General features: G+C 43.9%; 4 protein-coding genes and 2 long non-coding RNA genes across 12 annotated transcripts; 2 read left to right on the top strand and 4 right to left on the bottom strand.

Moving 5' to 3' along the window:
- Positions 1-2,308: 2,308 nt before the first annotated feature.
- On the bottom strand, positions 2,309-280,731 carry CDKAL1 (CDKAL1 threonylcarbamoyladenosine tRNA methylthiotransferase). 2 transcript variants are annotated; one of them, XM_071553173.1, is made up of 16 exons: positions 280,676-280,731; positions 278,373-278,413; positions 276,335-276,504; positions 271,496-271,608; positions 224,239-224,323; positions 190,807-190,903; positions 187,038-187,086; positions 176,019-176,139; positions 156,162-156,265; positions 105,550-105,716; positions 92,901-93,046; positions 72,536-72,716; positions 63,294-63,356; positions 24,110-24,193; positions 20,858-21,022; positions 2,309-2,997 (listed from the first exon to the last, which is right to left on the bottom strand). In XM_071553173.1, the coding sequence occupies exons 3-16, from the start codon at positions 276,502-276,504 to the stop codon at positions 2,791-2,793; spliced, it is 1,752 nt and encodes a 583-aa protein (XP_071409274.1). In that variant the 5' UTR covers positions 278,373-278,413; positions 280,676-280,731; the 3' UTR covers positions 2,309-2,790. The 2 variants fall into 2 exon arrangements, with proteins under 2 accessions (XP_071409274.1, XP_071409275.1); XM_071553174.1 differs by having other exon boundaries at positions 278,373-278,410; positions 280,676-280,716.
- A 2,698-nt stretch (positions 280,732-283,429) lies between these two features.
- Positions 283,430-320,913, bottom strand: E2F3 (E2F transcription factor 3). Of its 2 annotated transcripts, none has more exons than XM_071552951.1 (7): positions 320,565-320,913; positions 292,342-292,453; positions 290,694-290,913; positions 288,929-289,089; positions 288,551-288,663; positions 286,446-286,581; positions 283,430-285,759 (listed from the first exon to the last, which is right to left on the bottom strand). In XM_071552951.1, the coding sequence occupies exons 1-7, from the start codon at positions 320,865-320,867 to the stop codon at positions 285,494-285,496; spliced, it is 1,311 nt and encodes a 436-aa protein (XP_071409052.1). In that variant the 5' UTR covers positions 320,868-320,913; the 3' UTR covers positions 283,430-285,493. The 2 variants fall into 2 exon arrangements, with proteins under 2 accessions (XP_071409052.1, XP_071409051.1); XM_071552950.1 differs by having other exon boundaries at positions 286,446-286,584.
- A 14,268-nt stretch (positions 320,914-335,181) lies between these two features.
- Positions 335,182-387,524, top strand: MBOAT1 (membrane bound glycerophospholipid O-acyltransferase 1). 4 transcript variants are annotated; one of them, XM_071552952.1, is made up of 13 exons: positions 335,182-335,315; positions 354,086-354,231; positions 354,793-354,870; positions 358,597-358,692; positions 368,222-368,277; positions 370,476-370,530; positions 373,179-373,362; positions 375,060-375,252; positions 378,310-378,413; positions 381,155-381,219; positions 382,520-382,652; positions 383,843-383,994; positions 385,694-387,524. In XM_071552952.1, exons 1-13 carry the CDS (start codon positions 335,226-335,228, stop codon positions 385,824-385,826), a joined length of 1,485 nt encoding a protein of 494 aa, XP_071409053.1. In that variant the 5' UTR covers positions 335,182-335,225; the 3' UTR covers positions 385,827-387,524. The 4 variants fall into 4 exon arrangements, with proteins under 4 accessions (XP_071409053.1, XP_071409055.1, XP_071409056.1 ...); XM_071552954.1 differs by having other exon boundaries at positions 378,313-378,413; XM_071552955.1 differs by having other exon boundaries at positions 370,482-370,530.
- Positions 387,525-486,317: 98,793 nt separating this feature from the next.
- LOC139670811 (uncharacterized) lies at positions 486,318-488,989 on the bottom strand. Its single transcript, XR_011697572.1, has 3 exons — positions 488,899-488,989; positions 486,947-487,009; positions 486,318-486,420 (listed from the first exon to the last, which is right to left on the bottom strand). It is a non-coding gene; the product is annotated as an uncharacterized lncRNA (long non-coding RNA).
- A 5,979-nt stretch (positions 488,990-494,968) lies between these two features.
- Positions 494,969-498,368, bottom strand: ID4 (inhibitor of DNA binding 4). 2 transcript variants are annotated; one of them, XM_071553175.1, is made up of 3 exons: positions 497,613-498,368; positions 496,866-496,924; positions 494,969-496,431 (listed from the first exon to the last, which is right to left on the bottom strand). In XM_071553175.1, the coding sequence occupies exons 1-2, from the start codon at positions 498,009-498,011 to the stop codon at positions 496,880-496,882; spliced, it is 444 nt and encodes a 147-aa protein (XP_071409276.1). In that variant the 5' UTR covers positions 498,012-498,368; the 3' UTR covers positions 494,969-496,431; positions 496,866-496,879. The 2 variants fall into 2 exon arrangements, with proteins under 2 accessions (XP_071409276.1, XP_071409277.1); XM_071553176.1 differs by having other exon boundaries at positions 497,606-498,368.
- A 12,881-nt stretch (positions 498,369-511,249) lies between these two features.
- Positions 511,250-515,842, top strand: LOC139670812 (uncharacterized). Its single transcript, XR_011697573.1, has 5 exons — positions 511,250-511,281; positions 511,468-511,615; positions 512,717-512,808; positions 513,053-513,226; positions 515,254-515,842. It is a non-coding gene; the product is annotated as an uncharacterized lncRNA (long non-coding RNA).
- Positions 515,843-576,716: the final 60,874 nt, after the last annotated feature.

The following is a 576,716-nucleotide window of genomic DNA, read 5'->3' on the forward strand; positions in this document are numbered from 1 at the left end:
TTATATAACAAGCTTTACATAAGCCACTTCTGTTCCATATTCTATTTCTTAACAAATACACCATTAATAGAAAGCAGCAATGAAAAGATTAAATGACAAAGTCCCCCAGAATACAAAGCACAAGCAGAAAATAAAGTGTGTCCTTAATGTTGCTCAGAAGAGAATTAAGATGTATTGGCTGTTCAGGGTCCTGTGGTTTGCAAGATTCCTCACTGGAAACAGCTAAAGGGAACTCAGAACTACCACAAACATTCAAGAAAAATACTTGAGGCTTTCTTGGTACCCAATGGAAATTATATTCTCTTTTGCTTTGAAAACCAGGCATTGAATGTAGATTGGTTATCAGCAGCCACATTCTCTAGTGCTGAGTGGGATCAACTGACTGTGGGGAAACTTTCCTGCAGTAACCTTGGTGAGTTGGAGGGCAGGAGGTTTCTCACCCACCCTGATGGTCTGTAAAGAGAAAACACTTGGTGAAAGTAGCCCTCAAACAATGCCAATCCAAAATCAAAAATCCTGCCATGTTAGAAGCATTCAGGGAGTCAAATGGCATCAAAACTCACAGATCAAATGTGGTCAGACCAACTTGTTCCACAAAGTACATCCACTCCTACAGTTCCCTCCACACTCCCTGAGGTTTCCCAACCTGCCCCAGCAGCCCCAGGACTGGTTCCTTCAGCTCAGAGGCTCTGAGAGCTCTAGATGGACATAAATGGAAAAATTGACACCCACACTGCTGCTCTACAGCACAAAGTGTCCAAACTCCCTCCCAAAATCTGGAGGAAAGTAACCAAATACTCAGTAAATCACATTTCCTGCTCCTCAGGTGAAGCCAGTTTAGGAATGTCATTCCAAAGTCTTCTCCATGAGTGCACTGCCCTCTCCCTAAGGAAACCAGCAGGTCCCACTGAGGCACAGCATCTCAACCCCAAACTCCTTAAATCTCTGCAGCAGCTGATGCAATGGCTCTGCAAGAGCCAGAGTGGCTGACAGAGACAGTGCTGGAGGCACAGAACAGACCTGCAGAGTTTATTCCCATCACATGCAGAAATTTGGCTCAGATATAATGATTTTGTCAATCCACAGCCATCCTGAGAATCTTGCAATCTGTGCTACTATCCTGAAAATTTCAACTCCCACAGTCAAGCTTGGGATTTTTCTTTTTTTTTTTTTTTTTTTAGAATTTCTCAGATTTGTTAAAAGTGTAAATTACTGATTGTTACATATTCCTGGTTGCAAAGAAAAGCCTGAGGAGAGAAAAAAAAAACCAAAACCAAAACAGAAGCAAATCAGTTTTGGGTTTTTTTGAGTCTTGGCTCCAAAGAAGTGGCAGCAGTAAGAAGTACAATCCTCGAGTCATCACATACCTGAGTTCCTGCAGACAGTTACATCTGCTGCTCTAATGTACAGGCTGTTCTGAAAGGACCACAGTAGAACTTCCTGATTAATTGTAACTATAATGAAGCCCCAGCTCACAGACCTTTCTCACCAGTGGACTGTTCACCTGCACTGCAGAGACAGTGCACTGGTTTGGGCAGAGTTAATTTTCTCCATTCACAGGTCTGGGGCTGTGCTTAGATTGTTCACACAGAGCTGTTCCAGCTGTGCTGAGCAGGAGCAGGGCTTGCCCAGAGCCCAGGCCTTGGCCAGGGAGCAGCTGGGATCCTGGAATCCCCAAGGATTCTTGGCCCCAACTGGGGGTTCTGTGTCAGCTGCCCAGTGGGGCTAAACCCCAACAGCCCCACAGGCAGCTCCCCTCCATCTGGGTACCACAGACATCCCAAAATACAACCCCCTAAACCCTACAGCTCCTGCTCTTAACATTTGAAACAGCCTTTGTGAGTAGAAGCTTGGATGAAGATTCAGAGAGGTGACAATGCAGGAACAGATGAACAATATCAGGCTGGCACAACAGGAACAAACTGAACTCCAGTGGGCACACAGTCCAGCCCCTCTCAAGGTGCAGGGAGACCCTGCCATGACAAAAACAGCTTGAAGAAAGTAATGAGAGATTTGCAGAGTGCTCAGTGCAAGGTCCCCACCAGCACAGCAATCCTGTCTCACACAGGGTGATCCAGTGCACAGCTAATAAAGATTCACATGGAGGTCTGAGCACTGTGGTAAATCCACAGACTGTAGTAAATCCACCTTTTAACAGAAATACCACTCAATTATAAAACCCAAACACCTTTAAAACTGTTTCTGTGTACAAAACAATTCTTGTTGTATTAACAAAGCCCAGCAAGTCATTGTGAAGTTGAGAGAGGCAAGACAGCAAAAACTCCTTCAGACATAACAGCAAAATAAATAGCAACAAATGACAAACTTTAATGGCCTTGCAGTGTTTGATTCTAATGTAAAAAAACACATATCAAACCATCACACTGCATCAAACAAAACCTCAAGAAGGCTTTAAATATTTTACCCATAAAAGTGACCAATATCACTCAATGAAAAGCTTTCTGATAAAGTTCATGCAGTCTGACTGATACAGCAGTTATAAGAAGAGTATGTAATGCAAACATTGCATCATTTTAGAAAAAAAAGAAAAGGAAAGATGCAACAAACTGTTCTGCCAACCAAGGATCTGGTTGGTTTTGGTAAGACAGGTCTCTTTAGAGCTTATTAACACTCTCTCCTTTGAATGACAAGAAATGCATAGAACAAGAACTAATTATTGCCCAATTTATATTATCTTTTTTTTTTAAGAAAAAAGTATTTGTTGGTAAAAGTGTTTCCATTGAAGATTTTCAACAGCAGTTTTATTGTTCTCATAAAAGCCTCCCACAGTCACAGTTCTGTTTTCACTCCAGCACAGTAAAACAGAACCAGGAGTGCCAGCAGAGCCAGGCTGGCAGACAGGATCCTCAGGGCACCTCCTCCTTGCCAGGGGGGCTGCAGGGCCAGGCAGGGGCTGGGCAGTGGGGGCTGCTCTGGGCTCTCAGCAGAAGGGCCTCCTCTCCACCTGGGGCCGTTCCGTGGGGCACGTCTGAACTCCTGCAAGAAAGGCACACATTGAGATTGAACCTGTGATGTGGTTCTGACTGCACAGACCCAACACAACCCCCTCTTTATCCTGAGGTTCAAATTAATGTCCCTGCTGGAGACAAAGGGCAACTCCACCTGCACTGCATCATCATCAGTTTGTCATGCAGCAATCTCATCAATGCCACACAAAATCAGTATTTCCAATGAAATAATTGCCAAATCAATAAGTGTTAGCAACAGAAACAAATCTCCAGATCCCAATGGCATCAAAGAGACTTGTTTGAGGATTACTTTTTGATTTGTTTTGCTGTTATCTCACTACTTTGGCTCCTTCAAAGGAAATGTCTGCCCAGTGTTAAGGGGACCACAACAGTGCAATCCCTGGCACAGCAGAGCTCCTCCAAAATCCATCATGGTCTCCTGGTGTGCCAGCTCGGTGGGGCCTGGACATCCTCCCCCAGGGCTTGTGCTCTCCCTGCCCCATGGGAGGCAGCTGAGCTCCAGCACTCACCTTCTGTCTCTCTCAGCACATTCCATCGAGTCCCTGCTGGCCTGTCACTGTCACTGTCACTGTCACTGTCACTGCCATGCCCTTCCCAACCTGCCTGCCAGCACCAGGACCCCAGACAGGAGCTCTGTCACTGCAGCACCAGGTCCAGAGTGAGGCACCGTTTCTGCAGCCAGTCCAGGGCAAAGCAACAAAAAGCTCTTCTCTCCTGCAACCTTGGTCAGCTCAGCACTGCAGGCACTCAAAGGTAAAAGCATCCTCTGTCCATCCAGCAGCCAAATGTCACCTCTTGCAATCTGATGACATTTCCAAGAGGTGGAAGTGGGAAAGGTGCCATTAAACAAAAGTGTGATGATGTTGCATCATGAGATTCAGTATTTCTGTGGGAAAGGTGTCTTTAAACAAAGGTGCAATGATGTTGCATTGTAAGATTCAGTATTTCTGTTGACAATTTCTGTTTTCTTCCCTCTATTTCAAGAGTCTCTCAGGAATTCAACTGAGTCCAGCTGGATTTTTAATTGGCTTGAAATTTGCTGGTTGAAAGAGATTTTTGATTAAAACACTTTTGTTCCCCTTTCTCACTTTGGGTAACTCAGGGACCCAGAAAGTTCTATCTGGATAATCTTGTATTTCCAATAGGGACACATGAAAACACAGACCAGATGCCCACTCCCTCTTTTACAGACACATTTCTGGGCAAACTCAAGGAAATATCAAAGCTCCACACAAGGTGCCTGCCCAGGAGAGTGTGACAGCCCAATTCAAACTGTCTGTAACTGCCTCCTGTTTTCATTTCAACAAAGTGTCATCAGAAACCAGGAAGCTGCTTCACACTGTTAAGGTATTAATTGCAATCAATTCCTGAGGCACCTGAAATTTTAGTACCTGGCCACAGCTATTTTACTCTCCCTTATGAAAGCTGATTAACCTCTGGCTGCAGAATAAACTGGAAAATATTTTATCCTCCCATACCAAAGCTTATTAACCTCTGCCTGCAAAATATACAGGATATTTTATAAATGAATCAGAATTCCTTTGCAATTAATTCTTTCTAGACATGTATGAGCCTTTATTTCCTTTGCAGGTCTCACAAATCTCTGCCAATCTAAAGAGCACAATTGATGGTAATGAGTTTTATGTGTATTGGTGGTACATTAACATTAAAGTGATTTAAAAGAATGGATAAGGCTGTAAAAATATCAGTACAACTAAAGCCTGATTGCATCTGATATTTATTTTTCACTGATTAATGACTTCAAATGTGGCTGACTACAATCAGCCTACCAACTCCTAATTAAGTATTTCTACAGCACATGATAAAAGTCCTGAATATTGAGTTGCACAAGACTTGATGCCATCCCTTAGCAGAGAGATGAGAGGCAGTACCTCAGAAATGATGCTGCAACTCTTTCCTCAATGCTCCTCTTCCTCTCAGCTTCAGTTCCCCCCTACCTGTCTCTGTGAGCTGAGGGACAGCCAGAAAACCCCCCAAACACAGGGACAGGCTGGGAAATGTTTGGAGAGACCTTTTTTCCTTTTCCCCTTCACTGACAGTCCAACCCATCAGTGTTTCATCACCCACTCCTGTTCCTGTGCTGAGTTTGCAGCAGGGATTTCGCTGCCATTTCATGTTTGTTTTCTGTTTCCCAACACAACCCCAAACAGTCTCCCCTTGTTGGTATAACGTGGATCCTGCACAGCCTCTACAGCCTCTTTGTGCTCCCACAGTGCTTTGGTTGCCTCCAGTGCACATGCAAAGTGTGTGCCTTGGGCAGAGCTGCATTCTGAGAGTGGCCAAAGAGGTTTCAGCAAGGCTGGAGAAGTTCTGGCAATGATGAACATCACTGGTAAACTTGGGAGACCCATTTTCCCTTATTTATCCTATTTCCCATAAATGAGATGATCACACTGGTACACTAAAGCCCAGTTTCTATTTTCTTTCCCTGGATGAGATTTTCTCTCACAGTATTTAATGGTGAACCCCAGCTGGGTTGGACATGCTGTTCTCACAATCTCACTGGGCTTTTGTTTTTCCCCATCTTACATTGTGACCTCTGATGCATTTATTTCCATTGGTAGTGATATTTTATAAATGGCTCAGAACTCTCAGTTTTTCACAGTATCTCAGATCCCACCAAACAATTTAAACCAGAGGCTTTTCTCTCAACAGATGCCTACATGAAATACCACTCCTATTATCTTGCTAACCTGATTTCTTTACACTTCTTCTCATGGATTAAACTGTTCTTACATGGACAAAAAGACCACAATTTGCAAACTGAAATGACCTTTTTCTTAAGGATGTACTTCACAGCTTATTACTTAAAACACCAGAGCATTTCTGTTTGATAATGTGGGTGTCTTCAGAGGATCCTTGATCCAGATGTGCCTTGAAGGACTATCCAAGTCGCCTGCAGGAAAGATCTTCCATGATCCCTGAGCAGGGGAGTTTCTACAAAGACCTCATTTTTGAACTAGCACTTACACTGCTCCACTCCCTGTGCTCTCCCTTCACAGGAGGATTAATTCCCTTATTTGTACCTCTAAATAGAACATTTGCAGTGCATTAGCTTGTCAAGGAATTATTTACATCATTCCTGTAATACTCTGAGCTGATTTGCTGTGATTTTTACCACAATCACTACTCAGAGTGCAGCAGTTTCCTAAGCTGAGCTCAGAAGTCACACTTTAGTAGCTGCAACACTCAGGAAGATTATCATAATGATTCAGTTCAGTGGAATTTAGAACTAAATTCAAAGCCTCTTTTAACCAAAAATTACTGGGAGGAAACCCTAAGGTAAAGCAATTCCAAACCCATGTGTTTGTGCTGGTTTCAGTCTGGACAGGCCATAAACTCCTTGAAAGATTTGTTGAGAAGGGGCTTTGCTCTCACCAGAAAGGAGCACTAAAAAGGAAGGAAAAGGTACTCAGATGTCACAGACTATTAGTCAAGATGAGGGGAGGAAGGGAAGTTAGGAAAATGTTCTGGACTGGAGTTAGGAGCACTGAGCTGAGCTCCTGCCTTTCCACGGAGGCAGCAGCCTTTCATCTTGTTTGGCAGCCACTGAGCAAACACAAGACTTTGCTAGGAAGGTGTAATAGAAATTATTAAAACTCCCAGTGCATGATCAAATGCATTTCAGATATTCTGTGAGTAACTCTGCCCTGATGGTGCCAGCAGTGACACACTTGGGCTGCTCCTGCACAGCCCCAGGGATGGCTCTTTCTGCAACTCCCGTCCCAAATGAACCCAACCCAGAAGCTGCTCAGCCCCATCCCAGCCTGGCTTTGGGCAACATCCCACCTCGAGTCATCCACAAAGGCAGGAGAGGAGCTCTCCAGCTCTGAGTGAGGGTTTAAGAGATTCAAAACATTGTTACATGCAAATCTCTTTCATGGCTCAGGGGCACTGCTGGAGCTTGCAGTGTGAGCTCACTGCTGAGAAAACCTCCTTGGCTGAGCAGATCTCCAGATAAACGAGACTCCTGCATTTTTTAGCCCAACCAAGAACTTTACACACTTGTACTACTGGCCTGAAAAACATGGACTTTGATAGAACCATGCCCAACAAGGCTGTGTGACAAATTCAAAGAAAACATGTTAAAATAAGTATTACAGATCCTGCTGCACCATTTGAAATTCTGGGCTATTACACTTTGAAGGCATTTTTCAGATTTAAAAAAAACAGTTACTGAAGGTCACATCCAAAAAATATGTAAATTGAATTTTTTTAATAGTTCCAGAAGACACACTCAGCTCTGCAGGTATTAAGATAACTCCTTTAATACTTAAAAAATTCCACCAGCAAATGCTGAATGCTGACCTTAAACCCCAAAATAAATGGCATAGAAATGATTCTTTCCCTAATGGAACTAACCCAGTAATTGCTACAAGGAGCATCCCTCTCACCAAGCATTCCAATGCACAGGGCTGTGCTGGGAAGAGCAAATGCTGCCTACAACATGTTTGTGTCAGGTGTTATCAGCTGGACACCATTCCCAGGAATATTTCACTGATTCCCAACACCCATCTGAAGAAACAGGAAACCTTGAAAAAAATTAATAAAGCAGCCAGGAACTTCTGCAGAGGAATTTCCTACAGTTTCTTCATGTTGTGTGCATATACACATATATTTGTGTATGTGTGGGAGATATGACCCTATGATTTAATACCTCAGTGAGGGAACTGAACTGAGCTGAAAGATAAATACAGATTTATTAATAATTTCTCAGTAAATGGTCTGAGTCTTAGCAATAATTAGGATTCCTAACCTGTAAACCCCAAATCACTAAAACTGAAGCTTTGGCAATAAAACAAATTCAGCACAGCCCCAAGGATGGCTCTTTCTGCAACTCCAGTGCCAAATGAACCCAAGTATCTTGCAAAGAGCTGCAGTCACTAAAACTGCTCCTGCCATTTGGAATGACAGGAATTCTGTCCCTGCCACACAAACACGTATCTGGAACTTCCTCCTGCTACATCAACAGTAAATGCAAACCTGAATATTCCAATTTAAGAGAATAAAAGAAATCAAATTCCTCTGTGTGAACTCCCACCACTGCTGTGAGGCTCCACTGGTGTTTGTCTTGGCAGACAACTCTCTGCTCTCTTCCCTGTTCCTGCCCTCGCCGACCAACTCCTTTTCCCTCACCCAAACAGCCTTTGAGGATTATTCCCTCAGTCAGCCCTCAAAAGTCACACAGCACTCAAAAACCAGACAGAAGGTGGAGTAACTGGGGCTTATTAAATGACTTTCTTTCTGAGGAGGGAAACAACCAAAAAGCTCAACTAACAAAAGAAACCAGAACAAGAGGAACAACCAAGTGAGAACACACAAGCCAGAAACCACCTCCAAAATGTTTTAAACACAGTCTCGTGCTGCTTTTCATTATCCCCACTTGTTTTAGCCTGTTGCTGTATATTTACCTATAAATGCTTCCAGCCAGGAGTTGACTTTTGTTTTAAATAACATTTGTATTTTGTGCTGCTGTTCAACGTGGAGCCTCAGTGTGCACCACTCAGGCAATGAATGCTCTGTCAAAGTAACTTGGCACTCAAGGTCAGATGCAAGAGTTTTCAAAAACAGTGTGATGTCTGGATGCTGAGCCTTTTTTTTTCTTTTTGGAATAAGGTGGGGGCATGTCAATGACTCTGCTGCAAACAGGGCACATGCAAGCCAGGATTGCAGCCAGCACGTGCAAACAAACAGAACAGAGGGATCTGATGGGAGAAGTTTGCAATCCAAAATCCCAGTCACCCAAGGGATGCCTTGGAGAAGGGAGGTGGCAGCACAATGTGGAGATTCAGCTGGGGCTCTGTCCCTGTTTATGCCCCTGTGCCCAGCCCAGGGTTAGGAAGGAGGTGCCAGGCCCTGGCTCTGGGCACTGATTGGTAATTAGCAGGTTAACAGGCAAATCTGTCCCCAGACATCCCCAGCACAGGCTTTGAAAATCCAGTGAGTTACAGGATCTACATTTACTGGTAGGAGCACCAGGTAGAGTTTGTCAGTGTGCCCACCATGGCCTGTCATCCTGGGTGTCATTCCACAGGATCCCAACCTGCTCCTCCTGTAATGGATCACAGAGATTTTCTGTTGGTTTTTTTTGGTTGGTGGTTTTTTTAATAACTATTTTAAGGTTATGTTTATAATACAACAATTTTCCCAGTTTCCTTTGTTGGATGATGAAAGAATGACAAAGGCTAACAGTAAGTGAATGTTCAAAGAGTGTTCTATAAATGAGATTATTAAATGAAATACAATACACATTTTTTACAGCACAAGCTTGCAGAGACTGTCACCTTTTTGCTTCCCTTTTAAATCTTGCAATAACAATGACAATTATATGGAGGTCAAAGGCAGCTACAGGCAAAGACACAAAAGGTTTCAATCAGAAAGTGAACCCCAGTAAAAGGAATAGCTAGATCTGAAAATATATATTCATGTCACAGAACCACCAATGCAACTGAATGATATTCACATATCATGAAATGAGTAATTCTCCTTTTACTCCAGGGACATTCTCTCTCAAAATCAAGAAAAGCTTTTAAAGGTCTTTTACATGCAGCAAAGCAGAATAAACTGATATATGTACATATTCTTGGCTAAAGCCTTCCCCCAATCCCAGAATATGTCATAATCCTGAATTTATGGTGTTTTCATTTCTTCCTACAGAACCAAACATTACAATGGAATGTTCCACGGAGAGTTGTATTCTACAACAACCTCAGAGACAAAGCTCACAGCCCTCGTGGACAATAAACATGGCTAAAAAAGAGCATTTCATACACTTTGAAATGATACAAGTTCCAGAGTTTCAAATTCCATACCAGTGGGTATCTGTGGGATCTCTATGCATTTTCAGGTAGAGAAACAAATAAAGAAGATTGAAGTGTCTCCAGTGCCACAGTCAGCAATCAGGTCTCTGCAGCTCCTGTCTCAGATTCCACTTTGCCACCAGAAGCCAACAACAGTCTGTAAAACAACCCTGTAAAACCTTTTCTCTCTGTCAACTTTTAGTGCTAAATGCATTTTCTTAGAGCCAGACAATGCCTTAATATGTGCTCTCCTGACGATTTCTCCTCCATTTCTTTTCACAGATGTCTCTGCCCAGCATTAAACACTCCAGTTCCTGGGCCTGCAGATGTTCCCCAAGCACAGCTGGAGCCAGAGCTTGGCAAAAAGCAGCATTTCAGTGAGCCTGAAGCTGAACACTGAATGGAGAGTGGCTGATCCTGCCCAGCTCTGCGGGTTCAGTGATAACACAGAGGGGTTTTCATTGCTTGGCTCTTTCAGGAGGTCTCCCCCAGTGCCAGGTAGGACAGCTCTGAGCACCTGAGGGAGTGCCTGCAAATCTGAGCCTCCTTTCTCATTTCAGTTCAGCTAATGGAGACTCTGCCATGGAGACATCAACTGCTGGTTCCTCTCTGTGCTTAGCAAAGCCCCAACAACTAATGGAGACTCTGCCATGGAGACATCAACTGCTGGTTCCTCTCTGTGCTCAGCAAAGCTCCAACAACTAATGGAGACTCTGCCATGGAGACATCAACTGCTGGTTCCTCTCTGTGCTTAGCAAAGCCCCAACAACTAATGGAGACTCTGCCATGGAGACATCAACTGCTGGTTCCTCTCTGTGCTCAGCAAAGCTCCAACAGCTAATGGAATCTGCCATGGAGACATCAACTGCTGGTTCCTCTCTGTGCTTAGCAAAGGCCCAACAACTAATGGAGACTCTGCCATGGAGACATCAACTGCTGGTTCCTCTCTGTGCTCAGCAAAGCCCCAACACAACCTCTCTGTGCCCAGTCTCTCCAAATGCTTCCTCAGCCCTTCCCCCAAGTGAGATCACACAACCAGCTCCTGGGGCTGCCAGGAAGTGCCCTGGGTCCTGCCCTGCACAAATACTGCCAGTTTGTACCCCTGCACCTCAGTCCCCTCCCACACTGGTTTTACATGGGGTGCTCCCTCAGGGTGTATCTGGTAATTCCTAGGATTAGCTAAAGAGGAGAAAATCAGGTCCTCTGGGATTAACCATGAAGCCCAAAGGACTGATTTCCTCTGTTTCTTTGAGACTTCATTCCCTGGAGTTGGTTTCTCTGAAATGCTGAACAGTCACTGCATCAACTTATTCAGCAATGGGAGAACAATCCAGGGAGATCCATGTCAAGGGTGGCAAGAAAACCTCACCCAAACCTAAATCTGTGCTCCTGGTGAGGGCAAGGCCAGACCCAGCCTTAACAATCTGTTCATGCCATCACCTCCTGACCCACTGTACTCCTAAAACTCCAAATCACACCCAACAGTTACACAAACCAGGAAAAGAAACGGAGAAAAGCTGATAAAACACAGATAAAACAGAAGACAACCTGAAAATGGCAAAGATATACCAGGTGGCTACAGAGGTGAGAAATGCAAGTCCATGGGATGGTAAATGTAGGGCTTGGTCTGGTCTTTGAACAAACTGATGGGGTTGGATTTTAAAAGGCTTCAACACAGCACTACAACAGGGTTTGTTATCACACAAGATACTCTCCCAAGTATAATTCATTCCTTTCCAGCTATTAAGAACTCCACATCTGGCTTTCCCCTGTGGTTCTGTGACAAAATCTGATTATGCTACAGAATCTTAAGCAGTCCTCACTGAAAAAATAATGAACTAATGTTTCTTTGGACAGAGACACATGAGCTGAGAAGGAAAAAAAGTCCTGTCATTCTAAGCACTACTTCCATCATTTTACCAAATTAAAGTTCTTGTATTTTGAAAAAACTGTCTGTGTCAGAAATGGATATTCACAGCTGTCCTTTTTGTATGATAATTGTGTTATCTGCACTTATCAGAGAGTTTGCATGTGAGAATTGCAAAATAGTTTCCATACGGGGAAGACAAATCACAGCCACGCTGACTGAAAGGACTTACAATCACATATCAAGTCATGTCAAAACAAGGACGAGATTCAAACAGAAAATCTCCAGTCCTGCTAACAAGACCCTTCACTGAGGACCAGAAATCCATCTGGTTGATATTACACATAGGTGGTTTTTGTAGCTATGTGATTTTTTTGACACAAAGAGCTGAAAAGCTCTGCCTACACATCTCGGTTGCATCAAAAGGACTGTCACAAAAACTTCCAAGCCAACCTGGAGAGTTTGTTCAGGTTCTGCCACAGTGCAGAGCTGTGAAGAGGAATCCACCCATTGAAAGCCAAGGCGTTTAGTGAATGATTTCCTAATATAATATTGTTCCAGGGACCCCTTGGCTGTACTGAGACTAAAGAAAAATAACAGTCATTTCCGTGGGGCTTTTGATTTTTATTCCACATTTCACATCTGGCTCTCCAGACAGTCACTGCTCTCACTGGTTATCAACCAGGCATTGAGCTCATGCTGCAGTGCTTGGGTGGTCAGAGCTTTGGAGAGCCCCTGGGAGCCCACAGAGCCTCCCATGACTGTGCCTTGAGTCCCACACCCAGCCATGAATGCATCATGGGATTTATGGCCACCAGCTCTCCTTCAGAACAACTAAACACGTACATTTCTTTTTTAAAAATAAAATTGAAAATTTTAAATGTATGTTTTTGTTTTCCAAAGCATTTGTTAGCCCTTCTCTACAATACAGAATACAAGAGAAACCCCCATATTATTTCTTTCCTACCTTGATGGCACTGACCATTGTGTAGTTTTGACTTTACACCACTGTAACCTCCTCAGAAATGACTTCATGCCAGTGCTTGTGATCTCAACAATTAAAAGCTGAAGCAACACTGAAGTTCATTCATCTCCCTCACCATAATTCCAAAGCCTCAGGTTTTTGTGATATCTTCTATGGAAGAATTATGTCCTAGAAAGCAATTTTATCATTACTCCCAATCTGGGTTGTGGTCCTGAGTCCAGCAAAAGGAACCACAGTAAATATGCTGGAATTTTAACACAGGCTTGAGGGCTGTGCTTTAAACCCTCTGACTCTTTTGGAACCTCAAAACATGAACTGTTGTTTCTGATGCAAATTTGCTCAGAGTCAATCCCTGTGGAAATGAAGAACAAGGTCTGGGTTCTGCTGTGATGAAAAAGAAAGGCCCCACACCTACAGGACCAGGCAAGGAGATGCAGGAGCATGTGCAGGGTTTGGGTTATCCACACTGACCCCATCACACCCACCAGGACCTTTCATGCCACCCCATCTTCCAATGCAAAATTCCTTCATCCCAGTGCTGGATCAGACAAGCACATCCAGTTCAGTCACAATTTCTGGATTTTAGCTCATGTGAGGGACTGGCACTGGAACAAGGCAGCAGAAAATCTTTCAGCATCTCTAGGAAGGGTTTTAACATCTGAAATAATGAATTATGGGTGGGGGAACCCTCCAAGGAATTTAACACACAATGGGAAGTAGTCAGAGGGAGGTTACCAAGGCTGGTGTGCTGTACACTGACCACAATAAAGCTGTGCTTAATTAATCAGGTCTCCCATAAAGCCCAGCTTGCTTTGAACTGGCTGCAAACAAGGACTGAGCCCAGAGTTAGAGTGAAGAATCAGACCTCAGGAACACCAATAACTTGTGAGCCAAGTTCCTTAGAGAGACAGAAGGCAAACTTTTAAAGTGATTATTCCTCCTGTAGTTTGAGAGGATCCTTTAAAAGTATCTTTGGGGCAGAGACAGCAGGAGGAGGCCAAGGGTTTATTGCTGTTGGGGTTTGGTGCAGTAAAGCTGCAGACAGTCCCCCCAACCATAAGTTAGTACCAACAAAACCTTAAAAAAATTGTTTCTTTCTCTTAATGACAAGCCTTTCCCCCTTTTTAAGTATCTTATTACCCTGGACACCACAAAAAAAATCTATACCTTAATGTTACAAGTATATTAAAAGCACAAGCATAAATCAACTACATCCAAATATTATAAAAGTCTGACTGGGAAATTAAGATTACAAATGGATCTCGGTATCTTACTATGACTCACAATTAATCCTAATATTGCTGGATCAGTTCAACAGTTTCAATAGACTTGTCAGAGTAAAAAAAAAGGTTATTTGCAAAATTTATATATATCTTAGTAAATTCCTGTCATAAAGGGAATCAACAAGAACACAAATGTTGATTTTTAGACTATTAGAAACCCATTAATCTACTCAGAATCTAATAAAATTTTGAACCTGTAATAATATTCAGGGACATGGGCTTGTTATCCTTCACCTGCCTTTGGATCAAACTCTGCTGGAGAGGTATAAAAGTCAAACCTTTAATGACCTGTGGGAATTGGAAGTAAACGACCTCCAAACCAACACAAACATTGAGACAGTTGTGGCTGCTGTAATTTTTTCCTGAAAGCCAATTAAAACTCAGTGAACTTCTAACCTGGAACATTAAATAATCAAGCATTCTTAAGAAAACAGATGCCTTTTGATTATTTTCAGAGAGCTTGCTTGTTAGTGCTGTGATTAAAAATAAACATTTTAAAAGGAACTCCTAAATATTACAGGAAGTGTTAAGTAGTTAAAATTACCAGAGCTACACTCCCAGTCTGTGCCTGTGCCAAGAGGGAGCAGAACCCACCCACTCACCCTGCAGTGCAGCAGGTAAAGGACAAGAAATAATACACAAAAATGGCAGAGCTGTTGCTGCACTTGGAGTTTCCCTTCTGGAGGCAGGAGAGGGACAGCATTTGTTCAACCTTCTCTTATTCCCCTGAAAGAGACTCACAGTTCAATCCTCCCAGCCATTCCTATTCCCATTTATTGCATGCACTGCACAGGATTAGCAGAATTCTGTGATGGGAAGGGATTCAGCAGTGACATTCAGCCAAATATTGAGGAAATGAGAAGGAAAAACCCCAAAGTTCAGATCTTGTCTCCTGAAATGGACTCCAGTGAGCCTTTGCTGGAGAAGGGGCTGTGCAATAAGTGCTGTTTCAGCTGAGCTTTGATCTCTGCAGCTGAAATTCAGCCCTGCCACAGGGATGGGCACAAAGACAACATGTCCATTAAACTAAAGACCTCAGGATAAAACCACTTGGGGAAAGTCTCATGCCAGCTCTTGGGTTTGCTGCCTCAAATCACCTCTGTGTATTTCAGCCCTCTGAGAAGTGCAGGGAAATGTCTCAGGTTGATGCATCACCTTCTGCTCCGGATTTCTGCTCTTCAAATGATTGTTGGCTACATTAAAATGTTCACAGAGTTACAGAAGACAAGGCTGGGAACAAAGCTGAGAGGTCATGCAGCCCATGGCCATGGCCCAGGGTGGCTGAGCTCCATCTCAAGTGCTGCTCACAGATATTTGCCAAGTGTGTTCCTAAAGACCAGCACTGAGTGAAGTGCCCCAGCCACTGCCTGGGATCCCATCCAGTGCTTCTCTAAACTCAGCAGAAAGATCCATTCTGCACATAAGAAATAATCCATCCCAATTTCAGATTCTAAGCTGAAAAATCATAGAATCATAGAAATAGAATCACAGAATGGATTGGGTTGGAAAAGACCTCCCAGATCGAGTCCAACCCTTGGTCCAACTCCAGTCCCTTTACCAGATCATGGCACTCAGTGCCACGGCCAAGCTCAGCTGAAAAACCTCCAGGGATGGGGAATCCACCCCCTCTCTGGGCAGCCCATTTCAATCCCTGAGCACTCTCTCTGCAAAGAATTTTTTCTGATCTCCAACTCCAATTTCCCCTGGCAGAGCTTGAGCCCATCGTGCCCCCTTGTCCTATTGCTGAGTGCCTGGGAGAAGAGACCAACCCCCACCTGGCCACAACTTCCCTTCAGGCAGTTCCAGACAGTGCTGAGGTCACCTCTGAGCCTCCTCTTCTCCAGGCTGAACACCCCCAGCTCCCTCAGCCTCTCCCCACAGCACTTGTGCTCCAGTCCCTTCTCCAGCCTCGTTGCTCTTCTCTGGCCCCGCTCCAGCACCTCAATATCCTTTCTCAACTGAACTGTTGGGCTTTCAAGCAGAAGGAAAATTCAAACCAAAGAAACAAAGCTAGATCACAAAAATCAGCATCTAAGGAACATCACATTACACATTTTTGTTCTTTTTCTCAGGAAGAAATGAGACTTTTGAAGGTCCTTTTAAAAAACACCCATAGGTGGCATTGAGCTCCACTCTTCAAAAGGAAATAGTTCTTTTATTATGCTAAACTTTCTAGTGACCTTCATGAAATAACTGAAGAAAACATTAAAAAAAGATTAATTAAGAAGGATTTAACACCACCTTTATAACCTCTATTTACAACCAGCAGGGAACACAAATAACACATTAAATGAAACAGATTAATACATGCACAAGCACTAACTACTTGCATGCCTTGCACTACCCTCAGTTCTTTCAGAGGATCAGAATGGTTTGGGCTGGAAAGGACCTTGAGGACCATCCAGTCCCACCCCCTGCCATGGGCAGGGACACCTCCCACCAGCCCAGGCTGCTCCAAGCCCTGTCCAGCCTGGCCTGGGACACTCCCAGGGATGGGGCAGCCACAGCTGCTCTGCCCAACCTGTGCCAGGGCCTGCCCACCCTCCCAGCCAGGAATTCCTTCCCAATATCTAATCTAACCCTGCTCTCCTTCAGTCTGAGCCCATTCCACTTGTCCTGTCACTACAGGCTCTCGTAACAAATCCCTCTCCTTCTTCCCTGTAGGCTCCCTCCAGTTTTGGGAGGACTCTGTTAGAAGAGCCCTTTGCAAAGCAGCTTTCCAAAAGAGGTAAAAGGTGATTTTATATTAGTTTACCTTTCTTCTTTGGAAATTCCAAGCTTTCATTAGCCACTTCTCATACTTTCTACAGTTTCTGTCATTTTATGGAAGATTCCTCTCCTCACACCTCTATGCCACTCTTTGATGGAAAAATTCCTTCCTCATTCTCTTTTTCCCCTCATTCTCTAATCTCTAGTTCCTGTTCAGGAACCAGATTTTCCACCACTTTGAAACTCCAACATATGTAAAAACTGCCCTTAATAATTAATGCACATCTTCCACATTTCCTTCCAAGTCCTTGAAGGAAGCTTCCAATAAAGAGATCTCAATTCTGACATGATTTCTTTCATTTCTGTTCCAGCAGAAGATATTTTCTTCCCCCTTCTCCCTTTTATTTTGCCTGCAAGTGGAGCACCCTCTCTGCCTGAGATCAGAGAGTTTCCTTCCAGCTATGCTTTGCTGCATTTCTCTCTGGCAGGCCATGAAGGAGGGTTTGATATCTGCATCTTTCCTGTTTTCTCACATCACAAACAGCAGCTGGGCAATGTTGAGAGGTCACCTTTTGCTCACACAACCAGAACACACTTGTGGCTGACTGGAAGCCCAGGAACATAAAGCTTCAGTAGGAGCTGGATTTCAATGCCACAATAACCTACTGCAAAAATGCAGGATGGGGGGAAGAGCAGGGACGAGCAGAAGGAGCAAATAATTGGCTGCTACTGAAAATGAGTGGCTGCCTCTTCCTCTCACTGCCCATTTGCTCCAAAGAGCCCAAGGGATGTGCCCCTGAGCCCAGAGCCAGCCAAGGGGACCCTGCCCGTGGGAGCTCCCAGCAGATGGAAGTGCTGGACATGCACAGGGTTATCCCACAAACCAGGGGAAACCAGGAAACTCCAAGGTGTGCCTGCATTTGTTGGAAAAGAAAGCCAGTCACAGATGCATTGCAGGAACAGGAATTATGGACATAAAATAAGCATGACTGTGTAATTAAATAACCCGTTAAAATGAGTTTTTTTCCCTCTTGCCTTAATTTTCCATCTGATTAAAATTCCCACCAAAGGCCCTCAGACTTAAAGGGCTTTGGTTCTGGCAAGGCACTGCAGTTCTGGCAGGCTGCCAGCCTTTTATTTTTATCCCTCAGCCCTTTGGTCTGTTCTTCATACATTTCTCATCTTACAGTATTTTTTCCTCTAGTCACAGAACATATGTAAACAACCAGGATTATTTTTGGAGTACAGAAGTGCAACACACTCTTTCTGTTTCTATCAAGAGACCAGATTCTTGCAGATTCTTACTTTTTTCCAATTATTAGGTTTGGGCAAACATTTGTCTGTGAAAAGGATACATTTATTGGGTATTTTACTTTAAGCTGCTGAGAAACTGCCATGATCACTAAACACAGCCAACCAAAACTAATAAAACCATTAAAATGTTTTTGAAATTATATTACATTTATACTGTTGACATACTTTGCTGAGTTCTCAAAAACATTTATCTAGTGAGAATATACTCAGTATTTATATTTATACACACAGTGCACTGCAAACCCACCTCCCAAGTCTCCCAGACAAGTTTACCAGGGCAATTGCAAACACAAGACATGAGAAAGTGCTTTCCTGAATCTCAAAAGGATGAACCACACCCTGAATGATTTGTCAACTCCAGGCCTACCTCAGTGCAAGGATCTCCCCTCTGCAGCATTTACATCACCTTCTGTTCCTGTGAAACTCCACAGAATCAAAGCTTTGAAATGCTTATTCACTGATATTTGTAACTGCAATTAGTAACTCACAACATGCTGTCTTTGTCTGAATGTTCATTTTTAATGTTACTGGCACTATTTTTAATGCCCATTTCCAGTGTTGGACTCACTAGAAGTAAATCCAAACATGCCTTTACCCCTGTGCTCATGCTTGATTGATTCAGCTTTCACCTCCATATCCTCTGCTATATGTGTTGAGAAGAAGTCATGCCACTGATAGGGGAGACTGGAAGTCCACTGGAAACTTCCTGAGCTCCAGGATGGTGGTGGCTGTGGTGGCTGCCTGGAAGCTCCTGCCCAGTGAACATCCCAGCCCTGCTGAGCAACAGAAACGTGCCTGGCTGCAAGAGTCAGCTGCCAGCTCACCCTTCCAAGCCTGGGAATGGAAAGCACACCCCAATTCTTGCTCATTTGTGTGCACAGTGGAAAATTTATGCAGGGGGTTAGTTCTGCAAGCTGCAGAAAACCCAGTGGAGACACCTGGGATCTGTTAAAGACCCAAGATCCTTGGCTACTTTGGAGGAGTACCTGAATTCCTACATTCTGAGCCACCCTCTTCATCTTTCCCAACCTGCCACCTGTGCACATGAGCTGTGAAAGGCTCCTCTGACATGTGCTGCTCCTTTATCTTGCTCACAGCATCTTTGGTTGGAGGGACAAGTCTTGGGCAGACCTGGCACCAAATGTTTCCCAGCAGTCCACCCAAACAGGACAATCTGAAGAGCATCTTCTTGTCCCCAGCCAGAAACCCACCAGAACTTTGTGACAAACTGACCTTTTTTTTTTTTTCTCCTGGAAATCTAAAGAAAGTTCCTGATTTGCTACTTAAATACATGATTTGTCAGGAGGAATTTCCCACTAAGAATCTCAGTTCACATTCTGTATATTATACATTGGCCAAGTGTGATTAAAAGCTTTCAGCTGCAGCTTCCATGTACAAAAGATGCTCCATTCACTGAAGTGCTGAGATTCCATTTTTTCCATAAAGCCAAAGCTCCTCACACTTCCAGTGGATCAAACATAAATAACACACTCCCTTGAAGGAGCACCAGTAGCCCCAAAAGTCAGGAAAAGGAATTTGCCTCATCATTTGCTTGCTGCAGCCATTTACTGGGGCATTCCAGGGACTTGTTCATACAAAGGGCAGGATCAGATCTATGAATCTCACAGAGCTCCTTTTGAAATTATCACTCTCTTTGATTTTAATAATTTTATCTCTTGTTTTTAGCATAAAACATTCCAGTCAGGAGTCTGCTTGCTTGTCACCACACTACAAGCTTCTGGCAGCACATACTCAGTTTAATGACAGTCTTGGTTCTATTCCAGCAGATTATTTGGGAAAAAAGAAAGTGTTCTGCTGAAAAAATCAGCTGTGTTTAAAAAGCTACATAGTCCAAGCAGAGAATTGGAGGGTTTGGGCTGTTTTCCCTCTTACAGACCCTTTCCAGGCCAGTATCCACACACACACAGGGTGCTCAGGGAGAGCTCAGCAATGTGTCTGTGCTCAGGTCCATGCCCTGCTGCCCACACTGCAGTGGGTGCCCTCAGACAGTGCATTCCTGCTGCTCTGTGTCCACAGCCAGGCTTGTTCCAGAGCCCAGGGAGCTCAGCTCTGCCTTGATTATGTATTTTACATATGACTACTCAAACAAGGGGATGTACAAACTTTAATACTTGTCAACAATTTATGGTAAAAACAGGAGGTGGTTGATAAACTGCCAATTATCCTTCTCCCATGTGCTACATATTTTTGGAGAGCCCAACAACAGTGCTGGAGAAAGGACATCAAATGATGCTTGGAAATGTGATACACATTTTCATTTCACACTCCATCAGTTTTTACAACTAGAGCTCCGTGAAATGCATGAGAGTACTTGGCTAACAGCCACATCCACTGAGGTGTAAAACAAGGAGCAGATCTCTCTGTAAGAGTTGCATTTTCTTTACAGGACTAAATCAGATGTTGACCTTTCTCCAAAATGCATTGTAAATATTCCATACCTCTTCCCATCAGCTAATTTTGCACCTCTGAATCGTGTTCTGACATGTTCCAACAGACATGCAATCAAGAGTCATTTAAAAAAAGTTATGGAAAGAAAAGTAACTGATTCATCCTCCCACTAAACTGAAATACACTGAGTTATATAATCACTGGTGTTAAATCTTTTCAATTCTAGTAAGTTTTGCCCCACCTTGCACCTTGGAAGAAGAAACAAGTGTGTTGCTGCCTCTGTGGTCAGCAAGGGAAAGGTACAGGCAGCAGCAAACACACAGTTTGAAATCAAACTTCAATCTATCAGAAAAGATTAAAGCTTCATGCATATATAAGGGGGAACTATAAAATAATAACAGATAAATAGCATGGAATTATTTTGCTTGACCAGGTGCTGATTTAGCAATGAGGCAAAGCAGAAAATGTCTTTTACTCACCTCTGTTAAACCAGAGACTTCTCCTTTTGCCAAGGGCCTGGTGATGGATGCAGGGTGAGCTCTGCCATCTGCCACGGGCTGCCCCTTCAGAAAATGCTTCCCAGCTTCATAAATATTCACTTCCACCATCTTGCCCATTAGCAGGGGATCCTTTGGCACAAGGACCTTTCAAATGAAGATACAGACACAGTTACTGAAGAGCACAGGGGATATCAGAGTCTCCAGTTTCCACTCAGAAAACAGATTTTTGATAACCATCACTGAAAATCCCCAAACTTTACAATCTCAGCCATCAGCATAACCACAGTCCCTGACACACTTGACCAGCAGGATCTCCAGCTTGCATTCCTCAGGAGCTTGGCAGTGTTAGCTCAGCAATTTCCAGCTCCAGCAGATTCTGGGAGTCCCGTTTTGTGAGTGATGACAAAGCTGGGCCTGAGTTGCAGCTTTGGAATCCAGACCTGAGCAGTCCCCAGGGGGGTTTGTAGCACACACTTCTCACAGCCTGCTGTAAAGCCTCCTCTTTCATGCCCACCCCATGACACTGTTTTCAAACATGTTTTTATGTCTGTAAGTGCTTCTGGACAGAAATTATGCCCTTGCTTCTCTTCCCAGGAGCCTTTACTTTGCTAGTGCAGATCCTTTGCAGCTGAGACGAGATGCAGGACTGACACTGAGTGCCTGTGAAAATGGATGAGTGAGTTTGTTGGGTCAGCAGCCAGTGCCAGCCTGTCCTGAATTTGCACAATCATTGATATCAGACAGTCCCATTTCACAGAACAGAGCACATAACAGATGGTTCTGGGTCATGCATCTTACAAAAGAAAGAGCCCAACAGACATGAGCAACAACTTTTGCTGGAAGAATAAATGAAATAAAAAAAGCCCTAAAACAGACAAGCAGTTAAGAAAGAAAAGTGAAGTCATTTCCTGATGAAATTACACATTTTACACTGTTTACAGTGAAAAGATGAATCAGGGGACTTATTCAATCACATTTACTTGAAGCTGCTCCACACACAGAATCCCAGGATGGGTGAGGCTGGAAGGGACCACAGTGGGTCACCTGGTCCCACCTCCCTGCTCAGGCAGGGCCATCCCAGAGCACATGGCACGGGATTGCACCCAGCCCTCTCTGGAACCTCTCCAGGCAGGGACTCCACACCCTCTGGGCACCTGTGCCAGTGCTTGGTCACCTTCACAGCAAAGAAGTTGTTCCTCATGTTCAGGTGGATCTTCCTGTGCATCAGTCCCTGCCGTTGCCTCTTGTCCTCCTGCCTGGCACCCTGAGAAGGGCCTGGCTCTGTCCCTCCCTTCAGATCCTTTTACACCCTGATGAGGTGTCATCTCAGTCATCTCTTCTGGAGGCTGAGCAGGTCCAGCTCCCTCAGCCTTTCCTCCTCACAGAGATGCTCCAGCCCCTTCCTCATCTTTGTCTGCTGGACCTGCCCCAGGAGCTCCGTGTCCTGAGCAGCCCAGAACTGGACACAGCCCCCCAGCTGGGGCCTCTCCAGGGTGAGCAGAGCTTTCTGAAGGTGATGATCACATTCCTGCATCTTGATTCTTTGATGCTGAAACCAAAAGGCCTTAAAATGGTTTGATTTTTAGCTGACACCTGCAGAGGATTTCCAGAGGAAATTTCTGTGCCAACCACATTTGGAGAGCATTTGTTGCCAAACGGTGCCCCTCCATTTCCATCTATCACAACTCTGAGTGTCCCACTTGCAGGAAATCCCCACCAGTAGTTTTATTTTTTCCCTAAAGGCTCAAGGTGTTGGTGACTGGGAGTGTTTCCAGATCCTGGGATTCTGCTGAGCTTCCAGAGCACCTTCCAAGAAAAGCAGACATGAGATGGGCAAGCTGAGACTCAGCAAACACCGAGCCAGGATCTAAACTGGGACAGTGTCACAATGCAAGGAGATCCCAGTCCTTCCCATGGAATGCTTCTTGGGCCAATTTAAATCAAAGGAAAATGAGGCAGATAAATATATCCCTGGGCTTGTGACCTCTGTAAATCCTGGTGTCTCCACGTGGAGAAGTAACTACACATAAATGGGACTTCAGAAAAAGAAGGAGGTTGAGTGCAAGTTTCTGGGAAGGGCTGTGAACAACCAAAGCAGCCAGACACACACTCAGACATTCTTTGGATATAATTGTTTGTTAGGGGGAAAGCCCTCAGTGGTATTTCTAAGAAACAAAGTTCTACCAACAGAAACCCTCATCCTGACTGCTGATTTGGGGAGCTCAGACTCCTCTGCTCCCTGTGAGCTGCACCAGCACAGCCTCCAGAAATGCAAGTGCAGCTCTGCCAGAACTCTGTCACTGCAGCTCTGTCCATGTGGCTTGAGCAGCAAATTCTCTTAATACAGATGGGCTTAGTGAGGAGAGAAAGGTTTGATGCCTGTTGGAGTTCACAGAACATCACACCAGGACTGAGCTCCAGCTTCCAGTAATACATAATGTGACATTTGGTGACTCCAGAGTGGTTTGCAAGGTAATAATCACTCAATTTACTGCTGGGAATCTTAAGCCACCAGCACCAAGTGCTGTGTGTGCTCCCCTGGGGGAGCAGCAGGATATTATCCCTGTGGAACACACCACACCTGAGACTTTAGGGAAGGGAGTTACATTTTAATAATGAAAGGTATTTCTTGCATAACTGAAATCAAACCACCCCTCTGTATGTTACCCCGTGTATTTTGTGCATTCTTTGCCACTCCCAATTAGGACCTGTGTTAAATGCTGCACAAACACACCACAAAACATCAACACTTTTTTAATTCTATACATATCTTTTTCACTTTATAATTAAGATTTCATTAAAAAAGCATTGAACACTACAAGACTCCAAGCAACTCCTTTTTAATCTCTATATGGAAGACCAAATTCCTCAAATCTGACTGAAAGCTACAAAAGCAAAGGAACAGTGATAAGTAAGACAGACTAAAATATGCAACAAAAACCAGAGGAGATTTATCAAAAAAAGACAAATAATAATAAAAAACCATTACTGCAATAATTAACAGCTTCTTAACCACGCTGTATATTCAAACAGCCACTGTATATTTCTTTACATAATTTCAGGTAAATTATATTTACAACAGAAAAACAAAATATCTCACAAACAAGTCTTGTTGGCCACAGGTTTCCTGGAAAAAGCTGCTTATTTCTTTCCTTGTTTTCTGTGCCTGACACACTGTGAGATTATCAGAAAGCAAAGATAAAAGCTGTTCTTTGGGTTATTTAACTGTACCTGCTCATAGAAAGGATTGTGAGCCACGTAGTAGTTGGAGTCAAAGGATTCTTCTGTCACCAGAACTCTCTGCCTCTCACCAACCTGGGAACAGGAGAGGAGAGATGAGTCAGAAAACAAAACTAATGAATTCTGCTGTGAGGAGAACTGAACTACAAACAAATGCTGTGAGCAGAACTAATCAAGTTCTCTGAGGAAATTCTGTGTCAGCCAGAAAGTGGGGCAGGGAAAGCCCTACTTGAGACTGACTGAACCTGCCAGGCTTAGGAGGCAGAACTGAGGGCTGGAACTGTGGTGCTGTAATGGCTTAACAGGGAAATCATCTTCAGAAAGAAAAACTGCTTTTCACTTGTTCACATGATAACACATAAAAATGCCAGATGTGCACAGAGCCCATTACATCCTCATCCAACTAATGAAGCAGTTCTGCAATCAATCACCACAAGGTAACGTTCTGTCTTTCCTCTGAAAGCCACACTTGTCCTTTCCAGTGCCAGGGCATCTCTTTACCCTTCTTGGGACCTCCCTACGCTGTGCTCCAAGATCACAGATTCCCACCACACTGCAGAGACTCGAGGAGGACAGTTTTTACCAGCTCACAGCCACAGGGACACGATGGGAAAGGCAGCAAGTGGAGTCCAAAGCCCTGTCTCAGTCACACCTCCCCACTGCCACAGCCACTAACACAGTCCCAGAGAAGCACCAGCTCTACAATTAGTTAAACCAAAGATGCCAAGACAAACCAGGGGCCAAGGAGGCAGGAAACAAACTCTGAGTTTCCCCAGAGTTCAAATCCCTTCCCTGAGCACCTCTTGGTTTTGTCCATTACCAAGTTGTAGAATGAATTAACTGCACAGCTTAATTTCTGCAAGCCTTGAAGACACTGAACTCCCATTTTCAGTCTCAGCCCATCTCTATTTTTTCCATCTGAATGTGCCCTGGATTATTTCCAAACTATTTGACAAATGCATTCTGCAAATTACAACTGTCTAGCAAGTTAAATTTACTCACTGCTTTTATTACTATTTTGAGGCACAAAAAGGTTTCACATTTGACTCCCAAGTTTTAGTATCTCTGAGCCAAGTTACATCCAAGACTTGCACCCATCCCTGGGGCAGCTGATACTTGAAGTTTTCAGGCCTCCATCACCAGGTCCATATGAACAGGCAAGAGCCTGCAGATCTGGGAATAATGTTTGGATTCTTTAAGGCAAGAAAGATTAGGAATTTCTCTGACAGTGGCAGAAAACAGCAGGAGGGGCAAAATCCCCCCCCACTTCCAGACCCAGCAACAGAATCCTAATAGTAGAAAATATATTTATTCATACTTTTAAAAGGTGTTTAATAATTGTTTATAGGACATTTAGAATTTCCATTCCTGTTTCTCTGGGAAGTCTGCAATGACAAATAACAACAGATACAAAATATTAATATTTTAGTAAGAATCCAGTGGAACCAACAGAGAGGTGGAGATTTTTTATTATTTATTCAATTCAAATCCCAAAGGAGTTTAACACAACATGGCAATAAGACACCTGAGATAACTCCAGTAATGGTTTTACAGAGAACATTTCCCCTACAGTGAGAAGTTGGGTGGCTTCTGTAATATCTGAAACCACAGCTGTTAAAATCACAACTCAGTACCTGCTCAGCACTGAAGTGCTGAAGTCTCAGAATTCATGGAATATTTGCAGATCAGAAAAAAATTCTTTGCAGAGAGAGTGCTCAGGCATTGGAATGGGCTGCCCAGAGAGGGGGTGGATTCCCCATCCCTGGAGGTTTTTCAGCTGAGCTTGGCCGTGGCACTGAGTGCCATGATCTGGTAAAGGGACTGGAGCTGGACCAAGGGTTGGACTTGATGATCTCAGAGGTCTTTTCCAACCCAGTTGGTTCTATGATTATGAAAAAGAGGAGGAAAAATAAGCACCATCCACCCCTGGGCAAACAAGCTCCTATTGAGAAGCACCAAGGTCAAACCAAGCCACGTCCTCACATTGTGTTCATTATTTACTGATACCAGAACCCAGCAAAGGTGGCTCAGAGCAATGGTGGGGCTGTAACTCCTCTCCCAGTTGTCCTTTGCTTCCCTGGTCTCTCTCCATGTGCCTTTCCCTCCCCATGGATCCTGCCTTGAGGCACACGAAGCTACATGTGATCCCTTCATACTCCCAGATGAAAGAATGGCAAACTATTGCACACAAAAAGTAAAATCAGAGGGAAGAAGAACAGAACACCTGGGTTAGATCCCTGGAGATAAGCTGTGGGTCCTCAGAGACTCTGCCAGCTTTAATGAGCAGAAGAGCTCAGGGCTCCCTGTGCCAGGCAGAGCTGCTGGGCTCAGAATTCCTTGGGAATGGGGGGAAATCAGCAAGGACAAATTTGTAATGGAGCAGCAGAACTGGGGCATTTAAACTGAGCCCCAGAAGGGCAGAGGAGCCAACAGCCTATGCCAAGACAGACAGACAGACAGACAAGTGGAACGTGGCACGTGTGAGGAGTGCAGGCAAACCCAGCTCTGCTCACTTGCTGAAGGTCCTGCCAAGGCTGAGCTCACAGGAAGACACAACATTCAGTGATCTGCAGACTCCTCTGCCACACCAGCAGAAGAGGAAAATTCCATTTAATGAGTTAGGCTGTGAAGTATTCATGATCTACAAGCCTAATTGGCCACATGCATTTGTAAGACAGAAATGCCTCCCTGTCCTGCATCCAAGTGTAACTAAGATGAAATATAAGTACCCAGAGTGCAGCTTTGGTACTGAAATTTGCTCAAGAAGTGGAATAGGCTGTCACTTCTCAATTATTCCCCTGGGATCTCTAAGTGCCTGAGTTTCACCCCTCTCAGAATTTAAATATGCAGAAACCAGACATGATATCTAATAACAGTCATAATTATAATAACTTTGATGATTTTTTTTCAGGCATGTACCAGCAGAAGTAGCTCAGTATCTTATTTTTATTCCTATTCTTTCATCTGCTTCCACAGCTCTCAGGGAACTGCAATTCTGCCAAAGCATCTGGAGCTGAGGAGACTCAGCCCTGGCACCTCGCTTTGGAAAGGTTTCCTACAGGAGCATTACTGTTTTTTTCTTTATGGATGGCAGTATGAAAATTCTTATGAATGACAGCAAAAAACTTGCCAGGCAACTTCCCCTGCCCATCCCAGGGGGGACTGATCAAATCATTCACCCAAAGAGAATTTTTTTCCCCCAAAACTGAGCCACAAGCACTGCTGGTCCTGACACTTCCTACACTGAAACAGCTCCCAAGAAGTTTGGAAATCTCAGTAATCAAATCACTCAGGAACATTTATTTCATTCTCATTTATCCTACAGGAAATTCTGACATGGTAATTCTTTAACTCAGTTTTTCCTCTACCAGAAACCACAAAAAGCAGTTTTTCCAGCTGGCTGATTTTATAAAATAAATGAGCAGTAAGAAATGTCCAAAATCCTTCTTGGCTGCAGTCAAATTAGGTTTCTTTTCTAAACCAAAACTAACTGAATCAGCTAAAAGGCAAGGCTGATTTTTAAACTCCACAACAGTTTGGGTGCAAAGGACCATCCCTTTTTATCAGCTGTGACAGAATATTGCTGTGTAACATCACCAGTGAGTGGCCTGTTGGGCCAATACAAAAACTTTATACCACTAATTTATTTTTTTTAGTTAATGAAAACTATGATTGCACCAGTTTTATTACTTATTACAGACAGAGCATCCAAGCACATGATCTTTCTTACTTTTTTCTTTCCTTTTTTTTTAATCTGAATTTTATTAGCTTTGTTTTTAAGAGCCTCTGTTTGGCTAAAGAAATAAAAATGACCACTGTATTCTACACTTGTCCCACAGAAGCCAGCCCAGGGCACAGGCAGCACCTCCACTGATTCAGAGCCTCCTCCAGGTGGAATTCAGCTCACACTGGACTGCTCAGCATCTCCCTTGGATTCTGCCCCCAAGCATCACGGAACAGACTCAGCACAAGTCTTGGAAGCCACAGGAAAAGCTGCTTTCCTGTGTTTCTTATTTAAATACATCATAAAGAGGGCAACAAAAAATACACCCTGGCCCAATTTGTGTGCCTTTGCTTCAGAGAGTCTTCTGATGGACAGATATTTCTGTATTATAGAAGATTGGACAGAATATTTCTGTAATATTTCTGACCAAGTGTAGCAAAGCTCAAGCAAGAGTACTTTAGAAAGTTCATTTTACACCAGTTCTGGTGTACTTCTCTCCTGATTTTTAAGTTGTAATTTAATAATTTTAAATGACTTTTAACAATTATACAGATTGTGTTCTTCCCTGTAAACAGGAGAACTGCTGGACCTACTTTCACGTGACTCCTCCTGTAAATAGAACCCAAACAGCTTGAAAACTCTAATTAAACATTCCCTTTTATTTATACACTGTAGGTATTTTCTGCTCCTGACAGAGAAGTCCAAGTGTGCCACAACCTCCCTGTAAAAAAGATGTTCACAGAATCTTACAGTGGTACCAAACCCATCTCCTTCCAAACTCTCCTTGGTGCTGCTTTGTTCAGCTCCTCCAAAACTCAGGGTGTGCACATCCCTCCCTTTCTGCAGGCAGAGAATGGACTTGTCTCACAGCTTTTCTACAGCCTTCTTAGGGTTTTACATGTGGAGACTGAAAGGCAGTGACATTAAAACAGTTCAGCTCCTGAGTGTGACAATTTTCATGCCAGGGTGAAAATACTTTTACCAGCTGCCCCTTCCCCAGGGCTCACGTTCCAGCTGATGGCCAGTCCCAGGGGGGAAGGTGCCTCCTGTCCATTATGTGATGTCCAGGGCACAGCCCTGAACAGAAATGCAGCAACAGAGTGACAGGAACATTTAAGAGTTCTGTAACTTTTACTTCACACAGTAATTCATCAGATTAATCTTTATAAGATGTGCCTGTCCCAGTTTACACCTGAGGAAAGAAGCAGAGAACCTGATACAGAGCTGCAGAGTAAGCAGCAGAACACACCACAAGGATTTCAGGTATTCCAACTTCTTCTTCCCAAACCAGACAACACTCCCTCAGTCCTGCAATGCCACTAATCAGCATCACCAAAATTCTCCCTCTCCTCCCTACATCACAGAGCTGTGGATGCTCTCCATGACATAAACACATGAAATGACAGTGGCTGTTACTGGTCCCCCTCTCCATATCACACTCTTTTGTACTTATGCTCAAATTTCACCATTTTACACTTGCTTTGAGTCAGGGTTTTCCCTGCCTGACACTGCTCAGTTTTTTGCAGCCTCGGGAACAGCACTGGGTGGTTGTCACACACTCAGCTCTTCACCAGTGAACTCTGCAATTCCAAGTGGGAAGCAGCCCATGTTCCTCAAGGTGTCTCATTTCACTGCCATCCAATACAGCTGAGCTGGTGAAACCACAAATATTAAACAGCCCCCTTCAAACAGGGGTGCAGAAATTTCATTTTAAGAGGACTGTGTAAAATGTTTTGACTTATGGAATAATATCTAAGCAAGTGGCCTTTTGTTTTGTTTTGGGCACACCTGAACCAGCCACACAGGACCCCTCAAAATTCAGAATGGGCACAGGCAGCAGATGCCACAGGACAAACCTTTCCAAGCATTCTCCAGGCTGGATTGAGGCTGTGCAAGCAGGAAAGAAGGAGATGGCCACAGGACAAACCCTTCCAAGCATTTTCCAGGCTGGATTGAGGTTGTGCAAGCAGGAAAGAAGGAGATGGCCACAGGACAAACCCTTCCAAGCATTTTCCAGGCTGGATTGAGGCTGTGCAAGCAGGGAAGAAGGAGATGGCCACAGGACAAACCCTTCCAAGCATTTTCCAGGCTGGATTGAGGTTGTGCAAGCAGGGAAGAAGGAGATGGCCACAGGACAAACCTTTCCAAGCATTTTCCAGGCTGGATTGAGGTTGTACAAGCAGGGAAGAAGGAGATGGCCACAGGACAAACCTTTCCAACCATTTCCCAGGCTGGATTGAGGCTGTGCAAGCAGGAAAGAAGGAGATGGCCACAGGACAAACCTTTCCAAGCATTTTCCAGGCTGGATTGAGGTTGTACAAGCAGGGAAGAAGGAGATGGCCACAGGACAAACCTTTCCAAGCATTTTCCAGGCTGGATTGAGGCTGTGCAAGCAGGGAAGAAGGAGATGGCCACAGGACAAACCTTTCCAAGCATTTTCCAGGCTGGATTGAGGCTGTGCAAGCAGGGAAGAAGGAGATGGCCACAGGACAAACCCTTCCAAGCATTTTTCAGGCTGGATTGAGGCTGTGCAAGCAGGGAAGAAGGAGATGGCCACATGACAAACCCTTCCAAGCATTTTCCAGGCTGGATTGAGGCTGTGCAAGCAGGAAAGAAGGAGATGGCCACAGATCAACTCTTCCAAGCATTTTCCAGGCTGGATTGAGGTTGTACAAGCAGGGAAGAAGGATTAGGGATAAACTAAAAGAGAGCCAGCTCTAACAGGGCACAATCAGCACAACAAAAGTGTTCCAGCCCTTCAGCAGCAGGAAATGCAGCTCATAAAAGCAAGAGAACACCTTGCCTTTGGTCCCCTTAGGAATTTGCTGGGATAGCTGTGGGGAGGGAAGAGGTAGGGAGGGAGGGAGGAAGGGGAGCTGAAGCAGAACTGCTCCTGCTGCCCTGGCCCACTGCTCCTGCTCCAGGGGACACAAACCCTTCGTGTTCTGGGCACCTGCATCTCTCTGCTCCATTTGGATTTCTCCTGCTGGGAAAATGCAGCTCCCCCAGCACACACCCCCTGCCAGCAGCTCAGAGGGGAATCATATTCAGGGATGGGAGCAGTGACCTAAAAATGACAACTGCTCCTCAAAATATCTCATTCCCTTTCAATTCCCTCAGTCTGCATTTTCCTTGTCTCTTCTGTTCATTGCCTGGAAAAGGGATAATAAAAGCAGGATGGTGACAACTCTGCCATCCCACCTTTCTGAATTTCCTTGCCTGTGTTGGATACTATGAAAGGAAAATAAGTTTTCTGAGATGGGAGATTTCCATTGTCTCTCTCCTTTGGATCCTTCTGTTCCAAGTGTTGCCAAGGCACTCAGGTTGTTTTCTGTGCTCTCCAAAATGCTGTTTCCACACATGTAAAATCCAGTTCTGAGTGACACAGAGCAGCGACCACAAAGCTGGGGCTGCACAACATGAAACACTCTGAACAGAACTGGTGTTTGAAACTCTCACCCAGCACGAGCACTGGAACTGCCTCAGGGAACTGGCATTATATTATATAGATAAAAATACATATTTTTATATATAGGAACATATATAAAAGAATATACATATATAAAAGAATATACATATATAAAAGAATATACATATATAAAAGAATATACATATATAAAAGAATATACATATATAAAAGAATATATATATTCTTTTTTCAGATGATCCAGCAAACCCCACAAAACTGGCAAGTATCTCCAGAAGTCCAAATTAAAAGATCAGCTCAAAACAGGCACAAGAAATATCTGAGAAGGCAAAATATGTTTAAGGTCTTCCTTTCATACCCATAACATTTCACAAACAAACCAATAGACAGAGTCTGCCCCTAAGGAAACTTGACATTTAAAACACAAATATGGGAAAGCAGCTGATCTCAAATGGAAGATGGTGTTTGGGAGAATCCTTTACAAGTACTTTCAGCATCCACTCAGTCTGGCAGTCAGATGGATTATGATGTCACGAGGAAACAAATATTTGGGGTTTTTACATTTTATTGTGCAGCTTGTGGTGAAATGAGGCAGCCAAGCTTAAAGCTCCAACGATGTTTGTTAGGAAGGGCCACCCTTTCTGCTTCTGCTGTGAAATTATTTCCAATTACTGGAGATTGGGTGTTTTTGTTGGAAGCCATTCCTTAGGATACACTGCATTTTTCCAAGTGATTTAAGCACAATGAAGTGGCAGTTGCTAAGGCAACAATCTGCAATTCCTGGTGCAGTGATCTCTTGTAACAGCTGCATAAGCCCAGACAAGTATCAGCTCCATGAGAATTGATAAATCATCTCCATAAATACCCTCTCCAATAACTCCCCCAGAAATTGCTTCAGGAACTTGCAGTTCCAAATCAGTTGGTGGTGCCTCCCCTGCCACCACACCAGAGTCCCCACAGTCAGACTGGTGCTCCCAGAACATGCCCATAACCTGCTATTTTTTAATCAAACCCACCAAGAACACTGCTCCAAAAAGCTGGGCTTCTCTCCAAAATATCACTACAATTTCTCTGCTCATCCTACAACTGTGGCCAATGTTCTCTGTTCATCTCATCTGAGAACAAAGGGAGAGCAGATGGGATAAAGCAGGAAAAACAAAGGTCCAAGACGACCCTGGTATGCAAAGCCAAACACAACTCTCCCCACAAACCCACTGAAAGCTGCATTAATACATTTAACAACACACAAAATATGTACCAGAACATTGCAAGTTAATTAAGTCAGAATACAAAGTGGTGGCACTAACAGAGAGAGTCAAAAAAGGGTATAAATATGTATCAGCTTTCTTTTCAAAAGAATAATACCCCCCCTTTTGCATGCAGGAATCACAGGCTGCTTAAAAAGCATCTGAACATCATCAGAAGCTGCTGATGTTAATGAGGAGAGGGTAAGGACATTATTTGCTTTTATTTTGAAGGCAGACACCACATGATCAAACCTTACACACTTCAGGGGGTTCCTTCAGTGCCAGGCAAGGTGAGACCTGGAACTGCTGCCACTTCAGGGGCCCAGAGCTGAGGGACAGAGGACATCAAGGGCTCACCAGGCACCAAAGTGAATGGTTCATTAAGGAGTGACAAATGTACTGTGCCCGTGTGGTGTTTGGAATGTCAGAGGCACCACTGAAACCAGGTGGGGATGCATTTTCCTGGTTTTAAACTGGATGCCAGGCATGTGCATCTGGAAAAGGGAAGCAAAACAAACACCTCTTCATTGGCACACTGAATAATAATTCTGACCAGCTCTTGATCATCCACTAAAGGAAGATATCAGAGATCAGTTCAAGAAAATTCTAAGATAAATCACTTCTGTTCTAGAACAAAAAACCTTCACATTACTACCATGGACTAAGATTTTTGGTTTCCTCGCTTCTCCCCAACCTACTCAGTTCTCAAGGCTAAGCATAAAGTCATCACAGAAACCTCAATTATGTGCTGGTGTAAATGCCTCAGCATCACCTTTGGCAGGACACCAGAAGCAAAAATGTCAAATTAAAGCCTTCACTCCCTTGGAAATGCTTTTCAACACCTACACCCCTGGCTGCAACCTCGTCCTCTTTAAAAAAGTCCTTATGTAGCCCATGCAGAAGGAAATGCTGAACAACTGGAAGAACACCAGGGGTTTCTACAGTCTCTCAAACTAAGCAGCAAAGTCCTTCACTGTAGTTGGATTTTAACAAGACAAAAGGAGGAACCAGATGTACAATTTAACTGCAAGTGAAATTAATTACTGAGATGGGTCAACGAGAAACACACTGTAGTTTTAACACAAGTATTAAGGCCAAATTAGAAACCTTTTAATAAAAAAATTACAGCTGATTCCCAAATATTTCTGTGCCTGTCACATCACTAATCAGACTATCACGTTCTCAGCCAGAGGATCTCCAGTTCCACACCAGCTGTGCTGGTTACATTACCAGTAACCCAGCAAACAGTTTGGACATACACATGGAAAATACAATAACCTTTTCCTTCCAGTGGGAAGTCTTTGCCAACAGAACAGCACCAGGAACAAAATGATTGCTCAGCAATTGCACACCAGATCTTTCTAACCCTTGGTATGGCAAGAGGGGTGATTTAAGTGCACATGGAAAAGATCTCAGCAAGGATTATCTTGCTTGGGACACAGACACCTGAATTTATCAACACAGGCAAAGCAGGACAGAAGGCTCAGAACCCCTGGAGGGGCTCCAGGTCTGAGGGCAATTGGTTTTAGGGTTGGATGTGCCATTAGAAATGATAATTAAGTAGTGCTGTGAATTTGTAAGAACCCTGCACTGGCTGTGACCTAAAAGCTTTCACTGAAGAACTGCTCTCTGCTGTATCTATACTGAGATTGTCTCCATTTTAGGCAACGTTAATACCCAGCAATCCTCCCAGCACAGGCTGAAGGCCAGCAGTTATCAGTGACTAACAAACAGCACTGAGTAAAAGAAAATAAGGGCTTCATAAAGAGCAAGGAGGATGAGGGGCCCTGGTAAGTCATGTATTAATTTCTCAGTCATATAACAAGTCCACTGCTAAGGAAGGGCCTGACTCCCAGGGTTCCCTTTTTAGATGGCTTTGCTGGTAATAATTGCTCCCAGCTGATATTCCCTCTGCTCCAGGGGTGAAGGAGAGGTAATGCCTCACTTTGTAGGAAATTATTCATGACCAGCCTCAGTGAAGAGGAGGTTGCTCTCTGAGAGAGGCTGAGATGAGTTATATGAGCCAAACTCAAGAGAGCATGAAATCAATGCAGGACTGGGCGAGAGGATCTGCCACTTCATTTACACAAAGAGAAAAGAGACTGAGGGAGGAAAGAAGGCAGTGACAGAAAATCTGGTTATGAAAGACACAGATCAAGTAGAACTGAGTATCTGGAAGGGCTTTTTGCAAAACACAGATCAAGCAGCATTATCTGCTCCCACTTCAGGCCTCTCCTGTGTCAAGTATAAACCATTGCATGGAGGAGAAGGTGCTTTCAGAACCTTTCACTGAGGAGGGGCAGGCAGAGTTTGCTGCAGAGCTCCCAGAGACAATGAGCTGTAGGTCTGTCACATCCATGATGTCCAGGGTGGCACTGGGGACACCAATTAAGCTCTCAGTGTGCCCATCTGTGAAATGGGGCACAGGGAGAGAGCTCTGCCATTCCACAGCCTCTCTGCTCCTCTCTGGCTCTTCATTCTTCTGCTGGTTTCTACATTAGCAAAACTATCAGGCTGATGTGGCTGATGTGGATGTGGGTTTAGTTTAGCATTAGGCTGTCCCTGTTCTTCCTGCATTTTAACTCTTTTGTTTCTATACAACTTCATAAATCCTTCTGTAATTTCAGCAGCAAGATCAAAAGGTGAAGGCACACATTTTTTGCCTAGAACACAGATCCTTCCAGAAGCTATTGAAGGAATCTCATGGTAGGCATAGATAGAAAATCCAAAGATAATTGAGTGGGGCAATGGTGGAAAACTATTTATTTTCACTCTAAATTTTTTAACAATTTTGCAGCATTTTAGCACTTCATCACTTAATGATTCTTTGAAAAAAAAACTGCACAGGAAAAAATAATTGACAGAATACCATCTAATCCTCTCAGACACCTTGGAATAAACCACACAGTTGTCCTTGGGCCACTTGTTTCATACATTTTCTTTGTTCTCTGGTGTCCACAGAGCAAGAAATGCACAAGTCAGCAGCAACACCTAAATAAACTCCTTTTTAAGTTTGTGGAATGGAAAAGGAAGCTCAGTCTGGGGCTGTGGCACCTTCCTGTTCCTAAAGAGAGACTTGAAACAGAGGCCACAGTTGCCTCCATCTCTAACACACTGCTCAAAAAAGGGGGTAAGGAGGGGGAAAAAAATCAAAGTAGTTCAGAAGCACAAGGATCTAATTATTTATGAATGACTGTCAGGAGGACTTACATTTATAGGATGCTTTTGCCTGTAAGAGGGAATTTACCCTTTAGCCTGTAGAGGTAATAACCCATTCCACTTGTAAAGGGGGAAGAGAAGAGCCAAGGAAATGTTTTAAAACCCAGTTCCTGTGTCAGTACCAAACACTGCAGTGTCTCCTTCAGAGGAAGCCACTGCAAATGAGATTGGCAGAGCCAGTAATAGGGATTTTTATTGTCCCTGCACCTGAGCCCTCTCTTACACTGTGACTTGCATGAAAAATAATGATATGACTGAGTCAGACTCCAGCCCTTCCACGCTTCTGAAATTCTCCAGCAGGCAGCAAAATTTCAACTAGCAGGTTCTTCAATTATAGGAGGACTGGGGGATTAATTTAATGTGTTTAGATACTTGTCTTGCCATTGCAAATGTAATCTTCTTACTCAAGACACACCAGCTGCCTTGGGCATTAGAAAGAGAATTATTATTCTGCTGTGCATGGGATGGTGCACAGGACATGGGCTGAGAATAAAGGGAAGTGATGGCAAAGCAAACAGCAGTTTGTGGTTACACTGAATCCTCAGCAAATGGCAGATGACTCTGAACTGGCAAATCCTTTTATCATTGCAGTTTTTGCAGTAATCTCAACTCTCCCCTTTATCTGCTTGTTTTTTGGCTTGTTTAACACAGAGGCTGCTGATCAGTGAAGCACAAGATTTGGTTGGAAGGTGTCAGCTGATCTCTGCCCCTCAGCCTGGCAGGGCAGATAAGGGCTGGCTGTCACTGGGTGGCCACAGCACTGCTGGAGAAACATCTCCAGGTGCTCCCACTGGCAGCTGGGCTGCAATTCCTGTGTCCAGAACTCTTATCTGCAGCCCCTGAGGGGTGACCAGGGGATGTGTGTGCTTGGTGAGCAGACACTGTCCCAGGAGAGCTCCGTGCCTGGGTGGTCTGATTGAGGCAAACCAAGTCAAGGCATATCACAGAGCTGTCTGGTTGGTTTTTTCCTAGTTTTGTACTTAACAGATAATCCTTTCAGCTTTGTTGAATGTAAGGGACTTTCTGGTTTTAATCCCATTGCATGATACTTTAAAAAAGAACACATCTCTTTGTAGACTTCCATTTAGCTGGTTTAGCTCCCTTGACTCTGGCCCTTCTTCCACAGGTCCCTCTTCACACAAACTGCACTCCTTGGGCAAAGCATTTTCCAAAATGTTGCTGCACCTCATTCAGTTTGACATCTAACAATGCCAATTGTAAATAAAAAAGTGCCAGTCTTGAGTGTGATCTGGAGCCCTGAAGTTCGTGGCCCTGGTCCTGCTCACAGTGACTCTGCTTTGTCTTTCTGGTGGCTCCAGCTGAGCTCTCTCTGCTCAAACATCCCCCTTAAAGTCACTGATTCTCCCTGAACTGAGTGTCACAAGAGGTTCTGGAAGTCCTGAGTTATTGTTCAGGCACTGAAAAACAGAGCCCAGAGCACGACTGAGCTCACTCACATTGGCCACTTCAGCCTGAGCAACATGTCTGTCCCTCAGGATAAGATGGGATAAGATATCCCAAGGAACAACAGTCAGTGTTTGCACAAAACCAGCCTGAATCAACATCAAAGCAGCACCTACTTGTTTTCACTCCTCTCATGGCTTGATGCTGATTTCTATTTCTTGTGCTTGAGGCAGTTAAAAATAAATGCTCAGTTGAAACAAACAATTGGAAAAGAAAAACAGAGAGGCAGATTCTATTTAGCACTTCAACTTATTTCAAGGAGAATCTCAGGGAATGCACAATAAAACCTTGCAATTTAAATTAGTTTTAATTTTAGGACAGACTGATGCAACCATCCTGAGAATTCTTTCCTTTAAAGATCCTATTTCCCTGCTTCCCTCCAACTGCACTGACAGCTGAGAGCCTTCAGAGAAATGTGTCTCTCACCTGGACCACACGAGCTGAGAGAGGCACTGACACAATTTACTGCAGAGGATGGGAACCTAAACATCATATACAGATATACACACACACACAAATATATATAAAAATATATTTATAAATAAATATAGAAGCAGCCCATGTACAGTAGCTCCATCTCATCTTCACATGTATTTCAAAAGATCTCATCAACTTCCTCACGATTTCAGTCTACATTTAGTTCATTACCAAGTCCTGCAATTGCAAAACTAAAATTAATCAGAATCCCATTTACTTTCTGAAGAGCCCTCAAAAGTCTGTGATTTTAAATTAATTTATGCAAAGAGAAAAGCTCTTGTCTTGGTAAGTGGAAATCCAAGCCATATAAATCCAAAGTAAAGCTTTAAACCGTAATGACCCTTTCCCAGCCACTCTTACATGGAATAATTGAGCAGTAACTTCCCTTCCCTCTGAGCACCTGCAGCAGTGCTGGGTGTCTTCTTGCTGACTAAACCCTGGAGCATTTCACTGACCCGTGGGAGCTGATTATGGCAGGTACAGTCAGATGGCACAGGAGATCCTGCTTTTAGTAGCAGAAATCTTTCAAAGGAATTAATAATTTGGTAACTCAAAGATTATGCAAAACTGTGCACTCTGAAGAGACTCCAGCTGCAGTCAGCAAACCTGCTACAGATTTCCAAGGGAATAATATCTGTAGGTGAACTCATTTGGGTTGGAAATTTGACTCTGCAGAGTAATAGAACAAAAATGAGCCACTGGCCAAGGGCTCAGTTTGGAGCTCCTGAATTATCCCTGGATTTTCCCAGAGGGACAGAGTCAGGAATCCCTCCCTGCCTTTGCCACAGTCTGGTATTTATGTCCTCCAGTGGTGAGAAACCTTCCAGGTGAATGAAACTGCAAACAGAGCAGTGTCTCAGAGACCCTCCCCAGTTCAGCACCAGCACAGGGACCCTTCTTGAGGGGTGTGCTCAGAAGAAATGAGAAGGAAGTCACAGTCCCACAAATAATGCAATAAAAATGATATAAATGTCCTTGTCTTGGCCACTGCAGACTCCAAGGATTTCACAGACTTGTGGGGGAAAACACTGAAAAAACTCCTCTACCATAAAGTCACAATGTGTGACAAGAAAGGACTCAGAAGACATTTGTTTGGAAGTTCTGTCTAAAGAACAGCCAAATAAATTAATTTTAAGTATTGTGCCCATTGCTTGCTATTAATAGATGCTGCCCCTGGATGGGATGAAAGCAGATGAATGTTCTCTTGGCATCTCATGCTCAGGTGACATCAAAATCCTCCTCAGCCTTTCCACAACAGCAAAGAAAAACTACAAAATGTCAATGCCCAGCTGCAATCATGCAGTAATTAGCACATTAGAAAAGACTACTTGGTTTTCTACCTAATTATCCACCTGAAAAATCGTCAGGTCCTAAAACACCTTGGAAGAAGGGAGAAAACCTGGTAGTGATTTCCACAAGAAAAGTTGTTCCCATCAAAGAGTTTCCTCTAAACAAAAGTTTTCTCATCAAACAGCTGGAAAAGGTCATTAAAACCCCAGTTCAGCAGTTCCCAGGGTCACTAAAGTGGACCTTCAGATGGAATCTGATCATCTCCAGCAGCTCCTCAGGAGATAACAGAGACCACAGGACCTGCTGGACCCAGAACTTCTGCCTTACAAACATGACCATGTTCAATTAGGGAAAAACCAGCTAATTGTTGTCCTTTGATTAAAGACTGGGATGTGGGAAGGAGGGGGATGGTGGGTCTGTTTGTTGTTGGTTTGCTGTTTGATTTTTTTAAAACAGTTGTTAAAAAGGGTATAAGAGAATAGCCACGAGTACAACAAACACTCCTTGTAAGGCACTTTATACCATAAATTACCATGGAATCAGAGTTGGCACATGTATTTCTGGGAGAAAAATATTGTCACATCCTGGTAATGGAATGGGAATTGTTTGTAAGAGGAGCTGCAGCATCTCAGATTTGCTGGAAGCATCAGATGGAAAATAGCTGAAATTCAGGTGCCAGTTACACATCCATCTTTATTTAATACCCTCATACACAACCTGGGGCAGGGAGTAAGGAACAGAGCCTTGAAATTCATAGAGGAGATGAAAATGGAGGGGACATGCAGACACTGGTGAGAGAAAACAAACTGAATTATGGACAGAAAACCATTGGGAAATATGTAACCTGAAACACAGATGCTCTCTGGGAAACCTGGAAATGCTGGAAAAGGTGGTTGAGGGGACAGAACACTGGACATGAATTTGTAACGTGGCACAGCAGTGGAAAATAACCCAGGCCTACATTATTTCAGAATAAATATGCATAGTATTTATATCACAGTGTGGCACTGAGGCCAAACATTCCTTCAGGGCCCTGAAAAAAGGTGTATTTTGTTCTCTTAACACCAAAACTACCAACACTGCCTCATTTCCCCCCTTCTTTTTTGAAAGTTTTACTAAATTAAACCCTGCACTAAACTAGAAATCACTGCAATTTTCTAAGGATTTGGCCAGTAGTGAAAAGAGCAAAAGCAGAGAGAAATGGGCAGTGAGATGTGAGCAATGCTGTGCTCTGTGGGCACCAGACTGGGCTGAGGTCCCTCTGGAATCTCCCTGATGGACAAGCCAAGCTCGTGCTCCAGGAGAGGCAGAGCAAAGGCAGCTGTGGTGGAACAGGGGCAGCCACTGCTCCCTCTGCCTTGTGCACAGAGTCTGCCACTGGGACACTTCACCATGTCCATGGGCTGGCTAAAGACTGACCAGTCCTGAAGAAACCAGTTTTAATAAGAAGCAGCCACAAAGTTGTGCAACCTGAGTGTTTCAGAGCACGTAATTTACTGCAGGTCAACATACATGAGATATTCCAGTGAGAAATGGGTGTTTGTGTTTATACTTGTTTACACAGACATACTGGGGAAGCAAAAGAGAAAAGGCACCTTTCCCTTGGCTAAATTCATTGTACATATGAGAAACTCCTTGCATTTTGTGTTTTTCCTCCTGGTACCATTCCCAGGCCTCCATTTTAGGGTATTACTCTTTTCCTCACCAGAAATCATCTGCTTTTACATTCACTTGCTGACTCCTTTCCAGCCAGTCTCTGCCATCCCCAAAGCTTTTTGCACACCCCAACCACATTATCTGTTTCCTTCTTTCTCCCAAACTCGTTATTTTGCTGCTTCTCTTCCAGGGAACCAGCATGACAAAACCACTGAAATACTCCCCAGGGCTGAGCTGTGGCAGTTGCTGTTCTAGCAGATGGCAGCGAGGCACAGTCTGGGTGAGAGTGGACCAAAGGCCACACTGGGGAGGAAGAGCAGCTTTCCAAGCACTCTCTCGAGCCATGAAGGTGTAAATAACTGCTACTCATCGGGGTGTTCCTCTACAGACAACTCCAGAGGTGAGATGTTACCTGCTAATTAGGTATCAGGACTGCAGTAAGCTCCACCCTTTCCCTTCCACTTTGGCTGAAATAGCAGTGAAACCCCTTGGTGTGATCAGACACCACTCCAAGTTAGTGCCACACAAGGGGCTGAGCAGAGGGATGTCCCCACATCACACCCACGACAGGAATGTAACTTAGAACTTACTGTAATCACTTATTTTGTAACATGTAACTTACAGCTGTCCCTGCAATTACTGTTTGCTCTCCTTGATTAACCTGCCAGCTTTACATCCATCACTTTTCCTGGGATCCTGATGATTTTTTTCACATCCAGTGAGAGACACGAGCTGTGCTGGCACCTGGAGTGCCCCACAATAGATGGAAATGAGAATGGCACATAAACCCTGCTAAGAGGTTTATGCTTTTCTTTGATCTCTCTGAATGACTCTGTAATGGCTGTAACTCCATGATAAAACCAGCAATTAAAATTCCATTTAATCCATTTCATTTTCACTCAGGGGGAGGATTCACCCGATTTTGCTCTATAAGCACCTGGGACAGCTCTGTGGTAACACGGGAGGGTGACCCACAGCAAAGAAAATCAAAATATCCTCCTGCTACTGCAGCTGCAAGAGGAGCTTTGGCAGCCCTTGTCCCATCAACCACATCCCTTTTGGAAAGGAGCCTCAGGGGAGCCAAACAGTGCCTGGGCTGTCCCTGCAAAATGGTACATTTTAGAGGAAGAAAACACTTCCCAGTTAATTCAGTGTTTGCCTTGATGGACAAGGAAGATGGAAACAACTTTCTCCATAAGTTACACACAAATAAGATTTACTTCCACCATGAAACACTGTATTATTTTTTATTTTCTTGGTAATAGATTTCTAATTGTGTTTTTTGTTTGTTTTGTTTTTAATTGAAAGTACAGACAATGTTAGTTTGGCTTTGATTTTTATTTCTAGTTTTTGTTAAGTATTCTGCCAAAACATCTGTTTGTGCATATTTTCATCAAAAAATTACCACAGTTTTCAGAGCACTGGAAGAGATTTGTAAACTATTTGTAACTATCTTTGTCAGTAAGGACATCCTGCTACCAGGTTAATACTCACTGTCTGATCTTGCTGCAATTGAAATAATAATATTTATTTTAAATTTAGTTCTTCCTGGTCACAAGGTACTGCTACTGAAAAAACACTGCAATTTGTATCAATGTTAATTTCTAACTAAAAAACCCAAACAAAACCAAAGCAAAACAAGCACTTGGTGTCTCAAACACTACAATGCTCTATTTCTTTTCTGTCCAAACCCCTCAATGCTGTGGCACTGCAACTGTTTCTCCATTAACAGAAAGGTAAATTACCATCAACTACTTACTATGTTTTAATTGTTTATGCATGTGTTGAACTTAATTTATATCCCCATTTGCCTCCTTGCTGAAATCACCCCAGGTTGGAGCCCCCTAATACCAACCTAACAATCCAGTCAGAGTTTTGTATTTAAAGGGTTTAAAGAGAACAGCCCCAATGTCTTACTAGACAAAAAGGCATCATTTCCATGCTGTCCTATCACATCCATCCTGACAGCTTTTCTATCTCCCACAGCTGCCTCTCTCACTTATTCCTCAGCACACAGAAACACAAGTATAAATCCAAGTAATGAAAACAGTCAAGCTGCTCAGAAAATGTCACACTGCTGAGGGTGCCCATCCCTCCCCCAGCATCCTGTCACTCACACGCTCACTCTGCAGTGACAGGAGCACTGGCCTGAAACAGGCCTGGCAAAAAAAACCACTCCAAAACAAACAAAGAGCCACTGGCAGGAAAATTCAGAATTTCCCCCCTTAATCTCATAATAACAAGGCATTCAGTACTATTTAAAAAATAATTTTTACAACTGCCATACACGAAATGGAGAGGAGCAAAGGTGACAAGACATTCCTGTGCCCCTGACAATCAATAACTGGATATGGAGACACAGCTTTTTTTTTTTTCAGGACTGTGAAGGATGGAGATGGTGACACTAACAAATGTCACTGCATTCCTTCAATAGAAATTCATCCTGTCAACAGCACAGTTTTAAAATGCTGGGGGTTTGGGTTTCTTTTTTTTTTTTTTTATCTTCAGGAAAGTGGAGTTAAGTCTGTAACTGCTGGGACTCATCTGTAAGCTTGTGATTAACATCCCTATTTAATGTCTATGATGCTCCTAGAAAGATTTAACTCATCACCCTTATCCCAGACTTGCAGATTTACAGGTAACTGTGGCCTGCAGGAGATGAATTTGTATCTCTCCCAATCACATCAATCTGGTGGCACAGAAAGGCACTAAGAACTGCCAAGATTATTAATAAGCCCTGAAGGCACTAACTGGGTGTACAACCCCCTTCATTTTCTCACCAAACACACTCACCTTCCAGCAGGTTTGGGAATGGGGACCTGCTGGAACAGGAACCAAAGTTACCTCTGGACAGGCTGGCACTGATTGTGCCTTGCTGGTTTATTTGCCAAATTAAAGCTCCTCAGTGTGAGCACCAGTTTTCCAACAAACCTCAGACAACTGAAAGTGACTCTTGCCATGTACACAAGTGAAAGAAAAACCATAAAGGCTAAAAAGAAAACAAATCATTGTTTGAGAGCAGTGAGAACTTCAGAGACATAACTGAGTGATGATCCCATTCTGTCCTGCCTGTAAATCTGCAGAAATATTCCTGTGGCCACAGTTCCCTGGGAAGTTGTGATGCCCACAGAGCACACACTCACACCTACCACAGGAAAATGAACCACAGCTGTTCTTCACTTCAAATCCACAACAGTCAAGAAGCAAAGCTAAAAATGAAGAGATGGTACAGAAAATCAATGTAAGGATGTGGTGTGTTTATTTATTTATGTATCTTTTATTCAGCAGATCCCACCAGCTGCATCAGCTGGTTCAGCAACACCAAAACAAGGGCTCAGGAATACATTCCCAAGGATCTTTGCACAATTAACTGCTACTCAAGTGCCTCATCTCCACTACAGCCTTAAATTTCATGTTCCAGATGTTCCAATTCTCCTTTCTTTTCAGCTTCATCTCACATTTCCAAGCAGTGCCCATGGGCTGCCAAGGACCTGAGGGCATCACTCAGCCATGGGAGCAGAAATATGTCAGAGTCAAGTCCCTCCCCAATATGAAAACCCTTTTCCTTAAGGTCTGACTTACAAAGAATCCTCACAGTGGGCTTTGCATACACAGGTTTAAGATGACACTTCAAATGTTCTGCAGGGTGAAAAAAGAAATGAGAAATCTTGTTCTGAGCAAGACAAAATTGTCATTGGGAAATATAATTGAATGGCTTCACAGCAGCTGAGTTACCAAATGGCCACCAAATTCTTTTATTTATGAACATTAAAAATGTCAAATGGCTTTGGCAGATGACCTTGGGCTGTTTGAATTCATTAATAAATCCTTATCCCTTCTGCTCCAGAGAATAAAACAGTTTGTCATTCAAGCAAGAGTAAAATATATACAAGGATGCATTAAGAGTGCAATGGGTGTATCTGATAATTTTTTAAATTGTCTATTTGAAAATAATTGTTACATGGAAGAGTCCTTTGCCCAGCAATGCAAAATAAGCCCCAGAACTAAAATGTACCATTGCAAATAAGTTCCCCAAATATTCCTGTTCTCTCTTTTCCCTTTTCCTACAAACATTACATCCACTATAAAATCCACTGGGAGATGCAAATTATTTTTACTTTTGTTACAACCTCATTTTCTGTTTTAACATCACTCACTGCTTTATTCAATGCCACTAAAAGTCTGGCAATAATCAGGATAATCAGCAGCATTCCCAGCTAACCTGGTGGTGAACCAGGAACACACCAGGCAGGTGGACAAAGCAAAAAACTCTAAAAAAATGGAAAAAAAAAATCCTTGTGCAAGTGTGAACTTCTTACTAAACAAAGCAAGTCCACTGTCTCCACTGCAAGACACTTCAGCCATGGGTCAGGATTGAGGAAAAAAGGTTCTTCAGAATAAGATTACATGAAACATGCTCAGCTTCCCTCTGAACTGTGCAGGAATAGAGAGAATAAAGATATACAAGCAAACAACATGAGAAGATGCAAGAGCATAAATCTGTTCATTCTATGGGTGAATAAATCAGGATAGAACATGAACATGCCCAAGTGATTTTAGTGCTCCCTCTGTGTGCCACAGACACGGCACTGAATCCAGGGAGCACTCCAGGAATGCTGAGCTGGGTATCACCAGGGAATGTTCCACATCCCACCGGTCACACACCCCCACAACACCCTCTGGAAGGGCAAAGCCTTCCCAATCCAGGCAGGAATTGGCACCAGGTCACGGGGCTTTCCTTGGGACAGCATCCAAATCCAAAAGAGCAAGCTCAGAGTTGGAGCAAGACCAGGGAGGGTAACAGGAAACCAGCTCCACTCCTCTCTCCCTCAATCTACTGTAAATTAACTCAATTAGTTTAAGAATACTTTTCCCCTCAATTCAAACACCTCCCAAGATCAAAATAGAAAACATTTATTAACTGATGCTTCCAACTGTGACAGAAATTACAGTCATTTTTGTAGTACAGATGGTGTAAAAATGCAATCTAAAATATGATTAAAAGCTCAAAAGATGAGTAACCCAAGTTCATCTCAGAAATGGCTGTTTGGATGCTGCTAAAGAAATGCATTGGGAGTTAATTAGTTTGCTTTTTATCTGTTCCTCAATTAAGAACTTCTTACTCTCCCTTAATCATGAAACAGCCATTAAATTAAACAGACCTGTCTAGATAACCTTTTATGAGAAGAATAAATTAATTCAACACTTTTTCTTAAAAATAAAATAATCATTTTATGAAAATAATGGTCCTAGCAATGCCCTGGTCCTTCTAGACTTTGAATCGGAGCAAATCTATACAATACAGATATATATTGAATTCTTCTTTTATTTCTTATAAAATAAGTCTTTTGGAACATTGTTTATTAAAATATTCCCTGAAAGTATGTTAGTTCTTTTCACCCTTTATTAAAAAAAAAGAAAAAAGAAAAGGGTGCCAATTCCTCAGAAGTGAGAGAGTACAAGGGGATAAAAAAAAAAAGGAGTTTTCCAGTCATTAACATGACAGTACAAAGAATTGGCATGACAGAAAAACCCTCAGGAAGATGTGATTAGAACACATCTCTATGTACAAAGCAAGGACTCATCCCCTCCGTGTGGTTCCTTTCAATCCTGCTGGGTTGGAATGTGGGTTTGGTACAAGAAAGTTCATGTGGCAGAGCAATTCCTTCAGAAAGGCCTTTGCAGCTCCTGTGCTGCACCTTCCCCACGTGAGAACAAGGAAACAGAGAGCTACAGAGAGCCCCAAAGCTGCCAACTGATGCTCACAGACACATCCTGCTCCTGTGTGTTCCAGAAATATCCCCTCTTCCAAAGGGCAGGCAAACCACACAGTGGATCTGCTGTGCCCACAATTAACTCACTTATTCGTGGTCAAAATGCCCTGCTTAAACTTGAGAGCTAAATTCAAAAATGCCAGCTGGGCTGTTATGCTCCAGGTTTGCCCCAGATCATGACAACACAGTCGTGAAGACAGAATTATATTCCCATTGTGCTGTGGGGATGGTGGGAATGGGGCAGCACAGACATCCCAACCCAAGCCCAAGGTGCACCCTGGGGTGGCTCAGCAGGTGCTCAGACACAGAACTGCCACTCAGGGGCCTCAAACACACTGAGACACCACTCTGCAGACAGGAGAACAATTATTCTGCACTTATTTAAGAACCAAAATGCCCATTAGGCACTTCTACCATTTCAAAATAATCTCAGAATGGAGCAGCAGAAAGGTCAGTTCTCTCTGGTTTAACACAGTAACATCATTAATTTTTGAGCACACAGCTTAATAAAATGTACTCTGCACCCCAAAGAAACAGGTCTGTTGGGGGTATCATGAACCAAACTTGATAGTGCTGGAAAATAAGGTTGTTTTTACATGCCCCCTAGAAGAAACAAGGTATTAAACACAGATGAGAAAGGAGGGCTCTTTCTAGACTGGGAATGTGTCAAGATTCTGCCTCGATGCCTGACCTCAGGGCTAACAGAGCTCCTGCTGCCTGTACTGACAACCCCATATTATACAGACAACAAAAATAACAATCCAAAAACAACAGCAGGAGAAAGGGATGTTATTCTGGAGTGCAATTTTCACCTATTAAACAACTGCCCCTGTTGATGTTGCAAACAAAATAAACAGCATTTTTCAGCTCAGGAAAGCCTCTGCTATGGTGCTGCTCAAATGCAGCTGTGCCAGGAGAAGAGTTGTACTACACTTGCCTGAAGGTTCCAAAAGAGCAGCTTCAATAGCCCCTTGCCTTGTTTTCCAGCAGTTCAGCACTGCTGACTATGGAAATAATTCCTGGCTCTCTGATAAAAATGAGGTGGGATTTGAGTGTCTCATTAAACTCACTCTCTCTGCCTGAACCAACTGCAGTGCCAGAGGGCTGACTTTGCTCCAGCACCACCTCTCCCACCATTTCAATCAATCCTTTTTATTTAGAAAAATTACCTTACAATGGGCTTGTTGCATTTGATTTATCTGCTGCTGTGGGGTGCTGACATCTCTTCACCAAGAGCACAGCTCAGCTGAGCTCAGGCCTCAAGACAGTAACTTTTTGTAGTCAGGGCAAGACCTTAAGATACAAACTGTGTAAATGTGACTCAGCTCTCACAGTTCGAGTCACCTCGGGCAGCAGAACAGCACAGAGTGACCCAGGGCAGTCTGAGCTCTCAGCCAACACAACTCAGTGTTCAATGTGATTCTGGGGGCTGTCTGTGCCATTGCACCACCACACCATCAATAACCATTAACAACCCACTATCCAGGGTGTTACTGCTGTTATTTTAATCCAATGCACAATGCCCTGCAAACATCTGGACCCAAACCCCCCAAATTCGATGCAATTTACCTATTTTTTTTTACTGTTAGTAGAAAAAACCCTGACCAAGTTAACAGGATGAACAGCTGAGGTCACATTTGCTTCCACTTTGTACCTGCAAGAACTGGGTGGATAGAAAGAGTAAAATCTCCTTTTTTTAGACAGACACAGTAACAAATACAGACACAGACTGTTCTTATGGGCAGCAAGGGTGCAAGAATGGCAGGAACTTTGCTCAGGTGTCTTTAGAGAGACCAATGCTGGGGACACAGGAAAGGTTTTTAAACATTTCTCATGTCCTCTGCTTTAAAGTCTCTTTTGAAGGCAAATTAACCCCTTGGTGTCCTCAGTAACCCCCTCAAGGTTCACCTCCACAGCTACACAAGTTGGCAAGTGTAGAACACACTGAAGATCAAACATGTGGTTTCTACTCCAAGAAAGAGAAAAGACAAACCAAGCCAGGTTGTTTCCATATTTTTCAGAATGATTTAAATAACAGACCTGTTTTCTAGGCCTGTACATACCCCTCAATGCACATGCCACTACCATCCCCAATGGGGGGCAGACAATTGGAAACTGCATTCCCTACCACCCACCTGCTGCTTGAAAGCTTCATCTCCTTTGACCCAATGCCAACGTGGTAATTTCCCATAAACCAGCAGTGTAGGAGGGGATTCCTGGCACTAAAGCATGGGAATAACCTCAGGGAGGAAAATAGTTTTTCTTATTCCTTCCTTAAGCATAACTTCTGAAAATAAAATAGGGGGAGTTTGGACAGAAATGAGTGTTTTAGCAAAAAAAGGGATGTGGGAATGACCAACCCGGAACACACCAGGAGCAGCCAGAGCAGAAAATATGTGGGAATGACAACCTGGAACACACCAGGAGCAGCCAGAGCAGAGAATATGTGGGAATGACCAACATGGATCACACCAGGAGCAGCCAGAGCAGAGGGGACATGGAATGACCAACATGGGGAAGCTTCTTGCCCATATTATGGGTTTTGCCATTTAAAGGAACATCTGGTCTAATGTGTGTGCTTTAATTAAATGCAATCATTTGTAGCTCTGACAAACATATACAAAAGGCCATCCTGAATCAGCATAACTGCATTCAGTGACATCTACATTGTATAATTAAACAATAAATACTCCACAATAGCAGAGTTCTAAGATTGAAAAGGGGGGGAAGTAATTTTAATGAATTATGATCTGTGGTTTCTGCTGCTATTAAACAAAATCCTTTGATCTTTAATATAAAGAACAAACAATCCTCGTGCTGCAGTGCAAAGAAAGCCTGGATTTGTCCTGAGTTCAGGGTGTATTCACTGATTAAAGGAGGACAAGGTGACTGCACAGGAAGCAGTGCCATGAATCACTGCAGTAATTCAGAGCTCTGCCCCCCAGCTGCACATACCCCTTGGATCCATATGCAAAACATCCCTGAACACAAGCAGGCAGATGAGCTCAAACCCTGCTCCAGCCCAGCAACACAAACCTCTTTCTGTTGGCTTGAATCAGCTCATACAACTTCATAAAATGCCAATGTGAGAGCAGCTGAATTGTGTGACAAGAGACAGGGCTGCTTCCAGTCAGGAGAAAAGTGCCACTTACATCTGTAAATCACAACACTAATCAGATACATGGAATCCAAATACCCCTCTGAGAAAACACCAACACAGAATCCAAATATCCCTCTGAGCAAACACCAAACTGCTGTGCTTCCTCTGCTGGTGCTTCTGTTTCCATCTGCTTCCATGTGTGTCACCCCAGCCATGCCTCCTCCTCCTCTTCCTCCTCCACTGCCCAGCTCAGCCTGGCACAGCTCGTGCCCTCCTCCCCTGCCAGGCACAAGGGCACCAGCTCTTCCTTTCACTGCCACAGAAAAGAATGTAAAGGAAAAAAAAAGCTCCACAACATTCTCAAGTTGATTGTGTGTGTTGTACTTTGGTACTTCATAGAAATCAGGGAATCCTCCTCCTTGCCCTGAACTCAGGTCTGGCATCTTAAGCTACAGAAATCCAAGATGACTCAGAAAATGAAGTAACTCAAATAAGCAGAAATAACCCATCCTTTGGTTGATTTTAAAGCAGTGTTGGTGTAGCCATAATGATCTAAGGATAGAAGAACAACAAAATTCCTATGGTAAGCTATTTTTTAAAAACTAAATTGATACTATCTGATGAGCTGGGAGGAACAGGAGCTTTCAGCAGAGAATTTTTTTACCAGTAGCAATTTGTCCAATAAAGGACATTATCTCTGCATACAGACAGTCTCTCTGAACTTTGAAGTCATCTTTCTCCACAGAGCTTTCCAGAATGGCACAAGGCACTGTGGCCTGGCAGGACAAGGCTGATTTAACGTGTTCCACAGACTGAACTTCACTGGCTTTGATGGATTTTCCCACATTCTCCACCCAAGAGTTTTCCAATGTGTTCCAATATCCTCTGCATGAGGTGTATGAGGGGCCAGTGAACCACTCATGGCTCTTCTGGAGCAGCAGAAATCTGACCACTCATTAAAGTATCCAACAGGTAAACTTGGACAAGATGGTGCAGGAGAGGAAAATGGACTTTCAGAAAATTTTACCTAAAAAGATAAAACCCCCAAGCAATATCTGTAAAGGTTTTCTCGTTCAAGAGTCCTTCTAGTTAAATCAAGATTTCATATTATAGTCATGCTAATGAAAATCTTCATTCTGACACAGAAATTAAATCAATACTTTATTGCCCATCCATAGGAAGATTTTGTATTTAATGTGACCTTGCAAATGTGAACCCCAAACAATTCAACCTTTTGTACTTCAGTTAAGTGAAAGTGAATTTTCCTTCAGAAGATGCAAATTAAAATGGATTAACTGCCTCATCAAGGAGGAATAAAAAAACCCTAAAACCACAAAATAAAATTAGGACTGAGACTCATTCATAAAACTGAATGTACAAAGTTGGAGGCTCTGAAAAAGGTCCTACAAACATCCAGAAATCCCTGGCATGGCTCTGAGTCAATGGTCACCAGCAGGACCCCCCTCAGCTGAGGGCAGAGGGTGAGGGCAGTGGGAACTCTGCTCTTTGCACAGCTTTGGTGCCTGCAAACCCAGAGAGGATTCCAAACAACCCTGTAAAAAGCCAGGTAGATGATGACTCAAATGGCCTGTGATCTCCCTGGGATTTGGGATCAGGCAGAAGCAGCCAACTAATTACACACTGTGTTTGTTTTAGCTGGAGGAACAACGAAGGGTTTACAGTTGCTCCATCCATCACACATTGCTCAGTATAATGTGCAAACAATATTTATGTCTTTCCTCCAAGTGCAGCAGACAGTGAGTCTGGCAGGACTGTTTTTTCTTCCCTTAAGCATTTGGTTCTTCCCTTGCTGCTTTTCTCATACAGAAGCCTCTTGAGAGGTATCTGAAGGCACATTCACTTGGTGTTATTCACAGACAGTGTTTCTAGGAGGCATTGCCCCACTCACACCATCTGGGAGGAGAGGGGCCAGACATCAAAAAGGTCATATGTGTTTATTATTGACTACAATGGTTTTGTGGGGTTTAATCTTCCTTTTTTTCCCTTTTTGTTTCCCTCTTTTTTAACTGACTGTGTTTGCAACACTGCTCCTTTCAGCACTCACTTTTTCTCCCTATATCTGGAATATTTCCCTGAGAGCAGAGGGAGCACAGACCATACACAGGCCCAAGTTCTGCTGTGTAGAATAAAGAAAAAACACTAAAAAGCAGCAAGACCCTTTTGTGGTTTTTACAACAGGAGATCAAAGTGTATTCAAGCATCAATTTTCTCTCCTTTCTGGAGCCCAGAGGGAAGTTCTCCCTGGGCAGAAATGTGCAGTTTGCTGTGAGAAAACTCACCTGGGCTCTGGTCACCTGAAGAGACAAAAGATTGACTCATTATCTCTACCCCTCTTTTAATTCTCTCTTAGAAAAGGGGCTGTTTTTTCCAGCAGATCATTGTGGGCTGTTTATGGAGAGCCAGGAGGGGCCCTGCACCATCTCTGCCTCTCACTGTCCCCTCTGAGCACACAGAGCAAGAACATCCCACCTGACAACACACCCTCTGACCTCCCAAAACAATCCACTCCCCCACCTCTCAAATTCCTACTACATTTTTATAATTTCAGAAACAATAAAGGATTTCTTTCACTTGTGTAAGGAAAATACTTCATTACACTGAACTGACATTGTAAAGATTAAAATATATTCCAATATTTTCAGTGAAAAATTCTAAGTGACTGATAAAAGTAGTGAAGGCAAAGTGCCCCATTTTGCATATTTGGGCCATTGCAAAAGTTTTCTTGGCTTCACATAAAGGGTGTTTAATTCCTTAAGGTATGTTGTGTTCAGGGAATTCTGGTAAAAAACCAACCCACCCTAAAGGAAGTTTGTTCATACAGGAGAAAACAGGAAATGTGAAAAATTATCCACCAATTTCATATCTGACTGTGCTGAAATTAAAATAAAAAAATACCTAAAGACACTGTCCACAACACAGCACAGGCAAAGAATTCAAATTACAAACCCAAACAGGAGTCCACCTTAATCTCTCCTCCCCACCCCAACCATGAGAACACCTTTAACATCTTCAGTTGTAGATATCCAAGTGAAAATAATGAGTTTATGGTGGATACAAACTACTGATTGTTAAAAGATGTGACATGTTTGTATTTGTGGCACAGCACAGCACACACAGCAATAAATCTGCAATATTTATATATACACCCTTAGGTGTAAGCCCAAATTTACACCCCCAGAGACAAAGGAAATCACTAACAGGGCCTCCCTTGGAACTGATCCAGCTTTGGAACTGCAGATTAAATACTATTCTTATTTTCTTGGAGGAACAAGGTGGGATTTCTCACCTCCAGCAGGAGCAGAAGGGCAGGGCTCACAAGACAGATGGTGCTGGGAACCACAGCAGTTGTCACTTTGCTGCTCAGTGCTGAGGAAATACAGCCCAGCAGTGACTTGGGAGTGGTGTTGGACTCAGCCACACAAATCCTTGGCAGCCAAGGGCCCTCCATGGGCTCAGACAGACTCAGACATCCCCACTGACCTGGAATTTCTCCTGTGGGATGCAAATTCCTTTCCCCCCACAAATGAGCAATTTTTGATTCTGGATAACTTACAGGCTTCAGCTTTGAAGTCAAAAGCTCATTCTCCAGAAGAAAATAGGCTGACACCTCCTTTCAAACATTTCAGTGAAACTGGGATGGTGGGAGATTCTGAAAGAGGAGATTGTTCCTCCAAAACCACAACCAGCACCACAACACCCAGATCCCCATTGGCAATTCACTTTTTCTTATTGGCTGGAGGTTTTTCCTTTTGGGGAATGATGTTCTCAGAATCAGGGGAAGCTGCAGGAGAGGAAGAAAAATACACCAAGGCCCAGCAGAGCTTGTTCTGAAGAGAACTTGGAGAGCACTCTCAACAGAAATGATGTGTGTGTGTGTATGTGATATAATATGTATATACACACACACACACGATATAATGGCTTGTTATCTGCCAACTAACAAACAGCTTTTTTGGCAATAACATCACCCTATTTCCAGGATGAGGAACTGCAGTACTTTGATTCAGATATGAGGCATGACAGAGGGTTTACAGTAAGTCCTTTCACTCTCCCTACTTCCATAAAATGTTTTGATGTACCAATTCCCAACCAGTTTCCACAGAATCCAACCAGCAAAGGGTTTCCCCTCACCCTGAAACCATAAACATCTCAAGGAAAGCAACTGCTCAACAACAGCACTTATAAAGGAGCTTAAAAGCACCAAAACCCTCTATAGAGTCTCAAGGAAGGAAAAAACCTTTGAAACAATTTAAAAAACGTTCACATGCATCATTTCTCAGATTATTATTCAACCCAAATCCTGTAGATTTTTAAATACAAACATGTAGAATTTTTAAAGACACCTACCAATGACATCTGTTTTCCAAGCCCAAACTCCCTACAATAAATTGACATCTCTTGATGCAACATTGCTGATAATCAGAGCAACAGCAAAACCAGACACCACGACATTAAATGTCCCTGGAAAAGGAGCTCATTAAAAGGCCAAGTCATCTCATTTGCTGACTTGTTATTGGAAAGATAAAGAATGGAATGTGCATACAGAAGCTGGTAGAACTTAAATTCTGAGTATTTGCTTACCCCTCACAACACAGGCAGTGACAATAAAACTCAAAAGGACAGAACAAAAATTCAAACCCAAAACACAACCCAAATTTCCAGTCCCTCTGTTCTCTTTGTTGACCAACAAGAGAAGCAGCAGCATCCCCACAGCAAGGCAGAGCAGCCTCTGCACAACTGACTGACTGCACTGACTTCAGGGAGCAAAGCCATGAAACCTGCAGGGACTGAGACAAGACTGACTGGAGTTGTTCAGCTGAAAAGCAGAGTGAGTTCCAGAGAAAATGCTAACAGGTTTCTTCACACTAAGCTGCTTACTCAAAGTCCCAAACAGCAGGGGGTGTGTGAGGAGTTTGGGCTGTTTTCCTGAGCTGGCACAGAACAACTGGGAAAGAGCTGATTTTCTGGAGCACTGTAATCCAGCACTGGACACAGTGGGATCACTGGTGGGGTCTGGAGGATTTTTTTAAAATCCTCCTTTTGTCAAGCAAATGGAGATGGTGCTTTTGTACCAATGATTAAGCAAGGGGTTTTTATCCTAATTTCCAGCATCACTACTTAATTTAACACAGATAATTGGTGAATTACAGTTCTCTCAACCCCACGTGTCTGTTCCAAAAGCTGTGAGACTGTAAACAAACAAGCAAACACTGGTTTGGAAATAAATGTACAGCAAAACATGAGCCCATCAGAGAGAGACAACAGAAAGAGTAGGCAAGTCCAGTGTTCCTAACCAAAAATACTGTCAACACAAGGCAGTGGCTGATGGAAAACAAAATACAGTACAGTCAAAACAGGGAGTAAAATTGATATATGGGCATTTGTAAGTGGAGATTTATTTAGAGACCTATTTAACTCAAACTGCATGAGAGGCTTGTTGCTCCTTTTGTAGGACTGGAACCTACAGGAATTCAGTGCACAAATACAGAGAATCACACACTTTCCAACATGGATCATTAAAAAATCCCCTAGTCTGGAATTTGGTTAATGGAGCCTATCAGAAGGCAGATGGTGCCAACCCTGAGCCATCAATCACAGCGAGGGGGACCAGGGAGTGCCACCCAGAGCTCTCAGGTGGAGTCTCTGGTCACCCACCCTGGAGCCCCAAGGGCAGGGAAAGGCACCACCAACCCTGGCACTGCCCTGGGGAGCAGCCACAGACACTGGAGAAGGAGGGCTGGGAAAGGCTCTGCAAGCCAAAGAGATGCACTTGAAATACAAAATTAAAGCAGCGTCTTTAATGAGTTTAATGATGTTTGCACTGATGACAGGATCTGTCAAACTGCACTTGCCATTTGATTTATTGAACACAGGCTCGTGCCACCCATCCCCAAAGCAGCTGCCACTGCCTGTCTGACACAGGAACTGGGAATTCATCTCTGTGCCCACACAGCACTTCAAATGCTTTGCATTTTTAGCTTTGTCACACACCTGCAAGTGTTACCTGGAGAACAAGGGGGGCTGCAATGTAAGCCAGGGATGGTTTACATCTTGGGAGGTTTAGTACCAAGCAGGCCTATGATTGAAAAAATGAGCTTGTAAAAGCAAAAGGCATGGAAAAGGGTAATTCACCACAGACATGCTTCAGAAATGGTGATGGCAGCTTTAAAGGAGATGCAAAAACCAGCAGCAGCAATTACACAGAGCTGGGGTTTTCCTGGAAACAGCCTGGCAGTGTGAAATAAAGGGTTTGTCAGCAGGACTGCTTGGATTTGCAGCCTGAAGTGTTTTATCACAGCACATCTTACATGTGCTACACACAGCAAATGGCACAGAAATGTATTTTGTAAAAAAATAAACCCCAAAAGACCTGCATCACCTGCTTGCTTCTCCACCTCCCTTTCTATAAGGCTGAGTGACTGGATATGACTCAAGATTGCACAAGAAACAGCTGAAAGGAAAATTAAACCTGACCTGCAGCAGCATTTATATGAACTAAAATGTCACCTTTAAAGATCATCTTCTTACTTGTTTTCAGTGACATTAGAAAATGCCACATTTGTCATGAAGAAACTGCAACACTTTTGGTTCTTTAAGGAGACAATTCCTCCATTTTTATAGTGATGGATCATGAGACACCAAACCTGAAATGTGCCATTAGCCCCAAAACATCTCACACTTTCCAGGATGCAAATCAAAGACAGAGAGTCTCTAAAATCCCATCTTTGAGTGGATGCAGATTCTTTGGATGAAAATCCTTTTAGGTTTGCAAAATACCAGAACACAGGGGAAAAGTAATATTAACAATATGTTAAATGAAGTGAATGAAATGGGCCTGTTAAAGTGTATTTATGAGGAATTCAGGTCTGTACCTTCCTTCTGATAAATTCAAGCTCAGGTAAAGGACCAATATTTTTGTGACTGTTTAACTGAAAAAGGTGGATCACAGCAGCTCATTTGTTCAACTCTTCCCAAGGTCATTAATGAGGAGATTTCAATCAGGACCTGTGAAACCTTGTTCAGCATCTAAGCCCACACATCCCCACCTTTGGGTAGAGATGCAAATGGGATTTAACAGACTATTTTTTGAAGCAATTTTTTGAAGACCATTTCAAAAAGGTAGAACAAATACCTGTCCAGCCTAAACCAGGAAACCCTCCCTGCTGGCTGAGGTAACAATCCCAAACAATTCAGTCAGAACCAGACAGGGCTACATGCTTTGAATATCCAATTACAGCAAAAGATAAGAGCATTAAATATGGTTTTCACTGAAATATTAGTCACATACACCTCCTGTATATATTTCAGGTTTTGTGTAAAACAGAATCAACCAACCAGAGCAAGAGTCAGGAATTGGGTTCTTTGTTTTTTCACTTTCTGGATGCAATATACACTTCAAATCAGACTGAAACTCTTCTATCCCAACACTTCAGCTACAGAATTAAATCAGAGCAGACCTCTCTTCCTCCACACAGCACATTCAAAGGAGAAGTGAGGCCCTCACAGCATTGATTGCCTTGTTTCTGTGCCCATCTCCTACAAACCCTGACCAAACCTCTGGTGTCTGCACAGCCCTTTCCAAGCTGCCTCTGTGTTCCAGAAGAACTTCAGTGTGGCTCAGAGTGAGGAGTAAGCAGGAGCTTGTCAGGCAATTAGATTTTCTTCACTGCCATCAAGTAATGTTCAAGTGTGCCATTAGCAAGAGGCCCCTGCACTGCTCTCCCAAACAGAAATTGTTTTTCTCTTTCAGTGGTGTCCTTTGAAGCCTCCCATCAGACCAAGAGCATAAAAGAGCTTTATGTAACCTCCTCCAAAAAGCAGCTCTGAACACGAGGGGAGGGAACACAGAAGAAGGGATGGAGGTTACAATGAGAGTATCCATAAAACGTGGTCATATCTGGTATCTGAGCTATTAAATTAAACCCCAAATCTGTTTCAAGGCAGGAGACAGCAAAAGGTTCTGTCCCTTTTCAGCAATAACCCAGAAAAGCTTTTCATCTTACAGAGGAGCAACTCAAAGCACCTCCTTTAGGAGATTCAGACCATGGCTTTTATCACAGGCATTGCAACCTCACACTTGCCTTATGATTTAGTACAATGCTGTTCCTGGAATAAATGGAAAACAGGTTAAAAGGATTTTTATTATTATCCAGAATCATCTCCCCAAGTCATTACCCAAAAAATGTGAAGGCTGACACAGGACCTCAAAACTGCTTTCTTTTTTTCTGGCTCAGAAGTAAAACCTCCACATTCACAGCAGATCTTATAAAGCCCAGCTAGTGACTGAGAAACATTCCTGTCCTCAGGAAAAGCAGCAAGAGTTGCTTGTGGGTTTCAGCAGTTCTGGGAGTTCCCATTTCCAGACTCCAAAAGCACCCAAACCTTGTTCCTTACACAAGTTGCCTCTCATATAACCCAAACCACTCCAGAATGTGGGAGCTGGGAAAGGTGACAGCAGCAAACACAGCAGCACAAATGGCAGAGTCTGAGGGATCTGAACTATGAACAGACTATGGAAAGACATAAATCTCACCTGCAGATGTGTTTAATGCTTTAGATACATTTCAGTCTTTCACCAGTTGCCTTTAAAAATCTGCTCTCACAGCAACACTTCCAACTCCTTTAGTGTCCAGCATTTCCATTTAATGCCCACTTGCCTTGGGTTGAGCTGGCAAAATGCCAAGTGCCCAACAGAGAGTCAAACCCCATCCCTAAACCAGCCAAACCCATAACACCACTCAGGAAGCCACACCACAGTGCAGAAACATCTTCAAACCCAAAGCTTTTAGGAGCCAATTAACCAGAGCAGCACGGTGAGCTCTGCCATTACAAAGTCAGCCAACAGAAGGCACTTCAGAGGGGTTTCTTTCAGTAGAATTTCTTTGGTTCAAATTTCATTAGTTGTAAAGGACTCCCCACACACAGCAGAAAAATGAAAGGAAGGGGCTCACTGGTGGGGAAACTGGTCCCAACAGAAGCTCTTGAGTTCCCATCTCCCAGTTTGTGCTGTTTAACTGCACAGCCCTCACCATGGCAGAGTCTCCTGTGGGGTCTCAGTGCCACCACCCCCCCCCTCCACCACCCCTGCCCCTCGAGGCACCTCCTCCAGCACAGAGTGGAGGGACTGCAGGACGTGGCTGGCTTTGATCAGAACCCTCAGCCCTCCCCTGGGCTGCCCAGGATCATTCCCAGGCAATGCCACAGCCCTGGGCACTGCTGGGATTGCCACGCTGTGCTCCTGGCAATGCCCAGCACTCTGAGCACACAGAGATGCCCCCAGAGGCAGAGCCCACCCATCTCACTGGGAGAACAGCTCCACCCCAGCATTATTTACAGCCTCTTTCAATGGGTAGGAGCACAACCTTGGGGAAATTCTGGAAATTTTCTGACCCAAAGCATCAACTCCCCCAGAACTACAGAACCCAGCAGAAGAAACCTCAGCTGAAGGAGCCACATTAGACTGTTTATTGTCCATTAAAAGCTGGAACAAGAGACTGTGCTATGGAAAGGATTGGTGGAAAACGTGGCAGGTCAGAGTGACAGCAGCCACTGGCACCTCGAGGACAGCCACACACAGCCTTGTTGTTACTGCTCCTTAATCAATTATGCACATTTATCAAAGCCAACAGAACACAGGACAGCACACCCCTGCCTCCCAAAACTGTTTGCCAGGCTAAGAGCTCACAGAACCCCCAAAACAACCCAACAAAACAAATCAAGAAAGCTTTTTGTCACTTAACTGTATCTCAGCACAGTGGTCCATACAATTTGCCCAAAGCACAGGCATTCTCTTGGGGGTTTTAGCTTTGTAAGAGTTTTAACATTTCCAGAACACATTAACAAAGAACATTTTTTTAATGATTTTACAACTACTTTAGTTGTATTGCATCAATTGGAGCACATTTTGAAATAGCAATTAATTTTTTTAATCCTGAGCACTTTGAATTTGGAAGAAAATACCTCAAAAACCTCTTCTCAAATCACATGAACATTGACTTTATTTCTTACTTGGTTGGACATGGTACATGCTAAGAAAAAAAAATCCCTAATGCTGTAAGACATGACCTTATTTTTTCACAGCTCTTGGTCTGTTTGAGAGTAAGAGATTCAGGCTGCAAAAGGCAGGAACAGCTGAGGTTTGAGCACAACTCCCCAGGGCTGTGTGGCTGCCACAGGCAGGGATGGACGTGCCCCAGGGTGTCCCTGATGTCCTCCCAGAGAGGCAAAGCAGAGAAATCAACAGTACTCCTGTTATGCTGTGTTTAATACATGGAAAACATTCCTTTGCAGAGCATAAGTTGAGGATTATCATTTTAAACAATGGCTTGAGGGCCAGACTGAACATTAACTTATCTGACAGAAAGGAGACAAGAACTCAGGCTCTGTGCTGCTCAATCTGGACACTCCGACCCAGAAACTCCAACTCAGCTGCTCAAACCTGCTGGGCTGACCAGGTAACCCACTAACACAATCACCTTAATGCCTGGGGAAAACTGAGTCCTAAATATTAAAGGACACCCACAACTCGGGAGGAAGGTCCAGCTCCATCAGTTTGGAGTTAAACACCCACTGCAGGCAGAGCAGAGTTCCTGTGGAACCTCAGAGTGTGCACACAAAACCATCCAGCAGGAATTACTTGTGTGCAAACAGAGCCTGTCACTGAATGAGCTGGCAGAAAACTGGCCAGAGTAGGGTAAAAACAGTGACCCTCAAATACCTTCTCTTCAGCTTTAAAACACTAAAACTGCCGAGGAACAGCTTTATGAGGGTGCCAATTTTCTATTCCTTTCCTGATGCTCCCAGAAAAAGATAAACTGTACATGGAACTGAAGAGCTGTTCTACTGCTGGGTAGGGAAACATCCCACAGAACCAGAACTTGGCTCTCAGTGAGCCAGACTGGACACACTCCCACTCCACATAAACACAGGACAAACCAGGATTTCAGACCAAGAAATGGCTTCATTACAAGGAGGATTCTGTGTATTTTTACACTTGCTCACTGGAGTAAGTTTGGGCAATCACACACCTGGAACATTTTCATAACCAAGACAGAGCTTGGCATGTCTCAAATAATTATTTAGATTTGAAAAGAAAGAATTTTACAAGATATTTAAAAGGGACAAGAGAAAAATCTGAGAAAAGGGAGCTCTTGGTATGTGTCTGCCATCCAGAATTCAGTGTTTGCCAGGCATTCCAGACTGAAGGAGCTTTGCAGGGGCTCAGGGTCAGAGACCCAGAGGTTCTGTAACCCCTGTGGTGACACCACGGTAAAGGGCAGGATCAAATCCACCTGGAAAGGGGAATTATCCAACCCAGGGCAACCAGATGGTAACTTAGACTTGTTTCGGCAGTAGAGAATCCAGGAGTTTAACTGATCCTGCCCCTGCTGATGGCAGGGGAGAAGTTCTCCCACTTTTCCATCCCTACTGTAGGGGACAATTTAAAGCTCTGACCCCCCTGCTGCTGAATTAAAGCCTCCCTGGGTGAGACTCCACACACCTGTGAGCAGAGGAAAAGCAAATCCTTGTTTCCACCTCTATAAAGTAGCAGCTTTTCACCTGGAAATGCACAACCAGGAACATCTAAATCTTTCAGGCTGCAGTAACTCACTCCAGATAGACAAAATCTCCAGGAACAGCAACTAAGAGCTGTTGGTCTCCTGACCATAAATAAATAGTAATTATGTTAATAAGTTTATTGTAATTACTCCAGCAAAACACCACTTTCTGTTTCAGTGGAATAATGAATATTTTCTCATTTTCTGACTGATTTTCCTTTTTTTCTATGAGAAATCCCATCATAAAAGGATGAAGTTCTATCAAACCTTGGCAGCACATCCTCTTTCAGCCCCTGCAGTTCATAAGCTTTTCACATCTGTTTTAACTACCACTGAGCACCTCCTTATCCTAAAGTTTCTCTCCTTTCTACTTTAGAAAGAACCTCAGAGAGAAATCTTTTAATGGGCAAAGGAAGTGACTGTAACAAGTGTGACATTGGGAGCTGAGGAGGGAACCAACAGCACAGAGCAAGAAACCTGCACTGAGATTGCTGCAAACAGAAGTTGTCAGCAGAGGAAAACCTTCCCCATCAAATGGAAAAGGAGGAAAGATTGTAACTGAATAAACTTCCACTTGTCCTTTCCCCTCATATATATACAATATAAATTTACACACACACAGAATGGGCTTGGAAGCAGCAAAAGTGGAGCTTCAAAAATCACTTCTCAAACATTTGTGCTACTTTTAATACTTTGTTAAAGGTCCTAAAACAAAGATCAAAAGGGACTATATCTGAGCATTTATATCCAATCCCACATGGCCTGATGACTCATCTGTAAAGTGCACGAGGCTTCCCAACTGCAGCCAGAACCATTGGAGGGTACTTTGATGGAATGCCACAAAGGATGTGAGCAGGAAGGCAGCAGGAGCTCCAAATGGCCAAGTTCCATTAAAGTGCTAATAAAAGAATAATGGAATTTTCTTGTACTATGAATAAAGTGTTTGGTACAGGAGAGTTTAGACATGGGGAGGAATATCAAAGCTTCCAGTTCATCAGTTGTGTCTCCTTATTAGATCTTACTTGACTTACTAACACATTTATTTTAAAATGCTTCAATTCCAAAAAGCAACACAATCCCATCCAAAAATCTCAACACAGTTTCTCTTTCTTCTTCATGTTCCTCCCTTTTCACAGGCCCTTAATATCAGCTTTAAACCTTGTAAATAATGTGAGACTACCTATAAAAAAGTACTTTGAAGTGATGGATTTAACTCAAAATGATATAAAATTATAGAATGTACTTACTGATTGTCAAGTGTTTTAAACCATATATTTTCAAGTTGCTGGTAACTACAAAGCTCTAATAGCAACAAGCCACCTGATGAATGTAACCAATTAATTACCACACTGCTCTTTTCTCACAGACAGATGTGAGTTACACACATCTATGTTTGGGTTCCTGCCTCCTCCTCCTCCCAGATAGAAAACCTGCCTGATTTTTCCACTGTATTTGGTCCATGGCCAGGAAAAGAAGAGGGAGAGCTCAGACTTTTCCTCTGAAATGTCTGAACAACAACAGAAACATTTCAAATCCTTCTCTGCTTTACTGGATAGTTGCAAACCCACACACACTTTGCACAGCAGACACCTCATGCTGCTGAGAAATCATTACAAGTTTTGCATTTGCTTATAAAAATACACCCAGAGATGCACCCAAGAGAGGAGGAACCCCACAAAAATATTTAATATTTACAAACCTATTTAACAACTCTCCTCCAATCTGCTGCTTGATGCTCCCTTTTCAGAATGTCTACAAGAACCCCCTGACATGGTTATAGCACAGAAAAGTTGGGACCTCTGTCTCTTGGTTCTCCAAAACCTTCTTGTAACAGCTTTATTTTGCTATTGCAATGTCTTTAGGGAAATGACCTTTTTTTCCCCCCATAGTATGAATATACAGAAGTTTGGTTTGGTTTTTGTTTTGTTTTTTTTTTAACCAGGGGTCCCAGACTTTACAAATAAGCATCAAACTATAAAGATTCTGAGCAGTTCCAAGTCACTGGTTTCACAAATCACAAAATGCACCTTTTCAAGCTTGGCTTAAGTTTTCTCTTAAAGAAACATTTATACAACAGCAAACTTTAATTAACATGAACATCCTCCTGCTTTCAATTTTATAATTTCCTCTAATTTTTGCACTAAACATGAAATAACAGTTATCAAAAGTATTTGGAATTCTTCCTAGCAACAAACACAGGCAGTGTATTTTTTCTTACCTTGTGATCATATGGATTGTATGAGTGGAACAGCTGGGACAGGTCCTTTGTTCTCTGTTTTTTCTGTAAGGGAATAACAATAAATAAACCTTATTAGAAAAGTTAGGGGAGAAAGAGACTTGTGATCAGAAAAAATGCAGGCACAAAGACATTCTACTCTCTCCCCACTCTGTTAATGGAGCTGCAGGAATGAAGAGCAATTTATGCAGATTAAGGACAGTAACTACCACAGGAAATAATTAACATATATATTAACAACACTAAGAAAATATCCTTAATAAATAATAAACACCAATCTGTGGCACATCAGTGGAATGTCTCAACAACTCAGACTGGGTTTAATTCTGCACAATAAATCCCAAATAATGTTTCAGACAACAAAACTCTGAGATGAGGCCCCAGCCCTGCAAGGACTTTGCTGTTCCGTGTGTCCATCTCTTACCTCACACATCAGGCCCAGAGGAAGTCACTTTAAACAAGAATAACATTATTTTTCATTTTCTTTTGATGCTAACACTGTCACTGCCTTGGTTGTGGAAAATTAATAAGTGAAATGCCATTTAATGCCAAGGCAAAGGGGGAAAATGTCTCCTGTCCCGAGCAGAGTTGAAGACAAAGCTGCTCATTAATCCCCCTCTGCCCAATTAGCCCAAGTGGTTTCAGCTGCTGTTAATGACATCAGGTGCAGCCCATCAGGGCAGGGAAAATGACCATTATTTATTTTAACTTCTGGAAACTATGGGGCAGTTTAGCAATTTTTGACTGTACAAAATAAACTCTGTATTTCTTTTCTTTACAGTTTTTGTTCCCAGTGAGGTGTTTGGACACTTAGTCATAAAAGTGGGAATTTCTGGATATTTCTGAATTATTCAAGGTATCAGATTAATATTCCTACTCCTCTCAGGTCCCTTTAGACCACTAAGAGTCAAAAAACCAAATTTTTCCTCTCTGTCCCTCTTCAAGGAGAGGGAAAATGGTAAATTTTGTTCTCAGCATGCAGAGGTTAGTCCTGTCACACAGAATTCTATTCAATCACCAGAAGGAATATCTAACAGGACTTGTTTCTCTGAGTTTAACACAGGGCTTGAAAACTAACAGAAGTCATATTAAAAACCACATTTTATTTTTAGCACAGACTTTCTCAGCAACTGAACATGCCTTTGCCAGAGAAAAGATCTCCCTCAGCAGAGGAAACTCCACCCTCTGACCCTCACTGATATTTCTTTTATTTCCAGTGGGGAAAAGAAGATGCTCAAATGAAGCATCAACCCAAATTCCCAATCAGCCCCTTGCTATCACTTCTTTCCTGGCAGTCCCACCACACACAGCCAGAGTGCTTAAAATACCATAGAGATGATGTGGAGAAATGGGATAATAAATGAAAAGGAGATACTGAAATGATTACTAAAAATTGCTTAAAAAACTAATTGAATGTTGCATCATGCAGGAAGACAAAGGCATTTTAGTTTGAATTATGGAGGTCTGTCTAGGAAGCAAACCCTGCAAAATTCAGAATGAGCCCAACTCTGGCTTTTTGTTACACAGACTCTTCCTCTTGTATTCACTTTGACTGCAAGAGCTTTAATAACACCCAGGAAAACTCTGTGACAGAAAACACCTATTGTCCACCTCAGACTCTCATTAAATGCTTGAGTGGATGAAGAATGAAGATGGTTTGCCTTGCACAACACACTGACACATCTTCCACTTTTTATTAGAGAAAATTACAGTTTCTTTCCTGCCTCTCCACAAAATTTTGGAGTTTTTTTAGAACCAAAACACTCCTGACTGGAGAAATGCTCAAGTCCATACCACAAGAACACAGAATGGAACTCCTGAGCTGCACATGAAGAAATGTCCCCAAAGCCTCAGGATGTCCCACAGGTTTGGCTGAGCTAAATCTGAACTCAAGACTGTTTTGGGTGGACTCTGAGCACAGAGAGACAAAACTGGCTCAAGCACAGAGTGAGGGATGCTCAGGGATAATTTGTGTCTTTCCAGAACACCAAGTGCAGCTGGACTCAGAACTCCAAACCCAGAAATATCAGGCATTTCAGAGCACAGAGACTGAGCACAGAATGAGCTGCTCTAACAGTAACCCTGCAACAGAAACTGCTTCACAAAACAACAAATGAAAGGGCAATGCCAGATGCTGAGCACTGCAGACTCACACATGCATATTGCAGTTATCTGGTGATCCTCTGTTCGTGCCCAGGTGATAATTACCTGTCTTTCTGATGGTTCTAATGTGCTGTAAAACTCGTTTATTTCCCTTTCAACCGCAGCACTGCAGGTCCACAATGTTTATTGTGAAGGAGAACTACAACACTGAGGAGGTATTTGGATTACAGATTACTCAGAAGCTGCTTAAATGGAATATTCTGTTTTTCATCTGGGAGTTAAAGGAACAAAATTAGTCCCCAATATGAAGGTATTACCAATTTCCTTTAGACTTGACTTTCAGTTTTATAAAGTCTATTTTCACCTTCAAAATTCTTAATAATTGTGGCCTAATGCTGTGACAGCTCTGAAGGTGCCAGCAACTTGCTGGTGTTGACTTGAAACACTACAACAGCTGAGTGAAAAATATGAAGAATTATATATTGTTTTTTCTTCACGGTTTGCCTTCCCCTCCAGCCTTCACTTTTTAACTCCCTGGTCCCAAAGTTGCCATAAAAGTCTCCCCTCAGGCCTTTCTTCTGGCAGAATAGAAGGCAATAAATTGAAGTGCACTGCTGAAAAAACAAAACTCAGCACAGGGGTGCAGCAAACTCAGCCATCAGTCAGGCCTGGCCCCTCCTGCACGGGGAGCACATTCTGTCACACCAGACTGTGCTGGGGAGGGACGTGTGTCAGGGGCCAAGAATCTCTGCCACACCAGGGACCCTTCCCAGAGCTGCCCCCCAGTCCTGGGGCATGGAATGAATGCCCTTTGGGCACAGCCCTGAGCTGGGCAGCCCAGGGGCACTGAGGGCACTGCTCAGTGAGGGGCATTGCTCCTTTCCTACTCACTTGGCTTTGCTTTCCTCTCCTCCCACCCTGTGATCTCCCCAGCATTCCTCTTCAGTTCTGGAAGAAGAAAATCCCTCCATAATCCCCACTGCCCAACCTGTGGACTGGCCAACACTAAGCTAAGGCAAGAGGCATCACTGACTCTGCCATGCCTGTGTTAGTAATGAGATGGTTCCTTCCTTTCTGGGCATTTCAATCACATTAACTAATTAACACCCTCTGCACTCTCTCTCCTGCAAGTTCTTAACAGTGCAATTGGTTGTGTTACACACCACAGAGGACGTGAAACACCCCTGAGTTCTTTGTAAATGCACCCCTGACAGCCCTCCCTGTGCTGAAAGGCTTCAGCATCTCCCCACTGCTCACCATGAGGAACAGGGAAGCACCACAGGGCTGCTCACCCTCTCCTGCCTCCCACACTGGGATGGGGGGCAAAAGGGAGAAAACAGGCTGAGATAAACACAGTTTAACAGGAGAGAAAAGGAAAAAAATTAACAATAATATTCTCCTCTGGCAATATAACAAATTACAGCCTGATTGCCAACCCTCTCTCTCAAGTGACCTGGAAGAAGAACCATTTCAAAGAGGGCCCTAAGCAACAGCTGGTGTTTGAACAAGGGGACTGACTGTCCATGCAGCAGCCCCTGTGCCTGCCCAGACAGGGCAAGAGGGCAAAGGTGAGGACTGCACTGCAGCTGGGCACAGTGGGCACACCTGGAGCCTCTGGCACACAGTGCAGGGCAGACTCGAGGGTGACTCCCAGCATGGATTTGAAGTTGGGGACACAAAGGACCTGAAGTCCATGACACCCCAACTGAAAAAGAGACATTGGCAGGGGCTGGTACTGTAGCCCAGCATCTCTCAGCACCCTGACTGGCACCAGGGAGCTGGTGTTGACAGGGCAGGGCTGATCCAACTGATGCTCCGAGTAAGAGGGTGGCACGGAGCACAAAAACCCAGGAAATGCCAGTCACTCTGCAGCCTTGGAAGGGACCATGCACTGGCCAGAGGGCAAACAGTTCAGCACTGCCAGAGGAGGAGGAGGTGTGTGTGCTGCAGAGGCCCCACACTGGGTACCAAACAGCCCTGCTGTGCTTTGAGCCCAGCTGGCAACTGAGCCCACGCAGAGCTGCTCTGCCAGTGCCCCCACCCTGCCCTGGCAGGACAGCAGAGAAAACCCAAGGGCTGAGAAAAGGACAGTTTAATGGGTCAGGAAAGGAAAAAGAAAACAAATAAAGATAATAATACAACAGAATGCACAAACCCCAGTGACACCCAGTGCTGTTGCTGCCCACTGATGCCCAGGAGCTCCCCAGCAGCTGCCCCAGGCCAGCTCTGCACTCTGAGCACGATGCACTTGGTGTGGAACAGCCCTTTGGCCAGTCTGGGGCAGCTGCACCAGCTGTGCCCCCTCCCAGCCCCTTGTGCCCCTCCAGCCTTCCTGCTGGCAGGGCACAGGGAGCTGAGAAGGCCTTGACTTCATAAAAACACTATTTACCAACAACTAGAAACATCAGTGTGCTACCAACACAACTGTCACATTCAATCCCAAACTCAGCACCACCCCAGCTGCCAGGGACAAAACTGACTCTATCCCAGCCCAAATCAGGGCAGTTATGAAGGTATAACTTGGTTATTCCCCTCAGTACAGTAAGTATAGTCTCAATACAACTAATACAGAGAGAAAAATTTAATGAGGCCCTTCAGAGGAATTAAAAGAAATGTTCAGTGGTTGACTGACAAAACTTTCTAGCTGGGAGCAAAGTAATTATCTGCTGGTATACAGAAAGAGGGAAGGAAAAAGAAAGTGAATATATAGTCTTTTATCTAGATATCCCAATGCTTATTTTTTGATTAATAATTACACCAATAATTGAAAGGGAATTGCTTACACTGTGGAAAACAGAAACAAAGCTCAGAATCCCCCCTGCAGCTGATGGCAGTGCCATCCTGAAGCTGCAGCCACATCAGTGCTCTCCAAACAGCTGCCAGCTCAGTGGGGATGAACAGAATTGTACCTTACTGTGATCCCTGTTTCCAAAATCACAATTTCCTCAAGTCATTTCCAGGTGACAGGAGTCAAGTTGCTCCTGAGATGATAAACTCCCCTAATGTTTCAGGAATTGGGAGGGATCAAATCACACAGGACAGAGACAAAAGTCTCCCCACATGAGAAACAGCTGCCTTGAAATAATAAACAACAGAGAAATTAAAATGACCAGAACACAGGGGGTTACACACCCTTAATTTTAGAGAAAAGGAATAATCTTCACACTTAGGACTGAAGTATTTTGATCCTCTGCTATTCAGCTAAATATGAATTCCCTGCCAGACACATCTAAATCATGTCCTCTTACATTGCTTATTACAGTATTAGTTTGAGTAAATCTGTAATTTGAGTAACACAACTATCAGCACTATCATTTTTATAATTAAACACAGTAAGGAAACAGAGAAATTTGGATACATAATAATATTAACAGCAGCAATAACAAAACAGCATTTCCTCATTTCCACACTTCAGAGTGAGAATTTTCTACTGACAGCCCACTGGACACAAGGAGCATCCAGACTCACCTCTGCAACAGAGGATTTAGCAGTGGGCAGATGAAATGGGGCAAAGGCAAAAAGAAACAGGAGAACTTCTAAGTTCTGAACAGCATCTTGACTAATTTTCCACATACATGACTCAGCATCACTGGTTTGTTTATTAAAAAATAAATCATGCCCGGGTTTATTGCCACTTCTCTCTAAACTGCAGACAGTGCTCATGGCAAGCATCATCTCACTGATGGTTCTGACATGATGAGACCACTCAGACAGATGTCTGACTCTCCATGGACATTCTTTCTGCAGGAGAATTAAGCAGGGCCTGCAGCCTCCACTGCCTTTGCTCAATTTATGGTGGCAGAACTGTCCATCTGGATTAGTGTCTTCTGCCCTTTCAGAAAAATACCAGTGCCTGGAAGGCTTTCAGAGATAAATTATCTATGTGAAGGGATGAGTCCATGCTGACCTACTGATTTTTTTTTCTGTTAAGATAAACAAGGATTTTCCCCAAAAAGGCAATTATGTTTATGATCTCCATCCAAACCATGTGTTAAAAAATTGAAAGTATTAAATTATACTCTACTGACTGTCCCTAGAAGTTATAAGGTCTTCTGAAAGAAACTAAAAGGAAGTGACTTGGGAAATATGTTCCTGTTGCAGCTGTGATGCCTGGGCAGGAGCACTGAAGCCACTGAGAACCAGAGCTGGACAAGTGGAGCAGTTTGCAAACAGCAACAGATCTGCCCATTGCAGCACTGGGATAACATGGCAAATACATGCAGGCTTTGGGAAAAAAATCCTACAAGAATAACAATACCTTGCTCAGTGGTGCAGCACCAGAAGTTAAACAACACAGCCCAAATTCTCTGCCTCCCCAGAGCTGCCCTGCAGAGGGCCATGTCCTGTGGAGGGGCTGGGCACACAGCACCCCACACGGACCAGCTCTGTGCCAGCTCAGGGGCTGTTGCTTTCCTACACAAAGGCAATTAAATGACTTTATTAACATGAGTAACATTTCATTAAAGGATGCAGGGGTGGGAGTGCACAGTGCAGATGGTCACGTGCTCCTTCCCTTTCCTGGCAGAGGAACACACAGGTTACTCCAGGCAAGGAATGCCCAATCCAGTGCCTGCCCATTCCTGGGAATGCCCAATCCAGTGTCTGCCCATTCCTGGGAATGCCCAATCCAGTGCCTGCCCAATCCAGTGCCTGCCCATTCCTGGCAGAGCCCAATCCAGTGCCTGCCCATTCCTGGGAATGCCCAATCCAGTGCCTGCCCATTCCTGGCAGAGCCCAATCCAGTGCCTGCCCATTCCTGGGAATGCCCAATCCAGTGCCTGCCCATTCCTGGGAATGCCCAATCCAGTGCCTGCCCATTCCTGGGAATGCCCAATCCAGTGCCTGCCCATTCCTGGCAGAGCCCAATCCAGTGCCTGCCCATTCCTGGGAATGCCCAATCCAGTGCCTGCCCATTCCTGGCAGAGCCCAATCCAGTGCCTGCCCATTCCTGGGAATGCCCAATCCAGTGCCTGCCCATTCCTGGGAATGCCCAATCCAGTGCCTGCCCATTCCTGGGAATGCCCAATCCAGTGCCTGCCCATTCCTGGCAGAGCCCAATCCAGTGCCTGCCCATTCCTGGGAATGCCCAATCCAGTGCCTGCCCATTCCTGGCAGAGCCCAATCCAGTGCCTGCCCATTCCTGGCAGAGCCCAATCCAGTGCCTGCCCATTCCTGGGAGAGACCAATCCAGTGCCTGCCCATTCCTGGGAATGCCCAATCCAGTGCCTGCCCATTCCTGGGAATACCCAGCACTGCTGTCTACAAGAAATGAGAATATAAACCATGAGAGATTAGCACCAGCTCTTCCTGCTCTGTTTGACTCATTACTCTCCACTTCTCCTCAGAGATAAAAGAACAAAGGATCTCATAACACAGGATTTTTGAAGGACTACAGGGGAAAAAAAATAAAAGAGAGAAACAAAATCTATTAATTACAGATTTTCATCAGCCCTGGATTAGAGGCCTCATCTCCTTTGAAGGCTCTAATTCACTGAAAGAATAAATACTAATGCTACAAAGAAGAAAGAATGTAAAACTGGGTTAAATGGACAATTACCATTTTCCAAGTGATACTTCTAACCACAGAACTGCTAATGTTGTTCTAATAATTCAGCTCTTCACATCCCGTGTTCCCACAGCCCCCAGTTGAACAGGAGAGGGCAAATGAAGCTCTTTGCACCTCCTGTGAAAACAGCACCCTTCAGAACTGGGAATGAGGGAATGCAAACCAAACATAAAGGGAGGTTTGGGTTGTTAAACTTCCTGCCTTCCAAAAATTACATTTCTGATATTTTTTCATTTTCTCAGGTGTATAAAAGCACTCAAAATAACAAAAAGTACTGCAGCAGAGTGAGTTGCTTGCACTAAGCAGACTGTCCCAACAGCAGCTATTTATATTTGAAAACTTGCTATTTCCCAAGATGAGACAGTCCATAATAAATGAACAACCATTGCTCAGCTGCACTTCTCTAAACAATAAACTGAAGAAGCCAAATACCATCTCATTTATGTCCCAGCAGATGAAACACCCTATGGAATTCATGGTGGATACTGAGTAGGAGAAATACTTTGGTGAGCTTTGAGATATATAAGCAAAAGGATACAAGTTTTGATAAATTGCTTTGACTTTGGTGTACCAGGATACATAAATTGAAAGAAACAGGATTTTATTTAAATTGATTTAGGTTGCTGGCTGACTTCCATTCTTACACCAAAAGGAAATATAAATGTTATTTATGTCCATAATAATGAGATAATAATGAACAGCATTACTACAGGCATCAGTCTTGTACACTTTCCTGGTTTGAGATTCAGATTACAAAAATAACAACTTCAATTGTTTTGAAATAAATCAAACCATGCCTGCAGATATGACTGTTATTATTATTGCTTATAAATAGCTATTTTTAGCAAGAGAAATAGAGTCAACAGCCATCTACCTTCTACATCAAAAGAGGCAGTTTTCCTTGTGGGAGTTTAAGATGAGAATGTTGGCAGCCAGAAGTGTTGGAAGGAAGGAAGGAAGGGAGTGTTGGGAGGGAGGGAAAGAGAGAGGAGGGGGTAAAGAAGGAAAGGGAGATGGGGAGAAGGGAAACACCTGAAAATGAAAGATTAAATGCAATTTTCTTAATGGCCTCCAACCTGCAGGCTGAAGGAAGGGAAGGTCATGAGCAGTGTATAAGGAGAGTCTCAAGAAGTGGCCTCCAAATTTGCCATTTGACAAATAAATCAGAGACTGTTATTGCTCTATTATTAATAACTTGCATATTTCTTCACAATAAGTCTGACTTTGATGGAGTCACAAAAGTCTTAAAATGGAAACCAATTCCTGTGTGTGATCAGTTGCTGTTGGTGCCCATTCCCCCCAAACCTGAGGGAAAGCAGAGAAGACCTTCAGTATAACCATATTTTACCCTTCCCAACGATCTGAACAAGTCACTGATAGATGGAAACCCACTCAGTGACCTGGGGACACCCAAAGGCAATTCAACAACCACTTCACCTGCTGGACTGAAGCAAACCTGTAAGTGACTCATGGCACAGTTCTGCAGAGAATCTCCATTCCCATGCACATGTTTGATGTGCTCAAGGCCCCCCATGGCACAGGGAACTCCTCTTACCACTGCAGGGGGCACCTGGGGCAGTTTGGCAGCTGGAGTTCCTGGGCGTGGGTAGAACTGGTTAATGAACAGGCTGGGGAACCTGTACTGCTCCACCAGCCTCACTGTCTCCTGGAAATCTTCGTCTGTCTCTCCTGGAAAGCCACAAATGATGTCTGTAGCAATGGTAATTCCAGGCACTCTGTAGGGAAAGCAGAAAGGAAAACTTCACTAAGCAATGTCAAAGTCTTGCTGGTGTGCACAGACTTAGAAATCTTCCACTTTAGCTGCAGAAATTGAGACCTAAAATGGTTTTTGGAAACAAAAAAAAGAGATTTTAACACCATTGCTTGGTAATGATGAATGCATTTAGTAATCAGTCAAGAGGGAATGGAATAGAAGAAAAATATTGCAACAAATATTGGACTTGGATTGTGACAAGTGAAAACATCTGGATCGACTCTTCATTCAGAACTGGAGGAGATCAGCAGAACTTGTTATTTCTGGAATTCTGATTGGTTAACACATAAAATTTAAACCTTTTGAGACTTCTTCCACATTTTCCTTATGAAAAATCCCCAGCCAAGAGACTAAACTCTACTAGTTCCTTTTGTAGTTCCTGTATTCAGACTCCATAACCTGAGATGAAGTTAAAAGATGGCATTGGAATGGCAGGGAAGGACCATGAGATCAGCAACACTACAATTTGTTGGCTCATGGCAGGAGGAGAACATCACTCTGCAAAGCACCACCACCCAACAGCAGCTGCCACTTCCCAGCACATGAACACAACAGTCACTTCATCTGACAAAACCACTATAATGAAGTTATTCTGGCAATGTTAATGACACCATTGGCAACAGCCAAACGTTTATTACCACTGGTGGCAGCAACACCAGCCTTGCTAAAGCCTCGGTGGTTTCCATAGCAACAGGAATTCTGAGGTCCAATCAAGGCAGATACAATAAAATATGCTCTTTCTTTCCATAGCACAAGTTGTCATTCAGTTAAAAGGAAATTACATATTTTAAAAATTCATAAACTCTGCAAATGTCTGAACTCCATTTGCTGATAAGGTGTTAATTATCTTAGTAATTAGATTTATTCCTGGATGGAATTGTTACACACAAAGGAAAGGTTGGGTATGAAAAGAGAATAAGGACCACAGTGTATTCAGCACTGGCAATTAATTACAGTTCAATCCAGTATAACTGCCTGAAATATGACATTGCACAGTGCATTTTTATAGCACTGTTGATTATATTGTTTCAAAAGAAGTTTAAGAAGGGGAGAAAAGCATGAGATTTCACTCAGAATAAAACCCAAAGTGTCAAAAATCAAGCTCTCAGACTTTTACAAAGCACTGACGAACAAAAGTACAATTAGTTCCACATGAGAAACATAATTTCTTATTGAAAAAAAAGAGGGGAAAAAAGATGTAATTACAGAAAAATATAAACCACATCCACACTTGAAAATCAAAGTGACCTTTGCTCTGACAGCCTGAAAAAAAGCAGCACAAAATTCTGTATTACACAGATTCAGATGGTGTTTAAAAAATTGCCCCAGCTATGAAATAGAACAGAAAATTACACCAGAAAAAGCTCTCAGACATCAATCAGTCAATATTCAACTTTTTAACATGAAAGGCAGTTTCGAAACCAGGAAGTGGCTTCAAACATACAGAAATGTGGATGCCCCTTCTCAGCACAGCCACTGGATGTGCCCAGCCTGTCTCAGAATTCCTGAGTAAAAAATCACCAAAACCTTCCCAGCCATTTAAAAACCTGCAAAATTCTGACAAAGGCAAGAGAGATTGTGGGCAAGCATTTCATCTGCAATAATCAATCTTGCAGTATTGTTTCTCTGAAGACATGCAATTGTTTCCATTTCAAGTTGACTGTGAATTGGCAAATTTTACAATAAAATTGTGGACTTTCCGAAAAGAGCTGAATTTGAGGAATAACCAATGCCATGTGTAAGATAATGCAGCCCTCAGGCTTTGTGTTCCTGAACACTCCCTCATGTCCCTCTGCACACATCAAACATCAATCCCTCCCATCTGCTCAGGCAGGTTTATGCTCTGTCACTCTGAGCTGAACCAGCAGTGCAACCACAACCACCCTGGGCAACTCTCAGCACCCAAAAAGCAGCAGCTGCTTCCCCATACAGAGATGTGTCCATTGCATGTGATGCTGCAAGGAGCACACCCAGAACCAGTGCTGAGAGAAGAGATACCCAAAACTTCACAGAAAGGAGGACAAATACCTGTGAAAGAACACAGAGGAAAAGCAACATCTTACCCTGTACCTAAAGAGGACCCAAGGCAGAGAAAAAGGTTCTGTGCCTCCCAGAGCAGGGACTGATTCCTGGAAGTGGCTGAGTGAAGGATGTGCTGGGGTAATGCAGCCCTGAGAGTTTCCTCCTCCCAGCTCCCAGGTCTGAGCCAGCAGAGAGGAGTCTGAGCTGAGCTCGGGGCCAGCACAGGCAGTTCTGGAGCTCTGGCACCTCTGTGGGGTCCCAGCAAGCAGAAGGCACTGCAGGCACAGCCTCATGGGCACAGCTGGGCTGCTCTGCCCAGGGGACTCTGCCACCACCCTGGAGAAAACACACTGAAACAGCAGGAGATGCTACAGCAACAGACACCACACCCCAATTCACCAGTGAGGGACTCACAGAACTCCTGACGGGAGTGAAATACAGAATTCCTGCTCATTTGGTTCAAGAAAGAGAGAAAAGCATCAAGGTGCCAAAACTAAAGCAGTGACACTGCCCCCCTCACCCACAGAGATAAAGCATCAGGCTGCCAAAACTAAAGCAGTGACACTGCCCCCCTTGCCCATAGAGATAAAGCATCAAGGTGCCAAAACTAAAGCAGTGACACAGCCCCCTTTGCCCATAGAGATAAAGCATCAAGGTGCCAAAACTAAAGCAGTGACACAGCCCCCTTTGCCCATAGAGATAAAGCATCAGGCTGCCAAAACTAAAGCAGTGACACTGCCCCCCTCACCCACAGAGATAAAGCATCAGGCTGCCAAAACTAAAGCAGTGACACTGCCCCCCTCACCCACAGAGATAAAGCATCAAGGTGCCAAAACTAAAGCAGTGACACAGCCCCCTTTGCCCATAGAGATAAAGCATCAAGGTGCCAAAACTAAAGCAGTGACACAGCCCCCTTTGCCCATAGAGATAAAGCATCAAGGTGCCAAAACTAAAGCAGTGACACAGCCCCCTTTGCCCATAGAGATAAAGCATCAGGCTGCCAAAACTAAAGCAGTGACACTGCCCCCCTCACCCACAGAGATAAAGCATCAGGCTGCCAAAACTAAAGCAGTGACACTGCCCCCCTCACCCATAGAGATAAAGCATCAAGGTGCCAAAACCAAAGCAGTGACACAGCCCCCTTTGCCCATAGAGATAAAGCATCAAGGTGCCAAAACTAAAGCAGTGACACAGCCCCCTTTGCCCATAGAGATAAAGCATCAAGGTGCCAAAACTAAAGCAGTGACACAGCCCCCTTTGCCCATAGAGATAAAGCATCAGGCTGCCAAAACTAAAGCAGTGACACTGCCCCCCTCACCCACAGAGATAAAGCATCAGGCTGCCAAAACTAAAGCAGTGACACTGCCCCCCTCACCCACAGAGATAAAGCATCAAGGTGCCAAAACTAAAGCAGTGACACAGCCCCCTTTGCCCACAGAGATAAAGCATCAGGCTGCCAAAACTAAAGCAGTGACACTGCCCCCCTCACCCACAGAGATAAAGCATCAGGCTGCCAAAACTAAAGCAGTGACACTGCCCCCCTTGCCCATTTCACAGAGCAAGATCTCCAAGAAAAGCAGCAGCAAAATTGAGAAGCTTTCTGGAATTCACTTATGTGGATCATTTCATGTGGTTTTAGCTACAGGAAACATTTCCTTTAGCAATAACCATTGCAAACCAAATCCATGCTCAGGGAAGAAATTATGTAAAGGAGCTAAAATTATCACCTTCAGCTACTCACATGACCAGCTGGAATTCTTTTGGATGATCACATTTTCTTTCCACCTCCATTTCAGCAATTAACACTTAAATCCAGAAATGACTTTAAGCCACCAACTTGCTCTTCAGCAGGATCACCCCCATCCACCCCTCCCAGCAGAACAAAATGCTGGATCAGAATAAATAGCTACAAGAACTAATTTAAAACACTACATGGTCTTAGAGAAGGGTGTGAGAACTGCCTGTGCAATCCACAGTAATTAAGGCCAAACCAAAAAAGTGATGACCTGGCAACTTCTCAATTCATAAAGCAGAAATCTGCATTGAAAAAATGTGAGGGGAAAGAAGTGGAATTCTTATGAAAATGAAACTGATGTTCTCTGGACTGTTATTTCAGCATGATAAATAATCTTATATTTCAGAACATTTCTGCAGTATATACTCCTTTAGAGAGCATGCAAATGGAAGGAGGTTAATGGATGAAATGATTTGAAGGAGTGGGAGCTCATCTTTCCAGGCATCTCACTGTGCCACGTTGTGTTGGGGTGCAGGAGGTCTTTGCACCTTCCCCATGGCCACACACAGCCCTCCTGCAGCCCTTTCCCCTCTTCCCTTTGCCCTCCCGAGCCTGGTCCCACGGGATTTCTGACTCCAGTTGCTCACTGAGATCCCCGAGCTGGAGTTGGCACAAAGCACCAGAGAGCTCAGGGGGAGGCACTGCCCCTTCACAGGTGCCAGCACATGGAATCTCACCCTGCCTCCTCTGGGCTGAATGGAGATTAACCCAAGAGTGAAGCCATGGAAAAACCCCCCAATTCCTGACAGGAATCCAGACTCTTTCTGCTCTGAAATCCTCCTGCACTTCTCCCTCCTTTCCATGGACTGTGAATGCAGCACAGGACAACACACTCCTAATTTAAGTGTCTCATTAGGGGCCTAAACCTGACCCTAATTTCTGAAGCAGAGGGTGTTCCATCCTTCCCAGTTTGTGATATATCCTAAATTACACAATGGATCAACAGGCTCCTAATAAATGGCCATCCACTGACAGTGTTTTCCTTGGTAATCTTTCCCATATGTGTTTAAAGGCAGTCCAGGATGTGCAAAGTTCAAAATTTCTGTGTCAGAAAAAAGGGGTTTTAGAGCCCTCCCATCATCTGCTCCCCTGATTTACACCCGGAGAGAAAGGGGAGAGGACCTTGGCTCAGGGACAACAGGAATGTCACCAACATTCCTGGGGGAATCCTTTGGGATGGCAAAGACTGAGCCTCGTGGCCAGAGAGCACCTCCCTTGGTGCAGCTCATTCCAGTGTATGTCACATTAATATCTAAGGAAATATGTAAGAAAACAAGCAGTTCTTGTAAGAAAACAAGCAGTTCACCACAGAGCCTGTGCTGTTCTTTTTCATAGGAAGTTTCATCTAATGCTGCCAGTTCCTTTTCCAGGGTTCAGCTGCTTTAGAAACACAATGACACCATCACAATTATCACCACAATTGTGCCACAAGACTGGGAGATTTTGCATTCAAATGTAGGGTGAGTAGGGAAGATCCAACCATGAGTTCTCAAGGAAGGTATTTAAAATACTACTATAAAATATAGCAATAAAAATATAAATGGCAAGACAGGAGAGACATTTCACAGACTGCAATACCATTTAAAAGAACAGACAAATGGCAAAATATTGGTGTGAACCTGCCCAGAGAGCCAGACCTCAATAAATAATGCAAAGCAGTGTCCATTTCCACTTTTCTAGTTAGTTTTAGTATCTTTGAGTTCAAGCTTCAAGTCTGAGAGCCCTTATGTTTGAGTCTATCAAACTGTTCATCAGATTGAGCCAAAGATGAATTTACTGCATTTTGATTGAATTTCTATTGAAATGGTCCTGCAAAACCCCTAAATGTGTCCTCACCCAACAGAGTCAGATCCTGAGGGAAATGGTGAAAGGCACAGCCTCGCTCTTAGAAGAGTTTATTTAACAAACTACCAGGCCTAAACTTAATTGGTTTTAAACTGTGTTGCATCTTAGTTTTTAGATCTTCTGTTTTAAATATTTTTCCCAAATTTAGACCTGTTTTCAATGCACATATTTTTATTCAATCCAACAGCATAAGAGTGCACCCTGGCAGGACACCTGTGAACATGTTTGCTCCAGGTATGTGTTCCCCCTGCCAAACAAGCACATCATTCCAAGTCCTTTAAATTGCTCTCTGTTGCTGCCTAACACAACACCAGGTTGTCTCACAAATCAGTTCTCCTTCACATCTCAGTCTGGCTGCATTAAACAAAGAAGATAACTTCATGTAGTTATTGTATGGAAAAGTCTGTAATGGTTTCATCCAGAAGTCAACTCCCCTTCACTCAGCTATTCACTAGCAGATATTTAATATTTTGTTTATGTATGTAAAATGCATCATTTTAATATTTTTTATAACTTATTTTCACAGCTTGGATCACATCTCTCTGAAACTGATGCCCAAGGTACAAGAGATTGTAAGTTTGCTTTGACTGAAAAATAACAAACCAGACAAATAAACCCAGCCACGACCCCAGAGAACCAGCCAGAGTATTCCTGCAGAGCATCCCTGCAGATGCCCTCAGGAGAGGTAAATACACAGGGGAGAAGAACTGGCAAGAGCATTAAATCCCACCATTTAGTCTGGAGGTGATTCCTGGTGAAACACTTCACTCTTCAGGGTGTGCTGCTTGTTCTGGCTGGGGTGGTTCATTTTCCTCACACACTTGGGGCCATCACTGGTTTGTGTAACTCACTTGGGAAGGCTGGAGGATGGATCTGTGATGGAGATGCACAACCTGACAGTCCTCAGAGTGTAACTGAGAGTGAGAACAGGCACTTTCTGGGACTCTCCTTGTCCAAACCCACCTCCTGCCCCCAGAAGAGCTTTCAGAAACTGGGCTGAGTGGCCCCTGGGGCAGCTGCAGACCTGATTCCCAGAGCTCAGCTGGAGAGGGCACAGCATGGAGGGTGTACCCTCTGTGTGAGTGGGGACTTGCTTGTCCTTGGAACTGGGGAACAGTGACCCAGACAAGGAGTGTATTTCATAATTAGCAAGGCTCACAATGCCTGAGGATGAAAGAACACACAGGTTTTACCCTCTCCAAACAGTCCCAGGGAAGGAGGCTGCAGCTCCCACTGATGCAGTCCAAATGGAGAAAAAATTGTGTCATACTTCCCGTTATAAATTTCCTTCAAAAAGCCCCCAAACAGTTACAGTTTGGACTGACTTTACTCAAAAATAAGGTGTTCTACAGCCCTCATAAACATGAAACATTTTCAAGAACTTCATTACGGATTTATAACTTCAGATCATTATTGTTTTATGATTAAAAAATGAGTGACTTAAGACAAAAAGCTCAACATCCTTAGACTTCATTTCCATTCAATCTCTAATAAATACCATCTGCTGTGTACTTTGGGGATATAATACCCGTCAAAAACTCGGCAGTGTTATGAGAGCCGGCACCAAGTTGATCTGAAATGCATATTTGAACAGATGTGTTTAAATTACATCTCTCTGTCTCTCCACACACAGAAATTCAGAGTAAGCGTGTGTTGATTTGAAATGCATCAAAAAGGGATTTGGAGATGCATCCAAAGTGAACAGCATCTCAGTGGATCAAGGCTCACATTACTAAAGGTCAGCCCTAAAAATAAAGTTTGAATTTATTAAGGGGAGCACCAGGGACTGTTCTTGGGAGCTGACAATGTTTGCTGCACTGAAACAGCCACTGAAATCACTGATTTTCTGTGCTCCTTTAACATCAGAGCTGTCAGGAATGGTCAGAACTCACAGACCTCAGCTGAGAATGTGGGACACTCTCTCAGTCTGACACAGTGCCCATCACCAACACTGAGCACTTGGGCTCTGAGTGCCCAGCCAGGGACAGCCACTGAGCACTTGGGCTCTGAGTGCCCAGCCAGGGACAGTCACTGAGCTCCTCACCAACACTGAGCACTTGGGCTCTGAGTGCCCAGCCAGGGACAGTCACTGAGCTCCTCACCAACACTGAGCACTTGGGCTCTGAGTGCCCAGCCAGGCTGCCCCAGGGACAGTCACTGAGCTCCTCACCAACACAGCACCCAAACCAACAGCATTAACAGCCTTTGGGGCGTGATGGAACCAAATGACAGAGCTGTAAGGGGCGCTCCATTAACAAGTGCTAATTGAAATGAAAAACAATTTTCTGAACTTGTCTTTCTGCCTCTCTATAACAGACAGCCCTGCAGTGTTCCAGGGACTTTGCAGACAGTCTTTTTGCCTCTCTATAACAGACAGCCCTGCAGTGTTCCAGGGACTTTGCAGACAAGACAGAGCAATCCAAAGGTCCCCTAAGCCACCAATCTGCTGCCAGCAGTGGGCAGTGAAGCAGCCAGGGAAGCCTTTAGGAATCCCCTCCTCCTCCCAACAGCTGGATTTTGCCAGAGGTGTTTTGTAACCAGGAGCCTCTGACAGATCACTCCTCCACTGACTCCCCCAGGCTCCCCTTGAATCTGAACCCCTCCATCACAACCACCTGACAGAAAAGAAAAAAATCTCTCCTGAGGTTGCCCTTTGCTGCTGTCCCCCAATTGCTGTGCTGGGAGAGACCAGTAACAACTCTGGTCACCTCCCTGGTAGTGCCCATGATCTCACTGCCTGTTCTGGTCCCTCTCCACCAGCTCCTCTGCAGAGTGAGGAGCCCGGAGTGTCCTCGGTGTGACAGACCTGCCACTCTGCTGACTCTGCCAGCCTTCAGTGACACTGCCCAGCATGACATGCCCTTTCTGACAGCATGTAATGATACAGCACAGCAGCATAAACATCTCCTAAAGTACTTCTAGAATTTAGAGAAATGAGCTGCTTTTAAAATTTCACTTTCAGGTTTGGGTGAATTTGGTTTTCAGTAAGCACATAGGAAAAAGTAATGGGAAAGGACAAGAGAGAAACACCAATGATGGCTGTTGATTTGTAAACCAGTGCAAGTGCAGCATTGGGAAACACTCCACACCTGGAGAAATGTCACATCTCAGTTTCATTGAGACACAGAACTTTATAAGAACAGCTGAGTTCTGAAATGTACTTTGAGAGCAGAGGCTGCCACAGAGGCCACAAATGGGGAAAATCCCTTCTCAGTGCTAAAATTCAGGCAAAGAGGACTCAAACTGCTGCTTTTCTCTGCTGTGGGAAAACAGAAATTGCCAAACAAAAGATGGAGAAAACAAATTTTCACATCAACAAGACAGAACCACTCCCACTGTACCTGCCCCAGTGAAGCCCAGGATGACCAGATATTCACACCTTCAAATCGGCATCAGCCTCCACTTCTTTCTGAGCTGTTACTGAACAGAGACTCAGAAAAGTAACTGTGATTAAAGGCCACTGAGTGCTGAATGTCTCCTCACAAACAGGCTGAGCAGAGATGCCACCTCAGAGAGGCCAGGGCTGTGCAGCTGGGTATGAACAGCTGAGGAACCACAGCCCCCTCTCAGGGTATTATTTCCCCCTAAGGGAGGAATCTGATGGAAGGGAACAACTTGGTGCAGAAACACACTGGCTGGTGAGGCTTTAGCACATAAATCAGCTACAACTGAAACCAAAAAGAAGGTCAAGCACTTTCCAAAGACAGGCCAAAGTCAGCAGTGTGGAAGCAGAAGGGAACAGAAGAAGCTGTCAAAGGAGTAGGAGTAGGACAAGCTGCAAGACTTTAACAAGGAAAGTAAAATTTGAAGCAGAACCAAGAACTGATCAAGGAAAAAAATGAGGAACTAACATTGCCATTGGGCCAGATGTTTTATTCCAGGGTTTTGGTTGAAGATCATTTATATTAATAAGTTGTGCAGCACAAAGAAGGAGAGGGGAATGGCTCCTGTGAGACAGACATTAAAGCCAAGGAGATTTTGAGAAAGACACTCAGCTCAAAGGAGTTACCCCCAAACAGCTGATGGATTTCAGACACACAATCCTTTCACATCACAAGCTACACAAACAATCTGACTGGAATTGTTTTTGGTCTTATTCCTTCATGAGAAACCATCCCATGAAAAGGTTCCCAGTTGCAAATGTCAGCAGGATCAAGGCTGGGAGGAAACAGCAGTTCCCAACATGCCTGATGGGCACTAAATGTAACAGCTCCACTCCATTTCCAAAGGACCTACTGAAATCCAACTTGTGCCACCCCAGCTGGTCATTAATTTGATATTTCAGGGGATGGATCCCATTAAAAAGGAAATAGAAAACCAACAGAACAGCATTTTGGATAGCAAGATGTGACAGCTGTAATTGTGCACCCTTATCCAGAGATGTTCCCAACTGCAGATTCCAAACCTGTAAACTGTCAGGACCAAGAGCTGCACAGAGGATGAAGGGGCTGGGAAATGTTTTAAAGGAGGCTTGAGATTTGTGGCTTCATAAAAGGAAGATCTGAAAGGGTAAAACCTTTCACTATCACTGCTCTACAACATTTTTGTCTCCTTAAAGAGCAATATTTGTACATGACCACATGAAAAAAGGAACTACCACTTCTGTGAGCAGTGAAAAACCAAATTTGAGTAATAATAATGATAAATTTGTCAGTTCTAAAAGTAAGTGCAGCATTTGGTTCAAAATATCACACATAAACCCTCCCCACTCCATAATTCCATAATTTTCCAGTTTCACTCCATTTTTACACTGACAAATGGGACTGGATGGTCCTGAAACCTCAGACTCAAGGACTGTGATGTGCTCAGAGCACAACCTGATGTATCTTCAGAACTCAATTTCCAGAGGTAACATTTCAGACTTACAATCAACGTTATCTCCCCATGAAGCCACAACCCATGAGTTTAGTTCAAAGAAATCCACTGTGCTTTACTAATGAAAGCTTGATAAGATAAAGGTAATTACAGTTTGATACAATCATATTTCAATCAACATAATGCAATATTAACTTGGATCACTGGGAAAGAGAGAATTTATCTTGCAAGAATTAAAAGAAATGATGAAGTAACTGTTCCAAAGGACAGGTGTGCAAAGAGTTATTGATCTGCCCATGTGAAACAATAACTGGAACAATGTCCAGACAGAGCTGGGCATGCCTGGGAGGGTGCTGGGCACCCCTGGAGTGGCAGCACAAACTGCCCACTCACCCGTGCCATGTCCTGACAGAAATCTGCATTTACAGACAGCACAGCAGGAATAAAAGCTGTGAGCAAGCACAGGAGAGTAGAAGAGATTCCCTTCAATCACTGAACTGGTGCTTAACAGCAAAGTATTACATTATAGAGCAGCTAATAAAAGAAATTCTAGAGATAAATACCATGGCTTGTCTTCCAAGTGCAGGAATGGGCTCAGCCTGCTGTGCAGTTGAGGGCACTGGGCAGGAAGAGCAAAATCACCACAAAAACAGCTCTGAAATCTCCCAGTTCACCCCTCAGAAAGAGGATTTCAGCTAGACAGGCTCTCACACACTTTATGTTCTCACCCCTTTGGGAAGAGCTTCCTTTGTCTACAACTGCCAGGAGGTTAAGAGCATTTCTTTATAAAAGACAAAACCTGTGGAATATACTTGGCTCAGAGAAAGTAATTAATAAATGCATTCCTTGAAAGGTTTAGAAGGAGAACATTCAGACTGATGCATGCACCTCATCCTGCACAAACAGGACATCACAAGCAAAGGCAAGAGGAGAAAAGCTGCTATTTAAATGCAGGCTGCAGTGACAGATGCTTTGTCAGGGACAAAGTTAACCCCCCCAACCCACCAGGCACTGCTGCCCCAGGATGCTCTTCCCCATTTCTCTGTTAGTTCAGTGAACTCTTTCAGGGTGTCACCAAGTTGCAGGTGCCTTAAAAGTTACTAAAATTAGCAGAGTTTGTCTTGCTGTTACCAGCACAGCAGCACGTTCTGGCACAGACAGAAACCCTAAATAAAGGCCTGTCAAATATATATGTGTGTCCAGGTGTGGTTTTGGGAAGGACTCTGCCTTGGACAGTCACAACTCACACTCATCCAAGCAGTGGCTTTGCTGCCTCAAGGTGGGCTCTCCATGTGGGAAATCAAAAAAAATCAGACCAACTTAAGAGGAATAATGCACAGCAATATGAGAAGTATCAGCAAATAATAACAGCAAATCTATTCAGGAAGTCCAAATAAAATTTCCAGGTTTGGCAAAGCTCAATGGAACCCCCCCAGCTATTCAGAGAGAAGGCTGAAAGGAGCTCACCTGAACCACTGGGGGCCTGGATGGGTCAGATGCCTTCCAATGAGCAGACACAATAAATGTGGTGCAACACAATAAATGTGGTTCTTTAAAGAAGGAAAACAGCCAGAAAATAGAACTTTCAGACAAGCCCATACTGCAGGGAAATAATTAAGGCAATTTGATGTGAGCAGTTACCTGATTTGACCCATCAGTGACTGAAAATTAAAACAAGAATTAGCAGAAAATCATTAATATGCTGTTATCACTGCAGAACCATCAAAGGCAAAATTAAAAATATGCTTGATGAAGAACTCAGAGATATGACAGCCTTCCAATTATGGCATCCACTCTTTGGCATCACTGAACCATTAACACTGGAACAGGGAATGGGTGAAAATTGTATTGAGGGAATAAAGTTTCAGGTAAATTTAATGGCAGTGGAAGATGAATAAAATGTAGCTGAGAAGAGTAACTTTTTTTGTTATATAGGAATAGAAGTAATTAGACAAGACAGAGGATCGATACCAGTTGGGTTTGGCAACTTGATTCAAAGCACAGGAGGAGCATCAGAAGATTAAGAGAAACAGATTTTCTTGTTCCTTGGCACTGTAAGACAGAAAGAACTGGCACATGAAATGCCAGAACCCAAACAGGGTCTCTGAGGCTCCCACACCAACAACATGAGGCAGGATGATGATCACTGAAAAAGAAATAATCAGGATGGAGCAAAGCAACTGCTCAAGAACTGGCACCAGTCTCTGTTTATAGGGGAAAATGGAAAACTTCAGCAAACCCCAAAGAGTTGGGAAAGGCCAAACCAGCAGGAGTCAGGGAAGAGATGGGAAAAGCTGCTGAGAGACCCTGAGGAGACTTGTCTGAACTGTTCACCAAGGGCACAACAGGCCAGGATTGCTCTTGGGGTTCTCCCCAACACACAGAAAACAGAATTCAGGCAGGACACAAAATGAGCCAAAAATGCAGGAGAATTAAGGAAAAAAAGCAGAGCACATTGACTTGTCTAAAATAACTGAATTTAGGAAAGAAATAATCTGAAGATTATTGTGAGTTTCTGGCTCAGGATTCAACTATCAGAAAGAGATCCAGTGCAATGTGGGTTTTCTCTCAGAAAATAAAGGCAGTTTGTTTATTTATGAAGGAAACATCCATCAGAAAACAAACAAAAAACCCCAACAAATAGGAAAAGTCAAATCTATTTCAGCTCAGAAATTACATTCTTATTTCAAGGAAATAAAAACTGACCATGTCAGAGGGAAAACCTCAGGACAGAAGTTTAAAATGAAAGGATAAAATAAGAGAAAGAATTCATTAAGAGTATTAGAGGAGGATTTAAACCAAAGGGGGAACAAGTTCCTGTGACTGGGTTAACAAGAGAGAGCAGGAGGCTCAAACTTAACCACAAGTCTAATGAAACAACAGTGACTTTCTGTGCAAACTCTATGCAGGGAATGGGGGTATAACCCCTACAGATGCCACATTACAAAAGAAAAGAATTAAAAATGCCCAGCCATTGTCACTGGATAATCACAGTTGGAATGCACATTTAATTCAATCAACAAAACAATTTTTTGTTCTTAAAAATTATTTGAACATTTGCCTTGGGGGGAAAAATGTTTATTTGCATTATTAATGAAAACAGAAAAATATTATCTCACTTAATGTGCTAATTACTGTACTTCACTTTAATACTGTCAAGTGAAAGCTGCAGTTTGTGCAAACATACATTCAAAGACAGATTTCAGCTTCTGTCATTCCTGTTATGATGAAAGCCCTCCAAGTGCCTCCAGTAACTTTGCATTCTGTAGGAAGCAGAACTAAATGGTCCAAGGGAACAACAGACCAAAAACATGTTGACTTGTTGTTCAGAGGACACTGAAGGCAAACAAATCAGGAATGGGAACCTTAACACAGCCAGGTCTGCTTTTTTACACCAAACTGCAACATTTTTGAAGACAAACCCCAGAGAGCTCAGCCACTCTCTCTGTGCATCACTTGGAGATGCTCTGGCAAAGCACAAAGTGACATCATTGCACCCTCTGCCTGCTGTGCCCACTGGACTGGAATTATTCCACACTCAGAATCTCCTCTTCAGTGTATCTAACAGTTTCTATAGATCTGTATTTTATGGTGAATCCACAGTCTGGGAACTGTTTCAACTTGTATGGATTGTTTTTATACACATAACTCAAATTTTAGTGTCTTATTACAGATACAGAGCCCCCCTTCAAGGGAAAGAACTGAATTTAAAACACAGACAGTAGGTGTGACCTGGGGCCGTTTCAGGGCAGATGAGCTCAGTCAGGTAGGAAGTGAATGCTGCAACAAACCCTTTTCTGTTTCTAAACCTGCTTGTACAAGATTTAGAACTGCTGTGCTCATTAGGACAGGCAAAAATATGGAAAATTAAACATTCAAGTTTAACCTGCACTATGTTTAGATTTTATGTGCTGAGAGGGGTTAATACAAAGTCACCAACAGAAGATATGAAATAGTTCAATTTCACCAAAACTCTCCAAAATAGTAAACATTCAAAAGATGCCAACAAAGCCTCATAATAGTTTGGTTTAGGAAAATCAAAGTTTTGATTCATTTCCTATTAGAGAGTTAAGGAAATAATCCAATTGAGTGGCAGTGAAACAGTTTCTCATTTCCTTTCATCCTCAGTTTGAGCTGAAAATGATCCTCAGGGAAAGCACAATCACTCCCTGCTAATTCCTAATTAATGTTAATTGCCCAGGGATTGCAGGCACTCACCAAGGGAGGACACAGGGTGAGAAAACTGCTCTGAGAGACACATCCCTTGGCTCTCAGCAGCTCCTACCAAAAAACCAAGGGAAGATGATGATACCCCCCCTTCGTGGGTACACAATAAAACACTAAAGAAAGCAGATAAACAAATAAAATTGTATTTCAAGACACCTAAAGACAACCAGACCTGTGGTAAAAGGAGCTTGTAGCCATCAAAAACTACACCCCAAACACGAGGGTCAAGTCTAGACACAAACTTTAATGCACCTTTGTGCTCTGTTTGGTGAAAACCAGCCAGTTTTAGCTTTCAGTGCTACCTCAATCCTCTTTAAAAACAGCCAATTCATTTAAAACATAAAAGGAGACTCGTTTGGTAAAGTGATCAGCTCAGACTGCAGGAGCAGCCAAAAGCCAGAGCAAGGAGAGGAGTCTGGAGACTCAGGTGTAACATTACAGAGAAGGACTAAATACATCAGCAGTTTCCTCAGCAAACATCACTGGGAACAAATGACATTTGCAGCAGTTCCACTGACAGACCAGATGTACAAGACCCAGTAAAATGCCCAGATCTGAAAGCCTTGTCATGGTTTGGTGGATTTGCACACCTGCCAAAGGAGCTCAGCAATGTCTGAGAAACAAAGTGCATTCTGAGGAAGGCAATGAAACACATCCACACTAAGGGTAAAGTTGTCAGAGCCTACCCCATATTTGGAAAAGTGAGTAGAAAAAGGTACATAAAACCAGTAAGTGCTTATTTAAAAATTATTCCATCCATTGCCTTCAAATTCTGGTTCCAGTAACAGCCACAATAATGTGATAAAGACAAAACTACTGCCCCAAGGGCTGGGAGAGCTTCAAAAGTGCAGCTTGTCTGCAGTGGCTGCAGATCTGATGATGATTCATGGAGCTGTTTATCTTTCCACATGGATTTAGCAACACCCAGGGGCTCACTGCAAGGACAACTTTCAGGAGAGAATTATTTAGAGTTACATGCAACTCCTGATGCAAAATGTGGGTGACATGAGCTGGAGGGACCAGCAGCAGGGCCCACTGGGCTGCTGCACCTTGGAATCATGGAATTAGTTGGGTTGGAAGAGACCTCTGAGATCATCAAGTCCAACCCTTGGTCCAACTCCAGTCCCTTTACCAGATCATGGCACTCAGTGCCACGGCCAAGCTCAGCTGAAAAACCTCCAGGGATGGGGAATCCACCCCCTCTCTGGGCAGCCCATTCCAATCCCTGAGCACTCTCTCTGCAAAGAACTTCTTCCTCATCTCCAACCTAAGCCTCCCCTGGCAGAGCTTGAGCCAGTTTGAGTCCTGCTGTTGGTTGCCTTGCGTGGCACTGCAACAACAGACAGGGCAGATGGACAGAGTCCCTCCTGAACATCCCAAACCCTCACAAACAGAATTAGGAGCAGCCAGGGAAGGTGCTGAAGGTCCCATGAGTTGGCCCAAGCCCTTGGGAAGCCCCAGGAGAGGAGGGAGCCCGAGTGTCCCAGCTGTCCCCAAGGCCCAGGTGACACATCCCCCCAGCCTGGACAGTGTCTCTGCTTTCCTCAGCCAGTTCTCTGTAACCCCTGGGCAACCAGGACTGGCTTTGCACTTGAGGGATTGATTTCTTTCCAAGGCTGTGATTTATTTTCCACTGCACACATTTATTACTTTTGGTGCTTTACTGCCTTTTCCCAGCTGTAATTACGTACCTTGAGATGCTGAAAAATCGAGACTTGATTACAACTAAAAGTACCAGAGGCTTGGAGAGGCTTAGCAGCAGCTCTGCTTTTAAAGGACAGGCAAGAAGCAGAGAAAAAAAGGATAAACTTTCTGCCTGGCAGAGCTGTGGCTTCTCTGGCAGCCCCAATTTGCTGCCTGTCCAGGGATATTGGAAAGCTCAGACGTTTCCAGCCTGATTTAGGAGCCAGTCTCGGGGAGCAGCAGCCACCCACAATTAACGTTGTGCTCCTGTCTCAGAACACAAACTGGGAGGCAAACGCAGCATTCTGATGTTTTCCAAAACAGAAAGATACAGAGTTTCAGTCTAGCTCGAAATTTCCCTGCCTCTTTTTTCCTCTGGATTTTGTTTTACAATTCCCTCATCCAGCAGCAGCAAGAGGAAAGATGAACATGAACTTTGATGAACAGAAACCTTGATGAACATTGTAATCACTTCACAAAGCACCGAGGTAAGAGAATACAGTCTGGGCAACCAAAGCAAACAAGACATTTGGAAAACACATCACCAGTCTAAGGGCTTTTTAATGGGTATATATTCACATGGCTGATTATTCAAGCAATTACAGAATATGACATTCAGATCTCAGGTTACTTTAACTAAAATATATTCCAATTGTTTGCTTTTAGCAGCAAAAGTAAATTTCAGTGGATTAAGTTTCAAAACTTCAAGATAATTAAAGCTGGGTTGCTCTTTTTGCAGCTACAAACATCACCTTTCAGAAACATAATCTGTGCTCAATCTTGGAAGTTGAGATCACTTGAAAAACAACTCACATTTGGATATAATGGATATAATATGACTTTCTCATGTAAGACTAAATTGGTCTGTGGATTAAACTCACCTAGCAGGAGTTTCTAAAGATCCTGGATTTGGTTGCAAACACACTGAAACTGATACCTCATCCAGCAATCAGTGCTGGAAACAAATGCCTGTGTCAGTCCCCACAGGGCAGGGCACTAGTCCAGTCCTGAGCCCCTGCAGACCATCTACACCTCTGAACTCATCAATTCATCCTCCCTTTGTGCTGCTGCTCCCCAGAACAGCTCACAATTAAATCCCCTGTAAATACAGGCACACATTTTACCTTTAGATCAACTACTGACAAAGCAACTGCTCAACAGTTCCCTGAGCACTTGAATTTACTGAAATTTCGGTGCAAAAAGGTCACAGAAGGAGTTTCTAGAAGGATAAACTAAGGCTTGCATAGTTCACTTTGTCACAGCCTGAAGGATCTGCCCTTCCTGCTTTATATTCTGTGCCTTTTGCTAATTGATCTTCCTAATAAACCCAAACCATTTTGTGCAGGAAGCTCTTGGATGACTTCATGGCCCCAGAAACACAGAAAGGAGATGTAGGGGCTTCTACTTTTGTTTTATTATTCTTTTTTTGATAAATGAAAGATAGAAATAGTATCCTTTGGCTATTAAAGTAGTTAAAACACATCTTTAATTTTAGCAGTTCTGGCTCTGGGCTCTGGGCTCGTCTGCAGCAACGGGAAGTTCTGGCAAACTTTGTGCTGAGATCTTTATAGGAATATTTACATGGGAATGTAAGAGCTGCTGCCCTAAGCCAAAAGTCCACAAATGAAGACTCTGTGCTTTTAAGTGCAAAGAAAAAAACCCCCACTATTTTACAGATAAGCACATGTTCAAATATGCCAAACATTTTCTGTGCCTTGCAAAGCTCCTTTCTGCTGCTGCCAGATGGTACCAAGAATTTTCCATCTTAATATCTGGAGACTATTTTCTACAAGGAACTCCTAGATAATTTAGCAGTTCCTTAATAAGCTGGATAAATAAAGTTTATTATTATTTAAAATTAAGACATCAAACCAATTATTTCTTCCTTGTTAAGTCCACTACAAAAAGGCCCATGGAAAAACACTTTGGACAGAGATTACTGTGCGTTCAGTAACCAGCTGTTTTAAATTTAGATATTAAGTAATTCTCTCTTTTCTGTGTGCAAGAGCTGCATGATTTAATAAACTCCCATGTGCCCCTCCATGTGCCAACAATCCTGTTATCGAAAATCCAGCTGCTGTTTTGATAAAAGCTGCCAAGGCCAGAACCAGGGAAGAGAATAATGAAGTGGCTTCAAGTCAACCAAGACATAACCTGAGCCAGTCCCACTTCAGGTACAAGGGAATACAATATATCTGGGAATTAAAACTAACACTGATCCACAGGCACAGGAAACTTGAGTGCCAAGAATCCATGGGCACTGTTTATGGGGGCAAATCAGTGCCAATCAAGCTGTGTGAGGACAAGCAGCTCCATCCCCAACAGATGCAGAGCAAAGGCCTGGAAGTTACACCTCCAGTTTGCAAAACAGATTCTGTTGGGTCACAGTTTGCTTTTCTCCTTTCTGTACCACAGTACATACTACAGGACATGTTTTATATCCTTTTCTCCTTTATACACCACAGTACATACTACAGGACATGTTTTACATCCTTTTCTCCTTTCTGTACCACAGTACATACTACAGGACATGTTTTATATCCTTTTCTCCTTTATACACCACAGTACATACTACAGGACATGTTTTATATCCTTTTCTCCTTTATACACCACAGTACATACTACAGGACATGTTTTATATCCTTTTCTTCTTTCTATACCACAGTACATACTACAGGACATGTTTTATATCCTTTTCTCCTTTATACACCACAGTACATACTACAGGACATGTTTTATATCCTTTTCTTCTTTCTGTACCAGAGTACATACTACAGGACATGTTTTATATCCTTTTCTTCTTTATACACCACAGTACATACTACAGGACATGTTTTATACAACTATTTGTCTGGATTTCTCAAGGATCATTTAAAGGGACTGTGAAAATGCTTATGAAAATTTGCTTGGTTTATGTGCAAGAATTTTCATGCAATTTAATGGTCAAAGGGGCAATGCCACTGTCCTAAACAAGCACAGAAACAAAGGGATTAAAAGGAGACAAAGTAGACAAGAAATAATTCTCCAGACACATTTTTGGACAATCAGTGCAGAAATACCCAACAAAATAAGAAATATCCAACTAAATAAGTCCCTAAAGAAAATACTTCCTTTGAGAACTGGTACTTGAGTCCCAAAAGCTTTGCAGGTGGATGCCACGTTCAGCTTCACATCACCAAATATAAACACATTAAAGACACATTCTGCTGCTTCTCACAACTAACTCTGTTAAGGGAAATAATGTTGAAGTCACCCCAGAATTCATCAGTTCCATGAGCAAGATTAGAGTGTTATTGATGTAAATTTCCCTAAGATATGGAACATAAAACACTTCCCAAAGCCAACCAAGCACACACAAAGCTGCCCCATTTCCACGTGCTGGAGCATCTCCAGTGCACAAAGGAGACAATGCTCAAAAGCCACATGAAACACAACTCAGTAACTGCAGCTCCAAGAAATCCATATATAGCATTTTAAGTCCCAAAATTATTTAAGAATGCATTATTTGAAAAAGATTAGCAATATATGGACAAATTAAAAGCATGTCATGCAGAGATTTAAGATGCTCATAAAAGCTCAAGCAAAGGGGCAAACCACATCAAGGGGCTTAGAGAAAACTCAAAGACTTGGAAAGCTTAAAGAACCTCCTTCTTTTTCATACCTTAATCATGAAGTTGCACATAATTGTGTTGTCAGCCCCATGTTCCTGACATGTGACAAACCCACCACTGTTATTTTGTCAGATAGCAGAAGACTCACTTTTCTTTCAGGAAATCCACCACCTGTCTGAAGTCTGCCACGCAGTACTCCCTCCTCATGTCCATGAGCACACTGTCAGAGCCCGACTGCACTGGGATGTGCAGGAAAGCATAAACTCGGGGATGGCTCAGAATCTTGGCCATTTCCTAAGAGGCATTAAAAAAAAAAAGAGAAAGAAACTTTAAAAGATTAGGAAAAAACACAAAAAAATCCTTTAAATTCATATATGGGGTAAGTATGGGAGTAATATTTCTGAAACTCAAACAATACAGTAGGGACAGGTGAAAATATTTGAAAGCAATTGTGTGTTAAAAGAAAAGAAGAGGAAAGCAATGAGAGACTGAATTTCTTTGAGACAGGGATCACATTCCCCATGTAGTGCTGATGATGCAATTAAAGAAAATTATAGAGGCAAAGGATTGTGAGAACTGGTGCTTTCAGACAGGGGCTGTTTTCAGCCTCAGAAGGTGCCAAGGGTTAAGTTGTTTTCTTGCCAGAGTGAAATAACTTCTCAGATACCAAGATGAGAATGTTGGAGCACCCTCAAAGTTGGCCATTTGCTAATTAAAGTACAACTTGTCACTTGCAAACCTGCTCCATTATTGCTCTGAAATGTTACCTGTGTCAGTTAATTCAGACAAGACTCCAGGAATTAAAAGTGCTTGATTATAAAATGAATAGAATTAATCAGGGGCAGCTCAAAGGCAGAGTGACAGCTCAAAGAGACAGAGGATGTAATGCAGGAATGTTCTGGAAAGAGATGCAGCACATGGTGGTGGCTGCACAGACACCTCATCCCCCCACAGCACTGGAAGGTTTCAGGGATGTTCTGGCCACTCAAAGCTCCTTCTAGAGATGAGTTGGTGGCAAACAGCTCCCCTGTGACCTTTCTCTGCTGACTTTCTGTCCCTGAAGTTACAGCTAAAATATCCTGCATGTGCTTTGAATTAAAGGTCCCACTGATGAACTGGTGCCCCAGCAGGTACCTGAGGATTCAACAATTAACTCTGTGAGTTCAGCAGAACACCAATTATTAACACAGCCCAAACACAAGGCAGAAATACCTCATGACTCACTCTCACTGTCATTCAACAGAAACTCAGAGTGAGCCATTCAGAGGGAAAAGAATGATGCACTAAACAAAAGCTTTGCATGAACACATCAGAATTCTCCCTAAATCCATCTTTCAGACCTGGCAGATTTAAATACCACATTCTAACCTGAAGCTTTAAGGTAAGTTTGTTCCAGCTTTACCTTTTACCCTCCCTACACCTAAAATGACACTGAAGTTCTTCACCAGGCAGGTTTATTAAATTACAGTTCTATGCACTGGGCACTCCTGTGGAGTCAATGCTGGCAGGTTTTCCCACCCCACAGACTGCACAGAGAACACCAGATTTCATCACTTAATAAACCCATGAGTTAATAACCCCAAGGAATATTTGAAGGACATCATGGCCTAATGCATGATTGTACTTCACAGTATCTCAACATTCTAAGCTTTATATCTCCTTCCTGGGGGGTTCTATAAAAAAGATGGATTTATTTTTCTACACAGAGCTTTGCATTACTAGATATAATTACATATTTCAGAAGAAAAAATGCAATATAGAATTTTATTTCTGTCTGGAAACAATAAATGAACAACTTTTTGAAATTACATGACTATGAAAGAAAACTTCTGTCTTTCATCATGGCAGAAATGGCTGGTTGCCTTTTCTCCTCATTCCCTGGAATCTGATAACACGTCTATGAATGAAGGGACACAGTTCACAAAAATGGCATTTAGTGTAGGAATGAAAAGGTCAAAGAGCAGCACAATTTGTTTAAACCTGACTCTACAAAAACCAGGAGTCATCTACACTTGGAATTGAACAATGTAAGTGAAACATCCTTCAGGATACTGATCACATAAGGAAGGATTTTTCCCCAGTCTGTAACAGCTGGAGTACATCAGAACACAGGGCACATTACCAGAAAGATTTCAATCTAGTTCCTATATTTTATCCTGGCAATTCCAATCCACCAATTTAACCACTTACCCAGAAAAATCACATCTCCTGTTTGCAATGACCCCACCACAGAGAAGCACAGACATTAAACATCAGTATCTGTGTGTCTTTGTGTCAGTCCCAGCCAGCTGCTCAGGAGGGATTCTCCCCCCAGCCTAAAGCAGGCAAAGCTCCAGTGTTTGGATTCTGCCTGGTGTTTGAGGCACCATGATGTGAATAACTTCCCAGCAGCAGGATTCTCTCCTCTGTCAGCAGAGCTCTGCTGGCCCAGGGGCTGTGGGCCATGTTGGGAATGCAGGGAACAGGTGGGACCTCGTGATGCTGGCACAGGAAAGGTGACACAGCCCGGTGGGGTCTGCAGAGCCCAGCACAGCTTTGCTAAAATGAATGAGCAGGAACTCTGCCCCTGTGATAACAGGGCTGAGAAACCCAGAAGATGTGGGATGTAACCCCAAACCTCTGAGCAGGGAACTCTCCACCTGTGAGTAACAGGGCTGTGAAAACCCACCAAGGTGTGGGATGGGTAAACCCAAACCTCTGAGCAGGGAACTCTCCCATTTCACACCTTGTTGGGGTTTCACAGCCCTGTTATCACAGGGGGAAAGCCTAAACCTCTGAGCAGGAAACTCTCCCCTGTGGTAACAGGACTGAGAAACCCCAGCAAGGTGTGGGATTTAAACCCAAACCCCTGAAGCAGGGAACTCTCCCCCTGTGAAACCCCAACCAGGTGTGGGATGTAAACCCAAACCCCTGAGCAGGGAACTCTCCCACTGTGATAACCCCAACCAGGTGTGGGATGGGTAAGCACAAACCTCTGAGCAGGGAACTCTCCCTGTGCTAACAGGGCTGGGAAAACCCAACCAGCTGTGGGATGTGAGCCCAAACCCCTGAGCAGGGAACTCTCCCACTGTGATAACCCCAACAAGGTGTGGGATGGGTAAACCCAAACCTCTGAGCAGGGAACTCTCCCATCCCACACCTTGTTGGGGTTTCACAGCCCTGTTAGCACAGGGGGAAAGCACAAACCCCTGAGCAGGGAACTCTCCCCTGTGCTAACAGGGCTGTGAAACCCAACCAGGTGTGGGATTTAAGCCCAGACCTTTGAGCAGGGAACTCTCCCTGTGGTAACAGGGCTGTGAAACCCCAACAAGGTGTGGGGTGGATAAACTCAAACCTCTGAGCAGGGAACTCTCCCTGTGATAACAGGGCTGTGAAACCCAACCAGGTGTGGGATTTAAGCCCAAACCTGCCCAGGGCACCAGCTGGAGGGCACTGCCCCTCCCTCACCAGGGCTGATGCAACGAAGCTGCATGGAGGGCAAGCTCAGTGGCAGCCCCTGCCCCATGGAACATGCCATGCCCTGCTCAGGTCTCCATCCTGGCACCAGCATAAGGACAAGTCACCCTGCAGCAGTCAGAAGCCCACACAGTCCCAACCAATGTAATTTGAAGCTCAAAATCAAATCTTGGGTTTGCCAGATGGAGGGCAAAAACCTGTGTTGTCACATGGGAAAAATGCCTTCTATATTACCAAAGAGAAAAGTGGGATGAGCTCAGGGCACCCTGAAGGGGATTGAAACCAGAGCTGGGATTTGCTGATAGGACTGCCCTGAGAGCCACATGCTGAGCCTGAGCTGTCCCCAGCCCTTCTCCTCAGGGTGGGACCTCTGGTGCTGCTGCTGCTGCTGCTGCTTCCAGCCCTGCAAACAACCAACCACTCAGCAGAGCAATCTCTTCCTCCCTCACAGCTGCATATTCAGCTTCACCTCTTAAAAATAAACCAAGCCAGCCAAAAACTTGCAATATGCCTTCAAAAGATTGGCACGTCTGCCTTCATTAAAAGTGAGGACAGGCTAACTGGAGTTCTTGCACAGAAAGTGACAGTCAATCTAATACCTGTATTTCACAGTCCAAAGCCTCAGCTGAGGTTTGTTGCATCTCTTCCTATGAATCAGTGCACAAACAAGAGAACACACAGCACCAACTACCTGATTTTTAAACACAAAAATGTAGGAACTCTCCTAGTCTGGCACATGTTTCTCTCCAGGACTGCACATGGTATAGGCAAGAATAGCAGAGACTCCTTGCAGAGAGCCCTTTGTTGCATTTATCTGATAAAAACGGTAACTCCCAGCACAGCTCACACCTGGGTGACCAGAACTGCTCACAATAAGCAAGTTGGTATCCCCACCACAACACACTTCCAGTATTAAATTGGATAAACTGCAAAGCCCCAGCACTGACACTGGTTCCATTGCTCATCTCTGTCTCAGTGAGCCTGGGCCATCACCACACCCTGCAATCCTAAATACACTCTGTGCAGCTTCACATGCTGCTTGTCCAGTTTCCATAAATCAATTCACTTCAAGGTAAAATGTACATTTAACTCATGGCTACAGTGATGGTCTGATGATAAATCCAGCCAAACAACCAGTTAATACTAATTCCTGGGGAAATGATTAATTCTAATCTGCAAGGAAATGCACTTTTTCATTTTCTCTGTGGTGCTCTCTAATTTCTCAGCATTAAGCACTCCTCAAATGAAATATTTTCTTTTTCCAGAAGGAAATTAATGCTCCTCTTTGCAGTATGTGTTAGAAACACATACTGGGGAGGTCCCTACAAAGGTGATTTATTGCAATAGCACACTTGCTACTTTAAATAACTCTCTGTCTCAATCATACTTTATGCTAATAAAACCTTGGAAATGAATTGCAGCATGGAGAGACACACAGCAGGTGAGTGGGGCTGTCACTGCCCTTCTGCCTGCAGAGAGCTGGGGGATCAGGGGATTGCTGGTTTCAGCCATGCTGGGAATCTGTTCCCCACCTCAACAAGGAGAATCCCAGAGGATGGAGAAGAATTGTTGGTTTCTGCTCAGGAGGAGTCACAGAATGAAAGGCACAGCCCTCCAGAGCTCAGCTGTGCCCAGCCAGGTGCCAGGGAGCCTCTCCATTGTCTCCCTCATTCCAAACAAGCAAGAACAACACCCAAACAGCCTCTGCTTTAGCAGGTTCCAGTGGAAGGGAGAGAGTGGGAGGTTTTAATCAGAACTCAAACCTTTAGGCAAGTGCTATCACTGTCTTTTGTGAGCTGACCTAAATTTCGTAGTAAAACAGAATAAAAATATTCCAAACCATAATGAGCAGATTGATATCACAGAATTTACATCCTTTAGTAGCCCTTCACATTTAACACAACTAAACCCACTGAATTCAAAGAGTGGGCAGAAGAGCTTTTATGTCTTTTCCTCAATTAACAGTGGTACCCAAGCCCAGTATTGGTGTGCAGTTCTTTTAAAGTTTCTAGAATACACCATTCTTCAGTTTTAAAGAATAATCACCTCCAAAAAGATGAACCTCTTTTCAGCAAGTGCCAAAGCCAATGGAGCAAGGAGCCTCCCTGCAGATTATGCAGATGATGCTGCAAAGCACACAAATGTGACAGCCCATCTATCACAGGAAACAAAGGGGTTAAGCATCCAAAGGAAACAGAAGCTTTGGGAACAGCAGTTGGGAGAACTTTAGGTATTACAATATAAATAACTCGGAAAGTGAAATCCTTTTTGTTTGACAGGGAAGGCACCAACATTGAAAGATGGCACAGTTTGTTAGGCAGGTTATGTATTGGACACCTCCTTCCACCTTGAAGCACGTGGCAACTGGAAACTTCCCCCTTTATTTAGCACAAATGCAGAGTCCACACAAGCATCACCCACCCTGTGAGCATATTGCCCAATTAATGGGGATTTTAATTTGCTGCCAGCAGTTCACCAAAGGGGTGAGCTGCAGCTCCAGGGGCTGCTGGGCTGAGACAGGATTAGAACTGACAGACAACCTGACACTCAGCAGAGACCGAGTGTGGATCCTCTGCATTTAAATACTCCCCATTGTTGTTATCTAAGGAGCAAGAGAGACATTGAGCAAATCATAATTAAGGTCCAGTTAATATCACAGCTGTAACTGGTCGAGCAGTGTGCTAGTTCATGTTAACCCCTTTTTGTAGCACCACTTTTTATTCACAGATTATTAAATCCAGCAGAGCACCACATGCATGCATAAAACATCCTGTCTGGGTGGAAAGCTGAATTTTGCATTAATAAAATCAGTTCTTTGTATCTCAAAGCATGTTTTCTAGTTAAAAAGCACAGGAGCTTCATTCCCAGCAACACAAATCTTCCTTCCCCAGTGCCTGGAAGGGAACCTTTATTTTCATCAAATTTCCCAATATAATAACATTGTTAAGGTTTCTGAGAGTGCTCAAGATTCACAAATACAACATAAAACCTCGAGGAAGAGCAAAATGGGTTCTTATTTTGACATTTATTAAGGCAAATCCTATTCCACCAGCTGGCACTGAACATGTCACGAAGCATTTACAGACACCAAGATCTGCTGAGTCTGAGATCTCAAAACCCCAGATCAGAGGAAGTTGTGTGACAAAAACCATCCCAAAGCACAGCACGGATTCATCCACTTCCCAACCCCAGGATATCAAAGAATCCACTCACTCTGGGGTGAGCTCGTGTTCCCCTGACACCAAGTCTGATGGAGGAACTGCAAGGAATGTGCCAAACATGAAAACCCCAAAGACAAGGAGCACTTTGAGAGCAAGGACAGGGGAGAGACAGACTATTTTAGTACTAAAAAATGAAAAACAATACACAGAGTAAGCAAAGATGCACACACAGCTTAGCCAGGACCAATAAGCATTTCACATAATACCAAAGGAAACAGAACCATCCCTTCATCCCCCACCTCTGGCCCCCAATTTATTATTTCTTTCCTTAGAAGCCTCACCTGCCTCATCTTCCTCCCTTTACTATCTGAGATCCCTTTCAATTATATTTCAGCAAAACAAACAGTGTGCACAGAGACAACTTTGTAATTACAGCAAGGGGAAGCTGCACGGTCCACTGAGTACAAAACACTACAAAACTCACAGTGAGAACAAGTCAGGGGCTTAACTATTCATTTATTTAAATCTATGCTGCAGTTTTCATTTTTCTGGTCAAATCGACAGATTTTAATTGGCACTTTCAAAAGCAGCAGCCCATGAAAGTGACAAAAAGTAATACTGGAAACAAAGCAAATACAAGCCCTGAAGGCCTCTTAATTCTTGAAATAATGCTGTCCTTTTATTTACCACTGAGCAATGTGTGCATACTACTCCCTTTTTAAGGGCAGTTCCAATCAGCTCACACTCCAGGTTGGTCCTACCTTGCCTTGCACAATGCCCAGAAATGTTTGGTGCACTCAGAGGGGAAAAGCAGAATAGAGAAAAAGAGAATTACTTATTTCACTGCACTACATTTCAGAGTGAGGGAGTTCTCTGCAGGGTATCAGCTTCACTGAGGGGAAGGAACAGGAACACTGACATGGAAAACAAAGCCAAAGGGCAAGGCAATGGCACTGCAAGTCATGGCACACTTGGCACCCCTCCTGCATTTCCAGCCATGGCAGGGGCTGCTGCTCCACTCACACCCCCTGAATGAACAGGCAGAGGAACCCACAGATGGCACTGAGGATGCTTTGAGACACACTCGTTTGGCAGGTGACAAAGACACTCCTCATCTCCCACGTGCAGTGAAGCTTTAGGGGATGGCAGGTGTGAACTGGCTCCCTGGCACAGCCTGGGAGCTCCATCCCTCACCCCCAGGGCTGCACTGCCATCCCAGGTACTGTCCAAACCACTCCATCCCTCATCCCAGGGCTGCAGTGCCATCCCAGCACACTGCCCTGCCATCCCAGTGCCATCCAGGGCTGCACTGCCATCCCAGCACACTGCCCTGCCATCCCAGTGCCATCCCAGGGCTGCAGTGCCACCCCAGCACACTGCCCTGCCATCCCAGTGCCATCCCAGGGCTGCAGTGCCACCCCAGCACACTGCCCTGCCATCCCAGTGCCATCCCAGGGCTGCAGTGCCATCCCAGCACACTGCCCTGCCATCCCAGTGCCATCCCAGTGCCATCCAGGGCTGCAGTGCCATCCCAGAGCTGCAGTGCCATCCCAGCACACTGCCCTGCCATCCCAGTGCCATCCAGGGCTGCAGTGCCATCCCAGTGCCATCCCAGGGCTGCAGTGCCATCCCAGGGCTGCAGTGCCATCCCAGCACACTGCCCTGGCATCCCAGTGCCATCCAGGGCTGCAGTGCCATCCCAGTGCCATCCCAGGGCTGCAGTGCCATCCCAGCACACTGCCCTGCCATCCCAGTGCCATCCAGGGCTGCAGTGCCCCATCCCAGTGCCATCCCAGGGCTGCAGTGCCATCCCAGGGCTGCCCTGCCATCCCAGTGCCATCCCAGGGCTGAACTGCCATCCCAGGGCTGCAGTGCTATCCCAGGTACTGTCCAAACTGCTCCATCCCTCATCCCAGGGCTGCAGTGCCATCCCAGTGCCATCCCAGGGTCACAGTGCCACCCCAGGTAGCTCTGCCAGCACAGGTACAGTCCAACCTGCAGGGGAAGGGGCTGAACTGAGATGCCAGTCCCTGCCCTTCTGGGGGATCTCTGTTCCCTCCAGATTTGGACAGAGCCCCAAATACTCACAGAAAATTAAGTGCCTGTAATCACTTTTTGGAACTTGCAAATGAATTTTAGTCTACAAGCAGTTTCTCAAAAAGTGGACTAAGTATCTTTTAATGAAGCAGAAAGCTATTCCACCTCCATACAGAAAACACAGGGAGCATTAAAGTCATCTTTTTTTAGTCAGTGGATACAATCCAGAGAACAACCAAGACTAATTAATATGTGACTGAGGTGCCTCATGTCCAGCTACATCCTAAAAAACCTCCCAGAGCAACACAAACAATCCAAGCTGGGTGTGTTTCAAAGGGAGGGAAACTCAGCCCTGGGGACCCCTCCCTGCTGCAGGTGATCCACACCCTGCTGGAACGGGCTGTGCAGCTCAGACTTCAACTGTGCAAAAAGTGAGACATTTGAAAGCTTTCAGTCCTCTGTTCAATCCCATTCTGCACAGGTGGAAGGTTCTCCCCATGCACTGAGGGCGTTGGCATTGCCAGGGCTGCCCAGGGGGTGCTTTGCTGCAGCTGCACCACCCAGACTCCCCACACCAACCTGCACATCCCTCTCCTGTCCATTTCCAACCTCCTCCCATCCTGAAAACTGAAAGGTGCAGAACTCCAGCCAAGAGCAAAACAAACCTCTGAACACCAAGAACACCAACCCAGTGAGCTGGCACAGATCAGAGATCAACATGCACAGCAACTGGAAGGAAAACCATTTCAGAGAGTGTTTAAAACTCTCACACTTAAGTAGCCAAACATTTGTAATGCCACAGAAATCCATAAATTACTGCAGGTCAGTACTGAAAAACCACACATGGCATCTGGGGAAACTTGGATTTTTCAAACATTTAACTCACAGCTGAGCTGTAACTGAGTTCCTCTGGCTGTTGAAGGAAACAAATACATTGACATAAACTTCAGAGGTTACAAGAGTAAGACAGACACAAAACTGGCCAGACCTTTCACCTGCAAGTGAGCTCCAATAAATATGGGGGAAATGTAAAAGAATCCAAATAATTGCTTTAGGCTGAGTCTCCAGGGAAGCTCTGCCCAGATCTGCAAATGAATTCCTACTTTTCCATGACTCCTGCTGTTCTACACCACAGATCAGTAAAAAAAAGCAGCTGCATTTGGGCAGTTGTATTGCTGAAAATTTCTGATTGTTAACAGAGACATGACTGGAAGGACTTTGTCCTTTTCACTGGGAGTAAAACGTGACAAAAGATGAGGACATTTTCCCATGTAAAATTTTTTTCACAGAAAGCCAAACAACATCCTAATTATCAAGATGATTTCTAAAAAAACTAATTATTACAATGCAACACCTTTTAAAACAATTAATGAAAGATGTTTGCAATGAACATCACAACTTCAGACCTTTCTGAGGAGGTAACACATCTACATCTGGGATTTATCTTCATCAACTGACATGAAGGTTAATCAACTCCTCCTTTAATTTGGTTTTTTTTAAACAAATGATAGTTTTACTCTTTCCTCAACTGGAAAGTTAAAAGCACATTCCCCATAAAAAGTTTATTTTGCTTGGTGAAAATGTATACAGGAGACTGTCAACATTCCCCAGGGATCCTTCAAACACAACCCTGGGGAGCTGGGAAGAAGAGATAAGACAAAAATGCAGAAGGTAAAAAACTTTTTGCAAAGTTAGTTTGTCAAATCATCAAAATTATGTCACCAAATTTCAAGCTCAGCAATTCTTGGTCACACATGAAACACAGAAATGTGATTAAAGAATCCTTAAAAAAATAAATCATATAAACTGGGAGTTGTTGGGAACACTGAAGATGATGAGCCACAGCAGATGTTGTTACACAACAAGGCTGGTGCACACACAAAACATGTTCTGCAACACTCAAAACACACATTTTCAAAAGGCTTTCATGAATTCCTGTCACTTTGCAGGACGCCTGAAGATCTATTTAAAAAAGATGGGAGTACTTTTCCTAAAAGAGTCAGGTCAAATCCCACCTACAACACAGAACAGGAAAACACGAGGTCATAAATGCACAGACTCAGGAACATGCTCACACCTCCTGTGCTGGGCACTGACTGAGCACAGCAATATCCTGCCCACTCTGCTCAGATTGCATCAATTTAAGGCTCCCACAGTGCCCTTTCCTGGGCACAGCAGATTTTTATCCACAGCAACTGATTTTTGTTCTTTAAAGATTCTGAATGACTCCTGATGGCCAGCAGAGACCAAAGCAACAGTCGGTGCCACAACTTGTAATAATGTGATTTAGAGATAAAAATGAAAGCAAAGATGCTAATTAAAAGCTTGGTCTGCTTTTGTACAAGAGGTGGGGAAGGGAAAGGGGAAGGAAGAGGGGAAAGGGGAAGGAAGAGGGGAAAGGGGAAGGAAGAGGGGAAAGGGGAAGGAAGAGGGGAAAGGGGAAGGAAGAGGGGAAAGGGGAAGGAAGAGGGGAAAGGGGAAGGAAGAGGGGAAAGGGGAAGGAAGAGGGGAAAGGGGAAGGAAGAGGGGAAAGGGGAAGGAAGAGGGGAAAGGGGAAGGAAGAGGGGAAAGGGGAAGGAAGAGGGGAAAGGGGAAGGAAGAGGGGAAAGGGGAAGGAAGAGGGGAAAGGGGAAGGAAGAGGGGAAAGGGGAAGGAAGAGGGGAAAGGGGAAGGAAGAGGGGAAAGGGGAAGGAAGAGGGGAAAGGGGAAGGAAGAGGGGAAAGGGGAAGGAAGAGGGGAAAGGGGAAGGAAGAGGGGAAAGGGGAAGGAAGAGGGGAAAGGGGAAGGAAGAGGGGAAAGGGGAAGGAAGAGGGGAAAGGGGAAGGAAGAGGGGAAAGGGGAAGGAAGAGGGGAAAGGGGAAGGAAGAGGGGAAAGGGGAAGGAAGAGGGGAAAGGGGAAGGAAGAGGGGAAAGGGGAAGGAAGAGGGGAAAGGGGAAGGAAGAGGGGAAAGGGGAAGGAAGAGGGGAAAGGGGAAGGAAGAGGGGAAAGGGGAAGGAAGAGGGGAAAGGGGAAGGAAGAGGGGAAAGGGGAAGGAAGAGGGGAAAGGGAAAGGAAAGGACTTGAGACAGAGTGTGAGACACAGTGCAAACCTCTCAGAAATACAACCACACACTTCCTGCAGGCTCCCACTCTGTGCTGTCCACACTGCCCTAGTGCAGTGTATGCTGAACCAAAGAATAAAATAACCCAGGCAGTTTCGTGCAATATTCTGCACTTTGTGTTCTTTCCTGGTGAAGTGAAAACCTGCATATTCCCATCAGGATGCTGCTCCTCCAGTCCACACCTCCCAGAGCAGGGAAGCTGCAGGTCTCTGCTGAGCAAATCTGTCCCTGACACCCCTTAAGGACACACAAGTGCCACTATTAATGCTTTTCCCTGGGAAAGCTGCAGGACAGCAGCTCTTCATAAGGGTATGGCTGATGCACAGGCTGCAAGATTCATCTAAACTCCATCCTCTCCTGCTTTCTCCTTCCCTTGAACATCAGGGCCATTCCATGGACAGTTCCCAGGAATTGGAATAAATTCAGCTGGTGACACAACCCAACAAAACAAACCCAACTTGGGGAAGAAACTCTCACTCTTCTCCACATGCAAAGGATCCTCTTTCAAATTCATGCTGTTGTACATCTTGTTGCTTCTAATCTTACTGACCTACTTTGTTTCATGTTATTTAAACACAGACACACACTTAGATTTCCATTTCTTACCATGGGATCTCTGCAAGCAATATCTGAACTAGGACAATGAATACATCACTGAGCAAGACCAGCCTATGGTGTTCCTGGAAATATTTCTTGTGGCAGGAATACAGATTCAATCCCAGAGTCCCTCACCTGCTGATGACACTTCCTTAGTTACTGGAAACACGAGACACACACAAACCAACATCCCTACAGTGGAGTCCTGCAGGTCAGAGATCTCACTAATATTATAATTACAAAATCATCTGAGTACCTTATTATCTCAACAACCTGATGTGTCAGGCAAATGGCTTAACACTATTAGTCTAATTCCATAAATTTACATGAGGTTTATCACTTTTCCAAGCTCCTGCTTCCAATGAAACTCACGCCCCACCAGGTCCCACTGACACCCAATGAATGGCTAAACCAGCATATAAATAATCCCCTTTCCTTCCTTACCTCCAGATGCTCTAAAATATAGGGTGGGTTTGTCATGCCCAGCCTCAGCATGGCTCCCTCAGGAATCACCTCCACCAGCCTCCAGAGCAGCGTGGGCAGGTCTGTGCCAATGTCTCTGCCATAGGCCCCCGTGTCCTCGCTGGTCAGCCAGATCTCACACACCCCCTCTGTGAACAAAAGCAGCAGATAATTAACAAAGCTGGGTTGGAGCTGTTTATTTTATCCTACAGCTGCTCACCCTTTTAATGCAGTATTTCACAGGGCTATTGTGCAGCCAGACTGGGTGTGCAATAGCAGAGGGAGGGAAGGAGAAGGCTTATCCCAGGGGTGGCAGTGGGTTATTAAGTTCATTTTATGAGCACAAGGGTGCTACAACAATGCAGTAAATTATCACTGCCTGGAGTCATTAACATCCCCAGCCAATGGCTAATTCTGTGCAGCAAGTCAGTCAAGTTTAGTGCTCTGATCTGTTCTTTGAGCCCAATTCATTAAACACCACAAGCAACATCACCCAAGCAGAGTTGGCATTAATGGTTATTACCAGTAGTTAGCTGATTAACTGGTAAGCTCCCAGGAAGCAAACCCAGCTCCAGAGCACTGTGATTAACGTTCCTCCTGGAATCAGGATTCAAACTTGTATTCTTTAAATGACACAGTTAGCAGTGCAATATGAAGGCTGCACTGCCAAGGTTCGTGCCCACTGCATGGCAGTGACAGCACAGGAAAAGCTGTTTCCTGGCACTTAACACCTTATTTTCCATCAATCAGAGTCTTAGGAAGTGGTGTGTTTGATTTACATTGTAAATAGCAAGCTTGACCACTGATATTTGGTAGTAACACCCTCCTGCTCAGAGAGGGGAAGGACAGCACCACCCTTCAATGATAGCTGAAAGCAATGAGGTTTCACACAGCCACTCCTGTCAGCCTGCCCACCTTCCACCCTCCTGCAGTGCAGCCCCTCTCCCCTTTAAATAAGCCCCCAAACAGGCTGGCTGTGAGGGAGACAGCTGGGATTCCCAGGGGGAGAAGACACCATTGACTGAGGGAAGAGTTCCATGTCCAGAACCAATGATGAACTGGTCAAAGGAAACATCCAAACACCACAAGGTGCAGAATTCACCAAAGCACCGCTTGGGCCAGCAGAGAATGCCTCATAAAAGGTAAATGTTTATGCTATAAATATATACTTAAGATGAGGAAAATACAAACATGTGCACAGACTTTAGTCACACGAAAAGCAATAAACCCAGAAAACCAGATGTTTTACAAGTGTAAACTCAAGACTGCTACTGAAACTCAGTGTCACAATAAAGGCAAGTTATGCTGAGCATCACAGTTAAACTGTTGGTACAGAAAGGTTTCCAAGGGCCTTTATTATTTAGAATGAAAAACACTTCAGAATTCAAGGTTAACCACGAAACTCATCACTTCTTGAGAGTTGTGCCTAAAGAACAAGTCAGTAAGAGATGCACAATTCTGATCTTGTAAGAAGTCTGGTGTAAAGTATTCCTGAAGCACCAACTTCTCTTTGCTTGTCCAGTGGCAGCCACAGCTTTGAATCCAAACTCCAACTGAGCTGCCCATGCAGAGTCCACCAGCAGGGTGGAATCACACAGGGGGTTCCACTGCACCTACTGATGCCTTTGGAATTCATCTCACCAGCAGGGTGGAATCACACAGAGGGTTCCACTGCACCTACTGATGCCTTTGGAATTCATCTCACCAGCAGGGTGGAATCACACAGAGAGTTCCACTGCACCTACTGATGCTTCTGGAATTCATCTCACCAGCAGGGTGGAATCACACAGAGGGTTCCACTGCACCTACTGATGCCTTTGGAATTCATCTCACCAGCAGGGTGGAATCACACAGAGGGTTCCACTGCACCTACTGATGCTTCTGGAATTCATCTCACCTGCAACCTACACTAGGGTTTGCTTCCTGCCCTACATCTTCCTGAAATCTGCAAAAAAAGAAGTGAATTTTCTAAGTTCAAAGTAAGAGAAATGTAAGGGATCTAAATGATTGCTAAGGTGCTGTTCCACTTGGTTGGGTTTTTAAATATGAGTCTCCAGTAGCCATTGGAACACTGTAAAACTTACTTATTTGCTGAGTTTCTGCTGTAAAAGAGTAATTCTCATTTGCAAGCTTTCAACCTAAGTTGTTGCACAGGTTTGGGGTTGGCTGGTTTGTTTTTCACAGAAAAAGGGCTAATGGAATTCTGTCTCACAGTTACCAGATGAACATGAGGGGAAAACAATAAATCCCTGGCTAGGAATGGAAATACCACTGGGGTGGAAAACAACAGAGAGCTCTGCAAGCCGCATAGGTGGGGCCCATTAGCCCCCCGGTGGGCTGAAACTCCCAATTAAATCACAAGGAGGGGAAGCAGCTGTACCAGGAAAGCAGAGACAGCAGGAATAGCAGCTCATCTGCTCCCCATCAGGGTGCTCAACAACAAGCCATGGGAATAATCCACGCTGAGAGAGCCAAGGATGGAGCCTGGCCATGGGCAGGGACAAGGACACCTGGATTTTGTATTTTAGGAGAAGGGTCAGGTCCAGTTTCAGGCTGACAGGAAGGATCTTCAGATACTGAAAGCTGCTGTGAGGGATCAGTATGTACAAGTTGGGGAAATCCACTTCATACTTCACTGTGTGTGCTGCAAGTTCTGCACCTCCTGGTTTTAGGCTGTTTATTCCAGTCCTTTCCATCCCCAGTTTAGGAGTCTAAACTTACACCAGGTAAGAGGATAAAAACAACAGACCTCTCAAACAGTAATAAAGGAATCAACATTTCCTCCTTTCACTTCACTCTGGTGCCCCCAAAGTGCAGCCCTGGGCAGAATTTTCCTCCTTTCCTTCACAGTGAGCCTCTCACCACTCTGCTCCTGGGGGATTCTGGTGCTAACACAGGAAGGCTGATTTTGTAAACAAGAAAATTGATCCAAATGGCAGAGTTCAGATGAGCAAACTCAGAGCATTTGTTACAGTATTAAGGCCAATTAGCATTATAGCCAAGTAATTACAAGGCTGCCTTTGGTCACAGCTCGTGGTTCATCTCACTCTGCCATCACCACCCAGCACAAAAGAGAAACCTCAATATTTGGCTTCTGATCTCTGCTCAGCTGCAATTGGGGATGACTGAGAATGAAAAGTGTTGCAAAAGGAACAGGTTCCAAGCAAATTCTTTCTTCTATTTTCTTCTCCAGTGTCCCACTATAAAGAACACTCATTGCAGATTATGTGACATGGATTTTCACTTCATTTTTGTGGGGCAAACAATCCTTGTCATAAAGAAGATAAACCCCAGAGTTATCACTGCTATGAGATATGTGTATTTTTGTTTCAGAGACCACTTGAAATGATTTCTTTAATAAAAAACTTCTAACATTTTTATTTTGCTTTACCTTCCAACCACTGTTGTAAACACTCTTTTCAGTGGCACCAAACAGCCTCTGAAGTGAAAGGAAATTTACTCCATCTGAAAAATGAATTTATTTAAATCTACAAAAACACCTGAAAATGTTAAAACATTGGACACCAACCTCTACTGAGTTAATACAATAAAAGTATCATGTGTATTAATGAGCAGGGGCATAACTGCCTGATGTTAATTAGTTCTTTGCTGAACCAAGAACATTATTCAAGGAGCAAGTTCAGTGACAGGCAGTGTTACAAGTATCAAGAAAATAAAGCAAAAAGTCCTGGGTGAGCACAGGGGAAGGATCTGCAAAGAGAGACAAACACAAAGGGAAGGTATTTCCAAAAGCACAGGCTTGAGCTCAGGATTGCTCTGCACACAGAGATCTGCAGGGCCCTGAATGTGCAATTCTTGCTCTCTGGGTCCCAGAAATTCACTTGCTGAACTGTTGGATGCTCCTGGTGCTCTGGTACCAACACAGACAGAATATTGGACCCTGGAGCAGGAGGGTCAGTCCAGCACCTTCCAGCAACACCCCTGAGCTGCTGCAAAGAGAAGGAGCCAAATTTCCATGAGCTTAAAAGCTGAGCAACTGAAATTTATTATTTCCATGCCTGTTGTCAAAACACAAATGAAAAAGCTGCCTTGAGGTGTGAATTGGAAATGAGGCTCACAAGGAACCTTGTCTGGGAATTCCCTGGGAACACTTCACTCCAAGTGCCACAGCAAAGCCAGCCCAGAGCCCGTGGTGGGGCTGCAGGTGAAGGGGCAGAGGCAGAGGGTCCCCCTGCACAAGTGCCAGGCAATGGCCACGAGCTGCAGGCACAGCACAGCAGGCACTGCTAATTAATGGAGCCTTTTCACCCAGCTCTGGAGCACTAATGAGCTTGGAGTCATTGAAACTGCATGTTTTCATGCAAATGATTAATTCTTGGGAAGTAAGGTGGCACCCCAAGCTCCAATTGTTAAAAACGTTTGTAGCCAAGCTACAGAACACTCTGAATCTGAGTGTATTTCACATAACCTGCTACAGAAAGAGAGAACTTACGAGTGCTAGAACAGGGTGTGTTAGAAGGAGCTGACATGGAAATTCACCCTCCACAGAGCATCCTACTGCCCAAAGTTCTTTCATTTTCAAGAGCTGAATCCTACAGTCCTACTTCATTCAGGGGCTTTGACATTTTTCTTTTAAATAGATGAACAGCAAGAATAGATAGAAATCACATTTTGGGTATTTAGAGATGACATTTTAAAAATTAGCTGAATAATTTGGATTACATTAAAATGTTGGCATTTGGAAGTATAATCAAAGCAAGAAGACAGATTATGTCTCCCTTTGACTGAAAAGCTAACAAGAATGAATAAATAATCCCTGTTCTGCTACATATCCCAGGATTAGGGGATGTCTTTCAGAATGTTTCATGTTCTAATCACAAAAAACCCTCCCAGAATTCAGAAGGAAGTGCTGTCATAAGGGGCAAGCACAGAAGTGTCAGACAGCTTTGCTGCACCCTAAATTATGAGCCAAGACGTAAGAATGTAAACCTCAAAATGGCAATACAGAATAGAGAAATATTGTAATAAAAAAGGCTTGTTTTCCTGTAACTTGCCTATAGATCACCAGGAGTTTACACTGATGGACTGAACTCTAAGGAAAAGGCTGATAAATGACAAATGTTCTTTGTGCAAAGTGTGAAAACAGCTCAAGGATCTGTTAAAGGGATGTATCAGAATAAAAGAAAGCAAAAAGAAAGCAGGGAAGAGCCAGGATGGGCAAGGCAAGGTGGGGAGGGAAACAGGGGCTGGGTTTGGGGACTCCAATTCCATAAACCAGCACTACAGGGGGGAAAACAGCATTCCAAAGGGGATAACCCTGATGTGAAGTGCCCTCCTCGTGCCAGGGCACCAAACACCCTCACCCAACACCTGCCAGGGCTCAGCTGGTGCTGCTCCTGCCCACCAGCAACTCACAGCCAGGCACTGAGGGACAAACTAAGGGGGTGCATCTTCCTCTTTGAGTGACAAAAACAACAGTCAGGAAAATACACATTACACATTAGAAACTCCTCGTTTCTGTCTAACCCCTCTTTTAATGTTCAGTAACACTAAAAATATATTCTCAAAGGGATGGCACTTCCTCTGCAGCTCTAAATGGCTCAGCCTGACCAAAAGGGCAATGCCTGCCCTGCACTGGGAACAGAGACCTGCCCAGCTCTAACCCATTGAGCTGTTTAATCACATCCACTGAACTGCCCCAGAGAGCCCAACGCCCTTTGCTGGGCAATCACCTCAATCTAAATTTATTTTAACAGACCACCAGAATACATCACGGGCAGAGTGCAATTCAAACCTGCTGGAGGTGACACTCCAGGTCAGTGACACCACTCAAGGGTCTGAGGGATATTAATGCACCTTTCTCGTACAGATTAATGCCAATAAGGTCTCATTCTCAACAATAACTTACCTTTTGATTAACCTATTTTATGTCAACACAGAAATATGAATTACATCTCAGTTAAATGAGCTTCTACCCATAAATCTTTAACAAAAGAATATTCAGAGTGAAATTACTGAATCTTTTAAAGAGTAGAATTCAAACAAGAGCCTGGTCACTCAGAAAAAGTTTATCATTCCATCTATTAAGAAAACTCACCAAGGAAATGACAGTAGGGGAAAAAACCTTAGAAAATATTATTGAAATCCTGTTTATTAAATAAATTTTTTAACCATTTGGTACAAGTCTACAAGTGTTATACAAGTTTACCTTTGTCTTAAAATTTTCTGAACTGTTCTAATCCCTTACAAGTAGGGCTGCAACCAAGCCATGGAAATCTGACTGATAAGTGGCTTCAGAATTCCACCAACATATTATTTTTAGAGGAACTTCAAGAACTGTTTCCTTTCAGCACCCTGAAGATGAATTCCAACCCCAACTTTCTCGAGTCATCACAAATCAAACTCAAATGCTGCTCAAAAATGTTTCTCATTTTTCTGAAAGAAACATGATCCAGAAGTTAAGGGAGGACTTTTTGTGTATGTTTGTATTTTCTGACAGTGATAGATGGGATCTTTTTTAGTAAAACAAAAGCCAAATGCACATCACTAAGCTGGATAAAGAAATAAAATACAATGCACTACAAAGGAATCAAATATCCAACCTGAGGCATAATTAAAAAATAAAAATGGCTACTGTAACATGAAGAACCAAAGTGCAGGTACAACACACCCCATTTTCACCTCTGCACATGCCACAGTGCTGGAAACAAGAACACCAGTGCAGGGTGTGCTGTGGAAATGGCAGAACTGCCATTCCTCACACAGCTCATCTCCACTGCCAATAATTCTGTTTAACAACATGGGCTCTGCCCCTGGGTCATGTGCTGCAACTTCCAAATAACCCAATAAAGGGTTTAGAGTAATTCTTAAGTTGTACCACATTACATCTCTTTGTCCCTACACAACAATGACAACAATTGCACTGCTACTGGGAGCATGTTAAATACCTTTACTTTTTTTCCTAAGAATGGGAACAGTTTGTTAATAGAGATGGGAATAAAGTGGCTTTTTGAGTTCATATTTTCAGAAAGATTCTTCCTGCTATTTCCTATCTCCCCTCTCTGATAAAATACAGAAAGCAATTACCTGTTTCAACCTTTTGCCTCAAATTAAATTAAAAGGATGTCGTAATTTCTAAATACAGAGAATCAGTGAAACATGTAAGGGTAAAAGCAAAAGGGATGCACAGGGTGGAAACACTTCCTGAAAGCCCCAGAAAAGCTCTGGACACACATTTAATAGCTCAGATGCTGTTTGAGGCTCAGCCCTGGGAAAAAAAGAGGCCTCAGAGTGAGAGCAAACACAGGAACACACAGAGAAATCAGAGAAAGGAGCAACACTGGCTGTGTTAAATAACACCAGAGAGTATCAGCTACACATTGGCACACAAAAATAAACTGAAACCTCTTAAAAGAGAATTTTCAAAAGAAACACATTCCTTTTCTCCAGTGGAACAAAAATATCCAGTCAACTTGGGATTACAGTGAACTTTTCCCTCATTTGTTTAGGTTTGGAGTTACTATTCCAGCAAGGGGGTTGATGCTACTCTTACTTATGAACTATTACTTTAAATCAACCAGATCAGTTTGTAGGAATACAGAAGAATGGACAAAGTTGAGCTTCTAGTTTTTAAAACAACTTCTGTTTTGCTTTTACCAGGAATTGAGTTTCCAGGTCCCAGTGCTGCCAGTTGAATCTCCCTCCTCCAGTCTCCAGTGTGGAGTCAGTTCCTTAAGAAGTAAAGCTCTAATCAGGATCCCTGAGGAATCCCGACTTCCATGGCCATGGTGTGCATGTACCATTCCATCCCAGAAACTCCTGAATCCACTGAAATCCCAGGAAATTGAACAGAAAACCAGAATTCTCAACAACAGTAAGTTGCTGTAAGTTTGATGAACAAGAGTAACCAGCTGGAAAAGGATTCCCCAGACACTGTCCCACTGTAAGGGAAGGCAGGACTCTGTCCCTGCTCATTTATTTGGGTGCAGCCCCCAGGCTGGGACAGCACAGGCTCCAGAGGGGGAAAAGGGGGGCTTGTACTGCTGGAGAAGCCTCTGAGCATCACAGGGACCCAAAGTTCAAGAAGGCAGAGTTTGTCACACCAGGAAAAGCTGATCCTCAAACACACACCACAAGCATTGCATAAATAAAGTGCAGATTGACAAGGACTTGCAATCACAGTTACTTGTCCAAGTACTTCAGTTTATCTCTACTTAAACCTAAAGAACAGTATGTGACAACAGGGAAATTGTCCCAGACTAACCACCAGGATGGGACAGTGCCATGATTTGCCACGTTCAGGTTGGTAATGCCCTTTATCACCAGGGTTCCAAGCCATCCATCACACCACATGCTTGAATAAAAGCCACTGGAGCAAGAGTGTCTCTGCATATTCTCCCTGTGTGTTTCTATGCATGACAGAACAAACACTGGGACTGACAGTCTCTGGTTTATTTGCAGCTCTGTTCCAACACATTTAACCACAATGCACATCTCCTCTCTTTCCTCCCCTTCAGCCTGCCCTGGTGATGACCTTAAATGCAATTTAAATGAGCCACTCTGTGCTAGTAATGAGAAATAATTCAGCCTCAACGATGGTTTGTAAAAGCTTCTCTCACAAAAGAACAAGAAAGCTCACACCTCTTTTCAATCGTTCTGAATCATACAAAGATTTTTGACTCAAAAAAAAATCATTCCCCAGTGACATTAGGGAGGCTGGATGTAAGGCAAAATTCAAAGTAAAATAATTTATTTGTTCCAGGCCTTAATTATAAATTTAACATAAGGGAATCACAGCGTGAGCAATTTCTGTGTGGCAGTTTCAGCAGGACTAAGTTGTGCTGCTCTCCCAGATTGAGAGGAAGAATTTAATAACTCTTCCCACTGCACATTAATGGCTTTTTCCCCTCTAAGAAAGAGCACACAAAATACACAAAATTAACAGCTTGAATGGGACAAAAGAAATTCCCTTGTAAATAAGGCCAGTAAAGACATTTAATACCAAACTTTAGTCAATACTCTGAAATGACTACAGACAGAGCTCTGAATGGATTCAGTCTCCCAGCCCCATGATATCCTCCAGCACTGACCTTTCCAAAGATATTTAAACATCTCTGAGCTTGTTCTGGGCTGTATGAACAGGGAACCTTGTTATGAGCACACTTTGTGTGCAGGCTGCAGTTCCTCCTCACCTTCACAGCAGAGCTCCTGGTATCTTTTTAGTTTAATCCCATCACTGAAACAGAGTGATACACCAAGACTGAAATTCTGGATGAGTGATACACCAAGACTGAAATTCTGGATGAGTGATACACCAAGACAGAAATTCTGGATGAGCAGCAAAAATTCACAAAGCTGGACTCTGCTTTAGCCCAGAGAAACCACTTAACCTGTGAGCTCAGAGTGTGACAGTGCTCCTGATTTAGAGAGGGATAATTCACAGGGCAGTGTCTGCCTCCTCACCAACAGGACCATAAAACACCCCCCCTGTGCTGCCAGACAAGCTGCCCCGTGTCCTGCACGAGTGTCAGGGCTTGGCAAAGCCCCAGCTGCTGAAGCACTGCCAGGCACACCAGAGAGACATAATGCAGGGGAAGGGAAAGAACAGCATTCCCTCAGAACCATTTTTCCCTTTATAAAGTGACACCAAAGGGGTTTTTGATTTTTCATTTTTATAGATTTGAAAAGTACTTGTAGCTGTAGCAAAGTAGATTTTTAGTGAGTTAATATTTCCAGTTTAAGTTTAATGTCTTTCTATCGCTGCCCCTGTCCCAGAATGGGGAGCTCAAATTCTTTTAGCTGTTTAGACTCTCTTCAAGGTAAAGAGCTGGAGGGTATCAGAAGGCCTGCAGAATGAGGCATAAACATAAGCAACCAACCTTGGGACTCAGAACACTGGAAGAACTCCAGAAACCAGAGGAAGAGGAGACTGATGAGGACAGAGGGTCTCATCGACCCCCCAGACCCAGTTCCTGGGGGTGGGACCAGGGGCAGGACTGGGGCTGGACCGAGAGATGTGTCAAGTAATGAGTGAAGGGATCATAATATAAGAGCCCTGGAAAGCAGAGCTTGGGGAGCACGTGCAAGTCATCAGGGATTCCTGGAGGCCTTCAGCCTGATATCAGAGGACTTTCCTTTTAACTTATCCCATACAACGTGGCTCAGAGTCCTGCTTTGTTGGGGTCTCTCACAGCATCCCAAGCCACCCCTCACGCTGCTGCCTGAGCACCCCGTGGCCCAGCTCAGGGGATGCTCAGGAATGCCCCAGTGTGTCTGACCCACTGACTGACTGCCCAGACCTGGGGCCCCTCCGTGCCCACCGTGCCAGCGCTTGCTGGAGGCTTTGGCTGCCTCTCAGCAGCCCATCCTGATGTGTACCCTGGAAAGCAGCAGCAGGAGGTGCTCAGCCCTGAGCAGGGACATCTCAGCACAATTAGCCAAGGCCCAGACTGCCAGCAGAGACTTCTCTGCAGTTCCAACCACTTTAAAGGAAAGAACAGGAAGATACAGGATCAACTAAACATCTGGCAGTAAAAAAACAACAAACAGGAGCATCTTGTTATTTATTAACCCCCTTTAAACTGCACAGAGACACAAAACAATCCGTGCTTTTGTCCTAAAAGTGTTTCCTGATAGATATTCTAACAAATACAAGTGCATTGGCAATTCAGGACACTGCAATTGCATAAACAAAGCACAAAGTTTCCAAAGAAACCTTGATACACAACAGTAATTTGACATGACTTGTAAAGATTGAGCTCATCTATCCAAGGAATAAATACAGTGAAAGAATGGTTGAAACTATTCCTGCATCTAAAGGAACTCCACTGACATTCTGTGGAGATCACCTCAAATTATCAATACTTGCTTCTCTATTCCACAGAAAAAAGGTAATTTACTTATTAAGCATCTGATCTTCAGGGCTGCTCACCAGTTTCTGATCCAGTTATTACTTAACATGCATGTTCCAATTCCCTAACATAAATCAAAGCACTGTTATTTCCACCTAAGTTCACAGAAGTCACAATCAGGAAATCAGCATTGCTTAAGTCAGTGGGAGAAAACAACCAACCTCACTATCACTGGATTCCTTTTTGCAGCCAGACCTGTGCACTGTGAGGGCCTGGATGGCTCCACGTGGGGGCAAAGATGCTTTTCAGCTCAGATTCAGGAGCAACTTGAACACAATCCAATTTAGAGGGGACTGAAGACCTGCAAGGGTTTTGATGGCTTATATATCACCAAAGGGCTGCCTGTATGAAGGTCTAAACAAAGTGCTGATTTAAAGAAATAACAGAAACTCGTGCATTGCTGTTTTGGCTTGGACATGTCCCAGTGAGGGGATTGCTACCCCAGACACTTATTTATAGGGTAAGAACTCAGCAGAAACCCATTAGAGAAATATAATAGTGACCTGAAGTTGAAGAACTGCCACAATGACCCCTCCCTGCCCCCCAAAACCCCAAACTCCCCCCAAAGAGGTGGCTTATTTCAAACCACACTGTGTGTGCCTGTGCTGCAGCTGTGCCTGGAGTCTGGTCATATTTAATTCCTTTATTTAATTCCTTTAAAAATGGTTCTTTAAAAGGAGTCACGTCACGCTCTCTGATATTAACATTATTTGTTGATGCCTGAATGATCTCAGTAAATAAATAACATTCATCTCATGCTACAAAGAGCACTTAATTAGCTCTTTTGAACCAAAAACACTTCATGGCTGTGTCACCCAATGGAGATACGCTTTTTATTTCAAATAATTAATGCATTTGGGGAAGGAGAAAATAAAGTGCTTTTCTGAAAGAGTGCCCTTCAGCTCATTTCTGTTTCTATACCTAAAAAGTCAGCAGGTAAGTTTTCTTCCTGCCATAATTAGCTCCAACATGGGGGTATGCACATGAGTCTAATCAGGGACAGGGACTCTGTAACATCACCCCAGTGCATCCCTTCAAGAAATGGCACTCTCAGGTCACCAGTTTGGATACTGGAAATGAAAAGCATCTCCAAGAGACCTCCCAGAAGACCCATTTGTCTGGAGCAGTTATTCCATGAGATGTTTTTCCTTCAGCCCTTCCTTTTTGGCCACCTCTGTATGATTGATATGGAGTTATTTCTGGCCCATCAGTTCCAGCACTGCTGCAGCCTCAAGGCAGGGCTGGGCTGACCCTCTTCAAACCCCAGCACTGCTCTGCAGACAAACCTCCCAGTCAGAGAATCACAGAATGGGTTGGGTTGGAAAAGACCTCCGAGATCAGCAAGTCCAACCCTTGATCCAACCCCACTGTGATCACCAGCCCAGGGCACAGAGTGCCCTGGGCTGGTGATCACAGTAGGGTTGGATCAAGACATGGTGGATTCTCACAGTGGGGTTGGATCAAGGGTTGGATTTGCTGATCTTGGTTTGGAAAAGACCTCCGAGATCAGCAAGTCCAACCCTTGATCCAACCCCACTGTGATCACTCTGTGTCCTGGGCTGGTGATCACAGTGGGGTTGGATCAAGACATGGTGGATTCTCACAGTGGGGTTGGATCAAGACATGGTGGATTCTCACAGTGGGGTTGGATCAAGACATGGTGGATTCTCACAGTAGGGTTGGATCAAGACATGGTGGATTCTCACAGTGGGGTTGGATCAAGACATGGTGGATTCTCACAGTAGGGTTGGATCAAGACATGGTGGATTCTCACAGTGGGGTTGGATCAAGACATGGTGGATTCTCACAGTGGGGTTGGATCAAGACATGGTGGATTCTCACAGTGGGGTTGGATCAAGGGTTGGATTTGCTGATCTCGGTTTGGAAAAGACCTCCGAGATCAGCAAGTCCAACCCTTGATCCAACCCCACTGTGATCACTCTGTGCCCTGGGCTGGTGATCACAGTGGGGTTGGATCAAGGGTTGGATTTGCTGATCTTGGTTTGGAAAAGACCTCCGAGATCAGCAAGTCCAACCCTTGATCCAACCCCACTGTGATCACTCTGTGTCCTGGGCTGGTGATCACAGTGGGGTTGGATCAAGACATGGTGGATTCTCACAGTGGGGTTGGATCAAGGGTTGGATTTGCTGATCTCAGTTTGGAAAAGACCTCCGAGATCAGCAAGTCCAACCCTTGATCCAACCCCACTGTGATCACTCTGTGCCCTGGGCTGGTGATCACAGTGGGGTTGGATCAAGACATGGTGGATTCTCACAGTGGGGTTGGATCAAGGGTTGGATTTGCTGATCTCGGAGGTCTTTTCCAACCCAATCCATTCTATGATTGAAAGTATTAAAATATTTGCACCTGAAGGGCTGAAACAAAGACATGCAATTGAGATGCTCCAGTTCTGGTGTTTGACTCAGCCTGGGGATGTCTCAGGATGTCCTTGGGTGGGAAACTCCAATGCCAATGGAATGATGTGATGGGACCAGTGCCCTGTGCCACCTGGACAGGCAAGAAATGACCCCCCTCAGTTTGGTTCCAGGGAGGAACTGCCAAAAACCAAGAGCTTGCTTAAAAAAATCCTCATCCAACCGAGATGATTTCAGATGAAAGCAAAAGGGAACTGTGTAATTATCTACACTTACCTTGACAAATAGAAAGCAATCTGTGATCAGAACGTGGTAATTAGTTACAAAATGCTTCCCATGGATTTAATTACCCATCAGTCGACATGTTTCTTAATTACTTTTATCTCATTGCATCAGTAAAAATTTCTGCCTGGGGCAACTGCCACTCACTTATTTACAGAAGCTTCTGGTTTTTACAGTGAATAAATTACAGCAACATGGCCAAACAATGCCAGAATTACAGTTTAAATTTCATGCACAAGAAATTTCTCCCTTAATTTTCCATGGAAATTATTTTCTTAGGTTTGAATTCAGATTTCACTTTCTTGGCTCTGTGTTCAGGAAGTTTCAAAACACTCAATGGCATTTAAAAGAAATTCAAATGAAAAAAAACCCCACAAGTTCTCAGGGAAAAAACAACCCCCACACACAAACAAACAAAAAAAAAGGGCCCAAAACCAAAGGGTCAAACCAAAGGCCCAAACCAAACAAAAAAACAACAAAAAAACCCCAAACAAGCAAACAAAAAAACAAACAAAAAACCCAAACAAAAACAAATAAAAAACCAAACAAAAAACAAACAAAAAACCCCAAAAACAAACAAAACAAAAAAACTCCAAACAAAACAAAAAACCAAACAAAAAACCAAACAAAAAAACCAAACAAAAAACAAACAAAAAACCAAAGAACAAATGAAAAACAAACAAAAAACAAATGAAAAACAAATGAAAAACAAAAAACAAACAAAAAACCCCAAACAAAAACAAATGAAAACCAAACAAAAAAACAAACAAAAAAACCCAAACAAAAAGCCTTAAACAAAAAACCAAACAAAAAACCCAAACAAAAACAAAAAACCCCAAACAAAAATCAAAAAAAAACACAAACAAAAAACCTGAAACAAAAAACCTGAAACAAAAAACCTGAAACAAAAAAACCCAAACAAAAAAAAAACAAAAAACCCAAACAAAAAACCCCAAACAAAAAAAAACCAAAAAACCCAAACAAAAAAACCCAAACAAAAAAAAAACAAAAAACCCAAACAAAAAAACCCAAACAAAAAAAAAAACCCAAACAAAAAAACCCAAACAAAAAACCCAAACAAAACAAACAAACAAACCAAAACAAAACAAAAACAAACAAAAAAACCAAAATAAAACCCATCCAAAATTACAAGACATTCACATAACTGAAAAATGGTTGCCAGGCACCCTGTAAACTGAGTATACACATAACTTTTCACAGAAATGTGTGAGATTTCTAAATTTGAACCAAATCTTCAGATACAAGAACTCCTGAGGGAGCAAAAGTGACCAAACCTGCCATTGTTGGTTCAGGGCAGCAGATGGGACTGGCCCACCCTGCACAGACCCCCCGGCTGGTACCACACCTTGAACCCACATTTATAAAGTAATGTGCATTTTCTACAATTAAACTCCTCAGAACTTATGAATGGCAAAAGCCTAAGTATGGCTTAAGAGGAAAATACCAGAAAGTTCAAAAATAAATAGACTTTGCAATCAGAAAGCCCTGGAGTTACTGTAGCAAGGAACAGGAGCACAAGGGAGGTTCCTCCAGGTGGTTACATCATTTACTGTATTTTTCCCAGACAAACTTTCCTACGTGGTTTGCTACTACTAAGAACTTGATTAAAACCTTTCTCTATTGGAGAAATGCCTTTCTCTCCTGGAGGGGTATTTTTTGTCAGGCCATTGTTGTGTTTTGGGGTGGGGAGGGTTGGGGCTTGATCTTGTTTGTTTGGCTTTTTTGTGGCTATTATATATATTTTGTCTGCTGTCTGTGTCAGTATGTTTGTCATTTCTCTTCCACTGCATGTATGTTATGGGTTCACCAAACCAAGACAATGTATTTATGAATTAATGAAAAAAAACTAAAAAACTTCTGTCTTACTCAGTGTTTTCCTAAATGTTTCTCTGCCAATCATTTTAACTTTTAATTATTTTTTTTTTTTAGAAAATAAAGTTACTAAAAATGCCTGATCTGCCTTCAGTCAAAGCAGTTCAAGTGTGTTAAAAGGCTGCATCTCTTATGCTGTGTTTTTCTCTCCAGGAGACACACCAGCCTGGGTTTATTTTCTCACACACACAGGTATGGAGAGCATTCCATGAGAGTAAAGGGGTGTAAGAGAGGGGTTGGAGTATCAGCAAGAAAAAAAGCCAAGTCAGTCCTTGCACATCAGCAGAGATACTTGTGGCATCTTCTGGAGGAAGAGCATGATGAAGCAGAAGGTCAGTTGGCTGAGGGAACATCACATCTGGAGCTGGGACACCTCCCCTGCCTGGGACATCCTCCCTCCTGCTGGTCCTCTCCCTCCTGGCCACCAAACCCACCTCCCCTGCCTGGCATATCCTCTCTCCTGCTGGTCCTCTCCCACCTGGCCACTAAACCCCTGAGATCAGCTCAGTTGGTTAAAACTTGGCTGTAATAATGCCAAGGTCATGGGTTCAATCACCTGTGTGGGCCACTGACTTAAGAGTTGGACTCGATGATCCTTGTGGGTCCCTCCCAACTCAGAACAGTCTGGGAGTCTGTAACAGGCATAGTTGCCTTAGGAGAGTCCTCTTATAAAGCTGAATTACTCAGTTTCCAAACCCACCTCCCCTGCCAGGCAGAACATCCTCCCTCCTGCTGGTCCTCTCCCTCCTGGCCACCAAACCCCCAGGAGATGGGTGTGACTCTCCAAAGACATGTCTCAGCCCTGTCAGCACGAGCCACATTTTCCTCTTGGCTTCAGTTGTTAAAAATCAATGAGCAAAGTCATCTTAATGTGCAGAATTTGCAGGTCTGCTGAATTATTAATCAGCAATACAACTGGAAATGCTTTTGTTCCCCGTTCCTCGGTGCACTCACAAGGGATCCTGAAATGGGAGGTGCTGGAGCATGAAGATTGCAGGCAGCCAGTGCTCTTGGAACCTCAGAGCAGGGAACTGGGGGGATTCTGGCCTGACTGGTTATGATCAGACATGGTGAACTTTCCTTGAAAGCAGCCCCCAAACTCATAGGGGTCCCTCTCCAGCCCCCAAACTCATAGGGGTCCCTCCCCAGCCCCCAAACTCACACGGGCCCCTCCAAACTCACAGGGGTCCCAGTCCCCAGACTCACTGGGGTCCCAGTCCCCAAACTCACAGGGGTCCCCTCCAGCCCCCAAACTCACAGGGGTCCCTCCCCAGCCCCCAAACTCACAGGGGTCCCAGTCCCCAGACTCACAGGGGTCCCAGTCCCCAGACTCACAGGGGTCCCAGTCCCCAGACTCACAGGGGTCCCCCCCCTCCATCAGGAGTGCTGGGAATGACCCCCAGCTGCCATTTCATGTGTTCCTCCCAAAGACTGCCATAGATATTTAATCCAAGGAGGGCACTGTCTGAACACCATGAGGAGCCTGTGAGATGGGAACTGGCTGTGGGATTACAGGATATAACACACAGCAAGCAATGGGGGGGGGCACAGGCACAGCCCTTTGCTCTGCACCCAGATGGATCCCAAAGGGATGTGGAGGAGGCAAATCCCCTGCCACTGTTCTTAAAGATCCAGCAATGCTTGTCCTGATGCAGAGCATGGCCCTTCCCTCCTGAGTGCACACACACTCCCCTGGCAGCTGCACAGGACACACACACACTGAATATTCTCTTTTTTCTGCCCTGAATCAGCTGTTTGCAGGGCAGTGACCCTTCCCCCCCAGCCCCTTCCAAGCCCTGCAGTGACAAAGGGGGAAGACAAAGCTCTGCCCAGGATTTTAAGTTGGGGCTTCAAAGGGTTTGTAATTAAACAACCTGATTTGGAGAAACATCAGCCACCATATGAGAGTGAACCCAGAGCAAAGTCTGTGCCTGACGTCCAACCAAACCCCACTGAGACTCTCACTGCACCAGCAACTCTGTCAGCAAAGCACAGCCCAGCCCTTCTCTCACACATTTGCACTCTCTGGAAAAGCAGGTGGGTGTAATTTCCAAACTTCCCCAATTTTAACATTCCCAAAGCCTCCCTTTGACATTTCCACACAGACACACACACAGAACAAATGATACAACTCTGTGTTTACCCCACCACAGGCTCTAGTTTGGCTCCTTAGAATCTGAAATACCTGAGCACAAATATTAAAAATATCTGTGTGTTTTCAACCTCGAATTCCACCTCTCAGATGTTTCTAAATGCATCTCTGGTAACATCACACCAGAAGGTACCTCTCCACTCCAGCCTGGAGTGTTGGTTTATCACTATTGCTTCTGTCAAAAAAAAAATTAGTTCTTTTCTAGAAAACATCTTGCCCTTGGTAGAAGAAAAAAAATCCCCAGCACGTGTGTGAAAATAATTCTTACTCCTAAATGGAAATGTGTATCTAGATAAGAGTTAATTACATGAGGACATAAATACTGGACTTTACTGGAGAAATCAACCTTGACATTTCATATATACATGGATATATATATCTATATTTGTATGACACATCTATACATTGTTTTGCAGGTTACTTAAACCCAGAACTTCATAATTCTGTGAAATCATCAATAAAAACATATATATGTATTAAACCACTGTAACTGCAGTCCTGATTTTTATAGCAACCTTACATAGTTGGGTTTTATAAATAAATCAAAAATTAATTTCAAAGCATTTGAGTTTTAGGAAAACAAATTGTTCTATCAGATGTCATTTCTTATTAGAATTATTTTGATTCCTGCTTACCTACCATATCAGGAGAGGCTCCTTTTCTCATTCTTGAAACTCCAAACTCATAAACAAGTAACCAAATTGTATTTAGAAAAGCAGTTCCAGGTCAACCTGACACCCAAGCATGGCTAAAGTCAAGTCTTCCCAACTCAGCTGTTGAGATCTGAATCCTCCAAACTGTAACTCATTATAAAATTTATGCTCTATATAATTCTAAATCTCAGTACATTTAATTTTCTCAACAATTCCCAACAATTTGCTTTCCTGTTTCCCCCTCCCCTGTGTCTCTGGATACTCACAGACTCTTCTAAAAGAGCTCATTAACTGAGATAATTACCCCAAATCCATTGGCTGTACCAGGTGCCAACCCCAGGCTTGGAAACTTGGGGCACCATCCACTAAACAAGATTCTGATCACTCTGGGACCAAAAGGACACACAAAAAAACAACAAGCAACAAAAAAATTCCCATTACACATAGTTTGAAAATGCTTCCTGGCTCCCTTACACATCACTATATTTGGAATATAAGCAGGAATATAAGAAGGGAGAAAGGGAGGGAATCATATTAATCTTTGAAAGAAGGAGAATAAAAAAGAGCAACCCTGAAGATGCAGAAAAACGGAGGAGGCAGAGCAGGAGAAAGGCAAAGGCACAGACAACAGAGGTCACGAGCCTGGTGGTTCCAAGTGGCTCAGAGCACTAAATCTGAATTTACTGTTGACCCCAGAGAGCAAAAATGTTCTCCAGTTGTTCAGACCCATCAAGCAGATCATAAAAATTAAGATCTATAGAGATGCTCCTACTTCTGAGGGCAACTGCTCTTTGTCATCCTCACTGCAATTAATTCAAAATATTTAAAGAAGTCCATGAACTAGGAAATTGCTGCTTTCAAGAACAGATGACAACATGAGATAGCAGTGGCTTCCTTTGCATTGCTGACAAGAAAATCCAGAAACCTCATTAATTTCACACCAGATACAACTCCTTATTCCATTACCTTGTTAATGTTTTTTTCTGCTTAACGTCTTCCTTTTGGAAGAGCTTTGCTTGTCCCTCATCCAAACCTCATGATCTGCTCCAACAAACCCACTCAGCTCCATTCACTTGGAGGGAGCTTCCTGCAAACTGGTAATAAATACCCAGCTACAACCACCAATGCACTGACACTCATAAAATAGACAAGGTTTAATGACAAAAATATCATTTATACATTTTTTCCTTTTCAAGAGATTTGTAAAACAATCAAGAATTTCAAGTGCCTGAAACAATCAAATTATGTTTGTGGTTTTTTTAATGTTACATTGCCTAAATGTTTATTAACTTTTCTTCCTTGCAAGTGACACACCAACATAATTTGGGAGAATGAAGCCATTGTGTCACTGGCACAAATCCACAGCCAAGCCCAGCAATGCTCCCTAATGAGATTCTGCCAGTCCAAAGGATTTACAGACATTGTTACAGACCATAAAGTGACAATTCCCCACTTCTGAGAAGTCAGAAAAAGCAGCTTCAGTGGCAATCAAGGCACAGAAGGCACCAGGGTGGGCAGTGCTGTGCTGGGGGAGGAACTCAGCAAAGGGCAACAAATCCAAACAAATGCTTGTTTGTGAAGAGATCACCAACAGTGATGAAAATGAAAAATAAAGGCCAAGACAGTACAACACAGAGAACATCCCAGAAAAAGGCATTTGTTGGGATTCTCAACATCCCAAATGGACTATGACTGTCTCAGAGCAACAGGAAAAATACACATTCTGAAGCTTATTTTTGCCTGAGTAATAAAAGGCATCTGAGTAATAAAAGGAAATTTTGCTGACTTGTGAATCCAAATCTCTCCTTTCCCACCAGGTCAATATCCAGGACAGAAACGTTTCCTCTGATTTGTGGAACAGAGGCCCTCACCAGGCCTATAAATTCACAATACTTAGTACCTTAAAATGATGTATTTTGTAAATCAAAGTGATGCTCATAAATTAAATTTTCCAAGAGACTTGGCAATAATCATCAATAGAAGCAACTGAAACAGAGCACCTTCAAATTCACAATACTTAGTACCCTAAAATGATGTATTTTGTAAATCAAAGTGATGCTCATAAATTAAATTTTCCAAGAGACTTGGCAATAATCATCAATAGAAGCAACTGAAAGAGACCACCTTCAAAAAATCACACAATTCACTATTAATAGAAGTTGCCAATGAATAACCTGTTGGTTTGTCCCTGAAACATTTTAAACTGAGCAAAGCCTCCCCTCCCCCCTGCTTTTTAATTAATGCTTTCAATTAACCACTCCCTTGGCAGTGGGACCCTGCTCTTACCCTGCACCTCCCTCTGCTGGTTTCCTTTCCTGCCTCTTCAAAAGCCACTGTAGGAAGGAGGTTCTTCTTTCCTTGTTCTAAAGCCAAGCAGAGTCTGGAGCTGGAGCTGTTCCCCTTTCCCCAGAGCTAAAGCTGCACAACTCAACCAAAGCTGCCCCAGGAACTCTCCCCAGTCCCTGCCAACCTTCTGGGTGTTCTCTGTCCCTTTTTTGTCCTGCAGCCACAGCCCTGAAACCCCATCCCAGTTTCCTGAGACAGGGACTCAGCAGAATCACAGAAATGCCAGCCCTGATGCTCCCTCCCTGACACTCCAAGTCCTTCCCAATTTATCAGCATCACCATCCCTGTCTTCTGAGAACCTGAGCCAGTGGGGTTTGCAAACCTGGACTGCAAGTGGGCAGCTGGGACGCTTAAAATAAGAGAAAAAACCAAGCAGGTTTCACTACTGCAGTTGAAAGGAGAGATGCTGGAGGAAAACCAGCTTTGAGAAGCCTCACCAGCAGCTCCTGGATCCCCACAGGATGCCAACCCTCAGAAGGAATGGCACCCACAGGGGCACACACTCCTCTAGTGCAAAATGCAAACCTCAACTAGCACCAAAAACCTGCTCCTGCCACAAATAAAATTCACCAAACTGTGCAGAACTATCACATGTGCTACAGGTCACGTTTCTGCCTCTGCACTGCTTTGGGTTTCTTGCCCTGTAGTGGCTGTTTTCCCATCACTATTTTTTTATATCTGAACAATCCCAGGGATGTTTGATGCTTTTTGGACTTTAAAGGAATAAAGGCCAAGTTTTGAAGGGCACAGGGTAATGTTTTGAGAGGCTCTGTAGTAGTTCCAACCTTCTTAACTATTAATGGCTTTAAGTTGGTAACCACTGCAGATGGTTCTAAACCTTCCTTCCAATACCTCATTTCCTTACCTTGGTGACACTAAACCCATTTGCTTTCCCTGACACCCAGAAATAGTTCCCAGCACTGAGGAGTCCCTTGGGGTAAATTAAAGGATTCCTCAGAGGTTTCCATGGCACAGGGAGCAGAACCAGCTCCTGTGGCAAAGAAAAAATATTCAGATGAGGAATAAACCACAGCAATTGTTTCAACCCAAGGGAAAACACTCACTGAGTGGGGCAGGAGAGCTCTGCTGGCTCCAGGAGAACCCAGTAAACAATGGCCAGAGACAGTAAAGGTGCTGAAATGATTCCCCCAAGCCTTTCCAAAGGCTCTGCACCATCAGCATCCTCTCCCCTCACTCTGACACTCCCAGACACACCTCAGAGTGTCAGAGGAGCATCAACAGCAGCCCAGAGGGAAACACCAACCCATCAACCTGGGGGTGCTCCTTTCACAGGAAAAATGTCACAGCAGGTCCCTTTGATCTTTGGGGCTTTTTCTCTTTCAGAAACTGAGCAGGAAAACTTCTCCACCCTATAAAATAATAAAGCACAAAGCCACACAACTTTCCAGGCCAGAAAATAATCACCAACAAAAACTGTTTCTTTCCAGTGACATCAAGTGACAAATTAACATTAAAAATGCTGGATCAGAAATGTTACATCACTTTATTTCAAAGCAGCTATTTCAGCTTTTAGCATTGATCAGTAAGGAAAAGGAAATATTGTTTGAATAATTTACCACAGACTAATTATTCATCTAATTTTCAGTGTCTAAAAAATCTACAGACTTCACTTAGTCACGTCCAGGAGCCTGTAAATTGAATATAATCAACACCATAATTAAGATTTCAAAATAGCTTCTATTGTAAGAGTTTGCCTTTGGTAATTAATTACTTTCCAGGAAAAAATAATCTTCTGGGATTAAATGACCATTTCATTGGGAAAAAAACCAGCACACACATTCTCTCCATATAATTTAAGTCTGTGGGTACACAGAAAACACGTTTCTGCTGGAAGGTGTTTTTTCTAAGCAGAAAATGACCCAATAATTTCTCAGCAGCTCGAGATGACACCAGGGACATCTCAGTAAGAGCTGGGCCACAGTTTTCTAAGGAGAGAACACTGTGCTGAGCAGAAACCTGGACATCAGAGGCACTTCTGGAACCCACAACCAACTCCAGCTGCTCAGAAACACAACCCAGATGAACATTTTCAATGAATTGTGTTGCCTTGGGTGTGACAGGCAAAGTTTGAACCCTCTGAAAAAATCAGGACTTCCCCTTCTCCAAAATCAATGTGTTAATAACTCCATTATTGCCTGCCAGGTACTCACAGCCCCTCACAAAAACAAACTGGGAAATTAAATTAACTCTCCAATTCTCCAAAGTTTATTTTGCCAATACTCAAATGCAGCAGATCTGCATAAGAATTGCTTGTTATACAACAAGATAAATGACACATTTTCTCCCTGTTCCAAGACTTACCAAGTGAAAACCCCAGTTAAGTAAAACCAGGGGATGGTTAAGATGGTTAATGACTCAATATTGAATGGTATTGCCCTATTTGAAATATGGCCCATTAGCAGACCCAACACAACAGTAATAAATGCATTTCAAACCCATATTTTGACAATTTGCCATAGCATATTTTTCTTCTATATAGGAAATCTCTTTACTGTGTGACTATTAGAAGACTCTGCCATTGCTGTGCAGTAACTGATGTAGAAAGGAACTCAATCCCCTGCCCTGCAGTGAAATAAAAGGCAGTGCAGCAGGGAGGCAGAAATCACCTTCCCAGAATCATAATTAAATATTTTCTTCTTACAGACACACAGAGAGAGGCTGATTTCACCAAAGTGCATCAATGGTATAAGCAAACCATGGAGGTCTGAAAGGTGACTAAAAATGTTGGTGTAATTATGGGTTTTGCCCTTGCCTCTCCAAACTAAGATATAAACTGGCAACTCAGGGCTCAGATGGGGGTGAATATGGACAGGAACATCAGTTCTGTTGGTTTCCCATCCCTCCACTCCTGGGGGAAACTCAGTTCCACGTGGTTGAAGACACATGTTCTGGTTTGGCAGGGGGAAGGGAACCCCCAATAAAATCAATATATTGGCCTTACTGGGGTAAGTTTTAGAGTATTTTGAAACTCCTGACCCAACAGCTCAGCTCAGATAAAGGGAATTATGAGCAACACAAGTGACAGAAACAGTGTGAGAAGCAGCACATCAATATCCAGTCTCAGAGAAAGCTCTCACTGAATCAAAGTCTGACAGAGTTGACATGGAAATATGGAAGGAGCACAGAAATACTGCAGAAAATTCAACAGCTCAGCAGGTCTGTATTAAGAAGCCTTATCCCTCAGGTATTTTTAATTCTAGTTGGGTGAGTAATTACCATCCCCAGGTAAGACACTGTAGGAAACTACAGACACTGATGGAATTTCAAGAAGCCCCTAAAGCTGCTGAGAACTCTGCACTCAGCAGGGCAATCACGGGAGCTCTGGGTTATGTTCTTCAGAACTGAAAAACCCAAACCACTACAGAATTCAGAAGGGGCAGGACATTCATCCTCAAGGAGACTCACACAACTCCAGCAGAAACACCCTCCTTTTGCTGCTCAGAAAAACTTTCCCCAAAGAGAAAATTTAGAATGAAAACTGCAATGTAAGGGCAATAAAACCAGCTGGACAGCAGCACAACTGCCATGCACCCCACACAGCTGCAGAAGTGCTGGAAACTCCACAGAAAACTGCAAAGGAAGGAGGTTTGTGGAACTCTGCCTGCTAAGCACAAACTGACACACAGGAATAAAAGACAAACCTGCAAAAAGCAGCCAGAGAGCCCCTGTTGGAGCAGTTTATTGACAGAAAATAGCAATAACTACAGTGCTGCTGTCCCATGTCCCATGTGTTCTTATCAAAGTTCTAGTTGCTTCCTAAAATAAAAAAGTAATCAAGATTTTACTATTCTGAGCTAGGAGGGAAGGCTAGACCATATAAAACTCCTTGAAAAAAATCTTCATGTCAACTGGAAAAGTAATAAATGCTACAAATACCTGCAGTTCTAAGAGTTTCCCAACTATCAGTACATTCCCTGTAGAGAAATTACACTCATCAAAAGGCACAGCAAGAAGAGCAGCCACACAAAGGCAAAGCAACTCATCTCTCCATGCAGGGTCAATGTAAATGCCACCAGAAGTGTCTGCTCTGCTGGGACTCAGACAAGCATCAGGTACCTCAGCAGCTGGAAGGGCCATTTGGGGAACTCAGTCCAAGGCAGACACCAGTTAATTCAACTGAGACTCATCTGCAACAGCACAGTCTGAATCCTGAATCTGCCCAGGACACAGTGAGGTTCTACAAGTTCTCACAGAGGTAAAGTCAATGTATTTAAGAAGAAACACCAAGAAAATAGTTACATGTAGATCAAATTCTCAGTTAGAGCTGAAAATCCCTTCTTATGGAAGAAGAAATGTTAAATCAATACACTTCATATTAAAGCCTACCATGAATTTTATGGAGTTTAAAAGACTGGAAAATGGAAACAGCTACATATTATATTTACTGTGATTTTCTTATGCTTATCAGGTCTTTCATTAGCTGCAATTAAGTATTTCAAGATAATGATGATACAATTATGATTTACCCAAACACCTACACCGAAGTCAGACACACCTAAAGAGGATCATGCAGGACTGAAACCTCCAATAGCCATGAGTGGTTTACACTGAAACTGAAGCTTTTTACTGCTGTTTCTATTGAAATTACATTTGTATATTTGTATCAGCAGGTTTGGGGGTTTTGTGTGTGTTTAACCATGAAAACCAGGGACTGAACATCAGTTCAAAGGACACAACAAAACCTTTAAAACTAAAAGGTGGGTAAAGACAGACTGTCCCTGGAGATGCAAAACAGAACACCAAAAAACTATTGGCCATTACAAAGCCTCCTCTGACACACAGGAGATGATGAATTAAGTCCCACATAGTTGGTTTGCCTTTACAGTTTCTGTATTCTCATGTTCAAAAGCCTCAGCTGCAAGAAAAGAGAATTAATGAACACCATCTCATAGAAAACTTGGGGGGAAATGATTGGATAGAGATTATTTTAGATCTAAAAGCTTTCAACATACTTTTAATATGAAGTTAGTTCTATAAAATCCAAACACTTTAATATGAAGCTTGTCCAACAAAATGCAACCACTCCAACACAGCAGCTGAGCCCCTTTAGCCACATCAAGCAGGGATGTCCTTTGCTAAAGAAGCACTCACAGAAGTGTCTCTGCAAACCACCACTCTGCCATTGCATCCATCAGTCACTGTGAGAAGCTACAGGGTAAAGGAGCTTCCCAGTGGCTTCCCAGTGGCATCCCAGTGGCACTGGAATTACCAGGTGTGTGGTGCCCCAACACCATCACTGCCAGTGAAACCCTGGCAGGGCTGGCACAAAACACCCCCAGGAGTTCCAGCAAAACCACCCTCCAGCTCCAGGTGAATTCAAGGGCAGCAGAAGAGCTGCCTGAGCAGGGAAATAAAACAAAAAGCAGCAACAAACCCTCCAGAACTGTGCTAATAACTCTGCAATACTCTGGACCACAACAACTGAAATTCCAGCACACTACAAACCAAACAAGCACATTTTTGCCACCAGCAGCTGTTCACACCTCACCTGTGAGCAGACAAACCTATTTATGTGTCTGCTGCCTGAGACAAGCAGGGAAAGAGCTGCTTTCCCATCTATTTTCCAGCAGTTACAGAATCCAACAACAGAGTGGACTGTACTTTCTGCCAGGGGGGGGTTTGCTTCCTCAGGTTTAGGACACAGGGATGGAACTTTGGTATAGACTCAAATAACTGCCCATGGTTTATCACAGACAGTGTGCATGATCCTGGGGCAGCTTTAACAAACTCCAAAGTGTGGATAAAATAAATTTGCAGCTACAGTGGCTTGTTTTAGATGCCAAGCCCCACAGCTCCCCAGCAAACACCCCACAATGAGCCTGAGCATTGGCACAGGGAGATTATCAGAGTGTGCTCCTTGAGCCAGCACAGCCCCCAGGGCTAAAACCAAACCCCTGCCCCTCTCTGGGGCTGGGCTGGATCCTGAAGCAACTGCAAATACAACTCCACTCCTGGGGCTGGGCTGGATCCTGAACCAACTGCAAATACAACTCCACTCCTGGGGCTGGGCTGCAAATACAACTCCACTCTGTGGGAAGGAAGGGGGAATGGGGGTGCTCTGCAGGTGTTCCAAAATACATTTTCACTAAGGGAGCAGATGCTTGAAAAGAAACAATTCCAGTAAGCAAATGGCACCATAATCAGTCTTGCTCCTGGATTTGAAAGCAACTGCCTTCCTCTCAAACACACAAGTTACTTGGCTTTGGCATCACATGCATTTATTGCACCTGCAAGTGCTTGAATTTATTACACTCCCACATTTCAATGGACTTTTATTTTTTAAAGCAACAGGACACAACAAATCACAAAAAATGATGAACAAATCACAATCTTGGTCACAAAAAGCCTTCACAATTCACGTGGCACAGGGAGCTGCCTAAAATGCCTTTTGATTTTCAGGCTTTAATGCCATTATTGTACAGAATGAGGTGTAATAAAATGCCATTACCTTCACTTTAGATGTTTCTGCTACTTTATACTGCCAGATAACATTTGCCTGCCATTATACTCTGAATATGTGAAACAGCCATTATTAGAGAACCATTATTATTGGTTCAATTCATCTTGAGGGGTCTACAAACCCAGACAGAGCCAAAGTGCATTTCCTCATAAGAGAGTGTAAGGAAAATGAAGGTCTTTCACTCCAAATATAAGCCCAAAATTTCAGTAAAACAGATAAATAGAAACTCTGAAACAAAATCATAACTTCAGTGTCTGACTTTCTTATGAGTGTATTTTAATTTTACACAGAGACAGGACCAAAAGGTTACAGGACAGCACTGCTGCCTTTACAGAGTTTCATTTTCTGTTTAATATGTCACTCTGTAAATGGACCATTCTCTGTGCCTGCATGGCTGGAGCTTCTGTGCATTAAACCCCTTTCTTATTTCCCCTGAGACAGCACACCCTATCTGGGCAGGCAGCTGCCCTTATGCTAACAAAAATCCATTTTAGTTCCTCCTTCCTTTTTCACTCAGACTAACAACACAACCCCAAATGGAAAGTTTAACTTCCTTATCCTTCCCCTTCTAGTTGGTTGTTTTCTCTCCAGGTGCTTTGGGGACTCTCCACCACGACTGTTCCCTCGAATAAGATTCAATGGCAGAACACCTTCTTTTTATGTGAATTCTTCAAACATCCCAAACCATTTTCAGTCCCCCCTGATTGTTCAGATGTATTTCTAAGAGGCCCACAAAGAACATTATTAACTGTGACAGCAACTGCAGCAATTCCAACCTGTTAGCCTGTTAAATAGATATTGTGCTACCAGATCCAATTTCCAGCAACCTCTCAGCAGTGACAACACTTTAATAAATCCATATTCTTATTTCAGGGATTCCTGCTCCAGAGGTCAGCACAGCTGTTGGATTTTCCAGTCAAGGAGATAGTAACAAACACCAGACAGGTTTGATAATCCAGGCCATTCCCTGCCTGTTGCTTTAAAATTCCCCACTTATGGTGCTCTTGGAAGTTCAGGGAAGCTCAGAAAGACACAGTGTTTTGACTTCAATTTATTCTCACCATGGCTCATTACAGTCCTTTAGTATAGAAATGATGTGCAAAACCCCACAGAGTCCCAGTGATGAAGAAATCAAAATTAGAAATGTCATTATGCTGAAGCAGAGTGAATTTCCTTGTGCTTTATCCACCCTCTGCACTTGACTCTTCCCTAAACACTGTTATTGATATATAAACACTTTCTACACAACTGGGCTCTAAAAAACATGTTGTCAAAAGAGGGTGCCCTTTAAAAGTAAACATTTACCATGCCATGGTGCTGACCTACAGAGGTATTTCCTAAGCTTGGTGATATATTTGCATATTAAATTTTCCACTCTAACTGTTGATCATTCTGTACTTGTGTTTCCCAGAGGAGGGGGAGCAGCAAGAAAGTCTCTTTCTGTCCCTCCCAGCTGATACCACAGCAATCCCAGTGCTGTATAAAACAATAAAGTGTTACTTTCCCCTCCATCCCCTCACCCTTCCCCAGCCACACAAAGCAGTTAATGTTTCCCCAGTCAAACACGGGCTGTTTGCTTATCTGGAGCCCTGGAGTGGTGCAGTTCAGGTGCCAGCACCCAGCCTGGCAACGCCGCGGGCACGGGCACTGCAGCCCCGGCACGTGCCAGGGAGGGAGGGAGCAAACTCTGCCCAGCACACCCCAGAAAGCCAAGCTGCACAAGGAAGGAATAATAAAAAAAGATATTTGGGTCAGGGCCAGGCCCAGCTACCAGATAATCCTGGTTTCCATCCCCCAGCTGTTTGTAGCTCACCTGCTGCACGGCAGGTGCAGGACAAAGGGGCACAGCCCTGAGCACCTGCTGCCTCCAGCCTGGCTGGCACCTCCTGGCACCTCAGCGGGGCCAGGGCAGCCTGGCTGTGCCCCCCTGGGCTGGGGGTCCCTGTCCTGGGCTCCAGGGCAGCCTGGCTGTGCCCCTCCAGGGGTGCTGTGCCCCTCCAGGGGGGGTCCCTACACCCTGGGACGCCCCTGGCTGCAGGACATCACTCAGGTTTCGTGGTGCCCAGGTGGGCACAGGCACAGCCCCCTCCCACCACAGGGTCCCTCCAAGCTGCCCAGGAGCCACTGGCACTCAGGAATTCCCAGCCCACCATTGGCCACTCTACAACACCTTAAAAACCACAGAAGGTTCTTTGCTTTGCTATGCCCAAAGTGCACAGTGAGCACAATGTTTGGTCCACGTCCTCAAGGAAAAAGAGCAGGAATTTCAGTGCCACAGTCAGAGGGCTGGAGATGTCCCTGCTCCTCCTGCAAGGACAGCCATTGAATCATCACAGTGCTGTGCCCATTTAGGTGCCCCTTCCATGCCCTGCCCCAGCAGTTCTGGCACATGAAGTGTTACTGGCAGTGCCATCTAAGCCAGCAATGCTGCCAGGCATTGCCCAGCCACCCACAGCCAAGAGTCCTTGATGGACACAGCTGAGTCTTTCCTCCTCTTTCAGGGGTTAAACAGAAATGTGCAGAACAACAAAAATGGGAAATGAATGATCAGGACTAAACATTCCAAAGTGTAGGACTAAAGCAACACAGAGGCCTGGGAAGGAGAGAGGGGAATGAAAAAACAAGCAAGCAAAGAAACCCCATAAACAACAAAAAGCCCAAACCAAACATGACCACAAGTACTACTTTTATACAGGTCCATGGGATGATGTTTTCATGAATGCCATTTAATGAACTAAACTCATTTCACAAACAGATCTGAATCCTTCTGTTTGCCTGGAAGTCCATGAGTTTATTTCCTGTGCAGTTCACTGAACAAAACCCTCTGTTTTTCCACAGAGGAATCACAGAGCAAGTTTCTCCACATTAAGACAGAGAACCCAAGATCCTTTGGTTTAGTATCTCATGTTGACCATGGGAGAGAAACAGAAAGGGGAAAAAATAAGAAAGGGGGGAAAAAAGGGAAAAAAAACCCAACAAAAAACCCAAGGAAAGCTGCTGGCTTTAAAGCAAAAATAAAGAAGTTCTTAAAAATTGCCTCCACCCTTCCAGGTACCTTTGAGTTTTGCAACAGAGGGAGCAATAGCTGCTTACACCTGGAGATCTGGCACCACACACCTGAAAAAACACACGGTCCAAATGGTAGAGAGGCCAAACCAGCCCAACCTGCAGTGCATTTGACCAACTCCTCAGGTATGATAGTTATAAAATGTACTCACTTTAACTAGTCCCTGACCCAAAAGACACAAGTACATCATTCCCTAACTGATATTGCAGGGGAATAAAAAAAGAGCAAAACAAGGGAAAGCACAAGAACACTGGGAAAAACTGAATAGTAACTAAGCCTCACTTAAGCACAAGGAAAGACTTTTACTGGGAGAAGAACCAAACCCTACAAAGCCACTCAGAACCCAAGGAGGGAGAGTTTTTACAAGATGGTGTTAAAAATATGGCATGTGCCTTGTTTGAGCACATACCTTAGTCCAAAGAGTGGATAAATCATAATAATAATACAAAATTAACAAGCCAACTTTTGGAAGTATTTCATTCAGCACTTATATTGTACATATATTATTATATATTATATATATTAGTTGCATAAACTGTTGTGAATGACTCAGTAGCAAAAGCAGCTGAGGGGGCACAGTCCAATCCAACTGGCACCAGATCACATTTGTCATGGACCACTTTAAATGACAAACTGAAATTCATCCACTGCCACAGTGAGAACAGGCAAAGATGGTCCAAGTGTCCAGCAGTACTTCCTATGGAAACCATGAAAACAAGACAGACAATATTTGAAAAGAAACATAAAAGTCATCTTGAAATTAAACATGAGTATTTACATCAGCAACACAACTAGAAAAAGGAAGTTTCCAGAAATCCACTTGTGTAACTTTGGTTTGCACTTATGCATTTTACAGAGCAGTGCCATATATTTCTTTCCTAACACTGCACCATAATACAATATAAAGAACTATACAGTCAATGAAGAGTGGACTCCAGTTGTTAATTCCTGCACATCTTGGGGAGGTGACCTAAGTGCACAGCAAGCCAGGAAGCAATTTTCTTCTTTCCTGGAACAAACTATTTCATTTCAAAAAATGAAACTATGGAAATAACTTGCAATGTGTTTGAAATCCTGTTTTCGTGTCATTTTCTGTCAATTTGACAAAAAGCTCAAAAAAACTCTGCAAGAGGCTTATGCACATCAAGCCAAAACTGCTCAATTATACAACATCTAAAATCAAATAAATGCATTTTTAAGACTGAAACCCACTGCATCAGATGAACTCTACCAACATTAGCTTTCCTTGCATGTTCATTTAATGGCAAAAAATCCAAGTTGCACCCTCTGTGCTGAGAACTGAAAACCCAAACCACCACTTTAAGTGGAAGAGCAAGACTCAGAGAAGAGCAAAGACATTTCAGTCTTGCAGGCATTTTGCAGGATTTAATTAAAAGCTGCAAGACATACTCAGGGATATGTCCTTTTAAAAGAACTCATGCCTTTGGCATGCAGTAATATATGAGATTTCAGCCACTCAATAGTTCCTTGTATTAGTGCCCAGTGTGTCTTACTGTGCATACATTATGGTTAATATTAAATGATTTCATCTCCACCTGGGGGGAAGGAAGGGGAGCTGCCCCCTGGGAGGAGCTGCTGTGCCCTCCTGGCACGTATTTCTGCCTTCCACAGCCCTGTCTGCATCAGAAATGTGGCCCCACAACTCCCCACAGGTAACCCCAGGAAGGGCTGGGATGGGTCACACAGCTCAGGTGTTCTCACACAGTGGTGACATCTTCAAAGGCTTTGATTTCCCAACTCCCCCTTAGTCATGTCTTACTCAGGATTGACACAAGGACTAAGCCATGTCTCGCCAGGAAGTGTTTTAGATGATTATACACAGTGAACAATGGCAGGGGGAGTTTGTGTCCCTCTGTTCCAAGGGCAGTCCCAGCAACAACCTGAGTGTGAGTCTGTCCCTCTGTTCCAGGGGCATTTCCAGCAACAACCTGAGTGTGAGTCTGTCCCTCTGTTCCAGTGGCATTCCCAGCAACAACCTGAGTGTGAGTCTGTCCCTCTGCTCCAGGGCCATTCCCAGCAACAACCTGAGTGTGAGTCTGTCCCCCTGTTCCAGGGGCACTGCCAGCCCCCTGAGTGTGAGTCTGTTCCTCTGTTCCAGTGGCATTCCCAGCAACAACCTGAGTGTGAGTCTGTCCCTCTGCTCCAGGGCCATTCCCAGCCCCATGAGTGTGAGTCTGTCCCTCTGTTCCAGGGCCATTCCCAGCCCCAACCTGAGTGTGAGTCTGTCCCTCTGTTCCAAGGGCAGTCCCAGCCCCAACCTGAGTGTGAGTCTGTCCTTCTGTTCCAGGGGCATTCCCAGCCCCAACCTGAGTGTGAGTCTGTCCCTCTGCTCCAGGGGCATTCCCAGCAACAACCTGAGTGTGAGTCTGTCCCTCTGCTCCAGGGCCATTCCCAGCAACAACCTGAGTGTGAGTCTGTCCCCCTGTTCCAGGGGCACTGCCAGCCCCCTGAGTGTGAGTCTGTTCCTCTGTTCCAGTGGCATTCCCAGCAACAACCTGAGTGTGAGTCTGTTCCTCTGCTCCAGGGCCATTCCCAGCCCCATGAGTGTGAGTCTGTCCCTCTGTTCCAAGGGCATTCCCAGCAACAACCTGAGTGTGAGTCTGTCCTTCTGTTCCAGGGGCATTCCCAGCAGCCCCCTGAGTGTGAGTCTGTCCCTCTGTTCCAGGGCCATTCCCAGCCCCAACCTGAGTGTGAGTCTGTCCCTCTGTTCCAGGGCCATTCCCTGAGCATGTGCTGCTGTTAGGGAGGATCTTCCCATCACTGTGCACCAGGGTCAGGAAACTGAGTGCTACCAACCACCACAGACTAGTGTAAAATTAACATATTAGGAGCAGCCCTCTGGTGTGTTCAGACAGTGAGTCAGCTCCTAAAACCAGAACAGAAGCAGCTGATACAAATGAAATGCTCATTTTCCCCCAGACAGTGAAGCAACACCCTCTGTGTACTGCAGGTCTTCTGCAGCTTGTGAACATCTGAGCTTGTGAACATCTAAGTTTGTTCTCTCAGACTCAGAAGAGTTGGACCCTTGAAGAGTTCTTGGCTGTTTCTTTCCCATCTGAATCAGCACTGGGGAAGAAAGAAGGTTCAAACCTTACATTTGCACCAATGTAACTGCACACAAGATGTGGATTTCCACAGCTCAGACCCCCCCACTGTTAATGCCACACGAACAGCTGCAGTTACTTCAGATGTTCCCTCAGCACCCAAATCAGCAATGCAGGATTGTTTGAACATCTCCTCTCCCCTCTGCTTGCACAACTGTGTCACACTGCTGAGTGCTGGGGAGCAGCTCTGTTCTACAATATGCAGGACATCACCTTCCTCAACAGAGCTCCTTTCCTTCATGGAAGGAAAACTAATTGGAACTTGATTTCTCCTCTTGCACCACCTCTCAGATCATACTCCAAAAAGAAGGCAACACTTTTTTCCTACAAATCAGCCGAAAGAATCAGCTCCATTTGAGTCCTGCATCTCTAAGAATCACCCCACATTTAATGTGGTCCCACTCTGGTTCACACACAATATTTAATAGCACTTTATACACTTTGGTACTGCTGTTTCCACAGGCACATTATTCTGATTAAAGCTGTTCAAGTCCCACACAACACACTTGGCCAGCACAGCTTGTAAAGCAGAAAGCAAACAGCTTGAACTTTAATTCCCTAAAATTAATATGAAGGTGACAACTAGGAAAGGAAAGATTTTATTCCAAATGATCTAAGGACAGACACAGTAAAACCAGAAATCAGAAAGAAAATTTCGTGTTAGAAATATCTGTCAGAGAAAAGAAGTCAGCAGGTTCTCTACACGTACCCTTCAAGTTAATACCTTTTGGCAGGATGAAACTGTTCAAAGAAATAAAACTGAAATAATAACCACTGTAATGGTATTAACAGCCTTTTTTTCAGGCTACTTTAATCTTCAAGTCTGTCCAAGAAATTAGCAGGGCACACACATGTGACTTACTGGCAGAAAAGAAGGAAGGTAATTGAGCCAAAATTATTTTTTTATAACATTGCTGCCCTCTTCTGGCTTGACATCTCTCATTCTCCATACTTCATATATTAACTAATCCACCTCAGCTAATTACATTACATTCATAAGGAACATGTTCAGAATTAATACATTAATTTAGTCTAACACACAAGCAATTCTGGCACGCTGAGAGTCCCACACACCTCTAACTTGTAATTTGAGAGCTGTGAATTAAAACCTATTATTAAAATTGATTGCTAGTGTAATTTAAAAAAATTAACTGTTGATCTAAAGTACAGGATTCAGCTTTGACATCATGACAGGTGTCAACCTGAGGTTTTCAAGAAAAGAGAAAACCAACACAAGAATGTGAAAGTGCTTATTCCAGAAAGTACAAGGACATGACAGAACCAAATTTTCTATTTATTCAGGCACAGAGTTTTTACTTGTTCCATTACAGAAATATATCCAGCAAATGCAATTCAACATAAACACAGTAATTCATAATTAAGAGAGTTTATTGTGTGTTTTACTGTGCACTAAGCACTTTTCATACTGCCAAGAGCCAGAAAACCAGGCAGACATCAGTAAGATCTACTCCTCTTTCCTGCCAAAAAATCAAACATCTGAGTACAGAACTCCAAAACAAACCCCTGAGCACGAGTTGATGCCCATGTTGTGCCTCATGGAGCTCAGACATTGTCCCCTCCATTGTCCCCTCCCTGCCCTGGCCTCACACAGCCCTGCCCTGGCACCAGAACCCTCTCACTGCTGATGGAGATGATGCCCCTCAGAGCAGGCTCAAAGAACAGACCACAGCAGCAGCAGACAGAAAAATTTAAATATCTTGTCAATCAAATATAAATAAATTCATTACAAGTTTTTCATTAACATCACCAAGTGTTTGCAGCAACTGAGCCATTACTCAGAATTGCACAGGAATGGGTATTTCACTTGGGATGACCTGCAGAGGCAGAAATAAATCCCCTTTCTTCTGCTGCATAAGTTAAATTTCTTATGTTGGAAGTTTTCAATGTAACAGCTGCTTTTTGTGCTAAGAATGCACATCACATGAGTGAGAGGCACTACAGTCCAAACCAGAAGTGTGTCCAGAGTCAACTGTCTTTGGGAGTTATGCCCTTGGTTTGGTTTGTTTGTTTGTTTTCATTGGCTCTTTCATGAGCTGTTATAGAATTAAAGGATTCATCTTGAGCTTTAAAAACGTTGTATATGTACTTTGGAGGATGGAGAAGGAGAAATCCCTGGAGTTTGGGAGCTGCTGCTTCCACTGAACTGGGAAATGCCACCACTACTGCCAGTTCCACGTGCTGGCACCAGCCAAGAACAGGCCACAGAACAGCAGCAGAGCCTTTTGCCTGCAAGCACCAAACTGGCTCCTTCCCTCAGCAGTGAGACTTGGCCATCAAGGCAAGAATGACAGAGGGGACTGAGGCAGAAACTGTATTTAAAAGGCAAACAACACATACAAAAATTATGCAAGCTGAGGTCTTGTCTGAAAAAAATGTGCTGCTGTTTTCCACCTCTCTGTCCAACACCAAACTCCCCATGATTTAGGACAGAAACACTTCAGATATTTCTTGCCTAAGTAGCAAGCACTTCACTTGTAAAGCTTTCTACCAAAGAAACCCAAACAACCCAACCCAACACCTTTTATATTTCAACTGCTGAATAAAAGTGCCATCTTTGCCCCCACCTCAAAACCAAAGTGTTTCTCAGTTGAAGTTCCTGGGCCTTTCTCACTGGGTATGGAACACACAGGAGGAGGAAAAGCAACTCAACACAAACCCACAGCAGAAATAAACTCAAACTCTAAGGGGAGCTTTTACAGGGACAGGTAAAATGCCACCAGTCCCTCAAGTCACAGCCATGCCCAGCTCAGCACCACAGAAAGGCTGAGTGGGTAAATGGGCTCCAGAGTTTCTGGACCCACACCTGGACATCAGAGACCCCTCCAATGCCCACTGGAAAGTCTAATGCATAGAAATGTGACATCTGTCTTTTGGCTGCTGTTAAAGAGATATGATTGAAAGAACCACCTTGGACCCCACACCCTGAACAGAGAGGAAATTAATACATGTGGCAGCAGGACAAAAAAAAACCACCCTGAACCTTCATTGCTTCCCTTGAGAGTTACAAAATGTTCCCCCTTGGTAAGGCCAGTGGGACAAACAACCCTCCAGGACTGCAATCAACACAACTATTTCAAGTACCCCTCGAGCAGCACATCCAGAGTGGGACACACTCTCAGGTCAGGCTGCACAGGCAATTCAGCCACCAGGCCAGGAGAAGCTGATGAATTCCTCTGATAAAGCACTGCCACCAAATTAACTCTAAAAAATGCATCACTCATGTTTTCATCTGCAGGGTTCCCAGAAGTGACAAGAAGGGCTGCAGAATGTTCAGAACTGACTGGCTTTTGTCAAGCTCATAATTTTGAAGGTCTTTGCCATCCATACTTTTTTCATTCAAAGTTTACAGGGCCTAAACTTCTGTGTTTTATTGGTTTTATACATAGACAGATTTTTATTTCTTTTAAATACTGTAACAGGGCAGGCTCCAGTGAAAACCTGTGGGTGAAACTTTTCCAAGGTATTACTGCAGTGCCTTCCCTGGAGTTACATCAAGTATGAGCCTGACCCTGGTGCACACTATTAAAATGTTTAAAAAGGCAGATTCAGCAATGTTCTTTTTTTTTATTAGGGGATAAACAGTACAAAATTATATAATAACCTACATTCAACAGGGGAAAAACAGATGAATCAAATGTCAGAGATGCTTAAAAGATGCATTAAATAAGAAAGCTCTATGAAGTACAAAACATTTCACAACAACACAGTCTGAGTGGCCCTGAGTGCAGTAAAAGCTTTGAAAACACTGCACACCAGTGAGTGCACATGGACACAGCAGATGAACACCAGCCATCCACAGACACTAAACCAGCTCTCCATGAGCCTCCAACCCAACTGCACACGTGGCAAACTCTTGGTGTTCCTGTGTGAACAGAGTCCTTGGGGGCACCAGCTCCTGTTCCTTCTTTAAACTTGAAAATGCACCTCCCCATTTCCCACAGTACCCCACAAATGAGGGACAGCTGCCATTTCTTAGTTCCCACAGTGACTCCAAGGAGCAGAAGACACTTGGAGTGTTTTCTACTCCCAATCATTTGCTCCCTTTACTTGGTTAGGACTCCAAGACATACAGGTTTCCACTCCAACAGGAGACACAGATGCCTGTCTGGGGGAATTCTTAGTATTTCCCAGCACCCATTTGAGGCACATACGTATCAGTACAGAAAGCTGATACACAAACCCTTAGTTACTGCCTTGAAATAGTGAAAGCAGATCTCAGAGCAGGTTAAAGCCACGTGCAGCAGCATCTCAGTGAGCTCCAGGGCTGTATTAATTAATTCCTGCACTCTGCTCCCAGAGCTGCTGCTTTGCATCACACCCAGCCCAGGGTGTGGGGCTGGACCCAACTGATGGGGAGGAGACACTGAGCAGAGCCAGGGCTGGTCAGGGCTGTGCAGTCCAGGATTAATGAGGAGAAAGCAGATGGTGCTGCATCACCTCTCCTGCATCTCTGCCACCTCCAGTGGCTTCTGTGCAGGCAGAGCCCCAGGGCCCCACCTGGCAGACACATAATTACCCTAAATGTGCACTTATGTCTCATTACACCTTCCCCATCACTATGCACCCTGATTACAAGGATCAATCCAGCTCATTTGCATACACCTCTGCAGTTGTACAGCATTCAGTGGGAGTGTTCAGCCCTCTCCTCACTCCCCAAACAAGGCCCATGCTGATAAACAGCAGTGGGCAATTCTGTGCCACTCTGCGGGGTGCCAGGGGGGTTTGCTAAGGGTGACATCACCCCATTTCTCCACCAACAATGGCACTAACAAGGACGGGTAATCAGCAGCTCAGAGCTCGTGGAGCTGTGGCAGGTGCAACTCTTTTGATGCTGCAAGTCAGCCAGGCAGCATCAGCTCCCACACAAGCACAGAATATTTATTGGATCAGGATGGGAAGCAGGAATTGGCTGCCACGAGGCCCTGCAGCTGCTGTCGCTGCTCCTACAGATGCTTTCATTAATTTTATCAAGGACACACTGAAGGAAGTGCTTGATCAGCACAATGGCTAGTTAGGAACAGCTGGAGGAATGAAACAAATAGTTTAAGGAGACTATGCAAGCCAATATGCAAATTAAAATAATTATTTTTTTAAAATGCATTAAAATAGATGTAACAATGGAGCACAAATCTTTATAAAGCAAGAGCTGCAGTGGGGATGGGGATGGGAAAGAAAAATCAAAGCTTCACAGCTCTAACTTAATTATATCTAAACAAAATCCCTGCAACCTGTAAAATTACCCATGCCACAGAAATTTTAACATTATAATACCTACTTAGGTACTCAGTTACAGTGAAGGATATTGCAGTTTGTGATAGCCATGCATGAAAAGGACTAAAATTCTTACAGAAATTTCCTTTTTTTTTTTTTCTGTGAAAATATATTTTGACACAGAAGACTTGAAATGTAAGGATGTTACTCCTTTCATGACACCTTTACTGTTTGGAATATTTAAAGGACCAAACACTGTACTTATAATAGATAAATTATGTTTTATTTCTCTTTCTTTAGAGAAAAAAAAACCCTCACATTGTGCTCTAACAAAGCATGAGTCTGGTGTACATGGCACAGCCTCAAACTTTCACTATGCCCAACAATACACAGGAATTTTCCAAAGGGACTCAGGCCCTGCACCTCATGCAGAACAACATCATAGTCCTGAAACAACACTTAGTTATTTGAAACAATATTTAGTCATTTAACTAACATGAGGTGCACTCAGACAACAGGGAAGGTTCCCCAAGGAGGGCTATGACAGTATCCAATATTGTGTTAAGTTTCCAGGCAGTGCCTTGGGACACAAACCAGCTCCACAACATGGAAACCAACAGAACTCAAACTCTGCAGTGGGATATTGAAAGGTGAACATCTGCCATTACAGAAATGGATAAAAACTGGGGAAAAGAGGCCAACTTTGAGGCTTGGGGAGGTTCCCTTCCTTCCACCATCACTGCACTTCTTGCCACAGTTTGGTAAGAAGTGGATCTGGCAGAGTTTGCTCCAATTTACTTCCTGAGGAAACCATTAAGGCACTTCCATAACAACAAGGGCAAGTTCAGGTGGAGAGAAGAGATGCTGGCAGTTTTTCTTCCTCTTCATTGCAACATCAGCAGCCACTGAATTTGAGAGGAACTCAAGACACCAAATACCAAACAGACACATTTAGTCTGTTCTCCACAACACCCCCAGACTGACGAGCTCATTCCCATTTCCCAGGGAATTCCAGTGCCATCCATGGAACTGCCCCAATGCAAACACTTTTGTCAGTGTATCCCACATTTACTGAGCCCTCAAACACAGAGCCTGAACTTACTCCTAAGACAAGCTGGTTTAATATTTTAGCATCCATTTTCTAATTAGTTTTTAGCATATTTTTTTCTAATTCACTTCTGAAAGAGCCAAATAAAGTCCAAGAGGAAAGGAAGCAATATCCATACACAAACCCCACACAATGATTTTTCCTAGAGCATTCTACAAGCAATGACACATTTTCCATGTCCTTTGCACTTGGTGTATCTCCAGCATCAATTTTTTGTCACCACCACCACAGCTTCTGATAAAATAGTTACACAGGGAAGTAAAAAATGTAAAATGTTTCCTCTAAAAGGCTTCCAGACAACTGACAGACAAACTCAGAACTAAAAATTGACATAAAAATACTCTCTAGACAACCTGGGGGGAAAAAAAAATTAAAATTTATGTATACAGAAGCAGGTGAAGTTCACAGTTTACTGTGTATAAACAATTTTCAGGTTGTGTTTAAAGAAAAAATAAATCAATGCAACACTAACAGACCTTCATCACTATCATGCACTAATACAGAAGACTGAAAGAGTCATAAAAACAAATAATGGGCTTTGTTACAAGCACAAATTCTCATCCCTTGTTTTTATTATGAATCAAGACTGAGGAAATTAGTTCTGTGTGGAAATAATTGAATGTACAGAAGAATTTGATATCTAACACAGAGAGCAAATAAGCACTTGTGCATTTGAATGCAGCAGGAGGTTCACAGTTCCTGACTGGTTTACATCAGATCCTCTCCCCCCTTTTCATCTGCCAAGTTTGTTTTGTGCAAAACTGGAGGGGAAACATCCCAGTGCAAAGGGCTGTTGGATGGCCAGGAACACTCCCCTTGGAGCACCTCTGATGTCTGACAGCTCCACCAGCACTTGACCATCATTTACCACCTTGGTTTTTAACAGCTCTCCCCGGGCTCAGCTGCCTGGGCTGCCAATCTCCTTTGCTTCTGCCTCCTGTAAATATTTGAAAGAGCTGTTCATTAACAGTTGCAGATTTATTCAGCGCTGTTGTGCTGCTTGGGAGCTGGAAATAGCTTTTCTTTTTCCCTCCCTATCCTGTGGCTGAGCTGAAAAAAGCTGCAGTTGAGGTTCAGTCTGGCAGGATTTAAATTGTGCTCCAGCTGAGAGCTAATCAAGGGGGTCTGACCTGGTTTACAAATAAACCAGGAGCAAGAACATTGTTTTTTTTCCTTTTCCTTTGGGGCATTGGGCCCATATATGAAAACAAACCACAAACAGATCCCAACTGGCCCTCCCAGGTACCTTCCTGAAGGTTCTGGAGCGTTCTGAGCCCTCCCTGACAGCTCTTACCCCTCACTCAGTGCAGTATTTGACTTGCAGATCTCGGTGCTCCTGCACAGTGTACACAGCATTCAAAAGGCATTATTTAGGCTATCCAGACACCCTGGTGTGCACATCAGGAGTCCCACATACCTGTGCAAATCACAGCTCTGATTTTCATGGGGAGAAATTGCAGGAAAAAAAAATCTGTGTCGTTCCCTGTGATTGCTCCTGATCTACCTCCACACACACCCAGACTGTGCAGAAAAGCCAGCTCTGTAAAATCTAAACTTAACTCTTCAAAAGTGCATTTTAAGACCTGTTTTCATTGGATTCAGACTAGAGAGGCCACAGAGCTCCCTGAAATGTATTGGTGCAAATTGCACCTAAATGATCATTTCTGTAGCACTCAATAATATCCAATTCTTGAACATCAGATACTTGTTCATGTAAGAGGGTTTAGAGACACAAAAAACTGCCTTGTCTAATGATCAGAGCCACAAAAGCATCCACACAACATAACACTCTGCCCTCAGAAGGAAGCTACAGAATAGATTCTGTTTAAAACAAGTGTTGCTCAACCAGTCTGAATGTGTATTAAGTGCCAGGACTAATGCCAGGGCAGTGTGCAAGGAGCACTTCCTTCCACGTGGTCCTGACCTGTTACTCAGGAGCAACCACAGTCACTGTGGCATTATGTCTAAAACTGACATCAAAGGATTTTAACACATACTGACTTTTGTCTTAACATGGTAGGAAACACTCCAGGGAAGGTAAAACCAGAAGGGGCCACAGTCAACCATGAGAGGATCCATCACATTCCTGGGACCAAACACCCAGATCTGGTTTTTTAAGATATACTTTGCATTCTCCCTGTCACAACTGGGCTCATCACCACCCAGTTTTGCTCCACTATGACTTCACTGAATAACACCACAAAAGATTAGACAATTTCTTTTTACAACTTACACTTGAGAGATGCTGTCAGTTGAGCTGCTTGATTGAAAGCCTCTTGCTTCTGTAAACTCCACCTTTTCATTTAGGCACATCACATTTTGAAAGGTCTTTGGAAGAAAGTTATCTCAGACCAAAACATCTCTTGGTTTCCCATTAAATTAAGCTTAAAAGTTTCAATCTTATATTGGCATTAGATGTGGGGCTGCCATGGAACTGAGTCACAGTGGTTTTGCACAACACACCCCAGGACCACCAGCACTGCACAACCCAGCCCAGAGAGGGAAGGTGCAAAGGGTGACACAGAGATGGTTGAGTGTAAGGCACACACTGTACCTAAAGGAAACCAGGGGAATGAGTTACCTGCTGAAGTGCAGCTGAAGAACAGCCACCAGTAAGTGAGTGCAGCCCATTGCCTTCTCCACAGGATGCTCAGTGGGGAGTACAAACACAGCATGAAGTGTGTGCTGGACTCACAGCAAACTGCAGCCCCCTCTGGAAGACTTGTTATTATTTATAGAAATTGGATTCTTCTTCCAAATGGGTCAAACTTCCACTATGTGCCATGCTGGGCATGTCTCAGTTTTAACCACATGATGAGCTTAAGAATCCCCCTGCAAGATGCTGTGAATGTGGCCTTGGCCACTTGCACTGACTGCCCTGAGACCCTGCATGGCTGAGATCCCTCCACTGCTGCTCACTGTGAGAAGCAGCTGGAGATGGAGCACCTGGGACAGGATCACAGCAGGGCACTGGGCAAACTGCATGCTGAGAGTTCCAGTCCTGGTACAATCCCTGTTCTCCAACACAAGAGATTATTCCTGGTACAATCCCTGTTCTCCAACACAAGAGATTATTCCTGGTACAATCCCTGTTCTCCAACACAAGAGATTATTCCTGGTACAATCCCTGTTCTCCAACACAAGAGATTATTCCTGGTACAATCCCTGTTCTCCAACACAAGAGATTATTCCTGGTACAATCCCTGTTCTCCAGTACAAGAGATTATTCCTGGTACAATCCCTGTTCTCCAACACAAGAGATTATTCCTGGTACAATCCCTGTTCTCCAACACATGAGTGCACTTCTGGTACAATCCCTGTTCTCCAACACATGAGTGCACTTCTGGTACAATCCCTGTTCTCCAACACAAGAGATTATTCCTGGTACAATCCCTGTTCTCCAACACAAGAGATTATTCCTGGTACAATCCCTGTTCTCCAACACAAGAGATTATTCCTGGTACAATCCCTGTTCTCCAACACAAGAGATTATTCCTGGTACAATCCCTGTTCTCCAACACAAGAGATTATTCCTGGTACAATCCCTGTTCTCCAACACAAGAGATTATTCCTGGTACAATCCCTGTTCTCCAACACAAGAGATTATTCCTGGTACAATCCCTGTTCTCCAACACAAGAGATTATTCCTGGTACAATCCCTGTTCTCCAACACAAGAGATTATTCCTGGTACAATCCCTGTTCTCCAACACAAGAGATTATTCCTGGTACAATCCCTGTTCTCCAACACAAGAGATTATTCCTGGTACAATCCCTGTTCTCCAACACAAGAGATTATTCCTGGTACAATCCCTGTTCTCCAACACAAGAGATTATTCCTGGTACAATCCCTGTTCTCCAACACAAGAGATTATTCCTGGTACAATCCCTGTTCTCCAACACAAGAGATTATTCCTGGTACAATCCCTGTTCTCCAACACAAGAGATTATTCCTGGTACAATCCCTGTTCTCCAACACAAGAGATTATTCCTGGTACAATCCCTGTTCTCCAACACAAGAGATTATTCCTGGTACAATCCCTGTTCTCCAGTACAAGAGATTATTCCTGGTACAATCCCTGTTCTCCAATACTGAAAAATATATTTACAAGGAGTGAAAAAAACCACTGAAAAAAAATCCAGTACTTCTGTGATTAAGAAGCCACATAAACCCAAACTTTTAATTTCAAATCATACTTCAATTTGAATTGACTTTAAATTCAAAATTAAATACACACAGAACCAACTTAATCTGCCTGGTAAAGAATTAATGGCTGTGGCATTACTGAACCTTGTGTTTTACACTCCATTTCAAATAAAGCAAACTCAACAAAACCAAGTTTATAAACAAAATTCACAAGCAAGAAATGCTCTCCAGCTTTGCTCTGTCCCACTGAACAAGCATGGAAAGAGCATAACACACACTGCTCTTGTTTAAAATAACAAATGTAAAAAGAAATAAATAAACATCAGATTCAGGAGCTCTTCCCAAGTAGTCACAGCAGCCAAACATTCTATTCAGAAGCACAAAGACTGGAGTGTTTGCAACTCTCTCTCCTCCCCTTCCCCAGTTAAGGCACCTCATGCCCCTGGAGCAGAAGACACCTCAGTTTGTCCAGGATGGCATCAAGTTCTGTAGGGCCATTCCTTATCCAACAATCTACACCAACTGGCCCAGGGAAAATCAGCTCAGTGACAAGGGAAGAGCTTGGGGACATCCCAATGCCTTCCTCCAAAGGCCCAGTTCCACTGGGACACTGCAGAGTTGTGTCCCTACAATGCTGCCAGAAGTTGGGAAGAGCCACCTTCTCCCATCACTAATGCCACCTTCCAGGCTTTAGGAATGCAATGGTTGACCCCAGGAGTGCAGTGTCTGACCCCAGGAGGGCAGTGTCTGACCCCAGGAGTGCAGTGTTTGACCCCAGGAGTGCAGTGTCTGACCCCAGGAGGGCAGTGTCTGACCCCAGGAGTGCAGTGGTTGACCCCAGGAGTGCAGTGGCTGACCCCAGGAGGGCAATGTCTGACCCCAGGAGTGCAGTGGCTGACCCCGGGAGGGCAGTGGCTGACCCCAGGAGGGCAGTGGCTGACCCCAGGAGGGCAGTGGCTGACCCCAGGAGTGCAATGTCTGACCCCAGGAGGGCAGTGGCTGACCCCAGGAGGGCAGTGGCTGACCCCAGGAGTGCAGTGGCTGACCCCAGGAGTGCAGTGTCTGACCCCAGGAGGGCAGTGGCTGACCCCAGGAGTGCAGTGTCTGACCCCAGGAGGGCAGTGTCTGACCCCAGGAGTGCAGTGGCTGACCCCAAGAGTGCAACATTTGACCGCAGGAGTGCAGTGTCTGACCCCAGGAGTGCAGTGTCTGACCCCAGGAGTGCAGTGTCTGACCCCAGGAGGGCAATGGCTGACCCCAGGAGGGCAATGGCTGACCCCAGGAGTGCAGTGGCTGACCCCAGGACTGCAGTGGCTGACCCCAGGAGGGCAATGATTGACCCCAGGAGGGCAGTGGCTGACCCCAGGAGGGCAGTGGCTGACCCCAGGAGGGCAGTGGCTGACCCCAATCAGCCCCAGCACGTCCCAGACAAGGGACTCTCCCAGCAGGGAGCAGGTGGGCTGAGCACAGCATGGAAAACAAGAACAAAAATGGGACAGAGATGGCCAAGAAACTCCCTTGGCTTGCAGTGGTTGCTTAAAGCACAGCTGAAACCACAGCCTGAGGCTGAAGATGAAGGAGTATTTTTAATTATATACATCTCTGCTTTGGCTCTTTCCTATTGAAGTTTTATTTCTAACAAAAACAAAAGGCACTTTTATTCATAACAATACAAAATTAAAGAGCCTGGCTGTCATTCAAGGGTTTAAACAGCATAAATGCAAATACTTGAGTAGGAAAACAAAAAGCAATAAGAAGACTGAATTATACAGAGCAAATGTGACCAAAAATTGGAGTTTTCTTTCTGCTGAAGACAAAAAAAATACAACCTTTGTTAAACAGACTTTTCTGGTTCCTTAAACTGCCAAAGCTGAGAGATTAGTGGAGTCTCATTGTCTGCAGGAGCCTCAGTCAGGCATGCAAAATGAGCATTCACATCTATTTTGTAATCTTATTTCCAGCACTGTAAGCTACAACCACCCATGAACAGGCAAGGAGACTTTTCAAAAAAGGAACATGACTGGACTGGGTTTGATGGAGACAAACTGGTAATCTGGTCATGTTTGGAGACATTTTGGCACCGGTGTCAGCACATCTGGACAAAGCCTGTGCCCCTCTGCAAACACCAGAGAGAGGCAGCAGCAGCCCAGACCAACAACTGCCTGCACTTTTAACAATATGCATTTTATTTCATACTGCAGCATTAACAGGCTTCATGTTTTGGAACAGACAACCCTGACAGGAACAGCATTTTGAGGCATCCAAGGAATATATTCAAAACTATTCCAACTTATCATAATCCCCACGGAGAGCAAATATTACTTTGAGAAACACAAACCAGCACACAGAGACTTTGCCTCCTGATGAAAAGCTTTATGTAAAGATGATTTTTGGCTAATCCCAGGGGGATATCTCCTCATTAAATGAATGACCACCCCTTGTTACTGCACAGTCTTCATTCCAGTCCTTCCCAAGCACCAAACTTTGCTCTGTCATCAACCTGAGCCCCTGGAGAATCCATGGCAGTAAATACACCACCCAAACCCTTATTATCCTGAATAATATGTTTTATTGTACTGCATTTCTCCTCAATTCTTGGCAGCATCATTGCAAGCTCTTTGGGGCCATGGATTTTTTTGTCTGGTGTTTTGGTTTTTTTAAAGGTACACAGTCCTTCTACAATAGAAATTATCCAAATGGTTGAGAGTGACCAGGTGGTTTTCCTTGGGAGGGAACAGCCCAGTCACAGCTCTGCAAGTTCCTTGCAAAAAGCTCCTGTGCTTCATTTGTGCCCTGACTGGGGCACAGGATGAGTTTTTGGTAAATTAACTCTTCCAGCATGATTGTATCATGGACAATTAAACAGATTGATGGCACTGAACCCTCTGCCAACCAAGAGCAGGAGGAGGTATTAACTCAAGGAGCAGAAGAGGAGGAGGAGGAGGAGGTTTCCCTTCCTCAGGAAATCAGAGCATGCCCCAAAATGTGACAGCCAAAAATCAGGTGGGTCTCCACAAAACCCACCTGAACCAAGCACAAAATTTAACTAAAAAAAAAAAAAAACCAACCAAAAAACCCTGAGGGGATAAGGGACTTCTTGCAAGTAATTAGATAATCTTAACTAGAAGTATCAGTTAAAGTTTGACAGAGTTATAAAGGAAATGGAAGCAAGATTATGTTACCATTTTTTTTCAATGGAACTATTTTTAATAAAATAAAGGATTGGCATGAAAAAACCACACAGATCCTTATTTAAATGCCATAATAAAATGAACAGAGGAAGTTTTTTAAGGCATGTTAATAAGGGGCTTGTCCAAATGCCTCTTCACCCTCTTGGTTAAGGAATATTTCCTCGTGTCAAGCCCAAACTTTCCCTTTGAGCCATTCCCATCCTTCCTGGCACCAGAGAAAAATGCCCAGAACATCCCCCTGCCCTTTCCAGAAAGCTGCAGAGAGGAAAGAACCTGCACACCAAGAATTGAATGCAGTTGCCACGATATTTCTGAAATAAAATTTAAAATAATGAAAAGGAACCTTTTGTACAACAAGATGTGCAGAAAACAACAGAAATAACAGTAACAATTTGGTGAACTTGATTGTATAAAAAACATGTACCAAAAAGATGGCAGGGAATTTCATTCAGAGCCAAGAGGAAAGCTCACTAAAATTCTGATTTTCTTACTCAAAAGGAGCTTGAAAATACCTATTGAAAAGACATTTTTACCCTTGAAGTCTTTGCTGTCTGATGTTGGTTATGTGTGTGGAAATACCTGATACAGAGCAGCCCTTGCAGACCTGAAGACACTGTTTTTAAACACTTCTGATGGATTGTAATTATACCTTTTTCTTTAAAAAACCTGCATGTGGCCAATGCAAACTGGTTCATTTGCTGCCCCACAGAACTCCACGGAATGAGAGGCCAGTACCAAAATATTGATCTTGGCCTGAGCATCCTGTGCATTAGCAAAGTCAGCAGGAAAAAACCAAAGCAAACCTTAAGGCATTCATAAGACAGAAAAGATGATATAGAAAGAATTTTAATAAATTTAGTAACAACAATAAGACTCTCCAGGCATAGCCAAAAAGCACAGAGAGACACAGACTGGCTGTCAGTGTGTCTCAAACACAGCAGCCCAAGGCCCTGGAATGCAGCTTCAAATCCTACTTGAGGAACAAGAGTAGAATTAAGTCCATTTTCCCTAGAAGTTAGTAAGAGGCTGACAGAAGGGGTTGGTCTCAAAAACACTGTCACCACTTTGCTCCTTCCTCCCAAGCAGTTAAAAACTCAGTTCCAGCCATCAGTGGTAACAGCAGAGCTGAGTTTATTTTATCCAACACACTGCTCAGCAAAGCCTCCTCAGCACAAGGAGGGATGCTCAGCATTGCTGCAGGAATTGCAAAGGAAAATTCAGGGCAAAGATTAAAAAAAATAAAACTAACTTCTGATAATACTCGATATTTGTCCTTTCATGAAACCACTCAGAGAACTCACAGTGGTTCTGCAGGGACAATGTCCTGACAGAACCTCATCAGAGCTCCTAAACCCAAAGATCCTCAGCAAAGCTCACAGGGATCTGAAAAGCTCTGGAAATCAGTCCCACTACATAAAACCAGTCCTCACCATCACACAAAATCAGTCCCACTACATAAAACCAGTCCTCACCATCACACAAAATCAGTCCCACCACATAAAATCAGTCCTCACCATCACACAAAATCAGTCCCACCACACACAATCAGTCCCACTACATAAAATCAGTCCCCACCATCACATAAAATCAGTCCCCACCATCACACAAAATCAGTCCCCCCACACACAAAATCAGTCCCCACCATCACACAAAATCAGTCCCATCACACAAAATCAGTCCCATCACACAAAATCAGTCCCATCACACAAAATCAGTCCCCCCACACACAAAATCAGTCCCCACCATCACACAAAATCAGTCCCATCACACAAAATCAGTCCCATCACACAAAATCAGTCCTCACCATCACACAAAATCAGTCCCCACCATCACACAAAATCAGTCCCATCACACAAAATCAGTCCCCACCATCACACAAAATCAGTCCCACCATCACACAAAATCAGTCCCACCATCACACAAAATCAGTCCCACCATCACACAAAATCAGTCCCACCATCACACAAAATCAGTCCCACCATCACACAAAATCAGTCCCCACCATCACACAAAATCAGTCCCCACCACCACACAAAATCAGTCCCTACATCATGGACAACTATCTGTTTATAGGAAACTTGCAGAGAGAAAACTATTTCACGTGAATGTCCTTTCATCTCTCAACACCCCAAACTCCACCAGATTAGGCACAATTGCTAAAAATCACTACTGAAAGCCAAGGCTCCACATTTTAAGCTTGAGGACTCCTCTGTTTTGTGATGTCACCTTGGCCCAGATTTCCCAACACTTGTGAGCCATCCTGTAACTAAGAATGGAATAAAAATAAATGGCATTTTGCCACTGCAGTTCTGCATCCAGAGCCAACTGTTCCACACACTCTGGGGAAGTGTTTCCCAACAAGATGTGACTTCCATGTGAGCCCCCTGGTTGCTACCACAGAACACCAAAGAATTTTCTTTCTTGTTATATCAAGTAGATACAACTTTATGTTACTATAATGTGGATTTCACAGCATATAAATAAACTATAACAGGACAAGTCTGCTTTGTTTCTTTCCCCACATACCATAAATAACATTTAAATAGCTACCCTAAGGTCATAATCCTGACTGTATTGCCCAGATCTTCTCTTACCTTTGCCACATTCCCTGGCTGCACAGCCCAAAGTTTCTTCAGAACTTCCCAACAGCTGTTTCATTCTCAACAACACTGTTTTTATGCTGCTCAAAAAAGGCAGCCCCTCTCCTGCTCAGAGACTCAATCCACTACTGATAGAAACAGGAGATCATCACTGGCTTTAATAAGGTTCATTATGGATCTCTAATTAAGGATGGATCTACAAACACTTTTAATCATTGGAGACTTCCTACTAGAAGAGCTGCCACACTTGGAGCCCCAAGTACAGCCCAAAGGATGTGCTGTTTGTACCTGCACAGAGGGTGGGACATCAAATGTCCCTTTATTGCTTTGCTTTTGGTTTTTGTGGTGTGTGACACAGAGATGGAATTGCTGCTACACCAGAAATTACCTCTGCATTTTTAATGCACATTTAAATCTTGAAAATTCCTCCTACCAGCATCATTTGGAAATGGGTGGTTTTGAAACACAGGCAAAATATAAAGAGCAAACATTAAGATGCAATAAAGCTGTCACAACTACCAGACTTACCTGAGGTTTAGGCAGACACTGGCACAGAGAGTGAACTGCAGGAAAAACTTGCATTTGATTGAATCCATGTGATATTATGAATACCCTACTGAACCTGAAAGCTGCTCAGCTTTGTACAGCTCTCAAAAACAACCCAGAGCTTCTCCTGGAAATGCATTACCAGAAAAAGCAGTGTGTCCCTAAGCAGGGTTTTAGGAATTCTAGGCAGGCTCATGAAGTTTATTTTATAGTTGAGTGAAAAAAGGTTCCTCTCTTCCTCTTTAAGAAAAAAATCACCAAATTTTACAGTTCCCCTCTAATCAGAAAACAAAACACAAAAACCAAACCAAAGAGCTTGCCTGGAACTCCACTGGAGCAATCCTAAACCCCAAATTAAATGTATCTTTAGCAAAGAGAGGTGCACACCTTAGTGAGAACGTGACTCTGCAGCCCAAAGGCACCTCCAGGCACAGCTGTGGCTGCAGAGACACCAACCAAAGGGCACCACCCCATCCCTGCCCCCTGGGCTGCCCCAGGGGCTGTGCTGAAGGGACAAACCCCTTACCTTGGAAGGACTGCCTGGCTCTGTCCACCAGCTCCTCGATGGGGTAACTTGCCAGGTCCCCTCGGGCGTGCTTGGTCTTGCAGTAGGTACAGGCATTGAGGCACCTGTTTGGAGAGTGGAAAGGCTCAGTCTGGGCCAACAAAGCCCTCACATGCACAGCTGGGGGTTTTCATACATCTGGGGAAATGAGCTGCTGTATTTAGGACCAGAAAATTGCAGTGTTCCGTTTGAGAATCAGTGAAATAGTTTGAAAAGTGTTGTGCCTTCTTAACCTCTTAAAGTATCTTTCACACACATATATAAAAGGTGAACAAATGATCAGTTTGTATGTCCCACATACAAAACCCAAGTGTGGGAATTCACATATTTTTAGAAAGTTATAGGGTTAATAATTAACCACTCCCCAAGATGAATCTTCAGGCTTACAATCCCACTATTATATAAAGATCCAACCTGAACAAGAAAATAAAGGCAAAAAGTCCTGAAAAGCTAAAAATAGATTTTAGGAACAGTGTGAAATTTGGTTTGCTGATTTATTTTGGGGTAGGAGCTGAAAGCTGGGATTTGGAAATAGACTTGCTTTCAAGTTTTGCTGCACTAATTAACTTGTTCCTACTATTAAAAAAAAACAACTATTGTGGAATGTCTAAATAATTCAGTTTGTCTCTTCTTTGATACTTAAAGAGATTATACAACAAAACCAAAATGGGACAGATGCAACACAGAAAAGGACCAATTTTAGAAAACAAGCCAAAAGAGGCAAAACTTTTAAATCCTATTTGTAGCACATTTGTTAATTCCAACTTGGAAAAATAAATGATCTTCTGGGCTACAGGTGACCACCAAAAGGATGCAGTTTCAACTACTGGCAAAGATGCTGAACTCACCACTTTTCACAGATTTGAGAATTAGCAATTCTTGAAAACAGAAAATTAAACCAAGCCCTAAGGACAATGAGGGATCTGCAGTGGTTTTGTCCCTGGTGAGGCAGCATCTGCTCCAAGTTTCCAGCACAAACTGCTCATCTGCCCATGCCACAGCCAGCCCAGAGGGAGCCAAGTGGAAAAAGGCTCTTTGTTGGGAGCTCTGGGAATTGAGCTTGGCCTCTCACCGAGTGCCTTCACCAGCAGGAGCAGCTGAAACCAGCCCAGGGGGGAAAGCTCTCCTTAAAATCCAGCCTTGGCCACGGCTCAAATACCCAGGACCAGCAGCTGCAGGAGAGGATCTGCTTTGTGGCACACTGGGAGCCTTTTTCCAGCATTTAAACCTGGTTTGTAAGTGTTAGTTTGTATTAATACAAGTCAAAGAAATCACAGCCATTTCTTGCACAAAGAAATCACAGCCATTTACAGAGAAAAGAATTAATGATCATTGTGTTTGTAATCACCACTATGTTTTGGATAAATTTTATGATGATTCCAGAACAAAAAATCCACTGAGTTTTGATTTTCCACATACTGAACTGATTAAGGTATTTTGAATTATTAACCTTTTGCTTTGAATTATTAACCTTTAATCAGTCATGTACCAAACACACAGAACTATTCACAACAAGGTAAAATACTATTCACAGATAAATTACTACCATGTGACTAAATAAAAACTTGCTGAACATGTTACCAAACTGGGTGTCACCAACATTTATGTCTGAAATGTTCCTGTGGATGGAGGTAACAAGAGTGGTCTCCTTGCTTGGCCACTGTGTGCTTATGTTGTGCACTGGCCTAACCAGAGTTCTCACTCTCCAAACAGGAATATTGCTCAGCAAACACACACTCCACATGCAAGGCCACCCCTTGCAGATGGGACTCATCAGGAGTGAGAATGCTGATGACACAGCAGGGAAATGAAGGGTTTCCTCCAGGGGGACCTGTCAGTGCATCTCAGCAGCAGAGAGACCCAGGTACAGACACGAGCAGCAAAGTCCTGGTTCCTCTTCATGGACCTGAGCCATTCAGTGCAGTGAAGAGGAGATTCCACCCCCAGATGTGGAAAGTACAAACCATGTTTCATTCAAGAACCAGGAGACAACTCAATTAGAGCCTGCAATGAGCCATTAGTGTGTTGTTCAATGTTACTGATCCAGACCAGACATCTGAGGGCAAGATGGGATTGCTGGATGTTCCACCAGTGTCATGTGGCAGCTCTGCTGCTCTCCAGGTGGGTAATTGGGGGATACATCCCCTGGATATCTGGAATAATCCTGTAAACTCTTGCTTGGTAACAACCCAGTACAATTCTTGCTTGGCATCATCCTGGTAAAAATAAACTAAACTAAATTAAAGCCCTCAGTCCTGAGGTGGACCAACAAAGGAGAAATTTGCATACATTCATTAATCACAATTGAGACTAAACACTCATATCTGCCCTTGGGAGGTCCAGTCACACCTTTAGATCAAGGGTTGGACTTGATGATCTCAGAGGTGTCTCCCAACCCAGCTGATTCTGTGATTCCATTCAAGGTTTTATGGAGTTCACCCTATTAAAAAAATAATGACAAAATACTCCCAGGAGCATCCCAGCAGCACAGGCAGGACAGGTTGCTCCTGTCTCCCCCAACAAAATCCCTCTGCACCAAGCACAGACTTCCCTGCACAGCCTCAGTAATTCCAGGCCAAGAATGTTCTATCAGTGCACTGGGATTCTCCTCAGAGGGGAGTGGCACTTGCTTGTTCCAAAATACAGTTCACAGAAAAGAGATTTTTGCTTTTATAAGATACTTCTTAGAGTTTGTATCCAATGTAATTTTGATTAAAATGCACTGAAGAGAAAACTCCTTTTGCAGGCTCGACTGAGCAGAAGAAACACCAGAATTAAGTACTCCCAGCAGATGAAAAGGAGATGGACACAAGTCCCAAGTTACTAAACAAGAGCTGGTAGAATTCTACTAATATTTTTCTCCTTAGGATACAAAGTTCAAAAAACCTAAGAAAAGCACCTATGGAATTAAATGCCATTAAATGCCATTAATATTTCTCAGCATTCCACCTCTATGAAGTCTGCTTTGTACTTCCAAAATTTCTTAATTCCCTCAAACACAACTGCAATGGATAAGGGGAAAAAAGGAATTCAAAGGAAAATTAAAAAAAGAACAAAACAAAACAAACAAAACCCCCCAAACAAACAAACAAAAAGGGCATGCCTGATATGCCTGACTTGTTTTCAGGAAACTGCTCTTTTGCTTGAAGGTTGCACAGGTCACCTTAAAGCTTTTAACCCCACAATGACAGGGAATATAATTTCCTGCCAAATATTTGGGGCACAGGAGGTTGTTTTCACCTAAAAGATATTCAGGATTTGAAACACTTTTGGAACAGTGGCAGGTTATGTCTCATAAGGGCTAATCAGTCTGAGCAGCAAAGCACATTCTTACAGAAATACTCAGCTTGTTCAGGCCCAGCTCCAGCACCAAGCACAGGGACTGTGCTACACAGATCAGGTGACACCACCCTGGGAGTGACCAACAGGGCTCCTCTCAACACACCTTTGGAGCCAACGAGTTCAGAAATATGCCCTGATAGAAATCCTGCTCTCAAAGTGCAAAGGAAGCTCAAAAGGAAAAGTTGCAGCAGGAAACAGGATGGTCCTTCCAGTGCCTGGCACTGCACACACATTTCTCCAGGTAGGAGCAACCACAAGGTGCTGCATTGCAATTCTGCAACCCCTGCCATGCTCAGCAAAACAGCCATAAAGTGCAGTACAATCCTGCTCTCCTGAGGAGCTCTGGAGCCACTGCTTGGCTTGGTTACTGATCCAAAGGAATTCAGACACAAGGCAGCCCCACTGGCTGATAAGCCATGATGTGTTTTCGTTTTGTACTTTCAATATTTGTATTTTGTGAAACTGAATTCCTACAGCTGAGTGCAGGTCATTCCAAGGTCACAGCAGTGTAATTTCCCCATCACACCCTCACCTTGCTCACTTCAAGCCCAGGATTTAACCTCAGCCAGATCAAGTGCATCAATGGCACTTTCCAGTGCTTGTCTGAAGGACCTCTTGAATAATTGTCCTGGCCACAGTTCTGCAACTGTTTGAATTAATTAATTAAGGCATTCTAAATTGACAGTACAAGGTTAAATGCTCCATTGCTAGAGTGGACACATCTGTGCTCCCCAAACTGGTGCACTGCAAACTGCAATGGTTTTTTCACTACAGTTCAAACCAAAGCTCTGTGATTCTTGGAGACCCAAGTTGGTTTAGAAGCATTTCCAAAGAGCTGCTGGGCTGTGCAGACATAACTTTGGGGGCACATCATTACTGGCATTAATACCAAGAAATTACCAGATGGATAAATCAGGTCCTGTGGTTGCACAGAGGAGAAAATGCCAAAATGTGTAAGTGATCAAGTCAACACTTCACAAAGAGCAACAACATTCAGAAGATGATGACTCCTGGTCTCAGCCAAATGCTGGTCATGAAGGTGGTGGAAATGAAGAGATAGGACAGAAAAACCTCATACAGAGAAGATCCTTTCTCAGAGATGTGCCCAAAGCTGCTCCCAGAGCTGCAATGGCAGAGTCCCCCCCCATCACCATCCCACCATCCACAGGGAACTGGGACCTCAGATCCTTCTGGAAGGATGACTTGGGGCTGGAAAATGACCTGTGAGCACACGATTCTTGGGGATTTGCTTTCATTTACAGCCTCAGGGCTGTGACTTGACAACTCCTTTAGTATTTAAGGCAATAAATAGCCTAATTTTATTTAAAAGACTCTGCTGGAGGCAGATGACTTGGCATAACTTACACAGAATGTGCTGCAAGGCATACTTGGGTTAGTAATGAACAACCTCATAAGCTTTTAAAAATTCAGCTTTCAAAGTTTTTTAGCAAAATACTAAGGATGAAATTAAATCTGTGCTTTCCAGGTGTGTGTCATGAGCACCTTTAAAGTTCAGTTGCAGGAATGATCTCCATGAAGGGTAAAGGGAGTCAAGTGTCTTTCTGCAGAAACCCATTTCATTTACCACGAGTCCTCCCAGCCTTGCAGCTCAATCAGCCCCCAGCAAACAGGACTGAAGGGCAGCCCAGGGCTGTGATAAGAGCCATTGTTTTTGCTTCCTGAATGGCTTTTGGGACAGACCCTTTTAGAGTGGTGAAACCTCAGAGGAAACATTAGGCTGCAGTTAATTCTCCAACATACAGCAGGTACCACTCAGAGTCTTGGGATAAAAGGTATTGTTGTTGTGCTGGTCAAAACATCCTGGGGGAAAGGAAAAAAGTTACATTTCAGCAGCACTAAAACTGCCAGGCTTAATTTAGAAGTTATCTGAGATTACCATCAGAGCAATTTCCAAAAATGCATTTGTAAAATGTCTGTGGGAAAGTGGATCTGAATTGTCTGGGTAAAATAATGGAAATAAGTGCATAATAAAAACAAACTAACCACTTATAATCCAGAAAGAATCCCCTCCCAGTGCCTGTACCCACACAAAGCTTTCTGCTCCAGAATGGCCCCCTGGCTGTGGCAGCAGCAGAAATGTAGAGGCTCCAATGTGGACAAGGATCTGAGCATTATCTGCAATTAATATTGGGCTGTTGCTCCTCAAAGTCATTTCTGTCTTGCAATAAAGTGGTTAGTCCTGCTGGAAAACAACAAGTGTCTGTGCAGCAGCAGACACACATTCAGGCTTCAAGAACATACTTCTGGCTGTGTATTATTTTGTCAACTTAAAATGAAAGAAGACCACACATTTCAACATAATTGCCCAATCCTAAACCTGTCTAAGATTTTCCAGGCACTTTAATGGACTGATTTACACAGTTATTCTCACAAGAATCCAGGGACTGATTTCTTTTAAAAATAGAAATTTCTGCCAGGGTCCTTATGTTTGCCTTTAAGAGTCTCCAAGGGGATTTTCAGGAGCAAATTAATCCCCTTTTTACACAGTTATAGAGCTGAGTCAGTCAGACCATGGATTTAACTTTCTTACTGCCCAAGTACCTCTTAAAGAAAATGCAAGTTAAGGCACTCACTTATGAATCATTAGGGACTCAAACAGATATGAATTATTTTATTATTTTATAATATTGTTTTATATATTGAACTACACTTAGCAGAATCTAAAATTAGTGACTGCAGAAAAACAGGAAATTGTAGCCTTTCATTACTAATGAGCCTCAACTCCTCCATCTGCTTCACTTCTCAAAAATTCCCTCCTTCTAATGACTCCTCAGATCTTTCCTTCCACTTCATTTTTCCCCCTGCCATTTTCTCCACCTTTTCCCCTTCTCCTGCCCTTGGTGCCTGTCAGTGCCACGTCATGCCATGCCTGTGACTGTCCCAGTGTCCCCAGTCCCACTGACTGGAATGGCAGGACACTGTTCCAAGTTATGGCCAGTGTTTGTGTGCTTGGATTTCCTCTTCAACTCCTCAAGTCTGTGGTGAGCCTGAAACTTTTCCAGTTCAGCTGCTGCCAGCTCTGCCAGGAACCAGAACTTGCTAACTCTGATTAACAACAAGCTTTAGACTTAAAGGGATGATTTTTTGTCCTCACCTCAGACAGTTCTGGTCAGTCATTTAAAAGAAATTCAGACAGACCATTATACTAAAGCACTTTATGCACAAATCAGAGCATTAAAGACAGGCCACAGAACCTCTCTGGGATTCAGGATCTAAACAGCCTTCTAGACATTACAGGCTGGAAAATACACAAGAGGCAGCTCTAGTCATCCAAAGCAAGACTTAATAAAAAGGAATGGGCAGACAACACTAATTCAGTTGTTTACAGGCCTTAGTCAATACTTAAATGTAAGATTTCTTCATATTTCCCCATCTACATCTGGCTACAACATTATCTTTGCAATGGATGACCTGAAGTATTTTCCCAACTTTAAAGTTCTTAAAAAGACACAGGTTTTTGGATGAGGGATTTGCTCAGTCTGCCCATGGGCTGTTGCACACCCAGCAAGCCAACCCACCAAGGAACACCATCCAGTGGCTGTTCCCTGCAGGGACACCATCCAGTGGGGCTTTTCCCTGCAGGAACACCATCCAGTGGGGCTTTTCCCTGCAGGGACACCATCCAGTGGGGCTTTTCCCTGCAGGGACACCATCCAGTGGGGCTTTTCCCTGCAGGGACACCATCCAGTGGGGCTTTTCCCTGCAGGGACACCATCCAGTGGGGCTTTTCCCTACAGGGACACCATCCAGTGGGGCTTTTCCCTACAGGGACACCATCCAGTGGGGCTTTTCCCTACAGGGACACCATCCAGTGGGGCTTTTCCCTACAGGGACACCATCCAGTGGGGCTTTTCCCTACAGGGACACCATCCAGTGGGGCTTTTCCCTACAGGGACACCATCCAGTGGGGCTTTTCCCTACAGGGACACCATCCAGTGGGGCTTTTCCCTACAGGGACACCATCCAGTGGGGCTTTTCCCTACAGGGACACCATCCAGTGGGGCTTTTCCCTACAGGGACACCATCCAGTGGGGCTTTTCCCTACAGGGACACCATCCAGTGGGGCTTTTCCCTACAGGGACACCATCCAGTGGGGCTTTTCCCTACAGGGACACCATCCAGTGGCTGATGACATCACCCTAAGATGTTTATTTGCTTTTATAAACACGGGTTAAACTGACATTTTCCTTGAGAAGTTGAGTTGTCTGAAGGAAGAGACATGAACTGACCTTGCCATCTGCAAAGGGATGACTGAGCCTGAGGGATGGAGAGTGCTGGGAATGGCACATCCCTTGATTCCAGGCAGGAATTGGGAACAGCCCCCATAGAAACCATGAAGTCAGACTGAGTAAGTGGACACCAGTGTGGTTAGAAAGCATCTGGATGCTGGGATATGGTGGGCAGTGCCAAGCCTGAGTGGTGTTCCTCAGGGACTGGCTGATGCCAGGGTCATCAGGATTCCCTGACTTTGCTGGGGACACGGGGAAGGGATGGAATTCACCTGCAGCAACTCCCAAGCTGGAGGTGAGGGGAGCCCTTTGGGTGCTGCAGGTGGAGGGCAGGGGAGCCCTTTGGGTGCTGCAGGTGGAGGGCAGGGGAGCCCTTTGGGTGCTGCAGGTGGAGGGCAGGGGAGCCCTTTGGGTGCTGCAGGTGGAGGGCAGGGGAGCCCTTTGGGTGCTGCAGGTGGAGGGCAGGGGAGCCCTTTGGGTGCTGCAGGTGGAGGGCAGGGGAGCCCTTTGGGTGCTGCAGGTGGAGGGCAGGGGAGCCCTTTGGGTGCTGCAGGTGGAGGGCAGGGGAGCCCTTTGGGTGCTGAAGGGCAGGTTTGCTGCTCAGGGAGATATCAACAGCCTGGAGAAATGGGCTAACAGGAACTGTGTGAGGAGAACTGGCCTGTGCATGGGTAGCATGAGGAGATGTCACTGCTGTCTCCAAACAGCCAATAAGGACACACTGAAGGCACAGCCAGGCTGTCCTTGGAGGTCCAGGGCTGCAGGTACACCAGAAACACAAGAAAACATTGCAATACAAGAAAGCACAATAAGACCAAAGAAAGCATTTCCCATGCCAGTGGCCAGGCACTGAACAGGCTGCACCAGAGCTGACCTCACCCCTGAGATCCTGGACCCCAACAAGGACACTACTCATTGCTAAGACACTTTCTGCTCCAGGCTTGCATGTGTGTCCATCACATGTGGGAGTGTGAGCACATGTGTGTGTGAGTGACACACAGGAGAAGCAGAGCAGGCTTCCAACAGCACCAGAAGCTCAGATAAGGGTAAGGAAAGTTAGAGGATGAGAAAATAATGCAGAGAAGGACCAAATCTCGTCTGTATAAGAACCACCAGACAAAACAATTAAATGGAAGATCCTACAAGCAGCATCAATATTTAATTAGCTGTGTTCCATTTGCAATCAAACCCATTCAGGGTGTGACACCAACGTGACACTCACATGTTGTCTTTAAGGACACCACAGGATTCTTTACACGTTTCCAGAGTGCTTGGTGGACAAACTGCATTACTGTGAAGGGCTGGAATTGAGCTCCCTGACAGTGCCCAGCCACACAGCTGAGCTCTCCTAAAGATGGTGACACTCACAGAAACAGCCTAACCTGTAATATTTACTCTCTATTGCTTAAAACTTTCCTTCAGATTATTCCACACTGACTAAAAACAGGATCTCAAAAGTTATTACATTTTAATGAAGAATTATAATATCCCTAAAGCCAAAGACAAAACTTTGAACATGCATTTCACTAGTTATAAACCACTATACTATTTTACCCATAATTGCTATTTAGAAAAGTAATTGATGTATAGTTTTGAAAAGGGAAAATAAACTTTATAAAAATCAGTTAAGAAACATAACTTACAGAAAACCCCCAACCCTCTACACCAATAAAAAAGGGAGGTTTTCTTTTAACTTGCAAAACCCCCAACTCTCTACACCAATAATAAAGGGAGGTTTTCTTTTACCTTACAGAAACCCCCCAACCCTCTACACCAATAATAAAGGGAGGTTTTCTTTTAACTTACAGAAACCCCCAACTCTCTACACCAATAATAAGGGGAATTTTTCTTTCAGCTCTTTAACAAATGATCTAAACCAAACTGTTGGAGCAGAGGAATGTGAGTGACTAAACAAACCCTTCAGTAAACACTCCCCAGCTGCAGTTTTCAGCCTAACACAGAGTTAAAATGTGGAGACTCCATCCACCTCCTGCAAAATGATTACACTTCAGAGACAGAGCAACATTTCATGACTCACAAACAGGCACTGAAAACAAAAACCACCAGACATTTATCTCTTAAAACCAGAAAAGACACCAGGTCTGGCACCAGCCTGCAATGCAGAAAGACCATGTGATACTTAGACACTTGTGTGTTAGTTTAAAAATAAGCCAGATAAGCATGTGATGAGTGACAATTTTGTACTTGACCTTTGCTTAAATAGCTCCTTTTCACAAAGTCCACACAGACATCAACAAACTTCCTAAAAAAAAGGGAAAAAAAAAGGCAGCTAAAACCCTGGATGTCATCCAGTGTGTTGAAAATAAACCCTAAACCCAAAATTCTACATGGTTACTTTAAGAAAATTATAAAACATGTTTTGAAGGCCAAATTCAGAAAAATCATTTTAATTTAAAAAGCATTGAGCTCTTTTTGTAAATCAAGGTGATGAAGTCGAACAGGTTGAGTTACAGAGACAGGTGGGTATTTCCAGGGGGAATATTTCACTCTGCCCAGCAGGCAAGGAATTTGGAGCTGGAGTTCCTCTCCCCTGGGGCTGAGCAGGCAGACAGACTTGCACAGGAAATAAGGATGCACCTGCATGGCACAGGGAACCCTGAATTGAGGGAATACTTTCTGAAGTGTCAAACCACAACATGTACCTCTGGTGTGAGGGTAAATCCATCAACACCCACTGTGTCTGTAGCTACACCCTTGTGGGGTTTGCTGTTGCTGTTTATATTTATTTAAACTATCAGAGTGGTTGAGGTGGGAAGGGACCTCTGGACACCATTTATTCCAAGCCCTCTCTGCTCCAAGCTGGGGCAACCAGAGCAAGTTGCTCAGTGCCATGTCCAGAAAACACAAAACATCATATCAGGGGGGATATCAAGGTTTAGGGGCAAAGCTGTTAACTTTATTCCTAGTAGTAATAATGCATTTTTCCTCCAGTGTATTCAAGATGCAGAGTAAAGCCATAGAAAGAAAGTTACTACTGCATACAAACACCTGAAATAATAATAATAATAATCTTAGTACATGTTACATTGGATTTTATGCCACCTATTACGTGCCATGGACAATCAATATTCAGCTTTTCAGTTATTATTTGTTTGGGTTTTACTCAAAGCACCTTTACTTGAGTGACTCTGCTCTTCTGGTATCACAGTTTAAATGCTCTTCTCCTCCCTGTTTCAAAGCTGACCCATTCAGAACTGTCAATGAGACTGTCACAACAACAGGCCTTAGTGTACAACAGATAATGACAAATACAGATGTTTTTGAAGCCCATATATATTATTCAGGGAAAACTATTTTCCCATTAAAATTACCTCCAGGTCAAGTCTAAGAACAAATTCAAGCACAAGACATTCCCAAATCTGACTCTTATTTTTGCACCTCCCTTAACACATTTCCCTGTCAAGTCTCCAAAAAAAAAATTCACCTTGATCTGAAAGGGCACAAAAGACCCTTCAATGAGACCCTTTGACAAGCAGTTTTCATTTTAGTGACATTTCAGAAGTCACACCAACAGCAGCAAAACACATTGTTGTTATTATTATTAGGGAACTAAAACTCATCTGATTCTGCTGAAGAGCAGCAAAAGCACAAGGATGCAGCTTTAAAGACTTAAGTTGTGTAACCCCTTGAAATGAGACATTAAACCCCCAGAACTGTCAATATTATAAGAGCACTGGCATTTCTCATACTAACACTCGGTCAGAGAGTATTTCTGCAGAACAATGGCTCCTCCAGTGTGGGTTTTATGTGAAAAACTGGGACTAAAGGCACCACACTGAGTTATAAGTATGACATAGGAGTTTGTTTCTCAGCATTTGCTGTAATCTGAGCAATGAAGAAAATGTTTCCCAGGCTCCTGTCCAGCTCTGCCTCAGCAAACACACACGTGGGCGTCGGGGAAGGGACGCAAAGGCAGGATCTGCTCAGCCAGGAGGAATTCCTGGGCAGCCTCAGAGCACACACTGATGTCACAGTTACGGACACAGGACACTGCAAAGGACTTCAAAGTGACCATTCCTCATTCCAGCAGGCTGGGAACTGCAGCTGGTGTGATCCAAACCCACAGCTGGCAGCGAGTAGCTGCCCAAGGGCCACCCTGTGTGTGAACCTGCAGGAGGTGCCAGTGTGGTAACACTGCCCCATGTTCTGAGCTGCTCTTTGGGGAAGCTGCCCCATGTTCTGTCTGAGCTGCTCTTTGGGGAAGCTGCCCCATGTTCTGTCTGAGCTGCTCTTTGGGGAAGCTGCCCCATGTTCTGTCTGAGCTGCTCTTTGGGGAAGCTGCCCCATGTTCTGTCTGAGCTGCTCTTTGGGGAAGCTGCCCCATGTTCTGTCTGAGCTGCTCTTTGGGGAAGCTGCCCCATGTTCTGTCTGAGCTGCTCTTTGGGGAAGCTGCCCCATGTTCTGTCTGAGCTGCTCTTTGGGGAAGCTGCCCCATGTTCTGTCTGAGCTGCTCTTTGGGGAAGCTGCCCCATGTTCTGTCTGAGCTGCTCTTTGGGGAAGCTGCCCCATGTTCTGTCTGAGCTGCTCTTTGGGGAAGCTGCCCCATGTTCTGTCTGAGCTGCTCTTTGGGGAAGCTGCCCCATGTTCTGTCTGAGCTGCTCTTTGGGGAAGCTGCCCCATGTTCTGTCTGAGCTGCTCTTTGGGGAAGCTGCCCCATGTTCTGTCTGAGCTGCTCTTTGGGGAAGCTGCCCCATGTTCTGTCTGAGCTGCTCTTTGGGGAAGCTGCCCCATGTTCTATCTGAGCTGCTCTTTGGCAAAGCTGCCCCATGTTCTATCTGAGCTGCTCTTTGGCAAAGCTGCCCCATGCTCTGAGCTGCTCTTTGGGGAAGCTGCTCCATGTTCTGTCTGAGCTGCTCTTTGGCAAAGCTGCCCCATGTTCTGTCTGAGCTGCTCTTTGGGGAAGCTGCCCCATGGTCTGTCTGAGCTGCTCTTTGGCAAAGCAGCCCCTTGTTCTGTCTGAGCTGCTCTTTGGCAAAGCTGCCCCATGTTCTGAGCTGCTCTTTGGCAAAGCTGCCCCTTGTTCTGAGCTGCTCTTTGGCAAAGCTGCCCCATGTTCTGAGCTGCTCTTTGGCAAAGCTGCCCCATGCTCTGAGCTGCTCTTTGGCAAAGCTGCCCCATGTTCTATCTGAGCTGCTCTTTGGCAAAGCTGCCCCATGTTCTGTCTGAGCTGCTCTTTGGCAAAGCTGTCCCCTACTCTGAGCTGCTCCTCAGAACCACCAGGAATTCAGCACTGGAATGACAGAGCTGGAATGAAGTGCAGGAAACTGCACACTGTGGTTGCACAAAGTAGCAACCCCAAGTTTGGTCACCCCAGCCCCAACCTTTCCCCCCTGCATTTCCACTTGGGAATTGTGTTGGATTCTGGGGATGCTCCTCTGGGATTACACAGTCCCAGGGCTGGGGGAAGCCACCTGTGGTGACAGAAGGCACAGACATGCCTGGGGCTGGCCAAGGTTTCAGGAGATGACGCAGTTGGAGCCTGGGATTGCTGCTGTTTTGCATTGTGTGGTGAACTGGAGTTTAGACAATTGCACGGTGACTTCTGGCAACTTTTATGAGTCTTCCAAGTGTTCTAAATGAAGCATGAAATAGCAAATTTTTCCTCAAAATTAGATGTACACAAGAGCAAAAGGAAGTGTATCAACATGTGTAAGGAGAACATTTGATGCAAATTTTAAATTCATGCAGAAAATGTTCAAATTTGAGAGCCTGGGAGAAAATAACCCAAGGGAGGCAAATGTGCAAAAATGGAAACAGTCAAAACAAACCATTTTCTTCTAACTCAATGCAGAAGTCATTCAGCAGACTCAGAGGAAGTTTTCACGACCCAGAAAAAAACATTTGGAGAATTTGTGGGTACTTAAATGCATTTCTGAAAAACTGAGAGCTCCAAAAATAGCATGAACACAGCAAACTGCACAGCAAGACCTCAAGGGCAGCAATGCTCAGTGTGGACAAACAAGGTGTCACAGTGACTTCTGCCTGTGGCAAAGAACTTTCCCAACATGTCCCTTCTGCCTCCCCTGGGAAACCTCCCTGCAGGTGAGCTGCACTTGGTTGGGCCATGCAGAGAGCCAAGTGGAGGGAGGATGTGTATGGGATGTCAGTCTGCTCTGACACGGCACCAAAGAGCAGCACTGAAGACACAGGCACAAAATCCATCACCAGAACAACAGCCAGATTAAAACTGTGTGTTACAGCACAGCTGGCAGTGTTAGAATACAGCATGGAATTGCCATTGTAGGTCATGCTGAACAGCAAATAAACAAGTATTGACAGGAATAATTCTTACACGTCATATGTCAGCAAAGTTAATGAAGGATTGGCTGAACATTCCCTGGACTGGGACAAACTGCAGGGTGCTCATTAAACACATGATTGTTCTGGACCATCCAAACAGCACTCAATGGGGCAATGAAAAATGCCATCCCAGAAATGAACATGAGTCTGCAAGTCAAACCACAAATGATGTCACAACTGGGTGTTTGATGCACTAGTGAAAAAAAAAAGAGTCTTTTAAAGACTCTTTGAACTCTATAAATTTCTTCCCTCTCAAATGTCATCTTGGCAGGGGATCATGGTCTGATCTGCACAGGGAAAGCAAAGAAACCCAGCTCAGGAATCCTTTGCCATTGACAGCAGGACACCAGAGGAATTCAGATGCTAAAGCTGAGGGGGTTTACAAGTTCTGTGCTTGAAATCCCAGGGACAGAACTGAAATTCAAACAAGAGAGTTCAAGTGGTGAATACTCTAAAAATGAGCAAGTATTGTAAGGAGAGTAAGAGTGGCAGAAATCATGAAGACATGAACAGAGCTGAAAGAGGAAAAATAGCTTGTTTCAGGCAAATACTTAGTGCCAAGTTTATATCCTAATTATGTATTTAGGAGGAATGGAACAAGAATCTTGTGTATAAACACCTTTTCTTTTGTGAGAGATCACCCTGAATTCCAGATTATCTTCCTTTGGGATCAGCATGACACAGACAGCCCAGAAGGATCCACAAACATTGACATCGTCCTCACTGTTCATCAGAGTCATCTTGTGTGACACAGATCAGTATAAATGTCAGAGCCACCACGGGCCACAGTCAGAGACACTGACCACACCAACAGCTCCCCCTTCCCTGCAGGAGGGAATCCATCCCCCAACTCCAGACCCCAGAGCTGAGCAGCCCCAGCACTGCTGTGCAGGGAGGAGACCCACAGGCGGCTCCTCCAGCCGGGGCCAAGGGGGCTCCTCCAGCCGGGCCCAAGGGGGGCTCCTCCAGCCGGGCCCAAGGGGGCTCCTCCAGCCGGGCCCAAAGGGGGGCTCCTCCAGCCGGGGCCAAGGGGGGGCTCCTCCAGCCGGGGCCAAGGGGGGGCTCCTCCAGCCGGGGCCAAGGGGGGGCTCCTCCAGCCGGGGCCAAGGGGGGGCTCCTCCAGCCGGGGCCAAGGGGGGGCTCCTCCAGCCGGGGCCAAGGGGGGGCTCCTCCAGCCGGGGCCAAGGGGGGGCTCCTCCAGCCGGGGCCAAGGGGGGGCTCCTCCAGCCGGGGCCAAGGGGGGGCTCCTCCAGCCGGGGCCAAGGGGGGGCTCCTCCAGCCGGGGCCAAGGGGGGGCTCCTCCAGCCGGGGCCAAGGGGGGGCTCCTCCAGCCGGGGCCAAGGGGGGGCTCCTCCAGCCGGGGCCAAGGGGGGGCTCCTCCAGCCGGGGCCAAGGGGGGGCTCCTCCAGCCGGGGCCAAGGGGGGGCTCCTCCAGCCGGGGCCAAGGGGGGGCTCCTCCAGCCGGGGCCAAGGGGGGGCTCCTCCAGCCGGGGCCAAGGGGGGGCTCCTCCAGCCGGGGCCAAGGGGGGGCTCCTCCGGCCAGGGCCAAGGGGGGCTCCTCCGGCCGGGGCCAAAGGGGGGCTCCTCCGGCCGGGCCCAAAGGGGGGCTCCTCCAGCCGGGGCCAAAGGGGGGCTCCTCCGGCCGGGCCCAAAGGGGGGCTCCTCCGGCCGGGCCCAAAGGGGGGCTCCTCCAGCCGGGGCCAAGGGGGGCTCCTCCAGCCGGGGTCAAAGGGGGGCTCCTCCAGCCGGGGTCAAAGGGGGCTCCTCTGCCCTCAGCCATTGATTCCAATGGACAATTAACCACTGGCAGCTCACCAGAGACTGGGATTTTTGGTCTTGTTCCTTGTCAGTTCCTTGTTTTTAACAATAATCGTATTAATAAATGATCAACTTGTCGGGGACTAAAATATTGTTTGAAGAAATGAGGGCAACCTACTCATCAGAATTTCATTCCATTGGCACTGAAAAATTATGACCAGCCTTGGATATTGACTTTTGCTTCTCCTGGTTTGCTTTAACTGGAAATTTAAGAAAATGCTTTGACCTTTATATAGCCTTGCTCAGATCATTCACAGCTCTGCTCGGAGTGCCAGATTATTTCTTTTAATTTGCAAGAACCAAAAGCTACCCTGAGATTACAAGAAATGAGGGTCTAGCCAGTCCTCTTCATCAGACCAACAGTACTGTATGGAAAGCTCTTGGATGGGAAACACCATAAAAACGTGAGACAACATACAGAACACAAACTGGAAGAAAAGCTCACACATTGTAAAGCTACTAACTCTTCTCAAAGAAGAATCCCCTAAAGACTTACCCTCTTCTGTTAATACTGTTTGGCCCTTTGGCACTGAGAATGGTTGTGCACTGTTATCACATCACTGGACATTTAAAAAATTATAGTTAATTTAAAGAAGTCTACAAATAGTTCCTTCTTAAAAACACACCTTAACAGCACCCATGGCAGAGGCTGCTGGTTTACTTGCAAGTCCACCCTACAAGAAGCTGCAGCAACCTCTGATGTGTGGGACAGAAATCAAGTTACTCAGGAGGGAGAAGGCAGCCCATCCCTGGCCCAATCCATCTTTTCTGCTTTCTTTAATCACCTTTCCACATAAGCTGCTCCAGGAGCCACCCAGCAAAATGCAGTCCTGCTGTGCCTGCTCAGGCACAGTCTCTGCAATGGGGAGCAGGACACAGAGAACAGAGAGGACCCCAAGCACAGCAGCTGCTCAGACCAGAATGGGAACCACACAGACATCACCTCTTCAGGATAAACAACCCTTTTTCCCCACGTTTTCAGGGAAATTGTTACCATCGAGCACCCAAAGATTTTGTAGCATTTTTGCAGCAGACTCTTACAAATAGTTTTATATTCCTTCAACAAATGTGACTTGTAATAACTGCAAGAAGTACCAGGAATAAGTGCAATCTCTCAGACAGTGCCACCAAGCTGCTATTAAAGCATCTAATGAGGAAATCATGACCTTGGCTGTGAGTTCCAGTAAGATGCAGTGGAAAGAGACCTCAGGCAAAAGGAGACTGGTAAAACTTTCTGCTGTAAACAACTTGCTTTGCCTTGTGCCTGAGTTCCAGCAGTGGTTTCTGCAAGCTCTGCACTGCTGGCCTTCCAGAGTTTATGACTGAAATTAAAATGCCTGGACACACACCACTGTGTCATCATTCACTGCCAGGAGGAAAAGTATGTTGTGAATGTGCCAGAGTATCTGGTACGTGCAGGGTTGGAAAACACACTTGGTACACTAGAGCTAAAATCTAAATAAATGTACATGCAAATTGTGACTAAAATATAAACAAAAAAGCAAAGGTTTCCCTTCAAGAACACACACTTATCTTTCTAGACTGTCCACCCTCCCTGTTTTCTGAGGGTGATTGACACAGGAGGCTCCAGCACATCACAGATATTTGAGCTAAACTGTTATGCAAAGTATCCATTTAAATATTATAAGCTGAGATAAGGCCAAAGTAACTCTATGACTTTACACTTCCTGGGGAGTTCACTCTAAGCATTTATCCTGAACTCCAGTAAAAGTAAATACAATATGTGGTAATTCTAGTATGTATTTATATACTAACTATATTATTATATCAGAAAAATACTATTTTGCCTCTCCAAGCATAACATTGAATGCAAATCAAAACATCTTTTCATCCTGCATTGTAAAAATGAAAATCTTCTTTCAACTGCAGAGTCACTTAGGTGAGTCCCTTGAAAAGCAAACCATTAAAACACAGAAAATCTGGATGTTGTTAATGACTAAACTAAATCAGGTAATATGGAATTCATCCCTGTACATGTTCAGCCCCAGATGTTACAAACCATGAACAGATTTGTAACTGAGACTCACCATGGATCCAAAATGGGGACAGCGGCATTGCAGATGGAAAGGTTGAAAACATTGGGTGAGAGTTGGGGGACAAAAGGGGGGGGACAAAGGGGGGGGGGGGGGGACAAAAAGGGGGGGGGGGACAAGAGGGGGGGACAAAAGGTACAATCAGTTGCCAAACCCCAAGTCTATCCCTGTCCAGCACTGGGTGAGCCAATTTTGCACACACCAGAAAGATTCCCATTTCCATCACTCTGTATTTTTATCCAGAGATATCCCTGTGCTAAGGAAGAGATTGGAGTTCACAGGAGCAAACACAGAAAGCCAAAGAAATTGCAGTTGAGGTTGTTACAGAAACACCCCAGTCATTCCAGCATGGAAATGCTCTGGATTCATGACCTGCCAAACTGGAGTCACGACATCCTTCCCTGAGAAATCACAGACATTTTGATATGGTTTTAAGATGGTGACTCCAGAAAACTCATCCAGCTACAAAGAACTCAGAGGTGATGAACACACAGAGCATTTGCAAAGGTGCACCCACAGGTGGAGGTGAGATTTGCTACAAAAAGGCAGAGTCTAGTTCAGACAATTCAATTAACCAAAAATCTGGACAGGCAGCACAGGTCACTGCAAGAGCTCAGGGATTTAATAATTGTTTTTTCAAAACCCAGTAGGAAAATACATCTGTTCAAAATCCATCCAAAAGAACTGCTCCTCTCATCAGCCACCCAATGCCAAGTGTTGACCCACAGTGCCCACCTTGTATTAACCTCTAATTAGGCAGCAACAACCTGGTATTAGAAATAACAACACATTTTGTCATCTTAAATTCACCACCACAAATCAAAAGACAAATGGACAAGAGAACAGCTCAGCTGGCACATCCTTGACAACACCTACAACTAGAAAGTTACTACAACATTACAACATTAGTGGAAAAGGAACATTTGTAACAACTGAAACTCAGACACAGCCAGATGTAAAAGAATGCTCTGCTTGTTTTTAATCCTGAGAAGGATTCTGATCACAAGATGTCAACAGGAAAGACAATAAGAGAAAGAATTTAGATCACTTATAGTAACTGCCCCAGAAAAGCTCATGGCCAGACTTCCAGAACAATCCATGCAGCAAAACACAGTTTAAAAAGGCATCAGAATTCAGCAACGTGACAAAATGTCACCCATGTGTTCACCAGAAGAGGAAGAAAAAGGAACCACGTGAAGCCTTGAACTGGTAATTGTGACCTAAACAGCACCAGGTTTTACAGCCACTCATGTCCTTAAGGACAAGGCAGTCTGAAAGAGCATTGCAGCAAATTACTATGAAATGGTTCTGAACTGTGCTCACCTAAACTCAAAACAAGGCCAAGATCCAGAATTTTTCCCCTCTAGGCAGTAAGTTCACACCCACCTGGGGTACCTCAACATTGCAATTTAAATTTTACCACCAGGGAAACTTCTCCACAACTTGGAGAAGATACAAAAATCAGAAGAGGATTTGTGTGGGATTTCTGTTGTTCTGGTTGGTTTGTTTCTTTGTTTAGTAAACTGACAAAATGGGACTTTAGCAAGTGGAGTTGAGGATGGAAAAGCATCAAAGGAAGGAAGATTAAATTAGAATTCCTCCAAGTAGGAGCACAGAAAAGAAGTTTGTGGTTTTATGGGCATCAGGAGCTGATTGAGAGCAGAGAGTGGCCTGTTGAAATGAAGAGTGAAATATATACTTTATAACTCCTTATCTTTAAATATATTAGAGGAGTGAGACAGAAATAACTATACCTTAATTTAGTAATTAATATATTTGGGATGACAATCACATCAGACAGATCTTAATGAGCTACTGACAATGAACCATCAGCTTAGAAATCAAAATAACACAGGGAAAACCCCTCTATATACTTTTTTCTTCTTGTACCCAAACAAACAGGGATTTGCTTCCCAGAAGGAAAGTGATTTAACCCCTCTCACTGTTCCAAAGCAGCCCATCCTCCTCCTCCTCCTCCTCCTGGGGAGCTCAGGGCTGACTCTGGATGGTTTATCAGTCTGGGAGATTCTTACCCTGTATTGATGGAAATTATTTCTATCAGTGGATTCCTCCTGATCTTGGGCAGATCCAGTCGAGCTCCCCCCAGACGTTTCCCATGATCCTTTTTCTGGCCCAGAAATCTCACAGAATGACCTTCAAATTAAGCAAAAAAATGCAGTCAATACAAGGAGCAATCTCACCATATTTGTTTTGATTTGCTGCTCTTCAGAAGGACTGTTTGTACTTCAAAGATGGAAAAGGAGAATAAGATGCAATAATCTATTTCCACTCACTGGAGTATTTAAAAAGGGACACTGACAGGAAAAATAAATTACCTTAAAATGAACAAATTCATTCACCCAATTATCTTTTCACACTTGCATTTTCTGTTTTATCTGATTAAAATGATCTAAGCAGTTCCATTTTCAGATTTTCAGTGCAAATAACAACACAGCAGAAATATTTAACTGGCAGGATTCAACATTCTTCCCCCAAATTTCACTCAAACCTAAATTAGTAGGTAATCAGCAACTAAATACTCCCTTAGCTTATAAACTACAGACTTGTATCATTTACTCCAACAAGCCTGGAAGAGGCAGATGAGAGACAGCAAGAAATACAAACTTACCCTGGAACAGGAGCAGGGTGAGAGGAATGCTGGAAATTAGGAATTACAAGCACAGCAAAGTCTACAACCACTTCCAATCAATTAAAAACACTGTTCAGCCAAAACTCCAACTTATGTCACCAACAGCTCTTTACAAGATTATTTCCTTTATCAGTCCAAGCCTTTCTTCTCTGCCTCTTTTGAGAGGCCATAAACTAATTTTTGAATAATGTGCCATTCATACTCTGAATTTATTTCTGTGATAAGGCAGCAACAGCCTGGAAAAAACCAACTACTTTTAGTACACCATTTTTCTCAGGGTTTTTTAAGACAAATAAAAATTCTCCATCAAAAATCTCCTGAAGAAGGAGCAGGACTGACCTGGTAGCAAAATGGTTGGTAGCAGTGGGAGAGAGAATGGTTAACACTGACAGAGACACCATCGTGTCAGCATGAAATAAAGGCCTAATTCTGCAGCTGCATTTGACAGAAATTCCATCACACCCTGCTGTGAACTCAGTAATGTGCTGCTTGCACTAAGAACATTTGCTAAATTATCCACTTTGCATTTCCTGACAATCTCACCAACATCTTTGGCTCACAATACACTCAGTTATTTCCCAATCCAGCTCTGGGGAGTTTCAGGCATGGCACCATTTTATTTACTTGTATAGCAAAGGCATTATGTGAAATATAAGAATTAAAGTGGAAGCAGAGAACATCCCTTCTTGCATTTCTAAAGTACTGAGGCTTATTCAGAGCAAACCAATTTATCCCTTTTTAAAATAATCAATTGCATGACCATGTTTAAGGTGTATTTGGATTTATGGCTGAAAATACAGTGGAATGATGGACAAGAGTCTCAAAACAATCAGGATTAATAACAAGTCACACAAAATGGAAAATTCTTATGCTTGGAATTGGTGTCAAACTCTTTCATGGAACTTCTGGGGAAAAGTGGCCACAAAACTTGTCCCAAATCTGCCTGAAGTTTGTCAGAGGACTGAAAATTTGTAAGGGGGGAAGGAAATGGAAATAATGGCAGAGCTGTGCAGCAGACACAAGTTCATAATCCATCTTTTCTTAGGAAAACAGGTTAAAAAAGTGAAGACAAATCACTACTGTAGCCTGCAAAATCTTTTCCAAAAATACTATTTTATCTTCTTACAGCTCTTTGTGTTTCAGGTGCTCAGCAAGTGACCCTACACATTGGGGAGAAAAAATAAAAAAGAACAATAAAAGAACCACCCAAAAAGCTCAGGCCATTCCACAGACAGAACAACTCACAGGGAGTGCAAACCCAGCCCCTGTTCCCTTCAGAACTTCCTTTATTCAGGGAGGAAATCCCAGCACATCCAACTACTGTGACTGTTGCAGACAAACTTCGTTTTTATTTTCTTTTTTTAAGACAAAAATCTCCCCTCAGTTACAGTATTTGTGACCTTAAGTCCTCCTTCCCCACTCCATACAAGGCCTATTGTGTTTGATTTTCAGTAATCACTAAAGCATCTGTTTACAGAATTGCTGCTATTAATGAACCATAACTTGACAAACACTGAATCATCCTTTTTCACAGGCTGGAGGTATTTTTCTCCTCGTACTTATCTCAAGAAAAACAAGTATTTTGTCATCTTTAATAAAGAAAAAGGTAAGCAACAATTTTTATATTGTCAAACCAGCACTGTCAAGTCCACACCAACACCAAGTGCAACAGAAAAAGCAGCAATTTTAAATCTCATTTCTGACCTGCTTTCAAAGCTCAGAATGGGGCAAACCACTGCAATTACACTTTCCTTGCCCAGCATTTTATCTGATTAATTCACCTTCTCTCTGACTTTACTCACCTAAGCAAAACAGGTGGGCCAGGCTTAAAAGGAGTCTTTCTTTTTATGTTTGCTTTGTTTCCTTCCTTTCTCTTTGGTTTGGTGCAACACTTTTGCAAGCTGAGTTAACCCCCAGTCTGTAACAAGGAGTGCTCAGTCTCAGGTCCCAACCAACCAACCCTCCTTTTTGGTGGCCCCCTGGGGGATGCAAACTTGGAAACAGATGAATGACAAATCTCCTCAGGGTTAGAGAGCAGAGCCTGAACTGCCTCAGCCTACAAACCTCTCCTGCCATCAAAATAACCTTTCTACCTCCCCACAGTTACCAGCAGATAAAATTATATTAAAGGGAAAAACAAAAAAACAAACCAAACAAACCCACAAACAAAAATCCCCAAACAACAAACAAAAGTGTGGTCGGGCTTTGGAGCAGTTTTTCACTAATTAGTAGATCATTAATACAGATTACAACTCAACAGTAGCACTAACCAGGTCCAGCAAGGACAATTCCAGAGCAGAGTCACTCACAGCAAGTGTAAATGAAATCAAGCCAGGAACAATTTAAAATGAATCAGAGCTCTGCAGTTTTCAGAACTGTTTAAAATTAAACTCCTCTTTGCATCCCAGTCAGCAGACACAATTCACACCACCTGGCACTGTCCCCAAAAAGGAAGAGGCTGGAATGAATTAATTGGGATATTAAATCCTACTGTTGTCTAAAGAGGGCTTTGAAATGTGTCCAGCTTGAGAAATCAGTGCATGGAATGAAAATATTTCCAAGGAATTTATTTTCACTTGCTAAAAAGGACACCAGAAATTAACACAGCCCTGAGGGCAGGTCCAGGAGCCTTTAATGGGAGATGCTCAGGACTGATGGAGAACACCCAACCTGAAACACAGACACGGGGAGGGAACAGGGAATGGAATTTAACATGAAATGTCCTGTGAACCTCAGGCTTCCACCAGAGCCATGCCCAGACCCACAGAGCACAGCAGTGATGCTGGAGCAGATTCCAGGGGGGCTGGTGCTTTCCTGGGCTGTCACAGACACACACAGGGGAGGGGGAGGTGGCCTGGCTGAGCCCAGCTTTGGGAACTTCACCATCAGCACTGCCTCAGGTACCAAGAGGTGCAGCCCATTCCAGGCAGCTGCTGCTGAGCCTGTGCTGGGCACTTACATATCCACAGCCCCTCAGAAACAGGAGTTTAAAGCCAACCCTCAAAGCTGCAGGAAATCCCAGCCTTGGCAGCAGAAATTCCCAGCCTTGGCAGCAGAACTTCCCATTGTTTCATGCTGGTTCTGTTGCCCTTTCCCAGGTACATCGTTGTGCTTATTCACCATTTCCTGAAGGACACTCTTTTCCTCCCCAGGCCCCTGCCAAGGCACTGCTCTTTCTGTACCCCCCTGATGTCTCCCACCAACCTGTCTGATCCTCTGCAGCATCTCCAGGAAAAGGGACTAAGCACTGCATTTCATGTACCCCTGCACACATTTCCTTCCACCACTATTTGCTGCTTAAAGAATAGAAGTTTCCTTTCCTCAAGGTTAGCACTGGAAAAATGGCACATGGGAGCAGAGTGGCTGAGGAAGGGAAAGCCACATGAAGGGAAAACAAAGCAGTGAATTTCTTCAAAGAAAAACAAAAGGAACAAGTGCAAAGGAGAACCAAAAGCAGAAAAACTGAAAGGAGCAGCAAGCAAATATAAAAGGTGAAAAGGATTAAAAAACTTTGGTGGAAAAAACAAAAAGCACTCAAGAATATACTAAAGAGAAAAGAGAATCAAAAAGATCAAAATAAAAATGGGGAAAGGCAGAAGGGGCAAATCAGGAGCTATTACAAAACTTGAATAGTGGATTTAGTTCCAGAGTTATGTTAGTCCAGCCTTCAACCAGGGGAGGAAGGAACTGGCCCCACTACAAGACAAGGGATAATTCAGAGTAACGTTGGCAGAATTAATGACCTTTCTCTGTGCCCTGGGCCAGGCAATCAGTCCCTCAGGATGCTGATAGTGGGTGTGTGCTTGATCCAGCCCAGAAAATTCCAAACTCTTTCATACAATGACTGCCTTCCACCCTCTCCCAACACAAAAAGCCTCCCAGAAATGAGCAGGTACCACGAAGCACAAACACACACGTTATAGCCTGAAATACTGACAACTACCAAGCACTGCACTTGGAATCAGCACCAACAATAACCCTGTTTCAGGAGGCTCCAGAGTGTGAGTGGCACACAGGCAATGAGAGGAGCTTTTAAAATTCATTTTATGTAATTTCAAATACAAGGTATTCAGAAGAAAAGCTCTGCAGGAGGCCCAGATTGCTAAAATTCAAACATCACTTCCTCTCCATTAACTGCAGTCACTCTTTATTCTTGGCTTGTCTTCAGTGTATGATTCAACCATAACAATTAAATCCATAGTGCACAACAAGTAAAACAGAAAAAGACATAACTACTAACAGGGAATTACTGTCCAAGTGAAAATCTCCCCCAGTGAAATGAAGAATGTAAGTAAGTATTCAAGGAGGTTTGGGGCACATGAGCAGCACTTTCCTCTCTCACAGCAAAAGCACTTGAATGCCCTGTTAAGGCATTTCTTATTCCTCCTGTCAGGATTCAGCAGCTTCACCCCACTTATTCCCAGACCATGTGATGTTATTGTCTCTCAGAGTGACTGAAGGCCACATCTCCTGTGGGTCCAAGTGCTACAATTCCCCAGCTCAGAAGGACAATACTCAGAATTCACTGCAGGAAGAGCTCCCTGACCCTCTGTCCTCACCTCTCTGGGAAGAAATGCATTTGATTGGGATCAAAGATTCTGCTCAAACCCTCAGGAGATCCCAGAGAGAAGCTTCCAAGGGAAAAGCCATTGTGAGTGGGATCAAAGAGGCTGCACTGTGAGGAGGGGAAATGCTGAGAGGAGCATTGTCAGAGCTGCAGCAGCTCAAGGAACCTGCTCACCTTTTGGGGTGTGAGCAGGAACAGAACAGATTGAGCCTTGGAGCTGAACTCAGCACTGCAAAAGCAAACCTTTACTGAATCCCCCTGGTCTGAACAGGGTCCTCTGACACTTCCCAGCCATGAGGATCCTCTGACAGAGCTGAGCCCAGCTGAGTTACCCAATGAGACCAGCACAGAAAAACAGGGATGCTGCAAGATGGTCATTCATGGAAAGGGTGGAAAAGAGCACATGGGGGTCTGGAAGCAAAGGCACCTTTCCCTGCACATCACTTAAACAAGCAATCCCAACCTTGCCACTGAGATTCTCAGCCTGTTGCCCCCCACATCCTTGGTTTCTTTCTCTGGGGCACTATTTGTCTCCCACTCAGTTTCTGTGAACTGTTTACAAAATACAGTCACAACAAAGTCGTAACACAGATAGTCACTTCTATCAGGTTTATAAACTAAATCAGTGAAATAACCACACTGAGAAAAATAATCACAAAGCCAATCTGAAATCCTGGATTGTCTCACACACCAAGTCATTGCGTGCTGAAAAGTATTTGAACAGCAAAAAAATATATTGTAAGAGCAGAAACCAACTGATGGCATCAGGAATCTCTTGCCCCAGCAGGGCAGATTTGAATGTTGAGCCACACAATTATTGTAGTTTCCCAAAAGCAATTAAAGTGTGTGTTTGCAGCAGCAGTTCCCCCCCCCCAATTGCTGTATATTCCTCATCATGACAGTGCACAAAGCTGAACTCTCAGCACTGACACTGGCACAGGTGATGGGACTATTCTGAACTCATTTCTGCAGCACATCACACTGTTGGTAAGGACTCAGACAGGGCCAACCCAAATGCAGTGGTGGCTCTTGCTCAATGTTCAGCTGCCCCAAAACACCTTCATTGAAAACCCACCCAGTGGAGCACCTTCCAGAAAGGTCCTGCCTAAGACAATTCTTCTTGTCACAGCAGCTCTTAAATAAACCAAGAAAAACAACAAATTCTGGCTTCAGTAGTGACAATCTTTCTACCCATAACTCCACTTCCTTAGATGACAACAAAAATGTAATAATTATTATTGTTTAAACAGGAATAACTCCAAAATTCCCAATCCAGGGACAAAAAAAGGGGCAGGGGGTCTGTCAAATGCAGACTCCCTGTCCCTCTGCCCCACTCAGGGGAGGAGATGGAGGAGTCTGGGATGAGACAGTGAACCTCAGACTGGGAAGAAGAAGGCTGAGGGAAGGCAGCTCTAGTTTTCTTCTCTGTTTCTCACCACCCGACTTCTATTTTTAATTGGCAATAAATTAAATTAATTTCCCCCAGGTCAGTCTGTTTTCCCCGTGATGGTCACTGGTAAATGATCTCCCTGTCCTTATCATGACCCCAAAGTTACTCCATCTTCTGTTCCCCCCTGCCCTGCTGAGGGAAGGGAGCAGGAGAGCAGCTGGGTGGGGGCTGGAAGTCAGCCAAGGTCCCACCACACAGTGAAATAAATAAAACAACCCATCCCAAAGTGTCCTCCCTTTATGTCCTTTCAAATGAGACAGAAAGAGGCTCAATGAGGCCACTGCCCTCCCTCTGACCTCCTCGAGCTGCACTTTGGCACAAACACTTTCTGACTGGGAGCCAAATGATACTTTTCCTCAAATAGGAACTCCTGACTCCTCTAATTTTTATTCTTCATCTGGCCTGTCATCAGCTGCTTAAGCCCAGGCTGCTCTTCCCACAATCACAGAAATGCAGGAGACTGTTTTACCCCCTGTAACCAGCACATTCCAGTGAAGTCCAACAGCACATACAGATATTTAACATGCTGGGACTCACATCCATACATACACACACACCAAGGCAGATAATCCAGTATAAATCCCACATGTAGGTCCTGTTGATCTGCTCATTTTCACACAGACACTGCAACTGGCAGTCCATAATTACTGACCACACCAGGACAATTTAACAGTTTAATAAATACTGGCTAATGTTTAAACTGGGAATGGATGGGCAACTTCACCAGACAATGTGCCTGAAATCAAGGTTATGTTCAGCGTAAAAGGCTCAACCCTGAAGTAATTTCCTTTGGTTGTTTTTTATAATCAGGTCTAATGACCCATTGTCAAACTGGGTTTTGTGAAAGCTTCAGACAGACACAATATGGACTAAACTCAATTCAACCTGAGTCCCTCATGTCCCTAAGGCTGAGCTAAAAGCAGACTGGACACAAATATTCTGGTTCCACATCTCCCACCCCTACAAAGCTTTAATAACATGGGATTTGAGAGCATGTCCAGAAAGGAAGGGGGCAAGACCCAAATCTCTGAAGTCCTGCATTTAAAGCCAAGAAAAGAGGCATTTCTGCATTAAGGAGTTAACATTTCTCCTTTAAAACACAGAAGAAATGTATTCTCTTGCCTGCTGTAAACTGTTTATAGCCAGGCTTGTACACACACTGGTCCTGCTTCAAAGGCAGCTTTTAGAGGGGTCCATAAAATGCTGACCTGAGCACTCACCATGAAGACATTCTGTGCTTCCCATCAGAGACAAATCTGCTGCTTATTGGGACACACTACAGAGACTGAGCAGCCCAAACTGCTTTTTATCCTGCACAGAAATGTTACCCAGTGAAGGAACACACATGGATTCTAACCCTGTTTTCCCACAGCTCCCCAGCAATTTTCTTTAACATACTGGAAACCAAGTCCATAAGTGGGAAAAGGTGAACTAATGTTGTACTAAACTGCTCTAATCCAGCCTTAAAATCTGGGTGATGTGCAGAGGCAGAAAGGTTTGCTGAACTGTTACATCAAAGCCTCTCTGTGTATCAGAACACACAGAATGGTGTCTGTCACTCCCAGACACCCAGTTCTGATCCTGAGATGGAATTACCTGTCTGGCTCCTCACAGGCACCACAGAGGTTTCAGATTATAAACCACAACACCATATGAAAAGTACCTGAAGATGTTAAAATGTACCTTGGGACACAGTATAACTATCACCCAGACATGATCTGTGTACAAACTCTGCACTGCTGTGCCAGATTGTCACCTCTGGGAGTGACATTCCACCTGATCATGTGCCTGATATTGAGGATATTTCAAAGATTCAATGCAAGAGTTGTGAGAAAAGTCAGGATGATGACTTAGAAATGAGAAATCACAGAGTCCCTTAAAAATTCTCTCTCTTTGGCTGTTAGTGCAATAACAAACAGGCACATCCTTCTTTTTCATCTTCTGATGGAGGAGGATAAACAGATAAAATCACCTAAGAGGTGTTTTTCAGAACTGGGAACTGACAGTTGTTCTCTCCCCTCAGATGAGGTAAAGGCCACCCCAAGCTGTGCTGCTCAAAACCATCTCCTGACCCAGCACAATGACCCAGCTCTGGAGAGCTTTTCCTGGCAATACCTGGAGACTGAGCAAGAAACCCATTCCCACTTCACACAAAGAGCTCTGGATAAATCCAAGAGATCAGTTTGGCTGGGGAGTACAGTGAGCTCTCAACCCAATCCCACAGGGCTGCCACTGGTATGAAAAAGTGAAAAGACAAGTAATTAGAAAATAAAAAACAGGGGAAAAATTATTTCTATGAAGTTTCCCTTTTTGCAAACTGTGCACTATAAAATTCAAGCACCCAAAGGAAAACCAAAGGTGCCCCTTAAGAAATGGGAATGGTGGGAAAGACAGACCTTGAAGTTAAAACTGGGTAACTTTCAATATATGATATTTTTCAGGCTTTTAATATACACACAGCCACACTACAAGGGTATGTCACCCATGCAAACTGTGGAGTTCTTTTTAAAAAAGGATGAAGAAAATTATGTTATTCACCTCTGACAGATACTCAAAACTCCCTGCTGTCAGCTGGCTCTGGCTTGGAAACTTGTATTTAATTCCCTGTCCCACATCACCTCCAGCTCCTGAACCCACCAGCCTCTTCAGAAGCTGTTCCTGATGATGCAGAGGGTTCCATTTCATTTGGGTTTACATTAATCTTCTACCGTGTATCTATTTTATATTGTAAAATATTCTTGATCAATAATGCTGTTAACTACAGTATTTTATTTCACTTGCACAATTCAAGTCCCTGGGTAGACTCTTTCCATAAAACAGTAAAAAAGAGCTTCACCTTCTCCAATAGTAGAGGATTAATACCAATTAGTGCATAATAAATTAGTGCATTAATAACTTGGTGCATCTCCTTTAGATAATTTTAAATAAATCTGAAATGGCACTGAATTCCCCATGTGTGGAATTCAGCAGCCCACTTTCAACTCACATGACTTCTAGTAAGCTACAACAACCAAAATCCTCCCAAAAATTCACACTTTTGGAAGTTTAAATGTTCCTCAATGTGTCCATGAACCTTTTTTTCCCAGGATTATGTCAATGTTTAAAATCTACAAATCCATTCAGTGAAAATCCTGACTGTAACAGCTGCTGTAGGTTATTTGTACTCTTTCTACTCACATAATACTCAGTCACAACAACCTGAGTAATGATGTTATCAAAAAGCAGCAATATCTGGATCAGTATGAATATAAAGGAAGGACATGCTAACCCAGGATAGCATCTTACTCCTTTCAGAATAAAAAAAAATTAGGAAAAAAACAGATAGGGATCTGAAACACTGTGCAGTTGTAAAAATCATGAAGCATCTTCATTTCCAACACATTGCCATAAACATTTGTGTTCCTGGGAAAACAGTTTGGCTTAAATAACAAATATGCTGAATGTATTTGTTCTTTGTACAGTACAGAAGGTTGTACCCCAAAACCCAAATGTCAATAAACTAAGGACAAAGTGGGAAAGGTTTTGGTTGGGGGTACATAAGAGGACAGGTTTGCCTTCTGAAAACATTCAAAGCAACATGAATCTTAAAGCCTTGAAGCCACAAGCTCTGGAGGCCTCACAGGACACTACACAATTTCTTGATAGGAGCTTTTTCCCCCTCTTGAAACTCTGCACTGCTCTAAATCTTCCTGCTGAAGCTCAAAAACATCACCAGCATTCAAGTTACAGACAATGTCTTGTGGACCAGACACTTGTTTATATTGAAAGTACAGCCAATTAAAGTAAACCTTGTAATTTAAAGCTTCATGGAACAGTAATTTTTATGGTCTGATAAGCAATGGAGTCAGACTTAGGTAACCCAGAAAGGCCAGACAAATATATTTATTTAACAGCAACTGTTTACTGGTCAGGCTGCAGAAACAACACTCTTTTTTCCCTCCCTCACTGCAAAGGACTGAGTGTCCACACACAAACACAGGCAGAGAGAACAGGGCACAGGAACATCCAACCAGAGGATAATTTATCTGCCCTGCTGAGGAAAGCTCAGGAAATAAGCCAAAACCTTGGAAAAGAAGAAACCACCAGGGAACTAAAAAGAAAGGAGAGGTGTAACAGTGAATAAGGAGAGTGCAGGAACTTCATAGAAGGCTCCACACCCACCCACACTGGTGCCACTCAAAGGATCTGGTGACAAGTGTCCCCTTCACATCTCCCTGTGAGCACAGCAGGTCCCAGAGCTCCTGGCAGCAAAACCCCTGGAATTCCCATCACCCCAAGCAGAGAAGGCACAGTGGGGCACTGCAGACACCAGCTGGGGCAGAAAGGAGCACTGGGTGATAACACACATCTCAGGCCAGAGCAATCATGCCAAGGGTGATCCTTACCTTTAATAGTTTCCTCCACAACTTCTACTACACGATCTATCTGCTGAACCTAAAAAAGTTAAAAGGGAAAGATCTAAGCAGTCAACAACTGGACATACTTCTATATAAACTCTTCAAAGTGTCTTCTTCTGGACTAAGGGGGAGCAAAGAGCTTTGGTCTGTGTTTTCAGACAGGTTTTTTCCTGTGCATCTTGGCCCATCTGCCAAAAGTACTTTAAAACTCACCACCAAATTTAAACAGTGAAATAAATACACGTTCAGTTTAATGCTCCCAGTGAAATACAGACAGAGGGAATTTGTGGGCAAAGATACTTGGACCAACCTCTTTCTGAAGTGACAGGATCAACACAAAAAAGCAGAGATTGTCTTCATACATCCCCTACAACCAAAGCCAGGTAAAAAGTGCTAAACCTCATTAAAACAGTTCTTTTTAGTGCAAATATTCAGTGTCTTAATGGTCTTTTCTGAGGAGAAGCCTCTGCACGCTTCTCTCAGTGGCTGCAGCCAGGAGAAAACAGACTGGCTGCAAAAGCAAATTAAGATCTATGAACATCCCATGTTTTCTGGAGGACACAGGCTCCCTTTTCATGGAACCCACTACACAAGCCCCACAGATACCACAGGGAAGCTGCTTTGCTCAAGCTGCATCACCAGAGAAGCTGAGGAATGGTCTGGCTCCAGTACTGCAAAACAAGGCAGTAATGTGGAACTCCATAGGACGAAAGAAAAGAGACTTATTTTCTCTCCACTTAATGCAGCAGATGGAGTCACTGCAGGCAGCACATCCACACCAGAGACACACAGCCCTTTGCCAGCTGTCCCAGTGCCTGTGCATTGGCAGTTCTGCCACTGTCTGAGGGATAATGGCCATCCTGGTCCCCTGGCAAGAGCATTAAATCCTGCCAAGGGAGCATTTCAGTTCCTTCAGGAAGCAGCTTTAATTCAAAAACCTTTCTTTTCTCACCAAGGAACAACCCCACATACCTTTAATTCTCATTGACACACATAAGAAAGAAAAGGTTACTACATGGATAAAATAATCAGTCTTAGGTACTAAAAGCTGCTACTCAATCCTACAGATTTTAACTCCAGTTCACCAACTCTCAGTTTCATCTCACCTTGTTTAGGCAGCTCTGTCAGTGTTGGATGTCAAAAGAATACTCAGCTTATCCCCTCTCTAAAGCCAGTAAAAGGGACATGCATGGCTTCAAAAGGCACTTCAGATCCTCTAAAAATCTGAATTATTTCAGAGACAATTATCTTCACTGACCATAAAGAGAGCTGAGCAAAACAGCCTCTCCAATTACAGCACAAATCCAGGGCTTGATCCAGAACTTCCCAAGGCTCCAGGGGGATGACACAGAGCCTGAACCCTCTGCTGCCAGTCCTGGCCATGGCAGTGGGCAAAGCTCTGCTTTGGGGGGGCATTCTGGGAGCAGAGCCCACACAAACTGCAAAGGGAAGAATTCCCTAGAAATGACTAATTTTCACTGTTAAAGACTGAACTGGTGACGGTTAATGCTCACCTAACTTAATTCCTACCCCTTTTGCTGCATAGGATAGTACAAAACTGCTGTAGAAATCTATTTGCATGGCCAATTTCAGCTTAAAAGCAGGTGCTTCCCTGACCTCCTTCCCTGAGTTTGCAGGTTCAGGTGTCCTGTTCTGAACATCAACAAGCAAACTCCAAAGCTGAGAGGGGCTGCCTGAGCTTGCACCCCTAATTGTCAAACTGCCTTTCAGAAGAAAATCTGACATACACAGACTGAAAACACAGACAACAGCTGCTCTCAGCTTTGCCTCTGTCACTGCCTCAGGTTTCAGACCTGTCTGAGCTGAAGGATCTTTCACTTAAAGTACAATAATTTGTACCACAGCAATGCCAGTGAGAAGAGAGTGTGTCCTTGTTGTGAAGAACACATTTCATCATTTCCAGGTCTAGTTACAAAGTACTTGCAGACTTTGCATTAACAACTGAACTGCTGATAGAAATCTCTCTGTAATAAATACAAAACTACAAATACTTTTTACTAAACACTGGTTCTCAGTATCAAAATGAAGATAAAGAGGTTCATTTCCAAAAATTACATGTTACCTCAGAGGAGACTTAAAGAAAACCCACAAAAAACCTGCAAACAAAACAACAAAACAACAACAACAACCCCAAACCCAACCAACCAAACCCAACCAACCAAACCCAACCAACCAAACCCAACCAACCAAACCCAACCAACCAAACCCAACCAACCAAACCCAACCAACCAAACCCAACCAACCAAACCCAACCAACCAAACCCAACCAACCAAACCCAACCAACCAAACCCAACCAACCAAAACAAACCAAAAACAACAACACACTGAACACACCACCAAAAACCAAACAAACAAAAACACCAAAAAAAAACCACAACAAAAAATCAAACAACACAGAAAGAAAAATAATTATTTAAAAAAAAATCAAGCTTCAGGTCTCCCAATTTCTTCTAAGTTAAATTCATCAAATTACACTCTTGCTCAAAGAATAATGACTCACTCTTTTCCCCCTCCTCTGTCTTTTCACATGTTGATATCATTATACTCACTATAACAACCAATTATGGATCACATCACTAAGTGGCCTCTGAGCCAAAAGGAAACCCATTCACCAATCTCTGGTTTTCCTGCCCCTCAGCACAGAGTAAGCTGCAGTTCATCAGTGAGCCTTGCAGGTGACAGAACCCAGTTCTGCTGCAATCTCTGTATAAAGGAGATTTCAGGGTGGAATGGAAAGTTTGCTCCCTCCTTACACTGTAACTACAGCTGTAATTTAATCCATACACAACAGCACAGCCCCTGAACACAATTTCTGGGCCCTGAGTTCATTTATAGGAATATACACAGCTCAAAGTGGCAGCTGGGCAAAAAAATGGGAGGGGAAATATCCTAAGTGACAGCAGTAATTAAAATCTGAAATAGCAAAAAGTTCATCTTTATAAAGAAATAGAATAAACCAGTTAATGGAGCAATCTTCTTACTAATTACAAACTGTTATTTTGCTTCTAAACTTCCCAAGGCTGCTGATTCCAGCCCTCTGATCCAGGAACACTGAAGGCACTTCACTGAGTAAATCCAGTCAAAGCTCTCTGGTTCCCTTTTCAAGGGAACATTTGGTAATTGTTTAACTGCTCAGTCACCACTGGATGTAACTGCCTCAAATTTAAACAAAAAAATCACTGCTGTTTATCATTCCTCTTAATAATGTGAAGTAAAAAACCCACCACCAAACCCTCAGCTGTGCCCATGTGATTTCTGTGCTCCAGTCTCCTACACTTCTTCCACTGCTGTTAACAAAGGTATTAATTAAGGCCTGTCTTAAAGCAAATAAACTGTCATATTAGTGCCATGATCTGGTAATCAAAGGGGAGCTGGATTAAGGGTTGGACTTGATGATCTCAGAGGTCTCTTCTCTATGACTCTATGATTTTTAGGAATATGGTAATTGGTAACTCCATCCTGGATGAAGCCTGGAAATTTCCAGGCTAAAAAGGGCACTGGAAGTCAGATCCAACAAGAGCATCCCTGTCCTTGTCCCACGTGCCACAACCAAAGCCAATCACCTGGATGAAGGCAGGTCTAAGTGTGTACCACAACAAAACCAGGGCTGGGGTGGCTGGAACCTTCTCTGCTGGTTTTTCCAAGGGCAAGTCAACCAATGCTATTATATATTGACACTGACCAACTGCAAACACTTATGAAAACCTTTGGTTCTGGATTTCTAAAGATACCTACCCCAATAATGCTGAGGCCTTTCAGGTAGTCCTGCCGAGGCTGGGCTTGGGGCACACAACCTGCCACCACCACTTTCTTCTTCCCTTCTTGGGCTTTCCTAAAGGAGGACAAACAGTGTGTTGATATTTTCTGAAAATTATCATTCCCAGATTCAAAGCAGTCGTATCATGCACCTGATACAGGAAAGAACTGCAAGGAAAACATTCCAAAATCAGAAGCAACTCGGATGTGTTTGAACCTCAGACACCAAATGAACCAACACACCAAAAGAACTTTGGTCTTTTCCAACCCAATCGATTCTATGACTTAACTCTGTGTGAGGCTCTCGGGCTCCAGCACACACAGGGCTCAGTTTGGGTGGAACTACAGAGACCTCTGTGTGTCTTGGACAAAAACACCCTCTTGAAAGCCCTAATTAAGTTCAGTTAATCTGTACTTGCCACAATGAGAGCAGAGAAACTGGTCAAAAATATGGGGCAGAGATATTCACCTGCAGGCAATGGAAGGGGCACAGGCAGGAGCTGCAGCTCAGAACAACCCCATTTATGCAGCACCAGGCAGAGCTGAGCAGTTACATCAGCCTTATGGTGTTTATTTAAAATGTTTATTTACTCTAAAATGAGCAGTTATGTAAAAACATTCCAGCATATTGAGCACTTTCAAGCTTTAAGTGCTTTCCTCTGGTGGAGAAACATTTGTCTGGGTACCAACTCACACAACTCCTGAGCTTTGATGCTCTCTCAGCACCATGGAGGAAACCAAAACCCCCAGATGAAATGGTAAACACTGTTCATTTCAGCAGCAACATTGTGACTCCCTTTGAATCCCACACTGAACACCAGACCAGCACTGAGTGTTGGAAGCAGAACCAGCAGCTGCACAAGGACAGTGAGATGCAACCCCTGCCTGTGCTCATTAACTCAGGATCAGCCCAATATTAGCACTGAACCCAACCCCATTACTGCATTACAATGTGCAAAACGTTAAAGAAGGGAAGCACTGGATGATCTGAGCACATTTGCCAGGTCTGACACATTATGGGCTGCTCCAAGAACCATCTTTGACAGCTGGATGCTGTATCACAACCTCCTGGCAGACTCCTGTCAAACTGGAACCTCAGAAATCCATATTTGCTCCAGCAATACATGAATCCATCAAGTGTGTACTGGTATGTTGGAATGGGCCAAGACACATCCTAACACTCTTCAGGAAAATAATCCAAAATCCACAATTACTCAGGCCATTTTATACTCTTCACTCCAAGCTGAGTGCACAGAGTGATACTCAGCAAGCACAGGGATGTTCTAGGAGGATCTGCACATCCCCAGAAAAGGCATATTTGACAAAAAATAAACCCAAAAAACTCAAACCAGACTGTACCACACAGTCACACTACTCACAATTCTCACTTCACACTTTAGGACAAACCTATTGACAAATTACAGCTCAAAATGAAACCTCCCAACAACACACAAATTGTAACATTAAAGGAGATCACAGGCTGTTCTGCCAAATACCTCGTGTTGGCTGCTGCACTAAAATGAGGTATTTTAAAGGAAAAGAACAGATATTCTATACAAAGTCAAAAGTGAAATAAGAAGAAAAAGGATTATGCAAATCTCTATAAAGTATTTGTTTTAGTGGGACTCAGGAAATCTTCAGACATCCATCATAAAGAACCTCATTGGTCCTGTACTTGCATGCAAAGGTGTATCATGTAAATACAAATATTTACATCTCTTTATTATTAATATTCCTGATGATAGAGAACTATGATGAAACACTAATTTAGTGTATTTCTTAGGCAGGGAATATTTCTTGGGTTTCCAAAGTCTGCAATCCCTCATTTCTTAGTGGTAAATATTGAAGAGTTTTGCAGAACTTTAGTGGAGGTTACCTAGTCCATATAAAAAAAATTAAAAAAAATAAAAATGATGCTTCATGCACTACCTAAAAACATCCCCCAGCACCAGGTGACCCTCCACTAACTCCCTGCCTGTCTAATCTCCCACCTCAGCCTGGAGGCAGAACAATGAGCTCTGTCCCAGCACACCAGGCACAACCCTCAGCATCTGGTCTAATCTAATCCCAACAGCCCCTGGAAAACCTGGGAGCAGCACAGAAAGAAAGGCTTTTATTCAAGGCTTTTTATCCCAGAGAAAAAAAAATAAACAAAGTTTCCCTTGACACATTAAATGGCATTTTAATGTTATTTCACAGCTTTAACATTTTGCTTTATCTTCTGGGACTACAACTGGAGCTGGGGGGAAAAGTTAAACTGAATATTCTTCATAATAAGCACTGCCTGCATTTAACTTTTTCCAAGCTGCAAAGGTCTCTACAGAATGAAGAATTTTGTACACTGAGGGTTTTTTCCTTTAAAATGCAATTAAGTGGAAATGCCAGAACTCAATTTTCAATCACAGCCAATTCTCATTAAATCCATAACACACCACACAATACAGGAAAACCACCATAAAGGAAAAACCATTGCAAGGAAATTATGCCTTTTTTTTGCCTCTTTTTCAAGACACCACTTCTCAAAATATGCATTCCAGTACTGCATTATCATCTCCTTCTAATCTTGTTTAATGAGCCCTGCTCATACCAACAAAAGGCTACAAAAATTACTCTTCAGAAATCTGGTTAGCACAATTAGAAGAGCCTTTTTCCTTCAGAAACATGGACAACACTGAGAATAACACCTGATGGAACCTGGGAGGTGGCATGAACAAAAACATCTTCTCTTTTACACCCTTTTTATTTTTCAATTACATGAACCTTACCTGGAACTTTCACTTTAATTGACTCAGGAAACATCTTTTCCAAACACACACTATTCTGAAAGATACACACAAGATACACACCTGAATAGAAATTTAATTAGGGCAATTCTTTCTTTAAGAAGGGAATTATTCAAGCTACTTCCTAAGATAGAAATGCTTTCCCCATGCAACTCTGAACTGAGGTTGGAAAGGTGTGCTCTGAGCAAAAATAAACAAATAAAAGCCCAAAAATATCCTCCCCAACAGAGCTTTTCACACAGGGGGAAATGTCAGCTCTGAGAATATTCTCATGCTACAAACCAAATTATTGTCCAAGTTTCTGAGAGGAATGGAAGGTTCTTCTCACTCAGCTACCAGGATGGGAGTGGAGTGGCTGCAGCTCTGCCTGCAAAAGGCAACACGACTGGAAACCAGACCCAGCCAAACCTGTGCCCCAGTTTTGCTCCAGTTTTCTCTAAATGGAACTTTATAGGCAGCAATTAAAGATTCAAGAGCCATTTCTGGGCAGTCATTACTCAAACAAATTACTATTTTAGTGCTAACAATGGTCTTTTTTTCCTGCAAAGGCTGACAAATTAATAGTACAGAGATTTTCTCAAATTGAAAAATCAAAGCAGAACATACTCAGGAACAATATAGGATAAAGAAATATAACCTAAATCTCACCTTAGCCCTGCTGGTAACTTTTGTAGCCCCAAGCAAGGCTGAAATGACCAACATGAGACAATTCCAGGATGGCCTTTGCTCAGGCTGGGCCAGCTCCTGTCCCTCCAGATGATTTAAAAAACCAGTTAAAAAAATGAATATAACATAACTTGAAAGCAAATCTGCAGAACCCATAATTAGAAATTATCAGCCTTACAACAACAAAAATTGTTTTTAAAAGGAAAATGTAATCAATGACAATCTGCTCCTTACAACATTTCCTCTTGGCTGTGCTGAGGTTTTCCCTTGTTGGATAAAATCCATATATGCTTTAAATTAATTTTTTTCCTTATTATAAGAAAATGGGATTTTTTTTTTTAGTTTTTCTGTTTATTTAAGAGATTGAGGGACAGAAAATACCAGAAACAGAACTTGTCCTCTCAAGCAGAAGCCCCAGGGAGGTGCTGCAGGTGCCACAAACTGCAACTGCCTTTAAAATAAAATTACCAGCTCCTGCATATCCTCAAAGCCTTTACAGCACAGAAGTCTTGGGTTGAGCTGGCAAAATGTCAACTGCCCAACACAGAGTCAGGTTCTCTCCCTCTGGCTGAGAAAAGGGAGAAGAAAAAAACCTAGAAACTCATTTAAACTTAAACTATAAATATTTATAGAGCAAAGAGAAAATTAAGAGCAAACTACAATATAACACACACTTTCACAAGTTAGAAATAACAACAATTTTCTGCCTCCCACTGAAAACCAGAATCTATCACTCCAGACCAAACCCTGGTTCTGGATCGGGTTCTAGAGCGCATCAGGGTCTAGATCAGGTCCTAGATCTCCAGGGAGATGTCCCCAGCCCTGAGGCACGTTCTTTGCATCCCTCTCCCCCACACCTTTGGTGCACCATCTCACCTTCTTAGCCTTCCCCCACCCCAAGTATCTTACGGCTTTTCCTGCAGCCTTTGAGTGGCTCTAAAACTGTTCCACCCCTTATTTCACACCAAACTACATCAAACTTATATTTTATGGGTCTATATTTATCTATAGACAACACCAACTGAAGTGACATTTCTGTTCTGTTCCTTCAGACTGAAGGTCCGAGTCTGTGGTCACATGTACAGATTCAGGAGTGTTGTGCTCCTGAAGAAAACACATTTTGCCTTGTTCTAGCCAGGCATTTTTACTGACATTATCAAAAGCAAATCCCTGGGTGACCTGAGTGATGACTGCACTTTGCTTTGGGCTGGACACAGCTGGGGAAATGCTGCACTCAGCTGTTGTCCCTGATGCTTGAGCAGGGGAAGGGAGAAGATGCTCTTAAGGAAGCTCAAGAGCACATCAGGCAGAGTCAAAAGTGGCTTTAGTGCCCTCCCACTGTGAGGTGGGACTGAGAGAGCAGCCACAGCTGCTCCTCCAGCAATTCATGCAGCACAACTCCTTCCACTCTGCTTGGGCTTTGCCATGTGAAGGGTTGGGAAAACATTTATTGCTGAGAGAAGGAAGAGAGAGACAAGCCCTGGAATAGCTCTCAGAAATCACCAGACAACTAAAACTAGTTCAAAATACATTATTTAAAGAGCTAAAAAATGCAGCTTCCATCAGAGCTGAAGGGGCAATTTCTCTAAGCATATCAGCCTGTCTAAGAATGTTTCCTAAAATAACCAAGATATCATTCTAGCTGGGTTTCACAATAGATACTGTACAAGCCTAACACACTGCCAGGCCTTTATAAGGGTAATAATAAATGCATGGGCTCATAAAAGTTTCAGGTTGCAGCACATCTGAAATAAGGAGCAGCAGGAGGGATCTGAGCCCAGCAAATCACAGCCAACACTGCCCCAGGATTGCAGTTTTATTTCCCATCCCAGGGATCAGGAAGGTCAGGAAAGGCCCCACTGCAGCATGTTATTGATCAGGGGCTTTTCAGAGACAATAATCTACCATGAGAGTAAGGAACCATCTTTAAAGATTATTGTGCAAATATTATGCAAAGTGAGGTAAATGCTTTACAGATAAAGTTTCTGTAACCATCTTTAACCTTTTCCTCATGAGTGACCACTCACAGGTCAGCACAGGAAAGGGAGACAGTTCATGGGGCTCCCAAACCTTCCTGGTGCAATATATATTTGTGCTCTTACTAAAGCTTTAATGGAAAAGGCTTTTCAAGTCAAAGCTCCCTCCCTGGACTGGCACACAGTAAATTCATGCCAAAGAATCATTCAAGTTTCTCTGTAACACACAAACAGTTCAAAAAGTGATGATATAAACCTGTAATTATCCTTAAGAAATATTAATTTCTCAGACAGCATTTCCTATGAACCAATTTGCACTTTGAATTAATTTCCCTCTTTAATAGAACATCCATCTCTGCAGACTCCAGACACCTCACACCAGGAAACTCCACTAAATAATGCAGTGCTCTGCATTAAGCCCACTTAGCTCAGCTCAGAATTCCACTGAATCTCTCTGGAAATTGTCACCCTGTTAGGAAACTTCAGAGGAGAAACCCCTCTGCTCCCACCAGCAGTTCCAAACCAACTCTGGTCTGTTTTGCCCCAACTCTGCAGACTCAGAGCAGGGGAGAAGTGCTAAGGGCACAGCTCACACCCTTGAAATCTGCTCTAAAACATTTCTCCTGCCTTTCTTCAGAATTTTCAGAGCAACTCAAGTACCTTTTCCAGGCTCTGATTGCACTGAGCACATGTTTTCTCTGAAATCCCAATTCATTAATAAAGATCATGACTTTTTCCTACCATGGCCTATATACAAAGATTCAAAGTATTAAACAGGCAATTGAGCCTTTTTTCTGAACAGTCACACAGAGGAAGATCTTTGCCTGCCAACAGGCAGAAATTTGTCTTTAAACAGGTGCCAGAAGAAGCCAGAACTTTTCTTTTGCATAAAGCCCAGATGGGGAGATTGGAAATCCTGTGCCCTGTTCACATCTCCTCTAGCAGACAACGCCCTCCAGGTTTCCCTGACACTCAGGGCAGCAAAGGGAGTTTGAGCCTCATTTAAGATGATACAAAACTCTGTACCTGTAGGAAATGGGCCCACCTGCATCAGCAGAAGTTAATTCTTCAGTAAGGGGCAGGATGTATGAAAATAAATGTGTTAATGCTTAGTTATACCTCAAAATACACCACAGGATTGCAGAGGTAAAAGGTGAGTTCTGCATTGCTGTAACCAGCAGCTCAACCTGGGATTTTTAGCACATCTGCTATTTACCAGCATAAAACAGCAAGGAGCAAACACTCAGGTCCCTACCCTGGTTTTAGCAATATCCTTACACAGGGATGGGCAGTCCTGCACTGAACACTTGTCCTTTTTCTTTATTTTTCCCCTCAAACTAAAGCCCTTACCCTGCTCTGAGCTCTGATCATGGGTCAAGTGAAGGCCAGACCTACTCTGCTGACCTTCAGAAGAGCTGAGAGCCCTCCCTCAGTCCCCTGGAACTCCTTGGGATGCTGTTAGAGCTCCATTCTCCCTCCTGCTCCCACGAGCAAACCCACAATGGCTCTTCTTTCCGCCCCCATTCACAATAAATATCAATTTATTTCTGCCCGTTTGTGCCACTTGCTGAAAGAGCTCTCAGATGTCACATGCAGAGTGTGTTCCCTCTGACAGGAGTTGGCAGGGCCAGACAAACCCCTCGTGTAAAGCAAGGTTAGTTGGAAGAGATGCTGCATTACCACACTCAGCCCTCTGTATGGGAATAACTGCACCTAAACTCTGTCCCCTCCACTCTGAAATGTCATCAGTACCAGAAAATCACAATGCCAGTAACAGAGATACCAAATTAGACAACACAAACCCAGAAATGAATGATTTGCTGCAGCAAACTCCTCTCAAACTGTGCCCCTGACAACCTTTGCTTTAAAAAGCACCCCAGGAGAAAAAGCCAATAAATATTTTACTGTTCATACGTTGCTTTATCAATTTTAAAGCACAAAAGCAGAGCATGTGGGCTGTTGACAATGAGTTGTAACATTCAGTAGGACTGCCCAAGCTCTGAAAGTGCATGAATAATTTGAGAGCTTGCACATAACTCTTCAAAGTTATAAATTTTAAAAAGCCAACCCCTTCATTCATGTTCTGTACTCTAAACTATGTGCACTTGACCTTGACATCAAAATGGGCCACGATGCTCTCCACGTTTTCAACTTGCTATACAGTTCAATTCATGTTCCAAAGTATTCCAGCTCTGTTGGTGTTCCAAATCCTGATATTATCAATACAACACAAAATGGCTTTATTATTATTTTTCCTTCTGCCAAACTGGATATAATAAAAAGGATGCATAGGTTGAAACAAAACGTTTTTATATTTCCTTCTACCAAACTGGACATAATAAAATGGATGCATAGGTTGAAATAAAATGGTTTTATTACTATATTTCCTTCTGCCAAACTGGACATAATAAAAGGGATGGAGAGGATGAAACCTGGCAGAGTTCACAGGCTGTGAGACAGGAACCCTTTTAGCAGACTGCAGGCAAAGCAAGAACAAAGTTAAAATGTGGAGTAGAAGAGTCAAGTCTCACAAAAACCAAACCCACTGTCCCTCAGCCACCCTCTCAGCAGTGCCAGATACCCTGGGCAGCCTCAGGGAAACAGTTCTGAGGTCAACCTACACTGGTAAACAAAGTAAGAGGTCATGTCAGTTTGTATTTGCATGTTTAATATCTTGTTAAACACACTGATCTGATTTATTATCTTGAGCTTATGAGGCAAATTGAAGAGGCCTTGAACTCCTCTGGCACTCACTGAGGGCACCTACTTGATCTAATTGGGTGCTTCTCCTTCCTGTTCAAATACAGTCTTAGAACTGGCAAACAAAAACCCTCACCAAGAAATAGAAGTGAAGACCCTTGTAATTGTGTCCAGGAACCATCTATGTGGGCAGAGGAAAGAGCCACCAAATACCTTCTGCATTTTACAGCATCAGCATCATAAAAAATGGGGAGGAGAGGGGGACAAACATCAACACCACTAAAATGTTCCTTTTCCAGTGGAAAGAGAACATGTCTATGTAACACACAACACCTTTGCCTTCAGTTTCCAAGGGCTGTTTCAAATTCTAAATCTCCTCTTCCCTACCTGGCTGGTTGTTACCCACTTCTCAGAGGGGCACAGATCTACACACGACACTGAACTGGGCTGAAGGGGCAGTAAAAGAGGGTTGATAGCTCAGCATTAGAGAACACAGCCCAGCTGATGGAAGCTGTGAACTTTTCTTTTGGAAGTTACCAAATCTAAGTTTGAACTGTGGGACAGATGGGGAAACTGCTCAGTGAACATAAAATCACATATTTCAGAGGCTGTTTTCTGGCATGACAATAAAAAAAAATAAATCTGCTGAAAACCACACCAGAGACAAGTGGAAATATCATGAAATCAGTGCCTGTGGAGCCCACCTTCTGAGGGCTATTTGCTCCCAGGCAAGCAGCTCTAATTCCCCTCCCAACCCCCTGCAGCACAGGAGTTGTTAAATGGAATCAATGTCACTGCTTTAAAGAGTTAACTGCCACACAGTGAGAGTTAATACATTCCCTGCTATAAATCAGTAAATAAAGAGACAACCACCTCTTGGAACATTCCTTAAAAAGCCACGATAGCTGGGGATAAGCTGGCACCCTTCTGGCTCAGTAAGGCCCCTACCAAAAGGAGTCCCTGCACACCTGGAATTTGGGAACCACACACAGATGTTTGAGCATGGCATAGAATCATAGAATCGATTGGGTTGGAAAAGACCTCCAAGATCATCGAGTCCAACCCTTGGTCCAACTCCAGTCCCTTTACCAGATTATGGCACTCAGTGCCACGGCCAATCTGTGTTTAAAAACCTCCAGGGATGGGGAATCCACCCCCTCTCTGGGCAGCCCATTCCAATGCCTGAGCACTCTCTCTGCAAAGAAGTTTTTTCTCATCTCCACCTTCAATTTCCCCTGGCAGAGCTTGAGCCCATCGTGCCCCCTTGTCCTATTGCTGAATGCCTGGGAGAAGAGACCAACCCCCACCTGGCCAGAACTTCCCTTCAGGCAGTTCCAGACAGTGCTGAGGTCACCTCTGAGCCTCCTCTTCTCCAGGCTGAACACCCCCAGCTCCCTCAGCCTCTCCCCACAGCACTTGTGCTCCAGTCCCTTCTCCAGCCTCGTTGCTCTTCTCTGGACACGCTCCAGCACCTCAATATCCTTTCTGAACTGAGGGGCCCAAAACTGAACACAACACTCAAGGTGTGGCCTCCCCAACGCAGAGCACAGGGGAAGGGTCACTGCCCTGGTCCTGCTGGTCACGCTATTTTTGATACACTGGAGCTGATGTCCCACTGCATAGCAGAATAATCTTGTTAATAAAAAAAGAAAATTAAAAAAATAACCCCAAAATGGCAGTCCAGAATGACAATGCTTTGCATTTGAAATCTCAGCTTTCATCTGAGGATCACAAACCCTTTCTTTGTCCAAGAACCATTTTTGTGACCTCACATCCACACAGTTCTGATATGGCAGGAGGGACAAAAAACACCCTTTGTGCTTCAGAGGGAGTGAGTTTGGTTTTAAATAACTCAGAGTTCATTTTACCTGCCTCACACCACTGATTTAATTTTACAAGGTTAAATCAACAAAACCTTTTAGGAACAACAACAGTGTCAGGGACATTTTCTTTTCCAGAAAAAAAATCCAAAAAATGCAGAAGAGACCAAGGAGGAGTTACTTGTCTGCCCCAGCCAGGTGGCAAACTTGTGTCCCCACTGCCACCCCAAGGGGTGTGAGAAGGAGAACTCACAACCACCTGAGGAAAAACTCATGAGGTGCATCCAAACACTGACAGGATCACTCTCCTTTCAAGTCCAAACTAGAATTACAGTTAGAGAACCATGGCATGGGCCTCTGTTATCAAATCATTGGTAATTTTTGTGCTATCAAGTACTGGTAGGGAAAAGTAAAGCAATTTTTTTATATCCACCCAGTGCACTTGAGGTGCCATTGACAGATTTCTCCAGCTTAAATGGTGGTTGGTATACCAGTTTTTTTCAACACATAATATCAGAAAATTGCCAGTTTTTCTGCCAACAAAAATGTTAGTTGCTCCATTGTAAAATTTTCTGTCTTTTTGTGACAGAGGTTGGAATTCACCTGGGTGTGACAGAACACAGTGGTGACTTTGTGGCCACTGAAAGTCCCCAGTGCAGTGTGGGGCTGGTGTTTGCACCCAAGGGCCAGCAGCCAACCCTGCCCAGCCTGCAGCAATCCTGGAGGGCTCCAAACACACCCCACAACAAAGAACAGCACCACAACACTGTGCCCACTGGCCAGATTGCCACAAGAACAAAAGTACAGCAGGTGGCCATCCACAGCTCCCAACTGAGTCACTCCCTGCTCAGAACTTTGTACCAATCTCTGTGTTGTGTTGTATCTGATGTGACTCTCCAAAATTAAAAGAAAAGGGGTTTAGTGACACAGGAACCATGGCAGAGACAATGACCCAAATGCTGTCATTCAGCACTCCATGAAACAGAACAACTATGGCATCTTTCTCCCTTTTTCCCCCCTTTCAGTGTTTATTAAGCAAAGCAGTGCTTATCTGGGCTCCATCCCTGGGCTCAGGCAAACACCAGGTGGGAGACTGGGGGAGTTTTTCCAGCAACAGATGGCTCAGACATTTTATGACAAACTGCCACAGGACTATTGCCAGGCAGACCATCTTTCAGTTCCTTCTTTCAGTACCAGTCCCAGCTCACCTGTGGAGCTGAGACAGCTGCTCACCTGCCCCAGGAGCTGCCCCACACACAGGGAGGGTGAGGATGGCAGAGGGACCCTCCCTGCCCTCTGCCAGGCTGGCACCACAGCCAGACCCCTGGGGGTGCTGGGACAACCCCAGTGCTTGCCACTCCAGACAAGGACCTTGGGAAGCACTGGAGCCAGGGAAAAGCTGCAAAGTGCAGCACTCATGGAAGGATTTGTTATTTCTCAGTTGTTTCTACTTCCTCATTGACTTCCCTGTCCTCATCCAAAGCAACTGTAGTCAGCTATTTTAACCTTAAACAGGAAAGGAATTTATTGCATGACACGCTTTGCTGTGCACCATAAATGAGGATTACTTGGTTCACCTGAAACAGAGGACAACATTCTGTCACCACAATCATGCCAGCCTGAACAAACAGAAAGGGAGAGCTAACCATAAAAAGCAGCACTGGTTACTTCATTAATTCAATGCATTACTCACAGGTAATTTAAGCCCAGTAGGTTTGTACCTGCAATGCACACTGTGATACTCCTGCCCAGCCATTGGAGGGGACAGGGACAACACAGGGACAGCAGAGCCACCCCAGGCACTGCCACACTCCCACATTCCCCCTTTCCCTTTCCAGGATTCCTCAGGCAGGGACAGCAGAGCCACCCCAGGCACTGCCACACTCCCACATTCCCCTTCTCCCTCCAGGATTCCTCAGGCAGGGACAGCAGAGCCACCCCAGGCACTGCCACACTCTCACATTCCCCCTTTCGCTTTCCAGGATTCCCCAGACAGGGACAGCAGAGCCACTCCAGGCACTGCCACACTCCCACATTGCCCTTCTCCTTCCAAGATTCCTCAGGGACAGCAGAGCCACCCCAGGCACTGCCACACTCCCACATTCCCCTTCTCCCTCCAGGATTCCTCAGGCAGGGACAGCAGAGCCACCCCAGGCACTGCCACACTCCCACCTTCCCCCTTTCCCTTTCCAGGATTCCTCAGGCAGGGACAGCAGAGCCACTCCAGGCACTGCCACACTCCCACCTTCCCCCTTTCCCTTTCCAGGATTCCTCAGGCAGGGACAGCAGAGCCACTCCAGGCACTGCCACACTCCCACATTCCCCCTTTCCCTTTCCAGGATTCCTCAGGCAGGGACAGCAGAGCCACCCCAGGCACTGCCACACTCCCACATTCCTCATTCTCCCTCCAGGATTCCCCAGACAGGGACCTGGGAAAAACATCTGCCACTCACACTGGCATCATTATTTTGGAGTCTGAAATACCATTTTTGCATTTATTTTGCAAAGGTTAATAGTATGCCTGTAATACTTTCAGTGATGTAACATTGCTGAACTGATGTGACAGAAGTCAAATATGCAAAAAAAAAAATCTCAGCCTCCAGTACTGTCTGCTCTGGGATTTTGTTTTCTTGGTTTTATCAAGAAATCTCTATTTGCAGAAGTGAAAAGGCCATGAATTAAAAAAATTGCTACCTAAGAGAAAGAGGGGAAAGGATAGAAAATCACAGAGAGAAACTTGAAGACTTTTTCCACCGCTAGAAATACAATAAGGGTTTGTTGAGGGTTTTTTTCCTAAACTAAATGTAGCAATCTGAGACCACACAAAACTTGTGTTACATGTAGAGGCACTAAAGGTTGATAAAACTACAGGACATGAGAAAAGAACATTGTTATCAGCATTTTGTATTAGCTTTGATGTCTTCAGTCTGTGGCTCTCCTCTTGCCATACTATTCATTGCCATCTGCCTATTGCAGTGTCTGCCCATCTCAATCCAAGAGGCATCAGCTCAGATGGGGAATTAAAAACAGTTGCATAATCCACTTGCTATTTAATAAATAGAAATGTATAATACATGAACACTGTGGAAATAACAAATCACTCTACTAAACCAGATTATATTCCTCAATTCCTCATCTGTTCCAGATAAAATATTTATAGATGTTTCAATTGCTGTTAAATAAGAAATTTGGATCCCAGTTTTGGTATCCAGGCCCACACTACAGCGTTTTAACACTGCAGGATAATAAAACTGCACATTATAAAATGTTTGTTACATTAAGACACTGCCACACTATTCTGATTGATGCACAAGCTGAGTCCAAGTAAGACCATACTGATTTCAACTCAATAAGCACTTACCTTCCCAATCCCAATCCCAATCCCCAATACCAAACTCATTGAAAGCCCAGTTGTTTTTTTCTTTTAAAAAAATTAATGTGTCCATGTTGGACTCATCAGGTTATACAGAAACTCCTGGCACATGGGGGATATTCTGCAAGGTAATCGACAAAGCCAGGGCAGTAGGGAGACCATGGAACTGAAGGGTGATGTTCCTGCAGCCCTAATCATGCCCCTGCAGCAGAGCTGGCCCTGCCTCCTCAAACCTCAGGGTGGGAGGAAGGCAGGACCTAAAGCAGGGAGAGGACAATGCTTTGGGGGCACACACTGCCCTCAGGGGCTTTCAGGGCTCACCTTGTCGTGCTGATGTGGTGGGAGGGAGGAACAGCCACATGCTCGTGCCTACCAACAGTAACCAACTCATCCCAATCTCCCTGCTGCCACAAACCTGATAAAAACCAGAGTGGTACCACCTCTGCCAGGGCAATAGTAACCTCAACTGCAGGGTATTGTTTGGAATTCAGATAATTTTAACATACAGACTCTGCTCACAGACTCCCAGACTATCCTGAGTTGGAAGGACCCACAAGGATCACCGAGTCCAGCTCTTCAGTCAGTGGCCCACGCAGGGGATTGAACCCATGACCTTGGCATTGTTACAGCCAAGTTTTAACCAACATGGCCAGGCCAGCACCAAGCACTTATCCACCCCCAGCTGCAGGGACAGAGATGCAGTTCCTGCATTTCCTCAGCCACAGCATCACTTTCTTCCCCAGGGCCACTGGTCAAAGCACTGAAAGCAAGACAAATTCCAGGGCAAACAGCAGATGCAGTCGGGTTTGTTCCATGGAGGGTTTATTCCATGGAGGTTTTTCCAGCCCTGTACTGAGGTGGGGTGCTCTTGCAGTTTGTTAGCTAGTTACTCTCCCTGGCCAAAAAATCCCCCTTTTTCTCCTGCTGCTCAGCCAGAATACCCATTATATGACAGGCAATGTGGTGCTGTACAGATCACACTGCAGAGTGATTTTCCAAGGAAAACAAACCCTTGGGGCAGTGAAGGGCTCAGATTGCAGCAGAGAGAGCAAACACTGTGTTTGTTTGCACACCTGTGCAGATTCAGCCCAACGTGGCCTTTTATCACTGGCAGCTGTGAGGCTGGACAGGCACTGGTTCCACAGAAAGCACAGGACACTCCTCACAGCACACAGGGCTTGAAACTGCTTGTGTGGATTTAGCTTGAGGCACATGCAAGTATCTGTCTTTGATTCTGAAGAGTCCTTTAGTAACTGTGTATATATATATATTAATAAGTTGCAAAAATGCCCAGAGATACTACAGCAAAGCATTTTTATGTACAAAAAGATATAGGAGAGAAAGTGAGAAATATGGTGGCATCTTTAACACTGTTTTGTCCAGACAGGGAAAAAGGGATTGCCTTACAGACAAAAATCTAAGTTGTTCTTGAGCAAGTCCCTACTTTGACATCAATCCATAATAATGGATTCAATACCAACATATTCCAGCCACACAGGAGCTTTCCTTGAGACAACACTGAAAAAGAGGAAAGCAAAACCCCTAAGTCAGACAAAAGAATCAAGTGGAGATCATAAAACCCTCCAACTTGCAAGACTAAGAGCTTTCATTGCTGTTAACATTTCAGGAACCAGATTCTCCAGCCACAGAGGCAGAAAAGACCAGGAACTTTCATTTCTATTAACACTTGAGGAAGCCAAAGAGGCAGAAACAAGGTTATAACGAGCTAAACAAGTATTGAATATTTTAGAACAGTTCAGGTGGAAGGACCTGCAATGCCCAATTACTCATCGAGTCCAGCTGCCTCCTCTGGCCCTACCACTGCCTTTCCCTGAAATCAGGATGGAAAGCACTTACACATTCAAGGTGCAAAAATCTCAAACCAGCAAACTGAAAAATTATTCTGTGAAATTCCTACTTTATGGATTAGATAACTTCCTTTCAGAAACTGTACTTTTAGGAAGAAAATGCCTGTAAATAATTAACAATTAGGTAGTTCACTCTTCTGCAATGTCCCATTGTGCCTCCCAGCCAGCATTATAAACATGGCACTGTGGCCTCACTCAATAATGAGACCATTTCAAAGTCTCATTACCTCTATCTTTCTACCCTCTTTTCTTAAGAAAGGGACACAGCCCATATTTACAAATATCTGGGCTTTTGAACAAAAACAAACAGGAGAACAGCAGTGCTGTGTGAGCAAACAGTTTGCCATTGAGGGCACTCCTGTTTGTAAAGTATTGCTTTGCACCAGCTCTTGTTGGCTCTGCTCTGACACTAACGTGGTTCTCTGAAGAAGCCCAAAGAGAACACCCACACCCCCTCCTGTTTGCAGCCAACTAAGCTCTTACCCCCAAAAACTGCTTGAAAAATGACAGATGCACACACACACTTCAGCACTAGATTGGCACAGACTCCCTGCCTCAAACACCAAGATTTTGTTAGATATGCCTTGGCATGAGGCAGGTTAATACAGACACAGAAAAAGATGCCTTTGATAATGTTCATCACCAAGGAAGCTGCACAGGAGCACAGAAAACCTCCTGTTAGACAAGAGTCTGCAGAGTCCCCTTAACTTCTCATCTAGTTCCAACCCCTGCCTAAAGCTGGGCTCATTTCAGAGCTCAGGAATGAAACCCAGAACTGCCCAGCTGAGCTTTGGGCATGTCTGAGGATGGAGACTCCCCAAAGAAGGATACAAACCTCTCCAGGCAACCTGTTCCTGCTACATAATCATCCTCTCTTGCCATAAACAGCTTTTCCTTTACAACCAGTCAGAATTACAATAAAATAGTTCCTCCCATTGCTCCCATTCCTACACCAAGGTCTTGCTGCCAGAGCACTGGCTACTCTGAGAAAATCTGGGTTCCACTCTCTCTGTAGCTACAATTAGGCAGCTGAAGGCAGCAATGAGATCTCATCTCCAGCTCATTGTTGCCCATTTTCTCTCAAGTCCAAAGCTGGGCACAGTTTTCCAGCTCCATCCTTTCCCATTATAAGCAAGACTACTGGTTTCTACCAGTTTGCTGTTCTGGCTGATGGAGAGATACTCTGGCCTTGAATGTTGCAGGGGCACACACTGACTCAACCAGGTGAACACCAGGCTTATTTTCTTTGGAAAAACCCACAAACACACACAGCCCACACACAGGAAGCTGCTCCCCAGACATCAGTTCCCAGCCCACACTCTTATCTGGGGGCTGTTCTACTTGAGGTTCACGTGTCTTCACTGCCCCTCAAGAGGTTCTGTTTGCTCATTCCTTGCTGAGGTCTCACCCAACCACAGCCTGCTGTGCCACCAAACACTCTGCTCCCTTTGGTGCCAAGGATGACCTTCACCCCCTTATCCACATTAATAAAAAAAAGCAAAACCATTAAGTAGGATCAACACCCAAGAAGCCCCACTGACACCTGCATTGTGCTCATGCACCCTCAGAGAACCACTTCAGAGTGACCAGGCTGTCACCATTAATTACAAAGTGAGCAAACAGTAAAACTTACAGTACTTTGTATATCTGTGCCTAAGCACACAGAGTTGGAGGATCCCACACTGTTACAGATATGAAGGATTAAGAAGAGCTGACCATTATTTCTCTGTGTGAAAATCAAGTAGGAAACAGCCAAATGAAGTAATAATTACTAATCAGCTGGTATTTATTGTCTTTATAACAAAAAATTGGGGGCTGGTGCAGTGTCAGTGTACAGTCCAATTTCAGTGTGACACCTTGGCTGGTCCCTCCTGCCCCAACCCCACACCTGGATCCGTCCCTTGGTGTCCACACAACTTTGCACCCCAAGAGCTCTGCCTTAGCCCAGGTCCCTGCATGTCCCCACACTGGGCTGGGCAGCTGCTCTGCCCCTTGCACTGGGGTTTGCTTTAGAACAGCAGGAATTTCCAGCATCTGACAGGTGCAGAGCACAGAACCCTCCTTTGTGTCTCCTGCTCTGTCGATAGTTAACCCTCAGGGTTTAAACTTTAACTGCTGGAAGGTGAGACAGTTTTCTTTCTTTGTTGGAGCTCAGTGAGCCTTCCACTCCCACGTGCAGCCCAAAACACAGGAAATGTTGTCAAGTGGCAGCTCATTTTGCTGGTTCAAGCTGAGCCATAACCATCATTTCCACCTGCAAAGTGGCAGTGATGACATGGGGGATGTTTCTCAATTTCATCCTTAAAGGAATGTGACTGATTTAGGAGTTCAGGGAAAACCCAGAATCCAGAACTCTTTCTTTAACCATTTTATCATCTCCAAGGACCACAAAAACCAGCTTTACACACACACTTCAGGCCACTGTGGCTGTGGTTGTTCCTCAGCAATGTCAGCTGCCCAGCCTATTAATTAGTCATAATGAGACACCATTTAAAAATGTCAGTTATTGAGCTTTAACTATTCCACTGAGTTACGAAACTGCTCCAGAAGGCCCAGAGCTATTCCCTTAAGAAATTATTAGCATTTGGTAAACAAAATTATCTTGTAACTCTACCTCCCATCTACAAGAAAACACAGAACCTCCAAACCTCCCTCCACCACCTGTCAAGGGTTTGGGTTCACAAAATAGAGCACATCAACCCTCAGCAAACAAGGGACAGAAGAATTACTGGTTTCTGTAACTTACTCTTCCTGTCTTATTATTTTTCCTGAGCCTGAATCATTTGAGCCTTGATTTGTCAGAATTACAGTCACTCAGCACACACAGAATAAAACTTACTCCTTATCCATAAGGATGGTGGAGCCAGACACAACCACTCTGCTTAAGGATTTAATTCCTGAGTCATTCCCAATGATTCCACACTTGATAAACCAAGTGAAATGTTGGTGCTATGACAGGTTTCAGCAGACAATATTTCAAGTAAAAATAACTTTGTAATTCCAACAAAAGCTAAAATTTGCTCCTTTTCCCCGGTTTCTAAATATTACTTGGAGAAGATGGAAAATGAGGTTTAACAACACATCTCAAAGGCAAAATCCAGTGGGATTTGATTGAGGCATTACTCATTAGTGCTGAACAAAAATAACAAGTTCTGCTTGTTGACACTTTTGAAAAGAATGAGCAAATACCAGATTGTTATTCTAAAATTCATCTCATTGCAGCAGCCTGTCATTAAAGGCAAGCAGGATGACAGAAAAGACAAAGTCACCTTCTACTGACTCTTCCAAAAGTTCCAAGTGATGCACAGAGCTCTGATGTGAGCAAGACATGCCTTCAGTCAGTACCAACTCAGCTGAAATAAAACTCTTATCTCTCCTCAAATTCATGCACTTGGTGCATCACTCACAGCAGGTTTCAAAAATCAAGATATTCCACAAACAACATCAAGAGTCCTGACTAGGGAGCTGCACTGAATTAATTTATTTCTATTTGGTGAATTTTTCTACCTGGGCAGTGACTTGTATTATAAAAAATGTTTTCCCTCAGAAATGCAAACTGAATCCTTGTGCAAATAAGGATGGGTGGGCTCAGGGCTCGGTCTGTCCACATCACTGCAACAGGTAAATGTCCTTGCAAAAAGAATGGAGCCAACCAAAGGAAAAACAACTACAACAGAACCCAAATTTACTGTAGGCCTGTAACAAAACATGTTATGCAACTTCAGATCTCACTGCTGAGAAAAGGAACCTCGTGTGGGGTGATGGGTTGATAAGCCTTGATGAGTTGAGGGAAATGCCTCAGCCCCCCGGAGGGGCTCCCAGGAGAGGACAAAGGCTTTCAAACTGATAACATTAACAAGGATGGAGTGTTGCTGAAGAGGGACCCGGCCCTTCTTTGTGACATCTTCTATCACTACTCAGGGGGCCACCCCCCTCAGACATCTGTATCACCCCCCAGAACTCTGACTTTAGCCACATGAAACCACCTGAAGAAAAAAAAAAGGTATAAAAAGAAGTGCAGTTTAAACTGCAACTGAGAGGGGAAAGAACTGCCACAGTCTCTGCTGGGGTAGCTGCTGGCAGCCTGTCCTGCCTCCTCCCACCTCCTGGAATAATGTAGGGTGAGGAAACCATGAGCTTTCTATCCTCTGTATCTTACACTTTAAGCTTATCCCTGTATCCACTAACAGCTACTTTGATTCTTTCTCTAGAAGCACCTTCTTTACTAGCTCTGTTCTTTCTACTTTAATACTAATAACAGTAACTTGCTTTACACTTGGCTACTTTCAGTGTGCAGTTTCTTTTTCAACACGTGTGTTGATAAAAAGAAGCAGTTCTGTTCTTTCCTTTTGTTTTGTGTTACAGAGAGAGGTGTGCAAGTTATTTTATTGCCCTGCTATTGAGGGAGTGTCTGGATAAGTGTTTCAGGTGGCTGTGCTTCTAGTTAGTAGTTCTTTGTTGCTGGTTTGTGTCTGTTGTGACAATGGAAAATACTTCTGTACTGAAACTTAAGGTTGATGTGCTTGTCTCTGTAAAATGTGTTTGTGCTGCTTTTGGGGGTCTTTTATTATCAATTAAATACAATCTTGCAGCTGAATGTTACCACCAGCAAAAAAAAAAACAAAACACCACAATAACTGTCACATACTTGTATTAATAAATGCTATTTCAGGAGCTGTTGTGGGGAAAGTTCTTTTCCTGCTCTTAAGTGTGGTCTCATAGCAGAGGTCAGAAATCCTTCCAAGCTCTGTGCTATCCCTGTCAGGAGGCAGAGTTGGGAAACATAAGGATCTGATTGTCTGAAGGCCCCTACTGCTAATAATTCTCCCTGGTTTAAGTGTGGTCCTCATAGGGGAGTCAAAATCTTTCCAGCCTGTGTTCTGTCCTAGTCCAGCAGGCAGTGCTGGGTTCATAAAGCTTTGATTATCCCGAGGGCACTTACAGCTAATAACTTTTATTAATACAGTTAAGACTAGAAATCTTTGCATTTCTGTCTCCCTCCTCCCTTTCACATGACACCTTGTTAAAACATACTTCTTGTTATCATTCAAGTTAAAGAAAGAAAAAATTGTATAGAAAAGGTTTCTCTGTTTCTCTTGCAAACATACTAAAATTACAAACCAAGGGAAAATACAGAGAAAAGCATCACAAATCACCTCTGGAGAAGTAAACAAACCCCTCACACACCCATGGAATGATTTTCTAACTCCATTTCAAAGCTGTGGGTACCTTAAATCCTCAGGATGGCAGACAAAGGTTAACAAAGCACCAAGGCTGTGTTACTTTAACAGCTTGTCCCTACCAGAGAACAGAATGGTGGCAGAGGAGCCCAAAGCACCAGCTCCTTGGAGCATGTTTGGAGAAGACAAAACAAAGCTGCACCTCCACCCATCCTGCCAGGTGCCCATGAGGCCACAAAGCACAGCCCATCTGGGGCAGGGGCCAGCCTGGCAGCAGCTGTGCCACCAGGGCAGTGCCAGCAGGGGAAGGGGAAGAGAAATGGGGTGACTCCATCTGTGTTGTTCTCCTCACATGGAAACACTGCACTGAGCACTGGCCCCCAGTGCAAACCTCCTCATGGAAGGAATATCATTTGGGACACCAGAGCAAGTACCTCCCAGCCCATGTCCTCAATCCCAACATACCCCCTGGCCATTTCCTTAGGATGTGACAATGCCATCTTAGCATGTGGCTTCTGAGCAACAGTCACAAGGAATTCGAGATGGGCACTCACAGCATCAGTGAAGGAAGACAACAGAGTGTGCAACACCTGACTTATTCTCATTTAATGTCCTCCCTTCAATAACTGGGATATGTTAAGTAGCATTTCACAACAGCTTAACTCAAGAATTTTGCAACAGGCCTGTTGAACTGGTGTCTTTTGTGACATGGAAATGGAAACCACATCCCCAGGAGCATGCACAGCTTGCTGTAAAAGCTGTGAACTGTTGACTTAAAAACATGTTGCTCAAGAGGCCTTTTAACACTGAATTATGCCATTAACACCAAAACCCAATGAATTTCAAATATGAAGCAAATAATCCCCTTCCTCAGGACAGGAAGCCCAGAAGGACCTGGGGGTGCTGGTGGATAAGGAAAGGGACAGCAGCCACCAGTGTGACCTCCCAGCACAGAGAGCCAAGTGTGCCCTGGGCTGCAGCACCAGCAGGGAGAGGGAGGGGACTCTGCCCCTCTGCCCTGCCCTGGTGAGACCCCCCTGGGTGCTGCACCCACCTCTGGGGTCCCAGCACAGGAAGCACAGGGACCTGCTGGAGGGGGCTCAGAGGAAGCCCACAAAGATGCTCAGAAGAGCAGAGCACCTCCCCTACAAGCAAAGGCTGAGAGTTGAGGTTGTTCAGCCTGGAGAGAAAAGGGCTCTGGGAAGGCCTTGCAGGACTCAAAGAGGGCCTGGAGGAAAGATGGGACAGACAATTCTAACAGAACATATCACAGGACAAGGTACAATGGTTTGGAACTCAGAGAGGTTCTCTGAGATGTGGTGGATGATCCATCCCTGGAAATACTCTCTGAGTAACCTGAACTGGTTGAAGTTGTCCCTGCTCACTGCAGATGGGTTGGATTAGATGGTCCCCTTTAAAGGTCCCCTCCAACCCAAACCATCCTGGGATTCTGTGACAGCAAATCCTGCCAAGTTGTCACGTGCTGCAGCTCCAGGTCTGCCATTCACTGGATTCAAGGCTGAATTAGAAACAACTCTGCTAACCCAGAAGGAACAATCAAAACAAAGCACATGTCTGACCTGCTCTCTGGAGTGTCTGAATATCTTCTGTTACATGCATGTACATAAACAGGCAAATCCACAGGTCATAACTGTAAATGCCAAAAAGGGCACAGGGATCTCTTGTTTGTAGAAATAAAATAACCACAGCTTCCACTTCCATGTAAAAGTTCATCCATTTCAAAAAAGTTTAAATTTTTGGTCTTTATCTTGAAAGAGCTTAAATGTCTTTGCTGGTTCAGTCCAACACAGTTCACATAACTAAGTAAAGTATCCAATATTGACTCCTACCAAAAGCACAAAATGTGAAAAGAGGAAAACCCTGAAAGAATATTCAGATATTAAATCTCCAAGTGGCAGCATGTGAAGCAAAGGGTAATCTGAAGCAGAAAAGTTCCATTACCTGCAGCTTTCCTTATATAAGAAGTGTCCCAAGCTGGATTCAGGATTCTAGTTAAACATGGTATTTGTTACTGAAAGGATGTGAATTCTTCCCTGCATTTAGGGTAAGTTCATCCCTGCATCTTTTCTGACTCCAAACAGTATTTTTTACTCACCTTCACTTTTTGGAGTCAGAAGTATCAACTGACAGCTCCACAATGGAAATGTTCTTATTTGAGGGTTGGTATAAGGAAAATGCACACAAACCAGACATCTATTACAGAATGTGCTACATTAAGGGCAAAAAAAGCCCAGGGAAAGACAAAACAAAAACTGGAGGGATGTGAAATATTTATGAGAAAAATCCAAGCTACCCACTATGATATGAGGTAATCACAAATTGCCTCTACAATGAGTTGTGCTGTATTTTAGACAATTTTATTTTACACTCCTTTCATAAAAAAAGAGCCTCTGCCTCTCAAGTTTCCCTTGAGATCATGTTAATAAACTATAATACAAGAAAAACAACAGGCTTTCTCCTGTTTGGAGTAAACACATACATAACTTGTTGTTGTGCTGGTAGCTGGAGGCACTAACAAGGCTCAGCTTCCATTGTGCTGTGAGCTGTGAAACCAATACATGAAAAAGTCAGTATTTATCCTGTTAAATGCAGTTATCAGACATGACCCCTTCGGAGGGTTTGAAATTCAAACACAAACTTGGAGTGAAACAATTCTGGGGTCAGCTGTTCATTTCTGCAGCCCTGTGCTTCTCCTGCCTCTTTATAATTAAAAAGAAGTTTACAAGTAAAGAGAAAATGTTCACTGAAGAGTTAAAAGCAGCAAGTTGTTCATACTCATGTCCCTGCCAGGAGTGGTGCCCTGAGGCTCAAGACAGCAGCTGAGCTGGGCAGTGCCAAAGGGGAACTGCTGCACTGCCCTGGCAGCATCCCAACCACCTGCCCTGACTAAACACACCAAAAGAAACCCTCAGTGTCACAGAATCCCAACAAAACTCAGTGTAAAAAGCAAGAATCTCACTACACCATCACCCTTTGAGGTGTGTGTTAGAGACACAGAATCCCAACAAAACTCAGTGTAAAAAGCAAGAGCTGTGTCAAACAGACAAAACAGAGAAACCCCAGCACTGTTTTTGCCCCTTCAGGGTTAGCACCCAACACAGCCATGGCACAAAACCCTTCCAGGAGCATCAGAGGGGATGCTTTTTACACCCAAACAAGGAAGCATTCTCTGTTCTAGGACAAACACTGTCAACTATTAGTAAATAGTCTCTTGAACCCAAAACAAAGCCACATTTGGCAGCAAGGGCAGGTTTAGATCACACTGACTGTGCCTCAATCCTGCAGCCACAGGTTCCTGTGTGCTGTCCTTGCTCCCTGCCTAGGGACAGCCAGGCCTGTGGGACAGCAGCCAACACAGGGAATGACACAGATATCCAAAGCCACCAACCACCTGCCTGCAGCACTCAAGGCATTGAGCTCCTCTGCCCAATTCAGCTGCCCTGAAACAGCAAAACAAACCACCTGTTGACACAGGGGGACAAAGAACATGCAAAACACTGATTCTGTAAAGCTCATGTCACCCATTCACACCCAGCAACAAGAACTTCTCTTCATATTCCAGTAAAAACCAGCAGGGAGAACTCCATATTACAGTGTCATACCCTTTTGTCACTCTACTATTCATCACATGTTTGATCTACTTGATACAAGCTCAGAAGAGCAAGGGGGGAAAAGCAAACAAACAAAACATGCCAAAGCCTTTTGCACCTCATGATTTTTCTTTCCTTACACAGGCAAACCAAACCAGGCAGAGCTCTGTCCTGATAATGTCCCATTCATACTATGCCCTCTCTCAGTAATGTTATTACTTATTTGAAGCAAACCTAAAACCTCTCAAGTCTCTCTTGCACTTTTTAGTGCTGGAGCAAGTGATTTGGTTACCTTCCATGAGACAGAAAAGGTTAATTCCCTCACAGAGCAGGACAGCAAGAGCTCTGAGTGCACATCACCAGATAAACTGCAATACACAAAGTTCAGCCTCAGTAGCCCACTAGTGGCCACACTCTGCTTGGACAGTCATAGATCCTGTTCCAAGGCAAAGGAAGCGTATCTGGCTACTGTTTGAAGCCATGGAAGAGTCTCAGACTGCTGCAGGTTCCAGCAGTTGTCCACCAGCTCACCACGAGCTCTGCAGGAATCGTCACCAGCTCTTTGCTTGGGCAAACTCCACAGAATCATTTTCCACCTGCAGCCAATGCTGACTTACCAACTGTGCATTTCTAATTCCATTCACATTCCTTAAGTTCACCTACAGAGTGGTGGATTTTATTCTTTGGCACATCATAACCCAAACTAGACTTGGAAAATCTTCATTTAGTAGCTATTTTTTGAACCATGAACAGAAACAATTCCTACCAAGTAAGGACAAACCAGAGGTGAAGCTGCTCATCTGAACTGTGGGTTTAATCAAGGCAAGAACTTGAACCAATGTGTAAGAAATTCACCACTAGTGGATTCAGAATGGGACCTCCTCTGGTGATAAGAAATCACTGTCCTCATCCTGCTACAACAGGAGAGACATTTTCCAATAGGATTTGACAGGCTTCTCATGCACATGCCCAAAATGGGAAACCAAGCACAGTTTGGCTCAAATTTCTCCCATCCCTTAAAAAGCCTCTTGTGTAAAGCCTTTAAGTAACAAAACAAATCTGAACTTCTGCCCCCAAGCAGTGCCTCCATATTCCTGCTGGTTTCTCCTGTATCTGCCCCCAGTCTGGGCAAACAAAGCCCAAGGAATACCTGAGCCCCAAGGCAAGCACATGGCAGAACAGCAGCAGAAACACTGAGAAAGCCTCAGTTACCTTTGCTCATTTTATTAACTCTCTTTGGAGAGGTTTCCCAGAATTATGCAATGCAATCAAGCCTGAGAGGAGGGGAAAGAAGAATGTTTTGTTTTTCCCCTACAGATAACATCAGCAACACAGTCTGAAGAGAATCAGATAATGCTCTTCAGTGTTGCTCATTTTCTTAAAATAGGTTTCAGATGGTTGTACATGCATGAAAGGTCTTGTTCCAAAGTGCTGAACAGAGACCAAGTGCCAGGACCGGAGGGGATGGCACGAAGCTGCATCAGGGGAGGCTCAGGGTGGTATCAGGGAAAGGTCCTTCCCCCAGAGGGTGGGGGGCACTGACCAGTCTGCCCAGGGCAGTGGGCACAGCCCCAAGGCTGCCAGAGCTCCAGAAGGGTTGGGATGATGCTCTGGGGCCCCGGGGTGACTCTGGGGATGGGCCTGGGCAGGGCAAGGAGCTGGATTTCAGTGATCCTTGTGGGACTGTTCCAATTCTGGGCATTTATGATTCCATGACAGCTGTGCCCTCATTTTGGTTGGCAAGGAGAAAGGTGAGAGTGTCACTCCAGGAACTACCAGGGGAGCTACACCCCCCAAATCAGGAGTCTTCCCTGTTTACCACATCACTGGTGTGCACTGGGTGACTGCACTGCTTTGCAAAGTGTGTTTTTGTATGTTCAGCAATGAAATAAATTCATTTTCCCTGTGTGCAAACAGTACCAGGAAAGCACCAGTGCCCTGGACCCTGCCCAGCTGGGCACCTGCAACCACAGCCCCACCAAAAAATACAAATACAGACACATGAAGGCATGAAAGAGAGTTGGTTTCTCCTGTCCTGGCAATATTTTCTTCTCTCAAATGGTGATCCAATGTCCATCAGTCCCTAATGATCTGTCTCAACATCTAAAGAGTATCTAAGAGCTAATTAGCCAGTAAAGCATCTCAGGCCTAACGAGCACTGTGCTGTCTAAGCTCTCACAGCATCAATATCATGGAGTACTTAAAGCAGTCCCAGATGTGTCCATCTCAGAACAGATTTCCAGAACTGTGTTCAGAAGTTGATTTTAACAAGTGCTGCCCCTGGCTTGTTTTTTTTAACCTTTGAAAATATGAAGCCAAAATGCCCCCAGGTTTATAACCCACCTTTGGCAAATCTCTGCCAAGTGTGCCCATGTAACACACACAGTCACAGCCCTTTATTCAAACCCTGTGCAGTGGAAGGCACTCAGCTCCACATGCTGTGCTGCTTCTCTGCATGTTATAACCAGGTCACTCAGCTTGGAACATTCTCTTGTATGGCAGAGGTGAGTGCAAGAAAAAGAAGGAACAAAATGCAGCAAAAACTCTTCCACTAACAAACAGCATTTAAATCCCAGAATCCTGCACCAACAGCTGCATCTCCCATCAACCTCAGTTGCTCAAAGCATCAATGACAATACTCACTGCATTTAAAAAGAATAAAAGACACTTACCAGGTTGGTAAGGTTTTAAATGGAGAGTTCCAGCTCAGTAACATTTTTGTTCTAATCCTGTAAAATCCTTTTGCAGCATTTGGAAGTCAGAGAACATTTGGAGCCAGTTGTGCCTCCTTGGTAAAGCTCAACCAAGGAGGTAACAGTGAAAGTGGTACTGGTTAAGCTGAGAACTGGTAAGTAGTTGAGTAAAAATGAAATGCCTTGTTTTGTAATGTGGAGGAGCACAACTACACAGAACAAGAAAATCTTAAATGCCCAAGTAGAAAAATCTTCTAGAAATCTTTGCCAGAAAAATGCTGAAGCTCAAAAAAAAAAACCACCAAAAAATCCTCAAGCACCCGAGACATATTCAGTGTTTTCAACTAATTAATAATAAGCTATGATACAGTAAAAGATTATTTTTAAAATTAATTTTGGTTAATAGTGTGTGATTTCTGAGAACTTTACAGATCTCCAATGGCTGTAAACACCTAAGTGTTGTATCTAAACAATCCCAACCAAGTTTTTGATAAGCAAATGCAAGTCACAAACTCCTCTGCTTGTTCTTAGGAGAGAACTGTAGTTTAATATTCCAGTGAGTAGATTTACAGCCTCCACTCCAAACCAAGTAACTCCTGTTCTCTGGGAACAGGTTCCTCTTGCACTGTGAATAGAACACACTCTGCAGTACAAGCACTTGATCCATCTGTCAGCCCAGCAAAACGGTCCCACTTCCTCAGTGAAAGCCAAAGGATTAATGCTTTGATAAAGAAAATGGTAACACTGCAGTGGGCAACTCTGGGGTCTGCTCAATTCACAAAATGTATCATATAAACATAAATAAATGATCAAAAAAGACAAAAAACCTTCTTCCCGGGTTATTTTCACTTGCAAAATGTCAAGCAGCAGAAAATTATTCTTGTCTCTGAAAAAGCTTTTGTGTTCATTAAAGAATAACCTTCCTCTGTACTTAACATCAACAGAACTGCATTTGGTGAACAGAAATGCTGCTGCACCCAAAGGCAGAGATGCCTTTTCCTCTTCAGGTTATTCCACTGGGAGCCTCAGACACCCTGCATGGGCTGCAGTGCTCTTTAACATCCCAACAAATTCTACAGGGTTGATGCTCCTTTAGCACAAAGGTGAGGTCCCACACTTGGGGCTCATTCAGGAACTGCTGCAAACTGAAGCAGGGACAGAACTGGAAGCCACAAGGTGCTACTTTTCAGTGCCAAAAGCCCTCACATCTGTCACAGCTCAGCTAGGAGAAAGAGAAGGGCTGAGGACACACTGGAGCATCCCTTGAAGGGAGTGCAGCAGCAAATACATCACAGAACACATGGTAATGTTACTTGTTAATTATATATGGTAACAAAGATGATTATAGTGGTCAGATTTCTCTATACCATGAGAAGCCATGAACACCCCAACAGCACAACCACATCCTGCCTCCCAGAGGACATAATTCTGTTTATTTTGATAAAAGAGACCCCAGAATCCCATCCAGAACACTTCACCCAGCAGGAGAACTCAAGGAAAAGCCACAGTCCCTGAAGACACGAGTAACTTCCCCAGCACTGAGCAGTGGATGAAGCAGGGGGAAGATTTCTGGCTACAAACACACAATCTCTGAATTCTCAGAGGTTTTCAGGAAAACTGGGTTACATATCTGAGATGGCAAGGAGGAGTTTCAGAGCATGGAGAGCAAAGCAACTTTGTTTTAAAGAGAGCTCCTCTAGAACATGCTCTTCTGCTTAATTCTCTTCATCAAACAGCCCTAACAGTTCTACTGTGGTTTACAGAAGGTCAAAAACTTACTTCTTGAATGTTTATTCTCACTGCTGCCAACAGCTAAGTTTTAAGAAAGTTACATTTGAATAGAATAAATGATAGCAGAAAATGCTATTTAATATTTAATGTCAACCTTGATGTTGATTTTTTTGTCAACTCCCTGGACCTGCAGCCACTCTCAGCCGTTGAGGGCTCTGAGAACAGGCCAGGGCAGAGAGGGCTGTTCCATGCCATGTTCCCCCTGACATGAGAACCCACCTCAGCAGGAGCTCAGGGCCTCTAGAGAAACTCTGAGCACAGATATTCAACACTCCTGGAGCTTTCCAAAAGCTGCTCATTCCCTGGAATGCCCAGCAACTACTCTAGTAAAGAACAACAGGGAACATCCATTACAAGCAAAACACACACCCTAAATACTATTTTTGAAATTCCACCTACTCAATTATACTGGGAATTCTTTATTGCTATTGCCTATCTCAGCTTTAATCTTATTTTAGAATTAACCAGTTAATTCTCAGATTAAACTGAGAATCAAATCTCCACAGGAAAAGCTCTCAATTCCTATCCATAAGTTAATGGTCTCCAAACCAATCTCTGCCCTCCCTATCATTGCCCTGCTCAGCAGCTTCAAATTTATCAACACTGAAGAGCAGCAGATCACAAGGAACTACAAAAAGCCCAAAAAAGCAAGAAGATTTTACTGTCAGCTGGTTTGTACCAACTGTACACACACTGCAAAGGTTGAGAGAGACTGGGAGTAGTTTTGGTTCATTTTTAAAAGAAAGTCAGACAAAAAAAGGTGGAATTTACAGAAAATGTTGTGTTTTAGAACATCCTTTGGCACATGGTGTTAGTGAGGGATCAGCTTTTCAGACAGCCCTTTCTTCACCCAGCAGTGGGTTGGGCCAGAGCATTTTGAAGTCCTGTATGCAAAGAACCCAAGTGTTGCAGAGGGCAGAGAACAAACCAACCTGGAATACTCTTCCCAAGTGACACTCACAAGGTTATACAACACTCTCAGCCTGATTGATTTTTTTAATTTGAAAGAAGAATTTTCCTGTGCTGGGTATTAATTTCTCCACTCAGAGTATGTTTGCTTTGACAACACACACACTAAATGTTTATTCTGCTACTGAAGTGAGCAAAGCAAAGCTCTCCACAGCTACCAACAAGCTGAACAACAGGATATGTGGCAGCCCAGTTCCTACCACCCAAACTTCCTGCATTGGGTTTGTTTCTGCAACAAATTAAGAAGTATTTGGGAGAATTTGTGTTCTTTAGAGATACAAACTTTGCTAATTATTGTAATGTCCAACTACAATAGTGGTTGGTGTCCTTTGACATGAGGGATGTTTAATCTTTCAGTTCCAAGTACCACAAATGTACCCCCACATTTGGTTCTTGACTCTACACATTTAATGCACCTCATTAAAAATGGTCAGAAATAACAACTTAAGTTGTCATTCTCCACAGCTGGGGACTGCCAGGACCTGGGAACAGAGAAGGAATTGCTGCAAGCTACAGGAGGGAGGATATGGAGAGGGAAGGATAAAGAGGAATAAACTCAGGCTGCAAATAACAGCAGTTCATTAATAGAGCAGCAACAGAATCATGAAGCTCAAATAAATATTTGGTCCTTTGCTTTCAGCTAAGCCCTCCTTCCTCACCAGCTCCACTCTCCTGCCTGGGACACACCACCCCAATTCTGGCATGGGATTAGTCCAACAGGGAGATGGCACAACTGAACTGGAAAGGATCTTGTCATCAGTTCTGTGGCCAACACACACCGACTGCTCCAAGTGTGCTGGGAAGAGCTTGCCCCTTTTTTTTTCTTTTGGCAACAGCAAGAAAAGGCAAAAAGCCATTTTGGTCACCAAGTGCAACAGCAGCAGCCAGGAGGGGAAGGTGCCCGAGGGGTGGAGGGGGCACAGTTGGTGTTCAGGTGCCAGCCCTGGGACACTGTTGGTGACTCAGCACAGCCAGCAGGGAGCTCAGACCCACCTTCTCTGTGCCCAATCCCTTCCCCAAACCAGCATTTTCCAACCAACAAACAGCCCACCTGCTCTGCACAAACACCAATTTCATCTGGTGCACAAAGGCTACAAAAAACACCCCACAATATTTCCTTACACTGCAGAAATAGAAAGTTTCCCCCATGGCATCTTTTTCAATATCATTGGAATAGTACTGAGAAATAAACCACATTATTCTCAATATCTCTATCATAAGATAATCAGTTAATCTGTTAAGAAGAGAAAGTTGCCCCCATGGCATCTTTTTCAACACCATTGGAATAGTATTTAGAAATAAAACACATTATCCTCAATGTCTCTATTATAATCTAGTCAGTTAATCTTTTAAGAAGTTGTATAGTGAAATAGCAAGTTTTAAGTGTGCACCTGACAGCTTTTCCATGGAATCTTCAGGGTTGGAAGGGCCCTCTGGAGATCACCCAGTCCAAAAAAATCCCCCCGAAAATAAGAACATAAAAGAAAAAAACCAACTCAAAAAAAACCAACCCCCCAAAAAAACCCCAACCCAATAAAAAAAAAACCAACCCAAAAAAACCCCCAACCCCCCCCAAAAAAACCAACCCAAAAAAAAACCTCAAAAACCCCCCCAAAAAAACCAACCCCCTCAAAAAATAAAACCCCCCCAAAAAATAAAACCAACCCCCCCAAAAAAACCAACCCCAAAAACAAACACCCCCAAAAAAACCAACCCCCCAAAAAACCAACCCCCCAAAAAACCAACCCCCCAAAAAACCAACCCCCCAAAAAACCAACCCCCCAAAAAAAACACAACCCCCCAAAAAATACACAACCCCCCAAAAAATAAAACCAACCCCCCCAAAAAATAAAACCCCCCAAAAAAACCAACCCCGAAAAAAAAACCAACCCCCAAAAAAAACCAACCCCCAAAAAAAAAACCAACCCCCCAAAAAAAACCCAACCCAAAAAAAAACCCCAACCAAAAAAAAAACCCCAACCAAAAAAAAAACCCCAACCAAAAAAAAAACCCCAACCAAAAAAAAAACCCAACCAAAAAAAAAACCCCAACCAAAAAAACCCAACCCCAAAAACCCAACCCCAAAAAAAAACCAACCCCAAAAAAAAACCAACCCCAAAAAAAAACCAACCCCAAAAAAAAACCAACCCCAAAAAACCAACTCCCCCAAAAAATACCAGCCCAAAAAAACCCCAACCCTCCCAAAAAACCACACCCAGCCAAAAAAAACCCCAACCCCAAAAAACCCCAACCCGAAAGAAAAAGCCCAAGAAAGCCCTCACAGGAAAAAAAGCCCCCACACCAAAAAAAAAGTCCCCCCAAAAACAATTAAAAGCCCCCTCATAAAAATTAAAAGCCCCCTCATAAAAATTAAAAGCCCCCTCATAAAAATTAAAAGCCCCCCCATAAAAATTAAAAATCCCTACAAAAAAAACAACAAAAAATATAAACCCAAACACCAAAAAAGAATAAAAACCACAACAAAAAAAACCCACACCAAAAAACCCACACAAAAAAAAATAAAAACCCCACCAAGAAAAATAATAAAAACCCCACCAAGAAAAATAAAAACCCCACCAAAAAAAATAAAAACCCATCAAAAAAATAAAAAACCACACCAAAAAAAAATAAAAACCACACCAAAAAAAATAAAAACCACCACAGAAAAAAATAAAAACCACAGAAAAAAATAAAAACCCACCAGAAAAATAAAAACCCACCAGAAAAATAAAAACCACACAAAAAAAACCACAGGAAAAAAAATATAAACCACAGGAAAAAAATAAAAACCACAGGAAAAAAATAAAAACCACAGGAAAAAAATAAAAACCACAGGAAAAAAATAAAAACCACAGGAAAAAAATAAAAACCACAGGAAAAAAATAAAAACCACAGGAAAAAAATAAAAACCACAGGAAAAAAATAAAAACCACAGGAAAAAAATAAAAACCACAGGAAAAAAATAAAAACCACAGGAAAAAAATAAAAACCACAGGAAAAAAATAAAAACCACAGGAAAAAAATAAAAACCACAGGAAAAAAATAAAAACCACAGGAAAAAAATAAAAACCACAGGAAAAAAATAAAAACCACAGGAAAAAAATAAAAACCACAGGAAAAAAATAAAAACCACAGGAAAAAAATAAAAACCACAGGAAAAAAAAATCACAACAAAAAAAATAAAAATCACAACAAAAAAATAAAAATCACAACAAAAAATAAAAACCACACAGAAAAAAATAAAAACCACACAGAAAAAAATAAAAACCACACAGAAAAAAATAAAAACCACAGAAAAAAATAAAAACCACAGAAAAAATAAAAACCACAGAAAAAAAATAAAAACCACAGAAAAAAATAAAAACCCACCAGAAAAATAAAAACCACACAAAAAAACCACAGAAAAAAAATAAAAACCACAGAAAAAAAATAAAAAACATAGAAAAAAATAAAAACCATAGGAAAAAAAATAAAAACCACAGGAAAAAAATAAAAACAACAGAAAAAAATAAAAACCACAGGAAAAAAATAAAAACCACAGGAAAAAAATAAAAACCACAGAAAAAATAAAAAGCACACCAAAAAAAATAAAACTCATGCCAAAAAAACCAAAACTCACACCAAAAAAACTCCACACCCCAAAAAACCACAGTGGGGAAAAAAAAGAAAAAAAGAAAAAAAACCCAACCCACCAAAACCCAGAATATTCAACTCTTTATAAGACTATGAGAACTTTGTCATGGAAAGGGACCCAGAAGCCCCAAACAGGTCACAGTTCTCATTAAGTGTCGTGATAATGACATGCAAGTTTTAGCTAATTATAAAATCCCCAATCCCTCACAAAGCCATGGAGAGAATTCACCCCTGCAACAGACACACCCACACACTCCTTGCTCCAGAACACAGAACCACTTCTGGACTGAAAACACGAAGCTTTGAGACATCCAGTCTGGTGAAGGATCCTCGTGAGCCCCCACTCACCTGATGGAGTTCCGGAAATGATCCTCGGCCGGATTCTTGACCGTGCAGCTGTTCAGCAGCCACAGATCCGCCTCGGCAGGGTCCTCTGCAAAACACACACCCCAGCCTGTCAATTCCTCGTTTGTACCATGGAAAAAACCACCAAACCCATCAGTTATTGAGCATGTGCAAGATTATGTTCAATTACATTACCGGAAAAGTGTTTTCTGGTGGTGGGCTGTTGGGGTTTTGGGTCGTGGGCTGTTGGGGTTTGGGTCGTGTTTTACCAAAAAAAGGCCCATGAGCCTTGGCAGTGCCACAGCCCCTCAGCCAGGGGGGCAATGGCCATCCCATGCACATGTGCAATTAATTACCAACCCTGCAAAGCTGCAATTAATTACCTTAATGCCCATCCCTGCTCAGGTGCAACTGATTGGCTTCTGATGGCAAACCCTCCTGCTACATATCCCCTGTTTAATTAATTAATAAAGTAAAAACTCTATCAAACTTCCAAACTCTATCATTTCATATCAAAGAATCCCCCAGTTCAATTAATTAATAAAGTAAAAACTTTATCAAACCTCCCTAAACAGAACAACACAAGACAGTGCAAACAAGAACTCAACTTGTATAAACCAACACTCACATTTACATACATTGACACTTCCATCTATTCAAGGGCACCATTTCACCCACTCACACAAACAAATGTGGGTCAGATTAAGTAGTTTTATCACAGAATCCCAGACTATCCTGAGCTGGAAGGGACCCACAAGGACCATCAAGTCCATCTCTTCAGTCACTGGCCCACAGAGGGGATTGAACCCATGACCTTGGTGTTACTACAACCAAGTTTCAACCAACTGAGCTGATCTCAGGGTGTCTGGAATATTATTTTCCTGTGTCTCCTGACTGTGAGCCCAGAAACCATCACTGCCTCCTTCTCATTTCCAAATCAGCAGCACTAACTACACTATTGACACTCCAGTCTGTCATTCTAAGCCAGCAGGAACCATTTCATGCAGCACTTTGGTTTCCAGGCTATTGTGTTGGCTCCTGGAGGAGTCTGAGGCACAACTGCAACACTTCCCATGTTTTCCACACAGAAAGGAAATCTCCCAAATACATATAAATTCATTCCTTCACAGGGTTCACCCTCTGAAGAACACAAGATGCAGAGAAAAGTCTTTGCAGAATAGAATCTTCTGAGCAGTTCTGGGAAAAAGGAAAGTCTCATTCATGTAAAGTTCTAAAAATAATTTAAGAAACATGCAAGTGTAGCAGAGGTTGGTCCTCTCCTTACAGCAACATTATTATTTCTTCATGTTTAGCTGTTCTATTTCTGTACTTTTTAGATTTTTTTCTAAGACCATTCTCTCTCATACAAATAAATTTACATGCAAGTTTTGATTGTGCATATATATAAATATATAGACACACTTATTTTGATCATGCATATAAATAAATATATAGACACACACTTATTAATAAAGGTATATAACTAATAGGAGTTCATACCATAACTTCAAAATTATAGCTGAATTTTCTTACTGTTCACACATAAAATAATTACATGCACTGGTGTGAACTCATCATGATCTACTGTATTTTCTCAAGAAAATTTCAGTATTAAGAAGGAAAAGAAATACCAACTTTTTGTATCAGGTTGCAGGAAGATGTGCACAGTTACAACACTGGGGGAATAACTCACTGGTCACATTCTGCTTTGCAAGGCCTTGAGGGATGTGCAGAAAAAACATGGGCCAAACAGCAGCTGGGGCTGGCATGAACAAACAGGATCCTCAGAGTTCATAATTATTAAATATTAAGCAACACTCAGGGCAATGTGACTTTATTCAGGGCAGGGGCTGGAGGAGTGAGTGGCTACATGTACCTGTCCCTAGATATATAGATATATATAGATATATATAGATATATATATATGTCAGTGTTCTGATAGGAGGAGTTGCTGGGGTTCAGTTTGTGCCTATAAAACAAGTAAAACAGCTGTGAGAAATGAGCTCAGGTTTCTAAATGCAAACCCACAGGGGCAGCTGAGGTATCTGTGTTTGTGCTCCAGGCAGAGAGGTGAAGGATTTGGGTCTGGATGGGCAGCACCACATGAACGTGGCACTGAATCTACTCAGGCAGCTCAGACACCCTTCCTTGGAGAGGGTTCTCCAGCTTTTCCCACTCCAGCCCTCTCCTTCCAAGGTCACAGTGAAGCTGGATTGGTTCATTCAGCAGGTTGGTGCCCATCAGCCTCAGAAACCTCCATGAGACCACAAAGGTCTCTGAGAAACCTCCAAAACTTCACTGAAGGAAAGAGCCTGTTTGGGAGCTCCCAAAGAGGTGAGTGAAGAGAACAATCTCACCTTTACAGGAGGTTTCCCAGACTGTGGACAGGCCAAACTGAAGCAAGAACCATAAGCACAGAGAGCATTAATTATGCTACTAATTATGGTATATGATTTAGGAACATGTCCTGCAACAAACTTCTCAAAGAAGATTTTCTTTCCAACTTATTTTTGCCATATATTCAGCCTAATGATACTTTCAAAGTTGATATTTTGCTGCTGACCCCTTTCCTATGAGATACTTACAGTTTCCTGCATGCCAAAACATTTTTAGAAAAACAAAAAAAATCTATCAAATCAGCACTGTATTAAATGCCCCAAAACACAACTCAAACCCGTGGCCTTTCTGCATTGTGACATCTTTTCCATAAAAGAAAGGCTACACTGGAAGTAAACCACAAAGTCCATCATACCCTGCAAAACAACACAGAGTACAAAGAAACCTAAAGGTCATGGAAACTTCTGAACACTTGACTTAATTGGGAAGCTCTGGAAAACATGAATTGGCTGCATTATGCAACACTGAGATGATAGAATGGCAGGAGTCTGTACACCTACAGAGGAAAACAATATTTACAATTATTTTCCAACCAGCCCTTTGGGCTTGTTATCATTATAGAAATCATAAATCAGCAGAATGTCTCAAGACTGTAGTAACACCATCAGCTGAAAATTAAACAACTGATTTGGGTTTGCCACAGTGTTTTAACTCTTAGTCTTTTTTTTTTCTTTGACTTCTTTTTCCAAAACTTTGTTTTCTTTCAATCTCCCTCCAGACCAATAATCAAAACACACAGAGAGCAAAACATATAAAGAAGCACTGGTGGTGAAGACCTAAAAGAACAGCCCTTCTTTACTCTCCTCAGCACATCCCCCTCTGCACTGAAACCACTCCCAGATCTCAGCACTGTTTGCTCAAGAACTGACTCAGAATTTGTGGGACATCCTTTTAAATACTGTACATGGACCTGAGTGACCAAAGGCTCCTTTTCCTCCAGCTGTCCTCATCCTGCTCCTAATCTCTCCTCAAGTCTTCCTTCTCCCTCTGCTTTCCTTCCAACTCTCCTGCATGACAAACACACCTCCAGGTTCTCTGTTTCCATGAGCTGCATTTGCAGCCTCTGTTCTCATTAACACTGCCCTGAGTGTTCTCATTTCCAGAACAGCATCTCATGCTCCTGAGCCAGACCCACCAACACCCAAGTTATGCATCTGGAACTCACAACTGGGAATCATCTGTCCCCAAAAGGAAGAAATATCTGAGCATGAGGACATCTCACTGCCAGTTACAAAAGTCATCCAGCATCTTGACTGGAACAGTTACCAAATTAATTCTCTTCTTTCAACATCCCTGTGTCACACAAACCCACTCTTACTTAAATTGAGTTACTGAAACGGGATGCTGGTTAATTTAATGATTTCTTGGACCACTGGGCATTGAGAGACTTCCACAAGTATTGGGAAAGACTCTCCTCCTAAATGCCAGTGCAGAAATGCTGTGATTCAGCAGTGCAGGAGGAAGGTACATCTTCCCCTGGGGACAGGGAGCTTGGCCATTTGTTTGCAGACAATCAGCTTTGCTCAGCAGCACAAAATCACAGCACGAGCTTGAGAAGAACAAGAGCAAGTTTTTGTTTTGTTTTATTTCCAGACCTTAGCTTGGTACACAAAATACTCAGTTACCATTTGCTATTTCTCAATATTTTGTATCAGATCTGGTTAACTATCAGCTTTCCTATAACTTGTGCTACAGACAAGACTCCAAACAAACAAGCACTTTCCTATGTCTGCACCCTCAACAGCAACTACAAATCACACCCACAAGTTATCCTGAGTTTCCAGATGGTCCCTGTTTGAAAGCAGAGACACATTATCAGTTCCCACCCCAGAAGACTCTTCCTGCATTTGCCAATGCCCCAAGACACTCCAGTGCCTGCTGAAAATCCTGACTGTGCAGGATGCAAACGTCTCTCAGACAGTCCCACTCATCTCTGATCAGCAGCAATAGGATAGAAAATATAAAAGGATCAACTTGATGGCAACAGGAATTCTGTTTGCTCATTAACTCTGAGATACTCTGCTCATAACAAATTACTTCATCCACAATTACTGAAAACACAACGAAAATCTGTAATTCACCCTGCAAATCTGTTTTTAAAGTTCCAAAAGCCAGGCCAGGCTTCTTATCAAACCAGGTAATGCAGATGGGCCTTCAGCAAAACAAAGAATTCTCCCACCATGACTCCTGCCCTAATTCAAACCCCAAACATCCCAGCTTGCCATTTTTAGTCTCCATTAAAGTTTCCATTGCATCGTGCAAATAAATTTCTCTCTTTCTCTGGTTTGTAAGAAATGGAGGATTTGTGGTGAACTCATTCCTGAGCAGGCAGGAGTCTCCCAGCAGCCACAGCTGGACCATCCCAGGGTTTGTAAAGCCCCCCAGAGCAGGATGTGGGGTCTGGTGTCACAGGACTCCTCTCTCTGCCCAGCACCAAAGCAGAGGAGCACAAGGACTGGGCACACCAAATTAGCAGGAACTGAGCAAGATCAGGGAATGCACTAACAGAAGGAGGGGGAAAATACAACCCAATAATACAATAATTATTGGATTCAAAACCTGGCATGTTAAATCCTTGCCTCTGTTGATTTCAGTGCAATAGCAAATAACTCAATTTTATTTACTCATGCACACTTTCAGGACTGAAAGTTTTCTGAAAGAAACACTATTTTATTTCCAGTCACTGGGACAAACTACTCAACCATCAGCTGTTCATGACCAAGGACCTTGTTTATCACTCTCTCCAAGCAACAAACTCCTTTAAAATACAGTAAGATTGCAGCTGGACTTGACCAAGAGCAGCAGAACAGCTCGTGGCTCCTGCTGCCATCACTAAAACCAAGGGCAACTCTGAGATCACTGAGAAGGTATCTCATGGCTGCAGCTTGACAAAACACAGCAGGAGAACACTTGAGCCAACATTAATACATGAACAGCACAGACAGAATCCTTCAGGCCTGGGTGCACTGAACAGTGGACACAGCACAGAAGAGAAAAAAACCACATAAAAGAACAAATGCAGCTTCAAAACATCAACTATGATAAACTTGACTTTCTGCTTGTACTGTGCAACCATCAGTACCAATAAGTCTTATTTATACTGGGATTTTGAAGTGAGTAACCCATTCTCTAAGTGCTTTTGATCTCTGCTCAGGACACAGCACAGGCTGAAGTCTGGTCCCAGATGATCCCTGGAGTAAACCACCTTTTCCTCCCACTTCCTGCACACTGTGTTAGACCAGCAGGATATTCCAGCTGTATTCCTGCTTGGAGAGCTCAGGGTCAGCACTGCAGCACCCACAGAAAGTGAGCAGGAAGGTCCAGCTGATTTTTCTGCCTGTTTACCCAGCACAGCCAACAGGAATTGCCAAGTTACTTGGCTCTTTTGTCCATCTTTAACTCACTGAATTTTCCAAGCATTGAGGCACCAAAGAGCTCTTCTGGTTGTGAAACAGTTCAGGTTAGAAAAGGCTAAACCTAGAAATGTTTCTTCTTGAAAAGTACCAAATAATTACACTCCAAATTTACAGTACCCACAGGGCATTCCAATAATTTCTCCATTTAAATGACAACTTTCCCAAGGCCACAAACTACAGCCCCCTCTGCAGCCACTGAACAGCTCAGGGACTGATCATTCCCACATCTTTCCTGCTTGCCATCTTTGTAGCTCCCAAAAACCCCCACCTAGTTCAGTTGCATCCATCCTAAGCTCTGGGTACAGTTCTGTGTGCCACAAAATGCTGGATTTCAGCTGACATTCCACAGTTCCCCTTGCCTTGTCCAACAGCTCCCAGAGGAGATCCTAAAGGAAAGGTATCCCATTCACAAGTACACCCCAGTCTCAAGGAACTTTATTCCAACTTGCCCTGAGCTTATGGGCTACCCTTTTTCTCTTTATCAATATAAAACAGACAAGGCTCACTCTGCACATGGTGTTTTAAACCAAAGTGGAAAAAGAAGGCTGAATTTTAGCTCCTTGCTTCAAAATAAAGGTTTCAGTTCTCTGAGGAAAGTGGATCACACAAGAATGGCCTGAACAAAACAAGACTAAAAGAAGAGGATCAATCTCATTGCTTGGCAAGAGGTGTGTTGGCAGAAAGCACTGCCTGTTCAGCACAGGAACACCCAAACTGTCCTGCCAGCAGCAGATGCAGGTGTCACACAAGGTGCTTTAGGTGGGCACTTCATCCTGCTCCTGAGCACAAGGACCAGCTCGAGGAATTCCAAGGATCAACTGCTCCTTTTGCTCCACTGAAGGCTCAATGATCAGTGCAAATAATGTCAATATGCAAAGCAGTGCTGAGGGATTTATCAGTCATTTATCAGCCTCACAGGGAAAGCCCCAGTCCAGCAGAACCCAGGCCAAGGGGTCTGCTCCAGCCAGGCTACACTACAACAGCACACAAATAACTCCAGCCCATCCTGATGATTAACGTGGGGAGAATTTGTTTTGTTGACAGAATTTGGAAAGAACCCAGGAACTCCTCCTGCTCTAAGCCTGCCTGATCCTCCAGAAATAGCACACCCAGCACGACCCAGGGCTTTTCTGCCCCTCCATAAAGCTTCATATGCACAACAACACGAGTCACTCAAACAGCAAACACAGCCTGGTGACTTCTCTCTTAGTCACTCAATCCCAAACCAACCAGCAACAAAACTCCTTGCACAACATCAGGCAACTTGAGTTTCACAACTCGCTGATTTACCTTCAGCACCCACAGATTAAATATGCCCTACACAAATCCTTTTCACCTCATACATGTGGACATGGAAGTTCAGGGTTTCCACAGCTTGATGGAGCCCCACAGGGTGTCTGTGCTGGGCTGTTCCTGCACAAGGCACTGCCCAGGCTCACATGGACAGGCTGCTCCAGGACACGGCAGGAGAGGCAACGTTGGTGTCAACAAGTGTAAAGGAAACCCCAAAACCCAGCCCTTCAGTCATCTGGGGAGCATAACAATCAACAGAAAACACTGAACAGCAGATCAAACTGACTCCTTTCTACAGGAAAAGGAAAAAAACTAACCAAAAACAGTCCAAAAATCACCAAAAAAACAGACCCTACCAAAAAACCAATAAAAATAACAAACCCCACCGAAAAAAAACCCAAACCAACAAACCCCACCAAAAAGAAAAACCAAACCCCAAAGAAAAACCAAACCCCACCAAAAAGAAACCCAACAAACCCCACCAAAAAAACCAACACCACAAAAAAAACCAAAACACCAATATCCACCAAAAAAACCCCAACCAAAATAAAAACAACCCCAACCAAAATAAAAACAACCCCAACCAAAATAAAAAAAAACCCCAACCAAAATAAAAAAAAACCCCAACCAAAATAAAAAAAAACCCCAACCAAAATAATAAAAAACCCCAACCAAAATAATAAAAAACCCCAACCAAAATAAAAACACCCCAACCAAAATAAAAACACCCCAACCAAAATAAAAACACCCCAACCAAAATAAAAACAACCCCAACCAAAATAAAAACAACCCCAACCAAAATAAAAACAACCCCAACCAAAATAAAAACAACCCCAACCAAAATAAAAAAAAACCCCAACCAAAATAAAAACAACCCCAACCAAAATAAAAAAACCCCAACCAAAATAAAAAAAAACCCCAACCAAAATAAAAAAACCCCAACCAAAAAACCTCACAAAAAAAACCCCAACCAAAAAAAAACCCAACAAAAAAAATACCCAACCAAAAAATACCCAACCAAAAAAAAAAACCAACCAAAAAAAAACCAACCAAAAAAAAACCCAACCAAAAAAAAATACCCAACCAAAAAAACCCCTCAACTAAAAAACAAAAACCTCAACCAAACAAAAAAACCCCTCAACCAAAACACACAGAGTAAAAAGCCAAACAAAAAAACTACAATAAAACCCCCCACAAAACAACAATCCCAACATATTCTGCCCAATTCCCCCAAACCCACCCAGGCAGGTTTCAGTGGTTCTTCCCCACCCCGTGCTGTTCAAGGCACCAAACCCCACTGCAGTCATGTAAATAACAAAGCCAGAGGGGAATGAGAAATGAAATCTTCATGTTCTCCTGTGCACATGAGGTGGTTCCATGTGAGTTTGCTATAAACAATAAATATTTCAGAATCCAGACAGATGGACTGGAACCTGCCCCTGCAAGAGCATTTCAGTCTCCTGGAGGTGCAACGCTCTGACAAGTCTCACTTGCACAAATGTTTCTGTCTGCAGAGCTAAGGAAACATTAATGGCTCTGCCCCACTTTGTCTGGGGGGAAGAAAGAAGAAAATACAAATTGAGAGCAGCTGAAATCCTCTCATGCACCCAGGAACAGAAGGCAGAACCCAAAACAAAGATTATAAAATGTATAAAATGCAGTGGCATCACTTGAATTCTCTGTTCAGAGAGAATTGCTCTTCTTGCTCTTCCAGCCCCTGCAAACCACAGGTAAGTCCAACAAAAGGAAGCCCAAAGCACTGAAGTAGAAGATTCTCAAGTACAGCAAAATTACCAAGCAAATGGAAAAAAATCCTTCATTTCAAGTGTAACTGAAATAGATCTTATGTAATTAACATGAGGCATTTTAGGGTCTCATTTAAGGCATTTAATCTGGAGGGCAGTTTTAGTCCAAAGATTTTTCCCTTTTTCAGTCCAAGTTGGCCCCTGGCACTGAACTTCCAACTCTCCATTCCTTTTCACAGCTGCCAGGATTAGGCTTCTGCCCTAGTCTGCAAAATGAAGCTCAATTTTATTCCTGCCTGTGCTCCACCATCTTTTTTCCCTAAATTCTGTCTGCAGAAGTTGTACCTCAAAGCCATTTATCGATTTCAAAGGCTTTGCTTCCCCTCATTTCTCCCGAGACCTCCTCGTGCCACAGGGAATATGGATTTAGGTTCTATCACTCACTTTTAAAAGAGTTAAAATGTATAAGCTATTTGAGCCAGATATGTCTAAACACTTATTAAATTGTAGCTTCCAGCTATTTATTGACTTTCTCAGAACTACTTTCACACCTCATCTATTTGCTGCTTTATCAGTTTTCTGAAAACCAGGAGATAGGAGCTTAAGGTCCCATCGCCAGCAGCCAGATAAGCCTTGGCTGGGGTTAATTCCCAGCCATCACAGCCCCAGTTCAGATTATCAGCACAATTTCCTGCTTGTGAAAGCTCCAGACTGAGCACAGCAGAAATTAAAGCTCACTCTTGGCACACACAGCCAGTAAATGCAGCACAGCAAGCAGCTCTGCCCCAGAATCCCACCAGCAGGGTGGGAGTTGGGTTCAGCCAGGAGCATTTAGGGCAAAGCAGCACAGCCAGGTCTGTGCCCGTTTAGGCAGCGTGGTCAGGGCAGGAAAATCAAGATGCACTGGGAGAATAAAACAGATTGGGGTGTGAGCAGGTGTGCAAAGGTGTGTCCTGCCCCACACTGGGCAACACCAGCCCGTGCAGGGAGTGTTTGGTACCAACACACACACCCACTGCAGCCTCACACGCATTTCTATACCTGTCTCTTCTCAGGCTTCACTGCAGGTTCAGCATCCCTGTTAGACAGACAGTCTGGCTGGGTTCCTGTCATGTGTACAGCAAAACCACCCAGAAAATAATCTTCCAGCATCAGTAAGGCTGCCTGCAACCACACAAGCCTATTTTGGAACTTTCAGCAGCACTCAGAAGTGCCAGAAGTTAAAACATGCCAGTTTTGCACAGAGAATTGTGGCCTTTTGGCCTCAGAGTGGGCCAATTTCATCGAGCACAAACCAGTCAAACACTAGTTTGGGGCACATGTTATTCAGCTCCCAGAAAAACATCATTTTGACAAACAAAGTGGGTGAAGATCCATTTTCCCACCATTTGGAAGCAACATCTGAACATTCCAGGCACTGCCACGAGGAGTGATGTTGGTGGATCTCAGCTCAGAGGGCACAGAGATAACAGTGCCACGAGGGGTGATGTTGGTGGATCTCAGAGGGCACAGGGCTGTCCAACAGTGCCACGAGGGGTGATGTTGGTGGATCTCAGAGGGCACAGGGCTGTCCAACAGTGCCACGAGGGGTGATGTTGGTGTATCTCAGCTCAGAGGGCACAGAGATAACAGTGCCACGAGGAGTGATGTTGGTGGATCTCAGAGGGCACAGGGCTGTCCAACAGTGCCATGAGGAGGGATGTTGGTGGATCTCAGCTCAGAGGGCACAGGGCTGTCCAACAGTGCCACAAGGGGTGATGTTGGTGGATCTCAGCTCAGAGGGCACAGAGATAACAGTGCCACAAGGAGTGATGTTGGTGGATCTCAGAGGGCACAGGGCTGTCCAACAGTGCCACGAGGGGTGATGTTGGTGTATCTCAGCTCAGAGGGCACAGAGATAACAGTGCCACAAGGAGTGATGTTGGTGGATCTCAGAGGGCACAGGGCTGTCCAACAGTGCCACAAGGAGGGATGTTGGTGGATCTCAGAGGGCACAGGGCTGTCCAACAGTGCCACAAGGAGGGATGTTGGTGTATCTCAGCTCAGAGGGCACAGGGCTGTCCAACAGTGCCACGAGGGGTGATGTTGGTGTATCCCAGTTCAGAGGGCACAGGGCTGTCCAACAGTGCCACAAGGAGGGATGTTGGTGTATCTCAGCTCAGAGGGCACAGGGCTGTCCAACAGTGCCACGAGGGGTGATGTTGGTGTATCCCAGTTCAGAGGGCACAGGGCTGTCCAACAGTGCCACGAGGAGTGATGTTGGTGGATCTCAGCTCAGAGGGCACAGGGCTGTCCAACAGTGCCACGAGGGGTGATGTTGGTGTATCCCAGTTCAGAGGGCACAGAGATAACAGTGCCATGAGGGGTGATGATGGTGGATCTCAGCTCAGAGGGCACAGGGATAACAGTGCCATGAGGAGGGATGTTGGTGGATCTCAAAGGGCACAGGGCTGTCCAACAGTGGATCTCAGAGGGCACAGGGGTGTCCAACAGTGCCACGTGGGGTGATGATGGTGGATCTCAGCTCAGAGGGCACAGAGATAACAGTGCCACAAGGGGTGATGTTGGTGGATCTCAGCTCAGAGGGCACAGGGCTGTCCAAGAGGTCTCCACCTCCTTCAAGGATAAGGCAGATTTGCTGGAGAGCCAATAACACAAAGACTCAAAGGTTTTTTGGTCACCACCTTCCTCCTGCCCCAGGTTCCACACTGGGAGAGTCTCCCATTCCCTTCCCTGCTTTGAAGAAAAGGTAAAGGGTAACAACAAACCCCCCAACATTTCACTACCCAGCTCCAAGCAGCCACTTCCACCTTTCTCCTTTCAAAAGGCTGGAGCTACTTCACTTCCTTCCTTGTAAGACTCAAGGCCTGCAGTCACCCACAATTTAATTTACATTTTCTATTGTGAGAGGGATCTTTATGCAAACTCATCTTTTTTCCACGCCAAGGGCTGAAGCTTAATCTGGGATCTCCCATCATCACCATCTGTCTTTGCATATTTACATCCTGTGACTTCACCATCTTTACAGCTGTTGCCATTTGGCACCTGGTCTCTCATTTACCTGTTCTTTGCTTCAAAAGGTGGATTTTAAACAACAGCATATCAGGTTCCCACGAGTGGCATAACCCACCCCACTCTGGCACATTCCCCACCAACTGCCTGCTCATGACATCATTTTTTAGAGAGCTTTTGGTGAACTCTAGTGGCAAAGCTTAAAAAAAAGTCACAAATCAGAAGCAAACAGTTTTTTTCTTATACTTCTAATACAGAGAAGTAAAAATGCTTATGGTCAGAACTTCCCTTTGCTAAAGGAGACATTATTTTAAGTTAATAGTATTTCAAACTTGCAGTAGCTTCTCTTCTTTTAACTGAGGGGCAAAAATGGCTGTGGCATTACTTTCTTTTAGAGGGAAACACAGGGAATAAAAATATCTGCTTGATGGAAAGAAAAATTAAAATTAAATGTCTTCCAAAAGCCAGAGGAACCTCCCATTTCCTTTGAAAAGCAGCACTCAGCACTTATGGCAAATGAACCATCAGACCCTGTTCAAACCCCTGAGTGACCCCCTCCCTCCCTCCCTGTTACCTGCTCTTTTTTATGGTATAATATAAGGTTAACTCTTTTCCTTCAAAACATAAATATTAAAGGCAAAGCCTTAAGAGGTGTCATAAAACAAACAACTGACTCACTTTTCTCCCACTCTCTGATTTGTCTCAGCATTTACTGCAATTCTGTCTGAGGGTGTTTAATGCAAAAATAGTCTTCAAATTACTTCAGTTTCCTTATTTATTTGCTAATTGCACATCCAGTGTCTCTTTTACCACACATGAAAATATTAAAGGAATGTTACCAGCAGAAGTAATTCCAGCTGGGAATTATTTGACATTTTGTCAGAATATACTTGGACTCTGTGATTTAAATTAAGATTTATCTGCAAATACAGCCCTGAGAGTACACCAAGACCTGCAAGTAAATGGGAAACTAATTCTTTGCCCACCAGACCCATGAAGAAATTAACACAAGCTAATATTAAGCATATGGGTTTCAGAAATATAAAGTACCATCTTAACAGGGGGAATATTACACAGAGAAATGGGAAAATAGAGATTATTGAAAACAGAATTTGCAGGAATTCCCTCAGGAAACAAGCAAGTTTCTAAAATATCTGTAAGAACTAAGGCCCAGCACACTCATCCAATAATGCCTGAGACTTGATTTCATCAGCACCCTGAGCTACCACCAAACCAGGATCAGTCTTACCCATAAATTATATAAATTATACAGACTTGTATGGAGCGTGTTTTCCAAGTCTGGTGTTAGCACCTCAAAGCTGATGAACCACCTTGGAATCAAAATAAAAACAAGAATGGGTAAAATAACTCCTCACAAAAGCAGCAGCCCAGTCTGGTGAGACATTCACCAAGTCACAAAGCTTCCTGAACAGATACAGTGGCCCCTAAAAAGGTAAAAAAACTGATTAAAACCCAGTGTTTAGCTCCCATTGCCTGAAAACAATAAATTCTCTCAGACAATGTTCAAACTTCACTTCCATTCTCATGGCTTTTCTGTCACAAAGCTAATGTTTGAGAGGGTAGAATGTTGCTGAGCCATGAGTAGGGAGTTTTGATAGTTAATCAACTGCTTCACCAATGCCAAGAACGAGTCAGTATTTGCTCCAGATAATCTGCCTCCTGCCCTCCAAATACCTGACATGGCATCAGTTTCTGACACATCAGGGAATATTATGGCACATGAGTCAAGTACCCACACACTGTGAAACACCTCACAAGTCAACTGGATGTTGCTTCTGACAACAGAAATTGGGTCTTGGATCCCCAAACAACCCCTTTGTGCCCCCAACAAACTGGAAAGCTGATGGATATGAGACCCACATCCTTGGGTTTAAATGAAAAGATTTCTAAGTCTCATACACTGACTGAGCTTGTGCACATCAGCTCTACTCAACTCTTGGATACAGATCAAAACGAGACTGAACACTAAAATTCAAGTTGCTTTTCACTAGATAAATATTCATCAACTTCCCTTCCCTTTCCCTCCTCTCCCTCCCTCCCCTTCCCTTTCCCTCCTCTCCCTCCCTCCCCTTCCCTTTCCCTCCTCTCCCTCCCTCCCCTTCCCTTTCCCTCCTCTCCCTCCCTCCCCTTCCCTTTCCCTCCTCTCCCTCCCTCCCCTTCCCTTTCCCTCCTCTCCCTCCCTCCCCTTCCCTTTCCCTCCTCTCCCTCCCTCCCCTTCCCTTTCCCTCCCCTCCTCTCCCTTCCCTTTCCCTCCCCTCCTCTCCCTTCCCTTTCCCTCCCCTCCTCTCCCTTCCCTTTCCCTCCCCTCCCTCCCCTTCCCTTTCCCTCCCCTCCCTCCCCTTCCCTTTCCCTCCCCTCCCTCCCCTTCCCTTTCCCTCCCCTCCCTCCCCTTCCCTTTCCCTCCCCTTCCCTTTCCCTCCCCTCCTCTCCCTTCCCTTTCCCTCCCCTCCTCTCCCTTCCCTTTCCCTCCCCTCCTCTCCCTTCCCTTTCCCTCCCCTCCTCTCCCTTCCCTTTCCCTCCCCTCCTCTCCCTTCCCTTTCCCTCCCCTCCTCTCCCTTCCCTTTCCCTCCCCTCCTCTCCCTTCCCTTTCCCTCCCCTCCTCTCCCTTCCCTTTCCCTCCCCTCCCTTCCCTTTCCCTCCCCTCCCTTCCCTTTCCCTCCCCTCCCTTCCCTCCCCTCCCTTCCCTTTCCCTCCCCTCCCCTCCCTTCCCTTTCCCTCCCCTCCCCTTCCCTCCCCTCCCCTCCCTCCCTTCCCTCCCCTCCCTCCCTTCCCTTTCCCTCCCCTCCCTCCCTTCCCTTTCCCTCCCCTCCCTCCTCTCCCTCCCTTTCCCTCCCCTCCCTCCTCTCCCTCCCTTTCCCTCCCCTCCCTCCCTTCCCTTTCCCTCCCCTCCCTCCTCTCCCTCCCTTTCCCTCCCCTCCCTCCTCTCCCTCCCTTTCCCTCCCCTCCCTCCCTTCCCTTTCCCTCCCCTCCCTCCTCTCCCTCCCTTTCCCTCCCCTCCCTCCTCTCCCTCCCTTTCCTCCCTTTCCCTCCTCTCCCTCCTCTCCCTCCCTTCCCTCCCTTTCCCTCCTCTCCCTCCCTTCCCTCCCTTTCCCTCCTCTCCTTCCCTTCCCTCCCTTTCCCTCCTCTCCTTCCCTTCCCTTTCCCTCCCCTTAATTCCCAAAGCATTTTTACTACAGCTATGAGACTTATTTTCCAAAAATCCCCCAAAATTGCTTTCAGATACAAAAATTAAAAACCATTTCTGGGAGAAGATGCACATTTATCTGTTTTGCAATAAGTTCCCAAACACATTTTCCCTTCAAGGTACACCAATAGACTACATAATATACTTTCTCCTGCATAATCAGATCTGCTTTGAATTTCTGATGTTCATACAGTCTTGACATCAACAGAAATTATTATTTTTTCCCATAAATCAGTTAAATCTGGAAAGTAAATTAACAGTTTTTCAAGATCAGCATGAGTATGTAAAAAAAAAAAAAGAGAAGTTACTTTCTTTGAAGTTGATGAAGTCCAAGTATGTTTTAGAGATAAAATATGCAAATTGCAGGCAAAGCTCAGCCTGACAAGGACAAAGAAGGGTCTGCAGGTGCCTTTTCCTGCTCTGCTCTTTGTCCAGGTTCAAATCACACCCTGCAGAGCAAATTGGATGTTCTGCACCTCCCAGAAGGAACTTCTACCACTACAAAGTTCTACCTTAGATCAGGTTTATTTAATTTTGCCATTCCAAAAATGAAGAAAACTATCAGGGAATGTGGAAGAGACCTTTGATAAGGCATAAAACCAGCAGGATTCCCATTCCATGCCTTAAAACCCCAGTGAGGCACTTGGTAATTAATGCTCCCAGAAATTACTACCAATTTTCTCCCTCTACTCATCACTCTGATCATGGTAAAAGACAAGCAGCAAAGCAGAGGAATCACCTTCCAATGCCAGAAGACACAGACCAGGGCACTGCAACTCATGAAAATGTTACAAAGAGCTGATTGTCAGACATGAATATGCCAGTTGGTAATTAGTCATTGTTTAACAAGCATACTGGGAACTACCACAGTAAAAAAGGTATCACACCTTAGCATTGAATGAGATAATTCAAGAACTGTTGCACACACAAGGCTGGATTATTCTGACACGTGGAGGGGGGATTTTTACCCACAATTTGTGCCTTGCCAGCCAGGCTTCAAACACAATTATTTTCCTCCAGTCTTTGGAAAAGTGTAGGATTTTATAACTTGTCCAGGATTTGAGTAATATCAACTCAAGACTGTGGATCTGAAGGAACAATGAATATTGATTATGGCTCAGAAGGCAGCCAAAATTCATGTGCTAGGAAATATTCTGGAGACAAATGGCAATTTACTGTCAGGAACACACCAAATCAACAGCTCAGCAATCAGTCAGGGAGGCAGCAAGGAATCAGTGAGCCTGCAACAAAGGAATGCAAGAACCAAAGGGGGTAAAAAATAAAAAATGGTAACAAAAAACCAACATGTAAACAATCTACCCCCTATTTCTCTTTTTCTGCACCTGCTATGAAGAATAAGCTTCAAATTTGAGTCCTTGGCAGAGGAAAAATGATGTTAAATCTGGAAACACACCCCCCAGCACATGTTGCTGAAAGGTGTTATTGATGCAAACACATCACACTCGTGTTGCCCTTTTAAATCTCATGTTTGTTACAAAATGCTAAACAGCACCAGGGTTGTTTTTCAAGTGCCTTCCACCCAGCAGCAGGTCATGCATAAAAAGAGTTAATGCCCTGAATTGTCTGCAAAGCTCATTTCACTCACCAGAAAGCAAATCAGATGCAAATTTCTGAACTGCAAGTGGAGTGTGGGGCTAATAATGATGATTCCCTATGCAAAACCCATGGAAATGGTGGGGAGGATCCTAACTGGGAATAGGCAATACCCAAAATCCATGGAAATCCCTTGGAAAGGGTTGAACCTGAGAGCTCTGCCTGCCACTCAACCTTTCTGTGTTCTGTTTGCAATATTTTCCACACCCTCGACATCCCCACTCCTGGCAACACAAAACACTGAGTCAAATTCTAAACCAAACCACTTTGTGAGACGTTAAACAACAATAAAGGGGGTCGTGTTTATACAGCACAGGGGCTGTTTGCACGTGAACATTGGGCTGCAGGGGCTGGGTCAGACTGAAAGTCAGGAGGGTGTTTGCCCCATGGGAACACACCAGATTAGGAGAGGTTTGATCCACTCTGGCCAATGAAACACAATTTCTGTCCAAAGGAAGCACATCTGACACCCCCTGCTAAAGGCCTTGCTTAATGCAAGTTGAGTGCTCAGTGTGGGAAGAAATAGATCAGTGCAAAACAGGCCAAGAAAAATCAAATATATACTCCTAAATTTTATATTCCTAAAATATCTATTCCTCAATTCCTAATATTTGCCATAAGATTAGGAGGCTTCAGGTCACACTGCAGAGTTACTGAGACATCAGAATGAATAATCCCCTCAGATACCACAATTTTAGGTAAATTAAGTCTATTTACAGTTTTTTATTAGGCATTTAAAATCAGAGTCCCCACGTGTTAACAAATGCAAAAAAAATTCTGTTCTGTTACAGATTTGTAACTGAGAGTTGTTCAGCAAATACTGGAAAAGGATGAGGGGATGATACTGAAGCAGAAGAGTTTAATGAAACAACACAAAAGTGAATTATCACCCTGGGACTAAGAAAAGGGCGGAATTCGGGACTCGGGGACCCGGACGGGGACGGGGACGGGACTCGGGGACCCGGACGGGGCCGGGGACGGGACTCGGGGACCCGGACGGGGCCGGGGACGGGACTCGGGGACCCGGACGGGGCCGGGGACGGGACTCGGGGACCCGGACGGGGACGGGGACGGGACTCGGGGACCCGGACGGGGCCGGGGACGGGACTCGGGGACCCGGACGGGGCCGGGGACGGGACTCGGGGACCCGGACGGGGACGGGGACGGGACTCGGGGACCCGGACGGGGACGGGGACGGGACTCGGGGACCCGGACGGGGACGGGGACGGGACTCGGGGACCCGGACGGGGACGGGGACGGGACTCGGGGACCCGGACGGGGACGGGGACGGGACTCGGGGACCCGGACGGGGACGGGGACGGGACTCGGGGACCCGGACGGGGACGGGGACGGGACTCGGGGACCCGGACGGGGACGGGGACGGGACTCGGGGACCCGGACGGGGACGGGGACGGGACTCGGGGACCCGGACGGGGACGGGGACGGGACTCGGGGACCCGGACGGGGACGGGGACGGGACTCGGGGACCCGGACGGGGACGGGGACGGGACTCGGGGACCCGGACGGGGACGGGGACGGGACTCGGGGACCCGGACGGGGACGGGGACGGACTCTGGAAGTGATGGCCTTTTAGCCAGCTATCAGTAGGAGCAAAACAATTTTGAATTCCAACTATATTCTTGGAATTCACTACTTTTCCCTTAGATTTGCTGTGCCCAGTTTTCATCTCCTGTTCTCCTGTTTTGCTGAACTGCTGTTGTAAGAAGATTCACTCAGACCTGCATCTCATCCTCAGGGATCTCCTTCCTACTAAGACAAGTTCATTCACAACAGAAATGTTTTGCTGGTTATTTTTGTTGGCTTTCCTTTTTCCATTTCTGCTGCTAAGGATTCCAAAGCTTCGGCAGCTTTGAGTCCCAACCTTCACTCAGGATGGAATTACTTTGGTCATTTAGAACAAAGTTTGGGGCTTTCTTTCATTCTTTATTTTTGATACCAAATAGGCACAGAGATCAGCACAGTACTGATCCTCAGAACATCAGGCAGAATTTGGTCATGCCAACAGCAAAGCCACGAAAAATAAAAGAAATTTTCAACACACCCTTGGAGCCACCTACACATCCCCTGCGTCTGAATCCTTTTCTGAGTGAGGAAAAGGCATCTTAAAGAACAGCTTAAAAAAACCATCTTAAAGAACAGCTCCATGAACATGAGGAGATATTTTTATCCCCTAAATGAGCTGCATTTATGGAAGACTCAGGTAAAGAGAATAGTTTCCATTATAACAGCATGAATAGAAGCCTTTTTCTTTAGCCTGGTAACTTGCCAAGTGGAAACCAAACCCCCCATCTCTTAATAAACATTTGGAATCAATCCAACATCTGTTGGAACTTAATGACAAAAGGCAAGCTCAGACCTGCACTTGAAACTTCAGATTTACTACACACCCTGTCCCACGGAAATGGAGTCACTGAAGGTGCCATCTCTCCTCAGTGCTACTTACAAAGAGCTGCTGCACAAAAGCAGATTATTGGAAAGAAATTGGACATCAAATTCATTTCCACCAAACCTGCCCCAGCAAGTTGCTGATCTCCTGGTACTCTAATACCACTTCAGCCTCAAATTGTTTCATTGTTAAATTCAGTGCCAACTTAATACTCAAGTTCAAACAGAAAACATTTCATTTGAAACAACACAGTAAGTGAAACACTTAAAATTTCATTAAACATCACTTCACAAAAAAGCAAAAAACACCTTACAAGTGTTGCAAATTATCCTGGTAATGGTTTTCAAAAAGAACTTTTCCCCACTTTTCTATTATATTCAATATTAATGTTTTTAAATGACAGTGGAAATGTTTCAGGTTTCTATTTCATTTTGAAGAAAAATACAGTTTTTGTACATCATTCCTGACTGGAACTATGAACTTCACTATCTCCCATTTCAACCTGATATTAATTTGGGAGCAGCAGTTTGATGAGGCAGAAAAATGGCCCAAAACACATTAACAACTTCAATTAACACTTCACTAAAGAAAAATTCCCCTCCTTTGCCCCAAGCCTGAATCTCTTTCTAACCAAGTTGTACCATTTGATGAAATGGAACATTTCAGAAGAAAGCTAAAAATTAAATCAGCTTTTCTTGAAAGCATTTTAATGGTGACAGTATAAAATAACAGGCTGGAGTCTGTGGCACCCCAGAAATAGCAGCAAAATCTCAACCATTCCAGGCTTTCAGCAGCCACTCAAGGTGTCACCACTCCAAGAGATCCCACCTTATCTTTGGGTCACTCTGGTGCTTGGAGGCTCTTGGAGTATCAGTTGGAGGAGGAGGATGGAGAGGCCTCGAGGTCAGCACAGTCATGGAAAGGCACTTTCTGAGAAGCACAACCTGAAATTCCAACAGACTGCACTGACCTTCAGCCTCTGAGTTATCACCTCTATACCCTTCTTTGCTTACCACAAAATTACTGCTTTATTTACTTAAATAGTAGTGCAGCTTTAACACAGACCTCTGCAGGTTCCTAAAGTCCACATTTTCACCCACTAATTCCTAATTATTTTTGTTTACTGAGAAATTAATGGTTAATTTTTCGCTTGTCATTTATGCAAATCTGTATTCAGGATGGAGAACAAAAGACACCACCCTGTGGTACCCATGGGAAAAGCTCCTCTTGCTCCTCCCTTCACATGAGCAGTTGGAGAACATGCTCAGGTGGTGTCACTGTCTTTTATACCTCAAGCTTTTGGCCACCAAAAAAAAAATTAAAATAAAATTTAAAAAAATAAATGAAAATAATAAAAATATAAAAATAAAAAAATCCCAAAACCAAACCAAAAATCCTCAAAAATCAAAAAATAATCAAAAAATAAAAAAATTTCAAAACAGACACATTTACTATAAAAAGCAGCATTTTCAGCCTCTTGATCAGTACAAAGTGAACACCCCTGCTCAGCTTTCTCCTCCTGCCTCCCTTCCCTCGGTGCCTCCCCAGAGAAGAAACATTTTACTCTGTTACCTCAGGGCTCATCACCCCAAAAGAAACCAAATCAATTAAAACTCAGTTGTGCTCAGGACACCTTAAAGGAGAAATCCTGCAGATCCTGTTGAATCACAAAGACATTGGGGAATAAGAGCAAATAAAGAGCATTTACTTATGACAGAATAAACAGTGGCGGTTTTTTAATGCCACACAAAATTAATTAAATTAATTTATTAATGTCAAACCAATGTTTTAACTGCTTTGTGCCAACCTGTGGACAGACAGACAGTAAAATTCGTGCTGCAAACAGTTAATGCTCAACATTTCTGAGAATATTTGCTACTCAGTAATGAAAAGCCTCTTCCTTTTACTTCACATCAAAAAGAAAACTCATCGAGCCAAGGAAAAACACCAAGACATCTCAAAATATAAGACTTGCTACAAAATTCAGAGGAATGGCAGGATTCCTTCAGTAATTAATGACCAGGTAATTAGACACAAAAATTTGAAATGTGTTCTTCCTGAATTCTCAGCCCATTAGCAAAGCAGGTTTTGAATAGTCAAATATTAAGATCCATTTGATTAAACCCTAGAAAATGTGTTCAAAACTCAAACAAATTAAACAGCAAATGCTTTCAGAACTGCAACTACCAGAGTGACATTTTCATAACAACCATCAGCACCTGATTTTGGAGCCATTTGTTATTTAGCTATTCAAAAACCCCAGATTTCAGGCAACATGTGCTAAAAGTAAACCCTCCAATAGCAAGAAGCTGCCCCTGTGCTGCTTTGTCCTTTAAGGAATCATATTTTTCAAATATGGGAGTTACTTTATTATACATTTATAAAAAATACATTTAATTTTCTGCTTAGCATTGCTAAAGAGACTCCCCTCTAAGCTGCCCAAGGCATTAAATGGACAGAAGCAAATCCTGGGGCATAATCTAAGCTTTGGTGCATAACTGATTAAAAATGTGCCATTTCAGAAGACACTTGTCATGTATTATATATAAATACCCAAGTGAAAGCTCCAAAACTGAAGTTTCCCCTCTTAACCCGTGCTCAGCTCCCTCTAAAACTGCCAGTGCTGGGAAGATCCCAAACCCCAACCCACCAGCACAGGCTCCACTGACAGAGGTTTGTGCAGGTGTTCTCTCTGGGTGCTTGTTTTAAATCCCAGCTCACATTACACAGAAGAAAATCCTGAAGCAGAGTTAGAAATGAGGATGTACCTTAATTTAAGCCACGAGCTTAAAGGGGTCCCTGCAAGGTGAGCTCAGCTTTGTGATCAAAACAAAAACCCTTAATAAATTGATAAAATATTGTTTTCCTGCCCTTTATTTGGCATTTAGGGAGCCAAAGCAAAGACCACATTTAAGTTCAGCTGTTGCCACCTCTGCCCAGCCAGCCTGGCACAGCTCAGGTCACCACCCAAAAACCCCTCCAGGTTTCTGTGTGTTGGTTTGGGACACCCAGTGAGGCTGGAGGGGTGACAGGGGGACACTGGACATCACCCACCTGTGCCAAGGGCAGGGTGAGGAGCACAAGTGGTGCAGCCCAGCCTGGCTCTGGTGCCATCCCCGACACTCCTGCACTGCTTTTTACACAACTGATTTTCAGCAGACACTTCCCTGTCATCTGCCTTTCAAACAAGGTGCTGAATAATCGAGTGAAAAGGGCCAGGAGGGAATTCACACAGACTTCTCCCCCACTGCTGATGTACTGTCAAGTACTCAAAGCACTTTGAAACCATTATGCAAGCACTTTTCAGAATTAAATTACAAGTGTGGCATATGGCATGAAATGAGAGCACCAGACCACAGTGCTGGCAGTGCTGCTGAAATCCTGCATCATTCCAAATGGGAACTAATGAGTTAGGCTGCACTTTTTGGGAGCTGGTACCTTCTAGAAGAGCAGCATCAAAGCTCTTGGCATCTCCCAGCTCACAGGGGGAGGCTCTTGCACTGTGGCAGAGCTGCCCTTGTGCCACAGCTGGTGATGCTGCAGCACTGGGGCACTGCCAGCTGCCCAAACCTGGCACCAATCCTGCCCTTCCACTCCATCCCCTGCTCAGACACACACACTGCCCATGCCCAGGCTCTGACAGCCTCCCCTCCACACTCAGCTACCTCTCTCTGCCCCACACACCCTCCACAAACAGTCTATTCTTGCCATCAGGGCAGCTCTGCCCTCTATTCCCCCTGTGAGCAGCAGCTGCCAAACTCACCTTCCTGATTACAGAATCACAGACTATTCTGACTTGGAAAGGACCCACAAGGATCATCGAGGTTCTAAGCTGGAGATCAGAAAAAATTCTTGCAGAGAGAGTGCTCAGGGATTGGAATGGGCTGCCCAGAGAGGGGGTGGATTCCCCATCCCTGGAGGTTTTTCAGCTGAGCTTGGCCGTGGCACTGAGTGCCATGATCTGGTAAAGGGACTGGAGTTGGACCAAGGGCTGGACTCGATGATCTCAGAGGTCTTTTCCAACCCAATCCATTCTGTGAGTCCAACTTCTAAGTCAGTGGCCCACACAGGGGATTGAACCCATGACCAAAAGCAAGGCACAATTTTTTTCTTTTATACATTAAATAAAATTTCTGTTCAAACATGGCTAAATTTTGTTTTAGGAAACTGTCCCCTGTGGTAGACTGTGGATTAATAATGTTATTTATATTGTTGGACCAAGGGTTGGACTTGATGATCTCAGAGGTCTTTTCCAACCCAATCCATTCTATGATTCTATATTGATACTTAATTAAGACACCAAAAAAAATCCAAACATCCTCTCTAAAAATGTTTTTGCAGATTCCCTGCAATGTGTTCCAAAGCTCTTTCATAAGTTCTAAATACAAGGAAATGGGAAAAGCTGTTCTGTGACTTAAAACTAATAAGGTTTAAGATGATGTGAAAGAGGAAAGAATACAAAAAAAAGAGTTATCCTAAAGATTATTTCTCCATCAGTCTGCATTCCTCTCCATTAGGACACCTCTCCACCAGCCCAGCCAGGGAAGGGCACGTGGCCTTTCCCCACAATTCATCTGTAAGAGACCTCACATTGTCACAATATTCCAGATGGGAAATTACTGTCAATGCAAACTGAACTACTCAGTTGTAAAAGCAAAAACCACAATCTTCAAATTCTAATTAGTTCTCTTAGTTGAAGCAGCAAACCTCAGAACAAGTGCAGAAACTGGCAAAGAGCAAACAAAGCTGAGCTCAGAGCTGAAGATTTTAAAGGTCTCCAGCACATTAAATAATGCCTGAAAGGTTGACTTGAAAGTGAGACAAAGCAGAGAGAAGAGAGTGCAGGTTTTGTTTAACACACAACTTCCAATATTTGGCCTCAAAACATGAAAAGAATACAAAATAATTAGGACAGGTAAGTTTAAGAAGAAAGAAACATCTAACTTATGTTACTGCAGGTAAACACACTTTCAAAACCACTATAAAAAAAACTTAAAAGTCCACAGCAAATCAGATTCTAAAAAAAATAAAAAAATCTGCATCTGACCCACAACATTCTCCTCTGGTAATTTTTTGATGCAGCAGACCAGAGATAAGGACAGGTTTGAAAGAGTGATTCCATATTTATATCAAACAATCCATTGTTTCCTAAGGCAGGGGCTTGGCAGTGAGCTAAGACAAAACTCATATAACATACTGCAGATGACACAGGCACGAGGTGTAAAATAACTCCACAGGTAATTCACCTTGCAATTGCTTTTATCACTCCATCCAATTGTACAAGAGCATTAAAGAGTCATTAATTAAATCACCCATTTATTCCTAATTATGTACACGCAGTTAAGCAGAACCTCAGTAACTTAAAGCACTGAGGGGTTTTTACATCCTGAGGAGAGCAGGTTATTTGTACAACACCAGATGTTTGCTGACAAGGAGGAAAATGTGCTAAATCAGCATTTTCAGCAACGTGTAGGAATCACATCCACTTAATTCACCTTGTCCAGGTGATGAACAGGTACCCACTTCAATCCTCCAGGTCACACTTGCTGTCCCTGATGTCACCTGATCCTTCCCACAGGGATAAACCAGCAGGGAGCTTTTTCCCCCCACATCCTCCCATCTTCTTGCAATATCCAAGAGAAAACAGCAACTTCTATCACCTAAAAGTGTCCCATTAATTCCAGTCAAAGTTCTGTGTGCAGAACCTTACTGTGAATCTCTTGGCAAAGTGTAATATTGTACCAAGATGAGAATCAATAAAGTGTAACTAAGCCCTGCAATGGAAGGTGAAGGTCTCCCCAGCAAGAAGGTAACAGCCTGTCAGGAACAGAAGAAACCCTCCACAGGCTGAAAACAGTATAAAAGAAACATCAGTTGGCTTAATAAAGACAAAGTGCTGCATTCAGCCTTGAAAGTTTATTTTTCAGAAGCACTTCATGCTCACTTTGAGTTCTTTCTCATCCCTCAACAGTATTTTGCACACAATCAATAACTGAGACTGAACTGAGTGGGGAAAAAAAAAGAAGCCATTTTTCCAACCAGTGTGTCATTTCTGAAGTTTTGATCATAGTTTGATCAAAGGAAATAGTGACAGAATTACAGTTCTCCCTTACTATTACTGGGACTTGGCTAGTTTTGTTAAAAAAAAAAGTGATGAAGGTTAGTACAGAGCTCACCTTTTTAAGAATTTCCTAAAAATTAGTCAGAAAACACTTTACAGGAGACAAAAGACAATTATGTAAAATTCTCTTCTGTCCTTTTCCACTTCCCACAAGAAAACCAGTTCTCTCCTCCACAAGAGAAGCAGAAACACCTTGTGAAATTGCAGTAACCCAAATCCAGACTCACAGACTAAAAAAAATAAGTACCATAGAAAATTTTGGCAAAAAAGGATAACCAGGAGAAAAAACAGCCTCCAACTCAGAAGAGTCACATGAAACTTTAAAAAAAAAGTCATTTTTCCTCTCCCCACCATCTTCCTCCTTATCTAGAATGGCTTCTGAAGTTTACAGTATTTTATGGAATTGCAGTGGCTGAGGTGGAAGGGACTTCTGGAGAACATCTGGTCCAACTCCATCCCCAGAGCAGGAACAACCACAGCAAGTTGGGCTGGGACCAGCTGGAGTTTAAAAGCCTTCAATGATGGAGACTCAACACCTCAAGATGTGCTACAGCATTTGATCAACATCATTATAGTTAAAAAAAACCTAAAAATGTTTTTTCACTGTATTTCACTCAATGCCCACTGTCTCCCATCCTATCCAGGCACCATGAAGAAGAATTCCACATAAATCCTCTCCCCCCCTGACACCACTGAGCAGCACACCCAGCAGGGGCATCAGCCAAGCCCAGCCCAGGAAGGTCTGGCAGCATTCACAGACAAAGCAGCAGAGAGATTTTAAGCAGCACTGTTATGAACCTGCTGCCAGACCCCAAAGTTGGGAAAATAACCCATTTATGCTGGTACTGGCTCAGTAACAAGCAATAGAATGTTCAGGGCTTACATGCTCAGCAGAAAGTAAATGGACCTACAGTCAAACTTCTCTTTTATTTGATAATCCTTTTGCAGAGAGGTTTGAGAGCCTCGACCTTCTTTCCCTTCCCACCTGAGCTCCCAGTGTGTTCCAAACCTCTGCCCCTCCAACTCCTGCATCCATCCCTCATGGAAGGGAACAGTTCACAGCAACTCCTGCCCAGGGGTGACACCACAGAGCCCCTGCCAGCACCCACCCAGCCAGGGCTCCCCAAATGTGGCACATCCCAGCCCAGCACTCGCCAGGCCGTGGCATTGGCACCCCCTCAGTGCCCACACACCATCACTGGCTGAAGGAAATCATTCCCTTCTCAATATACCTACCAGAGAGGAGACCTGAGGTGCTGGAAGGGGAGACAGCCTTGGACATGGAGGAGGGAGCTGATCACACCTTCCCCTCAGAACATCATTCCATGTGCTGTTTTCCCCAAAATGCTCATCCCTACTACCTGTTACAGATGACTGAAGGAATCTTAGTGGCAAAAACCTCACAAACATTAACCAAAAAAATTCCAAGTGGTGCAAATACTTCCCTTAAAACAGAAACCAACAGATCATAGAATAGAATCCCAGAACCAACTGGGTTGGAAAAGACCTCCCAGATCATCAAGTCCAACCCTTGGGCCAACTCCAGTCCCTTTACCAGATCATGGCACTCAGTGCCACGGCCAAGCTCAGCTGAAAAACCTCCAGGGATGGGGAATCCACCCCCTCTCTGGGCAGCCCATTCCAATGCCTGAGCACTCTCTCTGCAAAGAATTTCCTTCTGATCTCCAACTTCAATTTCCCCTGGCAGAGCTTGAGCCCATCGTGCCCCCTTGTCCTATTGCTGAGTGCCTGGGAGAAGAGACCAACCCCCAGCTGGCCAGAACTTCCCTTCAGGGAGTTCCAGACAGTGCTGAGGTCACCTGCAAAGTCCAACTCCATTTGTAATGCAAACCTCATTTTCCAGTATTTCAGTCACCATAAAACCAGACACATCAGCAACCCTAATGCAGAAATTCCAACTGGAACCAGCTCCTTGGAGGGGCCTTGGTGAGAGCTGCCTGTCCCCATCCCAGCAGGGCCTTTGGCACAGGCAGCATTCCCTGCAGAGCAGGTGGGTGGGGGCCAGCAAATCCACCTGCAGCCCACCCTGCTGCAACTGCATCCTGTGTGCCTGGAACAGGAGCCTCTGGACACCCCTCCCTGCCTCCTACTCCACATTCTTCCAAAGGTGTGGGATGAACACATCAAACTGAGATCCACCAGAGACACCTGTGGCCAGGTGAACAGTCCCCAAACCCCTCTGACTGTTCTTATTCTGCCACCTGGCTGTTTCTTCCCCCAGACTTTAACACTTAATATCATTGCTGGTCACTCTTCAAACCTTCATCTATATTTGCTGATACAGCACTAATTCAAACACCCAGAGAAGGTTTCCAAAACACACCAAAAAAATTGTATTCATACTAATATTTGGATTAACCACAGCAACTCATCCACATTTGCTGTTTGCAGAAGTTCCAATAAATCAGAGGAAAGCCACAGAACTCTGTCCAAAGGCAAACTCACACTAATAAGCTACATCTGGAGTTTCAGATTAAATACATCACTCCTCTGCTTCCCAGACTTCTCCTCTAAGATCCCTGACTTTCTAAGGCTGTTATCAACCCAAACCCAAACCATACAGATGCCTCCCTGCACCGAGCTGCCTCTTTTTGTGGTGCCTCTGTTTGCACAGCTTATCCCTTATCACTCTGCCAACACTGGGAGCCACAGCAGATGGTCCCCTCAGACACAACTCCAACAGGTTTGCTCCACTCCCCCATCCCACTTTTTTTGTGCAAACAACTGATAAGGGAGGCTGCTGCAATGATTTACTGATATGTGAAGTTGAAAATTGACAAAATGCAAGCAGCTTTTGTTCTGCCCCAGCCCCCTGTGAACTGCTTAACCTCTTAACTACTCAGCAACACAGACAGAGTATTAATAATTGTACAAACCACACGGTCTGTTGGATTAGCAATTCAAACAAGCAGTGCTGCTGAATTTAAGGATCATTACTGCCTTTAAGTTACAGCAGTTACAACAAGCAGCCTGCTACTAGTAAAGGAGAAAATGAGGCAGTCTCCTTTGCTATTAAAACCAGACATCCACTGGTTTGGGAATGCCTTGAAATTATATTCAAAACCATTTCCAACAGGCTCTCAGGCAGAGTTCAGAACAGACCAGACATTTGTAAAAATACATCCACTTTCATCTACCAACCCAGAGCAACCTGAAGCTCAGTAAAATCAAAACACTCTCACTGTTGCTATTAGAAAGACAAAGATGCTCTAAAACTGAGCTCCCAGAAAATGTACTAAGCAAGGCAGGATCTTACTATGGAGAGCATGAATTGGCACAACCACTGTAGCAAAATGTTCAAAAAAAAAATTGAGGTCCACAAAAGCATCTCAGCTGCCCATCTATGAGGAAGCATCTGCAAGCAGACAGTAATGAACCAGACAGAGCCAGAGGGCCTTCTCAAATGTAGGTCATGCCTGTCAGACCATGGCAAGAGGCACAGGAACATTTGCTGAGGAGAACCACGAGCTGCTCCTGCTCTGCAGGCAGACAGGAATAGGGGCATGTTTGGGAGCACCACTGCCTGATGCTCACAAGGAACAGTGGCACAAATCCAACAGCTGGAGTGAATTTAAGGATAGGAGTCATAAAATATTCCTTACAACATTTCACACCTTCCCTGGTTTTCTCTTCATGAAGTGGGAACAGAGAAGAAAAACGAGATGTGATGTTTGTTTTACAGCAGGGGTTGGGAGGGCAGGGGAGAGAAAGACACAAAAGGTGGTTTAGAAACATTAATTTTTGCTGATTTATTGCCATATTAAACTGAAGACTTAAATGACCTAAAGTACTGAAAGAAAATACTTAAAACCTTGAGTATTATTACTCCAGCCATCTGCAGTGCTCTTTCCTTGATTCAATTCTTCACTATGTGATTCTGGTACCTTGTTGGAACAAAAATCCCATGGAAAAAGACAGTCTAATAACTAATAACTTCAGATGTGCATAAAGATATAAGAACACAAGACAGAATAAAGGAGATTACACATACCAATAGTCTGATCCCTGAGTGGGTCTTGTTGGGGTTTTTTACTCACATAATTAAAAAAGCAAAAAATTCCCTAAGGATTTAGTAAAAACTGACAACTAAGAGAGGCAGCAGATTAGAAATTCCACTACCCTTGCACTTGAAGATCTAAAAATTACATAGCTAAAAAATTAGCACTTCAATGCATAAGAGAATGAAAAGGACATTACTCAAAAATACAGTGCTGTCCAATCACACATGTGCAGGTCCTGCTGTGAAATCCAGGAGACAGAGCAGTGTTTATTCCTTTCTAGAGGGAGGTACAAGGAGAGAACAAGTGAGGGAGCTCTGCAAAGAGCTTAAAAACACGTTCACAGTCACCTGTGGAACAAGAAAAAGAGCTGCAAGAAACAAGGTGCCAGGTGAGCCCATAAACACCCCAAACAGGGCACAGTGAAAGACTGGAACAGGAAATTCAACAAATAAATTTCCACACTCAAGAAATTCTATAATTAGACAGTAAAACTTGTATTCAAGCTGGAAAGTTCTCCAGTGAAGGAGAGATTAAGAAGCACAAAACAATCTGTTTGCTCATTCTTTGCTCAGCTACAAGTCATCAATCATGAGTTCAAAAGAAGAAAGATCCTCCATTGGTTGGCAGCAAAATTCCCCAGTTAGAGCTGAGTTCTTGCAGGTTATCAGGGTTTACTTTTCCCCTGTGAACCTCCCGAGGTGACATTCAGCACCACAGAGCAGGAGCAGGATGGGACCTCTCAGACTCAAACCCTGTCCGTGTGCAGAGGCAGCAACACCACCACAAACAGTTTCATACCTGTTGATAATTCTGGATAAATTTGTGGGTTTGAGGTGGATGGGGTGGTCTGTTTTGTCTGATTTTCACAAGTTTATGTCCTTGGTAGGTCTCAGTTTTTAAAACTCTGCTGATGTGACCCACCCAGAGCTGGACACTGCTGTGGTAAGATCTTTGGACCACGTTCATTACAGTCTCAACACGAGAAAACAGGTGAGGTCCCAACAGGCTTTTCAGTCCTACAATTACTGAACACGCTCTGGGTTATTTATTAATCTTCAACAAACAAAAAGAAAGACTCACTGGAGAGATTTCCTGTTGTTGTGTTATTTAAGCAAGTAATTGAGGCAGCAGTGCATTGATTGGCTTTCTCACCCTTAATTGTCATTTCTGCAGACACAAACCTGAACCTCAACATCCAACCTTTAAAGTTTTGTCCTGCCTGAGAAGCCCCTCAGTGCTTGAACTCTACTTGACTTACAATCAAACAAATTTAGTGATAAAATGTTTGTGCTGCCAGAGCTGCAGCTGTCTGAGCTCTCCTTTAAATACACCAGTTAAAACTATTTTGCTGCAGTGTGATCAGGGGCATTGAATGGCAGCATTTTACTAATTTCCTTTTTCTGGGAGCTTTAAGAACACAAAACTTAATTTGAGGGAGGGGATATTGTGGTCAGAATCAAATCTCTCAAAGGTCACAATGCTGTTCATTGGAAAATTTTTCTTCTGAGGCAGGAGAGTACTTTGACCACAAAACCTACAACGATTTAGACCTTCCTGCAACAAAATAATAATTCCTAAGACTAATTGCATGTCGATACTCAACTAGAAAGCAAAAGGTTTAAATGAATTTTGGAAGATCTAAAAAAACAAAACAAAAACCCTCACAGTGCACACTGAACCATGAGAACCTGAACTCCACATCTGAAATGTTTTAATGGCTCTTGATAAATGCCATTCTCAAACAGGAGGAAAACAAGCTAAGACAATTAACTTACCTACTAACATCCCAAATTTTACCTGCACGTGCTGTAAATAGAGAACTAAAAAAGCATTTCCATTTGAGCTGCCTGAAGATAATTATGAATGCACTCTGGCTGAACCTCAAGTATTCAGATTTTCCCCATTAATTGACTCTGACTGTGTGCATGTCAAGATGAAGGATTGCTGTCTGGATCCAGACATGCAGCACTGCCACCCAACACGTGCACTCACTGCAGGTCAGCAGCCACTCCAACTGCACTGCAGCAGGTGGCAGGAACAGCACTCTAATTAAAACCTGGATTAAAACCCTCACAATGGGCTGTCTATTCTGAACAGCTCCCACACAGCCACATCACTGCAACCCAAGGGCTCAGACCACCTTGACTCCAGTCTGAAGGCAACTGAGTGGCCCCTCAATAAACCACTAATTAAGGCCCTCTCTGAACAACTTCTACTGTTTCATTCTACCAACTGACTTTTCAAGCAGCCCAAGCAAAGCCTTCAGGACCCATTTCAGATAGCAAGAAAGGTATCAAAACACTTCTTAAAAAAAGCTCATTTTTAGATATTAAAGCAATGAAAAAAGTTAAGCTAAGCTCATTTCCTATTAGATATTTGTCTCTGGTCACTTGAGAAAATGGGTGCCTTTTGCAAGTGATATATTTGAGAACAGTGGGAACAAAGTCAAGGCAGCCTCAGTCCAGCTTATCTGATAAGATCCTGATTTAGTCACAGATTTAGGATAAGTATCTACTCATGTGTGGGTTGCTTTTTACCTAACTTAACATTTCCCTACTACACTTCTGGGGTGGGTGTTTTGGTTTGCAGTCAACATGCACCACCCTGAAGCCCAGAAATGACCTGACATTTGGCAGGGCACAAAGTGCTCCAGTTCTGCTGTTTCTCCCCAAAACCAGAGGGCACTGACTGGCTGTGAGCCCACAACAGGCACAGCTCACCTGCCAACTCCATCCCTGTGCCCCCTCCTGCTGCTGAGTGAGGAGATGATGGGACCACCAGGCACTTGGAACTCTGGGGCAACCCCAGCAAAGGAACTGGACAGGGAGACGAACTCAAGAACCCTGAAATGGAACAGTCGAGCCACACTTTTCAACAGTGGCTGTGCTTTGTTCCTCAGGTGTAACTGATAATTGCATTAAATATCTTCCAAGAAAACAGTGATATTGGTCTCTTAACTCAGAAGACAAATAGGTCCTTTTTCTTCTTCCTATTTGAAAGAGACCAGGGATAAATTAAAGAACTATTCCTGATACCAAGAACAGAATCATCATCTTTTTATAGTTATGTCCCACAGAGGCACTGAACTTTCCCCAAGGGAACATCCAGCTGATGACACCTCTCAAAGTGTTCTCTCTCCATGTTTCAGAAGCCACTTGTTGCCCTGCACTCACAGTGATGCCCCACCAAGGGAAATCCAAAGTGTGGCCAATCCTCTTCTCTTAAATAAAACTACCCTTATAGTCCTTGCACCACTGACTGAGCAATAGGATCAAACTGAGGCACTTTCTAGCCAAGGATAAATACAGGGAATGTTGTATCCCACACAACTCACTGTATTTAGTGAGACTCCTTATATATGTGATTAAAGTTGGAATGCCCATGCCAGCCAAGCAAGATTGGAAGGCACCTTGACAAGAGATGCTGCTTTAGAACCATAAACTCAAATATGACCAACAGTGACACAGGAGTTTAGGATTCTTCTGCACCAGCTGTGCATCATTAGATGCCTCTGAAGTTTTCAGCTGTCAAAGAGATGAGTCTTTCCATGTGTAAACAGAAATAAAGGAGCATCTTGCTTCCTTGAGAGCAGCATCTTGTTTTTCTCATGTGTGGCACTACCTCATATAGCTCATTTTCACCAAACCAGCCCAGACACTTACAGTGTTAGTTTGTCCACTGCAAAGCTAAAAACACACCTCAGTATATTTGACCTGCATCTTCCTTGTAACCAGAATCTGGTAACACACTTCCATTTTAATTACTTTTGGTTCCTATTGAGGAACATCCATTGCCAAGCAGCAAGAAAATCTACTTATAATAGTTATTAACTCCTGTTGCACTGAACTTCTGTCACCAAACAGCTCATCTACCTTCACTATTCATTTACAAAACATAAACATCATTAACCCTTAACATTCAGGGACTAGTAAGAATATTTAAAATTCATCATAGTAGGAAAAAAACTTGAATATTTTTTTCACAGGACACAAAAACAAAGCATGGCTGGAATTCAGCAGAACCACACCAACATGTCCACATCACACAGCAGCACAGGCTGAGATTCATGGCATTGCATCAAGCAGTTCCTCCACCTTTGGGTTTGTTTCTTTTAGCTCACAGGCTGCTACTCATTGTATAAATATTATCACAGACTGGACTGGATCTGTTTCTTTACAGACAGAGATAGAATTTTAAGAGCAGGTGGCAAGAGAGCCCCACAGCAGTTGCTGTCCCAGGTCAGAGGCACAGACTGTCAAAGAACTGTGTCCCTGCTCCTCTGTTGGGCTCTGCATCCAAAGAGAAAATTATCCACCAGACACCTCAAAGGCACAGCAATTACACTTGCCCAAACAAAACTGGAACAAGGATCATTTTTAGCAATTAATTCATGGTTAACTAAGCCCACTGTAGAGGCTCTGAACTTCAAACAAACCCCTGAGGTCTCCCAAATAATAAAAAGTATCAACGAACGAGAAATGAAAAACTTGAAAGTTGAACTGAACTTGAAATTCTGTGGTTGGCCTGAGCACGTGGCTTTCCATGGTGACTTATAATACACTCAACATGCTTTCCTATACACACAAACCCTGCAGAACTCCAAGGTTGACTAAACATTGGAAGGATTTATGCAACTTGAGGGAAGATAAGATTTTATAAAAACCCAACTTGGTCTTACTGCATTAATAACTAGATATTTGTGCCAGGGACTCTGCACCTCCCCTGTGTGTCCTGGCTTAGCTGGGGGCAGAACTCCCTGTGGAATCAAAGGAAAAAAGCCACATTACTCACCTCCAGGGGGTGCTTCAGAAAAACAAGTATATTTTCACTTAGCTAATTAGACTTAACTTAGGAACCTAAACTTTATCTCTAAAGATGTACAGCAAAACCAGTTTTTCAATGCCTATTTTGACAGGTATTTCAGCATTCCCTGGGCAGTCCTTTGTTTATCATCACTTTGATGTAGCAGCTAAAACATATCTTTAAACAAGGACAGAAAGCCCCATTTTAGCAGCTTTTTGCTTGGGGGCTTTTTGCCAGAGAAGCCTCTTCATTGTTTATTGCAGTGACACCTTCAAAGACAGGATTTTATTTTCCAGGGAGAACATTTGTGAAGCAATGCTAGAAAAAGTGATGCTAAAAATCAGGAGACTATGCAGAGGTTACAAAAATATATGTTTTAGCATGTAGAAAGATACATGAGTAGTTCCATTTCAAACACATCTTAAATCCACCTCACTCATCAGGCTTTAAATCTTTCAGTTTGGGAATCAGTTTATTGAGAACATGGTTTGCAACAGAGGTGGCACAGCACAGTGTTGTCAGTGCTGAAACCTGCCCGAGGTAACTGGGCACAACTTGGTATCAGATGCCACACACTTTGTTTCATAAGTCACACACTCCTTGATGTTTGCAAGGCATTGACCAGTCCCACTTTCCACACATCAAAGTGTATTCCTGATTTAGTTGCTGGTACCTGAAGGACACGTTAATGGAATGGAATTTCTTTTACAAAAAGCCAGATTGTATTAATGAAAAGGAAAATAAAACACAGGTAGGAAAGCTTAAAATGGATTTTCACAGGGGTGAGCTGCTGATCAGCAGGCACTTCTCAGTGGCTTAGGTCTCACAAACAGCAAATCCAACCCTAGTTCAGAGGAGTTTTCCACTTTTTTATATATGTGTGTGTGTATACATATATCTCTATATCTATATGTATGTGTGTGCATATATATGTATATATTCACATATATCTATATATGTTGTGTATATATCCATGTATATACACACACCCCAAACCTTAGAAAAGGTCTCCAGCTTGCATTAGTTTCCCTTCTTTGTGTGTCCATTATCAGTAAGTCTGAAAAATGCAGACCCTTTAAATTACCACCCTGGATCACAATTTGGGTACGGGTCTCTAGAGAAAAAGAAATGGTCCTTTGACAGGTTGTTCTTCCAAAGGAATCCATTTATATAAAAACATTATTTTCATTTATAAATCATTTTCCTGAGAAGCAAATAAACTGAGAGAGAGGAGGAAAGAACTTGAGTCAAGTCCATGGTACTAATTCATCCTAGAAGGTGCCTTAGTGCCTCACACCAAAGCTGTGACACCTGCAAAATAAGAGAGTTCTGTTGAACTGATTCCTGCACATTTCAGGCTGCAACCAAAGCCCCTCAGAAGCCTCATGGCCAGGGAGCAGCAGCTGGGGGAATATTTACCACACTTGGTCTAAACTGAGCAAACTTTCACCCAAGGCAAGAGATCTTTGCTTTTCCATTATTTACAAACTCCTCACTTTGCCATCCAGCCCCACGGAACAAACTGATCCAGAGCACCACAACTTCACTGCCTTGAGCTGTATTTGAAATAACAGAAACTGTTTTCCCTTTCCTTCTGGTCAACACTATTTCTAAGAGCACTTCTTCAATACAAATGAGATTTCCCCAAAAACTAAGTGAAAAAATTGGGTTTAATAAAGTTTTTGCAGCTAAAGGAAAGCAGAAGTAACTGTTCAATATTTCCTTATAATCTCCCTGTAAGAGAAGCTTCTGTGTCAATATCAACTCATATTTTTCATTTGTTTTTTTCTGAAAAAAACCCAAAAAAGTGTTATGCCAAGTATTACATTTCCTGTTTAGTGTGTGCCAGGGCAGCACACCTGGAGCTTCAAGTACAAATCCCCCAAGTGACTTCAATCAGTGCCAGGAAGGTGAGTCCAACTGGCAACGTGGTACAGACACAATGCAAATAATCAGTGACACACCAGTACAGGGGGTGAGAGGCAGCAACCAGCAGGATCTCAGGAAGTAAAGGAAGATTACACCCTAATTATTAAATAAATTCATGGAATTATTTATGAAAGAGACAATTAGAGCATTCAGCAACTCTACCTTTTCGCCCTTCCCCAGAAAAATAAAATACACTTAAGGATGAAAAAAAAAAAGAAAAAAGAAAAACTCATACATGCAGACAGAAAACGTGCAGCCTGGTAACACAAATCCCAGTTTGCACTGGAGTTGGGTTGGGGTGTTTTGATGACACACAGCACGAACTGCAGCTGAACCAACTTTCCTCTCTGGCCGGAGGGATCCACATCATCTTCCAGAGGTGCCACCTCGCCTGGTACGTACCTGAGCCCGCACAGCTCTCCCTGCCCCAGTGCACAGGGAGGGCAGAGCAGCGCCCGGCACGGTGTCCCCGGGCACAGCGCGGGATGCGCAGCCCTGATTGGCCACGGCCGCCCCGAGCATCACTCTGGACCACACCCAGAGCCTCCATCCTTCATCAGAGCAGCTCCTGCTCTGCGACCACAGCACACCCCGACCCAACAGGCCAATTTTAAGGCAGGAAAAGTGACAATTTCAAGCTTCCCCAGCTAAGATTGTGAAAATGAAGAGTTCATGTAACCAGCAGGAACATACCTGGATGGTGATCAATTAGGAAAAGGGATACAAATCCCTCTAATCTCCAAAGACTTTTACACTAATCGCTGCTCCATTCCCTGTGTGACCATATTCGAGCTGACAGTGGATCTCATTTTTTCTGAATAATCTTCAAGGATATTTACACAAGCCTAATGCCTGCCATGCTCCTGCATTATTAATAATTCTGTGGGAAACCAAGGAAAATTTTACCTCGCTTCCTCGGGCTGCCTCTGAACTCTTAAGTCCTTTCAAACAATGCAAAGTAAGGCCCTGAGCCAAGAGATCATTTGTAGTGGGATCAATTAAGTGGCTCCATTGAAAGGAAAATTCAATAAATGCCATTTTTAACCTGAATGTTAATTCAGGCTGTTCTCAGGTCCAATAGCGGTGGGGAATGCGCGGTCACACAGCGCCATCCAGCAGTGACTGGTGGTACTGCAGCTACTGGGACAGAAATCGGTTGTACAGTCCTTGCTCTCTTAAATAAATTTAAAGAAACCAGGGACGTGACCCCACGATTCCCATAAACTAAAACCTTACAGATCGAATCCACGACTGCTGCAATTCCCTTCCCACTGATCTGAACTCTGGCCCCATAAAAGAGGGTGATGAGAAAATGTTTAAAACATAACTTTAATAACTTATTACATCTGGAAAAAAAGCATTTTAAAAACGACCTGGAAAAACTAAGTAAGCCTTAAAAGAACTCCCATTATAATGTAGTCCTGTGTAACTTTTATTATAAGCCTGATATCAAAATTAAATTTTGACCTAAAGTGTTACCTTCACAAATCTTAAGTGGCCAAGATTTCTCTGCTTGTCCTGACTAAAACAGTTGAAACATCTCAAGTTACACACACCAATAAATTCAGGTTTTCCAGCATACTGGGCAGGCAGAGGATAATTTAAGGCCCCAAAGATTGGCATCAAGATGGATTATTTACCAGATCAAGTTGCACAAAGTACCTGCAGAAATCAATCATGGCACAAAACACTGAAACAAAGGAGCCCAAGGGTAAAGCTCCAGTTTCACAGCACATTATTTACCTCAGTGCTGAAGGAAAGACAAACCACCTCCTGCAGACTCAGTCCTGGTAAATCCTCTGCCCTCCTCCTTCCTCAGTGTCTCAAGGCACATGTGTAGACACTTACAAAGATTTGCAGCAAATCAAACCAAGGAATTAATACAGTTTGAGACTAAAATGGCCAAAAACTGAAACAAAAGGTGCCTGAGTATTTTGAAACTCCAGTGGGGAAAATATAAAAGCAAATAACAGAAGTGTGATGACAATCTTTGGCTTAGCAATTTGGAGCCTGTATTAGAAAACAGTTAGAATATTAATTTATAAATAACAAGTGTCCCTAAACAAGCTGTGAAAGCAAATGCTTAAAAAAAGAAAGCTGTAAGCTCTGTAAATTAGTAGCATTCTCTTCAGACACAGGAAAAAAGGGAAGCAGAGAGGAAACTGTTCTGACCAGGAGAGTTACAAGTTAACACAGACTTCAACTGCTCCACCTTCTACAGTTTTATTATAAAAACTATCTCCCCTAAGTACTCCTGGACAGGTCTATTTCAGTATTTCCCATTTTATATTCTAAAAAATTAAGACAATTCTGACAGAGTTATTTTCTAATAGACTCTGATTCCTATTTCAGCTGCCTCAGGATCTAAATTTGAAGGTTTCATAAACAATAGTGTGAGTAACAAAAAAAAATCATTTATCAGAATTGTACACACCAGATAAACAGAGTAAGGCACTTGGAGATTGATGCAAATAAACTGGGGAATGTCCAGAGGAGAGGAACAAGAGAGGTCAGAGCTCCAGAGAACATGACCCAGGAGAGAAGCTTTTAGGAATTAAGTCTATTTAGCCTAAACACAAGATGTCTGTGGGGAGAAGGCACAAAGCACTCAAATATGTCAGAGGTTGCTGTGCAGAAGAAAAGAGTCAGATGTTCTCCATACCCTCTAAAGAAAACACAGGCTTGAACTGGGCTAAAAGACACAGGTCACTTACTTTTCAACCAGCAAGGCAGTTAATCATCCAAAAGGGGTTATGAGCTCTCCCTCACTGGGGGTTTACACCAACCAGCTCAAACACATGCCAGGGACCAGCCCTGGGAAGGAGGTCACTGTGCAGGCACCTCTGGGGCTGGGGCAGGACAGACCAGCCAGGAACACCAACCCAGAGCCTCCTCCCTGCAGGTGGGCAGCAAAAACAACCTTCCTTAAAAGTGCTCTGGCATCATTTACACCTGGGTGGGTGCTGAGCTGCTGCAGCAGCTCCACAATTAGGGGCTAATAAATTAGGAGTCCTGCCCAGCTCACTGATGGGCAGAGCTCACAGACCCCTCCAGCTAAAGGCAGTTCTGCCTCAGCAAAGGGACCCCTGACAAGATACACCTGTAAAGGAACTGGCCCTCACCTCTAAAGGAACTGGCCCTCACCTCTAAAGGAACTGGCCCTCACCTGTAAAGGAACTGGCCCTCACCTGTAAAGGAACTGGCCCTCACCTGTAAAGGAACTGGCCCTCACCTCTAAAGGAACTGGCCCTCACCTCTAAAGGAACTGGCCCTCACCTCTAAAGGAACTGGCCCTCACCTGCAGAAGGTGCTGCTTCTCCTGCTTTTGTATTTGGAAAGTCATGGAGAGACTCCAAGGCAATCCTGAACATGTAAGGCACTTTTTCACAAAGGGACACAAATATCAGGGGGGGAAAAAACCTGTGGAGAGATTTTTCCTTCTTCTCACAGGTTTCTTGGAGTTTGGGATTTTATTAAAAACAAAACCAAACCTTCAACAAAAATTTGAGTAGTGTTTTTCCTATTCTACCATAATGTTATAACCATCAGAGCCACCAATGCTGGAACCATCAGCAATATATAAAGGTGACTGTCTGACAGTTCAACTTCTTCATTTTTTATTTTCCAGTCAGTGGACTTGTAGAGCATATTCAGTTGATATTCTCCTTCCATCACCATCAATTACAGAACTCAAACTTCTGGTTAAATAAATACTGGATGCTCAAATTTACCACCATCTGATGGTCTACACCTTTATAGTCACAAAGGAAAATTAACATTTCCAATGGTAAGAGAATTTTTCAAAGCATGACAAAGACAAGCAGAAAAGTGGCAGCTCAAGAGCAAACAAGAGAATTTCAAAAGTCAACTATCACTTAGGGAATCAGTTACTAACAAGCACACTTTTACCCTTAAAGCCCAGCCAACAAAAGCTGAGGGTCCAAAATGCCTAATAAAATCAGCAGCCAAGTGTTCTGTCTTTTATTAAACTGCAAGCCAAAAAAATCACTTCTCTATACACCAGTGTCTTGTACCAATCAACAGCAATTCAGTTTTGGCACCATTTCCTCCAGGCCTATTTATAGTTATCCAAGACAAAGTTTCTGCTCAGCTTCTTTCTGTAAGCAAATTCCCAAGCCAGGGCTTTGAGACACGAGACAAATGCTGATGTTTTCTGCTTTAATAGCCTGTTCCTCAGCCCCACCACTGACCCTGCTGACTCCAACTGCACTCCCAGAAGGGAATCCCAGCTCCAGGGATGGGCATCTCTGCAGGCACATCACAGCCCAGAGAAGCACAAAGGATGCACCACCTCAGCCAGCTCAGGGTCCCCAGGGGTGCTGAGCTCTTTGGCCACAGTCCCCCTTTCCCCAAGGGATTAAAAAGAGCACAAAAAAAATCACAGGATGAGGCTGAACTGCAGAAATGGGTTATGAAAATACAAAACGTTCCAACACACAGTTTGATGAGGCAATAAAGACATTTATCTGCCCCTCTGAGATGCAGAGCAGCTCATCACTCCTCTCAGGGTGAAAGGGATCCCTGTCCATGGCTTTTCTGCCACCACTTAATTACTCAGTTTCTGTGAAACATTAAAAGCCTGTACAAAAGTGAATTTCAAAACAGGCTTTTGAGCACAGCAATGCCAGAGAGGAGCAGCACTGAACACCCAGTTATGGCATAACCTCCACCAGGAGGACAGAAGGACCATGGGAGTCAACCACACAAAATCCACGGGCTACTTATGTAGGCCAGACCTCACCCATATTCAGTTTAGGATGTGAATTCACACCAACTGGCTCTTTCCCTCAAAAAAAACAATAAATCAGATGCTGGATATTGTTTAGAATTTGCTTGGACTAAGTAAAACATGGTTTTGTTGTAGGCAGTGCACTGGCTACAACAGCTCCCATCTACCTGAAATGCTGCCCTTAATAAGCTGGAACAATTAATTACTGACATCCAACCTGACTCCATCTGTCTTTACACCCACAGTTTTACTTATGCATTTCAACAAGTACTTTGCTCAGCAGTCCACACAGTTTTAGTGTCTGCATGTAATACACACAGTGAAACAGGGTACTGAGATTAGTAAAATTAAACACATTTTAGTCATTCCTTAATGAAAAGAATCACTCAAATAATGTTTCAAAGAGAAATCCTTATATAAAAGTAAACCAACCTCCCCAGTCCAACAAACATAAAGCAGAAAGAGCTTCCAAATGGAGTAATTCTTCAAAAAGGTGAATTTAGCAATTACACTTCATGAATCTCAAAGACTCTCTGGAAAGGGAACTGATGAGTCCAACACAAAATGTAATTTAAACTAGAGTGGTAACTCTGAGACAAAACAGAAGTACTAAACAGAGACCTGAATATTCAACAGCAAAGCCACCAACTAAAATTGACATAAGATTGGAATGACAGCAAATAACTTCAGACTGGTTCAGTGAAATGCACATGATTGATCCAGCATCCCTAACTCCCATCACTGCTCCAGCATCCCCAAATCCCATCCAGCATCCCCAAATCCCATCACTCACAGCTCTGCTCCAGTATCCCCAGATCCCATCTCCAGCATCCCTAACTCCCATCACTCACAGCTCTGCTCCAGTATCCCCAAATCCCATCACTCACAGCTCTGTTCCAGCATCCTCAAATCCCATCTCCAGCATCCCCAAATCCCATCACTCACAGCTCTGCTCAGGCATCCCCAAACCCCATCTCCAGCATCCCCAAATCCCATCACTCCCAGCACTGCTCCAGCATCCCCAAAACCCCTCTCCAGCATCCCCAAATCCCATCACTCACAGCACTGCTCCAGCATTCCCAAATTCCATCACTCACAGCACTGCTCCAGCATCCCCAAATCCCATCTCCCGCATCCCCAAATGCCATCCCATCCCATCCCGCAGGGATACCGGCTCCTCGCCCCGCATTCCCTGGCCACTGTCGCCCTCTCGCGGCCACTCCCGGTACAGCCGGCATTGAGGTCGCACATCTTGCACTGCGCGACAAGTCAGGAGTGACAAGGAACAGAAGCCACACACGGGTTAGGAATTCTTACAGGGAATGCTGGAGCAGCAACACACAGCTGGCAAGCCCACAGTTATACACGGCTTTACTGAGACCTGGGGAACATGCACTGCTGCAGATGGGCCATGGCAGGACACTGCATGAACTCTACACAGCAAGAAAAACATCACAAGTTCCAGGCTCATCATCCCAGTCACTGGCTTGTAAGACTGGGAATATCTGTATTCCTCCAAAGAACTGGGAAATCCTGATCGCGCACGGTTGTGCAACTCCATCTGCTACATCCCCTAAATATCATGTTTTCTTCCCCCTGTCCCACTTTCCCCTCTCTCCTCACCTTCCCAACCCACCTCACCACACACATTCCAGATGGAACCTCCACACCCACATCCTGAGCACTCCCCAGCTGTGCAGCACCCAGCAGGGTTTCCACGCTGAGCACCAACAATCAGAACACAAAGCAAACTCGTGACAAGCAGCAACTTGGATCTTCTGAAAGCAGGAATCCATATCACTGCTAAGGCAACTAACTGAAGACAACAGCTTCAGAAATAAGTTTCTTTACTGCCCCTCTCTCAAAGCTTTTACATCCAGGTTAGCATCAGCCTGAATTTAAGGAGAAATCTGTTGCAGGAGCTGTTATGCAGGTAAGGTTATTAAGCAATGCAAAACCCACACAGAATTGTGACTCTACAAGTCAGAGACAACAGGGGAATTCTTCAGGGGGGGCACAAACCACCACAGCATTTACACCTCTGTGCACTTCTCTCCATTGCTCAGCTGCCTCAGGGAAGGACAGTTTCATGACTGAAGTGTTGTCAGAGGAAACAGAAACCCCTCTCACCACCAGAAAAGCAGTGGGGAGTATTTTGTGTACTCAAACACACACCACACACACCCTGTTCCCCCCAGAAAGGCTGTAAGGATTTTTTTTTTTAATTGGCACTGCACTCACAACCATTGAAAGGCACAAATCCAAATACAAGGGCTTACCTTGAATTCTGACTGATAAGACATTTAATGAGCACCTCATACAGGTTCTTTGTAGCTTAAAAAAGAACACTAAAAATACCTCACAATGAGGATGGCTCACCCCAAAGATTACACAGTAATCACCATAATTTTCCATTATACCCAAGAGGAGCATTATCAGCAGGGCAGAGAGCAAAAAATGGGAAGACCAACTACTGATTCTGAACAACTAAAAGCATACAATGGAAACCAGCAGAAATCTTAGTCAAAATACTTCATCAACCACTATGCAGGCTGCAGAAAGCTTATTTTATTAATAGTCACCTATTTAAGAGATCTCTAAGACAATAAAATAAATCCAAATCTAAAACCATCAGGATTTTCTTGCACAGTAGAGAAGTACTTTTAAAATAACACTTAAAACAAAGCACCAGATTCTGAAGTGACTCACAACCCATGAATCAATACCTGGCCAGCCTCAGAAATGTTCTGTTTTCCACTTGGATGAATACAACGTGTGCTGCAGCACGTTCTGCCATGTCTGTGTGGGGAGGAGCAAACACAGATCATGCAGCACAACCAGCTCTGGACAATGCCTTGGAATGCCAAAGTCCATAACAGATTGCAGCACCTCAGCTGCTTTTCCCTTCACATCTGTCTTCTTTTCAACATGAGTTCTTAAGTAGATCAAGAGCATTTGTTCTTCCTTGTCTTCTTCCTTCTTTCTTCTACTCAAATGTGCTGTTTGAGCAGATGGACAGTCTTAAGGATATCTCAGTTATATCCACTGGTAAACTGAACTGACAAGTGTTTAGAAAATTATCCAGCAGAAGGGCAAAAAAACCCTCATAATGTATTTAACAGTATTTCAAAATATTATTTGATATTTTCTTTAGAGAAATCTGTAAATTCTCTGCACAGGGAGTCACAGAGCTGTAAGACACATAACCTGGACTATAAACCTTAAGCTTCAACAGGAATTGGCAAATCTCACTGATACAACTCCTGCCAACAAATACCATAATCACAATAATGGAGTCAGCTCTGTACAGCATCTTTCCATCCAACAACCTTGCAGAAAAAATTCTCAACACAGTAAAATGATGTCTGAACAAAAACTAGTCTAGAACTGCACAAGTATAGCCAGGGGTCTATAATATAACCCAAAGTGCTCAAAGTTTCTAAGTGCCATATGAAAGCCAAGCCCACTGAATAGCAACACAACAAATCCACCCTTTGTCTTTCTGGAATCTCCTGCTACAGGAGGAATGAGTTCTGGGCTAGTATTTATTTCTAAAAAAAACCCACAAAAGTGCAGTGCAGATCAGCTGTTACTGGTTTAGCTTCCCTGAATGTTTAATAACAGTTTTTGCTTCTCTTCACAAAACAAAAAGTTAGAAATATCAGGAGAATGAACACCAAGTAACCAGCAATGCCTTCTCCACCCCAGCATGTTCTACAATGACCAAGGAGGGTGCTTTGGACCTGAACAGCCTCCAGCCAGGAGCAATCCCTGCAAAACAACAAGCACACCTAACAGCTTCAGCCAGCACAATGCAGTCAAGGCCAGACCAGAACCCATTAATTCCACAGAACCAGAAACCCACTGATGGCACTCAGCAATAGGACAACTCTGTTGTCTGACTGCACATCCTTGACAAGCAACTGATTCCATTCTCTCTGTCCCCTCCTATTCACACACAGATCACAGAATCCCAGACTGTTCAGAGTTGGAAGGGACCCACAGGGATCATCGAGTCCAACTCTTCAGTCAATGGCCCACACAGGGGATTGAACCCATGACCTTGGAACTGTTACAACCAAGTTTTAACCAACTGAGCTGATCTCAGGGTCTATTGGTGTAATGGTTTGACCCATGGCTTCCTCAGTAACCACTGTAACTAAGGAAGTTACAAGTATTCCACATGTGTCTTCCACGTAGCAGTGGGGGAGTGGTTGAGTTTTTTTTCTTTTCCGTCCTTGGCTGAGGAGCTGGAGGGAGGTGGTTGAAGTCTGCTCCCTCCGGTCCCTGGTGTTTCTCCTGTCCTGGGTGAGATTGTTTCATTCTTGTTCCCCTTCCTTGAGGATTTTAATTGTGTTTGTTTTGATTCATTCGTTTCTTTGGGGTTGGGTTGGTGTCTTCCCTATTTTCCAACTAATCAATTCCCTTTTTTCCCTTCCCCTCTCCCCTGGGGGGTGGGATCCTGTGCATTGTGTATACAGCGTGGTTTGTAAATGTTAGTAAATATCTTTTTATTCAGTTCAGTTTCTTTAGAGTGCATTTCTTTTCATTTTTTTTCCTTTCCTTTGCTGGGAAGGTTCTGGGAGGGGGAAGGGGGAGGCCAGTCCAGAGTTGGCAACAGCTGGGCCAAACCTGCGACAATTGAATCTCCCTGTCTGCAATTAGGACCTTCCATGAGCCTTCTCTAATTAAGGCTGAAGAAACAGAGTCTTCCCAGTCCCTTCTCACCCACTGTGTGCTGCCCAAACCATCCTGGCCCTGCACTGCACTCACTCCATGACATCAGCCTCTGTCTGCAGCTTCATTACCCACCTATAACACAGAACACTCAATAGATGGATTTATAAAATGTTGATTTAGCCAGAATGTGCAGCCAATGTTTTGTTCCATTGAACAAAAACGAAATTTCAAGAGCACCCTAAATAATATCAGCTTAAAAAGAAGTTACTTCATTTCAAAGAGAAGAAACCACACTGCAGGATTTCTGCCTGCCACCTAACACTGCTGGGTTTGGTTCTTTTGTTTGACTTAATATATGTACAAACATACACAGAAATAAACTAAATCAAGACATCAATTTAACAATGACACAAAACCAGAGGCTGATTTTATCACAATTACTCTGTAGGTATTTCTGTCCCAGCAAGTGCAACTTTTATTCAGTTTTTAGTTCTCAGTTTCAGGTTCTAAATGTAATTTATTTCTATGCTGAAGTTACAAACACTTAATTTTCTAAAAAGATCAGGGATCAGAAATTTAAGGTAGTTCACTCCTTCACTGCACCTCATCTTTCCTACATTTCTCCCAACAAAATTCCAAAAGCACAGGACAGCCATCAAATTCTTGACAAGCCAGAAGCAGCTTCTAGAACAAGATGCATTGGGAAAGTTTAGGTAAAGAGAAGTTAAATTTAAGAAAGCCATAAGAGGGCAAAGTGAGAATTCATTTGCAATCTGACACAAACAGCTGTCACAAATAGGGCCTCTTGCACCAGCACTCCACTGGTGTGTGGAAAGAGCACACCTACTCCAGAGCTGCACTATTACTTTAATTTAATTTGATTTAAGAATCACCAAGGTTCCAGAAAACAGTTCAGCACTTGAATAATTCTGTCTCTAATTCCTACTTAAACAAATGCAGAAAGATCAACTGCAGCAAGGAAAATGAGATGTAACTGTTTAATGGTACTGTGAGATGTTCAAGGAAAAAACAACCATCTTGTGAAATCAGGAGTGAAATACTTTTAGAAAAATATCAGGACAGACAATTCTGGTCTTTCAGTACCAGCCAGATGCAAGTTTAAAGGCAAGACAGACCTGAACTTGAATTAATGAATAAAATTTAAATTTCTATTTTGACTAGTCATAAGCTACACCAAAAAATTCAGATACAACTTGTCTATTGAAACATTACATTAATTATAGTATTTTGTGCACACATTTTGCATTAAGGCCATGGAATGTGGTCAGCACAACTGCAGGTTTGGGGCTTGTTTTTAGGGCTGAGAAGGCAGAACAAAACAATGGGGAGAGTTTAAAGTACTTCAAAGGGAAGGAGAAACAGTATTTTGGAAGCTACAAGGTACAACCCTGTCTCATCCCACCCCCACCACACTGATCACCCCTCCTGAGACAAAGGATTATTCAGCTGGAGTGGCTCCCCTCTGTTCCAGCAGCAAACACACAGCTCCAAGTGACAACACACTGCCCTGCTCTCTCTCCCCCTTGGGCTCCAACACTCACAATTAGAAAAGCAAGAATTAATACATTCCCTTTCACTCTTATGAAAGCTTTTCAGCTGAGTTCAGCAAGCAAAATGCCCCCAAAGGGCACTGCCTGACATCTATTAGATGTCTGCCCTGTCAGGAAAACCTAACCCTGCTGAAAGCTCTCCTCTGGTAATCCTTGTTTAACACTTTACCTCCTCTCCTTCAAAGCAGAAGGGGATTTTTTAAAACTGTAATTAAGGCCAAAAAGCATTTGCTGTCAGCTTGACAGCTCTGAACATTGATCCCAGACAAACTGAATGACTCCAGCCAAACTGTACCTGTGATTTTGTACCCATATGCAGCCAGCTGTCCAGCCATGTATTCACCATCTGAATTGTTGTGGGAGCATCCCCAGGTCCGAATCCAGATCTTCTGAACACCAGGAATAATGCTGGTCAGCCAAAATGGATGGAAAAGGCAAGTTAAAAGCTGAACAAGCTTCCCTTCAAGCCCACTGAACAAACTCAGTGAACTCTAGTTCTTCTAACATAAAATAAGAAATGCCAACAGTAACAACTCCAAATAGCTGAGGGGAAACGTTATTATATGTGATTTTTGTGTAATGGGCATTAGGTCTTGCTGGGATAGAGTCAACTTTCTCCACAAAGTGCTGTATTTTGTGTCAGTGACTCAAACAGTGTTGATAACACACCTGTGTTTGAGCTATTGTTGAACTGTGCTTGTTTTTCTCCCACTGAGCTCCATCCCACCCCCAGCAGCTGGAGATGGACAACAGGCTGGGAGGAACATGAATCAAGAATAGCGTGGCCAGTAGGCCAGCAGACCCTTCCCCTGGACTCTGCCTTGGGGAGGCCACACCTCGAGTGTTGTGTTCAGTTCTGGACCCCTCAGGTGAGGAAAGATCTTGAGGGGCTGGAGTGGGGCCAGAGAAGAGCAACGAGGCTGGAGAAGGGACTGGATGTGGCACTGAGTGTCCTCTTAAACACCTCCAGGGACAGAGAATCCAACATGTCTTGATCCAAGCCCACTGTGATCACCAGCCCAGGGCACTCTGTGCCATGGGCTGGTGATCACAGTGGGGTTGGATCAAGGATTGGACTTGATGATCTCAGAGGTCTCTTCCAACCCAACTGAGAAGAGCAACGAGGCTGGAGAAGGGACTGGAGCACAAGTGCTGTGGGGAGAGGCTGAGGGAGCTGGGGGTGTTCAGCCTGGAGAAGAGGAGGCTCAGAGGTGACCTCAGCACTGTCTGGAACTCCCTGAAGGGAAGTTCTGGCCAGGTGGGGGTTGGTCTCTTCTCCCAGGCCCTCAGCAATAGGACAAGGGGGCACGATGGGCTCAAGCTCTGCCAGGGGAAATTGAAGTTGGAGAGCAGAAAAAAGTTCTTTGCAGAGAGAGTGCTCAGGCATTGGAATGGGCTGCCCAGAGAGGGGGTGGATTCCCCATCCCTGGAGGTTTTTCAGCTGAGCTTGGCCATGGCACTGAGTGCCATGATCTGGTAAAGGGACTGGAGTTGGACCAAGGGTTGGACTTGATGATCTGGGAGGTCTTTTCCAAGAGGGAGAGACTCCAGCCCCTCAATCCCTTTCCTGAACTGAGAGATTCAGTGCACTGCAGTTATGTTACAGCAACAACTGAAGCCCCAACAAAAGCACACAAACAAGCAAACAAAAACCAAACAAAACCCAAACACAAAACCTCCCACAGCCCCAACATTCTGGAAATTATCATATCGTGTAACAAGCAACCTTCAAGTAACTGCACTGACATTAGTCCAGCAGCAAATAAAGTGGGAAGAGTCAAACTGCAGCCTTGTGATATGATGGCACCCATTGACTGTGGCTCCCTCTATGCAAAATTAGCTCAGCTGGTTAAAACTTGTTTGTAACAATTCCAAGGTCATGGGTTCAATCCCCTGTGTGGGCCATTGACTCAAGAGTTGGACTTGATGATCCTTGTGGGTCCCTTCCAGCTCAGAACAGTCTGTGATCTGTGTGTGCAGAAAACAGCTTTATAAATCCCTACCTGAGTGGCCACCAGCCACAGCAACACCTGAGAGCTCACATCCCACCCCTGCTGGGTTCCAGAAGGAGCACAGCAGACAGGCAGCCTGCAGACAGCACACACAGTGCTCAAAGAACCAACAGAGAGTTCTGCAAGAAGCTCTCACTGAAATTCCTGGGCTAAATGCCAATGAGCTCAAGATGCCAGGACAGGAACACCACACACACACATCCTGGAACACAATGATTCCCTCTGCCTGCATCTTTTTTTTTCCCTCCTCCTCGATGATTCTTTTTTAAAAGGCCTTTTCCCTTATCTAGAAATAGAAATTTGTTGATGGAACATTAAGGATCATTAAGTGTAAACACAGTGTACTTAAGACTTCCTACTGCCTAAACAACACATGTTCAGTGTGGTTCCTTGGGTCAAAGACACTAAAACACAGTCTGTGAGATAACACAGAGTACCTGAACACTGTGGGGCACAAAGTGCTACTGTGAAGCACCTGCAGAACACCAGTTCATGCAGCCTGGGGCCAGGGCACTCAGATCAAGATGCATTGTCATGCTTATAAAATCTCTTTTGAATGCTAATGAAAAAACAAACTTTAATTTCCCCACAGGAAATTAAATTCCCATATATATTTTATTTTCATCTTTATCATAAAGGGAGATTTTATCCACCAACTTGAAGCCAATGGCAGGAAAAAGAGAAAAAACCCCACACCTCAGAAATGCAGGAGAAACTGGAATCAATAAATGAGTTGACCTCTACTCTAATCAATTCCACTGCAGCAGAAAGCTGGTTCTGCTCTCATGGGAATCACAAGCAGGAAAAATGCAAAGACAGGTGCCATGGTTACTGCACACAATTTGCACTCAAATAAATCAGCAAGTTCAAAAGAAGTTTCACTGTGCCCCTTGCAGGATGTGCACAGAAAAGGTGCAGCCTGTGGAAATCCCAGGAGGAAAGACTGAAGCCAGGAAGAGGTGCCCTTTGTGAGAGGGGACAGGGAACACCTCAGCAAACCACAGGCCCTGACAGGATGTGCCCACAGGGAGATGTGGATGTGCTGGAGCCAGTCCAACAAACAGCCATGAAGATCATGAAGGGACTGGAATGTCAGGAAAGGAAAGGCTGAGAGTGCTGGGACTGTTCTGTCTGGAGAAGGGAAGGCTTGGGGTGATCCCATGGGGGTAAATAAACACCCAAAGGAGAGCACAAAGAACACACAGCCAGGTCCTTTCCAGTGGCAGCACCACAGGCAACAGGCACAAACTGAAAACCTGGTTCCCTCTGAACATCAAAAACGTATTTTTCACTCTAAGAATAACCAGAAACCAGCACAGGTCACCCAAGGAGGTTGTGGAATCTCCATCCCTGGATATATCCAAAAAAACCCTTCACCACAGTCCTGGCCAACACAACCTTCCAACCTCAACCCTTGGGCAGCTCTCTGGGTTTTGTTCTCATTTCTCATTCCAGATGTCCAAAGGCTCCTCCAGGGCTGCAACTCCAAGAGTTCAGCTTCTACTCAGGTAATTAAGATGAAGCAGAAAATTTTTCAGAAATATTTTACACATAAAAGTGTAAGAGAAACCATTTTTCCAGTCTGAATATTCATTCATCAACATCTCAGTGATAACTGATTTCTACAGAAAATTTGTCTGGGAAAACAAATTTTCTCAGGATTTGTTGTTTATTCTCCTTGCATTTTATAAGGACTATTTTATTCATTTTTATCTTGTATTCAGATTTATGAGATAATGAGAATTTCCACCTTATTTCTGTGAATATCAGATAAAAGAAAGACATTTTATAAAGACTATTTTGTATTCACAGATATGTATTCACAGATTATTCTGAGCTGGAAGGGACCCACAAGGATCATCAAGTCCAACTCTTAAGTCAAGGGCCCACACAGGGGATTGAACCCATGACCTTGGCATTATTCCAAACAGGTTTTAACCAACTGAGCTTAAAGCAGTTTTACTCATTTTGATCTTGTATAAAGATTTATGAGATAATCAGAGAATCACAGAATGGATTGGGTTGGAAAAGACCTCTGAGATCAGCAAGTTCAACCCTTGATCCAACCCCACTGTGATCACCAGCCCAGGGCACAGAGTGCCCTGGGCTGGTGATCACAGTAGGATTGGATCAAGACATGTTGGCTTCTCACTCAGTGCCACATTCACAGAATCACAGAATCACAAAATGGATTGGGTTGGAAAAGACCTCCGAGATCATCAAGTCCAACCCTTGGTCCAACTCCAGTCCCTTTACCAGATCATGACACTCAGTGCCACGGCCAAGCTCAGTTGAAAAACCTCCAGGGATGGGGAATCCACCCCCTCTCTGGGCAGCCCATTCCAATGCCTGAGCACTCTCTCTGCAAAGAACTTTTTTCTGCTCTCCAACTTCAATTTCCCCTGGCAGAGCTTGAGCCCATCGTGCCCCCTTGTCCTATTGCTGAGGGCCTGGGAGAAGAGACCAACCCCCACCTGGCCAGAACTTCCCTTCAGGCAGTTCCAGACAGTGCTGAGGTCACCTCTGAGCCTCCTCTTCTCCAGGCTGAACACCCCCAGCTCCCTCAGCCTCTCCCCACAGCACTTGTGCTCCAGTCCCTTCTCCAGCCTCGTTGCTCTTCTCAGTTGGGTTGGAAGAGACCTCTGAGATCATCAAGTCCAACCCTTGATCCAACCCTACTGTGATCACTCTGGCACTCCGTGCCCTGGGCTGGTGATCACAGTGGGGTTGGATCAAGACATGGTGGATTCTCACTCAGTGCCACATCCACAGAATCACAGATTCATGGAATGGATTGGGTTGGAAAAGACCTCCGAGATCATCAAGTCCAACCCTTGGGCCAACTCCAGTCCCTTTACCAGATCATGGCACTCAGTGCCACGGCCAAGCTCAGCTGAAAAACCTCCAGGGATGGGGAATCCACCCCCTCTCTGGGCAGCCCATTCCAATGCCTGAGCACTCTCTCTGCAAAGAAGTTTTTCCTGCTCTCCAACTTCAATTTCCCCTGGCAGAGCTTGAGCCCCCCCTGTCCTATTGCTGAGGGCCTGGGAGAACTCCCACCCTATTTTTGTGAGCAAGAGGTACAAGCAAAGCACCAGGATGGGGTCAGGGCAAGGCTTTACCTGTCACTTGGGGGATCATCTTCTGCCTGAGCGTTTCTTTGTGAGCTGCGTTTCCGCACCCTGGGGAAAACATTGTTTCTCCCAAACTGCCGCTCCAGCGGTGTGGGGTCCTCTGCTGACACAATGTCCTCAATGTCCTCCAGCAGCACCGAGTCACAGGCAGCAGGCATCTGCACAAGTGGGGAGAAGACTGGCATGAGCAAGAATGTGGGTGCAAAACCAAGGCCCAGGATCTACTGAGCATGTTCTCATAGAGAAAAATCAGATTATTTCTCATATCCATGGAATGTCTCACACACGAGTGGTGCTGAGCACATAAAAACCAACAACCATCCAGAGAGAGCTCCTGATATTCCCTTCTCCTGGTGCCTCAAACACAGGCAGGGACAAAGCCACAAATCACAGAGATTTTTAGCTTTTTTTTTAAATAATCTGTACCTTGTTGTCTTCTGATTCAACACCCTTCAGCTCACATAACACATCCAAATATTTTCCATCATGCCAGCAGCATAATAAAATAATGAGTTTGTGTTATGTGATGGATCTGCTTCCACTCCCACCACAGAAGAATCAAAGGCACAGTATTTAAGACAGTAAGTCTTCAGTCTTTCTGAAAACAAACCAAACTATTTCTACAATTTCTGATCTCACAGAAATATCATTTGAATTTTTATCCCAATCTCATTTGAATTATTATTCCAATTTCATTTGAATTTTTAGCCCAATTTCATTTGAATTTTTATCCCAATTTCATTTGAATTATTATCCCAATTTCATTTGAATTTTTATCCCAATTTCATTTGAATTTTTAGCCCAATTTCATTTGAATTTTTATCCCAATTTCATTTGAATTTTTAGCCCAATTTCATTTGAATTTTTATCCCAATTTCACTTGAATTTTTATCCCAATTTCATTTGAATTTTTATCCCAATTTCACTTGAATTTTTATCCCAATTTCATTTGAATTTTTATCCCAATTTCACTTGAATTTTTATCCCAATTTCATTTGAATTTTTATCCCAATTTCACTTGAATTTTTATCCCAATTTCACTTGAATTTTTATCCCAATTTCATTTGAATTATTTCATTGATCAGGACAGCAAAATAAAAATTTCTATCCTCAGGTACAAAATGTTAAACCTCACTAATATAAAATAAAAAATTCTAAAATGGCTGGTATAATACACTCAAATATCATTAAAATCTATCTGTATTTTCCACAGGAAAGTAAATTTATATGTCAAGACCCAGATTAATTTTTAGGAGTTGAAAAAAAAAAGTTATTTGCTAAAAGAGCCTATAAAGAAGTTACTGCATTAATTACAAGCCTCACACTGAGCTGTGTCTACTGTTAATTAAAGTCTGATGTACCCCTGGAAACTTTTTTTTTAATGTATCTCAGCAGTTTACAAAGGAAATCATTTCACAGGGAAAATACAACATTTTCCTGACTGGCAATGAAGAACAAAACAAACAGGGCTTTAATTTCTTTAAAACCAGATTTCAGGAACAGAAGGATTTGCTACTGGCATAAAATACTTCCAGATGTTGCAAATGAATTATTGAAGAATGCAAGAAGTTAAAACACCTGTGCATTTTCCCAGCATGTGACCCCCAGTCAATCCTTCAAAAGACATTTCTAAATAAAACCTCCTGTAACCTGAACCACCAACATCTGTGTTTGACTGAAAAAGGAGTGAATGATGCCACAAGGAGGGTGCATCTGCCACAGCTATTTAAGCATTTAATCTTCATCCAGATGGAAAGTCCCAGGGTGTATAAAATAATGCAGCAAAGGATGAACAAAAATAAACATAAATAAAAGTCCAGCAATAAAAGAATGTGATGGGGAGGTGACATCTCTTGCACTGCTTTGTACAAAGAGGTGACATTACAAACTGCACACAAAGAAGGGAAAAAAAGCTTTGGTTTGTTTTTTCTCTCCTCCAGAAAACATCCAATATGAAGGACCAGCACAAACAAGCTCATTTCAGTGCCCCAGGAAGGAAAGAATCCAGGCAAAGCCAAACTCTTACCTTTTCAAGCAAGGTCTAGATCCTCTTGGACAGTAATCCTGCTGTGGGGGAGAAAAAGGAAAAAGGACTGGCATGAACAAGAAGAACTACAAGACAGAAAACAGGAGCTCATGTCAGTGATGTCCCTGTGCAAGAGGCACTTTCCTCCCTTGGCAGGAATGTGTTCCCTGCTCAGTGTGACCTCAGCTGAGGGTGCACACACTGAGCAGTGGCACTGACCCTCTGGCCTCCTACACAGCCTTTGCCAGCAGTGCCAGATGTACTTAACTTAGCTCAGACCTCCTCCAGATTTCTGTCCTCGCTCAGTGGAAAGTTTGGAGTGGAAAAAGGGAGAGAAATTAAGAGTGAATTTTAGGTCAACTCATTCACAGCTTTGTTTGGGTTTTTTATTTTTAATTACCAACACTGTAAAGTTATTTTAAAACAGGTGATTTACCATCTGCACTAATTCCATACACGTAGGGGAAGCAAATAAATAAATCCAGATTCCTGCAGCTGTTCTCACAGACTGACTGACATCAGAAGCAAAAACAAAACTAGAAGTTGGTGTGTTCTCATACTGCCAAGCTGCCCCTACAGAACTGGATGTTTCTCTTTAACAAAATAAATGTTAGTAAATAAAAAAAAACACAACAAAAGCGGTTTGACACAAACAAACCCCCTGTGGGTTTCAGCCAGTCCTGCTCCATCTCCTCACACACCGAGAGAGGGCTCCTGTCCCCAGGGAACCCACCCAGGGGAAGGGGCTGCCCCTTCCCTCCATCCTCCGACAGGGAAATCCTCGGGATTTCACCCCGGGGATGGGGCTGCTCCTTCCCTCCATCCTCCGACAGGGAAAGCCTCGGGATTTCACCCCGGGGAAGGGGCTGCCCCTTCCCTCCATCCTCCGACAGGGAAAACCTCGGGATTTCACCCAGGGGAAGGGGCTGCTCCTTCCCTCCATCCTCCAACGGGGAAATCCTCGGGATTTCACCCAGGGGAAGGGGCTGCCCCTTCCCTCCATCCTCCAACAGGGAAATCCTCGGGATTTCACCCCGGGGAAGGGGCTGCCCCTTCCCTCCATCCTCCAACAGGGAAAGCCTCGGGATTTCACCCCGGGGAAGGGGCTGCTCCTTCCCTCCATCCTCCGACAGGGAAATCCTCGGGATTTCACCCAGGGGAAGGGGCTGCCCCTTCCCTCCATCCTCCGACAGGGAAATCCTCGGGATTTCACCCAGGGGAAGGGGCTGCTCCTTCCCTCCATCCTCCAACAGGGAAAGCCTCGGGATTTCACCCAGGGGCTCACACGGAGGAGAAAAAAACGGTGGAGTGAACAGACAGCAAGACCAAGTATTGTATAAATATGTGTGTGGATATGGTGTATACAGGTGTGTGTAAAAATACACAGGTGTGTGCACAGAAATGTGCACAGAAACACACAGGTGAGTGCACAGAAACACACAGGTGTGTGCACAGAAACACACAGGTGAGTGCACAGAAATGTGCACAGAAACACACAGGTGAGTGCACAGAAATCCACAGGTGTGTGCACAGAAACACACACAGAAATGTGCACAGAAACACACAGGTGAGTGCACAGAAACACACACACAGAAATGTGCACAGAAACACACAGGTGTGTGCACAGAAACACACAGGTGAGTGCACAGAAATGTGCACAGAAACACACAGGTGTGTGCACAGAAACACAAACACACAGGTGAGTGCACAGAAATGCACAGGTGAGTGCACAGAAATGTGCACAGAAACACACAGGTGAGAGCACAGAAACACAAACACACAGGTGAGTGCACAGAAACACACACAGACACACGGGGAGCATGTCCAGAGCACTCGGGTGTGTGTATAGAATACACGGGGGGTGTGTAAAGACACACAGTGTGTGCACAGAAATACACCAGATGTAAACACGGAAATACACCAGATGTAAACACAGAAATACACCAGATGTAAACACAGAAATACACCAGCCGTAAACACAGAAATAGACCAGATGTAAACAGAGAAACACACAGAGCGCGTGGATACAAAACACGCGCGTGCAGAAACATACAAGGCGCGTGTGTCGGATGGATACAAGATGCGTGCACAGAAATACACAAATGTGCGCACAGAAATACACAACACGCGCCACAAACAGCAGCGCGGCCACACGGCCGGGCCCATGGGAAGCAGCTCGGGCAGGGGCAGCCCCCGGGCTGGGGGCAGCCGGGGAGAGGGGCAGGGAGAGGGCAACAGGGCAGGAGAGGGAAGCGGAGGGACAGAGGCCCGGCCCGGCCCGGCCCGGCCCGGCCCGCACTCACCCGCGCCAGGCCCGCGCTCCGCCATCGCGCCCCGCCCGCCGCCCCGCGCACGGACGGCGGCCCGCGGCGGACACGGGAGTGCGGCGGGACCGGGAGCGCCGCTTCGCCACGGGCTGCGCTGCCCGGAATCCGGGAACGCCGGGGATGCCGGGGATACTGGGAATTCGGGAACGCCGGGGATGCCGGGGATACTGGGAATTCGGGAACACCGGGGATGCCGGGGATACTGGGAATTCGGGAACGCCGGGGATGCCGGGGATACTGGGAATTCGGGAACGCCGGGGATGCCGGGGATACTGGGAATTCGGGAATCCGGGGATACTGGGGACACCGGGGATGCCGGGAATCCGGGGATACCAGGGACACTGGGGATACTGGGGGTATCGGGAATACCGAGGATACCGGGAATTCGGGTATACTGGAGACACCGGGGATACCGGGGGTACCGGGAATACTGGGGATACTGGGAATCTGGGAACCGGGTATACTGGGGATGCCGGGGATACGGGGGACACCGGGGCTGCCGGAGATACTGGGAATCCCGGGGATATCGGGAACACCGGGAATACCAGAACACCGGGAATACTGGGAATCAGGGAATACCGAGGATACCAGAAACACTGGGAACACCGGGAATAGTGGGGATATCGAGAATACCGGGGGTACTGGGGATGCCTGGAATCTGGGAACACTGGGAACTCAGGGATACCGGAGTTCCCAGGAACACCGGGAATCTGGGAACACTGGGAGTCTGGGAATACCAGGGAATAGGTGGTGCCAGGGATACAATTTGTGTTTTCCTGTTACACTTTCTCCCTGTCAGGTTTCCAAAAGAAAATCTTGGTTAAGAAACTCCCGGACTCAATAAAGGTAAAGCAATTCTGCTGCTCATGGCTCACCTCTGGAATGTTGGCCAGGCAGATCCTGGGAAAAGCAGGAAAATCAGGATGGGCACAGGAATTCTATTTGATGAATTCCACTTTTTCGTGCTTTGGTTGGTATGGAATACTATCCAGGCAGATCCTTCTTTGGCAGGAAAAGCAGGATGGGCAAAGGAATTCTATTTGATGAATTCCATTGTTTGTTTTGGTTGGTATGGAATACTATCCAGGCAGATCCTTCTTTGGCAGGAAAAGCAGGATGGGCAGAGGAATTCTATTTGATGAATTCCATTGTTTGTTTTGGTTGGTATCAGCCCCTTGGCTTTGCTACACAGGCTCTTGGGTCACCTAATGTTGGGAATTAGCTCTGGGAATGCTGATGGAACTGAGCATTAAATGTGCCACATACAGGGGGGGAAATATCCCACCTTTTATTCCCTTTATTTTTTAAACTCCTTTTCACACAGAATCCCAGACTATCCTGAGTTGGAAGGACCCCCAAGGACCATCGAGTCCAACCCTTCAGTCAGTGGCCCACACAGGGGATTGAACCCATGACCTTGGAACTGTTACAACCAAGTTTTAAAGCAGTAAATAGTTGCCCATCCTTCAGCCCAGTTTGGACAGGTATTTCCAAACCCTTTTCCATGTGCTGGCAGCTGAGGAATGCAGCATAGAGGCCCCCAAAACCCTCCCTGAAACCAATACTTGCACACTGAATAATCTGGAGGTACAACCTCAACTCAGTCAGAGGAGCAGAATTAAGTATTTAATTGGCTGGTTTTTCATCCTGTACCTCAGCACATCCCAAAGCAGATACAGAAAGCAGAAGGAGAGAGAAAATGACATGAAAAGTGGTGATTAGTAGCAGATTCCAGAGGCAAATCCAAAGTGTGGAAAAGCTGAGAACAGACCAGGCAGCTGTGGCAGGTAGGACAGAGAGAGATTTACTGCCCTCCCTGCTTCAAAGGGAGAGCAGGGAACACAGCCCTGCTTTAGAATTTATTGGGAATAGAGAGAGGATCTTTGGCATCTTCCTTTCAGTGCTTTGTGCTGTGTGGAGTTAGAACACAAAACCAGCCTTTTGGTGCACAAAACCAGCCTTTTGGTGCACAAAAATTGCCTTTTGGTGCACAAAAACTGCCTTTTGGTGCACAAAAACTGCCTCTTGGTGCACAAAAACTGCCTCTTGGTGCACAAAAACTGCCTTTTGGTGCACAAAAACTGCCTTTTGGTGCACAGAAACACCTTTTGGTGCACAAAAACTGCCTTTTGGTGCACAAAAACTGCCTTCTCCAGTGTGCAAGAGGCTCCCAAGACACACTTGGCTTGCTCAGAAATGCAACATTTAGGCCATCAGCCCCATTTCTGTGATTTTATGGATGGCTCTGTGTGTCAAAAGGGGCAGCACCAACAGCAGAAAGGAAATACAAGTTTGTAAATATGAGACTGCTGGAGGTGACTCGAGAAAACAGAACTTTTCCAAGCTACTCTTTGGAAACTTTTGGAGAATTCTCAGTAGGAAGGTTGATCAGAACTGTTTTCATGTGATTTAATCCCAGACTAACACAATTTCTATGAAGTTTTCAAGAAGTCTGTTTCTAATTCATATGGGAGGAGAGGGGATAAATAAAAATAAACTTGTGTTATCCCAACCTTTGGGTCTCCCACTGTGTCTCTTTATGTGTGTCTTTTATTCTTGTTTCACTCTGGTTTAAAAAAACCCTGATGAACTTATTGTTGGCATGATAAAAAATGGGATTGAGACTGTCTGGTGTCAAATGAGTGTGAGCACAAATAATGAAAAGAGTAACAGGTTTCAAGAAACAGCACGACAGGCACCAAGAGGAATTCAAATAGGTGTACACAAATCTAAACTCTTTAAAAAATTCCTTTTTATTGATTCATTACCATACAAAATTTATTCAAATTACATCCATTTGAAGTGGTAAGATCACAGCTAGAGAACAGGTCACCCTCTCATAGATCTATTTACAAAACTCACCATAAAAGCTTTTTTTTTTGTTGTGTTTTTTTTCTCTCTTTTTGTTTTTTTACAGTATTTTACAGAGGTTTGTTGTTTGTTTTTTTTTAAACTAGCATACAATGCAAAGCTAAATTAGATTAGTATTTTGCCCAAGCACATTGGGACAAGTGTTTCATTTGTACAAAAAAAAAAAAAAGGTGGTCTGTGTTAATCTTCATTTTCTCTTCCCTCACCAAAGTGCCCCTTTGTCCTGCAAACTTTCCTGCTCACACAACTTGGACTTTCCTCTCCCACAAGACAAAAACTTTAAATACTACAATTTTATTTACAGATCCACATCTAAAAAAAAAAAAAACTCTTTTAAAAAAATTACAAACCAGCTAGAAAATATTCTGGCAGTGTTTACAAATTAATTCTATTGTACAAAACTGCTGGATAACTAAAGTGTGAGTTGAGAACACCCATCAAATTAAATACAACTGCTGAATGATCTATGCAAACATTTGTACATATAAACACACACTTAACACTGTTTAACAGCTCTTTAGGTGTTGCCCTTTATACATTTGTTATATTCCAAACCTCACACAGTCATACAGTTTCTTATTAGTACTGGGACTTCTTTGCCTTTTCATGTGTGAGCTTTGATAGCAGCAACTCAATGGTACCAGAAAACCTGCAGACATCATTTCCTACTACAGTACAAATAGGACTGATTTTCTGAGTATGTCAGATGAGCACAACAGTAAAGCAAACCAAAGGGTTGGTTACACAGGCATCATCTAATCAAAGTTACATTAATTTAGCCCAGGACATGGCAAAATATTTTACACGCTCAAGGAAAACAAAAAAAAAAATTATTTAAGACTTCTTAGAATCCCTCTGACGTTCAAAAAAATAAATATTGGTACTATACTATCCTAGCAAAGGTCTTCAAAAAATAAATGCAATTCAGTTGATGTGGTACTCACAGTCATGTACTTTGGAAAAAAATTAGTTCCATTTTGCTGGCGAGGAGAATTATAAAAAGCTGTAAGCAGAGGAAGAGAACCCACTGAGATAAATATGATATATATTGAACAAACAAAGCTTGGCAGAAGTGTTTTCCATAGAGGGAAAACCCCACAGTGCATCTTTAGTAGGCACTTAATGCAAAGCCCCACTCAGTACCACAAAAATTCATGTACCAGTTCTAATGCACGCTGGGGGCAGTAGAGTTGAACTGTGCATCTTCCTTCTGGTTTCAAAACAGCCACCAACAGAAACTGTTTTCACACACACACACACGCACAAGCAGTTTCAAAAATCTGTGATTACTACAAGAAGTGGCAGAACTTTATACTTTTCAATATTTGCAATATACACTACATTTACAGTGTATTTTGTTTTTTATTAAAAGCTTTTAAGGACATCAGTATTTGACCTCATAATGAGACATGTACACGGCTCAAAATGAGCATTCTGACAGCAATTCCAACATTCCCACCAGTAGCTGAAGAATCCCATCTCGCTCTGTTGCATCACTTCATATGGACGTTCACTGCACGTTGTGACACTCCTAAGACATGCATTCTCTGCAGAAGGCACGACCTGAAAGACTATTAAAAAAGGGTTATTTAGGACTAGAGCAGTTTGCTGAGCCCTTCTCCATAAGCCCACTTGTCATGGGGTGCAGAGACTGGGAGTGTGAGGGCACAAGTCCGTGGTCACCTGCCTGCCCCTGCTGACTCCAAGGCACTGGAGCTCAGGGGCAAGGAGGGCTGGGCTGTAACAGCCTCCACTTGCTGTTTGTAGCACTGCAGGGAGCATTCAGTTAAAATCTCAGCACTGTTCAGGAGCCTGGTTTGTTTAATAATGCTATTTTATGGTAAGGAGAGGACCCCTCTGAACGACGGCAGGTTTGTGGTTCCATTAAAAACAAGGTTCGGGTACGGAGAGCATTTAAGACAATCAGCTGTATATAAATTCATCCACCAACGAAGGGAGCTTCTCTAAATCATAAGCATCAAAGAGGTCACTGATGCCTTCTTCATCCCCAAGGCTCAGCAAATAGTCTTCCTGAAGCAGAGGAGGCAGCAAATTCACAAACGGTCCTTCAAAGTTTGAGGGAATTTGGTCCTCGGTCTGCTGTAAGAGGTTGGCTGGAGAAGCCAGGGGAGAGATTGTGGCCATATTCACCGAGCAGTCACCTTGTCCTGAGTTAGCAGAAGCCACTTCTGTAAGAGCAGGGAGAGAAAAGATGCAAGAGGTCACATTTAATCTCAGCAGAAATGTCAGACGCAGATCAAACAAAATAATCAGTGCACAAGAGCCCTTTTATAAAGTCAAGTCAATAAAAAAAACACCCTCCATGTAATTTCTGCCTTGTTCCTGATAAGTCACAAAGGGCTTCTCAAAAATCATCATTCTGCTCTCACCTCTGACGTGGCTATTAAAAATTATTTTACAAGATTTAAACAACTACAGAGGGGAAAATAAAGAAACACAGTGAGATGCCCATTTTGCAGTGGCACTCCCAGTCCAAAGTGAAGCCTTTTAGGCACCAGATGTCCTTATTAGTGACAGTGTGGCTGCATTTACCCACACACAGACTTCTGAGGTCAGTCTTCACTGCCACTGTCCTGTTTGAAAATGCAAAAGGAACAAAATTGTTTCTTCTTCAATGTTGCCAAACTCTGGTTACATAAGATATGCAAATAGGAAGCTTATTTGAAACAAGGGATACAAAGGAAAAAACATATTTCCTGCTATACAGACCAGAAATGCACAGGGAAAAGTTGATACTTCTTAGGAAAAGAAAGCAAAACAAAAAAAAAAAAGAGTTGGATGCCTAAAGTTTAAAATGAAGCCTTGAATGTGAGTTTGAAGGAAGGCCATCAGTGTTACAAAGCAAGAATTTTACCTTTGGAAATGGTTTTGGAAATATTTCCATTGTGGTCCTGGCTATAGGTTTTCATTGGACTGAGGGCATCATTTTCCTCTGGGCACAGATAAACTTCAATAGGTCCTTGAGTGCTGGATAAATGTATCAGTGCACTCTGCTAAAAACAAACATCAGTGAGGTGTTACAACAGTGAACACAACAGAATATTGATGATAACGAGGAAATTCCTACCAGCATGTCAGTGTTTGAAGACAGTTTTTACTAATCAAAAGAACCTGAAAAGAAACCCAAGCCTTTTTTTCACGATGTGAAAGGTCTGGCTGATGCATCTTGTAGACTAAAGACAAAATAAAAGCTTTTCCCCACTGTCTGTGGTGCATAAATCTCAAAAGGCCACCACCAGTTTGTGTGCTGGGTCATAATGAGGGATTTCTGAAGGATTGGATTCCTCACATTTTCTTACAACCACAACAACCTGGAGCATTCTGATGGAATGGAACAGTGGGATGCAAGTCACAGGTTTTATTATTATTCATAACAACAATATTGGATGTATTTGTGTAAATGTTTCTGCCTGAAAAGGATGCCAAAACATCTTTCCCACTCCCTCAACAGCCTTCAGCATTTATTCATACTGAATTCATGTACCTATGAGCAAGTTCAACTATTTATCAGGGAACATTTCCAAACAACAAAAAAACCCCACCCAGATGCCACTTTCTTCACCCCTCAAGGCAGTGATTTGGGTGGTGGTTCTGACTAACAGCACCTGATAATTCCTCCCAAAAAGTAACATTTTCCTGAATTTTGGCACACTGATGCCATAAGCCAACATGACACACACAGAAAATCTGCAAAGTTGCTCTTGGTGTTAGGATGGAAAATTATTAAGTGACTGTGGTTACAAATAAACCTTCTCCTGCTGTTTTGCATTGATAGTTTTTAGAAAACTGAGTGCAGGCATTCTACAGCTCCTTGCAGAAATGTCTCAAACACATCCTATGTGCCCTCTGACAAAATGGTCCTCACATTCTTTGCTTCTGACAGTTCTGTAACACAATAGGAGGCATCTACAACTGCAGAGAACACCAGCTGGACTGGGATTCCCTGGAGCAGAGAAAACAGTTTGGAGGACTCAGGGCAATGCCAGGGATAATTAGGAAGAAGGAGATGGGAAGAGCAGGAGTTGAAGAAAGAAGGTGCTCTGGAGTGACTGAGGTATGGAAAAAAAGGACACTGAAATGTAAGTGCAAATGACAGAAAGAAATAAGACTTTACTGCCTGAAGCTGAAAATTAAATGAGTAAGTTGGGTATAGAGGACAAGGGAGGTCTAAGCATTAACTTTAATGATTGTGTGCATCTCTCTCTCTCTGCCTGATTGCACTGAATTAAAAATCAAAGCCAAATGCCCAGGGGAAAGAAACAGGAAAGCAGGCAATGATAAGAGTACATATTTATGGATACTGATAAAAGATATCCTTTCCTCATTGCAGCAAAATGATTTATTCTTCCAAAACCTGCACCGAGGTTCAAAGGGGAAATTAAGGACACAGGAGAGAAACAAAACAAAAAAAGGATGGAAACCATAATGGGCCTAAGAAAGTGCAGAATAATCTTAGGAGCAGCAGTGACAGGGAAGCTGCTGAGTGTCAGCAGGTCTTGCTGAGTAACACAGAGGTGTGGACACACCACGGTGCTCTTTGGGGAGTCAGTCCCAGCTCCCCAGCTCTGGCTGCTCCTTGAGTGAAGAAATTAGGTACATTTTTAAAATCTCTAAACCAGTGGCTTGTGAAAACAATTCACATTTGCACGACGTATTTGGGTCTGTCCTAACAAGTGAGAATCAAAAGAAGTATCAATCAAGCAAAGATGATGATGGAAGAATGAATGGCAAGAATGTATCCTAGGAGTAAACCACCAATTTCTACAATAATTTTAATACTTCAGAAAGAAACACCCTCCACTAAAACACCTGTTTCAATAAATTAGGATATCAGTAAGATGAATCATCAGGACGCTTAAGGCATTGAGTTATCCACAAACTTTTTAATTAAAATAACATCTTGCTCCATCTATAGAAAAATTATGTATACCCTGGCAAAAAATGCCAGGTTCTCCTTACCTCCACTGGGTCAGGCACTTCAAGTCTTGTTTCTGGAGGAGCTTTCACAACTATAACAGTTTGGTCTTTAAGGCCACTAATTTTTCGAATATCTTGATATGTCACATAAGCCAATGTGAGCCCTGTTAAGGAATTTTCCAACCCACATTACAATACATTCAGATTATTCCAAGAGGCAGAAGTCTGAATTATTTTCCCATTTTCCCATAGCTATATTGCTCTTAGCCCAAGTTGAGTAACTTTTACATCAAAATTCACTCAAACCCATTGGTGAACTTATGAAATGCCTGATGATTTCTCTCCCATTAGGCAGGGGAATTCTGCCAGTCTTACAGGGCACAGCAGACTGAGCACCTCTGAGGGTTTGGGACAAAGGATATCTCTGATTCTCCGAGTCCTCTGTGAGCAGCTTGAGGTCCAGGGTGCAGCTCTGGATCAGCTCATCCAGTTTCTTCTCTTCCTGAGTCAGGTCAGTGACCTCCTTGGCCAGGCCCTGGCGCTGTGCCAGCATTCCCCCATCCTCGGAGAGGCTGCAGCCCCTGCAGGGACACAGACACACACACCCCCTGTCAGCACTGGGGGATGCTCTGGGAAAGGGGACAGGCTGGGCTTTCATAGAATCATAGAATGGATTGGGTTGGAAAAGACCTCCAAGATCATCAAGTCCAACTCTTGGTCCAACTCCAGTCCCTTTACCAGATCATGGCACTCAGTGCCACGGCCAAGCTCAGCTGAAAAACCTCCAGGGATGGGGAATCCACCCCCTCTCTGGGCAGCCCATTCCAATGCCTGAGCACTCTCTCTGCAAAGAATTTTTTTCTGCTCTCCAACTTCAATTTCCCCTGGCAGAGCTTGAGCCCATCGTGCCCCCTTGTCCTATTGCTGAGTGCCTGGGAGAAGAGACCAACCCCCAGCTGGCCAGAACTTCCCTTCAGGCAGTTCCAGACAGTGCTGAGGTCACCTCTGAGCCTCCTCTTCTCCAGGCTGAACACCCCCAGCTCCCTCAGCCTCTCCCCACAGCACTTGTGCTCCAGTCCCTTCTCCAGCCTCGTTGCTCTTCTCTTCTCAGTTGGGTTGGAAGAGACCTCTGAGATCAGCAAGTCCAACCCTTGATCCAACCCCACTGTGATCACCAGCCCAGGGCACTCTGTGCCCTGGGCTGGTGATCACAGTGGGGTTGGATCAAGACATGTTGGATTCTCTGCCCCTGGAGGTGTTTAAGAGGACACTCAGTGCCACATCCAGTCCCTTCTCCAGCCTCGTTGCTCTTCTCTGGCCCCGCTCCAGTCCCTCAAGATCTTTCCTGACCTGAGGGGCCCAGAACTGAACACAACACTCAAGGTGTGGCCTCCCCAAGGCAGAGTCCAGGGGAAGGGTCACTGCCCTGGGCCTGCTGGCCACGCTAGTTTGGATCCAGGCCAGGATCCCATTGGCCTTCTTGGCCACCTGGGCACACTGTTGGCTCCTGCTGAGCTTCCTGTCCCTCAGTCCCCCCAGGTCCCTCTGCCTGGCTGCTCTCCAGCCACTCTGTGCCCAGCCTGGAGCGCTGCATCCAGCTCTTAGTCTTTCCCACCTAAACCCACCCCTAGCAAGTCAATATAAACCATGCCTTCCAGAAAAAAGCATCTTTTTATAATGGCAACACTTTTTGGAATTGTCACCAAGACAGAAAAGTTGAATATCAGTTGGTTAAAACTTGGTTGTAATAATGCCAAGGTCATGGGTTCAATCCCCTGTGTGGGCCATTGACTGAAGAGTTGGACTCAATGATCCTTGTGGGTCCCTTCCAGCTCAGGATAGTCTGGGATTCTGGGATATTTCTAAGCACTTCCCAAACCTTTTTTTCCTAACAACACCCTCAAAAGCCAAGGCAGGCAGTAGGTAGAGACAGACACCTAAAAACTGACTCCACCTGCAGAAGTGAAGGAGTTAACCCAGAGTTCAGACAAAATGTTGCTTTCTGATTTCCCTGGCAAATGTTTTTAACATGCTTTTCTTAAGAGAAAAAGCAAATTTTGGTGGAAGGCATTTTGGATGATTCCTTGAAGCAAAGTGTTAGAATGGAAGGTGGGAGAAGAAAAAACTGCTGCAGAGTGACAGTGGAACGAGCCAGCAGGGGTGGAAAGGGCTAAGGAATACTCACATCCACTGAATGTTGTTTTTGGATTTTTTCTTAATGAGATGGATGCCTTCCAGTACATTGGTGATATCGTAAATCCTCCTTTTTTGCACCTTGAGCACCTCTGCTGCTCTGTTCAGATCTAAGACCCCATCAGGAGACTGGCTCAGCAGCTGAATGAACTTCTTTGTCAGGAGGCCAAGGGATGTATCATAGCGAGTCTTTTCTGAAGGAGATTTTGGAGCTTGGAAAGAAAGCAAAACAAAACAAAACAAAGTTAAACCAGTTTTTCTCATTTTGGTTCTGAAAGCAGCACCCAGAAGTGAAAGGATATATATTACAGGTATTTCTTTCAGTTTTACCAAAGAAATCTCTCAAACCTCTGCATTAAGAAACAACTTACCACTATGTATTCATTTGTATTTCAAGATGTACTTTTCCAAAAGTCACAGGTACATGAGCAAATATATACATTTTTTAAAATGCAAATATTTCCATTAGCTTGACAGGTATATACACCAATGCTCTGCTTAGGCTTTCACTATGTGACCTTAGAGCAGGGTGGTTGGTTGATTTTTCTGTTTGTCCTTTGGGGTTTGGAATAGAGGAGGAGGATCAGAATGATAAGGGCAAGAGGCTACTTGACCTTCCTGCAAAGTGGCACGTGCTCCTCCTCATGCACCATGTTCTTTCTGCAGCCTTATCAACCCTGCAGCACCATCCTAGGCACCAAACAGCACTGAATTTGTGTGAGAATCCAATTTAAAATAGACTTCATTTGGTCTAATGAAGTGCAGTGGAATTAAAACAACTGTGGTTGTTTAACTTCGATGCTTTAACTTTGTGTCTTCAACTAATTTCACTTTTCCCATCTGCCTCAATAGAAACGAGCAGAGTGGTGGGGAGGAACAAGCTCATACCCCTTTGCATCTCCTGCTCTCCCACCACTCCCACCACTGCCCCAGCCCTCTCCTTTCCCCTTTTGCCTCCCTCTGCCAGCCTAATTCTCCTGCTGAAATCCTCCAGACAACATAGCAAGGCTACAGCTCCAGCTGCTGGTGCAAGAAACCCTCTGCCCAAGGCAATGCAGATGTGCCAAATTAGCACTCAGAGGAACAGGCAGCAGCAGGAATTGTCTGTCAGACTGCAGGGACAGAAGGCAGCTCAGAGCCCACAGAGAGCATTTATTGTGCAGCACTGCTGGGGCACAGACACCACTCTTTGCCCATCCCTGCCCAGGGAAAGATGCCCTGGCTCCCAGCTGCTCTAAGTCCAGCAGGGAAGGAGAAGGCTGGCCTGAGGAGCCTGGGCTTATAATAACTGTGTGTTTGATCCCATCACAACACCTTCATTCACAGATTCATGGAATGGATTGGGTTGGAAAAGACCTCCAAGATCACCAAGTCCAACCCTTGGTCCAACTCCAGTCCCTTTACCAGATCATGGCACTCAGTGCCACGGCCAAGCTCAGGTTCAAAACCTCCAGGGATGGTGAATCCACCCCCTCTCTGGGCAGCCCATTCCAATCCCTGAGCACTCTCTCTGCAAAGAATTTTTTCTGCTCTCCAACTTCAATTTCCCCTGGCAGAGCTTGAGCCCATCATGCCCCCTTGCCCTATTGCTGAGTGCCTCAGCATCTGCCCCTCTAAGCATCCCAAGGTCACACCCTTACTTTTGGGACTATCTGGACTTCTTGTTGCAGCTCTTCCTTTCCCCTTTGGAGTCTTCAGTCCTTCTGCCAGATACTGGTGGCCGCTTTCTCCGAGCTCCAGCCTTCGTTTTGCCTGTCAAAAAAGCCAATTTTTTTAATTGGTGGAATGTCAAGAAGTGTATTTCACCTTATCAAACACAGGGTTGGGGCTGTAGCAAAGGCAGGCAGTGGGGAATTTTCAGTACAGGTTCACAGCCCACATGAATCACCATGGCATCTCAGTATTAACTGGGATTCTAAAATGGACTTAAAGATGTCACTCTCAAAGGGTAGGTTGATGAGGTTTTTATTTGAAAATCCAGTAATTTTTTTTTTAAATTTGAAAAGCTGAGTGACACCTGCATGGGGTATTGTCCAGACCTTCTTACAGAGGGATGAAAGATTCTGACCCTCACTTGAAATCATTTAGAAAAACAAAGACAACCAGTCTCTGAAGAGCACACTTGTATGAACACACAAAGCTGCATTTCTCTGAAAAACTCCTTGTACCCACCTAAGTTTGTGCACAGGTAATATCAGTGCAAGTTATAACTTCAGTGTTTGAAAGGATGGCTTTGAGAGGACTTTCCATCAGTGAAATACAAGCCATGACATCAAGAGCAGCACTGGACAACTCTTGTCCTCTGCCCCTCAGTAAGTTCTGTCCTTATGCAAAGTTCAACCACCACTTTTATTTCCCATTAAGTACCACATGTGCATTAAAGCTGCCTACACAAAAGCAAGGTGGAGGAAAAGGAATATTAGAAAGGTGATGCCTGAAAATCAGGTAAATGTTGCACCCAGCTCATAGCAAAGCTGTGCATATTCTGAATAATGAACATAATTAATGAAACTGTTAAACTATGCAACACAAACTGCAATGAAAACCAGCACCAATATGAATTCTGTTCCTAGACAGAAACACAATATACCAACTTTGGAAACAATTCTACACCCAGCCCTGCCACTCAGGTTACTGAAATGAAATCTGGGGGTACTTGTTATCCTAACAATAGAAAGGACATCACCCAGAAGACAGAGGAAAAAGAAGAAAAAGAAGTTTTGTGCCTAATGAAGTTTAGACAAGTAACTGCTTCAGAAGAATGTTGTTTATTCAGTTAGGGAGAGTAACTCAGAGTAACTCAGGGTACTTTATTTGCTTGTTTGCCAGACTCACCCCAAAGGGTTGGATAATATTCTGCTCCCCAGTGAACCAAGACAAAACAACACACCCTGCTGTGGACTTGGAGACAGATATTTCTGTATTGTGGATTTGTCTTACACATTTCACTTCAGGTCTGTGACCAAGAGAAGGCTCTAAAAAAATGTATTTTCTATGCATTTATTTATGGTTGGCTACCTCACATCTTTGTATTGGACTCTGCTTGCAAACCTCAAACATATTAAAAGGCAAGTTAAAGCACATAAAACTCACACCAGCCCACGGTGTAACAGCATGAGCAGAGCACTCAGGCCACTCTTCTCTACATCGTGTGTGAAGGGGCACAAAATTCATTGGTGGTAGAGCAAAATTCACTTTATCCTGCATTCCTCTAACCAACACAGGCACCACACTGGTGGCAGCTCCCAAAAGCCTGAAAAACACCTTTGCTCTGCTCTGTAATCCAAGGACACAGATTTTAGAAAGGTCAACTGTTAACAAAAGCATCCAGCTAATATGTTTAGCCAAGGTAATTGGATTAAATTAAGATTACAGCCATTCCACAGGGAGAAATGCATTTCACACTTTTTTAAGTAAGTGTTTTTCCACCCTGAGAACTAAAAGAGAAAAGGAAGGAGGGGTGAAAAGGGAACAATCCAGGGCGTGGGAAGACTGGGCCAAAGGGATACAATTAAAGATAAAAGAGAATCTCAAAACCAGGTGTAAGAAGGAGGGGCAATGCTTAAAACTTAAAATCCAGAGATTTGCAGCAGCTCTTTCCATCAGAGGAGAAACTTAGGCTTGGACTATACATCAAAACTTGTTGTCTCAACTTGTTTGAAAGACACAAACAACAGCATTTTGCCTCTGCTTTTGTGGTTGAAGACTAATAAGTTTCTCCCATGAACTTCAAATAATCCGAGGGAACCCAAACAGCATCCCTGGCTGCACAGAGCAGAACAAACCTGGCTGCATGTGCCCCTCACACACGTATTGCCAACGTGCTCCTGTCAGCCAGGGCACAAAGCAAGCACAGAGCAAAGTACTTTAGAAGAGTTTAAAGGATCTTGATCATCACCAACAGGCAACTTTAGCAAACTGAGGAATGTTTCATTTCAAGCCAGATGTTCCACGTCACTCTCTTCCCCTTCCTGTTTCACAAACTACACAACTGATGAGATGCAGGACTGAAGTGGTGCTTTCTCCCAGTTTCTTCTTTCCCCAGTTACAGACCAAAGAGTTTCTAGTGCCTTTTTCTTTGCAGGATCCTGGGGTGACTCACAGTTTTTCTCTTCCCATCTCCACAATTATTCTTAGTGCTTTCCCCCATCAGGCTTCCCTTTGGGAATCTCAACATCTGTGCTTAGGAAAATCAGCACAATCAGTGAACCTTTAAAAGAAATATCTTGCATAACTCATTTCTGCCAGAGCACTGTAGCAATTATTGTATTATTATGTAAATAATATTGAACTACTTGTACAAATTAGTACAATTTGTGTTTATTGGGTTGTTGGGTCAATCACAGCATGCACAATCTGACACAGCACGTGGGACCTGCCAAGAGGTAACAAGCCAAAGGATGCCAGGACAAAACATCCCAATGCCAAGGAGAGACTGAGAGAACTTCTCAGTGCCATCAAACCTGAGTGCAGGAAATGGGACTCTGACTCCTCAGAGGGCTGGGAGAGGATCACAAAACACACAGGGCAATCAGGCAGGTAAAGTCACAAACTGGTACATCCAGCAAGGGATAGAAAAGTAACAGGAGAAGCACCTCGTGCTGAACCAGACACCTTCCCAAGCCCTTGGTCAATATGTAATAATTGTGCCATTAATGTTTTAACTCAAGTTTCTGTTCCAATACAGGGCAATCCCTGGTATAGACACAAATACAGCTCGATCCACTGATCAGTGCAGAGCACTAAAAATCTCAGGGATTAACTTTGAAGAGGATGTTGGAGGCAGGGATGCTCCAGAGGAGTAGAAAAGGGGCAAAGGTACTTTTCATTAATTGAAAAAAGGGGTAGAAAAGGTGAAAAGGAAAAAAAACCCCAAAAGTCAGAGGATTACTTTGGAAGAGACAGTGCTAAGCATTAGGCAGCAGCCAGCACAGGGGGTTTTAGGACAGCAGAGCCCTCTGTGGTGAGCAAACAGCAGCAGCTTTTGAAGATTCCATCACGTCCAACCAAAGCCTCACCTTCTGCAAGAATTGTATTTTTAAGTTTGAGGGAAGAAGCAGTGAAATATCCTCTAATTCTTTCCAGTGATAAAATAATGGAGAATAACTTTGAAACTATAATTATATATAAACTATATGAAACTATAACTAAAATTAACTATAACTATAATTATTCCTGCTGGATGTGTCTCTCAGCTGTGCCACTGCACACAAGTTGGTTGCACTGCTCACAAGAGACACACCTAAGAAAAATCACATTACCTGTGCTACCTTCTGAAAAGCCTTTGTCTCAAATATTCCTGCTCCCAACAGGCTTCAGCAAGCATGTAAAACTTGAGAGAAGGATGATCCAAGTTGGACACATTCTATCACCTCCAAACCCTGAATTTAAGAACACTTGGAAAAGTGCAGTCAGAGCATCTTCATCACAAACATGAAGAGCAAAATTCCATTTCAGTCAGAGCACCTTCATCACAAACATGAAGAGCCAAATTCCATTTCAGTCAGAGCATCTTCACCACAAACATGAAGAGCAAAATTCCATTTCAGTCAGAGCATCTTCACCACAAACATGAAGAGCAAAATTCCATTTCAGTCAGAGCATCTTCACCACAAACAGGAAGAGCCAAATTCCATTTCCAAGTGGTGTCACAGCTCTTGGGTCTTCCCAGGCTCTGCACATCCCATCTCCTTGGAGGTGCCACCCCGGCCACAGAAACATCCAAGATCTGGATCCCCCAGCAGCAATTCCAGGGATACTGGGGGAGCAGGAGTCTGATTTAAATACAAAAGGACAAAGTTGAACTCAGAACCAGAGCAAAAGGACCCTGGGACAAAGCCTGCTGAGATGGGAACAGAAGATAAAGTAACTTATTCCAAACAAAGATGGGATGAAGAGTTGAAAAGAAACTTCAGTTCAGGGCTGACTGGGCAGGAAAAATAGGAAGACTGGAAATGACAAAGCATGGCAAGAATAAACTGTTTATATTCAATGACAGCTGAGGGTGAATTGAGCAGCAAGTCAGAGAAATGTATCTCGAGGCTCAGCTGTGGCTGAGATGGGCAAGTTAAGCAAGGGAGGATGACTAAGCCTGGCACAGCCCCCAGAGATCCCACCATTGCCAGGGGCAGATAAAATGGCACTTCTCTGTGTGCCACAGCAGTGCTGATATTGCTGGGGAGGGGATGCAAACCTTCCAGGGAACACACATAAACCTGGACTGCAGCAGGGAAGCCACAGCACTGGTGCTTTCCCAATCCACACACACTTTCCACAGGCTTGTCCCACATCTTCCACATTAAGCAGTCGCTTCAAAATGCAATTTCAAAGTTGAGGTTCTGGAGGCTGAACTCCAGAAAGCTCCAGAGAAGAAAGAAAAGAGGGGAATTTAAAGGGGAAATTAAACTTGAACTTGATGAGGGAGGAATGCAAGAGAAGAAGCAAAGACACCTTGGGGTGAATGCACAGAAATATTCAGGAAATGGCTGCACTGAATGAGGTGACTCAGGCTGTGCATTTAGAACATACTCAGATGAACAAACACTTTCTTTAAGAATAGAAAGATAAAGAAATAGATGGGATTTAAACTACTTGTATGTAAAAGAAGATAAACTCAGTATGTCCTTAAAAGAAGGGTTCTAAAAATCCTCTCAATTCTTCCCAAAAATATTATTTCTCTGACACAAGCAGGCATTCCCATACAGGGGAACAAGACCAGGAATGGCAGTTTAATGAAATATGACCTCAAAATTCAGTTTTCCACACAGCCCATTCATTAGACTGAGGTAAAAGAATATAAAAAGACACATAAAAATAGTGCCTTGAAAATTGAATGCATTGTAAAACCAACACAAGGCAGAAAAGGAGTCTGAAATAAAAGCCACTTATTCATCAGGATTATCAGTTGAGTGACAAGCAACTTGTATCTAAAGGAAAATTTAAAGAATCATTTTAAAGCAAATGAAAACACAGCTTACAGAAATCCTCCTGATCAACCTACTCCAACACAAACCCCTCAGATTTTCTACACAGCAACTGTATTAAAAAGGACAAAAAAATCCTTTCTCTTACAGCAATTTCTGTTTCCCAAACTATCACCTGATAGCTCTGACTGAGGGAAGTTCTTCTCGAGCTCTTACGTTGAAATTATTAATTCAGCTACAGTCCAATTGCTTGGTTTTAATGGAGATAAACATTAAAAGAAAATCTCTTTTGTATTTGGGTTCATAATTTCCTAAGAGGCACCTCACAATTATCAAATGAAATGCCATTCTGACCACCTGCAGTCCCTCCCACTGGGCATCTGCCACTGAGGGCTGAAGGCTCTTAGTGTTGCTCTGGGGAAGTTTCTTTCCAGGCCTAATGAAACCATCCCATTTCTATGGATTTTCCATTTTCATGGCTCCCTCAGCAGTGTCACAAGTGCCAAGGCAATCATGAAATGTATGCACTTACAGATCAAACCCTGAGACTTAAATTTAGCTCCAAAGAGTTAAAATGTGGGTGCCAAGTTCCAGCAGCAAACTCTTGTTTGAATCACAGACTGCAGGACCTGACCCAGAGGAACCAGTGAGGGCTTTCCCTTCTCAGGTTGAACATGCAGGAAAAAGCAACTCAAGTGCCACCAGAGCCTCCCAGCAGGTCATTTGTGCTGAAGGAGGATTATAATCCTGATGTACTAATGGCCTGATGTCTCCTGTGACCTGACCTGCCAGAAGGTCAGAGCATCTCAGTCATCACCACTAACACAATTCTGACACCCAGGTGTGTGGACAGCCCTGTGTGATGCTGTTCCATGTTCTGCTCATGGAGCCACTCCAATGCCATGGGATCAGCCTGTAGGACTTGTGCTCTCAAAACCTGCAGCTTATCTTGTTCTCCCCCTCTGGTGCAGCACTTTGTGTTTTCCTTGCACTGAAAGAGGAAGGGCATTGCAACGGTTGTGCAAGAAATAAACCAAAGCACAAGCCACTTTTCTGGCCTCAAACCAAGAGAATTACACCTATGCTGCATAGGAAATGAATCATCTGAGATCTTTTTTATTGCAATTTTTTCCACCAAATATGAAACAATCACTTCTTACTGGTAGCAGTGACTTGGCACTGCAGTAAGGCTGAAAGCCCCAGTCACCACTTCATGTTGAAATGTGAAGAGTTACTTTCAGGAAACTGCACCCAGTTTTCATATCAACTGCTAAACTGCCCTGGGTGAGGAGCACGTGTCTCTGGGCACTCCTGAAACAGCCCCATCCAACCCTCATCCCAAGGGATGCTGAGCTGCACCTGCCTGGTTGAGGTGGAGACAAAACTTCCAGAAAATACAACAAGCAGCAAAGACTTGCACGCAGAAGCACAGACAGACCAACCAGCATCCTGACCACAGGTATTTTTGGGGTGTCTGGATGCAGCAGGACAGTTTTACAGAATCCCAGACTATCCTGAGTTGGAAGGGACCCACAAGGATCATCGAGTCCAACTCTTAAGTCAATGGTCCACACAGGGGATTGAACCCATGACCTTGGCATTATTACAACCAAGTTTTAACCAACTGAGCTGATCTCAGGGTCATCAGACTGGGAAGCCTGGCCAGGGCAGTGGTGGTAAGGCCAGAGCTGCCACCAGCAGGCTCCAGTGCCAGTCTGGTGCCATGGGCTGATGTCACAGCCACTCACCCAACACCTCTCCAGCAAAGCTGCTGCCAGAGCAGAGCTTGGGGGTGTCAGCTGAGCTCCACACCAGTCATTGCTCACCACAGACATCCCTCAAAGGAAACAAGACTGTCACAAAGCAGGTCTGATGCTGAACTTCCAAACTGATGGCACCAGGTGGGACACCAACAGAGGGGACAGGATGTGATGGCAGAGCAGCCACATAAGAGACTTCTCAGAGCCATTTCTTTGTATTGCATTGATATCACAGAATGGATTGGGTTAGAAAAGACCTCCAAGATCATCAAGTCCAACCCTTGGTCCAACTCCAGTCCCTTTACCAGATCATGGCACTCAGTGCCACGGCCAAGCTCAGCTGAAAAACCTCCAGGGATGGGGAATCCACCCCCTCTCTGGGCAGCCCATTCCAATCCCTGAGCACTCTCTCTCTAACATGCCACAATTACACCAACACAGGTCCACTTTTTAATTACCCATCAAGATCAAAGTAAGCCAAATAATAAAGTGATAGTTTAAACTCCCATTGTGTGTTTCAGTCCTTCAGGAGACTTTCAACCTCCTGACTAGCAAGGTTAAAATTGAATTGGCCCAAGGGCAATAAATCTTTTGTGACATTTTAAGGTGGATCCCAGAATAAAACCATCACAAAGCAGTCAGTCTCAGAATATATTCTAGAGATCATTTGGACTCTCATATTTAGGGACTGTTTTTTAAAGGACTCTTTTAAAAAAAGTCATTAACTTCTGAATAAGATTGTGATTGGATTAATTCCACTGAATGGTTTCCACTCCACGTGTAGAAATTAGCAGAGGTACTCAGAAAGAAAAACTTCCAACCAGTGTGTGTTGTCTGCCAAATTGTCCAGTAAACAAACAAGGCTGGGACTGGGGGAGGAAGGACACAGAGCTGGAGAAGAGAATAGGGTGAACTTCCTTGCAGGAAATTCCAGTAAATGCCATGGAGTATTAGAGAAATAGGTTAAAAATTACAGTAGCAGCATACTGGGCATATACATTAATACAGGAATCAGAAGTGTTATTTCTCACTTCCAGACCAAACCTCTAGGAAGACACAGCTAATGAGACTGGATCCACACCAACTGAGCAGTGAGGAGGAGGAGGAGCACTTGCAAAGCCACCAGGGCTCTCAGTGCTCTGCAGTGATGCAGGACTGGGCTTGCTCCACAAAGTTTGCTCACTGAATTCCCAGCCCAAGCCACAGCATCCTGAGCTTTGTTTCCTGGGATACAGGACACCCACAAGACACAATGATGTCTGCAGAGTTACACCAGTGAAGCTTCTGGAGGGCAAATGCTCCTGTCTGACAGGTCTGGCATTTGAGGATTCCCACTCTGGCACCCCAAACCTTCCTGTTCTCCTCACAAAACACAAAGTTATACCAGGGCAGGGCCAAGGGACTGCAGCACTTCACTGAGAGGTGACTCCCAGGGACCCAATTAACTTGTACATCCTGTCAAAAATGAGTGACAGAAGGGATGGGCCTGAGACACGTCAGAAACTGCAGCAGAGCCACGAAGCAGAAGGTGGCAAGTTTGAAATGTTCAGGTGCACATGAGCATTAGTGTTGGGATTCACATCCCCCCAAAGTCAACACCAATCATGACTCTGTATATGTTTAATTCACTGCCTGAGGTACAATGCCCTTATATCTAACCACTTTTTCAATTAATGCAATTAATTACATGTAAATAATGTTATAAGTCAGATCTGAAGTAGCAAAACCTTTTATTTTGAAGTATTTTCTTGACCTACTTCCATGCAACTGTAAAAACATAGAGCTGGATGACCCAAAAGTAATAAATGGACTTTGAATCCATTTAGGGTGATAAAAATATTATCTGGTTTCCAAAGGTCATTGAGAAAGTTGACAAAAAACATCCAGAAGACCCAGATGAGATGCAATGATGTGCATTTAGAGTGTCAGATGGTGAGAAATAACACAGGGTGTGCTAAGCATTTAGTTCAGTGTAGTTGAGCATATCATCTAAACTGTTATTTCACTTTAAGGCAGACTCAACATTTTTCAGACTAACCATGCTGAATTATTTCTGCACCTATAAGTAACTATAATGCTGATTTTGCACAGGAGATCAATTTATCATTTGCAAGTTAATTAAGCAGAGTTTTGAAAATTAAATTATCAGTATCCCATAACAAAAATTCTTAAGGAACTTTGAAGAAGTGAACACAATAACCTCCTCCACATACCAAACCCCAGAGGAACAAAAATAAACAACAAGTGACCAAGAAATAGGAAACATGGTTTACATACCCAAAAGTGACTATTCCTGGAGAGGAGGCTCCAGAGCAGCAGAAAGTCACAGAAAGATAAAAGAGAAGAGACTCACAGACAGCAGGGACCTGGAGATCCCAGTTGTGGCTGAGAGGCTCCTCCAGCCAAGCTCTGGAGCTGGTCCTGCCATCAGAATTCTTCACAGCACGTTCCTTGAACTCCATTTTCACCTAAACTCCAGGAACTGATGGTTTCCTCCCTGCCCACACCAGGGTAGGCACCTGCTGCATGTGCTCACTGCCCAGGGCACTTTGGCAGCAGCTGAAATGGCACAAACACAGCTGAGTTCTTCAAGGTTTGAATGCTGTGCAATGTGACAGAGGAAAACCAGCCCCCTGAGCTCCTGCTGTGCTGCACCTTCTCCCCAGCAGGGTTTGATCCCTCCATCAGCCACGCCAAGGAGCAGAACCACCTGGCACTGTGGCAAAAGGACCATCAATTCCCTCCTTCAAATAGCAAGTTTTACTTCTCATTGACAGAGAGGGAATGAAAACAAGACAAGAAGGCAGCAGTTCATAAGAAAAGTGAATGAGTGTTGGTAGATTAAATAATTTTCTTTTTCACATTTGGGGAGATTCTGCCATGAGATACACGAGGCATTGTAAACATTGATGTGATGGCCCAATTTACAAGACAACATCCAAACCAGATGTGTCATCCCAGGGAAAAGATTTGGGGGGGAAAAGAAGTTAAAGTTCCTGTTCTTTCTCAGGTTGTGTAGTGTGTTTTCAATAAGTTACCCCTTATGTCTCTGTTAAAGGAGAAAATCTCAGGTCAGAGAGTCAAGCAAGGACTTGAATCTGTATGAAAACTGACCCACACCAGACACAGTCTGTCCATTCCACTTTGCCTTGTTCCCTCTGTATTCCCTAAATGAAATACCTTGAGACGACTTCAGAAAACTTGAAACTACCTTTAAGTCTCCAATTTTAAACTGCAGTGAATTCACTTTCTTTCTAACCTGCCCTTGGATCAGAGAAAAGAATCCAACTTTGCAATATGACCTCCTACACATCACAGACCTGTTGCTGTGCCACTGTAGCCAAGGATAAGAATATAATTTTAGAATCCTGTTATGAAAGTTAAATGAACAATCACCTGTCAGGAGGGACCATAAACACAGTTGCTCTCCCCAAGGAGCAGTAGATGAACTTGCTGACCTCAAGCTGAAATTACAGACCCATAACTGCAGACAAATTAGAGCAAAACATTCATTGTGGCAAAACTTGAAGGTATCAACTCATGATTATTTCCCCTCACTTAAAAAAATATAAATCTAATTTCCACTCGGAGTTTGCATTGGTTCAGCTTTCAGTACTAAGTCCTTAATGTGCTCAAGTTCAACAATTTAGGAAGTCTTTTAACACCAGAATCATCAGCTGTATCAAACACCCCACCAAATTCTATACTCTTGTATACCACTCTAGTCATCCCTTAATATTCATTTTTTAGCAAAACATTGCTTAATTAAGTTGCACTGAAGGGCATTTCCATTAACCTCCAACAACTGTTGCTGCCCTATTTAACCTCATCTCCTTTCTGTTCACTTCTACAACAATGAGGAAATCACTCCATGGGATTGGGATTAGTGCAAATACTCACTGCAATCAATCAAAAGGACCCTTTTCCTGCCAGTTTTTAATCCAATGCCATATTGGCAGCTACTTTTTTTTATCAAGATGCTTCACCAAGATAAACATATTTCCCATCAGCCTCACTCACGTGTCAGAGAGCTGAATCTTGGCTACCTTTTAGCTTCTGGTTGAAAGGCAGGAAAAGAAAGGTGGTGCTGGGAAGAGCTGCCAGTTGGATTCACTGCTGGTAAACACTTTTGGAAGCCCCACAAGCACCCCCTGCAGTGCTGGATGCACAACTCATAATGCACACGACTTAAATCCTACAGAAAGGGTTATTTCAAGATTGTTGGCCATCCCAAGTGCTCAGGCATTTTTATGGGTGCTGGAATGAGACTGGAAGAGCAGAACATCAGCAGAGAGGCAAAAGAGACAAGACCTACATTGAAAGCAGAAACTCACATGTCCATTCATGACCTTTAATTTCAATTCACTGCAGCCCAAAGTTCAGAGAAAGTCCATTTGGCCTATGGCACTGCTGCCTTCCCCTCTTTTCCTTTTTGCTACCTGCTTTGCTGTACAACCATGCAGTTATTAGAACTATCCCATTGGCAATGGACAGCCAAATGGGATTTTCCAGAAGCCTGGAAAAGTCTTCCAGTGGAATCCAGCACTAAAATACCACCTATTAAAGGCTGCACTAAAAATTCCTTTCTTTAAATAACTCTGAAGAGAGAAGAAATGTATCTACTCAATTTGGGTCCATGGATTCTTCCACAAATGTACCTTAATCTGTTCAGAAGACAAATGACCACATGGTTTAATTGTGTCTTCTTCACAGAAACTGTAACTTTCTCTTTTATGACCAGCACACACCTTGATCCTTTTCATTTTCAAATGCAGCCCCACTTATGAGTCATCTTTCCCTCCTCTCACACACACACTTTTCAGTCTTTTCATCCTTTTTCCTCTTGTTTCAGTAAAAGCTGTAGGTAGGGGGAACTAAAATAGCAAGTTTCACAACTGGACATGAGACATCCTTAAATTTAGATCAAATAAGCCCTTCCAGAGTACACAGGAGCTTCCCATCCAGACAGATTTATAAAAGCTACATATAATTATGGAAAGGAATAGGATCAAAAATAGCCAGTGTATGATGGCCTTTCTAAACAGTACATGGGTAGGAAGGAGGACAACCTTATTCCCTCAGCAGTTGGGGGAAAGGTGAGCCATGGGAACCCCCACAAACCTCTAAGCTTGCCAGATGGCTACAAATCCTGAAGTGTGATAAATTCTTCAAAAAATCCTCATTTTCTACACTGATTTTTTCCCCCTCCAACCTTAATTCCAAACTATAACCAAACTGTAAAACTGAGATTACCCAAGAAGGCTCAACTACATTTCATTATCTGAGAATCATAAAATTACAGAATCAGTTGGGTTGGAAGAGACCTCTGAGATCACCAAGTCCAATCCTTGATCCAACCCCACTGTGATCACCAGATCACGGCACTCAGTGCCACATCCTGTCTCATCTTAAACACCTCCAGGGATGGGGAATCCACCCACTCTCTGGGCAGCCCATTCCAATGCCTGACCACTCTCTCTGTAAAGAATTTCTTTCTGATATCCAACCTAAACCTCCCCTGGCAGAGCTTGAGCCTGTGCCCTCTTGTCCCAGTGCTGGTTGCCTGAGAGAAGAGACCAACCCCCAGGTTCTTATCCAAGCTAAAGCAAAGATGGTCTTGGGAGAAACCTGCTTTGCCAGTCATGGGTTTGTCTTGGAGGTATAACACTCAAGAGAAGGCAAAACTCTGTTGTCTTGCCTTGACATCCATAATTCCTACCCTTTCATAGCAGAGAGTCACTCACTCCCTCCTCCCTCCCACACTCTGCACTGGCCCCTGTGCACTCTCTGCTAACTTGGTCCTGCTGTTCCCATCACCAGCTGGAAATTCTGTGCCCACTTCAGGTCAATACATTTCACTGAATTAAACACAAGAAAGTAAATATGGCAGAGTTACAGTGCTCCTTGTGTGAAACATGGACTTCCAAAATAAACAGGAATGCTGCACAGCTTTGGAGTGTTACTGTCCTGCAAGTGTCTGAATGCACAACGGTGCTAAAGAAAGTGTGGGGAGGAAGATGGAAATTTGGGCAGTGCTGAGGGGAGAGCTGAGGCTGCTGGCAGTGGGCAGTGTGTGTAAGGACTGAGAGATGAGTTATGCTTGAAATTAGGCAACAGATCCAAGTGATAACTCTTCCTTTGCAGCCCTGTTAGTTACAGGCTGTCTCCAGAGCTAGTTAGTTATGCACTAGTTGAGTTTGTGTGCAGAGGTTTCCTTACAACCACAACCACACACCTCCTTTGCAGCCAAAGCTGAAACTCAGCCACGAATTTGGGTCCCAAAGGCAGAACTCTGCAGGAACAGGGAATAAACAGGGCCCTGGGTGCTCCCACTGCTTCACCTCCCCACCTGAGGAGCAGAAAGGTGACTTTGCTGTGAGTGCAGCCACAAAACTCACCCTCCCTTGACAAACTTTGCATAGGAGTGGCATTCATTCCCCACCTGAGCCTCAGGAGCCTTCCCACCTCTGCAAGCCATGCAAGGTAAGACCCTTGGCTATGGTTGCAATTGCAGTCTCCAGGGATTCTGTGACCTCTCCTGCAAGACCACAACTCCTCTACTTTCCTCTGTTAACAATCAGTCTCACTCAAGCCCTGCTCAGAGTGACTGTACCAGCCAAAGCAGCACAGCCAGCCTTTCCTCAGGTGTTCCTGACAGCAGTGACTGGGGACAAGGCCAACAGTATTGCAGGCTCACAGCTCACAGAACTTCCAGGCACAAGTTACATTTATATCTTCACCTATTTCAGTGCCAACCATCAGACTGTAATTAAATTACATGTAGCCTGGGAGCCTCAGGCGGGCACTGGGAGCCTCCAGGCGGGCACTGGGAGCCCCCAGGCGGGCACTGGGAGCCCCCAGGCGGGCACTGGGAGCAGAACAAACAGCTCTGAGAGAACACAACTTCTCAGTTTAGGCATCAATGGGTTTCCTCTGTGAAATGAGAATGTTTCAGCCATACTTACTCCACCATGACCTCTCTAACCTGCTCACCTGTGCCCAAGCCTTCCCAAGCTGGAAGCAGGAGATGGGCAGAGCTCCCTGCAGCCCCTGGGCATGGCTGGCAGGGCTGTGGCAGTTTCACATCCTCGGGAACCCAAGCAGTGAGTGCCAGCACAAAAGCTGCCTGTTTCTTTGCACAGCCCCTGTTGGGTTTTCCTTACACACACCCATGGGCTGGCAGGAGGTGCTGAGGGCACACACACAGCCAGGCTCTTGCAGGAGGTGCTGAGGGCACACACAGAGCCAGGCTCTTGCAGGAGGTGCTGAGGGCACACACACAGCCAGGCTCTTGCAGGAGGTGCTGAGGGCACACACAGAGCCAGGCTCTTGCAGGAGGTGCTGAGGGCACACACACAGAGCCAGGCTCTTGCAGGAGGTGCTGAGGGCACACACACAGAGCCAGGCTCTTGCAGGAGGTGCTGAGGGCACACACACAGAGCCAGGCTCCTGATCTGCTGGGCACCAACAGAGGTGTCCCATGGATGGGGAGAGAGGGGTCCCATCCCTCACCCAGTGTTGGCCCCCAGCTGGAACTGGTCCCCAGCCTGGGCAGCCAGGGAGGCACCAGGGCAGGTGCCAAAGCAGGGAGGGAGGAAGGGCAGCCTGACCCACCCTATTTGTGGCAGCACCAACTTGGATCATTGTAAGCTGACTGTGAAACCACATCCCCAAAGTGTCTCCCAGGATGGTTCCAGGAAATCCTCTCCATTGTGGGAAGGGCTTTTAGTAGCACAGACCTGGTTCCCAATTCATATTTTCCTTCCTACACCATCAGGCAGTTCAAGCTACTCTGACTGTGAGAGGATTACATTTAATTTCCAAGAACATGCAGATAGGAAGCAGGAGGATATTTCAGAGACAAACAGTCATTCCTGTGCTGCTGAACTGAATGAATCCAACATGTTGGTGCAGGGCATGATGGTGAGGAGTAATGAGAAGACTCTGTAGCTCCCTCACCTCCTGCAGAAATCCACCATGACTGAATTGCTTTGCATTTCAATCCCCACGTGAAGCCAGTGGCCACCTGAAGGACTTGGACAAGGCATTTAATCCTCTGCTTTGTTATGATTTTCAGAAATACCAAACAGTTTACCAAGCAGCACAAGTGCTGAACAACAGCCTGTGACTCCTGAATTTAACATGCTGAAGGCAAGTCTTGTTCTATCCACCCCAAAAGGAGTATCTTCAAAGTGTAACAAGGCAGAACCTGGAATCAGTCAGCAATATTATCACTCTGGTCTCACAGCTGGAGTTGTGTCCAGCACAGGCTCTGCAGGAAACAAGGAGTACAAAGCTAATCAAACACTACCACCTTTCTTCCCCTCTGTTATTGCTGCTCCCAAGACTGACCACATTTGCGGTTAAATGCAGGGAGTCAAACTTCCTATAAGCAGAGTTGTTAAGGTTCCAGATTTCCACTGTGGTTCAGATGCATCACAGCTCTGGAAAGGCAACTGGCATGTGTTCAAACTGCCACCTTCTCTCCTTAAGGTGAAAAACTTTCCTATTGCAAGTCTAGAAAGCTTCTTTACCTGAACCACCCAGCCTACCTTTAAAGATCTTCATACTGAACCTAAACAAAAACAAAACTCACTTTGTTGAAACTGGTGTGTGTCTTTTTGTCCAGGCAATGCAAAGCCTTCAGCAGTTCCTTGGCAATGTGAAGTTCCCATCATGGGGACTGACAGTCCAATCTCTGCCATCCCTCTGCCTGATCCCCTGGCAGGATTAGCAGCTTGTTCCCTCAGCAATCAAGTCTGAGGATGGCACTATCTCCATAAACATATGGGTACTCCAAGCATCTGCTGGTAAGTGTAGCTCCTGACAACAACAGAAACTCCTAAGTCTGTCTTTTAAAAGGATCAGCTCATTGCACAATGGACAGAGTGGAGCAGGCTGGGTTTGGGCCATTTTGCTCAAGAGAAAAACCCAATCAGAACACCATAACCATGTGATGGTGGTCAAAGAAGATCTAAGAAATTCAGAGTTCCAGCTCTAAAAGCAATAGGAAACTGAAAGCTGAAGTGTCTCTCCCCTGTGCAGTTAAACACAAGAACAAGAAAGCAACTGGTCATGGTCCTGATCAATATTACTATCAAAAGTTCTGGTTTTACATGTATAAGGTGCAGGCACACAGGGGGAGCTGTGGTGACACAGGCATGAAGATCTCCCCATCTGCAAGTACCTACTGACCTGTACACCCATCTCAGACCAACACACCTCCCACGCCACACTCCAGTTTCTTCCTCAGAGAAAAGCACACCCTGTGCCTTCCCATCAGACCAATGTTGGCTTTTTCCACTGCCATCCAACAAGTCAACTCAAGTATCTGATATTTTTAGCTAGATACACTAGAGCACCTCACAGATGCCTGGAGTTTTCTCCCTGCAAGGTCTGAAGGATGTTCCTCCCTTCTTCACTGTTGGTTGAGCAGAGTTTGGGGACTGCTGTTCACAAGCTGAGGCAACAGAGCTCTTCAAGCAGCTGGGAAAGCCACATTGCTCCACTCCAAACCAAGTGCTTAGAGCAGATACCCTGCCTGGTGCAAGCTGTGCTGCTTCCCCACCTTGGAGAAAGCAAGGAAATGTTTTCTAAATGGCATTGAGGCCATTAAAAGAGCTAAAGGGTAGCCCAAAAAACCCCAAAACTACACAAAACTGAAGGGGAAGGAGAAAGGCCAAAATTCTGCTATTTTTTTTTTAACTGAAAACTTAATGATTTGACAACTCTTGATTCACTTCAAGACAGAAAGATCTGACTTTGGCCTTAAAGAAAGGAGTCAAAGAAAAGAGTCCATCTCACTCTCTGCATTGCAGATGAGAACAATCACAGTTTTGCTTGCTCTGACTTATTGCTGAAATGTTTATTCTCTAGGATGAGGAAAGAGGGAGAAAGAACAAAGATTGTAATCACACTTGTAAAGTTCTTTAAGGTGAAAGGAGTGGATGCATCTTACTTTTCCTAGCAACCCTTTCCTAATTCTGAAGCAAATAAACCACACCAAGGATAGTACCCTGAACATATGGCTCTGAATAAGGCACATTTGCCTGGTGTTCTTTTCTCTGGGTTGTTTTTTTGTTTTCAAATGAAATAGATCAGGCTCTGGAATCCCCCACACATTTCCTTTCACAGCAAAAGGGGTTTCTGTCCCCCTAAAAAAACCAAACAAGCACAACAAAAAATGCTTTCTAACTACTGACTTACTTCTGCCCACAGAAGGGGTACCCAAGATCAACATGTAGCCAAGAGCACACAACCTGTTTGCTGCTGCTGCCTTCACTTCCCACATACCCAGCCCAGCACGATGCACCACACCAAGAACAGGGAGGGACTTCAGCACCCCATGGCCAGCAGCAACATGGAGAGCATCTCCACAAAACAGGCCACAGCCAGACAACACTGGAAGCCTCAATATTGATCCTGCACCTTTCTTTGCCATCCTTCTCATGCACACCCACAAAGCACATGGCTCCAAGCACAGGAAGTGATGGGGTGTGTTTACATCTTGCCCCTTCCTCCTCCATGCACAGGACAGCCCCTGTTGCATGGTCTGGACCTTGAATGCTGCCCTGTCTTCCTGCAGAGCAGCTGAGCAGAACCCAGGAACTGACCAGGAGCTGACCACTCCCCAGGAAGGATGCTCCAACCCCCAGATCACAGAATCCCAGACTATTCTGAGCTGGAAGGGACCCACAAGGATCATCAAGTCCAACTCTTCAGTCAATGGCCCACACAGGGGATCGAACCCATGACCTTGGCATTGTTACAACCAAGTTTTAACCAACTGAGCTGATCTCAGATCTGGCAGAGCCTTCCCACAGGGGCTCTGAAGTTCTTCCTCACTCCCCTGCCTGCCATGGAAGAAGGCAGCTGGTGGCACTGTGTGGAAGATGATCACAGACAAGTTTGCCAGCAGGAACAAAAGGGTAATGAGGATGCCAAAAGGCAACGGTCTGCATTTTTATTTTTTAATTAAGCAAAAATAAGGCCAAGCAACAAAAACGTGACGAGCAATAGAAATCAGAAAGGAGATTAGAGAGATTTTATAGAAAGCATGAATCAGTCATACCAAAAGCCACCTGAGTTTTTCCCTCCCATGTGCAATTTTTCTCATGTTCTTTCGTGTCATCTTCGCAGTGTCGGTTTTCGAGAGAACAATTCTCAGCTCAGCACGACAGAACAGGAATACCAATGTTATAAATAAACTGCTAATTTGAGATGGCAAAAATCATCCAGGCAGCTCTCATGATTAAGAACCAGAGAATGAAAATGAGCAACTTGCTTATGCTTTCAGGACAACGTATTTTACAAAAAAAAAAAGAAAAAAAAAAGAGCTTTTTCTAATTCCTGAGGGGAAAACAGAGGAAACTCACTGTTGAGACAAAGAAACTGGTGGAAATGCTATTGTCATTTTTAAAGCCCTCCCTGCACCCACCTCAAGCAGTAAGTTGTCTTTCCTAGCAGGTTAAGAGGTCTGTGTTTGAGAGTACTACAGCAGGTTGTGAAGGTTCAGCTCCCCCTCCCCAACTCGCAGCTTTACGTAACTCCAGGACACGCTTTTGGCTTTAGATAACACACAGCTGGAAAAAAAACCACTGAAAAAAGTACAAGGGGCAGAAATATCACCCAGCAATGTGGATCTGGGTGACTTGGAGCCACTCAGTAAAACTCCTACCATGAGAAGGGGAACTTTATTCCGCCGAGCCGCCGGCCGGGATCCCTCGTGGTCGCGATAGCCGCGATCAGCACCGTCCGTCTGCCCCGAGTGGGGCTCCCTTCCCACCCCATGCCCAGCCTGCAGGCACTGATAACTCCCAGCCACGCCACAGCTGCCACCCCGGGAATTATTCCTGTACCACCCCAGCACTGTCTCTCTGCACCAGCACACGCTGCTTGCCAGGCATTAGTATAAAAATTTCTGCCAGTATCTCTGCGTTCCACCAGCAGGAGAATGGCCCCATTGCAAGAGCCTTGATAAAAGCTCCAACAAGACAGCCCTCAGATATGGGCACACAAAAGCCTTCTGTGAGAGCTGCACCCAACATCCATTCCCGAGACAGCAGACAAAGTGTGAACTCGCTTACTGTATGGGGACAAAAAACTGCCTGTCAATGTGTGGCACCAACGCTGCCTAAAAACACAAATAGCACCAGAACACATCCATGGTAATTGCCATCCAATTCCAGAATTAGCAGCACAAGAAAACGAGTTCTGAAGGCACTATTAGGTTACTAGCAGCACTCGAGACATCATAATTCCATTTCTAGCGTTCCTGGTTGGAAAAACAGCTTGAAAAACAGCAGATGTTACAAACACCCAAGCAGAAGGTGATGGAAAACCCAGTTTACATTAGAGAAGCACTCAGAGAACGCAGCAAACCCCTCAGATCTGCTCCTCAGGGCATGTATTTTCCAGCAGAATCAGGGAATAGTTTGGGCTGAAAGAGAGCTTCAAAGGTCATCCAGTCCCCCTGCATGAGCAGGGACATCTTCAACTAGATCAGGTTGTTCAGAGCCCCAACTTGCCCTTGAGTGTCTCCAGGAACGGGCATCTACCACCTCTCTGAGCAACCTGTTCCAGGGTCTCACCATCCCTGCTGCAAAACCCTTTTATCTCTTTTACATCCACATTCTCTTAGTTTTGAACCATTGCTCCTGAAGAATCATACAATCCCCTGAGTTGGAACAAATCCACAGGATCATCAAGAACAATTCCTGGCCCTGCACAGGACCATCCCCAAGAGTCACACCCTGTGCCTGAGAGCATTGTCCAAAATCTTCTTGAGCTCTGTCAGCCTCAGGGCTGTGCCCACTGCCCTGGGGAGCCTGGTCAGTGCCCACCACCCTCTGGGGGAAGAACCTTTTCCTGAGATCCAGCCTTAGCCATGGCAGACAACCTGGTACACACAAAGCACCATTCCACCTGTGGTACAAGATGAAACCCTTGCTGTGCATCATTTTGTCCTTTTTACACACTTATCTGCTTATCCTGTGGTAGCATCCAAAAAGTCAGAAGCCTGTTGTTAACATAAATTGCACCAAAATAATTACTGGACCAAGAGGTTACATTCTTCCTTCCAGACCTGGAATTTGCCAGATGATACCTCATAAATGGGAGTCTGGGAATCACAGAATCATAGAATCAATTGGGTTGGAAAAGACCTCCGAGATCATCAAGTCCAACCCTTGGTCCAACCCATCCAGGAGGGATGTGACAAGTCTACATGCCAGTTGGGTCCTGAACAACATTTGAAAGGCAAATTTGAAAGCTAAGTTTAATAGACAGCATAGTACACTCACTGTGTGGAGAAGTGTTTCACTCTAAAATTACATCAGTACTTTAAAATGTGTAAAAACCATGAAATCCTACAGTGCACATTCAGTGGCTTGCAAGAAAACAGATCTGTTGCTGCTCTCCAATTTTAGTAAGGTTTTGTAACTAATGGGTAGAACCCAAATTAAGACAGAATTTTATTCAGAGTGAACTGGTAGAGTGCACCACAGAGCCTGATGTGATATATAAGAATTGCTCTCTTGCACTGCAGGGTGTGCACCATTGAGTTCTAAACCAGAGACTCTTAATGTCACCTTAATTAACAAGGAAGGAAGTTTGCCAATGAGTTTCTTCCCCTGCCCCCCTTTCTAGCACAAAGTTATGCAACAACCTTTGAACCAACAGCTGTACAACAAGCAAAAATCCAAAACCAGAAGAGCATGGTAAAGAGGAGAAAGTCTTTCAAGAAGTTCATTAATGAAAATTACTTTTAGAATCTATGCATACATAACCAGCACATGCATACCATAACTTGGGGCAGGAATGCTGGAGTTGAAGCAGCCAAGGCTAAGCAAATATTTCTGTTATTCAGTTGCCCAATATAATTTATTTTTACCAGAAATAGTTGCTTAGATGTTTTCTACAAGTCTTCATTAGATCTTTGCAAAACAATTAGTGGCTTGCAAGAGAATCATAGAATGGATTGAGTTGGAAAAGACCTCCCAGATCATCAAGTCCAACCCTTGGTCCAACTCCAGTCCCTTTACCAGATCATGGCACTCAGTGCCACGGCCAAGCTCAGGTTAAAAACCTCCAGGGATGGGGAATCCAATGTCTATGTGATGAGAGTGTAAAATTCTGTTATAAGGACATAGAAATTGAAACTAAAATAATAGCAAGCTCTGCTTTTAACTCGCTTATATAAAGCTCAAGATCCCAAGGATCCAACATCTGCAGTACCACAACTGTGCATTGCAGGAAACACCCAATACCTTGCTAAAAATCAGGTCCTAGACCCTTGAATGAAGGGTCTGAATATGCCACCACCTTCAGGGAGTGGACAGTTCTGGGCCTGGATTCAGCCCAAGTTGGATGAAATCCTGAAAGCAGCTGCAGGTCATCAAATTAAGTCTCCTACTCCAACCAAGCAGTGAAATGGGGCACAGGTTTTATTTTTTGACAGGAATAAAGAAAAGCCATACCTGCCCACCTCATTAGCACACTCACAGGATGATGCAGCTGGTTCTGGAAAGGTCATCCTCAGGGCTCCACTTCCCACTCCCAGCTTAGTCCAAGGCAAGAGACCTTTGGCACAGCAATCCTGAGAGCTGCAGGGCACATGCAGTGGTGGCAGAGCCACCATGGTGGTTCTCACACTGCAGCAGGGCAGGTCAACAACTGCTCAGGACACAGGAGGCTCATGACACATCACTGACCTTGGGCAAGTTCAGTTTGCAAACAGCCACCAAGACATTTGCTGTGGATTCATGTAGGTACAAAAGGCAGGTGAAAATGCAGGAAGGAGTCCACTCCTACTGCACAACAGAGGCCATTTGCAATATGCTCTGGTTTAATCAACACCCAGGCAAGTTCCTGCCTTCTCACTTCACAGGGCTTGCAGATGGAAATATTTACCACAGTTCACACCGAGCCCACAAGGCATTAAGGACTCCACGAATGCCATGAGGTCCAGCAGGCAGCACAGACCTCCAGGAGACACCCAAGCCAGGCACAGCACTTCCAGAGGTGGGTTTGGACCAGCTTACTTGGGGAAACCAGAAGTGAAATAGTTCCTTTTTAAAGATGTGATAAATTGGGCAATTTTGCCAAGCCTGTCTTCAAACAGAACTGAAATTGAAACAGAGTGCAAAGACCTCCCCAGCAGCACCTCCATCCATCCCAGAGACATGGGCACCCTTCCTCCCCCTGCACAGCACTGCCCCCCGGGAAAATTAGGGGCATTTCTTCCCCCCAGAACTACACACACAGTCCTGCTCTGGAAAAATAATGCAGGAAGTGATTAACTCTGCCAGCCAAAACAAAAGCCTGAAGTCCAACTTAGTCATTTGTAAGGATGAGAGTTACCACCATACATACACACTACTCAATGCTGCCAGCTGTAAATGAGATTATTTCCAGAGACTATAAAACCTGGAGATTTAGTGACTCAAAGAGCTTTCCATCTGCTGAAGCCCCACACTGGGCAGGGCTGGATCCATGTTATCACCACTGGTGCAAAAACCCACCCAAGTTTAAGCCAGTCTCCAACCCATCCTCCACAAGCCAAGACCAAAGCCTGGGCATCCTCTTGCCCTCCCCACCAACACCAGAGCCATGGCCATCAGCCCACACACACCTTTGGAAGTGAAGCCTGGAAGGTGTCACACCTGAAGCCACCAAGACCACCTCACATCCCTGTTTTGCATCCCCCAATCTCCCTCCATGGTGCTCCAGACAGGAGGGATGGGCTGAATTTCCCTCCCACAGCCACACCAGACCTCCTGCCCTGCACAGGACAGGCTCCAAAGAACCATTCCCACAGCAGTCATGAGCCCTCAAATCCTTTGTTCTGCACCTCCCATCCCTCTGCCCAGGGCCAAGTGAAGATCTCATGAAACAAACTGGGTCTCAAAGGGTCTCTGGCTCCTGCTAGTCCTGCAAAGAGGGTCTGCTGTCAGTCCCCAAAAGTTTCACAACTCAGACTTGCTTGTTTTCACACCCCTGTGGTTCCTTTATAAAAGGGCACCTTTATTTTAACATTAATGGCTTTCATTTTGGGAGGAATGAAATGGTCTAGTGCTCATCAGCTTGGAGAAGACATCTGAGGACAGAAGATAATTTATCACAGATTGCAGGGAAACGTATCAGAAAATCATTTTTCCCTACCACAATATCTAGGACGACCCAAGAACACTGCAGAGAACAAGTTCAGAATGGAGGGGAAAAAAGGCAGAAACAAAGAAAATATCTTTTTCCTTTCATACAAAATAGCCAAATCATGGATAGAACCTGTTGTTCTTAGAGCTGGGTTGAAACAGGGACTACACAAAGATCACTGGGAGCTATAAAACACATGGTAGCCCCTGACCAAGAGGATGCTCTCTTGAAGCAAGGGCTGTCCTGTGCAAGCCCCCTTCTCGTGTTCCTTCCTCAAACCTTTGCCACAGTCACAGAAGTGGTGGGAGAACCCTTCATCTTGCAAAATACAGCTGTTCCCAAGTTTGTTTTCCTTTTAAATGCTTGCCCAGACTCACAGATGAGCACCCTGTAAAAATTAACAGAGCAGCACCAACATACCTGGGATAAAACGAGGGGAAAGAAAATGCCTTTAACTGCTCAAGCAGGTGAAGCAGCCTCGAGAGAATCAACTGGCCATAGAGTGACCCCTGTGCAGCTTTTTGACAAGCAGAGGCTGATGGCATGAGGAAAACACTCACATTGAGAACAGGTAAGAGCAGTATCAGCAAATGGAGGCCTGGTGAGCCCATTTAGCATCTCAACACCCCTGCACTGGCAGCTCCTTCTCCTTCCTTCACCTCACTCACCTCATCCCGGGCCCAAGATGCACAACAGACCCAATGCTCAGAGCCAGCTATTTCACCTTGTTGGAGCAGCACAAACCCAACCCAGATGCTCCCCAAGCACAGCAGCAGGGGGAGAACACAGCCTGGCCACAGGCAGAGCAGAGGAGATGGCACAGAGGAGATGGGGAGGGAGAAGCCAAGCCTACCCCCAGGAGCAGGAAAGCCCTGGAGTGCCTCAGCTGCTCAGGGAGCCCTGCCAAAAGCCCTTATCATCACAGGGCTGCCATACTCAGCAGTTCTGGTGCAGATGGAGCCACACCAGCACAGCTGCACTCTGTGCAAGGATAACTACCAGGAAGCCACAGGCTACTCCTCTACAGTTTTATTAGGATGCCCAATTTCCACAAGATGTGTCTTGGCATGGCTGGGGCAATCAGGATTCTTTGAATTCTCCCCAGACAGCTGTGCCAAAGGACAGTGTGGCACCTCCTTGGGTTCAGGAGCAGCCTGTTGCTGGAAGAGATGTATTTAAACAAAAGCAACTTCCTTAAATGCTACTCAAAAACCAAAGGTCCCAGGCTCATGCTGGCATTTATTTCTAGTAACAGAAACTATCAGGAAAAGAAATATGAAAACGGGTCTGAGAACACCTGTGTCTTCACACACAAACCTTTTTATTCATGGAAAACAAAGAAAAGCTCCTCAGTTCACTGCCCACTTCCTTTATGCAACTTATAAATTCCTCTCCAGTATCTTAAATCCTTGTTCATTATTTGTGTCCTATCTGGCTTGCTCCTTTCCATAAATAACACCAGCAGAAGAACTGGGGGTTACCCCATTTTTCTGCCTTTTTCCAGCTGTGACTTGCTGAGAAGGGAGGAAGGAAGAGGTGCTTTGTAAACCAGCAGAAAAATGAGAGAGGTACTGAGCATTGAGTTTGGAAATGTAAATCCTCCTGCCCCCTTCTGAAGAATGCCGACCCAGCCTCTCCACAGCTCATGTCATCTAAAGGCCACAGGAGTTCTCTAAAGATATTGTTGTTAAGAGGATTTAGCCCCTTTTAAAAAGGACTTACCATGTGGGTGGTGTCTCCATTTAAGCATTTTCTCATGGCTAAGAAAATGGCCCTCTTCTTAAAGGCTTATCTTTATAACCCAAAGACAGTAAGAAATTCTCCACTAGTTGAATGAGGAACATTTTGAGCAGCTTGCTTTTACAGCAGCCCCATTTTTCAGCACTGGGATTTGCAAATGGTGGTGACTTTCTCAAACCAAGCCAGGATGCCTTCGGGGGACCTCCCCAAACATTCATTTCTCCTGAGTTTTCATGGGGATCCAAGTTGAGTCACAAACTCACTGGCACCAAACCAGCCCAATGTCACGGCTCCTGTGCTGTATTTGAGGCCACCACTTTCCCTTGATGGTCCCTGGCACTTCCCAGCCCTGCCATTAGCTGGTTCAACCTGCTTGCCCAGCAGAAAACCTTTATTTATTCAGGTCAGGGTTAATTTGCCATTCTGGGAAGCCCCAGAGTCCAGAAGGGGAGAGGCACCATCCTGTAGGAGGGTGCAGGGGAGGACACAGGACCACCTGGCCCTTGCAGCATCACTGACCCATCTCCAGATGCTGAGGTTTTCCCCAGGAGCACAAGCTGATGGTTGTTTTGCAAGGGTTAATTCTTCACTACCCCTCGTGTTTAAGCCATGGCAGAGGTTCAGAGTCACACGGTGACACTTTCTATGAACTCCACAGGAAAAGTTCCTTGAGTTGAGAAGGTGGGCAGGCTGGGGCAGAGCCTCCTGGAGCTCAGCAGGGCTCAGGAGCATGGTTAGCAACCTCAGCTGGCCACCACAGGCAGCAGCAGAGCCAGGAAGAGGCCTGGGACAGCATGGAACACATGCTTGGGAGATGGAGGAGTGTGCACACTCTCCTCTGTGGGGATGGAGATGCCTGTTGTTATGGACTAGGCCACGTTTCAAGGCTTTTCCAGCAGGGTTACCCATACAATCACAATAAAAATAACTAGCACACTGCCAGGGGGGAGCAGCTTACTTTGGCCAAAGAACCTTTCATTTGCTCATATATTCAAACACCTCTCTGAACAACCTAAACTCTACTGCTGTACTGACTCTTTTCCAGTCATACCAGTTTATATTTGGAAGCAATGGGTGGGTTGACAGTGCAGTTACATCTGCAAGGCTACAGTATTTTCACAACCCTAACCAATGCAGGTGTGCTGGCCAAATTTTAGACTTATCCCTACCATCTTTTGCATAGCAGGGCCTTGTTTCCAGCTGAGGGTCTCAGACCCATCCACTGTTTGCAACTCAACCCATCAAGAGCTAAATTTACATTGGTGCCACTCACCTGAGCTCACTGCCTCAACTACCCAGTGTTTTCTTGCTTCTCTCACAGGTCCCCAATATCAGTTTCTCAAAGATGCTCTCTAAGGAACCAAGGAGAAAACACCCTCCTCTCCCAGCCCCAGAAAATCCTCCACAAGTTTTGAGGAAAACTGGCTGGGAGCTGGGGAACTGTGAAAGGGCTGCATCATCTCCTTGCCATGCAATTCATGGAGCAGCAAGACCAGGCAGGGCACCAGGTGCTTCATCCTGACCCCCTAAAAGATGGGCCTGCAGCAAAGCAGCACAGCTCCAAGGGGGGCACCCACATGAGCACGGCTGTGATGGCACAGCAGGACACACAGCCCCTTTCCTGGAGTGTGGCATGGATGGCTTGTCACCCTGGGAGGGTGCCATCCACAGGCTGGAGATACTGCTGGCCTGACCACTCTCTTCCTCCCCCAAGTTAATCCAGGGGCTGAGGGTGTACCACAAACAACTTGCATGAGGACTTTTTTGCAGGCAGAGCCCAAAATGTCCCTCCTGCTTCCAAATCTTTAAGGTGAAGAGAAGCCTTCCTAGGTTTTTATGGCTAGAAGTTCCTCCCATCACAGAGGCGAACAATATGTACATTAAATAATAATAATAATAAATAAAAACCCTAAAACCATACACGAAGGTCTTGTAGCACCCATTAATGAGAAATTTTAGGAGCTCTGGTGACATCAACATCCCTCCCACAAAGCCAAAAAAGCCTGTACAATCATTCCCCCAGACTCCTCGTGTAACACACGCTCCTCTTTGAATTCCCTCCCCACCACCTTCTAGGAATCAAACCTTCCCACAGGACAGCCAAAAGTGGCCTGGAGCAACCTGCTTGACACTGAGTGCCATTAGGACACGCTGAAGACCAAGAGAATCAAAACAAAAACAAAAATCGATTTCCTTTTACCGCAAAGACGCTTGTTTTAAAACAAAATAATAATAACAATAATAAAAAAGCTTTGGATGGCACTGATGAGTCTTGAAACTTGCAACCAACACCTGCAAAAAGCCATGCGAGAGGCAGCTCCTGTCCTCCTCCCTGCTGCTCCCAAAGCTCTTCCAGAAGTATTCCAGAATTACAGCACCATCCCATACCTGGACCATCACTGGATACAGAGCAGAGAAAGGAGGATGGCGGGGCGTGGGGAAGGGGTGCTGAGCCCGCTTTTGCCCTGGCAGGGGCGCCCCGGGGCGGAGGTGGGAAGGGGTCCGGGGATGCCACACCGCGGGGCGGGGGTCGGGCAGGATGGAGGGGAGTCAGGTGAGCCCCCCCTGCGCCCCCGCCCCGCGCCCTCTGCGGAGCCCACGCGGACCCAGCGAGGACAAAGGAAACCCCACGAGTGGGGGAGGCGGAATTTTAATTATTTTTTTTTGTGGCGGGGGGGGTGGGGGGGCGCATAAATTTTAAGGAGGGGGCGCGTGAATGGTGGCAGGGGGGGAGCAGAGGGTCGGTGCTCGGCGCCGCGCCACGAGGGACTGACCTGCTGCAGGGGCATTTCGGAGCGCGGCGGGGCCGGGGGCGGCCGGCCGGCGGTCGGGCTGTCCCAGGCCAGAGGGAGGAGGAGGAGGAGGAGGAGGAGGAGGAAGCGGCGTCCCCCTCCCCGCCCGCCCCGGCTCCCAGTCACAGCCGCGGCCTCGGCGCACGTGTGCCAGACGTCACCGGCGGCTCGGGGGAGAGCGGAGACACCGGCGGGGCACGGCCCGGCCCGGCCCGGCAGCCGCTCCGTGCCCCGGGGCCGGGGGAGGGTTATTATCCCCCCTCCCTGTTTATTTTCCCCCCCTCTCTCTACTCACTCCCTTTTTTGTTTTTTTCTCGCCTCCTTTTCAATAAGACCCGGCAGCGGGGGGTGGTGGGAAGGAGGCAGGAAAGTTTATTGCAACAAAGCGCTGCCTCCGCCTTTCCTGCCGCCCCCGGCGCCCCCCGCCCGCGCCCCGGGCCCGGCCGGCAGCGGGATCCCCCCCTGTCCCCTTCCCCGGGGGAAAGCACACAATTACCGGGGGGCGGCCTCCGCCGAGCGCGGGCTGCAGCAGCGCCGTCCTGCCGGCGGGTCCGTGCGGCGTGCAGTACAGCGAGCTGCCCGCGGGCTGGCCGCCCTCCGCCGCCGGGCCACGGCCACCGCCGGCCTGGGCAGCGCCGGCGCCGGAGGAGGAGACAACACAGGGCGCCCCCGCGCCGGAGCTGCGGATCTGGATGAAGGTGCCGGCGGCAAAGCGGGCCGGGAAGGCGGCGGGGGCCGCTCGGGAGTCCGTGGACGGCGGCGCTGCTGCCGGGGCCGGCGGCTGGAGTCCCCTTCTCATCCTTCCCTCCGGGTCTGTCCCCGCAGCCGCGTCTCCTCCTCCCCCCCGTCCCTCCTCCCCCCCCGGCCTTCCCAGCTCCTTTCCTGCTCGATGCCGAGGCCCCGCACAAAATACTGGGGGCTGCGGGTGCCGGGGGGGCCCCGGCGGCAGGATGCGGGGCGCCGGGGGGGGATGGAGGCGGCGGGGCGGGCAGATGCGGCGGATGGAGCGGGGCCGCTCCCGCTGTGTGGGGCCGGCTGGAAAATGGCTCCAGGAAGCGGCGGCTGCTGACAATGAATGAAGGGAAAGGAGACGGGTTACGCGCCAAGGGCCTCCCGCGAAACTCGGATTTCCCGCCCTCTTTTCAAACCAAATTTGCATGTCCCCGCCCCCGGGGCGCGCCCCGCCCGCCTCGCCGCCCCATTGGCCCGTACCGCCCTCCGCGCCGTCCAATGGGGCGCAGCCGCCCCGCCCCACTCGTTTCCCATTGGCGCTCGGGCGCGACCCTGATTTGCATACCGCGCGCCGATTGGCTGCGGGGGCGAGGCCGGGGATTCCCCGCGCTGGGAGACGCGAACCCGGTTTGGCGGGGACCGGGATGGGGACCGGGATGGAGACCGGGATGGGGATGGAGACAGGGATGGGGACGGGGATGGGGATGGGGATGGAGACAGGGATGGGGACAAGGATGGGGATGGGGACCGGGATGGAGACAGGAATGGGGACCGGGATGGAGACCGGGATGGAGACAGGGATGGGGACAAGGATGGGGATGGGGACCGGGATGGAGACAGGGATGGGGACAAGGATGGGGATGGGGACCGGGATGGAGACAGGGATGGGGACAAGGATGGGGATGGGGATGGGGATGGGGACCGGGATGGAGACAGGAATGGGGACCGGGATGGAGACAGGGATGGGGACCGGGATGGAGACAGGGATGGGGACAAGGATGGGGATGGGGATGAGGATGGGGTTGGGGACCGGGATGGAGACAGGAATGGGGACCGGGATGGGGACGGAGATGGGAATGGGGACAGGGATCGGGATGGGAACGGGGATGGGCAACAGGGACGGCGACGGGGATGGGAATGGGGATGAGGACATGGATGGGAACAGGGACAGTGACAACGACGGGGATGGGAACAGGCACAATTACAGCGACGGGGACAGGGACGGCGATGGGAACAGCGATAGGGAGGGGGACGGCGACAGCGTTAGCGACAGTGGCTCCGGGGAGCGCTGGGTGCCACCCCGGCCCCAGCTGGCCGCACCCCGGGGAAGGCGCTCGCCCACCGGGCAGAGTCGCCGCCGCCACCCCGGACTGCGGGAGGGGCCGCGCTGTCACCTGAGTGCTCGCCCCGCTCTGCTCGGACAGGCACCGTCCGGCGCCGGGGAGGATCTGCTGGAGCCTTTGGGAGGGCATCCCAGCGCGGGTGGCACTCCCGGGGGCTGAGAAAGCGCTTCCCTCTTTCTTCACGCGCCGGCATCCACACACTTTCAACCCAGCCCGCCCGAGGCATTTGTTCTATTTTTTTCTGCAAAAAATACTTCCTTTCATTATGGTCTGTACTATCCCCGAGAAGTAACCCAGTGGAACTACATCCACTGACTGTTTCTGCTTTCCTGTAGTGTCTTCATTTATTAAATGCTTTTCCTGTAGTGTCTCCATTTATTAAATGCCCCCTTAGAATCACAGTGTCATTAAGGCTGGGAAAAGCTCCAAGATCATCTGGAGCAGCCTTGGACTAAATCTGACTCTGCCCACTAAACTTACACCACGTTGCCACCATGCCCTCTTAATTTAGTGAACAGCACCCACTGGCTCTGCCCACTGTTCCCATGTTTCCACACACCCCTTCCCTGCCACCAGTACTTCCAACAGGGCAGATAAGATGCTTTTCCTTCATGATGTTCCTTGTTTCCACCTCTATCTACCAGGTACACAAACAAGTTGCTTTCCCAAATCCACAGTCCTGCCTACAGCAGGGGCCTCTGTGACCAGATGGAAAAAGCTGGTCCCAGAATTGTGCAGCAGCTGAATGGGATGGCCTGGAGACACAGCCCGTGTCATCTGCATGGGAGGGCTGGATGTTCCTGTCTTCTGGAGGTGGAGGTTTTGGGTGACTGAGGTGGATCATCTGCAGATAAAAGGCATGGGGTTCATCTGAACAGCAACTTTGCTGTCCATAAAGTGACTTCTGCAGAAAACTCTGGGAGAAGAGGTGTGTTGTTTTTTTCTTTAAGCACAATTCTGTGCCAGGTACCCATTAAATGTGCAATTCACTTGCTCGAGCTAATGGAAGGAACATAAAGAAAGCAGAAAGTAAAACATACTTAGGAAGTGCACAGAGAGCTAAATAAAGGGAGCTAATTGCAGGCCCAAGGACCTCTGCTGGTCTGTAGAAACAAATTGTTCTCTACAGGGATGTCATCATCCAGGTATCTATTGAGGAGAAAATACCCTGCAGAGCTCAAAGGCTTAGGAGAGACTGTAATTGAGGCTGATGTGGAGCTGTGATTTCTCTTTCCTTGTGACTGTGGTACTGTGGCTCTATTCTGCTACCCCTGTGAAGATGGTTTTTATCTGTGTGATGATAAGCAATTTTACCCACACAGTGTAATTTAGGGAGAGTCTGCATTTATCCTGAAAATGGAGTAAGAATTGCTGTCTTTGGGATTCTGCCTTCTTGCAGGTAGTGGAAGCAACAATGGAAGCTTTGCCTTGATTTTTAAATGCTTAAACCTGACCTGGAGACTTGGATTCTAATGTGACTTTTCTCCTGAAGATTCTTGACAATGTTAAAATGAAGACTGGAAAAATATTCCCCAGTGGAAAAAAAATCTCACTGGAATAGGAATAGACAATAAAACAATGCATAGTCTTAAATATAGAATAATTATGAGGAGAGAAAATATACTGAACAGCTACTTCCTCCATGAGACCTGCCCATCCTTTCATGAAGAATTGTGCAGGAATAATGTTCCCATAACAAAGGACTGGATCTGTGTGCACATGTGCAAGAGGCAAAACTGAGACTGTACAAACCACCCCTCCCCACATTCCTGTTATTGACCTCTAAGTAATTAATTTCTTAAGTTTTGGAGCTTGACTTCACAAGCATCCAAGGAAGAGCTGAGAAGGGAGGGATGAGGTGATGTGCTCAATACCACACATCTGGAACACAGCCTGCCTGACAGCAAAGGGACATCTGGAGGGAACACTGAGAGCGATGGGGTTTGTGTTTCCCGCAGCCACTGGAAGTGTGACATCCCATAATCCAGGCCATTAAAGGTGTTAAACACTGTGGGCCCCAGCATTACCCCTGCCAGACACCACTAATGACTGGCCTCCAACTGTACACTGTGCTCTTGATGATATTCCAGAAGAATCTCAACTCTTTGCACTGTATTTATGTTTAAAAGGACCCTGTGTACATCTATAAGCTCATTAATGTCTTCCCTTTCAATGCTTCACTACCACATCCATTGGTAAACATACAGTTTTGATTTGCAGCAAATGCTACTTACAAAAATAAACCAAAAATCCTGCATGCATTATAAACTCTGTCTGTCAGCACAGCTCTGCTCTGGGGGGGATTTCAGTGAGGGATGTCGAGTCTGACCATGTGCTTGATGAGATGGAAGGTGCTATGCCCCTATCATGGCAAGGCAGGAACATACACTTGACCTTAGGCAGGCTGGTTATCACAAGGTGACTTTAAGTGTCTGCATTGCAGGATTAGGGGATTGGCCACTTGTGAGACTGTCAGTCCTCCTGCTGTGACGTTCTGCCTTTCTCCTTGGGAGATTATTGCACATCCCACAGTCCTCACCCTCTGGGAGCACAGCCCAGTGCAAGGGCTTTCACTAGAAGGAGAAGAGACCTGAGCTTTGGTCCCCCTGTCCAGTTCTGATCCCTCTTGTCAATTCAGTCCAACTTTACATAAAGAGTTCATGCCCACACTACCCTCCTGCACCCTGTCATCCCACAGTAATCAACTGAAACCTTGTTCCTCTTGATCAAGTGCTATTTAAAAGACAAAGCAATCTAACCTAAAGCTGCTCTCAAGCCATCTAACCCTCTTAAGTCTGCTCCTCAAGCCTTCCATCATTAAGTTCTTTCAGCCTTTGTATAACTGAACCCATTGCCTCCCAAAAGACCAAACAATCCCCTTGTAATAATCAATCCTAAACAAGTGTTTGTTCTGCACCCCGAGGAGATGGCTCTGCCTCAGCTCCTGGGCTTTGGAATACACAGAAAATCTGTGGGACAGCTACTCATGCAGGCACCGAACCTCCCGTGCTCTGAACTTAAGGAGAAGAACTGGTTTCACAAGGTTTCTAGGGTCAGGTATATAATATTGATATTATATGATTTGTTCATTTATCATATTTTTATATTAAAGGTTTTTGTTTTAAATACGAAGTTATTCAGGGACTTTTTGGGTGGGTGACAATTTCGAGGCATTTCAGTAGGAATCTGTTTCAGTTTCAAACTTCACGAGTGTTCTCTGGTTTTCCTCACTGGACCAAGGGCTGCAATCCGAGTTTCTGGATCAATCCCTTGAAATCATTTGCTGAGGAGTTGCTCAGACAGTGGCCTGGCTGGCAGTGGAGCAGCTCCACTTGAGGGTGCCCACAGCCCTGCCCTTCCCTAGGGCACAGATACACCACCCACCACATTTTGAACCCAAATTTGAACCCAGACCTCTGATATCCTTTGCTGTGAGCAAAACAATGAGAGAAAACTGCAACTTCTGCTCAGTAATTTGGTGTGAAGACCCAGAGCAAGGACCCCTCTGAAACATCCTGCTGATTTTGCTGGGGTTTTTTGTTGGGGTTTTTTCCTTCCCTCAGTCAGGACCTACGAGACAGACACCACAATGCTCAGCTTACACCCCTTCATCAATCCAGCCTGAAATTACCTCCTGTTAGAGGAAACAGGAGCAGAACTACTTCAGTAGGGCACTGTCTCTTCTGTAGCTCAAAGACTTTCTGTGTACACAAGGTCTCCTTTCTCCTTCTTTAACCAGCAGGCTCATTGTAGGAAGGTTCTACTAATGGAAGGTCTTAATTCAGTCCAGGTTTGTAGGTCTCTTTTCCACATTCATCCAGATCAGATAAATCACGTGCTGTATTTACCTTTTTGAATGGGTGCCCAAAATGTCAAGGCACTGAGGCTGTTTCTCGTGATGTGCTGACTTTGGAAACTGACTCTTTATTTACAGGCTTTGGCAAAATGTTTAGATTTATTATTTATTAACCAGAAAACCAACAGCCCTTTCTTTTAGAAAGGTACAGAGCTGCACGAAGTGTACTGGGCTATCAAAATGACAAGTTTTGTTCTGGGTTTTTTCATAATTTCTATTATCTATTTTTTGATAGATATAGCAATTACCATTTTTAGAGAAGGAAATCCTTTCCTTCCTTCTTTTTTGCTTTCCAACTTCCCTAACACTTCAGGAACTCTGTTTGCATCAAGAACTTTTGTAAAGTTTGCTTTGAGATCACAGATTTTTCCATGCCTTTCTTTACTGTGCTATTCATCTCTTTTCTGAAATAAATCCACTCTTCACCTCACAATGGCTTTCTGTAAATAAAGTTATACTCATGTTATTGTTTAGTATGCCTGGTTATAACCCCAGTTAACATTTTCCTTTGGTTTGGATTGATTTGCCAATACAGTTTTTGCAGGAATATGGCCTTACTTCTCCAATACCTGGCAGCTTGTCCAAGATCCCATAATTCATCATCACACAAGACAGGCACTTTGGGGGCATCAGAAGTATTTACAACAAATAGCAATACTTTCAAATAATGATGGAATGTTATTTCAGCACAAAAGAGCTTCAGAAACTGATTCTATTTTGACTCCAGTGGGAACCAAGTTAGGAAGAGCCCAGGGGTTCCACACATGGTCAGAACTGAGCCTGTGGAACTCTCTTGTCCCTGTGCTATCAGAAGGTGGGGGCTAACACACCACAATGCTTAGAAGGCATTTGGGAATCCCTCTTTTCTGAATTCTGGCCTCTTGTTTTGTCCTGAGCTGTTCCCTGAAGGGAAGTTCTGGCCAGGTGAGGGTTGGTCTCTTCTCCCAGGCACTCAGCAATAGGACAAGGGGGCACGATGGGCTCAAGCTCTGCCAGGGGAAATTGAAGTTGGAGAGCAGAAAGAAATTCTTTGCAGAGAGAGTGCTCAGGCATTGGAATGGGCTGCCCAGAGAGGGGGTGGATTCCCCATCCCTGGAGGTTTTTAAACTGAGCTTGGCCGTGGCACTGAGTGCCATGATCTGGTAAAGGGACTGGAGTTGGACCAAGGCTTGGACTTGATGATCTCGGAGGTCTTTTCCAACCCAATTGATTCTATGATTCTATGGGAGACTCCAAACAATATCACAGAGGTGGGCAAACCTTTCTCCCTTTCTCTGGAGAAGTTCCCTGTGAATAACTGGAACAGCACAATAATGTGGCTGTCAAAGTCTTATAAAATGAACTTTGTAGAATGGACAGTTGTGAGGTAAGACACTAATGTAAATTCTGTACTTCTAGTAGGGAATAATGTCTGCTGAGATTCAGTCCTTCCCCACAGGGAAAACCTCCTGTGAGGTTTTCTGAGGGAATAATGTCTGCTGAGATTCAGTCCTTCCCCACAAGGCAAACCTTCTGTGAGGTTTTCTGGTTCCTGTGTGTGCCTCTGTTTGAGCACAGTCTGGTCATGCATGAAGAGTTTAGCACTCAGTTCTCAGGATGATCAGTCTTGCAATGCATCTTTAAAAAAGCCAAAGAGATTCAAGTCCATGAAAATCCTCATTAGCCAAGCATCAATATTCTGAGACAAAAGAGAGTAGCTGTTGGAAGAAGCATTTAGTTGGAAAGCATAATGTTATTTATCAGGGTTTACAGAAGGGAAATGCTTCTCTGATTCTGGCTCCTTTTTCCTTTTAACTTTTTGCTTTAATTTTTCTGTTTTAATCAGAACAAAGACAATTTTTGCCTGAGATTTAAACTCCAAACTTAGCAGAATGGAAAACAGAGGCTTGTGCTCTGTTTTGCATAAGCAATTTATTATTTCAGTTTCAGAAAATTGCATGCTGCAGGTTGAGTTGGCTCTGCTGGGGCAGAGATGCATCCTTGGTTTGGTCCCCAATTCACTCTTATGTCTGCCACATCTGGGAAGATCTTGTCTTTCTGGGAAAGAGATGGCAGCAAATCAGCTGGGAAAGGAGCAGATTTCTTCAGATCTCACATTCATCTGATTTGCAATGTGCCATTTCTAAGCTTGTGAGAGATGGGAACCCTCAGGAGCCTGGAAACTTTGGGGACTGTTGCACTGAGAGTAGTGAGACCTTTGTGAACTGGTCAAGCACTTCATCAACGTTGTGTCAAATGTTGTGCCTCTGCATTCCAGGTAAACATGGAACCTCTCAGAGACACAATGAACCTCATGTTTGAGGTTAAGGGCAGCAAAGCCAACAGGATAATTACATGCTCCTGATATACCCAGTGGGGCAGCACTACTGGAATACCCAAAAAGCAGGAAAAATGTTTTAAAATGTGCTGTCTTAGGGAAGTTTCCTTGACCTAAGGACTGCCAGGAGCCCCTGAGAGGGGGTCATGGTGCAGAGCAAAGAGCCAAGCATGTCACACATGTGCTTCACATGCTGCTGATAGACAAAGTCTTAACTTAGCAGAGAGTTGTGGAAGCAGAAAAGGCCACCAGGACACGTGGTGGTTGTGCAGGTCAGTCTCCTCCTTGAAGCTGAACTATGGCCTGACTAGATCAAGTCAGATGTGACCTTGAAATAGAAGTGTCAGACAGACAGACAGAAAGAACAACCCCCTGATTATTAACTCCCCAGTAACACATTGCAGAATTTTGTTTTGCTTCCACATGCACTGGTCACAATTTTACCCCCACACAGCTCTCCCAGTTTACAAAGGCCCACCCACCAACCAACCAACCAACCAACCAACCAACCAACCAACCAACCAACCAACCAACCAAAACACCTCCCTGCAAAATAACAACAAAAAACAAACAAAAACATACACACCCAAGTTTTCTCAGCAGTTCCTCAGAATCCCTTTCCATCTACCACCAGTTAATCACAATTTTAAATTACTGTGCAGTTATAGAAGCAAGGATTGCTACTGAGAAAATCCTTACAAACTTAATAACTAAGCACCAATGAAGGTTTTTAACAGTGAGGTTTCCTTGCTGGTGCCTGTTTAGGTGATTGCAATTGAAGGTTACACAAAATCAGCTGTGCTACCACGAGTGTGAGGTCAGTGAGTAGTTCTGTGAGTACTGATTTTACAGCAATGACAGCAGAGAATGACAAGAGAGCCAATGCTGAGCAACACAACTTGCCTCTGCCTGCAGTTCAATTTTATTGTCCAAACCAGGGCTGTCTGTTTAAAAAGCATCTTCTTGTGCTCAACATCAAAATGACAACAACTTGAAACTGCTCCTGCACCTGCTCACTCTCAGGTGTCTGATGACAACCTCTAATGATGCTAAACCCGAGTTACCCTTCACACAAAGGTAACTGGTCACAGCAGATTCACGTACAAGCATTAATGGTTCAAACTGGGGTGTGAATAAAAGGAGCAGCAGAAGTAGCTCTGCTGTTAAGAGGTGTGGAATGGGGTGTATGCTAAGGAATGAAAATTATTCTGTGTTCCTGAGTTTTGATATTTTGTTGTTTCACAAGACACTCTTAAGTTCAGGTGATGCACATCTTGTGGTCTTTTGGTGCAATGTTAACTCTCTGTGCAGGCTGCATTTGGTAAACAAGGATTGGAAAATCTGAGGAAGGAAAGTGGGATTTTTATTCCTCTTCTCTGGGAGGCTGGAGGTGGGTCCAAAGATGGTAGGGTGAGTTATGTGGGTGAGTTATTTCATTGTTTTGTTCTCATAAGCTGTTCTGTTGTGTAATAATTGCCCCTGGTTTTGTCTAACTTACAGTTCTGCCAAGGAGGAGCTTAATTTTTGTGTGCTGCTAAACCATGTGTGCTGCATCTTAAGCCTGAATGTGAAGAATAACCCAAATTGTGCCTTTTTCTGTGAGGAAGAGAGAAATCATCTAAGAAATCTAGATGAAAAAATCTCAAGTGAGGTTTTCTGTCCAGAGGTTTTTGTGTTTCTAAGAATGAAGGAGCATTAGGGCATATTAGTGAGCCTGAATTTTGGGGGGTTTGTTTGATGGCTTTTTTTTTATTTAATTTTAAGAGTATCAGGATTGTTGCTGGTGTGGTTTTGGAGCAGTGTAACTGGTATTATCCCCAACCAGTTCAGGGATTGATGCAGGGCCAGGACCATCACTGGTAAAACATTTGAATGTGGCCAAACTGTTTTGGAGGTTATTATGGATTCTCAGTTTTGACTGGTATCTTCTGCTTGATCATTCGATGAGAAATGCTTGGTTAGGCCACTATGCTGCAGTTCCTGGAAAGAAATTTAAATTTGATTTTAATATCAAAAGAGATGGAACATTCTCCACTTTTTTGAGACTTTATTCCCTTCAATCTTTTGAGCTTCCTGTCTGTTTTGAAGTGCATGACTCCAGTTTTCTTCTAATTGTAAGTGCTCACTAGTTTCAACATCTTTCTTCCCTGTACCTTTTATATTTACTGCAAAAAGTATTTCTGGGGAAAAAAATTGATATAAGGAATTGGAACTGTTTAAGTTTCTGGTGGTTACTTTTCTCTGTGCTGTACAGTTACCCCTCTAGATGGTAGCAGAGAACAAACTCTACGGGAGGTGCACTGGGATGAGACCAAAAAACGAAGCTGCTGGTGAATTACAGTTTAAAGGGGCTAAAAAGTCCCTCTATTTAATTATCCTCGTGTTCTGTTTTGATGTAGGTGAGAAGAGTTATGTTGGATACACTGATGGTTCCTGGAATTTTGAAGGAATGTTATTATCAAACCCCTCAATGCACTGGGATTTGCATTTACACAAATCCTTTCTTAAGAATACAAACACAGCCGGTCCCCAGTGGTGTCCCCAGGGGTCTGTGCTGGGTCCAGTCTTGTTTAACATCTTTACTGATGATTTAGATGAGGGGATTGAGTCCATCAGCAGCAAATTTGCTGCTGACACCAAGCTGGGAGGGAGTGTCGACCTGCTGGAAGGCAGGAGGGCTCTGCAGAGGGATCTGGAGAGACTTGAGGGATGGGCTGATTCCAATGGGATGAAGTTCAACAAGGCCAAGTGCAGGTCCTGCCCTTTGGCCACCCCAACACCCTGCAGCGCTCCAGGCTGGGCACAGAGTGGCTGGAGAGCAGCCAGGCAGAGGGACCTGGGGGGACTGAGGGACAGGAAGCTCAACAGGAGCCACCAGTGTGCCCAGGTGGCCAAGAAGGCCAATGGGATCCTGGCCTGGATCCAAACTAGCGTGGCCAGCAGGCCCAGGGCAGTGACCCTTCCCCTGGACTCTGCCTTGGGGAGGCCACACCTTGAGTGTTGTGTTCAGTTCTGGGCCCCTCAGCTCAGAAAGGATCAAGTTGGATCACCCTTTTGTTTCCATGAAGTAGCTTTATTTTGGCTCTGACATGTCAAGGCACCAAAGCATTAAATAAAATTTAGTGACACCTGCAGTCCTATGGCATTTAAGAATATGCTTTAATGCTTGGCCCAAGTTGGGAATTTTGGCCAAAAAGGGCTTGGCCGAGGTTGGGAATTTTGGCCAAAAAGGGCTTGGCTGAAGTTTGGTGTTTTTCTCAAGAATTGCCATTGAACAGATAAAACTCATGTTATTTGCTGACTGTGCCCTGACACATCTCAATAAACCAACCCTATCCTGAATGATGACATCAAAACCCTTGGCAAGTTTAACTGTGTGTTAGTCTCAGACTTCTAACACACTTTCTTTCACAGCTGCCATATGAAAACTACCAAATCTTTTGGGGTTTTTTCAAAGTTTTAGTTATGGGAGAATCGTATCAGCTGCAAAATTCCCAGGCTTGTAAAATCAGTCACCCAAAGATGGATTGAACATCAGACAGGCCTTGGTAAGAAAGAAAACACAGGGAGATCTGGATGCTGGTTCTCTTTATTAGCAAATCATTAAAAAAAAAAAGAGAGAAAATAAGTATTTAAAAGCCAACAGAAGTGTAACACAGAAGGTTAATAAAATACCATTATATAGTTTAACAAAAGAATGTATTTCTCAAGTAAAACTGAGCTAAACCATCACACTCAGCACAGTCAGGCAGGAAAACTCTTACCAAGACCACCTGTATGTTCCTTGCTTAATTTCTACTTCAACATCAGAATTGTTTGTTAGGTGTAAACTTCTTTCTCTAAATAAAAACCTGATACAAAATTCATATTGTCAGTGTTGTAAAGTGAATGATTAAATGGTTATATCTCTATTTCCAGAAAGTCTGACTTGGTCTTCTGAAGAAATATATTCTGTCTTTTTTATGAGAAAACAGAGGGGAAAACATTTTAAAAGCTGAAAAACACTCAGAGGGATTTCATGTTGCCATGAAAGGAAATGATAATCTTAGACTGTACTCCAATTTAGTTTTTAAATTATTCTTATTGATATCTTTAAGTCTTTTAAGCATGGAAGACACACAGGAAATTACAAATGATTGAGAAACTAAAGCCAGTGCACAGAGTTTGTACATCACGAATGTATCAGAGTTCTCTAAACACTAAGGGTGAGTCAAGAAAGTACATTTGTATTTCCAGATACAAGAAAGGGTAAGGTTTGGCACCCAGAGAAATACAACAATCCCAGGATCATGGGAAATACTCCCTGCTGGACTACTAGCTGTTTAAAAAGAAATAAATACAGGATGAGAATAAATGTGGAATTGAAAATTAATACAAAGAAATGTGTCCTGTTGAACACATTAAGTTTTTGGAAAGGGAGATAAGACTAAGTCAGCAAAGATATGAAATAATTCAGTATAATCAGAACTTGATTACAGAGTTGCAACAGATTTCACAATGTTGTATGTGGTGCAGTTTAAAGACAGTTAACATTTAATATTGAAAAATGTAAGCAGGAAAAAGCAAATCTTGATTATACATCCACATTAGGCTGTAAATTACCTACTGCCTCTGAGAAAACAGACTCTGGAGTCACTGGGGATGATGTTGGGAATTCTTGGTAAAGGAATGCAGAACAACATATTATGTTACCACAAAACTCTTCTCTCCTTTCAAAAAATAGAAACAGAAAAGGGTGAGAAGGAAGAACCAAGATCCCAATAACTTAATATAATGAGAGATTAATGAGACTGCTCAGGGAGGACAGGAGGCAAGTCAGGGTATCTGAAGTTATGAGCAGCATGGGGGAGGTGATTAGGCAATGATTACTCACTTATTTCTCATAGCACAAGAACCCAATGAAATTACAAGGCAGCTGCTTTAAAACAAACTAAAGGAAGTTCTTTTTCATGCAGCACATAATTAAGCAGCAGAACCCAGGGGATACTGTGGAGGTCAAAAATATAAGTTAATTAAAAAAATATTAGAAATGTGAGATAGGCCTATGAGTGACTATTAAACATGATATTCCAGATGAGAGTTCCCTCTTGGAAGTCCTCATAGCTGGAAGCTGGTGAAGTACAAAGGAAAAGGAGTGCTCTGTTTCTCTGTATCTGCAGCCAACTTCCCTCTAGTTCCCTTCACCAGGCTCCTTGTGCTAAGCCACTTCAGAGCTGCCATCCTCCTCCTCCTCGTGCCCCGGTGTCTGGCTGTCCCCATCTGCCTTTCCCTCCTTCCAGCTGTTTTCCGGAGCAGCTGTTCCAGCCCCGCAGCCGGGCCAGCTCTGAGCACAGAGAGGCAGCCACAGGCCCCTCAGTTCCTGTGCCTGGAGCTGGGTGATATCCCCGTGTCCTCCTGCAGTGGCACAAACAGATGGAGTCCAGTCACAGGGGGGAAATGTGAAGGGCAGAAGAATGTTAATGTTGTATTCTGACTCCTTGAGTCTCCAGAAGGATGATGTGTGGCTTTTCTCCTGTAACTCTGGCAGTTGATGTCTCTTGAGTAGTTTCACAATGACAAAGGCATTTCCTTGATTTGAGAAAAACTGCCATGTCTAAACTTGAAGTCACCATCCCAGAGGTACTAAATTTCCACAGTGAAAAAAAGCTTTGACAGTATCTGTAGTGTGTGTGTGTGTGTAATAAATCACTTTTTTACTCTGTTCCCCAAAGCAGGTCAGTGTTTTAGCCAGAGCTCTACAAGTAGCTCATTTGTGGTGGACACAGCCCATGGAATGTTCCATCCAGATAGTTTCAGCCTGGCAAATTTTAAACAACTGGAAAGAGCTACTTATAATGGAAAACATTGAGAACTCTTGTGCATGGCTCTCCAGTTCTTCCAAACTGCTTATTTTCCCTTCTTAAAGTATGTGTGTCCATGTATGTATGTGTATATTTTCACACATATCCAAACTGGCACTACTAAAAGGATACCATTAAGAGAATGTTGTTTCTGTAACTCTCCTTCCCTACTGAGCAGTTTTTGCCTGGGTTTTCCAGCACAGCACTCCCTTGTCCAGTGCCAGCAGGGCACTTGGAGCATGGCAAGATACCATTTTAAGCCACTGCTACAGTTTCAGCTACCACAGTTGGCAATTACTTGAAGAAGAGCAAGTGACAGGGCCTATTGAGGAGCCTGTAACTGAGCCTGCAAGGAGCCTTTGGGGCATTGCAGGTTCTGGGCACGGCAGCAGAATCAGCTGAACAGAAAAGCTTTGCAGCATTGCCCGAGCTCTCCTTGCAACACAATATCACATTGTCCGGGGCAGGCAAAGAACACTCCCCCTGCAGATAAGACGATCTTGGCAGAAGCCCCTTTTTAATGGCCATATTGCACTTACAAGATAAACATATCGCTTAAAAGGTCACTACTCCTTTCCTCAGTTTTTTCTCCTGTGAAGGGAAAGTCACTGTTTCCCCAAATCACAGGCATCTTAGTCTCCAGCAAATGTGAGCTCTGTTCAGATGATTGGCAGTTCTCCATAAAAACGTTAGTGCTTCTCAGAGCAATGGCTGAAAAAAAAGCCCGTTAAATAAATGAAATTAAATAAAATAATAATTAAAAATAAGGAGAAAAACTGAAAAAACTTCTTACGACTGTTTTGGCTGTGACAGCTGTTTGGCGCTGCGGGTGAAGGACAAGTTTGTGGTTTTGGGAGGACCCGGGGCTGGGGAGCTGCGCTGCGGTGGCTGCAGGTGCGCCCAGCGCGGACACCCTGCCGGGCACACCGGGCGGCGACAGATGGAGCTGCGGGCACGGCCAGGGCTCCCTCCCCGCTCCCCGCCCACGGAGCCGCCCCGGTCCCGCCCCGCGGAGCGCCCCGGGGCCCGGAGCGGAGCGGGCGCGGTGCGGAGCGCGCAGGGATGCGGCATGGCCGAGCCAGCCGGCGCCCCGCACCGCACCACCGGCTCCACCCTGCTGCACCCGCTCAGCGCGCTGCTGGGCATCCCGCTGGACCAGGTGAGGCGTCTGCGGGCCGGGCAGCATCCCCCAGGCGGCATCACGGGCCGGGCAGCTTCTCCCGGGCAGCATCCCGGGCCGGGCACCATCCCCCGGGGCTATCCCAGGCCGGGCAGCTTCTCCCGGGCAGCATCCCGGGCCGGGCACCATCCCCCGGGGCGCATCACGGGCCGGGCAGCATCCCGCTGAGGGTATCCCAGGCCGGGCAGCATCCCACCGGAGGCATCTCGCGCTGTCCCGCGTGGCAGAGGGGCTGCCACTCCTCGTGTGCGCCCCGCGGGCAGCGCGGACACGCCGTCCCCGCGGAGGGAGCGCGTTTGGGGGAGTCGGGACGAGCCGCGCCGCTCTGCAGGGCGGGCGGCATGCTGTCACCCGGGAAGCCCTTCATTTTTCCCGGCAATGCCTGGAGCTCTTCCTGCTCTCGCAAGAAGGCGCTGCGGGATGCTGCGGGATGCTGCGGGAAGCTGCGGGATGCTGTGGGATGCTGCGGGATGCTGCGGGTCACGGCGCGGGGCTGGTGCGGCGGCGGGAACCGCGTGGGGACGGGCGGGTTGCCCTGGAAGGAATCCCTATGTCCAGGCACCGCTTTTGTGGCTGCAGCACTATAGAAGGCAGGCTCAGAAATCACTTCCAGCCTGGTCCAGGTGCCTGATGGAATTGCAAGACGCGTGTACGGAGACAGGCAAAACACACACGCAAGTGGTCCTGTGGGCGGGCAAGTTTGAGCTAAATCCTTAATTAGATTTTGGCTACGGTGGTGTTTTCTAATTCTTTATAGTCTCCTCGTTAAACTGACCCCTAACAGGCAGGAAACATTGCTGTCCCCCACCGACACCTTTTGTTGTCTCCCAAGCCTGCACGCACCTGCTGCCTCCCTGCATTCCTTCACTGATGAGGAAGTGAGGTCTGAGTGTTTGTGATAACCAGAACAAGCCTCCACGAAACTGCGAGGAGGTTAAACTGGGCTCTGGGAAACCAGGGCAGCAGAGGTGCACTTGGTAAAACAAACACAAGGTGAAATTTGTTTGCTTTCTTCTGTTTGCAGAGTGACTGGTGCTGGGTGTCATTTTTTACTACTGTTTGGTTTTCAAGTTGAGTAAGGAATGTGTCATTTTATAGATTAAATCCCTTCATCTAACCACGCCAGTTTTCCCCTTTTTTGACACAAAACAGGTTTTCTGTTAAAAAAAAAAAAGCAAGAAAAGAGATCTGTTGCTCAATGCTAAAATAATCAAACAATAAAGACCTATAATTATCTGTGGGCTATTAATTTAGGAGAAGGCACATGAATAGTGATAGCTTTTTTTTTTTGAGGTATTCCATGCCATGATTGATGAATACAGGAACAGCAAAGGAACCAGGAACAGCAAAGGTTTACTGTTCCAGCTTGTTTGTGGTGCCACAGCATACACAGAGGGTTAGGATGACTCAGTTATCAGACAATGAACTCTGACAGACCATGGTTTTTCTTTCTAAGCTTTCAAAAACTTGCCCTTCCATTCAGCCAAGGGGATGCAGAGCTGATGTTGTCCATGGAGAAAATTCTCCTTATGGTTTTCCATGTCTGAGGATGCCCCAGTGTGTCTGGTTCCATCCTGTGTTTGTCCCAGGGCCCCAGTCTCATGGCTGCTGATGGGGGGCCCTTTTGTGTCTGGTGATTTGCATCTTGAGCCCTCACCAGCAGGTGGGGGGCCCGTGCTCTGGGGTTGCCAGTTGTGTCTGGGCTGTGCCAGGGTGTGCACCAGTGTGGGTGCTGTCCATGCTAAGGACCCTGTTGGCTCCAGCAGCGTGGAGCAGGGAGGGGCCAGGAGGAACCCCCACCTTGCTGGGTTCATCACAGAGATGTGGCACAGCTGTGCTGAAATGCAGCCCCCTCACCTGAGGATCCATCCACTTAATAGCCATCAATCACTGTAAATAATCTCCTCTTGCCCCATTGCAATGTGCTGCACCATGCCAAGCATCAGAGGTCTCTGCTGCCCTGAAACAGGGAACCCCCAGGTCACTGCAGGGAACCAGTGCCACCCACCACTGTCCTCTCAAATCCTGAGAGTCTCAACACTGACCTGCAGTGGTAATACCTTCAGGGACAAAATAAAAACATTTTCACACAGCATTTCCTCCAGGTAGGTGGGTTACTTTCCTCATTAGAGTGAGAGAAGGATTTTTGCTGGGGGGAAAGTTCACTCCCTTGCTCCTCTAGACAGAACAGAGCTCTGTTTTCCTGGGTATGAATCCCAGGTGGAGCAGGGCTGGTTTTGTGTGAGTCCCTCATTGCAGGAACTCTGTTTTCCTAGATATGAATCCCAGGTGGAGCAGGGGCTGGTTTTGTGTGAGTCCCTCATTGCAGGACCTCTGTTTTCATAGATATGAATCCCAGGTGGAGCAGGGACTGGTTTTGTGTGAATCCCTCATTGCAGGAACTCTATTTTCCTGGGTATGAATCCCAGGTGGAGCAGGGACTGGTTTTGTGTGAATCCCTCATTGCAGGAACTCTATTTTCCTGGGTATGAATCCCAGGTGGAGCAGGGACTGGTTTTGTGTGAATCCCTCATTGCAGGAACTCTGTTTTCCTGGGTATGAATCCCAGGTGGAGCAGGGCTGGTTTTTATGAGTCCCTCATTGCAGGAACTCTGTTTTCCTGGGTATGAATCCCAGGTGGAGCAGGGCTGGTTTTTATGAGTCCCTTATTGCAGGACCTCTGTTTTCCTAGATATGAATCCCAGGTGGAGCAGGGGCTGGTTTTGTGTGAGTCCCTCATTGCAGGACCTCTGTTTTCATAGATATGAATCCCAGGTGGAGCAGGGACTGGTTTTGTGTGAATCCCTCATTGCAGGAACTCTCTTTTCCTGGGTATGAATCCCAGGTGGAGCAGGGCTGGTTTTGTGTGAGTCCCTCATTGCAGGAACTCTGTTTTCCTGGGTATGAATCCCAGGTGGAGCAGGGACTGGTTTTGTGTGAGTCCCTCATTGCAGGACCTCTGTTTTCCTGGGTATGAATCCCAGGTGGAGCAGGGACTGGTTTTGTGTGAATCCCTCATTGCAGGAACTCTGTTTTCCTGGGTATGAATCCCAGGTGGAGCAGGGCTGGTTTTTATGAGTCCCTTATTGCAGGAACTCTGTTTTCCTGGGTATGAATCCCAGGTGGAGCAGGGCTGGTTTTTATGAGTCCCTTATTGCAGGAACTCTGTTTTCCTGGGTATGAATCCCAGGTGGAGCAGGGCTGGTTTTTATGAGTCCCTTATTGCAGGACCTCTGTTTTCCTAGATATGAATCCCAGGTGGAGCAGGGACTGGTTTTGTGTGAGTCCCTCATTGCAGGAACTCTGTTTTCCTGGGTATGAATCCCAGGTGGAGCAGGGGCTGGTTTGTATGAGTCCCTCATTGCAGGAACTCTGTTTTCCTGGGTATGAATCCCAGGTGGAGCAGGGGCTGGTTTGTATGAGTCCCTCATTGCAGGAACACTGTTTTCCTGGGTATGAATCCCAGGTGGAGCAGGGGCTGGTTTTTGAGTCCCTTGTTGCAGTTGCCAGGCTTTCTGTGCCCTCTCTGGTGGGTGGGCTGCAGCAGGGGATCTATCTCTTGTTTTTCCCTGTGTGTTCTCATCGTTGTGCTCAGCCTGTTGGATGGTGACAGTCCCAACCTCCCTCTGCTCCATGTGGCTGGCAGTGCCCCATGGCTGGCCCTGAACCTTCAAAAATGCCATTAAGTGCCTGGAGAGTGAGAGGCAAAGGTGCAGAGGTGAAGTTTAGACCCTCCTGTCACTGTGGTGTGTGAAGGCCACCTGTGTCTGCCTTGTGGTCAGTGCACAGAGAACTTGTCCCTTGTTTTACAAACATGGTTTGCCATGAGGGAGACTTCAGTCTATGAATAAGACCAGAAAAAATGCAGAGCTGAAGGTCTGAATAAATGAAAGTTGTCATCACCACCCTTCCATAGCAGGGGCAGAAAAGGCTGTATTGATGTAGGTGGGAAATGCTTTGTCATCTGTGAAGCAGCTGTTGTGTCACCCACTGTGGGAATCATGGATGAATGTGGAAGTGCCATTTTTCACACTGGTGGTTTTGGTTATTTTTTAAAGAATTCCAGCTTAGCTTTAGAAGCAGAGGGTGCTGTTCCTGTCTGCACTGAGTACCTGGCAGGCTGCTCACAGTCTGGTCAGCAGACAGTTCCCTGCATGAGAACATAACTGTGTTTTCTGCTTTGGATGCTAAAATAATCCTGAGGTCTCAGTGTGTATTTGCATGTCTTTGTAATGGAGGATTTATCTTTGAATTTAGCATTGAAATATTATTTTTTAAGAAGTGCTATATTTGGTAACAAGATTAATGAGCTTGAAAGAGGATGAAAAGACTCTGTCTGTTCGATTCATTCTCATCTCCCAGGAAGGCAGACTTTGAAGTTGGGCTGACTTGTGTTCTAAAAATACCTGGCTAGGGCCATGGCAAACCCTCAGCAGCATTTGGAAAAGAGTTTTGGGGTGGTTTTTATCTCTTTATCACGTGTGTTCCAAATCACTGAGGCTGGAATGTCATCCCTCCAATGTGCTTATCCAGTGACTTTTGCAAAGTGTATAATTTTTTGTTTTACATGCCCTCAATCACCAGTTTTGGGGTAGAATTCTCTATTATAAATCAGTGAGATATGGGAAGTTCAACATTGAACTTTGAATAGTGTTATTTTTGTTAACAAGGTGAGTGTGTATATAAATACAGCAAAGAAATAAATATAACGTTTGAAGCTGTGTTGAAATTTAATTTAATGAAGCTGTTTATCCATCTGTACTTTTCCCAGGCCTTCCTAAACTGAAAGCACCTCTAGAGGTAACTCAAGGTCAAAGGGTTACAAGTTTCCCTTCTCAAGGTTGTTTTGTGCAACTCTTGATTTGTCAGATTACCTGGTGCCTTAGAAGCAGCAGCTCCAGTGCAAATGCTCAACTGCTGTACAACAAACTTTACTTTTTGACAGCCCTTCCACTGTGTTGGACAGGACCAACTTTGAGAACTTCCAGGGAAATGTTTCTCTGTTCAATGAGACTCTCAAAAACTGTGTGAATGTCTCCTCATGTTTGTATCAGAGGGGGTTTAACTTCAGTGTTTTCATTGCCAAAGCCAGTTGGGTTTCCCTAAAGAGGAGAAAAACGTTCATTTAAACTTAATTTTGGATGCTTTGGCTGCTGGTTGGAGGCTTTTCATTTTAATTCTTTCACTGTAAGTCATCTGCATATTAATGTTTTGGCAGAAAAAACACTGGACAGGCCTCTGAGTTTTGGGGTAGTTGAAGTATTAAAGTTCTTTTCCCACCATTCCTGGAGTTTGAATAACTCTCTGATCAAAACATGCTGGTTAAAATAGAAAGAATTAAAAAATATGTATCTTTTTTTTTCCTTTTACAAAAAAATTGTATGTGTTCCCATGCCAAAATCAGGGATGGTTTTGTGAACCTTCACATTTTTCTGCTCTTTTGGTGTCCATTTTCAGTTTTACTTCTTCACTTTCTGCTTTAGCTGGTCAGCAGATCTGTTGGTTTGAAGCCTCTTTGTGTGACTTTTCTAATCCACTTTTTGGGCAGTGGAAAACCAAATTGAAAAGTGGCTTTCAAGGAACTCAATGAACTTTAGGCTGTGAACTTTGAGGCTCCTTTCATGGTTGTCAGTAGAGGCATTAAAAGATGGGATGCTGAGGAAGAAAAGTAATTTGTTACAGAGTGAAGTGGGATAACTGAAGATGGGAGTCCATTAAAGACTGAAGTGGGATTAATATCACATTTTTAACTGAATAAAGGTGCTCCCCAGCAGTGACAACCACTGTCCATGTTTGGCATGAGTTATTCTACATTTCAGTTTCCTGATGCCACTAATCTTACAACAGAGAATTTGACATTTTCATTTTAAGTTGCAGCAATATTTGTCCTATTTAATACCTCCCTGCCTGACACCCTCAACTGCAAAAAATAAAGCTCTGTGAACTTATTTGAGAAACAGTAGGGGAAAAATGAAATTTGAGATCAACATCCTAATACACATTTATAGAGAAATACAACTTACATTGCCAAAACCAGCTTTAATTTTGGTATTTTCTGACTTTTGAGTACCCAGATTGTGTAAAACTGTTGCCTTTAAAAGAAACCATTAGGGTTTTACTGCAATGCAATGAAGGACATAGCACTTGATTTAAAGAATCAACTTTCTGACCCTGTTTTGGGTCCCCAGTTAGACAAGTGCCAGTGAGGAGGGCAGTTCATGGTGCATTCATTGCAAATCCTCTCTCTGATGTGTTGGAAGGCCCAAGATTGTCTTCCTGAGACAGTCCTGGGACAGGCTATGGTGCCTTGCAAAGCTTCAGGCTGTCTCCAAAGCATTTCTTTGTGGTCAGGTCAACTCTTACTAACAATTGAAGTCATCCATGTTTTCCTCTGCTTTGGAAATGTGCTGCCTTTTCCAACGTGTTCTCCCCCAGTTTGGCACTGCAGTCTTGAACCTCATGCTTGATGTCTTGATGCTGTGAGTGTAAATATTTCCACACCCCTTATGCCTTGAAAACAAAGCCTGTCCTATTAAGTTTTTAATTTGGCAAGGGGCAAAAGTGCAACTGGAATCAGCTGCTTACAATTTCTCCCTTTTTAAGCACTTTCCTTCTCATTTGTATCAAACAAAAATCTGGAAAAATAAACCTTGGAGGGCTGTGTCAAGTTTGCTGAACCTTTCTCTGGGCATTAATCACACCAGCACTGATTTAGGGAAAATGCAGAGTGTTGGTGAAGGTTCTTGGGCTGCAGGCACTGAGCACAGAGCTGGCTCTGTGCTGCCAGGGGAGCCCCTGGTGCTCAGGATTTCCTGCCAGGCTGGCACAGTGTGGAATGCCCTGCCTGCTCCTTGGCTCCTGGTACAGGTCACAAGAGCGGGCACTCAGCAATAGGACAAGGGGGCACGATGGGCTCAAGCTCTGCCAGGGGGAATTGAAGTTGGAGAGCAGAAAAAACTTCTTTGCAGAGAGAGTGCTCAGGGATTGGAATGGGCTGCCCAGAGAGGGGGTGGATTCCCCATCCCTGGAGGTTTTTAGTCTGAGCTTGGCTGTGGCACTGAGTGCCATGATCTGGTAAAGGGACTGGAGTTGGACCAAGGGTTGGATTTGTTGATCTGGGAGGTCTTTCCAACCCAATCCATTCTATGATTGGGGCATCCTTGCCAGCTGCAAGTGGTGCTGCTGATCTCGGGGCAGGGGTGGCTGCAGCCTGGGCCTGGCATTGCTGCAGAGGCAAATCCAGCCTTTTGTACTTGCCCAAAACCAGGTAAAAATTCCGATGTCTGTGGGCTGTGTTTCAATCTGGAGTAAAACAATCCCTCTGTATGTCACCCAGTAGTTACAGGTAACCCTGAGGGTCTCCTGGATGCTTGGCTGGTGTGGTGAGGCTGGTTAGGGAGTGATCCCAAAACTCAATCTTGCTTATAGAAGTACAGCCTGATGCAAAAATGTTTACTGTCCTTTATTAGCAGTGGTGGGAGTCTTGATGTTCACATGTAGTCTGGATCAGGTGTATGCTTTGGGAAGGAATCTCTTGCCTGTCCCCACTTGGCACACTTTGCACATGAAGTGGCCCTGGAGCATCCCCACGGGGTTGTTTTCTGGGAATGTGAAGGCAAGGGATGTGCCCCAGGAACCTGCAGGGCTTCAGCTGTCAAGGGACACACAGCACTGGAGTTCAGCTCCTCTGAACTGAGACTCCCATGAATGAGGGGTCCTCCCCCTGAGCTGCTTTGCTCTTCAGACCCCTCTTTGCTGCACCACAGCCCTTGGTGAGCTGGTCAGAGAGGAATTCTCTGACCTTCCCCTGGAGGTTTCTTCAGAGCTTGGCACTGCTCAGGCTTGTTTGGTCACTTCTGAATGGGAGGAATCCAGTTCTGCTCAGCAGGGTCAGCCAGTCCTGCCCCTGCCAAGGGAGAGAACAGCAAAGGGAACCCCTCGGGGTGGTCCTTCCCCACCCAGGATTGCATCAATCACCCTTCTTGTGGCCTTGATTGGAAATGTTCATTTTCACCAGGCCTCTTTTTTTCCAGCCTTAAGTTAAAAGCACTTTCAACTGCTTTTGGAAAGTTGTAGGTGAGCACAGAAGCAAAACCAGAAGCACAAGCAATAGTCTAAATGGTTTTCTGGAATTTATTTTGGGAGGGATCTACTTACAGTATGTTGCATCCTTAATGGAGTTTGGGCTCATGGTAAGAAGATTCCAGCCTTTAAAATAATAATCTTAAGAATGTGAGGAGAAAACCTTGTGAATGTGTTTTGGAATGAAATGTGTTGAAACATTTAAAAATTCCCCATGAATTTTTTCTCATTAATTTTTTCTCAATAATTCCTCTACGTGTTGGTAAAATACCTGAATGAAAAATAACTTTAAAACCAAAACTGAAGGTGTTACCCAGACAGTTTTACCAGCCTGGAATGTCTTAATTTGTGGTTTCTGATTCAAGTGCAGTGTGGCACAGCTGTGCAGGTAGGACAGGAATGGGGAGGGCAGAATGACCCAAGACATTTGAGGACCCCCCACTCCCAACATGTTTGGAATAACTTCCATATTTGTTTTCATACTCACGTGTTGGTTTTAAGTAAACCTTTTTATTTTTTTAATCGACCACTGAGGAGAATGGTTTTAATAATTAACTCTTACATCAGCTGGAATGATACTATAAACTGGTGAAAGTTGGTTTTTTCCTGTTATCAGTGTGAGGGAGTGTTAAAGAAAGTACATTGTTGACTTTGTTTATCTTAGCAGTGCACACACAGAGGGCAGGTTCCAATCCCTGACTCCTTTGCTGTGCCTGAAGTGTTTATACCAGCAAATTCCAGCTGACAGATCAATAATTTAGTTATTCTGGAGAGAGTTTGAAACTCACTTTGCTCCCTCACAGGCAGAGTTCATGTAGTCTGACACTTGTGTTGGTGTTTCTCAGGATGTTTTGCCAACTCTGCTGCATTGGAGGTGAAAACAAAGTGCAGGCAAAAGATCTGGAGACCCTGAGAAGTTAAAGGGCTTTTTTTTGAATTAAACCCAGTTTCTGAGGGCAGTGTTGTGTATCCACAGTGAGTTGTAGGCACTGTGAGCACCCACAGCTGTTCCTGCCTTTGTGTCTATGTTTGTGCTCATCCTGATTCTCTGGAGGCAGAAATTGGGGGCTGTAGTTGCCACAGCAACACAAACACAGCACTCAGTGCATGGGAGGGTTTTCCCTGTTTTATACAAGTATGTTGAAAGTGTAGGGACGTTGCTGTGAAATACGAGAGAGGAAGTTTTATATTTGTATTTTAATTCTGTGTTACCTTTATTACCCCTTCTCTGGTTGGGTCTTAGTTCCTAATTTTCAAACCCAACATCACATGGGCTCAGCAGTTTGGAAAAAGGAGGTTTCAGAGATCTTCTGATGATGATAATCAGTTAATTAGGTGAGGAATACAACAAAGAATCGTCCCAGGGCAGAGGGAAATGAGTGACATAATTATGTTGCTGTCCCATTGTAGTTGCTCTTGTCAATCAAAAGGTGACTGTAACTGTTCTTTGCCATGAAACCAGAATGAAAATATGAACTAGGTAAAAGAGAAATTCCAAGATAAGCTTATTTTCTTAAACATGCAAAAGCAAAGTGAAGGAACTGGAGGGTTTACTTTGGAAATGTGACTTTTAGGAGGGATCGTGGTGAAAATACACATGAGCAGCATGAAAGAAACAGATCCAGGGCTTAGAATAATAGTATTGGAATTTAGAATCAACTAAACTGAGTTAGAACTAGTTCATTAACTGGAATTAATGAACTTAGAATTCATCTTGGGTTGAAAGGGGCTTTGAAGATCATCCAGCATCAACCTCTCATGGCTTGGAACCTTCCCCTGGACCAGGTTACTCAGAACCCAGGTGGGCTTGAACACCTCCAAGGGAAGGGGGTACCTCTTCTCTCCTGCCTCCCAGTGTTTCTCCATGTGCAGAATAAAATGTGATAATGTTGAAAGCCAACAGATGCAACAACGATCAAAATTAAGGTGTTTTTAATGCAGTCCAGACCTGGCTGTGAAGTCCCTTTCACCAGGAGGTGCTGAGGCCAAGAACTTGGGTAAGAACTTGGCCAGAGCCAGTGTGGACTGGCATGCTCATATAAAAACATGAGTTCCTAGAGTGAGGGTGGCTTAAAAGAAAAAGCTTTTGCAAGTACCTGTTCTTTCTCTGGCCCCTTTCAGGGCCTGTCCCCTCTGCTGGCACTGGTTTCTGCCAGCTCTGCCTCTGGTGCTGCTGCTGTTTCAGGAGCCCAGGTCGCTGCTGGCAGTCCCAGGCATGGCCCCTTCCACTGCAGTGGGTGGCTCTTGGTTCCATGGAGGGTTTATTGCTCGAGTTTCTTCCCATGGTGGTGCTGCAGGAAGCCCCAGATCCCTGTGGGGAAGATCAGCCAACACCCAGCAGAGGTCCCTTCTCCAACATCCACTTTGCAGCAGCCCAGCTGCCCTTCTGTTTATTAGTTTATAGAAAAAGTGCCTGACTCCTTGTATGATTTGCAGTGTAGCTCCCTGGGGCTTATCCTCTTTTCTGTTCTGATTTTGAACTGCTGGGGGGTTTTTGGCCATATCCTGAGCACTTCCCCTCTGTTAGTTCATACTTCATCTCTTCAATGCCATGTTTGGTGGGTTTGTGCTCTGCAGGTCCTCGTTGGAGGGGCTGTGCCAGCAGGTGTCTGGAGGAGTCTGCCTTCATCCTCTGATGGGCTTCTGACCTCCTGAGCACTCCTGTCATCTCTCTGTTTATCCACCACACATTTTATGTGCACCTTTACCTCACTTGCTCAGATACCTGCTGGCTTCTCTTTTTTTTATTATATTTTTTCTAGCCTGGATAAAATTGAGTCAGGTTTTAAATTATTATTATTACAGGGAAAATGGATTCTGTATCTGCCTTCTCTTTGTCCTTTTCCTCTGACACTTCTCCTTTTGGGCAGAGTGATGTACCAGTCCAGCTTAGAAGGCCCCAGATGGCAATTGTGCCTGTTCCCTGTGCCCAAGGGAATGTCTTTGCTATTCCTTGGGCTTTCCTGTCTGACAGAGAGTGCTCTCCTTTATTTGCTGCAGGTGAAACTCCTGCCTCGATGCCCTGGAGGGGCTTCAGACACTCCCTGGGCACTCAGGGCCCTGCTCAGCTGTTTGAGCTGCTCTACCCTGGCCTGTGGAAAGCCTGGAAATACATTTGGAAATACCTTTTCCGAGCCAGCTCTGCAGATCATACAATGCCCTACTTCTTTTAAAGCATGTTTTTTTTAGGCTTTAGTGTAAAGGGCTGGTTTGAAAGGGAAGTGATAATTGTTTATGCAACTTAAAGGATTGTGGAATTCCTTTTCCCTGGCTGTGTTGGAATTCTTGGGGTGTTTCAAGAAGAGTTCACTTGGAGTTTCTGGAAGTTTGTTGTTGTACTTTGTTTCTTGGATAATAAGTTGCCTCTCACTGCATAGTAGGAGCATCACTGTAATAATTTTAAAATGTAAAAGAATTTTTCTCTTTTTTTCCCAGCTGTTGAAGAGGAAAAAATGGGATTTATTCCCTTTGCCCAACAAAAGCAAGTCATGTTTCTGCTATTGCTGAGTCATAAACATGGCAAAGAATACAAAAATATGACACTGTGTTTAAGGCATATAAATGTGAGTTTTTTCCTCCTGATATTGCAGTTATCTCTGGAAAACATCAGAGTTAGAACCCAAAGTTGTTGTACTGCATGTAAATATAACTGTGCAACTCTAATGAGGGGATATGGAAAGAAGGATTTAATGAAGCAAAGAAATTAAATATTTTTTCCTCCAAGATAGTGTAGTGCAAATAAAACCATACCAAAATCCAAGTATCTCTTTATTTTTTATTTTTTGCCTTTATTTATTCACCAGCTGAGCCTTGCTCATGCCATGTGTTTTCCTGTTAGTTTTTGTTTTGATTTGGTTGCTAAGTTTGAAAACTAGGAAATGGTTTTGTTTTGGTTTGGAGTTTTTCCTATTTTTTGTATTCCAAGGGACAACCCCTGAAATTCCTTCGCTTTCTTGAAAGATCCTGATGGTTTCCAGAGATGTTATTTTAGTGACAGCTGAGATGTTTGGCTTGTGCCAAGTCCTGAGCATTTGGCATCTCTAAGTTCCTTGTTTTCAGTAGTGCCTGAAGTTGAGTTCCCAAAATCAGAAGTGCCCCAAGCTTTGGCTCCCAGAGATATTTGCTGTGGATTAAGGTGCTTGTAACAGGCATAAATAACCAGCTGGGGCCACATTCTAGTCTTTTTTTGTGGCTCAAGATCCAAAAAAAAAAGAGCATATGAAGCAAGTGTGCTGCAAATTGTGAGCAGAAATAAGGAAGGATAAAAACCCACAACAGGATATTGTCACTGTACACGTTTTATTGGGGGCTCCTCTTCCTGCCACAGCTCTGAGGGGAGTAAAAATAGGTCTGCAACCCACAGGAATGAAGGTTAAACTTGCCATGTATTAAAAACAGAGCAATAATTTTACTGTAGGAAAGAACAGTGTTTATGGCTGTGAAATCTCAGTATCTGGAGCTGGCAGTTCTCATTCTACATGGTCAGTGATACAGCTGAGGAATGAAACAAAACACTTGTGCTTGAATTAAAAAAAGACATACACAGCTGTTTGGAAATAGGCAAAAATGAAGAAAAAAGCTGTAAGAGCTGTCTGGAAAATCTGCTGGGCAGCAGAACCAGAGGCCTCAGTGAAACTGGGAGACTGAAAGCAATGGCAGAACAGAAAGTTTTCCCTATTTATGGAAGCAAAAAGAGTTTTACTTATGGACACTTCTGTTTGCAAATATAATTGCCAACATATAAACTGACCTTCCCAATCAAAGAAATGGTTCTGACTGATGTTTGCTGCTAAGAAAGTGGTTGTGCACATGTTTCCTCCCCTTGTGCCACGCTGCTGCTTTTCTCATGTGAGATCCTCCCAGTTCTGCATCTGCACAGGTTGAGCTGACTGAAAATTAGCTAAAAAAAAATATTCTCAGCAGATTCACTGCAGATTTTCCCTGGCCCTTACTGGTGGCTCCCCAAAACTTTGTGTTTCCTTTTCTGCCTGTGAAGGGTGGCTGGGAATATTTTCTCTTCCCCTTTCAACAAATTGCATCGTTGCAAAGGGTGTGGTGGCCCCTTATTTTTGTTGGAGTGTGGGAGAACAACAGAGATGGACCCTAAAATTATATATTTTTAAGCTCATCTGCTTGAAAAGAATTTCTTTGTTCTTCCTTGTGTCTACAAATGCTGTCACTGTGTGTTTTGGTGATACAAAACTGCTTGGGCAGAGAAGAGGAGAGGAAGAACTGAGGTTTGTAGCACCTGCTTGGGGGAGCAGGAAACAAGAGTGTGTTTGACTTTACACCCCTGGATTAAGAACTTTGTTGCACTAAAACTCATCTATTCCTAGAGACATGTGAAAATGCTAATTTGCCATTCTCCTGATTGGCACTTTCTTTTTTTTGTTGGGTTGGTTTTGGTTTTTTCTCCCCAGTTCTGTTTCAGGCACTTGAAATGGGTTTGTGGTGACTTTGTGTCAAACCAAATATTGGATTGTGGGGAACTGTGGGCCAGTTTTGGAAACTTTATTTCTCACAACTAAATGAAGTCCAGTTTCACAAAATAGAGCTTTGGTTTTGCTTCTGGTGAAGTTAATACATGTAGTATAAACACTGCTCGTGGTTGTAAGTCTGAAATGGACATTTCTGCATCTGAACTTACTCATTTAATTGACTTCTATAGTAGAAATACCTGATTTGGACTTTTATTTTAAGATTTGATGAATTACAACCTAAAAGTGCCCCCACTGAAATGAGTAGGAATTTAGATGGACTACCTCAGGTACCAGGATGAGTATCATAGAATGGATTGGGTTGGAAAAGACCTCCAAGATCATCGAGTCCAACCCTTGGTCCAACTCCAGTCCCTTTACCAGATCATGGCACTCAGTGCCACGGCCAATCTGTGTTTAAAAATCTCTAGGGATGGGGAATCCACCCCCTCTCTGGGCAGCCCATTCCAAGGCCTGAGCACTCTCTCTGCAAAGAATTTTTTTCTGATCTCCAACTTCAATTTCCCCTGGCAGAGCTTGAGCCCATCGTGCCCCCTTGTCCTATTGCTGAGTGCCTGGGAGAAGAGACCAACCCCCACCTGGCCAGAACTTCCCTTCAGGCAGTTCCAGACAGTGCTGAGGTCACCTCTGAGCCTCCTCTTCTCCAGGCTGAACACCCCCAGCTCCCTCAGCCTCTCCCCACAGCACTTGTGCTCCAGTCCCTTCTCCAGCCTCGTTGCTCTTCTCTGGCCCCGCTCCAGCCCCTCAATCTCTTTCCTGAACTGAGGGGCCCAGAACTGAACACAACACTCAAGGTGTGGCCTCCCCAAGGCAGAGTCCAGGGGAAGGGTCACTGCCCTGGGCCTGCTGGTCACGCTATTTTTGATACAGGCCAGGATCCCCTTGGCCTTCTTGGCCACCTGGGCACACTGGTGGCTCCTGTTGAGCTTCCTGTCCCTCAGTCCCCCCAGGTCCCTCTGCCTGGCTGCTCTCCAGCCACTCTGCCCAGCCTGGAGCACTGCAGGGGTTGGGGTGGCCAAAGGGCAGGACCTGCACTTGGCCTTGTTGAACTCCATCCCATTGGAATCAGCCCATCTCTCCAGTCTCTCCAGATCCCTCTGCAGAGCCCTCCTGCCTTCCAGCAGCTCGACACTCCCTCCCAACTTGGTGTCATCAGCAAATTTGCTGCTGATGGACTCAATCCCCTCATCTAAATCATCAATAAAGATGTTGAATAGGACAGATAAAACCTACTCTTTCTCTAGCAGAGTCCTTGCAGGATTTTTAAAGCATGTCCTAATACAGTAACTTTTACAGTGCTCTTGTTTTAAGTTCCTGTGAGCACGACTGAGCATTTCAATACAGGATGTTCCAGATTTTCTGTGTCTAAAGGCCTAATAAAGTGTTACATAATCCCATTGCAATGTCTGAAAAGTTTAGTCTTTGATCAAGCCACTAATTCCAAGGCTAATGAGCTAAATTTAGCCCAGTGCTGACAGTTTCTGGAGTGGGGGGAAAAAAGCCCAACTTTCTTTTGGCTTAGAATAACTTGTGAGGTTGGCACTTTTTCCTCCTTACTGATATTTGTTTCTTTCTGTTGTGTCCACTTGGGATATCCCTGGGATAATGTGAACAAAACTGCTCTGCTTGTTTTGGGCTGTGTTTTTAAAGACCACTGACATTTTCCTATAGAAAAGGAACTGAAAATAGGAATTGCACAGAGATTGCAACAGCAAGAATGGGGCAAGTTATTCAGTTGTGCCAGTTCCCATTCTAGGGAAGGATTGCATATTTAATTTTGAAATTGCTGGATGTGTGCAGGCACAGGGCTGTCATCTGGCCTGGAAGTTAAGCTGGTTTCTGAACTGGGGCTTTAGAAATATTGCTGTAAGGACCCTGCTATTCCTACATTTGTGCAACTCCCTCTGGTCTTTGGGGAGATAATTGACTCTGAAGCCACAGAGAGACTTGCTGCAGAGTGGATGGGTGTGCAAACATTTGTCTGTACTGTCTTTCTTCCTTGGATTTGGAATAAATCAGCTGTGTACTCCTCAGAGTGCAAAGGTGCTTGACTTGCTGTTCTGTTGTAATTTTTTAAGAACTAAACCTTTCAATCTGGGGGAGCAAACAGGTCTGGGTTGTTGCTGCTGCTGCTTTGAAGTTATTTACTGAGGAACACAGACCCAGAAACTGGACTGAAATCTGGAGGAGTCATTGCTTGAGGCTGGTCTGGATTTGGTCTAATGGGACCTGTCTTGGTCCTGCTTCCTTTTTGTTGCTGCCCCACAGTCTGTGGTGGGTGAGGTGACACTTGTGGAGTGAGAGTGTTGTAGGTCAGGCTGTGACAACTTAGTGCTGCTTCTGCAGAGCACAATAATCTTCAATTAGTCACACATATATACTTTTCTCTCTTTCCCATGAGAGAAATTCTATATTTACCCTTTGCTTCTGTCACCTCAAAATCTTCCATAGGGCTCCTACAACTCAAGGCCAGAGAAATGAGTTGTTTCTGTGTAATACTGGAGGTGTGACTGGTCAGCAGTGTAGTCACTCTCCTGTTCCTTTGTGGAAACCAAAATTCTTGCAGTGGGGAATTTGACATGGTTTCTATGATGTTCCCCTCCTTTTTGGGGGTGTTTGTCCCCTCCCTGTGTAGGGCAAAGTGATCTCTGCAGAGAATATTTGTCCTTACAGTTCATAAAAATAGTCTGGGAGATCAAAATATTTTGAATAATTTCAGTAAGTATCAGATATCTTTGAGATCTGATTAAAGGCTTTTCCATCTCTCATTCTTAACACACCCATTTTAAATATCACAATCTGGGTGTTATGAAATGCTGTCACAACAGCAGGTCTGTTTATCAACATCAAAGTAGAAATGTCTCCAGCAAAGTGAACTTAAACATGTTGTTTGCCAGGTGTCTTGGGTTTTATGCACAAAACAATCTTAAACATGGAAAAAAAATTATTGCCCTTGTGTAGTTCTTGCTTTATTCTTTGGAAGAAAGACACCAGTCCTGGAAGATGGGGCTGATCTCTGGCCAAATGGAATTTTTTGTTATGGCATCCACTTCCCAAAATGCAACCCAGGCCCTGCTGGACTCCACAGACAGTGGTTTGACTTGAGGAGTTGTCATTGCTGTCAGGAGTTTCTATTAACATGACTCCTTGTGCTTTTACACGTACTGAAAGCAGCTGTTGGTGAATAGAAGGGACATTCTGATTTCCCAGGTCAAAGCCTTGGAGCAGCCCCCCAAACTAATGCTCAGCAGCTCATTAGTGGGTGGCAGCAAACACAGAGTGTCTCAACCATGAGCTAGAACTTCACCTTACACTGAGCCACCCTGGGAAGCCTCTGCTCTTACACTTTCTTTCCTTCAGCAGCTGAATCACAGATTTAAAGCCAAGGACAAGCCAGCAGTGGGACTGCTTGGAGTGATCTTTGGAGTGAGGGAATTACAGCATCAATAGGAATTTTGCTTACAGAGGGCTGTCTGGTTTGTGTAATGGACTTAATTGCCATTTGGAGTGTGGAGAGAACTGCCTGGTCAATTTGTTGTATCCTCCGAGATGTTTGGAAAGTGAGGTCAGTTTTTCTGGTAGTAAAAAGGAGGAAAAATGTAGTAGAGGAAAAACAAAGTGTTTTTGTGGTCAAAACAGAATGCAGGATATTTCTTTCTGATATTTAACTATAAAGAAAAGGTTTAAAGCACTAAAATAAGGGGCTGTGCTTGTACTTGCTATGTCTTCCTAGAGTGTGATCTGGTAACTCTCAAATGCACATTGCCCCTTTTTTAAATGGGCACATTTGTAGTTGCAAGACTTATGTGGGGAGGGCAAGTGGAACTTCCTCAAGTGGCTGATTTGTAGCCTACTTTGGCCTACAGCAAGCAGTGACCAAGAAACCAAATGATATTGTCTCTCCTCTAAAAAACTAAAATTCAGCATACCTAAGTATTTAGATTATTGCAGTATTCTGTTGCATGGGTGCCTGCCTGACTGAGATAAAGCAACTCCAGCAGTGAAGCCAACAAACCTCTAATCAGAGGGAGTTTCATGGACAGCACCATGCTGGTTATGGTCCACCAGAATAAAACCACTTGGGGGCTGCAGCATCTTGTTAAACACTTTGTAAGTGTTTCTGACAGGAATCCTGGCTGAGTCCAACCACCTCTGGACAACCAGCATGTCAGAGCATTTCCAAGTAAGATACATCATCCTGTCCTGCACTGAGAGCTTTGGATAATCCTCTAATCCAGGTGGTTGCCTAAATGTTGCAGCCTATTTAGTTTTGCTTGGTCTGGGATGACTTGCTGCTGTAGAGCTCAGGGCAAATTTATTTTCTTTTATTTCTTTTAAAGAAAGGACTGCAACTGAATAAATGAATTGAACTCCAGCTGTCTGGGGTCCAGGCTGGGCTTAAGGATGTAATATCCTAATGCTGTGTTTGCTCTGTTAGAGACAGCTCCTGAGCTCTGTTTTCCTTCTGACTTTGGGATCTGTTTTTGCTGAGGCTGTTGATGACAAGGTGACTTGAAGAAGGCAGCGTGATGTCCTTTTTGCTCTGAGGACACTGAAGCTGTTGCTTGTCCTTGTGTCTGGTAAGAGCAGCCTCCAGTCATGTGCTGTTTGCCCTCTGCACATCCTGTGCTGCCCCTGCCACTGCTGCCTCCCTACAGTGGGGCCAGACTGATTCCCACATGCAGCAGCCAAAGAGCCACGGAGAAACTTGTTCCTTTAGCTGTCTGCTTGATGGTGGAGCAAAGTTGTTTTCCTTGCACTCTTGAATCACAAAAAATGGTGAGTTGGAAGGTCTGTGTGGAGTGGAAGAATTCGGCTCAGGCAGCTGTCCAGTTACTGATGGTTGTGAACAGCATGACACAGGATTGTTGAGTTTGTCCTTGTGTTGGGATCAGAGTCAGGCACTGGGGTGATGCTCCAGAGTCCCAGTTGGCTTCGTGGCCTCTGCCTCCCACCAGGAGGGCAGGGAAGGGTCAGGCTGGCAGCAGAGCCTGCTCTGGGGAGAGGGAGGATGCCCAGAGCCCTTCCATGCCTCCCCCTTCCCTGAGTTTCTGGTGGCTCCAGGCTTGTTCAATCCCTTCTGTGCTTGGCCGAGAGGAGAGAGCCTCCTTCCCCTCCTCCTGCAGGAATCCCAACAGCTTTTTGTTTGGTTTGGTTTGTCTTTCCCAGATCAATTTTGTGGCCTGCCAGCTGTTTGCTCTTCTGGCTGCGTTTTGGTTCCGGATTTACCTGAGTCCCAGCCACGCCAGCTCTGCTGTTCGCCACGCCTTTGCCACCCTCTTTGGGATATACTTTGCTGTCTTCTGCTTTGGCTGGTGAGTATTTGGTCACCATGTAGGCAAGGCTTGGGTAAAAATATTTTAAACTTCATATTGTCTTTTCTATACTGTGTCTTTTTAGTCTTAAGGCACTTAAAGTTACCCTAAAACCAAAACGAAACCTGACCCGCATAACCATTTCAAACACTCAAAGTAAAATGAGTCATGAGAGTATTTTTCAAGTGAAGTGTTTGATTTTAATTTGTGGTGTTTGTTTTGGAAGTCAAAGCCATGCCAGTCTGCTGTTAAGTTACCCCTTTTGGAAAAGATGTATCCAAATTGAATGTGCACTTGGACCCAGCCTGCTCTTTGTCTCAGTGAAACACAGGGGCAATATCTTGTCAATAAGTATCAGTCTGTGTTGGATATTCAGGCTGTAAAGATGTTATTGGGGTATTCCATGTTTCCTGGACCCCTGATATGACATCACATGTATGTAATTTGCATGGGAAAATATTCCCTTGCTCTGAACTGCCAGAACTTCCAGGTAACAGAAATGAACTGCCAGAACTTCCAGGTAACAGAAATGATCTAAACACTCCTTTTGTTGTCTTCAAGGTATTCCATTCATCTTTTTGTCCTGGTGATGATGAACTATGGCATTATGAATATGGCCAGTATTCCCAACATCCACAGGTGAGCTGGTATGGCTGGAATTTCCCTCTGTCACTTCTCTGTTCTCAGGGGGAAGCACTGGGGGTTTTAGAAGCACCTTCTCTTCTTTCCTGCTTTTCTTTCCCAGTCACTTGTAGTAGCTTTGTTCATCCAGTTACAGGATCAGCTGTCATCTCAATTTGTGGTTTTTTGCATTGATGTATTGCATTTTCCTAAGAAATTGCTGCCCTCAAAAGTTGACTTTTGCAGTCTCAGTGATTTATGGCCAAGCCTCTGGTGTCTTAAACATAATGAAGTCATGTTCTCCTTGGCCTTGTATTCTTGAGGATTGCACTTGGTAATCCTTTTTTATGTGTTTTCCCCCTTGCTGTTTGGCCTTTGGTTATTTTCCACTTATTCTTGAGTTAGGTAGTTCAAACAAGGTCACTGTGGCAGCTTAACTTAGTGATCCATGAAGTGAAGTCTTGGATTTGGTGCTGGGCTTTGAGCTGGAAAAAGCAGAAGTACCAGAACTGTCAGTGCTTCAAGTAGAAGCTTATGGTATCATTAGAGCTCTCCAGCAGGGTACTCATCTTTTCCCTAGAAAAATGCCTTGGGGGAAGGAAGACACGTGAGACTCCTGAAATGCTTTGTCCAATGAGTGCCCTCCTGGCCAAACAAGAAGTGCTTTCATATGAAAATTAAAACAATATGATTGTTATGTCATCTTCTGTCATCTACTAAGGTGAACTCCTCTACTCAGTCACTAAACCTTCCCATGTGGGTACCCCACTCTCTTGAGAGAATTCAGCACCAGGGAGTTCTTAGAATTATTTAGGTGGGGCTGTTCACGTCCCATCAGTCTGCACAAATAGGAATTTTTATTTGTAAAACTGCTACTTCATAGCTGGTGGTTCTTCACTCCCTTCCCTTTTGCTGGTCTGGTTAACACTGGTTGGGCTTGGGTGTGGTACAGGTGAGTTCTGGCTCTGCTCTGTGTGGCTGTTTCTGTACCTGAATGCTCAGAATCCACATCAGGCTGGGCTGGGGAATGCAAACCCTTTCTTCACTTGTCCTCAGGGCCAGGGCTGTGTGAGGATCTGATGGTCAGGGAATCATCTTGCTTTCTTTTCACTCACTTCCTGAGGAGACCCCTCTCTAATATCTAAATGGGAACCCCACTTGGGATATTTCTGAGATTATTTAGGAATGTGAACTATAAACAGCAAGCCTGTCTAGAGCAGTCACTGCTGCACACTTTGCACCAGCAAGATGGAAATTAGGATGCTTTTCCACCCCCTCACAGAGTGCAAATCCCAGAAGTGGAAAAAAAATTAGTAATTGGACAATGTTTGATAAAGAAATGCCATCCAGGGACCAAAATAAAAAGATACTAAAGCCCTGCAAGTCACCTGAGGGAAATGCAGGAGTTAGTGATTGTGGATCAGAGGAATCAAGTCTACAGAGGGAATCAGCCAATAGTTATTTACATCTTCCTAGATAGGTTGAGCTGGTGATGGGGAAAGGAAACACTTCAACAGGAATCCCCCTCACTCCTCCTGTTCAGCTGATCAGTCACAATGGGAAAAATAACTGTATACTGCAACCCAAACTAAGCTGGTTCTCATCATGTCACCCACTGCTGTGAGACAGCCAAGTATTGACTTGATTCCATGTGAAATGTCAATCCAACACACTGGAAAACCTCAGGAGGTCTGGGAGGATTGGATTAGGACATTTCCACTGTATTCCACGAGCCAGGGCAGTGTGACTCAAAGTGCATCCACATTATTAATTTTGGTAGAATATCAGTGTATTCAGACTGCTTGAGCAGTGCCCCTTTAAGGTCTGGGCCTGTTCATACAGGGACCTGTAAAAGCACATAATCCTTCCTAGTGGGGCTTCAAGACTTTGCTTTTTTTTCCCCCCTCTGAAAAATACAGTGGAAGAGAACAAGTGAACTAAATGCCATGATTTAACCTTCATGCTCCCTCTCTGGTGAGGCTGCCAGCCCTCAAGGCCTGTAAATGGACAATTTAATCCAGATCAGAACTGCTCCCAGCTGCAGCAGCAGTTCAGTGCATCTCTCTCTGCTTCCCCCCTTTCAGTCTCAGTGCTTTACACTTAAGCATCGAGGCTTGTTGTAGATCCTTCATCCTGTCCATCACCATTGCATGTCTGAGCTGGGGGACTTGCCTTTGGAGGGGTGTTTGCCACCCTCTTAGATGAGAGGGAGTCCAAAGACCTTGTTGAGGCAGGGCTGGATTCCTGACCCAGATAAAACAAGATGAATTCTGCTCTGAATCTCCTGAAGAATCTGCTGTGTCCTCTGTCTGCCTTTCATCCAGCTGTTTGCTGTGGGCCTTGTGACCTGCAGGTTGGCTTGTAATCCATCACTGTCATTCACACTGCAGATTTTTAGTTCCCAGGGAGGTGAAACTCAATTCTTTTAAAACCAGCCATAATTTGACAAAAGTCTGGCTCTTTTTTCACTGTCTGCTGAGCGATCCTGTTGTCTGATTTCACCTTTAGTTCTCCCTGTGGCTGATCCTCTGATGGGTCTGGGGGGGATCCTGCTTGGCCATGTGTGCCCACCAGCCTCCTGTGGCTGGGCATTCCTGGGCATGTGGGATGTGCCTTCTCATTCTGCAGCCTGTTGGTCTTTGCATCTTCTGCTACAGGGGACACCAGCAGACCCTGTGCTGGCTCCAAGCCTTTCATTCTGGTGTCCCACTCTCCACTGCTTCATGTGTCAGTCTGTTTCCAAACATCATCTCCCCATGTCCTCTTTCTTGCTCACATAAATATGGGGAGAAGTTCCTTGTGTGCAGGGCTGCCTCTGTCCTTGCAGGCACTGCAGCATTTCCAGGCTTCAGACTGTTCAGCTCCTCAGATAGAAAGAGTTCTGCTACTGCCCTGCCTGTTTGTTTGTTTTTTGCTTTTTGGGGTTTTTTTTGCTATCATCCTGTAAAACAAAGAATGGATTTGTCACACTCTGCTTAAGGAAATGCTTCTTTGTTGGACACAGTGATCTTACAGGTCAGCCTGAATGGTTCTATAATTCTTCTGGAATCAGAGAATCGTAGAATGAACTGAGTTGAAAGAGACCTTCAAGATCATCAACTCCAACCCTTGATACACCACCAGTGTGATCACCAGATCATGGCACTCAGTGCCACATCCTGTCACATCTTAAACACCTCCAGGGATGGAGAATCCACTCCCTTTCTGGGCAGCCCATCCCAATGCCTGAGCACTCTCTCAAAGATGGTGTGTTTCAGCATGTAGAGCTGAAAAGGTTAAGCTGTGTGTCATTATCTGCCTTTAAATCAGAGAGAAAATACCTTAAACTTGAAATATTTTAGTCTCTGCTAGATCTGAGGAAAATTTGTAAATAAAGGACATTTACAGATAAAGTCAGTGGATAACTTCAGTGTTACCCATATGGTATCATCTGATTTCAAATACCTTAGTTGGACAAAAACTTCAAAATAAGACATGAAAGTGACAACTCTGAAACTGAAATGTGCAACTGGAATTGATCCTATTTCTTCTTGTGTTTTTTTCCCCCACCACCAGAGAGAAGAGGCATCTTTGTAATATTCCAGCTGGGTACACCTACTCATCAGACCTCTTTGAAAACTTCTTCCAGGTCTTGTAGCACAACTTCAGACTTGGGAACAATCTAATTTAAAAAGCCAGAATTAGCCCAAACTCGGTGTAGTTCTCGCTGGTACTTGTGTTTTAAACTGTGTGTTGTGTTTTCAGGTACTCCTTTGTGGTGGCCATGGGATACCTCACTCTGTGCCACATAAGCAGAATATACATATTTCATTATGGGATTCTCACGACAGACTTTTCTGGGTGAGTGAGTCTGCAAGCTGGTTCCTCTTTCAATTAACATGAATTAATTAATAACTTTTATGTTATCTGTTGAGCACCTGCAATTTTGTTTCCATTAAGCTTTTTTCAATTCTTTTGTTGTGGTTTTTTGGGTTTGGTTTTTTTTCCTTTTTTTTAAAGGAAGGAATGAAGACTATGTGATTGTTTTGCACTGACTCTGTTTCTGCTGCTTTCTTGTGAGGGGCTGTCTGGTTAGGAAGGCAGAGCTTGGTTAGCCAGACTCCCACCCAGAGCAGCCTGAGGGGGGGATGCACAGTCTCTTGCTGGAGCTGGAGCAGAGCTGTAGCCCTGGGGGGGGTGGCATGGCTGGTGCTCTGCTCCCTTGGGATGGGAGATGGGCTGTTTTCCTCCCAGCTCTATCATCCTTTCCCCATCCTGATTTATCTGGAAGCCCCAGCTGGGAAGGTGTTTCCCACCCCAGGCACTCCAGTGGGCAGCAAGGCAGGACTTGGGCAGGGGATCAGTTCCTGTGGGATGTGGGAGCTGGTTGAGTAACTCAGACAGAGAGACAAGAGATCAGGTTTGCCTGTTGGCACCATTTTTATGGGTTCTCTCATGGGAACAAGTTGTGGCTGCTGTTTTTAATCTCAACTTTTCTGTGGAACAGCATTTTTTGTGTAGTCTCTGGTGTCACTGGAGCAGCAGAGGAGGCTTTGCAGGAATGGAGAGAGCTAACCCTGCATGCTTTGTTTGAGAGAGGAAGGTGTGCTTTTGCCTGATTTAAAAACAATGTGCCAATCTGCATTGCACTTGTTTAATTGAGTGTCTGAATGCAGAGTGATTAGTGACACTTTGAAGAACTTCTGTAAACTGGCACAGTAAGTTATACACGACTCTTTCAAGTCTGTCATTTTACAGGCATAGAGTAGGAAATTCGGGGGGTTTGCCATCTGTGTCGTGTGTCTCTCTCTGAGGTGGGGAGGTCAAGCATTTAATTAAATTTGAGGGGATGGAGGGGAAGTTCCTCTGAGAATTCTGAGGGTTTTTCCTAGAGGAGGGTGCAGAAAAGGGAACTCGTACTTTGAGAGAAATCTAGTTCTGTAATTTTTTTTTGTGGTTCTTTTAATACACACAAGCATGTCCTGGAAAGAGCAGACATACCAAGAAGCCTATAAATGGGATTGGAGTGTGTAGCTCTGGGTGTGTATCAGACAGAGGCAGAGAGAGAAATCCAGGAGATCATAATTTCTGAATAATGTCTTCAGAAATGCTCTGTCAGGCATATTAGTTCTCTCTCTATGAGCACATTTAAGGAAGATCCAGCTCAGACTGGGGGTGGAAGAAGAAGAAGAATGGTGGTTTTTTTGTATTATAGACCATGTAGTATTTTTTGCTCTCTTGATGAAAAAGGAGCTGCTTTTATTTAATAATGAGCTCAAGGATAGTAAGAGCAGGAAAAGAATAATACCCAAACTATTTGATTTTTGTCCTGGTGTTTCAAGGTACACAGCAATTTATAAACTTCAGTCAAAGACCAAACTGCCAAGTAGTAAACATGGTAAATGTACCAAGGATATGAACTGTGTCTTTGTGATATGTTTTAAAAGCAAAGAATAAATAAAAACACTGTAATGATGTCAATAAAAGCTTTTAATCCAGGGCTGAAACTCAGGTCAGCTTCAGAGATCTGTCTTAAAACAGCTCTAAGTAATTTGTGCCCACTGAGGCTTTATGCACATACCTGAAGAGATGCAGGTGGAGATGGAGAGAACAAGGGAATTTTTGAGTCATGTCTGAGGCAAACTGCAAAATGGAAGATCAAACTGTGGTGCACCACGTCAAGGTTAAGAAATAGGGGATTGTTCCCTACTGGAGGCTTGTTAATTCTTCTAACTCATGTAAAGGGTGGGTTTGGTCACTGAGTCCTGCAGTCAGAACTGTACTCAAGCTGTTTGGAGCAATTTCTTGATTTAAGTTATTCATGTGTTACATAATACTTATGAAAAACTGAATTTTTTTTTAAACTACTGCTTGGCTTTAAGGAAAACAATCTCCAGCTTCCAGCACTTGCATTTTAATTTCTTCTTTAAAAATATGTATATATTCTATCAGATTTATTTCATTTATTTTATTTCTCAAATAAGTGGTGACTTAATTTAGGAACTTTGTTTACTACTTTCTCAAAGAAAACTACTCACTTTTGAACACTAATTACACAATATCTGAATGCTGTGCTGCACCCTTAATTCAAATCAATCTTTGAGAGAAACATGCATGTTTTATTTTGCTTGGTTTGCCATGTCTTTTGTACATTACACTTGGAAAAACTAAACCCTAACTCTCTCTGTTATTTCTTCTTTATGCTAAGAGGATTATGCTGGTAAGTTATGTGGTTTCTGTACAACTTTATATGAACACTTGGTGTTCTTCCCATTTGTATCACAGGCTCAGATTGAGGACAGTAATGTGATGGTTTTAAGGAAAAAATAGTTTAAAATAAGGAATCTTGATTGGGATTTCTGGAAAATAGTAATAGATATGGTTTCAATCCACATGAACAAATGCCATGGGATCATCTGGGTGGAATTCAGAGGAGTTTGGCATCCATGTGCAACTTGTGTCTGTTTTAATCCTTTGCTTGATTAAGACCATCGAGCTTTTTACTTTCCTCTTTGAATTCTTGCAGTGTCTGAGCAAAATTTCCTAATATTGCAGATCATTCAGTGATATGTCAGAGAAAGATTGTGCAGATGTTTCTTTCATATGAGGAGCAGCTGGGAGAACTGGGGCTTTTCAGCCTGGAGAAAAGGAGGGACCTTATCACTCTTTAAAACTACTTGAAAGGAGATTGTAGCCAGGGAGGGTCAGTCCCTTCTCCCAGGTAAGAAGTGACAGGAGAAGAGGAAATGGCCTCAGGCTGTGTCAGGAGATTTAGTTTGGATATTAGGGAAAATTTAATCATGGAAACTCTTTTCAAGCACTGGAACTGACTGCCCAGGGAAGTGGTTGTGTCACCATCCCTGGAAGTGTTCAAAAACTGTGTAGATATGGGTGCTTAGGGATGTGTTTTAGTGGTAAAGAGGGGAGTGCTGGGTTAACAATTGAATTTGATGATCTTGGAGGTCTTTTCCAACCTTAATTATTCTGTGGTTCTTGCTGCCATCCCTCAGAGAAAAGAATCTATTTGTGAAAGTCACCACACCCACTGGCACTGCTCTTAATCTTCTGTTGATCTTAGAGACCCCATAGCTGAATTATCAGGGAGACTCCAGCAGTTTTCCTCCCCACATATCTGGAGATCTGTACCTCTTACAGGAGTGTTCTGGTGAACATCCCTCTTCAGATGGCACAGACACCTTTGTGTTTGCTCTACCCCAAATGCAGCACAGCAGCATTCTCAGCAAGCTGCTCAGACAGGGATGATGCTTGAAAGAGTCCTCTCAAAAAGCCAAACAGATACTTGAGCAACAAGTGGCACTTCAGGCAGTGGATTTTTGCTGCGTGGGTAGTGCTTTGGTGCTGTTTTTTCCCCTCTCAGTGGCTCAGTATCAACCACTAAAGGAAGGAATAAAGGTACAGCAGCCATTTTTCACAAAGGAAACACATTTGCTGATGGCAGCAAAGATAGACCTGCTCTTTTGCCATGTTAAAACACAGAGCAGAGGTTTGAACTGGCCCTGAGAGTTCAGTTGGTGACTTTTATTTTCTTGTCTTCCAAGTGTATGACACGCAGTGTCTGTTCAGCAGCTCTGGGTGACTTTGGGCTGTATCTGGTCCCTGGGGCAGCACAGCAGCAGCAAGTGCAGGGTGAGGAAGGGCAGGTCAGGCTTTTTCTGTGCCCACCTGCTGCTTTGCCACTTGAAACCACACTGAGATCACTTACCATTGGACACGGAGGGTCCCTGCAGGAACTGCTGTGTGGTTAATGGGCAAGATTCAAACAGGCAGTCCCTGCTAGGGAGCTCCACACAGCTGGGGCATCCCAGGGCACCAGGACACTGAGATCAGCTCAGTTGGTTAAAACTTGGCTGCAATAATGCCAAAGTCATGGGTTCAATCCCCTGTGTGGGCCATTGACTTAAGAGTTGGACTCGATGATCCTTGTGGGTCCCTTCCAGCTCAGAATAGGCTGGGATTCTGTGACACTTCTCCAGAAGTAGACACTGTTTCAAGTGAAATGTTTCTATTATGAAGGCTTAAGAAATACTGTTTGGGAGCTTCCACAAAAACCAACCAACCAAAAAAAACAACCCACACACAACCCAAAACAAACAAAAACCCCAAATCCCCTACTGTTGAAAGTAAAGGTAAGAGCCCACTGTCACTGAAGTTCTTTTGGTATCTGTGGCTTGGCCATCTCCTCATCATCATAGTTAATGTCATAGTAAAATGTGACTGTGTGAACTTCTTGTCGTGGCTTCAGGGCTGAAGAAGGAACCCTGAAATAAATGTTTGCTGGTTTGGAGACTTGTCTGCTGTGAGCCTTTTGGCTCCACCTCCTCCCTTAGTGAAATCAGGTCAGTGGAAACTATTTCTGGTGAGCGTGTGCCAGACTCCTCCACGGGATTACCTGAGGTCGAGCAGCCTGTGCGGGGTGAATGTCTGTGCTGGGGAGAGCACTCAGTGCAGGAGGCAGCTGGGATGTGGGGAGGATCCCCCTCACCCTGCTGACAGTGCTGACATCTGCAGCTCCACTGGCCTGTGCCTGGGGCAGATTTATTGCACTGGGGCAAACTGTGTTTGAAAATTACATTAACTGGTGTGTTTTCATTTGGAAGGTTTAGTTAGAGGTAAAACCCTCTGTTGAGTGTTCTCTGTAAACTGTTTCATCTTAGTCTTGTGTTCTTTTTCAAGCCATCAAACATGAGGCAAACTACCCAAAACTGTCTTTACCTTATGTTAGATGCCTTGAAAAATAAAATTGTCCCCAGCCAATTTTGTGAATTTTTTTATTTTTGTTTTTAATTACATTGGTCACTATGGTTTGTGTGAGGGAGCTGCAATGTAGCTACAACCAGAGATTAAAATGCCAATATATAAAAGACAGGGAAGTCACAGCACACGTAAATCCAACTCTGAGTTTCTGTGCTGGTTTGTAACTGCAGTGCTTGGTAGGACAGGTGAAGAAGGAGGGGGTGGAATCACCACTCAGCACGTGGCTGCAAAGCCATTTTTAGGAGTTCAAATATGATGGATTACAAGTTTTTTAGGCTTCTACGTGTGTTTTATTTCAAATGCTCCTTTCTGAGGGCTAAGTCTTTGTGCTTCATCTCCAAATGCAGGTGTAGTAGGTAGATTTCCTTTTCAAATTCAACCTAATAATTTGCCCAACTCCAATAACCTGTATGTGTCAAAATTTGGGAGTAAGAAAGGTTATTGGAAGTTTTATAGTTTTGTTGACTCCCCTTGTTTTTACACTCTTTTTCCAGTAGGATCTAAGGATAAAAATATTATCATGTCAGAAACAGTTGACTAGATATAATATGATGTATTTCATGTATTAATTTACTCAGTGTTTTATTGCTGTTTAAAGTTAGAGCTTGACTGAAAGGCTGAATAGAAATGACAATTAAATATTCTGGTATTGCAAAGTTTTAATAATCAAAACTCATGTGCTTAGGAATTTATGATACTCTTTCCTGTCCTCCCTAAATTAAGGGAGAGCTCCAATACTGTCATTTTCTTGTGCTCTGCCTTTTCCTGCAGTGAAGGCTTGGCTGTCCCATGAGATAAGTCAGAGGGTGATGGTAGGTGGGTAGGGAGATGCTCCTTGTTCACCTGAAACCTTCCTTTGCCTTTGTGTGGAGTGTTCAGTGATCTCTGACACTGACCTTGTGGAAGATTTTGTGTGTGCCATCCCAGTGCCACTGCACAGCAGGTTTCCACCTTCCCCTGTAGGGGATAGAAGAGATCATAGAGTCAACTAGGCTGGAAAAGACCTCTGGGGTCATTGGGTCCAAGCTGTGACCAAACACCACCTTGTCAACCAGACCAGGGCACCAAGTGCCATGTCCAGTCATTCCTTAAACACCTCCAGGAATGGTGACTCCCCCACCTCCCTGGGCAGCCCATTCCAGTATCCAATCACTCTTTCTCTGGAGAATTTCTTTTTAATAACCACCCTAAGGCTCCTCTGGTGCAGCTTGAGTCCATTTTCTATTTTCCTGTGCTTGCCTGGGGGGAGAGGCTGACCCTCACCTGGATGGAACCTCCTTTCCTAGTCACAGAGAGGCATAAGGTCACCCCTGAGGCTTCTCTTCTCCAGAGTGAACACCCCCAGCTCCCTTAGCTGTTCTTCCCAGGGTTTGTGCTCCAGAACTTCACCAGCTCCACTGCCCTTCCCCGGATCTGCTCCAGCACCTCAATGTCCTTCCTGAACTGAGGGGCTGGACATGCACTCCAGGTGTGGCTTCACCAGTGCCCAGTACAGGGGCACAGTCACTGCCCTGGTCCTGCTGGTCACTCTGTTCCTGATCCAGGCCAGGGTGCCATTGCCCTTCTTGGACACAGTCCTGGCTCACCTTCAGCTGGCTGTCAACCAGCACCCCCAGGTCCTTTTCTGCTGGGCCTCTTTCCAGCCCCTCTGGAAAATGACATGAAATCCAGTGATAGCAGGAGGGAGAACAGAAGGTATCTGATGCTTTGTAGCTCTCCTGCCCACCCATAATGTCAGAAGCATCACTTTTGTGCTCACTGCTCTCCTCTGGAGCTGAGGTTTGAGGGAGACAAACTGTTTGTGCTGCTCAAGTGCAGGAGGGGCTGAGTTGTCCTGCTGGGAATTCCTAATATAGTGAAGAGAACCTCTGTGCTCTGTTTGTGTTGTGTGACTCCAGTGCAGGCTCTGCTCCTGTTCCCTCTGTTCCTCAGCACTGTTTGCATTGTGGTTCTCTCTGGATTACCGTGGGGGCCCCGATTTTCTGAGACCAGTGGCTAAGTTTAGGCACTTAGTCATAGAGTTTTGGCTCAGAGCCTGAGGTTTAAAGTTACACACTTCAACATTGGCATGAAGCTCTTGCCATAAGAAACATATGCACCAAATTGAACCAGTTTGAAACAAGTGTTAATGTTCCCCCAGAAAGCCAAGAGGTCAAGCACTGACAAAATAAAATTCTGTGTTTATTGCAGTAGAACTGCTGGTTCACTGACAGCCTCTGTCTCTCTTAGGGATTAAAAAAATCTGCCTTTTCATACACTTAAAAGATTAGGATTTATGTATCTTTGAAAGCAAAGCTAAATTTTGTCTGGGAAAATCTACTCTGAGAAACAGGATGTTGATGATAATGATGAAAACAGCTTATATATAATTTTTCTTGAAAGATTAACTGTAATAAAGTTTAGGGTGACTATTTTACAGTATTGAACTTGCCTAAAAGGTAAAAAGTCATTGTTGACTTTGTCCCTTCCTTGGCTGGTTTAGGTGACCCAAAGAGAGCTGCTGTACAAACCCTTGTGTTGCAATTGTATTCAAGTCCTGTGTATATTTAAGCCCATTCTGAATTTTATGTACAAACTCTTTTTGCTTACATTTCAAGTAGGGACTGCTGAAATGATAAAAATAGTTTCTGATTAAGAAATTGGCTGATATTGCACGTTCTGGTTTTGGGTGGAAAATGCAAATTACCCACACAGAATTTTTTGTGGACTCTTGGAAAAGATCAGTGATATTTAGTGTGGAAAAATCACCACTTAGAATGAAAAAATGTCTTTTGCCACTATCTGTGTTCACCATGCTCAGCATATGAATTATCTTGAAAATCAGTTTGATTTATCTTAGGGGGATAATCTGGTTGCAAACAGTTTATTTTAGCCATTGGGATTATGACCAGTAGGTCAGTTTAGCCAAGGATGATCCAAAATCTCTTGAAAATCTCTGCAGAACATGAGTATTTTACTGTTATTTTAGATAGAGACATTTTTGAATGTAGTTTTTGTTTGTTTGTTTTCTTACCTTGAGAAATTGCTGGGGAAAATACAGTGCCTGAACTAAAGAAAAACCTTCAACTTTTTTTTTTTTAAATCTAATTGCATTCCAGAAAATATATTACAATAGTTAAAATGAATAGCTGTAGTAGAGTAATCATCTATGTCTCTTTAAAAAGTTCCATGTAGTGGTCAAACTGTGTAATTAGCATGTATATAAACTTGAATTTCCAGGTTGAAGGCACCATTTGTGTTCAAGTAGATACATCCCTGTGGACAATGTTAATTTATCCCCAAACTGAGGAACATCCCTTGTACTAATCCTCAGTGCAGACAGATCTCTTATGTGGGACTGGTTTTAACATGTAGTCATCACAATGACTACAGGACATTAAAACAGTGGTGAATCCTCATCCCCCAGTGCTACCTCCTGGTTATTGGGGTGTTCCATCCATCTCCCAGGCACTCAGCAATAGGACAAGGAGGCACAATGGGCTCAAGCTCTGCCAGGGGAAATTGAAGTTGGAGATCAGAAAGAAATTCTTTACAGAGAGAGTGCTCAGGCACTGGAATGGGCTGCCCAGAGAGGGGGTGGATTCCCCATCCCTGGAGGTTTTTAACCTGAGCTTGGCCGTGGCACTGAGTGCCATGATCTGGTAAAGGGACTGGAGTTGGACCAAGGGTTGGACTTGATGATCTCGGAGGTCTTTTCCAACCCAATCCATTCTATGATTCCTCCTTATCTCCCTCTACCTGCTGTTGGCTGTGTCCTTCACCCTGATGGGAACCAGCTCCTGGTGCTGATTTTTGTCTTGTTTCCTGTTCCTTGGCTGCAGCAGCTCACACTTCCCTTCAGTGCCAGGTTGCTCTGTAAAGCTGGATGAGAGTACAGGTGGCTCTATGGGGCATGATGGCTGTTTCTCTGGTGCTTGTTTAGTTGACACCAAAGCTCATGGGTGCTTGTAAGGCTGGCTCAGGTACAGCCAGCTCATCTTCTCAGATCCCTCATGCCCAGGCACTCCCAGCTGGGCGCTGTGTCTTGTCCAGGCTGTCCACAAGGCAGCTGCATGGCCAAGAAGCAAGTGGGAAACTGCTGTGCTGACAGCTAGTCTGGTATTTGCACACAGTCCTAATTGATAGAGCCATTCATGTGAGGAAATAACCATCAGTAGCTGCAGAATCAACACTTTTTTTTGAGCACTGAGGAGACAGACAATGGGAGAGTAACAGTAAGAAGAGCCAGAGTTATGTTACAGCAGCACTGCTTTATTCTGGTGGTGTATTGAATTTGGCCTTTGCCTGGAAGGGAGCTGGGTGGGCTACAGGAGCTGGTATTTCCTGGTGGTGCCATTTCTTCTGAACTCCAATTTGCAGTGCTGCACGACAGGGAGGCATAAAATAAGGCTTTGTGTGCACTTAGCAATTAAAAATTCCAGTGCAAGTTACTGTGGGGTTGTTTTGAACCCAGGCAATTGTCTTATGCCTGAGTGCTTCCTTCACTTTTAATTGGATGTTTTCCACTTGTTGCTAGTACAGTTATGCCTTTTAAAGGAATAAAGACGTTCAGTAAGAAATTTGGGAATAATTTGCACTACAAGACATGTAACTCTTGTTTCTGTCTTTGTTGTAGTCCTCTGATGATAATTACACAGAAGATCACAACACTTGCATGCCAGTTACATGATGGTAAGAAAAAGGGATCTCTTCCCACGTCCTGAAGACAGCCCTTTTATTGCAGTGCATTCTGTGCCTGAGATATGGAGAGAATGAATGTAGTTCAATGAGTTGTTTCAAATTAAGAAGAAAAATGCTTTGTGGGGGAAAGTTAGAAATGTCAAGTTTGGCTCAGTTCTCTAGGATCAAACTGTCTTTGCAATATCAAAGACAGCTGGTTTTTCCCTTTGGGTGCTCTGCTTCCTTGGGACTCAGTTTGGATTTTATCTGATCCCAGTATCTCCTGCTGAGATGCTACAGTGCCTCTCCATTAAGATTTCTGAAGCTGTTACTGGTTCTCAAAACTCAAGAATTGTTTGATGTAAAGGTTCAGTCATTAACATTAATTTAGCAAAAAATATGCCAGCAGTGACATATTCAGTGGTAATAAACTCCATGAGTTGTGAGGGATAGAAGTCAGTGCCTTTTTCCCAGTGCAGAGGGAAGCACAGTTGCAAGTAAAATAGCTTTGTCTTCGGTCTTGTGCTGTGCTGGGACAAAGAGCACTATTATTTCCCAGCAGAATGCCTGTGTCCAGTCCAGTGCCAAGGCTGCAAATGCCAGTTGTCATCAGTGGCATGTTCCTTGTGCCTACTGATGTTGCAGGGTGGATTTCTGATGGTTTGAGGCCCTTTACATTATAAGCTGTGGGTCACTAAATAAATAACCTGCTATACAATTATTATGGTCTAGGATTTAGGTGATGACCACACCACAGACTGCAGAGTTGGCCTTGTTTGCAAGCCAGGTTTGCACAAGTGAGTCTAAAGCTTTTAGCTGACTGTAATAGGTACAGCTTGAAGCTTGGCTGATTGCCCCTGTTGTTGGCATTGGGGTTGCTGGGGTTTGCCTGGCTCTGTTAGTTAAGTTGGCAGCCAGCTCAGCATGCCCTGCAGTGTGCACCCTGGGCACACACCTAGAGTATGGAAAGCAAACAAACAGAGAGGCAAAAGGTACAGCAGAGGCTTTTTAAGCAGGCCAGGAATCCTACAGATTAATCATGGTGGAAAGGCTCTTTATATTGTGAGCATCCCTGTATGGAGCAGTTGATCAAATGGAGGCAGTTCAAGCACCAGTGGCAAATTTCTGGTTGTAAAAATTTAACGTGACAAATTTCTGTTTGTAAAAATGTAACACAGCTGCCCATAAATGGAAGCAGAGCACCAAAATACCCAGTGCTTTAAATAAGTGCTGAGTTGTTTCTTTGAAACTCAGGCCCTCCCAGCATTTACAAACTGGAACAGTGGAGAGAGACTGGAAATGAGCAGCCTATCAGGACTCCTTTTAGGAAGTGGGTGCTCTGTGTGTGTTGGTAATTCTGGGCAGTGTGTTTAGAGCAGCAGTGTAGCTGATGCCAAGCCCCTGATCCCGTGGAGCTGTACCCAGCATGTTTGGCATCCAGTGCTGTGAATCATCCCCTGGTGAGTCCTGCTGAAGCCACTGGGATTCCTCACAGTCTGAGCAGCTGAAGCTTCCCAGGGAAGGTCTGGAGACAGTTGCTATAAGCAGCATCTCTGTACCACTGGCCATCACACAAGTTTTTTTCTAGTTTTCCTGGGATGCTGAGCCTGTGGTCTACCTCTGGCCCCAAAGGTCTCGTGCACTCAACAGGAGGTCACCCTTCCAGTGTGGACCATGTGCAATTCCAGATTATCACTGATGTGTATGTTTAGGCTTGCTCCAGCATCATTATTCTCCCCAGTGGAGCTTCTGTTCCCTGAGAGCCTGTTTCCCTTCCACTGCCCACTCCTCCTGCTGGGAAATGCTCCACTTCTCACCAAGAAGCCAGCAGGGAGCTTGTGCTTCAATGAGCCAGTGGCTTCTGGCAACAGAGAGTTTTCCAGCCCAGGACTGTTTGCTGGGGGTCACTGCCAGCTGGGGGCATTGCCAGTTCCATTGTGTGTGTGGGAATGTATAGCTTGTCCTTCCTGACAGTGTAGGGGGGGAAAAAAGGGGGAATGAGGTGAGGAACTGGGTAAAGAGGTGTAGGGTATAACATGAGTGTACTTGACCTAAAAGTTAGGAATTGAGCTGTATTGCAACAGCCTGGGACAAAGAAATGTTGAAGTCTGTGGTTTTAGGAAGTTATTTGTGGGGTGCAAACATTAGGCCTTGGGAGTAGCTTTTACTGTTTGTCTTTGGGAAAGATCTAATGTGACTTTTCTTTCCAGGAATAGGGAGACAAGCTGAGGAACTCACTGCTGAGCAAAATCGGCTTGCTGTGAAGTAAGGATGTGGCTCCAATAATGATTTGTGTTTAATTTCTTCCAAAGAAGTTTAGGCTTTGGGTTGTCTATTTGTTTTCATTGGTTTTGTTTGGTTTTTTTTTTTATTTTCCTTTGAAATGTCAGGCCATGAAAATGTCCCCTGCTTCTGTCCAGCCCATGATAGGCCAAAAGTCCTTTGTTTTTTTTCTATTTGCTTGAGCAGGTGTTTTTTCTGCTGTTATTGCCCACCTTCCACAAACAGCTTCTCTCCTATATTCCTTATTTCTTCTATCCAGGACTTCATCAGCCTGTGCTGGTCAGTAAAGCACTGAAGTACTTGGCAAAGTCTCATTGACTTAAATTTATACTCTACATGCAACAAAACTCGTCTTTGCTGAATTAACTCCTTTAAATCAAGGCTACGACTGTGCTATAGGGACTTTTTGGCTGTTACCTTTGTCTGGTCTATGATATATTATTTTTACAAGTAGAATGCTCCTCCCCTGCCAGCAAACCATTGCTCAGTAAAAATCAACATTAGTTTGACTCTGAAACTTCAAGTGCTGCTTTTCTTTGCCATCATTTTTGAACACTGGAGTTTTATTTTGTCTGTCTCCCTCTGTAATGTTAATGCTTCTGGTTCATGTTATATGACCAGTCTTCTCATTTTTTAGATGGAGAGCATGCTGATCTTCTCTTTTGAAGGCCTTTTTTTCCCAGTTTTTCTGCCAATACCAATGCAAGATGCAAGTGAATTTGTTGGACCTTTTTAAGAAGAATTTGTGTTTCAGAATCACTCTTAGAACCATAACTACTTTTCAGTATGAAGTGTTTGTTTAAGGCCAAGGAAATTACTTCCTTCATTTCCAAGGCAGAAGATTCAGCCATCAGAAAATCTGCCTTGGAGCTTCAAACAGCAAGGGAAGAATTTCTTGAAAAGCAAAAATCCTGTAGTTAGTCTGTATAGCTTTGCTGTGACCCATAGCTTGGTGTCTATTTTAAGGCTCACAGCAACGTTTAACTGCAGTGGGCCCTTGTGACCACATGATCAATTCTAGTAAAATTCATACCAAACAGGCTTTTTTCCTCCCTTTTTTCCCCTTGTACAGTAGATGAGCTCATAATAGAAAAGCAGATGCCAATAGCTCAAGTGTCAGTGGCAGACAAGTCATAACTGAAGAGTTTTACATCCCCTTTGGTAATGCAGCCTTTTGTCTTCCCTCCTGTTCTTGGTCTGGTTTTGTTTCTCACTCATCCTCTGTGCATTCCTTCGTGCATTGCTCATGTCTCCCCACCCAACCATGTGCAGTATCTAAGTTGAAACTAATGACTTTATTTTTAATCTCAGGAGCCCAAATCAATTGACCTGAACAGAACAGAAAGATGAGCCTTGCCCCAAATTGTTTGCTGCATCTTTCTGTGAAATGCTCTCACCAGAGAACACACTGCTCAGGCTCTAACATCTACAATAACCAGCAGGGTGAATGCAGAAAATCCTGGCTAATCTGACTGTTTATTCAAACTAATTCTGCCTCAGAATAGAAGTAGGCAGCAGAGAATGTTTAACTGTTGCTTAGTTTTTCTGCTAGAAATGTGTTTTAGCCTGAAAGAATTTTAAGTGGGTTTTGGTTTATGCATGTCCATCTGTGTCTTGGACAGGAGAGCCCTGAAGCAGAGCCCAAGCCTGTGCTCACATTTACTTGCATGGTAACTATTAGCACATTATGGAGAGCACTCAGTGATGCAGTGAGGAACACAGGGCACAATTGGGATGTTGGCCTTTTTTTCCCCTGTTAAAAAACCAAGTCCAACAGTATCCAAATTACACTGGTGGAGAGAGGCCTGTGCATCTTTTTTCCATTCTACTGACCTGTAGCAAGGACACTGAATCTTCCTCATTTTACATCAAAAATAAAACCCCAGAAGGAACTGGTGGGATATGTGCTCACAAAACGGAAAATAATGAACGTGGTGGATTTTCTTTGACTTTCATCTTCAGCTGTTTTTTAATTTGTGGGTTTTTTCCTCCCTTAGTTCCTCTTCCTGTTTGTGATGCAATACAGGCAATTACTTCCTTTATTTGCATGTAGGAGAGATAGTGCCTCTCCTTCTCTTCCTCTGTGCCTCACATGACACTTCCCATTTTCCAAAGGCTGGACTGGAGCGTGGGTGGGACCTTCCTTGGGGACTGAGAGCCCTGGTTAGAGGCTCCCTGCCCTGTGCCTTGTGTAACAGGGCAGTGTGGTCCCTGCAGATGTCCATCAAAGATGTTCTCACTCCTGGCACTGCACAATGTTCTCCCTCCTGTTCAAAATGCCCATTTCTTTGAGAGTGGCTGTTTAAGTTTGTTACTGTTTTAAACTGAAATATTTCTGAGAGTGCAACTTCTCCAGCCCTTAGCATTAGTTCATCTGCAGCTTAAGCACTCCATGCTACTTTTGTTCTGCCTGCCATCAGCCAGACATCACCAGGATGCAAGACAGACTGTGTTTCATGTTCCCAAAGCAGATCTAGTGAGCTTTCAGCTGTGGGATGATAGGAGAGAGGTGGGGAAGAGATGGGGAAATGAGGTAGGCAGTGCAAAAGAAACCATTGCTGGAAGTCTTTGCTGTGTTTCACCTTGTTTTGTTGCCTTTTTTTTTTTTGTGCATGGCTGATTTTTCACAGGTCAAGACCTTCTTTACTGGAGTATTTAAGTTATCTCCTCAATTTTATGAGCATCATAGCTGGGCCTTGCAGCAATTACAAGGATTATATTGCCTTCATTGAAGGGAGGCACGTGCACATGAAACTGTTAGAAGTGAACTGGAAGCAGAAGGGTTATGACAGACTTCCTGATCCTTCTCCAACTGTAAGTTTTACATTGACAAAGATTAATTGCAGAGGGTAGGAGAGTACAGCTCTGTACATAATTCTCAGAATTAAAAACTAAGAAGAAAAAGCACTTTTGGATGATCTTCCCAGTAAATGTTAGTGGGTTTTTTGCTATGAGTGGCTGCTGGTTTTATCACAGGGTCAGGGGTGAAGGGGCTGCTGAATTCCCCAGATGGGTTTGGTTTGCAGAAGGGGTCACTGGGTGATGGGTGTCCTTTGTGCAGCAATGGGAACAGTCTGCAGGTCCTGACAATGACAAGTGGCAGTTCAGCTCCAGACAGAACAGGACATGTCAGGAAAAAAAAATCTAATTTCTCCTGTAGTGCAGGACATGTTAGAAATCTCTGAATTATGGCTAATCAGCAGCTGTGACCTGTCCAGGTGCTTTGCAAGGGAATCTCACACTTTAAGATGACTCAGAGGTAATTTTTTCCCATACTACTAACACTAATTTTATTTTACATTTTTTTTAATATTGCTTAAAACCCTCTTATGAAATGGCCTTCTGGTAAAGCAGGGTAAGAGCATGGGAACAGATTTCTCTCTTAAGGTGACCCTGAATGTGTAGCTTTGTGAGTGTGTGCAGGATGTCTCCTCTGAGGCTGAGTGTGTGCTCGTGTGCAGCTGATTCCTGTTGCACACAGTTGTCTTTCTACCTCTAGTGCTGTTACTGCTGATTATTTACATTAGTCTGATTGAGGTCAGAATAAGGCCTATATTGTGTAAGATGCAAACCAGCAGAGAATATTAAAATCTTCCTTAAATAAATGATTTCACAATAATTTATTCTAGAGTATGGAGAATATATAAAAACAGTACTTGGGATCAAATAGTGTTGTTTCAATAGTATATTTCATTTTTATTTGTCTTTTGAGAAAATGAGTCAATTTTTACAAGGTACCCAGATTTACTTTTTAATTATGACTTTATCAGGAAGGGTTTACTCATTAGGGGTATTTAACTCTGAGATGAGCTCAGCAGGTTAGAGCCTGATGTAATAACACCACAGTTGTGGCTTCAGTCCCTGGATGGGCCATTCACCCGAGACTTGGACTCAGTGACCCTTGTGGGTCCCCTCCAGCTTGGAATATTCTCTGAAAGAAGCTTCCAAATCCTGCCAGCATTGTCAGCAGCAGTCCCTGGGAAGGTGTGATGGAAAACACTGGCAGAGCAGATACCCTGTACCAGGGGCACAGTGTGCTGGGCACCACATGCACTTTTTGGACAAGTGGTTTTTAGCAAGACCTCTGAGTGGTCTGGGCAGGAAGACTTTCTGATGTACTGAATGTCAATGCATGGGCTTCCAGGAGGACCCCAGCAGATGATAGTACATATAGGGAGGATTTCTGCTTTCCACTGTAGGGGTTGATTTGGTTTTTGCTCTTTTTAGGACCTCCATGAACTGATGTAGAGTCTTTCATGGAGTCCATCACCAATAACAATTGACTTGTGATTGTCCTTTATACATAATTTATAGGTAGTTCAGTAAACCAAATGATACTAAAGCTTTGACTCTGACCTTTTCTTCATCACCTCTTCTAAATTAATTAGTATCAACTTTGTCACTGCTAACCTTATTGGTTCTTGAAGCACATTGTTTTTGTATGTCAAGAGCACTGCCTTGTTTTCCCCTTAAGCAGATGTTTCTAATGAGTATTTCTTTGTGCTTTTTAGGGAGCAGTGATGTACAAGCTTTGTATCACACTGGTATCTCTCATCTTATTCCTGACTCTCACCAAGAACTTTCCTATGGCCTATATTATTGATAACGAGTTTCTTGACAAAACCCCCTTCCTGTCAAGACTTGGGTACTTGTATGTTGTGACACAGGCAGCAAAACCAAAGTATTATTTCGCATGGACCTTGGGTAAGTGTGGCTGCATCATCTCTTTGTGTGCGTAACAAATAAGTTCTTAAATGGGAGAGGGGGAAATATTGTGGGTAGGGACAGAATAAAATGGTCCCTAGACCTGTAGTCCTCTTGGGAAATGTGTTCCTGAGGGAGTGGACTCTGATGAAGTGGGGAAGTGTCAAAAGTTTTGACAAAAACATACATGAAATTTCTTCCAGCTTGTCTGAGATACCCTCTGTCTGGAGCCAAATCTGTTTTTCAGCTTCTTTACAGTAAAGTCAATATAATGATTTCTTCTTACTTAAAACTTTGCTAATATACCAAATCAATTATCACAGGAAAACCTCCTCTGAACATTGATTTTTATGCTTTACTCATGGCTTTTCACTTAGATCACATCTGTGTGGGAAGAGCCAAATCCTTTACGCCAAACAGAAAATCTACTGAATTTTTTTGCTGGTATTACAAGACCCTGGGCTGGGGGGAGATCCTGAAAGCCCAGCCAGCAGGGCATGTACCTGAAGCTGAGAGAGGTGTCACTGAGATGGGGTGGAAACAGTCAGGGAAATTCATTGCAAGGCTGTGATTAAACTGCTGGGAATAAACGTGGCAGTTGAGGGAAAGCATCCAGGACTGACACGTGTGGGATGGGAAAGGCTTTGAGATAAATAATGGCTTGCTCAAAAACTTATTTTTGTGGGATCCAGTGTTAAATTGTTGCCTCCACTTTCTCCAACATTATAGTCCATCATTGAAGAGGTAAACTGAACTTGGATTTGTGGCATGACTAAGCTGTAGAGGCTGTAGAAATGTCTTACAAATGAGGTGGTTCAGGGAAAAGCAGGCATTGCATACTGGAGGGTGGGGCCTGGGTTCATAGAATCAATTGGGTTGAAAAGCCCTCCAAGATCATCAAGTCCAACCCTTGGTCCAACTCCAGTCCCTTTACCAGATCATGGCACTCAGTGCCACGGCCAAGCTCAGTTTCAAAACCTCCAGGGATGGGGAATCCACCCCCTCTCTGGGCAGCCCATTCCAATCCCTGAGCACTCTCTCTGCAAAGGATTATTTCTGCTCTCCAACTTCAATTTCCCCTGGCAGAGCTTGAGCCCATCGTGCCCCCTTGTCCTATTGCTGAGTGCCTGGGAGAAGAGACCAACCCCCACCTGGCCAGAACTTCCCTTCAGGCAGTTCCAGACAGTGCTGAGGTCACCTCTGAGCCTCCTCTTCTCCAGGCTGAACACCCCCAGCTCCCTCAGCCTCTCCCCATAGGATTGTAGAGTTATTCACATTGCAAATGCAGGCAGCAGAACAGCACTTTGTCCTTTTGCAGTTTTGCTCCTGGTGGCACAGCCCAGGGAAGTGCCTGCTGAAGCTGCCCTCAGAAGGACAGGCAGGCTGTTTTGTGAGGGCTGCACCACTGAGTTCCCCCAGACCCATGGCAGGAAAATTTGGCTTCTTGCTGCATTAGCCCCAGTCATGGGAATGTGGCTGCAAACCTGACTGGAGCTGTCAGGGAAAGCTCTGCAGGTCTGAGTGACTCTGCCCAAGGAGCTGTGCAAGGGTGCACCAAGTCAGCAGGGAGACAAATCTCTGCTGAGCTTGGTGGAGATTGGGGGTTTCTGAGCAATTGGAGGGTGGACATTTGTCATCTGTGTGTGCTTCACACCTTGTTCTGCAGACAGCAGCTCTGGGAGAGAGAGTCTGAGGGATCTGCTGTATTGTTATCACTCATCCCACGGTTTCTGGTGTCCTGGTTTTGGCAAAGAAATACCAAGTGATTTGTCCCTGCAGCCCTTGGAGCAAGGAGGACAAATCAGGAGTTCTCCTGCTCTGGGGTGACAGATAAATGCAGCTCCAGTCTCTGAGGCTGGTCAGGATCCTTTGGGCCAACTTCAGGCAGGATTTTGTTGTTCATTGTATGCTTGAATTTTTTTAGACAGGAGGATAAGTAAAAACATGGAGGCCTTTCTTTCCATCAGTGAAATCATGCTTACTTAGTAAAGGGGAAAATAAAATGGAGAGTTTCAGGTTAGAGAAGGCTGCTTGTTTATTTATTTATTGTTAGCCTTGTTGCTTTTAAATAGATTCTCTCCCTAGTTTTGTGCATTGGGGCTTTTCCATGAGCTTGTGCCTGTACTCGTAGCATTTACAGAGCAAAATCAGTTTTCCTTCTTGAAAAAGAAATGCCAACCTCTTTAAAGCATAACCAGGCTTGTATTTTGTAAATGTTCTAGAAGGAAAAGCCTTACCTGTATTTGCACTTCCCTTTTTCTTCCAATGATCCTCATTGTTGGTTGCAACTGGTGATTCTGAGATGACAATGAATCCTCCCTCAGCTCTCTTAGTACTCCAGGAAGGTGTTTCTGGCAGGGGCCCCCTGAAAGCAGAATCTTGAGCCCCAGTGATGAGGTGACTGCCAGGCAAGTCTGAGAGGGCAGGTGGTTGACCAGCAGCCTGGGAAAGAGCAGGAGTGTAGCAACGTGTGATGGCTCCTTGTCATCCAGGCTTTTATTTGCACTTAAAATAGCTAAGTCTGTAATTGAAGTTACTCAATATTTGACTTGTGGGGATGGTGAGGCACTTCAGTGAGGCTCTGAGAGGCAGGATTAGCAAAAGGCTTTGCCTGTGGAAGTCTGAATGACAGTCTTAATTAAAACAACCATGTTGGAACTCTTAATAGGAATGGTAAGCATGTCTTTGAGACATTACTTTCTCTGAATTCTGGAAAATGCTGTGACATCCAGTTGCCCTTTTGAAGAACATGCTCATCATACCTTTATCAGGTGAATAATAAAGGCTAAATAATGGGCAAAGGGATTTCTATTCATTGTTATTTTATTATTTTATTTCTTTTGCCTAAGGAGTAGCCAGTCTTTTTTCCTGTTCAGGAAATGACACCTGTGTAGCCTTATAGTAGTGCCCCTTTGCAAAGAAGCAGCTTCCCTTGGAAAGAGATGTTGCTACTTGCTGCAAAGCTGGTTTGAATGTGTATTTAGTGTTATACTGACTTGTAAGGAAATAAGACTTTTCCAGCATTCTGCTTCTGACCTGTTTTGCTTTGCTTTGCAGCAGATGCAGTCAACAATGCAGCTGGTTATGGATTCAGTGGGGTGGATGAGAGGGGCACTTTCCGCTGGGACCTGCTGTCCAATTTGAATATCTGGAACATTGAGGTGAGATAAAGGAGTGGCTGCACTGACATAATTAGTGAGAAATGGGCATGCTAATGGGGAGAGACTTTGCTGAAAGGAAAAGGCTGCTCCTCTTTAGCATGAGGAAGTTTTGTGTTTATCTGTTGGGCAGATAAAAAGCAACTGTCTCAGAGCCTTCCTCACACTCTGTATTCAGGTTGTATTTCTGAGCACTTTACTGAAGGCTAATAAATAATATCAGATATTTATTAAATGAGCAGTCAATTACTGTAGGTTGTGGCTGAGCTCAGTGGGTCAGTAAATTGCTCACAGCTATGATTCTTCACCATCTGTGGTGAGCTCTGTTTATTTACTTCTAACACTCTTTCACTTTTGTAGCCCAGTTGAGATAAGTGGTGGTAGTGCAAGAGACTTCCACAATTAGTTATTCCCAGACACTTGGAAAGGCTGGAGAGCCCCCTGTAAATGCAGAAAAGCAAAGGTGGGAGAAAACAGGTACAAATCAGGCAACTGCAGGGGAATTGAGGGCCACAGAGAGCTTGGATGGCTGCAGATCTAGACATGTGCCCATCTCAAAACATGTGTCACACATTTCTTGACTTCAGTGTGCTTGTAAAATCCATGAGCCTTTTGTAAGCTATTTATGTTTGTATCTCTAATGCAAAAGAGAGCCAATTACAGTTTGTTTGCCCTGAAGAATATTTTGTGAGAAGTGGAAGTGTTTGTGTCTGAGACTGCTTTCTAAAGGCTTCATTTTCAGAAATAGGAGGAGCCTCCCCCTGTAATTCTGTAGTTATGCTTTTAAACATAATCACAGAGGAAAATAAGTTGGCTGCTTTATTGCTGAGTGATTTGTGACTAAGTGAATGTGCTGTAATAGCTCAGCACAAAAATGAAAGAGCCCCTGTAATTTTTAATTGAAATACCAAAATTGGAAATACCATGATGCATTCCCTCTTTTCAACCTTCTTTCACACTTTATTTTTTTAATATTAGTTAATCCTCAGTGTACATCTCCCCTTGGGCAGTACAGAATGAAGAGCCCAGAAGTGCTTTGCACTCCTCAATGACAGCAGCACCCTCTGAGATCTGATTCAGTTTGGGGGCAGGACATGATTCCCCCTTTGATATGGGCTGAGGCAGCTTCTGTTTGAAGTAGCAAAGTGAAGTGCAAGCAGTGCTCTTTAGCCAAGCCAAATTAAGGAAACAGGAGCTTCTGCTCCTCTCTACCCACTGAACTGTAGGCCTCAAACTTCCTTCCTTTGCTGGTCACATGGGCAATCGAGATCAGAATAAAGCAGAGTGCTCTCTGATCAGAATAAAGCAGAGTGCTCTCTGATCTGCTCAGCTGTGCAGTGAGGAAAAGAGAAGCTACAGAGCCCATGAGTTTGGGCAAGCCTTGACCCATCCCTTTATGTGCCAGCAACACTGTTGGGAGGTGAATTTCAGGTGTGATTGTGCAGTGTGTGCAGGTCTGGTCTGTATATTCAGCAGGTACAGCCACCTGCATATGTCAAATTACTTAAGAACTGGGACCTTGAGTGCTAAATGGGACTGTCTGATCTGTAGTAAAGACAAGCACATGGCAAGAGTTGTGTGGGCATTAAAACAAGGACGAGGCTAAGCACGTGTCTGGGGACTTGCAAGCCATGGCAACAGCTTGTTTTGACAGCCAGTGACTACTTCCACTCTTGGTAATGTAATGGGGAACTTGGAGGAGGCTAAAAGAGAGTGACAATATTAGTTGGGAGAGAAACTGTGTTTTTCTTGGCTTCTCCTGGTGCAGTAGGGCAATCAAACTGTGGCAGTGCTGCATTGGGAATTGCTGATCACTTTAACTCCTTAAATGCAGAGGATGAAGTGCTGGCCTTAGGGCTTCTGCATGGAAATGCAAAGATAATGCATATTCATTCCCCCTGGAAATCTTTGCCCTTAATGCATCTTTTTAGGTGCTGATATGGCAAAATAATGGGGTGTCACTGAATCATGGCCCTGTTGGGTGAGGGGGTTCTCAGAGGCTCCTATGAGAGCAACCCAGGGGGAGTGGGGATGGAGAACAACCAGAGGTGAAGTTGGTCAGGATTAGGGAACTGATGCTGAACAGCCCAAGTACAGCAGTCTCTGAGGTCAAAGGTTGGACTCGATGATCTCAGAGGTCTTTTCCAACCTCGCTGTTTCTGTGATTCCATGATGAAATTTGGGGAACTCAGAGAGTGGTTCTCTCAGGACCCTGCGGTCCACTCTGGTTTCTCAAGCTTGGCAGTGAGCTGACAGTTGTCTTCTAAATTTAGTCCTAAAAATTTTTGTCCATGTTTTTCAGTCTTCCCCCTTCCTTTTCCAAGCAATAATGTGTTTCTTTTGATTTTTATAACACCTTGTTTTAATCACACTCTAAGGAAGTCCAAACTGCATAATGGGTGGCAAGATGTCCCTTCCAAAAATGAAGCTGTTTATGAACTGAAGAGAAGGCCAACCACATAAAACAAGCAAGTCTTTCAGATTTCCCATTATTTGAAAAACAGCCAAACATTGTATTTAATTTTATGAAACAAAGTGAGATTTGAGAGCAAGTGCCAAGTTGGCAGTGAGCCACCAGCCCAGTTAATGTCCCTCCCAAATCATGTTAGTGCAGTGATGGATTGTGGCACAGTCTTCACAGAAATTAGCTGCTAGAATTGATATTTTCCATCCTCATGAATTTAAAGTGCAAGTAGTATTTTAGAGGTTTCAGTGCTAACATTTCCTATGAACTTCTTTCTCAGACTGCGACGAGTTTTAAAATGTACATTGAGAACTGGAACATTCAGACAGCTGCTTGGCTCAAACGGTGAGAGCAATGAAACAGTCACATGGGAGACCCAAAAGCACCCCATGGCCTGGAAAAATGCTCCTAAATGTACAGCCTCTTCTTTGTTTCTGTGTCTCTAACAGTTGGTGGAACACAAGGGGATTTGGTGCTGTAAAGTTTTGCTGCTGTGAATGTAAAACACTCATATTTTATATACGAGCAGCAAAGTCATAAATGAACTGTTCAAGTCTCTGCTAATAGGAAGTAATAGCATTTTGTTGTTTCCCTCCATTATTCTTCCTGTACTGGATCACTTGGCTGTGTTATGTTTGCCAGGAGGGGGTGAGCCTTGCAGTGTCACTGGGATCCAGTTCAGCTAGACACAGAGAAAGGAGAAATCTTTAAAGCCCTGGTGTACTCTGGTTTGGAGTTACCAGAAGATGCTTGCCAGAGAGTTCCTGTTTAGGATATGGCACTGAGATGGTCTGATTTTAACCTGTGACTCTTAAGGCACATACTCTAAATACTTGGATAAGTCCAAATTTTGTAGACTGGACTGTCTCTTAGTCCTCATACACTTCCTGGCATGATTAAAGCTCAGTGCACAGTCAGTGCTGTCTGAAACAGATTTAATGTAGTTAACATAACTATAATGATGTTAAATCTATACATCTCAGGAGTCAGTGTCTACTATTTTTCATTATTCCATTGATGATCCTGGTAAGAAATGCATTATCCTCACTCATTTCTTTGGAACACAGTGCCTCTGTTAAACTTCAGATAGCCAGCTAGTGGTTGTTGTGTTCTTGAACTGTTACCCTTCACTTGCATCTTGGGAGTAAGATATTTGGGCTGCCAAAGTTACAGGAATCCCCTGTTTTGCAATAGCTTACAGCACTCCCTGTTGTTCCCAGCATCTGCCAGAGAACTGTGCCTAAAAATATCTCTGTTCACCAGTGCAGGGTGGGGTCACACCTTTGTCTTTCAACTTGCTCTTGATGTGTCGCCAGAGTTTTGAAGGGTAATGTGTGATTCCAGACAGAGATGTAAAGGTGAAGCAAGTCGTGCCTGCCCTTTATCCCATTATTTACTTAATGCTCTGAGCACCAGGATATATTTGTACAGGCACTCTTTGGATACTTGGTGCATGAAGGCATGTTTCCTTATTCCATCCAAACCTCCATTAAATGAAGGGACAGTGCCTTGTGCTCTGGTTTGTAACAGAGGCAAGACAAGACCATTAAGGAAACAGAGTAAGACCTTAGAAACAGAGGATTTGAAGTGCAGTGTCTGTTGTTCCCTTGTATTCAGGCTCTTCTGTTCTGTTTCCTTTTGGCAGTGTCTGCTATGACAGAGCTCCCTGGTACCCCACGGCTCTGACCTTCATCCTCTCAGCCCTGTGGCATGGTATCTATCCTGGATATTATTTTACGTTTCTCACTGGAATCCTTATCACACTGGCAGCCAGAGCAGTATGTACCTTTCATTGTTCTCCTCTCTGGCCCATGCTAGGTCCTGTCCAGCTGTCAGTGCACCCTCACATGGTCAGGCACCTGTCCCTGCTGTGAGCCCTCTTGCATGCCTTTGGTGTTCTCTGAAACTCTGCTCTGTGTTGATGCTGATTGCAAAGTACCCCCAGCAGTTATAACCAGCACTGATTCTGCACGTGGTGCTGGCCCTGGCAGTCAGAGGAAATGTTGTTTGAGGGTATGGAGTTCATAGTGCCACCAGCTGTGTCTGTGCAGCCATAGTATAGAGCTCATAGTGCCACCAGCTGTGTCTGTGCAGCCATAGTATAGAGCTCATAGTGCCACCAGCTGTGTCTGTGCAGCCACATTAGCTCAGGATTTAAGGTCACGTCGGACTCCAGACTCGTGCCTGGGTCATGTTGCCCATATGCTGGTGTGTCATTGCTTCTGGGCCCAGTGTTACACAAGAACTGCCATGGGCTGAGCATTGGCCCAAACTCAAACAATTTGGGGATGCAATTGATGCAGTGAAGTGGTCAGAACAGGTTTCATTCTCCCTGTTGTTAAATTTATCACTGCTGATCTTTCAAGCTGGACCAGCCAGTTGTGCAGGGCAGGGAAGCACCACTGTTGTCTTTTAGAGTTTGTGGATAAATAATCAGGTCAATTTGAGAGATGATTTAAACTAGTGATCATTATTAACTGCTATGGCTAGACCAGGTTGCTGAACATGCTGTCTTAACATGTGCTTTGCCTCTTATTTATAAGCATTTAATAAATATAAAACTAACCCAAAATCTCTAGGGAATGGCACATACTTGCAGGGATCAACATTTATTTGATCCTTTGAAGTGACTTTGTTTTACTGTAGATAAACAGTAATAAATGAAAACCAGGAGGGAGGAAGATCAAATCATAACAGCTCCCCTCCCCACAGACCCTGTGCTTCTGTGGTTATGGCAGAGGAAATTGGGGGCCACTTCTGTTTGCCACTGGTTGACTGTGAGATCTTGGTTATGCCAGTCCATACACTTCTGTTTTCCTGCTTTCAGTGCTTTCTAACTGATGTATAAACCTTTCTGTGCCACTAAAGCTGGTGGCAAGTGGAGACTCATGCACTGCAATGCACCCACGTGACTTTGCCTAAGAAATTAATTTATGCAATTTTCTGTTTATCTTTCCCTGGCCTGCAGATAAGAAATAATTGCAGACAGTACTTCCTCTCCTCAGTGCCTCTGAAGATGGCCTATGATGTTGCCACCTGGGCGGCCACCCAGCTGGCAGTGTGCTACACTGTGGCACCCTTCGTCATGCTGGCTGTGGAGCCCACTATAAAGTTTTACAAGTAAGTCCTTTCCTCTTGACTGTTACTCTCCAGACTGGCATAGACTGTTGTTAAATAACACAGACCACACTGACAGGCAGTTTGAAAGGAGTTCAAACAGGATGGTTAATAACATGTAAGGGGTGATTTTGGGGCTCCTGTAACACAGTGAGGTAATAATAATGCCAAGGCAGAGCCCTTCACTTGTGCTTCTCATTCTGTGTCCTTATGTGACTGTTCATATACTCAATTTTCACTGTGAAAACAGCTGAGTCTCAGCCATTAGCCATAACCAAGGCTGAAGAGGTTACAAACAATGAGTTGGCAGTAGGAAGGACTTGTTGAGCAAAGACTGGGTTTGCAGGTGCTGAATGGGCACAACAGGAGGTGTGGAGGGTTCTGGCAGACCATTATTTGTTGAAATGAGTATGCTTTTTTATGAAAATATGCTGCTTTTCTTAGGAAATGAGTACTTCCCTAAGTTCCCTAAAAATATGAAAACACTGCTGTTGCAGAGTGTATTGAATGTACTCTAATAAAACCAAACTGAAATAGAGAAATTGAGGCTATAATTAGAAAAGGGAGACTGGAGTACATTGCTTTGCTTTTCTTTCATCCTACAGTGAACAGACAACATGGAATAGCAGGTTTTGGTTCAGAACAAATACAGCCCCCTCCTCTAACATAAAAGACACAAAACTGGTAGTCAAGATTGCTGCTCTCAGTCTGTTTGGGGGGGATTGAATTGCAACATTTCCTATTTCTTAAAACAGTTGATTTCAACATAGAAAATATCTTATATCTTACCAGATAAAAATTACTCCACATATTTCTTAGTTTAATTTCTTAATAGCTTTTGCCCTGGTGACTTTGAACAGAGTTAACATTTAAACTTAGAGAGTGGTAAGCAAGACAATTCTATGCCTTTGGACTAGGGCATGAATTTTTGGAGCACTGCACACCCAGCAGTGGCCTTAAGCACCTTACAAGGATATTGAGAACTGTGTTGTGAAGCATAAATGAGACCATGGAAAGGTGCATTGCTGTGGTTAAGAGCTGGACCATGAGAGCTCCCAAATGTCATCCTCCCCCAAGCTGCCAGAGCCTCATGTGTTTGGTTTAAGTATTTTTTATTTCTCTTCAATCTTATGTATACAGAATTATTTGAACTAAAAATATTGGATGTGAAGATACCAAATAAAGATATCTCAGAATAGTTACCTTCAAAAACACAAGCCTTCTGTCAACATCATTACCTGACCTTCCCCAGTCAGAACTTGAGGGCTTTGATTTATTTCAGGTCTCAGCACTTCGAATGAATTATTTTCTTTCTGTCACTTTTTTTTGAAGTGTGAAGGATATTTTTTCAGAACATGCCCTTGTTTGCTCTAACATTAAAAGAGAGATGGGCTGAATAAGTCTGGGGTTGAATTAAATGGGTTATCTGAGCTGTCAGACTTTGGATTTTAGAGTTTGCTGATTGTTTCCTTGCCTCATTTACACCCACAGCAACATTTTCATCCATGCCAGCAGATACCAAATGTGTATCTGTGTGAAATGTGTGACTGTGTGAAATCCAAGGGTGTATTTTTGTGCTTTCTGGGTCAGATTTGTACATTCTGCATTCATCCCTTAGCTCTTAATTCTGCATACTGAGGTTGCACAATTCATCTTAACTGCCAACAGAAATAAAATATTCTCTTTCTGCTTTTGTTCCCAGGTCTGTGTATTTTCACATGCACATTCTGAGCATCCTGGTGTTGCTCCTGTTACCCATCAGACCTCAAGCCTCCTCCCTAAGAAGGGCTCAGGATCAGGCCATGATGAACTCTGTTAAAAGCAAAGACAAGTGATGCCTCCAAAGAAAATTGAACTATCGTATTGGAAACAAACAAAGGCAAAAAAAAATAGGTGGCATGAGGGTGGAAGTGCAAGAAAAGTGGCAGTTCTGTTGGTTGTCTTAAAATCTTACTGGAGAAGGCAGAGAAGAGCCTGAAGGACTGCACTGCAGTTTATTCCACTTAATGGAGATTTTACAGGCAACGTTTACAGGCTCATGGGGCATTTTGGTTTTTATAATAAATATTTTTATGAAGTGTTTTTATATATTTAAACTTTTTCACAGAGAGGCATTTTTTTGTCTTTTACAGAAATGCACAATTATTAATCAACAAATAATCCTGTGATTAGAGAGAGGGACAGAAAGCAGCTTGGAAAGAGTTAGAGCAGCTGCCCTATAGCCTGGTGCTGTGAGGAGCTGGCAGGGGAAACTTGGCATCTCTTGGTTATGGAGAGAGATGGTGCAAGTAGAATAATGCAGACAGGGGGTTGCTCGAGGTGCTGGCACTGATTTCTGCCCCAGCAGGGGGAAGGGGAACGAGGCTTTCCCCAGCAATGCCCAGAGCAGGGACTGCAGCCTGAGCTGGGCACAAGGATCTTCCCATCCTTGTGTGACACCTGCTGGTAATGAGGGCAGGACAAGTCCCTTGGGAATGGGTGTCTGGGAGCACTGAAAACTGGCTGAGCCAAAATCTGAAGCCAAGTAAAAGGGAAAAAAAAACAGGCAGAAGGGGGAACTCAATTCTAGATAAAAGAAGGGCCATACACCCTGTGGTCTGTAGAGTTGTGCTTCTCTGATGATGCAGTTGGAGCTCTTTGCTCCACCAGCCTGACTTTGCAGCTTTAGAGTGATGCAGCACTTCCTTTTTGGTGTCTAAGGAACTGAGGGGCCATGCAGGGTTGGTGTTTTCAAGTGTGCAGTTATGGGTTAAATCTGAACAAGTTTTGTAGTGGATCAGGTTGTTCTACTCAAACCCATCCCATCTTCGAGTGGCCACATTCCATCCAGCAGAGAACACGAATAAGAAACCTGAGCAGTAATTACCATAATAGCCATAATAAACCATGCTCTACACAATATTGGGATGTGGTGTGATGGGATGATCACAAGAGTCAGGACTGAGTCCTTGTATGATCTTGACATCACACTGAACTGTTGATGCAAGTTTCCCTGCTTGTAAAGTCCTTGACTTATGTGGCTGTTTTGAAGCTTTATTCTTAATAACTTGTTCTTTTTTGAGATAACCTGCTGCAAAATACTGTGTCAGGTTTGGGGTTTTTTTTCTTCAATCCACTTACCCCCATAAAATAGGCTGGTACCACACATCAAAACCAACTGAAACACACTTTTAAATGTTTTCCAGGTATGTTTTTATGAGGATTTTGCAGAAGCAGTTCCCTTGTTTAAAGTATTGGTGTTGCTTTATGAGCATTTAACTGGTATGTGACTGAGCACAGAATCTGCTGTTTACTGTATTCTGGTTTTTGTGTCAGATTAAAATTCTGCAGAATCCTGATGTTTTGAGAAGAAACAAATCAGTGGAACCAAAACAAGTTCTAAAAAAATTGGGGTTTGGTTTTTTTTCTCCCTCTGGTGGGAAGTTTTTGTCCTGTGACCACCTCCTAATTTAGAGCATAGTTCATGGAGGAGTTTATTGGGTAATTTATTTGAAAGAGCAAGATGGGATTAAAAGATTGATCTGAATAAACCATTTGCTTTGTGTCACTGCCTGGCATTATTAATCATCAATGTCTAATGTGAAAAGGAGTCAAGGGGTGAAATGTATTTGCAGGGAAGTTTGCTGGTGGAATTAGTCTTAAATTTGGGTGGAAGAAAAGGAAATTATCTAAAATCTTTGCTGTACTGTGAACTGGGCAGCTTACCCAACTAACCAAACGTGGTGGTCCTGCCAAGCTGATACAGAGTGGATTTAAAGAGCTGTAAAATATTCCTTTGAAAAGAGGCTGTGAGCTTTGGGGCTACCCTGAGCAATCCACTGTGCTGAGTCTTCCTCTCTCCTTTTTCTCAGAGGGAGAAGATTTGGGTTCTATGGAAGGACTGCAAACAACCACTACTATTTAAAGGACACTTGTGCTAGGAATGTGCATCTACTTTGCACAGGAGAACATGACTCAAAGAGCCAAAGTAGAAATTCAGATTATAAAAGGGTGATGTTGGGAACTTGAGTTCTGGTGATTCTAATTCTAGTGTAATTTGAGAGAGTGCTGCAGTGATTAAAATACATGATGGTGATTACCAACCAATTACTAGTTTCTAATCCCTTCCTGGCTTCTTTGTGGTGCAAAAAGCTCAAGAGCTGAAACTTCCAGAGAGATTCTGAAGAAAAAAACAATCTGGATGGTTTGTAAGAGAAATACAGGACTGTCAGACAGAAATAAGCAAAATGGATTGTACTGGATGGACAAAGGTTAATTTTAAATATGAGGATACAAAAAAGGCACTGCCACCATCAGGCCCTTGGATTGAAGGCAAATTCTAGCTGGTATTTTTCAGCATATTTTGATTTTTTTAACCTTGAGGTGCACTTGAAAGAGAGAACTCTATGAAGAGTAAAACTTCATTGCAACTAAACTATGGGTCTGGTATTTAAAGAAGCAACAGCTCAGCAATTTCCCCAGTGAACTGAATGCACAAGATACATTTGTACTGTCCTGTGAGCTGTCCCACTCCTTGAGTACATTCCTGCATCTCCTCTTGAAGCTTGCCAAGCAATGGGGGCAGCCCAGAAGTGGGCTCCAAGGTGGGCAGATATTTTTCCTCCCTGTTTGGCTGCTCTGTTCTCTGTGCATGCACTGCACATAGCTGGGATTTTTGGATCCCTTGAAATGATGTGTGTGGGTGAGAAGACTGTAGATTTTTACTCCACTGGGGTAGGTGTTTGCACAAACCTGCACTTACCCCTCTGCACATGTAAAAGCAGGCTCAGCAAACCACATCTGAGTCCTTTCACAGAAATACAGGTTGAAATCCCAACATTTAAGGAAGTCTTGGGGTAAGATTCCTCTCAGTGAGGTTAGTGATTGATATTCAAAGCCTTTATCCCTGAACTGAGGGCTTGAGAAAAATGATCTACTGGCTCCAGTAGTAAATAAAAACTTGTATTAACTTAATTAAAGATTTAAGAATGGAATCCTTATAGTCTACATTCTGTGGACAGAGGAAGAGCTTGTGTTTCCTCCTCCTTGCCCAAGATAAAGTGATGGGGTGGTTGCATATGTGGAAATATTGAGGTGCCCTTCTCTTTCCTTATGGCCCTGAACTGCTGTGGCTCTGCTTGCATATATGGAAATATTGAGGTGCTGTTCTCTTTCCTTATGGCACTGAACTGCTGTGGCTCTGCTTGTATATATGGAAATATTGAGGTACCCTTCTCTTTCCTTATGGCCCTGAACTGCTGTAGCTCTGCTTGCATATATGGAAATATTGAGGTGCTGTTCTCTTTCCTTATGGTACTGAACTGCTGTAGCTCTGCTTGCATATATGGAAATATTGAGGTGCTGTTCTCTTTCCTTATGGCACTGAACTGCTGTGGCTCTGCTTGCATATATGGAAATATTGAGGTACCCTTCTCTTTCCTCATGGCACTGAACTGCTGTGGCTCTGCTTGCATATATGGAAATATTGAGGTGCTGTTCTCTTTCCTTATGGCCCTGAACTGCTGTAGCTCAGCTCTCGAGGGGGAAGCCTCGCCTGACATCTCGGCATGAGCATGAGAAAACGCCCGTGTTCTTTCGTGCGCCCTCAGCCCGCCGCTTCCTTCCTTGGCGGAGATGGCATCGGTAACACCCAGGCAAGGTTTGGGTTCGCGCTGCTGAGACAGGAGCGGCAGCGCCTTTGCTCTCGTACGTTTACGAGTGAGTGGTGCCCTCTGTGGGCGAACGCTGGAGAGAAGATGCTCGTGTGCTGATTGAGGGATGCGGCGGGTTCCACATCTGCCTGAACAAGGGCGGTCTGCTTTGGGACAGGAGAACGGGAGAGATTGAGAACCTTAGATAGATTGGGGAGAAAATATTAGTACAGGAGGAAATGCTGTTGGTTAGTTGGTAGAAAAGATGGTGTTTATATTCCTTTAGAACTTGGGGTACACTTTTGTTCACCTGATTGAAATATGGTCTTTGGATGGAAACCCCAGGATGGGGGAACAACAGTTCTGAGAGTTGCCCTGGGACTGCCCCTGGGGCCTGATTCATTGTCCATTGACAGACCAGCTCTGGAAAGGAGACCCCAGGCCTGCCTGGAGGCTGTTCTGCTGCAGCATCCTCCCTGTGCCCTGGATGAGGGGCTGTGCAGCTGGTCCCTGGAGCCCTGGCAGGAATGGCAGGCAGCTGATCCAGGAATGTGCCATGCTCACAATCAGTTTTCCTGATCCCTCTGTCAAAGGCTGTACAGGTAAATACTGTGCCCTGCAAGAGTGAGGAGCACACCCAGGCTGGACCAGTCATGGTGGGACAGGGTGAAGGGAAGTGCTGCCACGGCCCAGACATGCTGTGCAATCTCTGCCTTGTCCAGGCATGGAAACTTCTACCCATCTTCATCAGAAACATCTTCAGATGTGGCATTGTCACTGCTCTGAGACACAGGGATTTCTCTAAATTCATACTTAACTCTTGCCTTTGTGGCTTCTGTGTTAGTGCACTGTAGTTTTTCTGCTTTAACTGTTTTATTTGTGTTTAAGAAAGATGGTGCTATGGGCCTATTTTATATCTGATCAGGCTGTTACACAACTAAGGGCAACCTCAAAATATGCTGTGAATAACATGAATATTGGAATAGAATGTGTTCACATTGTCTGTTAATCCATTTACCTGTTACTCTGATGTGGCTTTTTTCCCTCGTGAATACTCTTAAATGACACCTTTCACTGTGGAGCAGATGGTGCAGGTTTCCCTTGGAGGTGTCTCAGGAAGCAAAACCAAAGCAAATCTGACCCCCACAGGCTCCTCTGGTTGTCCTGTGAGTGGCTGCCAGGACACTTTGGGCTAGTTTAGGGAGCCATGTGCTTCTTATTTCTCCCAGCCTGGGAACATGAGTGTGATCCATGGTCTATGTGAGAGAGAAGGTGTTTGCAACTGCAGTCCTTGGTTTGCAAACCTGGGTCAGGATCCCCTGAATATGTGAAATAAAGGATGGTCCTCAAACGGTGAGCACAGAGACAGATCTTTTCAGGCAGCAGAGATAATTGTGTAGGTGGGGACTGGAGCACAGAGAGATAGTGACAAGTGACCATGAACAGGCAGCTCATACCACAAGAAGGAGCAAAAGGCAAGGTTTCCACAGTGCCAGCCTTTGGTTTTGTGTGTGTGCTGCCAGAGGCAGTGGCAAGGTTTGTCTGCTGTTTGGGAGGGGTCTGTGTTGGGCCAGGCACCTGTGGGGCTGGGCACAGCCCCCCTGTCTACCATGGCATAGCTGTGGCACCTGAGGGGCACTGAGGGAAGGACTGCAGCCCCATCAGCTGCCCAGTTTTTGGGTATGTGTCTGTGCCCGACTGCCAGTCCTGGCTGTTTCGGCTCCTGGGCTGAACCCTTCAACCCTTCTGTGCTCTCCTGCACCCCAAAGAAATCAGGAGATGCTCTTAAACTATGAAATGTCACTGAGAATCTTTGGTGTCTTCATATTGGCCTTCTGACCTCGGTGCCTTTGCAGCCCCTGCACCTGAGCTGCTCCCAGCTGGAAAACGCTGCTCTCAGTAAATCCATTTCCACACCACGCCCAATCCCCCAGTGAGCTCTGCAAAGAATTAAAGCCACAAGGGTGGGCACGGGAGCCCTCCCCTCTCTCCTTCCTGCCCAGAGCTTCGGTGGCAGAGCTGCCCAGGGGATGGAAGTGGCACCATTGGTGGCTTTCCCAGGGCTGGCTTCTGCAGGGTGGTTTTGTTTGCAGCCACTCCCAACGGCATGTTACGGGCCTGCCTCAATTAGACTCCCTGACTGATGGCCAGTTTAATGAGCCTGTGTGCAGAGGGTCATTCAACATGGCAATTATACCTATAAATCTATTTGCAGCAGGGCTCAAATAACCTTTTGCACACAGTTCCCCATAAAATGACTGTCTGATTAATTAACATTAATTTATCCACAGTGTGTAACCAGATGCAGGCTGTATGAAAGCCTCTGCTCTCATGTGCAGGCGCTGTGTGAACTGGGAGGATTTGGGGATGGGAATGGCTCTGATGTTGTTTAAAGACTCTCTTTTAGATTTTTTTTCCCCCCCTCTCTTTCTTCCTCTCTCCCTCTCTCTCTGGTCCCAGTTGATTAACATTCCAGGGCAGCATCATATAACAGGGGGCAAAATTCAATTAATTGAATATGAAATATTTATAACCCTACTCTATGTGTCTATCAGAGAAGGGTCCTTAATAGATCTTCTCATTAGCATGGACTGGTGACTCACTTCTCTGCTTTCACAGTCATTTGGAATTAAAATCCAATTAATCTAATGTCCCTGTGAATATTATTAAACTATTTGAAAAACTGCATAGAAGAGATATGAGGCAGGGGGTGAGGGGCTAAGAGAAGAAGAGGGAATATATCTTGAGCTCATGAAGATTCATTTCTTCTCTGTTAAACACGTAGTCTGGAAAGACTAATTCCCTATTTTCTGGAAAGTGGATAGGTAATTCTTAATATCAAAACCCCAAGAATGGAAAAAATAACTTGATTTCTGCAAGCAGAACTGTGTCATCTTTGAACTGGCAAAGATATGGCCTTATATCCTCCCACCTTTCATGTTGCTCCTACTTCTTGGGTGCCTGAAGTGATGGACAGATTTGCACAATGTATTTCAACTCCATGAGATAATTCTGGGGCTTGTGCCCAGCTCTTGAGCAACATTCAACTGCTGTAGCCACAAGGCTGGCTCTGTGGCCAGACACCCCAGCTGCCTGCCCCGGGGACCAGGAGGGCACTGTGTGTCCTTCCTGACCCTTGCAGAGAATTTGCCTTCCTTTAGGAAGGGGAGTGTGGGCAGAGGCAGAGTGAGGCCATTTCTTCATGGAGCAAAACCAGTCAGGGCACGTAGAGCCCTGGGCTGGGGAGCACTCCTGGACTGCCTCAGATGGATGTAGCCTAGAGGACTATTTAATTGTTAAATCCCCCTCTCTCTCTTCAGTGGATAGGGCAGTGACCTGAAACTCAGCAAGGAGGGGTCTTACCCATGAATTTCACATGCAAACTTTGAACAGGAGGCGAGTTTCTAAATTGAATATTCCCCTAATGGGAATGACTTGAGGACAAAATCCTTTAATGACTCAAAGGAATTCAGAGACTGCTGCAAGAGCGTGTAAGTCAGGAGATAAATATTTCTGAGCTGGAAGAATATTCTGGATAGATGGAGAAAATGTTTCTCTTCTATTTTAAAAAGAATAAATGATCTAGCCCCAGAGTTTGCTCTGGTTTTGTTTGTTTGTTTGTCAACTGCACCACTCAGCTTGGTGTGGTCAGCAAATCTGCTGGAGTGCACTTGATCTCACAGTCCCAGAGCTGCTGTATGGACTGCAAACCAGAAGGGAGGAATATTTGTGTGCACTGGGCACAAGTCAGGATCAGGTCCTCCTTTCCTTCAGCACATCTGGAGATTTTGTCAACCCTGTATTGAGTAGTTCCAATTTATTAACTACATCTGGTAAAGTGGTACAGTGAAGTTCAACATACAAATTTCACCTACTCTGGACTTGATACAGCAAATAAATAATAGGTGACTGTAAGTATTTTTAATTTACTGAGGGAAATTTATACCTAAAATGCCACTTTGTCCATTGGTGTAATCCTTAAGGTCATCTCGATATTTTTAAGTTTTTCAATTTACAAATAGTGCAAATCTCATCAGCAATTTTGTTTGGTGCTTGTCTGCACCGAGGAGCTGAAGTCAGGCCTGGCAGAAACATCTTCCCATCCACAGTAAGTCTGAGCAAGAAGCCTCTGAATTCAAGCCCCAGCTTTTCAGGGAGCAGAAACTGAGAAATGAAATCTTAACTCTCTTCACTCTGGAGAAATCACAGTGCCTGAAACGTGGTGGCACCTCACAGGACAAGCCCTGAGAGTGCACTCTTGGTCTGCTGGAAGCTGGTGCTGCTTCCAAAAGCTGCTGTTTGCCCTTGGTGGCATTTCATACCTGTCTATATTTATTTATTGCTGCTGACCTGCTATGATGGATACAGAGAAGTGACTGAATCTGAACTACGGGCTTAAAATGTTATTATCTAAGGCTCTAATTTGGTTTGCTTTTGATATTAGAAGGGATTGATTATGGTAAAACTCTGGAATCGAATCAAATTAAGAGAAAGAACAAGTCACTCTTTTCTGTAACTGCTTGTTCTGCAGCTGGTCACTGGATGTTGTCCCCAGTTTATTCTCATTCTCTCTTCCATCCTAGCCAGAGATAAAGGTGGCAGCTCTTCTCAGTGGTTTTCCTCTTCCTTTGTCTGCTGTTTATGGTCTCTGTCCCAGCTTAGGCTCCAAGCCCCAGTGGTCAGGGACAAATGGTCTTGATTGCCCCTTTCCCTGGGAGCTTTGCAGCAGGAAAATGGAGAGAAAAGCAACATAAAGTGCACTTGTTCTGTGCTGTGAAGATTGCACTCTGCTTTGTGCTGGTATAAAATGACTGCAGCTGATGAAGGGCAGTGGAAAATCAAATCTCTGGGTCTTTTTTTCCCCAGTCTTTTGTAGTTCCCCTGCACACTTCAGGCGCTGTATTAATCATTATAATTTCCTCCACATTGCTACTTTGTCTGGGAGCTTCCTTTGAGCAGTGTTTCCTGTTTTGTGCTCTCTTCCAGCAGGCTCCAGCTTTTCTGGACGCGGCTGTAGGAGCTCTTTCCCAGAGTGAGGAGGGTGTGCCAGCCAGTGCATCAATCCACTTTTGTTTTCATTATGCCAGCTTCCTGCAAAGTTTTCAAATTAATTTTAATGCCTCCCTCAATTTTAAGGCCTATAAAAAGACCTCAGTTCTGCTCACCTTGGTGAGCTGGGACCTGTTCAGGAATCCAGAGGATGCTTTGGCCTCGGTGCTGGGGGGACTGTTTCCTCTGCTGCATTCAGTGGGTTCCTGGCACTGCCAGTCTGAAAACATCCGGACCCTTGCCCAGCACTCCGTGGGTCAGGGGATGGAGCTGCTCTTGAGATGTCACAGCCCTGCCCCACGCTGTGCTGGGTTGGGCAATCCTGGCAGGGCAGTGCCAGCCTCGTGCCCTCCTCTCTGTGCTCAACTGGGGTTGTGCCACAAGAGCCCAGTTCAAGCTGGGTGGGAGTAGCGTGGCTGAGGTGACAAGTGATGTGATTTTCTTATGCAAGGTCAAAAAAGAAATTTAAGAAAAGGTTAGGTCTGTGTCTGGACTGCAAGCCAAAAGGGTGCAGCTTGTGGTGGGCTTTTTACTGTTGGCTTTAAATGAGCTGACTCTGCAGCAACACAGACCTTGGTGTGGGCTCACAGTTGGCAGAGCATGAGGACACCCTTGCACCTGTGACAGCTGTCCAGGCTGTGTGCTTAGGCAGGGTCTGTGGCTTGTGGGTGTTTGGGGGCCTGAGGAATAGTGCCAGGAGCCCTGGGAGGAAAAGGCAAACCTGATGTCAGCCTTACATTAGTGATTTAGAGATCTTCACCACTGGTGGGAAATTGTTTAGTGGCCTACAGATTGAAGCAAAAATGGCATGAAGCCATTGGGACAGGACGCATTATTGCACTGGATAACCCCTTTTTCTGCTTTTCTTTTAGCTCTCTGCTAAGTATCTTTACAACAGCTCCCCTTTCTGATAAAAGGAAAGGGGGGGAGTGTGTGATAAAATAATCTGTATTGGAAAGTATTTGGTTTGCTCCCAAGGGGTTGGTAAATCTGCAGTTCAAGGGGAAGCCTCTCGTTTTTAGGACTTGTCTCGTGGTGACAAGAGTCAGAGGGGCAAACCAGCCTGCAGAGAAATAACCATTCTGTGCCCCTGGAATCACAGGCCCACGCCAGTGGAGAGTGGTGGTGAACTGCAATGGAACCAAGCAATAGTCAGTCACTTGGCACCAGAGGGAGGTCACAAAAGCAGCATGACTGAGGTTGGGGAAACCTCTCGAGGTCAGGATGTCCAGGCCCCCTTGCTGTCCCATGGGGCTGACACAGGGATGAGGGTGGAGGAAAAGGGCAACATATTGATGAATGGCTCCCACAGCCATCTTTCTGTCTTGTTCTCCCTTGTGCATACCAGTAAGGGACTCTGGCACTGAAGTCAGCAAAGTGGCACTGCCAGAGCATGGGTGTTGTGTGGAAGAGACCAGAGGAGAGACTCACACCTTTCCCCTACTCTCAAGAACATTTCAGGTGTTTTAAAAAACAGAAAGGGAAGCAGCTTTAAAAAACTTTCTATTCACAACAAAGAAAGTGAAAAATCTGCCAGTTTCCCTATTGGTAAAGCCTTGAGGTCTCAGCTCAGACATTACCCAGCTTTCCCCAGTCAGACGGTGAAAGGAGCTTCTCTGCCAGTGCCCACCTGCCCACCTGCTGCTCCAGTGCCCACCTGCCCACCTGGTGCTCCAGCACCTCAGATGAGGCTGAGACACACCTTACTTATTACGTTTTTTCCCTTTCCAACACCAGACTGTTTCACAGATGAAAATGCCCTTTCAGCCCTTGCATTGTTATGTGTATGGATGGCACTGCCAGTGTGTGCCCTTCGCTGCTGTACCAGCTGCACCTGAGTAGAGCTGTGGGCTGGAATTGCAAATCATTATTTTTTGTTTCTCCTTGAAAGCTTCCTCTTCTCTCCTTTTTGTTGTTGCTCTGAAGGTCCATTCATAATGACTACAGACTTCCTGCAGGCCTCCCTGGTGCACCCGTGCTGGAGTTCTTCAAGGAGCACCCGTGCAAGGGCATGTGTTGTCTCGGGTGGGCACGTGCCCAGCACCCCCAGTGCATGCCCAGCGGTGTATGGGGCAGACTGGGAGCTTGCTGTGGGCTCTGATGCCCTGTGGTCAGCCAAGGGGCCAGGCTCTGCCCCTCATAGCTGCCACTCTGGGCAGCAGGCTGGTCTCTGGGTGAGCATGGGGGCTGTGAGCTGATTAATTCATTTGTTCCAGGAATATTCTGCCCCAAGGTGCTGCGTTGCTGTGAATCAATTTAGCACTTTCGGGCCTGGATTAATGCAAGTGCCGCTGGAGCATGCACAGGAGGAGAGGGGAGGGTGGAGGGGGGAAGCAGGGGGATAGCCAGGACACAGCCAGCAACTCTGGAAAATGAAAAATACAGAGATGGAGTGGGGTTTAAGAGCAAAATTTGTTCATTTGTTTTTCAGTCCTCTCAGCTATCACGCTAAATTCAGTGCACTGAAAGGCAACGAGCTACTCAGTGTTTCAGGTTGTGCCTTATAAATCAAGGCTGCAGCAAGGAATTTGAAATGTATATTGAGCCTGCCTGTTCTCTTACCTCCTGCTGTAATGAATTCATGTCTGCAGACAACAGACACAATTATTATGGAAATTGCACACACACACACACACACACACACACACACATGCACAGACACAAACACACAGAGGAAAACAGGGTTTTTTGCAGAGCTCTTGCTTTATTGCTCCCAGGCCAGGCCTCCTGACTGTGCCTGACTGAGCTGTCACAGCTGGTGGCAGGATTTTGCCCACCTTCTCAGGCAGCAGCTGGAGGACATCACCCATAGGGTACCACCACTCCCAGCCCACTGCCCTGGGGCAGAGGCTTAAAAACTGGCTGGGCAGTTTTGGGCTAAAAAGTGGCTCAGCAGGGCAGTAGGAAGTGTGGGAAATGACCACACCTCCATCCATGGACCACGCTGAGGAAGCTGACTGTAATTAAGTAAATAAACCCAAATTCTGCTAAGTGTTCAAGCGGGATATTGTGGTGAAGGGAATCAAACAGGTGAGTGTGATGGAAAGGTGAGCATTTCCTGGCTCCCATTTTGAAAGCTGGAGAGGGACATTTTACTCAGGCATGGGATGATAGGACAGGGGGTAATGGCTTTAAACAGAGAGAGTAGGTTTAGATTAGATATTAGGAAGAAATTCTTGACTGTGAGGATGGTATTGCAAAGGAACAGGTTGCCCAGAGAGGTTGTGGATCCCATTCCTGGACATGTTCAAGGCCAGGCTGGATGGGGTTTAAGCAACCTGGTGTAGTGGGTGGTGTCCTTGCCCACGGCAGGGTGGTTGGAACTGGATGGTCACAGACTGGAGTAGTCAATTTTGAGAGACTGAAAGAAATGGAAGTACTTAAAGAAGCATTTCATTTATTTTGGGGTCACAATATCTAATGAGGAAGAGTTTTAGGGAATTAACGATCTCAGAATCCCAGACTATTCTGAGTTGGAAGGGACCCACAAGGACCATCGAGTCCAACTCTTCAGTCAATGGCCCACACAGGAGATTGAACCCATGACCTTGGCATTATTACAACCATGTGTTTCAAGGTCCCTTCCAACCCAAGCCATTCTATGACGATACTACTTTCTCCTGGGGCAGCAGTGCCTCGGCAAAATGTTTTTTGTTTTTTTTTCAGCCCTGCATTCAAAGAAAACCTTCAGTCAGGGGTTCAGCAGCACCCAGCCCCGTGCCCGGGCAGCGAGGATGATGCTGAGCCGGGTGGTCCATGCCCGGCCCGGCAGAGGGCACTGCGCCCCCAAGGATTCGGCGTCTGAGCATCCAAACCCAGACCGGGGAACCAGCGACCTCCTTAAGGATGCGCTGGGACCCTTTTCCCTTTATTTCCTGCTTTTTTAATAGGGAAAAGTAGAAGGATTCATGTCTCTGGTGTGGTTCAAATAAACCCTGCAGGTTTCCTTTCGGTGCCTAAAAGTAAGAACGAACAGACCTTCAGCTCAGCCGCGGGTTTGGGGTGAGGAGGTTCGTGCACATTCCTGGTGTTTCTGACCACAGATACAACTGTATTTTGTATCAGCTAAAGGGCAACGATGACAGCAACCCTGCAGCTTGTACATACATGGATTTAATTCTCCTTTATCCCAGGCAAACACATTTTTTTCTCTTCTGATCCCAAAGACAAGTTATGGAGTTTTCTGTAAAACTTTAGGATGTGGTTTTTTGGTTCTTTGGAGTGGTTTTTTTTGTGTTTTTGTTGTTGTTGTTGTTGTTTGTTTGTCTTGTTTTTGTTTGTTTGGTGTTTGGTTTTTTTTAGATTTTGGGAGTTTTTTTGAGGTTTTGTTTTGTTTGGGTTTTAGGTTTGGTTTTGTTTATTTATTTGGGTTTGGTGAGTGAGGAAACCTTAAAGGATGGGTGAGACATACAGAGTGATCACGACAGAGCAGCTCTGACCTCCACAGCACTGGCTAAAACCAGCTGAGGGCTGTCACCTTCTGTCACTTGGGAAATGATTTGATAGTTCTGTGTTTTTATGGGTTGAGTTTCTATTTCACAAGGACAAACCAGTGAAACAGGCACTTTTGCTAATTATTAGAGAGGCCAGAGATTGAATAGATGATGGAGATGGAATTCCTTCCTCATGTAGGTCTTGCCAACACTGTGTGAAAAATAGAGCAGGTCTCAAATCAGGAAAAGAGGATCCATTGAATTCTGAACTTCTACAGGTATTTTCATTGTGCAGGAACCAGAAGGGACTTCTTTTATTTCTTGTGAAACAGGCCAGAGTATCCTCTAATGAAATGTGTTAGCAGGATGACTCTTGAGATATTTAATTTACTGAAATAGTTTTTGCAGAGACTGAAGGCCCTCAGCAGTGACTTTGGTGTTAATTTTGTTAAAAATGATGGCAAATTTTTGCAAAAAGGAGGGGAAAATCCTGAAAATGTCAATTTTTTTCTCAACTAAAATGTATTTAATGTGAAATTCTCTGTTATTCCCAGATGAAAAATGTCATAGCTATTACTGAATGATCACTCCAAGCCAGGTTTGTGTTTTCTAAGGTATTTTATTTTGCTTGCAGTAATTAGGAGCAACACTGGAAACCAGACCTTTAGCTGAGGTTCATTTGAACTCCCTGCAGTTGCCTGGGTTTGAAAATTTTTACAGATTTTGAAGTACTTACACCTTTTTTTTCCCCTCTTCCTTTTTAAATTATTTTTATTTTTGCATTGGATCCACACCAGAAGACTTGAGTCAGGATTAGGATCCTGTTGTGAGCAGTGATGCACAAACCTGTGGCAAGAGCCTCTTACTGCCCCAAAGAGGGTTATAAACAGTGGGATGAAGGCAGATGACATTTGGGAGTGGCAGCAGGGAAATGGAGACAGAGCAACTTGTCCAAGGTCAAGGCTGGGATCAAATCCAGATTTCCAATGTCCTTATCCAGAGCCTGACTCACAACTGGCTCAGGCTTTTCCACCCTCACCTCTTCTTCAGTGGTTTGGAGTTGGGTGCACTTTTCCACTGGCCTTCCCTCCCATTTCACACCATCTTTTGGGAGCCACCTCCTTGCTGGTCACACCTTGGAGGAGGTGGCTGAGGAGAGGTCAGACACCAGGAGAGGTGGCTCAGCTGAGCTCTGAGCACCATCACCAGCAGTTGCTGGAGCCAAGTCTTTTGAGGGATAGAAGAAACCCACAGCAGGCAGATAGGAAATGGTTTACCCCTGGGAAAGTTGCCTTTGAACAGCTGTCAATTAAAGCATGACTTATGGCCTTGAGCCCTAGGAGGCTTTTTTTCTTAATATTTATTATTTAAATTCTAGGTGTTCCTGTTACCCAGACTTGTTTGTGCTTGGTCTGCCTAAATTAAGCTAAAGCAGCTCCTCAGGGCAGAGTTCTGTCTTCTTATGTTTTTTAATTGCCTGTCACCCCTAAAATCATGCAGATTGTAATAAATAAAATAGCAATGCTGAGTCCTTCTGGTTTTAACCAGTTTTCCCCTATCTTTCTTTCTCTTTTTGGTATTGGTTGAGCATAATCTTTGTGTTGAAATCATCTTCATCCCAGATTTTAAACCAAAAGAAAATTATATTCAAAGGAACCAAAACTCATCCAAAGAGATGAGAACCCTCTTTGGGGTGTCTGTATCTGTTCCTGTGACCCTTCTGGTTTGGGCACCTGTGTCAGAAGTGAAATTCAGTATTAAGGGTCACTAACCCAGCTGTGAAGCAATCAAGGGAACCACATTACAGCTCCACAAAAACCAAACCTGCTCCCCAAATCTGTCTCTCTGGCCCAGCCTTACTGAGAAAAAAGAAGATAAAAAACCCTTCATGTGAACTCTGGACTGATCCCTGCCTGCAGGTCTGGCTTAGATTGAAGATGACTCATTTGCTGTGACATGATGGTGAAAATGAGCCTCTGGATTGGGTTTCTGGGATGCAAAAAGCCCCACTGTGGCTGCTGCAGTCCTGCAGGATGCAGTAGCACAAACCAGTGATTGCTTTGACAAGTGGGTTGCTGGAGCTCTTATCAATCTTCCCTCACCCCTTTCCCTCTCCCACAGTCCCAGAGACCAAACTGGGAGAGGTTGGGCAGAGCACCTCCCGTCCCAAGGTGGTGTAACCTGCATCCCCAGAGAGAAGCAAACCTCCTGCCTGCTTGGGGGCAGTGCTCAGACACGAGTCTTCACCACAGGTGGCTGAAACTGAGTTTTCAGTTCACTGCCTGTGTTATTTCTACCCTGTTTGAACCAGAAATGTGTTTGCTTAAATATTTGCTTTGAAATTTCACTTTTGGAAATTTGCCTTGTGGCGTTTTTAGAAGTACCTTGGTCATTTATTTAAGTTGGGAGCTAATTATTACAATGTTATGATATTCCTTGATGTCAGTTATTAGAACTATCCTGATAGATAATACAAATAGTATAAAACCTAAAATAAATTACCTAAAAACATTTTGACATTAGATTCTCAAATTTCATTTCAAAACTCCAAAATGTGACCTCAACAAACCAACATGTTCTGGGTTGAAAGTATCTAACTCATTTTTATTTCATTCCAGTATCTTTTCAATTAGGTCATTGCCAAAAAGATTGAAATGGGTACAGGCTTCAGTTCTACATCAGAAATTCTGCTGCCACTCCCCTGCACCTGCAGCAGAGACGTGAGGTTTCCATTAAGTCTGGGGAGAGGCTTTTGCCCCATCTTAGAGAAATCTTAAATGAAACATCCAGTTAAGAGTTTGATTTAATGCCACAGTGAGTTTATCTTAATGTATCTTTTTTTTCTCAGACCTATCTGGGCTCCAGCTCTTTTCATTAGCAGTAAATGCTCAGAAACTGAGTCTCTGCCTGCTTACCTGTCATACCTGACTGAGCCAAACCAAGAGGGATTTGGGATGCCAATATTAAATGTGATATGAGATATTAGCATGTAGATATGTGATGGAGACTACCAAGAGAGGGCTCCTGCTGTATTATCTTGTACCTTCATGGAAAGAGCTGAAGGAGGGGTCAGAAGATGACAAGGTGAGGAGAGAGGGCAGCAAGACTGGGTTTAATGTCAAATATGGCAAATCTTGAAGTCATTTTAATTTCTGGTGATGGTGAGTTCTGCACCAGATAAATCACAGGTTTGTGGGAGAGCAGCCATGCCCTGCTGTCATAGAATCAGAGAATCAGTTGGGTTGGAAGAGACCTTCGAGATCATCAAGTCCAACCCTTAATCCAACCCCACTTTGATTACCAGCCCATGGCACTCAGTGCCATGTCCAGTCTTACCTTAAAAACCTCCAGGGTTGGAGGATCCACCACCTCCCTGGGCAGGCCATTCCAATGCCTGACCACTCTCTCTGGAAAGAATTTCTTCCTGATATCCAACCTAAACTTCCCCTGGCAGAGCTTAAGCCCCTGCCCTCTTGTCCTACTGTTGGTTGCCTGAGAGAAGAGACCAATCCCCACCTGGCTACGACATCCTTTCAGGGAGTTGTAGAGAGTGATAAGGTCAGGAGAAGATGTCTGGCTGGTGGGGAGAGGTGGGGAGAGGTGGGCTCCCATGTGAGTGTGGCTGGGCCACGCGCAGGTGCAGCAGCATCTTCAACCTCTGGCTGCACGAGGAGTCTGCATCCCACCAGTGGGATGGGGATGGAGCTTTGCTCCCAGGGCCCTGCTTTGCTGAGCAGATGTGGCACTCTGCTTCACACCAATGCATGGCTTTTTTTTTATATATATATAACAGCAGGAAGCATCAAAACTGTGCCCACCTCACTCCCTCTGGGGGTAAGCAATAAGCCACCATGGACAGGTGAGAAGCACTTTGCTTTGTACCTGCTGTTTCCTACCTCCTGGTGCTCAGTCCAGTCTCCAGGGTGGAAAGCACTGATCCCAGCAGTTGAGTGGGAGAGGAAGACAGCTGAAACCAAAGAAGCTTTTCCCACAGATGTCTGATATTGCCAGTGTACTGTTAGGACACACATGGGAACAATACGAAGCTACTCACAACTCATGTCTCAGTACACCCACCATTCCTCCTGCCAGCCTGGCATCCAGAAAGCCTTCTCCTGACAAGACTGAGGGCTGGGGTTAAACCCTGGGGTGGCTGAGGCTTGCAGGTGGCTTGCAGAGCTCACAGAGAGTGCTGCTGGCCCTTTGCACAAGTCTCCTTGTCATGGGACAGCATGGGGGTGGCAGGGCTGTACTTCACATTGTCATCCTTGGTCGTCCCCTCCTGTGCCTGCACTCTGTCCTGTGCTGAACAGGATAGCAGAGTGAGGATAATGATGCTCATCTGTATCAGTTAAAGCTTCAGCCCACTCTGGAATTCACTTCATTAGGACTGTAGGCTGAATTTATTTTCATTTCTCCTACTCTAATACCTTGCTGCAGTGTAACTGAAGTAGCTCTTTTTAGTGTACTAAAGTAGCACAGTTGTCTCTTCTCATTTCTTTTAACCTTCTTCAGCCTTCTCTTCCCCTGCTTCCCACTTCTCTTCTTGCTCTCCTTTTTGTGAGTTATTTAACCCACTCTTTATTCACCCAGCCTCTGATGTTGGGCATCACCTGCATTCACCAACCTCTAGCAAGAGAAAGGCAGGAGGTAAGGATGCCAAACACACTCAGGACATCCCTTGGGCTGTGGGTCAAACCCCAATCCCACTGTGAGGGGCAGGTACCCATCCCTTTCCCCAGCTACAGCAGGTCAGAAGACGAACTTCAGGAGGCTGAGGGAGGGCAGAAGGATCTTGCTGCCTCTAGGACAAGGAATAAAAGAGCAGGAGAGACAAAAGACAAAATCTAAAACAGAGGGAAGCAGAGGGGACACTGGGAGTGGATGTGATGCCCGTGGCACAGGGGTGTACCTGTACCAATGCAGATCCTGCTCTGATACGGCCAAAAGCACTACTTTGTGTCCAGCCCTGTTCTCCCACAGCCCGGGGCATGGACGGGAGGGGCTTGGAGAAGATGCTCCATCCGCAAAGAGGTTGAATCCTCCCATTGCCCCTTACCCCAGTTTGTGCCTTTGATGGACAACAAATGAGACAAAGGAAACTTTTGAAGTGTTCTTTCATGGCTCGCCACCTCTCGGCGCTTTGGCCCGGTGCTCCCTCTGCTGGGGAAAGCAAAGAGCTGAAACCCAGCGCAAAATAGGCAGAATTGGCCGGGAAAGTGTTAATATGGTCCTGCCCTTTCCACTCCAGCCACACACCTGCGTGGCCGTAGCTGCAGCCACTGAGAGCCCATGGGCATACACAGACATTTGTTCTTTTTTCCACAGCTTTTCCTGTGAGTCTATGCTTTAAAGAGATACAGAGCATTCTTTCCTAACAGCCTGGCTCCACTATATCTGGTCTGCTCCCCTATAATTCACCCTAATACAGGACTATTTCCAAAGTTTGCCCCTCAACTCGAGGTGCTGAGGGCTGGTGGCTCAGAACACCCAGCCCTTCATACTCTCACCCTTGGAAACTCTGTAGAGGCAAAGAAGTCCATCATTGGGGTCACCTTTTCACATAGCACTGCTGCTGCATTATAATGCTAGAAATACCTGTCTTGAATAAGGGAAATGGCAAAGTTTAAATGTGAAGTTTAAATGTGTTGCTTGTGTGGGGCACGAACCTGCCCCTGCCCCCGTGCTGGCAGTGGACAAAAAGAAAGTGTGTGCCAGGCTCTGCATCTCTTTTGGATATGGTGGCAGCACATTTGCTGCTACAGAAAGCTTTATGGACATGCTTCCCATCACTGGGCAGTGGCTGACTGCATTATTTAATTCCATTGAAACAAATGAGTCTGTGGCTGGATCTGTCCTTCAAGGGAATTCATTCTGTGTCTTTCGTGTTAGTGGTATCTGTGCAAACCAAGAAACTGTTTCCCCATCTCATTCACATAATAGATAAGATGAGAAATTAGCTGCTGGATGGGTGTCCCAGGAGCTGTTTGTTTTGTCACAATAAAAAAGGCTCTGCTGCCTCCTGTGCACACACATCACACACACACACACACACACACACACACACACACACACACACACATGTGCACCAGCACACACGTGCATGGACACTCACACTCGTGCTGCCTTTCTCTCAGGATCAGCTTCTCACCTGAGAGCAGCTCTGTCTCAGTCTTACACTCTTCCTGGTTTTGAAAAATTCCCTTTCCTCAGTTTCTCTTCTCTTTTGCTTCCTCCCACATGTGCTGCCCGTGGAGTGCCCAGGCCCCCCCCACCTGGCTGCACACACCCCAGAGGAGGAAGGGTGGTGGCTTTTCCCTGGCACAACATGGTACATAAACCCTGCTGCTCACTCATCTTCCTCCTTCTACATCCAGAGGCAAGGACCAGACAAGGAGCCTGAAGTGCCCTGTGGTGTCCCCAGCCAGTGACCCCCTTGGATCCCCTCCATGGCTTCACAGCAATGACTTTTCTGCAGCCCAGTGAGGACCACGCTGTCTTTCTGCACTTCTCCCTCTGCAGACCGTGACCAACATCATGTCCAGGTATCACCATAACCCACAGGTGACAGGAGCATTGACTTTCTTTTGAAATTTCCTTTTCCCACCACCTCACATTTTGCCCACTTTTGGACAGTAAAATGAAGTCAACAACAGGCAGAATTAATCATGTCCAAGAGGAGCAGATAGTCTTTAGGATGTAACAAAAGCATTCCCAGGAGGATGCTGGAGAGGGAGAGGGTGATTTTGCCCTCCCAGTTGTCTTCCTGCAGATCCAGCCTGGGGGAAGCTCACAGCCTTGGAGCAAATTTGAAAAAAGGAAAGTGTAGTCAAAGCAGAGGTGGCGATTTTTTTTTCTTGTGTTTTGTTTAATGTTTAGAAAACTAAAGAAAAGGAAATCAATTATGAGGCCTACCTGAATTTTATTTCCTCACCAAAAACCAAATTACTCAGCAAACTTATCGCTTGCTATTGCAGGCCTTGGTATTAAAGAAAACAATCAGGCCAGCAGGATTAATCTCTGACAGCTGCCTTATCTTTAACTTGCACCTTTGTTATTTTCTGATGAGCTTCTCTTTTTTTGCTGCCACGTTGTACCATACCTCACTGCTTCCTTTCATTTTATCACCAGGCAGGAGCGGAGGACCTTTCAGTTTATTAAAAAACCTTTATTTGTGAAGAACAAAGAGAGGGGAGAAAAGGCAAACAATGAGGTCAGACAATCTCCTTCTTGCCAGGAGTCACTCACCTGTTATTTAGAGTGTTATCAGTTAGAGGGGACTTGCATCATTGAAAACCAGCCCCTGCCAGCACGCTCTGCTAATGCACACACACACGTGGACGTGCACCCACACAAAAGACCCTCACCACTGACTCCCACCAAGCTCCAGACAAGGTCCTCTCTTGCCAAGGCTGTCATCTTGTCACTGGGGAAGTCCCTTCTTGTTCTGGCTCGGTGTGGTGGGCAGGGGCTTGGCACGGGAATGCAGCTGTGACAAGTCCAGCTGTGCCAGGCTACCTGCATCTCAACCAGTGTCCTGTGCCCCTCGGGAAAGCCTCCTGTCCTCACCTGCCCTGTGCTCTCCTGGCAGTGCCTCTTGACACACAAAGGCACTGTGAGATTTGCTCTCCAACACCAACCTTCTCTTCTCCTGTGCCCGTCCAACTCAGCTTGAGGCTGGCTCAGGTAGGACCCAAAAGGACTTTGTCAGGTAGGAACATGTCACTGCTGAGCTGCAGTCCTTGAGGTCGTGCAGGTGCCAATCCCCCTGTGGAGGAAATGCCTCCTGCCTCTGTCCTGCTGGTGGCTTTTGCTGTGGAACTCTTCAGAGAAGCTTTTATGGGCATAATGTACTCTGATTGCAAAATGTAGAGCTGATTTCCTGCTCTTGATGTAACAAGTCCAGTTTGCAGTGGATTTTTTGCTTCTTTTCATGCTGTCAAGTTCTGGACTTGTAGGACATGAGCTCATGAAGGAGTGAATTCAGGTAAGTGATATCACATTGGCCCCACCTATAACAAGTGAGTTACAAACCTTCGGTTTCTGGAGACTGAAAAGCAAATTAACTTTGGATCTATCTTTTAGAAGTAACTTGCTGAAGACTTTGAGATTGTTGGTGAGTAATTTGTGACATTTGGCAGTAGATTATGTGCTCAGTAAGTTCATTGTACCTGTAACTCATCCTGATGTCTGCATGAACTGTCCATCTCCATCCCAGGAAAAAAGACCAAACCTGCTGCCTGTCTGAGGCAACTTTCAGTCCTCTTGATGCCACTGGAGACTCCCTCCAAGAAGCTTTTCTAAGGTCAAGAAAGCACAATTCCTGCTTTTTCCTCATTAAATGCTTTGGGGTGCTGTGTTTCTCTCCTTTCCTGGGTCTTGGGGTGACCTCTGCACTGTTTTGTCCATAGTTTTGTCCTGTGAGCTCTGGGCAGGAAATCTCTGCCACATGTGCCTACAGAAATCAGAAGGTTACAACTGTCATTGCACACCAAAAGCAATAATGAATTGTTGATAGTTTATTAAATAAATATATACACAGATCTCTAGCTAGAAATCGTACACGTCCATAAAATGATTAGATGTGTTTCAGACTGTGAATTTACACAAAGAAATGCTTTTTGCAGTCGTGATCTATTCACTTTGTAAACTTACATCCATGTGCCTTTAGACAGAACCAGCTGTATCATCTGAGACCTTTGGATATTCTCAGCAATCTGCTTCTCTCCTGTCTAGGTGTTTTCATTTCAGCTCTGGAAGCATCATTCAGTTTGACTGCTCAGTTCAACTCTGCAATGTACAACCCCAGCTCAAAAGAACCTGAGAAAATGAGCAGAGACACTCACACAAAGGGACCATGGAGGGAGAAAATCAGAAGAAAAGGAAAGGTAACATAATTCTTTGACAAAGGGGACTTTGGGATCTGTTTTATTGTGGTGTATTATTGCACCTCAGGCTTCTTTGGTGGTGCTGGCTCTTTTTTCTTCTCTCTCCTCCTCTCCTCTCCTCTCCTCTCCTCTCCTCTCCTCTCCTCTCCTCTCCTCTCCTCTCCTCTCCTCTCCTCTCCTCTCCTCTCCTCTCCTCTCCTCTCCTCTCCTCTCCTCTCCTCTCCTCTCCTCTCCTCTCCTCTCCTCTCCTCTCCTCTCCTCTCCTCTCCTCTCCTCTCCTCTCCTCTCCTCTCCTCTCCTCTCCTCTTCTCTTTTTCTTCTCTTCTCTTTTCTTCTCTTTTTCTTTTTATTTTTTGGTCTTCCCTTCCTTTTTTTCTTTAATTTTTTTTGGTGTTTTGTTTTGTTTTGGGTTTTCATAACAATGTGTTTTGGCCAATATCTTTGTCCTTTCTAGTCCAACAGCAGTCACATATTGCAGTGAACTCTCTTGAAGGACACATAACACCCCAAGAATCCCCTTGAAAGGACAGCAATCAGTGGCATCCCATACAATCCAAGGCAGGTTATGTGATTTACTCCCTTTTTTTTGGCCATACCTACTTAATCCTTTCTGGAAATACACTATTGTTTTTGCTTCCCTGGCTCTCCAGTAAACAGCACTGGCCTGAAGCAATTGTAATTATTTATTTGATTTCATTTGTGCTGTGCAAAATCTTAGATTGCATTAGCTACAGTTAAAATAGAAACAAATCAAACCTCATATTCCCTACTGAATTACACTGCCATGACAACAATGAAAGTAAAAGTGTCCTCATCAAAACCTCCCTTCCCAGCCCACCCCAATGATTTAAACTAAAGCTGCACAACAGAGCCAAGTTTCTCAATGTGCCCTGAAGGTTTGCTGCACAAGGAAGCAAATTCAAGAGCTGTGGGTCGTCTTCTACTGAGGAAAAAAAAAAGCCATTTCCAAATGTGCTGCTTGAAGGACTTTGAGTTCAAATGCCTCAACTCATCTCCATGGTGGACTGTTGGTACAGAAAAATCAAAGGTGAGCAATTCAGGTCTATGTAGACCCTGTGAGACTGAAAGCAGCTGAGAATAATCCAGGCCACAGCTGCTGTGGACCAGTAAAGGAGAAATCACTCCCTGAGAGTTCTTAGCAACTCCCCAGAGGTTTCTCACAGGAACTCCTCAGATTTCCCACGTAATACTGGAGATGTTCCTGAAAACAGTCAGGATGAGTTCACCAAAACATTGGACTTGTGAGATATGGATTATAATCTACTAGAGTTTGCAGTTAGATAGTGTGAGGTTCAATTTAGCCAATGGAGTGTAGCCTTAACCCTGTATAAACCCTGTGCAGTGTGTGATAAATGGCATTCGTTTGACCACATTGGTCTGGTGCGTGGTGTCCTTTTTCCTCCACCTTATTTATTGTTTGGGAAGTTCAATCCCTCCCTGACATCCGATCCCGTCAGATCTCGGAAGCTCAGCAGGGTCAGCCCCGGATTAGTACTTGGATGGGAGACCTCCTGGGCAATGCCGGGTGCTGTAGGTTCTAGTCCTGAGGACTTCCCTGGCACTGTCCAAGCTCGCTCGGCCGTGGCAGATGAACCTCAGGACTGAAACGGTGGGGCCAGTTCTGCGCACGCTGAGCCTCACCTAAAATCCACTGCGCAGGCTGGAAGGGGCACCCAAGTGGGGACAGCCCTGCCCAAATCTTCCTTCTCGAAGCCGAGCCACACACACACATTTATTGTTTACTTTAGTGGCCCTAGAATTTGCAGGCAGAGGAAGTCTCCGGGGGATGAGCAGGTTCAAATCACAAGGAGCTTCAGAAACTAAGGCCTGAATTGCACCTGGAAGCGAGCTGCGAATTGGCGCAGCCCGTGAGCCATCTGCGCTCTCCGGTTTGTGTCTGCAGTGGGGATGTGTGAGCAGGCAGCTGCACGCTGCAATTAGCTGAAGTTTCTGAGTGCTCCTCAGACGTGGAGCTGAGCAGACCACATGGCAGTGATCCAGTCTGGAGAGGAGAGAAGCACAGACAATGGCGACACAGTCCAACAGGACAAGAGGTTGAAATCTCCTCACCAAGCAGATAGGAGAAGGGGAAATAACCACTCGGAGCTCCTGCTGCCACTGGAACATTCAAAAGCATCTGGAAATCCAGGAGGCCTTCTCCAGCCGGGCGACAAAGGGCAAGGCTCCCCTCCAGCCAGATGGCGAGCAGCACTTTTGCCATCTCCCCCAATTATTTCCTGCCACCATTATCGTTTTGATTTCATGTGCAGTCAGCTCTTGTCTTCCAAAACCTGGATTTGGATTGAGCCTGAGAAAGCCAAATGTCTGCAAAACCTGAAGTCCCATGAAATAGGAGTCACAGTTGCTGAACAACATGAGCATTTTGATGGCATTGTTTTCCAGCACTCTGATGGTCCCTTTGTGAGCACTGCAAGCCATCTGTGGAAAAAGCAACAAAATAACCCTCTAATAACCCAAAATACGTGTAATTTTTTATTCACATGGCAGAACCTCTTGATCATAAAGTGGGTGGGTGAGAATATAAATGATCTGAGGCAAAAGCTCTGTTAGGGAAGACTGTCTAAGGTTTGTCTCCAAGGTGGAGGTCTCCTTGCTGCAGTGAACAAAGTCTGTTTGAGACCTGCCATGGTTATCACACCCAAGATTCAGAAGTGTGGTGAATTTTAGCCCTAGTTACAGAAGAGGGAAGATGGTAGAAACTTTTCTAAGGGAATTGTTGGGAGGAAAATCATGGCTTGAAGGTGGAAATTGAGGTTGGAGCTTCCCTGTTGGCCAAGAATTGCACCAGTCTGAGAGCCCAACTCTCCTGTGCTGTCAGATCCTGATGTATGGAATAGATGCCAGCCAGATGGATTACATTACAAGGTAACAACTGTATTATCAGGAACCCAATGGGTCCCACCTGCCCTGCCTTGCTTAGATTTTAGGCTGGTGTAACTCTCTTGAAGTGAATTCTGTCTGCTGAGGGATCCTGGAGCAGCACATTGTCCTGGAGCTGTGGGATGTTTCAGTCAGTGTTTCTCCTTGAGGGACAGGGGCCTGCTGGGGGTGAGGAAGTAAAATCACTACACCTCAGAGTTCATTCAGCTCTGCAACATAATGGCAGCCACTCACAGTTAAAAGGAGTTTTATCTATGAAAAAATGAACACATGAAAACTCAGACAAATTCATTTGGGGTACGAAGTCCAAATTTTTGAAAATGACTGTATGTCAGGAGCAGTAATATAGAAATCCACCTTATTACATCACGTGGATGTGAAAGGTTTGGTTTAAAGGTATATTTGCTCACTGTGCTAATTGAAATGGAGAGTATACTTTTTGTTTTGCTCAGCAAATGCTGAATACCCAATGCAGTGTGGGATGCCCTGCTTGATTTTGATCTGACACACCCAACATCCTGAGGACTGACAGCTAATTTCAAATTGGACAGCTTTGATTGGTGCTGGTGTGTGAGACAGAATGGCAGCACAGGCTGAGGCTGTTGCTGACAGTTAAAATAATGATCTTTTTACTGGTGAACTGTGCATGTTTGATCCTGAGTCACCAGGAGAAAACAGCTTGGAAAGAGATCTGGGAGGCAGCTAGTACAGTTCCTTTTCTAATGCAATGGCAGAGGAGACACACACTTGAGATTTCTGCTCACTTGATCCCAGCTTCAATTTTGCCCATCTTTGACTTTGTTCTTAGCACAAACTGTACTTTGGTTCAGATCTGCTGGTTCATATTTATGCTTAGGAGAAGACCAATTAGCATCAAGATAACAGTCTGCATAACGAATTTGGTAGTCTTGATTTTGAAATTATCTTTTTGAGCTCTGTGGCCTTCTGAGCATGCTGTCACCAGGTCACCTACTTGCACAGATGTCCTAACACAACAAACCACTCCACCAGCACAGTCCAAGGGGTTTTTTGCTTATTGTGTGGCCCGTGCCTGTCAATCCAGAGGGATCCCCTCCACTTGCTTTTCTTTCCATGCTGCATTGAAATCAGTTACATACCCTAGTTTTCAAGGCCTGACTTCCCAGCTAGAACATCACTGGTTCACTATCATCTTTTGCATACTCATGAAATATCTGCTTCCACCTCCAGTCAAACAATTTCCTGGTATCTATTGCTCCATTGTTAAATTTCCAAACAAGGATCTCTGTGTTTTCTTCCCTCTTGTCTTGTTAAATTTCAAACAAGTGTCTCTCTGTTTTCTTTCCTGTTGCCTTTTGTACTCAAGATGCATCCCCTGCAGCCAAATCCAAACTTGCCTTATTATCACTGTCCAACCAGCCTTCCAACTGTCCTTTGGAATGGTATCTATGAAAGGCCAAGCCATTGCTTGTGGGTGTGCTGGAAGGACTGCCTGTCCAGCTGACTATTATTTTCCTGTTATGTCCTTATATTTCCTTCCTGTCTGCATTTGCCTGATGTTCTTCTTTCTCCCACTAAGCCTCATTTCTTTGTAGTTTAGGCCATTTTCTTGTGCTGTCCTTACTCTGTGCATGCCACAATGTGAGCCTTGTCTGTGGCTGGGACTCTTTGACTAGATCGTGGTTGATATCAGGTGGGAATGCTCTGTTGTGAGAGAGGAGGGTCCCTGTATTGCCCTGGTTAGGGTGGGACACATATTCCTCAATCCCCTGGCATGGCTGTGCAGCCTCCTGGAACTCTCCCTGGACTCCAGCCCTACGAACTTGGGACACACTGCAAAAATTTGGAGGGGTTTTACAGTGAGGAAACACCCCACTGCAGCACAGAGAAATGCAGGGTCTAGTCCTTTACCTGCTGCAAAAGGACAAAGCTGCCATCCCAGCTACTGCAGGCACAGGCACGGTATGATGGCAGGAAATGAGACACCTGCAGGTGGGTAAGTGCTTTGGGGTGCCCCTGGTTTCAAGGAGCCACCACAGGCTCGTGGCTGTCACCAGAAACTCATGCCAGGTCAGCAATGGGAAGGGGAAGGGAAAGGGAGAGAAGAGAGAAGAATAAAGAAAGAGAAGACAAGACAAGAATAAAGGAGAAGAGAAGAAGAGAGAAGGAAAACAAAAGGCATTGTTTGGAGCTATTGCTCAAATATGTTTAAAAATATAACTGTATTTTTTCCACCTCAGTGGAACAGGGAAATTCCATGAAAGTACTTTAAAGATAAGTACTAGTTAAGTAGCCCCCAAATAATCACATTTTTATTTGAGCTTTGTATTTCTCTTAAGTTACATCCATTAGTAGATTAGGTTTTGCCAGCTCTACTCATGGCCACTTGAACCTTGAATCCTTTCAAGAAAAATCAATGCGTGGCTTTCCAGCTAATTAGCATAGCGCTAATAAAATGTATAAGGCGGTCAGGGCAGCCGAACCCCCTCACTTGGTCTTACAAAGTCTGCGGGGAAGGTCACCAGGTCCTGGGGGCACAGGGGCAGGGTGGGCGGCAGGACGGGGCTGGGGCATCCCGCGCGGGCAGGGACCCCCGGGCGGGCAGGGACTGGGCTGCGGCATCCCGGGCGGGCAGGGACGGGGCTGCGGCATCCCGGGCGGGCAGGGACGGGGCTGAGACATTCCGGGCGGGCAGGGACGGGGCTGAGACATCCCGGGCGGGCAGGGATCCCCGGGCGGGCAGGGACTGGGCTGCGGCATCCCGGGCGGGCAGGGACGGGGCTGAGACATCCCGGGCGGGCAGGGATCCCCGGGCGTGCAGGGATGGCCGCCCCTCCCCTGTTTTTCGCCCCGCTCCCGCTTTCTTCTGCAAATCAAAGCCGCCATCTGCTGTGACAAGTGTTCCCATTCACCTTTTCCCTCTTATCTGCTCCCTCGCAGGGAAGTGCTCTGCAGGCTGACAGCCTCGTCTCCCAGCTGAGGCTGCATTTCTGCAGCCATTGCCCCCTCCCTCCCTTTTTCCCTCGGGCTGCCTTCCCTCTGTCCCTCCGGGAGAGCTCCGAGGCTGCCGATGTGCGGGCGAGGAGGGGCGCTGGAGGTGCCCGGGGTACCCCGTCGCTCCCCAGCATCCCTCAGCATCCCTCTCCAGCTGTTTGCTCCCCGCTGCGTTACTCCCACTTGTGATGCTGATGCTGGGGCGGGTGGGGATGGACGGACACCCTTTCGTGCTTCCCCTTCGCCCTCTTTCCCGCAAACTTGAGCAGCTCACTGGGATTTCTCATTTGCTGAGAAGGAATCATTTGAATGAGGAGAAGCTTAAGGTAAAACATGGAAGAGGCCCTGATAAATCCCAGCAGTGATGGCAATGCAGCAGATTGCAGAAATGTTGGGGGTAAATATTTTTTTCTTTTCCACCCAGTCAGCTCATGCTGACACGTCTGCAGCTGCACAGGTGTCAACAGAGAATTATTTCCCTGTGTGAAGCAAAACTGAGAAGGTAAAAAAAAATGATGGAGGAACGGATAAGAAGCTCCTCTGAGTACTTTTTTTTTCCTGCTGTAAGGGAAAGAAAAAATCCCTTTATTTCGTTCTTTTCTCTGGATGTGACATTTTGCGCCGCTTCCCTTCTATTCTTTCTTATCCAGTTTTAAAGGCTGTGGCCATCTCTCATAAGTATTCCTGTGACAGGCTATTACAGCATGGGCAGCAGAAGCAGCTCTGTCCTCTGGGCTTCACCCTTGCAGTCCCAGAGCACTCTCAGGAGGGTATTCAGTGATTTCTCAGCAGCTAATGCTGATTACTTGAGTGTTGATGCTGTTTCATTGTAGAGCAGATTCCACTCTCAGTTTTTCCCAGCCTTGTCCCAAGCCCCGCTGTCCTGGTGTCTTCTCTGCACAGCTGCACAATAAGGCCTTTCCCTTCTTTTGAACTGTTGGAGGGTGAAAGAACTTTGCAAGTTCAGTAAAACTGAAAAACAAAATAACTTACATTAGCAGGAGAATTATTAGTTACTGGTAACTAATTATTAGTTACTGGTCCTGATAGAACAACATCATTAGATGGGTTTACAGGAGCTGTAGATCCTGGAAGGAAATTGAGAGAGGGGTAAGCCTGTCTCTGCCACTGCTAAACTTAAAACTGACTCAGGTTTCCTAGTCTTGACTCTCATAGGTGCTTCATCCATGGGAATGTGGGGCTTAATGCTCTTTTCTTGAGAGCTGTTACTTCATATTTTCATTAATCACCCAGCAATATTTGAACTGATACAAAAGCCTTTAGGTTATTTATTTGAAGCTCCTGAAGACTGTGAGAAACTTCATAGTGAATTCAGAGAGGTAGACAGCTCAAACCCAAATATAAATAGTGGGAAAAGATGAAGGACATCCATGGAAATTGTTTGAATAAATGACTATTCAAATCACAGGGGCTAGTGGGGTATCTAGAAAAAAAAATTGCAAATAATGTGTTAGAGTCTGTGGGAATTTCAAGGACTTTCTGCCCATATGCTTGGTGCTTTCTCCCAGTTTGAATGACTCAGGAAGTTTCTATGGATCTGGATCCAACATGTGCTTTTAGAGAAAAGAGCCTTTCCCCAGTAAAATAGAATGTGTTTGTCTGGTACAGTGTCAAAGTGCTGAGCAGCACATTTTCTGAGCCTGAAACATATTGACAAAAATTCCCTGTCTTGTTAGATGGGATTGTGATGAAGTGTTGTGGCTCCATCTCTGTTACTGCCATGCCATGGTTGTGTTTGTTGGTTTGTTTAGGTTAACATTTGTAATGTTGCTAAAAATCAGTTCTCTGCTTGTTCCTGATTCAGCTGTTCTTGTGTGTGTTGGATTACAGAGAAGTAAAAAGACACAGGTGAGCTCAGGCTGGCCTGGCTGGGATGGGGGGCCCAACTTGAGCCTGGAATATCTCACTGCTGGGGAGTGCAGGGTGTGAAGGTCTCACAGTGCTTTGGGGGCATTGCCAGTGGCACAGAGCTTTGTGTTTGGATTTTTCCCATGTGACAGACACAAACTGCTTTTCAGCTTGTCTTGCTCTCTCAGCCACAGCAGCAATGCCTCAGTCATGGCTCGGGAGGTCCAGCACATCAGGAGTGAGGAGGTGACATGGGGAGGTCTGCCCCAGCCCCGTGGCTAGAGCAGAAGGAGCTGCTGGATGTCTGCAAGGATAAAAGATATTTATGTCATCTTTCGGGAAGCTTCTGTAACTTGAACTGACTGGCAAAGGTTAGACTAAACTTTCTGTGCTGATTATTAAAGCCTCCATGGACGTGGTCCAAGCCAAACCTGTGAACAGTCTCTATCTCTGAATTTCAGTTTGTTACAGCATTTACATTAAATTGAGATAATATGCTCATAAAGCATTAATCTAATACTCTGAACTAGGAACCGTTGCAGTTGAATTAATGTCTTTTACAATTGAGTCTTATTTTGATATTCCTTATGTTCAATTTCCCGAAAGAAACTCCTGTCTACCTAAAATTTGCATATCTGTTTTTTAACAAATCTGGTAAAACTGTTCTTTGGAAAGTCTGAGCTAGATTAGTGAAGGTATTTCACAGGCTTAGGCATGTAAAATGAGCTGCTGTACTTATTTGGAATAGCTCCCTCCATTTTTAACCATGTCTCCAAGTTGTGTTTTGGAGGTGTGAGCCGTGAGAAAGATGCAGATTGCAGAAGGTACAGGCTGTTGCCTCTGAATTTAAATCAGACACACAGTCACTCACTTCGTGACTTTAGGGGGAAGTCACTTCAAGGCTGGAAGAGAAATGTGGCACATATTTGTAAAGGTGAAACTGTAGGACCCACCAGCCACTCATTTTATTAGAAAGACATGTTAAACTCTGCTGAGACATCCTAAAATAAGGTAGACCTGAAGTCAGAAGCCTGATAGTGCTAATAGGGAATGTCTCTTCACTTCTTACTTCTGGTGGCATCAAGGCAGACCTTCACCCTTCCATGGGGACTCTAATTCCAAGCACTTTTCCTGCGTGTGAGCAACTGGTGTTTATTCACTGGAATGAACTACATCTCAGAAAACTCAGATTAAAGCTTTTGCTGACAGGGGTCAGACTGCCTGTCCACACTTTTGGGTAACCCCACCCAGGCAGGACATTGGGGTTGTTTGAGCCTGGCCCAGATGCAGCAGAGTCCAAGCAGAACTTTGCACATAGACCAAATCTACAGTAGGACATGACCTGAGTTGTGTGAGGAGTTATATGCTCATTAGAAAGTATATTTAAAGAAAAATGTAATACCTTTTCATGATGGGAAAACCACAAGGACATAGATTTCATTGTTTTACTGCACCAAGGGGTTATTGTGTTCATGAACTGTGAGAGCAAAGTTTGAACATTGCAATGTTTGTCAACCAATATGTTTACCAGCCTGTTTGTTTATCAGCTAACTATTTGATTCTGATTGCCAGTAAGGTAGAATTATGAGACAGCAAGTGGGGTATAATTAGATTTTTCAGTGGTTTTTAATGAGTCCCTTTAAATCTTCAGGTTTACTACCTCAAAATACTCCAGGATTTTTTCACAAAGTTGTTGGTTATGTTTACTAACTGCAGGAGAATAAAGCATAGCTTGGTAAGTAAGTTTTCTAGTGATATATATTCTTAATATCCAGATAAACTCCTAATCCTACTGATTTATTTTTTTTTGCTTCATTCATATCAGTTGACAGTAAAATCCTGAAGTTACTTGCATTTACTGTACAAATAAATAAATCCTTTTATCAGTTTTCATTTGGATGCTTTTAATTTTTTCTATCTTGTTCTTTCATTGTGGGAAACAGTAGATAACTCAAAAGTAGATTTTTTTTGTGTGTCACAATGTCCAGCAAGTCCATTATTGTTACTTGTCCAAACTAGAAGTCCTGTTCTTTTCAGTCTCTCTTCCTATGGATATTTTCCTCATGTCTCTAATAACAGAGCACTGAATTCCACAATGAAGAACTGAAACAGGATGTTTCCTGTTGTGCAAATAGCTTTGGTGGGTGGGTCTGCCAATGCCATTGACTATCTATAGCCAGTTTGGATCACATGCCTGGGATTTGGGGTTCCTGGATGGAGTAGAGTCTTCCCGGTAGGAAAAGGCTGGGAGGGATTTGCCCATCTAATTTTGGAGCACACAGTAAGTGGCACTGCTGAAAGGGCGAGGTTCCAAATTCCTTCAAAGGAGTAATTGTTGAACACTTTCTCAATGAACCATCTCTTGTTTCTGATAAACTCACCATTGTTTGTTCTGCCCCTCTTTTGCTGACAGGAGGATCAGGCTAAGCAGAGCCTTTGCCTTTGCTTAGTGGGGTTGTGGCATGTTGTGAGGAGCCTGAGGGAGCAGTGCTGGCCAGGCTGTCTGCTGGCACTGCAGAGGGTCATGGTGGTGGGGCTGCTTCCCTCCCCAGGCTCTGCCTGCACACCAGGTGTGCCCAGTGTGGGAGGGCACACACTTCCCAAGCCAAGAGAAACCTGGGAACCATGGGGTTAGTACCAGCTGTGCTGGGCTATGGCTGTCATAGAATCAGAGAATCACAGAATCAGTTGGGTTGGAAGAGACCTTCAAGATCATCAAGTCCAACTCTTAATCCAACCGCACTTTGATTACCAGATCATGGCACTCAGTGCCACATCCAGTCTCACCTTAGAAACCTCCAGGGATGGGGAATCCACCCCCTCTCTGGGCAGCCCATTCCAATGCCTGAGCACTCCCTCTGTAAAGAATTTCTTCCTGATATCCAACCTAAACCTCCCCTGGCAGAGCTTAAGCCCCTGCCCTCTTGTCCTACTGTTGGTTGCCTGAGAGAAGAGACCAATCCTAAGGCTTTCCCTTACACCTTTGGTGTAGAAAGGGGTCACCTACACCTTTGGTGGGCCCTGTCTCTGTTCTCACTGCTGTCATCTGCTGGACCACATGGATCTCAAGCCAGCTCCTTTTTTCCAGGTGTTCCCTTCAGCACCACCTCCACCTTTGCCCCTCAGCCTGTGATGCCCACCCAGTGCCCTTTCCTTGCCTTGGTGCTTTCCTCTTGGCAATTTCCTTTTCCCCCCTCTCGTGACAACCACTGGTACCTTCACTGAGTCCCACAGCAACTCTGTTTTGAATTGTAACAGGAGCATTCAAATATGCAGAACTAGTGCAGAGTAGTTTGGTAGGTTCTTCTCAAAAGGGTTTAGATGTTGTCTGGGCATTTTGTAAGACAAATAACCTTGGTTGTTGCTTTGCCTGCTCAAAAATCTACCTTTGTGCAATTCTGTGTCCAAATTATGAATACTCACTTCTTCCAAAACTCTTCCTTCTCCTGAAGTAGGTGAGAAAAAAACTCTTGTGGCTGCTGCCTGCCTACAGAAATGACAAAAGTAGTCTTGACTAAAATGTAGGCATGAGCAGAGACTGTTCTACAGTGGACATTTGATTGATATGGACATTTGATTTAGCTTCCAAACACCTTGGGTTTCATTCATAACCTCAGAGCTGAGAATGTTTAATTTATATGTGCTGGGATGCTTGGGAGATGGGGGGGTTTGTTCTCTGGTGAACTGACTCGAGGCTGACCTGAAATGTTGTTGATTTGTATTAAAACAACCATAAAATTCCATTAGCTAGATACTGTTTCCAAGCTTTTCATCTGACATAAATAAAATAGTGGTATTGAATTAAGAGCTGGCTGGAGGGTCGGGCCCAGAGAGTGCTGGTGAATGGAGCTGCATCCAGCTGGTCACCAGTGGTGTTCCCCAGGGGTCAGTGCTGGGTCCAGTCCTATTTAACATCTTTATTGATGATTTAGATGAGGGGATTGAGTCCATCAGCAGCAAATTTGCTGATGACACCAAGCTGGGAGGGAGTGTTGACCTGCTGGAAGGCAGGAGGGCTCTGCAGAGGGATCTGGAGAGACTTGAGAGATGGGCTGATTGCAATGGGATGAAGTTCAACAAGGCCAAGTGCAGGTCCTGCCCTTTGGCCACCCCAACCCCTGCAGCGCTCCAGGCTGGGCACAGAGTGGCTGGAGAGCAGCCAGGCAGAGGGACCTGGGGGGACTGAGGGATAGGAAGCTCAACAGGAGCCAACAGTGTGCCCAGGTGGCCAAGAAGGCCAATGGGATCCTGGCCTGTATCAAAAATAGCGTGACCAGCAGGCCCAGGGCAGTGACCCTTCCCCTGGACTCTGCCTTGGGGAGGCCACACCTTGAGTGTTGTGTTCAGTTCTGGGCCCCTCAGTTGAGGAAAGAGATTGAGGGGCTGGAGCGGGTCCAGAGAAGAGCAACGAGGCTGGAGAAGGGACTGGAGCACAAGTGCTGTGGGGAGAGGCTGAGGGAGCTGGGGGTGTTCAGCCTGGAGAAGAGGAGGCTCAGAGGTGACCTCAGCACTGTCTGGAACTGCCTGAAGGGAAGTTCTGGCCAGGTGGGGGTTGGTCTCTTCTCCCAGGCACTCAGCAATAGGACAAGGGGGCACGATGGGCTCAAGCTCTGCCAGGGGAAATTGAAGTTGGAGAGCAGAAAAAAATTCTTTGCAGAGAGAGTGCTCAGGCATTGGAATGGGCTGCCCAGAGAGGGGGTGGATTCCCCATCCCTGGAGATTTTTAAACACAGATTGGCTGTGGCGCTGAGTGCCATGATCTGGTAAAGGGACTGGAGTTGGACCAAGGGTTGGACTCGATGATCTTGGAGGTCTTTTCCAACCCAATCAATTCTATGATTCTGTGATTCTATGAATTCATTAAAGTCGTGGCTTCTGGCTCCTATACTGTATGTGTGGAAAAGTGTCCATAGGGTGTTTTGTCCAATAGCCATAGACAAATTTGTGGTTTCCAGTTTCACTCTGAGTTTATTGCCTTAAATACAGAACACAGAGAAGCATAAAGAAAATAAAGATATAAATGTCACTATCAACCCCTGTATGACCTGGGTAAAAGTAACTACAGGAGTGGCCCTTCAGTGCATCCTCTCAGGCTTCCAAGCTCTGAGCTAATATTCTTATGAGGAGCACTAGAAAATCAACAGAAAATGTGTGTGTGTGGTGGAGGGGTGTGATAAAGGCAAGCAGGGAAAGTTTTTTAAAATTAGTGTTTTAAGTCTTCTGTAATTTGGGGCAAATCAAAACACATTATTGTGTGAATAATATGGAAAGAGATAATATTATAAATGCTGGCTACATTTCTGTATCTGCACACCCAGAGAAAATTTTATTCAATCCCATGATTTTTTTTCATCCAATTGCTGTAAAAAATCTCCCTTCTCTCACATCTGTCGCTTTAGTACCTGAAATATGAATATGCATTCAGACAGCAGTATCTAGGTAGACTGCAGAGAAGTTTCTGCTCCTCCCCAGCCTGTGTCAAAAATAGGTCTTTGACAAAATGAGGGAAAAAAAGTCATCTTTTGCTTTAGACTTTTCCCATTTTTATTTTACTGAAGCTGTTTTGATAATTTTGCTTTCTGTTGGCTTGACTTCCTCTTTCACCTCGACTTGTTTTTTTCAGCCAAGAACAAAGCAGAGCTGTCGGGAAAAGCAAAAGAAAGCAGGGAAAGAAGCAGGCTTTACTCAGCCCTAATTTTGACATAAATCTTCAGAGAAAAGAGGGAATGAATGAAAAAGTTTGTCCCGGAGCTGCCAAAGGAAAACGTTACTGGAAACTGTTACAATTTTTGAGGAATTTGAATGCCAGGGAGCTGATGTTGAATCACTGGCACTGCTCAACTACTTTCTGAAATACCCCATTCCTAAGACACAACATTTCTAAGGATCCAGACTGTGGTGCTGATTTCTGTAGATTAGATTTATTTCAAACACCCTGGTGGAACTCATTGCTTTCCTATGAAGGTCTCATCTGATCCCCACTTTGAACAGGCACATTCCTAAATTGAGAAATCCTGTTGCTCTGCCTTAAACCAGTAAGGACACAGAAATAATTATCCCAAACCAAAATACTTAATGGAGATTTGCCTTCAAAACTTAAATTCATATGTTTGTGCCTGGGAAGCATCTGTATTTTGTGCCACCCAAAAACTATTATTATCAAGTACTGCTACTGCAATGCCAGTAGATAAACTTCTTTTGCTTCCCTCTGTCTTCTGCTGTCTGAGGTGTCCCATTCACAGCTGTCCTTACCTTGACTAATTCTGGCACTTTATCTGCCATCAACCACTTCCATCCCGAGGTGGGTCCTTGACAGTCTTTAATATGACAAAATGATTTGAGCTTCCTGTCATGCAGCTTAAATCACTTTTCTACCCACACATATAAAAAGCTCCAGTGCAGTCCTGGATGGCCCCAAGAAATCTGTGGCTGGTCCCAGCCTGCCCATCAGCTGCACACACGGCATTGTTACCACAATTCCATGGCAGGGATTTGCCCTCTGCTTTGCCAAAATTTGGTTGTAATTGAGTCAATGTGCCTCTTGCAGTTGGAAATAAATTAGCCCAGAGCAACAGCACATTGTGTGATTTTTAAAGGTGTGGGTTTCTTAAATAAATAAATACATACATACATATATATAATATATATACACACACATACACCTATATATACATATAACTATATAAATATAAATATATGTACACACATACACCTATATATGCATATAAATATATAAATATATACACACACACCCTATATATACATATAAATATATATAAATATATATACACACATACACCTATATATACATATAAATATATAAATATAAATATATAAATACACATACACCTATCTATACATATAAATATATAAATATAAATATACATATATACACACATCCCTATATATACATATAAATATATAAATATAAATATACATATATATACACACACCTATATATACATACGAATAGATAAATATAAATATATATATATAAATATATATATTTTATATATATATACACACCTATATATACATATGAATAGATAAATATAAATATATATAAACACACATACACCTATATATACATATAAATATATAAATATACATATATATACACACACACATACACCTATCTATACATAGAAATATATAAATATAAATATATATATACACACACACCCTATATATACATAGAAATATATAAATATAAATATAATTATAAATATAGATATATATACACACACATACATCTATAATACATATAAATATATATATACACACACCTATATATACATATGGATATATAAATATAAATACATATATACACACATACACCGATCTATACATATAAATATATAAATAAATATATATATGCACACACATACATCTATATATACATATAAATATATAAATACACACACACACACACACCCCTATATACACACACACATACACCTATATATACATATGAATATAATAGAAAGGTCAAGTGCATAGCTAAGGTGAGAAAAATACCCCTTTCCTTGTTAACTGGCACCCTGAACTCCATTTTCTCACTGTGTGCTGTACATTCCCCCCTCAGAGAGGGTGGAAACATAAAAGCAAAGCAGAGACTGCGGCAGGGGGGAGGATTTCCTTCCTCACAGTTTCCAGCTTTGTCAAGCCACCTGAGAAGTTGATATAAGAAGGGCATTTTAGAATAAAGACATTACTCTGACAGCAAATACAAATGAAATAAAATTGGCCTAAGGCTTTGATGCCAGAACCTGAATGGAGAGCCGAGACTTGGCAATGCACTACTTTAATACACCAGAGAAATAGAACTAGAATAATTTGCAATGCAGTATGATGAAAGAAGAGAATATACCAAACCCAGAGATTAAAATAGGTTTTCCAGCCTGTGGATATTCACATTTTGCACTCAGGTTGACCCATAAACATAGCGAGAGAAGGAAATGTGCATTTTGCCTTTTGGAACCAAGGGGTTTGACATGCAGAGATACCATGGCAGGATCTTGACCTTGAGATTCCAGAGGGAAGGATTTGAGGCTCTCACAGGTTTTGGATGAGATCTTCTTTGAGGACATCTCCTGACTGTAGAAATAGCCATTACCAGCTACACTACCATTGGTCCACTCACCAGCAAAGGGCTTTGTGATGGAAGAGGAGGAGTTCTTGAGATAAAGAAGGCCCTGCAGGACACCTTGTACATGCCATTGCTGCTCCTTTCCCTGTACAGGTGTCACATATCCCTATTTTTCCTGTGGTCTGGTTACTTTTCTCAGTGTGAAAACTCTTGAGTTTAGGATTATTTGGGGTTTTGTGCTTGTGCAGCATTTATACCCAGAAGTGATCCCACGTGTGGCCACAATGCAAAAATTAAAACTAATGGCCACTGGCTTAAAGACTGAGTTGTTTCACATTAACATGAGGGTCTGTTTATTTTCATATCCTCCACAAGACCTCATTTATTGGTCTCTAATGTTTTTCAGGTTTCTATGACCCAAATATGAATTGTTTGACTTTCTTTGCAATAGGCATTTTGGCAAGTGCTGAATTCATTTTATGGTATTAAGTCAGCTGTAGAGAAAAATAAATAAATTGCTGAAGTATCAGAGCCAATTATGGGCACTGGTTCATGTGCTGGATTCTGCATTTCTCTTTTAGATATTTAAATGATTTCACTGCACAAACCCAGTCATTCCAAGTCTTTGGATGTATTTAAAGCAATTGAAAATCCCTTTTCAACACAAAAGTCAACTAATCTTATAGTCCTTTTAACAAATACTGATGTTTACCTTAAGACTGTGGTAGGATAAATGTTTCAACATAAAATTCCCCTTGCTGGTAAAGGAGCTCATAAGCTACACAGGAAAAGTGTCATAAAGTACAAATAATAACAACAAGAACTTCTGTTTATAAACAAAACCAAACCCTGGGTTCAAAGACCATACTATTGTCACCTCCTGGTATAAGTCACTTCAGTTTCTTCAGATGTAGAGTTTGATTAAACAGAGAGTGATCTGCAGCAAAGAAATGTAAGTCAGACAGAAATATACAGTTTTTGCTTAAAGGGAGACTTTTCTATCAGCTCTGTCATACAAACTATCCTTAGGAAAGAAACTTAACCATTCAAATAACCCGGCTATTGGTTTGCATCTAACTCGCAAGTCTGAATCCTCCAGGTCATCATTTTGGGTGGGAAGGGCAAGAGTTGCTGCTCTTGTCTGATTTTGGATGTGGAGTAAGAAGATAGTGCTACTCTCTATTTCATTGGGAATTTATGTATGTTAAAAAAAGCAGTAACTTTGTCACAAGGATCCAAATTATCACATGTAAACAGCTTCTTCAAGCCTCATGGCTAAACCTCCAGCTTGCCACAGCAGCAGTGCATTTGTTTATCATCATATATAATTTAATCTATTTTCACATTGGCCTCCTGATTTTCTGCTTTTCACATGGATATAAAAAAATCTGGGCTAGGATGTAAAGGAAGGCAAAGCTTGTAAGCAAGAGCTGGCCAGCTGGTGATGGAGGTTATTAACTAAGGACAAAGCAGACATTTACAACAGTGGCACAGAAAAGGGAGAATGAAACAGAGATCTTTAGTTGTATTTTTCTCCTTCAGAAATATCACTTTGTCTATGGCAGTTCAAACACTTGAAAAAAAAAAAAAAGAAGCAATATGAATGTTTAGGCTTCCCCTAGGCATTTTCCATGCTCTAGATATCCCCAGACTGCAGCAGAGCATCCCAGCTCACCACTGAATAACGTCTCAAATATGCCCTTCCCCTCACTGGCTGGAGGGACTAATTTATGAAGAGAGATTAAAAGAATTAAATATAGATAGCTCCACTAAGTGAAGGCTACAGTGGGACAAAAGAATAGCCTGCAAATACATGGAGGGGGTAAATTCCTGGGGGAGGTGAATTATTTAGGACAATAGGAGTGGGTTTAACTAAGAGTAATGGGATGAAATTAAGAATAGGAAAAATTAGGCTGAATATATAAAAGAATCCTTCTTGACAGCTCGATCTACTTGGTCATGGCTGACTGTCCCTTGGGAAGTGATGAAAGACCCATCACTTGGTGCATTTAGAGGCAGGCTTTGACAAAACATCACTTAATGCACTGTGGGAAGCCACTTGCAGGGAAATAAGTGAGAGGAGTTGATGGGTGTTCTTGGTCTCCTTAATATTTCTGTAACACATCTCACCAAAGCAGGTCTGTGTACTGACTTTGTCCTCACCACACTCAGACCACATGGACCCACATGTGAGAGCCACACCACCAACCACACTCAGACCACATGGACCCACATGTGAGAGCCACACCACCATCGTCCCCACCCCCAGGTGGAGGCTGGGAAATCTTCTCCCAGCTCTTCCCCTGGCATGTGTCCCTTTGGCAGGTCCAGATGCAAATGATGGCTCCCCACACCACAGGGCTCCTTCTGCACTCTCAGCTCCCAGACTATCCTTTCCCTCCCACTTATCCTGCACCACCCCTGGAGGTGCTGCAGCAATTTCTCCATTTTCAAAAGCCTCCAGCACAGGTGTCTTCAAGTTGGGAGCCCCCTGAACCTGCAAGAGTTTGAAACACCTCCCTCTCTTTCCAGTGTGTTTCAGCTCCACCATCAGTGACAGCATCAAGCACTGCAGCCCAATAATGACATTACATTTGAGCTTTGTGTTGATTAGAAAGGTGGTGGTGGCTTTGCCTTATGTCCAGGAGCAGAAGAGATGTGGTTTCTGCAGCTGCCTGCAGGATCCTCTGCCCTGTCCTTTGCCTGGGCATAAGAAGGGGATTCAGTACAATAAAATGTGTACATATGTTTATTATGATTCAAACTGCATTAAACAAAGAGACATAAAGTCTATCACATTAAAAAAGTGGGGCACAGAACTGCACTCAGCATGGCTTTACTGTTCATTCAGGCCTTCAAAACAGGAACAGTGTGTTGTGATGGAAAGATGTGACTTCCTAGATGCACCTGATATCCAACATAGGGAAGGGCTCCATTTTGACACTTAAAAATCCTTAAGCCTTCCTAGTTGAGATGCAGAATGTTTCCATATTACCCCTGCAAATCTCTCTCATCCAAAGCCTCGCTGTGACCCTGTCAAGTACCGACCACTGTGCCACCACCCTGAGGGATAAATACCCCAGGGAAAGGGGCTTTGAGAAGGACCAGCCTCACACAAAATCAATTCAGCAACTCCAGTTTGTCATTTTGCCCTTCTTTTGCAGGGAAAAAATACCCACCATCAACAAAAAAACCCACGCTAGTGATTTCTTTTGACTTAAACTGGGCATTCAAAAAGCTGTTTTTATTAATGAATCATATTAAGCCATCAGTGAAAGGCTCCCTGACTCTGTTTAAATAACAGGCTATGATTCCTCCCTCCCGCACCCCCCTTCCCTTTGGCTCCACTGCTATTAATTGAGGAGTTTCTTTGTTTCTTTTCTAATGAAGCTAACAGAACACATCTGTCAGGTGCTTGTATTCTTCACCCATCTATAGTATGTAATAGCCCAGCTGGAGGCTATAATGCTACACAATACCCCTGGCCGTTACAGCAACTATTTATTCCTGGGCTTTTCCTCAGATAGGGATTTGAAAAAAGTCTGAAATTTGGGCCTAATTGCTATTTACACAGCGATAGACACCTGTTCTAGCTGAGACACTGGCTCATGAATCCCACACCTGAGACCTTAGGGAAAGCGAAGGGGAAAATTTCCAGCAGCTGCCAGTCCGGTTCAGAAACACTGAGCTTTTCTCCCAGATATGTATGTACAGTACATAAACCCGTGCCTGCCTATTGCCATAGCTACTGTTTCACGGCCAAATGTTCATTTAAAGGCTTAACATATGCTGGTTGTGTGGACACATGTACACACAAGCGGGAGGAAAGAGTTTGCTGCCTTCGCTTCTGCGGTTTTTATTGGACTCTCCCAAATTCCTCGTGCCAGGATTTATTTCTCCAAAGATCTGTGGCTGTGGGTTGCTGCCAGCCACCGAACTTCCACTCCTGCCTCATGTTGTGCAGCACAATCGCTCCATTTTCCCCTTGTTTGTGCAAAGGATCCTGCTCATCCTCTTTGGGTTTGTTCGGGGGAGTTTTTTCTTGCCTGGGGGGGATGGAGGCAGTGGAGACTTTGCTCTCACAAAGCTGCTTGTGATGGGGAAACAGTGCACACCCAGCCAGGAATCTAAGGTAGCAGCCTCTCCAATGCAGTGCAAATTGATTAAGATGCAACCAGCTCATAAAACTCCCTGTTTATTCCCTGAGATGTGTGTCAAAGACACAGAGCTGAATAAAGGGTTTCTTTCCTTTTCTCTCCTCTCTCCATCATCATCATTGCTCCCCTGCTGTAGGTTTCTGTCATTCTTCCCCCACTATATGGTTCTGTTTGGTGCCAAACAGCCCCATTCGTTAAGAGCAGGACAGAAATAAAATGTTATTGCTCTGCTACCTTATCAGATGAACAGTGTCCTCTGCTGCTGCCAGGGAAAGGAGCTGGGACATCTGCTTTTCACAGAACTTCTCCTTGCAGTCAGGGGGACACTCTCAGATTTTCAGTCAAGATCTCTCTTTTGTGGAAAGACCTTTGAATCAGTCTGTCTCTTAGGTCTGGTGATGTTCTGTCACCCCAAGCCCACCTTCATAACATTTGTGGGTGAGGGGAGAGGCAGGAGAAAGGGTTGAATAATTAACTGGAAAAATTAGTTCTTATGCCACGCAAAAGACATCTGAGAGCTGCAGAACGTTAAATGCAAGAAGGGAAGGTGAGGAATAGGAAGGTTGATGGGTGGATTTAAAAGGAAAAAAGTGAGAAAAGCTCACACAAGGGATGAAATAAGACTACTGAGCCAAGCTGAATAATCTAGAGGCTTTTAAAAACAGGTATATCAGAAACAGAAAGATGAGTCAAGGAGCCAGCAGAGCTTTCAAGATGGGCACCCAGACTGGTGAGAAATGGAGGGGATGCTGCTAATATTAATTGTTTGCCACAGGACTCACAAAAGCAGTTCAGTAGCTGAGGATAGAAACAGAAATTCATTTCCCAGAGGAGAAAGAAAGAAGTAGTGAGTGATCTCAGGGTCACTCCAGGACAGGTGATAATGAAATTAGAGTTAATGAAGATGAGGAAGACACTAGAGCCAGATGAGCCTCCATCCCAAGATTATGAAGCTGATGCTGATAATAAATGCTCCCTGCACATGAAGAGGTGCCTTAAAGGCAGAGGGAAACCATGGCTGCATCTGATTCTAACAGGAGTTCTGGGGTAATAGTAGACCTTAACCTTTTTTTTCTCAAGACTGAGGTGTCAGTAGCTGCTGAATACACAGGAACACAGACTCACCCTGGTAATGCTGTTACTGCACCTTCACCATCTCTGGAATAGACTCCAGATTAAAGGGAACAGGTAATACCAGATGGGTTAGATATAATTTCCTTGCTGTTTGGCTCTGTGTGGCACTGGGACAACTTTCTGATGAAACCAAATCCTTGATCTCTAATAGGAACAAAATTATGTATACACATATATGTGGGTATTTGTATTCTTCACTGCAGAAGCTCATGAATATAAACCAGAGGAAACAAGATGAAAGCAAGCAAAAATTGTCTCTCACAGAGACAATAAAGGGACGGGGTGACAGCTCTGATCCACCTCTGACTTGTGCCAGGGTGGGTTAGGGGGATTGTGCCTCCAGCTCTAGCCCAGCCAGTAGGCAGGGGTGTGGTGACCGAGTCTTCACTGTGTGGCACTGATTTCAATGGCCTGATATCATTTTATATTCAAGCAGGTGCTGCCTGGGGCAGCTTTGAGGATGTGCTGTGTGTTCTGCTGCTCGAGGAGTCCCCGGTGAACGTGTGTGTGTGGCTGCTTAACATCCAGCAAGGGCAGCTTTGGGTCTGTGATCCTCCCTGAGCAGCAACTCCTGCTGATTCACAGCCCATGCCGAGCAGCTTTCCATGGCTTTTCAGTGTCCCTCCAGCCTCAGCCGTGTTTCACCAGCATGGTCTGTTCTGGACTTGTGGCTTTGTCCTCAGCTTCATATTCATCCACTGCTCCTCTCTATTTATGTCTAAATATTCTTTATTTCACCTGTTTGCATAAATGAACTGCTTCTTAAATTTTTATTCTTAACACCCTTGCACGTGCAGCAGATCAAATAATTTTCCTTCCCATTTCTGTTGCCACAGATGTCTTAACCTGGGCTACAATAAGCAGGTCCTCAGGGAGATCCCTTGAAACACCCTTCTACAGTGAAAGTTTTGCAGGAAAGTGCCTTGATTTATTTTTTAATCAAGCAATCAATCAATTGATTTATTTTTATTTTTATTTATCTATTTATTTATATTTATTTTAAAATTTATTTATTTTTTAAAACTATTTCATTTAAAATTTATTTATTTATTTTAAAAAGCTATTTATTTTAAATTTTATTTATTTTTAAAACCATTTGTTTTAAAATTTATTTATTTATTTTTAAAACAATTTCTTTTTAAATTTATTTATTTATTTAAAAACTATTTATTTTAAAATTTATTTATTTATTTTAAAAATCTTTATTATTAAAATTCATGTATTTTATTTAATATTTATTTAGTTTAAAATTTATTTAGTTTAAAATTTTATTTTTATTTATGCATTTTTATTTATCTCTTTATCACATTTATTTATTTTTAAAAATTTATTTATTTTAAAAAATTTATTTATTTTAAAAAATTTATTTATTTTTAAAATTTATTTATTTAAAAATTTATTTATTTTTAAAAATTTATTTATTTTTAATGAGGCTTTTAAATTATTTTTTTATTTATTTTAATTTTTAATTTTTGAAAAATTAGTTATTTATTTATTTTTGTTTGTTTATTTATTTGTTAATCATTTAAATTACTTCTCAGTTCAAAATGAGGACATTATGCTTTTGAGTATATTGTAGTAATCCTCTCATAAATCAACTTTTTGCACGATGCTGCCTCGAAAGCTTTTTGTTGTGTAGGCAAATAATGCTCAATGGGCTTTCATCTCATCGATTCTGGGTGTTTCTTCTGAGTGATTTCTCTCAGCTTTGCTGGCCACAATGTCTTTTATTGAAGATGTGCCTCTATCTTTTACTGGCCCAAGCCCCACTGAATATTTCATTGGCACAGCTCAGTGTGCCTGGTGCATTCCCTGTTATGGAATCCAAATTTACAGCTGTGAGGGGGTTTTTTCAACCATTAGTTACACATCCCAGCTTAGCAGTTTCTGATGCTCCCCTTGCTTTCCTGTGTTACTCCTCTAACCAGATGACTGTACCTGGCACACACCGTTGTCAGGATGCCATTCCTGGCTCTGTTTTCTGTGTGGTGGGTGAAGCCCTTCTGAGATCCAGCTGCAAAGTCCGGGGTGAGCAAATGTAAAGAACATTTTAGGCAAGCACTGCAAGTTCCCAGTGAACAGACAGTCTGTGTGAGAGCATCATCACCTTGGTGTGGCTCATTATTAGTGGGGGAAGTTCTAGATATAAGGGACTTAGTTTCTATTGGTCAGCAGTCAGAATAATCAGCAGTGGGTTATTTCCAGCAGGGGCTGGTTCTCAGATTTCTGTCTAAACTTGGTTAAATCTGAATGGCAGGTTACTTCCAACATTTCCACTACATTCTCTTTAAGGACAAAGCATAAAAAAAATTATTTGGTCATTCAGAAGCTTTGAAGTGAAAGACTTTACAAGGCGTAATCCTGATTTAAAACTCCACCAATTCTGATCATTATTGCAGTGTTATCTTGTTACCTTTGTTGACAAACATTTAGCATTTGAGAAGTCCTGTTATTTTCAGCAGAACTACACCCAAGATCAAGCCCACTTAGTTTTGGAGAGTGAATTTTATACAGTATGCTCTGATCTTCCCCTGGGAAATATTTCCTAGACCAACATTTATGCCTGTTATAATGTGAAATACAGACTATACATACATATCCAAATCCAAATGTGTGCCTAAAACAAAAGCATAAAACAGGTCTCCTGAAATCAGTGAGACTGCTCCCAGATAAAAGCATTGCACAATGTATAAAAAGAACTTTTACACCCAGCTCTAGAAATCAAATGAATGAATTAAAAATAGGTGGCAATGAGGGCTCCTTGGGCTGTGAACTCTTTGGAGTCAGGGTCTCACCACAGTTTGTGTTTCTACACTGCCTTGCACAACAGGGGTTTGGGTTTTTGGCTGATTCTAAAAAGGTTAACAGTGACAACACCTTTTAGTGAGGCTGGTGGGGTCAGTCCTTCCCACGTGTGAATGTCTGGCCACACAGACCATCTTCTCCTTACCAGAAACTGCAAAACATCCTTGTGGCCAAGACAGTAATTTCTTATGGACAAAATTAATGTTGGGAGAGTATTGCATGGGTTTTAAGCTGCCTTTTAATCCTATTTAGCAGGTGGAAACAAGGAAGAGATTGAGCAGCATGTGAACAGCCAGTTCTCAGTGCACTCCAAAAGGCTGGAGCAGCTGAGCTGAGCTGTCAGAGACCCTTCCAGATGTTGTCCAACAGCATCCAGTTGACTGATTATGTGGAATAATAGTGCAGTCCAGATGTGGTCGAGCTACATCTGAGTTCTCAGGGCAAGAAACTTGCCTGTACATGATACAGATGTGACACAGTGGCTTGGCATAGTCCAGCAGTTTATTTTACATCCCGTGTTTAACCTCTTTTCCCCCCAAGGTACAAATGTCAATATTGGATTTTCTCTGGTTGAATGAATGTGTCACAGAGCAGATTAACCACTGGCAGTGAAAAAGGACTTTCACTTGCCAAAACTAAATTTCTCACAAATGGATCAGAACCAGTCTGAGATACAGAAAAGAAGGAAGGCAGGAAATCCTGCCAAGTTTAGTCATGATGGTTCATTAAAGTGATCTAAGCCCCTGGTGTGTGTGCTTTATCTAGAGTGTCCTGCTTTCAGCTGGCAGGAACTATAGGCTTGTGTGTGCCCACATGTCTGTGTGTGAGAAAACACCTACACTTGGGGATAAGGTGGCAAGGCAAGAGGTAACAAGGCAGATGAAGCTGACACTTGATGTTCCTCAAAAGCTCACTACCCTCTCCAGTCATGCCCATTTTCACAGCATACACTGAATTTTCCCTCTCACTCTCCAGGTTATGTTGCTTTTCCACCACTTAATGGTGTGCTTAGTTCATTGTAGAGCAGTGAGTGAGGCATGTGGGCTGCAGGAGGATCCAGTTCAGAACATTTGCTGCTGGGGGAGCCCAGGCTGCCTCGCCACGCTGGGTACAGCTGGGCACAGCTGGGCACACTCCTGGGTGTCTGAGTGCCTGAAAAAATATGTCTCCCTCCCTGCTCCCTAAACCTGAATGGCGTCTGCTATTCCTGCATGAAGAGTCTCTCATTTTGTTGATATCATGAGCGATGCCATGCAGAGGGACAGGCTGGAGAGCTGGGCCCATGTGAACTTCATGAAGCTCAACACAGCCAAGTGCAAGGTCCTGCACCTGGGCTGGAGCAAACCCAAGCACAAACACAGGCTGGGGGATGAAGGGATTGAGAGAATCCCTGTGGAGAGGGACCTGGGGGTGTTGGTGGATGAAAAGCTGGACATGACCCAGCAATGTGCACTTGCAGCCCAGAAAGCCACGTGTATCCTGCAGGTAAGGGGGTAATTCTTCCTCTTTGCTTCACTCTTGTGAGACCTCACACTGGAGTATGGTGGCCAGCTCTGGGGGCTGCAGCATGAAAAGGACATGGAGCCAGTCCAGAGGAGGACCACAGAGACACCCAGAGGGCTGGAGCACCTCCTATGAAGACAGGCCAAGGCAGCTGGGACTGTTCTGCTGAAGAAGAGAAGGTACTGGAAGGGTTTATAGCACCTACCTGGTTCCCTCTGCCTGGTCTGCAAGGAGGACCCTTCCCTCTCTGGTGCCATCAGCTCTGCTTTTCCATCAGCTCTCAACTTGCCTGCAAAAAAAATTAATTGATAACTTCAAAAGTCAACACCAGTGATTGGAGTCAGAGCAATAAAAGTGAAGTGCATGGCTGCTGCCAGGCTTCTTTCTCACTCCTTGGTGTTCTGGCTCCAGCATCCAAGCAGTAGATTTAAATATAAAACAGATCATTAACGGCTGGCTCAACATCTGCTAATATTATTTTCCTTGCATTGTCTGCGTGTCTTTGTTTATCTCAGTGTGGTACTTTGTTTTCCCCCCTTTATAATAAGGATCATTCCTTTATTTTAAAGCTCCACATCAATTTTCAATTGCTCAGGCTCTCGGAGCCTCCCACGCTTTGCCCACACCAAGAGGTGGGGAAACAAAGCGAGTGCGAAGCGTGGGATGATCGTTGCTTCAAAAAACAGTAATTAAGAATCTGTTAGAAAAATAACAACTGAGTTTAATAAGAGCTTCACTTAGCTGTGTGAGCTGGACAGAGAGAGCCTCCTGGGCTGTCTCATGGAAACCAAGCAGCTCAACTCTTCAGGAGTCTTTCAAGTGACATTGAAGTGGATTCATGAAACTCCAGTGAGAGGCATTGTCCTTGTTTCTGTTGGAGAGATGACTTGCCTTTTCCTTTGAGAATAACTCACAATAACCAGCATTGTGATGAGAAGTCAAATACAAAAAGTGAAAACTGTGATATAAAATCTACCTTTATGCTAAAAGAGCTGATTTATATCAACAAAATCCTGGCCAATTCTCAGTGAAGTCTCCTGTTATTATACAGATCCCTCCATATGATGGTGCAGATGATACAATATGCAAAATTACCAGCTGCTCACATATCATAGAGTACTTAAGGTAACAGAATTGAGGATGGAGTGGACTGTTTTACCTTGAAATTCATCTGTCTTTTGCCCCTATTCTCCCAACTTCATACCTCTCTCTTGGAGTTCATTACATTTATCCTGATGAAAAAGAGCTAAAGAGAGAAATTAGATCAGTAAACACCTACTGAGCATGACTTTCTGGGAAGCAGATGGACTGATAGAATGGAATTGTATGACTACAACAGTCTTCTGCTCAGAGCTGTTCAAGGGTATCTCACTCCTTACCTGCCAGAGAAAGGAAAAAGTGCCTTTCAAGTGGTCTTTCTTTTTCTCTTCTCACAGGCAGAAGTAAAAAGCCCATTTCCTCTTCCTAGACCTCAAAAGGTATTCTATTACCTCAAGAGATCTTTCACTGCATGAGGAAGTTTCTGGTTGCCCAGAGCAATCCTCACCCCTGAAAGAACAGGCAATCTCCACCACTTTTAAGATACTTATAGTTCAGAAAATCCAGATTCAGTCCTTTATTGCTGGTCCTGGCCCAGGGAGCACAGGATCTCCCTTTGTGCCCCTCACCTGGGCCTGGGACAGCAGTCTGGAGCTGCTGGCATGCTCAGTCTCCCTATCCTAGAGACAAATGCCAAAAGATGGCTATAAAGAATGGTGAAATTCTCTTTCTGTACCCTCCCTTTCTCCTAAGGTCTCATATGCTGGATTTCATCTGCAGAGCTTGTTGGGATCTTGCAGGAACTGGTAGCAATTACTGCACATCTGCCCCAGGAGAAGTCTCCCACCAGTGGAACAAAGGCACAGACTGTTTAGTGTCACCCAGAGAGCTCAGAACAGCCCTTCTCTATGGGAACATTTTGCCATTGTGTTTTAAGGGGCCTGAAATTTGGGAGAGGTGACAGTAGGATGTTCATGGTGGCTCCATGAGTGAAAAATGAAGCTGCTCTGCCTCAAGCATGGCTGGTTCCTTTCTGCTATCTCTGTCATGCTGGAGTTTTATTTGAGAGTGTCACATTTCCAGAAGGTTCAATCAATAAAATGTTGCCCCAAGTTTTATGACAGCTGGTAGCCAGTTTAAGGCAGAGAGAAATGCAAGTTATATAACCCAGTGACTCAGGATGTTTGGACTGGAGGAGAAATGGTCTACTTGCAAAATCCATCCCTGCAGTGACAACATTTGGAACCTTTTCTGGTGCTCACCCACCCTTTGGCTTAAGGAGGTATTGCAAGACCCTCCTTGCTGCTAACTTGAATATTACCTCATCACAGTGAAATGTTAGGATGGATAAGGAGTTGCAGGAGTTCAGGAATGATAACTCAGAAGTCTGAATATCTCCTTTGGGTATCTCACACGAAACACTTCAAAAGCTGAGGCAACATCATTCTCAGTATGAAGCAATAGTTTGAAATAGTGCAGATCCAGATGCTGACTTCCCACTGAATTCATTGTAAATCACATGCATTTGTACTGTCTAAGTCTGGGCAAACAGCTCTCACCCGAGGAAACAAGTTCTGCTCCAGTCTGCATAAACAAACCCACACACCAAGCCTATTTCACAAGGCAAAAGGCCACTCCTAAACACAGGTGGGGACATCAGACTGTTGAATTCCCTTTGAATTTCTTTGCTGTGGAATACCAGAAAGTCTTCACTACAGACCTTCAACCATCATCCATCTGGTTGGTGTTTCATGGTTTGCATTCACACAGAAAGTGGGTTTGGGTCAGGGTCACTGGTTTTCCACAAGCAACTTTGAAAGTGCCTGGTATGTGTTTGGACAGCACATGGAAGAGGAGGATAAGGTTCATCCCTCCACGATGGGAGTATTGGAGGAGGATCACCAAAATCAGCTGGATCTCAAGCTGTTGGAGCCCATCACCAGCATGAGCAGACCCCATGGAACAGCCTTAGAAACTGAGGTTTCCAGTCAGCTCCAGGCCTGGCAGCTGCTTCACTGCATGACAAAACTGAGGATATGACACCCCCTTTGCTTCTGTTCTTCTTCAGTGCTTCTCTCATGTCTTAAATAAACTTTTGACTTCTGTCCAAATAGTTAACTGAGAGGAAAAGGAAAATTCAAGCTGCCTTGCAAACACATGAAATAGGTGATAAGTAAGTGCAGTCTGCATGATATTATGTGGTAACTGAGCTTGTATAAAGCATAACTTTCCAATCTTTTATTAACTTAATGGGGTTGAGTTTTGCCATACATTGTTTTTAAAGACTAGCAGTGATTTAGCCATGGTGAGGAATGGATCACCCACACCAAATTTGTTCTGGCTCATTGCTGTCCAGCTTCTCCTGTATCACTTGCTGATAATTTTTCAGCAGCAAACCTGGAATACCTGAACTTCTGAAAAAAGAAACTGCTTCCAAAACCTGTGAGAGGCTTCAGCAAGAAAACAATTGAGAATTCCTGCACAAAGAGTTTCAAAAGCCCTAATTCTTCCCACTGCTTTGAACTGAGGCTCTGTGTGATCTGTGGGTCCTCCTGAGAGAGCTCCCATAAGGCAGGTGCCTGTCTGCCAAGTTCTCATGGGTTTTTATGAAAATATTCTTTGTCATTGTAGGAAAAGACACTAGAGAAAATTATTGATGTATGAGAAGAAATTTCATTACTTTACTCCCAGCCACGTAGATGGAGAAGGGTAAGTCTAAAACCCCAAGAGGTTTCCTGAAATTTTGAGCCTGGTGTATCCACAGACATTTTTGGAGGGAAGTAGACACTTGTTCTGAGCTGGATTGTTCTCACACTCTTCTTCTCATCTGGGCAGATTCTCTGGGGTTTGGCATCACACTGTTGTAGCCACATGTTTCCTCACTGCCTTGGAGTGTGGTCAGATCCAGCTTGGGTCTGCCTGCAAAGCCCTGTGTAGACAGAGCCTTTGATGTGTTCCTGAGCCAGATGTAGCACTTTGCAGCATAAAGAAGGAGAATAACACATTTTATGACATCTGGTGGTGCAAATGTTACCCCAGATTGAACACTGATACCTATTCAAAATTATAATCTCACATTGTGGGCTGTACTTATTTAGGGTCTGTATCTCCCATGCTTGAGTGTTTCCCTCACAGCTTGTGTTTGCCTGTTCAAAATAGATGGTGCCTTGCAAGGATATGCATGAAACAGTTGATTTGCAGGTGCAAATTAACTACTTCTAATAGCTGGAAATAAGGAGAAAAATGAAGAATCACAGAGAAGCTGCTATTCTTGTGTTACAGGTCTTGTAAATAAAGCAAAAGAAAGAAGCAGCAGCATATGTAATAAGGCAGTTTATTGTCCTCAAGTTATGGAATGTTTTCTTGACAGGGCAACGCCTCTGCCAAATGTCTCATGAAAAGCTTGGTGTGGCCTAAGTTAAAGTCAAGGAAAATCAGTATTGTTAGAGGCATTTTGATCTGTCATGGGCTGTGCCTGCAGAGTGACTGGACTGTGTGCTCTGCATTGAACACACATTTCAACACCCACAAGCTAATGCAGAGCAAGGAAGAAAGAAGATAATAAAAAAAGCTGTGAAAACCTTTGGGTAAAAAGCGAATTTGTACGTGATATCTATGGGACTTGTGGGCACTCAGCAGCTCCAAAAATCATACCACTGATGGTGGTTCTTAATATATTGGCTTAACTGCTGAGCTGCAGGAAGAAAAACAGAAGTTCTGGGGGGATCTGACAGTCTGTGCTTGTTTGTCCTCTTGGAATGTGTGGCAGGGGACATCTAAGCACATGCTCATCATCCTGTAGGAGAGCTTAGAGGGATAAGCAGAAGAATGCAAAGGTTGCTGAAATCTCCAGTGTAATTTTTCTGTTCTCAAACAATCGTGCATCAGTTCATTGACTTTCAGCAGCACACGGTGTAGAATGGTGTGAACCTGACATGAAAAGCACATGAAGCCAGACAGGAAAAGTTATTTTTGCCATCTTGGATATTCCTGGGAAGCTGTGATCATCCTGCTGTAGAAATGTCACTGCACACCATGTTGGGATGGGTACCCAGGAAAATCCTGGGAATAGATCAGATGTAGCATCTTGTCCTAAAAGTGCTGTGTCATGTGAGTGCTGACACCTCTCATCCTGCTGATTAAGTGTGCAAGAACAAAGGGTACCCCACCACCCCTCCCGAACTCAACAGCTGCTACTTGCAAGAGGCTTTTTTCCCCCATAATTGGTATTAGATGATGATGATGCCACAGGCTTTGAAATATTGGAAGCCAGCACTGATCACGCTTACAGATAGCTGAACAATGCAGTGCAATGTAAGCTAGGCAAACAAATCCATCTGGGTTGCCAGAGAAGGCAGAGAAAAGCTCTAATCTTCTAGAAGCAGCTGTTGGCCAAGCTGACATTGAAAGGCATTATTTTTAAAATGAAAGCCTCTGTGAGGGTGATGAAAGCTGCTGCATTTCTTGCTTTGGACTGCAAGCCCAGACAGAGATCAAAATTATTGAATGCTGCAGAGCAAGAGTGATAAGCAGGACCCTCTTCAGTGGGTAATGGATTCCTGTCCACACTGGGACATGGTGGGTTTTGCCAGGAATATCTGCCTGCTGGGGCAGGGTGGCAGGAGCCCTGAGCCAGGGCAGGAGAGCTGATGGGGTACCTGAGCCAGCTGAGAGCCAGGCTGGGCTGTGGATCCTGCCTGGATGACCAGACTGAATGAGGCAAGAGACAGATTTCCCAATGTGCTTCTTCCTGGAGAAGCCCCAAAGCATGAGGAAGTTTATAGCCAGATTTATTAGCCCATGGTGGACCTTGTCAGGATGGTTAGGTGAGCAAAACCTCCCTTTTGTAGCTACAGCCTGTGTCAGAAAACAAGGAATGTCAGGGGTCTGGATGTGTCAACCAAGCTACATCAGTCAAAGCAGCTTTATTTCAGGACAAGTAAGTCAAGGGTTTTGTCAATATAAGATTATAAAAGTCGAGGAAAAGCTCCCAAAGCCTAAAATTGTATGATCATACTGGCAAGGGTCTTTGGAGAACTAATCTTAGGGCCTGAAAACTTCAGGTTGGAAAAAAAAAGAAAAAAGAAAAAGAGATACAATAATTTTATTTATGAGGACAGCATCAATAAACTGTGGGTATTGACCCAGGGTGAGATGACACAGTTCAAATGTGGCAGAGCAAAGGAGAAGAGCTCTCTTGCCTACCTACAGTGAGCTCAGGAGTTTAGTGGCAGCTCACCAGTTTCAGTAGCAGTGAATAAAATGGTTGCAATTTGTATGGGGTTTAACAATCTGTGGTGCCTGAGGGATGCTCCAGAGATGCCTATTTTTCTTTTGTGCACTGTGACTGACAGAAAAACAAGTGCCACCCCTACCAGGATAAGTGGCATTATTGCCCACGCTGCAGACAGGGACTCTGCACCACAGAGGGGTTTGCTCAGAGCTGTGGACTCACGGCAGGGCTGGCAGAGGGTGCCAGAGGCAGGGCTGGCACCAGGCTGGAGGATGCTGGGCTGTGTGGGGAGCACTCAGCAGTGCCCCTGGTACATGGCAACCAACAAAGCAGTAATCTTGACTTAAGGCTTCGGAGCTTGAAGGCTGCAAGGAGGAGGACAATACCCAGGGCTGGTGCTCAGCCCCTCTCTGGAAGTATCTGCCCTCTGGGCATCGTGCTGGGGCTTTGCCTGGCACAGCAAACACAGGAGTTGGGGAGCAGGAAAAATGCTTCATTATCCTCCTTGCCAGAGAGTTGAAAGAATCTGACAGGGAGACCTGTTTAGCTGCAAAGCCATATAGACCATATTGTCTAAATACATTTTGTTGTCCTGTTAAACTCCATTTATAAGACTGACAAGAAGACTAATAAAATCTACTAAGAACAAGGATGTGATTTAGCACTCAGAGAGAGGAGCTGTACCTGAGGAATGCCCACGCTGCTCTCATGACTTCAAGCCGTGCCTGAAGCACAGATATTTCTTCTGATGAGCAATGATTCTGCACAGAAGGGGGTTTTCCCTATTCCTTTTTCCTCCAGGACAACACCTACTGCCTGTGTTCTGAGGTTTTTCATGTGAAGTTTTTGCCCAGACAACTTTACAGAGAGAAGTTAAACCCCTTTCTGAAGAGATCTCTCCTCAGTTTGCACTGATGTGGGGTGGCTTCCATCACAACCAGGTCAGCCAAATATGAGATGTCCTGTTTGCAAAACTGTGTCCACCACCAGACAAATATGGGTCTAATCTCTCAATCATCTGCTTGGCAATGGCCAGTCAATGCCCTGAACCTTCAGGTGCAATCTAAGCACAGGGACAAAGCTTTTACATAACCAAACTTTCAACAGTTTTTTCTTTCCTATTTGCTTTGGTGTCTCAATTTTTTCAACACAATTTTCAGAGAAATTTTAATGATCATTTTAAAAAGTAATTAAATACTCTTATTTAAACATAAATAGTGAAAAATAAGGGGGGGGGAAACAGCAAAGAAATGAAAACCAAACCCAAAATACAGTTTTGTTGAATATCTCTCTATCCAGACTTGAGGTTTATAGAGATACATTTTGGTGCCCCGAATTTTCTTTGGGATCAGCCTTTCTCTTCCCAGCCCCTGCCCAGTGCTGCTGTGGGAGGTGAGCCTGGCTGTGGTTAAGCAGCTGCTGTTCTCCGACCAGAGGTGGGAGCATTTCCATGATGGTCTGAAAGGAACTGGTGTACAGCATTTGTACAGCTCTTTGGGGATCTTTCGGGATGAAAGGCGCTATTATACGGGTAAGATCATTATCATTATCATGAAAAACCTTCTCAAGGAAGCAATTCCACCTTCTGCTTCTGACACCTCATTTCTCTGTTGTCTCAGGAGCCTCTTTTGTATCTCCTAGGAGTGTCAGTTCACATCTTAATCTCTTTGTATGTAATCTCATTACAGATAATCCCATTTGCCAGAGATGTCAGTACTTCTGCACCACGTGAGGAAGGGGTTTATTCTGCTCATTTTGTAACTGAACCCAGATACAGTCACAGCACAAAACTGGCTGCAGCTGGAATGGCTCAGGTTGGGATTGTTGTGGGCAGGGAAATTCAAGGGAGGAAGAGAGGAAAAAAGGAAAGGGAAGAGGAAAGGGGAGAGGAAAGGGAAGAGAGGGAGGGAGGGAGGGAGGGAGGGAGGGAGGGAGGGAGGGAGGGAGGGAGGGAGGGAGGAAGGAAGGAAGGAAGGAAGGAAGGAAGGAAGGAAGGAAGGAAGGAAGGAAGGAAGGAAGGAAGGAAGGAAGGAAGGAAGGAAGGAAGGAAGGAAGGAAGGAAGGAAGGAAGGAAGGAAGGAAGGAAGGAAGGAAGGAAGGAAGGAAGGAAGGAAGGAAGGAAGGAAGGAAGGAAGGAAGGAAGGAAGGAAGGAAGGAAGGAAGGAAGGAAGGAAGGAAGGAAGGAAGGAAGGAAGGAAGGAAGAGACTCCTTTCTATTAATAGTATCTAATTGAGGTTTTTTTCTCTATCTCATTGTTTACATGGGAGAGGAATTTCCCTTTTAAAAAAATCTGAGTTTATAAAAAATTTATAATAATAATAAAAGTTTGGATGTTACTTTCACAGCCATCCATCTTCAGCTGGGTCTGCCTGGTAGAAGCAGATGCAGTGTGAGCTTTCCTCCCTTTGATTTCTTGCCTTTTAGGAACTCTTGTCAATTAAGGAGGATGTAGTCTACTCTCAATTCATTAAGTGCACCACAATTGTCAGCTAGTGACAGGCTCAGGGGAGGCCAGGACTGGGTAAACATGGAGGATAAATCATACAAGAAGAGCTCAGTTCAGAGAAAAATGAGGCCTCCTTCACATAACATGCTTCTCCTTAAAATCTTGAGTAAGCTCCTATCGTTTGGAAAGTCCAAACCCTCGTATTCTTAGAGGGAAGAGGGGGAAAAAAAAAAGCAGTCACTCTCCTTTGACGGTTTGAAAAAAGAAAAGATGTTTGTACCACTCACTGACTGGCTAATGAATAATCAGATTTCACAGCTTGAGTGCTGGGGTGGTAATTTGGTTGCACGCCATGCTCCAAATCCATGGAATAGTGCTTCATTAATGTGAAGACCTGTATAATCAAACAATTAGCAGTCTCTCTGCTGCTAAAGCAGCTTTTCATCAGCATATATACTTGGTTGTAAGATGAGTCTCAAATTACTGGATCTGACAGCAACTGGTCTTTTACTCAATCACAGCAGTAGGAAAGTAGGGTGGACAGAACATTCATTTTTAACCCATTTCTACATCTGCAAGAGGTTCATTCTCTCCATTTCCCATAACTATCACTGGGAAAGTGATGACATTATAGGTGAACCAAAATGTCCCTTAAATGGGTAAATCACAGATCAGATTTTTTTTTAACTGAATGTTCAAGAGCCATAAACTAGCAGTGATATTTTGCTACTTCCTCCTTCATTTATCTTCCAGGAAGGAAGAGATTTCTACTCATATTCCATATCCAAATGTCACCCCTGTCCCCTCATTGCAGAAGGTTTAACTTCCTACTTTATCTATCTTTCAGGAAGCTTCCAGGAAGGAAGAGGAGACTTCTACTCATATTCCAGTATCCAAATGTCACCCTTGTCCCCTCATTGCAGAAGGTTTAACTTCCTCCTTCATTTATCTTCCAGGAAGGAAGAGGAGACTTCTACTCATATTCCAGTATCCAAATGTCACCTTGTCCCCTCATTGCAGAAGGTTTAACTTCCTCCTTCATTTATCTTCCAGGAAGGAAGAGGAGACTTCTACTCATATTCCAGTATCCAAATGTCACCCTTGTCCCCTCATTGCAGAAGGTTTAACTGCACAGAGAGGAGGAAGTGCCACAAGTTTCAACTCTTTCTATACTTTGATCTTGGATTCTCCTGAGGTCCAAGGGGCAAGGACGTGGAAATAGCAAAGATGAGTCCAGACTGCAGCATTTGTCTTCACATTTGGGTATGAGTCTGCTCCTTATTTCAAGCTCAGAAGGCCCTGGTGCATGGAGTCCCTCATGCCTCTCAGCTCCATGCCAGCTTGGGATGTGGTTGGCAACTCCCAGGGCACAGAAATGTCGATCTGGGCCTGAGCAACTGCTCGTGCAGCTGCTGCCACCAGACTGGTGGGCAATGGAGCTGCCTGTTGGAAGGGTGGCATGGAGGGGCTCTTCCCATAGGATCAGAGTAAGCTACCAAGGTATGCAGAAGGTGTTATGGGTTTAGCCAAGTGGGCCTAAACTTAGGTTTTAAAGTTCAGCTAGGCCTAGGATTGCCAGCTGATTTAAGCTGGGCTGAGCTAGCTCACAGCTGACTTCTTCCAGCCAATAATATTGTATTCCATACCATACTACATCATCTCAAAGGGTGTAAAATCCAGTGTGTGGGAGTGGCTTGGTTAGTTCCATCATGGCTGCACTAAGAGGAGAAGAGGACATCCAGCAGCTCCTCTACTATGCTGGGCCCTGCTCCTGTTGCCTCTGCTTGCATTTTGTTTGCATTCAGGGAAGTAGAAACATTTTGTTCTTATACTTTCTCTTTCTTGCTGAGTGTCTTTTGGAGTGCTTATGAATTTAAAGTAATGGTCTTTGTATTAATTGGGGAGTGGGAGGTTATTCCTTGTTATATATAACTTGTGTAAGTGTGTGTTATATTGCAGTTTCCTCTTAATTTTCTCTTTTCTGTATAAATACATGTAGTTAGTTCCAGCATAAACCTGGTTTTGAGGGTTTTTCTTTTCTCTCCCCCTTCTTTTCCCTTGGCTGGTTGGGGGGAAGAGGAACCCTCTTCACTCTGTCCTGGACAGTTGGTGTTTTGCCAGCTCAACCCAGGACAGAAGGATAAAGTGCTTTGTGTGTGGATGGCTTTGTAGGACATTCCTTGCTTTAATTCCCAAATAAGGCTTAGTATTATTAATTTACGTACATGCTACGTGGCTTTTTTGTTTCCCTTCATATTGCCTTAATTTTTCCAGAAAAGAAATGAATGCCAGTGGGTTTGGTTTGCTCTGTGGCCCAGCAGGTGCTCAGTGTTGAGTGTACTGGAAACATCTATGGAGTGTTTATGATGTTGGCAAAGATATTGCACCAGAACCTCAGCCTGTGTGAGACAGTGCAATGAAGTTCATTTGTGTCAGCTGAGACACTGATCCATTACATTTATGATCTAATTTAGCAAAATCTGATCTATGGTGGAACAGTGATGGACTGTGTTCATGGCTGCAGCATTTTAATTGCTTTTCTTCTCTTTCCTGTTGACAAAAACAAAACAGAAACAACAAAACAAAACAAAATAAAACAACAAACCCCAAAGGAAAAAAAAACCCCAAACATCTTGCAGGTGCTGTGCCTGTTTCAGGACCCAAATGTCTGAAGTGAAACTCAGTGGGAGCTGAAAGGCTCAGTAAGTTTAAAGTACTGCTTACTCTGCCCTACCTGAATAGGTGTATTCTAAATATCAGATATAGTCCTGACAATGAGTTCAGGTTCACTCTAGAAAAGGTTTTCTCCCAGAACAATCTTAAAACCTGAGCATTTCATAGAAGATGAAAGAAAGGCAAGGTCTCTGCTTTCAGTATCTGTGTGAGTGTAATATCAGCCTGAGAAGAGTGTGCTGCAGAGGTCACCCTGTGTGTTTTCTCACAAACACAGAGACAGAAAGTGGAAAAGGTCAAAATATCCCTCCAGCTGATTACCTGCTTTTCAGCAAGAGCTGGGAGGTACTAACACTTAATTGTCCTTAATGCAGCCAACCTCCACCAGCATTTTCACCCAAGCTGTGGCCAACTTTTGACTTCCAACACTCTGTAATCACTGAATTCAGAGAATCTGTCACACTTCAGTGGTTATTTGTTGATGCAGGAACTGCCCTCACTGTCAGGAGCACAAGCAGAGGGCAGGACCCAGAGCAGGATTCAGCCCCTGCTCCCTGCCTGTGTGTGCTGTCACTGACCCAGGAGGGGCACTCCTGGGGCAAAATGGGTGCAGTTGCTGCAAAAATGAAATCTCAAACTAAACAAGCAGGTAGTATTTTTCTTTCTATTTTTTAATAGTATGATTTACCTTAATGCCTCTCTCCTTTCCACTGCACACCTAACATGACTCTAGCACAGGTTATGCCTCTGTCATTGGACATCTGGAAAGAACTGCACAAATAAAAATATGCATTTCAGGTGATGGGGTTGGCTGGTTTGAAATTTTTAACATCTGGATTAAAAAAAAATATATATATTCCAACATGTGGCTTTGAAATGCTGATGATTTTTAATCTTTATAATGATATAACTCCTGAGGTCACGTGCAGTGTTCTTTTCATTGTCCCAGGCAGAGGAAACAGAGTCCATTACTAATCACTAAATATGCTCATTAATTTTCTTAGGCATTCATCTTGCTCGTAACAATTTAGATGTGTGGGCTGAAACTTATTAACCCATTCACAAAGCTGGTGTTGCTTTGTGATGTTGTGACACATTTCCTCCAGAAACAGGTCTTTGTCCAATCCTTGCCTAAAAAAAACCCAACTAGGAATATTTTTTCCCATTGAATTTGTTTGCAAATGTCCCTGATGATTTCATTTATGGAAATAATCCAGAAGGGGCTTTATTCCACCTGGGAAGAGAGTCCCTGTTGTGGGGCAGGCTGTCTCCTGCCTCACAAGGAAAGGGGAGTGGTGGGTTGTCTTCTCCAGCCACCCCACCCTGTGGAGCCCACCCTTCACCCTTGTCCTGCAGGGATGGCACCCATTGCTGGTCACCAGCAGTTCCAGAAGCTCCAGCTGGTGCTGCCTAAATTTTTTGGAGTTTTCTCCAGCAGAGCCACAAGAAGACAACAGGGCTGTGACCACCTGCTGATGGGCTCTGATGCCATGGGCTCTGACAGAGGGGGGGTTATCCTCAGGAGGACAGAGGGAGAAAGAGGCTCAGGAAATACATAAGGAGAAAGCTTTAACAAATGCCCTAGAGGAGCCAGGCATGAAGTCTCCACATGCAGGTCATGTGTCTACATCTCACCAGTCCTTTTCTAATCTTACCCTTAAGCCACTTACTTGAGCTCAGGTTCACCCTCCTCCCTGCAAAGCCCTGGAAGAGGAAAAAAAAAAAGGAAAAAAAAAAAGAAAGGAGAAAATGCAATAAAGGAATAAAGGAGAATATGCAATAAAGGAGAAATGCACTAAAAGCAGTGAGGCAATGGCAATGCTTTCTCCTTCCTTGTGGGGGTAGTGGGTGTCCCAAGGTGGCAGGAGATGCCACCCATGCCAGGGTGGCCCAGCCAGCTGCAGGACGAGAGCAGGACCAGCACCCTGCACCTACTGCAGTGGTTTCTGTTCCAGAATGTTGTGCTTTGGCCCAGGAACATCCATGGCAAGTGTGACAGGTGCAGACACAGCAACACACGTGTGAATTTACAGCACATGCACATCCTCACCATTTTACCCACACAATTTTACCATGAATTGTATTTTTTCTCTATGCATTCCTTGTCTCTAAACACACTTTCCCCTTCATGAGAACCCTGACCCTGCCACACCTCAGTCCTGCAGAGGTTTCTGTGTGGTTTCAAGTACCAGTGTCTCTGCCAGGGTGACTCCTGGAATAAGGAAAACAAACTCCAATAGCAGTAGGAGACAAATAACAGGAAATAACAAAAATGGAAGAGCTGCAGGAATAGGGCCAGAAGGGATGGAAATATCTGTATGGTGCTACAAAAGATCCAGTTCCATGAAACTTGAATTGTAAATAAATAAATGGATATACATAATAAAATAAATCACTGTCTATTGTAGATTGATCACAGCAAATACAACAGCTCAAAAAAACAGGTGGTCCAATACTCATATTAAATGAGTTTCATTTGTTGTTGATTTCTAAACAACAACAACAATAATGTTGTTTTCAGGACTAATTATTTAAACTCTGGCAATTCAAAATAAATTTTAAAACTCCACCTTTTTATAAAGATATTAATTTTTACCTTATTCTTTGAAAAACAGTTTCATTTTCCTTTTCTTTTTTTCCCCTGTTTCATAAAACTTGTGTTTTAACAAATCACTGCCATGAGCTAACCCAGATCTGAATCCAGAAAATACTCTCAACATTATCCTTCTCTGTTCACATATATTTGAAGTAAATTACATCAAATTGTATTTGAAATACCAAACTGGCATTAATGGAAGCTTCTTTTGCTCCAGGCACCATTTTAAAATAGATGAGCATAAAAATGCAGTCTGCATCATTAAGTTTATATGAAACTAGTGAGAATAAAAAATCACCATGTAAGTTCTAATAAGATGTGTTTTTCATTCCAGTTTAATAACCCAAGACTATATTCATCTTCCAGTATAATAAATACACTGAAAGGAATTCATTCTTTTGTGGTTTTTAACATGTTGAGGGTTTCAGAAGATGGAGTTTTCTGGGAAGCTGGGTGAAGAAAATTCTTTAATATGGCAGTGCAGAGTATTATTATCATAAATAATTAATGTGCACAGCAGAAGAAAGCCGAGCTTCATTAATAATTCTTATTTTTAGTTGGCATAAGCTAGAGGTGCTGCATCTTCTTTCATCCAATCTATGTCAATTTTCCCCATTCAGATTTACTAGATGTTAAAATTTTCAAGGTGTGTTACATTTTGCAATGGATTTTTATTTGTGACTTTGCATTAATATCCTGTTGTTAATTCTTACGTGTCGAGATATTTTTAGTAACAAGTGAAAAAAAAAAAAAAAAAGAGAAACCCCCCCAGTAGCAGCCAGGAAAGGTGGAGTGGGCATCAGTGTCAGCTCCTTTCATCTTCCATTTCCCTTTGGGACCAGTTAAGATGCTTCTTTGATTAGAACCTCAGGAAATATTAAAAAGCTCTTCTGTGATTTTAAACTCATCAAACTTGTCTCTGTTTATTTTCTTTGAATACTGAGATAATTCACCTCCCACATTTCAGGGAGGCAGGTTCCTTCCAACCCAACTGTGCTCCTCTGATCAGCAAAGTCACTTGTCAACATCGTTGAATTTCTCTCCCAGCAAATGTTTGTGCTTCATTAATGCAGTGCTGGGGTCGGAGCTGCTCCTGAATATTCCTTATTAGCACCAAGGAGGGCGTGAGATGACACTGTGGATGGCACAGAATGCCACGAGGAGAGTGCAGGAAGTGTTGGATTAAAACAAAGGACAACTCCGTGACACCTGAAATTAAAAAAAAAAAAAAAAAAGAACAAACCAACACAGAGTGTGGGGGAAACAATTTTTCTCTTGTTGCAAAATATTTGTGGGAAAGAGACCACAACTCTCATTGTGACTTTGGAAAAACCAATAGCATAGAGATGGGATGTTAACCTGCATTATGCTTTTTAAACAGAATTGCAAATGTTCTTGTTAATCAGTGCAAATGTTAGAGCTGATTGAAAAGAGATGGGGTTTTTTTTTCTCTTAAGCATTTCAAAAGAGAATGTTTGGGCGTTTTTTTCTTCCAAACTGTACTGAGCTGGTTGGGAAAAAAAACCTCATGATTTTTATAATTTTCTATACTTTTTAATTGTTTAACTCCTTTTATTTTTCTTGAGATCACAAGCAGAAAAAACCCCAAAGAGGTGCAGCAGAAAAGAAAGATATCAGAGAAGGAGGGCAACAAAAAGCAAAATGCATGAAGTTGCTCCCTCGGAGGAAAGTCCACTTTAAGCTCATTTCTTTTGGCATGATGATTTTCAGCTACTGGCAAGATTCATACCATCCAAAGCAGCCCAGGTAGTAATTGCTTCTGTGTTTCATGGCATCTTCAGTCAGACATAGAATTATTTTCTGGTTGAGCATTTTCACAGCTTTTTCCTACATTGACATGTGGCTCCTGCTATTTAACTTAAAGATGTGGTGTGGCTTGTGTTGAAGGGCCAGGCTGGGCAAACCTGAGAAATTGAGTGAAGGGTTGATGCCTTTCCTTGTGTGTACACAGATATAAAAATATAAACCCCCAAATAAGTGATATTTTTGATCCCACATGGACAAACTCAGAAGGTGAATGTAGACATGACCAGCAAACTGTGATTGCTCTGACATGACCTCCCATGTGTCTGACAAAGTGCCACGTGGTTGCCAAACATGAGATGGGACTGAGGCACTCACAAATGTGCCAGAAAGGGACATGAAACAGCCCAAAGGCCTCTGGACTTCATGGTTAGAAGGCCCCTTCCATGTCCTTTGTGGTTAAACCCCACCCTTCCATGGTGTGCAAACCCAGAGGAAGAGCCTACTCCTATTTCTGCTCCCACCTAAGTCCTGGCTCAAGCTGGAAGTGCAAACATGGACTTGCCAAAGCAAAAAGGTCCATGTGTGGTGGGAGGCACCACAATTCTGGACATTTGGCATCTTTTTTTGTCTTAAAGACAAGCACCACACTCAGCTGTGCCCTCAGTGTCTTCCCTTCATTAGTGTCTGCATAAAATAATACACTTGGAGACCATCTATCCACTGGGGAGCTGCTTTTGCTACACTTCAACTCTCTCTTCAAATCACTTAAAAATATATTTTCAGCTTTTTAATTCCCCCCCCCCCCCTTTTTTTTTTAATTCTATTTTGTTCACTTCCCTCTCCTTTCTCTCAGGCAAATGGTCAGGGTGTACCATTCCATCCCATATCTGTCATCTTTCTTCCTGAGGTTTCAGGAGCCTTTAGGGAGCTGCTGGTCTGTGATTTTGCTGCACTGTTGTCACAGACTGTAAGAGGTGACATTTCTTTCATTTATTTGGGTATCTGCTACCATTAAAGTGGAGAAGAGTGACAAAACTTTGTGTTCCAAAAACATCACACTCACTAATCAGCCAACACAAACCAGTCATACAATAGGTGAAAGACATGGGCTTGCATGCTAAAATCTGCATTTTCCTGCCTTCTTTATTTCCTATCAATCCACTGTGACAATGGGTTTATTTTGCATGAAAATATGCAAATACCTTAATCTGGTAGAACAGTATGACAGGCTGAATGTGAGACTCCTCATGACACGTTGACAAACCCTTGTTTGAGAGGACCAGCACTAGGAAGGTGATAAATTTCTGAGTGCAAAATCAGAATCTCTGCAGAAAAACTGTGTAGCCCTCTGGAAAAAAAAATTAAATGCATGGGTATTGAGGAACAGTCTCTCCAAATAACACATTTTGATATTCTCTAAAACAGAGTATAAGAGTAAACGAGTAGGTGAAGGAATTGGGGATCTTTTCCTGCTTTCTTTCTGGACCCACATAATAAAAATCCCACTTCTTAGAGGCTCTGCTGTCTTTTTGTTTTATTTTATCCATTAACTGTATAGTATCAACTGTGGGAACAATAGTTCTAAAATATTCCTGGAAATGTGAAAACTCTATGTGCAGAGACTTTTTGGGGTTTTTTTAACATCCCAATTTCAAGAGTGATTTAAGAACTGATTGGCATTTGGCAAAAAATGAATGATAATGAACTCATTTCAGCTGAGATGGACCAGATACCATGCCGGCTGTCGAAACTTTGCAAAGCTGGTTTCTCTCCAGTAAATGTGATCCTGCAGGCTCTGTCCATCTGCCTACAAGAAAAGAGACATTCTCATTCTGCAGGAAATGCTGCTGAGAAAACACCACTGAGGATCATCGATTTTGTGATCTCTCATCGTTCCCAGCAAGGAAACTGGGAGACAATAAACCACCACAGCAAAACAACAGGGCTGAGTTAGTTCATTTCCCCCTTTTCTCTTTATTCCTATTTTTCTTTTATTCCTTTCCTTTCCTTTCCTTTCTCTTTCCTTTCCTTTCCTTTCCTTTCCTTTCCTTTCCTTTCCTTTCCTTTCCTTTCCTTTCCTTTCCTTTCCTTTCCTTTCCTTTCCTTTCCTTTCCTTTCCTTTCCTTTCCTTTCCTTTCCTTTCCTTTCCTTTCCTTTCCTTTCCTTTCCTTTCCTTTCCTTTCCTTTCCTTTCCTTTCCTTTCCTTTCCTTTCCTTTCCTTTCCTTTCCTTTCCTTTCCTTTCCTTTTCCATTAGCATTTAACAAGCTAATGTTTGCCAGCAGAGGAGCAGCAGCTCGAGCAGGTCTGAGCCCTCCCTGCAGCAGGGATGCTCAGAGCTGACCTGAAGCTGTTGCTTGGTTTGATTGAGGCCTCACCTGAATTTCTGCTGGTGCAAACTCAGTCACAGCCAGCCCATTAAACAGCTGAAGTGAAAAACTGCACCAGCTGTTGGGCTTCTCCTGTTGCACTACATGGAAACAGCTCTGAGATTTAAGGAAAACAGCATGGATTTACCCCAAACATCTCCAGGATAGGCTCCTCCTTGTCCAGTGCCTGTCAGCCCACCTTGTTCAGCCCAAGGTACCCCACCCTGGTGGGAGGGTGTCCTGCCAATGCCACCTCAGCCCTCAGGGCAGGGCAGCTCACAGTGTTCGTTCCTCAGTTACTTCATTCCTCCTCCAAAGCCTGTCACACTTCTCTCTCCCACCAAGGAATGCTTTCTCTGTCTCCCTCGGGGGTTTTCTTCTGTTGCCAAGGTCCTGATCCCCACTCCAGTGCCCTCTGCAGACCCTCACCAGCCTCTCTTGGTGTCTCTGTTTTTGAAGTTGTGGCCAGGTGGGGGTTGGTCTCTTCTCCCAGGCACTCAGCAATAGGACAAGGGGGCACGATGGGCTCAAGCTCTGCCAGGGGAAGTTTAACTTGGAGATCAGAAAAAAATTCTTTGCAGAGAGAGTGCTCAGGCATTGGAATGGGCTGCCCAGAGAGGGGGTGGATTCCCCATCCCTGGAGGTTTTTAAACTGGCACTGGCCGTGGCACTGAGTGCCATGATCTGGTAAAGGGACTGGAGTTGGACCGAGGGTTGGACTTGATGATCTGGGAGGTCTTTTCCAACCCAATCCATTCTATGATTCTGTGCTTCTGTGGCTTCCCTTTGCACAGCATCCTGCTCAATGTTTTATCAGTGAAAGTAAAACAAAGGAAAGAAGAAACTCCCCATATTTAATGAGTGTTGTGTGACTAAGCCACATGTCTTACCCCAGCTCACAGACACGAGCAGGGTGTCAAGCACCGACCCCACAAACCATTCAGCATCCCAGGAGGTTTTGTTCTTTGGTCCTGCAACTCTCATTAGTGATATGTGGTGTTATGGTTGCACATGGCCAAAACAAAACAGAGAGGAAATACTTCTGCCTTTAATGCTGAATTCTCTGCTACATCAGTTGTTAATTAAAAAACTTGGCTCGTTTCTGTCCCTTTGCACGATCAGAATGATGTAAATAAGAACCTTATCCAAAAGCTTTTAAAATTCATTTTAAAAAAGGCTGGCTACAATATTTGTACAATATTTGCAGCTCAGCAGAATGAAGCAGGGAATAACTAAACCTTCAGCTTTCCAGTTTCCACACACAGCTCAAATCCTGTTGCAGTGGAGGGATGAGCAGGTTCCTGTGTCTGCAAGGCAGATTCCTGTGTTTGCAGAAGACTCACACCTGCCTTGATGGGGAGGATTTGGTACCAGGCACTGCAGGAGGCAGCAATCCCTGGGCTCAGGCTGATACATCCAAGCAAAATCAGTTATGCCCAATGTTTCTGTAAGTGGAGCAATGCCACAGACCCAGCACACCTGACACGGTTCTGCTTCAGCCCTCGTGGCCCTGAGTCGTGTCTTGAACAGGCAATGAGAATGGGAGTTTGAATTTGTAGCACAGAGGCCAGAGCCCCTCTTTGTGCTCCTGGATAATTCCCAAGACTACAGAAGCAAGACTCCACCTCTTCAATTTCTTTATTTTTCTCCAAATGCTTTGTTACCTGTGAAAATCTCTGATTTGTGTGAAATATTGAGATAAAGGAGTTTAAGTCAACCAGCAGCTTTTGAAATGACAGTCATGATGCTAAAACCACCTGTTACAACCAAAAAACTAGGGTGTAAAAGTATAATTTATTACTCAACTGAGCAAAGATTTGGCCCTTTTGGTGTTTTATTCACAACTGGGCATGTTAAAAGGCATCAAAAACATATTGTGCATCCCAAAGGATTTACTCAGCTCTTATTAACACTTTCCTTCCTGTGTTCCTACACCTTTGGCACATGGAAAAAACATTCCCAGGCTTTATTTCACCACACCTTTGAGGGGCAATACCTCCTCAGGAGTATTTTAGAGTGTTAACACAAGAAAAAAACATAACACCATCCCACAAAAATATAAAAGCTTCTCATCCCAGTAAAGCCCCAGCCCTTGGCACAGAGGCCACAGAGCTGTGCAGGAGGTGAACACACATGATGTGCTCTCCATTCCTGTCTGAGGCCTCCAAGGGAAAACCAATGCACTTTGTGCTGGAAATGAGGAGTATCAGAAAGGACACTGGGCCTGAACATGTTCCTGGGGTGTTGGCTCCCAGTGCACACGAATGCTGAGGACTGGTTACCTCATCTCAGGGATGCCCTCACCCTTTCCCCACCCCATCACCTCCCACTCCTAGCATGGGAAGTGAAGTAACAGGGGTGCAGATAGGACAGGAGGGAATGTGGAACCCTTTTTTTTTTTCTGGGGAAAGCCTTTTTCCTCATTTCTTTTCCACACAAGTGTAAACTGGCATTTTTTTTCCATCCTGAGAGCCAGTCAGGGCCATCACTGGAGACAGAGAGAGGAATTGCTGTAGTGTGGATTCATTAAACTCATCTCAGTTCATCCTTTTTTTTCCTTTTTTTTTTTTTTTTTTTTTTACTAAAGGAGTATGGAGTAAAGCAGTGCAGAACGAAGTGTTCTGGAAAACTGATAATCAAATGGCCTAAAGCTAATGTTTACTTTTCCCAATGTTTTACAGCAGCATTACTTGGAGATGTATTAAAAACAGGGAGCGAGAGGGAGGGAGAGAGGGAGGGAGCCTAATAATAGCCTTCCAGTTACAGAAATAGAGAAGCAGCATAGATATGATAATTGAATTTGGTTTGGATGGGTGATAATCCGCCTTTCTGCTCCAGCTGTAGTTGTCAGATTTGAGCCTTGCTGGTGGCAGGTGTTGGGCAACCTCCCTGGGCACGGGAGGCTCCAGCCCCACACACCCCTCCATGCCCCCATTCCTCTCCCTCCGTGTCCCTGCCCCTCTCCTTGTGCCTACAGGCAGGAACCTGTGGGGTTGTGGATTTGGCAGGTGACACTCTGGTTTTTCTCTGCATTTATGGGGATGGTCCTGAAGGTGACCTGGAGCCTCCCTTCCTTCTCTGGCCAGGGAAAGGATTCTGAAGGGAAGCTCTTCTGCCCCCACCCCAGCAAACCCCATGCTCGGCCATCCTCTGCTTGTCTTCCACCCTGAATTATTCAGCTCCACACTTGGGGAGCTGACACTGCTGGTAAACTGAGGAGTTACATATTTTTGGTTGCACTTGGAGATTAAGTGCCACTTGAGTTATAGTGTCTAGATTCCCAAATATTTGTGTAATTTTAGATCATGAATCCTCATTCCTGCCTATGTTTAGTATCAATATTTATTCACACAGCTCTGCCTGTTACATCCCATGGAAGAAACTGAGGGGAAAGTGGGGAAGTGTGGCCAAGCTGTCTGTGTCACAGGCATAGGTCTCCTTCTTGCTGAAGCAAACTCCAGCTTCTCTTTGCCTGCTCAGTCATGGGAGATGTCCTGGAAAATATGGGGTGGGAGGCAGTGGGTGGGATAATTGGGCTACAGAGGATGGATAACAGGCCACCCACTTTCACAAAAAGACCTAAAAGATTTTCTGCCAGAGCCATGGGACTGCCTGTGTGCTGCTGCCACACTAGCAAGAGGAGTGGATGGGTGAAGAGATCAAAGGAGTCAAAACATCCTTCTTGGGTGGCGGGAAGCCTCCCTGTCCCTCCTGCCGCCTTCCATCCTCCTAACATGGTCCTCCAAGAAACTTTATCAGTCTCTTTTTTCTCTTGTTTTGTTTTAGCCAAAGTGCTTCTGAAGGAAAAGCATTAATTAATTTCCTCTTCATGAGAAGACGTGCGGTGGTTTTGCTTTCTACAGGCACTGAATTAAATTCTGGCTGCACAAGAGTTTGCATTTTTAATGGAGTTGTTTTGCAGGTCACCACAATTGCTCCCCATTCAGCCACTCTCATCAGCTGGGTCATTAGGATGGATGGGCACAGCTGATGGCTGGATGCAGCTCCCACAGCACTCAGCTGGCACTCAAATGCCACTTCTAATGATAACACAGAGCTCGAGGACTGCCACAGCACCTTTTCTCCAGCTATCTCAGAAGGCCCATAGAGCTGTGATTAAATCAGCCTTCTAATGGCATTGTGGGGTGGATTTGCAACGTGCAAGCTCTGCAGGTGAGAACAGAAGTGAGAGGCAGTTTGCTGCTTCACCCTGGCAGTCAGAGAGCCCAGGGGATGGAGGAGGACCTGGGCTGTGGGCTTTGACAACCCAGCAAAACTCCTTCTCTGATTGACAGGAAAGTGAGTTACACTTATCCCTGTTTCCAAAGTATTTTAGATGGGGATTTGCTGGCCACACAAGACTTTTTGATTGTGCTATTCATGCTGTGTCCCTCAGTGGGTGTTCTCACTGTCCTTCGTGCATCCATGTTGGCTCAGCCCTCTGATTCCCCTTTCTTTTTTTTTTTTCCACACAATAAAAACCTACTTATCACTCAAAGTGTGTAGTCTGGACTTGGTAGGGCAAAGTTTGGGAGAGATAAATGTCAGTGCAATGCTACTTGCTTGTACTGCTCATTAATTGCTAGAGCAGATACCTGTGACTATGCCACAGTCAGAGACAGGATGGAAAATGCATGACACATCTCCGAGCCCTTCTTCCAGTACTCAGAAAATGTCAGCCTCTTTCCTGTCCAAATTCCAGCTTTGCATCCCTGGAAGAGAACAAAAAAATGATAATGCATTTTCTCCAAAACAGTGCCTAGCAATATAAAGTCACAGCCATCCCTTTGAGTCTCTGGCTTTGATGTATGTCTTTGGATTCTGAAAAGGATCACGGTAGATGCCTTATTAGAATAATATTCTGGTGTCTTGACAAGCAGCTTCAGATTTATATCGAAGCTTTCCTTTTTATGCCAACAGCTATGTAATAGCAAAAGACTGCAAAAGACATCATGCACTGCTAGGGTTTTATTTTATTTTATTTTATCTTTTTTTTTTAAAGGAAAGGTTGTTATAATCCAAGAATCCCTGTTTTGTCTTCCCTATTGTTTTTTGGCACCCTCGTCCCTTATCCTTCTTCCCTTTTCAGTTGTTCCCCACAGTGCACACATCTATCTTTTCCAAAAGCAGAGGAAAAAATGGTATAAAAACAGTGTCCATGAGGGTTTATGATTTGGGTACCCCTCCTTTGCCACTGACTTGACCAAGTCCCCTACAATCCCTGGGCTCAGAGAGCGAACTGGTTAACTTGGAAAAAACTATGGTTGAGGTGGGGTGGAGAGGGAGAAATCCTTTAAGAACTGTTAATATCCAGATTTTATGGCAATCTTGAAGGTGCAAATATTTCAGTTAAGGTATAACTGGATTCACTGCCAAACCTTCCTTTTCTGTCTGTGCAGCCCAGGATGTCTGAAATGATGTGTCACTCGTGGCCACTGGTGGGAATCACCACATGCCACTCCAGTGAACATTTTCACTGCTCACTTAGAAGGGTGAGTGAATCATCTGAGCAAACACCAACTTGGAAAGAAATTAGGTGAAAATCTTGTTTCAGCAAACCTGCCCCTTTTTCTTCTCCTTTTCCTGATTCTTTGGGCAAATTCAAAGCCTCTCTGGAGAGTCTGTGAGCTACTAAAAGTGCCTGTGGGTTACAGTTCTGGCAGGCAGGAAACAAAGCCCAGCTGTGCCTTGCCTGGGTGGATGGCACGGGCATCACAAGGGGGCACGATGGGCTCAAGCTCTGCCAGGGGAAATTTAAGTTGGATATCAGAAAAATTTCTTTACAGAGAGAGTAATCAGGGATTGAAATGGGCTGCCCAGAGAGGGGGTGGATTCACCATCCCTGGAGGTTTTTCAGCTGAGCTTGGCCGTGGCACTGAGTGCCATGATCTGGTAAAGGGACTGGAGTTGGACCAAGGGTTGGACTTGATGATCTTGGAGGTCTTTTCCAACCCAATCGATTCTATGATTCTATGATGGGTCATTGATCAGAAGTGAGAGAACACCCCAAAATCTCTCCTCTGTGTGTAGAAGGTATCAGCAGAATCTTCCCCCTCTTCATACTGGATGACCACCTCAGCAATCCTGCCCTTTCTCCTTGTGAGGGAGCTTTCCCATGGGATTTGCTGAGTTTTTGACCAGGCTCTTTTCAGTTTTTGGGTCCATCTGGCCTTGGGCATCTAAATATCCCCCTGCCTTTGAAAAGTCATTCTGGTACAAAGAGCTCCACTAAAGTCTTCAGCTGTTTCACACAGGGAAATGAACTGGTCATGTAGAAGAATTGCTGGATTTACTGTCACCAGAGGCTCAAATTAAGGCTGCTGTGCCATAGAAAAATATGAGGTGGTGTCTGGTCCCTGCAAGGGAACTCGTAGCAGAAGTGGTAAGAAAATATGTATTACAGACAAGAGAGAAAATAACATATGGGAACAAACAGGCTCCATCCTCCATCTCCCTTCCCTCAGGACACACATCCTGACCCAGAATGAGACCTTTACTCTCTAGTTTCTTGGAATAGCCACCAAAAAGTATCCCCATCATTCCTTCTCTGGCCTCTGCATTTGTTTGTCTCCCAGAAAGAGACTGTGTGTTATTGGTTTTTAATCTTTATGGCAATAATTATTTTTTGAAAGGGAAACCCAGTGTTCAAGCACAGAAACAAATTAAGGTCAGAGAGAAGCACCTGGCTTTGTGTAAGTGTTTAGTCTCTCCTTGTGAAGTGGCTGGTTCTGCATGAATTACCATTAATAATAAAACATATGTAAGATAGTGATGCTCAGAGCGCATGTTCTTAGCTCCCCATTAAGCTGTGCTCCCTGAAAAGGTCTCCAGGTTTATTTAAACATGCAGGAAAGAATTTAATATTAAACAGAAATAAGATGTAATAGAATTATGTCAAAACACCTGAGGGAATTTTGGGTACCTTTAAGGAACGAGTTCTGAAGTGATTCATAGCTGGGGCAAGTGATAATTGAGAAGAAGGAAAAAAAAAAGAAAAATGAGTTAATTCTTCCACAGCTATGAAATCCACGCTGTAGTTCACAGACTTATCAGGAGTCTTGCCTCAGAATAGGCATTATTTTACTTTCTGATGCTGAAAATTAGTGTGGTGATCTCGCTAGCACTTTTGCCTGCACTTACAGCACAAGCACAGCACTGGCTCCCTGGGGCCTGGGGTGGCTGCCAGTGGGAGGGCAGTTAACACAAATCCAAGGATTCAGAGCCTTGCATGCTGTGCTACAGCATCCAGAGATAAATGTGGGACTTGGTTGGAGCCTAAATTATGCCTCTCATTGCATCAGCCTTGATCATTTTAGATTGCAGAATTGCATCAGGTCCTGTAATGAGATAAAAACTTTACACTTTATCATTTGTGGAAGTTTTGACACAACACAGACACTCAGGTTAGTGTCAAAAGGGCCAAAGCAAAGGGCACAGAAACTCGGCTCATTTGCATCATAATGCAGCTCTAGACTTAATGCAGGATATTCCTATTTAAATTAATATTTTCTGTGTCAGTTCAGCAGTATCAGCACACTGCTAATGATCTCCATATCCATTAAGATCAGTTCGAATGCACCTCAGTGTAGCTTTCTTACCCTGTACTCCTCATGGTACTTTTTTATCCTAATCTGTAGCTTATTATTTTTATTATTCACAAATGTCACAGATCTTTTCTCTCCATTTTGGGATTGTTCTTCTCCGATTTTAGGTCTTTTCCTTTCTTCTAATGTTGCTGTGGGAAAGCTCTGGGGATATATAAAGCAAAATAGACAGATGCCTTCACCTACCAGATTGTTGTGAATAATAATAATCACCTCTTATATATCCCTTTTCATTTTCAAAGCACTTGGCAGCAATTAACTAATTTGCCTTTACAACAATCTCTGATAGATAGGTAGAAGCATTTGCATAGTGGCTATTTATTAATTTATTTATTTTCTCCTGCACAAAATTCTAGTGGGTTTTGTTTGATTGGTGGGTTGCGGTTTTTTTATTTTGCTTTTTTTTTTTTTCATTTTCCTCTCTTTTTCTTCCTTTGCTGGATATTTTTGCTGCCCTTCTTTTTTCTGAAAGGTAAATTTCTGTGGGATTGTTATGCCCATTAGCGCTCCTAATCACTGAAACTAATTAGATTCTCACAGAAATGAAAGCACACACCAGCAACAGATGAACAACAAATTCTTTCAAGAATATGAGCTGTATCTCTGGAACAGTCAGATATGGCTGGAGAACTGGAGGCCATACCTGGGTCACCCCTAAGGATGCTGGTTCAGAGACCAGTGAGGAAGATGATGGTGGTACATCTCTTCCTATGCAAAACACTTGCTGAAGGCATTGACCTACAGAATATGTGAAGTAGGAAATGAAAAATACCTGCTCTTTTGGCAAAAAACCCACCGATATTTCTGAAAACTTGATGTTAAAACTCCAAATCTCTGCCTATTCCGGCCAATGCATCCAAGCAGGGTGTCAGTGATTTCTGCAGCCCAGTTCCTCAAAGAGAAAACTCATAAATAAGTAGAGTAAGCCAGGCAATTTAATCCCTTCTGCCCCTTATCTTCAACCTAATGGACACACCATTAGATCCATAAGTCAGAACACTCTGCCCTGTCCTGGAGTGAACCTGAGGCACTGTATTGTACCTGAAATACAGGTCCCTGCCCTGGCGGATTGTCCTGGTGTGGCTCAGGGTGATGACATTCTCCTCCAGCCTCCTCCACAGCCCAGGTGACAGGGAGAAGGGCTCTGCCAGCATGACTCCTGCTCAGCAAGGGCCTGGTCTCTGTGCCTTACCTGTGTCAGGATCACGTGGACACCCGTGTCAGGGTCACCTGGACACCCGTGCCAGGATGACCTGGACACCCGTGCCAGGGTCACCTGGACACCCATGTCAGGGTCACCTGGACACCCATGTCAGGATCACGTGGACACCCATGTCAGGATCACCTGGACACCTGTATCAGGGTCACGTGGACACCCATGTCAGGATCACGTGGACACCCGTGTCAGGATCACGTGGACACCCGTGTCAGGGTCACCTGGACACCCATGTCAGGATCACCTGGACACCTGTGTCAGGATGACCTGGACACCCATGTCAGGATCATGTGGACACCCGTGCCAGGATGACCTGGACACCCGTGTCAGGGTCACCTGGACACCCGTGCCAGGATGACCTGGACACCCGTGTCAGGGTCACGTGGACACCCGTGTCAGGGTCACCTGGACACCCATGTCAGGATCACCTGGACACCCGTGTCAGGGTCACCTGGACACCCATGTCAGGATCACGTGGACACCCATGTCAGGATCACCTGGACACCCATGTCAGGATCACGTGGACACCCATGTCAGGATCACCTGGACACCCGTGTCAGGATCATCTGGACACCCGTGTCAGGATGACTTGGACACCCATGCCAGGATCATCTGGACACCAATGTCAGAATCACCTGGACACCTGTGTCAGGGTCACCTGGACACCCATGTCAGAGTCACCTGGACACCCATGTCCCAGCATCAGTCTGGGCAGCACAGTGACAACCAGCCCCTGCTGCAGTGCTTGTGTCACTGCCCACCCTTTTGTCCCTGCTCCATTCCCTTTTCTCTGCCTCTTCTCATCCCTGAATAACTCTTTTTTGTAATAACTCTTATCTTTCGTGCATCAGAAAAGACAATTTAAAACTTTCTCCAGAACAGGGCAAGGAACTGGTGTGAATACTAAAACCAGGCACAGTCGTTGAGGAAAATATCTTTAATATGCCTTTTACAACTGGCAGTGCTAATGGATTTTGTAGCAACAAAGCTGCAGTGAAGGTTTTACTGGCAAATCCTAACTTATATGGAAAAGAGCAAGGAAGCCCCCACTGTACTATCTTCATGAAGTGTTAATGCAACAGGGATCCCCTGTACTTTGTGATAATTGAACCATAAAATAGTTCAGCTTTATCTATAAACTCTCTAGCGCAATGCTTTGAGTGAATAACCATTTACTTTATTCCCAGAAAATTAGGTCAGCTTTTCACAGAGAAAATGTCAAATTAAAAAAAAAAAGGAAAAAAAAAAAGGAAGGAATAATGAAGGGGAAAAAAAGACAGAAGAGGCTTCCTCTAGAAGAACTTTTTCACTCCAGATTTGAAAATGTCACTGTATCCTCTCAACAGCCTCAGCCCATGGCAAGGCAGGGAGGGAGAGGGGCCGAGGAACAGTGGGCAGCATCCAGTCGGCTCCTTTGAGCTGGAACACAGCTGTGCTAGGGCTGGGTCATCACTGCCAGCCAACTAAAAGAGATGGAAACATTAACTCTGTGGAATCTTTTCAGAAGCTGGTGGTGACTAAACCAGGAGGTGCTAACAAAGGGAAGCTTTCAGCACGTGTTTGGCACGTGGAGTGCACCACGGTCTTTCCATGAGGCCGTTGTGAGGGTTAAAATTATTCCCCATTGTAAGGGAAGAAGGTCATACAATGGATGTTTATTATGGAGCAAAGCACCTGGAGATGTGTTGTGTTGTCACAAGGCTTAAATAGCTTAATTCCAAAATTTTAAAGACTATAAAAAGAGCCCCATGAGTCTGGCAGGGAACATCCCTGAGATCCTGAGCATCTCTGCAAACCAACCAAAAACACTTGGAAGACTGTGGTGGCCCTGCCAACAGACTTGAAAACTCAACCACAGGTTTGGTCTGGAACAGAGAAATGCAGATTGCACCCCTAGGGAAGCTAGAGAATCAACTGGAGATCTGCTCCTTGCTACACAGGAACATCACCCAGTTTGGCCTTGAACCTCTCAGTATCTCGTGATTGGAGAGTTCTGAAGGAAAAGAGGTCAGGAGTGCAAGATGCTACAGGAGCTGGTGAATCACCATGCCACTTTCAATTTCTAAGAACATCCACAGTGCATTTAAAATTTCTGAAATGTTCAGGCTGCCTGTCCTCTAAATTGGGAGGCCTGAAGGATGCAGAAAAGGGAAGGAACAAACTTGAAACAATGCACAGTCTGCTTTACATGTACTGGGGACACGTGCTGTTCTTGTGAACTGCCAGGCTCTCTGCTCTGGAAACAGGCCTCGTGGGATGGACAGGAAAAAGACCCTGAATGCAGAGAATTTGGGCTGTTAGAAAATACCTGCAGAGTTTTTGTGGACACAAAGCCTGAGGAAGCTGGTGCTCATGCACAGGCTGGCCACACACACAAGGTTCCAGAGCTGGTGTCTGATCTATCCTGCATTTTCTGGCTTCCCAAACAGCTCTCCCTTGGCCACTGCATTGCATTTAAGGTCGGGTTTTGGGTGAAATTATGTCTAGGCTGACTGGCTTTCCTTCCCCCCGTGGCACCACAAAGCAGTGGTTGCTCTCCAGGCTGTCCATCCCCTCAGATCTCAGAGAGTGAACAGCTCCTGAGCACAACATGCTGTGACTGGGCTGTGACTTGCTGCCCAGCAGCCCGTGTGCTCCTGTCCTCTTCCCAGGACACCCCTCTTGCTATTTAGTAGCTCTGACAGAAGTGGCTATGGTAGCCATGGGATCACCAACAGCTTTGCTGTGCTGGAAAGGAGCTGGTGGTGGCAGAGGCATTGCATTCAGGCAGCCACCACTGCGTGTTGCTATGGGCACTGATGCAGAGGCGAAACACAGCCTAAGCCATCACTTGATTTTCTATTCAAGCAGCTCTTGAGTACTAAAGGAATGGCCATCTGCCAGTGTTTGTAATAGAAGGTCAGTATACACTGACATTCAGCAAATTGGTATTATATGCATTAGATCTGCGCTTTATGAGGTATTGCTCCATTTTGGAAATGTGTAAATTGACTGAAATCATGACTAAAATTTCAGAGGTGCCAATCTGCAGCTGCAAGCAGGCTGACAGTGCCCAAATACCCAGGCAAAGCAGCAGGTCCTGCTATTTAAGACACAGAAAAAGCAGAAGATAACTCTGTGTGTGTGTGCTGCGAAGTTGCCACCAGCACCAAAGCCAGTGCCCCTGCTCACTGCTGTCCCCAAGTGGGATCCTTACTTTGGAGGTGGGCAGTGCCCCCTGCTCAGCTGAGGGCAACCCCTGTGTGCTGGCAGCAGGTAGACAGTTCTCTAAATGGGGCTGTTACAATCTGCCCCTGTAGGGTCCTCTCCATGTGAGCCTGGCAGTCTCCTCATGAACAATGTTGGGTGTCCATGGCCTCCCATGGCCCCCAGCCCAGCCAGCATGGCAGAGGCTGGCCCTGAGGGACTGTGCATGGGACCTTCTCCTCTGAGGTCACCCCATGCCCAAAACACATTGCCCCATATCCCTAATATCCCTCCTAAACCTTGCCTGATGCATCTTCATGCCATTCCTGTCACTGGTCACCAGGGAGAAGAGATCAGTGTCTGCCCCGCTGCTGAGCCAGTGGATGTCTGAGCCAGGCCAGAAACAGTTGTGAAGTCTGAGGTGTCGGGGCAGATCTGCTCTCTGGGAGTTTTTCAGCACTAAATATACAGTAAATGTACAGCAAATACACTCTAAATGTCAAATTCACATTGTTTTTTCTTTAAGCAACTTCCTGCCTTCTGCTATTTCCTCATGACTGGGAGTATTTGATGGCTGTTTGGAGCACTGGCACTAGTTTAGGAGAAAATAAGTGTCCCAATGCTGGAATAGCAAAGGCTGCTCCTCCAGGACCCCTGTGCATGATGCAGAGGCAGTACCAGCCCCAAAGTGAGCCACAGTTTCTCCCACATCCAGTCTTTTCCCAGTGCTGTCGTGCAGAATGGAGGAAAACAGGAGAAGGATCTTTCACCCACTGGCAGAGGTGGAAAGTCCATGGTGGCCAAGAAGGAGCTTTTTTCCCAGAGGCAAGCTTTCCTCTAGGAGAGCCAGGCATGCCAGGCTGAGGTGATGTGGCCCTGGCACAGACAGTGCTGTGCCTGCACCCCATCAGCCCTTTGCCAGGCACAGCAGCATCTGCATCGGACTCACAGCCCCAGTGGTGCAGCAGCAACTCAGTGCTCGGCCTTCAATGCTACGCCCCATTAACTCAAAGTCAGGCATGATTACTGATTATCTGTCCTTATTTTGTATGCATGTGCCAGGCGAGCAGTAAGGAACAGAGAGGGTTTCCTGTTGGCAGCCTGGGCAGGGTTTGGGACGTGGCTCTTGCACATGATGGAAGAGAGGTGACAAGTGGCACAGGGAATATGGTTCTTTCCCGAATGCTGCCACAAGGAGAAGTCTGAAAGGCACTGACGTGACACGAGTCAGGAGTTGTGTTTGCCTGCCTTTCTCTCTCTACACCATGATGAATTGCATATTATTTCCTTCATTAGTTTTAGGCTTCAACCACTTTGCAGTACAGACATGAATAAAAATACTGAGCGGTTTCAGTCTGGTGACGATTTTATTCATTGGTGCTACATGTCAGATAATAGTTGTATTCCACTTCTTTGCTCTGTGAGCTTCTCAAATATTTCACAGGCTTAGTCATTTATTAGGTATCCTCATACAAAGTCCTCTGCCTCTTCCTCTGAAAGGTAATTGTTTAAGTGGATTAGAGGCTTTCCCTGAAGATGTGTAGGGAGTGGCATAAAAGAGCAACATGGCTGTGACACTCTTGTTCTGACCTTAGGAATATACCCAGAGGGTTGCTAAGATCATAGGCTGTTCCAATTATTGTCAAGGGAAATTAATATACATTTTTCTTCCAGATAATACTTATTGGTCAGGCCAGGAAAAACACTGAATATTCCTCCAAAAACAGACAAGTAAACCCGGGTGAAAATTTTATGTCTTAGTGGGTTTACTCTGCCAAGTCTTTTATTCTTTGCAGAAATATTTTTCATGCACTGTTTCACATCATTGTGACTTCATATTAATTAAGCACCCACCTCACTCTGGGCCTCAGAAAGAGAAGTATAATAGAAGATGCAGACCCTGTCTCAAAGAGCTTGCAGCTGTAATGGGTAAAAGCATCTAGCAAACAGGCTGAAAAATAAGATATGATCATTGAAAGGCAGGAGAAGATAAAGATTTGCAGGTTGACACACTTCAGCTTCTCTGTGTGCTGCTTGTACTGATGCTGGGAACATTTTTTCATCCTCTTTAATGCATCCTTCTGTTCCAAAACAAAAGATGGACTAAAGACTTGAGGCTGCTGGTTTAGTAATGAAAAGGTAAAGACCAGCTGTTCTTCCTAAATATGGTGTTCTGCTCTGCAGTCATTCACAAGCTCATATGACATTGTTAAAAACACATCAGGCTTTTAACCCTTGCAGACCCGAGCACCTTTGGGGTGTTTGCTGAGAGGTGCTCCAGGGTGGCTGGAAATCCTGGTGCTGCAGAAGGAGCAGCTGCAGGGGAGAAGCTTTTGAAAATGCCAGCAGGGAGTCAGACAAACAAGCAATGTCTGTAAAAGTTGATATCGTAGGTATTGCAATGAGTGGCATTAATGCACATTTGTAAAGATTTCATATGTCTCAAAAACATTTGATATTGATATTTTTCAGTTTAGAAATTTAATTCAAGAGGTCATTAGTATTTATTGAAAATTGGTAGGGTGGCTATTTCTTGTTGTTAATGTTGAATGTTTAATTTCTAGTGTTAAAATAGTGACATGAAAATGTCTTTGAACATGTGGCATGTGCTCACTCTCCTCTCCTTGCTGCATTTATTCCTGGTATCACCCAGCCCTCACCATGCACAGATGTTCCTTAACCCAGAGCCCATTCATGTTTCACCAGGATCTTCAGAGATCAGCAGATTGCATTCATTTTCTCATTTCTCTCCCTCTAACCCCCTCTTTTGCTCTTCTTCTTTCTTCTGTGTCCCTGTTTGCTGTCCTGGTGCACTCCTCGATCTGCAGCTCACACACGAGTTCAGCAGTGCTGTCTGTGCCATGTTCTGGGTCGAGGGGGACATTTGCAAGGACCTTAGTTCATATGGAGCATCTTGCTGTTTTTCCTCTCTTTGTGTAGCCACAATTTGGGGGGAAAAATGCTATTTGTAGGTGAAAAGGTAATCTCTCTCTCCTCCCAGGGCTGAGTAGGAGGAACAACTGGTTCATGGCCAACCTCAGCAGGTGCTCTTGTCCTGCAGATAAACCCACACCATTTTGCAGCCAGCAATAAAGGCCAGCCTGAGCACCCTGAGCATGTGTACCTGCTCAATATCAGGGTGCAGCAAGGGAAGGGAGTGCTGTGAGTTAAACAGCTCAGTTTCCCAGGCTCTTGCTCCAAGTCTGCACCTGGCATGAAGCAGCAGCCCTGCCTTTTCCGTGCTTTTTTGGGGGGATAAGTGCATGGAATTGCTGGTGCACAGAATTGCTGGTGGGGTCCCTGTCACGCTGGGCTCTCTTCTCAGATGTTTTCTCTCTGAACATTACCCTGGCATTGCACTGTGCTCAGCCAACCCTGGGGCCCCAGAGCCTCCCAAGCCCCCATGGGGCTGCTGCCTAATGCATTTCAGAGAGGTTGCAGAGACGAATCAGAACTGTGAATGTAAGAGACTCATTGCTCTGTTTGCTGGAAACTGGGATGTCCCCTGTGTTTTCCTGGTGCCTTGGTCTGGCAGGAACTTGTACATGGTGTGGCCTCTGCTCTCCCAGGAATCCACATGGCATTTCACTCAGGTCTCCACCTCGCTGCTGTGCTGAGACCCTCCATGCTGCCTTCTGCACTCATTTTCCTCATGATGGCTTTGAATACACCCCTTAGACTTTTGAGGTGCTTTTTGAGTAGGACAGGCTGCACTGAGGCTTCAGTCACACGAGAAGAGAGACATAGTTCCCCCACACATCCCAGGATGGATTGGGTGTTGAAGTATATATTCAGATGTATGGAGCTCGTGCTCTCTCTCTTTTATCACAATTAATTGCATTAGGAATGCCAAACTCCAAATCCCAGGGGATTAAAATGGCATTAATACCGCAGGGGCTTCTTTGTGTCCTTGCTTTTTAAGCAGAACTTCCCATTCACTGCAATAGAGACTTTTATGGGTGGCACCATGTGGCCCATAGAAATTAATCTTGTATTCATTCAAGTTTCCTGGACTACAAAAGGAGGATGAAGTGTCACCACTCCTGGTTGTTTGTGACACATGATTATGTCCCTCACACAGGCATTGGCAGGTTGAGTGGTAGGGAAGGCAGGGAAATGTAGCAGCATCTGCATAGCTCAGTGCTTATCAGGAATATACACTGGCAGCCATACTGTAGGGCAGCAGCAGAAAAACAAAGCAACAATCAAGGGAGCCCTTTGTGATGGATTAAAAGGGTTTAGAAATGTCTGAGCCATGCAGTTTTCAAGCACTGACTCTGCCAATGACTTCTTGACTGAAAACTAGAAAATGTGCTTACTGAGTGCACAGCCTGAGTTTTGCTTGTTTTCCCAAAGCCTCCCTTTTGTTAATGGCCTTTTATCTGAACAAAGTTGAGATACAGTCGCTTCATAAAGTGACCCTTTCCTTGAAATAAATCAGGTTAATAATATTAGAGCACTGCAGCCTGTGAACTGAACCAAGGGCCTGTGTGTTTCTCTATTATTGGGGCATAATTTTCTTTTACAATCTACACCGTGTCTCTCTCAGGCTCCGTGTGGATCTCCTTTGTGTGCCCCACACCAGCTCTGAATGTTTGGTCCCTGCCATGTGACTGTGATGGAGGAGACAGGGGTCCAGAGCAGGGACAGTCACCTGGGGGACCCTCCTTCCCACCTCCTCCCCGCTGATTGCTTAAAAAATTCATGCATTCTCCTCATCATCATCCTAAAATTTTATTCAGCCTGAGCTTACATCACCAAAGTATCTCCAGCATTTTATGAGGGGAAGATGATCTGAGCAGGATGAGTCAGTGCTGGTGCAATAGAGCTCCTTCCCTGAGGGGGATGTCAGTCAAGACACTTTTCCCACTGCCTCTCATAAATGCTGCTGACCCACAGGGGAAAGTGGGGCTGGAGGGTGTGTTTGGGTCTTGGACCTCAACAGAACAGCTCTTGGTGGCTGTCACTTGTTGGAATGCAGCCAGCAATGCAAACAGAGGGGTCCCTGATCCCCCAGGTTAGCAAAGACCCTTCACAGACTCAGGACTGTGATCAGGACCCTCCACAGGCATTCAGATTTTGGGTTTTAACTTCAAGAGAACTATGTGTGACCCAGGGGATCTGTTGCCTGGGGTTTCCTGCGAAATCAAGGGCCACAAGTGGTGATGAATGGTCTGAATATGTGCCCTTAAACTTGACTCAGCACTTGGGGAGGAATGACCAGAGAAGCAGCAGTTTGTGCTTGCACTGACCCGTGCTGCTGAGCTGGTCAGCTGCTGTGCCACACACATATTTTTGGCTTTTCCAGGGAAGCTCTTTTGTTATCACATCAAACTCTTCACTCAGCTGGCACAAGGCATTGGAGCAGCTGTGAGTCTGGAAGAATCCAGCACACAAGAGCTGACTGCAAAGTTTGTTGTTTTTCTGTATTTTCTTCCCATTCCTGAAAGATTTGTACAGAATTTGGGGTTTCTTTTGTGTGTGGGTTTTGTTTTGTGGCTTTTTAAAACTGTGTGTTTGGTATGTGTTTCTAATATAAATTAATTAGGTAGCATTAATAAGAGCATTGATCATAAACTGACAAAATCATGAATTCTCCCAGCAGATATTTTAATTCATTTGGCATAAATTCTTCAAAGAGAAAGCCATTTCATTGGGCCAAGGGAGAAAAAAAGGGAAAATCAGTATCTGGGTTTCCAGGTGACATACTCAAAAGCAAAAATAGGCAAAACAAATTTTCTGCTTCTACTGCAAACCTTGCAAAATGGAGATTGCATCCAGAGTAAGCTGGTTAGGCAGGTCATATTCTAGTTGGTCAGGCAGGAAAAGTGCAGCCCTTAGAAAAAAGATTGCCTACATCATCTTCAATTTTAATTTCTATCAAATTGCTATAGTCTTCTTGGATAATGTGGACAAAATAACAGTCTGTTTCCTTGTGAGTCTAAAGCACCAAGAGTGAAGAAGACATGACTTCATTACTGAGATGGGCAGAGCTGGCTTTTTTTAACTTAGTACCTTGGGAGCAATTGCAAGCTGGAATAGAAAGCAATGGGCCTGTCACTGGAAATTAATGGAGGGGCAATAAGTTTATACCAATCCCTACATGTTTTCTACCAACTTTTGACCCAGAACAGTTTCAAAATCAAAGAATCCTTCAGTTATACTCGTGTAAATGTGCCATTACACCACCTAAACCAGTGGGGATTGCTCTGCAGTGATCCTTGTGCACCTCAGATTGGATGGCAGCCACTTTCCATACCTTAAGGGCACATGGGAATGTCCTAAAAGTTTGTTTCAGCTGGTTAGATAATGGACACATTTCCAAACATTGTTCCAGCCCTCAGCCCTGCCCCAAACTCTTAAGACTCTTGTCCTAGTCCAAAGACACCTGGGGAATATCAGCCCAGCAGCTGAACACGGGAGCAATGTAGAAACAGCCAAAATTAGATCACTTATTGTAGTAAGTGCTTGTACAAGAACCTGTGAAATAATAACACAGTATGTGTTTGCTTCTTTAAGACTGATCAGATCTCAAGGGAGTAAGAGTAATGTCTGTATCATTACCAATTTTCAGGAAGTTGATTCATAGGAATTGGTAGTGGGGCAAAATTCTGAAAAGGTTTTCCTGGGATACCTATTCCTGTTCCTTTCTACAGTTTCAAAAATCATAATATACCTGTTTGAATATCATTAATTGAGGTATTTAAGGAACTTCCCCTTCTTATTGGCTGTGGGACTCTCCAAAAAGTGCATAGACACAAGGACCCACAACATTTCCAAGTGGTGGGGATGTATTTCAGATGCTGAGATTATCTGTGTGCATCTGTCTCTTCTTTAAGAGCTCCACAAAATGCAATTCCTTTGGCAACATACTCCACTTCTAAACAAGATTCCAAACTGCTCTTCATGCTGTCACCTGTTTGTATATTGGTTTAGATAATGCAACTTCTGTATTTTTTATTGTATGATCCTGAAAAAAATCTGCTTGATTTAAAGGTCTTTTAGTACCTAAATGATTCAATGGTTCTTTGTGTACCTACTGTGGGCTCCTTTTCCTGGCCCATAACTGAGCATGAGTCCCGAAGCATTCGAGTGGCTCCTAAACAATCTAAGGGAAGAAAACAGTGGAAAAAAGCAGCTCAGCTCCTACACGATGAGTGAAGTTGCTTTGCAGAGACTGTAAAAATGAGTTCACTTTTCTATGTTCTCTTTTACCATCCATCCAGACAAATAGAAGAGAGAACAGGGACACAAACACATAGCCAGGCACCCTGGTGGCAAAAAGATCACTTCAGTGACCATCTTTCACAATGGACACATTTGCAGAGCAGTCCAGTTTCCACTGACACCTCCTATAATGTTCATATCAATTTAAGTATACAGAAGAGCATGAGATCACCTGCAGCAACTCACTAGAACGAAACAGAACATTTTTACATCTCCAGACTCCTGCAGGTGCTATTGGATGTAAACTTTGGCAAGGGAATGAAATGGAAGCCCACATCCATTTTTCTTGCCTGACACACACTCACTGGCCTCAGCATAAGTGAGAGCTGCTTAAATGTATTGATTCAGGGGCAAGTCACCCCTGGGCTGTGGGAAGATGAATGTCCCACTTGGGTCCTACAGGAGCCTCAGTGAGTGCTGTGCTTTTTGCTGGACATCACCACAAGAGTGAATGTCACTTTTTTCAGAGAGAAGAAGCGAACCAGCTCCCGTGGAAGGGCAGAGCTGCACGGAGCTGCTGCAGGATCGCTCCTGCTGACACAACCAGCCTGAATGCAGCAGTGCCCGTTTAAAACACTCGTATTAACCCTCGCATAGACGTGCAGCTACAGATCCCGCCTGAAAAGGCACCCGTGCTGCTTTCCTTCACTTCACACAGGGGTTCAGATGATCTAAGCAGAGATGACATATGTGATGTGCTAATTTGCCCGCCTCTCTCCGGCTTATTTCACCACATGGCAGCGGCAGAAGTCAGGACGGGCATCTGAAGTGTGGCGGTGCTCAGTGCAAGTTCTCCGATCCGGACTCGCAATCAGCGCCGAGAGCCCTGCTCGGTAATGTGCTTGTAAAGCTGCCTCTCCTCCTCCCCGTCCCCAATCCAGGAGCCTATTAAATTAATGAGACAGAAGTCAGCGCAACAGCAGTCAACATGTTCTGTGTGTACAGCACTGGTGCTGTTACAATGTGCCTGTTTTTCCTCCTGGGATGTTTAATTTCCGCTTCTCAAATGAGCTGCAAAGCTGTGAAGCCTGGCAGTGTTCTTTCTAGACACTCTGTGATGCAGATAATGAGGGTACTGATAGGTGCCTAGGAGACTGTGATGGCTCTAAGCACAGCTATGGTCTGATAATGCTTTATGCCAGTAGTGTCACAGCGGAACCACTATCATCCCTCAAGGAATGGTTCATCTTTATGTGTAATACAGCAGCTGTCACCTAAATGGCTAATGGGGAAGCAAAGTAGAACCTTAGTGCTAGTAATCTTTGTCACTTAATAATTTTAAAGGTATCAGACTTCAGTGGCTGCTGCAAGTTTCAATCAAAAAGTGCGCTTGCAATTATTTTTATTTTTTTTATTTTGTTTGCCGTGGATTAAATGTAAATTGAGAGATTCGCGATGCAGCTCTGTGCAGATCTAATTTAGTATAATTTGAATAGCCAAGTAATTAAAATGTATTATAGGTATAAGATGCTGGGATGGTGGAGTGTCTGCATTTAAGAGGAAGATTTATTGGGCTCACCGCATCCACAGTGAACCTTCCACAGCCGCATTAGCCAACATCTGTCGGCAAATGTCAAGACACGGGGCGTAAGACACATCCTCGCCGAGTGCATGGCTGGCTGTACTTCAACAACAGGCTACGAGTGTACAGCAACACTTGCAGAAAAAGCTGCTTAGGAACAAGGCGTTGTACTCAACTACTTCAGTAGGTTGCGCAGAGTTTATTATAAACATGTGCATACGAAATATGTGTGTGCCCACACACGCGCACGCAAGACAGAGCAGGTTAACGGGCACATTTTGTGTTGTCTGCGCACGCAGGGAGAGAGGGGAAATTGCAAATACAGAGAGATTCTTCTGTAGACTTTCCCCCAATTAATGCTGGTTTCCCACAGTGCTAGAGCTGCGCTTGCATTCAATTTATGAAGGCAGGTAATGATAATAATTAATAGGGCAGTTGACACACATGATGTGAGTATTGACATTGCGCTATTAGTGTTTCCTAGAAGATTATTTTGTTTGTTTTTGCTTAAGTGCTCAAGATTAGAGCCGGTGATTTAGTAGGTTAGGGCACCGCCTTCTCGAGAGGAGCCGAGCGCATTTCAATCACACCTTCAGACAGGCTGATAATCTCCGGGGAGTTAACACACTTAGGCGGGGGAAGGTTAAGAGGAGAGAGGTGCTGGGATGTGCATGTCCAGTAATTGTCCGGGGGATGAGTTACAGACCCAGCCAGCCCACAATTCAATTGCACCCAGTGCTACAAATGCCGAGAGGATAAATCAAAGGGCATTTCCCTTGATTTGAGGAAGGAAAGAGGGACTGAATACCCGTTTACTCAGTGCCAGCAAAATAGCAGGTTTGCTACAGCAATGTCAGAAAAAGCAAGCGACAGGATCATTACAGCACAGGTTGCCGTGACCTTCCCTGACTTTTTAAGGGAATAGACTGCGTGGAAAACCTCAGCATCCCGGAGCACTGTGTCAGGCGCTGAGCTGAATCTGCTGCTGGTTGGGCTGCCCGCCTGCATGTGCCATTATTCTTTTGTGTGATGTGGAGCACCCGCGGGTCGGGGGCAGGCGGCCCTGAGCCTGCCCTGGGTGTGACAGCGCTGCTGGCACAGGGATGCCCAGCCCTTCCCGTGGCTGCTGCCTCGCCGTGGCCTGGGCATGGGGGCACCCAATCAGTTAGATGTGGCAGAGGAATAAAAGCATACAGGGTAGGGGGGTTTATTCTTTCTCGTCTTCTTGCTGTGAGTTCATACAGTGCTGGCAGCGAGGAGGAACTGGAACCGTGGTGTCTCAGACATGGTCTGGGATATTCAGACTGCCAGAGCAGTGGGGATGGAGAAAGCAGCAAGGCACAAATTGCTGGGCACCATCTCGGCCAGGGACACAGTGGCACACAGACTTCATTTTTAAAAAACACAAGACATACTCTAAAAGAAATACTTGAACTGCTTTTGTGCATTAGTGGGTTCTAAATTAGCCTAAATAAGCAAGGAAAGAGATCTGACTTCTGGTTTGAGAAGAGTCTGAGGAATGGGGGAACAGTGAAAATCTGTGCTCAAGGTGTAAAAGTAAAAAGGACAAACAGAAACAATAATGAAGGTCTTATAATATTTATAATATAACTGTGGGTTTGGACTTCCCTGGATACTGCCACCCTTTCTCTAGACTGGGAGATGGGCAAAAATATAGAATTAAAATAATTAATTCAAATATTAAAAACAAAAAGGGGACTTAGAGTCTTCCAGAGGAAGACAATTCTCATGGTTATGATGGTTACCTTACAGAGAAAATGAGCACAAGAGGAGGGCATGGTCATGGAACAACAAAGAAGCTGAAAAAAGTGCTGTTATTAACACTTCTACATAAACAACAAACAAAGGTATGCTAAGTTTTGTAAACAGACTCTATGACCACAAATGATAGAGACAGGCCTTTTTGCCCCCACTGTGTTACAGGTTCTTCAAATTCCCTTCCCCAGGACCATTTTGAAGGAAGGATGTACAAAACCTGACCTGACCAAGGTCTTTTCTCTTAGGTGGAAATCAAGAATATTCACAGGACTTCTGCCTGAGAGGGAAGGACATCTACACTTGTGCTGTGAGTGACACTCCATTAGTGCTCAGAAAGACATTTAAGCAGGAGATCCCGTGGCCAGGCACCACAGTGCTCCACACAGCTTGCAGTAACATTGCAAGTGCTGTTGGAAGGGAAACACAGCCTGGAGGTGCCAGAGGCCTCATTCAGTAGAATAATATTCTTTTCACTTTTGTCACAGTCACAAGGGGACCTCACTAAACCTCCACATCTCCCACTCAATGAGCTTCAAAGCCCTCCTTTGCAGCTCAGCTCCAGAGATGTGCCTTGTGATGTGTCCTTGACGCTGGTGTTGGGATGCCTCTTCACGCCTCTCTTGACAGAGATAGACAAAGAAACTCGGAGGACAACAGTGTGCCCTGGAGAGGTGACCTCTAGACAAGGCTTGCTAAAATAGGAGGGACATTTGACAGCAGTATCAGTAACAGGTCACATCCTGCTCAGATGAGAAAATCCCCCACCTTGGTTCTAAATCTAGCTGAAGCCCACCCTATGGCATCCCTCACACCTGATCCACGTGGTGCAGAGGGACACTGGCCACGTGCCACCTCTCCATATGCTGAGGCTGGAATTGTGCCACAGTCATTCTCCTGAGCCTGCTATTCCACTCCTTTATTCCCTTTCTCAGAGTGAGTTTGCAGCCTCTGGGGAGTCGTCAGCTCCATTTCCACCACTTGGCAGAGAGGAGGACACTTAAATAGGATACCACAGTGCGTGCTTGTATTTCCTATTAAATTGGAGGTATGAATTTAGATTTCCAAAACCACAGGGTAACCATGTGCCTGGGGCACATCTTCAGAAATATGAATCATTGCAATCCCCTCTCCTGGCTGTTTTTGTCTCCACACAGCAGGCAGCAGTGCAGGCAGAGGAAGGAAGCTGGACCTCTCTCACCCAGGCAATCACCATGTCTGGGTTTCAGTCCAGTCCATCCCAGCTTCTCTGTTTCAGCACCTTTGAAGCAGAGATGATAATACTTTCCACCCTTCCGAAATCCGTGGATAAAGAGATATTTGAAAGGAAAGAGACTGGTTTTTATTAGATTGACTGATTTAACTGGAAAAAGTTTCAGGCACAGAGCCTTTCTTCAGGCTTGATTCAAAACTACGAAAAAGATTGTGCGCCCAAAACTTGTCCACTTTTTCCAGCTGCATCTGCTTCTCTTATAAGAGATACTGCCCCTCCCAAAGAACCTCATTTCACTCACACCCTTCCTCTGTTGTAGCTGCACCAGCACTTCTGCAGCTGGAATTAGTGCAGGTCTGTCAGAGTTAAGTGCTATTGATGAGACAGCGGAGAAATGCACATGTAAAACTCACAGTTAAGAACAGGGGGGAAAACTAATTCTAAGGAATGCATTTCCCCTTCCCCCCGTTTTTCCATGTGTAAATCCTGGCTCTACACTGGAAAATCATTAATCATGCTGAATTCTTGTGTTATGCCTACATATGTAAAGCATAAACTCCTGATGAGTTCTCCTGCAATTTAGCATTAATTAATGTCCACTTAGTATAAAATGTGACATCATATTTTAGGTCGGCTCTTCATTGTTATTGCAAACCATAAACATGGTGCATAGAAAAAAAGGGAAGATATGATTTTCCTTCAGTATCTCTTTGACATGTTTACATAAAATATAAAGCCAATATATTCTTGGGTTTCAGGAGGTTTTTCCCACAGAGTGTGCTGTGTGTGCTGTGCTGCACACACAGCTCTGTGACACTTGTAGGGCATCAATTCCAACAGCAACATAAGCTTGGTGAGAGATTTCTACCTGCACTTCCAGAAAGGATACTTAAAATGTTTGCATTGCACCAAATATCAGCTGGTGCACCTCTTATTAGTATAAATGGTGTAGATTAGTGTCCAGCATTTTCAACAGTGAAGAAATTACAGAAGCCTGCATGGCTCATTAGGCTCTTGTTGCATGTTAAAGAGGGCCAGACCTTATTAATAAGAAGAAAAGGGGGGAAAAAAGAAAGTATAATGGGAAAAGTATAAAATAGCTTTTTTAAAAAAGAAAGCTTTCTGGTTTGGAGAAAAATAAAAGCATCAATTAACCTCTTCCAGTCTCTGAACACATTCTAAAGTCATCTTGGCTTTGTTTCTACAGGATATATGGATTACAGACAAAGACTTCAAGCAGAGAAAAACTGCACACAATCACACTGCACCACCAAGAAGGATTTTTGATTATTAAATGTTTTACACTGTTTATGTGTGTCACTTTTTACATCCTGCATCAGGAAAGCATCTCTGTTTAAGTTAGGATGTAAAGCCATATTTGAGTTGAAGCTCTTGCTTATATCCTGCTGAGGGGAATATAATTTGAGCATTTGTTGCTGGTTTAGCACCTGGTGTAGGCACATGTTGGAATTATTTAAATGGGTTGGAAGGGACCTTCAGGTTACAACCTCCCCTCTCATGGGCAGGGCCACCTTCCTCTAGAGCAAGTTGCTCAAAGCCCCCACCCAGCCTGGCCTTGAATACTGCCAGGGATGGGGCAGCTGGAGTGGACAACACATTCCAGTGCCTGCCTCAGCACCCTCACAGCAAAGAATTTCTTCCTGATATCCTAACCTCCTTCAGCTCAAAGCCATTCCCCCTCATCGCTACTTGCCCTTGCCAAAAGTCACTCTCCAGCCTTCCTGCCCCGTTTAGGTACTGGAGGAATTCTCTAAGGTCTCCCTGAAACTTCCTTTTTTCCAGGCTGAACAGCTACAACTCTCAGCCTGTCTTTTCACAGGAAATTTGCTCCAGCCCTTAAATTATCTTAGAGGCCCTCCTGTTGTCTTATTCCAACAAGTCTATGTCTTTCTTGTGTTGGGGACCCCAGAGCTGGATGCATTTACAGGAGGGATCCCAGGATTCCAGGATGCAGAAGAGTTCCTCACAGAAAAGGCAGCCAAAAGCCTGCTCTCCTTGGGGCAGTGAAGGAGATTTTGCCTCCTCTTTGGTGCAACAAAGTTCAGCCTCCCTTTTGTACTCCTCACACACTCAGTGGCTGGCACTGGAGAAGAAGCACAGCAGAGTCTGGTCACCTGCTGGTGTTGCACGAGCAGAGAGTGATCTGCTGTGTCTCCAGGTTTACATTTCTGAGAGTGATCTGCTGTGTCTCCAGGTCTGCCTTTCTGAGAGTGATCTGCTGTGTCTCCAGGTTTGTATTTCTGAGAGTGATCTGCTGTGTCTCCAGGTTTGCATTTCTGAGTGATCTGCTGTGTCTCCAGGTTTACATTTCTGAGAGTGATCTGCTGTGTCTCCAGGTTTGTATTTCTGAGAGTGATCTGCTGTGTCTCCAGGTCTGCCTTTCTGAGAGTGATCTGCTGTGTCTCCAGGTTTGTATTTCTGAGTGATCTGCTGTGTCTCCAGGTTTGCATTTCTGAGAGTGATCTGCTGTGTCTCCAGGTCTGCCTTTCTGAGAGTGATCTGCTGTGTCTCCAGGTTTGTATTTCTGAGTGATCTGCTGTGTCTCCAGGTTTGCATTTCTGAGTGATCTGCTGTGTCTCCAGGTTTGCATTTCTGAGTGATCTGCTGTGTCTCCAGGTTTGCATTTCTGGGTTGGGTTTGTTTTTCCAAGACTGTTTGCTATTTATTGTCACGTCTGCCAGAACACACACACTTACTTTAGACTTGTCCTAAGGAGGGAGGATGTGGCAGCCACCACGTTGGCAGAAAAGAGACAAATAGAAATGAGTCTGAAAATCATAATTCCAAGCAAACTAAGGGAAATATGGGATTTTTTCTAGCCTTTTTTTTCCTCTGGGCTTCCCATTCCTCATGGTATGACCATAGGATGGGAACATATTGTACCCCTTGGCCAAGGAGGTCCAGCTTTTCAGGCACTGCATTAGTGGGGTGGAGTTGCTTCCAATTTAAAGCTGAAATCAGAGCTAAGTTAGTGAACTACATCCAATGCCAAGCACCACAGATCAGCATATTGAGTTTTATACAATTTTTTTCCCTGTGTGATTAGCATTTTACTTGAGTCTGAGACATTAATCAATAAAAGCAATACCCTGTAAACAGAGTAAAATGAAAAAGCAAGTGCTGCATTTTAATAATATAAATAGAAGGTTGTGTGGCATGAGGGGCCAAGGCATTGCCTGCAATCTGAATAGCATCAAAGGTAAAAGAATTGAAGGCAAAGGAAATTTTCAAGGCTGATTGCACACAGATGCAAAAAAAAAAAAAAACTAAGGAAAGATAAAATACTGAACATTGGTTAGTGTGGGAGATGTGACTGAAGTATTTTATTCCGCTGGGTTTTAAAAAATTTGTCCTTGCTAATGTCTATTTTAAGGGCAGAGAAGAGAGACAAGGGGGAACCCAACCCCTGGACTCAATAAATTAAGTAGAACACCACAAAAAAATATTTCAAGCATTGTTGTTAAAGCAGGGCTACATTTTCATTAACAACCCCATGTCACAGTTTTTGATCTTTAAGGAACACTTGCCATGGTTATTAAAAAAAAAAAAAAAAGAAAGAAATTTATCTCGTTGTATATGGCACAAATACCACGCTGGGAGCCTGCAAACAATAGTCAGCTGCTGTTCAGTGCTCTCCATCCCCAGAGCTCAAGTGCTCTGGGAAGCTGGTGAGTATTGGCTTGGAGGCAGAGAGTGCTGGGGCCGTGCCCTGGTGCCAGCAGGGTTGGGAAGGAAGCCAATGTGGAAGCCAACATCACCTGCCAGCCCCTTCCTGCTGCATCCAACAGGTCCCACTGCCATCAGACATGGCCATGACCCAGCAGAGCCCCCACACACCAGTGGCTCACCATCAGCTACTCTGGGCAGGCAGGGCAGGCACTGGGAGCAGCTCTGGGGGATCAGTGAGGGGAGCTGGGCTGTTCCTGCAGCCAACTCGGGGCTCCACAGCTCATGGAGCTCCCAGCAAGAACAGGATCTGCCCCAGGATGCCCTTCCCCACTGGGGTGGCATTCTGAACTTGTAAACCCGTGGTACCACATGGCAGCATGGCTGCAATGCCCATAGCTAAGCCATACAACTTCACCAGGAATTTTTTGTTGACTTCTCTCTTAGTTCCTGCTTCACTTGATGAGCTGCATTTATCGGTGAGAAGAACTTAACATTAACCTCATTTTACTTTCTTCTTTTTGCCCTTTTGTCTTCTCCTCCTTCCTCTTCCCATCCTTCATATTCTCAGGGGTGTTGCCACAACTTGAGGAACAACTTTTATTCATGATCAGCTTTATTAATTATCTTCTTCTAGAGCTGCAGTAATTAGCAGGGTGAGCTCTCAACACTTGTCTCCTGTAGGCCCCACACCAAGCCTTGCCAGTTGGCTGTGCTTCTTCTTTGAAGCAGAAGACTGGGGTTTGATTTAAGAAGAGATTTTGGATAAAAATGGCAAGGAAAAATTATTCTGAGCTGCATAAAGCCCCTGGGAGCTTCCTCTAAAAAGGAAAGGGTTGGTGAGCTTGAATTTCCTTCTGCTGGAGCCTTCAGATCTTGCCTCAACGCTGCCTGAAGGTGATTGCTGCCCATCTTGCTTCTCCTCTCCTCACATGAATTCTGGTATCATGACACTTTCCATCACAGGTTTAAAGGTGTTTTTTTCCATATGAAATAACCTGGGTGGTTTTGAGCTGTCCCTAATCTGTAGACTCCTAAAAAATTTCCAGTGAAGAAAGGTTGTCTTCTACATCAAACTGAAGTTCCCAAACAGCAAACTGTGTCCTTCAGCAAACCCTTTAGGAGCAACAAATGGCCCCCCACAAGTGTGAGGAAGATGATGTCCAATGCCTCCTCACCAGGGAGGTAGGAATGAAATAAACTGATATCTGAAAAGCCCATGGGTAACTCTATAGTTTGCCAAAAAGAGAAGTGCTTCAGCTTGTGGATTCCTCTCTTGGAAACACAAGAAAGCAACCACGAGCCTTGGTGTGACTTGCTGATGGACTTCCTTCCTCCTGCACTTCTTCCTTCAAGTTTAGCCTGTTCTTCAGAAAATGTTTGTGCTGCTCATTACTAAGGCATCATCAAAATGTTTGCTGCTCCACAAAAACACTCCTAAAAGGCCATTGTAGGCAGCACAAAGAGTGGCATGCTATTAGTTTGAGCCTACACCAGGGGTGTGAGGCTGCAGCTGCAGTGCTCAGACTGTGGGACTGAGGTAAAAGATAATAGCAGAGCAGATGTGTTTCCCTGCACAGCATGGAATAAAAAGAAACATCTGGCCCTTGGCCCCTAAAGGATATTTCTCACAGAGAAGAGTAAATTAAGGGTGCATTGAAGATGTAGGGCCTCAGCTAAAGGGAACTGCTGCCTTAGTAACCACGTCTGTCCCAGCTCCCAGCTCCTGATGCATAATGGCATTTAAAATATAGGGCAGAAATAACAGCATGGAAGAGAAATGCAAGCAAGTGCAGCCATCACTGTTTGCACAAATAGATGTTGCTATCTTGTTCAAACAAATAAGTAAACAAACAAAGGAAATATTTTTGAACACTAAACATAGGCCAGTTATCTTGCTGCAGGATAAAACATGGGCTTTTTTAAAATCTATTGAGTCATAAATCTCTGTATTTCCCCTCGTGTTTGATCTCATATTTTACTCCGAGTTTCTAAAATGATAACAAGGCACACATTAAAAATATTTCTCTTATTGTTACATTTCAAGCACGTTTACTGTTAGCTGCTTAGCTTCATTATGTATCATAGTCTGAATCTACAAATCAAGTATAATTAGACTTGGAGAACTGATTGGATTTCTAATTAAGCTACATTGGAAACAACAATGCACAATCAGTAAATATTCTGACTAGGTACATTTTAAAGAGCAACTCTTGGGCTTTTTGCTGATGACTAGACACCAGTGTCATTAAATTTGTTGGTGGCAAGCAAATTTTAAAGCTAAAATAGAGGCAATTAGTAAAGATCTTGAAATATTTAATCACGTTTGTCCAATTAGTGTGCAATTAGGCAATGGTGTGGCGTGGGACAAACATTCTGCTTCACTGTTTGGTAGAGAAGGATCCCTTTGAAATTTTGCTATTTAGTTTATTGATATATAAAAAGGAAGTTATGGTTGTAATTTCCAATTTAAAAAAATACTGTGCAGATGGTCTGACTATATATTTAACAATGTTAAACAAAACTAAACAAGGGAAGCATGTTACCTGAAATTACACAGCTGTGATCAGTGAATAAGCTCCAGATCACATTAGATTACAGCTGTGGGCACCCTGATCACACAAAGTGCCAGGTAGTTATGCTGGTGAAATCAAAGCTAAGGAAGCTGGCCTGTCACATCTCAAGATGTTATGATTATTTTGTCCTTGACTGAAAATACACCTTTTTTTCTTTGAGCTTTGCCTGGCTGTTTTGCATTCCTTGCATGAAGCTTTACACTGGCAAGTTTGCTGTGGAAAGTCAAGTGGCAGCTTTTCATGAATAAGCCACTTAAGTATTATCTTGACTTGCCTTCTCCTTGGGCATTCAACTCCCTTTTTGGCAAATTTTAGCCTCTCTTTTCAAAACAATCACAACATTTATTATTTGATGTGCAAAACTTCAGCTCAGTGTCTGGGCTGGCATGTTGAGTGTTGCTGTCACACATTTCAACGTGCAAACCTGCCATCCTATTGGTATTTCATCAGTAGGGTTGCTCTGTTTGGCCACAGGCAGAGAGTGAAGGAGGCAGTGCCAGGGAACGTCCCCAGGTGCTGCAGCTCAATTTTCCAGACTGTTAAATTATTGGAGCAGTCCTTGGCATGGCGTTGACTTGGGTCAAGCATGACTCTCCCCAGCCATCCCTGAACACAGCTCAGGCTTGGCACTTGCCAGGGACCATTCCCAACAGGCAGTTTGGGAGGGAAGGAGCATGAGGAGAATGGATGTGGGCATCTTGTGCCAGCTGGCCTCCTCCTCAAAGGGCATCCACCCTGCTGCTCTCACCAGTCCCCATGGGGTCAGAAGGAGTGGCTTGGAGGGAAGGTGGTAACAGAACTGACCAGGGATGATGTGGGCACCAGCCTGGACCCCGGAGCTCCTTTCCTCTGCAAAGGGCATCTTGTGTCTGACTCCTACTCAACACGGACTAAGAAACAAAAAGAGACTCCTTCTTCCCCAAGTGGTCATAAAAGCAAGAGATTTGGTTTAGCTGTTGTTTGGATTTGATTGCCAGATAACTTTTTTTTTTAAAGAAAATAGGTGATCAAATTTAAAATGTCTTTCTATGTATTTCTTCTAAATGCTATCATTTCTGAAATGCTGATAAGCTATTGTGGTTTTTAAATTGTCAATTTTACTTTCATGTCTGAGAAATTTTTCTTTGATTTCAGTATTGAAAAAATGCTGAATATAAATATAAAGCAAGTAATACTTTCTAGCAATGGGATGCTTTTTTGGTTTGTTTTGGTTCCTTTTGGTTTTTTTTGTTTTGGTTTGGTTTTTTGTTTGTTTGGGGTTTTTGTTTTGGTTTGGTTTTGGTTTTTTTGGTTTTTTTTTTTGTTTGTTTTTGGTTTTGGGTTTTTTTGTTGTTGTTGGTTTTTGTTTTGTTTTGGTTTTGGTTTTTGTTTTGTTTTGTTTTTTTTGTTTTGACAGTTACAGACCTGGAAGTTCAAAGCAGAGAGTTTTGTCTTGCAACCAGGCTGGTGTGTGCAGGAATTTTATGAACACAGTTGTGTTCATTTCTTGAACAGGATTAAATCAAAACAAAATATTTTTGGACTGAAAAAAGAAATGGCACTAAAAGAAATATTGCATGGGAGAGAAATGAGACAGGTAAAAAAGCAGATAATAGATAATTACACAGACACTCATCTATTCCACAACTATAGGCATGAGAAAAAATCACCTGGATTGAAGGTTAGATTTTCACTCTTTCATATTCCAAGGTTAAAAACAAAGTTTGCAAAGTAACCCTTGTGGTACATAAACCACACAAGATTCAAATTTTGATAATATCACAAATAATTGATATAATAATGTTCATTGCTGTTGTCTTATACATATGTTTGTGACATCCTTAATGATATTTTTGGTTACACTTACATTTATAGATATGCTCTGATTAACAGAAGAGTCAAGTTTCTATGGATGCAAAAAATAAGAGCTGCAGGTTTTCAGGATGCTGGCAAATTGGCTGCCAAATGCTCCATGGAAAAAGGGTGTGAAAGCACTACCTTGTGGTCTCTGCCTCACCACATCTTGGTTCCAGTAAGGGATTAGGAAACCCAATCAATAGGCTGAATGCCAGAGCATTGAATAACCAGCTGCAGAGGCAGCACAGAAGATACACCTCTTACAGTGAATGTCCTCTGAAAATCACACAGGTCCCCATAGGGGTTAATCAAACATTTATGGCCCTGACTTAAAGTGTTCTGCAGTCCCTGGAGGAAAATGGTATCTTTTTACAGCTTTTAAACATCTAAGAGAAAAAAAAAAAGAGAGAAACTGCATCTCTAGTTGTAGAAAGTTAGTAAGACCAGCTTTAAACTGCACTTCACTGGGAGTACTTGTGTTTTTATATCCAGGATTGTGTGCAGAACATTCACAAACTGTGACCTCAACCCTCAGGCAAATACAAATATATGTGTATGTACACACAGAAGTGAGTAGCCATATATATGTGTGTACATACCCTGGGCATGTATAGGGACTTCAAAAAGGAAAAGAATGTTTGGGAATTTCAGAAAAGGAAACTCCTGTTTATTTGATAATGGAAAGAAAACCACCACTTCAATAGCAAGTCACACACCACTGTCAAAGCAAGCTCTGGGTGGATGCACAGGCCTGCAGGTTCTCTGCAGTTGTTGAATTCCTCCCAGTGTTGTCTTTATCAAAGAAGTAAATGTAAATTAAAAAAAAAATTGCTTTGATGAGCAAGACATCACAGAACAGCAGCTCCATTCATTGCAGAGAGAGTCCATTATTTAAGTCTCTCAGACAACTGTACAGACTCTCCATAAAGGGAAAAATAACAGGACTGTGGAAATGAAACCTCCAACAATATGTATTCTACCTGTTTCTGCAGTCTTGCCCTCCGTTTTTCATGTCGGGCTTATCTCCAGGGGAACATCCCCCATGGAGATGTTCATGTGTGGATATGGGAAAGGCAGGCAGGAGCTGGGGCAGAAGGAGAGGGGAAATCAAGCCCTGGTCACCCCTCCATTGGCAGGAGTGCCATCAGACCATCCAGGTGCCACATCATCCGGGCACTCCTGTGTGACAGCAGCGGGAACAGTTTCCTCATCTTCCCTCCACACTGTCATAAACCACACCAATGTGTAGAAAGGGTCTGTGAAATTAATTATACTGTGAGTGCTTGGTAACCAAATGAATTGTAAATTGTACATTATTAAAACAGCATCAGAGCACTGACTGATCTATTATTCTTTAGGGAAATGCATGAAGATAAGAGCTTTATATGCTTTAGGGGTCTTTTCAGCCACCACACATCCAGCTTCATAAGAAAAAATGTGGCAATATTTTGTTGCTGCCTGAGTTGCAACTGACACAGTACTGCATTGTTTATTTTTATTGCTTTGTCTCATATTTAATATAGATGAGACAGTACACAGTACCACTGACATACACATGGCCAGTCCCTTCTGTTTATCCTGCTTCAGATTGCATTTGAGATTAATCATGTTTGTGTAAAACCCCCAAATCTGTAGGTGCAGAAAAGTGAGATAAATATTAACAAGTATGTCCTTTTGCACAAATTGTGTAACTACCAAGATGCACAGCTGTTGTTAGCCAATCTTTTGCCTGCATGTTGCTCCTTGATGCTTACATTTCTTTCAGCCTCTAAGAACTGTGAGAAGGCTCTGTGGGGAGCTGTGTGTTCAGAAAAACCTTTTAAATGGTAACAGGAAACAATAAGACCATGGGTTTGGGTGTGCAGGTGTGTTTTTCTCCTTTTCCTCCACAGTGCATGCCCCATTCCAGTATCTGATATCTGGGAAACCTGGTTCTCATGTCTGCACTGGCATCTTCTGCATTAATACAGGCCTAAACCTGCATGCCCTCCCTCCTAGTGATGACAACTTGCTGTGGGACTCCTTACAGGCAACCCCTCACACACATCACATAAAGTTCCTTTTCACTCCTTGGCTCCAGCAGAAAGACACACATCTTTCTTCAAGCAGGGCTGTCTATGGGAGAAAGGGAGAATTCTGTTTGTTTGTTTTAATGCCCCTATTGAAGACATGGAGACAGAAGCTACTCCAGAATAGCTTTTCCCACAAGGTGTCCTTTATACTCCCTCCTTGAAGGAAGATGCATGAAGAGTATGCCCTGTCCATGCTTTGTCAGTGAAGAGCAGAAACAGCTGAAGAAACATCCTCCTCCCTCCAGCTGGAGACACATCTGACCAAGTTTCTTAAGGCAGTGACATGTTGGTTTCTACAGGCACCATCTCAGTGGTCCCACACTGATGGGCAAGCTCTGGGGGGGTGTCACACACTAGAGAAACCCAAAGTGCTTTTTGTTGTGGTGCAGAGAACCAGTGGCAGCCAGACACATCCTCCCCCTTCAGAGAAGGTTTTCCTTTGACTTCAAGATCTAGATGGGCATTCAGCAAAACACACAACTGAAGCACTCAAACATATTGGTTCTAGATGAATGAAAACTGCATCTGGACTACATTTAAAAGTAGTCCAAAGAATTTCAGGACTTGGTCTCCCCTCTGTTCAGGCACAGGAGACAATGAAATTTCCCTTGCTAAGGTATTTCCATAATGCAGTAAAGCATCTTTGCTTGGTTTTCAAAGAAAGAGAATTTATATTTTAGGGCATTTGCGTTCTTCAGAACAACTCTCCAAACTCTATTTAATAGTATGAAATACGGCGCCGCCTTTCCCGTCACTCCTGAGCCCCGCAGGAGTCAGGAGCATCTTTCGGGATGCAGCCTCTGCCGGGAGGTGCACTGCGCCCTGGAATTCAAGAGAGGGCAGCATTTTCCTTAGGCTGCTCCAAAGGAAGGGGATGACTCCCAAGCGTGTAGGAGAATGTCAGCAAGTGAAAATCGCCGGCCACAAAATACACGAACATTCTGAGAAATTAAATTGAATGGAAGAAATGAAATGTTCTTAGGACTTAATAGATAAACAAACAGACAACCCCCCCCCCCCCCCCAAACAAGCTCTTAATTGATCAACACTGTTAATGAATACATCCCATCTATGTTCAAGGAATTCTTTGCATAGTCTGTTGTGCACTGGAATGCTGTCTCTGCAAGACACCACAATGATTTTATCACCAACTTTTGCACTGCAATAACTAACTAATAATCGACAGATGCACCATGGATAAATACCACATATGAATGAAGTACTAAACTGTGCCTAGAGAATCCACTGCCCTCTCATTACAGTCCTGATTCAATGAAATACTTCAAACTATGCCTAAAATGCTACCAGGCTGTTATTTTCTATTACTTAAGTATCTGCTTAAAAACTGGCAAAACTAATACTAAGCAAAGAATCAGTTTTGTTATGTAACCCCTAAACAGTGTCTTCTAGTGTGAAATAATCATGCATGGAAAGAAAATATGCTCCTTTCAGCTGCCTGCGACTTACCTTCCCTCTGTGAAGAGTCCACACAAGATTTGCTCTGCTGGAACAGCAGCACAGCATTGACTTCTACAAGGAAATTGGAAGGAACCAGATATATTTAAAGTACACAGCGGATTGTAAAAATCTACCAGGCATCCCAGAGTAATATAATCCTTTTTAGTTTACCCCCTACTCAACTTTTGGTGCAGTGTTACCCTCCTGAAATAACTGTACTGTCAGCACTGTCTTGGGCACGTTCAGCCAAGTTGCCTGAATTACAGAAGAGCCCAGGACAGGGCAAATACAGTTTCATTCTCTGTTTGCATCTAACAAATAACAGATGTTGCAATGTTGAAGACACACACCTGATGTGATTAACACGGGATTTCTAAAATATTTGCCCTAAGATGACAGCCACCCTGCCATTAAGCACTTGCTTAAGGAAATCTGTACAAAGGGAAACGTTGTAGCAATTCTGCTTAAGAGGGAGCGAGCCGCTTGAAATAGAGATTTCCTGTGTGACCTTGGGCTAAACCTGCTTTACCAGAAGAATGTAGACCAAAGCTTGAGAACTCCTACCAGCCTTTAATACCCACTGCAAAACCGCTGAAGGAGCCTGTGGAAGGCAGGACTTGGTGCCACTGTCCTCCCAGCCACCGGCCCTGCATTCCCTCAGGCGGCAGCCCCTGCCATGTGACTGTCCCCGCGGTCCCCGAGATGTGCCACTGAACCCTCTCGCATCCAGGGAGGGAATCTGGCACGGCAGCTCCCGGCAAACCTGCCAGGAAGCGGGGTCAGCCCTTTGCAAACAAACCCTGCCTGATCTGAGTAACACAAATGGACGCCTGCAAGATTAATTCACCCCCTGTAATAATACAAGTACTGTTTGCACAAAGCAGTGGCATGCAATAGCTTCATATTAAAATGCTCGGGATACGCATTAAGATCTTTCTAAACAAAGTACGGCTTAAGGACAGGAGAGAGTGAAAAATTTCCTTGCTTACGGTTTGCCACTCTCTCATCAGGTTTGATATAAAGCCACGAGCAGCACCGTAAATGGACCAACGAGTTGTCTAATCGTCCAGAACACCCTCACGTAATTTATATCGTCTCTTAATTTCTGTTTTGTAACCTCCATAGCTGTCTCCAGTGAATCATAGCACATATCTCTGCACCGAGAGCATATCGGGGTATCATTTTTCCCTTTGTTTCCCACTTTCCCCCAATGGAAGCATGCAAATTTCAGCGAGGTATGTACCTACAGCAATAATCCTTTCTCATGTGATTCCAGTCATCTCCTTAAAAGCAGAATCTAGAAGATTATTAAAAGATTATTTTTACTGTTTCCAATCTCTATTGTGGCATACAGTTTTTCTTGCTGAAAGGATACCCATCTCACTCTATACACAGAGAGATGAATATACATTCAAATCGCAGATACATATCAATGGAACACATCACAGACTGGAAACACATTATTAAAATTAACTGCATTACAGAGAATAGATGTACAGACAAAAGTGCTGAGGTATTCGCCTCTCAACATTCCACCGTGCTGCAAACCTGCCATCCTTTGTAATGCAGTCCTGAGATGCTTAATCTGCTTTCTCTCGATGTAAATCAGCAGCAAAGTTGTCTGTGGAGGAGCAGAGTCTGGGGGATAATCGTGGCCTGGTGGGTTATCTGTCTGTAGCTTCATGCACGGTGGGTTTGCTCACCAAATTTTTAGCATAATTTTTCCAGCTCTTTTCCAGCAGGGAGTTAGGAAGTGGGAAACAACAAAACTGGTTTAATGCAGCAGGTAAATCAGATCAGCTTATTGTGAAACCTATCACCACACATGATTGTTATGATAATAAACGCGGGTGAGCTCTGGTTATTACATGCACAGCCCTGTACTAACTGCTCCCCACCGCTCACCCCTTCTCTCACTTTAGCAACACCCCACACACCTGTTCAAATAATATTACTATTACCTTGTGTTGACACCACATCCACCCTTTCCTTTCATATAATAAGAGCTCCTGGTGAACTGTAAAGGGAAAGCTTGTGGTAGCAGAAGCTGATTGTTTACCTGTCTCCAGTTTGTTGCCACAGATACTTGGTCGGGAAAAGGAACAAAGATCAGTTTGACATCCTTGTTAAGCAGGATTTGCCCCCCACATTACCCACAAAAGGTTACGAGTTGCTATTCAAGCTTGAGCTCCACAGGTGTGCCATCACACCTGCCTGAAAGAAAACAAAATACAGTTTGTTTCTATACGGCTATTGGCCCAGCAAAATAAAGAAGATCTTGCCCTACAACACAGACACAAGCATTTGTTTTAATAATTCAATGAATCCAAGCAAACACTGACTGATAGCTCTGTTTATATTTAGCATACAAGCCAAACACAATGCACACTTCCCCAGAAATCTGTGCCAGTGAACATCCGACCCTGCCCTGCCCACTGAACTCATGGGCAAACTCATGGCAAAATTCCACACAAAATCCATCTGGCAATAGAAAAGAGGATGTTTTAACTCTCAAGGTGCTTCAAAGCCAGGTTGGATGGGGCTCTGAGAAACCTGGTCTAGTGGAAGGTGTCCCTGCCCATGGCAGAGGAGTTGGAACTAGATGATCTTTAAGGTCCCTTCCAAACTCAAACAATTCCATGGTTCTATAATTAATAGGAGACTGTGCCCAAAGCCAGGTCAGGGTCAGGTTTGGCCTTATTAATTTCCTTCACCATTCAGCCCTGCTGGAGCTGCTGCTGCTGCTGAGTCCTGTGTAACTCACTGCACAGGGAGCTGCCATGGTTTCAGAACAGGGCACTGGGAAGAGCTGCGTGTCTTGGTCTAAGGCTGGACCCAGTTTCTGACACCAGTGACAGCAGTGTAGGTCCAGAGCAAACTGGTAAATAATGGTAAAATCTAGCTCCTAAGTGAGGCCTGGAGGAGGCATAATGGGATTTTGTCCATGCAGAGCAAAGCACTACAGAGCCATAAATGTACCTATTCATTCATGTGAATTCGCCATTTGACATCTGCTGAAGGTGATGGAAAGACTTTGGTGGGCATTGGATCAAGAGCTGAGTCACTGGAGTTTCCAATGCTCTAGGTAGAAACATTTTTCACCAAAAAGGGCTAATGAAAATTGTTCTTTCCCATTTTCCAGCTAAAGCAGTGCTCTATTTCTACTCCTTTATATTCTTATTAGAATCCTCACCCATATCTGCTTCCATTAAGGTTTAAATGGTGTTGTTCATAGTCAGCTCTAAGAAGGTGTCCCTGCATTAGAAGAGGAAGTGTGGTAGATGTGTAGCACCAGCTGGTTTGGAAGGAGTTTGTATACTGGGTTGCAACTTATGTAGAGAAACGTCCTTGAGGCAGGGAGCATATTTTATTTATTGCTTTATTTATTGCATATGTCAAGTAAATGGAATCCCAAATTATGAAGATGCAAAACACAGTGTGAGTATTTATCAGCACTGAATGTTTTTATGTGCTCCAAAGTAACTTGGGGTTTCCCAGCTGACTGTGAGCAGCTTGCTGGTTTTGAAGATCTAGCACCTTTGGAACTGAAGGGACATGCTGAATTTTAAGCACTTGGAAAGAGAATTAATTGCTTGGACAGCAACACTTTTTTTTTTTTGTATTCTCATCAATAGCAAATGATGAAGCCTCTGGGGGATATTAACACAAGTAAACTAAACACAGGAGTGGGACTGTTTAAACAAGGTTAGACAAAAGCTTTCCTACTACAAGCAAATGAATTTGATAGCAATTTTTTATGTTCCCACCTCTATTGTTGCACATGTCTGCATTTAAATAAGAACTTTATCTTGCTCAGCCCTGGTTTTCCTCCTTCATTAGCCTGCATGGAGGTCACAGCCCTCTTGTATCATGGGCTGCTCCTGCAAGGAGTTGGGATCATACTGGGTTCCCCTTGCAGCTTTCTACTGCCTGCTCCTCCACCCTCTGAGAACAGGAAAGGATTTGCCTTTCCAACCTGCTGAAAAGGCTAAGCAATATTGATTTTTAAATATTCTAAACAAGATATGGATGCTAGACTGCTACAAATACAGACACCAGCATCTGAACGAAAAGATAGCCTGTTGAATAAATAATGCATATTTTAAAATGTCTGAATAGGAACTTGCAGGATAAACTGTAAAAGCTTCAAAGGAGCCATTGATCTATGGAGTACATAATATGCATGTTAAAAATTGTTGGAATATTTATTTACATGACACATGGCTCAGAAGAAGCTATTACGGTCCTTAGGCAAATTATACATGTGAAAATTGTCAAAGTGCTTCTTTTACCAGAAACAAGTGTATCCTGTCAGTTGATAAACCTTTGATAATTGATAAACCTTTGGGGGAAAAAACAAAAAAAAAAAAGAAAAAAGAAAGAGCATGCAAATCCGAGGCTAAAAGGAGGTTAAAATAGAAAAGAAAAAAAAAGAGGAAAATAAAAACCAACCCTCATACCATGTCAAAGTGTGTTCCATGCCCATCAAAGGAAGAAAAGACAGTGCTGCCCTGCCCCACTCAGCGCTGCCATTGCCCTTCACGTGGGCAGAGCTGCGTGCCCAGCGATCCTGTGGAGGGGATGTTCCTGTCTCTGTGTGCCAAAGTCCAGGGTGCCAGCTCTTCTCCCTGCAGGCCAAGAAATTACAAATGGAGACTAATTCATTCCAGCCATTGCTGTGTCCTCTATTTGGAATTAAGCTGCCAGAACAGCGCTCAGCTTTCCCTGCCTATGCCCCTCTGACAGAAATGGGGGACAGACCTGGTACCACAACCCATGGGCACGGTTTTCATCTTTGTGTGTGCAGATCTGCTGTTTATGGCTTTGCTTTCTGATCCTCAAATGCCTCAGCGCAGCCAAGCACTGATTGAAAATGGTCTTGCCTTTCCTCTCCTACCTTCAAGAGGAACAGAACAGGCAAGCATTGCCTTGCAGTACTTTGTGTGCCCAGCAGCCACCCAGGTCCATCCCTCACCAGCACCTTTCTGATGGTTTCTGCCATGTGCTTGTGCCTGGGCAGAGCACTCAGCAGGGCTTGCACTGCTCCCTCCCCGATGCTCCTTGGGTGACATGGCTCTTCTCCAGCAGATGTTTTGCTAAGGGATGCCAACTTAAAAAATTCCCCCTCTTGCCCATGTTGCTGTGATCACACAGCAGTCTGTTCTCTGCAAATTTTTATTTTTCAGGCTGTGAATGGGAAAAAGGATTTTGTCAAGGAGGCATGGCCAGCTCATGGTGGCATCTGCCCACAGCCAACCTCCAGAGTGCTGCACAGCCCCAGGACAGCCAGTGCCCAGCTCAGCTCTGATGTGCTGAAAAGGCTGGTGTGTGCATGCCCGCTTTGGGCATTTGGGAAAGCAGGCTCTCCTCGTAGGCACAGCATGCAAGTTCTCTCTTACTCAGGAATGAAAGTAATGGGTGGATTTTCTAATGCAAAAAAGCAAGCAGTGGTATGGGGGGAATATATGTAGTCTGTGTTTTCAGGTCACATATTCTGGGACTGGAGAGCAGGCCATTTTCAATGCTGTTTTGGAAGCACACTATTCAGTATTGCAAACCTTACTATTGGAGAAGCCAGAAAATTGCATCTAAAACAATTACTTGAACGACTTGTACTGTGGTTTCTTCTTTCCAACTGCAGAGGTTTTACAAAAATGGGATTTCTACAGCTACAAAGCCTTGAAAATACAAATAATAGTAAAGAGCTGCTCTGCATTTGCATAAACCTGTTTATCCTATACATGGTTTATTCATTAACTCTCGGAACAACCAGCAGGACAGCCATGGCATTCCTTATGACCACTTCGCTTGTGGCTGAAAATGCAACTGCCTAAAAGGAACACTACATGGTTTAGAAAGTGAAAATAAGTACCATTCCCGTGTGAAACAGCAGGAAAAATACCTCAGGAGCTGGCATTTGGCTTTTACATGGAATGAACCCTTCCTAGCACTTGGAAATTTCAGAGGGCTCTTGGCACCTGCATGGACTGGGACCTCTGTGCTGCAGCTCACCAAACAGGAAGGCAGCATTAGCAGTGTCCATCGCTGTGCTTTGCAGACAGAACACGAGTTAGGGATGGAAAATACCTGGCTGCTTCATCTATTCCTCCTAGAAACTGTTTTCTAGTCCTTTACAATTTCCGTGTCCCACAAAAAGAAGTTCCTTGCTGCCTCCGCCAGCAATGTATTCCCAACCAACTCCTCCCTAGGAAGACTTTCCTGGTAATCACCCCAGCTTTCCCCATGCTTCCTTTCTTACCCAAAACTTTATCCCCACAAGAAAGATGATAAAACAGGAAAGCATTTTGCCCATTTCATCTCCTTGCTTCTATAAAGACGAGTACATGTTGCCACTGGTACAAGGAGAAAACTGGAAGTTTGTTTGACAGCCAGTGACTTGCTCAAGGTCACAAAAGAGCCTCAGTAGCAGAGCTGGGAACAGAATTTGGTATCCTAATTCCTAATCTGGCAGCCTCACCACAACTCTCATCACACAATCAAAAAGCTCCTTTTAAGGAATGCTTTTGGGACTAAAAGAAAATCCAAGGCATTAGAAGAAAAGAGACATTTTAATTTGCCTTTGTTCAAACATTTTTGCCTTTTGCTATATGGAAAACACGATTTAAACAAGATACGGAATGATGAAAGACTCCAAAAATCTTTGTAAAACAAAAATAATTATGGCTGCATTTAGGACTGCACTGATTCCAGTCGTTAGGAAGCAAGTGATGAGAAATTGCTCGTTCTCACTTTCATACATAGCATAAGGAATAAGTAGACCAACATCTACAGTGGTCTGGTAAGAGCTTTCTTGAGTGTTACATGCAGGCTTTCCCATTTCTTAGGAATACCATTTGTAACAGGAAAAACATTCGCACCTCTTTAATAAGGTCCCAACTTGTTGCACCGCAAGTTTTTTAAAAAGGAAAACGAAATCCTTAAGCCGCTAAACTCAATGGGAGATTGCCCTGAAACAATCCGGGTTTTGGTATGCTCTGCCTGGAAGAGTAGCTCAGTAATTTGTGCCTCTCCCAGGATACATCAGCTTTGATACTTAGAAACTCTACAAGGTAGATTATTCTTGTTTTAAGACAGCACCTTGTGCTTGCTTCCTCTTCTGTGTGGCAGAATACTATCATTTGGCAACAGTGGATAGAAACAAACACGGGCATCGAGAACCAATGTTACTGAAAAACTGTATACAAAATAAACTGAGCTGTACCCGCAGAAGTAAGCAGAAGACTACAAATACTGGTAAGATAAACAGAAAATAAATGTGAATTTAAACCATTCCTTTGGGAAAAAATGGAAGAACTCCCAAAGTGCAGTAAAAATGCTATTGATAGCATTCTTGCAGTCACTGAAATAGCTGGGAGACTCAGGATGAGAGGTTTGTGACTTCATTTTACAAGAACACGTACTTTGCTCATTAAATTGCTAATACTGCAACAGCAGAGCTGGGGGAATACAATGCAGGGACCCACTCCCCATCCCTGAAGTCCAAGCTTAACCTATGAAATGCCCATGCCTTTAAAGCATTTGCAGTGACAGGAGGCCTTGTGTTTGCAGATGTGTTAACCACTTTTTGATTTGATCTTTACGCACTTGTTTTGATAAAGAAAATGTTCATCTTGTTGCCATTATCACTGTAGTCAATAGCTAATGACCCCAGTTAATTTCCTGATAAATATTGAACTTAATAGAAGTGTCCCTTGGGTTATAGTACTTTTGACACTTGTATAATCTGAAACAAATCCTCTTTTTTAGTCAAACAGACCATGTTACACACACAGTTGGCTGGCTATTTACAAAGCACCCAATTAAATCCTCCTTAATTCTCCCACTCTGAAAATCCCATTTCACTAGTGCACAAGCCACGGGTCACCCAAGACGAGCCCCTTTCACCGAGTCTGGACACAAGTTCACAGTCAGCAACTCCATCATCCAAGAGCTTGCTGTAAAATGGTGTATGAACAAGTGAGGAGAATGTGCAAATTCACAGGATTGAAGAAATAAGCTGAAGAATCACAGTTAAAGACAGGTAAATCTAGTTTAATGTTCACATGTAGTAGTTACACATCACAGAGATTAAACAGGATTTTAACTGTAACACAGCTGCAGTGAAATGTAAGTCATTTTGTACTAGAAAAATAATCTTGACGCAGTTATCCGATTTTTGGTCTACTTAAGTTCATTTTAAGATGAATTTACAGCACTGATCATAATGACTTTGCCCATGTGCTTTTCTGCAGTTCGCTATCAATATTCTTTGGACGAAGGAAACAGCAATTGTTTTTGTTAATGGTTTGCCCTTTGGTTGCAAGCAGAGAACTGTTTTCAGTTTTTAAGCAATTAATAAGCTGTACGAACACAAATTTGCAACAAAACCTTTTGGTGCTAAGTGAAATTCCAGAATAAATTGATCTGATGCAACAGCAGACTTTTTAAAAAGCTGATTAGAGATCTAAAGCATCGCCCCCATAATGCAAAAAAACTAGATAGAATTTGGTTTTCTATTCTCAGTAAAAAACACTACATCTTACTGCTACTTTTATAGAATGCACTAAAAACCCCTGTGCCTAAATGACAAAAGTGTAGTCTCGAAATGTATAATACACTTACAAACATTTTCAGTCTAGATTGAGGAAAACACGTTTGTATGGACTCCAAACAAGTTTATTTGCAATTAGACATCTCATGCAATCATGCAGGACCACTAGCTATAGCTGCAACTTTTGAGTCTAAAGGACATTTGGGGACAAAAAAAGTCCTAAAACATTCAAGATATTTTCATATTAGCAGCTCCGTACTTGAGCTGTGGCTCTCTAAAGAGATATTCCCACAGATTAAAAAAAACATACACACCTTTATAATATTTACAAAAAATATTTAATTAAAAATATTTTATAATTACAGTAGTCTATTAAAGCATATACTTTTCTCACACTTATAGAACATCTCTATATATACACAGTATGAAATGTCACTCATTTGTCTATACAATATGTAACATTCCTGCAGGGAGAAGAAAGTTCCCTGGGCCCCAATAAAATCCATCTATTTTAAACAATAGATGTCAAATATATCTACAAATGCTCTGGTAGATTAGTAAAGCTTCAAGATTCGGCTGCTCGGTCCCTTAAGAGTTACAACGCTTCTAAAGTCTGGTTTAGGCTCGGTCCTCTATCCCGGGGCAGAGTCGCAACTTTTGCTGCCGCCACCGCGGGACGAGCCGCTCACACCTGGCCGGGAACGACGAGAAGAGCCGGGACCGCGGGCGGGGAAGGGCAAAACACGGGGGGTGAGGTGAGGTGAGGTGGGGGACCGCTACGGACGTGCAAAATGGTGAAAAAGGCTTGGCTCTGGCGGGGTGAAGCATGGGAACTGCTCGGGGGGTTGGCTGGCTCCGTGCTGCGGGGCGGAGGGGCCGGGCCGGGCCCCCCTCCCGCCGCCCGCCCCCCGCGCTGCCTCCTCTGCGCGGCGCCGCCGCACACCTGTGGGAGAGGAATGAATAGAGGGGGTGTGTGAACCGCTCCGCTCCAGACCGACTGGCGCCACCAACAAAACACAAGACATGCTTGATCAACAACCCAAAACAAACCAGGTCAAACAACAACCGCAGCTCCCAGGCTGGGCCAGCCAAGCGGAGGGAGGGATGCGCAGCTGCACGCCGCAGCCAGAGGCGCTCCGCGGGGAGGGGGCTTGCTTGGCGGGGGGGGGGGGGGAAAGAAAGGGGAAAAAAAAAAAAACCAAAACCAAACAACCACCCGGTAATTAAGGAAAATAAAATAACCACCTGGTAATTAAAAATAAAGCCCCAAAGCCTCCTGCAAGGATTTCTAGCCGAGCTCTGGTTACCCTTCGACTGGCATCCCGGCGGGATGCGCTCCCCCGCCCGCCCCCGGCCCCGCGCCCGCCCGGCACTCACCTGGGGAGCGGCGCTCAGCGGCAGAGGATGCTGTCCCCCGGCTTGTTAACAGAGCCTGCCTGCGCAGCAACCAAACACGGCAAATTAGAGGTGGGGGCGAAGGATACGGAGACCCCCCACTCCCCAGACCGCCCTCCGCCGCGTACCGGGCGGTGCCACAGCCCTGCCGCGGAGCGCTCGGGGAAGCCCCCCGGCTGGCACGGGGTGCGCAGGGGGACATCGACCCGGGGGGACAGAACCGAAGGGGCCGCCTCAGCGCTGCCGGCCAGGGAAGCCCAGGAGGCACGGGGTTGCCGGGGAACGCCGCTTCCCGCGCCGCCGGGCTACCGGCGGGGATATCCCGTGGAAGGGACACGTTCCCCGATTCCCTCCCCCAAAGCACGCCGCGCTCAGTGTGCACAGCCCCCGCAGCCCCGCACACTCGCTACACGGCGTGGAAGGGTGGGAAGCGCAGGAGCGGCACGTCTCTCCCGGTGTGTGCAAACACGCCGGCTACAGCTACTCCCTCGAGAGGCTGTAATTACACGGTACGCACCGCACGGCTGCCCGCCCGCACCGAGGGGATGCGGGCACCCACCGCGTACCGCCGGGGCGTTCCCGTCCGCCCCGTCCCCTCCAGAGATTATGGTCCCCCGGCAGAGCCCCGGGGCCGACAGTGGCGATGATCACCTGCCAGCGCTGACCACCGGGCCCCGCCGCCGCGCTCCGCACCCCGCTGCCCGGGCTCGTGTGTCACGCACCTCTTACCGGGTCAGTGTTGAGGGCTGTCAGCGGGGTCCTGGGGGTGCCCGCGGGGCAGCTGCCCGGGTGCAGGGCGGGCGGCGGCGGTTGCTGCCGGAGCAGCGCTGGGTGCGTCTCCAGAGCCAGCTGCAGGTCGAGAATGTAGTCGATGACGTGCTGCAGGATCTCCACTTTGCTGACCCTCTTGTTGGGCGGGATGGTGGGCACCAGCTTCCTCAGCCGGCTGTAACAGTCATTCATATCGCACTGCAGGCACAGCGCCGCCGGCTCCTCGCCCGACGGCGGGCCCCCCTTACAGCCGCTGTGCTCGGCCAAGCACCGCAAGGCCGGGTACCCCGCACCGCCGCCCGCCACGCCGGGCTGCGCCTTGCGACTGGGGTGCCGGACGGGGCTCACGGCTTTCATGGTGCCGCAGGGAAGGAGGGAGACCTCCCTCTCCACCACCACCACCACCGCCGCCGCCGCCTCCGCCGCCTCCTCCTCCTGCTGCTGCTGTTGCTGCTGCTGCTGCTGCGACCTCGCTAAGCCGCGCACGCACCGTCCGCACCGGGAGCGGAGCGCGGCCGCAGCGCCTTCGCTGGCGTTACCGGCGGCCGCGCCGGGGATGCAACGAGCGGCGCTCGGCGAGCCGCGCGACAACAGCGGCACCGCCAACACCAAGAGGGAAGCAAAATAAAATACAATAGAATAAAATGGAATAAAAATTAGAATAAAATGAAATAAAATACAGGCTGCTCTCGCCCCGCGGCCGATCCCGAGCACCACTGCCGCCGCCGCTGGCCGCGCCGCCCCAGATATAGCGCGGGGCGCGGGCGGTGCCGCGCCGGGGCCGGGCGAGCGCGGCGCGGGGCGCGGGGGGGCGCCGCAGGGCTGCGCCGCAGCCAATCAGCGTGCGGCAGCCCCTCCCGAGAACGCGGCGCTGGCCAATGGCGGCGCGGCTGGAGGGGCGCGCGGCTCGCGCTGACCCCCCCGGGAAGGAGGAGGAGGAGGAGGAGGACGGGGCGGTCCGGAGGGAGGGAGGGAGGGAGGAAGGACTGCGGGAATGCGGGCGGGACCCGCCGCCCGGCGGCTCTCAGTGCTGTCCCCACGGTCCGGCGCCGCTCCCCGCCGCCCGGCCGCGGGGAAAGGCGGCTGCAGCCTCCCCGACCACCACCGCAATCCCCGGGAGGGGTGGCATCTTCTCGGGTCGTGAAACGCGGTTTTATCCTCTCGGTGTAGGAGACTCATCCCGGCTTTACAGATTTTTTTTGAGGGACTTGGGCACGCTGGTTTAAAGGCAGGGAAAATCCCAAGCAAAACTTGAGAGGGAGGAGGGTGTGGGAAGGAAGGAGGAGGGTTTAGGGACTGCAAGCAAAGCAATGCCAGGGAACATTAAATTAGAGCACATAACTATTAAAAATGCATGGAGATGGAGTATTTAAAATTCCTCCATGACATATAATATTAATCCGTTTTATGTAAAATTCATACCTGTAACTTAATTTCGTCCATTAATGCACCAGATCACGTATTAGTAGATGTACCATGTTTTAAATATGATGCTGGAAATGTCCAGAGTTCTGTACTTTGAGACAGAGCATTAAAATTAACAGACACATACTCCTGAGTCCTGCTTAAGTCATCTCGTGGCAGATTGTAACCTTTTAATTCAATAATGCAGTGTTGAAACTTCCTGTTAATTGCTGCTAAGGATTAAGAGCCGCTGCACATTTGAATGGAACGCCGGTGTGAGAAATTTGGCGCCCGATCCTGGAGATGCTGCAGCGCTTCGAGCTCTCCCTGAGCCAAGCAGGGCTCACTGCTTGGGCAAAGGACTGAAGGAAGGAGTAAAGGCTGCAGGATCTGCCCCTAAGAGCTTGTAAGTCAAACCCAACAGAAGGGAGGAAATCCATAATGGTGATTAATGATTACATGTCCCCTCAAAGCTTAGTCACAACGGGTGATATATAAAGGATACAGTGGGAAGCTGTCAAACTCAGAACTTGAATGAGCAGTGAGACTGGATCATCTGAAGCATATAATGAAGCACACTTGCATTCTCTCTCACCTTTAAAAACATGTTTTGAGGCTTTTGTTACAAATACACTCTTGTTTTGCTTGTTGTGTGCCACATTGCCAGTGCCATCCATGGCACGCTCCTCTCAACCCAAAATCCAAGTGCGTGGTGTAAATCTTTGAGGTGTGACCCTAGACTGAGGTCTAGATTTGTACACTACATCAGGACAATGTGATAGGAAGATGTATTTCCATTAGCTGTGGGCAGGATTATCCCAATTCTGCTGCAGTCATTGCTTTTATCCTGTGAAACTTCTTGAAGTTTCCTTGTAGGCATGGGCCTTAAAGAACATTGTGGTTACTCTGTTTTCCAGAGTCCTGGTAATAAGGGCAGATTTGATGTTCTGTCAAAAAAAAAAAATTCTAAATTAAGGTGAGCATGCAGGCTCAAATCTTGCTGGTCCCACTTAATTACAATCTGCATGAAACTTGATACACTGTGATATTGGGTGTCCTGTTTGTACTGAATCCCTTCTGGGAGCTCCTCTGATCTCACTGGAAATCTCTGGGAAGCCCAGTATGTAATTGGTTCCCCTTTGGCTCTCCCAAAGCTAATTTGGACAGATTATTTCTGTACACACACACAAATTCACACACACTCTGTAGCAGCCATATAGCAAATCCACTGAGACCACCCTGATTCTTGAAGATGACTCAGTATTTCTGGAAACTCATGAAGAACCACGAAAATGCTTCAGACCTCTTTTTCCATCAGGTTACTTCCACTGCAGAGGGTAGAAAGGAAAATCCAAGGGTCTGAAGCTGTGTGCTTTCAGGTAGCTAACATATCACATGGGAGAAAGAAAAACAGCCTCCCCTTCAACTGCCATATAAATATTCAGGGGATTTCCTCCAGTAACTCCCCTTTGATACTCATGAAGCTGATACATGCTAGTCCGACATGCTCGGCTGAACAATAGGCACCAACTCCCTGTCAACAACCGCTCTGCTTTTGCTCTCCTTGAAGTCAATGGGAGTTTTGTCATTGACTTAAGTGGGAATGGGTTGAGTCGGCTGCTTTTGCAAAATTTAGATTGGATGTGCTAAGTAAATTGCTTTAGAAATGGGCTGGAAACCACAGAATGTTATCCATCTAGGTAGGCATAATGAAACTCTTCATCCCTAAAGAGGATTGTACACAAGAAAAAGGGACAGTGGCTATTGTTCATGCTTTTGTCCTATTAATAGCAATATTTTTCATGACATGAGTATATAGGGATTAACGCTTCTGTTTTTCACCAGACCAAGTTTGTATTTTTAAATAAATTATGTGCATCTTTAAACATGTGGTTCCTTTCTGGCTGGCTGGAGGAGTTTATCTGTCTTGGCTGGGTTTTCTTGTGCTCTCTTCCCACATCCAGAGTCAAGATTCATTCCATTGTAACTAACTCTTGTAATATTACCACAAGATCCTTGATAACGCTCGAATGAACCAACTTTGCCTATTAAAAGAGAATTGATGAGTTCAGATCACATTATAGGTGGTCCCTGAAGCTTAAAAAAAGTTGCTTGTGAATCAAAACCAAAGAAAAACAAGATAAAAATGAAAATGTAATGACTGGCCTTGTATCCATCCCCTTTGTCATGAGGATAATCCCACTGAATTTACTGAGAATGAGTAAGGTCGTCTGAATTTGTCAGCACAGGTCTGAGGGTACAAATGTGCCATCGGCTCCAGCTGGAAAAATAACCCTGACATTGACATTGTCTCTTGAGTCATGGCACGAGGGAAGGGGGACAGTCCTTCCAAGCACAGAATCCATGCCATTGCCTCTGACAGCCCTCTGGATCCACAGATGTTTGTGCATGATATGATGCCTCTGAACGAACCGGTGCATTGGATAGTGCAGCATTAGTTAAAATAGTCTCTGGGCAGCTAAAATTGGAAGGGAACTCATTCAGGTGTGCAAGCAATCAATGTGGTTTCTCACACAAGGTTACTTGCTGTACCCACCTTAAGAGGGCATGAAATGCACACAAATGCGCGAAGCATTTTGATTTTTAAGCAGGTTATGAAACAGTGGTGGAGTCAAGTGGCCTCATTTTTAAGATTGGGGCACACCATGTCAGAGCAGTGCAGTAAAATCTCAGGCTTTCCTTGGCTTGAGGCTGATAACTGGTGTGACAAGGTTCATCCTGAGACCCCCTGCTCCCCACTCCTGTTGACTTCATCAGGCAGCCAGAAGACTCAGGATCTCAGAGGAGCTGCTCAACACCTAGAAGGGCTGATCATTAAAAAAGCATTATAAATCTCTCAATGGTTTATGGTTTATGAGGGAAATAGCAATTGATTCCTCAGTGGTGCCATTACTCTCCACTATTGCTATCATTCAAAAGGCAATAATGCTGGTTATTTACCTTCAATTAAAATATCTAGTTAGTTGTGATGTCATTTAAAATAGCACTATAATGTGTTTAGTGCTCCCTTATCAAACACCATAGATAAACTCCTCTTGGCAACAGGGGAGGGTGATAGGAAATGAATAATTGGGTGGGGGAGTGAGATAGAGGAAAGACTGTAAATCTTTTACTGTATTATTGTTTCTCCATGCCTCTGTCCCCTTGGACTACAGGGTGGAGGTGAAACTGCAGGCTCCTTTGCAGTGACACCCTGTGGATCCTCCAAATGGGTCAGGGAAGATCCATCAGGCACTGGGGGATACAGAGAAGTCACCTCACTCTACAGAGCAGCAAAGGACTGAAAGCCATCAGTCTTCTGTTACCACTCCTCACCAAGGATGATTCCTTACCAAAGATCTTGATCACCAAACCTCAACTTAACAGAAACCTTTCCCCAAATAACATGAGGCATCTTCTGTGCTGGTCTCCTTATATTCCTCAAATCCAAAATCTTAATACAACTCACACACTTCACTAACTGCAATGGTTTTTTTTCTTATTCTCTGGTTGTGGTCATTACAGAAATTTCTTCTTAATGAGAAAACCTAAGAGATTCTCAAGACCTCCAAATCCCCAGTGCCCCTGTGGATGTAGCTTAACATAAAATAAAAATACAGACAAAAGAGAACTATTGTTTTTGCATGTTCAGTTGTCCAGTATAGGGCATCCTTCTAATGACAGGAGCATAGTCCTGTCCACCTCTTTATGCTTCCCTTCAGCTTTGTATGCTACAAAAAAATCATATGACAACAAACATTATGGAGAGATGAGGAACAGATCAAAAAACACCCTTCTCCATGGCTTGATGCTTATCAATGTTCTTTTTTACAGAAACATGGAAATACATACATAAAGAAGTATTTTACTCCAGATAGAGGAGAGAACCAAAAAAAGGCTGTGATGGGGTGAGTGTCTCCAAGAGCTTTTCTTGCTGTGCTGTCTCCAGCGTGGCTGTGTTGTGGAAATTTGTGCAAAGGCACCTCCTCCCTCTGAGGGTCTGTGGCAGCAGCAGACGTTGGAGTGTCACTGCCAGACGCCCTGGTGTTTTGCTGGTGGTTGTATGTCAGCTGAAGGCTGATGGCATTTCAGAAGGTTGCTTTGTTCAGGTGACCAGAAGCACTGGGTTTGTCGGGGAATGTCAGATTGCTGCCTTGACTAAAGCAAGCTTGTGGCAAGAAAGATAACTCATGTTGACAACCTTCTGCAGTGTGGTCCAAATATAAGCAATCAAGAGGCTTATTCTGGGGAAGGGGAAAATAATTTAGGAGTATTTGGAGCAGCTTCCTGAGGAACACTCCATTAAACTGAGTTACATAGTAACAGATTGAATTTAGAGGCTTAACTTTAATTTTATTTTGTGTAGATTTAGATCAGATTTATGTGGGGTGTCATGCCCCTTGTTTGTAGACAGAAATCCTCAGCCAATCTGCTTGAAAACTGATGGTATGACACTGCCTCATACTATTTTTGTGTTATGAGTTTACATTAAGAGCTCTATAATCACACAAATAATGCAGCCTACAGGGACAATGAGCAAATCGACCTAAATTAAATAAGTATCTAGATGTGTACATGCTCATCTGCATATGTTATCATTACACCAATGATACTGGTATTTATTTTCAGGGGATCTGAAAAACTTCACCAGCAAAAGCAGTCTAAGTTCATGCCACAAAACCCCAACAACAACAACAACAACAAAACAAGCAGAAAAGCACCTGCAGAAACAACAGCAATATTTTTCACTAATACATTTTACATTTTGAAAACTAATATTAACATGTTTGTTATTTGTTTTCTGTGAGCATTTTAAGGAACTCTTCAAAATTTTTATCTTTTGCAATCTTCTAAAAATTGTTTTAAATTCAAAGCAATCACCTCTCTCTCCCTTTCCCACAGCAGAGAGTCATCCAAGGTAGATGGAGAGACCTTTGCTGCCTCTGTGTTGATGTGAATGCACTCAGGTTTTCTGTGACTGTAGTCAGTTGGTTCTCAAAGCACTTTTATGGGCCAGTGTCACTTCCAGGTATCTCCTGCTTGCCAAATATTAATTTAGAGTTCTGCATTTCGTGCTAGTGACAGCCTGCAAATATGTACCCATGATAGAAAACACTGTTTGCTGGATTGGGTTCAAGTCAAATTAGTGCCACAGCTGGGAACAGAAGTTAGAAAGAACTAGAAATTTGAGTCTGGTGGTTGTGTTTGTGGAGGGGAAGCTTTTCAATGCATCTTCAAATCCCCTGACTGCAGCTATTTATGAGCCATGCCATGCACTTCCAGTACCTGCTGGAATCTGGGTAATCTTATTATCTCTGTATTTGCCTGCTATAGATTTCTGTTGCCATAACATGTGAGGATCTACCAAGGCCTTAGAAGCAAAAGGCTCTTTCTCATTCTTCCATTCCATCCTGCAGAAGAAATCCTGGAATGGCAGGAGATTATTTACAGGATTATAGCACCGTTTTAATTTGCTTATGTATTTCTGTGTGTTTGTAAAAGCAGCCTGCTCAAAAGGTGAGTTTTGTATCAATTTGTAGCAGGATGCTTCCTGTGATCACTCCGAGGAGCCCGCTCGGTTTCTGAGAAAGTTGTCACTTCAGAAAACAAGAGACATCAGCTTTTGTTGACAGAAAACAGATCTTGCAGGATTTCATGTTTAGAGAGCACCAAAAAAGCAATGACAGGTAATGTCTCCCTTAGGCAGACGGGGTCACACCCATGAGTTTAATTTCTGCAATAGTAAATGCTAAAATGACCTTATATTATTAGGACACAGCATTGTCTAATGAAAACCACCACGAATTTAAATCAAGATATACATTGCAGACTGCAAATGGCAGGAGATACAGGAAAAAGAAAGATGGATGTAGGGAGAATATTGGACAGTGATCCATGAACTGCAATTTTTCACGGTTAAATATATTCTGTGACTTACTAATTTTCCCTTAGAAGAAATGGGAATGAATGTTATTTTCCATTTTGGAGTAATTGTACAGCAATTCTTCTTGGGTTTGCTTCTTGTGCAGGGGGCAAACTATGCAAAAGTATTTTAAAGACGTATTCAAAATTGCTGTTAAAAATGCTTCAACATGCAAATTTCCAACAGTTTGACTCTGTTTTCTTAAAGCTAAATGATGTGCATATATAAGAATATTTTGGGTAATCACACAGCTTATGCTAAGTAACTATTTCAAGTTGTCCTCGATACCAGTCTGTTTCCACAGACTTACCTTGAAGTGTTAATGACATTTATTTAGGTAATTTTCACTCCACTAACATGCTCTTTCAACACGTTAAAGCACTGATACATTTTATTCAAGCGAATCTCTTAATTTACCTCAATGGAGGAATTGACTTGAAAAGCAGCACAAATCCTTGCTAATATAGAAAGTTTGTCTTGAAGTTAATGAGCTTATTTGCCTGAGTAAGGATATGGGTATAAGGACTGCTCAAGTGAGCAGAAGTTTCACAACTGGATGCAAAGTCATTAGCTGACTTTAGACCAGACTCTTGAAATAGTTACTGAACATTGAGTGCCAGAAAACTGGTTCTCAAAAAAACATTGTTAAAAAGTGAAAACGCAAATGCAAAAGAGTAAGAAAAATTGAAATTTTAAATGCAAAAGTTTAATTAAAAGACATTGTGGTTAGTGGTGACAGTTATTCAAAGTAAATACTGAGTACTCAGTGCCCATTGCAGGTTTTTTCCACCGAGAGTAAGAGACTCCTTACAGACAAAAAGAGTTTCCTTTTGCCTCCAGGAACTCCTTAACACACACAGTAGCACATCAATCTTCCTTGGAATATGGTATGAATTATTATTAGAAATACATTAATAGAATATTATGTATTTGTAATCTTAGCATAAGGAATGATTTATTTACAACCCTGCATCTCAGCTTCTTTTTATTCCCCCTCTCCCTCCCCTCTGTATCTTCTTTCTTCTGAACTGTCTTATGTTTGCAGCATCAGGATTCTCTGTGGTGTTTAATGTTTTAGTGAGGTGGCAGTCTCTCCTTTCACTCTTTAGGGTACTGTTTCATCCTGATGTGTTGAGAGATCTGTGCTTTTACCTCTGCATCTCACAAAAGGTGCTCCACAAGTGTGTGAGCAACCAAATGGTTGTCTGTGTGTCCCTCCTTCCTCCATTGCCTGAAGAGCTGGTTGTCTGTGTGTCCCTCCTTCCTCCATTGCCTGAAGAGCTGGTTGTCTGTGTGTCCCTCCTTCCTCCATTGCCTGAAGAGCTAGTTGTCTGTGTGTCCCTCCTTCCTCCATTGCCTGAAGAGCTGGTTGTCTGTGTGTCCCTCCTTCCTCCATTGCCTGAAGAGCTGGTTGTCTGTGTGTCCCTCCTTCCTCCATTGCCTGAAGAGCTGGTTGTCTGTGTGTCCCTCCTTCCTCCATTGCCTGAAGAGCTGGTTGTCTGTGTGTCCCTCCTTCCTCCATTGCCTGAAGAGCTGGTTGTCTGTGTGTCCCTCCTTCCTCCATTGCCTGAAGAGCTGGTTGCTTCAGACAGGAGCTCAGGTAGTTACAGCTCATTAAAAACTGCACCAGATGAAACTTAACTGGCATTGCATAAAGAGAACACACAATGGGCAGGCACTGGATAAAACATTTATTTTCAGTTGTTATTGATGACCTCTCAGAAGTTGCTCGTGGCTCTACTTTGGCCTGTCACTTGTGAGCTAAAGGGTCATCAATAACTTATGGAAATAAATGTCTTACTGATAGTCTGGCTACTGCAAGGCCAGTATATTGTCTCACAGACAGACATGCAGGCATGGAAAATACAAATCACAGAGAAACCACTTTTGGTATGAGCCTCTGTCCTTTTATCTTTAGAAAAACGTGGCTTTTTAGATTTTTTTTTCATTTCCATCTTTCTTCTATTTGCTTATTGTTTTCTTTTCTTCCCTCTTCTTTCCTTCTCCCTTTATTTCTCTCTCTCTTTCTTTTATTTGTTTATTTTTGGGGTTTGTTGGGGGGGCTTTTTCTCTTTCCTTTTTTCCTTTTTCTTTCTTTTCTTTTCTTTTCTTTTCTTTTCTTTTCTTTTCTTTTCTTTTCTTTTCTTTTCTTTTTTCTTTTCTTTTCTTTTCTTTTCTTTTCTTTTCTTTTCTTTTCTTTTCTTTTCTTTTCTTTTCTTTTTTCCTTTTCTTTTCTTTCTTTTTTCTTCTCTTTTCTTTCTTTCTTTTTCCTTTTCTTTTCTTTTCTTTTCTTTTCTTTTCTTTTCTTTTCTTTTCTTTTTTCTTTTCTTTCTTTTTTCCTTTTCTTTTCTTTTCTTTCTTTTTTCTTCTCTTTTCTTTCTTTTTTCCTTTTCTTTTCTTTTCTTTCTTTTTTCTTCTCTTTTCTTTCTTTTTTCCTTTTCTTTTCTTTTCTTTTCTTTTCTTTTCTTTTCTTTTCTTTTCTTTTCTTTTCTTTTCTTTTCTTTTCTTTTTTCTTTTCTTTTCTTTTCTCTTTTTTTTCTTTTTTCCTTTTCCTATTTTTTCTGGTATTTCATAAAGATATGATCTTTATTTATTTATAAGGGGAACTCTCCAGAACAAGGTAGCATTACTGAGCTGGCTTACCAGTTCCTCTATACACACAAGTACATTCATAATTGATGAAATAGTCTATAGTGTTGGGACTAGAATAAACTTAAGGTCAAATCTCTGGGAGAGCAAATCTTGCCATTATTCCTGATGAGAAATAAATACGTGCAGGAACTAAAAAGTGTGGAGTTGAAAGGGAATAAAACTGAATGTATAAGGGCATTTTGAACAATTCATTCCAAAGTGAAAGTGCTTTTTCTTAGTTTTTCTTCATTGCCTTGATCTTCCTAAAACTGTTGTTGGGGCAGGTTAATGACTGACCTTTGAGGGAACCACATACCACTCTTTGTTCCCTGGCAGTCAGGATCTTGCAGAGGCTTGAAACCTTTGAGGGAGAGAATAGGATTAAACTGCTGTATGAAGTCCAGTGCAGGTGATGATCAATGGGAGCAAAGGAGTGAGTTTCTCAGGACGTTCTCTCCCTTCCCCCAGCAGCTGGAATTTATTTCCTTTACTGCAAAGTTACCTGATGGAGACAGCTGACAGTCAGTGATTGTTCTGAGATTAATTTCTTTTCAGCAGTCATCAAAAGTGTTAAAATCCCAGGAAGATTTTAAAGGTTACCAGTCATTTCACATTTAAACATCATATCGAGCAGTTAAAATCAGAAAGACTTAACTTGAACCTCACACTAAAATCATATTTACATAAACTCAGCTTACTTGCCACACTCCAGTTTTCAAAGTGTCCAAAGACAAGTGTCTGATCCTGCACCACGTGCGTGTACTGAGTAACCTCTGATAAATTAGTGATGCCAGGTGAGTCCTTCATATGTGCCTGCCCCAATGCCTGGCTGTCCACCCCTGAATGAAGCCATTGGTCCTAATATGCTACATTGACTGCAAGGTCCCTTTCCATGCAGACTTTTGCAGAGGATTGGCTTTCACCTTGCCTGCAGACCGAACCTGCACTGCTTGAATTGATTTAAAAACCCATTGTCAGCGTTAGGGCTGAGCTACCCGTGTGTCCCCTCCTCATCCTCCCTGCTCCCAATCCCCTGGTCCATGGCTGGCCTCAGGGACGCTCACACGCTGTCCTCACAGGGCATCCCATCCTGGCAGGGCACTTCACCCACCCCACCCGCTGTGTGGAGATGCTGCCGCTCTCACGTGTCTCCTCCTCTCATGCCGCGGCTCTCGCTCCTTCGGGTGGCTGAGCCTTTGCTGTGACAACGTTCAGATAAAGGCTCTGCGAGCTGACGGGTGACATTTCAGCAATGGTTTCTACTGCTTTTCAAGGCTTCTGTATGACTGCAAGAGATTGTTATTATTCCTAAAGGCTTGGACTCAACGTCCTTTTCTTCCCTGAGAACTTATGTGCAAACCAATTTATTATTGGGGAATTAAAATAAGAAGAATTTCAATGAAAACCATTGTGAGCATCCCACCTGTCTGACCTGAAACAGCTATTCCGCAAAAGCCAAGTGAAATAAAACACAAAACTAATTAATTTGAGTTGCTCTAAGATTTTACTGATAGAGGGACCTAATGTCACATCTCCTCCTGCACAGCCTGGCAGAGCTCCCATGCGTGCAGGCTCTGGGGCCCTCACCTAGAGGTGCTGTGTGATGAACATGAGATAAAATGCAGAGGAGCTGTAGTTTTGGACTGACAGTCGAGGGGCCATTTCATTCACTGAGAAAAACCCTGCACTCTGCACCAGTTTAATGTCTTTAGGGAGAGAAATTTACTTCCAAACCCAACCTGCATCTCCTGCTGAGTCACAAAAAGAGCTATGCTGGCTTTTGCTGCGTGGTCTTTGTCCTGAACTCTCTGAAACTAATGTAAAGAGTGGATCCATGTGAATAACAACTTACATTAAGGAACAATCAGATTTTCCCTTTCTGAGACTAAGTCACACCATTAGGAATGTATGCTCTTTTGAAGAACTGCAGCAAGAAAGTAGGGAAGAATTTCACATGTGAAGTAAACTTCCACTGCAGCTTTGAGAGGCTGTTTTACTGAATCTGGCCAAACTATGAATATAATCAGGTATTCTGCAGTGTGGGAATCTCGCTGCTGAGAGCAGTGGGAAACTTCGAGGCTGAATGTGGGAAGTTTGGGAGCCTTGGCAGGGATTGTAAACCTTGCTGGAGCGCAGTGAAAAGCCCCTCATTCCTGCAGGAAAGAACTTTTCTAAAGTGCCTGCAAATGAATTGAGGATAGAAACAGAGACATCTCCATTCAAACAATGGGGAGCTGGCAAGGACCGAAATCCAAACACCCGGTCCCCACGGCCAGCGGGGGCCAAGTGGAAGCGGGACGTGGAAATGCCGCCTTCCCACCCCTGGCACAGGACAGCGCTCCAGGGGGATCACCCGCGCGATAGCCCTTTGAGGGGATCACCCGCGGGACAGCCTTGGGGGGGCATCACCCGCGGGACAGCCTTGGGGCGATCACCCGCGGGACAGCCTTGGGGGGGCATCACCCGCGGGACAGCCTTGGGGGGGCATCACCCGCGGGACAGCCTTGGGGGGATCACCCGCGGGACAGCCTTGGGGGGATCACCCGTGGGACAGCCTTGGATGGATCACCCGCGCGAAAGCCCTTTGAGGGGAACACCCGCGGGACAGCGCTCCGGGGGCATCACCCGCGGGACAGCCTTGGGGGGATCACCCGCGGGACAGCGCTCCGGGGGCATCACCCGCGGGACAGCCTTGGGGGGATCACCCGTGGGACAGCCTTGGGGGGGCATCACCCGCGGGACAGCCTTGGGGGGAACACCCGTGGGACAGCCTTGGGGGGGGCATCACCCGCGGGACAGCCTTGGATGGATCACCCGCGCGAAAGCCCTTTGAGGGGAACACCCGCGGGACAGCGCTCTGGGGGCATCACCCGCGGGACAGCCTTGGGGGCATCACCCCCGGGACAGCCTTGGGGAGATCACCCGCGGGACAGCCTTGGGGGGATCACCCGCGGGACAGCGCTCCGGGGGCATCACCCGCGGGACAGCCTTGGGGGGAACACCCGCGGGACAGCGCTCCGGGGGCATCACCCGCGGGACAGCGCTCTGGGGGGAACACCCGCGGGACAGCCTTGGGGGGATCACCCGCGGGACAGCGCTCTGGGGGCATCACCCGCGGGACAGCGCTTTGGGGGCATCACCCGCGGGACAGCCTTGGGGGGATCACCCGCGGGACAGCGCTCTGGGGGCATCACCCGCGGGACAGCCTTGGGGGCATCACCCGCGGGACAGCGCTTTGGGGGGGCATCACCCGCGGGACAGCGCTTTGGGGGCATCACCCGCGGGACAGCCTTGGGGAGATCACTCGGAGAGGAGCGGCCGAGCGGAGCGCTCCGCTCCCCACGCGCGGACGGACGGGGCGGGGGGGATGCCGCATCCCGCCGCTCCCCGCCGCTCCCCGCTCCCCCCGCAGCCCCTGCCGCCCCTCCCAGCCGCTGCCTTGGCCCGGGCTGCCCAGACTGGCCGGCGCCGGGCCCGTGACATCACCCATTCACGCTGCGGCCCGGCCGGCGCCGCCGGGGCGGTCGCTGCGGCAACGCGGACGCCAATCCCGGGCAATGACTTCCAGCTGCCCGCCCGCGGGAGCGAGCGCGGGCGCGCCCCCGCCGCACCCCTGCCCTCCTCCGCTCCCCCGCACCCCATCCCTTCGCCACCCTCTTCCCCACGCAGGTATTTTTTCCCGTGCCCTGAGCGCTGGGGAGTGCTGAGGAACCACAGCCGCCTCGGGGTGGGGGGTCTCGAGAAGCTCGTGTGCCCTGAATAAATTCCATATTGAACTTTCTTTTCTTTTTTTTCTTTTCTTTTTTTTTTTTTAACAATTACTGCTTTTGCTGATCTCTACCATATTCTCCCTAGCTGCCTGTTTTTAACCTCTCCCATGCAGACTCCATTATGTCTTTTCGTTCTGAAGCTCTTCTCTGCACCCCTGTAATTGTGTGATACCCTTGTTCAGATGGAGGGAGGATTGCATGGAAACAGCACACGGGACTGACTGCCATGTGCTGTGAGTACTTTTCGAAACGGTTTTCTCCTCAGCTGCCCAAGCGTGAACCCTTTTTTGCCCCAGTATTGTGGTCCAGTACAAGAAAATCTGATACTGAGTGTTTTGAAAGCTTAAAAGCTGTAGTCTTTCTAAGCTCGTCTGAGAAACACAAAATGCTCAATGTCTCTGTGTAACACCCACGACTGATGTCAAACTTTGCAAATATCTGGTTTTATTGACCAAATAGATATGCTTCCATATTTATTGTCCACAAAAGAAAACTTTTGAAGTCTAAGTTGACTGAAACTTGAAGCATAAGCACCAGGAGACAAATAAAACAAACCTACGGGAGAACATTAAAACATCTTGTGACTTTTGAAGCCAAAACTGTGGGGTTTGTATTTTTTAAAATGTCATTCAGAAACTTCTCATGCTGCAGTTTGGTATTGCTGCAGTTTGGCCCGGTGTGACTTCCCAAAGTCCCAAAGGGGCCCTGAGTCAAATGAAGGATTAGAAAGTGAGAAAGCTTCCCAGGTTTTCTGTACAGCCCTCTGGCAGGTAGCTCACTCTTCCTTTGAGAACCAATAGTTACTACCTATTGCCTTGCAGTTTGTTGATTCACAGTTCCTGCAGGAAACCATCTGTAAATATTAGCCTGTGTAATTTGTAGTGATATTAAACAAAGTGATGAGAATCCTACTTAAGAAAAAAATTGATAGCTTCCCATACGGTTCCAAAAAGCTTAACATGATACTAGTTTACCACAGTGTAGCAACAGCACAGTTCTGACTCCATTTATCTGTAAAAATGAAGGCTTAGTAAAACATTAATTTTCCAAAATTATGGAATGTTTTAATGTGATTGTAATTGCCCCTTTGTGCTTTTAATTTATTAACATTGTTAAAACGAATTATAGCTCATTGTAACCAAATGCTTTAGATGTGAAAAAGCCAGGCTGGTTTGCTGGCATCTTGATAGAAGGATGGTCTCTGTATAATGCAATCACGGTGTATCCCTCCTGATTTACTTGGAGTAACTTATGCAAATTAGGGGATTTCTTTTGCATCAATATTGTGATGCTTTTATGTCATAGGCTCAATTTTTTCCATCTTTGCATTTTAGCTTTCTAGAATGGATTTTCCTGGGGAGCTGCACCCGGATTCAGGGCAGCTGAGGGAGCTGGATCTTGTACAAAGGAGGCACAGCAAACTCGTGTAAGTGATGCTGGGCAGGAGAGCCCTGTGGAAACTCTGATGAGAGCAGAGCATGTTGCAGTGATTTGTGATTACTCGTTCATCAGGAGCCAGTGTGAGTTTGGAACACCTCGCACTGAGTGTGCACCGGGACACAGCCCAGCTGTGTAAGAACCTACAGGTTCTGACCCTGTAGGACCGAAGCGTTAAGTCTTGCTGAACCAGATCCTGTTTGGGTGTGTCTGCATTGTGTTCCCGTTACCAGGCGTGCTGAGGAGCCCAGCACAGCAGGTGTCCACACAGAGACCTGCCACCGCTCCGCGTGGCTGGTGCTGAGCTGGATGTCCCGACTCAGCCCGAGGACTGCAGCGCCACTCAGAGCCTGCACGCAGAGAGGAGCTCAGCGACTGTCCTGGAGCCAGCCTGAATTTGTGCTCAGGTGGAGTTCAGTGTGGGGTTCATAGCACTAACTCCACCCCGGGGCTTCTCAAATCCATCTGGGCTTTGCTACCTACTTCTGGGAGCACAACATAGGGATAGCTGGGCAAGCTCTACAAGATCCATTCGTATTCCATGCTACATAGAAATACTTGTATGGCTGTGAATCTTCCATCCTTTGGGATGCAGCCTTAGCTAATGAGCTCAGCCAGGCCTGAATTGGCTCTGCAGGGATCTGGCCCTGGTTTCTCTGTTGTGTCAGCATTCCTTGTCTACAGCTCATCACTTGTGGAATAGCTGCAGATTGACTTTATCTGCTGGTGCAGGTGTAGATGGGTAAGGTAAAACGTGACTGAGCAGAGAATAGTAATAAGAGAAAAGTTTGTAGAGGAAGACTCAGTAGTGTAAGGGGATTGTGTTTAAGACATTTTACTGTTAATTTTTCTTATGGGAAAGGGAGCAGATCCATGGGAACATGGGACTTGCTATGGGAAAAACTGACTGTAGTGCTAAACTGCAACTGTGCTTGTGTGTTCCCTTTCTCAGTGTTTGTAATAGTCAGATATTTGTGTTCTCTTCCATTGCATGCTACAGTTCTAATCTAACAAAGGACTTAAATTATGTTCTTTAGAGCTTTACTGGAGCAGGGCCATTTTCAGTACTTCCAAAAAGTAAAGCCTAAAACATTCTCTGAAATCTTTGGCTAGAGATTGTCTAACATTATTCCTCACCCATAAGGATCTTATCTGGACTCTCCCATAGGAACTGAAATAGCAAATGTCATGTATGCAGCCTTGGCAGACAGTTTTGAACTTGGAGGACTTCTTTTGGTGCAGTAGTGTGGGCCAACATGCCTTTGAGATGTTCAAAGCTTGTCATCCTTCCTCATCCATTTGAAATACAAACAGGCAATTCCCACTTTCCAAAATACAGTTAGACATATATTGTGATGGTGACAGTGACTAGATAAGGAAACAGGGGAGGCAGAGTCTTCTGTTGCCTCTATAGAATATGTTTTATCTAAGAGGGAAAGAATCCCTTGTTGTAAAAATAAAAAAAAATTATAATGAAAGTTTTTCATGTGCTAGAAACTATTTCTTGACTTGTAAATGGTCTTTGACACACTGTCAGTACTTTGAAATTCTTACCTTGCTAGAGCAGTGACAGCTGTCTTAAGTTAGGTTCAGAAATTCCTCCTCATCTTTGGGGTTTTTTTTTGCATTACTGGGGCTTCATGGCTTTTTTTTCTGATAACTGCAATGTATTCAAACACACTCTCTTATTCTGAACCCGTTTTTTTGCATCTACCTGAAAGGAGGTTGTAGTGAGGTGGGGGTCAGTCTATTTTCCCAAGTAGCAAGTAACAGGATCAGAAGAAATGGCCTTAAATTGCATCAGGGAAGGTTTGGATTGAATATTAAGGACAATTTCTTCACGCAAAGGGTGATCCTGTTCGAGAGAGGAGGGAGAATAGATCATTTTTTTTCACAATACAGCTATGTTTTATTCAGTAGGGGTTTTGTTTGTTTTCTGTTCTTCCCCTCAGGGGATAGAAGATACTTTTCTTTCAGCCCTCAGGGATATATACAGACTTTATTTTTGTTTGGCCAGCACATGCTGCACTACTTTTTCCTCGGAACCACCATTTCCAGTGCAGATTTCAGATACTGAAATGAAAACCGTGTAGCTGGTTACCCTAATGTATGATAAATGTTGTGCATGTTTTCTGCCCCCCTGCCATATTCTGTTTTTCTCTAGGGTACATTTCAGAAGGATGGTTAGGGTGGGTGGTTTCAGGTTAATAACAATTGAGAAAGTAGATCTACCCATAGTGCTTAATTTTAAGTCAATTTATCCTTAAATATGACCTTGCACTTTGGTCAACTTGTAAGATCAGAGTCTTCATGTGGAACTTGCTCTGAATTTTCATGAAGGCTGCAGCTGTCTGAAGTTTCATTTTTCTAGCTATTAGAATGAAAACCGTTTTTAACATTTTAAATTTTAAAGAAGTTTTTATCTTCCTTTCAGATGTGGCAGCTGTGATTCCAGATTGAGTGACAGACAAATACAGATGATACAGAGAGTCACCTGATCAGAACTAGAAACTCTCAGAAAAAGGACAAGACTAAGCATGGTGTGTTAAAGGAGACATCTCAACCTTTAACTTTTGTGCAAACTTCTCCAAGCCAGCTTATTCTTGAGACTGGAGCAAGAACAGAGAATTATTCTTTTTCCTCTGAGTTGTAATTAATCTTGATCTGTTGAAGACTTTCTGATGGCCAGGCTGCCCTCTTCAAACACCTCGTCTGATAAAGGAAAAAGATCCTTCTTTGCTGCTGTGACTTTGTATTTTCTAAGAACTTGACAGAATTCTTATTTCAGTTGATGGCAGAATTCTGGTTGAGGTCATTAAGATAAGACAAGCTCAGAAATCTACTTTTGTCTAGAAACTCTTGTTTTTACAGTCTAGCCTTCTTAGGAGCTAATTAATTAGTCTGAAACTGTGAAGAAGATAGAAATTGGAATTTATGTTTGTCTGTACATACATAAACATACTTCTGAAGGACACCATTTTATGCTATTTGTCTCTCATTTCCCCCAAAACATTTTACCCATTTGGTTAAGCTGTCTTGTGTTCCAAAGAACTGATTTCACAGTGCTCACCATGTATTTTAGATCAGTAAACCTGATCTGGTAATCACCATGTAAAGCATTTCCCCCCTCCACTTTTCACATATCCACACTTTATTTCTGCTTCTTCCTCTTTTTCTGGCTTCCTTTCCCTGAGTTTCTGTTTGTGCAAGTTTGGTAGCCTATCAATTTGCAGTTTTAATGGTCATTTTCTTTGATCTCTAAGGAGACAAAAGGAGGACTATGAAATGCCATAAATATTAGAAGGGAAGATTGTAAATCAGCCCCAGTCCTGTTGCTGAATGGAAAATCACAGTAACAGTAAAAATGAAATGTGTGACTTTGTTGTGTGAGACATAATACTTAATGGGAGGATTTGTAGTGTTTCATTCTTTTAATAAAATACCCATTTTGAACTCATTAAACTCCCTCCCCAACCATTCCAGACCACAGCACTACAGACTGGAGTTCATACACAGGTGTAAGTTTAAGTTCTATTTGTCCATATGTACTCCCATGTGTGTGGCCCTGAGATCAGCTCAGTTGGTTAAAACTTGGCTGTAATAATGCCAAGGTCATGGGTTCAATCCCCTGTGTGGGCCACTGACTGAAGAGTTGGACTCCATGATCCTTGTGGGTCCCTTCCAGCTCAGAATAGTCTGTGAATATGAAAAAAGGGAGAGTGTTATGAGGAATATGGGCAGGATTTGGTGTCATTGTGTGTGAATAGGCAAACTCTAAGTACTGTATGGATGACCTTTAAATAAAGGGGGATTTCATTAGTTTTAGCAACCATGATTTTCAGAAAAAGCATCATGGCATTGCCATTAAGATTATTAACTTCTTTAGAGATTTGTCAGTGTGGACAGACCAAAAAACCTCGTGCCATTTCAAATGCCAGTGACTGAACTTTCTCAGCACAAAGTGAAGAAGATAACCCCAAATCTTATGATACCCTTGCCTGCCTTTCCATTATGTTCTGTGAGGATAGAGCATTTTTCTTTAAATCTTTACATGTAAGACTGTAAATTCAGAAGGATTTGTGTACTAAAGAGCAGATTTAAATCCTTAAAGCTGCACATAATGCTTTCAGTAATGCCTGGCTCAAGCTGCTGACAGGCTGCAGAACTCTTGCCTGCTCTACCTGCTGCAGGTCTTAATTGTCTCAGCTAATCAGTGATAGCAACCTGGGAAAGGCTTGGCAGCCTGGAACCAGCAGTGATTTTTCCTTGGGAGCATCATCTCAGCACTTTGTGGTGGTTATAAATCCACTACCTGCATATGTGTGTATACAATGCTATAGCTGCTGGTTTTGTACACGTGTTTTACTGAGTCTGAACTCCAGTTTGTGTTCTGCCACTCAGTTCTGAGGATTATTACTTATATATCTAACCGTGGAAGAGAGGCAGGCAGGTGCTCAACAGTTATGAGGATAGAGTCTAAAATGAGTCACACTGACTATTTCTCATATTAACTTGTCAAAACATTGGATTGTAATACAAAGCTTGCAGGAATTCTTTCTACACATGTAGAATGTGCTTTTCCTTTTGTTAATTTTTAAAGAAGTGGAAGAAAAAATTATGGACACAGTCACGTTAATTTTCTCTTTAGATCAGAAACTGTAATATTTTGTTCAAACATATTAATGGAACAATTATTCTTTTGTTTTTAAATAAAATTTTCAAGTGAATGAACTGCTCGTGACAGGTGCATTTTGAACAGTGGTAGAGAATTAAGTCCTTTTTTACTGTATCATATAACAGTGTGAGTCAAAGATTTCTTTATCTATTGTCTTTAGGCATCAGAGTTTTCTTTTAGAGTGACCATACCTAAAAGGAAAGGGAAGTAGTAATATCAAAACCTTGTCCCTTTTTTTTGTTTTGTTTTGTTTTGTTTTGTTTTTTTTATTTAGTTTGGTATGTTTGGTTGGGGGTTTTTTGGTGGTTTTTTTTTGTTTGTTTGGTTTTTGGTTTTTTGGGGTTTTTTTGTGGGTTTTTTTTTGTGTTTTTACTGAGGTCAGTTTATTATCTGGTAGGAAAAGTGATGCTCCTTCTCTCTGGACTCTGCTGATGTTACTGCCTTGCTCCTTGTCCTTGAAGAGCCTGAACAGAAGAACTTTTGACCTGCATTAGATTTTGAAGCAACGATCTTGAAGTACAGGACCAATATTGAGATGCCATTCCGTTGTTATTTTTGCTGCAATTGGAATCTGAAGGATTAAATAAACTGTATTCTCCAGTTCTTTTCCTCCCGTGCCTGTCAATAACAGTGTGCAAAAGCTTAGTGCAATCTTGTTTAATAACAGGAATAGAAAAAGGAAGAAATAGCTACACGCTTAATAGAAACAAAAATCAATTATTACTTTTAAAAACTACCTGCTTTCAATTAAGCAGGAAATTATCTAACCGGTTACTTAATTTGCTCTGGCTGGCAGTCTCTCAACTGCTTTATGCTGAGTGGAGCATGAAATTAAATATGTAACAACTATCCTAATGGTGATGTTTTTAGAAAACCAGCATTCAGAAATGGCATTTTGCATAGTTTCAAAAGAAATGATGGCACAAAAATAAATTATTGCTGCTTCAATGCATTTGATATTTAAAAGAAAGATATTACTTGGTTGTTGATTCTCTTCTTCTGATTGATAACAAAAAAATCTTTGGTTTGACTGATGCAGATCTATACTTGTGAACTGGGTTTTTTGGTTGGGTTTTTGTCTTCCTCCCTGGTTTCAGACTGTGTTTAATTGGTGAAATCGTTGCTGTTCATCTCTTGCTGCTCCCAGTGTTAAGATTCACCCTATTCTGTGTAAAATATGCCTTTTGGTAAGATTATTGTAGGAATCTTCAAGAGCTGTTTAAGTTTTCTGTTTGGTGCTATTTGCTGGACCTTTCTCAGGGTGCAGTTTCCACACCCCAGTTGAAACCCACACTTTTGTTTTACTGCTTAAGAGTTATTTTCAGTTCCAGAGGAAACCCCTTGGAGTTAAATACTGGCTCACTCAGGAGAAGGCTGAAGCTGATGCTCCAGGAACAGGGATGTCAAAGTCCTTGAGTCATCCAGTTCTTTGTGTGTATTAACACCAGCCCAACAGCCCAACATTTCACAAGCATTTCCAAGGGCAGAATGATCCTCAAATTTGCACTGTGTAAACTTGGCTGTGTTTCCATCTAGGAAATTATATTTAGATTGGAATTTAATGCCTTTGATTTGATTAACTTTGTGACACAAATCCACAGACTTCATTATATTTATCACTGGATAAACTTCACTGGATTTGCCACTTTCAGTTTGTTTAGATTTAACAACAGGGAAATAGTTTAGACTGTGATCCTAAATTAGAATGAGTCTTTTTTAAGTCCACAAGTGTATCAAGCAGCTGTATGGATCACAGAAGTTTCCCCTTTTTAACTACAGTTAATAAAAAAACTGTTTAATGCCATAAATATGATTTGAGAGACAGTAAATCATCACATTCCCCAGTACCCAGATATAGACTATTTTGGTCTTCAGTTGGGTTTTAATGCTCTCTGGCTGATGAAGAAAATGTGTCATCCTGTACATTCTGTAATGGGCACATTCCTATTGCCTGCAAACTTCTGAATTTGAGGCTCCAAAGCAGTAAATTGGTTGGTTTTCACTTTGAGACTTGACTCAGACATTCATATTCTGCCATAACTTTTGGACAAAGCTTTGGAATTTGGTAGAAAGTGGTGGTTATTCCACAAAGTGGGAGATCCACAAAGTGATGGTTGTGACACCAACTGTTGCATCTTATGAACATTACTTGTGTTATTAATTGGCCATTACTCTGCCATTCTGTTTTGCTTCTTGAATAGGGGACAGTTTTTTAATTGTCCCAAATACCAAAATATAATAAAAATAAGCTCTGGTTGAGTCAGAACTGAAAAAGAATGTCTGACTTTCCATTTACATTGAGACCTCTTTGCCCCTCTCTGGCATGCAACTGAGAAGCTGCCTCCAAATCTTCAGCCATCTAAAATGACTTCTGTGTTCCAGTGACACACAATGAAAAAAGTGGCCCAAAAGAAAAAAGAAAAACAAACCAGGCTCAGACGTTTGAAGTACTTGGAACAGCATCCCTACATGTCACCCCAATTTCCTCAAAATTCTCCTGTCACGATCTGAAGGAAAAGTCCCTTTTCCTCATTTTCTCTCCCTGTAGCCTGCAATCAGAATCCCGGAGTTCCAAACCCTCCTGCTCTCTCCCAGTGAGGGATTCCCTGGAAGTTGATGGTGTCCTGTCAGCAGCTGAGCCAGACAGAACCATCGGCGCCTCTTCAGCACGGGAGAAGCGAATATAAACAAATAAAGGCCTTAGAGTAGATAGCACAGCGAGGGTATCACTGAAAAACGCTCTGCAGAGTCAGTTTCTCCGCCTTTAGTTTTAAAAATATATAAATGTTATATGAATCTCAAATCCGCTTTTATTTACATAAAATATTTATACACCGAGCAAGGCAATTTCACAACTTGAAAATGTATTTTCCTGTTAGATTAATCTTTTCATATGCTAACCACATTACAAGTAAACATTTTCCCAGTCTCCACCATGAATGTGGCTAAAAGCTTCCTTGTTATTTTATAGTTACAGCATTTCAAATGTATCCCTTTTTGACGTGGTTAGGCAGCCTGCCAGTTTTACCACTAAATTATAGCAGAGAAAACACTCAGTAGAATTTGATTAGATTTCTTCCTTCTCCCCATGAGTAAGGCAAAGCAAATTTATGGTCAAAATGCAGGCTGGTTTCTAAAGAATTGAATGTAGATCTGTATTTGTAGTGTTAAAAATGCAGGCGAGTTTTGTAGTGAAAAATAGATCTTATTTGTAGGGCTGCTTTATGTTACTGTTGGATTTTGTTCCCTTTTGTCACTGTCTGTAGAACGATAGAAAAGCATTAGGGAATAACAAGTTAAGGTTTGTATTTCAGAGATTAGAGATTAATATGTCCTAATCTTTGCTACTGAGGAACAATTAGATGAATAGAATCATAGAATGGCTTGGGTTGGAAGAGACCTTAAAGATCCTTGAGTTCCAACCCCCATACCATGGTCAAGGACACCTTCTGCTAGACTGGGTTGCTTGTCCAGGTCCCTCTGGGTGACATCTCATTCTTCAGGAGTGAAGAAGCAAGACTGGATTCAGTCCAGCCAGTTACAAGCATTTACCCAAGAGATCTAATTCAGAAGCTTGTTATCTGTAGACCATATTTAAGGGCTGCATCTCATTGACCTCTGAGTGTATGGTGTGGCATGAGGGCAAGTTATAAGCTTGATTTGTTCAAATCAGGGATCTAGTTGGAGCATATTGTGGTGCCTCTCTGGCCAGGAGGGTCAGGTTTCCATTGTGCAGTGGTCAGGGCAGAATGGGAGAAGGAATCACATGTGCCTGATTCTGACCTGATACAGAGCTGGACCTTGGAATAAGACACCATCTGAAACTGGGAGTTAGGAATCATTCCCAGATATAGAGACCACTGACCAGAGACCTTCAGTGTGCTGGACTGCCCCTATGTCTGTCTTTTCCCATGAACTACAAGCAGATTTAGTTTCTAGACTTTTCTATCAATCAGCTGCTCACTTGAACTCCTGGGCTGGCTACTTTGTGACTGATGAATGCCAGTGACTGAAACCCCCTCAAGAGAGGTTTCTGACAGACCATACCCAGTGTTTCTGATCACCACCTATTATATTTCATAGATATCTGCATGAACGATTTTCTCATGAGTGTTTATGATCATTATAATGACATGAAAACAAACGTCTTTATATTATAGTTGTTACTCAGTAGCATAGTTTTCATAATATATTTGTATCCTTTAAGGACAGAAGAGACCATTGTGAACTACCATTCCATAACATAAACTAAGACATTTCAGTCATTAGTCCATTCTGGACATCAGTTCAGTTGAAATGTGTATTTTTTAGAAAAATAGTGCAAAAGCCAAGGTGAAATAAGTGCTTATTTCATCTGCATTCCAAGCACAATAGCTGGGTAGGAGTCTCTTACATTCTGTGAGTCTTTTATAGGAACAGAAAGGTTCAGAATCTGACATTATAAAGACCAGCACTTGATACTTAAAAATGTGCACTTGTGGCTTCTTACACTGTGTGGTTTCTTTAAGTGAACTGAAATATATATTCCTAATTCTCTCACCTACTTCCAAGCAAAGGAATTAAATGAGTAACTCCAGTGTATATAATCTCATTATCTAACATACATAGATATGACATTAAACAAATATATATATATTTTTAATGTGAGAATGTACCTGATAATTAACAAAATTTAATAGATGTGACTATGAGGTATCTGATTCAATTAATTAAGGAAAACCATTCTGTAAAACATGAGCAGCTGATGTAAAGATGTTTCATCAGGATTAGCTTGGCTGTGAGGTTAAAAGAAACTAGGAGGAAGAGAGGTTTTATAATTTTTTTAATAAATCCCATGAAAATCTTTGTATTTTCAATTAAAAAATATTTTAACATTGGTTTTGGGAAAAGTTTACCAAGACATCAGTTGGCTGTGCAAGTGGTAAAAACAGTGGGTCAACAACTTTTTTCTTCATTATTCTGCTAATTTTGGCAGCCCCCAGCTGTTGGGAGAACTTTTATTGAAGAAATGTTGATTTTCACATCAAACTTTCTAAATAGGCATTATTCTACTAAATATTCCAAATGTGTCCTGCCTGTAACTGTGAAGAATGTGACACTGTCAGAAGAAGGAACACAAAATGTGTTGTGTATGTTTAGAGATAATTATATTTCAGTAGGGGAGCAGGACATTAATTTAATTTATGATTTGTACACAAATAAAAGGTGTAATTGGTTTAATTGCTATCACCATGAATCATTGGTAAATGTGACTAGGAAAAATCTGTGTTTTGATCTGAAGTTCATTGTGATCTTATTCCCTTTAAAAAGAAGAATAATAATCAACATCTTAGAGCCTTTGGGGTTTGAGGTACACCCTGTTCCCTAAAGACTGGAACTTTTTAAGCATTTATTGACAATGATGTTCTCATTGAAATGAATGGGATTGTTCATGGAATGGAAATTAATTACAATTTCTTTTACCTGTCAGAGTTTTCTCAAAGACATCAGGACATAATTTGTTGATCCATGTAAAAAATGTGGCCCCACAAGCCTCACTCTGGGGCAGTCCAAATAAACTGGAAAAGGAAAGAATGAAATGGAAAAGTAAACCTTATTTTTGTTAATTCTGTGAGACTGATATAAAATGACACTGTGAGAGGATGGAGGGGTATTCATTGAAGGCAAAATAGATGATTTTCAGATCACTTATCAGTGTATTTGTGTGTCAACTTTCAGAGTGGGGGAACTCAGTAGGTATGAATTAAATGATGTTACTTAAACATGTCCTGGTTGTCAGGCAGGTTCTCAGAAATTCTGATTCCAGGGTGGTAATATTCAAGAAAACTTTTGTCCCTGGGATGTTGTATCATATAAATTCCACTTCCCTTCTTCAGCCAAGCACAATCTTTCTCTGCAACAGATTTAAAACATAGAAGTTGTGTTCTTACTCTTACATTAACTCTCTGATCATCCTCTGCCAACACGTGGACATGAGACTGAGCCAAACCAGTAGCTCCCTGTAGTCTAAAAGCAGAGGGATTGCAAACAGATTTGTGTAATTTCACAAAACATCCAAGCTCTGAGTATTATGTTTATTCTGTAGAAGAAATATGAAATGCAGTCACTAAGTAAGATGTTTATTTTCTCACTGTCACACGTGTTTCTTCATCCTTTTGTGACCTCAGTCTGGTGACATCCAAACAGTTTGTTCTGAAGCACAAGACGTGCTGTGGAAAGAAAAAGGAACAGGAGCATCCACACCACACCAGGACCTTGCCTGGTTGATCATCTCTTCAATTGGTTAAGCAACAAAGAGAGAGGGTCAGGCTGTTTGCTGGGGATTAATACGTGACAGGGAGGAGTTAATGGGCTGAGGTGCAGCTGAGGGCAATTAACCCCAGCTGGTCATCAGTGCTGATTAAAAACACCTGGACCGAGAGCCCTCAGACACGTGAAGGGCAAACCAACGCTCTGAGCACCTTTGTGCTTTCCCTCTCTGTTGTTTTCTTCATTTAATTCTGATTTAATTTCTTTTCCTTGCTGCGCTGGGTTGCCCTTTTCTTCCTGCAGCAGAAGTTCTGTTCAGTTGTGGGTTTTTGGGACTGGAAGTTGTGGAAAAACTCCGGAGTTCTCCAGCCCTTGTGGGCAAGGAGGAGCCCTCACGGCTACTGGGGCAGAAAAATGGACCTTTCAGGTACTACTGCATCAAATTACATAAAAAGGTAAGTTAAAAAGTTCATAAAATATGAATGTATAAAATCCAAGCATGTTTATTAATAATATAGCAAACTTTTTCTGTTTTTGCAGTAAAAGAAATTTTTGAGGGGAGGGTTTGTTGTTCTTCCCTTTTTGAGGCCGTTAGATTTTTTTTTTTGTTGTGTTTCAAGAAAATTATTCCTTTGGTAGTATTTGATACATAAAACACGTCCTAATTCTACAAGAAAGTCAAATATTGCAGAAGTATTTCGTATTATTTGATAATCCTTGGAATATGTGGAATATGTGTCTCTTATGAGTGATTTTGGGTTTACTGAGTTTTTAAAGTGTGCGCCATTTTGTGTTAGGCCAGAAATTTCTAGAAAACTCCTCTTTTAGGAAGGGAGATCTTATAATTATCAGCATGGCATTTAGAATATAATAATTCTGTAGTTATCCCATTGCTCCTGGTAATTCCAAATTCAGGTTGTAATAGTAAAATGTAAAGTTATGACCAAATTCCTGGAAGTGTTTTTGGAAATGGATAAAATCCCCGAGTCTCTTTTCCAGGCCCTTCTCATGGCAATGCAACACCTCAGGAATCCCAGAGAGCTCAGCTGGGAGAGCTCAAGGAGAGATGATTGTCTGTGTTCATTGCAAATGCCTATCAGAAAATCAACAGAAAATTCTCTGCAGCTCTTACAACTTTGTAGAGATACTATCAAATGTGATTGGTGGACTTTGGGCAGATAATAGAATGAAAGGGTGTAATCTGGCAGCAGCACAGGGAAATCAATGAAGTTCTTTTTTTTCTTTGATCCTACTGAGAGCAGAATTAGTGTTTAGGTCTCCCTTTAAAAGTGTATGTTTGGTTTTTTTCCCTTGACCTGCTGATCAACTCTGCACCCTGTGTGTGGGTTAATAAAATCAGAAACCCTCCCCTTGTGGGTTTGCACAATCACCTGAGAGGTGACTTGAATGTTTGACGTGGGGAGAGTACAGGGCACTCCAGTCTAAGAAATACTGTTTGTGTTAAACAAAAAGAGCTTCCTTTGCAGAGGAGAGTGAGAAGCTGTTGGGATCCACCACCTTGAAAAGCTCATCTGCATCTGCCCCAGGGAGGGGGATCAGTGCTGGTTCTGTGTATCACAGGGAACCTGGGTGTGCAGGCAGTGGGAACTGCACAGGGGAGACTTGGATCAAAGCAGCAGTTCTTTGAAGGTGGCTATAGAAAGTAAGTTTCAATACAGTCTTGTCTTTTATTCAGAAAGCTCGAGGGAGATAAATACAGTGACTGTATTAAGTCTATTTCCTTTGCATGGTTTAAAAATACACACCTTCTTGTGTTGCAGGACTTCACTGTCTCTGTTCATGTGAGTGGAGATAGACAGGCGTTCACAGGCTGGTTTGCAGATTCATCCCACTGAAATAGAGACTGAGACAGACTCACGTTCCATGGAAAGGTTGGGAACCTTTCCTAGGCCCTTATATGCTGTACTGTGACAGCTGAAGAGAAAGTCTCCTCCATTATATGTCTGTTTCTGGGACTGGAGAAGGATTTTTAACAAGTCCAGGAGTATTTTGAAAGGAATTTGAGAAGAAAGATGTTTTGTGGAAGAAGTTTGAACAGAAGCTCTTATCTTTTGCAGTCAAAAGTAGCTCACTCTGGGCAGTCTTGCTTACAGGAGGGTCCTGAATGGTGCTTTACTGTATGGCATGATTTGGGCTCCCTTATTAAACTTTGTTTTTCATATTAGACACCTCTGCCACAGCATCAATCCCCTCTCCTCTATTCCTATGGCTGTAAGTCTTACAGTGGCTTGTAGTTTTAATTCCAGGTATCAGCAATAGGATCTCATTTGTAGGGTTTGCTTTAGACATCCATTTTGGACTAATTTATGATGTAGCCCTTTTTATACAAACCAGTTTGCTGTGTAAGGCAAAATATCTGCATTTCTGTGACTTCTGCACACCTTATAAAATCTACTCTTCATGTTTCAAATACTGTTAAATACCCTTCCGTTTGTTTCTGGTTTAAGGGGCAATTAATTAAGCTTAAAAAATACAGGTTCTAGGGCATGCATTGATGGTCCACCCCTCTATATCCCTTTATATTTTCTCTAAAGGACATCTTTGCTTGTTCTGTAGATGCTATAGAGAAGACAGTATCTGTTGAAGGGAGCAAAGTGTGGCACTTCCTTGCCCTGGGAGTTGTGATTGCTCAGCTCTGACATTACTTGCTGGAAATCTGTAGTGGACAAGCCAGCACAGTGCAGCAGAAGCCCCAGTAAAGTGAATAGCTGTGTTTGTGCTGAGAACTGTGGAGAACAGTGGTGTCCTTTGGAGCAGGGCTGCCAAGGGAGGATATACCAGTTAAATTGCTCTGAGAACACAGATGTCAGTGTGGGTTGAGGTAAATAATACAAGTTGGAGATGGGAGGTTTCAAGGAGAAGGCAAACAAGGAGACATTAAAGTTGCCCAATCATAGTGGTCAGCAAAGCATTAAGTTCTTTTTCTCTGAGTCCTTTGGCATCCCTGTCCAAGTCTACAAGTCATGTGAAAGATTGTTCCTCATGCCTTTTCTTCACTTATTTATTAGTTTATATTCTAGGAAACTGATTTTCATGGTCTGATGCACCTTCAACCCTTTTTTGTACCCTTCAAAAATGCCTTCACCTTAGTTGATGTCTCAGCAACTCATTTATGACTTCACACTGTCAATTGTTTTTCATTTTGCTGAATGCCTCTGACTGTGCTATGAAGGCTCTTTAAGGCCAAGTTGTTCATGTTTTTGTGTTGCTGTTCACTTTTTACCATGCCTGGTCACCACGTTGTATTTTTTCTCCCTTTCCCCCTAAATCTCTGGCTTGAACAAGAGGGTTGTTTTGCTTGGCTCATGGTTTAACAGCTTCTGTGTTTTCCTGATCAACTGACCTTCCATGTTTATTTTAAGTATGAAGTTTCAATGTTTATGTTCATCCTGTTTCAGCCTGGTCATGGGCTGCAAAGATTTCTTTAAAAGCAGAAATATTTATTCTCTCCTCACCGTGGCCTCCATGTATGAAAGGGATGTTCTGAGTTGCCTTGTGGGTGGCTTATCAGAAAGTTATGATTTCTTCTGTCCTGTTGATGTCCTCCTTTATATTATGGTTTTTCCCCTATCGTTGTCTTCATACTGAGTAAATCTTGCCCTTCATATTCTCATAAAATATTGACATCATTATGGACTTCTACTGTGTGATTATGGAATATTTTATTTTTGTTCCTCCACTGTAGCTTTCAAGACAGGAAAAGTTAAAGAATTTTGGTAGGATAGTGTTACACTTGTGCTGTTTTGACACTCCTATGCAGAAACTTTGACTTCAGTGGCAATACTTTAGATTTATGCTTATGGTAACAAGAGAGAAACATTATCAATGTTTTTTTCTAGTTAAATGTATCAACATATCTCAGTGGCCTAGACAATATAATTACTTGTATAAATATTTCATTTTTTTGAGTACATGTGGTTCTGCTGTGCTTTCTTTTCATACATCTGAAGCTATTTTTATATCCCATCAAGTGCAGAGACTCTTCAGAAGTTAGAATGCTGCTCTATGCTTCCAGTTTTCATGATATGTTGTATTGACAGTCTGAGTAAGAATATGAGTAATGGTTGAAACACATGGGATTTATTATAATTCCCCAAGTAACAACTGAATGTTGTTCATATTGTTCCTTGTCTCCCAGCTGTATGTAATAACTAGTCCTATACCTGGAAGCTTTGACTGGAACTTAGTTGAACACTAAGTTGATCTCAATTCCTGGTGATTTCTTGGAAAAGTTTTTTCTGTTTGCAAAGTTTATTTTTTTTCCTCCCTTCTAGTCAGCATGGTGGATCAGAAAGTGACATTCTGAGGCAAGATGCTGCTGAGTGTGGACAGATATTTAGAGATAAACAGAAGAAACTGCCTGTGTCCAGTAGAATGTCACCACCTTAAGCCTGGAATGTTTTCTTTGCAGCATTTTTAGAACCGTGGGATTTCCGTTCAGCAGGTTCTGAGATAGGATTGACATGAACTCTTGTGGTGTTAAGGTCAGGATTGTCCACTTAGTTCTGCTTTTGAGATGAGGATCTTGAAAGACCTGCATAATTTTCTTCTGACTTTCTGTTAGAATTCCAGGTTGTGGGATGGCAAAGCTTTACAGAGCTATTGTGTTGGATAGCTCTGCTGGAATTTCCATCCTTTATGCTCCTGTGCAAATGAGATTGGTTTTTGCACAGGCTTGGCCTTGTCCCTATAAAAGGGACTTTGGTTTTTGGACAGGGTTGGCCTTGTCCATATAGAAGGGACCTTGGTTTTTGGACAGGCTTGGCCTTGTCCATATAGAAGGGACCTTGGTTTTTGCTCAGGCTTGGCCTTGTCTCTGTAGAAGGGACCTTGGAGATCCAGGGAGCTCAAAGGCAGGATCAGAGGAATGACAAACCTGGGAGGTGTTCCCAAGGGACACCGTGCCTAGAGGGGCTGATGTAAAGCTGTGGATATAGAGGGCTGATGCACTGATTGTGAACACTAAGAATAATATTGGATACAGCAGCAGATATTTAATGAGGAGAAGGAAAATTTAGCAAGGCTTAATTTCACTGAGACTCTGCAGAGTGCAGGGATTCTTCCTTGGGCAATGTGGCTGAATTCTTTTCTACATTTCTGGTTTGTAGAGAGCCTGATGTTTCCATAGTTTAGTCTTGCTAGTCCTGATATCTGGCATTTGCTGTGAAGGAGCAACCCTGCTTTTCAGTAACTATAGATGCAACCCCATATCTAAATGTGTTGTATATAAGACAGTTTTCCCACACAGGTTTCTGTAGGGATGCTGACTTTGTGGAAGTCCTTTCTTGTTATTTTTGTAGAATTTGGGATACAATTTTACTTTGACTTGAGACTAGAGAATGCATCTGATGTGGATGGTAGAAAACTTCTGTAGGTACCTATGGGATAAGATCTCTGTGATGCATTTTAAATGATTGCAGATGGTGGAGGTAGGGACATTTCCTGCTGAGAGAAATGGAGGAACTTCTTGGTATGATTCAATGGTAGATGTAAGAAAAAAAAGTATATATATAAATCAAACTTACAGAAGAGAGCCAGGAGTGCTGTATGCTTGGCATTGTGTAGCTTCAAAAGGGAAAGAAATAGTCTCATTCCTTTGCTGTTTCTGGAGGCTAAAGGAGTAAATGACCTTCAGCTTTAGGTACGTGGAAAGATTGTAATTATGATATCCATTTAAAAAAACCAAAATAATCCCACTTTTCTGCTTTTGGCAAATGCCTTGTAGTATGCAAATGGTCTGACAATAGTGTGTACCATAAAACATACTCCAGCCCCCAAATACTTCATATAAATTTAAACATTCTATTCTAGTGTACCCCAGCAAGAAACAGGAGTCTGTACAAAGACAGGGGAGTTACTGTCATGTGAAGCTCACAAGAAATCATAATGGGCTCCAAAATCTTGTAAATATTAGAAGACACTAATGTATATTGTTGATTATAATTCCAGTCACTGGTTATAAACCTCATGAAATGAATTGCCTCATTTATAATGCATACCATGGGACAACATCTAATTTGGTGACAAGCATGGAGTCTAGCAAAGATTCAATAGAAATATCTGCTTAAATTACTATGTTCCTACCTAATTACATATATTTTTCTAAAGCTTTGTTGTTTAATATACCTGTTGTTATTATTAAATTGAATTTCACACCTTCAGAAATTCTGGTGAATAAATGTCCTTTCTGCTGTGAGATGCAAGGTTAGTGTTTATTTTAAATTGTAACTTTCTGTGAGAAAGATAAGAAAATCAACATATGCTGTTATCACTCCTCACTTTTGAAACAAGGTGAGGACTATCCTTGAAAAGTAATTGATATTCCTGTACAGGTTGAAACTGATATACAAACAGATAAGCAGAATCCTTCTAGTCTGTGCTTTAGCTGAAAAGGCCATAGCAATAGATGTCTTATATGGCCTCCAGTTTCAGACCAGATCTTTGACCTTTTGGACCCTTCTGTTTCTTTACTTTGACCATTTCAGGTGCATTGCATCTGTGTAATTTTAGGTGCATAAGTAGACCATAAAACTACTAAAGTCGTGGTATCTAAGTTGATATTGTGCTGCTATTTAAGTTAATGTGCAGTGGGTTGACCTTGGCTGGGCACCAGATGCCCATCAAGCTGCTCTATCACTCCCCACCCCAGCAGGATGGGGAGAGAAAATAGAATAGTTTAATAAAGTGAAGAATGTGAATGTGCAAGCCAAGGGGAAAAGAAAAAACCCAACAGTTTAAGATGTTATTCTCTACTTCCCATAGCAAGTGATGCCCAGTCACTTCCCAGGCAGCAGGGTGTGTTATCAGCATCTTCCCTGCTATCACACAAAGGACAACACCATGAAGGCTGCTGTGGGGGGAATGAAGCCCATCTAAGCCACACCCAATACATGTTGTCTACTAAATGATTGTAAGAATAGGTATTGGAACAAGGACTCAATTGCATGTAATTATTTTGCACTAAAAATGTCACCTCTGCCTTGGCTAACAGGCAGCCAAGAAAATTCCTCACTAAAATTCCGTTGCTTATCCAGATGTCCTTGTTAAGAGTTGCACAGTTTGAGGGAGGAGTTTGTAATGAAATCTGAGGGATCATTATGGCTAGTTAGAAAACATAAGGAATGTTTCAGTGTCATTGGGAGGTAATAGAGTGGTCATTATTGTGTGAAGTGAAGGCTGTAAAAGTAGTTCTGTTAAAAGTTTAATCCCAGACTTTTGGAGATTATTTCTGGTTTATAACATGACCAAATCTGGTATAAAGTTCCAATGTCTCTGGTTCAGTATAAAATGGTGTATTTTTAATCACTTGTCTCTATGTATTTTGGATCATAGTTAATGGTGGTAGAGGCAGTGTGAGGTATCACTGCTGTTCTGGTGAAAGCTTTGATACTAAACGTGGCTGTGGTGGAGTGAGCTGAGGGGTCCAATCACTGTTTCCATCTGCAGGGTGTTTGTTTTGTTCCACTCTGTTGTACCCATGGAAGTTCATTACAAACAAAATGATTATACCTGTGTTGTTTTGAAGGGGGCTGTTGAGGTGGAACAAACCAATTGTGTATGACTTGTTGGAAGACGGGGGAAATGCTTTTCCTAAATGGGTGTACAAAGCTTGGAACACAAACAGGGATTGCTAAAACTTCTTCAGGTAGGTGAGGGAATCAGGTATTGCTGTTCTTGGGTGAGATTTGTGCATGCTCTTGGAAGTTGCAAATGCTTTGTCTTCAACTGAGTAAATGCTCTTATCCTTTGAGCTTCTTATACAGTTATATGGGTTTGGTAGTGTTTTTTTTTAAACTCTGTATTAAGGCAAATAGTTCTTTCATCTAAACAGTTCCTTATCTTCTGTACCATTTTGGAATGGTCTCCCAAAGCCCTGAAATTCTGCACCTGCAGCAGGCTCATGCTGTAGCTACAGAACTGCAGTCTCATCAGTTTGTCTTCACTCTGTGGGAAAATCATGGAGAGAGTCTTCTTGGAGCATTTGAGTTGGGGAGTTACTCAAGTGTTAGGAAAGAAGAACTGCAGCTGATGAGCCTAAGTTTTATTGCAAAGTCTCTTTAGCTAATCCTTTTTTCTATGTGATTTTTTTCCCCCTAGTGCTTTAATTTTCTTACTGGAAGGCTGCAATCCATTGTGTGAGGGATATAGTTGCAAACAGAAAGACAGCAGATAAATCTGCACAGGATTTTTAAATGGAGAGAATGGCATTAGTGAACATATGACATCCATTTGTCAGAGCTGGGAAGGAAGAAGACAAATCAGATTTGTAACTTAGACATGAATGCAGTCATGCAAAACTTGTGTTATGTGGACGCCAAGGATCCATCTACAGTTGAGTTTTTACACTCTGATTGGCATTACACAGATGGGAAAGGAGGAGAATATGGTGAGAAAAGTGTCAGGGCACGAAAGCATAGAGAAGTGTGCTCGTGGTTTTTCTGGTTTTGTGCTTTCAAAAGTGCTACTGGTCATAGGTCATCTGCATGGAGGGTTTACTTGACATTGCAGAAAATATTTTCTGTGTTCAGTGTAGGAACATTCTCTGTAACTCTATTCTAGCTGGTGGCAGTTTTGGACATAATGCAATGTTGATAATTTAATTGCTTACCTAATATGAATCTTGCATGAGAAACATGGGAACTACAAAGAAGCTTTTAGTTTGCACTCCTCAGTGAAGATTCTGAAAAGACTATTCATACTGGCATAGTAATGTGCAAAAAAAAAATCCTTTCAAATTAGAATTTATAAATAATCTGGATTTCAGTCCTTGCAATGACTCTGTGGAATGAAACTGTTCACCAAGATACTGAGAGAAAGCCCTTTTTTTCCTCTTCATTTCTTTCTTTTCCTCCTGGAGTGATGCATGTACTGCAGTCAGGCTCTGCATGTGGGAACTTAAATACATGGTGCAGCAGGAAGCAATGTGACTTTGCAGTGCATCATAGCCCTTGTGTTCCTCTGTTGGCCTTGATACTGTCAGAGCTGTCTGTTTTTAATGAACCTGCTCTTGCCCAGAGATTTCCAACTCCAAAAGACTTTTCAGGTAGTCAAGATCAGTCAATTGTTTCCCACTACTCGAGGGGAACAAATATGCTACTTTCGGACTATTACATTGATCTGTTTTCTTAACAATGATGAAAGAATAGCAAGCTTACATGGTTGGGCTCTGGGATGGAAGGAAGGAGCTTATGTATTGTAGGATTTGATGGCAGCAGTTCTGGGGAAACTCACTTGTCTCCCCAGATGTACAAATGACTTGTGGAGTGGTGTCAGTGGGATAATGTTGCCGAGCGAGTCCAGAGAAGAGCAACAAGGCTGGAGAAGGGACTGGAGCACAAGTGCTGTGGGGAGAGGCTGAGGGAGCTGGGGGTGTTCAGCCTGGAGAAGAGGAGGCTCAGAGGTGACCTCAGCACTGTCTGGAACTGCCTGAAGGGAAGTTCTGGCCAGGTGGGGGTTGGTCTCTTCTCCCAGGCACTCAGCAATAGGACAAGGGGGCACGATGGGCTCAAGCTCTGCCAGGGGAAATTGAAGTTGGAGATCAGGAAGAAATTCTTTGCAGAGAGAGTGCTCAGGCATTGGAATGGGCTGCCCAGAGAGGGGGTGGATTCCCCATCCCTGGAGGTTTTTCAACTGAGCTTGGCCGTGGCACTGAGTGCCATGATCTGGTAAAGGGACTGGAGCTGGACCAAGGGTTGGACTCGATGATCTTGGAGGTCTTTTCCAACCCAATTGATTCTATGATTCTAAAAGAAAGTGTGTGTTTACAGGCAGAGGGAACTTTCTGGAATAACACATTAGTTCCACATTGTTTCAAAGATTGGATAGAGAAAGTTTATGCAAGTCCTTATCTTGCCTCTGTATCAGCACACTTGTGTTGAGTTTGTTGGTAGCTCCAGTTGTTTGGGATCTTTAGGGTCTGTAGCCAAAGACACCACGATAAGGTCACCTGTGTTACACCTTTTAGAGAGGTAGAGCAGGGGCTGTAGGAGAAGTGACTGGTTTGTGGTGTGTGTGCGGTAGAAAAAGAAAACAAACTGACTCCTCTTTTCTATCTTAACTGTCATATTTTTTCTGAGGGGGAAAAAAAACCTCAACAGTCTTATCCTATTTACTCAATACAGAAATGTTCTTTTGTAACCATGTAGGTGCTTTTGGGTATTAAATTGGACTCCATGTTTGGATGTGTCAGTCTATTCCTCCTTCAGGCCTGAGTCACACTGAGGCATTTTCCATACTGGAATATGAACATCATGTTGAGACAGTAGCACTGTAGTTGGTGCTGTGGTCCAAGGCTGCACCACTAGCACTTGAAGTGTCTTACAATGATGGCCACAAGAGTGACCTGATTAATGAAAACCAATAGTGTGTGCCTTTTAAGTTGTCTTTGAGTTATGACATCAAAAGCTTCTATGGTTGCATGCCACTTGATTATGACATAGGTATTATTTCAGCAGTGGGGGTGTAATTGTTGATAACATCTGGATAAATAACACTTTCTTCTTATGGTGTTTGGGAGGATGTTCCTTTTAGCCCTGTGAATCCTTTGTTTCTCACTCCTCAGGTCTGTATCTACTGGTTTTGGAGAAGGGAGGGGGAAGGAGGAGGGGAGGAAAAAAAAAAAGCAAGGTAATTATCTCCACTAATAGTCTGGCTGCTTGTGCTTGATTGAAATGCAGGCTGACTCTCCTGTATCAGTGATTTATTCCCAAAGAGAAGTTCCAGTTGTCTACAAAGCCAACACCTTTGGACAGGCACCATCTGGCCAGCTGCTTATTAACTCCCCTGGTCCTGCCTGATTCCACTGGTAGAGAGGCCAGGCTCATAGAAAGCAAACTAGAAGGATGCTGCCAGGTGCCCCAAGATCTCTCTTCCCTAAAGAAAAATGAATTTCATGCAGCCTCCCTAGTGGGTACCATGTAAAAATAATTAAAAGGGTACCAAGGAAAAGCAGCTAATTAAAAAGACTAAACACTGAGCCATGTCATTCTTAAGGCTGGCCAGGCTTTTCCTGGGGGGAGGCCAGAAGTCAATTGTGTCTTTATGCTGCCATTTCAGTTGCCCTCTTTTGAACCTGTGGGAATGCTCCTTTGAATCCAGGCACAAATCAGGGCAGCCACAGTTCCCTGGGCATCCTCCTGCCCCTGGGATTTGCTGCCTGGCACTCCCTGGTGACTGCTCTCTCCTCCTCCAGCAGCAGAGATGGACTCCACTGAATAGTTTTTACAGTTCAGTTTTTTCCTGCAATGATGCTGTGAGGGCAGACTGGGTTATCCAAGGTGTGCAGGTTTGAAATCTCCTGTCCCATTGCTGCATAAAACAGCATACAAGGTACATAAAAACAAGCATACAAGAATCTTGAAGAAAGATAATACACTACAAGGAAATCTAAAATTGCTGCTGCCTGAAGAAGTATGTTTATTGTTTGGGTATTTCCTCAGAGCTCTGTACACAGGGAACCTTAACTTCTGTTGAAAATTCTTTTATAGGAAATAAAGGAAGAATAGGGTCTATTATTGTGTGTTACACCTGTCACCATAGGGATCTTACTCATTTTTAAAATGAAGAAGTGTGAGTGGCTCTAGGGAGGCAGCAGAATATACTTGTAAACTCATAAATGATCACATACTGTTTCTGAAAATTCTTTCCACAAAATTGTCTGAGAATTTGGACTCCAATAAAATAGACAAAAAACCATGTTGTTTTTACAGAAAGATATTTACAGTTAATGTGAAAAAATAGCATAAATAACAGTTACATGGTCACTGTCTTACTCTGATTTAAAAAATGAAGGTATTTTTTCCATTATCTGTAGTGAGGTAGTTTCATTGCTGGGCACTGTGGTCCAAAAATATTTTCTTTGTTTGAAGTTCTCTGACAGAATTTTGAAATGAATCTTCAGATCTTTTCAAAACATTAAATCAGATAGGGAAACATATGTTCTTTGATTCCTTTGCTCCAATGTTCAAGTATTTTAAAGATTGGGAGAAGAAGTAAAATGGACCAGAAATGTCTGTCAGCTTGTTAGTCACTCCATATCACAGTGTATGGCCACACTGAAATCCTCCTGTTGCTCTGTCCTAATGTTAGGACTGTACAGGACTTTTTTTTCCACCTGCTTGCATTTGGAAACCTGTTCTGAACAAGAACAAAAATTGTAACAGACCTGGGTATCTATTTTTCCCCCCCTCCTTTCATTCCCTTTTCTTTTTCCAGAGGGAGTTCTATTTTTTGCCAAGCCAAACACACAGCAGAATTTCTGGCACTGTTTCTCCTGCTGGGGAATGAATGGTACAACTCATAATCACTAACATTGTGCACAGATGCTCAGAGAGATGATAGAAATGGAAAACTGACCATAAAGCAGCTGCATTTTGGTGTGATTCCCCTAAAGCAGAGTAATCAGAAGTTTTCTATTCTCAGTAATTAAACCAGGGAATATTACAAAGAAGGAGGCAATGGCTGAAATGACTATCACTAAGTTATCTTCCAAAAGGTGTGGTTATGTAAAACATTTTAGTCTGCAGGCTTGATTATTCTTTCTGTCTCATATGTGTGAAATCACTTTTATCTTTGCCAAAAAAAAGGAAAAAGTTACAAAATGCAGGTTGATAGAATTGTCTCCATCTTTATCCGATGTCCTTTGCAACTTCATTTTTATCACGTTTCACAATTGTGGTTGAGGACAAACTCTGGCCAGAAATGTGCAGTTGAGGTAAACTTTCATTTGAAGTCACTGGGAGTTTAGTCTGTGTGAGATCACAAGGGATCAAACAACATACTGGAATAATCTCACCTCCTGTCTGTTGTTGAGCAGTTCCAATACACAGTGCACAACCAGCAACTTCCTTGGAAACTCTGCCCAGATGAGCAGATCACAATTAGCCAGCACAGCCAGAAGATCTAGTACTGAGCTAATCTCCCCATTCAAGTAAACAGAAAGTGTGCTTGCTCTGCTTTGTTTGTCCTTTCAAGGACCTGTGCCAGGATATCATCACACTGGGCCCAGAGCTTTGCTGGAACATCCTTGTGTGTCGTGGGGATGGGGGAGAACTGAGCAGGTGTGCTGTGAGGCAGGGGATGGGAAGGTTTTATTGAAAGGATGATTTCATCAGGGGAAGATGAGAGTATCAAATTGGGCAAGAATATTATATGATTGTTTGGGGTTTTGTTGTTGTTTTGGGGTTTTTGTTTTGTTTATTTTTGAGGCAATATTTAAATCTGGAAATCTTACTCTAGGCTTATTAAAATAGTGTGTTTTCATGCCTATACACAAAACTTATGTATATAGACAAAAATATACCCTGCTGTCCCTGTCAGTGAGGTTGAGTGTTCACCTGTATAGCATTGTTTGGAGGGGTCTGTAACTGAATAGCTAATGAGCACTAGGGGGAAAAAAACACAACTGCTTCTCTGTTTGCTTTTAAATGGCCATGGTTGCTTTTGCACAAAACCTTTCAGATGCACTGTTTTTTCCCCACCTTGAAATCTGGGATAGCATCTCAGAAGGGTAGTATTTCAAGCAAGAGTAGATGCAGGATTTTTACTTCTCCTTTCAATCAGCCTTGACAGAGTATCTTCTATATATGCCAGTGCCTGTCAGAAAATCTGCACACTGCCACAGCAATGGGAGTGACTGTAACTAGAACCAGGCCTGGCAAGGCTTATTAGATGTAAGTCTGTGGAAAGTCTCTTGTTGGAAGATTGAGGGTGGTTGACTCTTCTACTCTTTAAATTTTTGCCTGATGCTTTCCAATATTTAGGACAGATCTTGAAAAATCTGAGTATTCAGACATACAGGTGAGATTTCAGGGTCTTTGCTCTGTGTTCATTCTTCCATTTCTACTAAATGATGGATAGCCATGATAACTTGACTAGGTTGGAGTCTCTCTAGCATGTAAAGCTTGAAACATCTTAACTCATTTAGTTGCTGTATTGCTAATAGTCTTTGGTGCCTCATAGCTGGCTGTGCCCATTCCTCAATCCCATATTTTCTCAGGTGAACCCACCCAACCTCCTCTCTTCTATTCCAAGGAGTGTAGTGAGTCTGCACTAGTTCAGTTCAATGGTTAAACTGCAAGATAAGACCCAAGTGTTCGAGACCTAAAATGCAATTTTTGTCTAGTTTCTGAGACAAAGAAAACATTCTGTTAACTCCAACCAAGCCAAATGCAAATGCTCTTAACTCTGGCCAGTTTTAATATTCTCAGTTTATGTCCAGGGCCAGGTTTCCAGTGGCTGATCCAAAATATAAATGAAACACATATGAGATGTCTTAGACCGACAGGTGTTGCAGCTGCTTTTATAATGCAAAGCTGAAGGAAACAAAATGCCTCAATCATATATGAACTGATTGTTCTGGCATAAAACTGTCTCCAGTCTTGGAACAGCCTGCCTTGGAAGACATCACAAAGCATTGCAGTTTGTCTTTGAGTGACAATTATTTAGAGAAGTTACTGCCCTCATAATGTAATTTCCAGTGTCAGTATATAATTAGGCAGAATGAATAAAGAAGAGTTCCTATTGTGAAATACTGAGAAGCTGCTGGGCCCCTCCCAGCACAATGCTGCTGAATGAAATCAAATTTAACTTCCAGTTGTGCAACTTCTGGCTTTCTGATCTTTGAGGCCTGCACTGAGTGTGCTGCACAACTGGTCCAGCTGATTTCTGCCTTTGATCTTCAAGGATCTCTTGGAAATGTTACCTAAATATTTAAAAAATAGGGGGGTTTTGTTTCTTTTTTTTTTCCCCCAGGTTTTGGTAAATTTGAACATATTCTGTGTGTGGAATGTGCCAACTTCTCAATGCTGAAAGGCAGTTTTCTTCAACAGCACAACCTGATGAAAGTTTCATTTTTCATGCTGATGTCTCAAACCCAGTGTCCCTTTCCTTGGGGGATGTCAGGGTTGCCTCAAGTCTGCCTAAATGATGAAGATTTTTGACTTTTATTTTTTTAGAGGTTGATCTATCAAGCAATTATCAGATGCTATTGGTAAAAAGTAACACCACACTGGATGCTCCTGTAGGTGAACATGAAAGCTTCAGTCTGGCAATACCTTCAAGATGCCAGTTTTGAACTGGGACCTGTGGTTTATTTTTTGTTGCTGTTCTTCTGAGGGGTCAAGTTCACCCAATACTCATGGATTTATATGTGTCCTTAAGAGCACTCCTGTTTGCTGTCTGTGTTACTGAATGTGGTGAGGGAAAGTAACCTGTTAGATCTTTATAGTGCCTGTGTGTGGTGTTTTGTTGTGCTAAAGGTGTTGTCAGCCCCTCAGCTTTTAATTCAAAGCTTGCTTGGATGTGAACACCTTGTGTTGTGATGTAGAGCCCCGTGGAGATGTGGCAACTCTGTGATTTCAGCTGTCCAAGTGTTTGTTAATGCTCATCAGGAAGGCCCCTTTTCTAGTCAGGGAAGAGATCACACTCTCCAGTTACCTCTGCAGGTCGTTCCCCCCACCCCAGCCAAAATATTACTTTTATGGGGAGATGAATCACTGTCTGGAGATGCTTCTCTCTGTGTTGAGGCAGCCTAGATGTCTAGTTTAGATTAGATGCTGACTTTTGGACAGCTAAAGATACTGAGATGAATGAAATTCTCTGGACCATTTCCTCTTTGTGCTTGGAGAATATACCCAAGTGCCACGGGGGATCTTGTTCCTGCAGGATTGTGATAAATAAGAAATGAGAGACTGATCATTCTCTTTTGGATAAAACCCAGAATCAAGATGGAGAAAAAAAAAATCCTGCATATATAACCCTTTCTTTTAGAGTAGACTTCCATTTTTAGTTTCCTAATTTTTGCCTTTGTGTTGGGAGGGGATCATATGCTTGCAGCTGCATAGTTAGAGATACTGCAAATAGAGTGCATGTGTCCTCTGTGTAGCATGCCTGATTGAATTAGTCTTTTGAGGTAAAGTCTCTGCACTTTGCCTAATATTTAAAGAGGTTTTTTTTCCTAAATGTTTAAAAAAGAGGAAGGTATTAGTTTAGTAGAAGCCTTTGTACATTTAGAGCTAGCAGGGATATAGCTCATGGATAACTGCCTTAAGTGAGCAGAGGGACACTATAAAGTACAAATAGGCACAATGTATGTAAATTCTGATCTCAAAAGTAAGTTTACTGAGCTAAGGGATTTTCATCAGAAGGTTTTATGCTCTGCTTGATGTGCAAGAATTCTTCTGCTCCCCATATTCCCTGTTTGCTGGGATGCTCTTGGAAAGAACAAGCACTTGTTACAGTCTCAAACATAACTGAGTTCTGCTTGATCTTTTGTAAATGGTAATATTTGCCTTATGATTTATCAGATGTGATAATTAAATTTAAAGGACTGCATTGATTTTCTTGAGGCTGGGGAGAGGGGCAGGGACATAAGTATAGGAGAATTCAGCTCAGTGGCTTGAAAACAAATCGTCTATCTAGTATGTCACAGCTTAGAAATAAAATGCACATTGATCAAACATCAACAAATATAAGAAGCCCTACAAATGCAGGCCACGAGGTTGGTCAGGTTTTGTTTATTTATTCCTATTTCTTCTTTTCCTATAGGCCTTTGTGGTTTGAATAAAACTATTTTCTCTACCCACAACCTAACCAAATGTTTCTGAGGAGTCTGTTGATGTTTGAAGTTCGCCAGAGGGAGATGATTTATAGCAGAATTTAACATTTAAGACCTTTGCAATGAAACATTGGGAACCAACACTTGTGATGAGGTGTGCTAAAAACTGTTGGTGAGTTCTTTGGAATTTGGGAACCTGAATGTATCCCATAGACAACAATGCCTGTGGAATATGTGCTGAAGGAAGTGTGTGTATGAGAGAGTGACAAAGACTTTCTTTCCCTGAATTGTTACTGTGTGGTACCATGGGGTAGTGCAGGGTTGTGTGAAGGTCTGAGATACCTTCAGCAGTGACAGTCTGTGCACTGCAAGCAGTAGAACTGCATCAATACCATGATGGAATTGGGCCCATTGGACCAGCTCATAATGTCACCATTGTGCCAGTTCCTGTCACCATTGTGCCAGTTCCTCAGAGGCACTTCAAGCCACAAGTAAGAGAGGGACTGTGGCTGCCAAGGGCAGTCAGACTGGGAGCTGCATCACAGCAGAAGTCCCAGGAGTTCTGAAACACCACTGGATAGCCCCTCTTGGAGCAGCTCTTCAGCCTTTATCCTGCTTTCAAACTTGACATGCCAAAAGCAGCTGCATCAAAGGTCTGTTTGATCATCCAGCCATGCTCTTGGGAGATGAGATCAACAGCACTGCACCTTGTTGCTTATTCCTCAGTGGCGAGTCTGTGAAGTGGAAGCCCACGGCATCACCCCTTCTCTAGAGGGTCAGTTGTGAGAATCTGTCTTGGTGGCAACAAGAGCAAAATAGTGGTGGGTACCCTGGCACCACGTGCCTGGGAAAACATTGGCTTTGAGACCCACAGGAGGCAGTGAAAACCTGTAGAACATCTATTCTTTGTTCCTGTGTTGGTTTTTTGTTTGTTTGTTTGTGGTTTTTTGTAGGGTTTTTGTTGTTTTGTTTGTTTATTTAAATTTTTACAAATTCAATTATTTTCTTCCTCAGAGGCAAGTTGTCTGTAAGCCTTGTCTTTTTAATCAGCTTTTTATAATACATTTCAGAATCTTAGTAAAACTCAGTACAGGGAGAAGTGTAAAAGAAATATGAACCCCCCTTGGATTCTAAGACATTTAAGTACCATTTTTGACTGAGGGTCTGTGATTCCAGAATCAAGCAGCCCTCACACCTGCTTTCCCCATCCAACTGGGTGCACAAATGTGGAAGCCTTGCCTATGTTCATGCAGACCCCATGCATCATGTGTTGAGAGTGTTTTTTGATTTAATGAAAAGTTCATCCTGTTCTAAAGTGGAGGAAAAATGAATCTCAGGGTTTTGTATGCACTGGGAACTTGAAAGCAGCATTAGTTTGGATACTCTTTTTTCCTTCCCCCCCTAACTGTGGAAGGAAGAGGCTTGGCTGCCAATTACTACAGAGGGCTAACAACTATTGTGAGATATTCATAGCAGGGATTAAACTAATGGATAAAAGGGGAACATTCTTAAGAAATGTAAATAATTTGTTAGGGGGTTGATAGATTTCTAATACACTAGTGTATTTGAAGAAGGTGAAGACTGTTCTCACGTAGGTTTCATAGATTTTTAAAGCCAGAAGAGATCATCACAATACTATCTCTGCAGTATAACAAACTATGGTATTTTACCCAGGTGTTTGTTTGGTGTCTTTGGGAGAAGCTGAGCACATGGTTTTGGAGACACAGTCTTGATTTAGTCTTCTGTTAACAGAGGATCCTCCACATCCTTCCCTAATTGATGTGTTACACTGATTAATTTAGCAGATTAGTACTGTAGTTCCTTGATCTATTTTATCTGGCATAATTCAATGTGACTGCTGAAAAGGGCTTTCCCACTGTCATTATTTGCTTCTTTCTGCCTCTCCCTCCTGCCAGCTCTGATGTTTGTGCTTCCTGGGTGAAACTGTGGCAATTTGCTGCCAGATGAATTTCTTAACCTGCAGAAACCAAACAATTATTTGGCTTTCAGCTTACTCAGTTTAGTTTGGTTAATAGTGATGCAATGGAGATAGTGGGAATGAACAGCTCTAATATGGAGGAGAAAGATGGGACTGGCTTCTTTAATCAGCAGCACTGAGCAATGACAGATTAAATGGATTATGGAATGAGGGTGCGAAACATAACAAGCAAGTAGCTAACAGCTGACACTGGACAAATTCAGATGTGCAAAAGTAGTTGTGTGGCCAATGAAGATAAAGAATCCTTTGCTATCTGACACTTACAGTTGGAAAATTTTATTTCAGAGGTAGGGAATGTTTTGACCCTTGCAGAGCTTACAACATGTCTTTCTTCGACAGTCTGCACTGAGTTTAGAATTCAGAAGGACTACCAATATTCCTACACAGGGGGTGGATGTTTTGAAATTTAAGGATGCTGTGGGAGGGCAGAGGGGGGGAGGAAATGACAGCGTAGTCTGGATCCTCAGCCATGCTCTGAAAATCTTACTCTGCTGGCTGTTGTGTCACCAGTTCAGATCCATAGCCCTCCTAACCCAGGAGTCAACTTTCTGCATTCCTTACTTTGAACCTTATCCACATGACAAGGCAAAACTGCCTTGCAGGGTTCTTCTAGACAGGCCAGTTCAATGCAGGCTGGGTTGAAACTGTGGGGATTTGTAATAGGTATTTGCAGGGAGGTGTTTCTCTGAAATCTTCTCCTTTGCTGGCAATCAGAAGAGGGAAGGCAACGCTTTCTTTTTTTTTCTTTTAAATTACTTTTATTTTAACCATGCATACCTTTGCTGAAGTAGAATTGGATGAAACTGACTGTGTGAAGAACAGCTGACAAGTGACCAAGGTGTGATTGAGGAGCTCTGATGAATGCTGCTTTCATCAAACCCACTGTTTTTCAGTGGGGTTACACTCCTATTTAATATCCTATTAATATCAAAGCTATTAGGTTAATCCCCAAATAAAAATACAGCTTATGGCTTTTGTACTGCACCCATTTTGGGTTTGAGGCATAAAAGTACTGCCCATAAATGGGCAGACTCTGTTCCAAGCACTTCTATACATCTATGACTCTAAATGCCCTCCAGTCTTTTGGGAGTCATATTCTGTAGCTTTCTTTAAAAGAAACAGCTGTATCTCAGAGACTTTTGAACTCTGAAGCTGCTATTAAACCATCTGTGGGTTTAAGTGATGCTATGATTTCTCCATGACTTATCAAACAACAAAGTTCCAACAGGCTCAGGTAATTAAGCCTTACTTTAAGTTTCTGCCATGACTTAACTTCTGTAAGAGTACACCTTTTATCATCAGTAGTTACTTGGCATCTTTTCATGCAAGTCAGGGAAGATGCTACTAAGCAGCTCTAAAATTTTATTGCCTTTCAGAGGATGACAGATAATACTCTGATGAAACCTGGGCATGGAGCTCACAGGGCACTTTGCCAGCACAGCAGAGCTGCTTTTGTAGCTATCTGTGTTTCTAACATGCTGCAGTATCAGAATGGCAACTGAAGGCTGGAAAGACATGCAGATACATGCTCTGTGCTGATTTTTTCCCCCATGAAATCAGCTTAAACTTCAAATACACTTTCATCACTAATGCTCTCATTGGGTCTAACAGGAGCCTTAATGGCCTCTGAGAAATGAGTTTGTATATTTTTTGAATTCTAGCTAAGAGGGTAGCCTTCTAATTCGTTTTTTTTAAAGAATTGTCATCTTCAAACATGAATGTACAGAGAAGCAGTATCGAAAATACTGAAGAATGAGTCTTATCATATATATATGCACAGCCCCCTGTGACAAAAATGAAATGAACATCCTTAGGTGAGTGAGGAAAATGTGCTCAGATGCTGATTGTGTGAGAAAGGTAAGACAAACTGTGTGCTGTTTGCCATCCAGACAGGACAGGCTTGGAGATTAAAAAAATAAAAATAAAATTACAATTTGGAATTGTTACTCCTACTCTGTTTGATGAGACCATAATGACAGGTTGCAGCATGCCATGATTTGGCTTTTGGTTTTCCTTTCTTCCTATCTACCTGGGAGTTGTTATTTCTGCCTTGAAGGATCTATTCCAGCAACATGAGAAATACCCACTGCTTTGCAGGGATGTTTTCTGGGAGCTGAAAACAAGTTAAATAACTAATGAATGGTTAAAAAAAGTTATGGAGATTGAGGATGGCTCTCAAACCCCTTGGCCTAAAAATGTGCTTACAGGTCAAATACAGGCACTGAAGGAAGTCACTAAACTGGTTTTAGGAAATGGATTGCCAGCCAGGCTGTGAATCCACCTTAGTGACAGAAAAGCTGGAAGTTTATCACTCAAATACACAGGTCCAGTGATGGAGTCCTGAGGCCCTGTTTCCTTGGGACTTGTCCTATGGGACAAATCTGGAAAACAGTGTTCCATAATCTGGAACACAGTGAGAAATAGGGATGCTTCCAAGTTACCTGCATTCTGCACTTTTAATTAGGAAAATGCACCAGGTCTGTTCCCACAGATATTCATGCTGGTTAGAGAAGCTAATTCTAAGGGATCAGGTTTGTCGTGTCCTGAGCAAGCCAACTTTCAGAATTAAAAACAACCCCAAAAACCACCCACCCAAAGAAAATAACAATCCTTTTGCCCCAGAAGCTCCATCTCTTAATTTCACTTAAATATATATGGTTTGGCATTTGCTTGTGTTTTATGGAGAACTAAATTATTTGGAGTTTTTGCTCTTGCATGTATGCCTGTTTTATACTGTGTGCCTCTTGAGCAGTAATTCAGTGCTACAGAGCCTCTTATAGGTCCTTTTAACATTGGTAGTACTTCTTGGTCCATGTGCAAGTAAAAGGAATTCACTAAGGTTTTCCTAAGCTAATCTTGGCTGTGTAGCCCTGATATGAAGAGCTGCTCTTCCACTTTCACCTCTGTATTTGGGCAAAGAAGGTTAAACGAAAATGGTGTCAAGTCTGACTCTGAAATGATCAGCCTGAGAATACCTGTACAAACACTCCTGGACACTGGATGTTCCAGGTGGTAGTTTCATCTTTCCTATGGTTCATGATTTGTGTGTTTCAGCCAGTTCTGGGGAAAAGATCAAGCTGCAAACAGCTGTATTGTGTTCAGAGCCTCAGGAATCTGATTTTTTGCTCATACCTAGTATTTCTTTGCCTCCTCATCTTCTGCAGACTGATTTCAATCAAAATGAGCTGCTGAGAACTGGCTGATGCTGGTGGCTATGGATGAGATTTTTACATGTTGTTAAAAATGAACAAGAACTTAGAGAGCTTGCAAGTACTTCATGTGTGTGGTATGCAAGCAACAGATCCTTCTCTTGCCAAAGGTTTTGGTGCTGAATGCTGTTATGACTTGATTTGTCTGTGACTGTCCAAGTTGAACTTGCTATCCAATCTTGCAAGCTTATTTAAAAAGAAAAATGCAAGTAATGTGAAATTGAAGCATGACTTCACTGTCCTGCTTATTTTCCATTTGAAATTATTGGTGGCAGTGGGAATGCAGCATTGTCCTGGAAGGACCTGTGAGTAATCTGACTGAAGTCAGGTACTCTAATCAAACAGCACACTGGGACTGGTGTGCTTGCAGCAAAATTTAATTTGCATTTTCTCTGCTGTGCCAGACAGTGTCCTGCACTTCTGAAAAGAGTGAAATAGTGAGGAGACATATTGCTAAATAGTTCTATGGCAGTTTTTGGTTCTGTGGACACAGCATTGTGTCCTGACCACAGCTTGGGTCTTGGCCACAGGAGTGGTTTGCCTCAAAATCAAGTGCTCAGACATCCTGAAGGTTGCTGAAGTGTCTCCCCATCTGCAGAACTGCCACTGCCAGAATGTTCTTGGCTTTCAGATACAATCTGATTCTCTTTCCTTAACTGAAAGTAATTCATATTTCTAATTGTATGTCATGTCTATGCTCATGTAATGGAAGAGTGCTGGTACAGACATGATAATTAAAAAGAACCTACGTGTTAGTAGACAAGAGAAACTGTCTATTAAGAAAGGTAATTAAAACCCATCCTTTCAAAATTATTACTATATACTAAATATTTATTTTTAAGTGATCACAGATAGACTTTTTTGCTTCCCTAAGAATAAATAGAATACTCATAAGTTGTTGGTATGAGAAATGTACAGGCAAGAACTTTCAACTTTAAGAGCACTCTGAAGTTCAGCAGGTGGTTGTGTAACCTTTTGGGGAACTTCTAGATAACATTAATTTTGTGAAGCTGTTTATGTAGCTAAATATTGAACAGTGAGCCCCAAAGGGTTGGGGAAAAAAAATCTCAAACCTATCACAGACTATTCTTAGTTGGAAGGGACCCACAAGGATCATCAAGTCCAACTCTTAAGTCAATGGCCCACACAGGGGATTGAACCCATGACCTTGGCATTGTTACAACCAAGTTTTAACTGAGCTAACATGAGAAATTGGATCAAAATCCACCCTCCCAGGCAGAGGAATGCAGGTTCTGTGGGCACATGCCCAGTGGGGTTCTCCTACTGAGTCTGTGCTTGAAGACTCTGAAGTGCAGTTCCACTTGTGCTGCCAAAGCAGCCCAATGAGTGTGTAGAATTGTGAGGGGTATTCTCAAATGGCTGAATTTCATAAGCCTCATGATTTGGCTAAACTAAGTACATTTGACTGTGCCAAGACAGTCAGAGCCACTTCAGTTTGCTGAGAGAGGACTCATTTCAGCTGTCTTGGTTGCAAACCACACTTATAACCTTTCTCAGGACCAAAATGAGTAGATTTTATTACCTGCATTTTTTGAGAGAGAGGGAGAGAGATAGGAAGTCACCAGATTCCTGTCCTTGAAGGAGTAATTTTTGAATTGCTGGCAAGGTTTCTTTTTCCTCTTGCAATCCATCAGCATCTGGAACTATTGTAATAGGTTGCATCCCTCTCTAGTCCTTTAAGTATTTGTTTTAAGACTTTTTTTATCAGAGTATCTTTTTGTGCATACTGATCTTTATTTTTCTATTTGAAGAGAAAAGAAAACATAAGGATATTGAGAACAGCCTTTGAAGGATATTTGTCCCATAACTTGCCTATTTCAAGACCATAGTAATGCAATTTGGAAAAGCCTCGTTACAACACATCAGTTTCGAGTACAGTTGTTCAACTCTATTACAAAAATAAATTCTGTTCTTGAATTTGCATAATTCATCATTTGATTATGTGCTTCCTGAATTGATTCCAATGAAAGGATGAGGGTTTTTGGTTTGCTTTCATTTCAGATGTGGTGCACCAAGTCAAGAGCTTAAGCACTTCTTGTTAATGTGCTCCCTTCCCCTCCAAACCTCAAGGAAAAAAAAAACCAAAAGCCATTTATGGGAAAACTTGGATGTCCTCCTTAAGAGCAAAAGCAAATGATCCTCTTGGAGTCATTCTAGTTCAAGTGATGAAATAAAAAGCCCAGTTTTTATCCAAAACACCACTGTGTGTGCACAGAGGAGGAAACTGGTGTGTGTATCCCTGAAGTGGTCAGCTACTGATAGAAATTCCTCCTCCCTACCCCAGAGCTGCTGTGCCACTCTTCCTCTATACAAAGACAATTTGCTTTTCATGTAGTAATGAAGAACAATGTTTTAACAGACAAAGGCACTTCTAGTGTATTATTGTGCTGTCTTTTGAGTAGTGCTAGATGCTGGGAAAAATGGTAATTCACAGTGTGAATGCTTCTTACCAGCCATGTGGGTAAGAACTGAGCATACACAGTCGATGCTGCATGAGGTATAATGGTGAACATTGTGAGAGGGAGAAGAGCCCAAATTATAGTGCTGGTTGATGGCAATGATTCCAAGAGAAATAGGAATGGTCTTTTTGATGGCCTTTTGTAATTCTTTAAAACAGAACTAAAAATATTTCCCTCAATGTGTGTATATGACTGAATTTAGTAACAATATGTTTATTTTTAATGTTTGCAAATTCATATAAAAATAAGTGTTATTGCTGAAACACCTGTGTTCCTCTGCTTTTTCTTGTAACTGCTATAACACACAGGTGGCTTCTCATTAACTTATTTCCCACAAATATAAATATGCTGCACAGTTTCTTTTGCTGTAACTACATAATCCAAGAAACATGATTGCTACTGATTTAATGTAATCAGTGTTGTGAGGGGATCATTCTGAGCCCTTTGTGAATGGCTCTATTCTGAGGGGATTTACACCCCATGTAAATCTGATTTAAATGGGAGAGTGGTGGAATGTGGCTTTCCTATTTAACCTATGCAAAAATCTATATTCTCCCACCTGGGTTTCTCTCTGTGTGATGGGATCCTCAGCTGGTGCTCCAGGGGAGGGGGAGAGCACGAGCCCAGTAAGGACAGGGAAAGGAGGTAAGGGACTATCTCCACCAGGCAAGTTATACATTTTGATTCAATATTCTGATATTCTTATCAAGGCTTTCCAGAATGTGACACTGACTCAAACTGCAAACAATAAGGAGAAAACAGGAAACATGTATCAATGTCTTTGCTGTTCTGCAATGGTTTCTTTTTTTTTTTTTAAAGGACCAATGTTACAGCAGGAATAAAAATCTAGAAGAAAACAATGAGCCATCTTAACACGTAAAAGCAAATGTATTTTTAAAAATTATTTTAGTAGTTTAAAGATATCTTTGTTTAAATTTATTGAACTATAGCCAGATTTATTCAATTAAGATAATACACTTCAAGGTTAACTACCATTTGCTGTTCACTTAGGCAAGCTATTGTACAGTTATGTAAATTGCATGAACAGAGGCACGACTTGAGTGTCTTAATTACAAGCAAAAAGTGTCATTTAAATATGAATAAGTGAATAGTTGCCTGTATTTCCTGTTCACATGCTGCTGTCATCTTTAAGACCAAGAGCTAACTAGCCATCTATACTGTGCTCTCAATTTTTCCTTCTGTCTCTAAAATGAGGGGAAAAAACAATCAAAAAACCTCCCACAACAAAGCCTGTCATATAAATGCATGTAAAGCAGATGATGTGGGAATGTCTTACTCTTAACAGTTGTTATTAGCACAGTGAATTTTACTTTACCAAGATCACAATGAATAGCAATATATACACAATTTTGCTGTGGACTTCCCTGCATTTCAATAGGATATCTATATTAAAATTGTACAAACAACTTGTGTATGAGACCCTTTCACAGCAACTTTCAGGCAAGCCTGCTAAGGGTTTATTTTGTATGCTTCTATTTTCAGTGCTAAGACCTATTATGAATTCTCCTCATTTATTTATATACACATGGTTGTGTTCGAAATAGCCTGTCTCCTCCTTAATTTATAGCCAGTCTAAATCAAATTTTATGTAACAAAAAGTTTGGTAGCAATACTCCCTCATCATCTTTACAACCAAATTCCCTGTGTTCCTATCGTGTTGATAGTTGGGGATTTTTTTCCCATTGTTTTGATTTGTTTGTCTCTCCAAAAATGACCTAGAAAGAAATCTGTTGTTAATCACACATCAACGAGGGAGGGATGATTAGTTAATAAAAACCATGCCTTGTGTCTGTGGACCAAATGGCTAACTCTGGTTCTCAGTATGTGCAGGGTCTTGAAAGACTGTTCCCATCCTTCAGGGATGTGGCTGCAGCTCTCCCTGAGGAATGAGAAGTTCACTATTCACTGTGCTTGCATCACCCTTTCCAACATGTTCCCACTGATACATTAAAGGAATTAATTGCTCATAATGATCTCACCATCTGTTAACAGAGGTTCATACCTACAGGCTGGTGGCATGTGGTGGTCCTATTCAGGAATCAATAGGCAATGCTGGGGAAACGCTTTCCCACATTGCCTTCCATTGCACTCTGAAAAGGGGAGGAGAGCTCAGTGTTGGCCATCTGCTCCTTGTCTTTCTGTGCGAGAGACCTCGATGCAGTCCAGCCTGGCTCTGATCTGACTCCAGTCTGATTGGAATGTGGCTGATCTGAGAGCCTCTCAAAGCTGTGAAAGTGAGTCAAAAGGAGATCCCCATTGTCCAGCGGGGCTGAAAGAAAATGATCACTTTAAAATTCATAACTCCCAGGTGCCCGCCATCTATTCATGGGAAAAACTCTCTGAACTTCTCTTCATTAAAAAGAGAGGGAGTCCAGCTAAAAAGAGAGAAAAGGAAGTAGTTTGTGGGAAATGTGCAAGGGATTTCAGGCTAAACAAATGAGGAATTTGAAATTTTTACTCGTATTAAAGGAACCGTGTAAGGAAAGGGAAACGTTTGTAAAAGCAGGGCCTCTGCTTCAGGGGCCCTTCCCTGGGGTCCTCTAGCAAAGTAAAAAGATGCTTTATTTTTATTTTTCCCCCCCTCTGGGGAGTTTTTCCTCCCTTTTTCTCTTTTTTTACCTGTGTAAATGAGGGTGGGAATAGTACATGAATTAGACCGTCCCTGCTTTATGTGGTAAATTAGAATGCATTCAGTTTGCCCTCCTCCTCCTCTCCTGCATGTATTCTATTGTTTAGGTTGCATAGAAAGCTGACCTGATAACAAGTGTAAACTGAAGCTGAATCTCCTCATGGAGAATTAGTTGAGTGAGGGGGTGCAAGGGCTGCTGTCAGCTCGCTGCCTGAACTCCTCCCTGTTCCCATGTCCTGTAATCTGAGGGTTTACCATATCACAGGAGGGATTTTGGTGGTCTTCCCCTCCTCCACTTTCTCCATCTTTTACCTCCGTTAAATGTGAGGTGGTGCTGAATCCTTCCTCGTTCCTCAAACACATTGCATGTACTTCCCAACTCTGCTTTTTCACGGAGCTTCCCAATATCTGGAGCAGATTTGTGCCCATTCCTACAATGTGAAATGGGTTTTTCTATGATACTGTTCATGTGGCTAGAGGTAAGGAGGATTGCAGGGACCATGGAGCAGATTTTAAGGCAAGAATGGGCAGTTTTGACAACTCTTTAGTCCAACTACTTCTGCAACACAAGCTGTTGAATTACTCCTGGCAATTCGTGTTCAGAGCCCATAATTGTAGGCTGACTATTGTATATCAGAAATATCTAATTTCAATTCAGTGTTTTCCAGGGAATTCACCCATTGATTACATGCATAGATATTCACCTGTGACCTGTTTCAATGTAGGGTACCCATTTCAAGTCTTATCCCATCCTTTGTGACTACTGGGGTTAGACATGTCTGATGCCTGATAGAACAAATGAAGACACACAGTGTGTCTGATTACAGGAGTATTTGCTGTCAGGATATAGTCACTTATCTCCACCAAAAGTGTTTCTGTGACACCCTTCTGCCTTCCCTACTCCAGGAGTCTCTTACCTTATGGTGCACCAGTCTCCTTCATTTTCCCCTCTCATTATATCAATTGGTAAGAAGGGTAGTGGTGAACAGCATCTTGTTTTGTTTTGGTTCAAAGTTATGAACTTTCCCACTGGGATGTTATTCTGTCCCCTCCAACTTCCCTTTCAGATGTCTTTGAGATGGAGCCAGCTGCCTTTCATCACTGTTTCTCTGTTGTTTATTCAGTAGCGTGGGAGGATTGGTAAGCAATGTTCAGGTTCTCCTCTTACCCACAAATTGCCATCACCAAACAACTGAGAAATCACATCCCAGCAGACAAGAATTCTTGTTTTGTAATGTCATGATAACATACTGCATCTCTGTTAGCCACTTTTAATCTCTGTTCCAGCTCTTCCTTGGTATCACCATGAATTTCAAAGATATTTTTATGTCTCTTCAGTGTCATTGCATGTACATACATTTCAGTCTTCTTGCCATAACCAGAGTCAGTATTTGCACAGTGATTTTAGGGAACAACTGAGCAGCCCCTGGCCCTGGCTCACCTTGTGTTGTTGGGAGGTTACATTGTAACTCACACTGAACAAACAAACAAACAGACAAACAAAACAGACAAACAAAAACCTCAAGCCCCAACAGAGACATTGCTTGGTAAATTGCCCTGAATTGTGCCTGCTATTTTGTATCTGGTACCACATTCCTTGATGTTGTAACTACTTTCTGTACTTGAATGGCTGCCTTCTCTTTAGAAACTTTAGATGTGTTTTTTCACATCTTATAATATTCCATTTTACAAAATAATTCTTTTGTCACTTATACTGCATTATGTGATTAATACAGTTATCCAAATAACAACCATATAATTTTTCAGAAATACTTTTTTCTTTTTTTTTTTTGGTCTGTTTGTTTGCATTGAACTTCTTGTTGCCAACCACTCTCTCTTACCAGAAATTGAGTGGAGTGGTTTAGTATCAGAAAAAACTGAGCAGAAATGTTTAGTAATATAAACAAGCCAGAAGATTTTCAATGCAAATAACTGGAAATGTTATAAAATTGAGCACATTATTGATTCTTTACCTTCAAGAACAATGAAAAATGGGAGCTTCCAGGGGTTTACACAGTATGTCCCACCATGCTCACTAAACCATATCATGAAGTGCCAAGTCAACTTCTTTTTTGAACACTTCCAGGAATGGTGACTCCCTCCACTTCTCCACCTGTTCTACCCTTCCAGTTTTGTCGTGCTGAGTGAGTATAAAACTATGCATAAATTAATGTTTGAAAAGTGGTATATCCCCAAGGACTCTGTGAGAAACTAGCACGTTCAAACACCAGTTTCAAAGCTGGGAGAGGGGCCCACAGTTCCTGTAGGGAGGAATTTGGCAGGAAGAACCCATGTTGATCACAGATGGAGAGGAGAAAGCAAGGGGCATAACATCAAGACTACAATTCTCTGCTGATGACATTTCAGGAGCAGATACAGGATAGAGGTTATACAGCACATACTGCTCAGCTTTATTCACTTCCAGGAGTTACTTTCTCTCTGTTGCACAATTCAAGTGTTTGCACAGTAATACTTTAGGAGGATCTCTTGAAGTCACCTATAAACTTTTGTTTGGGTTTGTTTAATACTTTGCAAATTTGTGTATTTATTAATAATATTGACAGAATCCTATCAAGAATATAGCCAGGTAAGTACTTGAGTCAGCACAGATGAAGGATAGTGACCCCCAGCAGGAGTGCAAACCTCAAAAGTAAATGATATAAACACTTGAACCAGATCTGTCACTGGTGAACTAGTAATGTGCAGTCACAGCTGAAGATTGTACATCTGTTAGGAAAGGTGGGACAAGTGCTGTTGGGTGATAACTTCTGTTTCAGCTTAATGTTTGTGGTTTGTGTTGTGGTTGGTTGGTTGGTTGGTTCTGGTTTGGGGTTTTTGTTTGTTGGTTTTGGTTTTTGGTTTTGTGGGTTTTTGTTTGGTTTTTGTTGTTTTTTTTGTTTGGGTGGTGGTTTTTTGTTGGTTTTTTTTTGTTTGTTTGTTTTTGTTTGGTTTTTTTTTGCCAGTGCATCAGTAATTAATTTGAGGAGGCTTTTGAATGAAATAGATTTTGTTTGGGACTTATTATCTCATCCTGCCATTAACGATTTATTTCATAGTAAATACTTCATTTAAGAGGCAGAACAATCCTGTGATTGTGATGTAAAATTTGAGAAGTAGATGTGCCATACAATTATTTTAACATAAGATTTTAAGCATGGAGTTTTATAATACTGTTCAAAGGAGCAGACACAGGAAGAATTCCCAGGAATGTCATTCCCAGAGTCTGAGACTCCTACCACTTAGAGAAATGCCATGTGGTGATGCTTTCTGTCAGTAAACACTGTACAGGTTGCTGTGGAGAATCTGCTTTCTGTCCTCTCTGCTTTGCCTGTGAGGCATTTCTCTATCTCAGGGTATAGAACTGATCCAAGGCACTGGGGCACAGTCCTCAAGTGTGGAAAGACACATGAAGATAAGCACTTATGGGGATTTTTCAAGGACACTGGAGTGGGTTAAGTGTTGTTGAAATCCATTTGACTTGGGCTCTAGCTCAGAAACCAGCCATTCTGCCACCTGCATCTGATGTCTCCACCTTGCTGCTCTGAAGGTGATGAACTTCTGTAGGAAATTCTTTCAGCTGGGGCAGGATGAAGGGAGCACACACTGGGGAAGAGTCCATGGTCAGGATACTGGCTTAAGATATATGGCCAGTCCATAACCCTGGAGAAGTGGCTTCCATAACCCCGGAGAAGTGCCCAAGATGACAACTTTCCCCCTTTTTAATTTATTTTTTATTTGTGGTACATTACCTCTTACTAATACAACCCACAACAGCTCTTGTTGGTTACATGGTCTTGTTGGTGTGAAACAGCTGGGCTGGGGACTCAAATTTGGATATGTGCCCCAAATGAGTTTCCTGATCTAGGCTTTAATAAGATTGGGGCATTCTGTTGAAGGAGAAATGTTGAATGAAAAATGTGAGTTTAGTAAGAAAATGTCACACAAGCTCAGTTCCAAGTCACTTCACAGGAAAACTCTGTGTACATAACATACAACTTAAAGTGTGAACAGCAGTCAGGCTTGAGTTCCTTTCCATTCTTCTCTTTCTCCTTAGCTATGCACTTTGAATAGCACAGGAGGGGTGGAAATGATGAAAATGTGCAGCTCTGTATTTGATATCTCAGAGGCTGTTAACTTACTCAAAACAAATTTCTTTTGGAACATACAAAGGCTATTTCAATTCAGCTTTAAATCTCTGCCATGCTCAGTGTTGCAGGTTCTCATTTTATTTTGATGTTTATGATGAATATGAGAACAACTGGTACCTTTCCTCTCTCTGTTGCTCTTAAATTGTCCACACTTGAGTGACAGAGCTCAAGTATTTTGCTTTAAAATAAAAAAGAAAATTTTATATATAAAAGTTAAAGTGTTAAATATGGGAAAACCTGTAGTAATTAAAAGATGTTACTAATTTAAACATCTTAGAGTTCTTCACTACAATGTCCATAGATTTTGATGTCTGAGAGTGTCTTTTGCATATATTCTTCATTCTGGATGTATATAGCAAGTGACCAGTATGGCCTTAATATGAAATACTGCTCTTGATTAGCAGGTGTATTAAAGAAGATGAATAGTTCTGTACAGGGAGGACACCACATGTTGAATGGAGGGGGAAAATAAGTGAGAAAATAATTACAGAAGCAGTGGGCAAGAGGGATGCAGCTTCTGAGAAATGGCTAAAATCTGGAGGTAGGTCTTTCAGGTGCACTAAATAGCAAATATGCACATTATTTTAAGGAATTAAGGCTGAGTTTACATGGCAGAATTTTAAGCATCTGTTCTGATCAGAACTGGGATTGAATGTGAGGTGTTGTCTCCTGCTTGCCTACAGATCCTTCCTTCATTGGGGTTATACTTTTGATTGGATAGTAGGAAAAAATTGTTCACTGAAAGGGTGGTCAGGCATTGGAAGAGGCTGCCCAGGGAAGTGGTGCAATCACCAGCCCTGGGAGTGTTAAAAAAATGTGTAAATGTGACACTTTGGGACATGGTTTAGAGGTGAACAGGGCAGTGTCAAGTTAATGGTTGGACTCAATCATCTTGGAGGTCTTTTCTGACCTTAACAATTCCCTAACTCTGATATTCTGATTCACTGCCTGGCTGGGGCTGACCTAAAGCAAAGACAAAGGAAAGTAAAAGTGTGTTTGTGCTACAACATTTCAGTTACATTTCTTGTGTAGGCCATTTTCTGGCGTGTTACTTTAGTGTGACTGTCTGCAGTGGTTTTGGGTACATAAACATGACAGAAAACAGTTCTACCTTTTATTGGGAAACTAACAGAGCCTTGTAGTGAAACCTGGCAGCAAAGTTCCTTCTCTCAGCTGTGTAGAATAGACTTGGCAAATCAGAAAGGGAAGCACACTGTGGTGTGAGAGCAAAATGATCAGAAGTTGGTCTATAATATTTCCCTACTTTCTAAACAAACCCTATATTTCATTATTGAGGGGCTGGAGTGGGGCCAGAGAAGAGCAATGAGGCTGGAGAAGGGACTGAACATGGCACTGAGTGTCCTCTTAAACACCTCCAGGGACAGAGAATCCACCATGTCTTGATCCAACCTCACTGTGATCACCAGCCCAGGGCACAGAGTGCCCTGGGCTGGTGATCACAGTGGGGTTGGATCAAGGGTTGGAATTGATGATCTCAGAGGTCTCTTCCAACCCAACTGAGAAGAGAAGAGCAACGAGGCTGGAGAAGGGACTGGAGCACAAGCCCTGTGGGGAGAGGCTGAGGGAGCTGGGGGTGTTTAGCCTGGAGAAGAGGAGGCTCAGAGGTGACCTCAGCACTGTCTGGAACTGCCTGAAGGGAAGTTCTGGCCAGATGGGGGTTGGTCTCTTCTCCCAGGCACTCAGCAATAGGACAAGGGGGCACGATGGGCTCAAGCTCTGCCAGGGGAAATTGGAGTTGGAGAGCAGAAAAACATTCCTTCCAGAGAGAGTGCTCAGGCATTGGAATGGGCTGCCCAGAGAGGGGGTGGATTCCCCATCCCTGGAGGTTTTTCAACTGAGCTTGGCTGTGGCACTGAGTGCCATGATCTGGTAAAGGGACTGGAGTTGGACCAAGGGTTGGACTTGATGATCTCAGAGGTCTTTTCCAACCCAATCAATTCTATGATTCTAAGATTTTTAAGACTAAAACAACAATAACTTGGCTTGATGTTTCTGGGGGAAAAGCATAAGAGAGTGAGTCCCTACTTTACCTTTTCGTAATGAATCCTTTACTATTTTCTATTATAATATTTTAGCATGAAAATCATTAAAATGAGGATGGTACTATCCTTTCTTGAATACACACCCCATTTTATTAAAAATGCAAATGAATTTTATACTTCAGTGATATGACCCTTCTCTCTTGCATATGGACTTACTGAGTGTTAGGAAGTTGCTCAAGAACTTCCCTACTGTATTCCATTTGTTTATACCATACATTTGTGCAATATGTTGTAGACCTCTCAAAAAACCCCCAAACAACAACAAAAAAGCAACTGAAAAAAAGCAGCTATTTCATTCTTTGGAGTCTTTTCAGATCTGCTTTTCAGAGGTAAGAGTGAGGAACAAAACTGCAATGCAGCCAGGTGTTTTGACTCCAGTATTAGGTGTGCTGTCACCTCAGTGTTGTGTTCAGGGTGCTGGGGGTACTATCAAGCATTTCTTCAGAACATCATTCTGTATTTGACTATAAAGTCTCAGTGCTCACAGCAACAGCCACTGGGTCTGCAGTGAATGGAGAAATGTGTCCCACCATTAGTCTGTACCTTCACTGCAGAGAAATCTGGGGTTTGTGGCATGTCAGGGGTTCAGTAAATCCAGGTTATTTTTTTTTTTTGTTCTGGTAGAAGGAAGAGATTCCCAAATAAAAGAATTTCCCTTCCAAGTACCCTGTTGAATCATCTCTATTACTCTGTGTGTGTTCATGTGTGCTAATTAACTGGTGAGACTGAAATGCACTGGAATACCTGGGTCTGCTCTATTAAATATGGTTTATAAATGAGCTATTTTGGAGGGTGGTCTGAGGGTACCAGTGGCAAAACTAGACATTTGCTGATTGCTGAGTGTGTGTCAGTTTTGAGTCTGACTTGTATGTATGTTGTTCTTGAGTGAATTTGAATTTCCTTAAATCGAGTGTATTGCTACTTCAAATGAACAACCAGCAGACTCCTCCCCACAGATACTCAAGAGGCAGAACTTGATCTTCCAGGCTTACTGTTCTCTTTGATTGAGAAACCACGTTTCAAAAATATTTCTGTAAGAAATGTAATTTTTAAGGCTGCATATATAATTGCTAGTTCTATATTTGCTGACATGTTCTTGGTGCTGCTTCTCTACTGAGCAGTGATGGTATTTTGGTACCAAAAATCTTGGCTTAAAGGCTTGTTTTCAATAATGTTTTTTCCTTTTTTTCTTTTTATTTCCTCAAGTAATTGTTCATCCTTTATGTCATACATAAAAGGTAAGGAATTCTTAACCAATTTCAAATGTGTATTTTTAATTTAAATGTCATCTGGATTTGCTTGTTTTTCAGAGAAGGAAAGGAAATAATCATCAGTATCTTAGCTGGGATGTGAGTTAACATTTGCACCAGACATAGTTTTTTGTTGTTTTTTTTTCAATTAGCACTCCCTTAGAAAACCCATTCCCTCAGCTTTTGTCAATGTGCTGTAGGAGAAGAAGAGCAAATAGATTGGGAATGCTCTGCAGCTCAAGCTCCTGGGAAAATGTAACAGGTGTTACAGCTCAGCTGGGTATGAGCTTTATGAAAAAGACCCTCTCAGACTTTACCCATAGAATTCCCTTTCCTAGCCAGAGTTTCAAGTAGGAAGAAACTAATGACTTCATTACCATCTCAATTCTGGGAAATGCTTGGTCCAGACCTGAATCATTAAAGGAAAGGTATAGCACTCTGCATGACCTTACAAGATCAAAATGTTATTTAGAGCAATTCCATTAGTCAAGGCTATAAACCTGAAAGAACACACCCTTTTGCGTCGGCTTTTAGGCCATAAAATGTGTGTGTATGTCATGAGGAACAGGGCAGGAGGTGGAGGCTGGGGAGGGGGGAACTAAAAAACCATATTCTGTACTCATTGTGCAGCACAATTTCCTTTGCTTACTTTGAAAAGCCTCCACTTCCAGCACTTCTTCCCTTCACCCTGTGTTGTGACACGTTTAATGGCTCTTGTCGTTCTCCCTCTTCCAGGGGTTTCTAATTGGGTTTGAGACTGAAGCCAAGAATGAGCTCAAAATTTCAAGCCATGCAAAGTGAAATATATGTCTTTATTGCTGTAGTAATTATAAGCAACTTCTTAATGCCCCCCTGCCCCCAAAATTATTGCCTCTTTAGCTATCTTTAAAAAAAAAACAAGAAAAAAACAAAACCAAAAACAAAAATACAAACCAGAAAGAGAATAGCATGACAGAGAGAAGGCTGACTTTGGGGTTATTTTCCTTTTCTCCATTATTGCTTTTGCAGTGGTGAGTAAAAGAACCCTTGCTAGGTGAAACTGTATTTTTGCTCGCTGTCTGGAGTGCCTTTTCTTGATGATCACACTGCATTTCAAGTCCTGGTCCAACAGTCTTTCAGTAGCAGCACAAAATGTTCACCTTTTGGGTACTTTTAATAGCCATGTTTAATAAGCAAAACCTAAATGTTTTTGCACACAAGTTGCCATGAAGCTTTTCCTCCCCCTGCACAAACACACCTCCACAGGTAAAGGTGGGCATGAGCTACCACAGAGAAATGTGTTATTCCTCCTGTTGGAAAAGGTTTGCCAAGAGGGAACAGAGACATGGGGCAATGTTTTGGAGGCTTCAAGCCTTGGTGATACATGTTTGCAGTGCCTGGATCTTGTGCCCAGAGGGGAGTTGTGTTCTTGCACACCAAGCCAGTAATGCCAGTCAGTTTTATACTCATGTGCATGCAAGGATTGCTTGTCTTAGTGAACATTGTCTGTGTTGCTATTACTTGAAAGTGAAGTCTTTAAAAAGCAGGGCTTGTCCATGCAGTGCAGGGCAGGTCTCTGGTGGTTTCATGGCTTAACTTCACCTGAAAGTGTCTGTGTGAGGTTATTGCAGTGGCTACCAGAGCACTGTGGCCTCTTCCCCTAAGCATTCTTGCCCTGTAATAGTCCATTCCTGCACTGAACTTTTACAGCTCATTACCACAGTTGTTTTGACAATCCTTTCTTGAACAGGTAATATTGGAGATGGGAAGCTGGAGTTTGTTTGGCATTTGAGATGAAGCCTCATTGATTTCTGTCATTAATACACTGTAGGATTTTCTTTCATTCTCATTGCCCTGGGACACTGGTTGCTTGTTTTCACCTGGTTTTCCTCAGTTCTTTTCCTTGCCCTTTTCTAATGATAGACTTGTTTCAAGAACAGCTTTAGTCCTGAACTATGACTTTGCATTTCATACTATTGAGTTTCACATCTATTTGGTCCCTTTAATCCTCAGTGGATCCCAGCTAGTCCACCCCAAGGAGCAAAGACAACAGAACCTCTTATTTCCTGTGAGAGTACTGCATGTGGGTTTTTTTGGAACCACATTCATGTGCCATCTTTAAGCCACAGTTGCCAGGCAGTTAAGCTGGAAAACGCTGTCCCCTTAATAATGCCAGTTCTGATATAAGGAAATGTCTTTGAGCTGAGCTTTCCACAGCAACACTGAGCAGGAGTGGAACAGTTGCAATACCAGGGTGTTGTTTTCTGAGTTATTGCCTGCTGTGACACTGCACTTGGATACTCAGCTGCAGCCTTAGTGTGTGTGTGTCTTTTTAACTTGCCTTTGCTTACAAACCCCTCTCATTCTGTGTGTGTGATTCTGAGTTTATCTCCTGGGGTGCTGCAGTGGGTGGCAGGTTGTTGTGTGGAGTTCTCAGGGAGGGATGAGAAGGTGTATGAACCAACATCCATCGTCTTCCTGAAATGTGCTGATGTGACAGGTTCTTGGCCTGAAAATGCATCTTTCTGGGAGAGTTCTTCTGACAGGAAAAGCAACAAATTCAGCCACTTAAAATCAGCACCAAAAAAAAAAAACCTCTGAATATTGATTTGTGATGCTAATTAGTTTTAGGTATAAAGTAGATGGGTTATTGTGCACAAATGCTAAATGGACTGTGTGCTACTGTTTGCAACTAAGAACAAAAAAATTCTTGATTAGTTCAGCCTCTAAAGGCTTAGAAAATCCACACTGCAAATATTTGCTATTTGGAGCACAGCTGAAACAAAATATTCAAGGTGGAAGAGAATTAGAAAATTGTGAAATATTCATTAAGAAGAAATACTGGTGGGGCCTTAATGGAGCATCTTTGGCACCTCTGTTCTAGCTTGGACTTGACAGTGCCCTTTATCCAGCCACCTAGGAGGACTGGTTTACTAGGAATTACTTATATATACTTAATATAGTGCTTACCTGTGCTTGCAAGGCATGTTGAACTGGAACTACTCACTATCTACTCAGTGACCAGTTGGCACAGGAGCAATCAACAAGATAGACTGTTCTTTAGTGCCATCCTGGATCTGATCATGCCTATTGAAAGACCTTTTCTCCTGGTATCAATAAATGCATTGGAATTGTCTTGCTTTGCTTGTGTTTGCAGCTCACATGTGTTCCTTGTTGTGCTTTCTCACAAATTAGGTGAAAACACCATTCTCCTTTCCTCAGTGTTGTCTGTTGAAATGTTGGTACAGCACATCTTAGATCATATCACTGCTTGAAAAGTCTGGAACATCTGCATGGGATGCAAGTGTTAGAGTTCTTTAAAGGATTTGTTTTTCATTCCAGTATTGGTCTGAAGTCAGGACTTGTATAACAGCTTCTTTTTTTGCTTCTGAAAGAATGACAGCAGCCTTCTCTTTAGCAGTTCATTGTGATGTGTGTTTTTTAATAAAAGCAAACAAATAACTGCAGTTAGGAGAGTCTAAGTATTGACTGGTTTTTTTTCTAATCAGGAGAAATGTATGTATCTGTGTGTAGGATCGTTAAAGGGGCCATTTTCCTTTCACCTGATGATGTTTGCACTTTGTATTTCCTGACACCAGAAGTTCATTGTATTAAATAAGCAACTTCCTATTGCATTAGCAAATTTCCATCTGGTTGGAAAGGTACCTGATTCTATTACTGTATTTGTCTTCACGGCTGTGATGCAAAACATAATTTGCTTATAGCTTTGTAAATATGGCTAATGCAATGATATGTGCATCATATTAGCCACAAAAAGAATTTGTGTTGTGCAGGTTACTTCTGAATTTATGAATGAACAGGGAGCATGAACAGAGAGGGGAGGTGTAGCTGCTGCTTCTAAAACCCTGGTGAGGTCCCAAAACTTTAGAGGCTTTAGCAGGAAAATGAAATGAAAGGGTAAAAAGAGGAAGTAATATTACTGTCTGAAAATGTCAGTTCTGTTTGGGTGTGAGAGGGAGAGGGGTAGTACCTATTTTTCACATATGAGCAGGATTGTTTGAGAGGTATCTGCTCTTTGGGAAGTCACAGAATGCATGGGATGACAGGATGTCTCCCTGAAATCTCACCCTGTTAAAATTTGGCAACACAGTCTAAAAATTAAAAATCTTTGATTTAGTAACATCTTGAAAAAATCTGCTTGGAAGCTTTAGAAAGAGTGGGGGAAGAACTACTGAATGAAATGGTAATAAGAATGGGATTTTATCACCTGAGTTTTATCAGTCTTTGAGAAGCCTCAGCAAACAAGTCATGTTTGTGAATTGCATAACTGATGGGACAACATGCACTTACTGTATGTTACTCTGTCCCCATTCTAGACACAGAGTCTAAAGGAGGTGTGGGTGGCTTTACTGGCTTGCCTGGTGTCACATGAGAAATCTGCAGCAGACAGGAAAGGGAATTAAGCCAGAAGTTCAGAGATGGCTCCTCTGAGATGATTGCAACCAAATTCCCTATGGGAAGTGCCATTTAGAAACCTTCCTTCTCCAAAGAACAGACTAGATGTGAGGAGAAGGGGGTGAGAAGCAGTGCCCAAGGAAAAAGGAAAGGCAGCTGCAGAGTTTGGGGGTTTATGTTTTAAAGAAGCAAATAAACCCCCCCAAACAAATGGAAAGAGGACACTTGCCATCCCACTGCCTTCTGCTGCTTTCAGTTCTTTCTGCAGCTGACCTTGCTTTCACTGCAGAGCTGCAGGTTGCCCAGTGCTGACAGTGGTGAGACCACTCTATGGGACTTGAGCAAACTGATTTCCAAATGGCATCTCCCAGCTTGACAGGGCCAGGAAATGTGTGTGTCTCTTGCCATCATAACTGTGGTTTTCAGTGGCACTCAGGTACTTGTCATAATGCTTATGTTGATGTGCTGCCTTTCCAAGGGAGTAGGAGGCTGTTGTAAATGTAATATAAGGAAATAAAGCAGCCCAAGCTATATGACACCATCTTGGCCCTTCCTATCAACAGATAACATGGTAATAACTCACTCATGGCTTGCCCAGTGTATGGGAAGACCATAGAAATGCTGGTAAATTACTTGCTGAGTGTTTTGCCACTACAGCTTAGTGCATTGATGAGGCATCCTGCAAAAGCACTGTTTGTCTTTCTGGAGATGTGCAAGTATGTTTAGCAGAGTACTAATGAAGGGTGCTTGGGAAGGAAATGAAGCCTCAAGTGTGTATAATTATGTCCCCTTCCTTCTCTGATAGCTGCCAAGTGCCAGACAACGAGAGTCTGTCACCTACAATATTAATAGGAATTCTGATTGTTTTCTGCCATTTACAGAACCTTGTAGGGACCTCTTCTGTAAAAGATGAGTGTCAGGTTTAAATTCAGAAATACATGCTTGTTGTTTTCAGAAATGTGTGAGTTTAAAGGTGCAAGTTCTGTGTGTGTCACACCACACTGAGCAGTTGGCAGCAAGCATGTCTAAAAAACTTACATGGAAACTCTAAATACATTCCAAAGTGTGTTGTTAAATTCATTCTTCATTAGGTTCAATGCAAAATTAGCATCCTCTGGTTGCTTAAAACTGGGACTGCAAATGAAGTGTATGATAGGGTCACCCTCCAGAAAAGGAATGCCTGGGGTTTTTTGACAGCTTTGGCTGGAGTTTCCTGGTTTCATCATATGTTTCACAGAATAGCCCAGCTCTGTATAGTAATAAAATCCTGTAAGATGTCAGGTTGCAACTGTACAACATACTGAGAAAGGAAAGAGAGTTACATGGGAAAGCACATGATGCTGGATGGAGTTCAGGATTTGCCCAAGCACATGCATGTGTTGGCTGAATAACTGAAGCTTTGAAAAGAAATCAGTCCTAGAAATGCTGTAAAGTTCTTTGACTCTTTGTTAGCAACTAGATATTATATGAAGGGTATAGTCATGCAGTAACAATCAATTATCTCTATGAAAGAACTCTACAGACAGTCTTTCTTTCCTGATGAGGACAGTAATTTTTTTCCCTCTGAGGGAGATGACCCATCTCTTGCTAATGGGTGAAAGAGGGTGAAAGAGTTTGGAAATAAAGACAACTTGAAGCTTATTGCAAGGTTAGGCTGTACCATCCATAGCCCTCTGTGTTCAGCGTCAGTGTTTGTGTGATTGATTCAAATGATCTTGTTAAATATTTTAGACCTCGACCTTTATATTAAACTGCCACTAATTACATCGTTTTGGTTAAAACAAGTCAAGAGGAAAGTATGAAGTGACTGCAATGCTGAGTGCCAGAGGTAATGCAGAAGCATCTGGTTTAGGAGCCAAGGGCCTGCTTTTGAGCCAGGGGCCATAATTTCTCTGTATGTGTAGCCATGCCTTCATTTCACAGTATATCCAGTGGAAGAGTGTTGCTGTATTTGGTGCAAGAGATAAAGAATTTCCATTTTGCTTGGAATTGTACATTAATAAATACAACAAATTGACCAGTGGACTGTCAGCAGCTCAATCTAGAACTGGCAAAGAACCATCAGAAGCAGAGTTGGGAAGAAAAGGGAACTGAGAACAACTGGTGAGAAGTGAGTTATTGGCTTTGTGTTATTGGCTTCCTCTTCTTGGGTTTGTGATGGTTTAACAGTTTGAAAACCAAAACTTCAATATAACTTATTTTTAACTAGTTTCTAAACTATCCTCAAAAATGGGTGACACTTGTTAGCTTTTTTAATAATGTTTCCCTTTTTGGAGGTATTGATAGGATTTGTGTCAGCCTAATAGAAAAGGGTCTCTTTACATAGAAAGGGAAGCTCAGGTGTATCAGAATTAGGTAGTGGTGTGTGGTAGATCCCAACTGTTATAATATGCATTTATTGCCTCCCTCCCCTGCTTCCCTGAAAGCAGGTTGGGGAAACATGTCTGAGACAGAGCTGACTTTACAGCTCTGCCACATCCAAGAAAATGGAGCATCTGCAGCTGATAGAGAGCAACAGAAAAAACCCAGTAGCTTGGGTGCTTTATGCTGCTTGTAACAGGCAACACAGTCTATAGAGATGAAAACTGTGGGTCTTCATTTTGGTATTATCTCAGAATAAAAGAAGTAAAATAATCAGGGTTTCAATGTATTTTTGTTTTTATAAATTGTAAAATTTGCTACCTGAGTCTGTGTTCAGTAAAAGCTGGTAACAGTGTTATACTCCAACCCAGAGTAAAGAAGAGTTTGGAGCTTGTTGGACACACTCTTCACCATATTGGTAGGGAAAACAATTATAGCAGTCAAATCTAATACAATGTCATATTTTTCAGGTGTTCTTTTTTGTTTGGAAGGAGACAAGGCATAGTTTACTTTTTGGTCAACAAAAAGGAGAACTTCTCAAAGGCCTGGTGACAATTATGTCTGCATTTTTGCTTAGGACACATGATTCTTAGTTTTCCTCATGTCTGTTCACCTTCCTGCTGAGTGAAGGTTTGTGGGAGACTTCACCTGCACAAGCACAGGTTGTGAACTTAAGGCAAGGCTTGGTCTTGCTTTTTGTCTCCTCTTTGACCTCCCTAATTAGAATTGCAGTGAGTTTATTTCCCACCATACACCTTATGAGATGAACTTCACTTTGTGTACTCAAGCCCAGAGATGATACTTATGAATCCATGGCTGCTGTTTTGGTGGTTCTTGATTTCCTGTTGGGCTTAACCCATATCCATAATCACATTTACAAGGATTCCTGGTCGGTCAAGGAATTCCCTGTGGAGTCTGCTTAGTAGGCAGATCTCTTGCTTGATACTGTGCAGCCCTGGAATGAAACACAACAATTCCTTTGCTACTTGCACATTTTACTCTGAGATATTTAATGATGGTCCTCCCTCTAGAAACTAGAACCTTTACTGGAATGCAGTCCTGAATGTTAATATAGTGGAAAGTATCCAGGGAATTCTCTTTGTTTCTTGTGTTCTATATGCCCAAGATGCAGCAAACTTTGCTTGCTGGTTCAAACATCAGTTTGCTCCTGGTGCTAACAGAAAATGTGATGAGAATGTGGACCCACTGCTCTGCCAGGAAACAGATGGAAAATGGATCCAAACCAGTAGCACAACTAGCACAAACTGGGTCATTCTGGTAGGTGATAATCCAGGAATTTTAGCTCGATTTCTTCCCAGTTCAATTAATTATTTTTGTTTGTTTTTGTTATGAGAAAGTGTGTTGTGATAACTTCCTTTAGCAGCTCAGAATTTAACACCAAACTCCCTGCTGGCACAGCTTCAAGAGCAGAGTTGTGCCAGCAGATAATTTGGCCTAGATTATTTTTAAGAAGGTTGTCAGTCTTGTTTTTCTCTATTACATGCTTGCTGTGGTAATATCAAATATTTATTCTACTGATTACAGCTTTAACTCTAAACAGTTAGTGGAGTAATCTCTTGACCTGTGCAGTGACAGAGATGGCCCCTCTCACAGAGCTGTTTGAAAAGGAGAATGATTCCTCTTGTGAAACTTTATTTAAACCATATTACTGGAAATCTCAGAACTGTGGGGTTTTCATGCTTTATCCTTTTTGCCCTTGCTGAAATTCTCATATCACAGAACAGCCGCTGAAACCTGAGGCTGCTCTCTCTTTTTTTTCCTTTTTTTCCCCCTTTATTTTTTAACATGATTATGCTCTGACCTGTTTCCATATGCACATGAGTCTGCATGTGTATGCACATCAGCCAAACACTCCTCTTAGCTTCAGAAGGATGAAAGAGGAAACATTAACATCCCATTAGCTGCAGGGTTCACATGAGGGGTCTATAAAGAAATCTGGCTTTGCCTTCCAGAACATGTTGAGAGAAAACCATAATAAAACATAGGTGCTTCTTGTATCCCTCACTAGCTCACTGATGTATTTGTGTCTCTGTTCCCTGCCCCCTGCCTACAGCCTCTCACATCTCCTTGGAACAGACTCCCCTCCCCTCTAGGAAGTCTCATTCATTCATGTTTTGAAGGAATTTCTTAATTCTCTTTCAGCAAGATTACCACCATCCGTGCCCCTTTTCCTTCTCTCTGCCTTTGCCAGAGAGAGAGAGGGGAGCAGGGCCTGCCCAGATGGTTGAGGACCAAAAAGAAGGAACATTTTCTCATGCTTTTAAAAAGACCACTTTCTTTCCTGCCTAATATTTAGCTCCTTCAAATGCAAATGGAGAGGTTTCGCTCCAAGGTTAGCATAACAATTATGGGAAAGCTTTAATTCTGAAGCATTTGTTTACACGATGAAAGGAGTCCACAGTCCAAAAGCTCTGAGGCCAGGGCTTTTCAGTAGCTATTTTCTGACTAAGTAGTGAACTGCAAGTCAATTTTAGACCACAAAGAAAACCAATTTATATCAGTGTGTAAGCTAATTTTGAAGGGAGTTGTACATTATAAACGGTGGTGATTTTTTTAAGTGACTGTTACTGAAATAAACTGCTGATTTTCCTGTCCCCCAACCCCTTGCATGTGGCTATTAATGAGCCCCCAGATGTCTTGGATGTTAATGACCATTCCCTGTGTCCTCAGAAGGGACACGCAGGATCTGGGGAATCAGTTGCATTAATACCCAGGTGTGTGGTTGTCCAATAACTTTTTCTGGTGCTCAGGAGTGAATTCCATGGGGTCAGAACTCCTCTCAAATGTGTTTCCCTGTCTTGGTTTCTGTTGCACTTGCTCCCCTGGGTGCTCACTCAGTGCAAACTCTTCTTGGCCAGCTCTTGGTTCATAAAATGCTCTGGTGTGCAGCTCTTAGGGTTGGGTGATTCCATGGATGCCACAAGACACTTCTATTGTGAGCAGATTTCTATTTCTCTATTGCTGTGCTTTTAGTATGTCACAATCCTGGAAAAAAATATTAATGCCATACAACACTACTGGACAACTAAATGATTCCATTTATTTCATTGACTAGAGACTCTTTTGTTACTGTTCACGCTGACCTTCAGTAGCATCCAAGGAGCTGTAAACCCCCTGGGTATTTTGCTGAATGCCTCCTTTATAAGGCTGGTATAGCAGCAATGTCAGGCTGCTGGCCCTCATTCCAGACAAGAGTTCAGTCACATTATGTGCATGGCAGGTAACTTTGCCTTCTGAAAGTGAGGCAGGAGTTTATTCTTGCCTGAGTGCCAGGGCAATGTCATCAGCTAAAACCAAACAAGACCTGATTTTTTGAGATGTGTTTCCCACTGCAAACTTAGTCTCAGGTTTATACGTGTGAAAGGGCTTCCACCAGTCCACGATATCTGGGGCCTTTAACCTCTTCAATCTGGGAGAAATGATCTTTATTGAAAGCCTCAGAAAAGGTTTTCAGAATTATAGAGTTATAGAATATACTGAGTTGGGAGGGAGCCATCAGGATCATTGGGTCCAGCTCCTGGCCCTGCACAGGACACCACAAGAACTCCACCATGTGCCTGGGAGCACTGTCCAAATGCTTTTGAACTCAGGCTTAGTGCTGTGACCACTTCCCTGGGGAGCCTGAGTTTCCAAGAGGGCAGAAAACAGAGAATCCTGGAAAGCATAGTTGGAGGGCCCTCAGTAGGCTATCCAGTCCATCTCCTCATTCTCTGGCAGGATCACCTGTAGTGATGACTTTCTTGACAAATGCTTGTCTAAACTGTTATCTGAAGCCACAAAATATTTTACAACAGTAGAATCTGGTTCCTAAATGATCACCTGACTCATCCGCTCCTGTGGAAATCAGAATAAGTTGTTCCCTTGACTGTTGTATTTGTTGACTTCATGAATTGTTTTAAAACTTTGTTTGAAACTGCAGGAAATAGATCAAGACTGGTAGAAACAAAGCGAAAGAAACAAGTGCAAAGAACAAACAGCACCAAAGGGATGTCAGTGGAACCTCCCATTGATAAAAACCTGCAAAGTGTGGAATTAATACTGGGGTGTTTATTTTATGAGGCCATTTCTGAGTGATTCATCTGCAGGCTAATGAATGTGTTGATTCACTAATTGGGTATGTTTGGCAGGGGAGTGTGTGTTTGGCTTCCAATACCACATATTGATTGATTGAAGACCTGTGATGATGCGTTTCAGTGTAGGCGATGGCTGGCTCCTGGTATTAGAATAACTGTTTCTGGGCTAATAACCACCATATCATCATCCAGAAAATTGACTTAATTTATTAGGTAGATGTAACTGGTATTCTTGTTCATCCTTTGGAGCTGGTTAACTTCTGGGTGAGGGAATTTACTTTCTCTTCTGATGCCCACTATTATAAAACTGTATTTGTGTGTGTCAAGGAATGCCTTGACTCTACAGGGGTAAGGATCCAGCTGTACAGGTAGAGCATGGTAATCCAGCTGTATCCCCATGCTTTTAGCAGCTGAAATGATGTGCAGTGTCCAAGGGTATGTAGCATTGGATTGCTCCCAGCAAGGTGTGTGTGTGTGGTGTAGTATTGTGTTGGATCTGTTTTCTTTTTTAATGAGTAAATGGTTTTGATCAATCCTGAAGAGCAAAGAATGGAGTCAGGTCAGCTGCTGGCCCCAAAGCTGATACCTCTGACAGGCATTCCTTGTTTCTTCCACCTAGAAGTCCCTGAAGTTCACTCTTCCCACCATGTGACTGACCACATATGACTGAACTAGAGTTAGAAAATAATAAACCTTTGTTAATGCAGTGCTGTGCTGAAGCTTTCTAGTTTTTAAAAGGATTTTCTTTGAAGTGAATAAAGTCCAAAGGGAAAAAAAAATAACTTGAGTCACATATCTTGAAAAAGTTAATCTTGTATCATCATTATGTAATACACTGCTTATAACTTGCATTCTTGAAGGATGATTGGATTAACTAAACAATCTCTCCTGCAAGTACCACCAGCTAATAATTTACATGACACTGCCTCATGTGTAAAGAGTCACTGTCCTTTCCATTGCTTTTCATTCCTTGATCCATTTAGTGGACATCTAAGCTCTTAATACAGGTGAGTTAATGTGTAACTCCACTATGGAAATATTCACTCCTTTGGTCGCTGATGGGAGTGCCTGGGGTACATTTGTGGCATAAATGGCAAGAGAAGTTCTGCAAGAAGTGTATTAAGGCCTTAAGCTTCCTTAGGACTGTTTATCCCACTTGCTGCTGTAGATAAGATCCTCTTTCCTTTCAAAATGTGTTCAGTGGATCTTCTCCAGGGCTTGCAGATTGTAGTGACCCTGTAAGAATCATTATAAGTTGTGATGTTGGCAATTTGCAGTGTGAAGAGTTAGGATATGTGCTCGGCTGCTGTACTGCTGGGGGTTATATTAAGTTTTTGTAAGTTTTCCTTTGAGCTGCTCAATGACAGCTTAAAAAAAACCCCACCAGAATAAAACACACACCCCCCCCCTCCCTCAAAGCCAGGGGCTGGTAACTCATTGAGTGTGTTTTAAAGAAATGCTTACAAAAGCAGAGATAGCCTTCCTGTCATTGTAATGCTGAAAGCTTGGATCTTTTAGACCTTTCTTTGCAGCAATGGATAGGTTATACAGCTATTTTTTAACCTCTTAACCTTTTAACCTTCTGAGCTGGAATGTAAAAGTGCTGTGAAAGCTTTAGGTGTGAAAGTGGCTGTAAGTGAGCCCATTTGTGCTGCTTTAATGCAGGTTCTGGATGTTAATTCTCCAGTAGTGTAATCAAGAAAGTGCTGGCATTCAGAAGCAGCAAGTACCTGGTACTCACTTCACCCCCTGACCATAATGAATGTAATAGACTGAAATAAAAAACTCCTTCATCTTGGCATGCAAGAGATTTGCAATCACATTTTGATTCTCCGAGTGCTGCTTGATTGGGGATTAGTGTGTGGGGAGAGCTGTTATTGTACTGACTGTGTGAAACACAAGTTTCTAATAGGTGGCCTGTTGCACATTTCTTGGAATTGATTTTTTCACCCATTTGGTTTCTCAGTGGTAACACCCACTCTGAACTCTTCAGGGTTTCTCCTTTTCACATCTTGCAGGGAAGGTGAATTTTATTGCCAACTAAAAGATCATCTTCCTTTTGTTTCCTTGATTGTCTTCAAATATGACATCCCCATTGAACTGGTTAACTTTAAAACTGGTATTTTGTGCTTTTCAAAGGAAAATGAAGCTGTTGCCATATTTCTCAACTACCTCAGAAATTAAGTTATGCTGTATGCATTGTGTGCAAAAAATGACAAATCCCCTTCTGCTCAGGTTTGATTTATATCCTTTTACCTGGTTCCCTTCAGTTTCTGCTGTTGGTTTTGTGGTGTGAATATTCCTTGGGCTTTATTTCCCAGGATTGTCTAAACAATAGCAATGTGAGCTTGTATACTGTAACATTTACCTCAGAGATTATGAGCCATATTTTTATCTCATCCTGGTTTATTAAATAAATTTTTTTTAAAAAGGGGTTGTGCTTTTTTTCCCCTCCATGGTTACTACTAACAAAAAAAGTAACCAAACAAAAGGGGGAAAAAATGGAGCAGCAAACTCAGGCCCAAGTTTTGGCTCCATCCAGAAATTTTATGTCAGACTTTTGAATTTGCACTTTACAATCTTAGGTGAAATGTAAATATGTTCCTGGAGACAGGAACACCAGCTTGTTTTTCCCCAGTTGAGGATTACAAATGAACCAGAAAATTGTATTGTCCTTCCTTTACTGCCTTACATCTTCCTGTCAGCTCTGTGGATACTAAGTAGGTGATACTGTTTGCAAAGCCATCTCTTATGTCCTCCTTTTCATTTGTCCTTGTTTTAGAGCTATTAATTTTGGAAAGATTTGTGGCCAAAGAGGTGAACTTGTTATACTTTGAAGCCCAGGTGATGTGTATTTAAGGTTTTAAGTGGTGATTCTGGTTTTAGAGCAACTTTGTGCAATGAACAATGATTTTAATGTGCTTAAGAATCTGGGTGATAAACTACAAGCTGGGAGGGGGAAGAGGAGCTTTCAGTGTCCTATTTTTCTTGCAATAAGTGGGTTGTAGGTTTTATCAAACTGACCTTTAAGTTGTTTTCATAATGTAGGGCAACATTTCCCAAAAACACTGCTGTTGCAGACAAATCCTATCTGGAGTCATGGAAAACTGAGGTTTGATTTGGGATGATAGAAATCACAATCAGCTATTTCTGTTGTAACTTTTCTTATGCCAAAAGAGTGGGAAATGGCTCTGTACTCCCTAATTAATGGATGAAAACCATCTAGACTGTCTACTTGTCTGTAGCAGCTCTGATACACTCATTAAAAGCATGTTCTGCAATATGCCACATTTCCTGGCACAGAGGGATCAGAAGCTGCTGGATCTGAGCCCTTGAGTGGCAAAGCAGGTTTGCTGTAGCAGGGCTGGTGCCTGGAGCACTGTGGTTGTACCAGTCCTTCTGTCTGCTCTGCTGCCTCATGCCAGAGGCTGTTCCAACACTGCAAAGAGCAGCTATGGACTGATCTGAATGTTGACTCCCATAAATTTATCTGTTTCCTATTACAGGAAATGCTGAGAGCAAATTGTCAATTTGTGGTGTCTGACCTACTGATACCTGTATTGAATAGGGTGGTGGCTTTTCAGGAATTTCAGTATTGTCTCAGATTTCATGTCTGGAGGTGAAAGTTAAGAGATTGAAGGACTTGGGGTGACAGAGGACAAATCCATCTTCAAGGATAAGATTCCAAATAGGAGAGAAAAAGGAAATTTTTTCTTGGTGCTCTGTGTGTAATTTGACAATATACTGAACGTTACCTCCTCTGGTGGGAGAAGTGAATTTGAGTATCTTGGATTGTGATGTTATCTCTATAATTTAACTTTTAGTGAGGATTCTCAAACATGTATTTAAAAGGAACTTTTTGTTTGTGTGACCCATATTTGTGCTGGAGTAAATATAAGGATAAGGAAAGGAGAGCAGTCCCAACATTTGTGCAATGTGGATTCCCACGGTGGGATTCAAAGCAGTGTAAGGATCTTCCTCTGCTCTCATTTGGTGCTGTTATTGTTTTTATAAAGGTGAACCTGGCAGGTTGTCTGCATTCCAAGAGAGAGAGCCCCTGGAGACAAGTGGCTTGTTTTGAGAGTGGAACACCATGAAAGAGCTACTTTCTTTCATAGCACTGCATCATCTTGCCTACTGCTTACTTCTCTAAATAGAACTTCTGTATTAAAATAAAAAAGCAAAAATTAAAACAACCAAAACAAAAAATAACAACCCCAAAAATGCTGCTCCAGCAGGGTGGGAAGTTTGTTTCCTGGTTCCATGGTGGAGGGATATTTTGATGTCTATCTCTTTGCTTCTCCTGTCTTTTCTTCCCCCACTATTTTTGAAAGGAACCTGTTGCTTTCTGCTTGCCTGGCAACATCTCTGATTCTTGGCCTTTCTCACTGAATTGGGACTTTGGCTTTACCCTGTCAGCAGGTAAATGGCCTTAAACCCTTCATGGTTTTGTCAGGGTAAAGTGGAGCTGAAAAGCATTACATATGTTCCAAGTGGAGAGGCAGCTCTTTTCCCATGTTCAAGTGGATCTTTACCATCCCCCCCTTCTCCTTCTATTAAAGGGCTCAGTCACAATGAAGCTTTAATCAGCTTCATTGATTTAAAGCTAATTTGCACTTGGCTTCAAGGCTAAGGTCTGTAGCACAAGTTGAAGACCTTTAAATCAGAAGTTAGAATGAAAAGCCTTTGGTATATCATATTGTTTGCTGTGCAAAAGAATAGCAGCTTCTGAAAACTGCAAATTAAGTACCAGAAAAAAGCACAAAGCAGGGTTTTCTTGCACATTACTGTAACCTCAGCTTGGTGAGTTACACAGCTTTGCTATCAACATTTCTGCTTCATCATGTAAATTAATAGAGTTGGCTGAATATGTTTTAGTTCTGTGATGTTTTCAGCACTCACATTCTGGTTGGTTTTAGTTGGATTTAACCTAATTGCCCAACTGATTCCCATCAGTAATAACTTAATATTTATTTGTCCCAAAGGGGGAGAAAAAGTCTTGTCTGTATTCTGCAATTAAGAAGGTGATGAAATATTCAGTGTATGCCTCCACTCTGACTTAAATTCTCTTGTTAACTTTATCAGATAAACTATAAAATATTAACCTGTCCTACTGTCTGAGCATGTGTGAGCTGTGTACTGTTGATCAGACATTTTAAGGCACTTATAATTTTTAACACTGACTACATCATGGGAGAGACTGCATTTGTTTTCAGGGTCAATGCTGTTCATGAGGTGTGGTGGTCCAGAATGTGTATTTCCAATTTCTTTACAGCATGATCAGAACACACATGAAAGCATCATTATTACAAGCCTCTATCAACATTTAAACAGGTGGAGCAGAAATAACGTGTTTCCTTGATTTGTACTTGGACAGTGTTTTCTGATGATGCTGGGCTGTATTTACAGTGTTTCTTGCTGGAATTTACAGGGCTGGAACAGTCTAAGCTGTGTGTGGATGTTGCATGTACCTGGTTCATGTGGAGAGGTGCAAACTCCTCAGCCAGATTAAAGCATGACTGTGAATTCTTGTTTGGGAGTCATGCCTGAAAATATCTTATCTTTGCATCTGTGTGTCAAATTTTTGCAGGCCTGATGTAGAGGCAAAATTGGGGTATACTTGGCTTTGTGGCTGCTTTGTGGTTGCTGTGTTTTATTGTGTCTATTAAGAAAAAGGACCTGATTTTCTGAAATGTTCTGGCCTCTTCTGTGTGCATGGTTTTGAAACAATTTATGAGCTCACTGCAGTGATAGAATTTCAATGCATTCATTAAAAATAGTGACTCTGCTTTCTTGTCAGGCCTGTGAAGTGGCCTGGACTATGAAGATAAAGTCAAAGCAGTATTTAACTTTTTAGCTTTCCTACAGAAATTTCTGTATTTACCTCCTTGTACCTTTTATAGAAACTTTTTAAAAAACCCCGTACTTGTAAATTGTGCAGTGAGACTCTGTCCTGTTTTTGAAAGCATGGTAAATCAGAGCATTTAAAAGCTGGCTGGCACAGACATGGTAAGAAGAGTTGAAAATGGAGCGTGTGGAATGCCAGGGGAGTGTTTCACACTGCCTGCCCAGGTATCTGCAGCAGGGAGGTGCAGCATTCCTCACCCACCCTGCACATTTCCATGATGGAGCCATACAAGGCCACTCAGGTTTGTACTGACCTGACATGCAAAGCTCTGTGTGCCACTTGGAAGGACTAAAGTGTCCTTTCCCTGTCCCATCCTTCTCTCCTCATTCTGCACTGGGCTGTGTGGCACAAACGAGCTGTAGCCACCAAGAACCTGCTTGTGGTTGGGGCTCTGTGCATGAGCAGATGCTGTTGGGAGGGTGCTGTTCCCTGGTGTGGAGTCTGAGTCTCACTGGACACTCTGTGCCAGGCACAGCTGCATCCAGCCCCCCGATCCTGGAGCTGGCACTGCTGCCAGCCTGGAGCTGGCAGAGCCTGGGCTGTGAGGGGTGTGATGGGCACAGCAGCATCTCATATGGATGGAGTCACACTGGATAGGTCTGTGTCTAGAACAGGTGATGCTGTGGGTGTGCAAAAAAGCTTTGCAGTGCCAGAAATTTGAGACAAATACTGCATGGGGAAAAAGAGGGGTCTGAGTGACAAGCCTTTCTTCCCAGGCAATTGGTAATGGACACTCCATCCCAAATTACATTTGTTTAAGATATGGACACCTGCTAGATGTGGAGAGGGATTCTGGGGCTGTCTTCTGTAAGTGAAGGGCATTTTGTATGTCCTTGTGTTTGACAGACTGGTACATATCACCTTTTGGCCCCAAAATGATTAAGAAAATTAATTTTTATCATACAAAAGTGGCTGTTCTCAGAAACTATGATTGCTTTCAGAATGAGCCTACTTGGTGGCCTTTTCTAACTGAAAGTTGTTCAGTGTGTGTGAGGAGGTTTTGAACTGTCATAACATCTCACACTGGCATTTTCATAACAAAGGTGCAGCTTTACTCATAGAGACATCACCTCAGTAGAGATTTAAAAAGAGTTAAAATGGGCAAAACAAACCAGAAGAAAATCTGTTGATTATTAGTCAGGATTTTTCTTTTTGGTTCTGACTTTTAAAAGTTATTTTTATTTTTAATTTTATCTTTATTGAAGTCAGGTGCATTTATTAATTGGCACAAAAAGGGATCTGTGCTAAGACAATTTGACCCACGTGCTATAGACATGCAGTAAAGGTCAAAGTTACTTATAAAAATATATATACTGAAAATGTATATGGAGTTTATTCTTTTTCTCAGAGCTAGTAGTGAAGTTATGCAATACAACAGAAAATAATCATAAGGGATAAACTACATTGAGACAAGACTGTCCCAGAAGACTAAAGCAAACCACTAAAAAGGTAAAACATCTTGAATGGGCTTTATATAAGTATCCCAACTATTCTTCTCTGAAGTCTTGATGCAGATGTCCTGGCTAAGATACTTTCTTTTGGATGTGTTTTGTTGTTAAGATATTATAAATTTTTTTCTAGAAAAAATGCTGCAGACCCATTTCCATTTGCAATATAAGTAATTATATGGATTTATCAAACTTTGTATTCTTTATTACAAGGCAACTGCAGTGCAAAGGCATTGGAACAGCAGTGGATTCAGTCAGTTGTCTAACATGGTCCACTGCCAATATGTTATCAGAAAACTTTTTTTTGCTTTTGAATTTAGAAGTAAAGGACAAAATCCTACAAACAAATATTTCATTAGCCCTGATGCCTCCTCTAATACACCCTCTGGGAG

The sequence above is a fragment of the Pithys albifrons genome, chromosome 4 (assembly GCF_047495875.1).
Source record: "Pithys albifrons albifrons isolate INPA30051 chromosome 4, PitAlb_v1, whole genome shotgun sequence".
Lineage (NCBI taxonomy): Eukaryota > Metazoa > Chordata > Aves > Passeriformes > Thamnophilidae > Pithys > Pithys albifrons.

What these genes read in the sequence shown, in the direction of transcription:
- CDKAL1 (XM_071553173.1), bottom strand. Translation starts at nt 276,504, where the DNA reads ATGCCTGCTGCCTGTGACTCGGTGCTGCTGGAGGACATTGAGGACATT. An exon ending in AAGGCCTCAGCATTATTGGG is followed by an intron (nt 187,087 to 190,806) that starts GTAGGTATCTTT and finishes TAACTTTTTTAG; the next exon opens with GTTCAGCAGATAGATCGTGT. An exon ending in AAGTCTCTGGTTTAACAGAG is followed by an intron (nt 2,998 to 20,857) that starts GTGAGTAAAAGA and finishes CCTTTCTTGCAG; the next exon opens with GAGTTCAGACGTGCCCCACG.
- E2F3 (XM_071552950.1), bottom strand. Translation starts at nt 320,867, where the DNA reads ATGAGAAGGGGACTCCAGCCGCCGGCCCCGGCAGCAGCGCCGCCGTCC. An exon ending in TCGGCGGAGGCCGCCCCCCG is followed by an intron (nt 292,454 to 320,564) that starts GTAATTGTGTGC and finishes CTTTTTTGACAG; the next exon opens with GCAAAACGAAGGCTGGAGCT. An exon ending in GGACTCGGAGAATCAGAGAT is followed by an intron (nt 288,664 to 288,928) that starts ATCCTTTGTCCC and finishes CAGGGCTCACAT; the next exon opens with TGGCTTATGTGACATATCAA.
- MBOAT1 (XM_071552952.1), top strand. Translation starts at nt 335,226, where the DNA reads ATGGCCGAGCCAGCCGGCGCCCCGCACCGCACCACCGGCTCCACCCTG. An exon ending in CTCACGACAGACTTTTCTGG is followed by an intron (nt 358,693 to 368,221) that starts GTGAGTGAGTCT and finishes TCTTTGTTGTAG; the next exon opens with TCCTCTGATGATAATTACAC. An exon ending in TTATTTCGCATGGACCTTGG is followed by an intron (nt 375,253 to 378,309) that starts GTAAGTGTGGCT and finishes TTTGCTTTGCAG; the next exon opens with CAGATGCAGTCAACAATGCA.
- ID4 (XM_071553175.1), bottom strand. Translation starts at nt 498,011, where the DNA reads ATGAAAGCCGTGAGCCCCGTCCGGCACCCCAGTCGCAAGGCGCAGCCC. An exon ending in CAGCCCTCAACACTGACCCG is followed by an intron (nt 496,925 to 497,612) that starts GTAAGAGGTGCG and finishes GTTGCTGCGCAG; the next exon opens with GCAGGCTCTGTTAACAAGCC.